This window comes from Artemia franciscana, chromosome 17 (genome assembly GCF_032884065.1).
Source record: "Artemia franciscana chromosome 17, ASM3288406v1, whole genome shotgun sequence".
NCBI lineage: Eukaryota > Metazoa > Arthropoda > Branchiopoda > Anostraca > Artemiidae > Artemia > Artemia franciscana.
This window is the reverse complement of record NC_088879.1, coordinates 17,168,625-17,745,340: the sequence shown is the minus strand read 5'-3', so window position 1 is coordinate 17,745,340 and position 576,716 is coordinate 17,168,625. Positions and strand designations below refer to the sequence as shown.

Here is a 576,716-nt window from a genome sequence, read left to right as displayed (position 1 = left end):
CTATGTCCCACCTGTGAATATAGATATATATATATATATGGTTTTAACTACGTAAAACTTGCGAATATACAACATTCTTTGCTGTCCCATTGTCTTTGCATATAAATAGATTGTCAGGTTATCCCCCTGTTTCCCCCGGTGTCCCCGTTGTAGTTGTGTCCCTGTTTCCCGGTCGTCATTTATATTCCCTGTGTCCCGGGTCCCGGTCATCATTTGTATCCCGGTGTCCCGGTCTGTATATACATTCGTTTTTTAGTTTTGTTTTTCTCCTTTATTTTTTTCCTTTTTTTTTCTTTTTTAGCTTATTTAGATTTTTAGATTTTTTAGTTTTTTTTATTAGTTTTTAGTTTTTATTTCTTTTTAGTTTTTTTGTCCCGGTCGTCATTTATATCCCCCTGTTTCCCCCGGTGTCCCCGTTGTAGTTGTGTCCCTGTGTCCCGGTCGTTATTTATTTTTTAGTTTTTTACCTTTTTTTAGTTTTTTTAGTTTTTTAGCTTTTTTATTTTTTTTATTAGTTTTTAGTTTTTTTGTAGTTTTTGCCTTTTTTTTAGTTTTTTTAGTTTTTTAGCTTTTTTATTAGTTTTTAGTTTTTTTTGTAGTTTTTGCCTTTTTTTAGTTTTTTTAGTTTTTTAGCTTTTTTATTTTTTTTATTAGTTTTTAGTTTTTTTTGTAGTTTTTGCCTTTTTTTAGTTTTTTCAGTTTTGACGTCACCTGATCCAGTTTTTTCAGGTGACGTCACCTGATCCACGATCCACAGATCCACAAACAACTTATTTTTATATATATAGATAGTTTTTTTTTTTTACTTATGTCCTGGTCGTCATTTATACTCCCTGTGTCCCGGTGCTTTGTTGATTGCTAATCGAACATTCCTTTTGTCCTGGTCGCTTTCTCTTTGAGTGTCGTCATTTATTAGTTTTTTCCTTTTTTTTTTAGTTTTTTATTGGTTTTTACCTTTATTTTAGCTTATTTTTCAGTTTTTTCCTTTTTTTTAGTTTTTTTTTATTTTTTATTTTTTTTAGTTTTTATATATATAGATAGTTTTTTTTTTTTTTACTTATGTCCTGGTCGTCATTTATACTCCCTGTGTCCCGGTGCTTTGTTGATTGCTAATCGAACATTCCTTTTGTCCTGGTCGCTTTCTCTTTGAGTGTCGTCATTTATTAGTTTTTTCCTTTTTTTTTTTTAGTTTTTTATTGGTTTTTACCTTTATTTTAGCTTATTTTTCAGTTTTTTCCTTTTTTTTAGTTTTTTTTTATTTTTTATTTTTTTTAGTTTTTTACCTTTTTTTAGTTTTTTTAGTTTTTTTAGTTTTTTAGCTTTTTTACTTTTTTTATTAGTTTTTAGTTTTTTTTTGTAGTTTTTGCCTTTTTTTAGTTTTTTCAGTTTTTTTTTAGTTTTTTATTGGTTTTTACCTTTATAGTTTTTTTAGTTTTTTAGCTTTTTTATTTTTTTTATTAGTTTTTAGTTTTTTTTTGTAGTTTTTGCCTTTTTTTAGTTTTTTCAGTTTTGACGTCACCTAATCCAGTTTTTTCAGGTGACGTCACCTGACACATCCATCCATCCATCCACAGACAGACAACTTATTTTTATATATATAGATATATATATATATATATATATATATATATATATATATATATATATATATATATATATATATATACATATATATATATACATATATATATATATATATATATATATATATATATATATATATATATATATACATATATATATATACATATATATATATATATATATATATATATACATATATATATATATATATATATATATATATATATATATATATATATATATATATATATATATATATATATATATATATATATATATATATATATATATATATATATATTTATATATATATACTAGCTGTTGGGGTGGCGCTTCGCGCCACCCCAACACCTAGTTGGTGGGGCGCTTCGCGCCCCCCCAAGCCCCCCCGCGCGCGTAAGTCGTTACGCGCCATTGTAGTTGTGTCCCTGTGTCCCACCTGTGAATATAGATAGATTTATATATGTGTTTCAAACTACGTAAAAATTGCGAATATACAACATTTTTGGCTTTCCCACTACTGGGAGCTTTCCGTTTCCAATTGCCAGCAATTGATCTGAAAATGTTTGACCAGAGTCATCGTTTTGCAATCGGACACGCATATTTGTAGTTAATTTTAATATTTTTACGTGTGCCCATAAATTAGAATTTTTCAGGCAAGCATTCATTTCGTCTGCAGGAGTTAAACTACGTAAAAATTGCGAATATACAACATTCTTGGCTTTCCCATTGTCTGTGCATATACAAAGCCGTATGTACTAATAATGACGTCATATGCAAACGCTCTTTTTACAAACAAACAAACATGCATACTTAACCGCTTCATTTGGTTCCAAAACTGTGTCGATTGACTTGTAAAGGACTGCCTGGTCTCGAATCTTGGTCAAAACAATATTGTTGATTTCGTGGACGTCTATATTTTTGGGTGCGAGAATCGCTCTTTCACTTAGCCATTTATTATTTTTAAAATTTTTTAGAATATTCGGAAATACTTTTTCAATCAATTCATTTTTGGACGTCACTAAATTACAGAAATCAGCAGGTAGTTGTATACGTCCTGAAATTGAGTATCGTATCATAAATGTCTTTTTGTTCCGACGTTAACTTGGAAATGTTATTTTGTACATACGACAATAGATCACTCGTACTGTAACTTTGTTCACGATCCAATTCTACACATGTCGAAACAGCAGCGATACGGTTAGATGAAGGCATTCCCAAATCCTGAAGAGGTTTGTTTGCCATACGTACGCACAAATCTTCTATAATAACTAAAGTGTAGTTATAAATTTCTGATATAAAATCAAAAGTCATATCTGACGTCTCTAACTGTTTTCGATGGAGTATATCTACGGACATTTTTGACTTATATTTTCCCCATAACTCTGTAGGAGCTGATGGAGAGCAAGTTGTTAAAATGATGCCAAACAATGCACGAATTTCACTTGGGGTTGACGTTTCACACGCGTCATTGATGCAGTTATCCCAGTGTTGGTCATTCTCCAATAAATTCAGAGCTTGGCATGCACTACGGTAAGTGTCATGTATAGTACCGTTTACAGTTCTCAAATACTCAAAGGATGTCGGACCGGGTACATTCACCAAAAGCAGGCGTAGAAAGAAGCATTCATGTTGATTGGGGTGACCGGTGTAGAGTCTACCTATCGTGGTATCTTTGAAGATGGTAGGTTGGCCGTCGACTGACTTACCCTGTATTCGACGTTCAAATACTTTATTTTTAGTATTCCACGTGTAATACGAAGGCACTTCAGTATACAGCAGTTTTTTTTGCAAAAGAAATCATTTTTGCAAAGCGAAAAAAAAGCTGTTAATTTTGTATCCGGTGGATTCAGGGCTCTTTGTTGCACGTTGGTTTCCGAGAAATAAACACGTTGACCATTCTGTAAATGTACCGCTAAGTGAACAACAGCTGGACTACGTTCATGTATCGGAAATGAAAGAATTCGCCAAACAGCTTCATTACTGCTTATGTATCTTCCAGCCTGATATTGTACGATTTCGTCGAAATCTTTGATTTTGGGCTGCAAGCCAAAAACTGCCATGTCACTGCCTTTGTTGACGTATTTACATATGTATTTGATTGCCTTTACGGAGTTACAGTATTCAACGTTTATGTGTGCATTAAATGTTTTTGATAATAATGGGGAATATGGAACAACCCACTGGTTATCTACTTCGATGGTGGTACCGTTGCCATTGTAGGTTCTTCAGTCATTTTACAATTAGAAATTTCTCTTTCAACGGTCTTCTTACAATTAAAAATTTGTCTTTGAACGATATTCTTAAATACCTGTGTCCTGGTCGTCATTTATATTCCCTGTGTCCCGGTCGTCATTTGTGTCCCGGTATCCCAGTCTGTAATTTCTCTTTGAGTGTCCCGGTCGTTATTTATATTCCCTCTGTCCCGGTCGTCATTTGTGTCCCGGTCTGTAATTTCTCTTTGAGTGTTTTTCTTTTTAGTATTTTTTAGTTTTTTACATTTTTTCTTTTTTCAGTTTTCTTTTTCTTCTTTATTTTTCAGCTTCACTATGAAATACATATCGCCGAACCTTTGTTTTTTTAACTAAAATCTGGTAGGCATTGATGACCTTATCCAAGTCAAAATCCCAAACCCAATCATCATCGCTATCATTTTCAGTTTTAATATGTTTTGACTCTCGCTGTCCAGGTGGATCTTCATCTAACTGCGCGGTTTTGCGTTCTTTAGCCCCAAGCCTGTTTCCTTGCTGTTCTTTTGATTCCTCGGCACGCTTTCTTTTCTGACTTTCTCTATCAGCAGCAAGTTTTTTGGCATAGACTCTTTGAGCATCTTCATCGGCTTTTGACATAGTAAGTTCATCAGTCATTGTAAACTTAAACATTAATAGATTTCTACGTGAACATATGTCTTAAATATCTTGAATGACGTCACCGTCAAAGCAAAAATGACGACAACTAATTTCATGACGTCAGCCGACACAGAAACATGACGTCACCTGATCCACAGACAGGCAGACAGACAACTTATTTTTATATATATAGATATATATATATATATATATATATATATATATATATATATATATATATATATATATATATTTACAGGTGGGACACAGGGACACAATAGGGAATATAAATGACGAACACTCAAAGATAAACACTCAAAGAGAAAGCGACCGGGACACAGGGAATGTTCGATTAGCAATAAGGGACACAGGGAAACAACAACAATGGGGAGGCCGGGGGGCAAAGGGGGATATATAAATGACGATGGGGACACAGGACACCGGAACACAAATGACGACCGGGACAAAAATGACGACCTGGACACCGGGACACAGGGAATATAAATGACGACCGCGACACTCAAAGAGAAATAACAGACTGGGACAACGGGACACAAATGACGACCGGGACAATATAAATGACGACAGGGAACCTGACAATCTATTTATATGCACAGACAATGGGACAGCCAAGAATGTTGTACATTCGCAAGTTTTACGTAGTTAAAAATATATATATATATCTATCTATATTCACAGGTGGGACACAGGGACACAACTACAATGGCGCGTAACTAATATGGCGCGTAACGACTTGCGCGCGCGGCGGGGCGTGAAGCGCCCCGTCCAACTAGGTGTTGGGGTGGCGCCACCCCAACAGCTAGTATAAAAATAAGTTGTCTGTGTGTGTATGTGTGTGTGTCGAGTGATGTCATGTTTGTCGACTGAATGACGACCGGGACACAGGGATTGTTCGAATAGAAATTACAGACTGGGACACAAATGACGACCGGGACACCGGGACACAGGGAATATAAATGACGACCGGGACACTCAAAGAGAAATTACAAACTGGGACACCGGGACACGGAATATAAATGACGACCGGGACACAGGGACACATCATTAGAATAATGAGGTATAGATCTGAATATGGATTGTTTTTCCCATGGACAATTATATGTTGGATATTCAAGAGTCAGTAAACCTGAAAATCTATTTATATACACAGACAATGACACAGCGAAGAATGTTGTATCTTCGCATGTTTTACGTAGTTAAAAACATATATATATATCTATCTCTATTCACAGGTGGGACACAGGGACACAACTACAATGGCGCGTAACGACTTACGCGCGCGGGGGGGGCTTGGGGGGGGGGCGAAGCGCCACCGCAACAGCTAGTATATATATATATAAAAATATATATATATATATATATATAAATATATATATATATATATATATAATCTGACAAAATTAGGATTATTATTATTATCATACAATCCTTATTAGGATTGTATAAAAATGATTTTATTTCATCTGTTAATAGATTTAATTAATTAATAATTAATCTTAAAATTGTATTACATCAGTATATAAAAATTTTTATTGTATCACCAACGTAAAAAAAGGATTGCCTATCAACAGGTAATCTGTAAAGCTAGAATATAGCCAATTATATTGATGGGTTCTTATTAATATTTATATTTTTCAAACTTTATTTTTTATGAAGCTATTATTTTTGTAAAAAAAATTTTTTTTGAAAATTGCAACATTATGTGGCTAATTCTGATCTTTACTAAACATTTTCAATATTGACTCATTGTGTTCCTGTAGGCTAAAAATGGGACTTTTTAGGATTTCAAGAGCCAAAGAGTATAAGTTTCGGATCACTGAAATGTTTTATAACGTCAGGTCAATCATTTTAGACTCAACTAGTCTAACATAAATGGAAGAAAAATTTAGTTTTCTATGTTATTGTAAATTTTTGCTAACCGTGATTTGTTTGGACTGTTTTGAAACGAACCTACTCTATTACATGTTTTACATCTTTAGCATCCTATCTTGTGTAATTTTTTTTCTGTGTGCAGGGCTTCGGTTCTGTGTGCAGGGCTTACATCCTATCTTGTGTAATTTTTTTTCTGTGTGCAGGGCTTCGGTTGGAATACTACAGATATAGAATGGGAACAAGTATTGGACTGTTGGAAGATTTTTTCAGATCATGTAAATCATCTAAGGTTCTCCAAGTGTAAAATAAATGAAAGACAAATTGAGAATTTCCTATGTTACTGTACTTCCTTAGTGAGCCTAACTGTGGATTATTGTCATTGTGATAATGGTGACACGGATTCAGTTTGTGATTTGATTAACTTAGTAAGCGTAACTCATCTTGAAATTAAGGATAGTGGAATTAAGGATAGTCCTTATAAAACTGATAAATCACTAATAAAGTTGACCAATTTCATGCCAAAACTAGTTCACCTTTCTCTGTCTTTGATGGGTTGTGATTACATACCTATTTATGACCTAGAAGGTCAAATGCTACCTAGACCCGAATACAACCTAGTTCGTATAGTTGAACCGAAATTTGCCACCATTGTTTCAATTAGTTTTGGTCATAACTGTATAAGTAGGGATCAATTGGTTTGTTTGCTAAAAGTACCAGATATGCGACTAATATCATTGAACCTAAATGGAATATATGCGGCTGAGTTTATTGATGACACTGTAATCAATGCTATTGCTACTCACCAAACCGAAATAGTCCATCTATTTATAAACCGCTATTTTATTTCTAATGAATCTTTCAACTTGCTCTGTCGTCACCTGGAAAAATTAGAAACGCTCCATCTCTATGGTATTAGAAACGCATTATCTAGAGTCTGTTTGCTAGAGTTTTTAATATACTTCAAGGAACTTAGAACTCTTAAAATAGAAGATTTTGGCCCAAAGCCAACAATTTTACAAAGATTATTAGACAAACCACTGGATATGCATTTGACACATTTAGACATAAACTTTCCACAAGGACATGTTTTGGACGAGAGAGAACCCGCTTTTAACAATGCCAAGATGTGCCTCCGATTTGTTGCCTCACGACTCCTAAAATTGACATTTCTTCGTTTACGGTCGTGTCCTTTGGATAACAACTTGTTTAGAGAAATAACTACAAATTTGGTCAATTTGGTGGTTCTTAGAGTGGAAAACTGTACCGGATTCAATTTTCGGGAAATTTACCACTACGCACCCCCGTTTCGCCATTTGAAAAGTATGTATATTCATTTTTTCTTTGTAGTTTAGCCAAAGTGTGTGCAGATCATATGCAGGTCTTTTGTCTGTCCTACCTAAGGTACATTCACGGTAAAGTCACGTCGATTGCCTTATACCCTGACCATTGAAGCATTTATGTTTTTTTCTATGATCATCTATCTAAATAAGGAAAAAAGATAAGAGCTACAAAGCAATTATCTTGTCAGCCAAAGTCAAAGCATAGGTAATAACTAAAAAAAGAGCCAAGCGTTAATTACATTTTTTTCAGGACATATCGTAATGAAAAAATTGCTGTAGAAACATCTGCACCGGGTATGTTTGATTTGAATTGAAACTGTCAGTATCCCTTGGCATCTGAGTTCCCTTCCCTCTTTACCCCTGTTCTACCCATTGCATTAGACCAACATTTACAGATACTTGTTTTTCTCAGAATAGTTAATAGATTGAATGGGCCTCCAAGGATGACGTAACTCGCACAGCCCCACGAGCAGGGACCATAAATTCTATAATTTTCCGTTGTTAAAAGACAAATGATTTAATCGAAAAAGACTGCTACGCTTAATTGTGTTGCGAGAGCAACACTGGTTTTGTCCCGTTTTTTTTTTTCTATGCCGCCGATGTTGGCTTATTCCTGGAAACTGGTAAGGGTCTAACCTGTGCGGTTTTTACGGAAAGTTTTGGTACATTTTTTGGTACAAAAATTTCTTCATGAGATATACTAGTTAGAAAGTTTCAAGGGGTTGACAACTTCAGTAGTAGGGTACACACTGACACCAAAAATAAGCTGCTACCAATAGTGAGACATGTAGGGGACTTGTAAGGAAAGGTCGGCTGTTAGCTCATAATCATTTTTGGCAGTGAGGGGTTTGCAAATTTTGCTATTTGGTGTACCTATTAATTGTTTCCAGTGTATTTGATGATAAGACCGAGTTGCTTCCAGTGGTAAGACATGTAGGGGACTTGTAAGTAATAATTGTCTGTTAGGCTACAATCATCTTTAGTGAAGAGGGGTTTGTAAGTTTTGCTAGTTGGTGTAGCCTACCCATACTCACTGTAACCTAGAATTAAGTGTTTACGCATCGGGTACAAACGATAACGTAAAACAACGAGGCAGTTTCGTAATAAATAATAGAGTGTCATCTATGGTATTTTGATCCTGAAAAGTTACGGATAGCTTTATAATACCAACTAGATTAGAAGTGTTGCTCTCGCAACAATTTATTCGGCGAAGCCGGACAAAGGTTGCCGCAACACTTTACGTTGCTCAGGCAACGTAAGTCTAGTTTTTATTGGCTTGAAACTTTCAAGGATTGTTCTTTAGCCCACAAGTAGATCATATTTCATTAAGGCAGGAATAACTTTATGAAGGCCCATAATACGTAAAAACAGAGTTTTATTTTAAGTTTTTATTTTCACATTTTGATGTAAGTTCTTATATATTTATATATACTTTTTTTTCTGGTGTTTTGCTGAAGACGGCCTTTGGACATAGGGCCAAAATATCCACTGAATTGAATTCCACTGACAGAAAAAAAATTCTATGGTTTTTAAGTTGTTTTTTTTTTGTTAAAGGCCTAATAACTATGCCTTTGTGGTTGACATGATCCCCTGATCAACGACCAATATTTTAGTGAGTTACCGTCAAAAGCCTTTCTAATAAGCTGTCATAAACTTAATAGTGAAAGCATGTTAATCTAATGAGTTATTTTCAAGTGATTACCATCAATCAGGATTCATCAGAGAAATACATTCTTGCTTTTATGCGTTTTTGAGTTTAAAATTCCTGACCCAAAGTTGCGCGCTTACCAAAAGAGCATTGTGAAATATATGCATGCTAAAAATCATCAAAAATAAATGCAAAAGGAGATTTGATGAATCTCTGTTAGGAGCAAACTAATACATGGGCCCAAAATACTTTTTAGAATAGACCTATGTTCAACAAACCCAGGATGGCTTAGAAGATAAATTGACTTATTGGTTCTTGGGAACTGTTATATTTTGACACCCTTTCAAGCTGATATGGAAAGTTTTTTTTTCGATGAAATTATTAGCCACTCAGTCGATTTAAAAATATTTAAGAACTAAATATTGAGCTTTTTAGTTTCCAAGACATTAATGCCCCGTGATGACGCATTCGTTGCAAAAGAGTAACCCTAAGAATTAACGAAATTAATATAGAAATTTATTGGAATGCTTCATTTACTACGTTTAGTTACTAAAACTAAACTACGTTTACTACTTTTACTACGTTTAGTTTACTACGAGTCAGAAGTAAAGCTTTAAATTTTTTCTTGGTGAGGCCTTAATGCTGATCTCCGCTGCGTAATTGAAACTCTTCGCATTGGATATAAGCTGTTTTTACCTTGAATAATAGCTTGGATTCATACCGAAGGTTTACTTTTTAGTCCATTGTAGCTGACTGGCTTTGCTTTTTATACGAAGTCGCGACAGTTCTTGTTTTTTCAACTGGTTTTTTGAGTGCCATTCCTTGGATTTTTTTTTCTCCCGAGTCAGCCTCGTTTTTGCTATGACTTAGGCTTTTTTATTTGAAAAATAGCCCTTTTTTTCGCTTGGACATACACACTTTTTGTGCGTAATCAGGGTTTAGCCTTTTTCGCCCAATCGGTTAGCCAAAAAGTTAGGTTGTTTTTGTACCAAATCTACAGAAAAACGATAATATGCTTTTTCTGTGCAAATAAGTGTACTTTTTCACATAGTCTGGACTTTGTTTGCTTATATGCCAAAAATAGAAAAAAAAAACAAGCTTTCTACTAAAAGGGAAAATATCAAAACTGAAAATGAACAGAAGTTTGTACATATTTGAAGAATGTTGCTCCCTCTTCAACACATCGCTCTTCACGCTAAAATGTTTTGTTCTTTTAAAGAAGCTTTGTATTGCACTAATTGAGTGATCCTTGTCTTTCAGGAATTGTTTTTAAAGAATTAGGACAAAATTCAAACCAGCAAAAGAGTGAGGAAAGAAATCGGAAGAAAAGATTTTCTCGAAACTAGTTCATAGCTTAAAATTTGACATTTTTTTTTAGAATAAGTTTTAATTTCTGCATATTCTTGCAGACCTAAGTAATTGTGAGTAATATGGCTGAGAATGAGATTTTTTTAATGCATATCAATTTCTGGTAACGGTAAATTAATCGTTTTAAAATCGAAATCATCCAAAATATTATATATTTAAAAAACTAATTCATCAGAAATTTTAATAGTTAATTCTGAAAAGTACTCTTCTTGACATGTCTGGTGACGGGGTTCTAGAATCGATTCGATTGGGTAAATAGTTATTTGATTTCCTAATAATCTCATCACAGTTTAAATTCAAATAATCTTTAAAATATCTCATCCAAACATATTCTAGTTGGATTAAAAACAAGTCAGTTGTACATGGACTGGCATTACCATCCATAGGAATCCCTATAATTTGTTTGTAAAAAAAAACACCAGTAAATATCATAAATGTATTAAACAGAACAAAATCCAGTAAATCAAATATCTTGTCCATAGTACAACGTCTTTATGCTTACATTTATGCCTTAACTTCTCCGTGAGTTACCAGGTGAATCGTAAGGCATCAAATCTGTCTATAGCTTAGACTTAGCCCCTTTTTGGCCCGAGTCAGAACTGAAGCTTTAATTTATTTATTTTATTTTTTTTTTTTTTACGGTGAGGCCTATCCTTATCTCCACTGCGTAATTGAAACTCTTCACAATGGATATAAATTGTTTTTACCTTGAGTAATAGCTTGGATTCATACCAAAGGTTTACTTTTTAGTCCGTTATAGCTGACTAGCTGTGCTTTTTATAAGAAGTCAAGACAGTTCTTGTTTTTTGAACTTATTTTTTTAGATACTACTCTTTGGATTTTTTCTGTTGTTTTTTGTTCTCCCAAGTCAGGGCTTACCTCATTTTTGCTGTGACTCAGGTTTTTTATTTGAGAAGTGGCTTAAATTTTTTTTCGTTTGGACATTCATACTTTTTGCCCGTAATCAAGGTTTAGCCTTTTTCGCCCAATCGGTTAGCCAAAAAGTTAGTGTGTTTTTGTACCCAATCTACAGGAAAACGATAATATGCTTTTTCTGTGTGAATAAGTGTACTTATTCATATAGTCTGGACTAAGTTTGTTTTTGTGCCAAAAATAGAAAAAAAGCTTTCTACTAAAAGGGAAAATATCAAAATTTGTACATTTGAAGGGGGTCGCCCCCTCTTCGACATATCGCTCTTCACGTTAAAATTTTAGTTCTTTTAAAGAAGCTTCTCATTGCACTAATTGAGCGACCCTTGTCTTTCAAGAGTTGTTTTTAAAGAATTAGGACAAAATTCAAACTTTTAAAAGAGTGTGGAAACAAATCAGACGAAAAGATTTGTCTAAGAAAATAAGAAATTGTTGGGTTACCTGTAAAGATATCTGAATTTTGAGGGTGGTATATGGTGTTGAAGCAGCACAGTCCCTCTATTTCTTTTCTAAAGTGCTAGAACATCGTTGGAACTTTTTTTTTCAAATTACAATTAACTGTAGAAATATCTAAATTTTGAGGGTGGTATATTGTGTTGAAGCAGCACAGCCCCTCTTTTTTCTTATCTGAAGTGCTGGAACATCGTCGGAACTTTTTTTTTCAAATTACAATTTACTCTACATCTTTTTAGGCAATTTTTCAAATTAAAAGTAATAATTTACATATTTTTTATATCTTTAGTTGTTTTTGTATGACTCTCTTTGTTGCTGTTTTTTTTTTTTTTTGTCTTTTTTTTTTTTAATCTATTTCTTTTCTCTTTGCAGGGCTGACTGAGTTAGAACTCAGTAAATGCATTAAAGTGAGTGACGTATTTTTGGACTCAGCATTTACGTCCTGTTGTTTAAAGAAACTTTCTCTAAGACACTGCATTCGGGTTTGTAATTCTCTCGCTTTGTGTATACATATTCTCACATAATGTAATTCTCACATAATGCATACATATTGATTAAATATACTCTCAAAAAATTCCAAAAATGTATTATTTTGCTTAACATTCATCTAGACCGCTCAAATCCTTAGTATAATTTAAGTCTAGGAGAGTTTAACTTTTCCATTTAGTTCCCTGCTTCTCTATAGCTTTTGCTCTGTTCTTTAGTTTAAAGTTCATCAAAATTTTCTATATAAATGGGAATAGCATCGCTGCTCAGCTCCTGTTTTGGTACACCATACAGGAATAGAACCTTCTTTAAAGATCTTCTGCTGGCTGAATTACACGCTTGCTCATAATATAAACAAACTGAGGACTAAAGAGGTTTGATAACACAGACACTTCTCAGTCATTAATATAAAGTTGACACTTGGCCGACCCATCCTCTTCCTAAAGCGAGGTTGTTTTTCTCTTAAAGCTTTATCACAGGATTTTTAGTCACAATGGCATCATCATTCTAAGCAATTTACTTATGATATATCTTTACTTGTGATTCATCTTCCCTATATAGGGGTTTAGTTTAAGTTTTCTAAAATTACTATGTACCTTCCTGTTTTCAAAAAAATACTTTCACTATGTTCAGTTATTTATCTGTAGCTTTGCAACCACCATATTCAACGACCACCTTGTTGCAACCACCTTGTTATTACGAAATGAAGATTTTCGCCTCCCAGTTGACTTTTGTGGTCATACGGGCAGATACCTTCGATACACCTAAATTTAATTAGATATTTTTCGGCGGTATGTGACATTATTAAAATAAACCAGAGACAGCACAAAGTGCCTATAACTTTGTTTCAAACTTGTTACAAAAAGAAACAGTCTTGATAATTAAAAACTTATAACAAACTCAACTATTGAAAACCAATTAAAAAAAAAATGGAAAGTTCCACAATACTCTCAGGTTTGTAATTCTCTCTCTTTGCTTAGATACATAATGCATACATAGTGATTACTTATACTCTCAAAACATCCAAAAATTTATTATTTTGCTTAACGTTTATCTAGACCGCTCAAATCAGCATAATGTAAGTCTAGGAGGGTTCAACTTTTCCATTTAGTTCCCTGCTTCTCTATAGCTTTTGCTCTGTTCTTTAGGATAAATCTCATCAAAATTGTCTATATATATGGGAATAGAACGCATCGCTGCTCAGCTCCTGTTCAATTCAAAACTAGCCACTAACCTAGTGCCCTACATTAACCTTTGCAATTTTATTTTTGGACATGTCACCTATCAGTTTAGCACTTATCACTTAATTGTTTATATTTGGTACACCATACAGGGATTGAACCTTCTTTAACGATCTTCTGCTGGCTGAAGTAAACGCTTGCTCATAATATAAACAAACTGAGGACTAAAGAGGTTTGATAACACAGACACTTCTCGCTCATTAATATAAAGCGGACATTTGGCCTTTGGGACATGGCCTCTTCCTAAAGCGACGCTGTTTTTCTCTTAAAGCTTTATCCCAAAACTTTTAGTCACAATGGCATCATCATGTGGCAGATCTTTACTTGCGATTCATCTTTTCTATATAGGCGTTTAGTTGAAATTTTCTAAAATTGCTATGTACTTTCCTGTTTTCAAAAAAATACTGTCACTATGTTCAGTAATTTATCTGTAGCTTTGCAACCACCATATTCAAAAGACTCATTTACCAGACTAACAGTGCCATATTGATTATTGTTTTAATTCTCTAAGTAATGTGTTTAATCCTTCGTCACAAAATAATTCTCCTTTCATTTCCATAGTGTCAAATACTTTAGCAGGATGTGCTGTTCTGACAAATAGCAAAACCTTGCAAAAGGCATAAAAAAAGAACTTGATCACTATATATTTCAATGTATAAATGATGATAAAATATCATCCTTTGAACTGTTTATTGTTTTCTGTCGGTCTTTTATATTATTGCATAGTATATGAGTTTTGTTAAAAGTACCTAGAGCAGAAATACCCTATAATTTACTGTGTAAAGAACAATAAACCTTTTTTAATCTATTATTACGCATTTTTTTCATTTTTCTGCAATTTAATTTTGACCAGTTTTAGATGTAAATTCATTGATGATGTTTGAATTTTTTCGAATTTTCTTCTAATTCTAGATTACTGACTGTGGTCTTGTGAAGCTTGCAGCTCAACCAGAATCATTCAAGCGATCTATAGAAGAATTGAATTTGAGTGGTTGCTACCAAGTTACTGACTGGGGTTTGTCTAAACTCCTTCCGGAATTAAAAAGACTACGCGTCCTCAACTTGAAGGTAATTTTTAGTTGGTTGTTCCCATTTTTCAGGATTTCTTTTTCAATAGATTGTATCTTCGACATAGCTGCATTATTTTATAGGTAGCCTTTACTTATTTAAAACTTCTGTTTATTTACTTTTTATAACCTTTATTTAGTTAAAGAGAACGAAGACAGAGTACCAAATGGAGAAAAAGACTTAAAAAGGGGAATATCAAAAAAGACATCATAGTATTTGTCAAACCGTTGATGAAGATCACATATTAAACTCTGAACAACTGTTGCATACATAACATTTTAAATATTACTGTATAAGAAGGGTTTGCCACGGATGAAACTGACTTTATGAAACGGTTATACTGTTTAGCAAGGATTATTTTGTTGAAACTATTTTTTTTTTTTTTTTTTGAACAATTGAGGCTTAAGACAGACAACGCTTTCTTTCAAGATGGGAAATAAGAAGCATACAGTTTTTTTTTTATCATCGTCTAATGCAAAGACCAGGGCAATGAAGTTGTTGTACTGGCTTCTTGAAAGAAACACCCCATATGGACCAACGAAGTGGGACGAATTGTTCTTTTGACAAATTGTTGACCGAATTGTTGACTAATTTGACCGAATTGTTCATTGACCAACGAAGTGGGACGAATTTGAATTGTTCAACGAATTGTTCCATTTTAAAGGAAGAAGCTCAGATTTTCCACAATTAAACTCACTACCCAATTTAAAATATTCATTCTCGAGTAAAATTTTAGTTTTCCATTGTACCTTAATATTTTCTGGAAATTTCAACTTCATTCCATTACCGCTCCAGAGATGTTGCAGCTGCACCATTTTGTCTTCCATCAAACTGAAATGGAATATGTCTTTTTCGACTACACTGTCTTCAATGAGCAACGGGTCAGTCTCTCATTTAGCTTGAAAACCCTAACACTTATTTGACTCATAGATGGCGCACCATGTCAAAATTTCCAATTAAATATTGGATGTGAGGGTAGTGAAGATGTGGAACGTCTTTTTCTCACTTTAGTTTTCAAATAATACAGATTGAAATCCTTGCAGGAATTTTTACCGTAATGAAGTAATTAGGAAGTGTATTTTTGTTTAAGACTAATCATATGTTCATTTGAGCGATGCTTCCCGTATGCATATACAAAAAACAAAAAAATCTGAAATATAAATATTAACCCGATATCATATATTTTACATTAAAAAATCTTGAAAATCTTTATGAATATTCCTGATTTGAATAATAAAAAAGTAATAGCAATTATAGACAAATAGAAACTGTTTTTAAGATACTTTCCCCACTAGAGAAGTTTTTCAAATATAAGTAAAAAGTTACAATTAACAAATAACATTCATTTTTCCTTTCTCATATATTGTCTTCAATAGTTTTATGAGGGGATAATCCCATTCTTTGTGTTAATTCCATAGAAATTAAACAACCGTATTTATCTTAACATATTGAAAACCCAGGAACTCAATCGTTAATGATAAAGGTCTGTATGTGAAGTGAGGCAATTTTAGCACTTAGAGTGCGCCAAATTTGAAAATGCAGAACGAGTATGAAAAGTCCATAGAAGTCCTGTGGTGGCGCAGTGGATTTGACCTTAGCTTGGTAATACGGGACCCAGAGATGGAATCACGCTTCAGGAATGCACTGCAGGGCCGACGCAGGGACCTTAGTTGTGAAGAAGCGTCGTTAATTCTTAAATAAATAAATAATAAGTCCATAGAAAATGAGCGGAAAATGTACACCATCGTGGAACTTCATGGAGCATCATGGAACTTTCCTGATTAATAGCAATAGACAAATACTGCCAGTAAATCGCACATGACTTTTGGTGAAAAATACTGCCGAAATTACTTAGGAGTAAAACCCTAATATGTTAGCTAATAGAAATTGAAAAGGATTATAGATCACGTCGTCTCTAATTTTACTCTTGCTTCGAATGTTGCAGTGAATTCTGAGCAAACATTCAGCAATTACCTCAGTATCTCATTTAAATTAGGTATTTGCCTAATACTAAGACAAATCCCCCGCGGTATTACTATTAGACATAGTGGCAAAAGGTTGATATGATTCTCTATCAAGGTAGTCTAGATGATATACTGATGAAAAGTAAACTACTGTTTCAGCTTATACTTCATGAGTTAAACGATAGCATTAGTCTTGATTTGTATGCTGCTGAAATTGTTCTTGCTGTGAAGTGTGGGAAGGAAGCCTCTACCGGTAGCTAAAGTAAAGAGAAGTGCCTTTATGTTCGGTTGAAGTCATGATCCCAGCTGAAGGGCAGCTAAACGACGTTCAAAAATATGGCATCCCATTTGGTGTGATTGTGACAAGGCAAAATCTGGTCTGTTTTTTTTTCAGCTTTTTAGAAAGACAAAAAGGAATATACCGAGTGTGCTAGTGACCATAAACCTGGGAAAGCTAAGCGTGCCTCTTTTGAGGCTTTTAAAAGTCCAAACTGTATCTGAAACAAAGTATAGGATTATTAAGAGCGGTCATAGTAAAGTGAATGTGTGTATTCCTGAAGAGCAATAGCTTTGACATTATTCCACTGTGTTTGGCTTCTGTGATCTGAATTTAGAAACTGGAGATGATGCCTTATTGAAAAGTAGGCTTGACCCTCTATTGTATAAACTTAGCATTTTCTTGTTTTGAAAAGTGACGGTTTGCGTATAATCAGGCTTTCAAGGTGTCGTAAAACTCCCGGTTTACATGGTATAACACCCCAATACCCTCAAAAAGCAAGCGCACTATTGATTGAGCATCTGACATTTTCATTTCAAATATATATCGATACAAATCAAGTATAGAATTCTTTTGGTTCTGGCATGATTACGAAAATTAAAATAAAATAAAAAATTTCAATTTTTGTAGTAGTTACCAATATCTCTGTATCTCTGTATCTCTGTATCAATATCTCTGCCCCATCTCTGTTTCTAGTATTTTAAGCAAGGTTCTAGAAAGTCTTGTCCTGCCTCAAATGATACGTAAATGCGCGCTAGATTATGGACTGTTTGGTTTTCGTAAGCATCTAAATTGTGCATTTGCGCATCGCTTACTGAAGCGTCCCCGTTAGTAATGGTGAAAATTTGGGAAATCCTGTATATTTGTGCTGTGTGGATATACAAGCAGCATTCGATTTCTTAGTCCGATCAAAAATAGTTTTTGTCTCTGCTTGATTTTGTAGTTACGCACCATTTTCTTGCGTTGCCTTCATATTGGTATAGTCCTAGTTATGTCAGGGTTAAACTTGAAAAAGTATTTTAACTGGGCCTGTTCGTCTTATTAGAGGACTTAGGAAAGGTTCTATTTAAGTCCTACTACGTTTAGGATTCTCACGACTACTTTGACTAGGACAATTAATGGATAATTTAGATAACTTCGAAGACCACACTGCCTTTCCATGACGAAAGTAAAACAGTTCAAAATAGAGATGATACCTTTTTATTGACAGTGAATAGATATACTATATCTATTCACTTTTTAATTTTTTATTTTTCATCAAGGACCTTAACGTTACAAGAAAAATAAGTATTAGAAAAAGGTCCAAAATTTTGTTTTAAAACTAATGAAGTCCCAGTAGAAGAAATTATCTCTTCAATAAAAAAATCTTTACATAGAAACCCCATCCTAATCAAAGATGTTAGTCTAGTAAGAGCTTCTACAGTGAAAACCCTGTCAGAGTTTGCTTTAAAACCAGAAATCCCTAACAATTCTATCAAAGACATAAAGAATCTTAATAATTTAAGAAGGGATGAATCTATTATTATTACAAAAGCAGACAAGGGTAACACTTTAGTGGTAATGGACACCAAGGACTACGATTCAAAATTAAACGCTTTACTGAAAGATGAAAAAACGTACAAACAACTTTCTTTTGACCCGACGGACTCATACACAAAGAAATTTAAGAACGAGTTAAAGAGTTTGAAGGAAGAAGGGAAGATTACACCTCAACTTTTTGACAAATTCTTACCAAGAGGTTCTTTGTGCCCTAAATTATATGGACTTCCAAAGATACATAGGCCAAATCTGCCATTACGACCAATTGTTGTGAGCAACAAGTCACCAACAAGTGCTCTGAGTAAGTGGCTAGTTTCATTGTGTAAACCACTCATGTCTACACAACTTTCTTACATTAAGAATTCGTCAGAACTTGTAAAAAAAACTAAAAGAAGTTGAGATTTCTTCAAATTCTATAATTTCAAGTTTCGACATAGTGTCAATGTATACTAGTATTGATGTAAAAGCCGCAGAAATTTTTTCTTGAGAGAAAGATACTAAGAAATTTGGACTTAATTAGTGGTGAAACAGTTTTGGAAGTCGGTGTAATTATGAATTTAGTGAGGTTGTGCAACATGTTCTCTTATTTTTTTCAATTCAGAGGGGTTTTTTTCGAACAAGTAAATGGTTTACCCATGGGGGTCCCTTTAAGTCAATTAGCAAATTGCTTTGCAGAAAATATTGAAACAATAGCGTTAGATTCATACTTTTTAAAACATAAATTTTGGGGGAGATATATAGATGACACAATTTCAGTATGGAATTATGGGGTGGAGGAATTAAAAAGTTTTTTAGAACATCTTAATTTTTGGGGAGGGGATTTAAAATTTACAATAGAATTAGAAGAGGATAATAAACTTCCTTTTCTGGATGTCCTTCTTTTAAAAAATGAAAATAGTCTGGATTTTAAGATTTACAGAAAAGCTACTAATAATAACAGATTTTTGTCGTTTTTCTCCGGTCATGCTCGCCAAGTAAAAATTGGTTTAATCATATCTTTAACTGACCGCATTTTTAGAATTCGTTCTCCAAAATTCATTGAGGAGGAATTATTGTTGTTAAAAGAGATTTTAATAAGTAACCATTCTCTGGGTTGGTTAATTGACCAGACTTTTTCGAAAAGAAGGAAAAAATTTCTAGAATTTTCTGACGATATTCTGGAAACAACAGAAAAGAAAGATATTTTTTGTTCTCTGCCATATGTTCCAGGTTTGAGTGAAAAACTTAAAAGAATTTTACAAAATAATGGTTTAAAGGTAGTTTTAAGAGGTAGTAATACTTTGGCTAGTTTTTTAAATTCTGGAAAGGATCGGACTTCCGTAGAGCAACAAAGTGGGGTTTATAAGATCCCATGTACTTGTGGAAGCTCTTATGTAGGACGTACTAACCAGAATTTGAAAACGAGATTGCTACAACATCATAATTCTATTTCATCGTCTTTAAAGCAAAATACCAAACCTGAAGATTTGACGTCGGCCCTCTCGGAACATATCTTTAATTTTCCAAATCATTTTATTTTGTTTGAAAATGTTTCTTTGATTTCTAGGGACCAGGGTTTGAGGCAATTTTCAGGGAAATAATCGAAATTAAAAATATTCTCTTCAAGAATATTTCCATAAACAGAGATACAGGTGAATTTGGATTAAATTCCATTTATGATAATTTACTGAGGTCAAATAAAGTAAATATCACCTCACCTAAGAGCTATGACCTCTGTCCACGTAATATGTCAGATAATTCTAATGAACCGGAACCGAAAAGGTCAAAGAGATTAGCCTTCGCTGTTGCATTGAAAAAAATAAGAGCAATAAACTATATGTAATACGTTTATTAGGTATATATTTTGTTTATTTTTAATTCATGTCTTTTAGTTTTACTGCTGATGATGAACACCGTATATGTGTTCGAAATATCCAGTTAAATAATTTTATATCTATTCACTGTCAATAAAAAGGTATCATCCCTATTTTGAACTGTTTTACTTTCGTAATGGATAATTGATTGTAATATTTTTGATTCTATTTAGATTTGCTCTGCAAATGATGTCCTGCTTATCAGTTCAAGTCTTTCTACTTACAGGCAAACTTTGATTCTTTAATTTCTGGTTATAAGCTCTTAGGACTGAATGTTAATACTATTAAGACTGTATTTTCTGCTTATAATGCCCGAGGTAAAACTATGTCATCTTTACCTTTATTGTAGCTGGTCAATCAATTATACAGTCTTATTCACTGAAATAACTCCGCCTTGTTTATGGTCTAGATAAGCATAATACTGTATTCTTGTTGTTGACATGCTATATCAGGTTTCCACACCATCTATGCCAGATTGGCTGCATTGAAGTATAGTTATGGTAAGTGTGTACTTGCTAAACTATATAGTGCCCTAGCTCTGCCTCACGCACTGTATATTTCATCACTTTTGGATTTGCTTTCTAAAATTGAGCAGTTAAAGGTTCGATCGGGGTTTTGTCGTTTACTGAAGTTTGTAGTTATATTCCCGCTGCATTATATGTATAGTTTTATTTTGAAATAATATTGCGTTCCTGACCCTGTATATGTAGTGGATTTGATAGATTGCAACGTGTTTGAGACAAGCTTAAACCGTTTACTTCATTTTCTGTCAATTAACATTATTTACCACTCCTGTTTTGATTAATGTTGTATTTACAAAATAGCAAAAAGTAGAAACAATATGGAAAATCTTTTCAACAAACACAAAGTTATAGGGGAAAACTTTGTGTTTGTTTGTTATGGAAAGGCAGCGTGGTCTTTGTCGCTAATTTTTTATTATCTATCATTTTTTAGAAGTTGATTTTTCTTTAAATTTTTGTCTTTACTCTTCTTCTTTTTTGTATATTGTCAGGTGGCAAAAATAAACTTATCTTATTGCCTAGATCATTGAATAGCTAAATATCTAAGCTACACATTAATACGATTATTGTTTCAATTATTTCAAGTTTGTACTTCAATCTATGAAACAATTGACTTGTCTACAAGTAGATCTTCATGAGAGAATAATCATTCTATTTTGTTAAATTTGCCAGCTTAGTCTTTCAGGCCTTATTACATATAAATAAAATATTTCTTTTCCTTTTATTGTGACAATATTACTTTTATTATCTAGTTTTTGTCATATTATGTAAGAGTATCAAATTCTATTAGTAGCAGAAATTCCAAAATACAATTCCATGTTTGATGCATAGTTAATGTCATTAAAGCATTCATACGAATTTTGGGTATTACTTTGAGGGTATTCTTCCAGTATTCATGCCAATCATGTAAAAAGCAAATAATATTTCATAAACATTTTGGATTAAAAAAATAGAATAATAATTGCTTGAATGTCTATAAGCGAATAGTTTAATCAATTTATGGGATTAGATTCCACTTGTTTTTGCTTTATTTCAGGGTTCAGTGCAATGATGTCAAGGAAAACTTTGCATAGTGTTTTTACCTTAATATAATTCTAAAAATCAAAAGAAAGCTCATCCTGGTTTTAGGTATGAATTGTCCTGAGATGGAGCTAGAGAGCAAAATATGTTTTTATTTTGTAGTCCTTTGTACTTCAATGAGAAACAGCCTACCCGAGTTTGGAGTTAAATTTAGCACATAATGGTAAAATGTCAAAAACATTACGATGAGAACAGCTTTATCTCCTGGTTCCTTCTTAGGTCTGTTCATTTCTTAAAGCTGTGATGTCCTGTGATTTGATTTTGGTTGTTATACAACTATTAATCTAAACAAATAAGCTTCTCTGAGGGAAGTGAACAGCGAAGCTAAGACTTAAAACGAACAAAAATTATTGCTTCACAGCCTATCTAATATATATCGACAAAACTATTGCAAATAAAATAACTATTAGCATTTTCCTATTTTATTTATTTATTTTATTTAAAACAGGAGAAAGCCATAGGCTTGTCGCTGTGTCTGTAAAATTATAGAAAAGTAGCGTTTTACTGAAAGTACAAAAGCCAAGTCTAAAAAACAAGAATATTGATTTAGGAGTCAAAAGTTCATACGTAGCCTGACAACAACAAACTAACCTATAACGCTTTTTATAGTCTTACCAGCCATGATTTGAGTCAGCCTTCCATCTCTTACAGAGCGGAAATAATAGACGAGAAGGAATCCCAGAACCGACTAATTGCCTTATGCCTCTACAAATCTTCTGATACAAAGACCAATGAGGATCTCAGCTCTACTGTTGTCTGATGTTAGATGTTTTTTCAGAAGCCTTGTTCATTTGGCACTCGAGCCGAAATGAGAGATGGTTTCTCGTACGACATCTTGCGTATTCTGTAGAATTGGGACATAAACTATCTTCGAGCACGAAATATTAGCAGCATGGCTTACACAATGAAACTAATCTGCAAGTTGGTAACTGTGCTTTATTTTGCCAGCAGCCCCATTTACCAAGCTTGACATGTTAGCTGCTTTCTTATAACCTTGGCGGACGCACTTCGTCATGTCTAAGCCGGATTTGGTGAATTCACTTAAAAGTAGCCTGCCGAGGCTTTTGCCGTCTAGTCTATCTTCAAAATTTCATCGGGTGTTGGCCTTTTTATCTACAGCGAGCCCTGATAAGGTTTGAAAGGCATCGACTACGGCAACAGGTTCTTCTCGGATTGCGTAACCCTTTTCCGATTTTTAAATATAATGACACGCAACTACCATGAGTTCCCTTGTCTGTCTACCGGTGGTTCGTTAGCAATGAGACACCAAACTCTTGCCGTGTTCACTTTTCTGATTGCTTGGGACTTTATAAGTTCTCCAATCGTCTCGATTAGTTCTTTTTGGATCTGCTTACTAGTGAATTTTGCGTTTACAGGTACAGTGTCTACAAGCCTTTGAAGCAGCGAATCGCCCCCCTGAACACGATACCAAAATAGGTGACGGAAATTACCATTTTTTTTTTCTGCTGTGACTACATTAGGGCCCTGATTATTGAGCTTACCATCGTCCCGTTGGCCACGAATGGGTATATTTTGTACCCTGCAAAGTTTAATTGTCTTCACAGTGCTTGTAAATAATTCACGGTTCTGGCGTATGTTTTTCATTCTTTCAGAGTCCAAGGCATTCTTGACATCTTGATCCAACAGTTCATGGTAACGATCGTAAGGAGCAACCCGGCTCAATAGTAAACGAAACTCTAAAAAACGGAATTTTGATGCTAAAAGATACATCAAAAGAATCGAACTTTCATGCTGATTTTAAATATATAAGTTGCATCAAATTTAGTCTTTGTCATCAAAAGTTACCAGCCTGAGAAAATTTGCCTTATTTTGGAAAATAGGGAGAAACACCCCCTAAAAGTCATAGAATTTTAACGAAAATCACACCATCACATTCAGCATATAAGAGAACCCTATAGCAAAGATTTCAAGCTCCTATCTTCAAAAATGTGGAATTTCGTATTTTTTGCCAGAAGACAGATCACGGATGCGTGTTTTTTTTTTTTTTTTTTTTTTTTTTTTTTTTTTTTTTTTTTTTTTTTTTTTTTTTTTCAGGGTTCATCGTATCGACCAAGTGGTCCTAAAATGTTGCAAGAGGGCTCATTCTAACGGAAATGAAAAGTTCTAGTGCCCTTTTTAAGCGACCAAAAAATTGGAGGGCACCTAGGCCCCCTCCCACGCTCATTTTTTCCCCAAAGTCAACGGATCAAAATTTTGAGATAACCATTTTGTTCCGCATAGTCGAAAGCCATAATAACTATGTCTTGGGGGATGAACTACTCCCCCACAGTCCCTGGGGGAGGGGCTGCAAGCTACAAACTTTGACCAGTGTTTACATAACTATTGGTTATTGGGAAGTGTACAGACGTTTTCAGGGGGATTTTTTTGGTTTGGGGGTGGAGTTGAGGGGAGGGAGATATATGGGAGGATCTTTCCTTGGAGGAATATGTCATGGGGGAAGAGAAATTCAATGAAAAGGGCGCGGGATTTTTTAGCATTACTATAAAAAAAACAATGAAAATATAAATATGAAAAAGTTTTTCAATTGAAAGTAAGGAGTAGCATTAAAACTTAAAACGAACAGAGATTATTACGCATATGAGGGGTTCTAAAAATACTTTAGCATAAAGAGCGAGGTATTTCGGAGGAGATAAAAACCTCGCTCTTTATGCTAAAGTGTTTTTAGTAATTTCAACTATTTATTCTACGGCCTTTCTGATTCAGGGATCATTCTTAAAGAATTGGGACAAAACCTAAGATTTAGTGTAAAGAGCGAGGTATTAACGAGGAGACAAACCCCCTCATATACATAATAAAAATATAAGAATAAAAAATTTTGTTACGTAAATTAATTCTAAAGTTACGTATATTTTTTACTAATAAAAACGATCGTTAAAAATTAAAAGTTCTAGTTGCCTTTTTAAGTAACCGAAAAATTGAAGGGCAACTAGACCTCCTTCTCCACCCCTCATTTCTCAAAGTCGTCTGATCAAAACCATGATAGAGCCATTTAGCCAAAAAAAAGAATTAATATGCAAGTTTATTTTAATAATTTGTGTGCGAAGAGCCAAAATCACACATGCATTTATTCAAAAACGTTCAGAAATTAAATAAAAAAAACTAGTTTTTTAACTGAAACTAAGGAGCGACATTAAAACTTAAAACGAACAGAAATTACTCCGTATATGAAATGGGTTGTCCCCTCCACAATCCCTCGCTCTTTACGCTAAAGTTTGACTCTTTGCCATAATTCTACTTTTTAAAACAATCAAGTGTCAAGGCAAATTTGTTTTTCTGAGTTAGCTTTTTTTTAAACGAGTTTATAGGGTCTCATTATATTCTGTCTGATTAGTATATTGACCTCCAGTGCTCAATCAAGTCCTAAATTGTCAATTCTGAGTATTCCTCTCGTTACAACCAGTTAGGTCATTTTTTCTTTATAAAATTCCCCGTTAAGCAGTGAAAAATAAGAAAAATATTCTCAAAAATGCGCCCTAAGTAGAGATACAGCGTTTTCTTATGATGATATTTTTCACTTCAGAAATGAATGTTCTTTGCCTTCTCTCAATATAGGCTGTTCTGCCGAAACATGGTCAAAATGCTGTTTTTACACGTGTATTAATTTCCATTGCTCTGGTTTAGGTTTAGGATATGGTTTAGTTTCGTTCTCTGGATTTTTTTTTGAAATATGGGGAAAAGTATGTTTTTGAAAGCTATCGGTTTCTAATGGAGTACCAGGGAATGCAAGTGGTTGAAATCTCTTGTTTTAGCGTTTTGTTCTTCTATAATCACCACTCTTCGAATCTATGAAATAATTGCACCAAAATGTCTGCAAATAGAGGATGCAGTATCAATTAACCAAAAGTGTGCCCAACTGGGAATGATGGGCGTTTCGCAGACCTAAAATTTTTCACATGTTTCGTTGCAGGCGATCACTTCTGTTTTGCAGATAGGTCTCAAGAAATGTGCTTCTATCAAAGAAGCTGTTGGGGTAATAATAAAAAAATATGGTGGTAATATCGGGGTAGTCAATGACGAAAGGGAGGGAGACAAGGGCAATAAAAAAATCTGATTAGTCTCCCAAGTTGTCTTGCAGGGACGATAGAGCTTGAGATAATTGATCCTTGAGAATCAGCCAGTCTACGTCGATCTTATCAATCTGGGTAGTTTCCAACTTTCAAATTATGTTCAGATGACACAGACGACGTTCCACTAGGACTTCGTCCTAGGAAGATGATAGTCTTCCCTGTATCTTACTACAGTCAGGAAACTCAATAAGATAGAGCATGTGAATTAGTTCTTCCCAATCCCACTCGGCAAACTTAAATATCAAACACATTTCCCAAAACCCCGTTTATAATATGTCTCGTCTCCCATGACCCATCCTCACGCCCCTATCAATAATTCCTGGAAACCGTACCCTAAATCGACGTGCTCTTCAGAAAAAGAATCGAAAAAATGTGCCGAAAAACTAAAAAAGAAAACACATTCTGAAGATGAAGATCTGCCCTCAGAATCAGCACTTCAACTAGCAAGCAAGTTTAATTATATGAATAATTTCTTCGAAAACGAGGTTTTTATTATAATTTTATGACGAAATGATTTGTAAACTGATCGTGCGAGTTGTTTCATGTCTAAATCTCTAACAGATCAAGAACAAATCTTGGGTGAGGGAGCCACTGGACCAAGGGTGACAATGTGACTGGAGGTGGACACTAAGTTGACAAGTTTATTTTAAAAAAGATTAAAAAAAGAAAAAAGAACGGAATAAGAGTGCCAGAAATATCTTGGGGGAGGGTCGCTCCCTCCGACCCCGTGGATATGTTCTTGGTCTAAATTGCTTTTAACTCTTTCATTCATCTAATTTCAACTAAATTAGCCATGTAATTAAAATAAATAGATGAATAGATTTATTCACACGAAAGCCCTATTGGGCCATTCGCTATTTAATTATTCACAAAATTAAACTTTAGGATTTATTGAGGGGAGGGGGGGGGGTATTATTAGTCAAAACTTTCCTTTCGATTTCCGGATATTTTACTAAAAATATCCCGAAATATCCTTCGATCCCCTTCTACATTCAGCCATTAGTCTTCGTCTCTTACCCAATACTATGCTCGTATCCAGATTGTTTCTTTTTATCCATTTTGAAATTTTAGCTACAAAGCTACTTTTCCATCTAATGTCAAATTGTGAATTGACCAATACCTATAACTTCCGGTGTTACCGAACGTTTATCTAGTAACACGAAGAAAAACTGATCCATCGAAATATGAGTTTCTATGTTCGTAAAATAGGGGGAAGCTAGCAGCAATCAAAAGATTTTTTGATGCCAATTTTGCAGATGAACCGGCTGAAGATATTTTTTTTTTTTTTCGTTTTAAGTTTCAACTTGGCTCTTTACGTTCATAGGAAAGTTTTTTGTTTTTGTTGTTAATTGGGTAAATAAGCTACGAATAATTGAACAAATTGACAAGTTTACTTTAAAAAAATGTAAAAAAGAAGAAAAAGAACGGAATGAGATTGAGGGTGCCAAAAACTCATGGGGGTCTAGGCCCCTCCTGGCCCCCTGGATCCACCCATAATATATGTCCCCGGAGCATAAACTTTAAAGCCCTTTCCTCTAAGCCCTGGAGGATTTTGTCAACCTTGGAGGCACTGCTATATGTTCTTTGAACTTACTTTCGATGACCATCTCAAAGTGTTCATCAGATGTGTTTAGGTAAAAGTGGAATTCGGGTGAGGGGATGTTATTTGGCGTCTATCACTTTTGACCCTTAGAAAAGTGAACCAGAACCTTTAGTTTCCAATCAAATGAGCCTACTCTAAAATATTTTCGACCACCCTTTCCCCAAAAATCTTATGTGCCCCCTTTCTCTCATGCTCTGGGGTTTTCTTTCAACCATGAAGATCTTGTTATATGATCTTTGTACTATTTTGAATATAATGGCTTATCTCAAAATTTCTATTTGATGCATTTTGGGAGAAGAGGACCGGGTGGCACTAGTTGGCCTTCGATCACTTTTAACTCTCAAAAAGGGCTTTGGAACCTCTTATTTCCAATATAACTAGTCCCCTCACCTCTTCTACAAAAACCTTATATGTTAACAATGGGCAACTAGTATAACTTATAGCCCCTGCCCCTGTGGGCTTTGGGGGTGGAAAAAGTTGTCATACTCAAAGACTTAATTCCCAAAGACCTTTCAACCCTGTTGAACGAAATGGTGATCTTAAATTTTGTTTCGGTATGTTTAGGGAAATTGTGGTCATGAGGGGAGGCTGATTGCCCTCAAATCAACTTGACTCTAAAAGAGGGGATAAGAATTTTCAATTTCCAATCAAATGAGGGCCTTTCGAAGATAATATGACAATCCCTTCTTTACGCTGTGCTTTGGTCAGAAGAAAAGATTACATTGTCCTAACATCGTTCTTTACTTAGGCAGTGGAATTGCTCAGCTATAATTTTCGCTAATATTGAATTACTAGTGGGAATTGTATTCATATATGAATACTTCATATTCCTTTTTTTATTGTTTTAACATTATTTTACAGTTTAATTGTTTTACATTTTCAACGAAAAAAAAAGAGATAGAAAAAAAATGAAAATGAACATGAACGCTTAAAGAAATATTTTTTTTTAGGTGAAAGCATTGAGAAGCATTTTAAATTAATGTTAATTTTGTTTAATTGCCCTAGAATTTTTGTCTCTTTTTTGAAATCATGAGCTTTATTTTCTCTCCTTCTCTCCAGGGTTGTCGTAAAGTGACTAGCAAAATGCTCGAAACTGTGAAGACATATTGTCCAAAGCTTCGGCACCTATGTGTGGAACCCAATTCGTTGGATACTCCGCTGATCTTGGATACTTTCTTCGCTGATTATGATTTCTAAGATTGCTGCAATATTATTACTCTGACGATGAAGATTACTTCAATATTTTTTTCTCGTGATCTTTTGTTGTCCATTAGCACAGTCTTGCAAGCTATGCTTTTGCTGTGCTATCAGTATGATATTTCATTGTTTTGATAATAAAAGTTGTTCTACTACTACTAATCTATAATCTGTATTATTTGTACTATAATCATTGTAACTTTTGCAGTGAAGATAGTTTTTAGTTTAACGGTCATTCAAGCTGAGACTGTCTTATTTGATTTTTATTCAGCAATAAGTTGTGGCTGATCGTTTTGTATAACTATCTTCTAAATTAATATATGTTGTCCATTTTATTTACATAATTAAAAAATTTAGTTCTAAATCCGAGTAAATTGTTCGAATTATCAAAACTCGCTCAAATTTCTTGAAAAACAAAATAGAATTAAGATGCCTTAAGAAGCTACGTAGGAAGCTTTTTAATGTTTAAATAAAAATTGAAACCCATTTCTTGCAATCTGGAATCAAATTGATTAATAGCAGCCTTGCAGACAAAGCTTTTCTTGTGGCTTTTGTTGCCTGAGAAAACTTTTTGCAGTGCCCCCTCCTGACTTGAATATAAAGTAAAAAAGACAAAAATTTGATCAAAGTGGGTAATCCCCCAGCCCTTCTTGTCACGAGGCTAATGTCCAGGTTGCCCGTCCTCCCCCACCCTTTGGACGGCTTTGCTTATAGATTATTCAAAATTACGAATTACTGGAATATTATCAGTGTGTATCAAATATACGACATAATTTGTCAAGTGCAAGACAACCATAAATATATAAATGACTACCAAAATAAATGCATAAATTCCTATAAATAACTGACTCAATCGCAAAATTTGCAGAAAAGAGAAGAGTACAGCTGATGATCCTCGTGCCTTCTATATAACTGGATATAACTTGCAATTTACTGAAAACAATTTCTACTTCAAACCATGTGTTTTATTTCTCATAATATCGAAAAATAAAAATACACTCCATCATAACTGACATTTCTTAAAAAACAGATGAATTTGGATCATCAGTTAACTAATATACCAATCCGTAAAGAAGGCACAGAGAAAGTAAACTCTACTCCTGTTAGTTTCTGCTCGATTAGAGTCTGAATCCATTTTTACTGTAGTTTCTCTTCGTTTCGGGTCTCATTTATCGGTTTATAATGATTTATGGTAGTATTTAGCTTGAAAAATTATTTGACTATTTCTGCTTATCTTCGGCTGAATTTAGTACTTTAATTTCCTCTGAAAAAATTTGTGTTATGGATTTTAAAGTTAACAATTTTTGGTAATGGATTATTTTTCCTTATTCAAATAATATTTTAAATCTTTTCGGTTTCTCCTGTAAGAATCTGAAATTTTATCTACTATATTTATGACTGACGAAATCTTTCAAAATTTTTTAATAATATACGCCCAATGGAAAATCCGCATAGACATAGTATATTTTGGTATAGTTTCATACCGCAACTTACCTTGAAAAAGAAAAAGAGAAATTTTTCTGTTAATAAGATGTTGTATCAATGCTATTTCGAAAACATGGATTTACGTACACTCTTTTTGGTTTAGTCTAATAGAAAGAGCAGAAGTATTAATATTAACAGCCTTGAAGGTCTCAACTGAATATCCTCAGGCGTTGTTAAGATATTTCAGACTTCTTATTGTCAACAAGCATACTTTTAGTACCTTTTGATTGGGTTTTAATGCTACAGAAGCTTTCCCTGAAATTTTTAATTATGTAACCTATTCTAGTTTTAATATATCCAACCTGGACATCTTGAGAACCTGGATGCGCTTAAACTACTTTGATTTAGTTCAATCGTAGAAGTAATAGTTGTAAAAGTAGTAGTAAAACAAGTAGTAATACCCCTTTAAGATTCAGCTTCATACCCGAAGGCATTACTGGGATTTTGCTATTATACTCCTTTTTTAACCTAAATGTGCATAGTGTGTTTTGATTTAACGCAGCCACCCCTCAAAGTGCCCGGAAAGCTTCAGCTTAATACTCTAAATGTCCTTTAGCTATTGCTTGAGGGGAGTGTTGAATAAAATATAAACGCTGTGTACTTGCGGATATTCATAAGAATTTATCAATATTGTCTCAGTAACAGCCTAAAGTATTATGTCAAAACTTTCTGAGTATGCTAAGGGGGATGTTAAACTTCTGAATGAATCATATGCATACGCTACAACTACTACTAGTAGTACTACTAAATTTTTCTAATTCTCTTATTGAAGCTAGGGATATTAAGCTGAAACTCTTAGGGGATGTTCAAGGGGACATTAAACTAAATCAAGACGTACTATGTGCAGGCTGATTATCAGAAAAGGAGTAACAGCAATATAATAGCTTTGCCTTAGGATATTAAGTTAGAAACTTTCGGTGGAAGGGAGTGGGGTCGGACAAACCAGACACTGTTTGCATGCTACCGATACTACATCTACTCATAACACTGCTACTATTATACTGCTATTGCGGCCAAGTATAAGGGTGTCAGTACGAAATTTTCAGGGAAAGTCAAGGGGAATGTTGTGATAAAATAGGAACTTACGCAGGTAATCAGTACAGCGTTTCACAAACATTCCTAGTTTATTATGTTGAAACCTTCAGTACATGTTGAGGGGAATGTTGAATTAATTAATAAAAACAGAATAACAACTGAGAAAATACAACAGATTTCAATTCACAACTCTGTTTCAGAAACCTGGATGAGGTCTATGTTACGGTCAAATTTCTTTTGCTTTCTATTTTCAACTTATATTATTTTCTGACGTAACATAGTGGTAATCAACCAATTCATACACTCAAAAATACTCATTTATAATTTGACTATATACAACAACAATAAACACAAACTCGGATAATTCCTTAATAGGTTTAAAACCTTTGGACACATCTCACCAACATCTAATTCCAACATACCTAAAAAAAATTCCTGTATCGCTTAGACGGAGTAAAAGGGGTTCCTACAAAACTGAATTCCTAGCTGAAGCACAAAATTGAAGCAAGGTCCAGGATTGCTATTCGTAATCTGACTATTAGCCTTACTGTAAAAGAATAAACCAAACTCTGGCACCACTTGAAATTTTGGCTAGGTGTCTAACTGAAACACGAGACACGATTTATGAGCTATGAGCTTATGAGCTCAAATGGCACTTGTGACGAGGCCAGAAGAGCCAAGAGCTCATATGGCATGAGCTCCTTCAAAATTCTATGAGTCAATAGATTGATTTTAAAGGAAAATCAGAGGCTTAATGCTGGTCAGGATTTAAAATGAAAGCTCTGAGTCACGATGTCCTTCTAAATATCAAAATTCATTAAGATCTGATAACCCACTTGTAAGTTATTAATATCTCATTTCTTCTAAATTTTTTTCTCCCCTAGCCCCCCAGATGGTCGAATCAAGGTAAACGACTTTATCAAGTCAATTTGTGTAGCTCCTTGACACGCCTACCAATTTTCATCGTCCTAGTACGTCCAGAAGCACCAATCTCGCAAAATTACTGAGCCCCACCCCCTAACTCTCCCAAAGAGAGCGAATCCAGTACGGTTATGTCAATCACGTATCTACGACATTTGCTTATTCTAGCCACCAAGCCTTATTTCGATTCCTCCACTCTAAGCCTTTTCCAAGGTTTTTGATTTCCCCATCCAACTCCCCCCAATGTCAAAAGATCTGTTCGGGATTTAAAATAAGAGCTCTTAGGCATAAGTTCCTTCTAAATATCAAATTTCATCAAAATCCGGTCACCAGTTCTTAAGTTAAAAATACCTCAATTTTTCAAATTTTTCCGAATTAACACCTCCCAGCTTCTCCAAAGAGAACGGATTCGTTCTAATCATGTCAATCACGTATGTAGAGCTTTTGATTATTTTTTCAATCAGGTTTCATCCCGATTTCTCCACTTTAAGCGTTTTCCAAGATTTTTGTTTTCCCCCTCCAACCCCCTATGTCGCGGATCCCATTCGAGTCATAAATGGACGATCTGCAACATAAGATCCTTCTATATATCAAGTTTCATCAAGATCCGATCACCTATTCGTAAGAGAAAGATACCCAAATTTTCACATTTTTCAAGAATTCTGGTTTCCCCCTCCAACTCTCCCCAATTTCATAGAATCTGTTTACAATAAGAAATTTACAATAAGAGCTCTAAAGCACAAGATCCTTATAAATGTCAAATTTCATTAAGATCTGATCACCCATTCCTAAGTTACAAATATCTCCTTTTTTCTAGTTATTACGAATTATCCCCCCCCCCAAACTCCAACAAAGAGAGTGGATCTGGTCTCGTTATGTCAGTCACTTATCTTGGACTTGTTTTTATTCTTTCCACCCAGTTTTATCCTGATCTCTCCGCTTTAAGCATTTTCTGAGATTTCCACCACCCCTCAAACTGCCCCCCCCCCCCAATGCAACTGGATCCGGTCGGGATTTAAAATAACAGATTTGAGTTACGAGGTCCTTCTAAATACGAAGTTCCATTAAGCTCTGATCACTCCTTCGTAAGTTAAAAATACGTCATTTTTTCTAACTTTTCAGAATTAACCCTCCCCTCCCAATTCCCCCAAATAAGGCGTATCAGTTCCGATTATGCCGATCATGTATCTAGGACTTCTGCTTATTTTTCCCACCAAGATTCATCCCGATACCTTCACTCTAAGCGTTTTCCAAGATTTTAGGTTCCCCTCCCCCAAACTACCCCCAACTTCAGGAGATCCGGTCAAAATTTCAAACAAGAGCTTTGAGACACGATATCTTTCTAAATATCAAATTTAATTGAGATTCGATCACCTGTTCGTAAGTTAAAAATACCTATTTTTTCTAATTTTTTTGAATTAACCCTCCCCCCTGTCCAACTACCCCAAAGAGAGCGGATCCTTTCCGGTTATGTCAATCACGTATCTAGGACTTGTGCTTATTTTTCCCACCTAGTTTCAGCCCGATCCTTCCACTCTAAGTGTTTTCCAAGATTTTAAGCCCCCCCCCCCCCAACTTCCCCCAATGTCACCAGATCCAGTTGGAATTTGAAATAAAAGCTCTGAGACACGAGATCCTTACAAAAATCAATTTTTTTAGATCTGATCACCCGTTTGTAAGTTAAAAATACCCCATTTTTTCTAATTTTTCCGATTTAACCCTCCCCCTACTTCCCCTCCAGATGGTCGAATCAGCGAAACAATATTTTAAATTTCATCGTCCTAGCCTGCCTGAAATTACCTAAAGTAGCAAAACCGGGACAGACCGACAGAATTTGCGATCGCTACATGTCACTTGGTAGATACCAAGTGCCATAAAAAGGGAATTTAAAATTTACTTTAATTTAAGTCCTAAAATCTAATTTAGAACATTTTTGTGCACTAATATATGGTGCAAGAAGCCTCAAAGGGATTTTATGTATACATCTTGCTCTATGTCAAGATTTCCTGGTCTTGGAACCTACATTCCAATTCTTTGACTACCCCACACCTATATTGCAGTTCTTTGATATCTCTTCCTTTCATTACAATAATCTGAAAAAACAGTATGTCCACTTTACCGTTGTCTTTGCTTCAATGGCAACGCAACAAAAACTAAAGGTGAAGGTAAAGTATACAATAATGGACTTTATAGCTCCTACTTGCAGTGCTGATCTCCGTTGCATGGCCCTTGAGGTAGAAAGCGCAAAGGGAGGGGGCCTGGGGGAAGCCACCCTTCACTTTCACACAAACTTCCTCTTTATCTTCCCCAAATTTCTCCAGGTACCCATTTAAAGCTGGTTCGACTCTTGCTAAGCATTTAGAATCACGCCACTGGGCCCCATTCCAAAGTAAACAGCCAGCAACACCAGGATTTCAACCCCTGCCCTCACACAAAATACATTATACGTCTAGCACAATCATTTTGACCCAACTTTGGCAGAAAATTAGGAAAAAGCTAATTGACTTGGACTTCTGAAAAGCTATATGAAAATCGTCCTAGTCTTAGGGGTCACATTGCCACATCATGCAACACTTGCCTCTTAACATTAAGTTAAGTAGTCAACACAAAATGAAGGGATGTTATCCTCTATTGCATTATTGAACGCAAGTTTTAGGAACGCTGAGAATTTCATTCTTTTTGAAATTTCATTTCTTTGTGGAAGGGATTCGGAAAACTCACAAATTCGCAGGTTTTAGGGCCAAATTTACCTTAGCGGTTCTTCTTATCAATATCAAGATAAGATATCCCTTCAAGTATCTCTTCAATCTGAGGAATATATTTAAACCATGCAAGCGATTAGGCTGTAAAATGGATTTTTAATCCCCAATTATTTAAAGTATTTTTATAGTGAAGTGAAATACTATGTAGTGAAATGATTTATTTACAGCATACTATTAGGCGACTTTTATGTAAATTGGTTTATTTTGATAAGATCCTATTTAGTTAATATTTTTCTAAATTTTGTTTTTGCTCTTTCCCAGTTGGCTGTAATAATTCGAAGTGAGACCTATGCCGGTTTTGTAACTTTTCAGGACGGTTGATCAAAATCAAAAGTTTGTGTGTATCAAGCCATGGGTAATAGTAAAAAAAGCAAAGACAGATACTCCGATTGAGAGAGAGGCAAATCCAGCATTAACCCTCCTATTAGGACTGTATAAAGATGATGTCAGATCGTTTTTTAATAGATAAGTCTATCTATAATCCGTCCCTGCGTCATTTCTAGGGCAGAAGAGATAGTCATAGAACTAAGTAGATAAACTAAACTAAGTAGATCTACTAAAGTAGATAGTCATAGAACTAAGATAGCCATAAAAGTGGGACATGTGCAAAAAACTGAAGAATTTTGTCGGCTGTGGTGGTTCTGATGGCTGAAGTGAATAACAATACCTGATAAAAAAAAAGAAACACACACCACTTAAAAATTTATGTCTCGTTTTATCTTAGTGAAGGTACAAGATAATACAATTTTGAGTCCACTTTTCGATTGCTCGTGCTTAGTTTAGCCATGACACATAAATAACTGATTTCCAACCAAAATGGCCTATGTCGTAGTTTTAATTATCACAGCTGCAGTGGGTTTCCGGAACTATATGATACAGGGTTTCGCCGGAAATGATATTTTTTCCTGTGAGTCCTCCTCTAAAAATACAAACGAAACAGCCTGAGGCTGAAGAAAACGATCTAATCTCGGCTGCTCTCAATGGATCAGCTACCTTAATCGGTTATTTGAATATGGTCAATGTGTTTTCTCAAAGCAACTCTAAATTTCCTCAAGAGTCATCACCGCAAATCAAAGAAAGGAGTCTGATTGATCTGATAACTTCAGGGCAGTGCGGATGCAGATTAAGACAAAAGTAATAATTTTGGCATTTAAGACCCACCTTTAAAATGATATTAAAAGAACTGGCTTTGTAGGGGTTCTTTTTTTTTAAAGCATTGTAAATGCAAAAGTTAAACTTTGGCGTAAAAAATAAAGGTGGATTAGAATGAGTGTGATAGAGAAAATGAATAGAAGTGAAATATATAAGATTTTTTATGAAGTAAAAAACTACATTAGAACATAAAATAACTAATCCATCTACATAATAAGAAGGTTTATACTTCTAAACATTTCACTGTCTGCACTCTACAGTTGATTGGAAATGAAAAGGGCTAGTGCCCAATTTGATATTCAAAAGGGATTGGAGGGTAAGCAGCCCCCCACACCCATCATTTTCATAAAAATATACACTCCAAATTTTGAGATAGACATTTTGTTCAAGATAGTTAAACAATCTGAAAATTATGTCTTTGAGAATTACACCCCCTAGATCCCTCAGGGAAAGAGTTGTAAGCTATGCTCTAGGGGTATATAAGTTGTCTTATAAAATTTTTTAGTGGTCTTATAAAATTTGAAAGGGTTTTGTTGCATTGGAACTTGAAAGTTCTAGAGCCCTTTTTAATAGTCATTACTGATTTGAGGGCAACCAGCCCCCCAAGCATATCACTTTTCCAAACCCTTCTAATAAAAAATTTGACATGGTCATTTTCTTCAACAAAGTTTAAACGTCTTGTAACTATGTCTTTGAGGATGACAGTCTTGCCCGAAGCTCTCAGGGAAAATATGTAAGTTATGCGCTTGGGGTATGTAAGGGCCTTATGGAAAGGGAGGTCGTATAAACTTCTGAAAGGGCTCTTGGATTAGAAATTAGAAGTTCTGGTGACTTTTCAAAGATTCAAAATGATGGAGGGTGATTACCCACCCTCCCTTAGACACCCTTTTTCCCAAATGCGTCTGATCACAACTGTGAAATTGCCATTTTGTTTAAAATAGTCCAAAGGACATATAACAATAACTCCAGGGTTGACGCAACCCACCTGATCCCTGGGGCGAAGGTTTTATGTTATATCCTTTGTGCAAATACGGCTTTTATGAAATGGCTGATCATATAAACTTCAGATGGAGAATTTTATTTGAAATCGCCAGTTCTAGTAGCCTTTTTAAGAGTCAAAAACGATTCGAGGGCAATAAGTCCCTTCCCCTCTGCATCCATCATTTCCCAAAAATAACATCTTATCAAAAGTTTGAGATATATGTTTTTCAGAATTTAGTTTCAGTTAGGGACAACATTAGGGACAACTAGACCTACGTTGCCTGGGCAACGTGAAGTGTTGCGGCAACCTTTGTCCGGCTTCGCCGATTAAAGTGTTGCGAGAGCAACACTTTGGTTTTGTTTCTTCGCTATCGGTTAAATGCTGAAGTTGTCAAAACTATCAAAGCATTCAAAACGGCATATTCAAAGCAGAACACAATCAGTAATCACATGATCAAATTCTTCACAACAGCAAAAGAATATCGGAAGAAGGGACTAAATTGAGTTTGCAGCCAGTTGAACTTTATTCTTTTCAATCGTAGACATCGTGACGGATGGAAACTTGGAACATTATCTTATATAATCTAGTTGGTATTATAAGGCTATCAGTAACTTTTCAGGATCAAAAGACCATAGATGTGTACCAATTTGCACAAATTTGTAGCCCTTCATGAGCCTCCTCTAGCAACCGATTCTTACTTACAAGTCCCTCTCCCGTGATATACATCAAGTTTACCGGAAACAAATAATGGGTACACCAACTAACAAAAGTTGCAAACCCCTCGTTGCTGAAGATCAATGTAGCGTAACAGCTGATTATTACTTACAACTCCCCTATATGTCTTGCAATCATGAACCAAGTTGTTCTTACCATCAATTACACCAGAAACAGATAATAGGTACACCAATCAGCAAAAGTTGCAAACCCCTCATTGCCAAAGATGATTATAAGCTAATAGTCGACTGTTGCTTCAAAGTCCTCTACATATCTCACAATTGGTATTGGCCTATTTTTGGTTTAAGTGTGTACCTTACCACTGAAGTTGTCAACCCCTAGAAACTTTTAAACTGATGTATCTCATGAATTAATTTTTGTACCAAAAAATGGATGACATATACTTTGATCAGCTCATCAAGGTCTATCGATTGTGATTGAAAAAAAAAATTCTATCTGTCTTAGTTCAAAAGTTGACTTTTTTGCCGGAGGCCAACTTTCTAACACCACCACTTAGAAAGGAGCAAAGGATAAGCTCTAATTTCTTTAGCAATGAGAGAACTTTTAAAGTTTAAGAGGTATATCTGATACCATTTCTCTATTGCAATCCCAAGTAGAAAAAAAAGAATGGTAAAGTCAGCTGAAATCACGAACAGAATTTTTGTTTCTGTAAATTTTCGATTTATCACTCAAAGAAGATATATTGGCTGTGGGGCCCGGGAACTACCGCATATATTTAACACTTATAGATTTTAGTCCATCTTCAATTTGAAACTGGTGCCTGCCTGCTTGCCTGCTAGAACGGAGCTTTCCACTCGAAAGCAGAAACATGGTTTGATGAAACGAAAGCTTGGCTGCACAACTTCAGATACTCCTCTCTGACATAGGCTATATAACTCCACTTCACTTCGCACACCATAGGCTCTGGCTCGAGGACAAGCAAAAACCATCCTTTTTGGCCCCAGGCAAGAGTTCTACGGAGCTTTCCAAAATGTAATGTCATATTCATCAATCCGGCCTGAGGTCCACACTTTCCGTAAAAACCGCACAGGTTAGACCCTTACCAGTTTCCAGGAATAAGCTGAGATCGGCGGCATAGGGAAAAAAAAAAAAAAAACCGGGGCAAAACCAAAGTGTTGCTCTCGCAACACAATTACTTTCCTAAATAGAGATTTTGGACAAAATGGTTCTAACATTTTACTTCCTTTTTTGAACTGACTCTGGCTTCAGGAATTATGGAGTGTTTTGTTTTTTACTATGTGACCTGATCACTTCTTATTAGGTTGCTAGTAACCGCTGTGACCCATATATCTAATTGAGACTCCAATGATTCTCCACATTCCCTTAATTGTAATTGAAACACCTATTATATGCAGATGACGTCTTATTCTTTAAATTATTGGATTTATGTGCTGAAATATCAAACAGTGTATGTTAATGAACTGTAAGAATGAAGCTACAAGGCTCAATAGTAAACGAAACTCTAGAAACAAAATTTTAATATCAATCAATATGTCATCGACTTATTAGGTTGATTTCAAATATATAAGACTTTTAGACTTAGTTTAATCCATAAAAGGCTAAGAATCTGAAAAAATTTGCCTGATTTTGAAAGAAGGAGGAAGCACCCACTAATAGTCAAAGAATTATAATTAAAATCAAACCATTAGATTATGCGTATCAGGCAACCTTACAGTAGAGGTTTCAAGCCCCAACAAGTTTTTAAGTTTTGATCTATAAATTCTTACTAAATTGTTTGAAGATCTAATGTCCTTGCGTGTTTCACTTTCAATCGAAATAACTGCTAAACTATTTAATTGGTTCATTGTTGATATTCGATAGTTTTTATTTGTTTTAGCTGGGAAAACAAATATTTTATATCTTCAAAAATTTGTTTTCTTTATTCTGATGGCAGCACGGGATCTTTACAAATGCGGAGCTCGATCGTGTCCAATCATTCCAATCGCTTTTTAGCCGACCCTGATTTTTTAAATCCTGAAGTTTGTGTAGTTTCATAAATAGGTGAGAACACTAAGTTTCTTAATTATAAAGTTACAGCTGAGCAATAAATCGTGAGCACACTGAATAAGGTAAAAGATCGGAGAACAAAATCCTGAACGGATGATTTTTACCTTATTTTACATTAATATCTTCATTTAAGCATTCAGTATCTTAGAAATATCTCTCAGGGTTGCTACCCCCTAGTGCTCTATTACTATTTCTAGTAATTTTTTATGTTATCTAGTGATTTTCTTCAAGCTAGTTATTTATAATGACTTTTGTCCTAAAACTGGTGATGTCATCAAAATTCAGAAATTTTTCTTAGTATAGCTCCTAGATTCATGATTCAATCAATAAATCATTCAAGAAGATAACTATTTAAAAAAAATGCAAAATTGTGATTCACAACTGTTCTTAGTATGTTCCAGATTTGCATTTACGCAAAAATACTGCCTTTGAAGACGTGAAGATGAACGCTCAGTCAAAGAAACGTGGTACTTTCATTAAAAGCCCTCAAAAAATATAATTTGAAGAGAAAAAGTTATTCAAATGTGCACTTATAAGCCGGAGGTGCATAGTCTTGGCTCAAAGAAACGAGAGATTTTCATTAAAAGCTCTCAGAAATAAGAATTATTAGAGCTTAAATTTACCTTTAGCGAGATTCTGTGAAATTTTAAGAGAAAACATTATTCAAATGTGCACTTGTCAACCGGGTGTACTTAGTCATGACTCAAAGGAAAGTGGCATTTTTATTAGAGCCCTCAAAAATATCATAATTTGGCTTTTATTTACCTCTAATCAGAACCCTCCCCTCTGGAATTGGTGGCTAGGACCCCACCTTTCTTTAATTCATGGTTCTTTTGCTTATATTTTATAAGATGATAGGTATTTTTTCTCGTTCTGTTTTTTTCTATTTTTGACTTTTAACAGCTTTTCATGTGTTTTAATAATGCTTTGTAAATTTTTTATTAATAAAAATTATATGCCCAAAGGTTTTTATCCTTTAGAATTATTAATCCTGGACAAAACTTCGATGGGTAATCGGTTACGCAATTTAAGAATCTTGTAACCCCTCTTGCCTTTATTTTACCCTTAATAGCACTAATGCAGATACATACGAAATGTAACCAAATTTCAGTAATCGATTTTCCTCTCTGCATCTCAATTCTTACAGTCAGAGGTGACATGTAATCAGTAGCTTATTCGATCCAGTAAGCGGGACATGGGATTTCTCTGCATTTGGATCTGGTTATTTCGTAGAATCTATTTCCTGAATCTTGATATTTGAAAAGGCTTCACGGTCCAGTTCCATTGGATTAAAATGCCCTTTTGAATCCTAACGGGAGCGGAAATCTTTAGAATATAAAAGTTCCCTGAGAAAAAACATTGAAAGAAAAAGAAATATCTTAAAGTGTTATTTAAAATCCCATGTTTGCACCGTCGTAAAGCAACACCCACGTGTAAGTCCTCCTCAGTTACAAGCGGATATCTCCACTAGAGCCTGAAAACACAAGTCACGCGTTAATGTATTATCCTTAACATATGTAAGCACTTCCTTATTACCTCAGAACTAAATAAATCTTGAACAAAAACCCTTTCAAAAAAATTGTCTTTGTAAACGTCTTGGGGTGTCTTGAACCGTCTAGACAAACTGTCATGAAGAAAAATGTCATAGAATACGTCCTGGGATGTCTTGAAACGTCATGAAAAACGTCTTAAAAATGTCTTAGAAAACGTTTTGGAACGTTCTAAAACGTCTTGAAAATGTCTCGGGATGTCTTGAAACGTCTTGGACAGCGACTTGAAGAAAGGCGTTTAAAAAAAAATTTGATTCGTCTTGCAACATCTTGAAAAACGTCTTGGAGAAATAATGTCTTAAAAAATGTTTTAAAGTGTCTCTTTTAGAGAAAAAAAATATTGAAAAATGTCTTGGAATGTCTTGAAACGTCTTGAAAAAATGTCTTGTAGACAAATTTCTTAATAAAATTCACCCGATTGATAGTGGACTCTAATACGCCCTTTTACGTAACATTTGCATAGCTAAATATTCCTTTTAACATAACAGAAGCCTACATCTGCTATGAAGCACTCCCGATGACATAACAGACACTTGCTTGTCTTTCCCTATGACGTAACATGCACCTGTGTCTTGAGGGGATTGCTGTTTATCTTAAATCATCAATGGAAGAAAGGAGTAGCGGCTATGTGTGTTGTCAAAACCATCTTGGGGATGCTACTACCCCCTAATCCTAGCCTTTTCAGTTGATACTTGACACCAAAAGTGTAATTTAAACCAAATGGCATTTACAGATCGTATTGATAAAAAAGCACGTGGATATGAGAAGAACATTTCAAATAAGCCATTAAAAATCTCGCTACAAAGTTGTGGTAGCCCATCATCCCCTACTTATATACTTGATGCATAGTGTCAGAAGTGATATTTTTAGCATAATTTGGCATTTGTAGATAATGGAATTCATGAAAAGCTTGTATATATAAACAATAGCTAGTAAATGAGCTATTAAATACCTCTCTATGATGTCGTAACACCCCGTTTGCACCTCTACATGAGAAATGGCTCGAAATGTGCCAATTTTAGTGTTTTGTGGCACTTGCGGATTGTATAATTTATAAAATGCACGTTAGTATGAGAAATAACTCTTAAATAAGCCATCAATCACCTCTTTATGATATTTTGGAAACCCTCTAGACCTGGTAAAAAAAAGACACTTTTGCTCTACTGATTCAAAAAAGTTATTTTTCTTGTTGTTAAAGGCGGAGGACTGTTATTCCCTCATACATAGTTTTTGACCATATAATGGTATACTTATTAAATTTATATAATACCATTTTTGGGGTTTTTGGGACCTGTTCTTGAAATCAGTTTAAATGTCCTTTTTGCAACAAACTTTTACTTTAAAGATGAACTGAGGTAATAGTTACCATTGCGGAATCAGCGTCCTATGGCAATTTTTATTTATAGATAGTTTTTTTAACACATATTTAGCCTGTAGTTACCGTGGGGGGCTAAGATTACAGACAAAAGGCGTTTTGTAAATTTAAATTATTATTTTTGCTTAGGTATTTTGACAGTAGACCATAGCAACAGTGGGGAAAACGGGATTTGGCCGCAAAAATTAAAATTTTTGAAAAGTAAAAAATAAAGAAAAAATCTAAGAAAAATGCAGGTGTCAGGTAACAGACCTAATATGAGTTAAGAAGTAAATAAAAGATATTATTTTAACTTTCTTGGTACTTGTAACTATGGATGGGAGGGGGAGATGACAAGCCAGTAAAATGATACAGCTTCACACATATAGTCTCAATTAAAGTAGATTTTAAAAATAGATTTAATCGACGCTACACACCCCACCAACAGTATTGAAGAATTAGCGCAAGATGTGCAGACGGCAAGGTTATGAAAAAGAATTGGCCAGAATTGGCCCAAACGTAACAGGTTACCTAGAGAAATCTGGGGTCAGTAAGCAGGAAGGGCATGCAAAAACATAGGATGACTGGCCCCTAGCTTCCTATTGCACATCCTGGCTAAAGGATCACCTGGTCCTTTACTGGGCTTCTGACTTAGCCATAGAAGCTTTCTTTTAAACGCATTAAATATAAGTACAAAGGAAGAAATGCCAGTAAGGTGGTCCTTCCTTTTCAATGAATTGTTGATGTACAGACAAGAGTGTAGGTCATAAGAGGTGGCTGGTGATTGTTTTGCAAGGTTTAAAAATTTAGGGCAATTGCTCAGGTTCTGACTCCTTGTGAAGCTTAGCCTATGCAAGACAGGCCTAGAACACCAAAAACCTTTTAGATACTAAGGAATATGCATAAGATTACTTACAGGTCACTGAAGAGCTAAGATTATTTCCATTATTTACAATTTCCTTGTCTTTTCTCTGGACTTAACCAGTTCCAGTTCCAAAAATTGTAGGGAGGTATATGGACTAACAACAAGTCCTTTCACCTCTTTGACTTCTTCTCCAGAAAAACTAGTTACTGGAAGCGCTATTCATGATTTCACATATTTATCCATTTAAAAAAATATGTAGCACTGACGTCACAATCCTCAATAATCTTTTTATTTGGGGGTTATAAAGTGCCAGCCCTCGGACAAGTAATCCTGAGCGTTCGAGGAGATAATCCGATTAACCTCTGACGTCATATGCGTCTCAAAAAACGCTTGGATTAATCAGATTAGTAATCGGAAAAGTAAACAAACACGGGGACGTTACTTGTCCGATTACTTATCCGACTAATCCAAGCGTTTTAATCTTTTTTTTTTAGCATTAATGCGTTTTTTTGGGTAAGCCGCCGAAAAAACGCAAAGTAATTTCGAGTCAACCAAGGGATAATACGGCTAGCCCCTGACGTCATATCCATCTCATAAAACGCTTGGATTAGTCGGATAAGTAATCGGACAAGTAAAAGGACGAGTTAGAGTTGCGTTTGATTCGCTTTTCAAGTTGACTGAAGCCAGCATTCCGACGTTTTATTTGCGATTCCGACTTAACTTTTAGCTTTCGATTTGTAAAAGTTGACTGAAAGTTAATAAAAAGTTGACTTTTAACAACTTTTACATTTTGTACGTTTGTCTCAAATCAACTCGGAAAGAAGGCAGAAGTTTCAATTATAGCTAATCATGGAGTATGTCTTCAGATGGATCCAAGATGAAGGCACCATTTTTGTGTACCAGTGTGGTGAGCTATTGAGCTTGATTTTATGTTGTTGGGTATGTTGCACTAAAATAGACTTAAAAACTATGTTATTAGCCTAGTTAAAACTGGCTTTTTCTTGTGTAGGTGGGTGGTTTTTTTTTTTTCTTTTACTGGGTGGGTGGGATAGGTAGATAATAAAATGGTTAAGAAAAATCTTATAAAGTTATTGCTATATTAGTTAAAGTTACTACTAGGCTACTTGAGCAATTATTTCAGAGCTGGTTATCCTAATACAATTTGTGTGGCCAGAAGTTTAATTGTTAGATTGCAGATTGTGATTGTCATATGTCTTCTTTTAGTCATTCCATTCAAGATGTTTTGAATATTTTTTTATTGTGATAGATTGTCTTAATGCTCTGAAAAGGGAAAATATTTCAAGTGCATAAGATAGGAAAATTTCAGTGGGCTAATCAATTTAAAGTCCTAAATTAGCAAGGGAAGTGTTTACTTCACTATAATATAACTTGTATACAGTGATTTTTTTAAAATTCACTGTATAATTGGAGTTCTTTGAACTCTAATTATATAACCCTGTTTTTGGCCCCCTTTAGCCTGTATCCAGTTCCTGATTGCCCATTTAGCCTAAATTTAATTTTTTCTGTTACTCATTTCTTGTCAATATTACTAAGGGTTCATAGTTAAGCTCTTGAGAAGTCATTGTTAAACAATATGTGCTTATGTAGCCTATATATAACTTGTTGCTGCTTATTCTTCTCTGGGTATACAATGCTTATGTGGTAAAAGCCAAGAGAAGGACCGGAAGGCCTATAGAAGAAAACCTGTTAAAAAAAGTGACTCTTTATTATTTACATAATAATTATAGCTAACATGTTCGATATGCAACCCTGCTCTACTTTAGCACCAACCCTCCTAATATGGAAATCTAAAGCTGAAATTACATATTTCCTATTGATTCTGCAAATCTATCCCTCAACCCTGGTACCTGAGAATTGAAGCAACTGTGGCAAAAGAAAAACAAGTAGGCTAAAAGGTGGCAGAATACATTGAAAATATATAATTTGGGCTATATATTTGCAAATTAGACAGGTTGGGAGTAATTTTTTTTGTTTACATTTTGACTTACAAATAAAGTGAATATACCACTTGATGCCTTTTTGTATGTTCTTTACAAGTATAATAATTGCTTATATTGCTAATTCAAATTTAAGCACTTTTTGACCTAAGCTAAAAAGTTTTCAAGAGCTCAAAAAGCACTTAAATTTGAACTTGCAATTGAAGCACTTGTTATGTTTGTAAAGAACACAAAACAAGGCATTAAGGGGTATGTTCACTTTATAAGTCAAATATATAAACAACAAAAAAATTACCAGTTATTAGCATAGACGAGCATAATTTTCTCCTGGGTATGTAGGCTAAATGGGAGGTCACTTACACCTGATCCTGTCCCTACTGTATTTACTTGGTTGGAAGAAAAATCCAAAGAAAGTTCCTATTGAAAAGGAAAGAGCCCAAAAGTGAGATTGAACTTGTCATAGCTTGGAGGTTTGCCCCTTCAGTCTGTTTAAAGAAAACAGATTCATAACTGAAGCTTTGTTAATTTCAATCTTAAGGGTGACCTACATTTGTGACACTTCATTAAATGGTTGTAAGGGGATACTTTTATTTATTTGTCTTGTTTGTTTTCTACATGATTGTTTTTTTGAATTTTTAAATTGATATACATTTCTTACAAATTAATTAGTCACACCACAGTTCCATTTGCAAGTTTTGACCTACTTTGTAACCCCTAGTCTCAAAATTGCATATAAATTTATTGAAGCTAGGAAACATAGAACTCCTGTCTGTTATCCCTAAGGCAATGACTCCTGTCTGTTAACACTAAATTCCTAAGGCAATGGCAATTAAAACAAAACAGTGAAGATTAACTTTAAAATATTTGATAATACATAAATATAACAGTCACAAAGAAAAACCACTTGCAAAATTTTACTTTTGTGCTCAGTTGCCAACCAGAGCAATTGTCTCAAATTTTTAAACCTTGCAAAACATTCACAAGCCATTTCTTATGACCTGCACTCTTGTCTATGCATCAACAATTCATTGAAAAGGAAGGCCCACCTTATTGGCATTCTTTCTTTTGTACTTATATTTAATGGGATTAAAAGAAAGCATCTATGGCTAAGTCAAAAGCCCAGTAAAGAACCAGGTGGTCCTTTAGCCAGGAAGCCAGGGACCAGTCATCCTTTGCTTTTGCAAGCCCTTCCTGCTTACTGACCTTAGATTTCTCTAGGTAACCTTTCAAGGTTGGACCAGTTCAGGCTCAACCTACATAGTCACATCACTGACCTTTGTCCCAAACCAAATAAACTGGTAATGCCAGGAATTAAACCTGTGCCCTTTGAACAAAGTATTCTCAACCTAGAGTGCCAGCCACTTAAGCAGGAACAAAAATGTAACCAGAAAAAAAATTATTTGAAAAAAGAAAATATTGGAAAAAAAAACAACTCAAGTCATAGTTCCTACCATTTTTCACTGCTGTCCCATAAACAATATCTATTTTATTTAGACAAATTAATTTTGAAACAAGTATCAACAAAACTCCCATCAGGAATTGTATTTACTCAAAATACAAATAGCAATATGAATGCTCAGTTTTGTGATATTCTAGTCTTGAAATAATAAAAAAAGAAAAATTATATGTTCTATTTGTTTTCCATCAGCTCACTTGAGCAAAAACATTTGTGACAAAAATATACCCCTGGTTGGGTTAGAATCCCTTTAAAATGCTTTAAACAGAAGGAATTTTAAAAACAATCATACTGATCAGCAAGAAGAATATTAAAATAACTCTCTAAACTTGGCACTTTTTAAGACAATTTTTTAGCTGTACAAATGCAAAACTTTAATAGTGTCCTAATGTATTTAAAAAAAAAATAATATTAAAATATGTCAGTTGTATTTTGATAGAAGCTGCCTCAAAAACTTTTAGTTAAAATATATGAAATGAAGGGCCAGGCATTCCTTTACATTTTATGCAACATGTAAAAAGAAAAACAATTCAAATTTTTTTTCACAAAAGAAGATTGATTAAAAACAAATAAATATATTTTTAACAGAAAGCAACTGACATGAATGAAATGAAATAAAACAGAAATTCATGGAGAATAAATAATATCAGCCATATATTTAACCTACAATCAGGTGGCATAAAATATTATTTCTAAATTTAGAAAAACCCAGTGTTATTGCTTAAAGTTCTGTTAAATCAACAGGAATTGTCTTTTTAGAACTAAGGCCAGAGAGAAAGAAACTGATAACCAAAAATTGATGTAGCCAAAAATTTCAGGACCCTCCAGAGGAGAAAGAAGTGGAGGTAGGTACTTTAAATACTTTCCTGGGACATACTTTGGTTAATTTATAGCAAACAGTATTACTGGCTTTTGTATAAATTGAATATACCACTTGATGCGTTTTTTTATGCTCTTTACAAATATAATAATTGCTTCTATTGGAAGTTCAGATTTAAGCACTTTTTGACCTCTTAAAAACGACCTAAATATGGGGTATAAAAAAGGCTTAAAATATTGGTCTCAGACTTTAAAAAACTGGACTCAAACTTACAATGGCATTATGAATCCATTTTTTTAATGATACATTATCCACAAGCAGTGATTTTCCACAATTAGATTGGATAAATAAATTTTATCAATGTTAAGGTGCTTTCTTCTTCCTTGACAGCAAATTTTAAAGAAAAGCATGCGTTTTTGGTCAAAATATGAAAGCTGGCTATTACAAATGCCAGTTATACTATTTGCTGTAAATTTAACTATATTAAATGCAGTAATGGTTGGTTTACATAATTAATATATGCTATGCTTTACCCCCCCCCCCCCCGATATGCAAATACATAGCTCAAATTTGTTTCTAAACTATTACAGATCTGTGATTTCAAATATCTTATTATTTTGTTAAAAATGACCAAAAACACATGCTTTAATTGAAATTTCAGCAACAAGGAAGAAGAAAACGCCATAACATTCAGTGCTTGTGGATAATATATCATTAAAAAAAATGGATTTATAATGAAACAGTAAGTTTGAGTCCGATGTTATAAAATTTGAGACCAATGTTTTAAGCCTTTTTATACTCCATATTTAGGTCATTTTTAAGAGGTCAAAAAGTGCTTAAAATATGAACTTTCTGGTAGAAGAAATTATTATATTTGTAAAGAGCATAAAAAAACGCATCAAGTGGTATATTCACTTTATACAAAAGCCAGTAATACTGTTTGCTATAAATTTACCCATACTCTAGCCTCTAGACACATCCCTGAAAGTTTCATTTTCCTAACCTAACCTCTTTCAAAGATAGCCAAAAGTAGCTAAAGTAAAATTTTACCCCTACTTTATGTTAAAAATCCAGTTTAGACAGCAATCTCAACGAATATATACTATATAATATAGGCATTGACCTAACCTTTCTAATTTTTTTCAACTGAAAATTATAGGTTGGTTTAGAAACTAGGCCTGTTTGATTTGGTAATATTTGAATAATTAACCAATGTGATAGCTGCCCTCCTAAGAACCAACGTTTTTAACAACATAAAAATTTTCTTCTGATTCTTTATTAAGCTTAGTCTATGCAAGATGGGCCTAGAACATAAAAACCCTTTAAATCCTAAGGAATATGCATAAGATCACTTACAGGTCACTGAAAAGCTAAGATTATTTTTACTATTAACAGTTTCCCTGTCTTGTCTTTAGACTAAACGATTTCACATATCTAAATTTTTTGCTACTGAAGCGTTCGATTCGCAATTCTGTATTGATTTCCTAGGTCGACTTCTTACTAAATAAAACGGCAGCAGAGAAAAAAGTCAACTTTTAAGTTAACTTGTACGAGTCGAATCAAACGCAACTTAGATGCATAGTAAAATGGAGAACAATCTTCGATGGACTTGTAAATATTTAAGAAAGAAGAAGAGGTTAATAGCAAAGTTCTAATTTGGAGCGTGTTCCAGCTGAGACAAAAAGTAACTAAAAGTTACGGAAAAGTTACTAAAAGTAACTTTTTCCGTTCCAGCTGAGGCTATTTAGCAGCTGGAACGACAGAAAAGTTACTTCAAAGTAACTTTTTCAGTAACTTTTGCTAAAGATAGTTAACGAGCATCTTTAGTTAAGTAACTTAACATCATTATCATCACTACAATAATATAAAACTTTTATGATGGCTAACAAACAAAAGTTTGAAGACTATGAGCCTTTATGCAGTGAAGAGAATGGAACTGCAATTGTTCAAAGAACCAGTGATGGTAAACAATCTTATTTTGACCTTAAAATGATTTTTAATAAAAAATTCATTGGTAAAGTTCAAGTATTAATGTGATCTGCTTTGCATATCTAGAGAAGCTTGGTTGAATAGTTTGTTGGGGGGTGAAGTCTTCAGGTTTTGCTTTAGGAAGCTTCTAATTAAATTGCTGTAATCCTTGGACAGATGCTAGCCTATCCAAAGTCAGTGGTAAATTGTTTTGTAGAGATGGCATAGCCTAGAGTGAGTAATAGGTCCAATTGTCCAGAAAAAAATGTATATAGTTCAAAGAAAGCTTAGTTCAATCCCACTTGACATAAAGAAACACTGTGTTACTCTGGAAGCTGATTTAAAACATTCAATGATTATTACTTAAGCTAGCCTTGGCTAGATTGAATCCTGTAATTCATTGAAGTGCTTCAAAAAGCTTTGCAGTTTATTGGTAGCCTGTAACAACTTTTTAATATTAATTTATAGATACATATTAGCCCTCCTAGCAAAGTTTCTTGTAGGCTACTCCAGGCTTGAAAACCTAAGCTTAAGAGTTTAAGGCCTGGTGTTGCTGTTATTTTGGTCAGGATAAGGGTCAATGGTGTGACTCTGTAAGCTTAGCCACAGTACACCTAGCTATAATGATTAGCCTACCTAGAGAAATTTAGAGGAAAAACTTAAGAAGAATCAAATGTTTTTTGCACTCAAATGAAGAATCAATGTTTTGTAACATTCCCAGCTACAGACATTGAATCAGGATATCACTTGCTGTGCAATGCTGACCATTGGTCAGCATACAATTTTTTTCTTTTTTAAGTAGGCCTAACTTCTTGCTACATTAGAAAATAGGGTCAAAACTAGTAGGCTATGCAATTATGCAAAATAATGTGAAACTCAAACCCTCATGTATTGCTATCAAAATAGGAATTGAGAAGAATTGTATACATCAATGCATAACAAAAAATCTAAGCTATGCATCAATATGGTTGTTAGGTAATTGTGTGTTATTCAGAACACACTCAATAAGTAAAGTTAGGTCCTTTTGTGAAACAAACTATGATGCAATTACATTTAAATTAATATTTATATATAGAGGTGGTTAGGTTAGGTATTTAATATAATGCACCCCCCCCCCCTTCCCCTACTGTGCAAATAAGGTTTTGGAAATTAGGCTAAGAGATTGGTTAGATAAAGAGGAAATACTAAATCCAGTACAAGTGGGATTCAGATTGACATTCAGCACTATTGACCGTATTTTTACTTTGGAAATATTGAGATGGAAAAATGGTTGGCTATTTGTATCTTTTTAGACCTGAGAAGTGCTTTTGATTCAGTAAATAGGAGGTTGTTAATTGAAAGCCTGTTAGAAATAGGCTTGCTGTCTTGTTTTGTAGCAATAATAGCAGCTATGTATAGGAGGGTGAAGTTTGTTGTAAAGGTGATGGGGAAGTTTTCTAGACTAGTTATGTCTCATTTGGGTGTGAAACAAGGATGTACTTTATCCCCAAAGCTTTTCTCCTTGTTTGTTAATGATTTAGACAGTTTTATGAAAAAATAATGGTGCCCCATTTGTATCTTTGGATTGGTTCAGGCTATCATGTATATTATTTGTAGATGATATAGTAGTAGTGGTGGTAATTTCAACTATTTATTCCACAGCCTTTCTGATTCAGGGGTCATTCTTAAAGAATTGGGACAAAACTTAAGATTTTGTTTAAAAGGCAAGGTATTGACAAGGGGACAAACCCCTTCATATACATAATAAAAAAATATAAGAGTATAAAAGTTTGTTATGTAAGTTAATTCTTAAGTTATGTATATTTTTTACTAATAAAAACATTTGTTAAAAATTAAAAGTTCTAGTTGCCTTTTTATGTAACCAAAAAATTGGAGGGCAACTAGGCCTCCTTCCCCACCCCTTATTTCTCAAAATTATCTGATCAAAACTAAGAGAAAGCCATTTAGCCAAAAAAATTAATATGCAAATTTCATTTTAATAATTTATGTGTGGAGAGCCAAAATCAAAAATGCATTAATTCAAAAATATTCAGAAATTCAATAAAAAAAACTAGTTTTTTAAACTGAAAGTAAGGAGCAATATTAAAACTTAAAACAAACAGAAATTACTCTGTATATGAAATGGGTTGTTCCCTCTGCAATTCCTTGCTCTTTATGCTAAAGTTTGATTCTTTGCCACAATTCTACTTTTTAAAACAATTAAAAACTTTAGCATAAAGAGTGAGGGATTGCAGAGGGGACAACCCATTTCATATACGGAGTAACTTCTGTTCATTTTAAGTTTTAATATTGCTCCTCACTTTCAGTTTAAGAAACTAGTTTTTTTTATTTAATCTTTGTTTAGGGATTAAGCATAGGGAATCATGTTTGAGGAGTTAGCTTGGTAAGAGTTTATTTATGGGTGTTTCTGAATTCATAAAGTGTTTGAAAGTCTGTTTGCTTGTTTAAGTTGTTTGCAAGTTTGTTTGCTTTTTTAAGTTGTTTGGAATTAGGTGCTTGTATAAAGTTGCATGTGTTTGCTATGGCCTGCAGGCTTTTTTGCAAATAAATCTTATCTATGACATTTTGCCTTTTTTTTATCAAATAAATATAATACAGAATTTGTAGAACAGACAGAGAAGTTGAACAAATAGGCAGAACAATAAATGTGTTTTTATTCCCTTCACTGCCTGTGTCAATAGAAAAGCCAGGGATTTACTGTTTTCATTCCCTGGAAATTAGTCTTATACCTGGTTCCAAAATTGAGATTGAATTTGTCAAAGCTTGGAGGTTTATTCCTCCTGTCTGTTTAAAGAAAACAGATGCATAATTGAAGTTTTGTTCATTTCTATCTTACATTTCATGGGCATCCATGGTATTTCTTCCTTTATTAATCTGTCTTGTTTTTTTCTGCAGGATTTTTTTTTTTTCTCATTTTTAGAAAGATACAAATTTTTATTTACAAATTACTTATACTAGAAGCACATTTTCAAGACTTTGACCTAACTTAGGATCCCTTGTTCTAAAGGCATGATTGAATTTCTTGAAGCTAGAAATTTCTTTTGTGGCAAATTCAATGGTAAATATTTAGTTCACCCTTTTTGCAACTTAATAGTGGTAAAATAGGTAAGATTGTAAATTTTTAGTGACTGCAACATCTTTCACCCATTGCTAATTGCAGTAGAAAGGAAAGCCCCTGGTAAGGACCCCCAAAGAATTATTTCAGATTATTTTAAAAAGGCTTTACTACCCATAAAGCTGGCATAACTGTAGAAGGGGCTTCTCAGGAATTAATGACTTTAAAAGCTATACATTATGCATAAAAATGCACATTTTTATGCAGAAAGGCAGCAAGTTATTTATTACTAATCAACTACAGCAGGTATATCTATTGCTTTCTTTAACCATCAATAAAGATAAAATGCATGCTGAAAACTGAATGCTCTTTGGAAACTTTCTTTAGACACACTAATTGTGAGATGGATATCAACAAAATTCCAACAGGGTTTGTATTTACTTAAGATTTACAAACAAGCATATTGAATGCTTAATTTTGTGATATCCTAATCTCTAAACAGTAAACTAGATTGCTTACATTTCCTAATAGTTTTCCACCAGCTCATTTCAGCAAAATCATTTGTAATGACAATACACCCTTTGCTTGGGTGGCCTGGCCTCTCCAAAATGAAAGACAACTGCTAGTAGGCTAAGCTAGTTCTGCTTGAAATTTGCTATATGAGTTAAGGTATTACTGAGATGGACTATTTTTTGCCGCATTTTTAACTGGATTATGAAGCCCATCTCTAAGTTGAACAAAAGATGAATTTTATCCACCTTTTGTTGGTTTCACAAGGATTTTAGTTGAACTTGAATCCTTGTGAAAATGGCCCCTAAGAAACTTTTATAAGATACTAAAAACTTCAGGGTGAAAAATGAGTTATTAAGGAGGGGGAAGCTACCCTCATTTATGAATCATTTAAAAATTTACTGTAGCTACTAGCCCCTGACAAATCTTGGAAACACAAACTTTAGATGTCAAGTATAATAAAACAAAGATGTTATTATCCTTGACATTGCAAGTTACTCAGAATTACAATGGACACCACCAAATTAAGCATTTATGTTTGCACTAATTTGTTGTAAATTCAGAAAAGCAAGTTAATGTTTACATTCCATCAGAAATTTGTAATTTTGCAACAAGCCAACAACTGCATCCATAACCAAAATGATAAGATGCTTATCAATGCATTTCTGAGGAAAAAAAAATATTTGATGGGAGAATTTTCTGCAGGAAAAATTCTCCACAAAGAGGAAATTCTAGCTAGGAAAAGTTATGTAATTTGATTTCCCCTCCACAATACTCTGCTCTTTATGCTACAGTTTGACCTTTTGTCTTAATTCTTTAACTCTTGAAACACAAGGGCCATTTAAATAAAATCAGAAACTTTTAAGTCTTTAATATGTAATATAAGTTTATATGTAATATAAAGAAATAAGAAATTATTGGCTTTGAGTGAAACTAATGTTACCAGATAGTACACGAGAAATTGGGCAACATCATTCTTTTCCAAATTGGGTTTTGTTTAAAATAATATGTATTTTTCAAGAAAATCCTGACATTATGGGAATGATGGGAACCATTTTTGGAATTAACATATCAAATAGCATGAAACTTGGCAAAATACTTTACGGAATTTTCAAAACTGTAATTTTGGAGGCCAATGTTATCTATGAGTAAATTTATTAATGCCAAACCTGAAAAATTAATTCCAAGAAATTAGAAGTTTATTCTACAAAGACAGTGATAGGTGATGTACCTTATATGATTATTTCTGCTATTTAACCAACATTCTTTCTTGGGGAAAAAGAAAATGACTAAATGAAAACCATAAAATAGCCTAAACTCAAAAACATAGTCAAATAAAGAATATTTCTGCTATTTAACCAGCAAAACAAAATTAGCTAAATAGAAAGCATAAAACAGACCATAGCCAAAAGCCAGGAAGCAAAAAGAGACTTGTTAGTTGTACAGGCTGTCAGGTATTTAGTCAAAATGTTCCTATTGGGTTAGTTGGTCTATACATATGGTAAACTTTTTCTTCAAATGTGCACATCAAAATAAAGACTCACAATGATTGTATACAAGATGACATCTTTGTATACAAGATGATGAATAACATCATAATCGCAGGTTACAACAATAAATGACTTTGTAGCAAAACAAAATAATGTATTTTTAAATAAAATCAGAATCCTTTTTTCTTGGTCCTAAAAAACTGTTTCTATGTAATAAAAAAAATTACAAATTATTAGTCAACATAATACTTGTCTCCACTCCAACATTCATTTGTACATATACCCCACAATAGAGAAAATGGGGTAGCTAAGTAGTAATGCTATTTGGCAGTTGCTGCTAAAGTGTCAGCAGCTTTTGGAATTCTATTTAATTATGCTATTGGCAGCTTTGGAACTTTGTCCATACCTGAATATACAAGATTGTGTCTAGAAAAATAATAACTTGCAAGATTAAATTGAATATTATATTACAACTTGCCACCATTTTTCTTCATTTTCATTTGATCCTACATCAGTATCCATTATTTCATCAATAAGCAACTGTAGAACTAAATAACATTGTGCCATTTCTGATGTACCACTGGCAGAGTTCATTGTATGAAGATTTGAAAAAAGCTGTAAAATTGTAAAGTCTAAAATTGTTTCTAGCTGGGATAATCTATTGAATTTTTGAAGTTATTTGATATTTTAGGATTTTGTAAGATATCTGTTTCAATAATAGTGAGTGTTTTGAAGAGTATCAAGTATTTGAGATGAAAGGAATGCATGCAAAGTCTATAGGTTCAGTTATTCTTGTTTTCTACCTATCAAAAGACAACAGTTTTTGAACAGCCATCAAAAGAGAGAAATTTCCCTTCACAGAAAAATCCTAAATCAGCCATTGAATTTTTATGCACCCATCTCTATGCTATATTTTTCATGGATTTTGGAATATTTGATGGAGGCTGTAAAATTTAGTTCCTTTATTGGGCTTTGAATAAATCATTTTTATCTTGGACTGTGGTCTCAAAGAAAGCCTAGATTTAATTAGAAGCAAATACAGTTAATTAGAAGCAGTAAACTGAAAACTGTGTTGTGACTACTCTGCTTTATAAAGGTTAAACTGAATATGGTGAACTGAATATTTCAAATATATGTCATCCACTTTACTCTAAATTAAATCCTACCTGCAAGTTTCTGTTTCTTTCTCTTGTTAAGTTTAGGTCATGAGCCTGATTTGGTTATTAAACAAGTTTCTGAAAATCATATTGCCCTAACAACAAAATGTTCTGTGTTCACAAATTAATGCCCAAGAAAATATTTTTAATTATCATGACAAATTGGCATTTTTTATACAACTTATACCTTTGATCTGATGCAAGTTTAACCTATTCATAAGCAAATACTATAAAATAATGCAAATAAATAAAAAACAAATTCCATAAAAATGAAGACATGAAACCCTTTCAATTTTCTATGAATAAGCTGAAATCAGTCAAGTATAAAATAAAACAAAATCCAGGACAAAACCAAAGTCTTTCTGCTATGCTAATTCACAAATGGCACTAATTTACAAAACTGTAAATGGGAGGGGGAAGGGAATCTATTTTGAAAATCTGAGGGGGGGGGGGGTTCCTTGATGGATGTAGCAAAATATATATATATTTCAATGAAAATTCCCAAAGTATTTTGCCAAATCTAGGGGAACTCCCTCTCATTTGATGCAGATCCATTATTAAAAAATCATTTAGTAAGCTCAAATACTTTTCAAGATAGGCTAGTGAAAAGGCCATCATTTGGAAATTTTAACTAGCCTAGTCTAAAATTCAAACCTTAATAGTTCAACTGAATGTAAGAAAGTGATAGGCCTAAGCCAAAGAGTTTCAATAATCAACGCTACTGTATGCTATCTCAGACACTAATGCACTGAAATTAATATAGAAACAGGATATTCAAACCAAATCTAGGTTAATGCCCACAGATTTATTGCAAAATTAATACCTTTCCATAATGAATTTGGCATTAAGTTATTTATGCAGCATTCTGCTTTTCTTTTTGTGAACAATGTAGGCCAATTTTATACAGTGGGTTAAATTTAAGATATAGGTTAGGCTAGCTTAATCAATCAGAAAACAAATCAGAAAAAAAATTGTGGTAAAATTCTAGTTTAGCTACTTTTTGCTATCTTGGCGAGAGGTTACGCTATTCAAACTATACCCAAGACAAACAAGTTTAAACATGCAACTAGCTTAGAATATCCTATTCATACACCCCTAGAGCGTATCTAATTTTTTTTATTTCAAGATCAGTTCCAAAATATTCTAAGAGTTTCCTCTACTGGTCGGTGGCCTTAGCTACAATATTTACAAGGACTTATGCACAGGAAGTTATTCTAAATTCAGACTAAATGAGTCTAAAACAAATGTTATCAAAATCTTGGTCGTAATATTTTTTTCTATCTGAATAAGACCTTAGTTACTTCAAAAACCGTTCCTGGTGAATGTAAAATTCAAGTAACTTCTCTAGTTACTTTAAAGTTACTTGATTTTTCACCTGGAACGCCCTCTTGGAGAAGAGAGTCAATATTTGTATGCTCCATCATCCCTCTCACAACAACAAAAGTTCTAATTTTCAACACTAGGAACAATGTTTGGTTATCTGAATCCTGATGACGTAATGGTAATTAAGCTTGTTGATTTTGAAAATTAGGTTAGACTAGTTGAACTAAATGAATGGAGAATCTCAGGAACGGTTCTAGGGCCTTCATCATCCTCTTTGGAGGTGAAGCATCTACCTCTGCTTCTTCCCTCTTAAAAGGGGCCTGACGTTTAAAATATTCAGTAAAATTCTAGTCTAGGGGCTATTTACTGTATTGGAAAATAGTTGAGCTAGGAAATAACTCTCAGGAATGTATGCCATCCAGAGTCTTTACAGTCCCTTTGGAAGATATTATGAAACACCCACCTCCACTCCTTCCACCTTTAGAGGGCATCAACCCTTGAAGACCTTTAACTATCTTTTTGTTGCAAAACTGAAACCTTGGAAAATCAGTGGATAAATCTATCCATATGCACAATCTTTAGCCATGAAAAAAGTAAATACATGATGCCTTTCTTATGCTCTTTCCAAATTCATAATCAGTTTTGGGGCAAATTTCATTTTGAACCCATAATTTTGAATCAAAGGTAAGTTATTACCTTGCATATAGTTTTTAGGGTAAAATTTACTTTCATCCTTGGCCCCCAGTTCAAATCCTACATCAGTCAAATATTTTTGTCCTGTGGTGGTGCAGTGGGTTTTGACCTTAGCTTGGTAATACTGGACCCAGAGATCATCAGGTAATACCAACATTGACCAAAATTTGTCCAAGGAAGGTGTTTTGAAGTACATACCTCCATTCCTTCTCTGTTGAAATTGTCCTGAAATGTGCCTGTATGACAGGTCTCTTACCTGTTGAAATTGAGACAAACAACATTTTACCTTAATCTTCAGTTAACAGTTTCTTTTTCTCTGACTTTACTTCTGAAAATGCAATTCCTGTTATTTGAGAAGAATTTTAAGCCACATCAATGTTTTTTCAAAATTTAGGAAATGTAGGCTATTTACATCTTTAAAATGTTTCAACTTTTATAAAGGTTTCACTTTTATAACACACATATTTAAAGGTCATTATGGTCAGGACCCTCTAGGGGAAGGAGGACTAGAAGTAGGTATTTCAAAATACCTTCCCAGGACACTTTGGTAAAACTATGACAGTTCATATAACTGACTTACCAATAAAGTGAATATACCACTTGATGCCTTATTTATGTTCTTTATGAATATAATAATTGCTTCTACCACAAATTCAAATTTTAAGCATTTTCTGAGCTCTTAAAAATGATGAATTTTCAAAAAATTATGACAGTTCATATAACTGACTTACCAATAAAGTGAACATACTACTTGATGCCTTTTTGTCTGTTCTTTACAAATATTATAATCTCTTCTACCACAAATTCAAATTTAAGCACTTTTTGAGCTCTTGGTAAACATTTAGTTTTGTTGCAAGTGCTCTAAACTGTTTAGAGCACTTAGAAATATTAATTCTAGAAACACATCCATTTCTGATTAACCTTTCTCCTCCATGGGGCAAATTAAAAATGCCTAAAGTGGGCTTGATTATGGGTAACATTATCTATAGAGCAAAGTATTCTTCTTTTTCAGCAGGTGCAGGCTATTCAGTGAAGATTATTCAGCCCTTTTCCTTTTGACTCACTCTGTGAGATGGACAGAGCTACTGAGTTGGTTTGTCCTTATTTATCTTTGAATCTGCTCAGATTTCTTGCAGTAAATCTTTTGACACTAGGACTTGAATCATAAGAGGATATATATTGAGTTTTCTGCTCTGTGTGAAGGTATGGTCAGTTAGATTTGGCTGATAGTGAGTTTTTGTGATGTTTGAAGCATTCTAACATTTTACATTGCAGGGTATACTGTGCAGATTTTAGCATATTACATTCAAATAAGCATTGATCAATTGTTTCATTTTTAAGATTACAAGACCTTCAAAGGGGGGAAAAGGGAACTTTGCCACTTGAATTAGGGAACTGATATGAAAATCTTAGAAAGGTGCTTTTGGGGAAAGGTGATAGGGTTGGATTATTCTTATTTAACAGTACCTGTGGTAGTGTTATGGGGAGGGGTTGGTTAAATAAAATTTGTGTGGGTGTTTGGCTTGAGGGGGGATTGTTGCTATGAGGTACTTGGGACTTTACTAGGTCTTGGTAACTTAATGTTTATATGAGATGTGGGAGCTAAATTGGTAACAGAATAAGAAGGCTCTGTAGATAATCCCCAGTAACCTGGGAGACAGAATCATCTCAGTGATGTTTGAGTCTCCTAAACAGTATAGATTCCCTTGGGACCATGCCTGAAGACTAGAGGAACTGTACCTGATGCCCTAGTACATAGACAAAACGATTAAAGACAATAATTTTTATTTCGTACTTACATACAACTTTGGATAAGACAACTTCAATAATCTATAGCATGAAATGGTACATGTGAACACCAGTACTCAACTGATTACCTGCCTACCTACACTGCGCTAATATATCACTAAAACTAGATTTCTAATACAAGAACTTGGCAGAAGACCTGGGCAGGTGATTTCTACTGCAAATGTTGCAATACAACTGGTATTTCCCAATCATGATGCATTAACCAGTCTCCACTCCCAAGAGACAAAAAAAGAAGTATTTTCTCTTCTGTTTTTTTTTTTAGTTCAAAGGTTCATATGAATCAGTAATAAAGACTTGATTTTGATTAGCTACTTCAAAAAAAGAAGCTTTTCACCTTGGTCTAATCTTTGCTTGCCACAACAAATAATTCAACTTGTGCTAAGGGTATTGAATTTAACTTTAAAACTTATAGATGCTTTGATGAGTCTTAATTTGGAATTTACTAAAGGGGTAAGAACAAGAAATTTGGTCCTGAATGTAAGAGTCTCTAAAGGGGTATGAATGGGAAATTTGGTCCTGAATTTAAGAGTTTCTAAGGGGGTATGAATGAGAGATTTGGTTCTGAATTTTATAGAGGGGGGTGCTGGCCTATATGTTACTTATCCCCTTTCCCGTTGTAGATTGATGTCTTCATCAATCAGACTAATTCCTTTCTTTAAGCATTGCATATTTTTAATTCTTATTGTCTATTAAAATTTTTATTATAATTCCTTAACCTTATAATGATTATTCAAAATTTTATAGATATATGTTCCTACACCTTATATGGATCCTAAACCTAACACTTATACAATTATATAATGACAGCACATGACATCAACTGTGTTTACACATGAATATCTGGTTCCAGTTGTTTGTTTTTATTTGAATTATAAACAATTTTACCTATTATATTTAATTCTCAATAGATCCCAGGTATTTTAACAACAAAGTGTAAAAATATACAAAATTATATAAAAAATCACCACTGGTATTTTTATTTAATTTAAATTTCTAATTCACTATTTGGCACTTTAATTGTTCATCATTTATTATTTTGGGATATTATTTTCACACCATTCACAATTTTTGTGTCCTTGCCCTATTTACTGATTGAACTAATATAATGTCATTTTCTAATTTATCACCTCTAAGTGTTTTTGTTGCTTAAAAATTTAACAATTGTAAAGTCTGTCTTGTTTTTGCACTTCTACAAAATGGGAAGCGCAGGACTGGAAACACCTATCCCCAGCAGTTTAAGTACAAAAGTATGGCTTGTACTACAGCTCTTCCGTCCCGTTCCCGCTCTCTTCTGCATTTGTATTGTTTTAAGCGTTATTCATATTGTCTTATGTGTCAATTGACTGAGGTAGTATTTAAGACCTTACTTGGCATGTTGATGCATAAGTTATAAAATTAAAATTTAGGATGTCCTGTTTTAAATCTTCATCTAGGTCTGTGACGTTGCTGATGTTGGGTTTCCATATTAATACAGGTTATCAGCTATGGTGTCTTTGTGGGTGTGTGGTGGTTGTGCCCGCTCGACTGGATATTACGTCTTCTCCAGTCTATGGTATTCAGTTGAAAAGATGAAAATGATAGTAGTACAATAGGTGGCGCTGTTTGAGGTTTCACTTGGGTGATAACTGTCTGGTTGAATCAGATGTGTGATTTGGGCATTTTTTGCTGGTTGATAAATCATGATAGGTGTTTTTCAATTTTTGACCATGGCGTATTGTTGGCCAATGTCAGAGTATGCCAAATTCTGTAATAAAAATTTCCAAGCAGAATCATGTTGTTAACACATAAAATAATACTAACGATCCGTAACTAAGAAGCATTATTATAACATAAAAATTGCATAGCATTAATATTATTAAAAAATTCAAAGGGTAATCGAATGTATGATAATTCTTTAGGTACATTAGAAATAACGTGAGGTATATAATAAGAATATTTTGTGTGTATTACTCTAACACTATATCATTGGTGACATGTAAATATAAAAGCACTGTTTGAAAGGGGGTGGTTAAATATAAGATTACATAGAGGTCTTTATTTACTCTGGATCATAATTTTCTCCAATTTTCTAAACTTCCAATGCATGCTTTGTTGAAAAGTAACACAATTTTGCATCATAGCCTTTCAACCACCATGCCTTGGAATATTTTATTTTGGGAATAGAGTATTAAAATTACAAGAGATGACCTCTTAATTCTCTTGCACATCTATAAAAAGGAACAAATTTTCCTTACTTGTTGGATGTCTAAATTTACATAAGATTTTCTGCCAAGTTTAATACTCTTGATGTATATGCCAAAAAGAAATACAGTATATTGCATCATAGCCTTTTAGCTGTGATACATCAATAATATTTCTTACTGTAGGGAAAGGATATGTGAACGCTTGGGAAAAGACCTCTCAATTTTCGTGGATTCTTATATCCTCCCTGTTATGATGGCTTAGATATCATCAGGAGCAGTAGGGTTTAATTGATGCAACTCTTGTGCTTCAATTATATCATTATTTGTCCTTCTTCGCTTCAAGAGTTTTCCATAATTTACTGTTAGTAGCGCTCTTATTGTTAGTGAAATAAGAAATACCATAAATATAGTGATTATAATATTATACCATGAATTTGGTGAGAACAATCCGTATTGACTTTCTACATATTTTAATTTTTGGTCCTCGTCAGTGAACAAAGGTATTAGCAAATCTAATGCTTCTTTTATTTTCGTTAATTGCATTGTACCTTTAATCTTTTCTATTTTTGGCCAAATGGATGTTTTAGATTCCTTGTTGTTTATATTCGGGATTGTGAAAGACAAGTTTATTCCTTGAAAGTTTATTATTTTCGGGCTCATTACGTTAGTGCTGGTTTTGATTAGAGGTGTTTGCACAGTTGTTTCTTTATTTACAAGTCTGCAACCTTGTTTGATTGTAATAGTTCCAACTTCCTGTAACAATATTTCGGTTCGATAACTGGGGTCAATTTTTTCTGTATTGTTGTAGCAGGATCGAGTTCCTACCGTCTTTCTAGGTACTGTAAATAACCATAAATCGTTCCGTAAATTAATGAAAGTTTCTCATTTGGTGCTTCCTATTAGGGCTCCACATGAGTCAGGAATATTTTGTTGCTGTGATTCCTTTAGGAACAGATCTAGCATGCATGAACCTATTTTTACGTTATATATGGGTTATGTTAGTTGGCAGACTAAATTTTTAAATGACACGCATTCTTTTAATTCCTGGGGATTTGCTAGTGCGTATTTTCTTCTGTCCTCATCTATTAACATATATTCTGCTTCTGAAATGATGCTCATGAAGGAGTTTGTCTCTTTTATGTTAATGGGGAAAGTAGATATTTTGTATAGGTCATATATGGATTATTGATTAATTAATGGAATTGTGACTACTGCAAAAAGCTGTTCATTAATTTCGGTGATATGCACCTTCAGTTTGGTATAATATAAGAACAAGTTAGCTATTTCCAGTTCTACTGGTAAATGGAGACCAAATGTTAAGTTAGTTTTTATCTCGTTTAGAATGTTCTTTCGATCCGAGGGATCTACTAAGTCGTAAGAAAGGGATCCTCCCGTTAATTCAAATAATGCGAATTCAAATTTACTGACATCGGTAGCTAAGTTTAACAAAGACATAATAACAATGTCAAGTGACACCATCGTTAGACTGGAATCAGAGATTACTCTATCGACTTCAGTTTTTAAATAGTTCATTGTGTTGACCGTTCTTGAGATTTTTTTGGATATGGCCTCATTTTTATCTTTTTGATAGTTGGCTATACTTGCTTGTATTTTTTGTACATGTAATGTTGTATTCATGGCTGTGTTTAGTCTTTTAACATTATCTCTTAATATATTAAAATCTTCTTGAGTGGACAAACCAAACAGGCGAGAAGCAAGCTCCCCGACTATTGGGTTTAAACTTATTGATCTTTTATATTTACTCTTACGGAAAAATACTTCAAATATACGTGTTGTGCTTTCTTTAAGCTTTTGTATTTCTGCATTGAAAAGTTCAAATAACGCTTCCAGCCTTTGTCATGGACTAAAGAAAAGAACTCATTTTGTCTTTTAGGGAGAAATGCATTTTTAATGCAATTACCTAGCTCCTTGAGGCCATGCCTTATAAGAACGGTATTTCCGATAAACGTTTTTTCGAAGTGCCTGTCTTTAGATGTAATCTGAACATAATTTATACTCGTTTTGGTCATATAAACTCACGCAACACTGGCATTTTAACTCTAAAATAACGTTTCTTTTGGCTTGTCGGATTCTTATCACTGGAAGGTTTTTATGAATTTATTACAGGGAGCGGGATGAAAAAGTCCTTTTTTATCCTTTTGAACTGATTATTATGCTGATTATATACAATGTATTACATTGTAAGCTAATATATGCATTTTTCTTTCTAATGGTATGGTTATTTATGATTTTAATCTTTAGGGCTCAACCTTTTTTTTTTGAATTTCTGCATATTCTTGTAAGTTCTTTTCATTCCTTGTTTGATTGCTAAAGGAGCTGGAAGCACCATATTTTAATTACGAGTTAAGCGTGATATACAAATTTTTTTTGTGGCTAGGATGCTTACCAGTTGTAACCTTTATTTTTGGAGGGTGTTCAAAGTAAAGACTTTGATATGAATCGAGGTGGAGTTTGGACAAGGTAAGAAATTATATTTTGTTAAACATTTTTGGTACTTTCAAAATTAATGATTAATAATTTTTTTTTATAATGCGCAATAGTTATACCGCCAGAGCTCCGCCTTCCTTTTTATTACGCCAATCAAAGCCTAGCGATAATTAGGCCGTTACTTTTGAAAAAATCTTTTGATTCCATTGGAGGGAAATTAAGAATTGACTTTATTTACTTCTTTTTTTCTTCTTTTTTTCTCTGACTTTTTCTCTGACTTTAGTTCTTAAAATGTAATTCCTGTTATTTGAGAAGAATTTTAAGCCACATCAATGTTTTTTTCAAAATTTAGGAAATGTAGGCTATTTACATCTTTAAAACCTTATAAAAGTATTTTGTTGTAGGCTATTTCATTTAAGCAGATGATCTGTTTTGCAAGGGTTCACTTTTATAACAAACATATTTTAAAGGTTATTATGGTCAGGACTCTCTAGGCGAAGGAGGACTAGAAGTAGGTACTTCAAAATACCTTCCCAGGACACTTTGGTAAAACTATGACAGTTCATATAACTGACTTACCAATAAAGTAAACATACCATTTGATGCCTTATTTATGTTCTTTATGAATATAATAATTGCATCTACCACAAATACAAATTTAAGCATTTTTTGAGCTCTTAAAAATGATGAATTTTCAAAAAATTATGACAGTTCATATAACTGACTTACCAATAAAGTGAATATACCACTTGATGCCTTATTTATGTTCTTTATGAATATAATAATTGCTTCTACCACAGATTCAAATTTAAGCATTTTTTGAGCTCTTAAAAATGATGAATTTTCAAAAAATTATGACAGTTAATATAACTGACTTACCAATAAAGTGAACATACCGCTTGATGCCTTTTTCTATGTTCTTTTCAAATATAATAATCTTTTCTACCACAAAGTCAAATTTACGCACTTTTTGAGCTCTCGGTAAACATTTAGTTTTGTTGCAAGTGCTCTAAACTGTTTAGAGCACTTAGAAATACTAATTCTAGAAGCATATCCATTTCTGATTGCCCCATCTCCTCCATGGGGCAAATTAAAAATGCATACAGTTGGCTTGCTTACAGGTAACATTACCTATAGAGCAAAGTATTCTTCTTCTTTTTCAGAAGGTGCAGGCTTTTCAGTCAAGATTATTCAGCCCTTTTCCTTTTGACTCACTCTGTGAGATGGACAGAGCTACTGAGTTGGTTTGTCCTTATTTATCTTGAATCTGCTCAGATTTCTTGCAGTGAATCTTTTGATACTAGGAGGTGAATCATAGAATATACATTGAGTTTTGTGCTCTGTGTGAAGGTATGGTCAGTTAGATTTGGCTGATAGTGAGTTTTTGTGATGTTATAAGCATTCTAACATTTTACATTGCAGGGTATACTGTGCAGATTTCAGCATATTACATTCAAATAGGCATTGATCAATTGTTTCATTTTCAAGATTACAAGACCTACAAAGGGGGGAAGAGGGAAATTTGCCACTTAAATTAGGGAACTGATATGAAAATCTTAGAAAGGTGCTTATTGGGAAAGGTGATAGGGTTGGATTATTCTTATTTAACAGTACATCTGGTAGTCTCCAGTGGTAAATATCTCTAATGAGGATTGGTCTCCCACTTGGCTGGTCAATATCTAAAGCATTTTTACCTTAAATTACCTTAAATCGCATTTGCCAGCGAGATAAGGTGGTAGATCCTCCTGTAGTTCTCGCTGGTGGTGAGTGATGTAATTATGTTGGCTTAGCTTCCCAGTCCAGCCTCCACTCGGCCCTCTCCCAGTCCCTGTCGACTCCAGCCTTGAAGGAGTGGGGTGTCTCAGCTTGGATGGTAGACTCGGATAGGCTATTCCAGAGGGGGACCACCCGAATGGAAAAGAAACCACGTCGTTCCCTTCTCTGACATCCAGGCAGGTGAAGCTTAAGACTGTGACCTCTTGAATTGTTAGCCAAAGAGGGGGTGAAGATCTGGTTCAGGTGACCGGATTTGAAAATTTTGCGTGCCATGATCACATCTCCTCTATATCTTCGATAGGTGAGGGTTGGAAGTCTCAGAGATCCTAGGCGATCCTGGTAAGGGACATTATTTAAGCCACGGACCAGTTTGGTTGCTCTCCTTTGGACACTTTCAAGGGCTCTTGTGTCCATTTTATTTTGGGGAAAGGCCAAAGTCAAGCCAAACTCAAGGTGGGGACGGACAAGGGATTTATAAAGTTTTATAACCACACATGACTTTCTGGTTACAAAAGAGCGCTTAATGAGTCCGAGAGCTCGATTAGCTTTTGCAACCTGAGCCTGAGTGTGGCTGTGGAATTTTAAATCTTTGTCCACAATGACGCCTAAGTCTCTTTCCTCGGCAACTGCTTCCAACTGATCACACCCTATATGGTAGGGATGGTGGGGGTTATTGTGCCCTAAGTGCAGTACCTTGCATTTTGTTGCATTGAATTGTAGGGCCCAAGTTGATGACCAAGAGGATAGCCTGTCAAGGTCCAGCTGAATGCAGGCTCTTTCTTCTTCAGTTTCAGCAGGCCCAATGAGCTTACAGTCGTCAGCATATAATGTTAAAAGGTTGCATAGATAAGTTGTACAGTCGTTAATGTATATGCTGAACAACGTTGGCCCAAGGATGGTTCCCTGTGGGACGCCGCTTATAACCGGGGAAGTGGAGGAGAAAACTGGATCGCCATTATCAGTGTAGATCATGACACGTTGAGATCTGCCAGTTAGGAATGCTCCAATCCAATCAATCACATCCTCATGCACCTGATAAGCTCTAAGCTTCAGCAACAGGTATGAGTGTTCAACTTTGTCAAAGGCTTTGGCTTGGTCGAGTAAGATAATGTCTACCGGTTTACCCATATCCAAAATTTTAGTTGCATGATCATATGACTGAATAAAGTTGGTGTCGATTGACCTGCCCCTGCGAAATCCATGTTGTCTATCGCTAATAAGGGTATTTTCTTCTAAATAATTTATAAGAGCATGGTTAATGATACCTTCCATGATCTTGCAAATGGCTGAGGTTAGGCTTATTGGTCGATAATCTCCTGGGTTATCCTTGTCACCTTTCTTAAAAATTGGTATAATATTTGCTGTTCTCCAATCATTTGGTACTGACTTTTTGGCCAGGGACATGTTGAATATTCTGGAAAGGGGGAGGGAAATGTGAGCAGCAGATTCTATCAAAAGCCGAGGGTGGAGATTATCAGGTCCAGCAGCTTTGTTGGAGTTTAAACTTCTTAGTATTTTAAATACATCTTCTTGAGTAATGATTACAGGGGACATTGGGTTGTGTACTGTTACAGGAGGTATGGTTGGGAGTGTAATGTCAGGTGGCTTAGAGGTGAAGTTTGTGCAAAAGCTGGCATTCATGCAATCAGCGATTTCTTTCGGGTCAGTAGTACTGGAGCCATCTGATTTTTTTAGTCTGTTGGTGCGTCGACGGGAAGGGTTGTTAGCTGTAACATAGCGCCAGAACTTTTTTGGGTTTTTCTTTGACTCATTTGCAATAGATTCTTCATGGTCTTGGATAACTTTTCTTGTCATGTTTCTCAGCTTGTTTCGGAGCATGGCGAATTTGTTGTGATGGTTGTCACACTTGCATTTTAGGTATTTATTCCATGCTCTATTTTTCTTTCTGATAATTTTCTTAATATTCCTGGGAAGGTATGGAAGAGTCTTTGGTTTATCTGACCAATAAACCTTTGTATGCTTCCTACATGCACCTAGTAAAGTAGACTTAAAACTATTCCAACTAGATTCAATGTCTGTCTCATCTGATAATCCCTCATCCCAATTTATATTAGCTAGTTCTTCACGGATTAAAGCATAATTGGTAAAAGTTCTCTTAAGTTTACCATCACGACTATGGTTAATATTAATGTCATTCATTATACATATGTGGTCACTTGCACCAATAGCTGGGAGGTAACAAGTGGAAGTAATCCTCTCAGGGTCATTTGTAATAAGGAGGTCAAGTAATGATGGTTGTTGTGAATGTCTAAATCTAGTGGGTTGCATTATTATCTGAGTTAGGAAGTTGTCAGCAAGGGTTTGGATGGTTGTGTAGGAGGGGTTATTAGGGGGTGAGTACCCAATACCTTCAGACCAACGAACTTCTGGCATATTAAAATCACCATAAAGCATAAGTGATGAATTTAGATTACATAAGATCTGTATTACGTTAGAAACTGCTTGGTGAGATACTAGTTGGTTTGGAGCTGATGGGCTACGGTAAAGCACACCAATATTCACAATTTCAAATCCAATTAGAAGTCTAACTAATACATGTTCCACCCAAGTATTAGTAGGTTGAGAAATAGAAAAATCAATTTTATCTACCTTAATTCCAAGCCTAGTGTAGATAGCCACTCCTCTTCGACACAGGTTACTATCTAGGTTGCTCAGGAGTAAGTATCCAGGGATTTGAATATGTGCGTCTTCCAATTTGGTCAAAGAGTTCTTAGGACACGCCTCACAAACACAGAAAACATCTACATCCTTTTCATAAAGTAACACTTTTAGTTCTGAGAGTTTTGGCACTAAAGAATCAATGTTTGTATATAATATTCTTAGTTGCTTCCGTTTTCTTTGGCCGACTGGGCTGTTGCTAGTTCCGGCTTTTGAACTCTGATATGGATTTTCGTCGCCCGAACTAGCAGTGACGTAGTTGGTCTCAGACGAATCAGATGCAGCACTTGATGGAGAGACAGAGCTCAAAACCGAAGCCGCGGAAACAAAGGTTGAACTTATAGAAGTCTTTCTGGCTAGGTTTGATGCATTATTTACACTATTTACAAGGGATATGGGTAAGTCTAGTGAACCATCGAGCGAGGGGGGGGGAAGGACTCCCTCCCCCCGGGGGATCACGTTTTTTGACACGATGGCGCCATCACGGATGACAAGGTTTTTTTCACCGGCTGCTGCACGCCTCTTTATCTCTTCAATTAGTTCTTTCCTTCTCTGGCGGTCTTCATTGGATGCATCAGCAAAGAATGAGATACTCCCCCTCCTCTCTCTTGAGGCCTTCAATATATCCGTTTTTATTTTGTAATCATTTATAGAAAAAAGGATTGGGTTGGGTCTGTCTATGGTATTTGCATTCTTACCATTAGGTAGACGTTTCAAGTTAGTAATAGCCCCGACATTAATTGAGTATTCATCTTTTAAGTAAGTTGAGATGAACTGAACATCGTTGGTTTGCAGAGGAACGCCATAGGCAATCAGATTAAGTCGTCTTCTGTTTCTGTCTTGCTCTTGTCTCACTATTTTGCGGACGTCTGTTTCGAGACGGGTAGTTATAGAGTTTTCCACAAGTTTCTGCACATCATCTATGGAAACCTTTGATTGTATAGCCGTCTCAAGCGTTTCCACCTGAACCCTCACAGTGTCCAAAGAAATCTGCATATCAGATCTGAAACCAGCAAACATGTCACGCATTTCACTACAATGGGATTCGAGAGTGCTTTTCACTATATTTGGAACATCAGGCTTACTGGAACCTGTTTTACATAATGGGCATGTCCAAATACTTCCAAGTCTTTCATTCATTTTGCAGAAAATGTTGTATTCGGCTGTACTCATTCCTAGACATGTTGCACAGAGCCATTTATCACATTCATCACACTGAATGGCTGGCGAGGACTCACTCAGAACACAACCAGAGACAGCACACTTATCAACTCCTTTTTCGGGTGTTGCGGGTTTTAGGCGTTTTGAGCTATTGGACGCCATAATTTCAGAATGAGCGGCAACGTTGGGCGGAAAAATTCAACACTGATAGCGCTTAATGAAGAACGGGAAGATGTGCAATTCCCTGGAGAATTGAAACTAAAATGAATTGCCCAAAAGTCTAAATATATCAATCACAGCACTGAGGTAGGTCCCTTAAATCAACACCTAGGGTAACACAAGACCATAGAAAATGCAAAAAACAAAGAAAAACAGTTTTATCTCACAGTTTAATACATATATATCCAGGGTTCAAAATTATGCAACCACATGTATTTGTTATTGTTTGATATGTTATTTTTTGCAATTTCTTCTGCCTTATGGCTACCAATTATACCTGAGTGGCTTGGAATATACTGGAGATAAATTCTTATACCTCTTGAAGGAAGATTATCAATAATCCTAAGACAATGAAATGTGCCAATATCCATCTTATACTGAGAAGCTGCAGAAAGTAGCTCTAGGCTTGATAAAGAGTCAGAGTAAATTATAATATTATTCAAATTAACAATCATAAATTCATTATCTGTAAGGAACTCTTATGCCATGACTGTGAAAATTTGGAAATGGTTTTATATGTAATTGTGTTAAGCTTGGCAAATTTTTTCTGTGTAAAAGCAATGGGGGTAAGTTCTTTAGTCCACTTTTAGAAATCAGTGTTTATTATGGGGATTGACCAACTCCATGGGGGGGGGGAATGTGGGTGCAATAGATTTTACTGGCACTGCGAATTTCTTCTGGGTATTGCCATAATCATTTGCAGTGCCTATAAACATAGATGGATTTTTCAACCAGTTATGCAAGGTATGAGAGTTATTAGCTTCAATTTTTGTAAGATAATTAATTAGAAGAAATCTTCTTCTTTCATTTATCGGTGATAGTCCACTATCTGTAAGCAGCAACTTAGTATTTGTCGGTTTCCTTAGACCAAACATGAGACGGATTATATCATTTTGTGTTGTTTCAATTTTTGCATATGGGTCTTTGTGCAAGCACAATAAACTAAAAGGCCATAATCAATATGGGGTCTTATATGTGATCTATAAAATTGGAGTAATGTTTTCTCATTGCATCCCCAAGGTGTGGCTAGTAGTCTTTTTATTATTCTTATTTTTCTATAGCATTTTTTTTATTGTGTTTGTGATGTGAAGGTGGAAATTAAGTTTTTGGTCAAGTCTGAAGCCTAGATAATTAATTTGATTGTCCTCTGTAATAATTATTCCATTTAGAGTTAGCCTTCCATTAAGATTATTTTGCTTGTGGTGGAATAGGACGATTTTGGACTTTGTGGGTGCAATAGGTTAATCCAAATTTTGAGAAAACTTTTCAAATTAGAAAAGTGCTTTTGCAACTTTGAATGTGCAATCTCAAAGGTGTTGGCAGTTGCCAATAATACCAGATCATCAGCATACTGTAAATTGGTGTGTGGGTGGTTCATGTCCCAGAGAAATAGTGAAGAGGGTGGAGAGGCTGAACCTACCCAAACAATGAAACTTCGGTTCTCTATGAAATATTCTATGAAGGATACAAGTTCGGGGGGGGGGGTGTAATCCAAGATTTGCAAGTTTAACTAAAAGAATCTGGTGGTTAACATTGTCATATGCCCCTTCAAAGTCTAGGAATGCAGCAATTAGGACATTATTTTTTTTTTATAGGGATTCATTTATTGCCTCTGCTAATAATATGAAAGCATCTGTTGAGGAGTTGTATTTCCTGAAGCCAGTTTGAGTATGAGGTATCATATTATTCTTCTCAAAAAACCATAGTTGCTGATGGTAAATCATTTCCTCCATTACTTTTCCCAGCACAGGAGTAATCATTATAGGTCTGTATGACTCAGGGTCATGTTTAGGTTTATTTTCTTTAAAATTGGTGGAAGGGATAAACATTTCCAGACATTGGGGAATAAGGTGTGGCCCATGCATGGTTATAGCAATTTAGGATTTCCTGTTTGTACAAAGGGGTAAGATTCCTTATCCATGTAGGATTATATTATCATAGCTACTTGTAGCATTGGCCCTCATATGCTGTATTGCATTATTCAGTTCATGTGTTGAGAATGGACAGTTTATATACTCTGATCCAGGTCAGGGCTGGTAAAATGGATTTTTCAAGATTTGAGTGATGATACTTTTATTTTTTGATGTTAGCTTTTTTGAGAAAAGGGTAACAAATATTTTTGTTTTTCAATATCAATTATCATAGCAGGTATTATCATATATTAGTTCATACTGAAGTGGGTTGGGGGATGTTTTTTTCCACATATTTTGCTTATAAGTTTATTTATAATTGGCTCACATGTTTCTCTGGAAAGACTATTTGCAAAATTATTCCAGTAATTGTATTTAGCATTAATTATTGTTCTCTTGAGATTAGCCTCTGCTTGTAATTTACTTAAATATATAGCAGGATATGGTCTTTTAGGTATGTTTTCCTAGCTGCATTTTTTGTTCTCCAAATAATTTGGCATTCTTTTGTCCACCATGCTTTAGGAGTGCGTTTAGGGATTGTTTTCCTAGGTGTTGTTTTAGGGATTGCATGATTAACTGTATTTGTTAGTATAGATGTCATAACTTGTGTGTATAACAGCTTGTATGTCAGCTGTTACAACTGAGGTATGTGATTCTTGGGTGAGACGTAGAATCTCATCATTAAGCTTATTTCTATAGTATATTAGTCCATGAGCCCTTTGGGCAGTAGGGCAAGGTTTGTATTCTATATTTATTTTATAAACCTTGTTTGAGGTTATATGCAGTAATACGCACTCTAGAGCACTTGGAACAAAACTAAACATTTACTGAGCTCTTAAAATTGCCAAATTTTCAATGAAAATATGAGTTGTTGCTTGTTTTCCACAAAATAGTACTGTTTTCTCAGCACCATCTTTTCTTGGTTGTTTAAAAAAAAATGGTACATTTTCTCAGTGCTAAATTTATAAGGTTAGTCTAGTTCAAAAAGTGCTTAAATTTGAATTTGCAGTAGAAGCAATTATTGCATTTGTAAAGAACATACAAAAGGCATCAAGTGGTATGTTCACTTATGGGTAAGTCAGTTATATGAACTGTCATAAATTTACCCATACTTTAGTCTACAGAGCCATGCCTAAAAGTTTCATTTTTCTAACCTAACCCCTTTCCAAGATAGCCAAAAGTAGAATTTTACCATTTTTAGACTATGGTATAAAGTTAGAAACTAATTAGCTTTTAAATGAGCCCTCAAACAACTCTATGATGTTTAGTGCTCTGTTAGCAGCAAAGAAAAGAAGGAGAACGAAAAAAAAGAAAAAGAGGACACATCATTGCTACCTATGCACAAATATTATTTTCCTCGTTTTTGTGGCACTTGGTATTAACCAAGTGACATATAGCAATCCCAAATTCTGTTGGTCTGTCCTGGTTTTGCTACTTTAGGTACTTTCAGGTAAGCTAGGACGATGAAATTTGGCAGGCGTATCAGGGACCGGACCAGGTTAAATTAGAAATAGTCGTTTTCCCAATTTGACCATCTGGGGGGAGTGGGGGGCACTTAATTTAGAAAAAATAAAAAAATGAAGTATTTTTAACTTGCAAACAGGTGAAACTGAGAAACTTGCGTTTCTCAGAGCTCTTATCTTACATCCCGACCAGATCCGGTGACATTGTGGGGAGTTGGAGGGGGAACCTAAAATCTTGGAAAACGCTTAGAGTGTAGGGTTCGGGATGATACTTGGTGGTAAAAATAATCAGACGTCCTAGATACGCGATTGACATAACCGGAACGGATCTGCTCTGTTTGGGGGAGTTGGGGGGTGAGGGTTAATACTGAAAATTAGAAAAAATGAGGTATTTTTAACTTACAAAAGTGTTCTTGGATCTTAATGAAATTTAAAGTTTGGAAGGATATCGTGCCTCAGAGCTCTTATTTTAAATCCTGAGTGGATCGGGTGACATTGGGGGGGGGGAGTTTGGGGGGGGCCTAAAATCTTGGAAAACACTTAGAGTGGAGGAATTGGGATGAAACTTGGTGGAAAAAATAAGCACAAGTCCTAGATACATGATTGACATAACCGGAACAGATCCGCTCTCTTTGCGGGAATTGGAGGGGGGAGGGTTAATTCTGAAAAATTAGAAAAATGAGGTATTTTTAACTTACAAAGGAGTGATCTGATCTTAATAAAATTTGATATTTGGAAGGATATCATGTCTCAGAGCCCTTATTTTAAATCCCGACTGGATCCGGTGAAGGGGGAGTTTGGGGGGGGGGCAGAAACCTAAATTCTTGGAAAATGCTTAGAGTGGAGAGATTGGGATGAAACTTGGGAAAAATAAGCACAAGTCCTAGATACAGGATTATCATAACCAGAACGGATCTGCTCTCTTTGGGGGAGTTGGGGGGGGGAGGGTTAATACTAAACAATTAGAAAAAATGAGGTATTTTTTACTTACGAAAAGAGTGATCGTATCTTAATGAAATTTCATATTTAGAAGGACCTCGTAACTCAGATCTCTTATTTTAAATCCCGACCGGATCCAGTGTTATTAGGGGGGGGGGGGCGGGAAATCTTGGAAAACGCTTAAAGCTGATAGATCAGGATGAAACTTGGTGGAAAGAATAAGCACAAGTCCAGGATAGGTGACTGACATAACCGGACAGGATCCGCTCTCTTTGGTGGAGTTGGGGGGGGGGGGTTAATTCGGAAAAATTAGAAAAAATGAGGTATTTGTTACTTACGAATGGGTGATCAGATCTTAATGAAATTTGATATCGAGAAGGATCTTGTGCTTTAAAACTCTGATTTTAAATCCTGACCAGATCCAGTGACATTGAAGGGAGTTGGAGGGGGAAACCGGAATTCTTGGAAAACATGAAAATCGATTTATTTTTCGAATGGGCAATCGGATCCTAATGAAACTTGATATATAGAAGAATCTTATGTCTCAGATGCTCCATTTTCAATTCGAAATCTTGGAAAACGCTTAGAGTGGAGACATCGGGAAGAAAATTTATGTGAAGAATAAGCACAAGTTATAGATACGAGATTGGCATAATTGGTATGGATCCGTTCTCTTTGGGGGAGGTGAGGGCTGTTAATTTGGAAAAATTATAAAAATTGAGGTATTTTTAACTTATGAACAGGTGACTGGATCTTAATAAAATTCGATATTTAGAAGGAACTCATGTCTCAGCTCTTATTTCATATCCCGACCAGATCTGTTGACATATGGGGGAGTTGGAGTGGGAAACCGGAAATCTTGGAAAACGCTTATAATGTTTTAGATACGTGATTGACGTAAGCGGACTGGATCCGCTCTCTTTGGGGGAGTTAGGTGGTGGGTTTCAGTGCTTTGGCGAGTTTGGTGCTTCTGGACCTGCTAGGACGATGAAAGTTGGTAAGCCTATCAGGGAGCTGTACAAATTGACTTGATAAAGTCGTTGTTTTTTTCAATTCGACCTTCTTTGGGGCTGAAGGGAGAGGAAAAATTAGAAAAATTGAGGTATTTTTAACTTACGAATGGATGATCAGATCTTAATGAATTTAGATATTTAGAAGGACCCCGGGACTTAGAGCTCTTATTTTAAATCCCGACCGGCATTAAGCCTCTGATTTTTCTTTTAAAGCAATCTATTGATTCTTAGAATTTTGCTAGAGCCCATACCATATGAGCTCTTGGCTCTTAGCTCTTCCGACCTCCTCACAAGTGCCAAATGACCTCTTAGCTCTTGTTCAAAGCGAGAGTTATAAGCCTCCTGTTAAGGTTTCCAACAATAATGATTTCAAAAGTGCACTTTCTGTTTTGCTGAATTGTCATTTTGAAGGATTTCAGGCTCCTTCTAAAAATTCTTACGATTTTTTTTTACAAAATTACATTTTACTTTCAAGATTAACGAAAATATTAATCATCATTTCTGAGTCAGCTATAAATGTCAATTTTTCTCACTAGATCATTTTTTCGAATTTTTTTTTTTTTTTACTTTTGGTTGCTGTGCTGTTTTGAACCCCATTAAGGGCTCAAAATGTAACTTGTCCAAGAATTTTATTATTGGATTTGGGAAGAGCATGAAAAGGACATCAAGCCATACATTCACTTTCTTCTTAGCTAAATTTTGTGTATATGTATAAATTCACCAATAGGTTTTCTGCTCAAACAAGACATAAGAAAAGCACTTTGAACCTTGTGCCTTTCCTTTAAGCCAACTTATAAATTTTTAAAGATTTGTTTACAAGATGGCTACATCTTGAACTTGGGGAAAAAAAACCCTTGATACGGCTTAAAATAAAAAAAAAATAACAGGAATTACGTTTATAAAAATTAAAGCCAATCATGGATGCCCACAGAAAATTTTCTGAAGGGGGAGACACCAAAAACGTAATGGTGGATAAGGGGCACAGGAACATATTTTTGGACACATTTTATTAAAGATAAGTTTATTTTAAATATGGTACATTTGGATAACAGTTCTCAAATAAAAAGAGTATCTAACTTCACATCCAAAATGAAGCAAAACTCAAGTCAATTATAAACTGCAAGAATTCCTGGGAAGGGTTCCATACATTTAATCTATAATATAATTAATAATTATGTATTTCTATGTATTTAATTTAAATCATTGTATTGAAAATAGAGAGTAAAAGCAAACCAGACTCAAACAAAACTATGGAAAGATTTAATGTTTCCCAAGATTCAAATAGGTGTAGAATTTCCTAATTCCAAGATTAAATATTTGTAGAATTTCCTAAGCCTTAGGTGAGACTGCAGAAGGAGTAGAGATGAGAGCTTAAAATGAGCTTCCAAAGAGATATTGTAGGTTCTGATTTTCAACCCTGGAAGCTTTATTTACCTGCCCTAGATCAACTATTTTCCAAGATCTCAAAACCCCTAACTTGGGTTTTGCCTAGATATTATGGGAACATATTCAGAACTCACCCTCCCTGTATAGATACCATGTTTTGATTTCATAATGGCCATTTAAAATATACCTCTTTTATAACAGGACAATTCTTCCCCTCAGACTGAAGTCTCCTATATGTTCAAACATTTAAGAAAATTAGAGAATACGACAAAAAAAACTGTAATTTAAGCTTACAATCCAGCTCTCAAATTGAAACTCTTTTTCTCAGTGCTCAAATTTAATATAACAAAATGAATTGGCTTAAATTAAAATTATTTATTAACTTCACCTTAAATTCCATTATGGAGATGTGGGAAGAAGGCTGTAAATTAGTTTGGGGTAATGAACTGCAAGTAAGGAATAACTGAGGCCAGCATTCACCAGAGCTTTAATAACAGAATTTTGATAGCAATTGACATATCAACAGAGTTGACTTGTTATGCTGATTCTAACTATATAAAAATCATCCAGTTTGTTGTTATTCACCAAAAGCTATAAATCAGGGAAAATTGGCGTTGTATTTGCGAGAAAAAGGTAAAACACACCAAAAAGCCAACAATATTAGTGAAAATTTGTTTTGTCAGGTGCACCATATCAGAGAACCCCACCATAGAGGTATCAACAAAATATGGATTTTATATTTTTTACCAGAAAAAAGATCATGGATGCATGTTTATTTGTTGTTATTTTTCAAGGAGTATCAAACCGAAGATCATAAAAAAAATTAAAAGATTGCCTGTTCAAACCTAAATTTAAAATTCTCAGGCCCTTTTATAGTGAGTTAGTGACCATAAATTTTATGCAATGAGAAAATGTTGTTTTCTACCATGTTATTGTACTAAACTATAATTTTGCCCCAAAGACGACCAGTTTATAATCAACTGAAATTTTAAGAAATAATCAACTTAAAAGAATCAAAAACATATATTTTATGCTTCCTATTTGCAGAAAAAGTAATGTTGTATAGTGTCAGTGCTGGATTTAACTAGGTTGATTCACTTTATTTTTATGAAATTATGCTTGTGTCTAGATATCATTTGAAAGACTAGATGGAGGGAGTACAGTTAGTTGATTTCTTTAATGTATATTTTGGACAAAATAGCTATCAAAATTTTGATCAGATACATTTAGGGGAAAATGGCTGGGGGGGGGCTGTTTACCCTTTGATTACTTTTTACTCTTAAAAGTGTTGCTACAACTTCTGATTACTATTTGAATAAGCCCCCTCAAAAGTTTATATGACCACCCCTTCCATATGAAGTGCCAACTCTGTAGTGTTGCATCTGACAACAAGTGAAGTGTGTCTGTTCATATTTTTTTTTCAACAGTTCTTTTTTTATTCAAAGATGTTGTACAGGGGGAAGCAAGAAACATTTAGATCAGAATAATCAGTTCAGTTCCAAGCTCTTTGCTGCGGTGCTTTGTATGGTAATTACATTAAAAAAAAACTAGTTTTTTTAACTGAAAGTAAGGAGCGACATTAAAACTTAAAACGAACAGAAATTACTCCGTATATGAAATGGGTTGTCCCCTCCACAATCCCTCCCTCTTTACGCTATAGCTTTTAATTGTTTTAAAAAGCAGAATTGTGGCAAAGAGTCAAACTTAGCGTAAAGAGTGATGGATTGCGGAGGGGACAAACCATTTCATATACGGAGTAATTTCTGTTCGTTTTAAGTTTTAATGTCGCTCCTTACTTTCAGTTAATAAAACTAGTGTTTTTTATGTAATTTCTGAACGTTTTTGAATTAATGCATGTTTGATTTTGGCTCTCTACACATAAATTATTAAAATGAAATTTGCATATTAATTCCTTTTTTGGCTAAATGGCTTTCTCTTTGTTTTGATCAGACGATTTTGAGAATTAAGGGGTGGGGAAGGAGGCCTAGTTGCCCTGCAATTTTTCAGTTACATAAAAGGGCAACTATAAATTTTAATTTTTAACGAATGTTTTTATTAGTAAAAAAATATACGTAACTTAAGAATTAACTTACGTAACAAACTTTTTTATATTCTTAAATTTTTATTATGTATATGAGGGGGTTTGCGCCCTCGTTAATACCTCTCGCTTTACACTAAATCGTAAGTTTTGTCCCAATTCTTTAAGAATGACCCCTGAATCAGAAAGGCCGTAGAATAAATAGTTAAAATTACTAAAATACTATAGAATAATGAGCGAGGTATTTATCTCCTCCTAAACACCTCGCTCTTTATGCTGAAGTATTTTTAGAACCCCTCATATGCGTAATAATCTATGTTCGTTTTAAGTTTCAATGCTACTCCTTACTTTCAATTGAAACAACTTTTCCATGTTTATTTTTTCATCGTTTTTTATAGTAATTTTAGAAAATCCTGCGCCCTTTTCATTGAATTTCTGTTCCGCCATGACATATTTCTCCAAGGAAAGATCCTCCCACATAGCCCCCTCCCCTCAACCCCGCTCCCAAAACCAAAAATATCCCCTGGAAACGTCTCAACACTTCCCAATAACCATTACTATATGTAAACACTGGTCAAAGATTGTAACTTGCAGCCCCTCCCCCAGGGACTGTGGGGGAGTAAGTCATCCCCAAAGACATAGTTATTATGGTTTTCGACTATGTGGAACAAAATGGTTATCTCAAAATTTTGATTCGTTGACTTTGGGAAAAAATGAGCGTGGGAGGGGGCCTAGGTTGCCTCCAATTTTTTTGGTCACTGAAAAAGGGCGCTAGAACTTTTCAATTCCGTTAGAATGAGTCGTTTTTCGACATTCTAAGACCACTTGGTCGATACGATGACCCCTGGGGAAAAAAAAAAACAAACAAATAAACACGCACCTGTGATCTGTATTCTGGTAAAAAATATGAAATTCCACATTTTTGTAGATAGGAGCTTGAAATTTTGCTATAGGGTTCTCTGATACGCTGAATGCGACTTTGTGATTTTCGTTAAGATTTCGTGACTTTTAGGGGGTGTTTCCCTCTATTTTCCGAAATAGGGCAAATTTTCTCAGGCTCGTAACTTCTTGATGACAAAGACTAAATTTGATGAAACTTATATATTTAAAATCAGCATTAAAAGCCGATTCTTTGGATGTATCTTTTAGCATCAAAATTCCGTTTTTTAGAGTTTCGTTTACTATTGAGCCGGGTCGCTCCTTACTACAGTTCGTTACCATGAACTGTTTGACTACATCAATCCCAATTCTTAGTATTAATCAGCTATAAGTCTCCTTGTAATACTTGTTTACTTTTCCAGGGTCTTTCATCTTCACAACTGAACAAAAGATTCCCGATTGGACATTTCAGGTCTGAACCAACCCCAAAATTTAGTAAGTAGCTTGGAAACAGTTTTGGGTATCTTTATTGCTCAGTATTTCTTAGAGAAAGTTATTTCTGTGTTACAAATAGCTGATGGTAAATACAAGCATGCTAAAATAATGCTTAGATCAGTGGAACATCTTTGACAGTACAAAGAAACTCTGTGATGAAAATTTAAAGTTTTTTAAAGCCACTATTTTTCTATTTTCTGGTAAAAGGGGGGGGGGGTACGATTTATCTTAGCCTAGATACATTCAAGTTCCAATGCGGTGAGCTTGTCTACTCACATTTAGTATTCTGGGTCACTAAGGAAGAGGGATACTGGATACCCCCGGGATTTAGAGAATCTTCTAGAAAAATTTGCTCAGTAAAAACCAGATTTTCATTTGATTCTTCCTTTGCTCATGTCAAAGTCATCTAGCCCTTACAGATGAAAAATAAGAGAATATATATCTTTATTTACATTTTGGGAACTTCTCAAAATATATATTTTTCAATGTTTCTAGCAAACACAAATCTTATTTACATATTTAGGGCTTTTTCAGAGCTCTTTGAAGTGAATGCCAGTCCTATTTAGGACTTAGTGATTTCCTCATGCCCCCCCCGGAAACTACATCCAACTTTTTCTCATAGATAAGATAAGTAAAGAAGTCCCAAGTGGTGCATTATCAATGGTATCTTTTGATGAGTTGCAATGTAAAAAAATAACTCGTTTATTTATGAATAGAATCATACATGATTATGAATAGGATTATTCATGAGTTATTTATGAAAAATATATTTTTTATACAATATAAAAGGTTCAATTACTAGTATATATTATGAGGGAAACAGCACAAACAAACAAAAATTGCATTTATGTGTGTGTCCCTAAATTCTTTACACTGAATTTCATCAAATTCATGAACTCCAAGTCTTCCAAAAAGAGGTCTAATTTTTCGCTTTACTGTTATGACATGCATCCTTTATCAGGCACGTACAGGGGGAGGGATAGATGATTTGTCAAAGTAGCACCAAACAGGCATAGCTCACAAAACAGCAATAAACAAAATGTTTTGGTCATCAAATGTACAATATCTCTCTCTTGTTTAAAGAGTCGCTTTTCAGGCAAACTTTATTCTGTATTTTAAAGAAAATAATAGTACCACAACTGCTGTCATTCAAATATGCTTAGAATTAGTTTTCCTAGACAGCCATCTGCTTATTCTAGGGATTTGTTTTTAATAAAAGATATTTTTAGTCATTTTTTCAGGAAACTACATTCTTTTAGATTTCAAAGTCAATATTCAAGACCAAAATTATCGTTATATTTAAATAGAGCCTTGGAAATCATTTTTATTCAAATTTTGTATCCCCTCCCCTAAGAGTTGTTTCTACAAATATAATAATGCTGAAATGTATTGTAGTTATGAAACTCGAAAATATATGAAAACATGAAATTTGTCAGAGATCACCAAAGGTTAGTGCCCTTTGGGGATGGGGTGCATTTAGATACTTCAGAAGACATAAGTGTAGGTCGAGATACATTAACCGGAGGGTATGCCATTGGAGAAACAAAACAAAAATGAGATATTGGGGGGATTTAGGGAGAGGTCGGTTTTATTTATAGCTTTTGCATAGACTTCCAATTGATTGGCTCTCAGAACTTCCACTTACATATTTGTTGGCCCTGTTTGGCCAAACAGTCACTTTATTACTTAGAATTTGTATTCACCTGCATGTTGGACCTCTTGGGGCAAAAATTCAAGGTAATGGCAGAAAAAATCACTGTTGTGGTGCAATATCTTTTGTTTGTTAAAAACGTCACTGGATGTAACGATTTTCATTCAATTGAGCCCCTTCACGATATTTTCCAATTTTTAGTTCAACATTCTAGTTCAACGTTTGATTGCATTCAAATGAGCCCCTTCCCGATATTTTCCAATTTCTACTTCAACGTTCTACAATTACTGGTTACTGTCTCTCCTAGAGAGAAAAAAAGAATGTAAATGAGAGTTAGAATGTAGAATGTAAATGTTAGTGCTACATATATGAAAATCAGAATCCTTTTTTTTGCAACATGAGGGGCCAGAGATCTTCAGTTTAGTGTTATAAACAATGATAATTCTAATGGTGTCTTTTTATATTCATTTGATTTCATTTTTTGGACTTCGAGGCTCTTTGGAATATCCAGGAATTTCTTCTAACAATTGCGAATTATCTTTCTGTTGAATCTGAATGAAAAATTTCAGTTTATAAAATTGTGTTTGTGCGGGAAAATACTGTTTACTAGGCAGTTTTCTTTTTTGAATTTAGACTCTAAATTAAAATACTGGATTATAAATTTAGGCTATATTGGGCCATGGTTTGCTCTACTGTATTTTAGCTACTGCTGCAACCATAATTTGTCAGAAACAGCTCAGATCAAAGGGGAATATATTTGAACCATTATAAGAGGAGAAAGGTGTTTCCTCAATTACATAATTTTGAGATGTAACATGAATAACATTCTCAAGGAACATTTTTGTTTTTGTTGTTTTTTCTTTGGTATTGGCTAGTACCAGGGATGTATATGTTTTTTGTCAAGGTTGCTATTGAGGTAACTTTAGAACAACAGGATCCCTCAAATGCTACCAACGGAGGTTGAATCGTTGTTGTTCTGATTATTCTATTATTTTTAGTGAGTACTTGCCTGTTTTTTTTTTTTTTTTATAAACTAATCTGAGCTCTCTGATGAAATTTCAGTTTGTGTTTGCTGCCTATGTACTATCATTACTGTTTGATTTATGGAAGTTTTCAGGTTGGCAAGCTACTGATTCATAGGTTTTGAATATATTAAAACAATTATTAAGAATTGTTGGATAAATATGTGCGTTAACACTTGAATTTTCTTTTCTTTTATCCTTTATTAAAATACTTAACAAACCATACTATAGTGTAGTGACTAGGAATTGACGAAAAAAAGTTGTTGGTTTAAAAAATATCAAAACTTTGTGTTCTGGAATCTGTTTGTGGCTTGTGTTACTTAAAGCGCTCTAAAAGTCGTTCGTTCAAAACGAATAGTTCACCTTAATCCGTCGTAACACACGGAACATGACACACTTCCAACAGGAATTAACACACTAACGATAAATAACTGTTAGAATAGGGATAAACCCTTTAATAAAACAGTTAAAAAAAAAACAATAATAAAAAATGGATATTTTCGATCACATATTCAGTCATCAGTCATGGAAAGGCAGCGTGGTCTTCGAAATTACCAACGTTATATACTAATTTCAGTATATAGCAGTGCTCCTTTTATTCATCTTTCCTGAATGATCAGACATTTTGAGTTTAATGAAAATAATTGAAACATAATACTGCAACATATTCAAGCCATTAACCTCAGATACTATTTTAAAAACAAAATTTGGAAACAGAGTTACCCAATAAAACGTTGCAGAAAAGAAAAACATACTTGGTGTGACGATGGGCTCCTCTCAACTAGTTGCTCATGTTCAGCATCAGCATCGTATCCTTATCATAAGCATTAAAACTTAAAAGATATTCTGTTACTATTAACATTTCAAGTACGTCTTTGCAGTATCATTAATGGATTTCTTTGTTTGTTCTATAATTTGTCACACTAGGATAAGGGTATATTGATATTTCTTGATTATTTCCTTTGTTCTAGTGCAGAGACGGGTGCCATTACTTCCTACTCCTTTCACAGCATTACTTCCTACCCCTTCAATTGAACAGTATGTGCCACCAGCGAATGCAAATAGGACGAGTGTATCTAAAAATCAAACTTCTTATCCTTCTGTTCCATCAATGAGGATGGTGAGTTTGCCATTTTTGGTTGTGTGTATTTCTGATAATAATTAACGTTTTTTTTTTTTTTTGTTTATACGGAACTATGGGCCAGGCAATATGTAATTTGAAACTTACCATGGGTTGAGACGGCTGAGTTTTCGTTCCATTTCTAAAAAAAAAACGGGTTCAATACTGGTGCAGAACTGTTCATATCTATGCACAGAACACAAACGGTAGAAGCACAAAACCTCGCATTGAGTAAAAAGGACAAAATATAGCTTTGCATCCACTTTAATAGAAAAGTAAGATATGCAGTTTTGGTATTAGGAAACAGAAAAGCTTTTCAATAAATATTGATTTAGCTGAGGCGTCCGTTGTTTTAGTAGCCTATAGAGCAGTGGTTCCCAACCGATTTTGGGCCATGTCCCACTTAAGTATTTGCAGAATCAAGCTGCCTCCTTTATGGATATTCAAATTTTGTTTATTCATCTGAAGGAAGCCTAAAAGGGTACTAACTTGGTAAATTTTTTCGGGTCACCCTCTTGGCATATTTTATGCTAATGAAAAATATTGTCTAAATATAACATTTTATATACAATGTTTGAGGTCATTACAATGCTATCATGCATCTTTTCTGCTGTTTAACCCCATATGAATGTGACATAAAAAGTGCATAAAACTTCACGTAAAAAGTGCTGTATTTTTTTTTCAAAATTGAGGTTTTAAAGAATAGTCATCTGAAGGGTACACGTCCTGCCTATGACCCACCAAAATATTGCCATGCCCCACCAGTGGGGCCTCTGTCCATGTTGGGAATTACAGCTATTGATAGATAAACAGATAGATTCATTCAATAATAACAATAAATTTAAACAGTAAAAGACCAATGCGTCATTGTTCCCAGTTTAAGACTCTGTGCTGGAGAATACAGGTAGAAAAAAACGTAAAGGTAGAAAAGTGACAAATTGCCGCCCACCACTCACTACCCGCTGATAACCAAGCCAGAGCAGTTTGTTAACCCCTTTCTAAACAAAAAGGATAAAGGATCTTTGTGTAATCCATATTAAGAGAAGTGTGCTCAAATTGATACTGCTAACTTCAATGAAAGTTGGTTTTTATTTTAACGATGCCGGTTTTCTCCCAAAAGTGACCTATATTATCCTCCCCTCCTACGCCTTCGTTCTCCGAATTTGAGAGATTGGTTGTCCACTATCCTCAAGGAGATATATACTAAACCTATTTTGACCCTCTTTTTACAGAAGAAAATCCAATTTCCTCCTTCCTCCATCATGGAGGGGCATCTCTCTCGGGAGAATGCTTGTCAGACTTAGGACGGCCCTGTTATATTCGTAGACCTCCCCCTTTATTATTTGAGGCACCAGTGAATGTTTGCACTTGTTCTCCTGGGAAGTATCAGTTTGGACTAAACATCGCCCAATTTTGCCACATGTAATTCAAAGTATTAGACTGATATTCGCTCTAAAGGGCTAGCTCCCCTTGTTAAAAACTTAGAATGCCAGATTGAACGCTATCAATTTAACCACTCTCAAATCTGGAAACCTCAGCAAGTCTGATTTGTAGCTTTTGACGTCAAAATCTGAGCTAGAACAAGCTTTGAGCAATTTCCAATCAACTGTCCACAATACAAAATATTGACATCCATTCCACGTTAGGCACTTTTAATATATCTGATAATCGCGATGACATTCTCACTATTTTCCAATTTGGCAAGATTGATAAAAAAAATTGCGTTGTCAGCCATGCGGTAGTTAATACTTCTGAAATAAATAATCCACCCAATCTAAAAAACCAAGCCCAGTTTACCGATGAGGATTAAAACAGTTCAAGAAGTGTCAAATCAGTTTGGCAAAAGTGCTCTGGACCGGATTTATCGAAATAAAATGATAGATTAATCATTAATTATCCCTGGCTTGAAAGGTCTTTCAACAAAGAACATGGCTGCTAATAACACTAAGTTTTTGTGTTCTGGCCTTGCCAAAAGTGACAAATCTTTAAAGATTTGCGAACATTTCTTAAGCGGTTGGTGTAAGTATGATTTTTGTATTTATGTAAATTCCGCCTCCCAGGAAAAGGTCCTAATTTATGTCATATTAATATTCATACCGTTTTTTTTCCAGAGGTCGTATTTTTGGTTGCCCTAGCAGTCGTTTTAAGATACCACTTCTTTTTATCCATCCTCTGGAAATACATTGCTCCAATCTGTAAATAAAGGAATTGTAAGAACCGCCCCACACTCTACGTACACCTTTTTAGTGCATTGTTCCCATGCAAAAAAACACCCATTGAAGATCCTGGTACGCAGCTCGACAATTAACCACCCCTTCCCAAACATCGATTCTACCCATCATTTGATATGGGCCTCCTCGGTTAGACAAGATACCGAGTCTCCTAGAAACGCAGTCCCCACCCTACCCTCTCCAACTCCGACAATTAATTTTCCTTTCATCCTTCATCCTCTTCCATCACCTCACTTTCATCATCCATTACCTCCTCATCCATCATCTTCATCCTCTTCCATACAGTATTTGGCCATGGATACCTTTTCATTGACAAACAAATGATTTCCTGACAGAGCTGAGCCATCATTCCCAACGTGGGAATTACCAGCAACAGCTGTTTAAAAGATTATCTCAATGGCCCTGCTGCACACTGTCAAGTTAATGTTTCCATAGAGAAAATACCCGGTGTCCTCTTTTCCTGTTAGACCCAGTCTAGCCTTTTTGTATAATTCTGCTTTCCAGACATACCCCAGTTTTCATCCCAAAAAGATGGCTGTCCCAATCCCAAAAAAGATGGGTGATAACTTCAGTTACCTTGGTAGTATTATTAGTAAAGATAGTGGGAGCAGTGAAGATGTTAAAAGTAGAATAGCTAAGGCTCAGGGTTTTTTTTCACAGTTAAAAAAGTTTGGAAAAATAGAAAGATAAGTCTGCAAACCAAGATTAGAATATTGGAAGCTACAGTGCTTTCTATGGGCGAGTAATAATCATAAAGATTTTAATCTCTAAAAATCATACATAACTTTAGGGAAATTAATGTTGAAACTTTTTCATTTTGTTGAAGTCTTTTTTAGTTTTGTTGTTCAGTTTTTTTCCGTGAAGAATTTTTTTTAGTCCATCATGTTGTTTCCAAGACTTTATGTTAGCTAGGACGTTTTTGACAGGTTAGCTAGCGTTCAATATTACTATTCATAATAGCGTTTTATGTTCTCAGGATAATCGTTACAATTTTTGAATTAAAAATTCAAACAGTATTTCAAATGGGCTAAATTAAATGCCACTAAGCTGTGGATTATGACTAGTTTAGAAAACAAAAGTTCTGAAAGAAGTAAAATCTTTCTATATTAGATAGAGCCCCTAAAATGCGTATTTGTTTTGACAGGATTCGACTAAAGTATGTTCCATTTTTACCCCCCCCCCAACTCAACGTTGAAAACTGTTTGCAACAGCCCCCCTTCCTACCACCATCACCCCTACGTATTAGCCATCTCTATCTCTAATCTCTTAGAAAACAAAAGTTCTGAAAGAAAGTAAAATCTTTCTATATTAAATGGAGCCCCTAAAATGTGTATTTGTTTTGACAGGATTCGACTAAAGTATGTTACACTTTTACCCCTCCCCCCCCCAACTCAGCGTCGAAAACTGTTTGCAACAGCCCCCCTTCCTACCACCATCACCCCTACGTATTAGCCATGTCTACCTATATCTAAAATCTCTTCTTCTTTTTTGTTTTAGAACATCCTTCAATCTCCTAGAAATAGGAGAGATGCAGCTAGAACACAGTCTTGCAGTACCGCTCATGATTATTTCAACTTTGGAAACTACAATGTATTTCAGAATTCGTTTGATCGTCCTCAATCGGATACTCACATACAAAGGTAAAATTTCCATTGCTGTTTCTATGCAAGAACCTTTAATATTATATATTAGTACCAGTATGTTACTCGGAAACGCTGGTACTATCATGGTAAAAGTATGAGTATCCTACGAATGATTGACTAGGTGCTAAATCTAGGTGAAAACACAAATATTGTGCGCTTGTGAGGGGTATGGAGGTTTTAAACTAAGAATGTCCTAGAATTCAATGTACGAACTCTGACTTACATTTTGACTCTCATTCCTCGATTGTTTGGAAAATCTGCTCCTTTAGATTTTGAAAATAATTCTTTAACTCGATCGGACCCACACAGTTTTTGATATTGATCTCTACTCATGCTTTATAATAATACTTTACAGTGCTTTGTATGTTACCACGAACTGTAGTAAGAAGCGACCCGGCTCAATAGTAACCTAAACTCTAAAAAACGGAATTTTGATATCAATAGCTACATTAAAAGAATCGCATTTTAATGCTGATTTTAGATATATAAGTTTAATCATGTTTAGTCTTACCCATCAAAAGTTACGAGCCTGAGAAAATTTCCCTTATTTTAGAAAACAGGGGGAAACAACCCCTAAAAGTCAGAGAATCTTAACGAAAATCACACCCTCAGATTCAGCGTATCAGAGAACCTTATTGTTGAAGTTTCAAGCTCCTATCTACAAAAATGTGGAATTTCGCATTTTTTGCCAGAAGACAAATCACGGATGCGTGTTTATTTGTTTGTTTTTTGTTTTTTTTTTTTTTTCAGGGGTGATCGCATCGTCCCACTGGTCCTAGAATCTTGCGAGAGGGCTCTTTCTAAAGGAAATGAATAGTTCTAGTGCCCTTTTTAAGTGACCAAAAAAATTGGAGGGCACCTTGGGCCCCTCCCACGCTAATTATTTTCCCAGTCACCAAATCAAAATTCTGAGATAGCCATTTTATTCCGTGTAGTCAAAAAACCTTATAACTATGTCTTTGGGGACGACTTACTCCCCCAAAGTCCCGTTGGGAGGGGCCACAAGTTACAAACTTTGACCAGTACTTACATATAGTAATGGTTATTTGGAAGTGTACAGACATTTTCAGGGGGATTTTTAGGTTGTGGGGGGGGGGTTGATAAGAGGAGGATATATTAGGGGAACTTCCCTTGGAGGAATTTGTCATGGAGGAAGAAAATTTTCATGAAGGGAGCGCAGTATTTTCTAGCATTATTTAAAAAAAAAGCAATGAAAAATTAAATATGAAAAGGTTTTTTCAACTGATAGTAAGGAGAAGCATTGAAACTTAAAACGAACAGAGGCTTTTGTGATTCAGGGGTCATTCTTAAGAAATTGGGAAAAATTTAAGCTTTAGTTTAAAGAGCGAGGTACTGACGGGGGGGGGGGTGAACCCCTTCATATACGTAATAAAAACATGAGAATAGAGAAGTAGGGCAACTTGGCCTCCTCCCCCGCTTCTTTTTTTCTCAAAATCATTCGATCAAAACTCTGAGAAAGCCATTTAGCCAAAAAAATTAAAATGCAAATTTCGTTTTAATTATTCATCTGCGGTGAGCCAAAATCAAATCATGCATTGATTCAAAAACGTTCAGAAATTAAATAAAAAAAAAAACACGTTTTTTTAACGGAAAGTAAGGAGCGACATTAAAACTTGAAACGCACAGAATTTACTTCGTATATGAAAGATGCTGCTTCCTCATCAACGCCCCGCTCTTTACGCTAAAGTTTGACTCTTTCTCTCAACTCTACTTTTTAAAACAGTAAAAAACTTTAGTGTAAAGAGCGGGGCGTTGATGAGGAAGCAGCAGCTTTCATATATGAAGTAATTTCTGTTCGTTTTAAGTTTTAATGTCGCTCATTACTTTCCGTTAAAAAAAAATCGTTTTTTTTTTTTATTTAATATTTATCTGTAGTGGTTTTTAGTCACTTTGAGTCACTTTCACAGGATAAAGGTCAAGGGGATATATATATATATATATATATATATATATATATATATATATATATATATATATATATATATATATATATATATATATATATATATATATAGTTCAGGTGGTGGTTTTAATTGTAATCACTGCAAATTTTTGTGTTTGGGTCTTTCTGCTGACATTATGTAAGTGGTTGCGTTCAAAAGCGTAAGCCTGATCATGTATCGAATACATTAAATCTAACAAAAAAACAACAAATTAATCTTAAATTTTTCAGGTTTGAATTAAAGCATTAAAATGATTGCTAAGACACCATAAATATTTTTGCAGTTTACATAATAACTGATTGCAGTTCTTGGTGTGACAAATTTGTCCCTAAACATATACGCAGTCCGTAAAGAAATAGACGGTTATTCTAGACAATTGTTTTTAAGCTTCATTTGACCGAGTTGATTCAATTGTAGTTATATATAATTAGTAATTGATTCCTAGTAGTAAATTAGTAATGTAACTAATTTAGATACATTAGTGCATAATTGCGTATCAACTAATGGGAGAATATCAATACATGTGTATGTTGCTGTTAACCTCAAAAAGTATAGTTTAAGGTCCAGATTTTCCAACTTTTATCTGGAATTATTTATATAAATATGGGTGGGGGTAATTTCTTAGACTGTATGTCTTTTTCATTTATAGATAAGATGAAAATATTGCGTTGTAAGCAGTGGGCATATTTTTAATTAAGGTAGTGATTAAAACAAACTTTGAAAAGCCTAGATATTATAAAGTTTGTTCAGTTTTCACTATATTATACTAACTAGATAAGTTCAAACTTTGTGTGTGTTGACTTCCCGAATTTACACTTTTCATCTTAATATCTTGCTTTATGGAATTTCTAAGTCTCCGTAAAATCGAGCCAATCCCTGATCTGAAAACATAATTCATTACGTGTTATGCGTATTTTTCCAGACAACTTCCAAACCTGTCAGTTTGTGTCTTACAATCAGTTGGAGAATTTATTTTTGTCCTTATAATGCATGAAGGCAAGCAAGTGCTGCATACATTTTAAAAAGATAGTTTATATTCAGTATCTTACATTAAAACAGGACGAATTTTATGCGTAGTTTGGGAAGTATAAGCTGTTTTGTCTTTGGGTTGGGATACTTATTTGAAAATTTCAAGATTTTTTGGGGAGTAGGGAGGGGGGTAAGGACTCCCATAAAATTTGTTTTTGGAAAAGGGGAGTAAAGGGCATTCTTTGTGGTCCTTAGAAAATAGTATAGGCTACGGGGATTCCGCATTTGTGAGGTGGTGAAACTTTTTGTCTCCTTTTGAGCTCGAATTTTGATAAAAGATAATAATTTTTACTCGATACATTTTATCATAAAAAAATTGAAAGAAGCCTTTCAAACATATCTACGCTACGGTTTACTGCGCATACGCAAGCTTCTAAATAGTATGGGCGAAAGAGTATACACTGTTTTGTTTTTTATTAGTATTATTATTAATATTATTATTATGGTTGCCATCTGACAGGCTGTTTTGCTAGTTAGTATTACAGGTCGCTAAGGCTTATTTTCTTACGAAACTGTAGTAAATAGGATATAATTTGTTGTTTCTCTCATAGCAGTTTATGGTGAAACCGTTAAACGTTATTTTTTTTGCCATTTTGTGACATCCTTAAAACTTTGTAAAATAATTGCACAATTACCAATTATTTTTGCTCTCAAACTTTTTATTATGAAATTGAATGTTTGTTTAATTATTTTGCTTTGTCTAAGAAATCAAGATTTATAAATGTGGGAACACACTCTAGAGAAAGTTTATATTCCAGGCGCAGCTCCTATCCTGGAAAAGGTAAGCGGAGTGTATGCTCTATGGTAATAGCGTCTTTAGTCAAAGGAAGAAGAACAAAAGCAAGAATTAGAGAAAAACTGAAAAGAACGGACTTGGGAAAGGTAAATTAGACAGTCTTGTCACACGTACATCTTGCTTGCTATCATAGTCTTAGAAAAATTTAGTTAAGGGCCTCCTCAAAGAAAGTGTAAAAATTGAAGCGCGAAGAAGCTCATCCGGGTCCCTGAGAAAAAAGAGTATTATTGAAAAAAAAACTAACGTTTCCTTAGGAAATCCTGAAGCTGGGCTTATTAAATTCACTCTTCGCCTGTTTTACTGCTCCTAAACTCTCTGAAGAGCTGTTGTTTAGATACTTTTTGCTGTTGTTTGTTGATTGTTTGATATTTTCTGAGCTGTTGTTTGATATTTTCTTGATTAATTTGAATAATTTCTGGCCTAATTTAATTTATTTCTACCTTAATTTAATGTATTTCTGACTTAATTTGAATAAATTCTTACTTAATTAAATTAATTTCTTACTTAATTTGATTAATTTCTGGATTAATTAATTTAACTTATTTCAGACTCAAGTTGAATTACTTTTGACTTAATTTGAATAATTCCAACTTAAAATGAATAATCTCTGCCTTAATTTGAATAATTTCTTACCTAAATCGAATAATTTCTGACTTAATTTGAATAATTTCTAACCTTATTTAAATAATTCCTGACTTAATTTGAATAATCTCTGACTCAGTATTTCCGAGCAATTTATGGTGTTTCTTTGAATGGCCGGAAACCCCTAACTTTTTTCGGCCCTGATTTCAGCAAACCAGTTTCCAAACGAAAACAGTGTCCTTTGTGCGAGATTTTTAATACTAAACATCATGGCCGCCAATAGTCAAGCGCAGTTATTAATAGTTGCATGATTGATTTCAGCTTAGTTCTTCTGATTTTTCTGACAGTTCTTCTGACAGTTGTCCCTCGTCGTTTTGTTGGCAAAACCAACCAAGGGTTTGATGACAAATATGTCATCATTTCTCGTGAATTAGAAGTAAATCTCGAGAGGTACCGTTTTGAAAATTCCGAAAGGTTGACAACTACACCGATTTATCGTTGCCAAAAAAACACAGAACATTTGTCCCTCGACGTTTTGTTGGCAAAACCAACCAAGGATTTCTATAAAACTTAAGGTTTCCAAGTTTGTTGTTAATGTTGGTCTTCACCCCTTTTTTGTACTTGTTGCATTTTTCTGGCTTGACATTTTCTTCTGCATTTGAATATGTCGCATGTAGAAATCTTGTAGTAGTTGCTCGCACTCTAATTGTTTTTTATCCCTATCAGATCGTTAAGAATCGTTTAATGCAGAATAATTAAGGCTAGAGCGTCATTGAATTTTACTAAAAATCATGAAACCTAACATCATTTATTAATATCAATCGCCCCCCGAGTGGGAAAAATTTGCTGTTCCGATGCAACCATCTTTCTGACAATTAAATCAGTTAATTATTTCGAAATGGCACTTATATTAGATATTATTTTTTCTTAATACTCATTTTCTATTAATAACTGTTTGCCTTAATTCAGAATTACAGTTTATATAGTTTAGCTAATGTGGTTTGTTGTTTTTTGTTTTGTTTTTTTATTTGTTAATCGAAAAACAGAGGATTTCTCATTGTGATTGCCTATTTAATTGTCTGAATGGTATTCCCCGGAATTTAAGTTAAAATATTTCTATTCTAACATGTAATGGCTATTCAAAAATATTTCTTGAGTTCACCCTACTTCTTCCGAATTTGAGCTCTGGTTGTGCGCCCCTCTGTGAGTTCGGTATTGTTTTCTATTTTTTTTTTCATTTGCAACATCTTGTGACTTGTCAGGGTGAAAAAAAAATCTATGACATTTTTCCAACCTTTCTTCGTTTCCACTTGTCTTTTTTTTTTTTTTTTTTTTTTTTTTTTTTTTTTTTTTTTTTTTTTTTTTTTTTTTTTTTTTTTTAAGCTAGACTTGCCAGGTTCAGTTAAATTCCTCCAGGAGAAATAAAAAAAGCAATAAACGACAATATGTTTGCATGTCTAGATAGACACGATTTAAATGACTTAATTTATATTTTTCCTAGGCACGGGGGTCTGTGGCAAATCAAAAGAATACTCCTAACTTGCAGAAAAGTGAAAATCCTGATTCAGTGGCTTTAAATATTCAAAATGAATGTAGCAATGGAAACGAATCAAGCTGCAATGAAAGACTTTTGAAAAGGTATAAATTGGCTTTCTATTTTTTATGAAAGTGTAATTCCTAAGGGGATCTAAAAAAAGAGCTTAATTTAGCGATGTGGTTTTGTGATTATGGTTTTCCTGCAGTAATTTATTGTGTTTTTAAAGCGACATTTTTTTTAACAGATTGCTGGTTTTTTCCAGGACTTGCGAGTTATTTTAAATAATTTTCAGATTAGAAATAAAAAATAAGCAGTAAGAGAAAAAAATTGCTTGAAGAGCCCACTAAATTACTGCAAAAAACGCGTAACCAAAGAAGAAAACCTCTAAAATTATTCGTAAATCTTTTTCTGAGACTTTGAAAAACAGCTTTTATGGGATATTTTCATTGAAAAATGCTATATATATATATATATATATATATATATATATATATATATATATATATATATATATATATTTATATATATATATATATATATATATATATATATATATATATATATATTTTCATCGATAAAATAAAAAATTTCTCGAAACCCTTTAGATATGGAAAAATAAATTTGTTCCCTCTCCCTAAATTCTCATGAATTTAATCCACTACAGACCAGTGGCAACCTTGATTACGCGTATACACATTTAAAGAGGGCATATATGCTGGATACCCAAAAGCCATATATAAACTTAACAGCTTACTTTGTCAACAGATATTATAACAACGATGTCCATTCTGCTACATGTAATGCTAACAACACGAATTAAACTGTTAGAAATGCTGTTTTTTTTTAAAGCAGTAGGTTTTACCATTTCAGTAATTAAATAAAAAAAAACAAGTTTTTTCAACTGAAAGCAAGGAGCGACACTAAAACTTAAAACAAATAGAAATTACTCCGTATACGAAATGGGCTGTTCCCTCCTAAACGCCCCGCTTTTTACGCTAAATTTTGACCCTTTCTCACAACTCTTTTTTTTAAACAATAAAAAAACAATAAATAAAACAATAGAAAAGTATTCTAGTGAAGCTTTCTAAAAGCATTCTAGCGAAAGCTTTCTTTTGAAAAGCTCAATTGAAGAAAGAAAGCAAGCGGGCAAAGTTTTGAATGTAATTTAGACTAAATCTAAAAGTGATGAAACCGCACGCTGGTTCCTAGCCCCATCATACAAACATTTTCTTATAATAATAAACAGGAAAATTTTGATGTCCAAATAACAACCAATTTCTTAGAAGTCTTTAATGCTGCTATCTATTATTTAAAATTATTGCTGTTTGTGATGTTAGACAGGCATTAATCGAGTATCCCCCTGAAAATGTCCTGATAGTTTCAACTTGATTCAGTTCAGTTCAGTTCGTTCGCGCTTATTAAAAAACAGTCATAACATGCATAATCTATCATCCCTTATCACCTCAAAAATAAATACGCATTAAGGCTCTCCCTCCACTTCTCGATACAACCATGGCCTCTACCAACAAAGACATCCTTACAAGTCCCCACCTTTTCGTCCATTCGATTCGCTTACCCTTTCCTGAGATATCACAGATATACCCTTTTGACAACCTTAGGTACTCATACTACTACTACTACAGTAGCATCAGGACTCTAGAGCCGGGGCGAACGTCATTATCATAACCGGTTACTATCCATGTAACAGGAACGACGACTAAATAATTTGCATACTTTATTGAGAACATAATTTATTGCTTACTCTGTTATTTACTTTCCAGCAATAGGCATTGAGCCAAACAATCGGTACCACATACACCTCCCAAACTTTAATAGTGCTTTCATTGCTAACAAAATTAGAGTTTCCTCTTTTAAAGAAGTGATATTAGAGAGTTGGCCCGAGGCAAGATAATAAAGTATTGAACTGAGAGAGACATTATCAGTTTTTTTTTACCGTTGATCAGGGTTCTTTGAATGAGTCATGAAACTATAATATACAAGTTGTTTTTTTACAAATTTTTGTTAATGAGATGCACCATTTTAGAAATTTCAAGGGACTGTTAACTTCATTTTAAGCATTTACAAAAGAAACAATACGTAAATATCTTGGTCCAAATCGGAAGTCCAGATTGGTACTAAAGTGAGCTAAGACCTGATTTGTTGAAAAAAAAACAAGTCGAAAGTGCAAAGTGAACCCGTGCCACTCCCCCTGTTGTTCCTCCTCTTCCTCTCATTCTTTTTAGCAGAACGGAAGGCTTGTTGCTTCTTGTTCGAAACAGAATAACACTAAAATAATAGGTGTTAAGTTTGGAGTCAAAGTAAAGTTTGGCTAGTATATGATGCAGTTTAAAAAAATGACATATGCTGAGTTAGGTTCTATGTATTCGTGCACAGTAATATGGCGTCAGCTTGGACACATGGTCTATTTTAAAGTCTAAAAAAATGACATATGCTGAGTTAGGATCTATGTATTCGTGCACAGTAATATGGCGTCAGCTTGGACGCATGGTCTATTTCAAAGTCCGAAAAAATGACATAGGCTGAGTTAAGTTCTATGTATTCGTGCACAGTAATATGGCGTCAGCTTGGACATATGGTCTATTTTAAAGTCTAAAAAAAATGACATGCTAGAGTTAGGTTCTATGTATTCGTGCACATTAATATGGCGTCAGTTTGGACATATGGTCTATTTTAAAGTCTAAAAAAATGACATGCTGAGTTAGGTTCTATGTATTCGTGCACAGTAATATGGCGTCAGCTTGGACACATGGTCTATTTTAAAGTCTAAAAAAATGACATGCTAGAGTTAGGTTCTATGTATTCGTGCACATTAATATGGCGTCAGTTTGGACATATGGTCTATTTTAAAGTCTAAAAAAATGACATGCTGAGTTAGGTTCTATGTATTCGTGCACAGTAATATGGCGTCAGCTTGGACACATGGTCTATTTTAAAGTCTAAAAAAATGACATGCTGAGTTAGGTTCTATGTATTCGTGCACAGTAATATGGCGTCAGCTTGGACACATGGTCTATTTTAAAGTCTAAAATACTGACATAGGCTGAGTTAAGTTCGATGTATTCGTGTATAGTTATATGGCGTGACCTTGGACACATGGTGCATTTTAAAAGCAAGAATATGGATTGGGCGGCAGAAAATATAGAATTCAGTTGGTTTCATCATTTTGAAACTGCCTTTAAGGAATATCTAGTCTTTGTTTTTTCTCTCTTGAAAAAAAAACCTTCCGTCCCCCTAGCTAGGCCACGCTTTATTGATCAAATATTTCTATTTGATCAGATTGGAAGCAGATTTTATTCAAATAAACCGTGTTTTCTTTTTTGATGTTACTTTTAATCTTTGTCCTTTTTCTTTCTTAATATATCATTGTTATTTTAAATGATAACCTTTAGCTCATGTCCATCTCGTATTTAAATATCTCCCTTTAAAAACATATATACTTATTCTTACTCTTGTCATTTTTGTTTTGTACCAAAATCAGGCAAGGATTTACTACATAAACTCCGATAAACAGACGGAAGAATTTTTTTTTTTTAATCCGATGGAAGGGAGGAGGGGGAAACTGGCTTTCTTTAGGTTTTTTCCAATGAATATAATAAAATATTTATTCTTTGAAAAACTAGGGAGGAGAAACAAACACAAAGTAGAAACAATAGGGATTTGTTTTTTCAAGATAGTGGAAATCAATTCAGTGTATATTTCGGTCTTATGTCCAAGGGCCGTCTTCAGCACAACACGAGGAAGAAATATATAAATATATATATATATATATATATATATATGTATGTATGTATTCTTTCTCGTATTGTGCTGAAGATGACCCTTCGACATAAGGCCGAAATATACACTGAATTGATTTCCGCTGTCTTTAAAAAAATTCCCTATTGTCTCAACTTTCTTTGTGTTTGTTATGGAAAGGCAGTGTGGTCTTCGTCGCTATTTTAGGGATGAGAGAATAATCTCCCCTGCCACACTAGCCCCGCCCCTCAAGCAATTGGTTTTCTTTGTCCAGCCTATAGCTTCAATAATTCCTGTACATTTTTAAATTCACAGTTTTGCTTGCTTTAGGTTTTAATATCACCCTTTACTTTTTTTCTTTTTTTCAATCAGCTATGGAATATTTGCAAGAACGAGCCCTGCTAATTTGAAAGCTTACAGAGCTAATAAAGCATCTGGATTCGAGCTAATTTAACTTGTGATAGTGTATCCGTACTAATTTTTGGCTAGCTAAATAGCCTTGTCGGAAAAATTATTGTATATACTTTTTTGAGAGGACCAGAGACAAATATTCTGCCCTGCTCCTCGAAACATAAAATCTAAGCAGCACTTCTCTGAAAAATATATAGTAGGGTCGTAGGCTCAACGACAATAATATAAGGTAACAAATATAAGGTAGGCTCAAAACACGTATGATGTTCAAAGATGTAGTAAACGACCAAAGTACAAAGTTCGTCTTCTTTAGTGAAACTTACCGTGTATGCAGTTTTTAAATTGAAAATATTCGCTCCCCTTCAAATAACTGTTGTATAGTTTTGTATAGTTTCACCAGGTTGTTTTCAGATTAGGAATTTGCTGGGAGCTGCGGATCCAACCCAATTATATGTTTTTAATTTTAGAAATAGGGAAATATCCACGCTAAAAGTATCGCCTAAGAAAAAAAGACCTTTGGAAGAAATTGAAAATAAAATAGACGAAGCAGCAAGAAGATTAGTGAGTTCTCTTTTCTTTCTCATTTTGCTCTTTGCCCATTTAGATATTTATTTATACATTTTGATGTGTACGATTTTTATGGCACTTGGTATTAACCAAGTGACATATAGCAATCGCAAATTCTGTCGGTCTGTCTGTCGGTTCCGGTTTTGCTACTTTAGGCACTTCCAGGTAAGCTAGGACGATGAAATTTGGCAAGCGTATCAGGGACCGGACCAGATTAAATTAGAAGAAGTTTTCCCGATTTGACCATCTGGGAGGGGGAGTGGGGGGCCAGTTAATTCGGAAAAAATAGAAAAAATGAAGTATTTTTAACTTATGAGCAGGTGATGGGATCTTAATGAAATTTGATGTTTGGAATGATATTGTGTCTCAGAGCTCTTATTTTAAATACTGACCAGATCTGATGACATTGCGGGGAGTTGGAGGGGGGAAACCTAAAATCTTGGAAAACACTTAGAGTGGAGGGATCGGGATGAAACTTGGTGGGAAAAATAAACACAAGTCCTAGATACATGATTGACATAACCGGAACGGATCTGCTCTCTTTAGGGTAGTTGGTGGGGGGGGGGGTTAATTCTAAAAAATTAGAAAAAATGAGGTATTTTTAACTTACGAATGGGTGATCGGATTTCAATGAAATTTGATATTTAGAAGGATATCGTGTCTCAAAGCTCTTATTTTACATCCTTACCGGATCTGGTGCATTGGGGTGAGTTCGGGGGGGGGAACCTAAAATCATGGAAAATACTTAGATTGGAGGGATCGAGATGAAACTTTTTGGGGAAAATAAGCAGAAGTCTTAGATACGTGATGTACATAATTGGAACGGATCCGCTCTATTGGGGTGGGGGTTAATTCTGAAAAATTAGAAAAAATGACGTATTTTTAACTTACGAAGGAGTGATCGGATCTTCAAATGACGACTTATACTTATTGACGACATGACTGCCTGTCCATGGATTATTCTTTATAGTTGATTGTGTGTGGCTATGCTGTTTGACCTATGTGATTGTATGGATGAGTAGGGTTAAGGCCTCATTCAAGTGCTGGTCTATATTAATCACTAATTTAGGAAAACAGTCTTCCTTTTCTCCTTCTGTCTTCTTTTTTTTTTTTTTTTTTTTTTTTTTTTTTTTTTTTTTTTTTTTTTTTTTTTTTTTTTTTTTTTTTGTGTGTGTGTGTTTGTGCTGTTGCATTGGTGATTTCTCTTTTTTTCTTTTGTTTGGTAAATGACGACTTATACTTATTGACGACATGACTGCCTGTCCATGAATTATTCTTTATGGTTGATTGTGTATGGCTATGCTGTTTGACCTATGTGATTGTGTGGATGAGTAGGGTTAAGGCCTCAATCAAGTGCTGGTCTATATTAATCACTAATTTAGGAAAACAGGCTTCCTTTTCTCCTTCTGTCTCTCTTTTTTTTTTTTTTTTTTTTTTTTTTTTTTTTTTTTTTTTTTTTTTTTTTTTTTTTGTGTGTGTGTTTGTGTTTGTGCTGTTGCATTGGTGATTTCTCTTTTCATGATATGCTGATATTAATTCCTTAAAATGTTGATAATATTTAATTTATTATAGTTATAATAGTGAAAACATTTAATTTTTTTTTCAGTGAAGTGCAAATTATGTTCTGGCCTGGGAAGGCATATGGGTTTCGAGCCCTACTCATGTTAATTTCTGCTCGTTTTAAGTTCGACTCGGTTATTTATTGTAATTTCTGTTCGTTTTGAATTTGACTTGGTTATTTATTGTAATTTCTGTTCGTTTGGGATTCATTTATTTATTGATGCTGATTTGTGGGAGTTTTACGCTTGGTAGATTATTTCATTTATTTTTGCTCATTTTGATTTAATGGAGTTCTTTACTTTTCTTTGAAAAACTTATTTTGTGGAAAAAGCTTTTTTAATTAATTTCTGTTCGTTTTATATTGACATAGTCTTTTCAGGGAAAGAGAAAATAATAGTTTAAGTGTTTTTGGTTTTTATGGCACTTGGTATTAACCAAGTGACATATAGCAATCGCAAATTCTGTCGGTCTGTCGGTCTGTCTGTCCCGGTTATGCTACTTTAGGCACTTCCAGGTAAGCTAGGACGATGAAATTTGGCAGGCATATCAGGGAGCGGACCAGATTAAATTAGAAATAGTCGTTTTCCCAATTTGACCATCTGGGGGGGGGGCGGTTAATTCGGAAAAAACAATAGAAAAAATGAAGTATTTTTAACTTACGAACGGTTGATCAGATCCTAATGAAATTCGATTTTTGAAAGAATATCGTGTCTAAGAGCTCTTATTTTAAATCCCGACCGGATCTGGTGACATTGGGGGGAGTTGGGAGGGGAAACCTAAAACCTTGGAAAACACTTAGAGTGGAGGGATAGGGATGAAACTTGGTGGGAAAAATAAGTACAAGTCCTAGATACGTGATTGAAGTAACCGGATGCCCTCTTTGGGGTAGCTGGGGGGGTTAATTCTGAAAAATTAGAAAAAATGAGGTATTTTAACTTACGAACAGGTGATCGGATCTCGATGAAATTTGATGTTTAGAAGGATATCGTGTCTCAAAGCTCTTATTTTAAATCCTGACCGGATCTGGTGGCATTGGGGGTAGGGGGGGGCCTAAAATCATGGAAAACGCTTACAGTGGAGGGGTCGGGATGAAACTTGGTGTGAAAAATAAGCAGAAATCTTAGATACGTGAGTGACATAATTGAAACGGATCCGCTCTATTTGGGGGGAATTTGGGAGGGGGGCTAATTCTGAAAAGTTAGAAAAAATGACCTATTTTTAACTTACGAAGGAGTGATCAAATCTTCATTAAACTTTATATTTAAAAGGACCTCGTAACTCAGATCTCTTATTTTAAATCTCAACCGGATCCAGCGTCATTGGGGAGGCGACCGGAAATCTTAGAAAATACTTAAAGCGGAGAGATCAGGATAAAACTGGATGGGAAGAATAAAAACAAGTTGAAGATACCTGACTGACATAACCGGACCGGAACCGCTCTCTTTGGTGGAGTTGGGGGGGAGGGATAATTCGGAAAAATGAGGCATTTGTAACTTACGAACGGGTGATCAGACCTTAATGAAATTTGATATTTAGAATGATCTTGTGCTTTAAAGCTCTCATTTTAAATTCTGACCAGATCCTTTGACATTGGGGGGAGTTGGAGAGGGAAACCGGGATTCTTGGAAAACGTGAAAATTGAGGAATTTTTATCTTACGAATAGGTGATTGGATCTTAATGAAACTTGATATATAGAAGGATCTTATGTCTCAGATGCTCTATTTTTGACTCGAATTGGATCTGGGGACATATGGCGTTGGAGGAGGGAAACAGAAATCTTGGAAAACGCTTAGAGTGGAGAGATCGGGATGAAACTTGATGAGAAGAATAAGCGCAAGTTCTAGATACGTGATTGACATAATTGGAACGGATCTGTTCTCTTTGGAGCAGCGGGGGGGGGGTGTTAATTTGGAAAAATTGAGGCATTTTTAACTTAAGAATGGTTGACCGGATCTTAATGAAATTTGATATTTAGAAGGAATTCATGTCTCAGAGCTCTTATTTCAAATCCCAACCAGATCTGTTGACATTCGGGGGGGGATTTGGAGGGGGATATCGGAAATCTTGGAAAACGCTTAGAGTGGAGGAATTGGGATGAAGCTTGGTGGATAGAATAAGCAAATGTTGTAGATACGTGATTGACGTAACCGTACTGGATTTGCTCTCTTTGGGGGGAGGGGTTCAGTGCTTTAGCGAGTTTGGTGCTTCTGGACGTGCTAGGACGATGTAAATTGGTAGGCGTGTCAGGGAGCTGCACAAACTGGCTTGATAAAGTCGTTTTCCCAGATTCAATCATCTGGGGGGCTAAAGTGAGAGGAAAAATTAGAAAAAATAAGGTATTTATGACTTAGGAGTGGTTGATCGAATCTTAATGAATTTTGATATTTAGAAGGACATCGTGACTCAGAGCTCTTATTTAAATCCCGACCGGCACTAAGCCTCTGATTTTCCTTTTAAAGCAATCTATTGATTCTTAGAATTTTGTTAGAGCTCATACCATATGAGCTCTTGGCTCTTAGCTCTTCTGGCATTGTCACAAGTGCCATATGAGCTCTTATCTCTTGTTCTTTAAGAATTTATAGTTTAGCCTGCTATTTGTATGCCGAAGAATCTTTTTCAACAAGTTTGAACAACATAAACTCTTTTAAAAATCTGGACACAAATAGTGGTGTTTAGTTTATCCTTTAGTTGGCCTGAAAAATAAAACTTGATATCATTCCCCAAAAAAAATCTTTCTATGCTCTTTGACAGAGCATAGTTAAATTTTAAGAACAGAAGTAGTAATAGAAGCAGCTCCGAAAGTTGGAACTGGCAACCAGCATAAACACAGTGCTTTTTGATTTGATTTTAAAGCAAGATTTACTTTTAAACATAATGGGCAAATCGCGTAACTGTGGGGATTTGACCTGCGCAATAGCCATTGAGATACAGTTACAAGACCGTTCAGCTGTGCTAAACAAAATGGCTATCTTAAATTTTGATTGGAAGTGTTTGGAAAATCATGAGCTAATGTGAGGGCTGATTGCCCTCCAAACGCTTTTGACTCTTAAAAAGGGTGTTTGAAATTTGGATCTCCAATCAAATTAGCTCTTTTAAAATATCAATGATATTACTAGCTATGATAGAGCAGCGCTGCCTATTATATTGCTTATATGCCCTTTTAACGCTTGCATACCTATAGTTTTTTTGTTTTATTGAAACTCCCCCTAAATGTTTCAACTAAATGCCATTAGTGCCATTAGTTACAGTATTCATAGAAGTAGTATCAAAAGTACGCACATAGTTTCTTCAGGCTAGTTCAAAATCTGTCACAACTTACCCTGAAAGGGTGCACCCTTTTTTCAATATCCCCTTCAACACACGATGAAATTTTTAAATTAATGCCATCAACCGGTCCTGAAGCATTGCTGATATATCCTCTTGACAACCTTTGTGAGCAACCTTTGTTTCAATTTATTTCAATACAGTTACAACATTCCCAAAAGTTTCACCTTAATACCCTTAGGTTTATTGGCAGTAGTAGCACCAGTGGTTATAGTAGTAGCAGTACCACTATTAGTCTTAGCTTTAGTAGTAGCAGTAGCAGTAATAATATTAGTAGCTATAATAGTAGTTTTAGGAGTAGACGCAGTAGTATTATGATGCAAATAGTGTCTTTTGGTTAGTTCAACATCCCCCACAATAAGCGTTGTAAGTTTTAATTTCACGCACGAAACTGTTCCTAAGATATTGCTGATACATCCTTTTGACAACCTGTATACGGATGGCAGGTTATCATCCGTACAACAGAAATTTTCAGAAATATTCTCTGAAAATTTAGCCTTTATACCTTAGGTATAGTTATAATAGTAGTCACAGTAGTAGTATAACTTCTCAACTTAATACAACTAGCCATTGCTATGTTACTGTCAATTTGTTCTTTTGATAACCTGTATATTTATTTACTTTTTGAAATTTTCATCTTAATACTCTTAAACTTACAAGTAGTTGCAGTAGAAGTAGTAGTCGGGGCAATAGTAATAGTAGTAGCAGAACTAATAAATGTTGTAGTAGCAGTAGTATTAGTAGTAACGTCCACATATTGCCTTTTGGTCAATTGATCTTCCTCTTTAAGTATTATCTGAGTATTCCAACTTAATACACAAATCAATTCTTAAGATACGTTATTTTGACAATCTAAATGCACATAGTGTCTTTTGTTAGTTCGAATTTGTCATCAATGTTATCTCAAATTTTACAACATCCCACTCATGATGCCCCTGAAGTTTCCTCTTGATAAGATAAGCCGTTTCAAAAATATTGCTGATACGCCTGTATCAGCAATCTGTATACACATAGTATGTTTTGATTTAGTTCAACTTTCCCCTCAATATTTCCTCAGATCTTTTTTCAATATCGTCAGCCTTAGCAGTACTTGCTACAGAAGTAGTAGTTTTAATGATAGTAGTGGTAGTAGTAATAGTACTTGTGGTAGCATTAGAAGCAGTGGTAGTTTTGGTAGTAGTAGCGGCAAATATTGCCGGTTTGGTCAATTGATCATCTCCCTTCTCATTTCCTGAAAATTCCAAATTAATCTACTCAGTTATTCCTGAGTTACACCCTTTTGGCAACCCATATACACAACTTGTTAAGATTCAGTTCAACGTTCCCTGAAAGACTCATCTTAATGCCCTTCGTATTTTGGGAAAGTAGAAGTCAAACATGCATACCTTCTATCAATAACATATACTATATTTAAACAATGAACAAATTTCATAACTTGCAACGCTTGCCCTGATTTCTCTCAAATCACTTTGACTCATAAAAAGGACACCATAACTTCCAATATAAAATCAAATGACACCAATCTGAATTTAATACGACTATCCATTCCATAAAAACCTTATATACCCCAGGACGTAACTTAAAGCCCTTGCCCTGGGCTCTGGGGGGCTGTGCCAACCCTGGAGGCATTGTTATATGTTCTTTGGACTATTTTAAACAAAATTACCATCACACAATTTCAATCAGATACGTTTGGTGAAAAGAGGGGTAGTTTGTCTTCTTTTTGGGGGGGGCTAGTTGACTTCCATCACTATTGACTGTTAAAAATGAACTAGAACTTCTAATTTTTACCAAATGAGCCACGTCTAAAGTTTATAAAACCCTCCCTTTCATAAGAATCTTGAATGACCCGGGGGTATAACTTACAACCCTTGCCCTCAGGCCCTGTTAGTTTGTGTCAACCCCAAAAGCCTTGTTATATGATCTTGGACTATTTTGAATGAAATGACTGTCTCAAATTTTTTTATTCGGTATGTTTTGGGAAAATACGACGTGTTGGGGGGGGGGAGGGGTAGCACCCCTCTGATCACTTTGACTCTTACAATTTTCAGCTCATACTATCGTTTTCATTGTGGAGTATCATATCTACACACGAGAGGGGTTGGATCTCTTTCTTAGGATCTATATGAGGAACTGACACTGAAAGTACTGGCTGAAGCTCCTAAAACCACTTTGGAATCTGGATTTTTAGACCGAAAATTTTACTTTCTTTGGATATCAGAACCACGTACACCGTCCTTCCCCTACCCTGAAGAAAGATATATCCTTTCTAAATGACTCAGAGGTTCGGTCTTGTGCATTTACGACTGTTATTAGACTTTTAATTTGACGTCTGACATAGCCTACATATGTGCACATAAGTCCGGTGGTAGAATTGTTAAATATTGGGGGGGAGGGTACACGCCACTGATTTTTCTATTTAGGCGAAGAACTGTCCATTGTAAGGATCTCAAGAAAATACCCCACTCCCCTTTACCTTCCCTCAATGAGCAGGTATGATATTTTTTGGGTGCTGTTTTTACTTATTCTATGTATTATCTTTTTCAACTTAACCTGTTTTTATTTATTTCGCAGGATGTGCCTGTTGCTGCTTCAGTAGATCCTGAATCATCCTCTCTGGAATTTACTCATGGTGCAATAAATTCAGAAAATAAGTACTCGGCAGATAAGTGTCTGCATGAAGCGAATGAAATGCATTTGCAAAATGAAAAAGCGAAAATTAGAATTAAGTCTCACTCTGAGCTATTTGCTCCCTCTTTTCAAATAAGTGAACAGCAGAAGGTGATTTTTTATTTTATTTATTTTTTCTCTTCTTCAAATTATCATTTTCCTTCCATTGAATTTATGAAAAAGCTAGCAATAGAGCAGTGGGCAATAGAGCAATATGAGAGTAAATTTATACACATTACCATGTCGGCTTCTCTTGAGTAATTACCCTATGTAAGTCCTATTGTTTTTTTCCCTTATTCCAAATGAACTTTTGCCTTCTGAACCTTTTTTGGAGCTGAAGTTGTGTTTATTAATTGATAAATACTATTAACAAGCCAAAAACAAATAGCTACGTCTTCAAATTTTGAGTTCTGAGTTCTTTATTTAACAATAAAATCCATAAACAAAAAAATGCTTCAAGACAATCTCCCCCATAAGGCTCCATGGCCGGGAAAGAACAGGGGAGAAAAAAATACCAAAAAAAAATATAAACAAAATTGAGCCGCCCACCTTAATAATCTCCAAAAAATGACAAGCTAGGCAGGGGGTAGCACATGATTTCACCAACTCAATTAAATATCCAACTCAATCCAGAGACATCAACTCCAAGGGAAACCGGAATATAAAAAAAAGAGACAAAAAAACAACAACAAACAAAATTATTTACTAGCTAGAAAATCTCTAACATAATTTTTGAACATACCAAACGAGTGGCAGCTTCGTACGAACTCTGGGAGGGTGTTCCAGATCCTGTTGCAAGCTGTCAGAGGGTTGAAGTCAGACCTAACTGACGGTGTGTGAAGAACCAGTAAATTGTTGGAAGTGCGGAGATGATAAGTCGATTGATCAGAAACAAAAGATATATTATTACATAGGACAGCAGGAAGATGGCCGTGCAACTGTAAAAAAATGAAGGAAGAACAAGAAAGAAAATAGAGAGATTTCAAATCAAGCAAGGGTTTAAGTGAAAATCGGTTAGTTTCCTGAATAAGAGTCCTTGCTTTATCATAAAGTTTTGAAAGTGGCTTCAGAGACGAGGGAAAAGTTGACATCCAAATAACAGAACAATATGAAACATAAGACTGAACTAGGCTGCAGAACAAGATTCTAAGAATCGACCCTGGAAATATATATTTGAGCTTTCTAAGGATTCTGAGACTCCCGGAGACTTTCATTTTAATCAGGTCAATATGATGCTTGAACGAAAGATTTTCGTCAAGCAAGATGCCTAGGAATCGAACGTAACGATCCTTAGGTCTACTTAGAGAACCTCTTGATACATTTATTTCATTTAAATCAGGGCAAGTCTTTGAGACTCTGGAGAAAATGAGAAAACATGACTTTCCGACATTTAAGGCAAGATAATTTACATCAAACCACTGGATATCTCTTTCAAAGAGGGCTATCATCCTTGAACGAAGATCAGACTCAGTTCTACCAGTTATGCCTAGAGTACTGTCATCAGCAAAAGCTATCTGGTATCTGGTAAGGACAAACTCTTGTCACAGTTAGTGACGGATACTGGTTGACAAAGACGACAGCAAATGGTAGGTTTTAAATTTTTTAACCGCATTAATAAGGTCATTCACGTAGATTAAAAAGAGTATCGGTCCAATGACAGATCCTTGTGGAACGCCAAACTCTATTCCAGAAGGATTAGAAAAGTCCGGATGAACCGAGATGACTTGACCAGATAAATATGATAGAAACCATGAATAAGCATTCCCTCTTATAACGCTTTTCGAACATCAAGAAAAAGAGCAGCAGGTATCAAACCAGAGTCAAGAACTGAATTTAAATAATTCAAGAGAGTTGCACATGCATGCTCAGTTGAGTGTTTCGCCCTAAAACCAAACTGAAAATCATGAAAAAAGTGTTTAGAATTAAGAAAATCAAGAAGTCGAGAAAGCATAGCTTTTTCAAAAATTTTACTAAACACTGATAAAAGAGATATGGGACGGTAATTTGCAGGATCATTCCTTGATCCACCCTTAAAAAGGACGATAGCACGAGCACGCTTTAGAGCACTTGGGAAGACACCATTTTCAAAAGAAAGATTGACAAGTCTCGTGAGGGCACACACAATAACAGGAAGAATGAACTTGACAATCTTAGTCAGAATACGGTCTGGGCCAGAGGATGAAGAACCCCTCAAACAATTGACAATTCTGACTATTTCAGCTTCAGAGACAGGTTCCAATGCCATTGATCTAGGACAAGATGGTCCTAGATAAGACCTAAAATCAGGTAGAGAAGAAGAAGGACTTACAGAAGAGGCTGTAGTTTTGCCGATATTAGCAAAATAGGAAGTAAACGCATCTCGAACTTTTAGCTCACCCTCTACATTTTTCCCGTCAATCACAACACTTGAAGGGACAGAAGGAGGCAGAAAAGATGGCCTGATAACAGAATTGATTACTTGCCATGTCTTCCTAATGTCTTTACCGCACGCAGAGAATTTTCTATGATAAAATAACGATTTAGCCCTTCGGCAAAGCGAATTGTAAACTCTTCTATAAGCTTTGAAAAGTTGAAGCCGAGAATCACGCGAAAATGGCTTAGAGCACATGTAAGCCTTCCAAAGATAATTTTTCTTCCTCCAATTTTTAAGGAGTCCAGGGGTCATCCAAGGATTCAAAGGGGTTGTTCTTTTCGATGCTGGATTCAGCTGGGGTGCATCACATGTATCAAAGATAACTTCTTTCAAAAAATCATAAAACGAATTAAACAAAGAATCTATGTCAGATCCATTTTCGAAATACTCCACGAACAGCCTGCCAACCGTGACCTAAGAATATGCAAGCCCTGACCATTAAATTTTAAAGAGAAAAAACCTGCTTCTTGGCTCCTCCTTGGCAACGAATCGGAAAAATCATACATGGAAAAAACAGGAAAATAGTCTGAGATATCACTCATCAGTATAGAATTTCGCACCAAGGTCAAAGATGAAAAAAGTATTATCAAGCAAAGAAGCAGTAGTGTCAGTTATGCGAGTTGGACTGCATGCAGAAGGTAGTGTTCCACAAGCGATTATTGTCGAAAGAAAATCCAAGGACGAGGATGACCTCCGGTCACACAAATTAAGGTTGAAGTCGCCCATAATTACAAGTTCACATGAATGAAGTTGGATTATTTCCAAGACCTCAAGAGGGAACAGACCCACTAGGAGACCGGTATATTTTACCAACAATCAAAGTTTTAGCTTGGGTTTTATTCTCAATAAATATGGATTCAAAAGTTCCTTCTTCATTTCTTGACAGGTCATGTCTAACAGAGTACGGAAGATATTCCGAAACATAAACAGCAAGGCCATCTTTAGCCATCCTACTTCGATTCAAATATTCCATCTTGCACCCAGAGAGATGCAATAGGAATTCGTTTTTCGAGTCAAGGAAAGTCTCACAAAGACCAATGAAGTCAGGGTGGCCACTATGCACTATTTTTTTCAACTCATCAAACGAAGAGCAAAGACCCTGAACATTAAGCTGAAGTATAGTGAATCTATCATCTCGTTTGGATGCTCGATCTAAATCCGATATGTATTTACTACTAACTGAAAAATGGGGATTTGATGGTGATTTGTTAGACTGACCTACTGAATTATTTATCAAACTAAGAATATCAATTGGGTTATTTTGAAGATGAAATAGTCGCTCACCTAAGGAGGAGATGTCACCCAAACTAGTGCCAGACAAATTCAAAAAAACATACAAACTATGATCCATCATGTGCCACTCACCACCCAGCTTGGCATCTTCATAACAATGACATGTGGACAGCAACTAGGCAAACAGAACGATGAACTCATTTTTTGAGAAAAAAGAAACTGAAACTCAGTGTAGCCAGGTTGGGATGTATCTAGACAAGTAATTGTACATTCCTAATAATGTCTGTAGTTCCTCCTGGTTTCGGGGTGCGGGCATGTTTTCTAACGCCTGGGTTTTCTCTGGGTCTGGGGCGATGCCGCTTGTTTTCAGTCTGTGTCCAAAGTAGGTGATGGAAGTAGTGTCGAAAACACATTTTTCTTTGTTGAACCGCACTCCCTTGTCTCTTGCGGCTTGGAGTACTGCCCTCAGCTTGGCGTCATGTTCAGCATCACTACAACCAATGCCTGCAATATTTACCAACGATCAGCCCGATATCCAGTTCTGTAAAGACCTCCTCCATCTTTCGCTGGTATTCGTCCTGCGCTGAAATCAATCCGAATGGGTATCGGTTCCATTTATACCGGCCGTACATGGTGTTGAATGTTGTCAACTCAGAGGATGATTTGTCCAACACCATCGACCAGTATCAATTTCGGGCATCCATCTTAAAGAACTTCTTTGCACCTTTGCACTTTGCTGCTACTTCATCAAATAAGGGTATAGGGTAATGCGGTCTCTCAATTGCTCTGTTTAAATCAACAGGGTCCAAACAGATCCTGAGTGACCCATCTGCCTTTCTCACCAGAACCAAGGAACTTACCCACTGTGTTGGCTTTGTCACTTTTTCTATGACTCCAAGTGACTCCAGTCTGTCTAACTCCTCTTTGAACTTAGCTTGTAGTGCAAAAGGAACCCGTTTCGGCGGTTGTATAGTAGGGATTGCATCCTCTTTCAGATATATCTTGCAGGTTCCAGTTAGTGTCCCTATGCCCTCAAAGACATCACTGAATTTGTTTAAGAGTTTTTGGATGACTGGTCTGAATGGGGCTGGATTGCTGACACTGAGGACAAACTTGATCAGCTGAAGTCGTTCGCTGGACTGGCGGCTAAGGATCGGTGCTCTATCTGTGTAGACCACATGGAAGGTATGGGTCTGGGGGGTTTGGTTCCTGTACTGAACATGTTGCAGTAATTTGGCCTTTTTGGGTACAGGGAAAGCTATGGTTATAAGAAATGTCGTGGGTATTGGAAAGGTTTCTGTTTAGAATGGTGTCTTAGGGTTTAATTAGCTTGGACGTCCATAAATTTATTAATTATTGGAATTTTAGTGTTCAGTTTTCAATTTGAGCTTCAATTACGTAGTCATTTTGGATATTTATTTAAAAAAAAAATACCATGAAAAGGCTCGGTATTATCACATCTTGCCTTCTGTTTTAAGTGATAGAGTTCAGTGTATTGACGGGGGCGATATTGAATCAGTGTCTTCGAACCAGTCCAATAAAGTTTGAGTACCCCAAGGTTCAGGTCTAGGCCCTCTATTGTTTCTAATTTATGTTAGTGACATTAGTAATTCAATTCTGGACCTAGGGCTGACCGTACTCCTCACTTATGACATTCCTGTGTTGTTTCTGGAATTGTTAAAGACTTTGTCTAATATAATTTACCTCTTGCATTTGATAGACTAGTAGCATGGTTTACAACAAATAGGCTAGCTCTGAACACTGTTAAAACTAAATTTATAGTATATTCACGTACATCACGGGCACTTCCAGGTCTGAAGTTGATTAAGTCTTCTGTGGTAAGTACAGATAACACGTGTTGATACTTTTCGTTAGTTAGGCCTACTAGTTGACTTGAATTTAAGTTGTAAGCCACATATTAATAGTGGAAGATTGAAGCTTGGGAGGAACGTAGGTATTATGCACCGTATAAAATTCGTGTTGCCTCTGGAAGCTATGCGTTCTATTTATTGATCATCCTTACCTAAATTACTGTCCACTTATTTTCTTGAATACTTTCAGATCCCATTTTATTCCACTTCAAATACAACAAAATAAGGCGCTTCGTATTTTAATAAGTTGTCTTTCTTCCCCAGCGTCTTTTCTCTGCAAGGCCTCTACAGAGACTTTATATTGCTTATTGGATATTCTTCCAGTTGAACTGGTAGTTACTTTTCATTCGTTATTTTTCAAAAGTTAAGCATGATCTTCTGACACTGTCTAGCTATTTCTTTTCTTTTGATTTGTTCCCAGTTGCTGTGCCATCTTCACATTTAACTCGCAATGTATGCAAACTCTGCCAGCTATTGATAATATCAGAGAGGTACCGTTTTCCTTTAAGAAACAGTGTCGTAGCTGAATGGAACCGGTTTGAGTCTGCTTTATATCTAGATTTGTCATTTGAAAATTCAAAAAATGAGTTAAAGTCATTCCTTTTGGACACTTATTAGTTATTGCTCTTTATTTAATCCTTTTTTGTTTTGGGTCTTTTATCGGGTCTTGATTTCCCTCTTGTTGTTCTATTGCTTTCTTTTTTCTGTATCGTCAGGTAGGCTGTGGCGCGGTGAGTAATTAATACTATGTCTATTTTTTTCTTCTTTGTCATATTTTTCTTTCATTGACTATCCACTTATTTCTTTTGTTGTTTTATATCTGTGCAAAACAAGCTTGTCTTTCTGCTATATATTTTTATATTTAGTATGTCATGCAAATATTATTGAACGATAAATGGACCTGAACGTCGGAGTCCTAACTCATCATGCTCAAGATACTGCTTGATCACATGCCTCCAATGTTTTATCGACGAGTTTTGGCTATAAGCAGAGGTACGGATGGTATAGGAAAAGCAGACCTAACCACTGATAAGAATTTGCATGAAAAAGTAATCCCCTGCCAGAGACTTATTCTGAATTAAGGAGAAGAAATATGGTTATATTAACACAATCTTAATTATGTTTGTTTTGTTTTTTTTTTCTGTGCCCTTCAGAATACATAAGCGGATTGCATACTTGCTACCATATCCGCCTAAGTCGTAATTAACTGCCCCATTTGTGGTTCTAATTTTTTTTTTACACATAATTTATACCCGCCAATAATTTTAAAAGAAGTCTTGAACCTTTAGGGTATTGATATAAGGAATTTTGACCAGAGGGAAATAAACAGAGATTTCCGAATTTTTTCGATTGCATGATGGGGAATAGGTATGGATTTGGTCCAAAATCAGAAGAATGGAGAGTAGAGCGGGAAATTGCGGATCTGAAACAAAAATAAGGAAGTGTGGAGTTGAGGATTGGTGGAGGGGGATTCATCTGAAATTGGGGATAAAAAAATTGTTTGGGATGAAAAAAGGCTTAGAGAGATAATGGGCTTATCTGCAATGTGAAACTTTTATACAATGCCTTCGTATCTCAATATATCTCAAAGCTGCGTTTTCAGTCGGAACTTTTAAGTTGGGTGTTACAAATTTTGCCTTTACTCTGATTTGGTGGGATCCACTTTTTGCCCCTAATATGCCACTTTTTATTAATAAAAAGAGCTACTGGGTGATGAAACGAAACACCCTCAAGAATTACTTTTATATTAGATCTTTACTCTGATTTGGTGGGATCCACTTTTTGCCACTAATATGCCACTTTTTATTAATAAAAAGAGCTACTGGCTAATCAAACGAAACACCCTCAAGATTACTTTTAGATTAGATCTGAGAAAACCGGTTTCATGCCCACAAAAACAAGTTACGGAATAAATGGGAAGTATATAATTTTAGGCTATATACTTGCACATTAGAGGGGTGGACGGGTAAAGTATTTAGACAGTGTTGAAGTTAGAAAATCATTCTTACTTCATAATATGCACAATAATTGTAGCTAACACCTTTTGCATGCAGACCTGATGTACTTTACCAACACCCCCCATCCCAATGTGCAAATATACAGCCCAAACTAATTTTGTCCCATCTATTCTGTCACTTGTCTTTGTGACTATGAAACCGGAATTCTCGGATTTAACCTAAGCGTAATTCTTGAGTGTGTTTCGGTTAATTAACAAGTACCAAAAAACTTCATGCAACTTGCAAAAAAAACAACAGGCAACTTGCATAACTTACAGACGTTCCCCCGGGGTATCGGGGGGGGGGCTATGTCAACCCCAGAGATATAGGTGTTTGACATTTGGACTATTTTCCACAGAATGCGTATCTCAAAATTTCGATCGGATGTCCTTGGGGAAAGTTGAACGGGAGAAAACTTCTTTAAAATCACTTTAAAAAAAAGAGTTATTTCTTTTATATTGAGATACATACGCAAAGCATTTGAGTTGAAAGTTGGTGTGAATAAGCTTTAGCCTTTTGAGTTTTTTAAAATAGGGAGTGACTATCCAATCAGCCTAGAAATCCACTTCCGCTAATTTTTGGAAACTCATTCGCTATAGCATCTACCCTGGTAGATCTTTCAATTTTTAGCCTTTCGGATATACCATCAATTTTTCTTAGCAAAATTCCTATTCTTCGATAAGGCCTACCCTTAAAACCTCTCATACTCACAACCGTCAACTTTTTCTCTCATGTCCCGCTGTTTCCGACTAGAATTTTTTTTTTGCTATTTTGAAGACGATTTTGTGTTTTTTGGAGTTTGATTCGACTATGCTTTTATTTTTATTTTTTTATTTTTAGATGCCTTGTTTTTTTTTTTTTTTTTTACTTTGTAATTATAGCATTTTTTCTTTTAGGACATAACTGATGTTGACCAGACTGGAAGAAGCAACTTTGTGGGTTTGGAAAATTTAAATTTTCTTTCTGGAGACAATTTGGATGTTGACATTCTCACTTCTCTTGACTATGTACCTGACGAAAAGCCTTATGTTGACTGTAAGTTTTGTCTGAATCCTCAAATAATTTTATGTAGATTGTTTTACATTACTTACACCTATCTATCATTCTATTGTCTTTTTTCTTCTTTTTACCAGTATTTTATTGCATTGTATTTGTATTTCTTTTCTTTTATGCAATTTATTTCAGTTTCTGTAATGTAATTTATCTACAACTTTGTATACAAACTTGAATGTGGGGAACATAATCTTACACAGACGATCTAGAAAGGAAGGATAAACTGTCAAGTAATCCATTTAATTGAGTGCTGCTCAGGTTCCAGTCCTTGACTGAAACCTGATTCGTACTTCTAAACAGTATAGGATTTAATGTAATTTCGTCTTGGCAAATGCTAAAATAAATATAAAGGCAACATTTTAATAAACTATAAAATATTTAATATATACCAAGTGTATTATTTATCTTAGTTTCCTGGTGAAAAATGAGAACAACAAAAATGAAAGTAACGTCTTAATAATCAATGAATAAGTAAAAATAATAAGTCTTAAGTTATAAAAATCATAAACTTTCTTTTTTTGTAATGTATATCTACAGAAATTAGAAATTTTGAGTACTTATAGCCAAAAAAAAAAACAGGAAAGATTTAAGAAATTGCACCTCAATTCATCTATCGTTGTCAACATTCAAAACAGTTTAAAGTGTTCCTATAAACAAATAAAGGTTATTCCTACAGAAACTGGTCTGAAGACCAACAAACTCTTTGACTGGAAGAAGAAATAAAATTTGTGGCTCTAGCCAGATTGACTGGCTGATCTCCGCTTTCGTCATCTGGAACTTTCACAGCTGAATATCTAAATTTTGATTAGAATGCTCTGTAGTCCAGATCCATTCGCATATTTTATCCAACACATATGTCGTTTTTTTCTCGTTCCACTCTCTCAAATATTTCTGAATGGGTGCCAGTTGTTCCACATTATCAAAAACTGCAACCGCATGGAAATTTTGAACATGTACACATTTCATTTTGACATAGTTTTACTGACGCAGCGACAGATGTATCCAGATGTTTACTGATCTATCCTGAGGCATATGTGACATATTTCTTCTTGGAACATGATTCCTATGAAGCTAACCGTAGAAATTTTCCTAGGCTAAGACGATACACGTTGTTATTACAACGTTTAATTTCATTGACAGGCGTTTTCTTATTTGTTTATACTCTTTACAAAGTGCTAGTTTGCCACGGAATTGAAATGTACAGTTACTAAAGTGTCGATAAAATAAGCTGAGTTTTGTTTTGGATTTTATGTGTTTTCGGTGTACCTCAGGAGTGGTTGCAGAACTTGTTCGAGGGAGTGGGAGATTAGCAGTTTCAGATAAGGTTCTTTTTGTCAAAAAAAAGCATTATATTAGCTTTAAAAAATGGAGAATTCTAATCTTCCTATATATTTCTGTTTTTTTTTTGGAAAATTCTGTTTTAGACCCTCTGTCTCTCTCTCTCTCTCTCTCTCCTCTCTCTCTCTCTCTCTCTCTCTATCTCTCTCTCTCTCTCTCTCTCTCTCTCTCTCTCTCTCTCTCTCTCTCTCTCTCTCTCTCTCTCTCTCTCTCTCTCTCTCTCTCTCTCTCTCTCTCTCTCTCTCTCTCTCTCTCTCTCTCTCTCTCTCTCTCTCTCTCCTTTCATCTCTCTCTACCGCTTTCATTGTTCCTTCTTTTAGTCTTCATTTATGTTGTAATTTTTGTTAATATTTTGCAGATAATAAAACAAGTTTTCTTCCGTTGAATTTGGAATCTGCTTATTCTTCAACCCTATCCAGTAACACATCCGTTAATAAAATCGGTCATTGTTCTGACACAAAATATGACTTTACACAACTCATTGCAGGATTCTACAGTGAAACTCCTAGTCTATCAATATGTGGACTAGAGGATAGTTTCGACATAAAATACGACTTCCCTGAATCTGCTGCAGAATCAAAGAGTGAAATGTCAATTCCATCAAAAAGTGACATGAAGGATTACGATGAAGACGTAAAATATGACTTCACTGCTTCACTCACTGCGAAATTTAAGAGTGAAAAATCTGTTCAAGTGAAAAGTGACATATCGGGTATCCCTGTTGCCATCAAGACTGAAGAGACATGTGATTACTATAGTCCGGTTATCTTAGACTATTTTTTCAACAATGAGGAAAGTGCTGCAGAAGAACCTAACAGCAAAGTGAAAAAAGCGAAACGGCAAAAATGTAGGAAGAAAAGGCAGAATGAAAAAAAAGACTTGAAAGCATCATCAAAAAGCTTGAAAAGGAAGAAAGACGAAACAAAGGAAAACAGTGGACTATTAAAGGAGAAAAAATCAAAGTGTGATCTCTTGAGCCAAAGAAAATCAAGGTCTAAAAAAGTGCCACCGCTGGCTTCTTCAGAATATATTTCTTATTTTGGCTGTTCTAATTCAAAGGTGAAATATTCTTGTTGGATCCCTCCGCAGTCACCGTACAAACTCGTGCAAGAGATTTTATTCCGTGATCCGTGGAAGTTGCTGGTAGCATCTATATTTTTGAACAGGACCCCAAGTAAGATTTATATGGCTTAAAAAGGTATACGTGAGAAATGCTATAAAAAAGTATTTTGTTTCAAGAATAATGATTGACTCATATGCAAAATCAATTTACTCCTTCGAAAACAAACTTGAAAAAACTGATTGAGAAGATACAAAGGTAATCTTGATTATAGTTTTTCAAATGTGATGAAACAATTCAGATTTCATGTCCTTCACTGGTGTCCTTACTTGTAAATTTACTACACTTTATTATAAACTGTCGAATCGAAATGTAAAAAACGGTTTCTTATACAGTTTCTATCATTTCGTATATAAACTTTTTGATCAATGTGGGTAATAATCCTTGTTTTCAGGGAATATCCTAATGAAATTACCAATCTAAGAGTCAATAAAAGGCTTTGACCCTGGAATAAAGAAAAAAGTCTCAAGTCGAGTTAATCGATTTGACATCTGAACGGTAGAATGGAATTGTAATTTGCAATAGATGTCTCTATTGCAGATAAATAGATGTCTCTATAGCTTTTTGTCTGCTTTGAAAAATTGTGCCTACAAGGAGCGATGAGTGTGGCTAAGTAGGTTAGTTTAGGTAAATGGCTAGAAAAATTTCAAATACATTTATCACTAAACGATTTGTGCATTTTGGTCTAAACTACCAGTATGACTTTATTATTTCTTCATGCAGTCTTCTGCTCAATAGACGTGGTTTTTAGCAGTTAAAACTTTTTTAGGAAAATTAATTGATTTTTGAGATGCAGTAAAGAACTAAAAAGAGACTGAAAGGTCGCGTTCCAAAACTTGTAAGGTGATTCTCGCTTCTTTTTTTTCTAAATCATGTTCTGCTTAGGCCTCTATTAACTCCTTAGTCATTAGATTGTTTTTCATGACCTTGTCAAAGTCTGATTGCTTTGATTGATCTTGGCAAACTAGGAGTTGTCATAACTTGATGGGCTTTGCGGAATTTCTCTGCAAATTCTGAAAATATAAGATAAGATTTACTTTGAATATTTAATGGATTTATGAAGATCTTGTATTTAGTTTGACTCTGGGAATCAGGTATATCTTTGTCAGAATGAAATTATGGTTACGTTCAATGTGACTATAAAATGTTTCTCAAATCATTTATCAAGACATATATGGTATTCTTACCGTAATTATGAAGTAATTTACGGTTTTCAAGGCTGTTATATGAAACAGCTGAACCGTGCCATTAGGCATGCAAAATAAAAGTAAAATTTCGTACAATACAAAATGTATATAAATTTTCAGTATGGCAACGATGCCATAAAATTTCAGCACCTCATGTTAAATCTCTGCTTGCAAGTAAAGAATTTTCCTAGCATGATGTCTGCTACAAAATTGTCCTACCCTTTTATATGTCACTCTAACATTACTAGAGTAGTATTAGTTGCCAGAACTCGTCAGTGTTATGGAAAAACAAAGCCGGATTCTACAAATTATCGCCTATTAGGATGTATTAATTTACTTTGTAGTAAATTCGTGCAGATCTGGCCTTGTGGAGGTAATTAGAGCATACAAAAGGGGCGTAACTCTAAAGAAGGTTTATTTGTGGGGCTACGACTACAAATTTTTCTCAGGTTTCTTTAGCATATATTTACCCAGATGTAATACTTATGAGAAAGGTATCAAGATGTATCTCCTGGCGCATTTTTAGCCTACGACTTTTCTTGGGAGTCCTTCAAACCAATATTGGAGGGGAGGGGGTAAATGTGAAAAGCTGCATATTTCTAGTTAATTAAATTGTTTCTTGAGTCCATAGTTCTATAAATGTAGTAAGCACGTTCATTAGAAATTTGAATGTGGGTCACTTGCTGGGTAGACAAAATTTGTCCAAACAATGTTCCATCAAAATTTTAGGACGCTCGAGAGGAAAAAACAACAGATGTATTGTTTGGGCAGGGAAAATTTGCTCTTATATGCACGATAAATGAAGTTTGTAATTTTTATGTCACAATGAGATAATTATTCTTTCAGTCTAAGCAGCCTTGCTATGCATACATTTACTAGTTTTCAAAATAAATAAATTACAAGGATGACATATTTCAAGAAGTAATAAAGTAAAAAGGAGATTGAAGGAGTAAAAAGAGTAGGAAGGATTAAAACGTGGAAGAGACAGGGAAAAACATTACATTTGTGGTGGGGGCATGGAAAATTTTGCTTTTGTATGCATGACAAAAAAAAATATAAATTTTATATGATAGCAGAAAATACTACAATTCAGTCTAAATACGCTTGTTTTGCAAATATAGAATAGTTTTCAACTTAACTCAATTATAAGAACGGTGTAATTCAAGACGTAAAGAGTAAGAGGGAGATTTCAAATGCCATAAAACTTTTGCCATGAACACGGGTAGACTACGTACAGCAAAAACTCACAGGGGATTTTAAATTTTTGTTTCGTTGGGGGAAGGGGATAAATATGAGAAAAGCATAATTTGGGCACAACTCAAAAGGTGTCAATTTTGTTTACTCTCAGGGATGTTCCTAGGAGGAATCCTTGTATGCTAGTAGGGACGTATAATTTATTGACTGCGAACGCTGTAGGAGTCGTTCTGCTGCGGACGTTACCGTGTCGCATGTCAGCCTCTGAAACGGTGTACTTTTTCCAGCAATGAGGTTGAGCAATTGGTTTTGATACTTTTTACTTGAGCAGGTGTTGACACAATTCTGTTCTGTTGTTATATAAAAATGAGTAGTTTTACTCTAGATTTGACTCTGAGATTTGAGTTGGGAGAAATGTTCAGTAGATATGTAATATTGTTAGTAAATTCAAAATTGATAAACTGCAGCAAAAGTGAATACAATACCCATAATCATACACAATACACAAATCATCCAAGAAAGTTTGAATGTAATCGTCAAGAATATTGAAGAAAATAGAATATGTCATCAAAGTAGTTTTTTAAGTCTCTTAAAAGTAGTTTTAAGTCTCTGTGTATATTTGACACAAGTGTTTAAATTGTGAAACTAATTTATCTTCTTTGATTTTGGGAGGAAAGTTGTAGGCTGTTTTGACCTCATTAGATTGCTCCTTTCTCTTGTGAAAGAGCTAATAGACATTTGTTTTGAGCGGGTATAGATATAAAAGGTTTTTTCTGGTGTATGTTTGTTAATGTGAAATTTGAAAGTTAGTAATGATATTTCTCCACATGTGTCCCGTTTTTATATACATTGGGAAGCTGGGTGTTGTGTCGTCACTAGATTGCTCCTTTCTCTTATAAAGGAGCTAATAGGATTTTTTTTTTTTTTTTTTTTTTTTTTGAGCAGATATCGAATGTTTGACATAAAAGCTATTTTTGGGTATTTTTAATTAATGGCAAATTTGTAAGTTAGAAGTGATAGTACTCCACATGTTTCCAGTGTTTGTATACATTGGGAAGCTGGTCTTGGGGAAATTCCACGATTCCCAAAAGATTCTATAGCAAGTGTCGATTACGCAACTCGCTTTAGCTACATAGAGGACATGCAATTTAAGTTAAAAATTACTATGTTTTGAGGGAGTGTGCAATTCATGTCAGGGGTTTTCTATGTTCCTGTTGTCACTATGATAAGTGTAGATAGCAGCCAAACACTTATCTAGCTTTTATTATGGAAATGCGTACACAAAGTTTTAGTTAGCCAATAAGAGACTGGTTTGTTGGGGTTTTCTGTTGTTTTAGGAAGAGGAGCATGGTTTGCGTTTCAACTGTACAAACGCCAAGAGAATATGATTTCTACGTCATTTTTGTGAGGACAGCGGATATTACGATTACAAACCAACAGATTTTTATTTGGCATTTACAGAGAATGACACTACCTCTCTGATAAATGACTCTGATAGATGACTCTGGTGATTCTCTTATAAATGACTCTCTGATAGATAGATGACTCTGATGATTCTCTGATAAATGACTCTCTGATAAGTGACTGCTTCAGTTGAACAAATTGAGACTTATGACTTTCATAATTTGAATGAAACAAGTAACAAAGATTTCATTAAGAGAACGATGAACTTACACTACTGCCAGAAGTGTTACCCTGCATTTTCGCTACAGGATGAGTTTGCTGTAAATCCAGATAATCTGCCAGTTCTAGTTGTTTACAATGAATGTGTCTCTGTATTTAATCTAAAGAAAAAACTGTATTCAAGAAAACCAAACAAAAGGATAGCTCTTATATCCTATATTGATTTAGGAATACATGCTCTTGTAAGTGAATAATTAAATGCAAAAGCACCCTTCTTTCCGAATTGCCACTTTTCTACTGATTGTTTAACGTCATTCATATCATTATGAATCATGCGTTATCATTCTCAACTATTGATCACTTCCCTTGCGCCAAACAAGTGGTTTGGCTTTGATTTTTTTTTTTTTTTTCAGGACGTCTTGTGTACTGTTAAGAATACAGTCAACCGGTGCAGCTTCATAATTATCGTCAAATTTAATAGGGGTTGAGAGTTTGTTTGGTCCAAAAGTCACTTGTCTTGTTCAAATCACTGTAAACTAGGTCACAGACATTGAATAGACACGTTACACAGAAACTATTAGGCTAGGATATTTTGCAAGTTTTCAGTAAATATCCAAGAATCCAAAAATCAGAGTTGAATCCTAGCCAGCGAACTAAGAATTTTTTCCTCCCCTTGTGTGTTCGTTTTTATAGTAACTTTTCAATCTGATAGAGACCATTGGTTTTAATCCATTGAAGTTCATAATGCACCACAGAACGGATCAGAATGGGATTTTGAACTCGTACATATTTTAACATCTAAAGCTAAACGATAACTAAGAGAAAAAGCATTTGTTTACTCTGTAAATAACTTTCCATAAGATGACAAAATTACAAAAATATATAACACTTTTAACTTGATAGTTCAAATAAAACAATGAAAAAATTAATTTTTGTAATACCCATATTAATTTACAGCCAAAATACACTTTGAATTCCAACGCATGATATGACTATCCTATAGACATAGATAAGTTATTTAAGTGGAAAAAAGTATTATTATTTACACCCAAAATCAAAACCCTTATTACCCTTTGATTTCAATACATGATATGCCTCTGTCCTAGACACACATTATTTTTTTTATCAAGATATCACCCACCCACCCTCCAAGGGTTTGTCGCTCAAGAGGAGAAGATTCAGTCTGATTTGTTCACAATGAGACTTTTTCTAAATTTAAAACATGTTAGATAATGCCCTAGAGGGTGTAGTTTTATGCAATCCCTACAAACGTACGCCTTGTCTGAAATCGCCGTCATGGCGCTTTTTTAGATGTGAACGGTTGAATTTTTTGTATTTTAGGAAAGAGATCGCCGATAATTTTGTCCAAGAATTTTATTATTATTTATGTTGTGTGTTTATTCACGTGTATTTATATAAACTAGACTTTGGGGCTCACAAACACACTTCTGGGAACCATGTTGCTCCCAGTTTCCGACTTGAAGTGTGTGAGCTGATTTGGAGCTTGGCGTTTCATTGGCTCTTGGTAGGACCCTTCATCCTTTTTGGTATAGTCCATATAGGAGTTAATGACGTCAATTTTATCCAACTATTCAGTAAAATTATCAGTTTTGACTTTCAATAGCAACCAAATTATCAGTTTTGAATTCCAACATGAACTCTGGATATTTCGAGCATTGAATTGCCTGCAGCTCTATTTTGTTTAAAATAACTTACCTTTCCTCGGTGCAAAAGTACCATTTTATAATAGTAAAAGGCGTAAAATTGTGATATACATTAATTCGTACACATTCCTCTGAATATGTTAAAACTTCTTGTCGACTGTGATGTCGAATAGTTCAGTGTTGTTAATGTAGTCGAGGGGATTTGGGCCTCTCCTAAGACTCCATCCTCTCTAGAAAAAAAAATACCTTATTTCGAGTTTTCATTGAATATTGCCTTTTTTATTTTCATCGAATAAAAATTGAAGCAAGACGAAATTTTCCCTCTAGAGTCCGAAAAATTCATTCTTGCCCTCACTCTAATTTCAGTAAATTGACGCCACTGGAACAGATCCGCACATTTTGCCAAAAACAAAGTTCAAGTTTAATCTAAGTGATTCCTTTCGACTTTGGATTTGGTTTCTGAGCGTTTTTAACAAGTGTCTATAAACGTCTTATTCTATGCCTGATCAAAACGGAGTGTTTTGTGTATTTTTTGTGATTTTCAAACCATTTGCTGCCATCCATTTTAAAAGGACGTGGTTTACAGCAATCTTTTTTTGTGGTAATGGGTCTGTATTTTTTTTTTTTTTTTGTGACTGTGTTAAATGCAATCTTCTCCATCAGTAAACGATTATATGGACTCAAGAAGTCAAAAGTGACGGTCTTTTTACACACGGAAAAACAGATTTTTTACTGAATCGTGATGCTCCACTAGTATATTCCCAACAATATCAAAGAACCAATCCTGAGCCCCATTCTCCTCAACAATGGCAATGTCTGAGAAATTGGGATCCGGCAGATACCAACATTTCAGTAAATCATGTGTTTCATCGTCAAGGAAACGCTGCTAGAGAAGCGGGAGCCTGTTAAAATCATCTGCCTCTTAAATTTACGTACGCTCAGAGATTTAGAGAAAAACTAGAAAGGTCCTAAAAGCAAATTATTTTCAAAAAACTTTTTCATTTCCAGCGTATTTCCAATTAAAATTATGGGCAAGCAGCCTTTCCGGCGATTTGTATGCAAAACTATTTCTAACCCATGACCCAATGGCTCTGTCATCCTTATCGGATGTAACAACATCCGGATGTAACAACATGGAGTAACATATATAAGACACTCTTGAGAGCTATTTCTTTGCAGTCTTGATTAAGGCTTGCAAAAGTCCTCTCTATATAAGCCCAGTCCGCTTGATACACTGTTGCCTGGTATTAGTGCTTGTTTGATTACTGCGACAGAGTTGGGGCCAGCGGTAAAGACATATAATTGTCTTTTTATCTAAATTATTGGTCCATTGAAATATTTTTTTTTTCTTTCTGTTAGGCCAGTCTTTTTCAATGTAGCCGTTTCCAAATAGTTTCTTTTAGAATATCGATTCATCCTTTGTGTGATTCAAAGAAGGTAATTTCAGAGCTCCATGTTGGTACATAAAGTAATTATCCCTCTTTTATCCTGAATCCGACAGGGACATGATGAATATCGACAATCATTGGTTGGTTTACGATAAATCCCTTATACTCTTTCATTGTATTTAAGCAGAAATTTAAGAAATTGTATTTATTTTTTGGAGCATACATATTTTTTGTACTATGATTTTTCTAAGTTTTTTATTATACATCCAAATTTAGTATAAAAGTTTAATTCTGATCGCCAAAGTTTGAGCCATTATTTTCTATCCTTAGTAATTTCCTTTGTCCTTAGGCTCAGTTGCAACTCCAGTTTTGTGGCAGTTTTTTGAAAAGTGGTCTTCTCCTCAAAGTGCAAGCGATGCATATGTTTCTGAGCTGTCCCTTCTTCTTCAGCCGATGGGGCTTGCTAATAGAAGAGCGAGGACCATTATTCGATTTTCAAGTATGTATGCAATTAGGGTGTATGTTGAGCGAGCCAACCTTAGTCGTTCGGTGTTTAGTTTTGTGTCTTAATGTATCTTTTTACAATTTTCTAGGAAAGAATTACTCTTAGTGAAATGTGAAAATGTCAATTTTGTTTCATTCGAGTTCTATTTGTGTAAAGTAACGACGCTGGGGTTTGTATGGTTGGTAAGGGTTAAAACCTAAAAATAATGCGTTTATTTGCCAATACTCTTCAATTTTTCCAGGAATTTCTTCGTAAGTCCCTCGTGCATTCTGGTCTGGACTTAGCTTTTAGTTTTCCTACCCTATAGTTGACTATAGTGATACATTATTGTCTTGTCAAGCCTTATATGATAGTTGCAGCAGTAGCTGCAGCCTAGTAAAGATCAAACCACAGCCCATACTTATCGAAATTGAAAAAAACGCATTTTTAAATAAATTGTCTAGTAACAGGTACTCCCCAGTCCCCATAGACCACCATTTTCTAAATTTTTATTTTCAGTCAGGTTCACCAGAAATATATTTTGTGATTACCAGAAGCAGTTTTTCGGAAAAGAGTCTGGAACCCCTCAAAAATGACGCTCATTTGAAATATAAAAAAACAACAACATACCATTGAAATTGTCTTTGTTGAAAACTTTTAATTGGAGGGCTACAGTCCTCCACCTTGAACTACAAAGAAGATGACATTGCTGCATGAATAACACTGATGTCTCTTTTTTTTTCCTCGGATGATTTTATCGAACCAGTAGTTATAGAACATCGGGAGAGGGCTCATTTTAACGGAAATGAAAACATATTTTCAGTCAACCTTAGTTCCAGTTCTACAGAAAAGTGATTTTTCTGCCATTTTCTGCTGCGAAATAATAAGTTTGGCCCGAATAGGGCTAAAATATCAGATAATGCAAATTCTGGGATAACAAATCTTATTGCCATGATCTGAAATTCTTAACTGGAGGTTTACAGTTTTGCGTATTGGGAATCGAAATTTATCATGGGTGAAAACATACAGGGGTACATTGCGTACGAACAAGCTTTATGGGAGACATTATCCAAAATTGGCTATATACTACATACATATATATTAGCTGAAAAGGATCATATCCAGGTGGTAATTCGATTGAAGTTTATATTACAAACTCAAGAGATTTAGAAAGTATTCAGAACTTGCTATTAGAAGTGAATAATGCGTCCAGCATCTCATAGTCGCTTTTCAAAACGACTCGGATGACGAGTTATTTGGGCATTGGATTTAGACGATCTTTATAGGAGGCAATATCCAAAATTAGCCCATTATCAAAGAGGATCTGTCGCACACAATTATTTAATCAACAAGTCACGAAAAAGAATCGATAGCGAAGGGATTGGGGATTGGTGATATCATAGAGGCTGAAAAAGAAAATCCAAAGAAAAGTGTTAGAATTAATTTTGCTGTTATCTACAGACCATTCTCCCTATCTCTCTCTTTCCCTCTCCCTCTCTTTCTTTCTCTTATCTCTCTCTCTCCAGTAGTCTAGCTTTGTATATTTTTGCATTTATATTAATATTTTTCTGTTCTTTCATTGGTTTTCATCCCCCGGCAAGTTTTATGCCTTTTTTTGGAGTGTGTGTGTCTTATTTCTTTACCCTATTAAAAGTGGCATCGATGAAACTAGTTGTTTTTTTTTAGGAGAATATATGTCAGAATTATGGAAACTACCAGAAGAATTACATGGAATAGGAAAATACGGCATGGATTCGTATCGAATTTTTTGCCTTGGTGAATGGCGGGATGTACATCCTACGGATCTTATGCTAAAATTTTATCATAACTGGCTGTGTACCAATGCAGAGTTTTTAAGGCTCTGATTTGACAGGTCCATTTTGAAAAAGAAGATTCTGAGTCATTTTAATTTTTTTCTTTTTTTCCATAAACGTACGAAAACTTTTATTTTCCGAATGTTCAAAGAAATCTTGTTGTATATCGCTGAAACGCAGCCCCCTCTCCAACGCGATATCAATAAGAAGTTGTTTTTTTACTTTAGTCTTAAATCGTGTATAACGGAATACGGAATTTCTTACTTTGATTTTTTAGTCACCAAGGAAGCGATAGTTTTTTTGTCTACCATGCCCAATTGTAAATTGCAAAAGTGTAGCTTGGTGGAAATTGGTGAAATTCCCATAATACCCAATGCCACAGATACCAATGCCCTCTCTTAAGACTCATAAAAAAATTCCATACGGCAACTTAGTCATCGAACCAACAAATTTGTTCTAATTTGATATTCTTTAAAATTAAAAAGACTGCAAAAGTCACAGATAATTTCAGTTTCTTAATAGAGACTGTTCTAAATCCTTCATGGTTCAAATTTTTGGGAGTATTTTACTACTTTATCTAATCTGTCCCGGCCTGTTGTGTATTTTGCTAGATTGTTAAAAGGAATTTGATCTAAGTCGATATAGTGCTTGGAGACTAATGTTTCTACAACTTTTCGTGTGCCTTTTATAATATTATATATTCGTGTACTCTTAACCAAAGGCAAATAAATAGTCATATGACCATTTAAAAAAAATATGACTTTATAACTCTTATGATATATGAATATTTGTATAACACCTTAAATTTCGTTGTATCATGTTAAAGCCAAAAAAATCTACTACTGAACTTTTACTATTCATTTAAGTAAAACATTAAGCTTCAAACTATTATGTATTCATAAAAATTATTTAAAGCCTGTAGAGAATTTTAATACTTATCAAAAAAGAACTTGAATTAATTCATGGGGTTACCGTTAGGTTTAAGACAGAACCGCTAAAAGCGCGAACACCCTCAAGCTACGTTTTGTTTATCCTCAAAACCTTCCAAACTGTTTTTAGCTTTTAGAAAGCTACTTTATGAAAGATATCTAATTTGAAGCCCTTTAAGATTTATTTTCTATGTCTTTTGAGTATAGAAATCTTAAGTAAAAACTAATTTTTCGAAAACCTAAAAAAAAAACAGGCAAAATATACAAAAATCATAGAAATCTTGAGATTTTGTGGTGTTGGCTGTGGCTTTTACTAGAGCAGTTCTCACCTTTTTAGTCATTTGTAAAAGTGTGATGCATGTATTTTTATTTTGGCGATGAAAGTGTAACGTTTCTATGTGTGTATGTTTTAGTTTAGTAATAGAAATTTGATTCTAGTGCTAACAAGCAACTGATTTTTGTTTTCACTTTTAGTATATCTTTTTAATTGAATTTTGTTTTGTTGAATTCTTTTGTTTTGTTAGATATTTTGTTGTATTCTGAGGTGTTCAGCTGGAATATTAGAAATCAGCTGGAAATCGAGTTAGCTCGAGCCCAACTCGAGCTAACTCGAGTTAGCTCGAGTTGGGCTCTGGTTTCTCGCGGGAAGACCCTGTTAGGAATTCTATCCCTTTTATTTAAACGTTGCATATTATGGAGGATCGAATATGATCAAAGCTCTCGTGTGACATACAGCCCTATAATTCCCCCTACAAAATTCAAGCTTAGAAATTTGTTCCTTTTCGTAACTGATCTTGCAACAGTGAAGAAAAACGTTGGAAGATAATAATTGTATCATTAAATTTGCATGTAAGATGAAAACGAGAAGCACAACTTAATTGTAGGAAGCACGGCTTATGTTTAAAAGTTAAACTAAGTTAGTATAGCAATAAATTACAATTTATATTCGGCCATGTTAAACAAGAAGATTTCACAACTAGCACAGGTTTCTTAACAAGCTTAACATTTTCCATTGTCTTAGCCGTCTTAAGTTGCAAACTCACCAATCAAATAGAAAACTCCCCCCCCCCAACAATCAAATTCAACCATATATTAACTCACGGATACTCTTTCCTAAAGGTGGATGATTACTAACTATTTAATCCTAAAAGGATAATTTTGATAGCAAATTTCTTAATAATTCTTTAATTAGGTAAGTTCGGCTAAGTGTTTAGTCAATTTTTAGCTAAAACTTTGGCCATTATTACAGAATATAGGACCCATCAACCCGTCCTAAATTATATAGAAATTAATATAGGAATTCAACCCATCCTAAATTTGGAGGAGCTTGTGGTTGGACAGTTATCACTAGTTGAACCTACCTTGTCATAATTGTCTGACCAAGCGGCTCCCCTAACCAAGGCAACTTACCGGCTACAATTTAATATTTAAAAATAGACTAAATAAATAACTTCACCGACCGGGTGATTCCCCCCAAGAAAAAAAGGGGATAAAATGAAAATAAATAAAATACCGGAACATACCGCATATGCTTGAATAACAAAGTTCAATGCTTATAAAAAAATTACAATTACGTGCAGTACTTCTAAACCAGAGGAGGACATAAATTATCTGTTTATTTGTCTCCGAAATCAAGAAATTATTTACGAATTATTCATCTTAAGTGTCAGGTAAACCCATGTATTTAAACAGTACTTTTTTTAGCTAAATTAAACCTCACTTGTCCAATAGATCCAACCCATAAGAAGTTTTAAGTTAACAAAAGGAGAACTTGTTGAGAAATCATATAACTAAATGTTTTCACCTTTCCTTTATCACTCGACAAAAAAAATTCTCCACTCAAAGAAATATCCTGCTATAAATTACCACTTAATTAAACTAAGATAATTTTTAAACAAATTAGCAAGAACTAGAATACCTTTATGAGGTATTTGTAATTAAATAAGAATTTTTAGGTATTCTACAATAATAACTTATCTACAAATTATTTTTATAATTTGTTATGTATACCAAATTTCCAACTAATTTATTTTTTTTACCAAAAAAACAACTTATATTTTCTATAAAAATTTACTTATATATATTTTTAAATTCTATAATTAATATATACTATGAAATATTTATTGACAAAACCAATTATTTCTTAAAATACTGCTTACTTTTTACCAAAAACAAAGTTAGTAAGTAGTATGGTACTAGTGGTACCTACTACTGCCCTATCCCATATTTTAATTTTTTGTCTCATCTGACATTGTTAATATTTAACCGTTTGCTTTAAGTTTTTTTTGTTTATTAACAAATAGTGTAGCTTTAATAGAACTCAAGATGACTCTTTACTAGACATCAAAACTAAATTTCAACCAAAATCGCTAAAAACCGATTATCCTTTAAAATTTTATTTTTCCTAATTTATCGATAGTGTACCTATTATAACATTGAAGGCTATATAGCCCCAAATTAATTAATTTTACAACACAAGTTTTTGACTTAGTTTCACATTATTATGTGTACAAAAAACACATACCTTTATTCTTTTGTTGATAATTGCTCAACTGTGCCTCTTGCCCTGTAACCAGCAAGGCTATAAAAAAAACTGATGTTTGGCTCAACACTACGACTAATGCGATGCATGGCCAATAATTAAGACTAAGGAATAATGCATCTCCAAAAGTAAATAATAGAAAGTGGAAAGTAAGTATCTTCCAAAGTATTTTGTATCCAGCAAGAACAATGAACATAAACAGATTGCCTGCAACTCAAACTATATACAAACCTAACGTTGGTAACATCACGAACAGTTATGAAGGTTGGAAAAGCACGACGTAAGCTCAAATGTTATAACTTATGAATCGACATACCAAGTAAGGTTTTGACAACTATCTGAATCAAACGACTCTTAAGACAATTTAACAAGTGTTTAAAAGACGTTACTAACTTTGGAGAACTTGTGACGAATTTAAACAGTAAAAGTATTATGAGGTGAAGAACTAAAAACTTGTGTTAATTTGGATGAACAATAATTGTCCAACTCAAATAATGAAAATGGCGGAGACATGAAAAATTATGGCGTAGGTGTGAAAGAAAGAGACATAACAAACCCAATGATGAATAATAAGACAAAATGTACCAGCAATGATTTATAAGATTATCTTAGTGAAGAATTATGACAAATGTGCCTGTAGTGATTTGCAGAATATTATAAAACTGACAAGTGTTTTTTATTATGATGTAAATTTAATCTAATTGTTATGCTTTAGCGTTTTCGAATACCTTTTATCAATGGGAATTACAGTTGAATTATAAAAAATAATTACGACTTAAAAAAAACGATTAAAACTAGGTATTCACAGTGTAAACCTATATTTTTGTTCAAGTGTTTTATATAATGTGAGGTGTTGGAGTATAATTTTAAATACCATAGTTCCAGGTGTAAGGATAAAAATTATCAAAAATATACATTGTAATACTATAGATGTAGATCAATAACCATTTGCGGTGAGGAAATTATAAAAATAATCTTTAATAAACAATAACGAATTTTAGGAAAATATAAATTTTAGAGGAGATTAATTTGAATGATGAGGACATCATTCTACAACGGGAAGGGGGACATGTGACATACAGCCCTAAAATTTCCCCTACAAAATTCAAGCTTCGAAATTTATTCCGTTTCCAATCGGATCGTGCAACAGTGAAGAAAAATGTTAGTTTGATAAGTGCCTTATCAGATAATTTGTATGTAAGTACTGAAATAAAACTATTGTTTATTAATTGCCTTGTTAATGAATCCAGACACCAGGCACAATTCCCGTGGTCTTTAGGTACGCTCTCAAGGGAATCTATACGATAAAGAAGACCTATACACCACTAAGATGATTCTGTCACCAAGAATATTGGGCATTGTTAACAGTGTATTCCTAATTCCTCACTTATTTAACTCCCATGACATCATCTCAATTTGCATCTCCCATAGGTTATATTGACGATAAGCACCCTATAACTTAATCATTCCAAGAAAACTCCCCGTAACATCACTTCTAAGACCCCCCCCCCGTAACAGTCGCCTTTTCTGTCTTCATCGGTCATGTCTTCAGTAACACTGCTTGAACAGATGTTATACAGATCCTAACTGTAATTTTCGTTAGTATTTCAGCTATTGGCCTATCTTGAGTCTCGCGTCTCTTCCATCAGGTGTCAAAAAGCATGAATTCTTCCACATTCTGTATCGGCTTCCCATCCAGCCTAACCTACCAAGGAACAGCTAGATTGATACACATTGTTTGAGTTCTGATGCACAATATTTCAGTTCTAGAGTATAAAACTCCCTAATAGCACATTTGATGCGCCTTGATCCCTCGCAGGCGTGATCAGTCACGCCTTGTAATGCAACGCTGGGAGTTTCTATCCAGGCAACGTCGTCTGTAAAGTCTAAGTTTGTAACTTTATTACTTGGACTACATTGCTACAGCTCCTTTTGGGAAATACGTCAATGTATTTTCTGTTGTAACTGAAATGGATATACTCGGCTCGGGTGACTCAAAATGCGTTATGTTTTAAACCACAGGGTTAACAGGGCAGCGGAGGAAACTGTCAAATTTGTTTCAAGTTTTCGGCTTTTATTAATAGTCGTATGTTTTATTCAAGAAGGGTTTTTGGTGGGCCTCCAAGGCACGGGTTTCACTAAGGCTAGGGCTGCTAGTGGTAAAATAAAAAAAAAACGATCATTGAGATAAAGCTAAGTTATGTTCAAAACTGCGTTTTTAGTGTCTATGACGTACGCAAAATTACAAAAAAATATACCTAAATATAAAATATCGAATGTAATGAGTCAATTTAAAAAAGACGTCTTAAGCAGTTCCATAATACCTTAAGGACAGAAACGTCAATTAAGAATTGCTCAAAATGAACAAACTAGAACCATCAAATGAGACTAGATCAAGAGGAAGACCCGAGAAATATAAATTTACGATGGGTGAAAATGGACAACTTTGACCATCGAATGTGACAAGACCAACCCGAGCACCTAAGGCAAAAAGCATGCATAAAATGTCTTAAGCAATGATAAACGAAAATGAAAAACAAAGAGATGTGTGACTAGAACACTTGCGAGATCAGCAATTACAAAGAATGAAAAATAAAATTGAAGAAAAATATTATGTTAGAAGAACAACGCAATCGAAATCCTTGACGCCAACAAACTGTGGAGCAAAACCCACCACAAATTAAAAGATGCCATAAACTACAGAGCGTTTTTACATGTCATTGGACCCTGTAATGTTGTATGTATTCACTCTGGAACTCTTCATTTTCCCGAGGAAAAAGTAACAAACAAAGGTGATTCCTTTGGAGATTGTGCTTGCTTGGTTGAATTCCGTTGCCACCTCGATACTAATTGGTTTGGTTTTTTTTATGACGTCACTTGCTCTTTAAAGAGTTCCACACACAAGTCCAAAACTTGAACTCAAGTTTCGCTTTAGCTACATTCAACGTAAGTGATGATCGAACCATAAATAGTCGTAATATTTTCAGCTTCAAAGTAGCTGGACAAATTTACCACAAAATCAATTTAGCGGCACATCCATCGCAAACCCCAGAAGGTGACTTTGAACCACTTTTACATGGCCAGATGTACTTTTTAGACCCCGATGAAGCTGTTGAAGACCGCCTTTCACATCCTTTAAATTATGCAATATCTCGTCACCTAATGTATCTCGTGGAAGAAACATAGTAAGACACAAATAACTATGCCAGAGGTTGCATGAAAATGTGAGAAACGGAGGATGATGTAAATCAACCTGCTGCTTCACTGGGACAACGGCCTCAGCTAGATGGCAAGCGACAATGAGAGTCAATATATAAAAGCCTGCCGCATAGCCGTGCCGGGGACCGGTGGCGAAGACCATTATATGTTGCATGTTCAAGAGTCGGTAAACCTGACAATCTATTTATATGCACAGACAATGGGACAGCAAAGAATGTTGTATATTCGCAAGTTTTACGTAGTTAAAAACATATATATATATATATATATATATATATATATATATATATATATATATATATATATATATATATATATATATATATATATATATATATATCATGAAAAGAGAAATCACCAATGCAACAGCACAAACACAAAAAAAAGAAAAAAAAGAGAGACAGAAGGAGAAAAGGAAGACTGTTTTCCTAAATTAGTGATTAATATAGACCAGCACTTGAATGAGGCCTTAACCCTTCTCATCCATACAATCACATAGGTTAAACAGCATAGCCATACACAATCAACCATAAAGAATAATCCATGGACAGGCAGTCATGTCGTCAATAAGTATAAGTCGTCATTTACCAAACAATAGAAAAAATAATACAGACAAATAATTCAGAGGCAACAACCCAACACAAGGGCTCATCAGGAGAATACACTGGCCTATATAGGGTTTCGCCACTTTAAATTCTCTACCCAGCCAAGTGTTGTGGCTACCACAGAATATCCATGGCATCCCCGTGTCAGGTATCACCCCCAAAATACATGCCTATGAAAGAAAAAAAAAACAGCAAATGTAAAACATCAAGTAACACCAAAACAAGCTTATCCTGTTAATATATCCCTCTTTTTAGCAACAATAGGTAAACTAAATATAATAAATTTTACCAAATCACAAATATTCACATTGCAAAAAACCTGAATTAACTAAACAATTATATAATTCATCTTTACCATGTGGCTAATTATTAAAAAAATCCGCTCAATTAGAAACACAATTCAAAATAAATGGCGCTGCAACAACAGTTCTCGAACCTCCGAAATTAGTTGAAAATTTCTTTAAGTATTTCTAGATAATTCTCTTGATATTTATTTAAAAGTTCGTTATAATGAAAACTAATTTTTTTAAATTGCCAAGTTAATTTATTTGCAGAAAAACCTCTTGATATCAATTTTTGGCTTAAGATTTTACATCTATTTTTAAAATCAATATAATTACTACAAATCCTTGCATAACGAAGTAACTGTGAGAAAAACGCTGAATATGTGATATTTGAGTGTATATTACTTTCAGGGAATGGGAAACTAATCACTTCAAAATCAAAATCATCCGTTTTATTATACATTTTAAAACTTAATTTATTATTATCACAAGCGAAGCGCCCCCACCAACTAGGTGTTGGGGTGGCGTACCATAATTTGTTACATGCAAGCGCAGTACACTAATATGTGTAATTTGGAATGATGTCTCAAATGAGAATTTTTTTTTAAGATAAACCTGCGACATTTATTATTCCTTAGGTATTAAAAGAATATTGCATTGTCTTCTGTATTGTACTATGTCCCATATTCTACAGATACGCTTGTTTTTACAATATAGTGTTAAACTTGAATAAAATTTAGCTGTTATCTTTATTGTACAGTAAGTGATGGGAAAAATTGCCTATTGCAACAGAAGAAGCTGAGACAAAGGTGGAATATAATTTCTACTGGAAGCCAGACCGGACTCGTCGATTAGCTAAACATTTCGAATAAATTTCGGCGAGTTTAAGTATGATACATAATTGTATACGATGGTATAAAAGTTCTGAAACTGGCACATATGTAGGATTATTTTTTTTTGGGGGGGGGGGCAGTAGATAAAAAAAATTATTTGATAACTTGTATTCCGCAGCTGCGTGCATCCCTAATCAGGAACCATAGGCGGTTTATTACAGGACACGTATAAGTTACTATTCATTACAGGGTATTTTCTTTAATGTTAAATTTATTTGGTCAAATTTAACTATTTCTTATTTATCCAGATTGGAGTTGTTTTTATGTGTTCTTATGTGAATATTTCAAGTCATTAGTTTATCCCAAAAGACTGAGAACGTTTACTTAATAAGACTTGGTTCTTCCGACACCGACTGGCGCATAAGGTGCCTCTTCACGACAATCTCTCCAGTGCTATGAACAAAAGATATTTCAAGGACGATCTGGACAGCACAGCCTTCTTGAGATAACATTCAAGCATCACTCTCTGGCGTCCGCGTTCCTGATTCTAGGAGAAGCCCATCCCATAACATAACAAGCACTTAAAGACAACCTGACACGAGAGATTGAAACAACGAGAGGAAATAAATCTATGCTTGAAAACCTACAACGATCCTATGTCTCTAAGCAATGAAGTATTTGGAAGAAAGCGGAAATTAATTCTGAATTCTTCTTATTAACAGTAATTTGTATTATAATTTGAATTTTCATAAGTAAGTGAAAATGTCAGGTTATAGTAAATTGTCTTTAAATCCAGCGTTTGTTCTACCCTGTATATTTGCCATAAATCCACTGCATGAACCCTAGACATCAGCAAAAATTAAATCAGAATTCCTGCTAAGGCTACTAAAGTATGGCGCAAAAAAAAAGTACAAAACAAAAATTACACCTAGTGTGGGGCTTATGGGACTTTAACAAGGCTCGGCTTGACAATTGTTTATGCAAAACTTTCATACTCAACTCCAACCCGTAAAGCACCCACATCCCAAGAGCAAAGCATCGGAACGATTTGAACGCTAAAAATGAGGCTGCATCGGCGGGACACTCATGCAATTGATTGGACATCATGGTCTCTGAATAACTCGTCGTCAAGGGCATCCAAGAAGAAGGATCAGAGGGGGGTCCCAGCTCTTTTGAAAATTAGTTTTTGTAAATGACTGTAATCAGGCAAAAAATTTCAATTATCAGGTATTTGCTCGGTAAACCCCACCAACCCCAATGGAAAGTAGCCCGGTATTACTCTGAATGCCATGGCCCAGTGAAGGGTGCTTTAAAAATATTGTGAATAAGGTTAAATTGTTACAAATATTTCATCCCAAATTATCTTTATTCTGAAACCGGTACAACCATTTTCCCAATTTGCACCCGCTCGATTCTTACTCCTACACCTAAATATGAATTTAGAGTCTTCAACCTCTAAAACACCCTCAAAAACTTTCCAACAAACTTTTATTCATGAATCAGGAAATATACAATCACAAAACAAAAAAAAATGTATGAATTAAACATAAACCAAAAAGAACAACAGCTACATCAGATCAAAAATAACAGTTAATTACTTATAATATTCAGCTTTAAATATTTGTACTTGGCATATAAAAACAAATTCATCCCTAACCGAACCTTTCTCACTGGTGCTTAAAGAAAACATAGGCTATATACAGAGACAGATACATATGGGCTTTTGAGGGCTACAAATGCACCTAGAACATTCTTGCTACCATAACCTGTGTTATACTTGCCCTTTATTTCTTCTCTTTTTTGACTGGAAATAATTAAATGACATCCACTGAGATGAATTATAAGTTTCTTCCACACCAGGGAGTTGGCTTACAACCTTAAAAGATGATGAATACAAGAAAAATCGGAATTAATCTGCTATTCAGATAAGGGAATTTATTGACAGAGCTGGGATATGCTTCTTGTGAAATGAGGATAGCAAACTGAATAGTGTGCAACTTGATAAACTAAATAATATAAAGCCAAAATTTCAACAAAACTTTTCTTTTGGATCGCAAAACTGTAATCGAGCATAAAAATCTGATATGTGACGATTTTGCGCAGACCTCTCATAAATACTCCTTACTTTCGTGTTCTCTAAAATTAAAAAAAAATAATAACAAACATTACAAGTATAATGCCTTTCAGACGAACTAGCGGCTTAACGACTTCAAATAAATTTTCCCCGTTTCTCAGACATCAAACTACTTATATGTTACTTCCCACTGATGAATGCCTTCTAGTAGCTAGAGTAGACGAGCCTATTTTGGGTGAAAGTGACTGACTGGGGTTAATTTTCATTTTTTTTTTTTTTTTTTTGCATACATGCATGAATACCAAAAGGAACTTGAGAAACTAGATATTTATATTTCGCCAGAGCACAAATCTTCTAGTTTGATGATAAAAAAAAATTATTGCTGCTCTTTGTACAGAATGCAATATTTTGAGCAATTCCGAGGCTGTATCGTAACAAATTTATTTTTAAGCTCATGGATGCTAATGTAACTAAAAAAGAAACTTCGATAAAAATAACAGTAATAATGCTAGCAATCTGTCCTCATGCAAATAGGTAGAAGTAGTAACTTATTTTATTTACATAAATATTAAGAAGGAAAGATAAGTAAAATATTCTTGGTTTGAAAACATCATAATTACGAGACAAAAATTGTTCAAATCATAATCTCCCATACTTCATGCATATTTTACATATTTATCAACGTTATTAAGAATTCATAATGATGGAGTTCCAACACTAGTTTTATTCGTTTTTCTTTTTTTTCATTCTTTCTTTATAATTTTTAAAAACAACAAATATGACTGTGTATAACGGAGGTTCCCAGTCTGTTCCCATCGTTCTTTTGAGGTGATATCTCATCCTTCTTTGGTAGACTTACAAGATTTTTGATAAATACCACTCTGCGTATGTTAAAGATCCTTTGATTTCGGTTATGAAATCCTTTCTCATTCCCTATGTGTACACGATTCATCGGTTAGGAGGCTTTGGTCTATTCCACCGGCTAACTTTGTAACCATCGTTCTGCATTAATTAAAATTCCAAAAAACTGCAAATCAATATTCAAGCTAGAAAATTGACATTCTTCAGACGTTGTTCACTCGCGTCCGAAAATCCCTACTGTTTACTTAAGTCTTTCGTGCTAGATAAATTCCAAGCGCCTAAAAACGTTAATAAAGGGATGAATTAAGATAAATAGGACAGAAATTTGAAACACGATAATCTTTCACAAAGCTAAGAAGCTTCGAGTGAACAAAATATCTATAATACTCAAGACAGAAAATTATATTTAGTTTGAGTAAACAAAGTGAAGGGTAGTACCGTCAATTCATGAAGGGCAAAATGTATTTTTAAAATCAAGAAGGGGGAGGGGATTTGTCGTTTTTTAATATCTTCCATGGAAATACCAAGAAAGGATTTCTTGAATACCCAAAAGAGGTATGTTCCAAGATTGAGGTGGGGGGATCTAGAGAGGACAAATGTCCTGTCCCCAATGACGCCACTAGTGAGGGAAATTTATGAATATTCATGACTATGGGTTAGTGTATGCCCTAGGTTCCATGATCCCCCTCCTCCTCTATTCTGCGGCGTGATACTACAATTTCATAGACTTCCATTGCGTCAAAAGCAAAACAAAGCAATATACTTCTAAATTTGGATTTTTGGATAATAATAACAATAAAGAAATGGATGATCTAAAAAAGTTTTGTATGATGGATTCTAAAATACAAGCATACTTTTTGCAAATATGACTTTTGTTGTTTCGCTCGAGTATTATATAATCCAAGGGATACATGATCCAAACAAAACTTTTTAAGCAGAATTGGAAGACGTAATCACAAATATTTTCATCGCCCTCGGTCGGTAAAAATGATCTTTAATTCAAATTTTGTCACAATTTACCAGTATAAGGTCCAAAAAATCGTAGCACTAAAACATGAGAGCAATAAAACTTATTTTTACAATCCAAAACATCTATCTTTCACAAGAAAAATTGAAAAAATTATGGGAGACATCAGCAATTACTCTCATATCGATGCTAATTGCACCTCAGGATTTTTGGGAAACACAAAAATGAATGACTATGTTTCCAGATTGAGGGTAAGTTATATCACAGCAAAGAGGAAGGTTAGAGCATCTATTTTTGCAGAAAACCAGTCTCTTGTCAACTTCCACTATGATCATATCATATGAAAATTCCATGATTTTATGGATATCCTAGAAAAGATATCAGATGAAGCCGTTATTAATGACATGACGGCCAACAATTTTAGCGATCAATTTCCCTAAAACATCCCTTCTGTCATCAGCCTGATCCCCTCCCAAATGTCAGCTAGCATTGTGAAATTAATGGATGTCACCATTTCCAAGTGACTTAAAATGGGATTATCACATTAACGGTATTTCAAAACGCACAAAAGTCACATTCTCCCTCCTTAAACTCCCTAAAAAATTTAAATGTCCTAAATCGCATTGTTTGAGGATATTCCTCTCATTTGTACGCCCAATCCCCTGCTACAACTGTCCTCTTCGGCATCCTTGCCTCTCCAACGAACTACTGGAAATAACACGAAATAAATCAGTGAGATATCCGAATGTTTTCCATATTTTCTGATGTTCTTCTATCATTTTGCGACAATGACACTAAACTGGCCTTTTTTTAAGTTTGCATGTTATATTTGAAAGAAACGGCGGTATATCTAAGTTAAATTTAATTTCTCATACAGAAAATTCTTCCTGCAATAAAACGTTTTCTATAGCTAAAAAAAATCATTTCATGCTGAACCTCTAGACTTTCAGCAGTATCGGAAGCGTCGTTTTTCCAACCCAGTTTTAAGATTTAGTTTACAACTTTTGATGAAAAGTTGCAATACTGAAGAAACCTCCTCCGTATTATTAATACATTAGCTTTATTTCCGCAACTGATTAATTTTCACTTAATTAGCAAAAGACAGTACAAAACATGTCCTGCTACTGACTACACATACCTCGTATCTTATACTTATGTCTCAGTTTATCACTTTACTATCTTTTTTATTTGAAGGTCATCTCTCTCACATAGGTGAGCAAAGTTCTGACCTTGCACCAAAAAGAGGACCGAGGTGAAAAAGACGGTGTTTCTTTTAACGGAATCCAAAAACTTAGCAAAGGCGGTATTTTTCACGAAAGAATCTACAGCAAAATGGCGTTTTATTATCCACTTTTGTCGGCAGAAACAACAACCTTCCTACCCAGCCAATTCATTAACCTGGTCACCAGGTGGTTCACAGGCTAATTTCCAGTCCTCCCAAAGTGCGGAAACTGATCAAACTTTCATGATAATGAGCGTTAAGTACAGAACGACCATCGTCAATATCAACCGAAACTCCTAAAACAGAACTTCCGAGAAAAGCCCAAAATATCAATTGATATTGGTTTTGATACTGATGGTGATATTTATTGTGTCAAATTGCCTGTCAAATTACCATACGAAAATTTGCATAGATTCGAAGAAATGAGGGAAATATCCTAAAAGAAAGCGCAATCTTGATGTCAATTATACCATCAAATTTAAAATTTCAGAAAAGATATCCTCTAACAAAATTTTAGTCCATTATCTAAGAAACTACAAATATTTTCATATTTTTTCCGGGTGGTGGCAAAGGATATGTAATGTTTTCGAAAAACAAGAGATAACGCCACATCAAAGCGCCGATTTTGGCTCATTTGTAGTGCAAAGCACTAATTTTAGCCTGCATAAGGCTAAAATACCACCGAGCGAAAATTCTGAGATATCCAATAAGTTCAACATTCTCTATAAGTACTACAAAAACTCCAAAGTTTCCAAGGAAATTTTGCCACTCTGTCGCACACTACATCCTGAATCATATAAACTTCTTTCACAATCGACCACAAGTTACAATAGGGGATAAAAGATCTATAAACAAAGAGGTGGGTTGTTTGAGACTTTGGACCACAATTATCAACTTTTCTTCGGCAGTCACCCAGACCAACCTTGACAACAGGCACACAGGTGGGAGCAGGGAAGTTGAGATACGTTTTCACCACAACTATATCGGGATTTACACGCTTTTATGCTTTTTTTTTTTTTATTCAAATACAGTTCATATATTTGCCTTTCTATAGAATAAAAGTTAGATTGAAAAAGAAAACGATCTTTTTTTACTAAAATAAAGAGAGGAATTAAAATCCAGAATGAACAGAAACAACCCAGTATGACAGGGAGAGGGATACCGACTCTTTTACCTCCTTTAGCCTCCAGATCTTTAAGGTAAAGCTTCACTTTGGCTTTGTTTATTTTCCTTCAAGGGCGATAGGATCAATATATTGAAATACAATAGATAAATAAAACAAAATCAACAAGAGGAGGCAACAGCCTCCTCGAGTATTTGCAAATTTTGTCTCTCATGTTTTGGTTTTGCACTTTACTTTCAAATGAAAGTATAAGAATATTTTCAGATCGTTTTTAGCCAATCCATTTTGAAAGAGGGTTGTTTTTATGGATCCTTTGGATTTGCATATTCATTCCATTGACAAAATTATAATCGACTGAGCAACGGTAGTAGGACTGAAGGAGCACTACGTTAAAAACACTTAAATATTAATATATTACTCACAAGATGGCCACATACGTCGAGGGTAAAACCCAAACTTCAAAATTTAGTTTCTAAAAGGGCGAAACACAAAGAACCCGAAAAGCACTATTTCTAGTCGTTCTTTGAAAGTTTTCATTTACTTTTATCACTAATTAAAACGTTACGCAAGTCCAATAGAAAACTGTATAATCTCAATTTTTCAGGTTGAGATACAATTTAAGAAAAGACGAAGTTTTCCCTCTATTAATGGAAACTATCACTCAATATTTGGTAGTTTACAATATCATACACACCTGTGCATAGAGTATCTGCTCCACCCACATTCATCCCAAACAAAAATTTACGCTAAAGGCAGGCTATTGCTATCTTCGCTCATCATGGAAGAAGGTATGTGAAGCTCTCTCATTGGTCGGAAATAATAATCATGATCACGCAAGGCATCTATCAATTCCATCGATACTGGGCTTTCAATCTTTTGAAGAATATCTGCTGGATTTTTGGGGTTAAATCATCATGACGAGAACCTGTGACTTGCAGCTGGAGTTCGATCATATCTAATCCATCAATACTATCATCTAGTTCGTGTTGCATTTTTCTGAATCTGTTTTCCTTGTGCGGGTCAAATAAATCATCTGGATCAAATTCATTGCTAGGAAAGCTTGATTTTGAAAACCGTGGCATTCCTTTATCGGCTTTGCGATTACTAGGAACTTTGATAACTGGCGCAGGTTTGCGTCGTACTTCCAGTTCCGGCCTCCTCATATCCTCATTCTGCAAAGTATCAAACAAAAAGTCTTCGGGTGATGGTGTTCGAGCATGATCAGACGACATTATGTAATCCAAGTAAGGATTTCGAGAGGATCTCGCTTTTTTCTCATCCAGGTCTGATGAAGCTTCTTCATTGTACATTTTTTTAGATACCTTAGGCACCTTCGCTCTAAATGTTTGTTTCTTCTGTTTCTTCTGTTTAGGGAGTGGTATATCTCGTTTTTGTGCGAGGTGAATGTTATCTTCTTTAACCTTTTTCTCAGGGGGTGGTGATGGCGAAATTCTATTTGGTGCTTTCACAATCCGCCCACTGGAAGTCATAGTCGTGCCCACTTGCAGACCAGGGTAGTCAACAGGGGATGACAATGGACGAATCTTTTTCCTCACATCTGATTTTGGAGTTTTTGGTAGTTTTTTGCTTTCCTTTATTTCAAACTTTTTCTTTTTTGAAACTGTTCGGGAAATAGCTTCAGTATACCCAGCAGGAACCTTTTTTAACGCTTCCAATGCTTTATTTGGACCCTTTTTACGAAGATACCGAGGTGTAAATAAAGCCGGGCTAGTATCTTCGACTTTATCAATGACTATTGAATCATCTTCGCCTCCTCCAGACATGGGTAAACGGATTGGACTCTCTGTTACAGGTGTCTCAACGTTCGATCTTTTCAAAGTTAAAAATGCGTCTTCTTCTGTGTCACTTACTTGGGGTGTTGAGGACACTGCACTCTTTAAAAGTAGAACATCATGCTCAAGTGCCTTTTTCTCTTTTTCAATATTCCTTTTGGCAATTGCGTCTTTCTTACCCCGTGTCATAATCATTTTTCTACTCACCCTCCCTTTCATCTTCTTCTTTGTTGAAGCTTTTGGGGCATTTTTCACTGGTTTTCGAGGTGCAGGAGATGGCTCAACATCTTCCAAAGTAAATCTAGCTGGCAAACGAGTTTGCCTTCCCGAGGAAGTCGGTTTGCACTCCTTTAATATAGGATTAAATTCTTCATCCTCTTTTTCAACCGTCTGCTTTTCTTTCTTCTCTCGTTCTTTCGACGTAGATCTAAGAGCTTTCTTCTTTATTGGTTCTTTCTTTGCCGCTCCTTCCTCTTCATTTTCTTCTCTATACCTTAAAGGAAGTTGACTTATTCGTCGGTGCTTTCTTTTAACTTGAGTAGCAGATTTAGTAGTCCTGTTTTCCATTTTCTTTATTAGAGGTAGCTTCTTTTTTTCAATAGGCTTCACTTTCTTTTCTTTCTTCATAGGCGCAATTCTCTCAACTTCGGGGCTTTTCTCTATTCTTCTTCTGGCATTTCGTTTGGGTTCTTCTATAGGACTTGAAGGAGATTTTGGGAAAATTTTCCTTCCTCGCGTAGATGAGAGAATCGGCGTACTTCTTGTGCTTGTTTTTCTTCCCGAGAAGGATTTTCTGAATGAACTTGTGAAAGGACTTGATTGAGCGTATACTTTTGATTTTTTTGAGTCAGAGAAAGTTACATACTTCTTTGGTGTATCCTGCTTCTTAACACGTTTCACATTGGTTAGAGCTTTTCTCTGAATAACCCTATTCTTAGGCATTATACATTTTTTCTTTGTGATTTTATTTTTAGATGTCACAGCTTTTCGAACTTCAGAACGAGTCGGCAGCTTTGCTTGTGTATGTAAATCGTTGCTATGAATGAGCGGTGAGGAAAATTCGAAGTCTGTAACCTTCAAATTCTTTATATTGTTTTGTTCCAAATACCCTTGAACCTCAACACGGGATCGTAATTTCTTTCCATCTGGACTGAAATAAAAAGAAAATATTAGAGCCAAATATCTGTTTACTGATCTCAATTAAATAGAATAAGAAAACAACCACTAAACATTGATACTTATTGCTTCCGACACTAGAAACACGCCTGACTTTTTGACTCTGTTTAACTTTGGACACAAGAGTTCAAACAAAAAGCTCATGTGTTTTTTTTTATCTCTTTTTCAAGAGGTTCTTATATTAGCCGAACTATTGCTATTGATAGAATTCAGCGATTTACATGCACATAACTTACTGATCAAATATTAACGTGGTCAAATATTATTACAAAACAAAACTAAAAAAGACTCTGACTCTGTAATACTGCTTCTAGTTGTTGTTTTGGCCTCTTTTTCTTTTTTTCTGCATTTTTCTAATTTCTTTTTCACTAAATAAATCATTCACAAGCACAATCCTCGTATACTTTTTCCTCTCTTTTTAAGATACTGGCATCAAATAACCACTCGTTTGACCTGCAACTTTGTAGGTCCTCATTTGGCCTAAATGTTAAATTATTAATATACCAAAATGACAAAAAATAAGGACAAATAATACCAAAGAAGACTAAATACTTATTGAATCTTACTAATTTATGCTAATTGAATCTTAAAATATAAGAGTTTCTTCTACAAAATAATGCAGTATATATTATGGCCCAACACTGCACATTCGGTAGTAGCGTTGGACTATGTTGGCCTCTGGAGACTTTCCTGCTCTGATAAAATTGTCAATAGCAGCATAAATTTAGTTGCATATGTTATTGTGGATGTCCAAATCTGTTTAATGTCGACATTCACTAGTGAATGTCCAAAATCCATTTTCTCCGCTTGGATTCAATTTGCTTCGCGAATCAGCTTTTCCAGTCTTGAGCAAGCTTTGATGGTAAAAGTTAATTTAGCTTAGGTTGGCTTAGGTTAAATTCGGTTTTAAATCTCAGTAACGAATTAAAAATCTAACCTAACCTGTCGCCATCTGATATAAAACTGAAAAAGTTGACTGGCATCGCCGACTAAATTCAAGGAGAAAAAAAGGTATCTCGGACATTCACCAGGACACCAGTGATATCGTAGGGAATGCGCAGTGTCTGGTTTTTATATAGAACAATAAAGAAAATCAGGTCTTATATTCCCAGAAATAATAAATTGATTTCTCGAGAATTCAGATGGAAGTGAGGTTTGTGCAAAAATATTGCTGGGTGCAAAAATTCAGCCTGATCCACTTTTAGAAACCATCTGATAGTCTATATTAAAGTCACCAACAAGTAAAACCTTAAGCACGTTTCATATTAAAAAAAAAATGTAATAAAACAAAGCACAATAAACCAAACATCAAGAAAAATAATAAAAAAAACTTCGTATAAAACACCAAAAAACCATGAATATACATATCCATGCAATTAGCTTCACAGTGTTTCTTATTATGTCTAATATCATAACAACAATAAAAGCGGGATGGAAATTGTTCAAGCCCATAATTTAGGTCGCATTATTCTTCTAGTTGACATTAAATCAAATTTAACACCAATATTACTCTTTAAGCTTAAAAGGTGTATCTCCATTCCTTTTCTTTTCCAGATGGGGGGATGGGTGGATATTTCTGTAAAAAAGCCATTGTCAATCAATAGTATAAAATACAGAGCACATTTAGAAACAATTTCAAATTGCTAACAAAATCAGGGGGTTATATCAAAAATGTGCGCCAAGTTAGACCCTTTTAAGAGTTACGAGAGCAGAAAAAAAAAATTTAGGTCCTTTACCTAATAACGAAATCCATTGCCAAAATGAACCGAGAGTCTCAATAGGACCTCTCAAGGTATAATATGAACAGATAAATAGAGTCAAATTTAAGCCGCGACTTCTCGGTATATTGAAAGATGTATATATTATCTTTTAACCTTAAGACAATAACTGATTAAAGCAATAAGCTGATTTGGCAAATTTACAAAAGAGCGAGAAAATGTAATTTATATAGACCAACGAACTCCTTATTTATTTAAGTAACAATAATAGATACAACATTCTGATTGCATCTTAGTCAGATGATATGTATCTAGTGAGAACTTTTTTTGGCTGAGGTTAACTGTGCATAAATATGTCTTACACATATACGGGCTTTTGTCACACAAAAGCCCGTTTCAAGATGTGTGTTAGGAATTCCCGTCTCACACGACACATCGCGTTCCCTGGGAAAAAAAGTAGTTCTACATCTACGACTTTTACTGCGTAAAAGGTATTTGCTCCCCTTGCAGGAATGTTATTTATATTATGGCTAGAGACTGAAGCAGTGTGAAGCATTGAAATGAAGGGTTGAACAAAAAAGGGACATCCAGTGGCTTCACGGAGCTCAGGTATCGATTCAGCAGGCGAAAAAAGTCAAGAATGGTATGCTACTACTACTACCACTAAACACTTACTGCGGCACCAACCTCCCTGAAGCCAACACAGCTAAGCACGCTCCAAGTCCATGCCAATTTATTTAAAACGTCCCTCTTTACACTCTCCCATGAAGTTGCCATTTCCTTCAAATTGTTCCTTATGACACCCTTTCACCCAATTCCGGAAAGACTTGCTTTTCGTTTGGGCCTAGACGGTTGGCCGACAAGCACCATCTTCGGTAATCTGTCATCCTTAATCTGGAGAACGCGTCCGTGCCATCTCAACCTTTGTCTCATTATAGCCCTAGAAAGCAGAATTGACCCATACTTTCCGTTCAGCTTACTGTTTGAGATATGATCAGTCAGTTTCGTGCCCAGAACAATCCGTGGGAAATTTCTCTGGAAAACATCTAGCAAATCCTCTTCCGTCTTTCGAGCCACTTAAGAGCCACTGTCATCACTGTAGCTTCCAATATTCTATTCTTGGTTCGCTCACTCATTTTCCTATTTTTCAAGCTTTCTTCAACTACGAAAAAAGTCTTAGCTATTCAACTTTTAACATCTTAACTGCATCTGCCATCTTTACTAATAATACTACTTAGGTAAGTGAAACTATCCAATCGATCGATCTTTCCCATTGCCCTCATCACCTTTTCATCTTCACTTATTTCTAGTCTTACTAATTTAGTCTTATTAACATTAAAATTTCCAAACCTATTCTTGCACCCCCCAGACTTTCAAAATCTTCAAAATTCATTCATTTGGCTAACATTTTCTTCTAAGACGCTTAAATAAACAGCATCCAGAAATACAGGAGAACCATTTAAAAATGGTAAGGCTCACCTATTAGCTGGGCTTTGATGTGATATCTCAAAGTAGGAACCACCAAGCCTCAGTGACAGAGCGCCTGTCCAGTTTCCAGGAAGCTATGTGTTCAAGTCGCATGATTAACAATCTTGTGTAGCAAATCTCCATTACTGTAACCAATATTATGTCAAACAATTTGTTTTTTATTCAAAAAGCAGAGACCCTTCTGAATTATAGCAACCTATTACTTAAATCAATAAAAAACAGAGATTATTACCTAAAAAAGTACACATCATATTTGCCAGCTGAAGCTCCAGACTTTCGTTGGGTAACTGTCCGAGACCATCCAGCCGGAGCTATGTAATTATCTGAATTTGTAGATGTAGACGTATCTATAAAAATACTGACAATAAATATAAGAAGCAATTTCAATCTTATAACATTGCATGTAATATTTTACATAGAGACTTGGGATATTCTTAAGGACTATCGCGGCTCCCCTGCATTCTTCCATCTATGAGACCCTTCTACCGATGGGGAAATGACAAATAAGCAGACAAAAAAAGATTATATTGTTATTCTATGCAAGTATACTTTTTAACAGGATCCTCAGGACCATAAACCATTTAGAGCACTCTAATCGTTTTAGTACTTATTTTCTCTTACTCCATGATTAATAGCATGGCAATAGTTGAGTGATAGAGGCAGTAGAAAGTAGTCCGCTGCCTCCGGAAAAAAAATTGCTCCTTAAAATGTATTCTAAACAAGTGCAACAATGGGTTCTCTAAATTAAGCTTTATTTGAAGAGCTACACTTCCTGAGTTTTCCATTCTTTTTATCCAAAATAAAACACATCTAAAATTGCAGCACTTAAGGTCTTCATGCAGGGTCTTAGCTTCAAAACTTCACTCAAAATAGATTTTAATTTGAATTTAGTTTTGATTTTCAATATGGCGAAAAACATTTCTCTTTTGACAATTACATAAAAAAAACTAGTTTTTTAACTGAAAGTAGGGAGCGACATTAAAACTTAAAACGAACAGAAATTACTCCGTATATGAAATGGGTTGTCCCCTCCACAATCCCTCGCTCTTTACTCTAAAGCTTTTAATTGTTTTAAAAAGCAGAATTATGGCGAAGGGTCAAACTTTAGCGTAAATAGCGAGGGATTGCGGAGGGGACAACCCATTTCATATACGGAGTAATTTCTGTTCGTTTTAAGTTTTAGTGTCGCTCCTTACTTTCAGTTAAAAAACTAGTTTTTTTATGTAATTTCTGAACGTTTTTGAATTAATACATATATGATTTTGGCTCTCCACACATAAATTATTAAAATGAAATTTGCATATTAATTCCTTTTCTGGCTAAATGGCTTTCTCTTAGTTTTGATCAGACGATTTTGAGAAATAAGGGGTGGGGAAGGAGGCCTAGTTGCCCTGTCCCCATAGGTCAGTCTCAGAACAGGTTGAGTTGCAAGAGCTTACTCCTTCTTGCTGGAACCAGGACGTATTCATGGTCATTACTAGGATTTTCTTGGAAGTCTCAAATTGCATTGCAAAGAAATGACTTGACTCCATTTGCAAATATAACGTCTCTGACGCTACTAGATTGAATCTTTCGGCTTTTAGACTAGTTTAGCATTGACTTTGCAAAATCTTCCCAAGTAGGTATTACTAATTTCACCAACTACGCTAAAATGCCCCCCCCACACACACACACACCGGCGGTATTATACTTTTTAAAGAATTAAATCAATTTCGCAGGGGGGTTCTCACATATGAAATAATGCATGAAATCGTCTTTCTTTTTATTTAGCATATCTTATAATAGGGCTTGAGACAGTAATGTACATTAGCTGAGCTCCAATTGAGGTCTAGTTTGGTGCGGACGCTTTTTCTACCATGTTCAATGAGGTAAATGTAAGTGACTGGAGAAAGAAAATTTCACAGAGTGTACGATTTCTTTTTTGTGTATGTTAGTTTTTTTAAACTCAGTTTTACCATTAAAAAATGTGTCAGGGAATCCCCATTTCCGTGGGTAATTTTTAATGTATCCAATCTGCAATCGGTTAATCTGAAGCTAATGAAGTTTACACATCGATAAGCAGCCGGAAGAGATACACTTATTAAAAGTTAAAAAATAAATTGGAAACCGATAGGAATTTTGTTTAGGTACAATGACAGTTTAAGAGTTTACTTAAAAACACTGTACCGAGCCTCGAGATTTAAAACTTTGTTTGCTTTTTCATTTACCTATAGGGTCACTAAAATGGCAAAGCATCTCCACAAGAAATTTAAGAGGAAAAGTCCTTTCTATGACAAGAGTGCTTTTCAAGAGAAACCGTTCACAGAACTTTCTTAATCAATATAAATAAATCCTGGTTGCACTAGTAGCTGCCACCTAGCAAAGGACGAACACGACCCATAACAAAAAAAAACAGCCTAAAACTCGCCCTTAAAATAGTGTCGGGTCGAAAAAAGCACGCCATTGGCTGAAAATCCTATAAAGAAAAATTACTTTTTTTGTAATGGGAAGCATCTGTTTTTCGATATTTTTTTTTCCTTTTCTGAAGCTACCAGAGTACTGGAGTATTACAGAGAAAGTAAGTAAGTAAGTAAGCAAGACAGGACTAGATTCTTAAGGTCCAAGCCGGCGGTGCTGATCTCTGTTTCATGGCCCTTCAGCCAGGAAGTGCAATGGGAGGCTGGGGGCCCTGTGCTTACCATCCTGTGCTTTAACACACCCTTCCTGCTTTCCATCCCCAGATTTCTCCAGGTAACCATTTAGAGCTGGGTCGATTCTTGATGGGCTTACAGAATCACCCCGCTGACCCCCGTCCCAAATCAAATAACTGGTCACAACTGGGATTGAACCTGTGTCCCTAGGACAAAGGATTCTCACACCACCGCGCCAACCACTTAGCCAGGACGGCTTTATAGAGAGCACATTATAGAGAGCTGTTTAAGGGCTCATTGTAGAGGAAATTAATAAATATACGTGTTTCTGTAATTATTGATACAGAATATTTACGTCAATATTGCAGGTTACAACCATAAATGAAGTAAAGCGTAAAATTTAAGGAAGAGGCCGGAAGAACAAGGTGAGGAGGAAGCAAGAGATTGCAATATGAGAGAAAGTCAATTTAATACCTTAAATAAAATTTAAAAATGGGTTCTTGAGCTCATGTGAGGGTTAAGAAATTAACTCAAAGGCCCCTTTAGGTATCACCAAGCTTTTTCTGCTCTGATTAAAGAAGCATATGGTTTACTAATGGGAAGCAACATTTCTTATACGCCTCTGTGCAGGCTGTTTCATGCAAAGCTTTGAGAGAAAAAAGGATAAACAATAATTTAGAGCTAAGTAGCAAAACATTGCGAAAGTCTCACAGATAAACGATCTCTCTTTATTTGGGATCTATTGAACAAAACAAAACCTTTTCAAATAAAAAAAATAGTTATGTTTCCCCAATCCATGATTATTGCAATAGTCGATCAAGATACATATATTTGCCAGGATCCATTTTTTTTAATCATAATCATATCCCTTTGGGGCTTTCTTAGCAGGTGCTTCCAAGTGTATTTTTTTACATTTTAAAAATAAAATTCATCTATCTATCTTAAACTTATCTATCTATCCATCTTATTTTTTTCTTTTTTCTTATGATCTATATTTTTTGAATTGGATAGCCACCGTTTAAATCGTATTAGATACTTAAAAAGAATAAATCCTAGTATTTAAAATAAGACTAGTAAAAGGTGGAAACCTAACCAAAAATAATTTGCTATAAAATAAGATTTTTGTAAAGAACTTGAATTTGTAAATTAAGCAGTGAACCAAAGAAAATGAATGGGGAAAAGATTAACATCAACCCAGGTCTTATAGCCTCTAATATGCACTAAAATGACACAATTTTCACTCCCAAATATTAAAAAAAAATACTTTTTAGTTTAACAGCGACTATCTAGAGTGAGCCAATACAACTCCATATGCTGGTGTTCAATATTTAATACAATACCAAAGACATTGGTACTCAGCAATATCATATCAATGGATTGAAATGTCTTGAAAATTTTTGATATAAATTATTACCCTCTATCCAGATCTAGGCACGTTTCCAACTGTTCCACGGGACCCTCAGATTCTTCAAATAAGCTCAAAAAACATGCGAACATGAAATAGCTCGCACCTCAATTATTGAAAGAGTGGTGGAGAAGTAGAACTCGCTTCTAGCAATTTTCTACATATGATTGCTCCATTTAGTAATGCCATCCTAAAGCCAATTGTAGCCATTGTCCAAGGTGGTCGCAATTGAGTCACGAATGGACAAATTTTTACAAGCAGCATAAACTGAAAAACGATTTCAAAAGAGATCTCTTCTGATTCGATTTGCAATAAACTGTGCATACTAGAGGGGATCCTTTCATTAGTATTATTCTGATAACAGAAACCCTTTATTCGATCTAATAAAGGATTACTCAATTAGTTTGCTATGGTAAATTCTTCTTACTTTAAGTTTTGACATTGCTCTTAGCTTTGGCATGAAAAACCAGTTTGTTAATGAATAGACAAAATGAGATTATATTTTTGCATTCATTTTTAACTGAAGCATTCTTCTGATTCTTCTACGTCTAACTTCACGGCTGTGATTGTTTTATCAGAATCAGTGATAAATCCCCTCCCCCACCCACACAAACAAACATATATTTCCATTTTCTACCTATCGGAAGTACATCAACATTGATTTGAAGGACTTTGGGAATGTTTTTATGCTCATGTTTCTAAACTTTTGACCCAAAAGGCACCCTTATTGCAGTTTCATCTGGTAACAAATATGAGGCTAATAATGCAATAAAGAAGCCAAAACCAAAACATTAATCATAAAGTGGCCAAAATAAAATGCAAGGGTCAAAAATATTTATTAACTTTTGTATTTTGTTATTCTTGTAATTTCTCTTTCCCCTTTTTTAGATATACTTAGGTTTATTTAGGCTTCTCATTCCCAAATTGACAGCTATGTATTTATTGTTTATGTTATTTATGTTATATATTGGACTAATTATTATATGTTGTTATATATTGTTATGTATTTATGTTTTATCGTGTTGGCAGAAGTATGTCAATAAGCCCCGAACAATCCGTCAACGTAACTAAAGGATTAATGCCAAAACGAGAAACTTAAAGCTAAAAACTTTGTGGCCAGAAATAGAAAATACTATTAAAAGATTTAAACCCGAATTGGCCAGCCCATGATAAAAACAAAGAAATAAATATAAAGACGACAAACGGGTCTATGGCCAGTAAATGATAACGAAGAAAAACAACAAAAATCCAAAAATATTTGACAAATAAATTATTTCACGAATACAAGAGCCGATAAATCTTTTCAGAGATGTTACATTCCACATTTAGTTGAAGTAATTTCTGCGAATAAATTATTAGAAACAAAAAATGGCATTATAAAAACCAATTTATAAAAACAAAATGAGGGTATTTATGTATTTCCATGGTGTTTGATGACAATCTGAGGCTAATACTTCAATCTTAAAATCTAAAACCAAAACACATCAATTACATAATGAAAAAAGGTTGTTGAAGATCCCCTATAGCAATGAATCAGACCTTTCTTCTTCAATTAAGTGACATTTTGGACAATGCTTTGCTGGGTTCCCCAGACTTTAGATATCAGTTAGGTTTCAGTTGTGTCTGAGGCCAACACAGCTCCGCCTCCATTCGAATCTACCCAAAGCCTCCCTCTTTACAACCTCCAAGGAATTCCCCTTTCTCTTAAATCTTTCTTTACAAAATCCTCCCATCCAAACAGTGGAAGAACTGCTTTCTGTTTAGTCCTAGACGGTTGACCGAAAAGGACACAATTTGGCAGTCTGTCATCCTTCATCTATAGAACATACCCTAGTCATCTCATCCTTTCTCTAATTATGGCCATAAAAACCGGGATGGAACTACGCTTTTCGTATAACGTACTGTTAGAAATACAGTCAGTCAGTCGGGTACAAAAAAAATCCATAGGCAATTTATCTGGAAAACATTTAGCAAATCTTCCTCCATTTCTTGAAGCACTCATGCCTTCAGAAGCATATTTGACCACTGTCATAACTGTAGCTTCCAATATTATAATCTTGGTTTACTGACCTACTTTCCTATTCTTTCAAACCTTTTTTTTTTACTGTTAAAAACACCCTGAGCCTTGGCTATTCTATTTTAACATCTTCATGGCACCCAACGTCTTTACTCATAATAATATCAAGGTAAGTGAAGCTGTCCACTTGATTGGTCTGTTCATTACCCAATGATACGATTACGTTTTCACTCATTCCTAGCCTTAGCAACTCAGTCTTCGAAACATTTTTAAACCTATTGTTTTTTTTTACACCTATTGAAACCTAATTGATTTTTAAACCTATTCTAGGCACCCTAAACTCGCAAAACCTTCAAAAGCTCATCCATTTATGCTGACAGTTTCATCTAAGATTCATAAATCATCAGCATAATCTAAGTCCAGGAAAATCTTTCCTACCCATTTGATTCTGTGTTCTTTCATTGCCTTTCCTATGCTCCTTAAGACAACGTCCATCAAAATGATCCATATACAGGGGGATAGAACATAACACTACTTAACTCCTGATTTAATACAAGACCAGCTACTAATCTCATTTCCTGCCTTAACTGCAGTAGTACTATAATCGCACATAGTACTAATCACTTTGTGTATTTGTCTTGTATACCATACAAGGATAAAACCTTTGCTAAAGCTCTGATATCAACAGAATCGAACGTTTGCTTATAATCTATAAAACTTAGGACCAAAGGTGTTTGATACCTCAGGCACCTCCCAACTATTAAACTAAGAGTAAAAATGTGGTCGACACATCCTCTAGCCTTTCTAAAACCACTCTGTTCTTCACTTAAAACTTTGTCTACAGCATATCTAAGTCTTAAAAAAATATCCTCATACTGTTATACTACTATGTGGGAGGCAGCCCATAGTAGATAAATTAGCTAGGAAGAGGTTCTTCAGCCCGTTTTTTCTTGAAAAAGGACTGGTTGAACTAAAGAACTTGAAACTAAAGAACTTTGCAAAGAATTTATGAATGTATATTCATTTCTTTTTTTACTCTGCAACTTTTTTTTAATTTTATATAGTGGGTAAAGTTAAATTATTGTTATTCTTATATTTCATCAAATGTCTGATTTTTATCCAATTTGACACTTAATATTTTTCCAGGTTGCTGATTAGAACTTTAAGACTGATGCTCCTACACAGAAATCCAAAATCTAAACACCGCTGCTACATCTACTGACAACTCACCACAGTACCAAGCCACCTGAAGCCAACACAGCTACGCAAGCTCCTCTTCCGTCCCAATCTATTCAATCCTCTCTCTTTACATCCTCCCAAGAAGTTCCCACTTCCCTTAAATCTTTCTTTATAACATCCTCCTACCCTATCCGCAGACGACCTGCTCTCCGTTTAGCCCTAGACGGTTGGCTGAAAAAGAAATCTGTCATCTTTCATCTGCAGAACGTGCCCTAGCCATCTCAGCCTTTCTCAAAACACCTGGTTGTTAATTATAAATCTGAGGTAATTATTTATCCGAAGTCAAAACATATTAAGCACAAAATAGTGTTTAAAGTGCTTGAGTTTTATAGATAATTTGATTTTCCTAGAAGTTGGTATTTAATAGTTTTTGGGAGTTGGTATTTGTCCCTGGGTTCATGCAACCCCTACAGCCTCCTCACCTATCTCTGAATTCCCTCATATAGACACATTGTAGCTCTTTCCAACTCAAGATCAGTCTTTTCTTCAGAGCAGTGGTTCTCAAACTCATTTAGAGACTGTATCCCTTTTTACCCACAAAACATTTTAAATACCCCTTCTCAGTTACCAGTACTAAGTAAACTATATCTAAAATATAAATAAAATTGCCAGTCCTAGAGTTAAAGGGTTATTATGTTTTATGTTTGATGGCCGCGTACCCCCTATACATTTTTGCAAACCCCCAAGGGGTACACTTACCACAGTTTGAGAACTACTTTAGAGAATTGTCACAAGTGATCAAATACTGATTATAAAAATCACTAAATTTTAGTGTGACTATCTCTAGTTCATGTTCACAAATTTTCAAATTGTTCACAAACTATCCTTAGTTCATGTTCACAAATTTTACTTGATTTCTAGTAATAATAAATTAATTATACTGGAAAAAATTACTTAGGAAGTTTGAACAGTTTTTTTTATATGTTAGGCTTATACCACAAAAGAAATTCAAAATGTATCTTAATAGCCTGGGGGGGGGGGGTGATGGGGAAGCAAAATCATAATTATGTCGAGTAGCTTCTGTTCACTCTTAATTCTGACATCACTGTTCTTTATAATTTATTTTAGTCTTGTTTCAATTTTAAGTCACAGGAATTTGTGTTTCTTTTTAAGTATGGTATCTTACATAAGCTAACTTATCTCTTTTGAGTTTCAGATTAACCCTATTATTTTCAACAAAGAAATCTCAATTAATCTAGTACATTACATCATAGGGAGTAAAAAGGACCACCAAAGATTAGGATAAAAAAAATGTCCATGCTTGCAGCTCAGGGAATGGTTATAATTATGAGCATTTATTTATAAAAATGATTTTTTTTTTCAGTTTTTACTTCCCAAATTACTATTATATTCTTGAAGAAAAGCTGTATCCAGAATATAGCTTTAAAAATTATGTTGTTGTTACTATATGAATTTTGAGAAAAAGTAGCCAAGCATTAATGACTACTTACAATAATGACTTACTGTGAGCACCTTCATTTTTTATAATTTTTCTCCTTTTTAAGACTTTTTCATCTTCAGAATCACTCTCTCTTTTATTTTGGACCTTAATCAACTTTGATTCTGATTCTTGAGATTGACTAGTACTGTTGATTTTATCTGTATTCTTTTCTTCCTCATGTTGGCTATCAGGGATATCTTCAATTAGATCTTCAATCTTTTCTTTCACACGCTGACTATCAGAGACTGCTTTACTATCTTCTCCTGTGTCTGTTTGTAAATCATCTGTTGAAGTAACAATACATTCTGAGTCCTATAAGAAAAATACAGAAGATTTAGTGTCCCTGGATGGAGTTAAAGTTAATACTCCCTTTATTCCATGTCAGGTCAACTGTATATCAGAAAACTTCCTGCTGTCTTCATCTCATCTCAGACCCAGTCAAACCCCACTTTATAATTAAAGTTGGACAATAGACCTAAATTTTCATCCCATAAAAGATGACTGTCCACCTCCAATTTCATATTCTCCTTACTATAATATCAGGCTCCCACAACTAGCTGCAAAAAGTGGTACATTTTAGTAACTGCTTTAACTTCTCCAAGATCATTTCTGCAGATAATGAAAGCCTTAATTGTGACAAATTATCTCAACTTGAGCCTTAATAACCACTCCAAAAATCATAAAACTTTATCCTCATGACCAACCCATAGGTAAAAGGATAGCTTGTAACATTATTATTTGCACATAATTATCTTTTCCAGAAATTAATCCATACTTGAAAACTTTCTTTTTATAATGAAATTATTGGGGCACATGTAAGTTTTACATCTCCATTTAATTTGATTGATGGTTTTTGCTGCTTTTACCATTCACGAAATCTTAATAACTGCACAAAGATAATGATTTTACAAATAATGATACAGTAATACTAGCTTTGTTCTCTGCAAATTCAAAAACTTCTAGTAGGTGATACTAATGATGTAATGAAAAATGATCCTACTCAGGATTAAGTTCCCTTAACTTAAAACAAAAACATCAAGAGCCAAAGAAAATTCTACCCTTGATTTTCTTTGTAGAAATACGAATTCTTTTTATAGCCCATTTATTCCTTTGCCCCCCTGTGGGGGATGCTACAACTTTTGTTGATTGATGAAACTTCTCTCTAGCTTTGATAATATTTTTTATATTACTGAATTCCCCTTTCAACTGATTTCCCAATCAGTTTTGGATATTTGATTACACATGAAAATTGGCTACCTATCATGAGGAACAATAAAAATTATTAAGTTGTTCTAATGATACACCATATGCCAAAATTACCAGTCAATAAAAAAACTAATTAGAAATAAAAAGAATCTGCTTAAGAATTCATAAAATATCCAATGCTAATTTGCTCCCAGAACATATATAAAAAAAAAAGAATTCCATTAGCTTGCTACACAACAACCATTCCTTGATTGTATGCATGATCTCTCCTATATCAAGCTGTTGATAAACCAACAAGAAGTAGAATCTTCCAAAAACTACCCCTACTAGACCTTATTTTCCTTAATATCCAAGAACTTTTGGAGCATAGTGGTTACTTACCCCTATTTGTAAGATTGACCACATATCTAATAGAAATACAGGTCTGTCTACTTCCACTTCCATTCCATCTGGTTCCACTTCCATCTTGGCATAGGCATTAAAATAAAGGATTGTTTGTTTTGCCCTTTGTTTACTGTAGTGACAATAGATGGCTGGATTGCTGCTGTCTACATTGTTTTCTTTTTCTTACTGCCCATTGCTTTACTATTCTGTAGACCTTTAAAAATGTCCAATCAAATAAAAGCTTCATAAAACGAAAAAGTGTTTCATGGGTCTTAAAGGATATCTGATTAACAAAGCATATCATGACAGTAGAGTGCATTAAATAAGAGGTAGATTTTGCTTATTGGTACTCTTGTCAAAGCCCCTCCCCCCAAGAATTTGATCTAGATCTGACCCTGCTAGGGAGTACCTTATTTATCTTATTTTACCAATTTTACAGCCAGTTTTTTATTTTTATTTTACAGTTGTTATTTTTTTATTTTTTTTTTATTTTACAGTTGTTATTTTTTTATTTTATTTTACAGTAATTTTACAACAGTAGTTAGGGGCAAGGACATCTTAGATTGTACACCAGAGGAGGGCCAAAATATCTTTTGTCTCCAATCAACCTAAACATTTTTGCACTATAAGCTACTGCAGGACTTGAAATCTATTCATGGTTGAGTTGCAAGGGAAATCCAAAGACACTGTTTTTGCCAGGTTTTCAAAATAGTGTATATTTAATATCTTGGGAGATCAAATTGAAAATTTTTAGTATTTGTTTGTGTTTTATTTTGAGGGGGGATTTGAACCTTGAATTTTAACTTTTGGGAGGGGACAGAGAAGGACTAAACATTTCACCTCAAATCTGCCGAATATTTCTGGCAGTTTAAGCATTAAATGCACTATGTGCAACCAGGTTAACAAAATAGGCATCAGCAATATATCAGGAATTGCTTTGGAAATTGACCTGAAACTTTTGAGGGTTAAATGAGCCTCAAATTTTTGTGTTGAGGGAACAGAATGAACTTTATTTGATGCTTTATGAATGAACTTTATTTGACTGGAAATCAATTACCCCTTTTTAAGAGCCCAAAGTAAAAAGTTTAAGACTGTCTTACTGTTCAGAAATTCTTAAAGGTAAAACAAGATAACATATCACCATATAGTGTCTTCTGATTTGCCTAGCAATACATGAAAAGACTTGAATTATAAAAGACTTATAGTGGAAAATGTTTAGATGGTTTAGAGACATAAAATTTTCAGCTGCTTGATGTGTTTGATGAAAACTATGTCAGCCTTACATTGCTGATCATGGCTGTACAAAGATTTTTGGGCCTACCAGAGGCCATCACATTGTTCTTCCTTTGTTGATGGTCTATGTCTTTTCTCATAGGTTCACCTAATTTCTTATCAACTTGTTCAGCAAGATCTTGTTAAGCAGGAAACTGCTATTTCAAACAAGTAATTTCAGCCCATAACTTCTCAACTTCAGTCCACATCTGCTGAACAGGGTACATTTTGCTTGAATTTTTTTTTCAATCTAATCTTTGCACAACAACTGCAACAATGCAACCTGCCAATAAACTCTTTTCCATTGCTCAACCTATTAATGAGTTTGTACTTTGCCTTCAGCATATCTCCACAGGATATACAGAGCCACTTGACACAGTTGTCTCTGTTCAATGCAGACAAATCTGGCATTAATTTGGTTTTACAACCAGCGTAATTGTCTTTCCCTGATTTTGTGGTGATAATTGTTCTGTTTAGCTGGTCTTTCTGTTAACATTATTTAAAACATAGTTGTTCTTTAGCACAAGCACAAAAAAATTACTGCCTTGAAAATTCTAAAGGTAGATATGAACTGTGGTAAATGCAATACACAAATCACCTATTCTTAGCAGTTTAAGGATTAAAATCCAGCTGGTACCAACATAACCTCTTGATTGTTTGATATTGCTCCCTTCTGCATACAAGACCATAACCTTGACACACCACCTGCAAGATTCTCTACAGGAGGTTTAATGCCACCTTATTTTACTGGAAGTGCAAATTGAGGTAATAATTTAGTGTATATATAATTTTCAAAACAATTCTCATGTTGAAAAAATCAGACTAAAAAATGAAGGTTCCTTTAAATAATCCTCTCAGAAAAAAAGTTGACTATAATTTTGGGAGCCTTTTTTTTAATAATCAGAGGTAAACTTAAGTTACCCTTAGCCTATGATTATTCTGCTTCAAGACACTTGCATTAGATTGAATATATCTATGACAGAGCATGTTTATGACTTAGGAAATCAAGGTAAATGTACCATAGATTCCATAGCTGACATAGGGACATGGTGAACACACTACTTGATTCTTTTTTTCATGCTCTTTCTACTAGCAGATCCAGGGGGACCCAGGGCCCCTTAAGATATTTCTTGAGCCCTCTTTCCCTGTTTTTTTTTTCTTTTTTTAGAATAAATTTGTCAATTTGGTCAACTATTGGCACCTATACCACATAGATGCCAATAATTGATTGGCACCTTCATTGCAGACATATTTTGTTCCTATCTGTGTCACGTTGAACCCCCCACCCCCAGATTTTGCTTATTGACAACCTTGTCACATTGGGTCTGCCCCAAGAATTTGCTCTAGATCTGCCCCTAGCTCTTTCCAATATATGAATCTATTCACTTGCAAATGAGCCCCTTTCTCCTGCTGGTCTTAAATGTAGTAATAATATATGTCTCTAATCATGTATTTCTCTTTATCCATACACCAATTTTTTTAGCTTTTTATAACTCCTAAGTTATACCAGTCTTCTCAGTCTGTAATTTTATCTCTTTGTACTATTGAGTGTGTAACTCACCAAAATATTATTTGAAATTGCTTTAAAAATATAAAGTAATGGAAGTAAACATGATAACCTTATCAATAAAAATGTTCTCAATATTATAAAAAAAGAATTTCAAGAAGAAAGTATTTTTGAGTAAAAATACAGAATAGCAGCTCTCCGGAAAGAGAGCATATGTTTTGATTGCCAATTTTGCTGCTATTTTTTATTCTTAATTTTCATGGTTTTACTGCATTTCTGACAATTAACTCCTATTATCAATCCAACAATGTTTGAATCATCAAAAACACAACAAAATGATGATAATGAGCACAAAATAAGAAATAAAAAACATGTCTCTCTTTTTTTTTGCTCAAGTATGTCTTCTACTGGAAAGCCACTATTCTAAATCTTTGTTGTTTTGTTTTTATGTTAAATGTTCAGAGCAGGGAGTCTCCAGTAGGAGAATGCTAAAACAAAAAGAGAAGCAGTTTCAGATTGCCAATTTTATGGTTAAAGTTGCATTTGTGACAGGTCACCCTCTCCCCTCCCTTGACAGTTCCATGTATAACCTCAGGATAAGTTACAAAGATTATCAAACTAAAAGAAAACAATGATGTTTTTACTTCATAATATGCAGCATATTTATATTAGACTAATTGAACTATCATATTTCTTTCCATTATTATTCTCATTTCAAATAGTTTTTTTATTATCTAATATTAAGATAGGGTTAAAAGGGGTTAAGTTGGGAAAATGAGACCTTCATGGATGGCTTTACAGACTATAGTATGTCCTAACTTGAAATACCAACCTTCACTCCTCTCTCTAGAGGGCAGAGAAGTATTTTTTATATACTTCACAGGGTAAGATTTTACCCTGGATTCATTAAGCTACTTTCATTTTCCTGACATGTTCCCTTTTCAAGATAATAACCAGTGGCTATACTAGAATTTGGTAAAATTCTAGTCAATTGACTTCTTGCTGTCTCAGAAAGGTCTTAGGTTAGGAAAATGAAACTTTCAGAGATGAATCTACAGACTAAAGTATGTCCTGGGAAGGTATTTTGAAGCAACTACCTCCACTCCTTCTCCCTCTAGAGGGTCCTGACCTTTGATGAAAAGTGAAACCTTGCAAAATAGATCTTCTGCTTAATTGAAGTACAACAAAATTGGGTAAAATTCTAGTCCATTGACTTCTTGCTATCTTGGAAAGTTGTTGGGCTAGAGAATTGAAACTTTCAGGGATGTCTCTACAGGCTAAAGTATATCCTGGGAAGTTATTTTGAGATCCCTAACTATACCCCTTCCCCCTCCTCTATATAATGCAGTTTTTTGTGCATTACAGCTTATATTTGGTCAAATTTGATCCTATATTACTATTAAAAGTGTAAATCCTTGCTTACCTTAGAAAAATTCAACTTTTCACTGTTTTTTAAGCTACTATATTCCAAAATTAGTTCACCAGCATTGAAAAACAGTTATTACCTTTTATGGTATAGTTCAAAATGGAATGTAGGCATTTAAACGCACCCCCTGTTTGAAACGTCTTATCTTTAAATGGCTTTTCACAGGGTAATACAGATAAGACTTTGAACTTTTAAGAGGCTTCTCACTCAAAATTATGATTTGTTGCTACAATTGGGTAAGGTTTATGTTATATGTGTGTCAATAACATTTATTTTGTAAATCATAACAGCATAGAGAAAGTCAATTTCTTCAAGAAGGCCCAATAATGATTCTTAGAAACCTGAAGAGAGGTGAAACAGAAATTTAGTGGGATAAATAAGCACTAGTCCTAAATACATGATTCACATAACCATAATGGATACACTCTCTTTGGGGGGGGGGGGTAACTTAAATCTCAACCAGATCCAGTAACATTGAGGGGAGTTAGATGGGGAAACTGGAAATCTTGGAAGACATGAAAATTGAGGTACCTTTATCTTGCAAATGGGTGGTTGGATCTTAATGAAACTTGATATATAGAAAGATCTTATGTCTGAGATGCTTAATATAGATGCTTATACAGAAATTACTCTGTATATGAAAGGGGTTTTTCCTCCTCAACGCCCTGCTTGTTATGCTAAAGTTTGACACTCTGGACAATTTACTTTTTAAAACAGTAAAAAACTTTAGCATAAAGAGTGGAGTGTTGAGGAGGAAAAGGCCCTTTCATATACAGAGTAATTTCTGTTTGTTGCTACACCTCCCCTCAATGTCACTGGATCTGGTTGGGATTTAAAATAAGAGCTCTGAAGCACAAGATCCTTCTAAATATCAAACTTCATTAAGATCCGATCACCCATTTGTAAGTTACAAATACATCTTTCTAATTTTTTCAAATTACCCCCCTCCAAACTCCACCAAAGAGAGCATATCCATTATGGTTATGTCAATCATGTATTTAGGACTAGTGCTTATTTTTCCCACTAAATTTCTGTTTTGCCTCTCTTCAAGTTTCTAAGAATCATTATTGGGCCTTCTTGAAGAAATTGACTTTCTCTATGCCATTATGATTTACAAAATAAATGTTATTGACACACATATAACATAAACCTTACCCAATTGTAGCAACAAATCATAATTTTGAGTGAGAAGCCTCTTAAAAGTTCAAAGTCTTATCTGTATTACTCTGTGAAAAGCCATTTAAAGATAAGACATTTCAAACAGGGGGTGTGTTTAAATGTCTACATTCTATTTTGAACTATACCATAAAAGGTAATAATTGTTTTTCAATGCTGGTGAACTAATTATAGAATATAGTAGCTTAAAAAACAGTGAAAAGTTGAATTTTTCTAAGGTGAGCAAGGATTTACACTTTTAATAGTAATATAGGATCAAATTTGACCAAAATATAGAATAGAATATATTTATTCACTACAATAGCCAGAGCTAGCATTAGCATGTCATGACAAAAATAATTTATACCTTTAAAAACACTCACAGGAAAATTTAAACAAACATTATATTAATCAAACACGTATTAATTAACATTAAATATTAGTCATGTCAATATTATTAAAATGACAGGTAAAATATGGTATTGATCTTTGTCAGAATATATAATTCTGATCTTTTAATAAGATCTGTTTGATCTTTTATGAAATATAAGCTGTAATGCTCAAAAAACTGCATTATATAGAGGAAGGGGGAAGGGGTATGGTTAGGGATCTCAAAATAACTTCTTGGGATATACTTTAGCCTGTAGGCACATCCATGAAAGTTTCAATTCTTTAGCCCAACAACTTTCCAAGATAGCAAGAAGTCAATGGACTAGAATTTTACCCACAATTGTTTACAGCTTCATAACTTTGCTCAATTCCATTTTATAAGGTTTTAAAAATATGCAAATAATTTCCTAAATTCTGAAAAAGGGCTAAATTCTAAATTATATGGCTCAAAATTCTACTCAAATAACATGAATTGCATTTTTCACAACTAAAGGCAGAGAAAAAGCAACTAGAACTGAAAATTAAGGTAAAATGTTGTTTTGTCCAAATTTCAATAGGTATAGTCCTGTCATGCAGGCAAATTTCAGGGCCCTCTAGAGGGAGAAGAAGTGGATGTGGGTGCTTTAAAATACATTCCCAGGACATACTTTAGCCTGTAGACCCATACCTGAAAGTTTCATTTTCCTAACCTAAACCCTTTCCAAGGTAGCAAGAAGTCAATTAACTAGAATTTTATTTAACATTTCTATACAGATTCTTTAGGCTACAGGCTATATGAGATAATCAAGAGGGGGAGGAGGTATGTTTGCAACTGAACTGGCAATTATAACCAATTGAGAAAGAGCATAAAAAAGGAATCAAGTAATGTGTTTACTTTGTCCCTATATCAGTTGTTAAATTTTGTACATATTTATCACATTTTGTTCTAGCCTGGCTTATAGCCTAAGCCCATGTCCAAGACTAGGCTATGTGGTATTTTCAGCTCAGATTTAAAGGGTGATTTACAATTAATTAGTGTGTTTATTTTTTAATAATACCGAAAAATTCCTAAATCTACTAAATGATTTTAACAGCTAAGCTGAGAAAAAAAAAGTACAAACTTTTTCCTTATCTGAAACTCCAATGGGCCTCCTTTCAGGTAGAATTTGAGGTTTATCTAAATCTAGAAGGTTGAAAGCAGTGTCAATTACTTGGGTGTCCCCTAAGCTCAGCTTCTTGAGCTCTTCAGAGCTGACAGCTACTTCAACTTTCGTTTTCTCCATTGATTACTCTTGTGATTAAAATATTTTTGGCGCCATGTTTGTTTATACTTCTGTTGCTGCTGAGTAAGTAATTAAAACTTTTCGTATTGCCATCTATTGGGCACAACTGTCTTTCACCCAAAAATTGCCGTTCTTGTGTTTTACTGTCAGATTTCCTACGGCTTTTGCTGCAAGTACATACATCGTGATGGCACATATAATAAGGGCACAGTTAAGGAGGAAGAAGAACTCCTCCAATGTTCCAAATTGTCGACTTGCAGCGCTAAGACCTTGGAATTTAGCATATATTTTTAGTTTAATTTAGTTTTATGTCTCAGTATTTGTCGGTACACTGGACGATTTTGTCGGCACATCCTTTATATCCATCCAAACTAAAACCCACACCCTATATAGACACCATTTGCACAAAATATTTAACAAAAGCAACACATAGCAATATGGATGAAGCATCGAAATGTGTGATTTGAAAATATTTAAGTTATATCTACGGTTTTTGTCAGCGAAAATATTTTTTGTAGTAGAAATCGCTCCAGTAAATCCTATTGCCTTTTCATTTCTTGATGATACTGTAGCAAGTGTGGACGCTGGCCTATATTTCTAGGTACAAAATCTTTATTTCTTGCAATATATAATATATATATATATATATATATATATATATATATATATATATATATATATATATATATATATATATATAACACTTGTCAAAAATAAAGCAGGATGATCTTCAAATTATAAGGAATAAAGGGGCTAATTTCCGTCTTTCTCATCATCTGAAACCATCGAGTGTTCTTGATGGCTTGGAAAATGATTTTGATTTATTTATTGATAAGTGGTGTAAGAAAGAGAATAAAAATAAAGAGAGTTTTCAAAGTTGGAAGAATTTAATTATTAGTAGAATAAGAAATAAAATATATTCTAACTTAAAAAATAGTAACACTAAATCATTATTTTATAATGCGAAGATTAAACAAGCAATTGCTAATCTAAAGAATGAATTTGTAATTGTGCCAGTGGATAAAGCTAATAATAATTTTACCATAATTTGTCAGAAGCTGTATTGTGATATTTTAAAAAGAGAGTTATGCACAACTAATGTTTACGAAAAGGTAAATATAGAGGATGGGAATTTAATTGAAAAGACAGAAGAAATACTTTTTAAAAATTTTAATATTAAAAAAAATGACAATGATAAAAAGTTCCCTTTCCTATATTGGACTGTAAAATTTCATAAGAATCCCCCTAAACCACGGTTTATTGCTGGAGCAGCTAAATGTCCAACCCGCATTGCTGCTACTGACCTCTCTTTAATTTTAAAGGAAATTGTAAATAAACTTAAAACCTATTGTTCTGGTATTAAAAAAATTTCGAATTTTAATCCATATTGGAGTGTTAATAATTCACTGCAGGTGATAGATTCTTTAACAATGGTTTCAGCTAAAAGAATTGAGTCTTTCGATTTTGCGACAATGTATACTAATTTATCACTTAATGTAGTGTTTGATAATTTAAAAACTGTTATCAAGAAATCTTTCCTCTTATCTAGTAAAAGGTTCTTAAAAATAGACATTTATAATAAAAAAGCTATATGGACAAATTGCTTTAATACTACAGTTAACTTGAGATGTTACAGCTTGGATATGATTTTTGAGTTATTAGAATTTGTTTTATACAATACTTATATAAGATTTGGGGGTGATTTGTACAAGCAAATTGTGGGAATTCCCATGGGGGGGGGGGGGAATGCCAGCCCATTTATAGCTGACTTGTTTTTAAGTCAACTAGAATATAAATATATGATGGATAAGAATAATCTAATTAATTTAAAACATGCTTTGTCAAATAATAAAAGATATTTAGATGATATTTTGGTCTTAAATTGTAAGGATTTCATTGATATTTCTAAAAATATATATCCATCAGAGCTTATTCTTGAGCCTAGTCATGGCGCTGGTCATGAAGATCATTTCTTAGATTTAAATATTAATATTTGTGATAATAATAAATTAAGTTTTAAAATGTATAATAAAACGGATGATTTTGATTTTGAAGTGATTAGTTTCCCATTCCCTTAAAGTAATATACACTCAAATATCACATATTCAGCGTTTTTCTCACAGTTACTTCGTTATGCAAGGATTTGTAGTAATTATATTGATTTTAAAAATAGATGTAAAATCTTAAGCCAAAAATTGATATCAAGAGGTTTTTCTGCAAATAAATTAACTTGGCAATTTAAAAAAATTAGTTTTCATTATAACGAACTTTTAAATAAATATCAAAAGAATTATCTAGAAATACTTAAAGAAATTTTCAACTAATTTCGGAGGTTCGAGAAATGTTGTCGCAGCGCCATTTATTTTGAATTGTGTTTCTAATTGAGCGGATTTTCTTAAAAATTAGACACATGGTAAAGATGAATTCCATAATTGTTTAGTTCATTCAGGTTTTTTGCAATGTGTTAATATTTGTGATTTGGTAAAATTTATAATATTTAGTTTACCTATTGTTGCTAAAAAGAGGGATATATTAACAGGATAAACTTGTTTTGGTTTTACTTGGTTGTTTTACATTTGCTGTTTTTTTATTTTTTTTTCATAGGCATGTATTTTGGGGGTGATACCTGACACGGGGATGCCATGGATATTCTGTGGTAGCCACAACACTGTGCTGGGTAGAGAATTTAAAGTGGCGAAACCCTATATAGGCCAGTGTATTCTCCTGATGAGCCCTTATGTTGGGTGTTACCTCTGAATTATTTGTCTATATTATTTTTTCTATTGTTCGGTCAATGACAACTTATACTTATTGACGACATGACTGCCTGTCCATGGATTATTCTTTATGGTTGATTGTGTATGGCTATGCTGTTTGACCTATGTGATTGTATGGATGAGTAGGGTTAAGGCCTCATTCAAGTGCTGGTCTATATTAATCACTAATTTAGGAAAACAGTCTTCCTTTTCTCTTTCTGTCTCTTTTTTTTTTTTTGTGTTTGTGCTGTTGCATTGGTGATTTCTCTTTTCATGATATATATATATATATATATATATATATATATATATATATATATATATATATATATATATATATATATATATATATATATATATATACTAGCTGTTGGGGTGGCGCTTCGCGCCACCCCAACACCTAGTTGGTGGGGGCGCTTCGCGCCCCCCCCCCAAGCCCCCCCGCGCGCGTAAGTCGTTACGCGCCATAATAGTTACGCGCCATTGTAGTTGTGTCCCTATGTCCCACCTGTGAATATATATATATATATATATATATATATATATATATATATATATATATATATATATATATATATATATATATATATATATATATATATATATATATATATATATATATATATATATATATATATATATATATATGGTTTTAACTACGTAAAACTTGCGAATATACAACATTCTTTGCTGTCCCATTGTCTTTGCATATAAATAGATTGTCAGGTTTACCGACTCTTGAACATGCAACATATAATGGTCCATGGGAAAACAATCTGTATTCAGATCTATACCTCATGATTCTAATGATTGCCCTTGAGCTTTGTTGATGGTGATTGCTAATCGACCATTCCCTGTCCCGGTGTCCCGGTCGTCATTTATATCCCCCTGTTTCCCCCGGTGTCCCCGTTGTAGTTGTGTCCCTGTGTCCCGGTCGTCATTTATATTCCCTGTGTCCCGGTCATCATTTGTATCCCGGTGTCCCGGTCTGTATATACATTCGTTTTTTAGTTTTGTTTTTCTCCTTTATTTTTTTCCTTTTTTTTTCTTTTTTAGTTTATTTAGATTTTTAGATTTTTTAGTTTTTTTATTAGTTTTTAGTTTTTTTTCTTTTTTTGTAGTTTTTACCTTCCTTTTAGTTTTGTTAGTTTTTTTTTTTACTTATGTCCTGGTCGTCATTTATACTCCCTGTGTCCCGGTGCTTTGTTGATTGCTAATCGAACATTCCTTTTGTCCTGGTCGCTTTCTCTTTGAGTGTCGTCATTTATTTTTTTCTTTTTTAGTTCTTTTAGTTTTTACCTTTTTTAGTTTTTTTTAGTTTTTTAGATGAAAATTTTTTTCTTTTTAGTTTTTTATTGGTTTTTACCTTTATTTTAGCTTATTTTTCAGTTTTTTCCTTTTTTTTAGTTTTTTTTTATTTTTTATTTTTTTTTAGTTTTTTACCTTTTTTTAGTTTTTTTAGTTTTTTTAGTTTTTTAGCTTTTTTATTTTTTTTATTAGTTTTTAGTTTTTTTTGTAGTTTTTGCCTTTTTTTAGTTTTTTCAGTTTTTTTTTAGTTTTTTATTGGTTTTTACCTTTATTTTAGCTTATTTTTCAGTTTTTTCCTTTTTTTAGTTTTTTTTAGTTTTTAGTTTTTTTTAGCTTTTTACCTTTTTTTGTTTTTTTAGTTTTTTTAGTTTTTTAGCTTTTTTATTTTTTTTATTAGTTTTTAGTTTTTTTTGTAGTTTTTGCCTTTTTTTAGTTTTTTTAGTTTTTTAGCTTTTTTATTAGTTTTTAGTTTTTTTTGTAGTTTTTGCCTTTTTTAGTTTTTTTCTTTTTAGTTTTTTTGTAGTTTTTACCTTCTTTTTAGTTTTGTTAGTTTTTTTTTTTACTTATGTCCTGGTCGTCATTTATACTCCCTGTGTCCCGGTGCTTTGTTGATTGCTAATCGAACATTCCTTTTGTCCTGGTCGCTTTCTCTTTGAGTGTCGTCATTTATTTTTTTCTTTTTTAGTTCTTTTAGTTTTTACCTTTTTTAGTTTTTTTTTAGTTTTTTAGATGAAAATTTTTTTTAGTTTTTTCTTTTTTTTCTTTTTAGTTTTTTATTGGTTTTTACCTTTATTTTAGCTTATTTTTCAGTTTTTTCCTTTTTTTTAGTTTTTTTTATTTTTTATTTTTTTTAGTTTTTTACCTTTTTTTAGTTTTTTTTTAGTTTTTTTAGTTTTTTAGCTTTTTTACTTTTTTTATTAGTTTTTAGTTTTTTTTGTAGTTTTTGCCTTTTTTTAGTTTTTTCAGTTTTTTTTTTAGTTTTTTATTGGTTTTTACCTTTATTTTAGCTTATTTTTCAGTTTTTTCCTTTTTTTTAGTTTTTTTTTAGTTTTTAGTTTTTTTAGTTTTTTACCTTTTTTTAGTTTTTTTAGTTTTTTCAGTTTTTTAGCTTTTTTATTTTTTTTATTAGTTTTTAGTTTTTTTTTGTAGTTTTTGCCTTATTTTAGTTTTTTTAGTTTTTTAGCTTTTTTATTAGTTTTTAGTTTTTTTTGTAGTTTTTGCCTTTTTTTAGTTTTTTTAGTTTTTTAGCTTTTTTATTTTTTTTATCAGTTTTTAGTTTTTTTTGTAGTTTTTGCCTTTTATTAGTTTTTTCAGTTTTCAGATTTGTCACCTGATCCAGTTTTTTCAGGTGACGTCACCTGATCCATCCACAGATCCACACACAGACAACTTATTTTTATATATATAGAAGATATAATCTGGCGTAACGGACAGACAACTTATTTTTATATATATAGATATATATATATATATATATATATATATATATACATATATTTATATGCATATATATATATATATATATATATAAATATATATATATATATATATATATATATATATATATATATATATATATATATATATATATATATATGTATATACATATATATATATATATATATATATATATATATATATATATATATATATATATATATATATATATATATATATATATATATATATATGATGAAAAGAGAAATCACCAATGCAACAGCACAAACACATTAAAAAAAATTTAAAAAAAGGAAGACAGAAGGAGAAAAGGAATGCTGTTTTCCTACATTAGTGATTAGTCGTGTCGTCAATAAGTATAAGTCGTCATTTACCAAACAATAAAAACAGTAAAGACAAATAATTCAGAGGCAACAACCCAACATAAGGGCTCATCAGGAGAATACACACCTGCCTGTAGGTTTTCGGCACTTTAAATTCTCTACCCAGGCAAGTGGCGTGCCTACCATAAATTACCTATGGTATCCCTGTGTTAGGTATCACCCCCAAAATACATGCCTATGAAAAAACAGGCAAATGTAGAACAACCAAGTAACACCAAAACAAGCTTATTCTACCCTAGTTTTGGCTCTCATGTATTTAAGTTACCAATTCACAATCTATATTAAAACTAAACAATTAAAACTAAAACAATATATATATATATATATATATATATATATATATATATATATATATATATATATATATATATATATATATATATCGTTCTATATTTTGCTGAAACCTTTTAAGTCTGTCAGTTTGTTTTCAGTAACGTGATTTCAGTAAAATTTTGAAGGGAACAAAATCCAAATTTGGTCGCTTCCCTGCTGAAAGTTATGAGATGAAGCACAATAAAGCAGATATTTCGTCTGACTGCCTGTTATGAAAAACTTGGTAATCAGACATATTTATTTGCTCAGATCACAAAGAAAATAAGAAAAACACTTCTTATCATCTGGAAAAAATATATAAGGGTGGAAGGGAGTAAAAATTCGAAAAGTGTCGTGAATATAAAATATAACAGAAAATAATAAAAAGTACGATTAAAAATGACAAACCTAAAAACAATTGCCCATCCAAGGCATCAAATTACCTTCCTGACTATTAAGCTGCCAAAAATTGTTTTCTGGAGTGAAGTAGAAAGAAGGAAGAACATTCAATCAAATTTTTCCACTTTCATAGCAGCAAGTCTCCTAGCTATCCTTAAAAATAAAGGTTCCGCTTTTATTGTTTGAATAGTATACATTTATATTTCTGGTGTTTCACATTATGAAATTTGTTAAAAATTGGTTTGAGGATTATGACCCACTAGAATGTTCGATTGGGAACAATGCTGCGTTCAGCCATGTTTGCTTTTTTCCCCTTTTTTGGGCATGATATAGGCTGAAAAAATAATACTTTCATAACTGGCATTTTTGATGTCACAAAACGAAAAGTAGAGGATTTGAATAGCAAGGAAAGCTCCAGAAATATTTCACTGGCCGATCACTTTGAGCTTCTGCCCATAATTTCATACAGCTTTAAAATTACAATTTTTTCAGTAGGCTCCCATTTGAAGAGAAAGAAGCGGAACGTTAAGATTTTGTAAGCTCCTGGTAAAGAGAAGAATCAGCATATTTAATATACTGAGCAACAGTTATCTTTTGGTTCAGAGAAAGAAAGGAATTTCCGTCAGTTTATCCAACCCAAGCATCGACATTGTCTTAATAGCAAAGCTTGGTGTAAAAACTGCAATAGTGGTCTTTAAAAAGTTATATGTTTTTATCAAGTTCGTTTTCTTCATAATCTTTTACGACACGAAACCAATGTGAGCCATGCAAAGAGCTTGGTTGTTGGCGTGCGACACGTTGATGAAGGCAGAGCAGCTAGATATAAATTTATCTTTTTCGCTGAGGTCATTGAAAAGATCGGAGGCAAGGTTAAGATTTGAGATGGTGTGCAGAATATGAGGCTTCATTTACGGTGCAAAGGACGTTGCCGAAAATTGGAAAACTCATTTTGACAAAGCAAAGTGACATTCACTTAGAAAATAACATGAGAAGCAATTCTATGATTTTTGGTATTGCTACTATGCGATTTGATACTATTCACTGGGCTATGTGAGAAAATTGTAATAATAGACCAAACATTTTACTGTTTGTTTCCAGGGTCACAGCTTTGACATTCAGTCTGGTACTCGATTGATGGAAGCTGAAAAGGGCAATTGCTGTTCTTAGACTTACGATGAACGAGAAATTCTGTAATCTCATACTGAAATTTACTTCTGAAACTGATGTTTTGGACCAGTGTGGCTTGTCTCAGATACCTCAAAAGTGGAAAGGAGTGAAAACTCCGTAGATTTTTATCTCATTACGATTCCACACGTTTCGTGGTACCTCCAGATACCTATACAGACTTTATTTCCATCTAATTTTTGAGGTATTGTAAGTTACGGCGCTAAAAAGGTATAAGGGATTAGAGACGATCATCTAGAAAGATCCTTATGGCTGGGATAGATAAGATATGTATACAAATAATTCAGAAAACTGATATGATTCGGACAGACGCCCAATAAATATTGAGCCTGATGTGAAACAACTTATAAAGAAGAATAGATTATAGGAACTAGCTATCAGGAATTTTGAGTAAAGAACAAGAAAATATAAATTAATCACTAGTCTGCTGTAAGTATACGAACCTTAAGATATCCATCTAGAAGTTCCTCTTCTTTATATCTACCGCTTTAATCTATGCTATTGATATTTGACTTCAATACTCAGCTATCAATGGCTTCTCAGTAGGAACAGTGACATGTTTCAAAGTTATCCTGAATCAAAATAGCCTAGTAAAATTCTAGATTGGGACCTTTTAATATTAGAAAGTTGTCAAGTTAGTTGAGTGAAACTTACAGTAATTGATCTGTAGTCTTATTGGCTATTTTTTCTTAAGGTTCTTAGTGTTGATATGGCGCCATCAGAGGGAGGGAGGTATAGGCTATTTGTGAGTCAACTGTTTGTTCACGTTGTCTTTGAACCTGAATCAATTATTGAACTTTGCAGGACTGTATATTTACTGCCTTTTTCATACTCTTTAACATAGGCCTAGGCTATAGGCTAGCTGGTAAAATTCTAGTTAATTGACTTCTTGCTATCTCAGAAAGGGTTTAGGTTAGGAAAATGAAACTTTCAGGGATGAATCTACAGACTAAAGTATGTCCTGGGAAGGTATTTTGAAGCAACTACCTTCACTCCTTCTCCCTCTAGAGGGTCCTAACCTTTGATGACCTTTAAAAATATGTGTATTATAAAAGTGAAACCTTGCAAAATAGATCTTCTGCTTAATTGAAGTACAACAAAATTGTTTTCAGCTTCATAACTTTGCTCAATTCCATTTTATAAGGTTTTAAAGATATCCAGTTCCAGTTTCAAAAATTGTAGGGAGGTATATGGACTAACAACAAGTCCTTTTACCTCTTTGACTTCTTCTCCAGAAAAAATAGCTACTGGAAGTGCTATTATCCTCTAGTCTGCAAACAATGGATATATACAATTATGAACAATAATACACTGTTATTGATTGTGGGAAGTGCAAGTACCTGAGCTACCTGTCCCCAGCAGTTTAAGGCACTAGGCCAGCCAGTACCAATACAGCTCTTTCTACTCATTCCCACTCTCTTCTGCACAATCAAAAACTATGGATAAATCACGTCCCTTATAAAAATAGACTTCTTCAAGCTTTAATCTTTATTAAACAATATTTTCTCTTCTTAAGGTATCAATTTCTGCCTTAAATATCTTACAATCAATTTCCCATGGCAGGTTAGAATCCAGGATAGCTGTATAAGTGCATCCAAGGCCAGGCAGATGGCACATAATTCAGCAGACAAGATAGAAGATCCCAAAAGGGAGAGGAGAAGAAATGTTCAAATTCAGGGATGGGATACATGCTCCTGCTCCAGCTCTTTCCCTCTGGACAGATCTATCTGTATATATTTTTCTATAGTTGGGGTAAGCCTTTGAGATGTGTTCAGCCAAAATAGTCTGGATCTTGTAATTAGGAATCAAATCTTTACTAATAGAGATAAGTTCTACTTGACAGCTTGGAGGACTCATTTCCCATGGGGGGGAGTAAAGGGATATGCATAAAGCAAGTGTTGATTCCAGTTTGGGACCTCATGTTGAAACTGATTCCATGATGAATGGGCATTGGGACAGGCTGACTTCTCAGCAAAGGTATGTGCATATACAGCATGCTTGGCTCCATAAGCCTGGATTTGTGAGAAATATTTTATCCTTAGACTAGATGCTCTTTCACTTAGGAACACCAATCCCGACAGTATTCTTAACTTTGACAGAGGAGTATGCTTATGCACACCCAAAGCTATTCAAATAGCAGAATTTTGTAAAGATTCAAGGATTTTGAATGAGGATGGAGGATGAGCTGAAAAAGTTTGAATCCCATATTCTATATTTGAACAAACATATAATTTGTAAAAATCCAAAATAATTTTTGGGTGACATCCCCACTTACTTCCAGTAAGTCTTTTTAGAATACAAAGTCTCTGAATAATCAGAGATTTCAAAAAATTAATATGTTCATGCCACTGCATTTTAGAAACCATTAATAAACCAAGTAACTTCACTGAATTGCAATATGGGATCTCCCTTGAGAAAATTGTCAGTGGATTAGGAGGATCTAGAGTACCATTAGTAAATATAATGGCTTTAGTTTTACTGATTGAGATTGGGAAGCCAAATGCTAAAGAGAATCTCTGGACTAAACTTATATCCTGTTGAATAAGGCTTTGAAGAAGGCTAATATCCCTTCCCAACTTCCAAATGATCAAATCATCTGCATAAAGGCCAAATGATGCATGAGATACTTGAAATTCAGAAACATACAAATTGAATGGAAGAGGACTCAATATTGCACCTTGAGGAAGTCCTCTTGTAATGGGGCATTGCTCACCTCTAGACTGATTTACTTGAATGTAAAAATATCTATCAGTTAGAAAAGACTTTATAAAACTTATAAAAGGATATGGGAAATCAAGATTTATTAGGATTTCCAGTAATTTATTGTGGAATACATTTCCATAGGCATTCAACCAGTCAAACAGAACAGCCATTGTGACATGTCTTTTTTTTAGAGAGTTACAAACATCAATTTCTAGCTGGGTAATGTTGTCTAAAGAGCTATGTCCTTTCCTGAAACCTGTTTGTTCACTAGGAAGTAGATTGCTGACTTCAGCAAACCACTCAATTCTTGATAAGACAAGCCTTTCCAGAACTTTACTAAAGGAAGGTAATACCAATATAGGATGGTAAGACTTAAGATCATTAGATGAATAAGAAGCTTTTAAAGCTGGGAATACCTGAGCAATCTTCCAAGCATCTGGGAACTTTTGACTTGACCAAATAAGATTATAAAGACTTAAGAGGGCTGTATGAACCACCTTTGGGGACTCAAGAATCCACTTCATATAAATACCATCATAACCTGGGGAAGACTTGATGTTAAGAGAATTAAGTGCTACACAAAATTCATCTTGGGAAAAAGGTTTCATCAGAGTACCCTTATAAGAACAGGTAAGAGGGAGATTACAAAAAGGAGGTCAGCTGGGATGAAAATCTGAGCAATCATTTTTAAAAATATCAGTACACAGATCTGCCTTCTTTTTATCTGAGACAATTGGATATCCATCCTGAGTGATGTCATATCTACAGTCATCATTAGGCTGCTTTCCACTATTTAGTTGGCTAATGAAATTATGGACCTTTGAAATTGGGGTTCTAAAACTGATACTTGAGCTGAAATTCAGCCATGTACTCTTTTTAGCTCTCCTACAAATTAGTTTCACCTTAGCACATGACTGCTTATAAGAGATTGCTGCTCCCTAGTCATTGGAATTGCCAATTTAGCTGACTCCAGCAGGACTGATCTCAAATTAGACTCAATGACATTAATATCAGAATAAGGAGAAACAAAGGAAAAAATCTACTTCATTTAATATCTCACGAAAAAGGGACCAATTACCTTTGGAGCTAATAAATGTAGGGACGTAGGGTTTGGGAGTGTAGCATAAATCTTGAAATGATGTAAGAATTGCACAATGATCAGATTGAAGAGACAACGCCTTTACCATCTGAACTAAATCATAATATGAAGAAGGACCTAGAAGCAAATCTATAGTTGAGAAAGAGTTAGAAGAAATATTATACCTGGCCTGAAAGTCAAATGGAGTGAAAATGAAGGTGTCAGGAAAATTGGACAATATGTACTCTATTCCTCTTCCTGCTTTGTTGCTACCAGTTGATTGTTCCCAGAGAGGACTATGGGCATTAAAATCACCAAAAATAAAGGTATTATTACCTGATAATTCTGTTTCCAAGATACTTTGGATGTCCTTACTCCCACATGGATTATAAAAGGATTTTATGGCAAGATGGTTACCATTGGCTAAGGTAATTATTATACCTACAACATCTATTTCATCCCTGTAGATAGTTAAGGGTTGAGGGGAGTGTTGGATTGAAACATGAACAAAGATTGCCACACCCCCTCCCTTTCTGTTAGTTGATCTATCTTTCCTGTAGCACTTGTACCCAGGCATTTTGATTTTCTTGTACTGATGAAGATTAGTCTCTTGTAGACAAATAATTCCAATTCTATTATCATTTGTACATTGGATAAGATCAGCAAGTTTATTTGAATTTAAAGAGACGCAATTCCATTGTAGGATCTGCAGCTTAGTTAACATAGGAAGGGTTGAATAGGTGACATGCATGATACTTTGAGAGAATGGATGATAATTCTGTTCCTATTTCATTGAAAATAGAATTGGAAAAGTAGTGTTCTGCAATTTCTTTTGTTATACTGGCTTTTTTATCTTTAGCCATATTTGATTGTAAGATTAGGTCTACTGATGCAACATATTTAATTAAATTAGCAATATGAGGTCTAACTCTATCTTGCATAGTGATGGCTTGAGTAGAAATATTAGGAAAAGCTGCCACTCTTTCAGACCAAGATTTAGGATTAGTTTTAGGATTGTTGAGGGATGGACTAGCTTCAGCCACCTTGGGATGCTCCTTAGCCAACAGAGGGTAAGAAGTCTCAGTAGGAGGTATGAGTGCCTGATTTTGGTTGTTCTTGTGGACCTGTAGCCAGGGTTTTTGAGGAAGGGGTAAATTCCCTTCCTTGGCCTCATTAACTCTTGGACCTGATGGTACTTTGGAGAGCTTGGCCAGCTCCATTGCAGCTATCAGGAAAGGGACATTTTGTTGAAGAGCAATCTTTAAAACTTTACCTTGTTGAACATATTTAGGACATGAATTGTGATCTGTTGGTTGATGTCTACCATCACAGTTTGTACATTTAGGCACTTCAGTGCATCTACTTTCTGTAGACAAGGAGTGATTACCAAGGCAATTAGGGCACCCTGGTTCAGAAGAAGAACAATACTTAGATGAGTGACCAAGCTTAAAACATTTTGAGCATTGAAGAGGTTTTTCTTGGTATATTTTATGAGCTTTTTGCTGACCAAAAAGGATAACTGAGTCAAATTGGGAACTAGCAGGTAAGATAAAGAGGACACTCTTACTACTTCTTGTTCCCTTAGAATCCAGCCTGGCCTTACGATGAACATCCAGAACCTCCAGCATTTCCCCCTTATTGTTCATAAGACCATCTTTCAAGTCATCATTTGACAGTTCCAATGGTATGTTGTACAGCACTATTTTCTGAGAATTTTTCAGGGTTGGTTTCCACCATTCAGGTGTAACAGGGATATTGCCAATTTTATGTAGGCTAAGTGCTTTGCAGGCTTCATTTCTGTCTAGAAACATAACCGTTAGTGAACCATCTCTGTTCACATTCACAGTGAAGCTGCATCTAAAAGCTTTGAAAAGATTCATTCTAATATTAGTAATATTTTTGATAGAGAAAGATTGATCTTTTACTGTTGGAGTAAAAAGGATAATGGGTTTGTCCTTTATCTCCACAGCTGGGACTGAGTTTGAGAGTCCAATTATTTCAGGAGGACTCATAGAAGGCTTTTTTCGTTTCTGTTCTCTGCCCACTGTCTCAAAATCCTCATTTAGCAGGTTATCAGTTTCAGAGATTGGTGACTCAGAGACAGTAATCATGGTTTCATTCAGGCTATCATCATTGGATATTGGAGATACAACAATAGGAATATCCGCTTCTGATAACCAATTAGATGTTTAGCCCCCTTCCCTGAGGGGGCTAGAACAGTTAGGAAACATTGAGTTCAGGAGAGGGAAATTCCAGAAACTCTAACCACATAATAAACTTATATGAAAAAGCAAAAGAATACTTCTCAAACAAAAGGAGTAGCAAGAGCTTTAGTTCCTTTCACTCAGAAAATAAATGAAATCAATAATATAAATTTTCATCAATTGATTTCTTCTTTATGCAAATACATTTCCTAAATTTTGAAAAAAAACATTAATATGGCTCAAAATTCTATTCAAATAACAGGAAATACATTTTCAGAACTAAAGGCAGAAAAAAAAGCAACTAGTAACTGAAAATTAAGGTAAAATGTTGTTTTGTCAAAATTTCAATAGGATAGATAGACCTGTCATGTAGGCAAATTTCAGGGCCCTCTAGAGGGAGAAGGAGTAGAAATGTGTACTTTAAAGTACCTTCCGGGGACATACTTTAGCCTGTAGACCCATCCCTGAAAGTTTCATTTTCCTAACCTAAACCCTTTCCAAGATAGCAAGAAGACAATTAACTAGAATTTTACCAGTCAATATTATGAACTGTCATAATTTTACTGAATTTGCAAGTGAAAGGATTATTAGGCTAGCCGGTGAAATTCTAGTTGAGTGATTTCTTGCTATCTCAGAAAGGGGTAAGGTTAGGAAAATGAAACTTTCAGGGATGGGTCTACAGGCTAAAGTATATCCTGGGAAGGTACTTCAAAGTACTCACCTCCACTCCTTCTCCTTCTTAAGAGCCCTGAAATTGGCCTACATGACAGGTCTATAACCTATTGAAATTTTGACAAAACAATATTTTACCTTAATTTTCAGTTACCAGTTGCTTTTTCTCTACCTTTAGTCCTGAAAATTCAATTCCTGTTATTTGAGTAGAATTCCGAGTCTTATCAATGTTTTTTTTTTTTTTTAAATTTAGGAAATGTATTTGCATATCTTTAAAACCCTATAAATTGGGGTTGAGCAAAGTTGTGAAGCTGAAAACAATTCTGTTGTACTTCATTCAAGCAGAAGATCTATTTTACAAGGTTTCACTTTTATAACACACATATATTTGAAGGGCATCAAAGGTCAGGGCCCTCTAGAGGGAGAAGGGATAGAGGTAGGCACTTCAAAATACCTTCCCAGGACATACTTTAGCCTATAGACCCATCCCTGAAAGTTTCATTTTCCTAACCTAACCGCTTTCTGAGATAGCAAGAAGTCAATCAACTAGAATTTTACCCTACCTTTTCTCAGCACTATTTTTTCTTGGTTGTTTTCAAAAAAAATAATTCTACATTTTCTGAGTGCTAAAATTGTTAATAATAAGGTTAGTTTATGTCAAAAGTGCTTAAATTTTTTAATTTGCAATAGAAGCAATTATTATTTTCATAAAGAGCATAAAAAAAGGCATCAAGTGGTATATTCACCTTATTGGTAAGTCAATAATACAAACTGTCATAAATTTACTGCAAATTTGATTTAAAGCCCTTTCGTAGGCCTAAAGTGACATATAATTTCCAAAATGGATGACAAAAAATGGTCAAAAAAATTACATTAAACCCATTTTAAAATACACTTGCTATTAACAGGACAAATCCTGAGTCCACTGGGTTCAGCATTGGTTTTTAGTTCTCTGTGGTATCTCAAGTAGTGGTCCATAGTTTATTAAGCTACTCCCTGTCCACTGATGACTTGAATGCATCTATGCTGGTAGAGGTCACTGAGAGACTTCTACAAGGTGACAACTCTAGGCCTATTTGAAAAGAACTTGTTCCTTAGTCTGGCATTTCCTTGTTTCTGGAAAGACTTATGAGGGTTATCACAGATTCTTTTTGAATTGTCCATTTTGAAAGGGTCAGGAAGAGTATCCTCATTATTTAGAAGCTTGTGTGTTGTTATCACATTGCCTTATTTGTATCTATATATCAGAGATGATTTCTGCAAATAATATAATCCTAACATACAAACAATTATAATAAAGTTATTTCCAAATTAGATTCAATAAGTATTGTTGAAAAATAATTAAATTCAATAGACTTAATTATTATTAAGTCTTTTAGTTTTGATATTTTGGATGATATTTGACAGTACTTTATACGTTTTTGCAAATAAAGTTTTTGGCCCATCAGAATCATTAGACCTATGTCTAACTAAAAGAATTGTAGAATGGTTAGATATAAGATACTATTTACCAATGATCTATAAATATAGATAACATGAAAGTAAGCACAATGATATAGTTTATAAAAACATGTTGCACATTGTAAAGTGAAAGTTGGTTGGTTAAGTTTTTTTTTTAGTCTTGTAAAAGCCTTTATACAATTGTCAAGGTGGCACAGTTTATAGTTGGAAATAGTATTGAATAGAGGACCAAATGGTACTACTGTTTTACTATAATACCCATCAAGCTCAGGAAATGAATCTTTCAACAAGGTTACCCCAGAACTATATCCATGCATTATGGGGTATAGGCAGTGTTGGTCAATAATATGACTAAACAATATTTCAATATTTATACTTTTAAGATTTGATAATCAATTTCAATGTTTTTTTGCTCAGATTAACTTTATGGTTTGGCAAAAATTCAATAGCAACATTTGTTGTTAAACAGTATTTTACACATTTTTTTAAAGTTTTGAATAAAATACCAAAAACTTCTTTTATGCAAATGAGTATTACAATTACCTCAAATCATATTGTCCAGCAAATAGGTGCTGGTTTGGCAAGATGTTGAGCCAATGTTTTGGCTGCATCCCATTCTTGAAGCCATGGCTTGGAGGACCAATCTTTGCCTGCAGCTTCCTTGAAGGCCTTCACACTAGGGGCTGAGACTGCTCCTTTGCTTAGGGAGTTCCAGAGCCCCACAACTCTATTTGAGAAGAAGCTGTTCTGTAGTCTGGTGTTGGCTTGTTTGCAGTGCAGATTCTTGGTGTGTCCTCTATTTCATGTTGACTGGTCAAGTTCAAGCATTTCTTTTTTCAAGGACTGAGTTTGCAGCATTTTGTAAACCATGATGATACCCCCACACTTCCATCAGTAGGAGAGGGTAGGAATCTGTGACTTCTCCAGGCAGGATGGGGAGGCCAGGCTTTTACAACCCTCTATTGATTTAGTTACTTGCCTTTGGACACTCTCGTTTTTTCTTGTCTCCTTCATTTAAATGGGCTACCATATACATACCAAATTCTAGTTTTAGTCAAACAAGTCCTTTGTATAGCTTTGCCATCAGCTTTTGTAACCTTCTGTGGAATGTTCTTTTTAGAATTCCCAGGATTTGGAGTGCTTTGGAAGCAACTGACTAGAATGTTGGTCAAACTTGAATTCATCATCCACAAGTATACCCAGGTTTTTCAGAATGGGAGGAACTAATCATCTCCCCAACACCATCTATTCCGCATATGTGATACTGACCCCTCACATTGTTTCTGCCAAAATAAATTGTCCTGCATTTCTTAATCTTAATTTCTAACCTCCAGAGTTTTGCGCAATCAGAGAGTTTTTTCTAGGTCAACTTGCTCTTTGGTTGTTGTTGCAGGGCTGATGATTTGTGAATCATTGGCATACATGTTCATTTATTTATGACAGATTGTGGGACATTGTTGATATAGATGTTAAATAATGTTGGACCAAGGATTGTTCCCCGTGGGACTTCACTTTCCACTTCAGTACTATCTGAGGAAAATACCTGACTTTTTTCTCCATGCACCTTTATGCTCTGCCTTCTATCTTCCAGGAATGCCATCACCCACTAAAAAACCTCCTGGTTTACCATGACTGCAATTAATTTTGTCTGTAGTTGATGATGACACACTTTGTCAAATGCTTTGGTAAAGTCTAGGAGAATGAGGTCTACTAGGATTTCTCTATCTAGGAGCCCTATGACAAAATTGTATGCTTCTTTTCAGATTTGTATCAATGGATTGTTTTGATCTAAATCCATGCTGACTCTGTGTAACAAGATTGTTGGAGGTGGGGTGCCTGACAATGCAGTATTTACTATTCCCTTCTGAACTTTCCCAACAGCAGATGTAATGCTAATAGGGTGGTAATTTGATGGGTCTAATTGACTGTCACCTTTATAGATAAGGATGATATTACCATTCTAACAGTCATGAGGCACTGCCTTTGTATCCAGGGATTTTTAGAAAAGTGCAGCAAGAGGCATGACCAATTCTGCATGAACTTCCTCTAATGTAATTGGTGACTTTTGTTGACGAATTTTATAATTAGGCTGATTGAGGAGTGGATCTTTATGTGGGGTAGTGAAGGCTTTTTGGAACTGATTGTTCAGTGTCTCAGCTATTTCCTTAGGGCTGGTAATAGATGCTCCACCAACAGAAAGCTCAGTTACTGAGTGTCTTCCAGGTTTTCACAGGGAACATACCTCCAAAATTTTTCGGGACTTGATTTGGAAGCATCTGCAATTGCTTTTTCATGCTCTCTTGTAAGTTTTTGTGAAAGTAGTCAAGCCTTATTACAGAGTTGCTTAAATCTATCATATGGTATATCTTTATATTTCTTCCACTGCTTTTCTTTTTTGGATTGCCAGTTTAATATCACATGTAAGAAAAGGAAGAGTTCTTGGCTTATAGATCCTCATAATTGTTGTATGCTTATCACAAGTTGATACAATAATCTCTTTCACTTTACTTTGTGATTCAGGAGTATCTGCATTCTCAATAAATGACCAATCTGTGTGATAATGCTTTTGAACTTGGCTGTAATTTGAATACACATGTCTTACAAACTGCTTTTTCTTAGGAAACAACCTAAGCTGCCAAGCAATTGTAATATTATCACTTACTCCAAATGGCGGTTCAGGCTTGATACTAACAATCGTTTCTGGGTCTCTTACTAAATGGCGTCAAGAACTGTTGGGGTTTGTCCATCTTGATATCTAGTTGGAAAATTAACAGCCTGGTACAATGAGTGATCTTGTAGGCATGGAGGAAATGGGTTAATATTACCAGCTTTTTCTTTTAAGGCATAACCCTGTGTCTATTGCACCTGGGGTAGATTAAAGTCTCCTGTTATGATTGTGTTTTCATTAGTAATTCTCATAACCCATTCAACAGAGTTGATAAGTGCTTTTATTGATCTCACTTGGCAGGGGGGACTAGGGCTTTTATACAGACATCCTATTACAAATTGAACATTGTGAAGCTTAGTTGTTAGCTGTATATGTTCTACCCAGGGTTCATACTCACTATTTATATCAAAGATGCCTACCTGGAGGGATGCTCTTGCATAAATTGCAACTCCTCTACCTTCCTCTTTTGCAAAGTTTGCAAGAATTTTCAAACTGGGTACCTGTATTTTTGTCTCTGTTAAAGGAGTTGATGCCCACTTGGGCTTTACTTCAGTATAGGCAGATACATCCACTTCAGGTGTTAGCACCATCACTGCCTTAATTTCATCTTTGTTATTGGTTATACAATGTAAATTGCTGCACATAACTTCAAATCCACCAATGGTGTTAGCATTGGCAATATTGCATGACTGATAGGTGACAGTGTCTGTAAAAGTCTGACTGGAATTAGCATGCAACTTGGCACCGAAGAAGGAATTGTCCATGCTTTCCTCAATAGATAGACTGTCCATATTCCTTATTAACACTTTGCTGACTAACTTGGGTATTATTTGCAAAACTATTATATACACTAATATATAGAGTTGTGTTTTTATAACTCTTGTTTGCTAAATGTCCATCCCTTGCATTGGCATCACCACTGGATTCTGCAAGTATTTTGAGACAATCTTGTTGCCTCAGATGATTATGTCATTCTCTCCATTTTTGTATTTCCTGTGCAGCTTAGCACATAATTTTTACCTCACTTCCCAATAAGCTTTTGAGACACCCTTTCTGAATCGCATTGTCCCTTCTCTTTCAAAAGACTTTTGAAGGATTGCCTTTTTAATTGGAAAATTTAGGACTGAAAACATGATCAGGGGAGGATGATGAGAGTTAACCAAATGTGCCAATGTAGGATCTGTGCGGTGGCAGACAGTCAGAACACCGACATTCCTCATTCCATATTTGATAGCCAGGTACTTCTGCACATACTGAGCATCATCTGGCTGTTGAGGAGTACCAAACACAACACCGTTCAACTTTTGCTTTTGCCTGTCATAATCCATTGCAATTAAAGCTCTAACTTTGTTTTCAAACTCAGTGTTAAGATTGTTTTTGATATTAGCTACCTCAGTACCCACTAAGTCTTTCAGGAGTTTTTGATCCATTGCAGTTCCTGAGAACTGTTCAAGATTCGCCATATGGTGTAGAATGTCTTTGAACTTTGAAATAATTTTGCCTTTGAGTTCACCTTTCAAACTGCTAAATGACTCCTTTACATTCACTTTTGTATCCAAGCCTCTAATCACCTCCATATCACTTCAAAAACCACTGAGCAAGCTCTTTATGGAATTATCAACTATTCAAGCAATTTAAATGATCTTGCACCACCAGGCTGATGGTCTCCTTTGCACAATGGATGCTTCCATTCACAGCCCATGCACAAAGTCATTTTAAATAATAGTATGTATTCCTGTTCTGCAAGATTGAGGCACTCTATGCACAGCTAATGCTCACATCTATCACAATTCAAAGCCGTCGACTTGTCAGTTAGATTTGTTCCACAACTCACGTACTTATCCATTCCTTTTACTGGGCTAAGGCAGATCCGCTTACTGGCCATACTATTCTGTGGGGAAAATAGCACAAAGCAGCAAGTGTTACAAGCTTTAAAGATTCTGCAGTAGACAAGGCCTTTGGGAAGTGCAACACACAAATCACCTGATCCCAGCAGTTTAAGGATAAAAATCCTGCTGGTACTATGTGGCCTCTTGAATGTTTGTTGCTGCTCACTTCTGCACAGGCTATCTAAAAAAAAATCGAAATTCAGACTGAATTCTATCGCCTAAAATATGCGAAAAACACCTGAGCCAACATAATCTGTGGTGATATAAAAATATAATGCTTGGCAACTATACACTATTTGGCAACTATGTGACTTCAGAGGAAAATGATGCACTTGAAATATCTTCTATTTGTTTTAATTAAAAATTAAACACAAAGGATGAATTCTCTTGGGGATAGAAAATAAATAATGACTAACTTTAAAGTACAGGTAAATAAATTCACACACTAGGAGAGCCACTTAAAATGACACCTAAGGATAAGTATTAGTTTATAATGGTAAATGTAGGTACTATTAAATGTTTTATTTCACAAATTTGCCAGTATTCCTGTATTCAATTTTAACATCAACAGGTTGCAGTTTTTGTGTCAAATTTGTATCTGATTCGAAATTACTTGGGCTCGGGATAAAGAGAAATAGGCTACTGACTATTTTTGGCTATCCAAATCAGTAACATGTCAATATCTTTTCCTGAGAATTGATTGAGACTTTCTTTGATCACATATAAAGAATAGTTTTTTTTTTATCAACTGAATTTAAGTAGCAACACTAACAAAATTAAAAGAAAAGAAATTTTTCTGTATTTAAGGGGGGGGGGGTAACCCTCCTCAGTACCTTACTCTTCCTGCTAAAGTTTTGTATTTGTATTTTAACAATCTTCTTACTTTAATTAGAGGACTCTTGTATTTTAGGAATTACTCTTAAATAATGGGACAAAAAGTTAAAATTAGCATAGAGAGCAAAGTATTAAGGAAAGCGATTTGCCCCCATATATGGAATAATTTTTGTTTGTGTCAAGTTTTAATATTGCTCCTTAATTTTAGCTGAAAAATATTTTTTAATTTAATTTTTTATTGTTTTTCAAATAATGTCAGAAAATCTACCTTTTCTCTATGAAAAATCATGTGTTTCAAACTAAGTATATGAGTCTAAATACACCTTAAAAAACAAATGATTGTGTGTTTGTTATTTTGTATTTGACAGGCATATATTGGTGATTTAAATTCTCAGGTTTTCAAGCTGTGGTAGATTTTTAATTATTAAATAAAAAAAAAACGGAAACGGAAAAACTTAAAACGACCAGAAATTACTTCGTATATGAAAGAGGCTGCTTCCTCATCAACGCCCCGCTCTTTACGCTAAAGTTTTTTACTGTTTTAAAAAGAAGAATTGAGAGAAAGCGTCAAACTTTAGCGTAAAGAGCGGAGCGTTGATGAGGAAGCAGCCTCTTTCATATACGAAGTAATTTCTGGTCGTTTTAAGTTTTAATGTCGCTCCTTACTTTCAGTTAAAAAAACTTGTTTTTTTTATTTAATACTACCAAGGTAACTGAAGCTCCCAACCTGATCAATCTTTCCGTTACCTAATGTCATCTGTTCATCTTCACTTATTCCTAGCCTTAGTGACTTAGTCTTCTTAACATTAATTTTCTAGCCTATTTTAGCACCCTGAACTCGCAAAACCTCTAAAAATTCATTCATTTTGCTCACACTTTCATCTAATATGCTTAAATCATCAGCATAATCTAAGTCCAGGAGCGTTCTTCCTCCCCATTTGATTCCATAGTCTCCAATTGCCTTTCCTGTGCTCCTTAAGACGAAGTCCATCAAAATGATCCATATAATGGGGTATAGAACACAACCCTGCTTAACTCCTGATTTAATACAAAAACATTTGCTAATCTCATTTCCTACCTTAACCGCAGCAGTAATTATTCTCGCACATAGCACAAATCACTTTAATGTATTTTTCTGGTATACCATATAACGATAAGACCTTTGTTAACGCTCTTCTATCAACAGAATCGAAAGCTTGCTCATAATCGATAAAACTGAGGACCAAAGGTGTTTGACAACGAAGGGACTTCTCAATTATTAACCTAAGAGTGAAAACTTGGTAGACACATCCTCTACCTTTTCTAAAACCGCATTATTCTTTCCTTTTTCTACAGCATCTCTCAGTCTAAAAAGTATCATATTACTCAGTAATTTGCTACCTACAGAGACCAAAATAATGCCTCGATAATTACTACTTTTCACTCTTGTCACCTTTCTTATATAGTGTTTTAATTAAGGTTTTCCTAAAATCATTGGGTACTTCCCCTTTTTGAAAAATCATGTTCATAATCTTCAGTAGCTTATTTCTAACCTCAGAGCCACCATATTTGATAAACTCATTAATCATACTATCAGCACCTGGAGCCTTATTATTTTTTAATCCTTTTAGTACTGTCGCTATTTCTTCCCCACTAAACAAATCTTGCTTCACATCCAAGGTATCACAAACTTTTTCATTTTCTTCTATATCTTTTCCTGCAACTGTATCTCGGTTTAGCACATTCTCAAAATGTTCCACCCATCTTTCTTTAACTTTTTCCTTATCACTAATTGTGGCCCTATTTCAATCTTTAACTGGGACTAGTCCGGATCGGCTACTCCTTTTCAATTTATTAACATGCCAGTATTATACTTCACTATTATGCCGTCTAGCCGCATCTTCCAGATCCTCAACAATTTTATTCATGGCCTCCACTTCACATCTCCTTAGTTCATATTTTAATGCTTTCTCCACTTTCTTTACATTCCTTTTGTTTTCATACGACCTATCACTCAGATAATTCTTGTACAAACCCCTTCTACTCTCTATTAAACCTATAGCTTTTTCACTAATATTCCTAGTTGCAGTCTTAGCACTCTTCCCTAGGACACCATCAGCAACTTCACAAATTGTTTTTCTGAAATTATTCCATCCATCTTCCACATTGCCAAATTTTAACTCTCAAGTTTAGTATTCAACTGTTCCTGGAAGTTTTTTCACAAATTTTCATCCTGGAGTCTACCAACATCATAACTTTCCGGGAAGTAGTTACCCTTCCGAAATTTCAGCTTTAAATTAACTTTAGACACTACTAGATGGTGATCTTTACTTTTAACATCTATAACAACACTCCTATACACCCTAGTATCTTGTATTGATTCTGCTAGTCTTCTGTTTACAATAACATAATCAATAAGGTTTGCTGTCTTACCATCACGTGAATACCATGTCAACTTATGGGCCGTTTTGTGACCAAACACCGTACTGGTTATAACTAGGTTGTTATACCTACAAAATTGCAAAAGCCTATAGCCGTTACTGTTTTCTTTTCCTACACCAAATTTACCTAGGCTAGGATACCATCTATCCCTATTTCTACCAACCTGGGCATTGAAATCTCCTAGCAAAAACACCATATTTCTATCTGGTACCCTGTCTATTTGCTGCTGTAACTGTAAGTAAAATTCATCTGAGTCACTAGTATCTCCATCAGTTGGTTCAACTAGTATGCTATTAGTTATTAGTTATAGTATAATAATACTATTAGTTGTTATGGTTATACTAGAAATATTACTTGCATAATTAGTTTTAAGTGCATACTCATACAAACCTTTATTAAAGTTCAGATGAGTTTGGCCTCTATTTTAATGTTTAGGATGAACAGATTGGTGATGTCATAAAGGCAGAGCTTTAATTAGATGAAAATAGGGAGTAATTTGGCCATTATTTGCTAACCAAAATCTGAAACGTAAATTAATAATATCTTTGCACTTCTCATACAATTACTTTCTATTATACAAATCTCCCAAAAAACAACAATGTTATAAAAAAGCAAACCCAAATTTCATGACAGCCAAAAAAGTAATTATATCAATTTTTTCGCCTCTGTGCTATAGCAAGACTCGAAAACAAATCTTTGAAAGTAAAAAGAAGTTATGATTTTAAGTTTCCCCTCCTTTTCAATACGAAATGAGGATTTTTACCTCCCAGTTGCCTTTTGTGGTATTATGGACGGATTCCCTTGATAAATCTAAACTTAATCAAATACCTTTAGGGGGTATGTGTCATTATTAAAATCTAACAGAGACCACTCAAAGTAACTGAAACTTTGTTTCAAACTTGTTAGGAAAAAGAAACAGTCTTAACAATTAAAAAATTATTTGTAACTCACTAATAAAAATAACTTTAAAGTATTACATCATCCCAACCCCAACCGGAGCAAGTGGTCCCGACCCCAAATCTGCCAGAAGGTGATGCCACCCCATCTGGATCCGCCACGGAATAGAGCATGAGAAATGTAAATGTGTGTGGAATTTTTAACAAGAGAAGGTACATAGCAAGTATGGAAAATCTTAATGGTGCTCTTTTTGAAGAGACCCTGGTGCTTATATAGAAAACGCGTTTCGTCAGCATTTTCCCCATGCATTGTGTGTTTCTAAATGGCCCCAGTGTGTTTCTCAAATGTGTTTTATGTCAAAGTTTTTTTGTTTTTGTTTTTTAGTTTGAGATTATTGTTATTTGCTTTAAATCAGTAATTTGAGCACATGTAGTTGCAATCATTCATATTCATTACGTCAAATAAGCAACAATTATTGGTCCTTTACTTTCATCTCTTTTTTTCCTCTTCTTGTATATCATTTTAAGTTAAGCAGTCCTGTTTTAAATAACTAATGAAGATATACCTTGTCTTGAAGATGGCGCACAATCTCATATCCTCATTTACAAATATGAGTTGACACGTCCGAATTCGGGTGGCAATTTGATTTTGGCTGGAGAACCAATAGCAACCCACTTTTAGTTATTTTTAGCATTGTTTCATACTCTATCTACAATTTTCTAAGCAGTAGACCTTACATAGGGAAAGTCTTTGCAATACCTGTCGTTTTGAAGCAAATATTTTAGTTTTTGTCCAAATCTTAAACTCAATTCTCGTTTTTTTTTTTTTTTTTTTGGCAATATATTACCCTCAAATTTGTAATCGAAAGTGTTCTCAGTTCAAAGATTTTTGTTTACCCATGTTATCCTTTTTTTGTAAAAGAGATATCCATTTTGTAGTTTTATGGTAGACTTTTGAATATTGAAGCCCTTATGTTTTTGTTCAAAAACTTTGCAAAATGATAGCACTATGCTTTGGCTGACTTTAAAGCCTTTACCTGATTGTATGCTACGTCGATTAGAGAAGGTCCATCCACTGTACGCTTTCAATCTTTGGCTAGGTTCTCTCAATATATACGGCGGTACATCTTTATATTTATTTAGCTATAATTTTAATTCCCCTTTTTTTTTACTTTCTAATTTCTTGGCCATGGCTTTGCAGCTCCATGATTGAAGCTTTCTGTTATTAGGTATTATTTTGCAGAGCTATGGAACCAATATATCTTGATCACAATGCAACAACACCTTTAGCAGCAGAAGTTTCGAAAGCAATATCCGATGCATTAGATCTTTGGGGGAATCCCAGCTCTTTGTATGAAAAAGGGAAGATGGCAAAAAATGCTATCAGTAAAGCGCGGGAACAAATTGCCTCAATGATAAATTCCCATCCATCAGAGATCGTTTTTTGTTCGGGAGGAACTGAAGCAAATAATAATGTAATCTGGTCTGTCTTGGAAAGTTTTGATAAGTGGAAAGAAAGCACTGGTGATAAACATATTTTAGCACACGTTATTACGACTAGTGTGGAGCATGTTGCTGTTGAACGGCCACTAAAATACTGGCAAGATAAAGGAAGGCTTGAGGTCACTTTTGTTCCTGTAGACCCATCAACTGGAGCTGTTACGGTTGATGCAATCATGCACGCGTTTAGGCCAACTACTGTCCTTATATCAATTATTATGGCTAATAATGAGACTGGCGTCATAATGCCAATTCTTGAAATTGGGAGAGCTCTTGATAAGTATAGACAAGAGCGAAAATCATCATCGAGGCTACCGTTGTTTTTTCACACTGATGCAGCACAAGGTATTGGTAAAATAAAAGTCGATGTGAAGGAGTTAAATGTCGATTTTTTGGTGATTGTTGGACATAAGTTTTATGGCCCAAGAATTGGTGCTCTGTATGTGAGAAGTCTTGATAATGATGTTGAATATTATCCAATGCTATTTGGGGGAGGGCAAGAGCGTGGTTATCGCTCTGGGACCGAAAATACCCCAATGATTGTTGGACTCGGCCAAGCTGCAGAAATTGTAATCAAGAACTTAGCTGCTGATCAAAATCACTTTCGACTTTGTCGTGATGAACTTGAGTGTTGTCTTGAAAAACTTTTTGGGGATTCTATTTTGTTTAATCTTCGGGTTGGGAATCGCTTGCCTAATACATCAAGTGTATGTATTTCCCGTGATGGCATATATAATGGACATGAGCTTTTGTCAAGGTGTCCTTTTGTGTGTGCCAGCACCGGTTCGGCGTGTCATAGTGGATCAAAGCCTTCCGCTGTTCTGATTGCTTCTGGCTTGAGTGAAGAGAAGGCCCGATCCACTCTGAGGCTTACAGTTGGTAGATCCACACGTCTTGAGGATGTTAGAAAAGCAGCCGAAGCTATTAAAAAAGCATATGATTCCATGACCTGCAGCTAGGAAAAAAGTATTTTTCCAATCCAACGGGAAAAGATTTTCCATAATATATCGCAGTAATTTAAAATGTTCATTTACTTTGTTTGGTTCGATGTTCGGCTAAGGGTGCACAGCTAAGGTCAGCAAATTATACTAGAGCGCCGATCTTTCTGTTTCAGTTTCTAGGCTTAATAGGTTGCTAAGTGGCTGGGTATTAAACTGACTCTTGAGACGGTTATGAAAGTTTGGTAATTTGGGGCTTCGTGCTCACAGTGCGCTGAGTTTTCTTTCTCTGAGTGGTTTAAAGTTTGTAGAATTTTGAATTCATGCTATTATTTGCACACTTAGATAAATAAATTGTGGTAAATTATTTAGAATTTCCTAGTTGATTTGAAATTTCAGTAGACAGCTCAGGCATTGAATTTAATCTCCAAACGTATTATGCTGATCTTTGAGGAATTAAAAGGAACCAGTTTCAATGAGTCCATTTTTTGTTTGTACTGTAATTTACAGGGATTCGAATGAAAAATACGGTGAAATTTTTCTCGCTTAACTCATTAAATTTGAATAGACGGTAGAAACGTCATTTCATTTTTCCTCAGAGGTGAGGAAGAAGGCCAACGATAAAGAATTTAACTTTAGGATAACCATTGCTGCAAATTCTGCAGAAAACTCTGCATTAAGTCATTCACTTTAATTCTTAGAGCCAGTAGTTGGTCAAACTTGATTAATGGATAGATAGATAGATACTTTATTTTAATATACTTGAAAATACAAAAACTTTAATCCCCAACAGAGAGCAGATCTCGTAAGGTTGGGCGTGTAAATAATAAGACATACACAAAACAAAACATCTCATCATAATAATAGCAAAATTAACTTAATTAAAAAAAAAAACAATAACAACAATAACCTAGAAAACAAGGAATAAAAGAAAGGAAGGGAGAAAAGAAATGCTGGGCAGGAGGGGTGTGGCATGCCATCCTATCGCGAATACAAAAATAAAACTTATGAAAAAATATATTATCAATTTTTTAAGTTCCATCATTAAAGGTAAATAAACAGACTTTAAATAGCAATCTTTAATGATTACTTCTTTAAATACAGCTGAGATTTTGTGATTGGTTAAACTGAGTTTTATTATTCAGTCTATATTTATTCGCAATGAATGGTATTAGGTACCTAAGTGAAAACCTCGACCTTTCACATCTTACAAAAAGAATTCGGTATAATTTCGCCCACCGACAAGCCGAACAAGGGGGCAAAACCACTAGAGATTTATTGTAGAATAATTTTTAGAGATTTATTGTAAAAATATCTTAATTTAATTTGTAAATGCCATAAGGAAATAGTTACACCACATATAGGTTTTAAATCTGACAAACTTAGGAAAAAGAACATCGTTTTTGTTTCCGATGTATTTTCAGGTTTTAATGATCGATGTAAAAAACATTTCAAAGCATTCTTACTGCCCTATTTTATAGTAGCCTACCTGTAATTGTTTTAAATAGGTCCAAAAGGTATCAAGATAAATAATTGAGCAGTAATTCAAATGCGAAGCAATTAAATAGTGGTAAATTATTTTTAGTATGGAAAATGGATTTTTTTTTACACGATACGTCGACCGAATATAATGAGCAGGTTTAACCCTGATGATCAATACGATTACGAAAAAGACAGCAATGTGTCAAGAAAAACTCATGCATAACGGCATGACTAAACTCTACAAATTTTATTCTCACCAACCTGAAGCTCCTGACAAGAAATGGATTGATTGGCTCGTTTTGAACGACCAAAACCATACATTCAGTTTTAGTAAAATTTGGTTCTTATTGGAAGCAAACCATCAATTAACTGAAGTAGAAGTTAAAATTAAATTTTCAATTAATGTAGGCGAATATCTTGCTTTAACAGATATAGCTGTGTCATCTGCAAATGAAATAACAAGACTATTATTCCTCTGCAAACTGTGTGGAAGATCGTTAATATAAATCAGAAATAAGAATGAACCTAATGCTGAACCTTGAGGGACACCAATATCATTAAGGTTCTTTAAATCAAACAGTTTTCCATCGACTTCTACGCAATTTTACGTCGACACAGGTATAATTTTACTAAGTCTAGTCCTATCCCTCGTATGCCTGCATTTTCCATTTTGTCTGAAAGAATTTCATGGTTTGATGTGTCAAATGCTTTCTCAACATCGTAGAAAACAGTAGCCACATGGAAGTCATTATCTAAACAATCATTTAATTCTAATAAAAGAGCTGGAACTATGTGTTGTGTGGAATGGTGTGCCCAAAATCCAAACTAATATTTAGTAAAAAAAAAATATCTTATCCAAATAATTAGAAATCCTTTCTTTAATTTTTTTTTCCAACGCCTTAGATAAAGGCGATAAAATTGCAGTGGGACAATAATTATTTACATCAGACTTATCATCTTTTTTATGCACGAATGAACTCTCTTTATTAAATACTAAATTACAAAAACTATAAATACACACAACCGCCCGGGGGTAATGGAGTTACCCGGATAATTTTCTATCTACAAGGAAACATGAATAAGTGGTGCAGAAATCACTTCAGGAGTATTTTTTAAAAACTATTGATATTCCATCGTATCCCACTGAATTACCAATTTTTATGTTTTTAATAGTTTTATGGAATTTTTGGAGGACTAACTAGGGCCAGAAATATGCTCGCAACTTCAGAGGGAGGGAAATTATGTTGATGCATCCTACGAGAAGGAAAAAATCTATTTCTGCAGAAACAATACATTGTCCAACGCCAATAAAGTAATCACTAAACATATTAGCAACAGCTTGCGCTCCTCCAACTTCTTCTCTGTTTATGTCATAATACTTTGGGATGAGACAATTGTTTTTCGTCCAATTTTGTCCTTGATCAAATTTCAAGTTTTCTGGGGAGAATCAGAATTTTGAAGTGAATCTTCTTAATAGGCTCTTTCACTTTCTCTAAGTGAATACTTTCTCTAAAATTATCAAAACCAACAGTTTTTATAATTTTTAAACACATTATATTTATTTCTGTTGGGTACTTCATTTTGATCTTACATAAACGGGTTTTTCATGAAACTGGAAAGCTCAATACATAGTTATCCGATGCTTTTAAATCAATTGGCTATCTCAGATTCGCCAATCGATAGCAGATTGGTCCTCTTTGTGGCGAAATTGTCGTTGAGCGTCAAAAAATAGCAGAAAAAGCCATCTCCCCGTGGCACAATATTTTTGGTCACATAAAAAGAGCATATTCTAGGACCATTGATTCAGTTTCAGTACAACCCCGCAGTACAACACGCAGCCAAGATCTATCTTCTGGCAAAAAAGCCAAAAGTTCCACATTTTTGTAGTAGGAGCTTGTAATATCTACAGTAGAGTTCTCTTATATTTTTAATCTAATGGTGTTACTTCTATTAAGGTCACTCGACTTTTTAGGATGTTTTCTCCTTTTCGAAAATGAGGCAATTTCCTCAGGTCTATTGCTTTCAATGGATATCATTAAACTTAATGAATCACTTATATTTGGAATCAGCATAATAGCCAATTTTTTGATGTATTAATTGTTATTAAAAATCTTTTTTTAGTGTTTTGGTTACTATTGGGCCGAGTCAGTCCTTGCTTAAAGTTCGATACTAAGAACTGTTTGAAATGAATAGACTAGCTATCTTTTTCTTGCCTAACTTTTTTCGAGTGCTATAGTACTAGCCATACGAAAAAGTTGAAGAAAATTATAATAGAAGAACTTGGGAAATCATTTTAGAATGTGATAAGTAAGTCGCTGCGGTATTGTATTCAATTCCCAAAAATCGGGAGTGGGTAATGGTAAATGTTTTTTTCGAAAGCTAGGGAGAGGGAGTGGATTTTTTTTTTCAATTTTACAATGAAAATGTCTAAAAAAGATCCTTTTCAATGAAAATACTCCCGAAAAAGATATCCTTCAAAATCTATGGGGGTACATGACACCTACTCCCCCCCCCCCCCGAATTAACGCCAATGGAAGTGTGGTAGACCAATCTACTAAGTTGTCCATTTTTGAAGAAGTACTGTTTGTTGTTATACGACTTGATGTAAACAAGGGCGTTGACGTTGGAGTAAAATTCTCAGGATAAACTCTTCTAATAGTTATTTTCAACTACGTTGAAGCTATTCTAAGAGCACCGTGAGAGCTGCTGCATTATCAGTGTGATAAATTTCTTGCACTGTATATCCAAAACTAGATCAAGCTTGACAATGTAAGCTCTAGCATTGTGAGCGATATACTTGTCAGTGACTAAGCTTCTTGTAGAGTAAAAGATCTCAGTGCTATATCTGAAAAACTCAGTAGTAAAAGTGTACAGTCACTGACAACTATTCACTTACTGTCTTTTGACTGTAGAGCGAAACAGATGTTCTTTTATGCTTTCCAAAAGTGTTGAAATAAAATCTAGCATTTAAAAAATCGAAGTGCAGATATGTAATCTTGCATTTGAAATAAAAATGCTGGTGTGAAATCTTGTGATTTCGCATAGCGTAATTAAATTGAAGCAAAAGCTTTTAACCTCAGAACAAAAGAAGGTCTTTTCCCTACTCACCAGAAGAGAACATTAAGCTGTGAATCCTTAAGGCACGATTTTTTACACCGACCTTCCAAATTCAAAACACGTGCAGTGCTTCCAAGTTCTAAAAATATACATTTTCAGTTATGCTCGATCCACGCCATAGCTACACCTTTTGATAAAAAGCCAGAATAACGAGTGATTTTGAGTTTCTAGCTTGCACTAAAGAAGAGTAAAGCTGAATTGTCGAAAGCTTCCGTTGAAAAAGTCTATATCAGCACTAATTTATTTCCGTGTATCGTTTATTAATTGAACATACCTCAAATCAACAAATTATGAAATAAAAAAAACGAGTTTTTTTAAATGAAAGTAAGGAGCGACATTGAAACTTAAAACGAACAGAAATTACTCCGTATATAAAAGGGGCTTTTCCTCTTCAACGCCTTGCTCTTTACGCTAAAGTTTGACTCTTTCTCTTAACTCTACCTCTTAAAACAGTAAAAAACTTTAGCGTAAAGAGCGGGGCGTTGAAGAGGAAATTGCTGACGCAGTGTTCCTGCGTAATTTTGATTTTATCCCCTGGTGTGACTATGCTGAAGTGTCATTCGGGCATTAAGTGCAGCGTATACGGCCATGGCTACCCTATCCCATTGAATAGTGACGTTCGCCAAAATACTATATCTCTTTGTTAGTCCTTTTTTAAATTAAATAAAAAACAAGTTTTTTTTTTAACTACAAGTAAGGAGCGACATTAAAACTTAAAACGAACAGAAATTGTTCCAGATATGAAAGAGGTTGTCCCCTCCTCAACGCCTCGCTCTTTACGCTACAGTTTGAGTCTTTGTAGCAACTCTACTTTTTAAAACAATAAAAACAGACTTTAGCGTGAAGTGCGAGGCGTTGAGAAGGGGACAACCTCTTTCGTATACGGAAAAATTTCTGTTTGTTTTACGTTTTAATGTCGCTCCTTACTTGTAGTTAAAAAAACTTTTTTTTTATTTAATTTCTGAACCTTTTTGAATTAATGTATGTTTTGATTTTGGCTTACCGCACATGAATAATTAAAACGAAATTATCACACTAGTTTTTTTTTTGCTAAATAGCTTTCTCATAGTTCTGATCGGACGATTTTGATAAAACAAAGGGGTGGAGGAGGATGCCTAGTTGCCTTCCAATTTCCGGTTACTTAAAAAATGCAATAAGAATTTTTATTTTTTACGAACTTTTTTATTAGTAAAAAATATACGTAACTTGTGAATTAAATTACGCAATGAACTTCTGTATTTGTGTATTTTTATTACGTATATGAGGGGGTTCGCTCCCTCGTCAATACCCTGCTCTTTATACTGAGCTTGAATTTTTTCCCAATTCTTTAACCCTGAATCACAAAGGCCGTAGAATAAATGTTTGAAATTACTAAAAATACTTTAGCATAAAGAGTAAGGTATTGTGGAGGAGACGAACTCCCTTATATACGTAATATTTTCTGTTCGTTTTAAGTTTTAATGCTGCTCATTACTTCCAGTTGAAAAAAAATATTTATTTTCTCATTGTTTTTTTTTCTTTTTTTTTGAAATAATGCTAGAAAAACCTGGGACCTCTTCATGGAAATTATCTTCCCTCATGATAAATTCGTCCATGGAAGCATCCTCCCACGTAACCCCCTCCCCCAACACACCCGGACCCAACGCTAAAAATACCCCTGAAAACGTCTGTACACTTCATAATAATCATTTCTGCATGTAAACAATGGTCAAAGTTTGTACCTTGCAGCCCCTCCCCCGGGGACTGTGGGGGATGAAGTCGTCCCCAAAGACATAATGTTTAGGTTTCCGACTAAGTTGAACAGAATGGATATCTCAGAATTTTGACCCGACGACTTTGGGGGGAAAATGAGCGTGGGAAGGAGCCTGTGTGCCCTCCATTTTTTTGGTCACTTAAAAAGGGCTCTAGAACTTTTAATTTTCGTTAGAATGAGCCCTCTCACGACATTCTAGGACCACTGGGTCGATACGATCAACCCTGAAAAAAAAAGAAGCAAAAACAAATAAACACGCATCCGTGATCTTTCTTCTGGCAAAAAATACAAAATTCCATATTTTTGTTTATAGGAGCTTGAAACTTCTACAGTAGGGTTCTCTGATACGCTGAATCTGATGATATGATTTTCGTTAATATTCTATGACTCTTAGGGGGTGTTTCCCCCTATTTTCTAAAATTAATCAAATTTTCTCAAGCTTGTAACTTTTGATGGGTGATACTAAACTTGATGAAACTTGTATATTTGAAATCAGCATTAAAATGCGATTCTTTTGATGTAACTATTGGTATCACAATTCCGTTTTTTAGAGTTTTGGTGTCTATTGAGCCGGTTCGCTCCGTTTGTTTACCACGAACCGTTTGGTTTGAAAAAAAAGAGAATATTCTCAGGCATAGGTTCCTATTTTTTCGATCCTTGGGGAAGATTTTGGGAATGTCTCTACCCAAAGGTAATGGACAATATACTGGTTATTCTAAGTGCACACAGTTCTTATTTATAGGTTGGGAGTAAAAAAAGGTAAAGGATACGGCATTAGACTTTACAGTCCCTACCGGCGGTGCTGATCTCTGTTTCTTGGCCCTTCAGCCAGGAAGTGCAATGGGGGATTGGGGGCCAACCATCCTGTGCTTTCGCACACCCTTCCTGTTTACCCTCCCCAGATTTCTCCAGGTACCCATTTAAAGCTGGGTCGACTCTGGCTAAGCTTACAGTCACACCACTGACTCCCGTCCCAAACTGAACAATTGGGTACACTGGGATTCGAACCCGCGTCCTCTCAGACAAAGGATCCCAAATCCAGCGCACCAACCGACTCGGCTAGGACGGCTAGACTCGGATAGGACGGCTAGTCCAAGGTTGGAGTGGGAGATGTAAAAATTAATGCAGTTTTAAGCCATTTTTCCGAGAGGGTGACCGAGGGAAAAATTGACATGGCTTTTCTACTACTTTCCTTGTTTAATGTTGTTGTGCCCAAAAACGATGACTGTACCTCTCATGTTCATAATTTTACAATAGAGTGGAAATTAAACTTTCCTGCTTTTTCTATAACGCTATTTGCTGCAGGATATGAATGAACTTCGAGAATTTAAATGATGATTTTCTTTATAAGTATTGACTGTGGTTGACGGTTTAGCTAAACGGTGTGTGTTCATTATGGCCTGTAGAAGCCTCATATGAATATATATGGTAATTTTTGCGCTAGAACTGTCGAGAATTTTTTTTTACTAGTCACGGTTGGTCTCCCGTTCGGTACTTCATTTGAAATAAGTACAACTCTGTCAATAGTATCATTGAAGGAAAGTTTACTCAAGGAATCTTTCTGGCTTTCTCCATCATTTGAGAAAAATGAGAGATAAGCCTTTTTGAATCGAGCAAAAAAAAACAACAACAAAAAAACACCGCTGTAAGATTACAGTGAAAAAAGTAGGGAAATGTGATGTGTTTATTTGGAAAAGCCCCCTTTAGCAACGCTCAAGTATGTATTCTTATTAGTGGTTAAGTTGTAGACATTTTAAACATCAATCTTAGTTAATTACTTCATTTCCACCATGTCTTCAACTAACAGGTGCACAAATGAATATTTTTCGCTTTTATAATGAGAAGACTCAAAGCTCGTTTCAGCCCCAAGAGAGTTGGGTGGAACAATGCTATCCAAGGGAGTTTAATAGGGGTGCAAACAATTAGAATTCCACTCGAGGCTTGGTCTGTTGTAAATAACCCCAAGGATGGAGGAAATTTGACATTTGGTTATGTGATATTCTTCAACTGACAAGGCTCTGCTGAGAGGATTGTCTTGTTGTAAAGATGACAAAGAATATGATTTTTTTTTCCAACACTTTCTTTGACTTGTTGTTCCCGATATAGCTGAAGTAAAATTCACTTTTTTCCGTGAATGCTTGTTGTAACCCGAAAAACAAAGAAAAGCAAAGTGTGTTTGAAAATATTGCCTTGGTGCTAAATGAATTGTCGCCGTTCTCGAAATATGATTATTCGGTGATGTAATTTCGTCCAAATTCGGGGTGGAGGAGCGAAGTTGGAGCCGGTTTCTCCAAACCAAATGAAAATGACAGTGAAAAATGATACATAGCTGGCACGCACGCAGGGGGGAGGGGGCCTTCGGGCCCGGGTCCCCCAAAATTTTGTGAAATGTGTAATTTCCCCATGGTTTCTTGGTATTTCTGGCAAAAGTAGGACATAAATTAAGAATCTAGATACATGTTTGAAGCCTTTTTGGGGGGATTTTACAGAATGCAATTATCCAGTCAAGTCACTGCCCAATTATTAACCCATTTTCTGTCTAACTGTTTACCCTCTTTGAAGTAATTAGCAATTGTACTGTTATTTTTTTTTTTTTTTTTTTTGTAAAGAGAGTGCTTTCCACAGCAAAATAGAATTATCCTTGATGTTAGGGCGTTTATCCCCCCCCCTTTTGAGGATAAAGTGCAGCTTTTAATGGATCAATTCTGGAAACTATCGTTTTTCATTAAAATCTACGTTTTTATGGCACTTGATATTAACCAAGTGACATAGGGCAATCGCAAATTCTGTCGGTCTGTCTGTCGGTTTGTCGGTCCCGGTTTTGTTACTTTAGGCACTTCCAGGTAAGCTAGGACGATGGAATTTGGCGGGCGTATCAGGGACCGGACCAGATTAAATTAGAAATAGTATTTTTCCCGATTTGATCATCTGGAGGGGAGTGGGGGGCCCGTTAATTCGGAGACAATAGAAAAAATGAAGTATTTTTAACTTAAGAACGGTTGATCAGATCTTAATGAAATTTGATGTTTGGAAGGATATCGTGTCTCAGAGCTGTTGTTTTAAATCCCGACCGGATCTGGTGACATTGGGGGGGAGTTGGGAGGGGGAAACCTAAAATATTGGAAAACACTTAGAGTGGGAAAAATAAGCACAAGTCCTAGATACATGATTGACATAACCGGAACGGATCTGCTCTCTTTGGGGTAGTTGGGGGGGGGGCTAAATCTGAAAAATTAGAAAAAATGAGGTATTTTTAACTTACGAACGGCTGATCAGATCTCAATGAAATTTGATATTTAGAAGGATATCGTGTCTCAAAGCTCTCATTTTAAATCCTGACCGGATCTTGTGACATTGGGGGGAGTTTGGGGGTGGGAAACCTAAAATCATGGAAAACGCTTATATTGGAGGGATCGGGATTAAACTTGGTGGGGAAAATAAGCAGAAGTCTTAGACACGTAATTTACATAATTGGAACAGATCCGCTTTATTGGGGGGGGGGGTAATTGTGAAAAATTAGAAAAAATGACGTATTTTTAACTTACGAAGGAGTGTTCGGACCTTCATGAAACTTCATATTTAGAAGGACATCGTGACTCAGATCTCTTATTTTGAATCCCAACCGGATCCAGCGTCGTTGGGGGGGGGGTCAATTGGGGGGGACCGGAAATTTTAGATAATACTTAAAGCGGAGAGATCTGGATGAAACTGGATGGGAAGAATAAAAACCTGTCTAAGATACGTGACTGACATAACCGGACCGGATCTGCTCTCTTTGGTGGAGTTGGGGGGGGGGTTGATTTGGAAAAATGAGATCCTGTGACATTGGGGGGTGTTGGAGGGGGAAACCGGAATTCTTGGAAAACGAAAATTGGGGTATTTTTATCTTACGAGTATGTGATCGGATCTTAATGAAATTTGATATTTAGAAGGAATCCATGTCTCAGAGCTCTTATTTCTAATCTCGACCAGATCTTTTGACATTGGGGGCAGTTGGAGTGGGGAATCTTGGAAAACACTTGGAGTGGAGGAATCGGGATGAAGCTTGGTGGATTGGATAAGCAAATGTCCTTGATACGTGATTGACGTAACCGTACTGGATTCGCTCTCTTTGGGGGAATTGGGGGAGGCGCCCAGTGATTTGGCGAGTTTGGTGCTTCTGGACGTGTTAAGACGATGAAAATTGGTAGGCGTGTCAGGGAGCTGCACACATTGACTTGATAAAGTTTTTCTTTCCCAAATTCGACCATCTGGAGGGCTAAAGGGAGAGGAAAAATTAGAAAAAATTAGGTATTTATAACTTACGAGTGGGTGATCGGATCTTAATGAATTTTGATATTTAGAAGGACATCGTGACTCAGAGCCCTTATTCTAAATCCTGACCGGCATTAAGCCTCTAATTTTCTTTTTAAATCAATCTATTGATTTTTAGAATTTTGTTAGAGCTCATACCATATAAGCTCTTAGATCTTAGCTCTTCTTGCCTCGTCACAAGTGCCATATGAGCTCTTAGCTCTTGTTGCAATAGAAGAACTATCCCCACAGCACCCATATTACACTGTTAACCCTAAAATTTCCCTTTCAGTGGGATATAATAGATTAAACACTGGTTCTAAATCGCTATGAACATAACCTGAGCCTAAAACGTACTTTTGAGGCTTCAGCCTTCTTACCCCATCCGCTACAATATTACAGATTAAAGTTAATCTGTATTTTCCAATATACGTGCTTTTTGCATTACTAAATAAAAAAGCGCTACTTTATATCTGCTCTTTCGAAGGTTTTGCCCCCCCCCCCCGAAAAAAAAAATTCATGCGTACGTGCCTGATACATAGTATCATAAAGGCAAATATACACTAAAGAAAACTGACCCGTTTCTCTGGATGCTTGAATTGGCCTTATCTTAGTTTTGGCAAGATTTTGAAGAAACTAAATTTCGTGTGGGGGGGCAAACTTTGGTTTGGGGAGGGGACTGGGTTCTGGGGGGGGGAATGATGCTCATTATTTTTCACATCATTTTCTAAATTATTCCATGTTTGGAAAATGACCTTTTTATTATAAGCCTTCATAATAAATAAAAACGTACCTGATCAAAAATAAAAATTTGTGATTTTGTAATTTGCCCTATTTTTGCACGGGATAATTTCATTGCAAGAGCACCGGTGAGTTGATTGGATAAATGAATCGTCATCTTCGAATGAGGTTGTAAAACCGATATGAGCGCACGGAGCTTGAATACTATTTTGTAGCCACATCAAATCATTCAGTGATTTCTCTTTACAACATTAAAATGGCAATGGCATGGATATTTTTACCTCTTATTCAAACTGACTTGTGTCTTGGAAATACAAGCTGCCGTCTAAAGTCTTCAGTTTACCTCACCTTTATACTGTTTGTATCATCTGGTGCAAAATCTTAGGGCCTGGTGTGGGGTGTGGCCCGCACTTTGAGTTATCAAATAAAAGATCTGTAAAACCATCAATTACAGATGATTGTCCGTTAGCAGGTATGGATCCAGGGGTGCCACTCATCATTCTCTGTGACGTAACTATAGTTTGCTTTCAAGCATTTTCTTAGCTAGATTTATACACATATATTAAGCAAAAAATGACTTTCATCAAAGACATAATTGCTACAAATTTGTATGTTCAAAGTATACAGAAACTCTATTCAATTTTACATCATTAGTCACGGACGTCACTAATTGTATTTTATGCAACCTTTCTTTGGCACTGGTTGTAGAGGAAAAAAAAACGACAGTATTGAGAATATGAAATTTTCCTCGAATGCACGTTTTTCCCCCCATTTATATATATATATATTATATATATATATATATATATATATATATATATATATATATATATATATATATATATATATATATATATATATATATATATATATATATATATATATATATATATATATGTATATATACTTCTTTAAATATGATATTACATCTTTTGAATGGTAATGTGCCATATCTGAATGAGTTTTCGTCTAGTTATAAACAAAGAATAAAAACATGTTTACATTTGTATGCCTAATTAAATGGTTCGGGCTTTCCCAGTCTGTCAGTGAAAAAGTGTCAGTCTGTCAGTCTGCGCACACAGAAAAAAATTGAGGATGGAAACTATAGGATTTTCGGAAGTGGTCTGGTTCTAGAGACACCATGTTTTTTGGTCGAGCACTTCGAGCTTTTTCTTCCAAGCCACCAGCAAAGGTTTCCTAAAGTGTTTGACGCAGGCAGAACCGGTTGTTTTAGTCTGTCTCTCTATTACCCCCATTGTCGGCCACCTTTCATGTTAAATGCCTGGTAGATGTTTTCTCGCCTATTGTAATACTTTTCCTGTATTATCTTACATGTATTGTAAAGATGGTCGGTGCACTGGATATAAACAGTAGAATAGCGAAGGTCTAGGTCCTGTTTAAAAAAGGTTTAGAAGAATAGGGAGATAAGTCTGCCAGCCAAGATTTGAAAATCGGAAGCTTCGATACTGACAGTTGTAAAATCTGGTTTTAAAAGTGGGTGCTTCGGAAAGTAGATTTGTTTTCCGGAGGAATTGTCTTGGGTACCTGTTTGACTGACCTTATGTCAAATAATAAGCTATACGAGAAATTTGGTCGATCCTATTTTCCAGGACTGTAATGAAAGAATGGCTTGGACATGTTTTACAGATGAAGAATGGCAAGATTGGCAAAGATTGTGCCAATCACGATCTGTCAATCGCTAATTGACAGATATGTGAGTAAACGACAAGTTTTAATAGAAATTTTGATTATTTTGCTGGCAGTCATCTAAAAAGCATTATATTCTATTTTATAAGGGATCCGAACCAAGGCATTTTTTTGTATAAATAAAAAAGGACGCATTATTTTCACAATTCTAAAAAATTGTGCCTACGCCACTTTGGCTCATCCGGATACTCAGAGATGGAAATAATTTTATTAATTATGGCAATGTTTTCGGAATTTGTAAATGTGTCGTGTAGATCAGCTACCACTATTTAAGCCTGAAAACCCTACATCTACCTACCACGTATTGGCTAACTTCCAACTGATGAACCGTTGATATTCGTCTTTATTATCACTAACTGTGATTCCATTGGGTTTCTATTTATGGGAATTACATATTAAAAGCACCTGTCTTTGGAGGAATTTGTTTCTAGGACAATTAAAATTGCTTCTTTTTTTTCAAAATCGAGGAACATAAAAGATAAACAAACCGAGTTCCAAAAACACTCCGATAAAACAAACAAAGGAGCGATTTACAGAAAGAAAGAAGAAAATTCAAGACCATAAGCCTTGGAAAATATCTGAATAGAAAGTATCAAATAATAATAACGAAAAATAAATAAAATCTCAAGCGTTTGTTAAGTTCTAGAAAAAAATGGAAAGGGTTATGAATAGAGGATATTTTCAGACTTCCGGCAAAAGTTATCCATTTTAATTGTAGCTATTTCCAACGGCTCGTTGATTTTAAATCGGAGAATTTATTTAACAGCGCCATCAGTCGACTGAGTTCAGCAACGGGAATTTTGTACCCACAGCAAATGACATACACCTTGATAGACACCAAGGGAAGTGAGACTTAGCCATTATTCCATAGCTGAGATTTCGAGTACTCATCTACGGAATTTTATTTTTTGAAATTTGTTTTGCGTTTTTTATGGCAATTACATAAAAAAAACTAGTTTTTTTAACTGAAAGTAAGGAGCGACATTAAAACTTAAAACGAACAGAAATTACTCCATATATGAAATGGGTTGTCCCCTCCGCAATCCCTCGCTCTTTACGCTAAAGTTTGACTCTTTGCCACAATTCTGCTTTTTAAAACAATTAAAAGCTTTAGCGTAAAGAGCGAGGGATTGCGGAGGGGACAACCCATTTCATATATGGAGTAATTTCTGTTCGTTTTAAGTTTTAATGTCGCTCCTTACTTTCAGTTAAAAAAAACTAGTTTTTTTATGTAATTTCTGAACGTTTTTGAATTAATGCATGCTTGATTGTGGCTCTCCACACATAAATTATTAAAATGAAATTTGCATATTAATTCCTTTTTTGGCTAAATGGCTTCCTCTTAGTTTTGATCAGACGATTTTGAGAAATAAGGATGGGGAAGGAGGCCTAGTTGCCATACAATTTTTCGGTTACATAAAAAGGCAACTATAAATTTTAATTTTTAACGAATTTTTTTATTAGTAAAAAATATACGTAACTTAAGAATTAACTTACGTAACAAACTTTTATATTCTTTAATTTTTATTATGTATATGAGGGGGTTTGTACCCTCGTTAATACCTCGTTCTTTACACTAAATTGTAAGTTTTGTCCCAATTCTTTAAGAATGACCCCTGAATCAGAAAGGCCGTAGAATAAATAGTTGAAATTACTAAAAATACTATAGCATAAAGAGCGAGGTATTTATCTCCTCCTAAATACCTCGCTCTTTATGCTAAAGTATTTTTAGAACCCCTCATATGCGTAATAATCTCTGTTCGTTTTAAGTTTCAATGCTACTCTTTACTTTCAATTGAAAAAACTTTTCCATCTTTATTTCTTCATTGTTTTTTTTATAGTAATTTTAGAAAATCCTGCGCCCTTTTCATTGAATTTCTGTTCCCCCATGACATATTTCTCCAAGGAAAGATCCTCCCACATAGCCCCCTCCCCTCAAACCCACCCCCACAACCAAAAAATCCCCTGAAAACGACTGTATACTTCCCAATAACCATTATTATATGTAAACATTGGTCGAAGTTTGTAACTTGCAGCCCCTCCCCCAGGGACTGTGGGGGAGTAAATCATTCCCAAAGACATAGTTATTATGGTTTTTGACTATGCGGAACAAAACGGCTATCTCAAAATTTTGATCTGTTGACTTTGAAAAAAAAATGAGCGTGGGAGGGGGCCTAGATGCCCTCCAATTTTTTTTCACTTAAAAAGGGCACTAGAACTTTTCATTTCCGTTAAAATGAGCCCTCTTGCGACATTCTAGGACGACTTGGTCGATACGATGACCCCTGGAAAAAAAAAAAAAAAAAAAACAAACAAATAAACACGCACCCGTGATTTGTCTTCTGGCAAAAAATACAAAATTCCACAGTTTTGTAGATAGGAGCTTGAAAACTTTGCTATAGGGTTCTCTGATACGCTGAATGCGATGGTGTGAATTTCGTTAAGATTATGTGACTTTTAGGGGGTGTTTTCCCCTATTTTCTAAAATAAGGCAAATTTTTTCAGGCTCGTAACTTATGATGACAAATACTAAACTTGATGAAACTTATATATTTAAAATCAGCATAAAAATCTGATTCTTTTGATGTATATTTTGGCATCAAAATTTCGGTTTTTAGAGTTTCGTTTACTATTGAGCCGGGTCGCTCCTTACTACAGTTCGTTACCACGAACTGTTTGATTGGTATTAACCAAGTGACATAGCGATCGCAAATTCTGTCGGTCTGTCTGTTCCGGTTTTGCTACTTTAGGCACTTCCAGACAAGCTAGGACGATGAAGTTTGGCAGGCGTATCAGGGATCGGACCAGCTTAAGTTAGAAATAGTCGTTTTCTCCTGATCTGATCACCTGGGGGGAGTGGGAGGGGCCCGTTAATTCGGAAAGTTTAGAAAAAATGAAGCATTTTTAACTTACGAACGGGTGGTGGGATCTTAATGAAATTTGATGTTTGGAAGGATATCGTGTCTCAGAGCTCTTATTTTAAATCCCGACTGGATCCGGTGACATTGGGGGAATTGAGGGGGGAACCTAAAGTCTTGGGAAACGCTTAGAGTGGAGGGATCAGGATGAAACTTGGTGGGAAAAATAATCATAAGTCCTAGATACGTGATTGACACAACCGGAACGGATCCGCTCTCTTCGGGGGAGTTGTGGGGAGGAGGGTTGATTCTGAAAAATTTTAAAAAATGAGGTACTTTTAACTTACGAATGAGTGATCGGATCTTAATGAAATTTGAGGTTTAGAAGGATATCGTGTCTCAAAGCTCTTATTTTAATTCCCAACCGGACCCGGTGACATTGGGGGGATTCGGGGGGGACCTGTAATCTTGGAAAACGCTTAGAGTGGAGGTATCGGGATGAAACTTGATGGGAAAATAATCATAAGTCCTAGGTACGTGATTGACATAACCGGGACGGATCCGCTCTCTCTGGGGGAGTCCGGAGGAGGGATAATTATGAAAAATTGGAAAAATGAGGTATTTTAACTCACGAAGGAGTGATCGGATCTTAATGAAATTTGATGTTTGGAAGGATATCATGTCTCAGAGCTCTTATTTTAAATCCCGACCGGATCCGGTGAAGGGGAAGTTGGGGGAAGGCAGAACCTTAAATCTTGGAAACGCTTAGAGTGGAGGGATCGGGATGAAACTTAGTGGAAAAAATAAGCACAAGTCCTAGACACGGAATTGACATAACCGGAACGGATCTGCTCTCTGTCGGGGATTTGAGGGGAGGGTTAGTTAAAAAAATTAGATGAAATGAGGTATTTTTAACTTACGAAAGAGTAATCGTCTCTTAATGAAATTTCATATTTAGAAGGACCTCGAAACTTTATCTCTTATTTTGAATCCCGATCGGATCCAGTGTCATTAGGGGGGGGGGGCGGAAATCTTGGAAAACGCTTAAAAAGGAGAGATCAGGATGAAACTTGGTGGAAATAATAAGCACAAGTCCAAGACAGGTGACTAACATAACCGGACTGGATCTGCTCTCTTCGGTGGAGTTGGGGGGGGGGGGTAATTCGAAAACATTAGAAAAATGAGGTATTTGTAACTTACGAACGGGTAGTCAGATCTTAATGAAATTTGATATCTAGAAGGATCTTGTGCTCTAGAACTCTCATTTTAAATCCCGACCAGATCCGGTGACATTGAAGGGAGTCGGTGACATTGAAGGGAGTTGGAAGGGGAAACCGGAATTCTTGGAAAACGTGAAAATCGAGATATCTTACGAATGGGTGATCGGATCATAATGAAACTTGATATATTGAAGGATCTTATGTCTCATATGCTACATTTTCATTCCGAATTGGATCCGGGCATATAGAGGGTTGGAGGGGGGAAACAGAAATCTTGGAAACAGGAAATCTTGAAAAACGCTTAGAGTGGAGAGATCAGGATGAAACTTGATGGAAAGAATAAGCATAAGTTATAGATACGAGATTGGCATAATTGTTACGGATCCGCTCTCTTTGGGGGAGTTGGGGGGGGGGCGTTAATTCGGAAAAATTAGAAAAATTAAGGTACTTTAACTTAAGAACGGGTGACCGGATCTTAATGAAATATGATATTTAGAAGGAAATCATGTCTCAGAGCTCTTATTTTAAATCCCGACCAGATCCGGTGAATTAGGGGGATGGGGTGGGGCTAGAGGGGGAAACCGGAAATCTTGGAAAACGCTTAGAGTGAAGAGATTGGGATGAAACTTGATGGGTAGAATGAGCAAATGTCTTAGATATGTGATTGAAATAACCGGACCGGATCCACTCTCTCTGGGAGAGTTAGGGGGGAATCCAGTGCTTTGGCGAGTTCGGTGCTCGAACTCAAGACCAGATCTGTTGACAGTGGGGTGAGTTGGAAGAGGAAACCGGAAATCTTGGAAAACGCTTATAAATGTCCTAGATGCGTGATTGACTTTACCGGACTGGATTCGCTCTCTTTGGGGGAGTTAGGAGGTGGGGTTCAGTGCTTTGGCGAGTTTGGTGCTTCTGGACGTGCTAGACGATGAAAATTGGCAGGCGTGTCAGGGAGCTGCACAAATTGACTTGATAAAGTCGTTTTCCCCGATTCGACCATCTGGGGGGTGGAAGGGAGAGGAAAAATTAGAAAAATTGAATTATTTTTAACTTACGAGTGGGTGGTTGGATCTTAATGAATTTTGATGTTTAGAAGGACCTCCTGACTCAGAGCTCTTACTTTAAATCCCGACCGGCACTAAGCCTCTGATTTTCCTTTTAAAGCAATCTATTGATTCTTAGAATTTTGCTAGAGCTCATACCATATGAGCTATTGGCTCTTCCGACCTCATCACAAGTGCCATATGAGCTCTTAGCTCTTGTTTTTCATTCTTGAGTACCTTCGTACTTTTAGGTTTTCATGCTTTTCACATATCGGTTCATTCATTTACAAAAGACTGACACCTTGATAGGCGCCGACAGTGAAGACTTTGCCATCATTTTGTATCTGAGGTTTTTTTTATCCATCTTCCGAATTTTATTATCGAAATTTGCTTTGCGTTTTTTTATCCCTGAGTACCTTCGCACTTATAGCTTTTCATTCTTTTCACATATTAGTTCAGTGATTCACAACTTAAAACCTATACATATTTAAAACGTGAAAGCAGACTTGACAGACACCAACGGTGAAGTAAGACTCCATCATTTGATAGCTGAGATTTTCGTCCATCCATTTCCCCAATCGTATTTTAGAAATTTGCTTTGCATTTCTTAGATTGAAAAACACGCTGTAAAGATTTGAGAAATATGCAAAAATATAGAATTTTTCTTTTTTCTATGAAAGTGTACATCATTTTTCAAGAAAAAGTCTAATTAATACCATACTATCGAACTGAATGAATGTATAGGGAGTTGATGAATACAATTACATAAGTATGTACAGTCAACCCTCGATAATTTGACACTCAATAAATTGAATCTCTCGATAATTAGAACTTTTTTCGCAGTCCCTTGAAAAACACCTGATAAATTCAAAAGAAACACCTCGATAATTCGAATTTGTAACAAGGATATTTTACAATGATTGTTTTCTTAAAAGATAGAGAACAAGGCTTCAAAGTATAGCATACATATATATTTTTTCAAAATTGATATACAAATCTATTGATTGTTAATAAATCACGAAAATCTATTGATTTTCGTGATGAGATTTTGATCAAGCTGAACACTAGCTGTTAAACCTTATGGTCTTAACTGCCTACCAGAAGCTTCCTCTTTAGAATATAAAGCTCTCAAAAATACTAATCAAACAAAAATACGATTTTTTTCTTCTTTTGTCCGAAGAACGATCTTTACAATAACAAGGAGAGGACAAAATCTCAAAATGAAGAAAACAAACGGGACAATGGCCAGTAGAAGAAAAATAATAGATATAACCACGTGGATATTTGCCTCTATAAAGTCGTTTCAATGTTCTTATTGAAGTAACTATATATACTTGGTGTAGGAAAAGAAAATAGTAATGGCTGCAGACTTTTGCAATTTTGTCGGTATAATAATCTAGTTATAACCAGTACGGTGTTTAGTCATAAAATGACCCATAAGTTAACATGGTATTCTCGTGATAGTAAGTCAGCAAGTCTTACTGACTATGTTATAGTAAACCGAAGACTGGCAGGATCAATGCAAGATATTAGGGTACATAGGAGCGCTGTTATTAATGTTAAAAGTAAAGATCACCATCTATTAGTGTCTAGGGTTAGCTCGAAGCTGACATTTCGGAAGAGTAACTAGCTCCTGGGAAGTTATGATGTTGGTTGACTCCAGGGTGAGAATTTGAGAGAAACTTTCCAGGAACTGTTGAATAATAAACTTGAGAGTTTTAAATTAGACAATGTGGAAGATAGTTGGAATTATTTCAGAAAAACAATTTGTGAAGTTGCTGATGTTGTCTTAGGGAAGAAATTTAGAACTGCAGCTAGGATTATTAGTGGAAAAGCTTTATGTTTAATAGGGAGGAGAAGAGGCATGTACAAGAATTATTTGAGTGATAGATCATATGAAAAGAAAAGGAATGTAAAAAAAGCAGCGTAAGCATCGAAATATGAACTAAAGAGGTGTGAATTGGAGACCACGGATAAAATTGCCGAGGATCTAGTAGATGCAGCTAGACGGCGTAATAGTAAAATATTGTACTGGCATGTTAATTAAATTAAAAAAACATGTTCTTTTTTAACTGTAAGTAAGGAGCGACATTAAAACTTAAAAGGGATAGAAATTATTCGTATTTTAAAGGGGTTGTCCCCTCGTCAACGCCCCGCTCTTTACGCTAAAGTTAGAGTCGTTCTCACATCTCTACTTTTTATGGCACTTGGTATTTACCAAGTGACATAGCGATCGCAAATTTTGTCGGTCTGTCCCGGTTTTGCTAGTTTGGGCACTTCCAGATAAGCCGGGACGATGAAATTTGGCTGGCGTATCAGGGACCAGACCAGATTAAATTAGAAATAGTCGTTCCCCGATTTGACCACCTGGGAGAATAGAGGGGGGACGGCTAATTCGGAAAAATTAGAAAAAATGAAGTATTTTTTACTTACGAATGGTCTCAGAGCTCTTAATTTAAATCTTGAGGGGATCTGGTGACATTGGAGGGGGAAGCCTGAATTCTTGGAAAACGCTGAGAGTGGAGGGATCGGGATGAAACTTAGTGGGAAAAATAAGCACAAGTCCTAGATACGTGATTTACATAACCAGACCGGATTGACTCTCTTTGGGGGAGTTTAGGGGGAGGGATTAATTCGGAAAAATTTGAAAAACTGATGTATTTGTAACTTACGAACGGGGGATCAGATCTTAATGAAATTCGATATAATTTCAATCCTTAGAAGGATTTTGTGCTTCAGAGCTCTTAATTTAAATCTCGAACAGATCCAGTGACATGGGAGGGGAGTTGGAGGGGAAACCGGAAATCTTGGAAAACGCTTAGAGTGGAGAGATTGGGTTGGAACTTGGTGGGTTGAATAAACAAATGTTGTAAATACGTTATTCACGTAACCGGACTGGATCTGCTCTCTTTGGGGGAGTTAGGGGGGTCCAGTGCTTTGGAGAGTTCGGTGCTTCTGGACCTGCTAGGACGATGAAAATTGGTAAGCGTGCCAGGGATTTGCACAAATCTACTTGATGAAGTCGTTTAATCCGATTCAAACATATGGGACGCTGAATGGAGAGAAAAAATTAGAAAAAATGAGGTATTTTTAACTTACCATTGAGTGACCGGTTCTTAATGAATTTGATATTTAGAAGGACCTTGTCTCTCAGAGCTTTTATTTTAAATCCCAACCGGCATTAAGCCTCTGATTTTCCTTTTAAATCAATCTGTTTATTCTTAGAATTTTGCTAGAGCTCTTTCCATATGAGCTCTTGGTTCTTCCGACCTAGTCACAAGTGCCATATGAACTCTTAGCTCTTGTTAAAACAATAAAAACGTCAGCGTAAAGAGTGAGGCGTTGAGGAGGAGACAACCCCTTCCATATTTTGAATAATTTCCGTTCGTTTTAAGTTTTAATGTCGCTCCTTACTTGCAGTGAAGAAAACTTGGTTTTTTATTTAGTTTTTGAACGTTTTTGAATTAATAAATGTTTTGATCTTGGCTCACCGCACATGAATAATTAAAATGAAATTTGTATTTTTTTTTTTGCTCTCATAGTTTCGGATGATTTGATAAAAAAAGGGATGGAGAGGAGGCCTATCCTCCCATTTTCGGGTACTTAAAAAGGCACCTAGAACTTTTAATTTTTTAACGTAGCTTACGAATTAACATAAGTAACGAACTTCTACATTTGTAATGAAGGTGTATGAGTGGGTTCACCCCTAGTCAATATCTCGCTTTTTATACTAAAGTTTGAATTTTTCGCAACTCTTTAAGAATGATCCCTGAATCGTAAAGGCCATAGAATAAATAGTTGAAATTACTAAAAATACTGTAGCGTAAATAGCGAAATATTGTTGAGGAGACGAACCCCCTTAGATACGTAATAATTTCTGTTCGTTTTTGGTTTTAATGCTGCTCCTTAATTCGAGCTGATAAAAAACTTTTTTATTTTGTCTTTTTTTTTAGTAATGCTAGAAAATCCTACAGCCTCTTTGTGGAAATTTTCTTCCTTCATGGTAAATTACTCCTTGGAAAGATCCTCCCACGTAATCTCTTGCCCCCAACCCCCCTCCCTCAACGCGAAAAAGCCCCCTGAAAACGTCTGTACACTTCCCAATAACCATTACTATATATAATTAAATAAAAAAACAAGTTTTTGTAACGGAAAGTAAGGAGCGACATTGAAACTTAAAACGAACAGAAATTACTCCGTATATGAAAGGGGCTTTTCCTCCTCAATGCCTCGCTCTTTACGCTAAAGTTTGACCCTTAATGAACTTAATGACCCTTTAAACAGTAAGAAACTTTAGCGTAAAGAGCGGGGCGTTGAGGAGGTAAAGCCCCTTTCATACACGGAGTAATTTCTGTTCGTTTTAAGTTTTAATGTCGCTCCTTACTTTCCGTTACAAGAACTTGTTTTTTTTTTTATTTAATTTCTGGACGTTTTTGAATTAATGCATGTTTTGATCTTGGCTCTCCGCACATAAATAATTAAAACGAAAGAAGCGAAGGAAGAGGCCTAGTTGCCCTCCAAGTTTTTGATTCCTTAAAAAAGCAACTAGAACTTTTAATTTTTTACAAACGTTTTCGTTGGTAAAAAATATACGTAACTTACGAATTAACTTACGTAACGAACTTCTGTATTCGTATGTTTTTATTGCGTATATGAGGGGGTTCAACGCTCGTCGATACCTTGCTCTTTACACTAAAGCTTAGATTGTGTCCCAATTCCTTAAGAATAACCTCTGAATCACAAAGTCCGTAGAATAAATAGTTGAAATTACTAAAAATACTTTAGCGTAAAGATTGAGGTATAACGAGGAGGTAAACCCCTCATATGCGTAATAATTTTTGTTCGTTTTAAGTTTTAATGCTGCTCCTTACTTTCAGCAGAAAAAACTTTTCATATTTATTTTTCATTGTTTTTTCAAATAAAGCTAGAAAATCCTGCGCCCCCTTCATTGAAATTCTCTTCTTCCATGAGAAGTCTCCATGGAAATATCCTCCCACGTACCCTCCCCCCTCAACTCTCCCCCCTAAACAAAAAAATCCCCCTGAAAACGTCTGTACACTTCCCAGTAACCATTACTATATGTAAACACAGGTCAAAGTTTTCAACTTGCAGCCCCTCCCACGGGGACTGCGGGGGGGGGAGGGTAAGTCGTCCCTGAAGACATAGTTATTAGGTTTTTCGACTATGGTGAATAAAATGGTTATCTCAGAATTTTGATCTGGTGACTTTGGGGAAAAAATGAGCGTGGGAGGGGTCCTAGGCGCCCTCCAATTTTTTTGGTCACTTAAAAAGGGAACTAGAACTTTTAATTTCCGTTAGAATGAGCACTCTCGCAAGATTCTAGGACCACTCAGTCGATACGATGACCCCTGGAAAAAAAAAAAAAAAAAAAAAAAAAAACAAATAAACACGCATCCGTGATCTGTCTTCTGGCAAAAAATGCGAAATTCCACATTTTTGTAGATAGGAGCTTGAAACTTCTAGAATAAGGTTCTCTGATACGCTGAATCTGATGGTGTAAGTCTCGTTAAGATTGTATGACTTTTAGGGGGTGTTTCCCCCTATTTTCTAAAATGAGGCAAATTTTCTCAGGCTCGTAACTTTTGATGGGTATAACTGATCTTGATGAAACTTGTATATTTAAAATCAGCATTAAAATGCGATTCTTTTGATGCAATTATTGGTATCAAAATTCCTTTTTTTAGAGTTTCGGTTTCTATTGAGCCGGGTCGCTCCTTACTACAGTTCGTTACCACGAACTGTTTGAACAATGGTCAAAGTTTGTAACTTGCAGCCCCTCCCCTGGGGACTGTGGGGGATTTAGTCGTCCCGAAAGAATCAATTATTAGGTTTTTTGACTATGCTGAAAAAAATGGTTGTCTCAAAATTTTGATCCGGTAATTTTGGTGGAAAATGAGCATGCTATAGGGCCGAGGTACACTAAAATTTTTTTGGTCACTTAAAAAGGGCATTATAAATTTTAATTTCCGTTAGAATGAGCCCTCTCACAAGATTCTAGGACCACTGGGTTGATACGATCACCCCTGAAAAAAAAGACGCATCCATGATCTGTCTTCTGGCAAAAAAAGGCTTTTCCTCCTCAGCCTCCTTTGCCTGTCTTCTGGCGAAAAGGGGCTTTTCCTCCTCAACGCCCCGCTCTTTACGCTAAAGTTTCTTGCTATTTTAAAAATAGAGTTAAGAGAAAGAGTCAAATTTTAGCGTTAAGAGCGAGGCGTTGAGGAGGAAAAGCCCTTTTCATATACGGAATAATTTATGTTCGTTTTAAGTTTTAATGTTGCTCCTTACTTTCATTTAAAAAAACTTGTTTTTTTTTATTTAATTAAAGATAGGAATTGGGCTACAATTAGTAATAAGGAAAGAGTTGCGGAGAGATGGGCAGTACATTTTGAGAATGTGCTTAAACCAAGATAAAGTTTTAGGAAAAGATATAGAGGAAACTGAAAAAGTTCGTGAAACCGTGGATGTGAAGGAAGATTTGTTTTTCGAGGAATAATTAGTGACCGTTCTAAAAGGATTAAAAAGTAATAAGGCTGCAGGTGTTGACAGTGTGGTAAATGAGTTGATTAAATATGGTGGCTCTGAGGTTAGAAATAGGTGACTGAAAACTAGGAATATGATTTTTGAAAAAAGGGTTAGTACCATACGATTTTAGGTAAACCTTAATTAAATCACTGCATAAGAAAGGTGATAAGAGTCAGTGTGGTAATTATCGAGGCGTTAGTGTGGTCTCTGTAGGTAGCAAATTACTTAGTAATATGATGCTTTTTAGACTGAGATGCTGTAGACAAAGGTGTAAGAGAAGAACAGTGCAGTTTTAGAAAAGGTAGAATATTTGTTGACCAAATTTTCATTCTTATGTTAATAATTGAGAAGTGCATAAGTTAAACACCTTTGACCCTCAGTCTTATATATTATGAGCAAGTGTATGATTCTGGTGACAGAAGAGATTTAACAAAGGTCTTATCCTTGTGTTGTATACCAGACAAATACACTAAAGTGATTAGTATTATATACGAGAATAACACTGATGCGGTTAAGGGAGGAAATGAGGTTAACAGCTGGTTTTGTATTAAATCAGGAGTTAAGCAGGGTTGTGTTCTATCCCCCTTGAAATGGGCCATTTTTATTGACTTTGTCTCAAGGAGCACAGATAAGGCAATGGGAGACCGGGGAGGAAAAACTCTTCCGGACTTATATTATGCTAATGATTTGAGCATCCTAGATGAAAGTGTGTGCAAAATGAATGAATTTTTAGAGGTTTTGCGAGTTTAGCGTCCTAGGAAAGGTTTGAAAACTAATGTTAATAAGACTGAGTTACTAAGGCTAGGAATAAGTAAAGATGAAAAGGTGACGTCGGATAACGAAAAGATTGATCAGGTTTGCAGCCTCGCTTGCCTTGGTAGTATTATTAGTAAAGATGGTGTGAGCAGTGAAGATGTTAAAAGTAGAGTAGCCAAGGCTCAGGGTAATTTTTCATAGTTAAAAAAAAGTTTGGAAGAATAGGAAGATACGTCTGCAAACCAAGATTTGAATATTGGAAGCTACAGTGATGACAGTGGTCAAATATGGCTCTGAAGCAATGGCGCTCTTGATGTTTTCCAGAGAAATTGCCTACGGATTGTTCTGAGTAACCGACTGACCGACCGCATTTCAAACAGTAGGCTTAAAAATCTGATTCAATCTCGCTTTCTAAGGCTATAATGAAAAAAAGGTTGAGATGGCTAGGTTACGTTCTGCGGATGAAAGATGACAGATTGCCGACGGTTGTCCTTTTCAGCTAATCGTCTAGTGCTAAACGGAAAGCAGGCCGTCCTCGTCTGAGGTGGGAGGATGTCGTAAAGAAAGATTTAAAGAAAATGGTAACTTCCTGGGATGGTGTAAAGAAGGAGGCTTTGAATAGATTGGGACGGAGGAGGAGCGTGGGTAGCTGTGTTGGCCTCAGGCGGCTTGGTGCTGCGGTGAGTTGTTAGTAGTATTAGTAGTTATAAGGCCTGGAAAAAATGACAGTTCCTCCACCCTGCATAACTGCTTCAAATACAGTGAGTTTGCTAAGGAAGCAGAAAACCCCGCAAGATTATCTGAGTCACGAGATTTTACGGGAGTCACAAGATCTGCCTTTGAGGATTTTGTTCCCAACTACGATGAAGTCGCTGTCCATGGTGCTTCAAGCGAGGCCGAATTGTGGGCTTCTCAAGATGAGAATAAGGAGAATAAAAAAGAATAGTCACCTACTCTAATCACATTAAGCGAAGCAAAATTATCCATCAACACCTTACGTTCCTACGCTCTCAGAACAGAAACAAGTGATAATTTCTTTACAGCTCTCATAGCATTGAAAATGCGATGGAAATCGCTTTATAAAAATAATTGTAGATTTCTTTGCAAAATTACTTTTCCGCTTGCATGGTCTTGTACATAGGATTACTCCTTATACATAAGTAATTAAGAAGTTAAATTAAAAAGTTTACATGTATATATGTACATATATGGGTTGCGTATTTTCAATATAGCACTTGTTTATTTGAAATTTTTCATTGTTTCTTGTTGATTATTTGAACTCTTGTTATTTTAAGCATCTCAGTAATTTGAACATATCCTCTGGTCTCTTGAGTTTCAAATTATCGAGAGTCGACTGTAATTGCTTCGGCGTCAGTTAGAACCTTATGCTTGTCACACAACTCCAGTTTTCAGAGGAAACATAAAATCTTAAGTCTATAAATTGAATGTTTCTATTTCAAACCAAAACTAGAAATATCTTCATTTCCGGCTGCGGAATACCTTTAATTAAAGCATTAAACAACAGTGAACATAAAATTTGTTACGGCTTCCATGAATTCGCTGTTTATGCGGAGAATAAAAACTAGAACGGGGTACTAATATGACGGTTCGGAACAAAATGGGACAGTTTGCTGCACGTTTTGTCTCAACAAGGAACTCTTTCCTTTTTTCTTTTAATTGTTACACTCCTTTCTTCAAGTAAAAATTCGAAAGAAACAAGTGATGGTCCTTGCTGTCATTTCAAGGTTGTTATATGGCATGAAGACGTCCACGTCCGGTTCGTTTTAGCTTTGTTTTATTACCCTGGGAAGAAATCTTATGCCTCCAGTGATGGCCCTTGCTGTCATTTCAAGGTTGTTATGTGGCGAGAGGACGTCCACGTCCGGTTTGTGTTAGCTTTAATTGACTTCCCTGGAAATAAATCTTATGCCATCAGTGATGACCCTTGCAGTCATTTCAAGGTTGTTATATAGCGAGAGGACGTCGATGTCCATTTCATGTTAGCTTTAGTTGACTTCCTTGGGAAGAAATCTTATGCCCCCAGTGATGGCTTTTGCTGTCATTCCAAGGTTGTTATGTGGCAAGAGGATGTTGACATACGGTTCGTGTTAGCTTTAGTTGACTTCCCTGCGAAGAAATCTTATGCCCCCAGTGATGGCCCTTACTGCCGTTCCAAGGTTGTTACGTGGCAAGAGGATGTTGACATCTGGTTTGTGTTAGCTTTAGTTGTCTGGAATATGTACGGAAGAGTATTTTTTGTTAAGTTACCTAGTCATGGGGCTGACTTACACTCCTTACTTATGGAAACAGTCACATGGGAATGAGACTTCCCTGGGAAGAAATATTATGACTCCATGGTTTGGGCTAGTTTGTACGTGTTTGATGCTTTTAAAGAATATTGCCTCGTCGTTTATATTCACCTTTTTATGAGTTTTGCCTTTTGGGATTTTTATTTTATCCAGGGGTGATCGTATTGGACGAATGGTCGTCGAATGTTATGAGGGGGCATGAAGTGAAATCGCCTTTGCTAAGTCACAAAAGATAATATGAGCAGAAAAAGAAAACTGAAGGAACGAAACTCAGTGATGATAAGAATGTGGTTACATAATAATTACCTAAGGGTTTTGGAGACAACATCCTCACTATAAGCTAAGAGACTTGGTGAAATTGACGAATGAACCAGTATTTGAAAAAAAAAATTCATTTTGAGTCTGTCAAACAGTTCGTGGGAGCGAACTGTAAGCAAGGAGCGGCCCGGCTCGATAGTAATCTAAACTCAGAAAACGGAACCAATAAATGTGTCAAAAGAATTGGATTCTTATGCTGGTTTCAAATAGGTTATATTAAACTTAGTTTGTACCCATCAAAGGCTACAAGCTGGAGAAATTTGCCTAAATTTTGAAAAAAGAGGTAAGCATCCCCAGAAAATCAATCTTAATGAAAATCTCACCATCATATTCAGCGTATAAGAGGACTCTACTGTAGGGGTTTCAAACTCCTATCTGCAAAAATGTGGAATTTTAATTTTTTTCCCTGAAGAAAGATCACGGATGCCTGTTTGGTTCTTGTTTTTTTTTTTTTTTTTTTTTTGTCTTTTTTCCCAGAAGTGATCGTATCGACCGAGTGGGCCTAAAACGTTGGCAGAGGGTTCATTCAAAATGGAATGAAAAGTTACAGCGTCCTTATTAATTGACCAAAAAATTGAGGGCAACTAGGCCCCCTTCTACGCCACTTTTTTCCCAAAATTGTACGATAAAAATTTTGGGATTGCCATTTTGTTCAACATAGTTGAAAGACCCAATAACAATGTCTTTGGTGAAAACATGACCCCCAACTGTCTCTGGGGGGAGGTCTTTAAGTTATAAAATCTGCCCTTTGTATACGGAGCCTGTAGTATTTGTTATTGGGAAGTATGCATACATTTTTTTTTGTATTTGGCTAGGGGATTTTGCACGAGGGGAATATTTTATGAAGAGGGAAGTTTCCAGGGGTTGGGCTTTTCAGCGGAAATTTTATACTGGGGGTATTTACCAGAATTCCTATACGAAATATCTTTTTATATCTTGCTTTCTCTTTACCTTCTTAGTTTTACGCATGGAGATGTTAAGGTTAATTGTACGGGCTAATTTTTCGCCAGTACATTTGTGCAGAGAATATTTCCGTCGGTAGGGGGATTTTTTCCGTGGATGTGGAGCCGGATATCCTGGCATTATTTAAAAAAACGATCTGAAATTAAATAAAAAAAAGCAAGTTTTTTCCACTGAAATTAAGCAGCAACATTAAAACTTAAAAAGAACAGAAATTATTACGTATATGACGGGGGGGGGGTGCCCCTCCTCTATACCTCGCTCTTTACACTGAAGAAACTTTATCCCAATTCTTTAAAGATGGCTCCTGAAACACAAAGGTCGTTTAATTAGAACAATAAGTAACTTTTTTTAAAGTTCCGAAAAACTTTAGCGTGAAGAGCGAGGTGTTGAAGAGGGGCAGCCCCCCTCATATGCGTAACAATTTCTGTTCGTTTTAAGTTTTAATATTATTTCTTACTTTCAGTTAAAAAAATTGTTTTTTTTTATTTAATAATACAAAGGCTCCACAATAAAAATATGCGGCGGCTCAAAAAAGAATATTCTGATAGATGTCTATGTGCAAAGACTTGTGTCCGATTATCCATGGAAATATGTGTGCGAGTCTCTCAGAGATCAGTCTGACCAAGTCCGCTTTCACAGTTTTTGAGGTTTTGTAGTCCAAGCATTTTGTGTATTCCTAGGTCATATACTCCAAAATTAAGGGTCAGTTAAAAAGTATCTGTTATATATTACTTAATATTTTTGATTCCTTCAATACTAAGATGAGCAATACATATATTTAGTATTCTTTTAGGGGCAATGTATATATATATATATATATATATATATATATATATATATATATATATATATATATATATATATATATATATATATATATATATAATTGAACTATTAACTATTTATTAACAAAGTAACTGAAGTATCAACTCAGCTTTTCATGACAAAACAGTAACAGTTGGGACCAACACATAAAAAGAAAAAGAAAAAAGGAACACACTCAGGAATAAAAGGAACAAATACATAAGAATATAGATGCAAATTGAGGTTGCAGCATAATTGTCACCGTCATCATTCTTTACTTGATAAAAAAATAAAACAAGTTATTTTTAGCTCTTTTTTTTTACTAAGAACTAACATTAAAACATATTACGAACAGAAATGATTCTGTATATAATAGGATTGCCTCCCTCTTTAATACCCTGCTCTTTATGCTGATGCTTTTAGCACCTTTAAAAAAGCTTTCAATTCTAGTTAAACGGCCAATGTGTTTCAGGAGCCTTTCTTAAACAATTGGGACAAACAGTCAAATATTAGCGTAAAAAGCAAGGTATTGAGGAGGGGAAAACCGCTTGAGACACGGAATAATTTCTCTTGGTTTTGTGTTTTAATGTTGCTTCTTACTATCCGTTAACTTTTGTATTTGATTTCTGATTATTTTTCAAATAATGCCGTTTAATCTGGCTTACCCTCCATGGAAAAATCTCCCCCTCCCTGAAGGGAAAATTCTCCGTAGAAATTTTCTCCCTCCCCATGGAATTACCTTCAGAAAGCTCCGTCCTTACTGAAAATTCCCTTCCCCCCTCCTGTAATATTTCTTGCGGACGATTCAGCCTGAAAAAAATATCCTTAGTATATTTTCATTTGAAAAATACTTTAATTTCTAATCGTTTTTTTGATCACTCTAGAAATCTCACCATCCGTCTAAATCTTTCTCAGAAATCCAAACACTCTGAAAATAGCCCCCGGTTGATTCCCTCGGAACACGCAAAATTGAGTTGGCCAAGAGAAAGTAAGATAAATTAAAAAGAATTTTGCATAGAAATTCTGTTAAATCCCCGCATTATAAAGTTTCCCCTGGGAAGCTCACTCCCTGAAAATTTACCTCCCCACGGAATTTTATCCCCATGGAAACCCACCCCAAGTACAAAATGCCACCTTCCCGAAAAATGTATACTTCCCAATAACAGATACTATACGCTAACGATGGACAAATTTCAAAACTTACAGGCCTCTCCCCACGGCCTGTGGGGGGTCATGCTACCTGTAAAGATGTAGTTATTGGATCTTTCAGCTATGCTTAACAAAATGTCTGTCTCAAAATTTTGATTGCATAACTTTGGGGGTAAAAGAGGCGTGGGAGGGGGACTAGTTACCCTCCAATCTTTTGGGTCACTTAGAAAGGGCACTAGAACTTTTAATTTTCGTTCGAATGTACACTCTCCCGATCTTCTAGGACTATTATTTTAGTCGATCACCCTGGGAAAAAACAACAAATAAACACTCATTCATGATCTTTCTTCTGGTTAAAAAAAAAAAATCCATATTTTTGTAGATAGGAGCTTGAAACCTCTACAGTTGAGGTTTCACTGAATCTGTCAATATGATTTTCATTAAGATGCATTGACCTTTGGGGGTGTTTCCCCCCTTTTTGGGAAATCTGGCAAATTTTCTCAGGCTCGTAACTTTTGATGGGTAGCAAAACTTGACGATTCTTATATATTTGGAATCAGCCTAATAAGCTGATTTTTTTGATGTATCTCTTGATATGAAAATTCCGTTTTTTAGAGTTTCGGTTACTATTGAGCCGAGTCGCTCTTTACTTACAGTTTATTACTACGAACTGTTTTATTCCAGCCAAGAAAAGCCGAACATTTTTTTTCTTCATAGGAAAAAACCTTTGTTGATTTATTTTATTGATAAATATGTTAATAAAGAGCGTGACTGAAATATCAACTTTACTTTTCATGACATGTCAATAAAAACGTACATTTTCTCGCTGAGACTTGTGATTGTTTTCTTTTAAAATTATGAGTTGCTTCTTTGTTTTCTTATATGCGACAATTTTGAAGTTTTCTTGATGCTTCATTTATTTCAAATTTTATTATAAGACCGATGAAGCCAGACAGAAGCTTGATTCGAAGTAATTTAATTTTTTGTAATGTTCTGGCCCCCTCTTATCCATTGTGTTTCGGTAAAATATGTTTCCTGGTTTTGCTGCTTTAATCCTCTTTTATCTAATGATTACAGATTTATACATTTTTTAAATGTATAGATTTTATGGATATGTAGAGATTTACAGATTACAGATTTTTTTTTCTTTTCGATTATAGATTTAAAAGAAAATGTTCAACGAACAATTAAGAACAAATTAAAAACTTAAAATGAGGAAGAATTAATAAAATGTCTACTTGAAAGCAACATAAATTACTATGAATAAAGAACTGGAACCAAAGGAACAGAAATTAACCGTAATGTACCCGAAATTAATGAAATGAACCGTAAACAATGGTGACCAATTTAAAAGGAATAGAAACTAGATACGCATTTCCTGGGCAACGTTATGTGTTGCCAGAGCAACATTTTTGCCTTGTTCATTGTTAAGTTTTTCTACAGGCTTGCTTAGGAGGTCAGATTAGAAGAAAAATTGAAAATGGCTTGTCAGAGTCCAGTTAAATGTTAATCTAACCATGCTAGGCATAAAAAAGAATTTTATCTCGGGGAACAAGGGGGGGGGGGGTAAATTTGCTGGTAATCCTTAAAACAGGTTAGTATGTGAATGGTCTTGATAATCGAAGGTCACTGTCCCTGTCTACCTGTCTGATCCATAAAATCAACAGACGTTTTCAAACAGATTTTTGGTCAGACTCAGTTTTAATATCATGTGTCTAAACCAGAAATGCCATATAGAATTGAATACTGTCCAGATATTTACTGGCCAAAAATCCTGAGGTGTGAAAAAACACTGAAGATGTTAAACAATAATAATATACATTCTTAATCAACGGTACTATATTATATTAAATAAAAAAATCAACTGAAAGGAAGGAGCAATATCAAAACTTAGAACGAACAGAAATTATTACATATATGAAGGGGTCTGCCCTCTCCTTAATACCTCGCTCTTTACGCTAAAGTTTTTTTTATGACATTAAAAAAAACTTATTATTTTAATTAAACGGCCTGTGCGTTTTAGGAGTCGTTCTTAAGGAGTTGGCAAAAAAAGTCAAACTTTAGTGTGAAGAGCGAGGCATTGAGGAGAGAGCAGTCCTCGTGTAGGCAATAATTTCTGTTCGTTTTAAGTTTTGATGTTGTTCCTTACTTTTGGCTGAAAAAACTTCTTTTTTTATTGAGTCTCTGGTCTTTTTAAATAATGCTGGGAAATCTGGATCCCCCTTCACGGAAAATTCCTTCTCCCCATGGAAAATCCCTCCATGGAAAGTTATTCCTACGTAAAATACCTGTTTGGACTCTAATCAAGAGTTTGGACTCTTGATTAGTGTTAAAGTGACCAACGTGTGAGTAAGTAAAACATACACATATGCCAGAGGCATGGGGTCCATTTCTAAAGAAAACCGGTCCTGTTTTTGGTCATACTAGACTCTTTGGTTTTATGAGAAGAGCTACTGCAGCTGAAGGATACAAGTTAGGCCGATTTCTTTCAAAAACAAAAAAATCATCGTTGTATTAAGCAACCACCTTAGGCCACAACAAAAGACCAACACAACTGTGCCCACTTCCCTCCATTTGCTCTGTCCAAAATTTCATCGTTTTTTCCTTCCTATGAAGTTTCCTCTTGTTTTAGATGTTTCCATATGGCTCCCCTGTTTGAGGATGTCCTGCCAAAATTACGTTTCTGGCGATCCGTTATTATCATTCAACTATAAAATGTGACCTAACCATCTTAACCTTTCTGTTAGTTGAGCCTTAGAAAGCAGGATTCAACTATATTTTTTGTAATGATTGTTGTCTAAAATTTTTTCATGCTAACAAATCCTTAAAATAGGACTTCCACAAGGTCCCTAACTTCTCGAAAAGTCCCTTACACTGGAGAAGGTTCCTGAAAGTCCCTAAAACCGCTCTAAAGTCCAAAGAAGACCCTGTTTGTAAGATTAAGCCATGTCAATACTTCACCGAAAAAGTCTTTTCAGTGTGTTGGTGACCTATAGTCTCTTTAAAACTGCAGAATAATTTCAAGGATGGAGCGTCCAAGTCATCTATGATGTCGGTAAGCTGTTGAAAGCACATAGATGCTTCTGCAAACAAAAAGAAAAAGAAAAGAAAGAAAAAAAAGTGATTTTGAAATGTCGTGGTCTTGTGATGATTTGCTGGTCATTAATCGAAGTAGTTAATAGTGTATTTTTCCCGTATTGTTCCTTCATAGTTGAAAATCAAGAAGAAAGAAAAAAGAAACCTAGAGAAGATCATAAGGAAAGCCAAGAAGTCGAATCATCTTGATATTGACCTGTATCTTTCGAGAAGAAGATGATGCTACAGACAATCGTTGCTGACCGTCCTGGTTTCAGATTTTGGAGATATTAGTGTGAATAGCGAGTACGATGTTAATTGTGTCATCCCTATTGGTCCCTTTTTCAGTTTCAGAAAGGCTCCCGAAGACAAGGTCGTATCCAGGGAGGGGGTTCGGGGGTTTGGATTACACATGGAATTTCCCTATTGTTCTACTTGTTTTGTGTTTTTTTGTGGTCTGCATCCCCCCGAAATGTTTGTCTGACTCGTAAAAACGTAACAAAAACGGATGTAAACACATTTTTATGCGTTTTTCGAGGTTTTTTGTGTACCCCTCTCCCTGCAAAAGTCTTGGATACGGCCTGCCTAAAGGTCCCCTTTTCTGCCAAAAGTCCCTATTTTTGACTCTTTGAACTTGTGGAAGCCCTGTTAAAACTACCCTTACTTATCTCTGAAATACGGCTTCCAATATCCTATTCATAGCGCTAGGACTAACATTCCGGTTCCTCAACTGCATTTTCATTTCAACTGCGAGAACCAGCCTGCACATTTGACATTCATATTTTACGCCTTCACTGCATTCACCGTCCCTAACATAGCTTAAGTTCACAAAAAATTGGGGTGGGTGAGGGACATGACGTATTTTTCAAAACCTATGGGGCCAAATTTACAAATATGGGGTAAAAAAATGCTTTTTCAGTGAATCCCCTCCCCTTAAAATGTATTTCTCAAAATCAAGGGGAGTAGGGGGCATATTACAGGACTTTCACGTAGATTTTCTTTACCGTGTATATTTTGACAAAAATGCATGTCCCCTGGAAAATCCTGCAGACTAATCTACATTTACTTGAAAATTAAATTGCTCTTTTTTGCCCTGACCAAATCCGAAGTTTAAGCCTAGATCTGATCCTTGTTGTCTGATGCCATCCTTTCGATAGATGTGGATAAGTTCGTATATAAAATATTTATGGGATAATGTATATTAATTAAGATGTAACAAATCAGGTCAATTTGTGTACATCAAAGCAGCCTGTGTATAAGCTGAATCAGAGCCAGTTCTTGGAATTCCTCATTGTAGAAAAAAAATTGTCTGATGATGCTGAACATTAACTCATCCAATTTGCTGATAATTGCAGAATTAATATTGTAAGACCAACTCTCGTATTTATCGCTTCAAGGCTCTCTTTGTCAATACTTGAAAATATTCTTCGACATTGGATGCACAAAATACTGTCATCAAGCTTACATAATGACTTCAGTAAATGTCAAATCTTTGCATTAAATTTGTACCTTTTGACATGAATGAATATGTCCTACGGTTAAACCGTGTTTCATATTGAACCAAGGGGTTTTGTATTGCTTGTTCCTGGTATACATGATCGTGTATCTGAAGTTTTACCTTTGAAGTGTCCTAATATGTTCTTACTCTCCATGTGCCTCTGAACCTTTCTGCTTCTATTCTGCCTCTGTGGCCAGGGCTGTGATTTTTTTGGGGGGGGGATACAAAAAAGCTTTAAAACGCATCAGAAATTTGTTTATAACATCAAATCATTTTCTCCGACATTGGATGCACAAAATACTGTCATCAAGCTTACAAAATGACTTCAGTAAATGTTAAATCTTAGCATTTAATTTGTACCTTTTGACATGAATAAAAGCGTCCTGCGGTGAAATCGGGTTTCATATTGAACCAATGGTTTTGCATTGCTTGTTGCTGGTGTAAGTGATCTTGTATCCACAGTTTTACCTTTGAAGTGTCCTAATATATTCTGACTCTCCGTGTGCCTCTGAACGTGTCTGTTTCAATTCTGCCCCTGTGGCCAGGTTCGTCTCCAGGATTTTTTGTTTGGGGGGGAGTGCAAAAACATTAAAAACGCATCAGAAATTTGTTTATATTCATTTTGTTACGTTTTTTACGAGTCGGACAAATATTTTGGGGGTAAAAACCCCTACCCCCTTGGATACGGCCTTGTCTGTGGCTTCCTGCCTTTGGTGTATGTCAAGCTACCTAGTGTTCAATTCCTTGCTCTGAATTATATGGTATGAGGAAGAATAGCATTTCGGCGGTTTTGTCATTGAGAGACGATATGCTTGTCCTTAAAGTGACTTGAGCCTTTTACTGCTGTTGACTTAGATGAAGCAAAATTGCATTATGTTGATATTGTGCTAGTTCATGCTCCAGGTCTAAATAACGTAGTTAAAGTATGATTTATCTTCGTTTTTATCGAATGATTGACGTCTTAAACTTATTAATGTTACAACTGATGTTATTACTGTTGCTTACTGTCTAAGATTTTTATTCAGTTTAATATTTTTCATTCCATGTTTTGTAGTTCTTTGGTTTTGGGTGCTAGAGTAATGCTTTTAATAACGCCGTGGCCTTAATATTGACCCACTTGCTTCGCACACTCCGAACACTTAGGGATTCCATCAGAATGTAGTGAATTGCGTACTCTTTACGCTAAGTTTTTATTGTTTTAAAAAGTAGAGTTGTGACAAAGAGTCATACTTTAGCGTAAAGAGCGGGGCGTTGAGGAAGGGACAGGCCCTTTCGTATATAGAATAATTTATATTTGTTCTAATGTTGCTCCTTACTTTCAGTCAAAACAACTTGTTTTTTTTTATTTAGCCAAAAAAGGGATTAAAATAAAACTATTCTTTTTAGCTTCTTTTTTTCGGGAAAGAATTTGGCAAGTTCCTAAACCATTTCACTCCCCATTCATCTTTTATGCAGGTGTGATAATGGCGTACATACAGCAGGTATGACATTGTTTGTATTGCTTTGATAATTGCAATTGTCGGCCTGAAAACAATATTCAAAGATTAATTTGTCTTTTCATTTATTTTCAGAAGCGCTCAAGCTGATTCCCAATTGGATTGGCGAAACGAGCTTTTTTGTCAAGGAGAGATCTTGTTTTGCCGAATAGTTATGGTTGTCCCATTGGTAATTAATGAAATCCGTCATAACTGAATGGACATGTAAGTAGTCGACCGAGAATAGCAATTAAGCAGTTCGTTTTATCTATTCATCTGAGGAGACTCGTTGGCATATACTTTTTCGGGGTGGGGAGATAGAAGAGGACAGGGTGAGTTTAACCTGGTAAAAAATTACATTGCGTGGAAATATATAACAAATGTAAAACAGGACAAAAAATTCCTCTTGGACTACGAGCCAGAAGGCTTCCAACCCGCGTATATGCGTGTCTCCTAGCCACATTTGTATCTAAATGAATCCATTAAAACCACTATTTCGTTACGCAGACTTATTCATTCCCAATGTTGGGATGTTTTCGGAAGAGGTTCGATGGCTCGTTGAACTATCAACACTAGAGCCTAAAGGAAGAAAAACAGTTTATTATCTATAGCCTACTCCTTCCTCATAATTAACGGCTTTAATATTGCTTAGAAGGTGTATTTTAAGGCTTTGAAGATTGGATAGAATATATGTCTGTCTTTGTGAAAAAAATCCTTTATTTTGGTTTGAGTCTGCTTTCCTCGGATTTTAAATCTTGGAAATAAAATCTTAATACTTTTATGTGTTATTTTAACCTATATTAAGATCTCTTTTCAAACTTGAGAACCTTACAAACCCCCTAAAACCCCATAAAATCCAGAAATACCATCGTCTCATACGTGCTCAAGACACCTTCCTTATGACTTTATACTAAGCTGTTAAAGTAAAGAAGTGCATTTGTCTATATTGCAAACGGTACTAGATATATCAACCTCCTTTCAAATGAGCGCTTAACATCTCTTTATGATGTACCAGTGCCTCAGTAGTGGCGACGAGAAAAACACTAGAAAAAAGGCACCTCATTGTTTCCAATGCGAAAAAGCGATTTTCCTTTTTGCTCAAGATTGGGGGCTGTAATTCTCCTTTAAAGGGTTTCAGTATCATATTTGTTATTGCTACCAGGTCCTTATCCAGGATTTTTTCTGGGTGTGTTTGTGTTTTAAACATGTTTTTTTTCAATGGGAGGGGTTAAACAAAAAAGCTCAAAAAACGCATAAAAAATTTGTTTATATTATAATACGTTTTTACGACCCAGACAAACATTTTGAGGTGGGGTTCAACCCCCCTCCCCCTGGACAAGGCCTTGTTTGCTACCCTAAGGATTAACATGGTATCTGAACAGCGCTTCCTTTGTAGCATGTGGGTCAGCTTGAAATGGCGATCTTTCCTCATTTGACTTTTTTTGACTTTTTTTTTCTCAAAATGCTAGCTTAAATTTCTGGTTGGGTACTCCTGTATTATTTAGGACCCACTCGAATGGGCTCCCATAAGCTGAATTTTAGGGGGGGGGGCTTACCTGGTCTATTCGACACTTCCAATGCTGTATAGTAGAAATCGTAAAACCAAAATATAAAAATATAAGGCAGTGTCAGTCATCCAGGGGAGAGGGTAACGCCCCCTGCACCCCCTTATGGGTGCCCATTTACACTCGAGAAGTGAAGTGAAGTTAAACCTAATGAAATACACCAAAATATGATAAAAATACAATACTTTAGTTTATATAATAATATAATTTGGGTTGTATATATACACATTAGGGGTATGGGGGTAAAGTAACTTAACCTAAACTAACCTTCCCGCCCCGCTAATATGCAAATATATAGCCCAAATCATAAAGTCCAATGCATCCTGTCACCCGTCCTTGTGGCTAGGAAACCCGTTTTCATAGATCGTAGACTCAGCAAACTTCTCGAGTGCTGTTCTGAATACAAGAATACCTTTGGCTGCAATGGACTGGAGTTTGTTCTTTGCTAGGCTGCCCTGCACCTGACGCCGCAACCATGATTCTAATTCTTCAATAAAACACCCATTTTAGCACCACTGGAACCCAAGCCTCTAATCGAACAATATTTGTTATCAGCTACCCGAAGGGTTAACATGGTATCTGAACGAAGTTTATCTTGTTGTATGCGAGTGATGAACCAGAAACCATTCTGATGCAAAATAAAATAATTATATATTTAATAAATTAAATATTTTCTTAAAAAGACTCATGGAAAGGTTACCGTACAACAAAACTTGACGACAAAAGAATGGGCGGTGGAAATCTTATGACTTTAGGCACGGAATAGTCGTTATGATTTTAACCGGTTTTTGCCCTTTTTTTTATGGCACTTGGTATTAACCAAGTGACATATAACAATCGCCAATTCTGTCGGTCTGTCTGTCTGTCGGTCCCGGTTTTGCTACTTTAGGCACTTCCAGGTAAGCTAGGACGATGAAATTTGGCAGGCGTATCAGGGACGAGACCAGCTTAAATTAGAAATAGTCGTTTTCCCGATTTGACCATCTGGGGGGGGGGAGTTGGGGTCCTGTTAATTCGGAAAAATTTCCTTTTCCCAATTTAACCATCTTGGGGGGTGGGGGAGTGGGGGGCCGGTAAATTCTGAAAAATTAGAAAAAATGAAGTATTTTTAACTTATGAATGGGTGATGGGATCTTAATGAAATTTGATGTTTGGAATGATGTTGTGTCTCAGAACTCTTATTTTAAATCCCGACCGGATCTGATGACATTGGGAGGAGTTGGAGGGGGGAACCTAAAATCTTGGAAAACACTTAGAGTGGAGGGATCGGGATGAAACTTGATAGAAAAAATAAGCACAAGTCTCAGATACATGATTGACATAATCGGAACGGATCCACTCTCTTTTGGGTAGTTGGTGGGGGGAGGGTAATTCTGAAAAATTAGAAAAAATGAGGTATTTTTAACTTATGAACGGGTGGTCGGATCTCAATGAAATTTGATGTTTAGAAGGATATCGTGTCTTAGAGCTCTTATTTTAAATCCCACCGGATCTGGTGACATTGGGGGGGGGAGTTGGGAGGGGCAAACCTAAAACTTGGAAAACACTTAGAGTGGAGGGATCGGGATGAAACTTGGTGGGAAAAATAAACACAAGTGCTAGATACATGATTGACATAAATGGAACGGATCCGCTCTCTTTGGGATAGTTGGGGGGGGGGGAGTATTTCTGAAAAATTAGAAAAACGAGGTATTTTTAACTTACGAACAGGTGATCGGATATCAATGAAATTTGATATTTAGAAGCATATCGTGGCTCAGAGCTCGTATTTTAAACCTGACCAGATCTGGTGATATTGGGGGGGGGAGTTGGGAGGGGGAAACCTAAAATTTGAAAAACACTTCGAGTGGAGGGATCGGGATGAAACTTGGTGGAAAAAATAATCACGAGTCCTAGATACATGATTGACATAACCGGAACTTACGAACGGATTATCGGATTTCAATGAAATTTGATATTTAGAAGGATATCGTGTCTCAAAGCTCTTATTTTAAATCCTGACTGGATCTGGTGACGTTGGGGGAAGTTTGGGGTGGGGGAACCTAAAATCATGGAAAACGCTTAGATTGGAGGGATCGGGATGAAACTAGGTGGGAAAAATAAGCAGAAGTCTTACATACGTGATTTACATAATTGGAACGGATCCGATCTATTGGGGGGGGGGGTTAATTCTAAAAAATAAGAAAAAATGACGTATTTTTAACTTACGAAGGAGTGATCGGATCTTCATGAAACTTCATATTTAGAAGGACCTCGTAACTCAGATCTCTTATTTTAAATATCAATCGGATCAAGCGTAATTGGGGGGGGGCAGTTGGGGGGTGGACTGGAAATCTTAGAAAATACTTAAAGCGGTGAGATCAGGATGAAACTGGATGGGAAGGATAAAAACCTGTCTAAGATACGTGACTGACATAACCGGACCGGATCTGTTCTCTTTGTTGGAATTGGAGGGGGGGTAATTTTGAAAATTGAGGTATTTGTAACTTACGAAAGGGTGACCAGATCTTAATGAAATTTGATATTTAGAAGGATCTTGTGCTTTAATGTTCTTATTTTAAATTCCGACCAGATCCTGTGACGTTGGGGGAGTTGGAGGGGGAAACCGGAATTCTTGGAGAACGTGAAAATTGGGGTATTTTTATCTTACGAATAGATGATCGGATCTTAATGAAATTTGATTTTTAGAAAGAATTCATGTCTCAGAGCTCTTATTTCAAATCCCGACCAGATCGTTTGACATTGGGGGGAGTTGGAGGGGGAAGTCTTGGAAAAACACTTGGAGTGTAGGAATCGGGATGAAGCTTGTTGGATAGAATAAACAAATGTCCTTGATGCGTGATTGACAGAATCGCACTGGATTCGCTCTCTTTGGGGGAGTTGGGAGGGGGTTCAGTGATTTGGCGAGTTTGGTGCTTTTGGACGTGCTAGGACGATGAAAATTGATAGGTGTGTCAGGGAACTGCACAATTTGACTTGATAAAGTCGTTTTCCCAGATTCGACCATCTGGGGGGCTAAAGGGAGAGGAAAAATTAGAAAAAATTAGGTATTTATAACTTACGAGTGGGTGATCGGATCTTAATGAATTTTGATATTTAGAAGGACATCGTGACTCAGAGCTCTTATTTTAAATCCTGACCGGTATTAAGCCTCTTATTTTCCTTTTTAAATCAATCTATTGATTCATAGAATTTTGTTAGAGCTCATACCATATGATCTCTTGGCTCTTAGCTCTTCTCGCCTCGTCACAAGTGCCATATGAGCTCTTAGCTCTTGTTTATTCTCTCAAGATGAAAATCTTGGATTCTAACTGGATACATATTTTGTTGTTCATATTATTGACTGTGTTTTTGATAAGACATAGAAAGTATGAAAACAGACGGAAAAAGGTGTGAATGGTTAGGTTATCCAACTTTAAGCCTTTTTTATAGCCTACCCAAAAAACTAGAAATATATTGGTCATTTTCAAGAGCTCGAAAAGGGCTTAAATCTGAATTTGCGATAGAAGCGATTATTATATTCGCAAAGAGCTTTAAAAAGGCATCGATTGGTATTTTCACTTTATTCGTAAGTCGATAATGCAAATAACGAAAAATTTACCTCAACCAGAACAAGAACTTCATTAGTTACTTTTTTCAATTCTTTTGTTTTCAGAAAAATTGCGTGCTGATGCTTGTTTTATTCGATAATAAAAACTAGTTTTTGTTGACCACCGTCATCTTGCAGGCGCATATAATTTTGGTTAATCCCTTTTTGTCGATCTACGGCTTTTGTAATCATAAATTCGTTCCGGGTAACTTAACTAGGCCTGTAGCTAGAAGAAGTGATTCCGATATTCAATCAGTAGTAATTTTATTATTCCCGTCTTATTATATTTCTTCTTTTTATTAAGGATCTTTTTTTTTCTTATGTTGAAGTTAGTCACATGAAGCCGTTTCATTTTTGTTTTAACAAAATACTAATTCTGGAGTTTTTAAATGCGAAAAGACATTTTCCGCGTTAGATAACTTTTGGTTAAATATTGCTTTGAAACATTTTCAGTCTGTGCCTGTTCTTTTCCGAGTATGGTAGAAATGCGCATATGGATCATGCGAAATTTTGACTTCGAGGTTCGAATATAGTATTTAGTGCATGCTTTCAAATCACAAACAATTTTGATATATGAAAGCCAAGTGAGGTGAAGTTAAAAAAAAAAAAAAAAAAAAAAAAAAAAAAAAAAAAAAAATCAGTTTTCAAGAGTTTGGAGTTTCTGTTATGAAGGTTTGAAATGGTTGCTGCTCCGTGAAAAATTGCATTATGGTCGGGAATTCTGCTTTTCTTGAGACTAAAGCAAAATTTGTCATATTGTTTCTTTTCCTTTAGTAAATAAAAAAACAAGTTTTTCAACTGAAAGTAAGGAGCAGCTTTAAAACTTCAAACGAACAGAAATTATTACGTATATGAAGGGAGTTACTCCTCTAAAAAACCTCGCTCTTTACGCTAAAGTTTTCTAGTACTTTAAAAAAAGCTACTTATTGTTCTGATTCAACAAACATGGATCCGTTCTTAAGGAATTGGAACAAAATTTAAACTTTAGCGTAAAGAGCGAGGTGTTGTAGATGTGTAACTCCCTTCATATATTCAATGAAACCTATATATTTGAAATCAGTTGAAAACTCCAATTCTTTTGATATATCTAATGGTATCAAAATTATGGTTTTTAGAGTTTCGGTTACTATTGAGCCGGGTCGCTCCTTACTTATAGTTCGTTGCCCTGAACTGTTTGATTAAACAAACATTGAACTCGAAAACTTCCATCTGTTTACATATCTGCAGCCTGAATTTTATTTTCCACTATAGGAATCACAAATGATTTATAGCTTGTATCTGCGGTGGAAGGAATGCCAAAAATAGATGAATTAGAGATAAAACCGACAATCAGACGCTACACAGGACAAAACAATATCGAGCACTCTTTTTTTCGGTAGTGAAAGTAAATAAGACGTAAGCTATTGTGAACTTGGTACTGTCGCCCAGGGAGATATGCTTAATCAGAAGGCGTAGTTTGAGAACGGGCATGTATTCTGGAGTTAGTTTCGGAATGAATATTCTTGGAAAGTATTGAAAACTGTGGATTTTGTGAAAATTATAGGAATTATAGAAAGCATGGGAAATTAGTTCGCTGTCACTAGCCTGCTCCTCGTGGAATTTTCAAGAACCAACAAAAGCTATATTTTTATGTTTTTACTTCTTTTTTTGTAAAGTACCATAAAGAGAAAGAGTGCTTTATACTGGTCATACATTCTGAGCCAGGCCGGCAGGCAAGCCGGAGCATTCCGGACCACATTTTTCTCTACATTTTTTATGAACAGTGTTGCCAGCGCTTAGAAAACAAACGTACCTTGAATTTGACAAATGTATACCACTGACTCAGAAATAGTATTATGTTGATTAAAATGTCTCCCCTTGACGATAAAAAGTACTTATTAAGCTGATTTTCAAGAAAAATTCCCAAATTTCTTGAAATAAAAAATTGTCTTATTTTGTATTGTGGAAATGAGCATAAGATAAAAAGCTGGTTAGTGTAATAAGTAGCTATTGCCTCAAAAGCCAAAGGAAGACATGGATTTCTTCCTTCAAACACTGAAGTTCCCACTCAACCACAAGGACAGTGACTCAAAATTACGTAAGTGGCTTCTTCTTCACATATACACATTAGTAGAAAAGGTGGCATTTTGAAGCTTGTTAAACTGGAGTAATGCAATGAGTATAAATATATCTATTAATAGTTAAAATTAGGATTGTCTCCCCCCACCCCCGCCATTTATACCGTTTCTCCCTCTAAGACCAAGGTTTAGCAGAAAGGTATTCATCTTGCATTCTTTTTTTAAAGGAAATAACGCAAAGATCCTCAATCTCAGTGTAAAAATGATTTAAGTTCTCATAAACGAAGGGGCAATGACTCAAAATTACAAGGGCAATAACTCAAAATTACGTAAGTGGCTTCTTCTTCACATATACACATTAGTAGAAAAGGTGGCATTTTGAAACTTGTTAAACCGGCGTAATGCAAAGAGTATAAATCTATCTATAAATAAGCAAAATTAGGATTGTTTCTCTCTCTTCCCCCCCCCATTTATACCGTTTCTCCCTCTAAGACCAAAGTTTAGCAGAAACGTACTCATCTTATATATATTTTTTTTCACACAAAATAATGCGAAGATCATCAATCTCAGTGTAAAAACGATTTAAGTTCTACTTGCGAAATACTTAGAGCAAAGGACGAGTCCTGACTCGGTGCAAAAACTAGTCGAATCCTAATTTTGCTCATAAACGAGTTAAGCCCATACTAGGTGGAAAACGAGCCGAGTGTTGAATCTGTGCGAAAATGAGGTCAAAGCTGTGACTCGGTATATGAACTCACATCAAACAGTTCGTGGTAACGAACTGTAGTAAGGAGCGACCCGGCTCAATAGTAACCAAAACTCTAAAAAATGGAATTTTGATACCAATAGCTACATCAAAAGAATCGCATTTTAATGCTGATTTTAAATATATAAGTTTCATCAAGTTTAGTCTTACCCATCAAAAGTTACGAGCCTGAGAAAATTTGCGTTATTTTAGAAAATAGGGGGAAACGCCCCCTAAAAGTCATAGAATCTTGACGAAAATCACACCATCAGATTCAGCGTATCAGAGAACCCTACTGTAGAAGTTTCGAGCTCCTATCTACAAAAATGTGGAATTTTGCATTTTTTGCCAGAAGGCAGATCACGGATGCGTGTTTATTTGTTTTTTTTTTTTTTTTTTTTTTTTTTTCCCAGGGGTGATCGTATCGACCCAGTTGTCCTAGAATGTTGCAAGAGGGCTCATTCTAACGGAAATGAAAAGTTCTAGTGCCCTTTTTAAGTGACCAAAAAAATTGGAGGGCACCTAGGCCCCCTCCCACGCTAATTATTTTCCCAAAGTCAACGGATCAAAATTCTGAGATAGCCATTTTATTCAGCGTAGTCGAAAAACCTTATAACTATGTCTTTGGGGACGACTTACTCCCCCACAGTCCCCATGGGAGGGGCAACACGTTACAACCTTTGACCTGTGCTTACATATAGTAATGGTTATTGGGAAGTATACAGGCGTTTTCAGGAGGATTTTTTTGGTTTGGGGGAGGGGTTGAGAAGAGGGGGATATGCTGGGGGAACTTTCCTTCGAGAATTTGTAATGGGAGAAGAAAATTTCCATGAAGGGAGAGCAGGATTTACTAGCATTATTTAAAAAAAACAATTAAAAAATAAAAGTGAAAAAGCTTTTTCAGCTGGAAGTAAGGAACAGCAATAAAACTTAAAACAAACAGAAATTATTACCCATATGAGGGGCTCACCTCCTTCTAATACCTCGCTCTTTACGCTAAAGTATTTTCGGTAATTTCAATTACCGAAATAATACTTATTCTACGGCTTTTGTGATTCAGGGGGTCATTCTTAATGAATTGGGATAAAATTTAAGCTTTAGTGTAAAGAGCGAGGTACTGACGATGGGGCGAATCCCCTCATATATGTAATAAAAACATGAGAATACAAAAGTTCTTTACGTAAGCTAATTTATAAGTTACGTAAATCTTTTACCAATAAAAAGATTCGTAAAAAATTAAAAGTTCTAGTTGCCTTTTTAATTAACCAAAAAATCGGGGGGCAACTAGGCTTCGTCCCCCGCTCTTTTTTTCTCAAAATCATTCGATCAAAATTATGAGAAAGCCATTGAGCCAAAAAAAAAAAAAAAAAATGCAAATTTCGTTTTGATTATTCCTCTGCGGAGAGCCAAAATCAAAACATGCATTGATTCAAAAACGTTCAGAAATTAAATAAAAAAAAACAAGTTTTTTCAACTGAAAGTAAGGAGTGACATCAAAACTTAAAACGCACAGAAATTACTTCGTATATGAAAGAGGCTGCTTCCTCATCAACGCCCCGCTCTTTACGCTAAAGTTTTTTACTGTTTTAGAAAGAAGAATTGAGAGAAAGAGTCAAACTTTAGCGTAAAGAGCGGGGCGTTGATGAGGAAGCAGCCTCTTTCATATACGAAGTAATTTCTGTGCGTTTTAAGTTTTGATGTCACTCCTTACTTTCAGTTGAAAAAACTTGTTTTTTTTATTTAATCTAATAATAAAATAATAACCGTGCATCGTATTTTTAGAACAAACATTTTTAATGTTAAGCTACTTTAAAGATTTTATTCGAAGAAAGCACCCCAAAAAATGGAAGATGTTTAATGAATAGACATGAACTGGTTTTGTTTAAAACTAACTTTTATGTAAAATTTACATTCCAAGTTTTATTTTGAAACTTTAATCTTTATTTAAAGCTTTTGTTTGAAGTTTCGCTAGTTTTAGTTTGGTTAGCTTTATTTTAAGACAGCAAAACATAACCTAAGAAGGATCTTCAAACGAAAATATTCAATTAAATGCGTCTTTATTCAAGAGTGCCCACAGGATGGGGGTTGATATAGCTTCAGCCCCATAAGAGACAGAAGATTGAGTTGGGTTCTCAATCCGGATGAATCACTAAAAGCCCTCAGTATCCACCCCGCATCGATTTTTTAAATATTATTGCACAAAACTAGATACTTTTCTCCATGAATTCCCCCAAGAGGGAGTAGCTTTTCATTTTACGATCGTCGCATCTGTGTGATATTAAATAAAAACAAAACAAGTTTTTTTTTAACTGAAAGCAGGGAGCGATATTAAAACTTAAAACGAACAGAAATTACTCCGTATATGAAAGGAGCTGTTCCTTCCTCAACGCAACGCTCCTTACGCTAAAGTTTGACTATTTCTCTCCACTCTACTTTTTAAAACAGTAAAACAATTTAGTGTAAAGAGCGGGGCGTTGAGGAGGGAACAGCCCCTTTCATATACGGAGTAATTTCTGTTCGTTTTAAGTTTTAATATCGCTCCTTACTCCCAGTTAAAAAAAACTTGTTTTTTTTATTTAATTTCTGAACGTTTTTGAATTAATGCATGTTTTGATTTTGGCTATCTGCACATGAATAATTAAAACGAAATTTGTATATTACTTTATTTTTATGGCTAAAAGGCTTTCTCATAGTTTTGATCGGACAATTTTGTGAAAAAAGGAGCTGGGGAGTAGGCCGCGTTACCCTCCAATTTTTTGATTATTTAAAAAGGCAACTAGAACTTTTAATTTTTTACGAACGTTTTTATTATTAAAAATATACGTAACTTACGAATTAACTTTTGTAACGAACTTCTATATTCGTATATTTTTATAACGTATATAAGGGGGTTCACCCCCCCCCCGTCAATACCCTGCTCTTTACACTAAAGCTTAAATTGTGTCCCAATTCCTTAAGAATGACCCCTGAATCACAAAGACCGTAGAGTAAATAGTTGAAATTAATAAAATTACTTTAGCGTAGGGAGGTATTAGGAGGTTGTGAACCCCTCATATGCACAATAATTTCTGTTCCTTCTAAGTTTTAATGCTGCTCCTTACTTTCAGTTGAAAAAAAACTTTTTCATATTTTTTCATTGTTCGTTAAAAAAAATGCTAAAAAATCCTGCGCCCCCATCATGGAAATTTTTCCCCCATGACAAATTCCTAAATGGAAAGTTCCCCCCGCATAATCCCCTGTCCTCAACCCCTACCCCAACCAAAAAAATCCCCCTGAAAGCGTCTTTACACTTCCCAATAACCATTACTATGTGTAAACACTGGTCGAAGTTTGTAACTTGCAGCCCCTCCCACGGGGACTGTGGGGGAGTAAGTCGTCCCCAAAGACAGGGCTATTGTGTTTTTGACTATTTTGAATAAAATGGCTATCTCAGAATTTTTATCCGGTGACTTTGGGATAAAATGAGCGTGGGAGGGGGCCTAGGTGCCCTCCAATTTTTTCGGTCGCTTAAATAGGGCTCTAAAACTTGTAATTTCTGTTGGAATGAGCCCTCACACGACATTCTAGGAACACTGGGTCGATACGGTCACCCTTGGGGAAAAAAGCAAACAAACAAAAAAAAACAAAAAAACAAACAAATAAACACTCATCCGTGATCTGTCTTGTGGCAAAAAATGCAAAATTCCACGTTTTTGTAGATAGAAGCTTGAAACTTCTATTGCAGGGTTTTCTGATACGCTGAATCTGATGGTGTGATTTTCGTTCAGATTCTATGACTTTTAAGGGGTGTTTCGCCCTATTTTCTAAAACAAGGCACATTTTCTCAGGCTCGTAACTTTTGATGGGTAAGTCCAAACTTAATGAAGCTTATATATTTAAATTAGCTTTAAAATGCGATTCTTTTGATGTAACTATTGTTATAAAAATCTGTTTTTTAAGAGTTTCGGTTACTATTGAGCCGGGTCGCTCCTTACTACAGTTCGTTACCACGAACTGTTTGACTTTAAAGCAGAATCAGGCTAGGTCAGCTGTCTGACCTCTCTTAGACATAGCTCTCTCTTTGGCTCTAATTTGTCTTAATAGTTAGTTGACTAGTGCTTTCTTTTGATGAGAACTTTTTTATCAGGTACTTCTTTTATTTGATTTTGAATGAAAGTTCTTAAGCCGAACTGGCCAGACAGTTGCTCTTTGATTCTCATTGAAGTATTGAAGTAACTCAAATAGCTGCTTTCCCCTACGTGGATAAGTAGCGACAATTGTATTTATTATTATTTGTGGTGGTTTTTATTTGTTTTTAGATTAGTTTTCTTTTAATTTTTTATCTTGTGCTGAGGACGCCTTGTTTGGATACAGGCGAAATATCCGCGTTGTTTTAGTCTTTCCTCTCTACTGGCCGTCGTCTCGTTTGAAGTTTTCTTTTTGTAGAGTTTTATCTCTCTTTGTTGTTTATTGATTTTGAAGCGATATTTGCAGTTTACTGGCCTGTTTGGCTGCTCAAAAATTCTTTAATGAGAAAGACTGCATCCATTAAATTGCTTATCAAAGAGCATGAGCTTAGCAAATAGGCTGAAATCACACTTGATATTAGTGAAATTCCAAACTATAATGCTGTTGACTTGAAGATTTGTTTTATAGAGTAAACTAAAGATGTCCAGTTCTTTTTTCCTTCTTCGTGATTACCAGAACACAGCTGGTTCATGGCAAATATTACCCAGTAGTGATGTCGTTAAGATAAAAGGCACCATGTTTTTATTTCCTCCTACGAAAATAATTGCCAGATTTGAACATTTGGTATCAAAACTCAGATTTTCTACAACAGCCATCTCTCTGTGATGATAAAATACGGATATATAAAGATTCAAGGGGAAGTATAAACTTGTTTTTTATTTATTATATTTTTTTTTTAAATATTGGTTGATGTCAGATGGACTGAATTTCTTGATTCCTGAAGGATATAAGTATCTGAAAGATATTTGCATTTTAAGAAATTTTTTAGGCTTTTCATAAAAGGAAACAGCTCACTATATTCAACATAACTTTTCAATATAACTATATATATATATATATATATATATATATATATATATATATATATATATATATATATATATATATATTTATATATAAAATATATATATATATATATATATATATATATATATATATATATATATATATATATATATATATATACATATATATATATATATATCCCGCCTTCAAGAGTGGGATGGATACGAAAAATATTTTTGTGGGAAATATTTTTCCCACAAACATAATTGTAAATTCTATTATTAAATTTTGGAATTGAAAATATATGCAATGTCGCATATGCCAGACATCAGCTCTAAAAATACGATATCAATTTGGATCCACTTAAACAATGGGTAAAAACAAATTGAGGGAAACAAATTCGGTTTTGGATTCTCCATGTCCCAATAAAGATTATAACACCATCATCATCATCACTTAACTTATAATCCATCACAAAAACTGGGCAGAAAGCCCAAAAATGACAGAGTAAAAAAAAAGAGACAGCAGAAATAAAAACACACTTTGACAACTACAAAAAAGGGACAAACAGAAAAGACCAAAGATGGGAAGACTTCTGGCATTCAGTAGTGAAATCACAAATGCGCTTTAAATAAATATAGATATATATGTATATACATATATATACTATTGAACTTGGGCTAATGAAAAAGCTCGGGCCAAAACTTAGACTAGAGAAAAGTCCAACAGCAGTTCGAATCATAGGTGAGTTTTCACTCACCTTGCTTATCAAAGAGCATGAGCTTAGCAAATAGGCTGATATCCCACTTGATATGGTATTTTACTTGAAGGGTAGTTTTCTGGAGGGTTGGTATTTTCCGGAGGAAGATGGTTGAGAATGTGTGTGTGTGTGTGTTTTTCCCGGATGATCGAATCGGTGTAGTCGCATGTTCGGAAGAGGACCCATTCGAGCGAAAAATTAAAGCTGTCAGTGCTCTTTTTAAGTAACTGAAAAGATTATACTCCATATGAAAGAGCCGTAAAACAATAACAAACCTGTTTCTTCAAACGAAAGTAAAGAGAGACGTTAAAACTTAAAGTAAAAGGAAATTATCATTATCATTCCTCGCACTTTACGCGTAAGTTTAGCATGTTTCTTAAATGCTTCAAAAATAAGTGCTATAGAAGGAAAGCAATGGGACAAATCGTTTGATTTTTTCTTCTTAACACCTCGAGACTGGACGGGCGTATTTATTCGCATTTGCTGTAGAAAATATTATAATTAGTCCAATCGTTTTGATACGGTAAGTAAAACACTTACAAGTACCAATTGATTGCGTTTAATGTAATATAAAATGTTTTCCGTGAAGTACGGTTAGACTTTAGTGTTAAGAAAGAGGAGTTGATGGAAGCGACAGCGTTTCTCAAATACAAGACAATTTCTATTTGGTTTAAGTTTTAATGTTACTGTTACTTCCATTTTACAACACTTTGTTTAATTTTTTTCAACCTTCGATGAAGCCCAGACAAACGCTATAGTTACGATTTTCTGTGCATCGACACATGATACCGCTTGTGTTTATTGGCAAGAAAACACGGGGCCTTAGTATGGCAGTTGCAATTAACCCCCCATTGAAATTTTCTCACCCCTCCTCGTCAAAACAAACAATCTCTCTGCTTGTGCCTTATAAGCTCAAAAATTTGATTTCTCTTGAAATGCACGATATACGTCGTTTGGTTTGCATAATGAATTAAACGGTATGGTGGAGATGTTACCGTGAATGTCTGAAATGCTTTTTTTTTTCTCCTTGGATTTAGTCAGCGTTGTCAGTCAACTTTTTCAGTTCAGTGCAAGGTTTAATGATGACAGGTTAGGTTTTTAACCCATTTTGGATATTTAAGCCAAATTTAACCTATCCTAAACTAATATAATCTAACCTAAACTAATATAATCTAACATAGTTTTAAACTTTTACCATCAAAGCTTGCATAAGACTGAAAGAACTGACTCGCACAGTTAATTGGATCCAAGCAAAGAAAAAGTATTCTCGGATATTCACCGATGAATGTCGACATTAATCAAATTTCGGACTTTCACCGTAACAGAGACACAAAATAAGACCCTGTTCGTCTAGACCCATTAACTTATAACACGAAGTTAGTCTTAGTCTACCTTATAATGTGTAAAAAAAAAATTGTAATTTTTGGTCTACTAACCCTGTTCAATATGTTAATCTTTGTTCATAGAACTTCGAGGAATCATTTGAAAATGGAATATGGGTCGAGTTGACAAAATTTAACAATTCAGTTGGACCTATAACCATAGTTTTTAGTTCAAATCACAAGAAGAAACATTGTAGGGGTGGGTTTTGCTTTTTAACAGCTGCATTGGGCTGAATCTATCCGCGATGGTATCAGAATCTACGATGTTAGAATGGATCAGCAGCTTTTTCTGGTGTGTGGTTGGAGGTAGCTAAAAATTCATATAGGAATTGAATATCTGAATTTTCATGTGTTTTAGCGTATAAAAACATCGTCAAGTAGATAATTGCCTGGGGAATCTTTAGGAGGTTTGGTAACAAGCGTGTATCAAAGATTAATGTTCATTTTTTTTTGGGGGGGGGCTTGCAAAAAAAATAAATGCTTCAAAAACTTGTTTATATGTGTTTTTGTTACATATTTATGGGTCGGACGAAAATTTAAGGGGGGGGGGAACCCGGTAACCTCTCTTGGATACGGTCTTGCTAGATAATAATCTTCTATAACCCTCTGTGTATTTAGTGTATGTTCATGCACACAGGTGCACCGATGATCCAGGGGAATCGGGTTATTTCTTCTATTATAGTGGGGCCAAAAACACCAAATACAACATTTTTAGGATAGTTTTATTTGTTTCAATTTTAGAGGGATTCTCCGTATCTGCTTGTCTGGTCGTTTGTAGCCTAAGTCACGGAATCTGTTGAAATTAAAAGAGTATTTACTAATAATTAGCGTTTCGCAACAAGCTTTTGTCCTTTGTTCTTAATATTTCCAAGTGGTTTCGAACATGTGGTTTTAGTTTTCTAGTGGAATCCCAGTAGCCAGAAAACCGATAGAAGGGTGTTTTCCGGTACACTGGTTTTCAGCTAGGGAAAGAAAATTGGTTGAGATTCCATGTCTACTCTAATCATTACTAGGCTTTGTATAATTTTTACAGGTGGGAGAAAGTGGTGCAACAATTGAATTCGAGAGAATAAAGCGATACTTTATAGTCACAGCAATAGTAGATACATAATATTTGGAGGGGCAGACGAAACTGGACACTTCTAGAAATGCCTGAGCTTGTTCTTGAATTAATCAGTAAGAGCCTTGATTTTGGTCGAAATGATATTAATCACAGCGAAAAAAAATGCCACCTCTATTTTCAATTAATACTGACGAAAACGATATTTTGACCAGTGATATTGTTTCTAGTGATGGAAGGGCACAGGTTCGTGCAAAGGGGGGTGCTTTAGGCCTGCACGCAAAATCTTAAGATTTTTTGCAACGTGTCCAGTAATTTGTTACGCTGTATAGGTAGTCCCTCTATTAGTGACGTGGTTTTAAACTCCTAACTTGCGAAATGTTCCCCTCCCTCCCTCCAAATAAACTACAGTGGACATGTCTAAGGGTGTCCTTGTAGGGTATGAACTCAAGGTCGAATTCATAGTCATAGATATAGAAATTAACTGGTTAAATCACACAAATTCCAACGTTCCTCCAACATTTTAGGTTACCGCTAAACGGTGCCACATTATCTTCAAATTGTTTATTGCATTTTAAATAGTTTATTTATCTCTTTTTATTCCTAAATGTGAAGTCTTATGGCATTTTAATAAAGGGATATTTCCCATTTTGTGTTAAAACCTAGTTTTGAGTTTGAACAATGGCGTCAGTTCGTGGAATTTAGGGGGAGGGCATTAAAAAAAATTATTGATAATACCGAAAAATCGATTTTTCAGTGAAAATACCAAAAAAGCTATTATTCAAAGTCAACGGGGGAGGGGGGGGGGTTAAATCACCCCTTACCCCTATCTTCCTTAATTGACGCTACTGAATTTGAATTATTTCTTTTGAAGAAACTTAGTCTGGACGTCTGGTGAATTATCAGGATGCTTCTGGAGATGTGACGTCTGGAGAATTATCGGGGAAGCTATTTCGAAAATTTCTAGGTCATATTCCAGTAGGTTGTAAAGCGACTTTAGATAATAATCTAAGCCTTGTGACTACGCAGGGTATGTGGGTTGATCTACCATCCTCATCCCCCCTACTCTACTCCCCCTGAATCTTAAATTCTCCTGCATTGTTCTATACTTCTTATTAATATTATTAAATATAATGTTGTTGTTTTATATTACTTCTCCTCCAGACTAAAAGCTCATGCGCACGTACCTGCTCAAAACCCGTTTTGTATTTGGTCCTTCGTCATTTTCAAAAAAATTTATAAGTTAATTTCTAGTGATATTGCAGTGACGGTTCTAGCCTCTCTTGCGCCCGGGGCAAAATCTTGATTAGCCTTCCCCCCTCTTGTCTCCAAAAATTTGGAGGCTAAATTTTAACAAAGATTTGATTTATTAACATAATTTTTATTTATTTAAAACGTTTGAATGTAAAAAATTGAAATCCCGGATACAATTTGCATATATTGACTGCGCCCTCTACTTTATTTTAATAAAAATATAATTTTTAAAGTTACAAAATGATTATAACCGTCATATTATTTATTTGAAACTTTGTGCCTCTAAAATTTATTTGGCCGGGGCAAGCGCTTCCCCTGCTCCCTAAAACCACCTCTGTGTTATTGTTGCTAAGATTATTTATGTTACGCTGTTTCAAAGTATCCTAACTGCAAAATGCCAATATGCTTGGACAACCCTAAATTGAAAGGAAAGGTCGTCATTAACTCTCAGAATGTTATTTTACATACAATTTGACTCTATTTGTGTGTACATTTGATTTATTAGTTTTTTTTATTCATTTGTCCCTTAAAAAGCTACTATATTGAAAGAAACTGATTTATTTAGGAGTCTAAAACAGCCTGACGATAGTGGTGATTAAACTTTGAAACGTACAGAAATAACCAGATTCGTTGGAGGACTGCCCCCCCCCTAGATCCTTGCCAAACATGTTGAAAGTTGTGTCGAAGTTGTCACTGCAGAGACTGCCTCTCATCAAATCTCTGCTCCTGGGTGAAAATTCAATATTGTTTCGTAACTTTCACCGGTTTCACATGCAAGATTGCCACCACGGTCAGTTCCTGAAGTTCTACAATTGCCCAGATTTGCGTGCCACACAGCGATTTTCCGTGCTATAGTAAAAAAAAAGACTTATCAAAGTGCTAAAAGAGCACTTTCGTGCTGTTTTACCACTATTTTTTTAGCAACCCTGAGCACGTACTACAGTGCTACACATAATAAAATAGCACTTTCGTGCTACAGGTGGCAACCCTGTTCACAAGTCACTACTGGGCTTTTAGTAACTGTATACGTGTATGCGGAAAAGCAAATTAGCTTTCATTCACATTGTTTCAGACAAGGAGGGGGGTTATTTTTGTTAGGGCTTGATAAAAAAAAACCACAAACGCATCTTAAATTTGTTCATATGCATTTTTTTTTTTACTTGTTTACGAGTTGGACAAAACTTTGGGTGGTTTCAAACCGGGTAACCCCGCTGGATCCGGCCTTCGTTCCAGATGTAGCCGCAATCTAGTAAAGAATGAACCTAGGTTCATAATAGCCTAAATTTAAACCTTAAAAACTACCTGCTAGAGCTTGGCCGTTGGTTAATGCATATATATATATATATATATATATATATATATATATATATATATATATATATATATATATATATATATATATATATATATACTTTAATTAAATGTATACATTTAACGGTAGTAAAAGCGGAGTTGAAAATTAAAACAAAAAGTGATTATGCTTTGGTGTTTATACAGCATATATCTACAAAACTAGCAAAAAAAATTGACTCATAATATTTACCAAAATCTATAAAATTCCGAAAACACTGAGCTTGCTTGAGTTTTTAGAGAATCTAAATTGTATGCTAAAAGCTACCGATATCATAGCCAATGCGAGACTTTTGAAAACCTTATATATTAGTCTATTATTTTCTGCAGATTATTTAAGGACTTCTCTGCTCCTAAGAGAGCATCCTGTTTTTTTTTTTTTGCGCGGCTTTTGTCTTTGGAATAAATTACCAGTTTTTGAGAATTGTACATTAGAAGGAAATAACAAAATTCAGGTTATTTAAGTTGGTTTGTTCAGAAATATGTTGCAAAAACTGCTAAGCAATCATTTTTTGTTCATTTTGAATCTCAACCTTGCTTTAATTTCCATCAGAAAAGCTTTTCTTTTAATTAATGATTTAAATGTTTGTCAGGAACTGTCATGAACTAAAATTACTAGGTTTGAAACAGGTTGACAGGGACCTAAAAGTGCATCCTGTTTTTTGTTTTTTTATTTTGTTTTGTTCAAGGGTTCCTCTTTACTTAATGGTGAAACTGTATTATAAACGGTATAACATTTAATAGTGAATTAAATGTAAAACTAATGTTGAACGGACGGGTGTTACAATATTACTATTTTATCTTATAAAACTTACCTAGAAACTAAAAACAAAAATATATTAGTTTACTTTCATCAAAGGTTTGCAAATGAAACTCTTAGTCGATTGGAAACAGTAATAGGAAGCAAGGCCGTGCCCAGGGAGAGTACGAGGTTTTGCCCCTGCTGAAATTCTTGTCTGATTCGTAAAGACGTAACAAAGTACATATAATTGATGCCTTTTTAAGTTTTTTAACCCCTCCTCCAACAAGAATCCTGGATACGCCCTTTATCGGAAGTATTGAGATGTAGCTTAATGGGGAATGGAATTTGAAACAATTAAAAAAGGGACAATATTATGACACATATTTTTCGGATATTTTTATATTATCATACATTATTACGCTCCTCGAGGTCAGAAATGTAGGCCTATCATTAGTATTATTTTTAAGTTGCACGATCTGCACAACCCTCGACACGTTACTCCAGGGGGTGCGGGGGCTTACGTACCTGTCTTGAATTATTATGTACGATGTTTATTTGGAGTTGTGCTGTGCATGGAATTGGAATAAACAAGTCATAGTTTAGAAATATCTAGTGCTTAAACTAATAATTAATAAACCAAAATAATAATACAAACCATGACAACTTGGCAATTTAACAGCAAGTAAAAAAAGACGTTTCCAGAAAAAAGAACATTTTCTATGCTCAAAGATACTCGGAAGCCCAACGGTATTTAATTCATGGAGTGATCGAGTGCTACGTTAAAAATCTAACCAGCAATACATCTTCCGTTCGAATTTTCTTCACTGTTTGTTTTATGCACTTAATCGACCTTATCTCTGAACCTACGTAAGGCCCGCTAGCTCCTTCTTTTATTTGGAAATTTTTTCCATAATTTTTTTTTTCAAACCGAGTGTCTTACGCAAAAATAATCCTATTAAATGTTAGGTTAATTGGTGGGGGGTTTACTTTAATCTTTCAAATTCTGGGCATGAGTAAAATTATATTATCTATTTTTCAGGTTCCATTCATAATTTGTGTATTCTCCTTGGCGCTAGCTCATGCGCTGCTCTTTTTCCCACTGGACGCAGCCAAATTGTAAACAGTTGCAAAATAGCTTTCGGTATGTGAACGTCTAACTTGTAGAGGAATTTATATTTTACAATTGGATAATAAACGGAATCTCGTACCAGTTCATTAATACTCAAGATGAAAATCGGTTGCCTATTAGTCCCTTGGAGGAGGACGATTCTTTTTACAGTGATTTTATGTGTGAGATTAATTCATTGCGAATCAGTGGTTAGTGTGTTTCACGACCCCAGTGTAATTAAATTGAATCATTTAACAGTGGATAAAGAATCAGGTAATATTTATATTGGTGGTGTGAATAGGTTATATCAACTGAACGAAAATTTGGAAACAACGACTAAAGTGGTAACTGGCCCTAAAGAAGATTCCCCAGATTGCTCGTCAAGAGAGTGTCCACAAAACGTCGAAAAAAGATTGACTGATAATTATAATAAAGTATTAGTAATTGATGAAAATGAAAATCGATTAATAACATGTGGCTCTCTTTTCCAAGGGATTTGTAGCATAAGGAATCTAAGAAATATATCGGAAGAATATGCAGAAGTGCGAGAAGCCGTTGTTGCTAACAATTCAACTGCGTCTACTGTTGCTTTCATCGCACCCGGGCCTTCAGCAAGTAATGTCCTTTACGTTGGTGTAACCTATACAGGGAATTCCCATTATTATAGATCTGAAGTACCAGCTGTATCTAGCAGATCTTTAAATAGGAATGAACTGTTCCAAATAGCCAAAACAGAGGTCACTACGGGAACGCGAATCTTTGTAAATTCTCTCTCCCGTGAGATTTACCCTATCAACTATATCTTCGGCTTCTCAAGTGGTGGATTTAGTTATTTTTTGACAACACAAAAGAAATCCACTCATAATAATATGTGGATTTCAAAGCTTGTCCGGATTTGTCATGAAGATCGTGAATATTATTCTTATACAGAAATACCAATTGAATGTAATGAAAATGGTCAAAGGTTTGAGTTGATTCAAGCTGCTTCTATAGCAAAGCCAAGCCCGGATCTTGCTGCGGATTTGGACGTTATGCTTAATGAAGATATTTTGTATGCCGTTTTTTCTGAGTCTTCAGGGCATGATCCGAGTCAGCCCAGTGAAAATAGTGCTTTGTGTGTATATTCGCTGAAAAGTATTCGCAAAAAATATATGGAAAATATTCAAAAATGTTTTTCAGGTCATGGGTTGCGTGGTCTAGAATTTATCTCCGAGAATCGAGCCTGCACAGCAACTGTAAGTAATAGCCCACTAATGTCACTTAAATTGTTGAATAGTTGCCGATTTGTTAAAATTTTACGTGAAGATGGTACTTATGTATTGTACTAAACACTCAAGAAGTGAAGTTAGGTTATTCATAATGAAATATACTAGAACTTGATGGAAATATAATACTAGTTTATGTATAATAAAATAATTTAGGCTGCATGTTTGCACATTAGGGGGTGGGGTGGGGTAAAGTAACCTAACCTTACATAATTTGGGCTACATATTTGCATGTTAGTAAGGGGTGGTGGTAACGTAACCTGACCTTACTCTCCTCCCCAACGTGCAAATATATAGCCCAAATTATACAAGTCCAATATATTATGTCTCCTATTATTTGTTTTTTTAGCTATGAAACTGGTTATCTGTGATCTTACATACAGCAAACTTCTTGACTGTGTTTATCATGATATTTAAGTATCATGAGGATATTTTGCCATCTTAGAAAGTAGTTGAGTCATATGAATGAAACTGTCAGGAATGGACCCAAAATCCAAATTATGTTATGGGAAGGTATTTTACAATATCTACATCCACCGCTTTCGACTGACTGATGACCTGGGACGAAGTTTGTTATAATAGTGAAGCTATCTCATTGACCAAAAAACGCCCGAGGAAAGGGTTTGAAGCCTCAGACCTTTGCTAAATCCTGATTTGTGAGGTTTTAAGGATTTTATGAAAATATCTATTAAATTAAAAAAAAAATCTAATATTGCTCAAAATCCTACTCAAATCACTGGGATCGTATTTTTTAAGTTTTAAGTAAAAGAAAAGTAGATTCAAACCAAAATGAAAGGTCTTTTTTTCCAAAGTCAAGACTAATATCCTCTTAGATTTGCCTTCTATACAATCTTCTTAGCCTTAGAAATAAGGAAAGATTAAATATACAAGATTGAAAAAAATTCTTCTGGTATAATGTAGGTTTTCGATTCATCTCTGAAAGTTTCATTCTCCTAGCAAAACCACTTTCCACGATAGTAGAAAGCCTCTTACCTAGATTTTTTGCCAATTTTGTTGGTTGTGATAGTTGGATATTAAGCCAAGTGCCTGAAAACGAACGTTAATTATTTCCCTAATTTGGGAGGGGGGAACTTCCAAAATTGTTTCAGCTGAGTTTTGCCACCTACTTCTGATTTCAGAGCTTAAAAAGTTTTGGAATGTAGAGATTTTCAATTATTTATCATTATTTTTGGTTACAGGTGAGGGATCCATTTTGGATCCCATTTAACGATATATGACACATTGTCGCCTGAAATAGAGATATCAACTCATCATTTCGATTGCCTTGTGTTAGATTTCCTCTGGGTTATGTATAGGTGGTTAGTTATTTAGTTGCTAGGTTTATTCGTCATATTCTTGGCGAAGTGAGAAACCCCAGTCAGCTGCCTTCAGAGATAGTTGTGCCCTTTTAAAGTATCCTAGTTATTCATGATAATACATCAAAAAAGGGGTATAGATTTTAATGAGATGCGTAGATGTGACTTATATGCTACATTTGATTAGATTTCTGATAAAATATGCCTATTCAGTTGTTGCGTAAAGCCTACATGCTTACCTAATATGTAACTAGAATTTCGCTCTTGGTTTATCATATTTCCATCTGGTAGTCGCTCTTTCATCAATCAACTACCCGTTCGTCTACAGAAATGAGCTTATGTATACTCTATTAAATGGCACAAAAGCCAATAAAGAAGGGGGTTTAATGTCTGCTCACTGAGTAAAGGGACACCCTAGTTTATATATATATATATATATATATATATATATATATATATATATATATATATATATATATATATATATATATATATATATCTATATATGTAAAAATAAGTTGTCTGTGTGTGGATCTGTGGATGGATCAGGTGACGTCATGTTTGTTCGCATATGACGTCTGAATTATTTCACAATAATACAAAAGAAGAAAAAAACTAAAAAAGGTAAAAACTACAAAAAAAAAACTAAAAAGAAAAAAAAACTAAAAAAGCTAAAAAACTAAAAAAAAAATAAAAAAAGGTAAAAATCTAATAACTAAAAAAAAACTGAAAAAAATAAAAAAAGGCAAAAACTACAAAAAAAATAAAAACTAATAAAAAAACTAAAAAAGCTAAAAAACTAAAAAAACTAAAAAAAACTAAAAAAGGTAAAAAACTAAAAAAAACTAAAAACTAAAAAAGAAAAAAACTAAAAAAAAGGAAAAAACTGAAAAATAAAAGAGAAAAAGAAAACTAAAAAAATATGAATAAATATATATAAAAATAAGTTGTTTGTGGGTTATGTCTGTCTGTCTGTCTGTCGAGTGACGTCGTGTTTGTCCGCATATGACGTCTGAATTATTTCACACTAATACAAAAGAAGAAAAAAAACTAAAAAAGGTAAAAACTACAAAAAAAACTAAAAAGAAAAAAAACTAAAAAAGCTAAAAAACTAAAAAAAACTAAAAAAAGGTAAAAAACTAAAAACTAAAAAAAACTGAAAAAACTAAAAAAAGGCAGAAACTAAAAAAAAAACTAAAAACTAATAAAAAAAACTAAAAAAGCTAAAAAACTAAAAAAACTAAAAAAACTAAAAAAAGGTAAAAAACAAAAAAAAACTAAAAACTAAAAAAGAAAAAACTAAAAAAAAGGAAAAAACTGAAAAATAAGAGAAAAAGAAAACTAAAAAAATATAAATAAATATAAAAAATATAAATATAAATATAATATAAATTAGCAATCAACAAAGCACCGAGACACAAATGACGACCGGGACGCAGGGAGTATAATTGACGACCAGGACATAAGTAAAAAAAAAAACTAAAAAAACTAAAAAAATGGTAAAAACTACAAAAAAACTAAAAACTAACAAAAAAACTAAAAAATCTAAAAATCTAAATAAACTAAAAAAGAAAAAAAAGAAAAAAGGAAAAAAATAAAGGAGAAAAAAAAAAAAAAAAACGAATGTATATACAGACCGGGACACCGGGATACAAATGACGACCGGGACACAGGGAATATAAATGACGACCGGGACACAGGGACACAACTACAATGGGGACGCCGGGGGGCACAGGGGGATATAAATGACGACCGGGACACCGGGACACAAGGAATATAAATGACGCCCGGGACACTCAAAGAGAAATCACAGACTGGAACACCGGGACACAAATGACGACCGGGACACAGGGAATATAAATGACGACCGGGACACAGGGACATAACTACAAAGGGGACGCCGGGGTGCACAGGGGGATATATAAATGACGATGGCGACTCAGGGAATGGTCGATTAGCAATCACCATCAACAAAGCTCAAGGGCAATCATTAGAATCCTTTATGAGGTACTTTTTATGAGGTATAGATCTGAATACGGATTGTTTTCCCATGGACCATTATATGTTGCATGTTCAAGAGTCGGTAAACCTGACAATCTATTTATATGCACAGACAATGGGACAGCAAAGAATGTTGTATATTCGCAAGTTTTACGTAGTTAAAAACATATATATATATATATATATATATATATATATATATATATATATATATATATATATATATATATATATATATATATATATAGACTTACGCGCGCGGGGGGGCTTGGGGGGGGGCGCGAAGCCCCCCCACCAACTAGGTGTTGGGGTGGCGCGAAGCGCCACCCCAACAGCTAGTATATATATATATATATATATATATATATATATATATATATATATATATATATATATATATATATATATATATATATATATATATATTCACAGGTGGGACATAGGGACACAACTACAATGGCGCGTAACGACTTACGCGCGCGGGGGAGGCTTGGGGGGGGCTCGAAGCGCCCCCACCAACTAGGTGTTGGGGTGGCGCGAAGCGCCACCCCAACAGCTAGTATATATATATATATATATATATATATATTTATATATATATATATATATATATATATAAATAAGTTGTCTGTCTGTCTGTCTGTGGATCAGGTGACGTCATGTTTCTGTGTCGGCTGACGTCATGAAATTTGTTGTCGTCATTTTTGCTTCGACGGTGACGTCATTAACGGTATTTAAGACATTTGTTCACGGAAAAATGTTTAATTGTAAAATGACTGAAGAACCTACAATGGGGACGCCGGGGGCACAGGCGGGATATATAAATGACGACCGGGACACAGGGATTGTTCGAATAGAAATTACAGACCGGGACACCGGGACACAAATGACGACCGGGACACAGGGAATATAAATGACGACCGGGACACTCAAAGAGAAATTACAAACTGGGACACCGGGACACAAATGACGACCGGGACACAGGGAATATAATGACGACCGGGACACAGGGACACATCATTAGAATAATGAGGTATAGATCTGAATACGGATTGTTTTTCCCATGGACAATTATATGTTGCATGTTCAAGAGTCAGTAAACCTGACAATCTATTTATATGCACAGGCAATGGGACAGCGAAGAATGTTGTATATTCGCATGTTTTACGTAGTTAAAAACATATATTTATATCTATCTCTATTCACAGGTGGGACACAGGGACACAACTACAATGGCGCGTAACTAATATGGCGCGTAACGACTTACGCGCGCGGGGGGGCTTGGGGGGGCGCGAAGCGCCCCACCAACTAGGTGTTGGGGTGGCGCGAAGCGCCACCCCAACAGCTAGTATATATATATATATATATATATATATATATATATATATATATATATATATATATATATATATATATATATATATATATATAGTTGATGCAATTTCTATGTATTTACTTATATACCCAGAAGAATCTTCCAATCCTCTCAAGAATTATTAAAGAAGAAAAAAAGTTTTTTTCATGAAATTAAAGAGCGAAGTTGAAAATTAAAACGAACAGAAAGTACTGTTTGGACATTTACGCAACACATTTCCCTGTATTTATAAAATTCATAAAAACTACCTTTTTACTGAAAACTAAGCTTTTCTTGAGTTTATTTAGACAATTAAGATTGCGTAGTAAGGTTTACTGGTTTCATGGCTTGTAAAATATAATTGAGTGCTTTATGAATTAATCTTTTAATTTGTGCATGCCATTTGAAGGGTTTTCTGCTCCTTATCATGTTTCGTTGATCGGTTTTGTGTTTTAAGTAAAGCACTAGTATTTTAGAATTTTACAAATTTTGGCCCATGGAAGTATTCTTGATCCAGTTTATTTGAAAGGTTTTCCAAAAATATGCTGCACAAACTGGGAAGCAGTAATTCTATTTGTTTTTAAGTTTCAATTTTGCTATTGGCTTTCATCAGGAAACTTTTTTTTAATGAATATGTAAAAAGCTTATTGATATCACCAAGAGCATTGAATTGAAACAATTCTATACGATGTTGCAGTCGGCTGCTAGTTCTACTAGTCAGTACATAATTTATAAAAAATATTAAGGGGCTGTGATAGGGAATTTTCAAGAGGGGGGAATATAAAACTCAGGCTTAGGGTTTTCAACCATTGAGAATATGAGGTTATCTTTTTTATTCTTCCTAGCCTTTTCATTCTAGAAATGCCATCCAAAGGGCACTTTTGGAGCCATATGGTATTTCATGATGACATCATCCAGTCAAAGTTATAAATGACATGTAAAAGTAAAAATCAGCTTTCAAATGAGCCCTTAAACAGTTCTCTGATATCCCCATACCCCGTTTCCGGCAAAAAAAGAAGCAAGAATGGAGACACATTAGTGTTACCTATGCAAGTGGGGGGGGGGCAGCTGCCATTTTTTACATGGTTTTTAACAACTGTAATTCTAATGGTATACTTTTTATTTCAACCTGACGCCATTTTTGAGAGGTTTCAGGTTTTTTTAATTTCTGTAAATGCGTTTTCAAAATAATATTTTACTATTTAGGTATATCGAAACAATTGCTATTATTGCTGAGTACTGCTCCTGGTTGCATTGCAGCACAGATACCCCTGAGGGTACTCCCGTACAATCCAGAACACCCTCAAGAAGTAAAGTTACACTAATCATAATTAAATATACCAAAACTTGATGAAAATATAATGCTTTGGGTTATATAATATTAAAATTTGTGCTATATATATGCACATTAGGGAGTGGAGGTAAAGTAACCTAACATAACCTCCCCCCCTCCCGTAATGTGCAATTATATAGCCCGTTGCTATGAAACCGGTTGTTTTAGATCTTACATTAAGCAAACTTCTCGAGTGTGTTATGGATTGTACGGAAGTCCCCCCCCTGAGATCTACCCACTTGTGCATGCTCCTTTTCCATCCGTTATTTTTTACAGCTTCATTCTTCCCATTACATTTGATATATCACTGTAACCAGGAGGATTAGACCTATCTGTGCGAATATTAATTCTGCTGACAAACTCATTGCAGCAGCAATGAGCTCTACCCAACGCTTGAGGTCTACCCATCTGTGGATGCTCCTTTTCCACCCATTTTTTATTTAGAACAGTGGTTCCCAGCCGATTTTTCGCCACGTCCCACTTAGGTATTTCTATAATCCTGATGTGAAAAATTTCTAAAATCCTCGTGATGTTTCAGTTTTGTTACCCAAAATATAACGCGTATTTACCGGATAAAAGTTTCGAAGGTCATTAACTTGGTACCTTTTTTTGAGTTGTCCTCTAGGTGTATTTTATGCGAATGAAATTTTTTCTGTATGCAAGATCTTTCATACAATGCATGACGTCGTTACATTACTATCTTGTATCCGTTTTGCTCTTTAATTGTGTGTGAATGTAACGTCATTTACCTGAAAATGTTTTTTCATTATTATTATGGCTCTAGAGTATTGTCAGTCGAAGGATGCACGTCCTGCCCCTGACCAACCAAAATATTCCCATGCCCTATTGGTGGGGCTTGTGCCCCACGTTGGGAATCGTGGGTTTAGAGCTTTACTCTTCATTTTTCCCATAACATTCCAATGAATCTTTTCTGAAATCTTTTTCCCACCTCATTCAAGGATTTTTCGCTTGCCCCAGCTGGAATACCACAAAGCATAATTTTTGGCAACCTATCATCCTTATAACGTGTCTTTACTATCTTAACCCTATCCTTATAACCTTAAAAGTGAAATTCAATCACATTTATCTTGAATCATTCGGCTTTCCGAAAAAAAAAACTACATAGGTATATATGTTTTGAATGTTTCTTAGAATGGAAATCCTCAGTAAAAGGAAGCATTATTCTTGTTTTTGAAGAGTTTCTAGTCGGGCACATACATAGGAATTTATATGAAGTAGGAGGGGGTGGTAATATAAAATAAATCAAATCATAGACAGGGGTGAATCTCTAGCATTTTTATTGGGGGGCAAGAGGGGTTTATATCCAGATAGTCAAGGGGGATGGGCTGTATAATGTTTTTTCTTCAAATTATTCCCCCCCCCCCCAAAAAAAAAAGAGGAAATTACAGAACCAAGACATTGTGGGTGTCGTACATATCCTCGAGAATCTAGGGAAGGTACCTGATTCCAGCAAGATTGTTATTAGAGTGTATTTTAGGGTCGCATGTGTTTTTAACTAAATTTTTGTCTTATGCAGAGAATGGGCTCCAGGAGTTCCCGCAATATTGTTGATTGGACTGTAGATAAGATTTATTTAAATCAAGCTACGAGATAAAATCTATGATCCCCCCATTACAATAAAGTCTTTTGCTTTTTCATGCTCATAGATAAAGAATCGTGCGTTGTACCGAAGAGCAACACAGAATTTGGATCCAATTATGAATGGTGGCTCCTTACAGTCTATACCCCGAGGGAAGGCTACTTGCTTTGAATAATGTGCCAAAAATGGTCGCATTTGTTGTGTAAAATTGTAATTTACTCCTTTTTTCCAGTTGAATAGGAAAAAATATCGCATATTTTCCTTGTGCTGCTGGCTATGATATCGTCTTGGCAAAAACCAAAGGGTAAAGATCAAACTTCTGAAATTGGATTGTTCTGTACAAGGTTGCTGTAGGACTAGGACTAAAATTTATACAAAACTTCATTATTCAACTAAACATTACGTTTTTTTCTCGTTGAATTGTCGAAATAAAATTCCTGGGGAATATATAGACTTCTAGATTGGTTTTGTTGCTAAATATCTGGAAGCACATGAGGGACCAAGTATCATTCTGCAGCTCCTTAGACCATATTATACATGAATCTGAGAACCTTTGTTCTTGGATCATTCATGTAAAGGGGAAGGGGGAATAATATTTTTATGGTACTTATCCCTTATACCCACAACACTCAAGAAGTGAAGTTAGGTTAATCCTAATGAAATATACATAAGTATGAGGAAAATAGAATACTTTAGTAATAAAATTATGAAAACTACAACAGAGAATTATGGAAATCAAGCCCCACAAAACGCATTATAGTAAATGGTTTATTATTAAATGGTTACATTATAGTAAATGGTTACCACGAACTATTTGATCCTCCTCCGTGAGGTATTTGTTCCTTTGTCGCTGTTATCTTTTTTTTTTTTTACATCCTATAACGGTAAAAGGTGCACATATATGAAGGGTAAACGTTTGCTTTTTGATCGATTGCTCGGTAAACTATAATTTTACCAATTCTTATTGGTGAAATCAATTGTTTAATCGATTGTTAAAAAGTTCATTGGTAATGAGAAGACTGCTAGAAGCCTTAGAATCATTATCATCATATTGACAGGGGGTTCAAATGTTCTACCCTTAGGCAGAATTTGGATATTTTCATTACGTATATGAGGGGGTTCACCCCTTTGTCAATACCTCGCTTTTAACACTAAGCTTGAATTTTGTCCAAATTCTTTTTAAATGACCCCTGAATCACGAAGGCTGTGGAATAAATAGTTGAAGTATTGTTGCTGCTGCTTACTTCCACCTGAAAAACTTTTTTTAATATTTATTTTCTTATTTTTTTTTTAATAATGCTAGAAGATCCTGTGCTCCCTTCACGGAAATTCTCTCCCCTCGTTTGGTAAATTGCTCCATGGAAAGATCCTTCCACGTAAGATTCTATAATTTTTAGGGGGTTTTCCCCCTATTTTCTAAAACAAGGCAAATTTTCTCAGGCTCGAAGCTTTTGATGAGTAAGACTAAACTTGATGAAACTTAAATATTTAAAATCAGTATTAAAATGCGATTCTTTTGATGTAACCTATTGGTATCAAAATTCCGTTTTTTAGAGTTTTGGTTACTCTTGAGCCGGGTCGCTCCCTACTACAGTTCGTTATCACGAACTATTTGATCCTCCTCCGTGAGGTATTTGATATCGTCTTGGCAAAAACCAAAGGGTAAAGCTCAAACTTCTGAAATTGGATTGTTCTGTATAAGGTTGCTTTAGGACTAGGACTAAAATTTATTCAAAACTTCGTTATTCAACTAAACATTGCGTTTTTTTCTCGTTGAATTGTCGAAATGAAATTCCTGGGGAATATATCGACTTCTAGATTGGTTTTGTTGCTAAAAACCTGGAAGCACATGAGGGACCAAGTATCATTCTGCAGCTCCTTAGACCATATTATACATGAATCTGAGAACCTTTGATCTTGGATCATTCATGTAAAGGGGAAGGGGGAATAATATTTTTATGGTACTTATCCCTTATACCCACAACACTCAAGAAGTGAAGTTAGGTTAATCCTAATGAAATATACCTAAGTATGAGGAAAATAGAATACTTTAGTAACAAAATTATGAAAACTACAACAGAAAATTATGGAAATCAAGCCCCACAAAACGCATTATAGTAAATGGTTTACTATTAATTGGTTACATTATAGTAAATGGTTACCACGAACTATTTGATCCTCCTCCGTGAGGTATTTGTTCCTTTGTCGCTGCTATCATTTTTTTTTTTTTTTTTTTTTTTTTTTTTACATCCTATAACGGTAAAAGGTGCACATATATGAATGGTAAACGTTTGCTTTTTGATCGATTGCTCGGTAAACTATAATTCTACCAATTCTTATTGGTGAAATTAATTGTTTAATCGATTGTTAAAAAGTTCATTGGTAATTAGAAGACTGCTAGAAGCCTTAGAATCATTATCATCATATTGACAGGGGGTTCAAATGTTCTACCCTTAGGCAGAAAATCAGAGTTTTTTGTGTGTGAGGGGAGATGTTGGTATTAACTTTAGCTGTATATTGAAAACAGGGATCCATCGTGGGAACGGGACTGTGCGCAGGTATGGCCAGTTAAATATAAATTCTGTTAGTCCAGTTTAAGGAAGGAGACTTAAGACTACTTTTTGGAGGCATAATAGTGCTGATAAGGGGACCTTTTTGGATATGGTGTCGAAACCACACGAAAGATCAGTTTCGGACCATGATTTGTTTTTTGTCTCTGGGGGTAGACCTTTGGTCAGTTTTCTTTATGTCTTTGGGGCTAGGAGATTACTGTGTATGCAGATGTTGGCACTGTCATCCTCATTTTTGTTGATTTCTAATATTTCCAAGCATTCCTCGGGTGGAGGTAAACTTTCACACCATCATTCTGTGTACGGTAATGGAACTGTCAGTGATGTTTTGCGTCGAGCGGTAGTTCCCCTTGAATTCAAACGTTATGACCTGCTTTTCACCGTAAAAGATTTTATTTCTCATCATATAAAAAGCATCAGGAAAAAATTTTTAGGCTAGACCTACTGTAGACTATTATATATAATTAATAAAAAAAAAGTTTTCTGGGGTAGTAAAGAGCGAAGCTGAAATTTAAAACGAACAAAATTATAACTTCACAGCCTATCTAACATCTATCGACTATACTAGTGCAAATCAACCAACTGATGATATTTCCCTATGTTTGTAGGATTGTAGGAAACTATCACTTTATTGAAAACAAACAAAAGCCAAGTTTAAAAAACAAGAATGTTGATATAGGAGTCAAAAGTGAGTACTTAACCAGACAACAATGAACTGATCTATAACGCTTTTCATAGTCATACACCAGATGTGATATCAGCAACTTTCAGTATACAATTAAAATTATCTCGAAAACTTAAGCATAAAAATAAATATTAATTTAATAACCGTAAAGTCATTGAACAGCATACAATAATAATGGATTGAAGTTATCAGATAACGTCTTGGTCTCACCAGCTATAATACCGATAGTGTGTGTGTGTACAATTCTAAATTGTAAAAAAAAAAAAACGCGCTTTAGCTTTACTCAAAATGAAGAACAAATAAACCATAATATGAAAAATTTTCCATAATAGGAAATTTGAAGTTATGATACATATTCAAAAGCTAGTCTATAGTCTTATCAAGCACTTCGTGAGATCGAACTGTAAGTAAGGAGCCACCCGACTCAATGGTAACCAAAACTCTTTTGATACCAATAGATACGTCAAAGAATCGGTGTTTTATGCTTATCTCAAATATTTATGTATATATTTGTTAAGTTTAGTCTTACCCATCAAAAGTTACGAGCCTGGGAAATTTGCCTGATTTTGGAAATAGGGAGAAACACCCTTTAAAAATCATAGAACCTTAATGAAAATCACACCATTAGATTCAGCGTATTGGAGAACTCAACTGTAGAGGTTTCAAGCACCTATGTTAAAAAATGTGGAATTTTGTATTTTTTGCCAGAAGAAAGATCACGGGTGCGTGTTTATTTATTTGTTTTTCGCAGAGGTGATCGTATAGACCCATTGGTCCTAGAATATCTTGAGAGGGCTCATTCGAACGGAAATTAAAAGTTGTAGTTCCCTTTTTAAGTGACCAAAAAAGCTGGAGGGCTACCAGGCCTCTCCCATGCCCCTTTTTTCTCAAATCGTCAAATCAAAACTTTGAGATAGCCATTTTGTTCAACTCACTTGAAAGGCCAAATAACTATGCCTTTGGAGATATCATGACCCTTCCCCCCATAGTCCCCCCATAGTCAAACTTTTCCCCATAGGGGAAAGGTTTTTAATTTTCAATATTTGCCCATTGATTACATATGGTATTTATCTTAAGGAAGTATGCACACATTTTCGGGGGGGGGGGCGAATTTTCTGCTGATGGGATTTTTCACTGACATTATTTTTAATAGGGAGGGAAGTTTCCAAGGGGGGTATTTTACACTGGAAGAATTTGCCAGAATTCCTATAGGAAATTCTTCTTATGTCTTGCTTTCTCATTGTCGACACAATTTTACGCATGAACATGCTAAGGGTTATTGTCCGGTGTAAATTTTCACCCGGATTAAATTGTCTAGAAAATAAATCCTTGGAGAAGTGGGATTTTCCATTGAAGGAGTAGCCAGATTTCCTGACATTATTTTAAAAAAATGATCAGAAATTATCTCAATCATTATACCAAGCCGGACCAAAATGCAAGTGCTCCGGAGAACGTAGAAACATAAGCGACATTAGATTTTTGCATGGGTAGACAAGTCAGATTTCTCTTGAACGGGAAACTAGACTTCATTTATGTAATACTAAACTTTAAAGAATCTAATCTTAAATTAATTTATGCCAATACATATGTATAAACGGTAATTAGTAGTGTAATATTATTATTAGATGTTTTTAGAAATTACAAGTGGGTTTCAACGTCTCGAGTAGACTTTAGTAGCCAAATATCACTGAGTCATGATTATACTGCATATAATCTATATACAGTGGTTGTAATCAAGTCCTGTACTTATTTTGCACTCAAAAATCGTCTTTGAAAATCAATTTTTTTTAATTGTGCTCACCCAGAAATGGGGTAAAGATAACACTCCTGTAAATGTAATATAACGAAAAGAGAAATCATTAATGTAACAGCACAAACACTTAAAAAAAAGGGAGACAGAAGGAGAAAAGGAAGACTGTTTTCCTAAATTAGTGATTAATATAGACCAGCACTTGAATGAGGCCTGAACCCTACTCATCCATACAATCACATAGGTCAAACAGCATAGCCATACACAATCAACCATAAAGAATAATCCATGGACAGGCAGTCATGTCGTCAATAAGTATAAGTCGTCATTTACCAAACAATAAATACAGTAAAGACAAATAATTATGTGTAATATGTACCACATGTACATGTAATATGTAACACTCCTGTCTTCGGCCCCCTTTCCTTACAGGAATATATTGGATCTCCCTCTCCCGTAAAAAAAGAAGTTAAAGTGACATTTTAGGCATGTTTGGACATCCATGCTCTTATCTCCCCTGAATCCTGAGGCTCTTCCAATGCCTTATAATTTCTCTATTTTTACATAATTGTCTACTTTTGACGCCCTCCAATACGGGAATTCTTTCGTACATTTCTATTTGTAAGCAAAAAACATTTTATACAGAGACTTACACATGAAAGGTCTATGGGCCTGTCAACATTGAACTGTCTAGATCTTCGTACTGTATTCTGTTATTTCTTTCAGCTTTTAGTAATTACTACCACACTTAGTACGTTTCATTCATTTTTCGGGTCGTAGGAAACCCCCCTCCAAAAAAGGTTATCGTACCTAATCATTTCTAACATACAATCGGACTATAGTATTACCAAAAGCATTTTATTTTTCCTATAAATTTGGTAGTTTTTTTCTCTCTTTTATTTTGTAAAATTTTTCCTTTCCCTGTGCAATTTAGATGTATTAAAAGAGCTTGGTTGATTTCTGCAAGGCATGCATTTAACATAATATAGGCTGTTGTACTTCCGGTGCTATTAGTTCCATTATTGTGTCACTTTTTTTCCGACCAGCTGGTGTTTATTAGTCTAGCGGGCTCATTTTCTGGAAATTTTAATTTCCCTTTGAGTGATTTTAAATTGACCAGGTTGGTTTAAAGGAATGCCATTGCAGTACTTGACTGTTTTAAGGGATATATATTCCAAGCGGTAAAAACGCTGGGGTCCTCACATTTAAGAACAAAATTTGGAAGAAAGTTCTTATAATCTGACCTACTAAATTTAAAGTAATGAATATTTTCATACCATTACACACCAAATTAGTTTGTTTAGAAAACATTGTTGCATGAATTTCCGATTTTGTTTTAAGGAATAAAAACAAAGTCCATCATTTTGAAGGATCATCATGGATCATTTTGGCGAACAAAATCCACCAAATAATCCATATAAATATAAATTTTCTTTGTGTTGTCTTGTTTCTCTCTATTTTCTATGTTTTTTGTATTAGTTTTCATTTGCTGGTTGAAAGCCAATGGTAGTTTTCTTGTCCACTTAATTCAGCAAGTAAAAATATATCTCTTTTTTTCTTCAAGAAACTGAACACTATTACGGAAGATTTTTGCGGGCTTGATGTAAACACCCCTCTTGGCGGAGAAGAACCTGTTCGGGAGAAGCCATTGGCTACGTTCACCAATCACTTAACTGCCATTACTGCAACGTCAACTGGAGAATTTACTGTTGCATTTCTTGGAACGGCAGAGGGGCATATCAAAAAGGTTAGATTCTTTTTTGTTAAACGCAAGGAATTGAAATATGGTAATGTATAGCGGGGTATATATAGCATGGGTCACTATCAAAATTTTAGAGGGGTATCCAGAAATTGTTCCTGTTAAAAAGGGTAAAGAATGTAATATTGGACTTTACAGTCCCTGCTGGCAGTGATGATCCCTTCAGCCAGGAATTGCAATGTGATGTTGGGGGCCAGATACCCTTTACTTTTGCACACCATTCCTGCTTACCTTCCCTAGATTTCTCCAGGTACCCATTTAGAGCTGGATCGAATCAAGCTGAGGTTACAGACCATTGAACCCCGCTTCCTACCAAAGAACTAGTGACACCAGGAGTCGAATCCCTTTTCTTATGGACAAAGGATTCGTAGCGTGATTCGATAAAAGTGCAATTTTAAGCCTAAATTTTGATAAATTCCATGGGATCGATCTAGGTAGACTTCTTTTTTCATTAAGGCAAGGATTTGTTCTGTATAGGATTTCTTTTTTTATACCCTGCTTATGACTGACTTTTTATACGAACTGCTATTGGGAACATTGCTGTTGTCTCGATTTTTGAATTAATTGCCTCATGTTCACTCATTCGCATATGTTTAAAATTAGTCAGTTCACCCGAGGTGAAATCGGCAAAGGAAATACCATTCAAAGGGATGTTATCAGGTGAATTATTCAGTCACTGACAAGGGGATATAAATCCATTGAGGCATTTCGCACTTGACTTGAAGGGTTGTCGCCTACTTTTATTATTGGGTTCTTGTAAAACAGTACCATTGGGTTTAACTGCCTCCAAGGGTTGTACTGATCATTCCAAAATTTATTGGGTTTTCTGTTTTGTGGACTTTAAACGGTTGCTTTTGTGGTTTGTTTCGGTATGGTTAAGATTCAAAAAGGTACACAAAAAAAGAAGATTTGATGTCTGATAATGTTATTTATCACTAAAAGAATTTCCCTCTTGTTCCTTCAAAGCAAATCCTACTTCGGTTTTTTCGTGCAAAAAAAACCTTTAAGGCAAATGTCTCATTACTATAGACAACGCTAAAGCTTTGCCTCTGATTGTTGGATTTTTTTTGTGCTAGAGCCATGTCTATAAATTAGGTATATATTCAAAGTGGTTCCACCCTTAGAGGGGGAGGGCTCGGTTTTTCTCTCTGGGTCCAAAATACGATAAATGTACGTCTATGCTGTGATATTTTTCGGGAGTGTAGGGGGCTCTTTGTATCAATTTAAATGAGGAATTATCTCTATTTACTGATGTGAAAAGGTTTGAGACAGAGCTGGAAATATCCTGGTACGCTTGGGGAACCTGACGCACCAGTAGTTTGCATACAACAAAAAATAGCAATGGCAGCAACTGGGCGGTAGCTTGTTAGATATGTGCTGTTATATGTCATTGCTATTATGTTTAATGTGCAACACGAGATTTAGCTTGGACTGGGATTGCCACCCAATTCCTATGGTTTTCGGCATCAATCATGGACTAAGCAAGACTCGTTTCTTTTCATCTCCTGAAATTGTATAAATTCTTATCTTTTTGACCCATTTCAGTTCAAATTATTTTTATATTGCGAAACAAATTCTTTCCGATCAATAACCTCAGAATAATTTAATAAATTTAAAATCCTGAATCGCCTTCGGAAGTCTGTCTCCCCAAACTTTATAAAATGGCTCGCTATGCTGGATCCATCCATATTTTTAATTGAGTTAGGGATAGGCAGATTTTCATACTAGGTACTTACATGAGATAAAATGGGACAAGAGACAACAACCCAGACGAATGTCGCTCTGAAAATTGAGTTGTTTCAATACTTCTCACCCCATGTGATATTCACAATTTCATCTTTTTGTGTTTATGTTTCGGTATATATTTAATTTCGTGCTACAGTCGTTATCAATATATTGTCTTCTCTGAAATTAATTATCTTCAATGCCAGATTTGACTTTTTTTTCCCCAACTGGTCTGAATAAGATGAAAAAATTAATTGTAGCCTACCAATGTTTTAGAATGGAACGTTGCTTGACGAGGCTGACTTTAAAGCAACATAATATGGTGGAAAAGGTAGAATTCACTTGACCGATTGGCGGGAATCTGGCATCAATATGCTTAGTCGAAAAGCTTTTGCTTGGCTTATGAGAACCAAAAACAATATAAACGAACGTTAGAGACTTATATTTAGGCTCGATTATTGAAAGAGGGACATAACGATTTTCCTAGGAAAATAGGAAGCAGAATATTTGCTAAAATCATATCTAGATGAAAACCTCTTCCACCATTTTCGTGTAACATTCTTTAATCTCTGATAACCTATTAATTCAGTTACATAGTCAATGGTAATAGAACGTTGAAATCATGTCTGTGCCCAAGTCGTATTTTCATCTGCTTGAAACATGTCTAATGCAATCAGAATACAACCCGAACTGAGATTGTATTACAGTACATTCTCTAAGACACATTCCTCCATCCAATCAAAAACCCGTCGTAGTACCAGTATGTCCACAGTTCCTTGGCATTACCATTTAAATTATAAACCTTTCTCGTCCATATAAGCCTCATAATCATAGTTTTATAATTCTCGAGCTGGGGTTTCCTAGCAAAAACACAATAAGTTTGTATAAGCGTTATTCATGTTTTGAATTCAAAAAACTTTTTTTTTCTTCTAAATACAAGCTAACAGCGACATGTTCTTTGTGCTTTGCTGATAATAATGTATTTCCAATATTTTCGTTGAAAACATTGCAATTCAATCAAAAAAATAATTCAATCAACCATTTGAACATTTGCTTTATTTTAGTAAAATTACCAGCAAGTCACAAGCCGCCACTTGAACATTATGAATTGGTGGCCGAGGGAGGTGAAAGACCCCTCCCGCTCAGGGTGATGCTTTTTCATTTAAATTTGAATAGTCGCAACATGTTTAAACAACACTGTTTTTTTTTTTTTTAATTTATTGCCTTTTCGTTCTTGTTTTAATTTTTCATATACATGTAATTTTTGTTTCTTAATTTTTTAGCTGTACAATAAATATACATTAAAAAAAAAATTTCTGTTGTACATTGCCAATTAAAGCTGTCGTATAGGCTGCTCGATCATTTACACATTCTAAGAAAAAAAAAGTCTCAGAGCGAGATTTGAAGCCGCTTCCTTGCAAAATCTAAAAGTTGACAGTCTAACGCTTAACCTAAGTGGCTGTTATTTTTGGAATGATCTGTTTGAACTTTCAACTTGGACGATTAAGATAATCATAAGGAATGGTTTTCTAACATATTGCATCTTTTGATGCTACCCACTGACGAATACAGAATTTTGAGAAGGAGGGGCGACTGACTAGATTGCTTTCTCTTTTTGCTGGATATTCATATAAGTGTCAGTAAAATGCAGGGAAGTAAGTTGCATCCAGGCCAGAGCCCAAGTTGATTTTATTTAGAAAGTGAAATACATGATTCTAGAATATCTAAAATTATGTCTCAATAAAAGAGTTCACCTATACCCCCCCACTTTGTGGGTACACCTAGTATAGTCCACATAGTCTAACCCGTTTAATTTTTTCAAGTTTCACGCAGGCTAATTTTTTTTTTTATGTAAAACCTTTCTAATATATTTCGACTAAAGATTGGTTCTCTGATCGTAGAATCAATTTTCAACTCGTATAATTGGTGCTGCATTATTGTTTATGACAAGATTTCCGCCAGTATAAAAAGCTTCATCTCCTCGGCAAACACTGGCTTATATCAAATATGCATCTTGTTTATTGTTTGAGCTAAGGAAAAAGTTAACATTGGAAAATGATTTTCTTATGAACTTGTTTCCACTCAATTTCATTTCATTGTTCAGCGGCTTAGAATCTCAAAATTGATTTTAGGCCTGGAGTTTTCAATTTAGACGAAGCTTTATGAGCTGTAACATTAACATTTTCTCAATCCCAATAGGAAAATGAATTAATTTCTTGTTGAATAACTCGTCGGAAAAGGAGAAGATAACTGTGGTCCCAGCAGAACGAGTACGGCAGTGTTCCTATGGAAACACTAAGGCTTTCCGCTAGAATCTTTTCCACGATTAAGGCGAAACGGGACTGTTTGTCGAAATCTCTGAGAAGAGGCTAATGTAATGAGTTTTTAAAAACTAGGTATAGAATGCTGAGAATTTGACTGGGATTTAGCAGATTTCTAAACTGCATAAGATCTTAATTGAACTTACTTTGATCATTTAAAAGCAAACGTTAAATTAATAACTAATCATGACCACTTTAATCAAGTCCAAGAAGTTGACTAGTCTATATATATATATATAAAAATAAGTTGTTTGTCTGTTGACTGACGTCATGTTTGTGTGTCGACTGACGTCATTATAAGGATTGAGCATTATGCCGTCATGAAGTCGTTTGTCGACTCACGTCATGTTTGTCGACTGACGAAATTACAGACCGGGACATAAATGACGACCGGGACACAGGGAATATAAATGACAACCGGGACACTCAAAGAGACTGGGACACCGTGCCACAAATAACGACCGGGACACAGGGAATATAAATGACGACCGGGACACAGGGACACATCATTAGAATAGTGTGGTATAGATCTAAATGCGGATTGTTTTTTCCATGGACAATTATATGTTGCATGTTCAAGAGTCGGTAAACCTGACAATCTATTTATATGCCCAGACAATGGGACAGCGAAGAATGTTGTATATTCGCAAGTTTTACGTAGTTGAAAACATATATACATGTATCTATCTATATTCACAGGTGGGACACAGGGACACTACTACAATGGCGCGTAACGACTTACGCTTGCAGGGCGGCTTGGGGGGCGCAAAGCGCTCCAACCAGATAGGTGTTGGGGTGGCGCGAAGCGCTACCCCAACAGATAGTTGTATTATAATAATGTTACATTTTGTCATGTGACGTGTTGTCATGATGGGTATGACTGACCACAACTATGGTCTTTTTGTTTCATATAATAAATGTAGTTTAATTATCCTTAAATGAGTAACTTCAAGACTCTTCGATAAAAAATGTTGATACGAATTAAAACTATTTCTGTGATATATTTTTACTATTTTTGGATTTGAACTTCCAAATTGAGATTTTTTTCATGTTGTCAACAAGTTCCATGTATTTTGAATACCAACTTTGGTGGACGTTGAAAGCCATTTGTGGAACAAGTAGGCTACATACTATGTATTGTGTCAAGACGCTTGTGTGAGACTTGCTTTGGTAAATTTGCTCGTGAGCACCATCAAACGGTGCTTACAATATAATTTCAATCATATGATAATTACGCTAAGTCGGTGGTTTTACCAAAATGGTATATTTACGAAGTCCAGGAATATATAAGGTCCATTATCAGAGTCACAGAATACTGTGACTCACAAACAAATCAGAACATCTTCATTATAACAGATATGAAACTAGATTCTCCAGTATCTAAAATAAGCTTTGTATATGTACGAACTAATCTAGTACAGTAATACGCAATCGACCCCTGGTTTATTTCAAACTGTGGGTCGATTGTTTTTATGATATGGAATGTATATAAAATATTATAATATGCATTATATAATATGCATATGTATATAAAATATTATATTATAATATACATATATGTATATAAAATATTATAATATTATAATAAAATATTATAATATGTATATAAAATAATAATATTTTATATACATATTAAGGTTATAAAAATATGCAGGTTGCTCCGTTCCTCGACTTCAACAATTAGAAAAATAGCGTCCTATTTGAAATTCGTATAACCAAGAAATATACATTGGCAATGAAGTTTACTCTTACACCAAAAGCAAGAAGAACAACAGGGAATTTTTTAAGACAGTCAAAAATCCCCTATTGTTCTTCTTATTTTTGGTGTTTGTGATGGAAAGGCAGTGTGGTCTTCGTCGTTATTTATGTTTACACTTGTTGTATAGTTTTAGGATTTTGACTTTGAAGTAAATTAGATAGTATTCATAATTTAGATTGGTGAGTATTTGTGGGCATGGAGAGACGAGATGGGCGAGGAGTTGAAGGGGAACCCCTTTATTCACCATGTGTATGGTATGACGAATTATGGGATCTTCGTTACATCCTTTCATGTTTCATAATCTAATCACAGTGTAACCATTATATTCGTCTTCTTATGCAAGTAGCAGTTTAGAAAACGACCATTTGCTACATCAAGATATTGTACTTTTTATTTTACTGTTCCATACCAAAAACAAGCTTCCCATGAATCTGTCCTCTAGTCAAATTTTTAGCAAGGATAAGCATGCCCGTAGTGTATTATTTTGTAGTTGTTTACCTTACATTTCTCTGTAGATGTCATCCATCCCATTTTGTCGCTCTTTTTAAAACACGACACTCGGATGCCACAGAAATTGAAACCATTTTATCTAATACAAGACAAATTTGGCCGCTTTATGCTCTAGATGACTTTGGTATTCAAGCTCTTGTCAGCTAATAATTGTCTTAAGAATATCACTTCATTAACTCTTAGTTCCGAGCCCCTACCATCTCCATTGTTTGTTCATTCTTGTTCCTTTTTTTCCTTGCTAGGAGCGATCGATTAAGTGCGCTCAAGCTACTTCATTTTCAAATGGACCAAGTTTTCATTCTTATTGCAGAGAAGAGTTTCGAGAGAATTTCGTGCGACTTCGAAAATAGCGTTTTTGTGCCAAAATTATTAATACATTTTTGTATAAGGAGTTTTAACATCTTTTGTATAGGAGTTTAATTCCACCCCTTTTTACTTCATTTTAGAAAAAATGTAACATGGATCTCCCCAATGTTTGAATTTGAATTAAAATCGAATAGTTGTGGGCTTGAAATCATGGCTAATTGTAGGAAAAGCCAAGACAGATAGTCCAATTGAGTGAGAGGCAATTCTGGCATTAAACTCCCTTATTGAGATTGTATAAAAATAATGTTAGGTCATTTGTTAATAGATATGACTATCTATTATCTGTCTATGCGTTATTCCTAGGGCAATAGAATATTTAATAAGATTTGGCTCTTCTAAAATTTTCTTTCAATTCCTTCACCCTTTACATGCTAGGTCTGTCTGGAAATGAACGTATGTACCGGGTGTGGTACGCGTACATGTAACTCCATTAAATACCCCGAAATTATTATTTGTATTAAAAAAAGATGTATCATTGTGCTTGACAGTGAGGGTTTTTGTGCTTCACTAAAATTTGGAAGAATTTGGACTTAGAAATGCAACTTTTTGGTGTATTTATCCTGTAGTATTTCCCTAGGACCTAGGAAATGCTGTGAACAAATGCGTATCCAGGGTTTTTTTTCGGGGGGAGGGGTGCGAAAAAAGTTTGAAAGCGCATAAAAATCTATTTGTATGCATTGTTGTTAGTCTTTACGAATGGGACAAAAATTTAGGGTGGGTTCACACCCTGTAGCCCCCTGGATGCGGCCTTGACTGTGACCTAAGTCTCGGTTCTATGCATAGCTACGGTTTATTGCATTATTGTTATTATTATGGCCATGGCCAGAATCACCAAAACGTGGTAAAGGATCAGGCGACAAGGACCCATTGCCTCCCTAACACTATTGCCTATATGATGCAAGTGTATAATAGTTGTGCTAATTATATTACCACATCTAAATCTACATTTTTTAACCTTAGTTTTTATCAAGTAAAAGTAAAATGTGGCGTTCAAATTTGAGCATGAATTATCCTATCTATAAAAGCCTCTCCACCCCCGACCATTCCTATTTGCACTAAAGTTTCACTCTTTTATCTTAACGCTTCGAGAATGAATGTTCTAAAATAAGAGCAATATGATGAAAAGAAAGTTTATCACACTCCTCTGATTTTATTGAGCCCACTCAGTTTAATTTGCTCTAAATTATTGCATTTTTGGTTCAAATATCTCGAAAAAGAATTTGTAAATAGATCACTTGCAATTACCAAATGGTTATCTTTGTTGCATTCTAAAATTCTTCTGTAAAGCCTTCTGATTTGTCGATTTTTTATCTGTCTTGAGTTTTAATATCTCCCTTTACTTTAAGTTGAATACAACTCTATTTTAGTTAATTTTCTTTTTTCGTTTATAGTGTTCTTATGGAACAATTGGTTTTAGCATACTAAAGCAAACTATTAGAATGTCAATTTGAAGTTTTAATCCCCCTTTCAGTAAAAAAAGAAGAAGAAGGGAAAGCTAATGCTCCAGCAAGCTGCCGATTTTTGCCATTTTGTGCTGCAGAATAAAAATGTTGCCCAAAAAAGGGTGAAATTTAATTCAGCAAAAACTATGAGATAGCTCATCCGTTTGGAACTATTGAAGTCCTTTATACATATAACCGCCCAATTTCGCTATGTATATAACTTCACACCCGGGTTGCCACCTGTAGCCCTGTAGCACGGGGCAGGGTTGCCACCTGTAGTACAAAACTGCTATTTTAGCATTATTTTAGCACTATCACAGTGGGTTTTTTGATTGTAGCACGCAAATTTGGGCAATTATAGCTCTTTAGAAACTGACCGTGGTGGGAATCCTGCTTACACCACCACGCAATCGCACTTTCGTCCGTAGACATTTATGCAGTCCATGCACAATGCGGAAGGGATACGAATGACATTATTATATGTAAGCTTCTGTGGACTGAGTTAACTAAACTCTCAAACAAGCTTCAGCATCCCCCTCTGTGTATACACGGGGGGGGGGCATATTCGATTAAAGCTTTTTTTGATCGACTTGGTGCTCCCTTCAGCCTAAAAATCACCTATTAAATTGTTTAGAAGCCAAGTGGACCATATCCCATAAACAAACACTGGATAAAGTTAAAAAAAATAAAAAAAAGGACGAAATATCGCTGGTTTTAATTTTATTTTATCAATCATCAGACGGTGAAAGTATTGAATGTTTTGGTGTTTGCTTGTTTGTTTGAGTGCGGAGAATGTGTTGAAGGATATAATGTTTGTATCCGGTAGCTGCTGTCTCGTAAAGAGCGATATATGGACGGAGTGAGATAAGTTAAACTGACATACCAGAATGGAGACCAATATCAGTTCTACCGATTTGTTCAAAAATTATGAAAAAATTGTTTCCTCCGGCTTTTAAGTATTTGGTGAGAATTGGTCTAAAAAAAAATGATAGAGGTTTGAAGTTGATGTATTTTTAAGACTGCAACTATTAGCTTTTTTATCTTAATATTGTAGACTGGAACCTTTTTGCAAATTAGGCCTAGTTTGCTTTAAATTGGCAGTTTTGCTAGTTCTGCTATTAAAATTAAGCTTGTATCCCCATAACGTGCGTAAACAGGTGATTGTTTGTTAGTGGTTCGGCCAGGTAGCAATGATTCAACTGTTTACCCTTCTCACGAGTTTTGGTCGGTTTTATTGCAAGGCCTTCGGTTTCCTTTGTGGTCAAATGGAATATTTATTAGTTAATGGTGGACTCAACATAACAAGCTCGGGCAAGTTTTTTTCGTGTGGAAAGATTCCAAGTACTCGTATATCATATGAGGGTTGTAATGGAAGAATTTCAACGGAGAGATTTTATCAGTTTCTTGGAGCTCGCAGTGCCAGCTATGGTATGTGCCAGGTATGCCCAGCTCACAGTGCCAGCTATGGTATGTGCCAAATATGTCCAGCTCGCAGTGCCAGCTATGGTATGTGCCAGGTATGTCCAACTCGCAGTGCCCCAAATGAAAAATAGAATGCCAATATCCACAAGCCGATGTAGATTTGTCATTTAAGATATTGCTTGTAAAATTTGCAAAAATAATCCACAATGCTAGTCAAAGTTGCTGCCCAAGTTTTAGCTCGAAATTAATGCAAAAGAAATTTGTAAGCAAGAAAAGTTCAGAATTTCTGGATACCAGGAAATGAAACTGCTTGCAACATGAACACAGGAAAAAGATTACTGGAGGAAAGAAGTTGAAGTTGTTGTCCGAATGGGGATATTGAGACGCTTGAATAACTGAATGGGGAAATAGTTTTCGATTTAACAATTTTTTTTCACCAATCCTTGTTTACTAGGAAACAGAATTTTATTTTTATGATTCTAGTAGAACATTTTACTTGAAGATTTAATCATAATCTTTTCATCAATCCACAGTTTTATGTAATAGTTTTATTTAGCTTAGTTCTCTGATAAATTTTTAGAGTTGGTTCTTCCTTAGAAACTTATTTATGAGGTTCAGTAAATTTTATGATACATATTTATGGATTGACTGAGTTGGAAAATTAAATTTATTTTAGCTTCCCTGATTTTCTTTTTTCAATGGTTTTATTTTTTTATGAATCTCAAAGATATCAAAAACAACTAAACACCTTTGAATTTAGCATTCCTCAACATTTCTGGGTACTTGTTAATAGCTAATTAAAAAAAAAAGTTTTTTAAGAGAAGTAAAGAGCGAAGTTGAAACTTCAAATGAACAAAAAATATTGCTTCACATAACAAATATCGATAAAAGTAGTACAAATAAATAAAATAATCATATTTCCCTATGTTTGTAGGATTATGGAAAACTAGCGCTTTGCTGAAAACACAAAAACCAAGTATAAAAACAAGAATTTTGATTTAGTAGTTAAAAATGAGTACATAGCCTGACAACAACAAATTAATCTATAAAGCTTTTAATAGTCTTACACCAGCTGTGAAATCAGTAACTTTCAAGCATACAATTAAAATTATCTTAAAATATAATCATAAAAATAAATACTTTTTTAATAACCGCAATGTCATTGAACAGCATGAAGAAATATTGGATTGATTTATCAGGTAACATTTTAGTCTCGCCAGCCATAATACCAATAGTGAGTAATAAACAATCTTAAATTGTAAGAAATAGTATTACTCAAAAGGAAGATTAAATAAGGCATAGTATGAACTCTGGAAGTCCTATAATTTCTCTCTGTATAATACAAAATTTCAAGTTAAAATAAAAAATTTTAAGCTGGTATGTAGTCCTAATACTATCAAGATGATTTCACTTCGAACTGGTCTACAAACTAACCATGACGTGTCCTTTTCAATACTAAAACGAGAGCCTATCATTGGACTGAACCATTGTGCAGAAGTGTTACTTATTAGTTTGTGTTTTCAGTAAAGCGCTAGTTTTCTATGATCCTACAAACTTCGGGAATTACGACTATTTTGTTTACTTGTACTAGTTTTATTGATATTTGTTAGATAGACTGTGAAGTAATTATTTTTGTTCATTTTAAATTTCAACTTCACTCTTTACTTCCCTCAAAAATATTTGTAATTTAAATTAATCTTCGTCCGTTTTTAATTTAAATTAAATGCAGAAACAATACTGCAATGATCTTTTGTATTTTTTTTCAGGGGGGAGGTAGGCCCCTTATATACGGAATAATTTCTGCTCGTTTTAAATTTTAATGTTGCTGCTTACAGTTGAAAAAAAAAATATTTAATTTCTGATCGTTTTTCAAATAATGCCGAGAAATTTATGCTTCACAAAATGGTGTTCACGTTTTTTGAAGATGGGTAACCTCGACAGTTAGGAAAGAGTAACTATTTTTTATGGCACTTGGTATTAACCAAGTGATAGCTTCCAGGTAAGCTAGGACGATGAAATTTGGCAAGCGTATCAGGGACCGGACCAGATTAAATTAGAAATAGTCGTTTTCCCGATTTGACCATCTGGGGGGGGGGGAGTGGGGGCCCGGTTAATTCGCGAAAAATAGAAAAAATGAAGTATTTTTAACTTATCAGCGGGTATTTGGATCTTAATGAAATTTGATGTTTGGAATGATATTGTGTCTTAGAGCTCTTATTTTAAATCCCGACCGGATCTGATGACATTGGGGGGAGTTGGAGGGGGAAAACCTAAAGTCCCGGTTTTGCTACGTTAGGCACTTCCAGGTAAGCTAGGACGATGAAATTTGGCAAGCGTATCAGGGACCGGACCAGATTAAATTAGAAATAGTCGTTTTCCCGATTTGACCATCTGGGGGGGAAGTAGGGGCCGGTTAATTCGGAAAAATAGAAAAAATGAAGTATTTTTAACTTATGAGCGGGTGATTGGATCTTAATGAAATTTGATGTTTGGAATGATATTGTGTCTCAGAGCTCTTATTTTAAATCCCGACTGGGTCTGATGACATTGGGGGGAGTTGGAGGGGGGAAACCTAAAATCTTGGAAAACACTTAGAGTAGAGGGATCGGGATGAAACTTGATGGGAAAAATAAGCGCAAGTCCCAGATACATGATTGACATAATCGGAACTGATTTGCTCTCTTTGCGGTAGTTGGGGGGGGGGGGGGGAGTAATTCTTAAAAATTAGAAAAATGAGGTATTTTCAACTTACGAACGGGTGATCGGATCTCAATGAAATTTGATGTTTAGAAGGATATCGTGTCTTAGAGCTCTTATTTTAAATCCCGACCGGATCTGGTGATGGGGGCGGGGAGTTGGGAGGGGGAAACCTAAAACTTGGAAAACACTTAGAGTGGAGGGATCGGGATGAAACATGGTGGGAAAAATAAACACAAGTCCTAGATAGATGATTGACATAAACGGAACGGATCCGCTCTCTTTTGGGTAGTTGGGGGGGGGGGTATTTCTGAAAAAAAATGAGGTATTTTTAACTTACGAACGGGTGATCGGATCTCAATGAAATTTGATATTTAGAAGGATATCGTGGCTCAGAGCTCTTATTTTAAACCCGACCGGATCTGGTGACATTGGGGGGGGGGATTTGGGAGGGAGAAACCTAAAAATTGGAAAACACTTAGAGTGGAGGGATCGGGATGAAACTTGGTGGAAAAAAAACACGAGTCCTAGATACATGATTGACATAATCAGAACGGATCCACTCTCTTTGGGGTAGTTGGGGGGGGGTTAATTCTGAAAAATTAGAAAAAATGAGGTATTTTTAACTTACGAAGGGGTGATTGGATCTCCATGAAATTTGATTTTTAGAAGGATATCGTGTCTCAAAGCTCTTATTTTAAATCCTGACCGGATCTGGTGACATTGGGGGAAGTTTGGGGTGGGGAAACCTAAAATGATGGGAAACGCTTAGATTGGAGGGATTGGGATGAAACTTGGTTGGAAAAATAAGCAGACTTCTTGCATACGTGATTTACATAATTGGAACAGATCCGCTCAATTGCGGGGGAGGGGGTAATTCTGAAAAATAAGAAAAATGATGTATTTTTAACTTACGAAGGAGTGATCGGATCTTCATGAAACTTCATATTTAGAAGGACCTCGTAACTCCGATATCTTACTTTAAATCTCAAACGGATCAAGCGTAATTGGGGGGGGGGCAGTTGGGGGGGACCGGAAATCTTAGAAAATACTTAAAGCGGTGAGATCAGGATGAAACTGGATGGGAAGAATAGAAACCTGTCTAAGATACGTGACTGACATAACTGGACCGGATCTGCTCTCTTTGGTGGAATTGGGGGGGGGGGGGTAATTTTGAAAATTGAGGTATTTGTAACTTACGAAAGGGTGACCAGATCTTAATGAAATTTGATATTTAGAAGGATCTTGTGCTTTAAAGTTCTAATTTCAAATTCCGACCAGATCCTGTGACATTCGGGGGAGTTGGAGGGGGGAACCGGAATTCTTGGAAAACATGAAAATTGGAGTATTTATATCTTACGAATAGATGATCGGATCGTAATGAAATTTGATTTTTAGAAGGAATTCATGTCTCAGAGCTCTTATTTCAAATCCCGACCAGATCTTTTGACATTGTGGGGATTTGGAGGGGGAAATCTTGGAAAAACACTTGGAGTGTAGGAATCGGGATGAAGCTTGGTGGATAGAATAAACAAATGTCCTTGATACGTGATTGACAGAATCGTACTGGATTCGCTCTCTTTGGGGGAGTTGGGGGGAGGGGTTCAGTGATTTGGCGAGTTCGGTGCTTCTGGACGTGCTAGGGCGATGAAAATTGGTAGGCGTGTCAGGGAGCTGCACAATTTGACTTGATAAAGTCGTTTTCCCAGATTCGACCATCTGGGGGGCAAAAGGGAGAGGAAAAATTAGAAAAAATTAGGTATTTATAACTTACGAGTGGGTGATCGGATCTTAATGAATTTTGATATTTAGAAGGACTTTGTGACTCAGAGCTCTTATTTTAAATCTTGACCGGCATTAAGCCTCTTATTTTCCGTTTTAAATCAATCTATTGATTCATAGAATTTTGTTAGAGCTCATACCACATGATCTCTTGGCTCTTAGCTCTTCTCGCCTCGTCACAAGTGCCATATGAGCTCTTAGCTCTTGTTTAAAGAAGATTTTTAAGTTTTTCGAAACCTAAGCAAAATGTTGGTATACCTAACTTATTTGACTTAAAATCCTCCCCTCCTGATAAACACCAAAAAACTTTAGACATGAAGGTGTGGAATAGCAGGAAACAAGAAAAAGTTGGAAAGTAAGCTGACAACTAGAAAAATATCACAGAAAAAAAATGCAACTAGGTTCTTAGTGCTATGATTTCTCTATATACATTACAAATAGTTTTATTCTGTCTGTTAAATAGTAAGAAAAGGAATTAATAAGAATAAATAAATATAACAATAAGTAATCCTTCTTTGAAGATACTACTGTTAGTGGTTCCAGAACCACATGCCTACACTTCCCCAACCCCCTAAGTGGCAAAGTGTTGGAGCACGGAGCGTAATTTGTTCCAAAAATAGTGTATGGAACATTCACAATTCACAAAAAATTAACAAAAATAATGAATTAGCTGAAAAATAATCACATATAAGGCACAAAACCACGATTGAAAAAAGTGCCTGATTAAGGAACTTAACCCTTGCCATTCTGATTCAAAGTCTAGCGCGCTAGTAACTGAACTACGGAGGTTGATGATCGAATTCTATCTATTTATTCTTGTAGGACCATAATTCTGTAACTTAAAGCCCTTTTGCCAAATACCATGGAGAGTTATGTCATCACCAAAAGCATAGTAATTTGACCTTATTCAGCAAATAGACTTGTAATTGGCTATTATAAAACATTGAGCCAATAGAAGTTTCTATTATAAAGAGTGAGAGCATTAAACTATATTTTATGAGCTGAACTTTTGCGAACAGGAGGAGGAGAGGGGGTACGTCCCTGAAATTCCAAACGAATAGTCATTTGGAATTTCGAGATTCGATTATTTGTTATTCTATGAATTTCTTCCTCTTAAGAACGTTTGATATTTAAAAAAAACTATTTTGCGAGCCTTAACGTCGGCTGACCGTTTTAAAGAGTTCACAGTGAATTCTCCCAACGGACTAATGAGACTTACTAAGGAGTCCGGGAGGGGGAGTATGCGGGAGGGGTTTTTGTAAATCTTCAGTTAAGGGCTTTTTGTAGCCCGATAGCTTCACTCCTTGATAAATGGCACAGAAAGTGACCCGCCAGGCCTGAAAAAAAAAAAAAAAAAAAAAAAAAAAAAAAAAAAAAAAAAAAAAAAAAAAAAAAAAAAAAAAAACGGGAGAAAGATCAGTGCTACCGTTTTCCTTGTTATTCAAGGAGGGGAGACTGTTATCGTCCTATAAAAGGTTTACGACCATGATGATTCCAATGGTACACTTTTCGTTTTGATCTGGCGCAATTTTCGAAGGGTTTCAGACTTTTTTCAAAATCACCATAAAATTCTTTTCGCAATAAACTTTTACTTTTAAGACGAACCAAAATAGTAGTTACCATTCCTGAATCGGTGTCAGATGGCAATTTTTTCCCATTAGGCAGTTTTTTTTCAAACGCGTTTTATTTTTTACTTTTGGTTACTATGGGCTGTTGTTCGCTCTTTACTAGGTTGCAGCTACCGCTGCAACCATGATACGGAACACACTCAAGAATTACGCTTAGGTTACAAAACCGGTTTCATAGCTACAAAAACTAGTGACGGATGATGCAATGCATTGGACTTGTTCAAAATGCATTGGACTTGTATAATTTGGGCTATATATTTGCACATTAGGGGGGGGGGGTGTAGGTTAGGGGTGTAAACTTAAGGCTATATCAAGGTTATATTTCATTAGGATTAACCTAACTTCACTTCTTGGGTGTGTTCCGTATTATTAAAAAGTACCCATTTCTGTTTTATTTTTCGCCTTTTTTATGGCACTTACCAAGTGACATATAGCAATCGCAAATTCTGTCGGTCTGTCGCTCTGTCTGTCGGTCCCGGTTTTGCTACTTTAGGCACTTCCAGGTAAGCTAGGACGATGAAATTTGGCAAGCGTATCAGAGACCGGACCAGATTAAATTAGAAATAGTCGGGGGGGGGGAGTGGGGGGGGGCGGTTAATTCGGAAAAATAGAAAAAATGAAGTATTTTTAACTTATAAGCGGGTGATTGGATCTTAATGAAATTTGATGTTTGGAATGATATTGTGTCTCAGAGCTCTTATTTTAAATCCCGACCGGATCTGATGACATTGGGGGAGTTGGAGGGGGGAAACCTAAAATCTTGGAAAACACTTAGAGTGGAGGGATCGGGATGAAACTTGATGGGAAAAATAAGCACAAGTCCCAGATACATGATTGACATAATCGGAATGGATCTGCTTTCTTTGGGGTAGTTGGGGGGGGGGTGGTAATTCTGAAAAATTAGAAAAAATGAGGCATTTTTAACTTACGAACGGGTGATCGGATCTCAATGAAATTTGATATTTAGAAGGATATCGTGTCTCAGAACTCTTATTTTAAATCCCGACCGAATCTGGTGACATTGGGGGGAGTTAAGAGGGGGAAACCTAAAACTTGGAAAACACTAAGAGTGGAGGGATCGGGATGGAACTTGGTGGGAAAAATAAGCACAAGTCCTAGATACATGATTGACATAACCGGAACGGATCCGCTCTCTTTGGGGTAGTTGGGGGAGGGGTTAATTCTGAAAAATTAGAAAAAATGAGGTATTTGTAACTTACGAACGGGTGATCGGATCTCAATGAAATTTGATATTTAGAAGGATATCGTGTCTCAGAACTCTTATTTTAAATCCCGACCGGATCTGGTGACATTGGGGGGAGTTAGGAGGGGGAAACCTAAAACTTGGAAAACACTTAGAGTGGAGGGATCGGGATGAAACTTGGTGGGAAAAATAAGCACAAGTCCTAGATACATGATTGACATAACCGGAACGGATCCGCTCTCTTTGGGGTAGTTGGGGGAGGGGTTAATTCTGAAAAATTAGAAAAAATGAGGTATTTTTAACTTACGAACGGGTGATCGGAACCCAATGAAATTTGATATTTAGAAGAATATCGTGTCTCAAAGCTCTTATTTTAAATCCTGACCGGATCTGGTGACATTGGGGGAAGTTTGGGGCGGGGGAACCTAAAATCATGGAAAACGCTTAGATTGGAGGGATCGGGATGAAATTTGGTGGGAAAAATAAGCAGAAGTCTTACATACGTGATTTACATAGTTGGAACGGATCCGCTCTATTGGGTAGGGGGGGGGTTAATTCTGAAAAATAAGAAAAAATTACGTATTTTTAACTTACGAAGGAGTGATCGGATCTTCATGAAAATTCATATTTAGAAGGACCTCGTAACTCAGATCTCTTATGTTAAATCTCAACCGGATCAAGCGTAATTGGGGGGGCCAGTTGGGGGGACCGGAAATCTTAGAAAATACTTAAAGCGGTGAGATCTGGATGAAACTGGATGGGAAGAATAGAAACCTGTCTAAGATACGTGACTGACATAACCGGACCGGATCTGCTCTCTTTAGTGGAATTTGGGGGGGGGGTAATTTTGAAATTTGAGGTATTTGTAACTTACGAAAGGGTGACCAGATCTTAATGAAATTTCATATTTAGAAGGATCTTGTGCTTTAAAGTTATAATTTTAAATTCCGACCAGATCCTGTGACATTGGGGGGAGTTGGAGGGGGAAACCGGAATTATTGGAAAATGTGAAGATTGGGGTATTTTTATCTTACGAATAGATGATCGGATCTTAATGAAATTTGATTTTTAGAAGGAATTCATGTCTCAGAGCTGTTATTTCAAATCCCGACCAGATCTTTTGACATTGGGGGAATTGGAGGGGGAAATCTTGGAAAAACACTTGGAGTGGAGGAATCGGGATAAAGCTTGGTGGGTAGAATAAACCAAATGTCCTTGATACGTGATTGACAGAATCGTACTGGATTTACTCTCTTTGGAGGAGTTGGGGGGAGGGGTTCAGTGATTTGGCGAGTTTGGTGCTTCTGGACGTGCTAGGACGATGAAAATTGGTAGGCTTGTCAGGGAGGTGCACAATTTGACTTGATAAAGTCATTTTCCCAGATTCGACCATCTGGGGGGCTAAAGGGAGAGGAAAAATTAGAAAAAAAATGAGGCATTTATAACTTACGAGTGGGTGATCGGATCTTAATGAATTTTGATATTTACAAGGACATCGTGACTCAGAGCTCTTATTTTAAATCCTGACCGGCATTAAGCCTCTTATTTTCCTTTTTAAACCAATCTATTGATTCATAGAATTTTGCTAGAGCTTATACCATATGATCTCTTGGCTCTTAGCTCTTCTCGCCTCGTCACAAGTGCCATATGAGCTCTTAGCTCTTGTTTTTTAATCCAAAAGCAAGGATAAACGGTAATCTCATCATACACAAGGGAACAAAATTAAAATTTGTTGGTTTAGAAAGCAGTAAAATTTTAGACAAGGTACTTGTCGCTATCTTGGAAAGTGGTTAGGCTAGGGTAATAAAACTTTCAGTAATGAAACCAGGGCCAAAGCATATCCCGGGAAGGTACTGCCAATGTTAACCCTCTTCTATTTTCTATGTCTTAAAAATTTGCCAACTTACTAAGTCTATATCTATTGGATTTTAGACAAAACAACATTATACCTTAATTTTTAGTTTCTTTTTCTCTAATTTTAATTCCTAAAATGCAATTCCTGTTATTCTTGTTAAATTTTAAGCCATATCAATGGGTTTTTTTTTTCTTTCTAAATTTAGGAAATGTATTTGCAGATCTTTGAAACTTCATAAATTGGGATTGGGCGAAGTTCTGAAGCTGACAATTCTTTATTTTGCAAGGTTTTTCAACGAGATTTTTTCTCACATATTTTTTTTTTCAAGATTTTTTTTTTTTTTTGAGGTTTTTTCACATAGATTTTTCAAGACAATCAAAGGGCAGTGCCCTCTAGAGGGAGAATGAGTGGAGGTAGGTACATCAAAATACCTCCCCGGTGCACAATTGAGTCGTTAGATCCACCCCCGAAAGTTACACTATCCTAACCTTACTACTTTCCAAGATAGTGAAAAGTAGCTTGCCCAAAATTTTACCAAAAAAGCAAATTATGTATTGTGTTAAAAGATTTTGTAATGAGTCTGGGAAAGAACTTTCCTACCGCCTTTGTTTTTTACTTTAGTTTTTAAAGTTAAAAACAAACTAGAAAATTCCAGCTGTTTATTCAAGTTTTGTGTTAAATAAAAACCTATTCAATACTAAAATAAGCACGTTTTGAAAAAAAAAAGTGACTTTCAGTTTTCTGTGCAGGGAAAAATATTGCAAACAACTACATCTGATAGTTGTACTATATATGTCTCGTAATAACCATTTTTCTGGCCGCAAAGCATTGTTTTAGTCATCATGTTCAAAGGATTCTTAGTCTTGTATTTTTTTAATTTTTTTTTTTTTTTTTTGCAATCCACTTGACAAGACCCGCTAATATATATATATATATATATATATATATATATATATATATATATATATATATATATATATATATATATATATATATATATATATATATATATATATATATATATATATATATATATATATATATATATATATATATATATAGGGGTGGGTGTAAAAAGTGTTATGCATGTTAATTATTTTACAATTCTGCCAAAATAGTAACAATTATTTATGAGGGATTTTGAAGTGTTCCTTTGCGCTTGTGCCTGAACTTGATTGCCGAGCATATAAATGATATAATTGGAAAACGCATTCTCAATTTTAGGCGAGAGGTGGAAAGGAAGTCTACAATTGGTTTTTAAATTTTTCGAAGTACGTTGCTTGTTTATATAGGCCTGAATGTTCCTGTCGGATCTCGGAATGATTTTTTTTTAGAAAAAGTTCCTTATCCAGAAGCGTGATTGCAACGCAAAGTTGAGTTTGAATGGAATTTTAGGCGACAAAAAAAGAAGCAAATTCCAAGGTACAACTCGAAAGGCTAAGTGGTTGGCACAAAATAGGACAAACATTCAAGAAGAATAACAATAGTGATTTAAAAAGAACTAATTAAATATTCTTCTTTTAGGTGGTAATAGAAACAAATCAAGGAGCGATTGGAGGAGCTCCACGACTAGCTCTGGAATATGGAGACCTTGTTATTGACGAAGGGAAGCCAGTAAATCCTGACCTAAGTTTTGACCCTCAGAAAAAACACCTGTATGTAATGACTGAGAAAAAGGTAACTTATTAAGAAACATTTTGAGTTTGATGGAATTATTTGCGTAGCGATAATATGGATTGTCCTCGGGGAACGAGGCCTTGGCTCTGCACCGTCTGGGATTTTGCACTTTCATACTTTACAACGGACACCTATTGCTGATTGGATTCTAATGTTCCAATCATCTAGTGGGAATGGTGCTTTGGTGTTCTGAGCTTTTTCTGTGTTTTTACGTTTACTTTTAAGTAGGCCTAAGGAGAATTTGTGTCACAGCAAATTTTGGAGTTCGGCTTCTAAAACAAAGTACTCAATGACCATATTCTTATTTGTCATTTTTTCGCATTTGTTCTTTTGGGGTAATTTTTTATGAACGTTCAAAGTCCAAAGACGGTCAATGTGCTTTGACGCTTCAATATAAAAGCTACAATTCAACAGTTCGGCTAATCGATTTTTTATCTGAACAGTTCAAATAATAATCAAATAACAGTTTTGAAGTTATACTTTCAGCTTACTTAAGGCTTCTACATGAACAATTTTCGCTTGTCGTAGGGATTTCGGTGGCGAATACTTGTTTTATTGAGCAATATTAGATGCTTTATCGAATAATTAAGGCTCCACCTTTTATCGAACAATTCGTTCGAAAGAACAGTAACCGGCATAGGAGGTGAGAGCGTTTATTGGACTGAAAAGCTAACCATGGGTGTAAAGATTTCACGACGAATTGTCCTGTGGACATACTGGGAATAGTCAATTGATCATTATTGCAATCAATGACTAATGCCTATAACCGTGTGTGAACCTGATTTTAGGGCAGTGTAGATATAACGAGTTGCAAAATGGAAAAACAATGCGTTTCTCCGGACCACCTTCACAAGGCCAACGAATCCGTCTGTATTCAAAGCCATGAAATATTTGGCTATGCAAGACTTCTTTTTTTGTGTTGATTTAATAGCTCTTGGCACGAATTCATTGTGCGTCATTTTTGCTCAATAAATTCTTGAATTTTGAGTCATTGGATTATACCTTTAGCATTTCGAAACTACCTAATTTTCCTGATAAAACAGGCTACTACCAGTCTGTCGGTAGTGTTTCTATGCTTGATTAGTAAGTGCCTTAGCTGTATCGGATTTCATGTTCCTTTTACGGCTAAGGATTGACTGAATGATGCGTTTCTGACACAGGCCGTGATACTCGACAGACTAGTATAATCCAAGATTTAACCCCCCCCCCATTCTGAGGGGCAGAGTTATATAGTTTTTAAATACCGTACAATAACTATTTTCGAGTTGAAAGGTATTGTCATACCAAATATTTGATTTGAACTAAAACTTCTTATTGTAAGCAACGCTGGAAATTCGATAGTTACTTGTTTATTATTAAGAACACACTCAATAAGTGAAGTTAGGTTCTTTCGTGAAACAAACCACGATGCAGGTACATTTTAATTAAATATTTGGTACTAGTGCATTATTCAATTCAATTCAGAACACACTCAAAAATTTTGCTGAGAAAATCTGGTTTCATAGCCACAAAGACAAAAGTCAATCTAGTGCATTATACCAAATACTTAACTTAACCTAACCTAATCACCTCTATATATAAAATATTTCATTAAAATGTGAGTGTGTTCTGAATAATATACAAGTACCATTTGATAGGCACGGATATAGATTTTTATGGCACTTGGTATCAACCAAGTGACATATAGCAATCGCAAATTCTGTCGGTCTGTCGGTTCCGGTTTTGCTACTTTAGGCACTTCCAGGTAAGCTAGGACGATGAAATTTGGCAGGCGTATCAGGGACCGGACCAGATTAAATTAGAAATAGTCGTTTTCCCGATTTGACCATCTGGGGGGAGGAGTGGGGGGCCCTGTTAATTCGGAAAAAATAGAAAAATTGAAGTATTTTTAACTCACGAACGGTTGATCAGATCTTAATGAAATTTGATGTTTGGAAGGATATCATATCTCAAAGCTGTTATTTTAAATCCCGACCGGATCTGGTGAAATTGGGGGGGGGGGAGTTGGGAGAGGAAAACCTAAAATCTTGGAAAACACTTAGTGTGGAGGGATCGCGATGAAACTTGGTGGGAAAAATAAACACAAGTCCTAGATACATGATTGACATAACCGGAACGGATCCGCTCTCTTTGGGGTAGTTGGGGGGGGGGAATTCTGAAAAATTAGAAAAAATGAGGTATTTTTAACTTACGAACGGGTGATAGGATCTCAATGAAATCTGATATTTAGAAGGATATCGTGTCTCAGAGCTCTTATTTTAAATCCCGACCGGATCTGGTGACATTGGGGGGGGAGTTTGGAGGGGGAAACCTAAAACTTGGAAAACGCTTAGAGCCGAGGGATCGGGATGAAACTTGGTGAAAAAAATAAGCACAAGTCCTAGATACATGATTGTCATAACCGGAACGGATCCGCTCTGTTTGGGGTAGTTGGGGGGGAGAATTCTGAAAAATTCGAAAAAATGAGGTATTTTTAACTTACGAACGGGTGATTGGATCTCAATGAAAGTTGATATTTAGAAGGATATCTTGTCTCAAAGCTCTTATTTTAAATCCTAGCCGGATCTGGTGACATTGGGGGAGTTTGGGGAGGGGGAACCTAAAGTCATGGAAAACGCTTAGATTGGAGGGATCGGGATGAAACTTGGTGGGAAAAATAAGCAGAAGTCTTAGATACGTGATTTACATAATTGGAACGGATCCGCTCTATTGGGGGGGGGGGGGTAATTCTGAAAAATAAGAAAAGGGGGGACCGGAAATCTTAGGAAATACTTAAAGCGGTGAGATCAGGATGAAACTGGATGGGAAGAATAGAAACCTGTCTAAGATACGTGACTGACATAACAGGAACGGATCTGCTCTCTGGTGGAGTTGCGGGGGGGGGGGGGTAATTTTGAAAATTGAAGTATTTTCAACTTACGAAAGGGTGACCAGACTTTAATGAAATTTGATATTTAGATGGATCTTGTGCTTTAAAGCTCTAATTTTAAATTCCGACCAGATCCTGTGACATTGGGGGGAGTTGGAGGGGGTAACCGGAATTCTTGGAAAACGTGAAAATTGGGGTATTTTTATCTTACGAATAGGTGATCGGATCTTAATGAAATTTTATATTTAGAAGGAATTAATGTCTCAGAGCTCATATTTCAAATCCTGACCAGATCTTTTGACATTGGGGGGAGTTGGAGGGGGAAATCTTGGAAAAACACTTGGAGTGGAGGAATCGGGATGAAGTTTGGTGGATAGAATAAGCAAATGTCCTTGATACGTGATTGACAGAATCGTACTGGATTCGGTCTCTTTGGGGGAGTCGGGGGAGGGGTTCAGTGATTTGACGAGTTTGATGCTTTTGGACGTGCTAGAACGATGAAAATTTGTAGGCGTGTCAGGGAGCTGCGCAACTTGACTTGATAAAGTCGTTTTCCCAGATTCGACCATCTGGGGTGCTAAAGGGAGAGGAAAAATTAGAAAAAATTAGGTATTTATAACTTACGAGTTGGTGATCGAATTTTAATGAATTTTGATATTTAGAAGGACATCGTGACTCAGAGCTCTTATTTTAAATCCTGATCGGCATTAAGCCTCTTATTTTCCTTTTTAAATCAATCTATTGATTCATAGAATTTTGTTAGAGCTCATATCATATGATCTCTCGGCTCTTAGCTCTTCTTGCCTCGTCACAAGTGCCATATGAGCTCTTAGCTCTTGTATTTATTTTAGGGGGGGGGTAAAGAATTCATCTGAAAATAGGTGGCGTGAATTATGAAATCGTAGGTCCCATGCTTGAGCGTCGCTGGAAAAGGTAAGGGTGGAAGTGTTACAAGGAGCTTTGTTTTCACCAAGCTTTAAAGGGAAGTATTTCTTATTCGCCTGTTTTTATACATTCGCTTTTAATATCGTCTTGTTTCCCCAGGGGGTCGTTGATCTCTCTCCCCCCCACCAACTGCTGGCAGTTCTTGGTTCGCTGTATAACTTCTTCAATATTCAGTAAAATAAGCTTTTTCTTTAACTCTGGCTGAAAATTATTTTTGCTTTGGCACGTTTTATATGGTTTTAAACCCATCTACAGTCTACGATGTAAACTTTTCCCCGATATCTTGACCGATTTTACTATAGCCTACCTGATTGTAAGTTTATTTTATTGAGCAACTAAATTGAATAATTTCCTAAAATGTCATTTTATGATGCGTGTCTAGTTCAGATGTCTCCTAGTCTTTTTTTTCAGTACAACCTTTCATTGTTATTTAAAAATCAACCCAGGAAACCTTTATCTAGTATGATTATTATTTGACATTAACTTCTTTGTTAATCAGAAAGCCCTCAGACATTTTTTTTTTGGGGGGGGGGGTGGTGGTTGGCATTCCCCTTTTTTGCAGTGAGTGTAGATATGATTTATGGAAGAATTTTCATTAGTACCTTTTTTTAAAGCTTTGTCTTGTCAGAAAGTTTTTATCTAAAACTATTTATAATTTTTTTTTTATAAGAATTAAACTAATTCTCAGCTTACTCTCACCTAGAATACAATTATTTGGGCTAATTTATTTTTCTCAACGAGTAAAACTGTTTGCGGTGTCTTTCTTAATAATACACACCAGAAAAAGTTTAATTTGGTCAAATAGGATTATTAATTTGAAATATTAGATCGCGTGAGAGATTTTAGTGGAAAGAAAGATCAAATAACTAAAGGGAATGCTTAACATAGGCGACCTTTTCAAATATTTAGCTCTTATCATGAAATTGCAATATTTATCTTGATGGCTTCAACAGCATGGAAAGGTTTCTTTCATCCCGTTTGGCAAGGACGGGTTATATTTTAGTCACGAACTTGGCTGTTGATTCAAGTACCAATCTTTGTACTTTTTTAAAATGTGATTTCACTATTACGTCCAAAATATGTCACGTCCAATGCTCTAGAGCATGTGGAAGGGATTCCCACTTTTGTCGTAAGACTCGAGTTCATATTTTGCTAAATTTCATAAAAAAGATATCAACGGATAAAGATTCAGTATAGTCAAAAACTTGACTGGCTTTTGTCTATACAAAAATACTGGTTTTTGTTTTTAAAAGCCATTTTAATTCTCTTTGGGAATGCATCCAAATGCTATGCGGCTTAGTTCCCTTGACGCAGGAACCTTTGAGGGTGCGAAAAATGAAATACAAATTTTATTTGATAATTTTAGTACAAAGCTTCCAGGATTTCGGGAAATTTAGAATGTGGAGGGGATGAGGCCCAGGTTCACTGGAGGGGCGGACAGTTGTTTCCGGCGTTTTGTCATTTGCACATCTACCAGAAGGTTTTGTCTTTGTCTCAATTGAACTGGATAGAAGTAAAAGCAAGTGCCATAGTAGATAGTTTTTCAAGAACGTTGCAAGAGGCCATTCTGCACAAGGTAGTTTCAAATTGAAACATTAAAGTAAAGAGATAGTTTAAAATTTGGTACGATTGGCTGACGTGTGTAGGCAACGAGCATGCCACTATTGGAACTACTGCCACATGCTGTTTTTTACTTCAAAATTTTGAAATTGCGCTTTTTGTCCTCATATCAGGGACGTACACAGGACTAAATTTTGTGGGGGAAGGTTATAGGGAAAGAAAACAAATTTATTTGATAATTTAAATAAAAAGTGACCAGCAATTCAAGAAAATTTTGGATTTGGGGGGGGGGGAGTTGGTCCCTAGCCCTCGCCCCTGTCTCATTTGTGATTAATGATTTTGAAAACCCTTAAATTTTAGTTTTAGTAGAAATAAATTATTCTCTAAATATGGAATTATCGCGTCTTATTTGTACTTCTTAAAAAACGTTCTCACATGTAGACCACTGGTCCGCGTAGCGCAGGTACTGATGTCCTGATACCCTACCCTCGACCGGGATTGCTATGTGGGGCCGGGGGTAAATCCAACAGCGCTTCCCTTGTTTTCCTCCTAAATTTACCCAGGTACCTATTTGGAGCTGGGTCGACTCTAGCTGAGCTTAGGCTTACAGAGGCACAATGTTGATCCCCGTTCCAAACCAAATAGCCAGTGACACCAGGTCTCTAACCCCCTCCCCAAAGCATATAGGATTGTAAATCCATGTGCCACTTCTTGTTGTTAGACTTCTATATTCCAATATTGTCCTCTAATTTGTTAAGCAGAAAACTCGGAAATTTTTTCAATGCCAACTGGGATAAAATCAAAAGCCAGACTTCAAACATGTTGGCTACATCCTGTGTTGTGTATTATGACGCTCAAAATGTAATTTCAGTTTCGTATTAATGATTCTTGATTTCAAAAGCCCTTACGTACAAACTTTGGTGAACATCAAATTCTGCTTAGCCAACGATTTATTAGATCGTGCTTTTGGTCCTCAGTTATACCGGCCAAAAATGTGCCTTATCTAATTATACTTCCGTACAAACTGTTGTTGGAACTGAAAGGCAGATATGAAACATGTAGACTACAAGTAGCGTTTTGTTTCTGAACCTTATGTCAAAATTTGAGCTCTGAATACGTACTGGTTTATTTCTATTTGTGTGTCTACTGTTTACAAAAACAATCCAGTATACCCAGCAGGTGCCAAAGCTGTACCTACTGACTCATATGATAGCTCTTTTGCTCTCTTTCTAGCAAGAGCTACCAGTAATTTTCCTCTCTCCAGCATTCAAATCTAGTGCAAATAGGTGAGATAACTGGATGACTGAGAAATTAGCAAAAACCGCATGTATTGTAGTTTTGTAAATAGTAAAAGTGATGACGCTGATGATTTTATTGCTGGTGGATTGCAGTTTGTCAGATACTAGGTTTTGGAGAAAAAGCAAATTTATAGTATGTACATACTAGGTAAAGCCCGAAAATAAAGCTGAGACCTTGTGTAGATACTGGGTGAAACTAAGCCTTGGATAAATATTCTGAGTTCACCATTGGATTTCTCGTGGTCTGATTATCGCCTTTTGATATGGAGAACTTGTTCGATCACATACAACTGCTCCAAAGCTGATCCCTGAACTATTACTAGTCATAAAAGGTGAAATCTGACATTTAGTATTTAAGAGGTTGGAGGGATAGATGGGGCTTGCACCCTGCTTCTGGAACCCCAATTGTGCATAGACACAAATTATAAAAGTTACAGAATTCCTAATATCAGTTGCAGTGCAAAATGAAGGTTTTTTTTTATATTAAATTTGTAGGTTACATTGCGCGTCTTGTTTTTGGGTGCCCGTATTGTAATTAACCCCATATTTCTAATTAGTGGCTTCCGGCACCCTTAAATGCTAACTTTTGATGAATTGAAATTTCATGTGTAAAATGAGCTCTTTTCGGGTATAGTTTAGCAGAGTCATGTGATAGTTTTATATAATTCCCTAACTAACCTCTGAACGATCCTGAGTCAGAAATAGTGCTACGTGTCTATACTTTGGAGTCGAGACTTCGGCCTAACTTTAGGTACACCAATTAAAGAGGCCGAAAGATAGACAAATTGGAAAATTCTTCGATTTTACGATACAGAAACATTTCAAACATCATAGGAAAAATATACTTTTATCATGTTTTGGTTTACAACAGCCATGTGACCATTTAATACAATTTCCAACATGATATGTGGACCATTGGGAGTACAGATGATGTGACAAATGTGTTTTTGTGAATTTAAGGGGACTTATGCTCTAACGTACTGTTCTGGGAATACAATTTTGCAGACTAAAATGTTTGGACGATTCTGAATTTAACAAACTAAAAAAAAAGTATCGCTGACTGTAACTGCAGAAACTCCTTTTTTTCTGGGATTATATTTTAATTCTGTACAGCTCGCAAATACTAAAGTCCAACATAATTCATTTTCATGGAAGGGTGTAGGGGGGGGGGCGTGAAAAAGTTAATATTTAAATCAGAATTCGTCCCGCTAGACTCCTTGGGATGAACCTGCAGTATACAGGTTATATTTTTTTTCTGATCATTACAACCCTATGAAGAATAGTTTGTCAATGAAATGCAGACTGTCAGTGATTTCTGTTAAGATTTCTAAGGGAGCTAAATCTAAACTCCGGAGCTCCAAGTGATTAATTTATGTGATCAAGTACTATACTCTGATGAGGGAATCCTGTCGACTGCATTGATTTCAACAAAAGCGATTGGATACGGTTTGTGGAAACATGTCTCTGATGTCGATGGATGGCAGTTATCAATCTTTGGATTGTCTTGTTTTCCCAGGGCCAATGTTTATTGAATATTATGCTCTTCCCGTAATGATCAGTGAAACATTCAAGACTACTATATTTTTTTTGCGTAAATGGTAGCATGTTTTTTTTGTCATTAGTTTTTGTTTTTCAAGCACTATATTCGGACTGAAAAATAGGGTGGAAAGTCCTTAGAACTTCTGTTATTTTCATCAACTTCTGTTATTTCATCAAGCGAATGATATAGTAGTGAGTGCAAATCATTTGTTGTTAGATAATCGTGTTATCGGTATGACTGCACTTTACATCAATGGCTACTTTATATCACTCCACTAGAGTAAGTTTGGATTAACCGGATCTCACCCACCTCTCATGTGTCTAAAATCAAGGTATTTTCAAGGGTTTTCACTTGCAGGGATTATATGACCCTCTCGAATATGATCACCCACCCCTCCCACTATTAATAAATTTTATTGTTAATGGGTCGAAAACTTTCTGTAAAGCTAAATTCCCTCTATCTTCTATGTCGCTTTGATAATTAATCCTCGAAGTATTTTAGCTTTTCATTCTGTTTTGTGTATTTTCATTGATTTTTGCCCCATCTCTCATCGCAAATTGTAGACTATCTTAGACTAATGATAGTAATAATATAGCCTCAAATTTATCCATTTTCTGAAAGCAATTTTAGTCCGATTCCAAGCCGGACCCTAGGGAGCGTAATTAATATCGATTAAAATAACAGTCCGAATAGGGATAAACACCCTTTATTAGACAGTGAAAAAAATCACCAAAAAATATAATGAATATTTCGATCTCATGTACAATGATCGTCATCAGCACTATATACTGTAAATGTGATCGAAATATCCAGTATATTTTTTTATTGTGTTTATTCACTGTCTAATAAAAGGATTTATCCCTATTTGAGCTTTTATCTATCGTCATGGAAAGACAGTGCGGTCTTCGATATTTCCTAATATCGATTGAATTTAATAATTTAACTTTTTTTAAATATCAAGATTTAACTATTTGGTGCCATTCTCTAAACAGCATCTTAATGGTCCTTAGTCGAGAATAAGGTGCCTTTACCAAACTGAGAGAGTGGAGGTTCCAGTGCCCTACCAAGGGCCTTCCAATTTCATAGATTTTGAATTCTCGCATTTTTCCAATTTCAACAAGATGTTACGGCCCCACCTCGTCTTTCAATTTCACCTACAGCTTTTAATTTTTTTTTTTGCTTGCTGGAAATCAAGGTAGTGGTATTTTTGTGAGTTGAGTCTGTTCTGTAGAAATGTAGTCCCTCAGGCATGCAATTTAACTTGAATAATTAAAAATAAAGTAATTTTGCCTTTCGCTGATACGTGTACTCTCTTTATCCTTCGATAAATCCTACTTTAAAAAACGATAATAAACTAAATAAAAAAAAGTTGTTCAGTGGAAGTTTTTTTTATGCGTATTTGCTTTAAACAACATGTTTAAATTTTTTCCAATAGAATTCCAATCTTTATCCAACCGGATTCGTTCTCTGGGTCCCGCATTACCAGCATAGACCTAGACATGTATCAAACAGTTCGTGGTAACGAACTGTAGTAAGGAGCGACCCGGCTCAGTAGTAAACGAGTAGTTACGAGCCTGAGAAAATTTGCCTTATTTGGAAAATAGGGGGAAACACCCCCTAAAAGTCATAGGATCTTAACGAAAATCACACCATCGCATTCAGCGTATCAGAGAACCCTATAGAAAAAAATTCAAGGTCCAATCTACAAAAATGTAGAATTTCGTATTTTTTGCCAGAAGACAGATCACGGGTGCGTGTTTATTTGTTGTTTTTTTTTTCCCCAGGGGTCATCGTATCGACCAAGTGGTCCGAGAGTGTTGCAAGAGGGCTCATTCTAACGGAAATGAAAAGTTCTAGTTCCCTTTTTAAGTGATCAAAAAAATTGGAGGGCACCTAGGCTCCCTCCCACGCTCATTTTTTCCCCAAAGTCAACGGATCAAAATTTTGAGATAGCCATTTTGTTCCGCATAGTCGAAAACCACAATAACTATGTATTTGGGGATGACTTACTCCCCCACAGTCCCTGGGGGAGGGGCTGCAAGTTACAAACTTTGACCAATGTTTACATACAGTAATGGTTATTGGGAAGTGTACCGACGTTTTCGGGGGATTTTTTTTTGGTTTGGGTGTGGGGTTGAGGGGGAGGGTCTTTCCTTGGAGGAATATTTCATGGGGGAAGAGAAATTCAATGAAAAGGGCGCAGGATTTTCTAGCATTACTATAAAAAAAAAGAAAATATAAACATGAAAAAGTTTTTTCAATTGAAAGTAAGGAATAGCATTAAAACTTAAAACGAACAGAGATTATTACGTATATGAGGGGTTCTAAGAATACTTTAGCATAAAGAGCGAAGTATTCAGGAAGAGATAACTACTTTGCTCTTTATGCTAAAGTATTTTTAGTACTTTCAACTATTTATTCTACGGCCTTTCTGATTTAGGGATCATTCTTGAAGAATTGGGACACAACTTAAGATTTAGTGTGAAGAGCGAGGTATTAACGAGGGGACAAACCCCCTCATATATATAATTAAAAATATAAGAATATAAAAGTTTGTTATGTAAGTTAATTCTTAAGTTACGTATATCTTTTACTAATAAAAACGTTCGTTAAAAATTGAAAGTTCTAGTTGCCTTCTTAAGTAACCGAAAAATTGGAGGGCAAATAGGCCTCCGTCCCCACCCCTTATTTCTCAAAATCGCCTGATCAAAACTAAGAGAAAGCCATTTAGCCAAAAAAAGAATTAATATGCAAATTTCATTTTAATAATTTATGTACGGAAAAACAAAATCAAACATGCATTAATTCAAAAACGTCCAGACATTAAATGAAAAAACTAGTTTTTTTAACTGAAAGTTAGGAGCGACATTAAAACTTAAAACGAACAGAATTTACTCCGTATATGAGATGGGTTGTCCCCTCCGCAATCCCTCGCTCTTTACGCTAAAGTTTCACTCTTTGCCTCAATTCTACTTTTTAAAACAATTAAAAACTTTAGCGTAAAGAGCGAGGGATTGCGGAGGGGACAACCCATGTCATATACGGAGTAATTTCTGTTCGTTTTAAGTTTTAATGTCGCTCCTTACTTTCAGTTAAAAAAAACTTTTTTTTTTTATTTAATAAGCTTCAAGAACCATAAGCAAAGCCAATCCTATGTCATACAACTTATATAGCCTGGTTATATTATAAAGCCCGGTGTTGTTTATTAACCCTTTTTCATCTAAAGGGTTCACTATTTTGAGGGGAAAGCGGGATTGTTTTAAGTTATGTTTTTATTTAATTTTTGTCAACGCTAATAGTTTTTGTTTTTTATTTAAAACTAAAAGTTAATTACATTAATTTGCACCTTTCTGAAAGGAATTGTTTTTAAATGTATTTAAATTTTCTCACTTAGAGTTTGTTTTTGAATTATTACCCGACTGAGCGGAAAATTCAAGTTTTGCAAATCATCCTACCCATTGACACCTTGATAACTACAAACAGTGCCGTGTATCTTTGAACGGCCATTAACTCAAATTGTTTTAAGCAAAATAATGTCTACGATTTTAACTTTGAAAGTGATAATATTTGATGTATCCTAAAAGGATTCTAAAAATCCTAAAAAGGACTTATGCCAGATTTGCCTCTCACCTGAGACTATCTGTCTTGGCTTTTTCTACAATTAGCCATGGCTTGATGCCTGCAACTACTTGATTTTAATTCTACTTGATCAACTACATTGGGCTCGCTTAAAACGACTAAAAAAAATAAATAAAACATAGAACATTTCAATAAGCTTTTTATAATCAGAAGTTTGTAGAGTCTATTGCACTTTTGGTTTCGTATTAATTTCCTGTTCTGTCCTGGCTTAACGTGAATTCTTTGAATTAATGCTTTCTGACAAGGTTTTCTCTAGAAATACTACCAAAATCTGACTCGTCTCTCTTTCCCTTTCCTTTAGGTTGACAAAAAGTTTTTATTTTTGAGGAAGCTGTATATGAGCTTCTGGAGAAACTGAAACAAAACATTAGTAGCATCTATTCCTTATGCTCTATTGTACGAGGACAAAATTTTCACTACCATTTATTATATTTCTTTTAATCCGTTTGCACAATGTTGTTGTAATGTCTTTTGAAGTAACTAATTAGATCCTCTTTAATATTTTTTGGACTAAGAACAAAAGACATATCCGCTTTCGTCTTCGCCACAAGTCTGATCCAATATCGGTTCTCTTCTTTTGATATGTCGACGTTAGCTTTTGTTCAAGACCGTATTCTCCTCCCTCCCCCCACAAAAAATAATGTCTTTTCAATTCTCTTTCTGGATGCTCTAATGAATTCTTATGGTTCAGTAAAGAAACAAAGAATCAATAAAGTATGTATTGAGCCTAAGGTCTAGGAACCTGGAGTGTTTGCAAGTTTATAAATATCTGTTAGGATTTAAGTGATAAAATTATGATTATTTTCATTTAATGATAAGTCACGCAAAAGGTGGCAATGGGAGTTCATGTGAATGCTTTGAAACAGTGGTGTCAATTTGGGGAGAGTTGTAAATTTTTGCCTCCGCTTAGATTTAGAAAAATACCTTTTTGGCAGTATGTCTTTTTTGGAGTTTTTGTTGGAAAAATGACCACTTGTCCCCCTTTTTTATATAAGTACCTTTTGTCCCCCCTAGTGTTTGCGAATCGCCACCAATACTTTAAAACCCTTAGGCCTATGATTGCATAAGTAGGGGGTCAAGTGCCAGGAAGCTGAAATGCTCACATCTGAGTTTTGTACAAGTTAGAAACACTTTGGCTATTATAAAAAACTTACTTGTGTAGTTAGTTGGTCAGGTTGCTGGTGCTAGCATTTCATCCAGAGTTTACACATATGTCTGAGTCAAATCGGACTCGTCAAACCGCTCATAGGAATAAACAATATACAAAGACCGATGCTCATCAATTATAACTGAAAAAATGGATGTTGATAATAATCTATCTATATAAAAATAAGTTGTCTGTGTGTGTGTGTGTCTGTCGAGTGACGGGTCATGTTTGTGTGTCGACTGACGTCATGTTTTCGACTGACGAAATTACAGACCGGGACATCAGGACACAAATGACGACCGGGACACCGGCACATCTCTATATATAAAAATAAGTTGTCTGTGTGTATGTGTTTGTGTGTCTGTCGAGTGACGTCATGTTTGTGTGTTGACTGACGTCATGTTTTCGACTGACGAAATTACAGACCGGGACATCGGGACACAAATGACGACCGGGACACAGGGAGTATAAATGACGACAAGGACATAAGTAAAAAAAACTAAAAAAAAGGTAAAAACTACAAAAAAACTAAAAAGAAAAAAACAACTAAAAACAAATAAAAAAACTAAAAAAGCTAATAAACTAAATAACTAAAAAAGAAAAAAAGGAAAAAAAATGAAAAATAAAGGAGAAAAACAAAACTAAAAAAAAATAAAAATAAAAAAAAACTAAAAAGAAAAAAAGGGGAAAATACAAAAATTTATTTCATCATATACCATTTCAAAAACGAATGTATATACAGACCGGGACACCGGGATACAAATGACGACCGGGACACAGGGAATATAAATGACGACCGAGACACAGGGACACAACTACAACGGGGACGCCGGGGGGCCCGGGGGATATATAAATGACGACGGGGACACTGGGAATGTTTGATTAGCAATCACCATCAACAAAGCTCAAGGGCAATCATTAGAATCATGAGGTATAGATCTGAATACGGATTGTTTTCCCATGGACCATTATATGTTGCATGTTCAAGAGTCGGTAAACCTGACAATCTATTTATATGCAAAGACAATGGGACAGCAAAGAATGTTGTATATTCGCAAGTTTTACGTAGTTAAAAACATATATATATATATATATATATATATATATATATATATATATATATATATATATATATATATATATATATATATATATATATATATATCTATATTCACAGGTGGGACATAGAGACACAACTACAATGGCGCGTAACGACTTACGCGCGCGGGGGGGGCTTGGAGGGGGCGCGAAGCGCCCCCCCCCCCCCCCCCAATTAGGTGTTGGGGTGGCGCGAAGCGCCACCCAAACAGCTAGTATATTCATAAAAGAGTTTAGTTCATGTAAAGATTCCAAATTTTAAAGTTATCTCAAAATTGGTTAACATACCATTGTTCTGTTGAAGAAGAATTCGATTTTTTTTTTTAGTGATAATCGTTTTTATGGCACTTGGTATTTACCAAGTGTCATATAGCGATCGCAATTTCTGTTGGTCTATCGGTCCCGGCTTTGCTAGTTTGGGCACTTCCAGAAATACCAACTTCTTGGATATCAAAACCGTTCGAGAAATGCATGTTTGCCGTTTCTTGATTTTGGAATTCCATATTGTCACTCATTGCCTGGTAATCAGAAAGCTAAAAAATCTTTGAATAAAAATGTGGTAGAAATTTGAATCAATGTGAAAAATACTAAATAAATGCTGTGACAGGATTCATTTGTAGGATAAATACTTAGACACTAAAATCGCTGTTCAGCTAATGTGTCTTATTAGTTACTTTGAGATCTTTTCAACACCAAGATTGGTAAAAACCAAAGCCCCTTAAGTCAAAGTATGTAATTTCCATGTTTTTATTTAGGACTTCCATATTGCACTGTTAACATTTTAATCGATATCGTTTATTAATGTTCAACACCAATTTCGGTAAAAATAAAACCATATTTGTGAAATATATATGTAATGTCTTTTTTGGACATCCACACCGCAAATATCAATCTAAAATTTATAATCAATACGTTCAAAGACTCTTAAGCATCAACTTTTGTGTAAATTAAACATAATGTTTGAATTGTGTGCATTATTTTTTGATTTAGGAGTCAAAAGGAAATAGAAATTGTCTGTAATCCTATTTGTAAACTTGTGGCCGATGGTTATTTTTGAATGGGTTATTCTGCTTCAGGCGCTCCAGTTACACCAGGCATGTATCCAAGGGAGCTGGGGCTTGGATCTGGGCCCCCTTGAAATTCCAAGTTTCCTATATACCGTGGGCCGGATATATTCTGAATTGGGATATCTATGTAACGTGGGATATTCTGCTTCAGGCGCTCCAGTTACACCAGGCATGTATCCAAGGGAGCTGGGGCTTGGATCTGGGCCCCCTTGAAATTCCAAGTTTCCTATATACCGTGGGCCGGATATATTCTGAATTGGAATATCTATGTAACGTGGGATGGAACATGGGTGCTTCGAAAGATAGAGGACGATTTATTAAATGTTTTCTAGAGGAATCGTCTACGGGTAATTCTAGATGCTGGTTTGATTGATTTTTTGTCAAGCAACAAGCTCTGCGAAATCTATCCTGCTTTCTAGGTCTATAATGAAATTAAATGTTGAGATGGCTAGATCATGTATTGAGGATGAAAGGGGGGCAGATTGCCAAAGAATATGCTTTTTGTCTATCCGTATAGGGAAAGTTTTTCTGAATGAAATTCACCATCTTGTCTAGTAACTAGGTTGATTAAACAAGATTTTGATGCCCCACCGCCTTCCCCAGAGGCTGAATGAGTTTAGACCACGCGAAGTATGGATCTTAGTTTCCACCAAAGTTGGTTGGGCGTTGCGATCTGACCTCTCCTTCTGATAGATCTGACGAGATTAGTTTGGGGATCCCCTCTTCCCCTTCCACAGAAGTTGAATTAACCCTGGACTCTAAGAAAGGACATAACTAGGACATTATTATTTAGAAACGGTGTATATATTTTCATAAATCATGTCTATGGAATCATCTAGATTGATAATTGTGTTGCAAGAGCAACACTTTGGTTTTGTCGTTTTTTTTTGTTCTTAGCGCCGTGATTTCAGCTTATTCCCAGAAAGTGGTAAGGGTCTAACCTCTGCTGGTTTTACGGGAAAGTGTGCACCTTAGGCCGGATTGATGAATATGACTTTGTATTTTGGAAAGCTTCGTAGAGCTCTTGCCTGGGGCCGAAAAGGATGGTGTTTGCTTGTCCTTTAGCCAGAGCCTATAGTGTGTGAAGTGACTTGAAGTTTTCATCAAACTATGTTTCTGCTCTCGAGTGGAAAGCTCCGTTCTAGCAGGCAAGCAGGCAGGAATCAGTTTCAAATTGAGGATGGACTAAAATCTATCAGTGTTAGATATATTCGGCAGTTACCCAGCCCCACAGCCAATATATCTTCTTTGAGTGATAAATAGAAAAATTTACAGAAACAAAGTGGGGACCGAAAGTACTGCCGTCTGTTGTTTCTACCCATTTCTATTCGTGATTTCAGCTGAGTTTATCATTCGGTTTTTTGCACTTGGGATTGCGGTAGAGAAATGGTATCAGATGTGCCTCTTAAACTTTAAAAGTTCTCTTATTGCTAAAGAAATTAGAGTTTATCCTTTGCTCCTTTCTAAGTGATGACGTTCGAAACTTGGCCTACGGCAAAAAAGTCAACTTTTGAACTAAGACAGATAGATTTTATTTTACGACGGCAGTCGATGGCTCTTGATGAGCTGATCGAAGTATTTGTTATCCGTTTTTTGGTTAGAAAATTCCTTCATGATGATATACCAGTTTAAAAGTTTAAAGGGGTTGACAACTTCAGTAGTAAGGTGCACACTGAAACCAAAATAGGCCGATACCAATTGTATCGGCCTATTTTCCGTAGCGGGAAGGATTTTTGGTGCTTGTGTTTTATATGCCACTCACTCAAGTTTACGCTGCTTAAAACTCGAGAACAAACCGGTTTCTTCTTTAGTTTCTTTCAGCTTAGTGTAAGACAAGACAAAGACAAGTGACAGAATAGATTGGAAATATATAATTTGGACTAAATATTTGCACATAAGGGGGGGGATGTATTTGGACAGTTTGAAGTCAGAAAACAATTCTGAGTTCACAATATGCAAAATAACTGTACATAACACATTTTGCATGCAAACCCGCTATACTTTACCCCCTCCCCAATGGGCAAATATATAGCCTAAATTTGTTTCAAAAGTAACGAAGGAACCGGTTTGTTCTCGAGTTTTACGCATTATAAACTTGAGTGAGTTGCGTATAATACACAAGTACCAGGATTTTTCATTGAGAAAGAGCCGTATTTCCCGGTATTATTTAAAAATGATCAGAAATTAAATACAAAAATAACAAGAAATTATTACGATATGAAAGGGTTCGCCTCCTCCTCAAGACCTCCCTCTTTACCTATAGTTTTTTTTTTGAATTTTAAAACAAAGCTTTAATTAAACTGCCTTTGTGTTTCAGGAATCGTTCTTAAGGAATTAGGACACAAAGTCAAAACTTTAGCGTAATGAGCTAGGTCTTGCGGAAGGGACAACTCCTTTCATAGACGTAATTATTTCTGGTCGTTTTAAGTTTTGATGTTGCTCCTTACTTTCAGTTGAAAAAACTTGTTTTTTATAAATATAATTTCTGACCCTTTTTAAATAATACCGGGAAATCCGGCTCTCTCTCCATGAAAAATCCTGGTACTAGTGTATTATATACTACTCACTCAATTTTACGATGTGTAAAACTCGAGAACAAACCGGTTTCTTTGTTAGTTTTTTCGTTGCTTTTGAAACAAGTGTGGGCTATATATTTGCACTTTGGGGGGGGGGGGTAAAGTATAGTGGGTCTGCTTGAAAAATGTGTCAGGTACAATTATTCTGCATATTATCAAGTAAGAATTGTTTTTTGACTTCAAACTGTCCAAGTATTTTACCCCCCCCCCTATATGTAAATATATAGCCCAAATTGTATATTTCTCATCTATTTTGTCACTTCTCTTGGTCTTGTCTCAAGTTAAGCTGAAAGAAACTAACGAAGATACCGATTTGTTCTCGAGTTTTACACAGCGTAAACTTGAGTGAGTGGCGCATAATACACTAGTACCAAAATTCCTTCCCCTATGGAAATTAAAAAAAAACTCAAAATAAAATTATCAAGTTTAGAAAGTCTTATTTTCCACTGGGGGTATTTTCTGGGGTTTGGGGTATTTTTCAGCGTGGGGTATTTTCCAGGGGGGAGAGAAATGCCAGGGGGGGACACCGGCCACTCTGTACTTAGATTTGCTCTTTATAAATCAAGTTTCCAGGAAAAAAAGAAAGAATATTCGTATAGAGACATTTGACTATTAATCTATTTTAATTATTGAAAAACACCTATTCTTTTCATTACTTCCTACATCCCTTTCAAATGTACAGAAAAATCAATTAGCTGAACACAATTGAATTGAATAGGATTGAGACATGGGCTAATTTAAACCTTTTTTTTAATTTAAACTCGCTCTTAACTATTCTGGAAAAAGTTGTTTTTAGAAATTTAAAAATCTGGACCCGTAAATGTACTTTTTAAAGCACTAGGCGTCTCTACTTATGGAGAACCCTCTGATCTTTTTAAGATTTAGCTGTATTTAACCATGTTTAGAAATAAAGTTTGCCAGCTGCGGTATATACTTGGAAAAGTTTAAATCAGATTTAGTGACATGCTTTTATTCCTTCCATCTTACATCGGAAAGTTTGAATTGAATATGCTTGGTCGAGAGAATTTTAGAGTTTGTTTCTTTGCCAAGAATAATACACCAGCTCGTTTGCGGTTTGGATTAAATCATCTATTGTTTGTATACTGTCTGGCAGAAGACCAGTATGGGTTGTGTTAGAAACTATCACCCCTTCAATAATCAAATGTTGACAAATTCTTCAACACTACCTTTCTGGTCTCTTTGATTTGGAATTTCATCTGTTTGCCATCCTATGCCACCAGGAGCTGAAGGGGTTTAATGACCCTTAGAATTGAGCAGAGTTGTGAGATAATGCTGATGGCTTTTCAAACAAATGCGAAAGATAGGATACTCAAGTCAGCAGTCTAAATGACCTTCCTGCGTATTTGGTTTGTCCTTTGTTCGATGCCTGGTTTTAAAGGATGTTGCATATGAAAGGTCATTAAATTAGTTGTTGTATTATGTACATTAAAAAAAAAAAAAAAAAAAAAAAAAAACAGGGCCGTTCTTTTGCTCATCGTTGTAGATCTTCCATCTTTTGATAAAGAACGCTTAAGAGTGAAATATTAGGACTAAGTTCTTACTTCTTATGCTGTTCTTTTGCAAACGTCTTTCATCATTCAGCTCTGATCAGCTTTCTAAGATAATTTTATTCTTGTTCTATTGCGTAGTTGAGCTGAATAAGCTTGTAGGTTCAAAAATTGTAGGCAAACTGGAGTTTGGATGTCATATTTTATATGCAGGTCACTTGAAGCAAAGTATAATTTCTTTGACTTGCCTGATGATGAGATACGCTTTCCCCCAAAAGGTTTGAATAATATAAACACGTATTGTTCAAGAACTGGATTGGGAATTAAAACCAGAGGGGCTTCCTACTCACTACCTGGTGAATATCTTGGGATGCCTTTTTCGTCACGGTGCACCTCTTCAGGCCACGCATGGTTCACTTCGGGACACGCAAACCTCCGCCACGCTTGATGTGCATCAAGTGATAATAGGCTTTTATTTTTGAATTTGAAGAACCCCTTGTTATTTCTTTTACCAAATGTCTTTTACCACTAGTTGATAATCCTTGAAGAGCTGATAAAGGGATACCACATGTTTTTTTTTCGGAAATTCGTCAATGACATAACACTGAGAGTTTTGAGTTTCTGATAACTTCATTCATATGGTGCATATTGTTAAAAAGCAAAATGACAACTCGAAAATGGAAAACGAGGCGATGGTTCGGTCATGTTATACTTAATACGTAAACAATGTTATAAGTAAACAAAGGACAAATTTCATAACTTACAGCCCTTTCCCAATTGGAGAATTTGAGGACTAGTTGCCCTCCAGTCCTTTAGTCCTAATGTTGCCCTACTTAAAAAGTGAACTATGATTTCTAGTTTCTCTTTGGATGAGCCTTTTCCCTATCTTCTAGGAACATTGGTTCGATATGATCAACCCTAAAAAATGAAATTAAATTTAAAAAAAAAATCGCATCCGTGATGTTTCGTCTGGCAAAAAATACAAAATTCCAAATTTTCTGACACACTGAATCTGGTGGCATTTCCCCCTTATTCGAAAATCAGGCAAATTATCTCAGACTCGTAGCCTTTGATTGGTAACATTAAACTTTAGGAATTTCATATATTTGGAATCAGCACAAAAGGTCAGTTCTTTTGATGCATTAACCATTATCTTTTTTTGGAGTTTCGATTACTATTGGGCCGGGTCGTTCCTTACTTACGTTCCTCACTTCGGTACCACGGACTGTTTGATAAAATCAGGCCTAAAGACGTATAAGCTACGAAAAATCTAATACACACCTAGTCATTGCGCAGATTTTGCACTTGCGAGTTGTATACCTGCGCTTAAGTTTGTTGATTTTATGATTATTCTTTGATATAAGGTAAACTTGTCTTTGGTTTGACAAATATAAACATTTATTTTGAAATAGGTCTATAAACCTCTAGCTAGCCTTCCCACATACCTTGTTTATGAATGTTTGATAGGAAATAATAGTTGTTTAACTTGAAAAGTTCAGATGAATTGTGGAAGTTTCTGTTTGGAATGAAACTGTTTTCACTGGAATTTCCCCATCTTATTGATCGACACTCCTGTTGACAGTAGTTGAGTTATTGGAGATCACGTTTAAAGTTTTGGAGATCACATTTAGAGTAGCAAAAGGGGGAAAAACAAACCTAGCTATTTTTAAAGGTCAGCCTGTTTTAAATTTTGCTCGTGTATGTGTGTAATTCATTGGTTCAAATTTTATTAATTTGATTAATTAAAATTAGAGTCACCTATCACTAAATAAAATATTACTATTTTGTTTATTTCTTTTACTTCACTTTCGCTTTAATTAAGTGAAATGTCCTTAATCGGAAAGAAAATCACTTTTGCCGGGTAATATGAAAGTTGTTTTGGGTAGTATAGCCAATCTTCATCCATTTGTGAAGGTGATTAAGTTCCTTTTTTATATTAACTTCAATTTTGTATCTGATTGTAATTGAGTTGGTACTGTTTTGAAAGAAGAACTCGAGCGAAGCAATGAATATAAAACAAATTTGGGATACTGAACACAATAAAATGAATTATCATCTTCTGTATTAGGAACCCCTGTGTTTTTGCAGGACTCCTCATCTTTTGACTTCTAAAGCATGGTCTCGGACTCACTACAGCATAGACTTAACGATTTTGAATGAAATACTACATTACATCCATTCTGTATTAGCTTTTTTTATTAATATTTCCTAAAATTATTCCAAATTAACCTGTATAAATCATTTCTCGTACCCTGGGCGTTGGTCGTATGCAGCGATTTTTGCTCTAGTTTCTAATTTTCGTCGAAACTCTTCAATCGCGCTTGATATCAGTATACGGGTATACTTCTCTCTTATACTTAAGTATACTGTTTAAAATCGGGTAGCAAAAAAGTCTTGCTCAGTGATTGATTACTACCAAGCAATTAAGTGAAGACCCCACGGTTTTCTCTTCGTGTAGGTTGTTTTCTTGACAACGAGAAATACTGCAGCTCATCTAAACAATGTGTAATTATGCCGTTTCGAATCTACCGCTCTTTTTTTATTGTCCACCATTACCAGTAGGCTGAAATTATGCTCGTACCTTTTTATGGTTTTATTACGGTTGTTAGTATTAAATACTCTTAGTCGTAAGTTGGAGTTGGAAAGTAGGATATTATATACACGGGCAGATTAGTATTCCTAAAATTCTTAAAGTACCAAAGATGTAAAATCTTTTTATGTTCCGTGGACCCAACTTAGGTCGGTTTGCACCTGAAAATCGTGGTTTTTTAAGATGTTTATATTGATTGTCTCAAAATTATGAAGTTTTTGAAGTAGTAACATATATTTGTCAGTGTTGCCATGCTCAATCGCGAAATAAATACGTTTTGACTTATTAGTCTACTTTGACAACACTTTTATCTGTAAAAATTAAATCACTTACTATCTGTTGATTCCCAAAGCCAACCTACACCTTCAAAGATGACTGCACAAGAGTTAGTCCACACCTTCTTAATCTGTTTGATGCCTTAGGATTGTAGCTTACATTTTGCTGATTTTTCAGTATTATAGACCACAACACAATTCACATCCATGGACCAATAAGAGAACAATATATATATATATATATATATATATATATATATATATATATATATATATATATATATATATATACTAGCTGTTGGGGTGGCGCTTCGCGCCACTTCAACACATAGTTGGTGGGGGCGCTTCGCGCCCCCCCCCAAGCCCCCCCGCGCGCGTAAGTCGTTACGCGCCATATTAGTTACGCGCCATTGTAGTTGTGTCCCTATGTCCCACCTGTGAATATAGATATATATATATATATATATATATATATATATATGTTTTTAACTACGTAAAACTTGCGAATATACAACATTCTTTGCTGTCCCATTGTCTGTGCATATAAATAGATTGTCAGGTTTACCGACTCTTGAACATGCAACATATAATGGTCCATGGGAAAACAATCCGTATTCAGATCTATACCTCATGATTCTAATGATTGCCCTTGAGCTTTGTTGATGGTGATTGCTAATCGACCATTCCCTGAGTCGCCATCGTCATTTATATATCCCCCTGTGCACCCCGGCGTCCCCTTTGTAGTTATGTCCCTGTGTCCCGGTCGTCATTTATATTCCCTGTGTCCCGGTCGTCATTTGTGTCCCGGTGTTCCAGTCTGTGATTTCTCTTTGAGTGTCCCGGGCGTCATTTATATTCCTTGTGTCCCGGTGTCCCGGTCGTCATTTATATCCCCCTGTGCCCCCCGGTGTCCCCATTGTAGTTGTGTCCCTGTGTCCCGGTCGTCATTTATATTCCCTGTGTCCCGGTCGTCATTTGTATCCCGGTGTCCCGGTCTGTATATACATTCGTTTTTTAGTTTTGTTTTTCTCCTTTATTTTTTTCCTTTTTTCTTTTTTTTCTTTTTTAGTTTATTTAGATTTTTAGATTTTTTAGTTTTTTTATTAGTTTTTAGTTTTTTTGTAGTTTTTACCATTTTTTTAGTTTTTTTAGTTTTTTTTTTTACTTATGTCCTGGTCGTCATTTATACTCCCTGTGTCTCGGTCGTCATTTGTGTCTCGGTGCTTTGTTGATTGCTAATTTATATTATATTTATATTTATATTTTTTATATTTATTAATATTTTTTTAGTTTTCTTTTTCTCTTATTTTTCAGTTTTTTCCTTTTTTTTAGTTTTTTCTTTTTTAGTTTTTAGTTTTTTTTTGTTTTTTACCTTTTTTAGTTTTTTTAGTTTTTTTTAGTTTTTTAGCTTTTTTAGTTTTTTTATTAGTTTTTAGTTTTTTTTTAGTTTTTGCCTTTTTTTAGTTTTTTCAGTTTTTTTTAGTTTTTAGTTTTTTACCTTTTTTTAGTTTATTTTAGTTTTTTAGCTTTTTTAGTTTTTTTTCTTTTTAGTTTTTTTTGTAGTTTTTACCTTTTTTAGTTTTTTTTCTTCTTTTGTATTAGTGTGAAATAATTCAGACGTCATATGCGGACAAACACGACGTCACTCGACAGACAGACATAACCCACAAACAACTTATTTTTATATATATTTATTCATATTTTTTTAGTTTTCTTTTTCTCTTTTATTTTTCAGTTTTTTCCCTTTTTTTAGTTTTTTTCTTTTTTAGTTTTTAGTTTTTTTTTTAGTTTTTTACCTTTTTTTAGTTTTTTTTAGTTTTTTTAGTTTTTTAGCTTTTTTAGTTTTTTTATTAGTTTTTATTTTTTTGTAGTTTTTGCCTTTTTTTATTTTTTTCATTTTTTTTTTTAGTTATTAGATTTTTACCTTTTTTTAGTTTTTTTTAGTTTTTTAGCTTTTTTAGTTTTTTTTTCTTTTTAGTTTTTTTTGTAGTTTTTACCTTTTTTAGTTTTTTTCTTCTTTTGTATTAGTGTGAAATAATTCAGACGTCATATGCGAACAAACATGACGTCACCTGATCCACAGATCCACAGACAACTTATTTTTATATATATAGATAGATATATATATGCTAACGGTGAAAAGAGACTGCTCTCTCACATGCACCGAAACTATTTTTATTTTCAGTTTAAATATTTCTGATGTAATAGTCCTGAGAATGTGACAAAATATATAAATATATATATATATATATATATATATATATATATATATATATATATATATATATATATATATATATACTAGCTGTTGGGGTGGCGCTTCGCGCCACCCCAACACCTAGTTGGTGGGGGCGCTTCGCGCCCCCCCAAGCCCCCCCGCGCGCGTAAGTCGTTACGCGCCATAATAGTTACGCGCCATTGTAGTTGTGTCCCTATGTCCCACCTGTGAATATAGATAGATATATATATATGGTTTTAACTACGTAAAACTTGCGAATATACAACATTCTTTGCTGTCCCATTGTCTTTGCATATAAATAGATTGTCAGGTTTACCGACTCTTGAACATGCAACATATAATGGTCCATGGGAAAACAATCTGTATTCAGATCTATACCTCATGATTCTAATGATTGCCCTTGAGCTTTGTTGATGGTGATTGCTAATCGACCATTCCCTGTCCCGGTGTCCCGGTCGTCATTTACATCCCCCTGTTTCCCCCGGTGTCCCCGTTGTAGTTGTGTCCCTGTGTCCCGGTCGTCATTTATATTCCCTGTGTCCCGGGTCCCGGTCGTCATTTGTATCCCGGTGTCCCGGTCTGTATATACATTCGTTTTTTAGTTTTGTTTTTCTCCTTTATTTTTTTCCTTTTTTTTTCTTTTTTAGCTTATTTAGATTTTTAGATTTTTTAGTTTTTTTATTAGTTTTTAGTTTTTTTTTCTTTTTAGTTTTTTTGTCCCGGTCGTCATTTATATCCCCCTGTTTCCCCCGGTGTCCCCGTTGTAGTTGTGTCCCTGTGTCCCGGTCGTCATTTATATTCCCTGTGTCCCGGTCGTCATTTGTATCCCGGTGTACCGGAGTTGTGTCCCTGTGTCCCGGTCGTCATTTATATTCCCTGTGTCCCGGGTCCCGGTCGTCATTTGTATCCCGGTGTCCCGGTCTGTATATACATTCGTTTTTTAGTTTTGTTTTTCTCCTTTATTTTTTTCCTTTTTTTTTCTTTTTTAGCTTATTTAGATTTTTAGATTTTTTAGTTTTTTTATTAGTTTTTAGTTTTTTTTTCTTTTTAGTTTTTTTGTCCCGGTCGTCATTTATATCCCCCTGTTTCCCCCGGGTCGTCATTTATACTCCCTGTGTCCCGGTGCTTTGTTGATTGCTAATCGAACATTCCTTTTGTCCTGGTCGCTTTCTCTTTGAGTGTCGTCATTTATTTTTTTCTTTTTTAGTTCTTTTAGTTTTTACCTTTTTTAGTTTTTTTTAGTTTTTAGTTTTTTTAGTTTTTTACCTTTTTTTAGTTTTTTTAGTTTTTTTTAGTTTTTTAGCTTTTTTATTTTTTTTATTAGTTTTTAGTTTTTTTGTAGTTTTTGCCTTTTTTTTAGTTTTTTTTAGTTTTTTAGCTTTTTTATTAGTTTTTAGTTTTTTTTGTAGTTTTTGCCTTTTTTTAGTTTTTTTAGTTTTTTAGCTTTTTTATTTTTTTTATTAGTTTTTAGTTTTTTTTGTAGTTTTTGCCTTTTTTTTCTCTTTGAGTGTCGTCATTTATTAGTTTTTTCCTTTTTTTTTTTTAGTTTTTTATTGGTTTTTACCTTTATTTTAGCTTATTTTTCAGTTTTTTCCTTTTTTTTAGTTTTTTTTATTTTTTATTTTTTTTAGTTTTTTACCTTTTTTTAGTTTTTTTAGTTTTTTAGCTTTTTTACTTTTTTTATTAGTTTTTAGTTTTTTTTGTAGTTTTTGCCTTTTTTTAGTTTTTTCAGTTTTTTTTTAGTTTTTTATTGGTTTTTACCTTTATAGTTTTTTTAGTTTTTTAGCTTTTTTATTTTTTTTATTAGTTTTTAGTTTTTTTTGTAGTTTTTGCCTTTTTTTAGTTTTTTCAGTTTTGACGTCACCTGATCCAGTTTTTTCAGGTGACGTCACCTGACACATCCATCCATCCATCCACAGACAACTTATTTTTATATATATAGAAGATAGATATATATAAATAAGTTGTCTGTCTGTGAGTCTGTCTGTCAGGTGACGTCATGTTTCTGTGTCGACTGACGTCATGAAGTTAGTTGTCGTCATTTTTGCTATGACGGTGACGTCATTAACGGTATTTAAGACATTTGTTCACGGAAAAATGTTTAATTGTAAAATGACTGAAGAACCTACAATTGCAACAGCCGAGGAAGCTGCTCAAAGAGTTTATGCCAAAAAACTTGCTGCTGATAGAGAAAGTAAGAAAAGAAAGCGTTCCGAGGAATCACAAGAACAGCAAGAAAATAGGCTTGCAGCTGATTGAGAAAGTAAGAAAAGAAAGCGTGCCGGGGAATCACAAGAACAGCAAGAAAACAGGCTTGCGGCTAAGGAACGCAAAACCGCGCAATTAGATGAAAATCCACCTGGACAGCGAGAGTCAAAACATATCAAAACTGAAAATGATAGCGATGATGATTGGATTTGGGATTTTGACTAGGATAAGGTCATCAATGCCTACCAGATTTAAGTTAAAATAACAAAGGTTCGTCGATATGTACTTCATAGTGACGCTGAAAAATAAAGAAGAAAAAGAAAACTGAAAAAAGAAAAAAGGTAAAAAACTAAAAAAAAAACTAAAAAGAAAAAAAACACTCAAAGAGAAATTACAGACCGGGACACAAATGACGACCGAGACAGAGGGAATATAAGTGACGACCGGGAACCTCAAAGAGAAATTACAGACTGGGACACCCGGACACAAATCACGACCGGGACACAGGGAATATAAATGACGACCGGGACACAGGGACACAACTGCAACGGGGTCGCCGGGGGCACAGGTGAGATATATAAATGACGACCGGGACACAGGGATTGTTCGAATAGAAATTACAGACCGGGACACCGGGACACAAATGACGACCGGGACACAGGGAATATAAATGACGACCGGGACACTCAAAGAGAAATTACAAACTGGGACACCGGGACACAAATGACGACCGGGACACAGGGAATATAAATGACGACCGGGACACAGGGACACATCATTAGAATAATGAGGTATAGATACGGATTGTTTTTCCCATGGACAATTATATGTTGCATGTTCAAGAGTCAGTAAACCTGACAATCTATTTATATGCACAGACAATAGGACAGCGAAGAATGCTGTATATTCGCATGTTTTACGTAGTTAAAAACATATATTTATATCTATCTCTATTCACAGGAGGGACACAGGGACACTACTACAATGGCGCGTAACGACTTACGCGCGTGGGGGGGCTTGGGGGGCGCGAAGCGCCCCACCAACTAGGTGTTGGGGTGGCGCGAAGCGCCACCCCAACAGCTAGTATATATATATATATATATATATATATATATATATATATATATATATATATATATATATATATATATGCTAACGGTAAAAAGAGACTGCTCTCTCACATACACCGAAACTATTTTATTTTTAGTTTAAGAATTTCTGATGTAATTATCCTGACAATGTTTCTTTTTTTTTATGTATTTCTTGGTCACGAATATTTACCCACTTATTCTGTGTTCAATGGGTGTCGTAGATTCATGTCAACCAGACTAGTACAAGTGGTAGTTAAGGCTACGTAGCAGACTGTAAAAAAATGTGTTTTCAGGTGTGGAAAACCACAAAAGAATGGAAGAGATTTAAAATTTCAGTTTCTAAACTTCCACTTGTCAATGGTTCGAAAAACCACAAAGTAGTTCCGTGTGTAGCATCGCCTGTTTTAACGTATATTTTTTTATTTTTTTGGACCGTAACGATGATATAAATTAATCCCTGTTTTGAGTAGTAGATCAATAGGGACAAAATGGTGTCGTTTATTGAGACGGAAATTATTAGTTTAGCGTTAAAGCCATTTGCCCTAATGGAGAAACACCAAATTGCAAACAAAAATCCTACTGTCAAGCAGCTTTGCAAACTTTGTCGAACGTGATTGATCAGAGATTAATAAAGATGGGATATTACTGTAATATATGAAAATACCCGGGCCCTCTAACGGATGTGATGAAAATACTGTTGTTTCTCCTGAGATTTTTGTATCTAAGCCCTAACTCCAGATTAAGAAGAACAAGAGTTAAGAGCTCATATGACACTTGTGACGAGAGATCGGATGTAGCCCGGTTATGTCAATCACGCATCTAGAACTTGTGCTTACTCTCGAACTCGCCAAAGCACTAGAAATCCCCCAACTCCCCCAAAGAGATCAGATATGGTCCGGTTATGTCAATAACATATCTAGAACTTGTGCTTATTCTTCCCATCAAGTTTCATCCCGATCTTTTCACTCTACGCGTTTTCCAAAATTTCCGGTTTCCAAGATTTCCGTTTCTCAACCTCCACCCCCTCCCAATGTCTCCGGATCCGATCCAAATGGAAAACGGAACATCTGAGACATAATATCTTTCTATATATCAAGTGTCATTAAGATCCGATCATCCATTCGTGAGGTAAACATACCTCATTTTCCACGATTTCCCCTCCTTTCAGCCCCCCCCCAGATGGTCGAATCGGGGAAACGACTGTTATCAAGTCAATTTGTGCAGGTCCCTGACACGCCTACCAATTTTCATTGTCCTAGCACGTCCAGAAGCAGCGAACTCGCTAAAGCACTGGAAATCCCTCCACAACTTCCCCAAAGAGAGTGGATCTGGTCCGGCCAATCACGTATCTAGGACTTGCGCTTATTCTTCCCACCAAGTTTCATCCCAGCTCTGAGACACGAGCTCCTTCTAAATATTAAACTTCTTTAAGATCTGATCACCCGTTTGTAGGTTAAAAATACCTAATTTTTTCTAATTTTCCGAATTAACTGTCCTTCCGCTTATAATCCACACACTTATAATCCACTCTTAATAATCATTCGTTTAATGGGCAAATAAAATTCTTCTCTACTATCTCGTTTGTTCGCCCCCCCCCCCAGATGGTAGAATCGGGGAAGAAACTATTTCTAATTTAATCTGGTCTGGTCCCTGATACGCCTGCCAACTTTCATCGTCCTAGCCTGTCTGGAAGTGCCCGAACTAGCAAAACCGGGACCGACGGACAGAAATTGCGATCGCTATATGTCACTTGGTTAACAAAAGTGCCATAAAACCGTAAAATCAATTTTTGTGTCATTTTAAAGGGTAAAACAACTCTAATATTTACTCCACCTTCCACCCCAAGCTTGCTTGTCTGTTTCAAAATCCTGGCCCTGATGTCAAAAATATCAGCCAAATATTGATATCTAAAATTACTAAATCTAAAATAGCCCTGATATATTTTTTGTTGTACAAAGAAGTCTAAATAGAGCCTTTTAGCAAATAAGCTCATTGTTCTAAGTTTTAATGTTCTATGAAAAAAAGTTTAAGTAAATCTAAATGAATATTATCTTCTCATCCTCCAGGGCTAATAACGGAAAATCGTTTGAACTGAAAAATCTTTGGATCAAATGCCATTTATGAAGGGAAAAGATAGATAATATTACTATTAACAGAAGCCCCATAAGAGAGCTTCCCACCCAAGTAAATATCCTGGAGAAGGCTTAAAACCTTGAAAACAAAACACCCGGAATTAAGGTCGTATTTGTCTGTCTTGTGGGAATTGAATTTTCATTGAAATATCAATTGAAACTTTCTTTTATATGTCAAAGATTTTCTTGATTGACATGACCTATTCTGGGCCGAAATTACAATCGTTGTATCCTTACGTTGGTACAATTTGCACTTGCAGTTTGCAAAGTGCACTGTGCAAAAAAAAAAAAAAAAAAACGAAGAAAAAATTAGTGCCTATTAAAGTGCAGCGCTTGACTACTTTATTAGAAAAAAGCAAAAAAACAAAAAAAAACTGAAAATTTAAAAGAAAGCTGGATATCTGATGTTATCGTTCGACAATGCACTGGGTTTAAAACTTAATTTCTCTGTAAGTAATACATAATGATCATTTTTATGTTCAAAAATATCTCAAGTCAAATTCCAGTTTGCACTGGAATTGCTGGCTTGGCTTGACCAAGTTGCTGGCTTGACCAAATTTTGGCCACTTGACTTTAAGCTTATAGGCCTACTGGAGACAAGATTATGCTTTCTTTCACCATCCTCTACATTATACAATGCTTGAAAAGACAAATATATTTTAAATTTGGGCCGGACAAAGGCGCAATGCTAGATGGTGTGGGAGATTTTTCTTTTCGACACTAATGTCAGTTTCAACTTTTATATTTTTCCCAAACTCGTCGAGTTTGTGTTCAGCAAAAATCAGGTAAATGGATTCATCCAACCGTAGCACGATTCATGACGCCATTACTTGCTTGATGATATACCATTAGTCTTAATAATTGAAATTTGTTCATGTAAAATGGTTAGACTTTCTCAGAATTGCTTAGTGATGACCTCCTAGGGTATAAATCTCGGCTGCGGGAACTCAAAAGGCCTTATGTTACGCAACATAAATTTTAGATCAGAACTGAAACAGTTACAAAAGTATTTCGGTTTTTCGATTGTTAGTAAAGACCAGTTCTAGAAGATGACGCAATCAAAGACTTGATCAAAAACCTAGGTTTTCATCAAGACACGGTGGGATGCGTTTTAAAAAGAAAATTCCATCCAAAATTCGAAACTGTGCTACCCCGACCTCAATGCCTAGCTATTACCATTTGGTTAAAGCGTCTTGTCCATAGCAGTCTCCTTTATATTATTTGCTGTTTCAAATTACCGATTTCTTACACGCTAGAAATTACACGCTCAGAACGTTTTTTTTTTATGCTCTTTCAACTATAAATCTGCAAAAATCACTCTCAAAAGATCAATAGCTTTGACTTGAACCTTTAATCATCTCTCTACAATGTTGCCGTCGTGTTAATTATATTGGCATCGATTGGAGGGGGTGTCTCTGTTTCCTAGCTTCTTTTCCGCCTATATTTTTAACAATACCTTTCTTGGAGTCTTCTCATTGGAAAAGGTCCTTTTTGCTATTTTCACTAAAAAGAAGAAGAAGAAAAAAAAAAAACAAAGTGCACTTTTCGGCTGCCAAATGGCACTTTAACCGAATTTAACCCGAACAGAAATTGTCACACATAATAGTATGGTTACCTCCCCCTTATTACGCCCCCCACCCTCAAGATTCATTTTTTATTTGCACTAGTTTTTGTTCGTTTTGAGTTTGACTTATTGGTTGATTTTAAGTCTACTTGGTTTAGGTTTTAATATCGGTTTTTACTTTTCTTTTTATCAATTTTTTTTGAAACGATTTTTTTTATTAATAAATCTAGAAACATGTAGTTTTGTCTTTAATCTGAATTTTTGTCTAGAACAAGTAGTTTTATCAGCATAATCAGTACAGACATTTTATTTCTATGTATTAATTAGTAACACGTAACACACTGGAATGGGGAAAGGGGATGGATATAGACTCCTGGCGTTAAGCAAAGGGTAGCTTATTATTATTTCCAAGAGCTCTTCAATTAAGATCTCATTCCTATATAGCAAAAGAAAGATATGAACTGATTGAACTATGTATAATTAGATTGATGTCCTCCAGTTTAGGTAAGCTTTATTCAGTCTGTTTCAGGCGTCCCTAAGCCTTATATTACAAATTTTGTAGATGCCTATTTACAAATTTAATTTTATACTATGTATAAAACAAAAATTGGTTCAAAGATTATAATCCAGAATGTTTTTGGTAAGAGGAGTGTTTTAATTTTTTCCCCAAAAATTGGAAGTGTTTTTTGACCAGTATCTTTGCTATTTTTTTTAAAGCTATTAATTCCCAGATTGCCTTCAAAGTAGCGAATTTACCTGTATCAACCAATACATCCGAAATAGTTATTCTCAGTAATGAAATTGAGCTGTATTTATAATTCGACCAAAAAAAGAAAGGTGGGGCAACATCTATAGATCAAAATAGCTGTCTTATACAAACACTGGAGATGGTCCTTGTCCGAATTTGGAAACCAAAAGAATCTTAGTTCCATCATCCAATTATACAAATTGGACTGGGTTTCGTGTGAGGCAATGATATAAAGTTTTTTTTTTTCATCACTTTTTGAGTCATAAATCCTAACAAGATATATCAGTATTTCACCCAAGGGGTTACATGCTAGATCCCTATCGTGTATACCTGACAGGGTTGCCGGCATATCTTTTGTGGTGCTACTGGCTATCGGAAAGACTGCTAGTCTCGTAAAAAGCTTGCTAATTTGTTTTGTTTTTCTCAGGAGGGAATTCTCGAACTGTTCTTTTTCCTTGAACAGTTCCCTTTAAAAAAAAAATATGGTGTTTATTTCAACTGTACATCCCTGCTTCTAGCATTAAAAAACAAAACAAAAAAAAGATTCAAACGTTTTCTCTGCTTCTAGCATATAAAAAATCATTCAAATATTGGCTGTGACGAGCTTCTCCATACTCCCCCTCCCTCCAGATGAATAACTTAAAATAGACAAAATGTCGAGAAACGCTCAAAATTAAAACATAGCCCAAAATTGTTGTAAAATAGCGTTTCATGTCATTGTAACATCACCACTTTTGTGGAGAGTACTCTAATGGTGCTACGTTATCCCGAAAGCGCAGTTCCGGAAATAAAGGGGTTAAATTAGGATTTTTATCTGTTACCTGTGGTAACCTGGACTGTAGGCATCTGGAAACAGGTATCCATAACTTAGTTTGTTTACTGAGATGCAGATGTAGTATTGAAGGGAAGTCGACCTCCATTGGTGTTCACAGGGAGGAGAGGATAAGGGGAGCCTATTTTGTATCCTCCACCCATAGAAATGTCAACTGTTTAAGAAAGTTTTGTAAAAAATGCTATTCAGCCTCTGCCTCCCTCCTCCGGCTTCCATTTCCTGAAACATCTCGAGGCTCCCGTGAAAGTCCTGGAGTTGTTATTGAGGAGACGGAATCTTGTGTATATATGACGAACAGTGATTAACCCCTTAATTTTCCCTTCTTTGAATGTATTCTTTATTCAAAAGTGTTCCGAAATGAAATGCAAAAGTAATATTGTATTCAATAATGGCTGTTGAAGGAATGCCTGGGCTGGTAATTGAAGGCATGGCAGAAAGATTTATTGGATGATTTGTTTTTGGGCTTGATACACACTTGATACTTGAGGCATGTATATTGGCTCTCGGTTCATAGGTCAAAACCTGAAAAAAAATTTGTATAGATTAAGCTACTTAAAATACTGTAGCATGGTTTCACCTCAAGGGTGCTTGGTTATATACACCTTTCAAAGTAAAATTAGCGATTTTAACGTTTATTTCTCACATGATGCGATTTGCGGAAAAACTCAATTTGAGCGCATTTAATTTGTGGAAAAAACGCACGAAAATACTTCGAAAAATCGCATACATGAAGCGATGTAAGCGCAACCACCATTGCATTATAAAAAAACAAACAAGGATGGTATTTGGGCTTGTGGGAGCTGGCCTAACTCCCGCTTTCCTATAATGCCTGATTTATTTTTTCAAAATAAGAAAAATTCATAATGATAGTGCTAGTGAAAAGAAAATCCTAAAATTATTGAATATTCCATTCGAAATGTGTATTATATCTCTTACTAAGATATGATGAATCAAAAATTATGAAAGTATGATGAATATGATGAAATGAAAAAAATATGATGAACTGGAATTAGAAAATTATGAATTTTCAGCGAGCCTAAACGCTCGAGCTGCAATTTCTTGGAATATTGAAAAATGTGTCTGTATTTTCTTGGCCTGAGTTACATAGCCGCTTCTTTAGGCTCAGGGGTAGGGCTTAGCATGGATCTTGGTCTTGAATAGTGATTATGTTGTAACTTATTGCTCTGTGTCTAAAAGTAAAAATATATGGGATCAATTCCTGGTTTTATTGAAATTTAGTAGTCATTCTGTTTAATTGCAGGTGTCGAAGCTGAGAGTGCAAGAATGTGGTGTTTATCGTACTTGCGGTGAATGCCTTGGAGCAAGAGATCCCTACTGCGGTTGGTGCTCCCTGGAAAATAAATGCTCACTAAGGACAGACTGCCAGGATGCAGTAAGAGATCCCCTTTATTGGGTTCCCTACCGTTCTGGACGATGTACTACAATAACTGCGGTGACACCACATCAAATTCAAAGGACAACTGCCAGAACGGTAAAATTTTCTTCTTTTATTTACATAATAAAATACAATTATAAACCTATTTAAAATCGCCATGCTTCACGAAGATTTGAGAGAAAACTCGATGATCGTGTATTGGCAGATCCAGGTTCAAGATTTGATTAAATCAACGAAAGGCCAAAGGGTACGGAGGTGGCGTTTCAAACATAGAACGCTGCAACAGATAAAGAAGGAGGTGATCCGTTATAATATGAGGTCGGATTTTATAGCGACGTATTAGATGGTGGTCGCAGAGATTAAAAAGTCGATGGCATGTGTATCCAACGTTAATTCTTATCTTTTTTTTGTTTTAAAATTGCTTTACTTCATTAGGAAAACGATTTATTCTATATTCTACCCAAAGGACTCTTACATTGCCTCCCGTTCAGTGCTGGGTGTGGACGGTGAAGGAAGCTGCGATAAAGTTATGTTAATTCCGCTATTTATCTTACTGTTTTTGTTTAATATATTTTTGTTTTAATGAATATTTGGTTCAATAAGCAATGGGACTTAACATCAAAATAAAATAACGCATTTAAAACATCGCATCTCGATGTTTTAATATATCTTACTTGGGTAGTAACATATTGTTAAAACGTAGTGAATAATTTTATGGTTGTAAATCGGCTTGGATTAGAAGTTCTTGCTGTTTTTGGTTCTATGGAACTTTGGTAAATGTTTTTACACTGGGGGAAGGAACTCCGTTTTGCCGCTTCCAATTTTTTGGCAGATCATGGCCTGCTTCAGTCCTACTGCTATATTCCCAATTGTACACAGAAGGATCTAGTTAGTATGCAATCCCTTAGCTGTATCCTAAATTCTTTTTTCCTTTAATCATGTTAGATCTCTTATACAGCTTCTTTTGAAGAATTGGTTTGAAACTGTGGCTTCACATAAATTACATTTATTAAAGTGAAAAATATTTCTATATCCTTTAAAAGGATTATGCTGTTTGGCTATTGGATTATTAAAATGTACTCATGTTAAATATTAAGGTTTGGACATGAAAATTAAGCCTGTTTCGTCATCAATGAACCACTTAACGCTAGTTTCAAGCCACTCTGGACTTCCATTTCAAGCTACTCAGAGTAGCTACTACAGAGTAGCAGAGCAGCTACTCTACTAGCAGCTACTACAGAGCAGCTTCCATTTTAAGCTACTCTGGATTTCCTGCAGTGGTGATAATTCGTGAGAATTTAAGGCGGGGAAACATATATTTTTCAAAGTATAGGGTTGGAAAATACATCATTTTTTCTATTTGTCAAAGGAAACACCAACAAATGTATTTTTCAATACTATCCAAAATCTAGGTAGGAATAAAAAGTCTATGGAGTGCATATCCCCTCGCCAATTGACTCCACTGGTCATCGAAGTACAAAATTTATAATATTAGAAGAAAAATAATGGTTAAGAAGTAATTCCTTATGCTATTTCAACGTTATGAAAGTTTCTTTTTTTCCAATAAGGGAGCATAAACAAGAGGGTGGGGTGACACCTATATTATGTCACTGATACGTTCAGTTACCCACAAACAATCATCTTTCATAGGTTTTTGGCGTTTCTTAATAGCAGGCAAAAGTTTTCGTTCTCGCCCGTGGCAAAAATACAGAATGAGGCATAGTAAATTACCAGGCGCTTTATCTATAAACTGGTTTATCAGATTAAAATTTTTAAATGCTGTGACATCGAGAGAAACCCCCCCCCCAAAAAAAATGTCGCTAAATAGAAAGTGTATTTAACGAATACTTTCAATATGAAGGCAAAAGTAAATTGAATATTAGAACTGGGTAGCTTACCTTACCCAGAATGTGATTGGCGTTTTTTTTTTTTTATATATATATTTTTCTGCAGCGTTCTCGTAATTCTCCTCAGATTTGTTTTTGTGATGCAGGAATTTGTTCCAACCCCTTAACATGAAGCTTTTTATCGATAAGGTTTTTTAAAATTGAATTAGTATGTTATCTGCCCGCAAGTTTGATTTAGACCTTTGTGGGGTTCTAAATCTTGGATTAATCTTCTTCCTAGGCTATTAGTTTTTCTTAGAGGCTTGTACAAATTTTTAAAATCGTAAACGGAAAGTGGCCTTACTCAACTCAGGCGATAATTTATTTCTTCCTTTTTTATAAGAATGTTATCTATTCACGGATTCTGGTATTCAGATAGCCAAGAGAAAGTAGATACTAAATTGAAAATTCTCCCTTCCACTTGAGATTACTTTATTAAATTTTCAAGAGGTTTTCCATTGGTAATCTCTTAATGGTTTTACAGAGAAGATAATTGATGTTACAATGTACATAGAGCTTCAGTTTTCCAGTTTTTAAAGCCTAGTGAATCAGCAAGAGAGAAGAAGAAAAAGATAAGTTGGGAAAGAAAAAGCCTATCAATTATTCAGAAGGGATAAATTCCGTTAGGGATGGTCAGCTTGTCAATTGACTTTTGAGCTAAAATTGACTCAGATTGATTATAATCTCTTCTGCATTCCATGTTTTTAGTAGTATTAGACATGGTAGGTCTGTTCACTGGAACAGGGCTAGTAGGGCAGCCTGTAGGTTCGTCAATAACCGAATGCTTCTTTTAAAAGATTTATTGTATTGTTGATTATAAAACAGATCTCGATATCAGCTTTGCCAATGAATTGACATAAACTCCACCAATTTTCTGACTAAAATTGTACCCTAGGGGATTAATTTGTTCCATCTAAACAGCAGGTTAAAAATTTGCCTCAACAGGAATCTAATTTTTGATAAACTGAAACTTTCAACATATATCTGAGTCAAAATAGAGCAAGTAAAACCAAAATGCACGAGGAAATTTGGTTGTACCATAAATTTCCTAATGTACCGCATTGCACCAGGACGTCTAAATTAAACAACACGGTACAATTTTACCGCGTCGATAACGCTGGACGGTATAATTTGCCCTGCAAACTATGATTTGGTACTGTAGGGTGGGTAACATAAAAGTTTCTGCGGGTAGCTACTCACAATATACCATTCTTTTTTCGTTTTTTTTTTTTGTGCCTGAAGGCAAGCGGCTATTTCTAATTGTAAAGGTTACATGATGTCAGTAGTTTCTAAAGTTTATCCTGTTTGTCTTGCGGCTCAAGGATTGAGTTAGAGTCTTCAGGATGTTTTTTTTTTGGAGATGGGGGAGTGATCTCGAGTGAAGGGGGTGAACTACTTTTCCTCCGGTCATCACACAACAGTATGCGCCACGAGTTTTTCCTCAGTCTTAGTGCCCGTCGTCTGATTGGCTCTTTACCATCTGAGGTGTAATTGAGACGTTTAGCAGCACAGTTGGCATGTTGCACCTTATTAAGAAATTCAATTTAAAAGAAAACAAGCTTTTTTAACTGTTGCCCTCCAATTATTTGGTCACTTAAAAAGGGCTCTAGAACTTTTAATTTTGGTTCGAATGAGCCCTCTCGCGAAATTCTAGGTCCACTGGGTTGATCTGAACACCCCTGAAAAAAAACATGCATCCGTGATCTTTCTTCTGGCAAAAAGTAAAAAATTCCGAATTTGGGCAGATAGGAGCTTGAAACTTCTACAGTAGAGTTTTCTGATACGCTGAATCTGATGGTGTGATTTTCATTAAGATTCTATGCCTTTTAGGGGATTTTTCTATCTTTTTCGAAAATAATGCATATTTTCATAAGCTCGTAATTTTTGATGAATTGGCTTAAACTTGATGAAACTTATACATTTAAAGTCAGCATAAAAATTTTATTCTTTTGATGTATCTATTGGATGTTTTTAGAGTTTTTTAGAGTTTCGGTTACTGTTAAGCCGGGTCGCTCCTTGTTTACAGTTCGTTTCCACAAACTGTTTGATAAAATCTGAAACAAATGCAAATAAATAAAAAAAACGCAGGAAACTAAACTTGAACTTACTTCTTATTTGGGTTAATTTTCTCATTTATATTTATATCATTTATATCTCATTTATTGCTTAACTATGCATTGGAAGTGGGCTATTTGAATAAATCCCTTGTAAATTTGTGCTAAAACCAAGAGGATTAAGTTTTTTACTGCCCTGGTGAGCTTCACTAATATGAGGCTTTTTTTATGAGAGAGGTAATTCCCAACCCTGTCTAGTGACTTCAAGTATTGCTGAAACTCGTTGGTCTTGAATGAGCATCAAGTAAATAATAACCCCTCCTGAAAAAAGTCAAATATCAGTATTGTAATAATTTTAGATACCGTAAAAAGTCACAGCTGAAGGTTTCCAATAAAAGTTACAATCCAAGTGTGATTTCCAAAGTGAATTCTAAATGACCAATAATTTGATCTCTATCGACCTATTGGTCATATAATTGACCAATTCAATTATTGGTTCTAGTTTTGCTACGAGTAAGAACACCACAGAACAGGTTTACCGACCCAACACCGAATTATTCTCTTGTTATGGACTTACCTTGGGGGCGAACTACCCATATTCATCCTGTTGTGTATTACTAAAAAAACAAGAGCTAAGAGCTCATATGGCGCTTGTGACGAGGCGAGAAGAGCTAAGAGCCAAAAGATCATATGGTATGAGCCCTAAGAAAATTCTATGAATCAATAGATTGATTTAAAAAGGAAAATAAGAGGCTTAATGTCGGTCAGGATTTAAAATAAAAGCTCGTGAGTCACGATGTCCTTCTAAATATCAAAATTCATTAAGATCCGATCACCCGCTCGTAAGTTATAAATACCTAATTTTTCTAATTTTTCCTCTCCCTTTAGCCCCCCAGATAGTCGAATCTGGGAAAACGACTTTATCAAGTCAAATTGTGCAGCTCCCTGACACGCCTACCAATTTTCATCGTCCTAGCACGTCCAGAAGCACCAAACTCGCCAAATCGCTGAACCCCTCCCACCAACTCCTCCAAAGAGAGCTAATCCAGTACGATTCTGTCAATCACGTATCAAGGACATTTTTTTATACTATCCACCAAGCTTCATCCCGATTCCTCCACTCCAAGTGTTTTTCAAAGATTTCCCCCTCCAACTCCCCCCAATGTCAAAAGATCTGGTCGGAATTTGAAATAAGAACTCTGAGACATGGACTCCTTCAAAAATCAAATTTCATTAAGATCCGATCATCAATTCATAAGATAAAAATACTCAAATTTTCACGTTTTCCAAGAATTCCGGTTTCCCCCTCCAACTCCCCCCAATGTCACAGGATCTGGTCGGAATTTAAAATTAGAAATTTAAAGCACAAGATCCTCCTAAATATTAAATTTCATTAAGATCTGGTCACCCTTTCGTAAGTTACAAATACCTCAATTTTCAAAATTACCCCCCCCCCCCCCAATTCCACCAAAGAGAGTAGATCCGGTCCGGTTATGACAGTCACGTATCTTAGACAGGTTTCTATTCTTCCCATCCAATTTAATCTTGATCTCACCTCTTTAAGTATTTTCTAAGATTTCCGGTCCCCACAACTGCCCCCCCCCCAATTACGCTTGATCCGGTTGAAACCAAGCTTCATCCCGATTCTTCCACTTCAAGTGTTTTTCCAAGATTTCCCCCTCCAACTCCCTCCAATGTCAAAAGATCTGGTCGGGATTTGAAATAAGAGCTCTGAGACATGAATTCCTTCTAAAATTCAAATTTCATTAAGATCCGATCATCTATTCATAAGATACAAATACCACAATTCTCACGTTTTCCAAGAATTCCGGTTTCCCCCTCCAACTCCCCCCAAGGTCACAGGATCTGGTCGGAATTTTAAATTAGAACTTTAAAGCACAAGATCCTTCTAAATATCAATTTCATTCAGATCTGGTCACCCTTTCGTAAGTTACAAAGCTTAATTTTCAAAATTCCCCCCCCCCCCCAATTCCACCAAAGAGAGCAGATCGGTTATGTCAGTCACGTATCTTAGACAGGTTTCTATTCTTCCCATCCAGTTTCATCCTGATCTCACCGCTTTAAGTATTTTCTAAGATTTCCGCCCCCCCCCCCCAATTACGCTTGATCCGGTTGAGACTTAAAATAAGAGATCTGAGTTACGAGGTCCTTCTATATATGAAGTTTCATGAAGATCCGATCACTCCTTCGTAAGTTAAAAATACGTAATTTTTTCTTATTTTTCAGAATTAACCCCCCCCCCCAATAGAGCGGATCCGTTCCAATTATGTAAATCACGTATGTAAGACTTCTGCTTATTTTTCCCACCAAGTTTCATCCCGATCCCTCCAATATAAGCGTTTTCCATGATTTTAGGTTCCCCCACCCCAAACTTCCCCCAATGTCACCAGATCCGGTCAGGATTTAAAATAAGAGCTTTGAGACACGATATCCTTCTAAATATCAAATTTTATTGAGATCCGATCACCCGTTCGTAAGTTAAAAATACCTCATTTTTTCTAATTTTTCAGAATTAACCCCTCCCCCAACTACCCCAAAGAGAGCGGATCCGTTCCGGTTATGTCAATCATGTTTTTTGGACTTGTGCTTATTTTTCCCATCAATTTTCATCCCGATCCCTCCACTCTAAGTGTTTTCCAAGTTTTAGGTTTCCCCCTCCCAACTCCCCCCAATGTCACCAGATCCGGTCGGGATTTAAAATAAGAGCTCTGAGACACAATATCCTTCCAAACAATAAATTTCATTAAGATCCCATCACCCGTTCGTAAGTTAAAAATACTTAATTTTTTCTATTTTTTCAGAATTAACCAGCCCCCACCCCCCCCCCAGATGGTCAAATCGGGAAAACGACTATTTCTAATTTAATCTGGTCCGGTCCCTGATACGCTTGCCAAATTTCATCGTCCTAGCTTACCTGGAAGTGCCTAAAGTAGCAACACCGGGACCGACAGACAGACCGACAGAATTTGCGATTGTTATATGTCACTTGGTTAATACCAAGTGCCATTAAAAAGTTTTTTACGGAAGAAAAGGGTCAAGTTGAAACTTAAGATCATCGTAAATTTTTGCTTTGCAGTTTATGCGAAATGCATCCACAAAAATACCTCAAATGATAGTAGGCCTACTCGTGATATTTCCCTGTATGTGTAGAACACGAAAATATAGTGCTTGATTGAAGACGCAAAATCACTGGAAAAATCAGATTCTTCTCTTAGGAGTAGAAAAGTCCATAAGTAACCTACAAAAATAAAAGACTACTTTTTGAGGCTCCCAGTAGTCTTTAGTCGGCCATAATATTGTTAACTTTTATTATGCAATTATAATTCTCTTGAAAAAACCTAAGCATGCTCAGTTTTAGGATATGTAACTAGACTGAACAACATTATAATAAATGAAAGCAAAGGGTTATCACTTCAAATGTGTAACCAGAGTTTTTGTTCCACTGTAAATTGTTTGTTTGGAAGGGTGAGAAGTTTTCTTTTGGAATACATTAAACTGCGTTTGTGACTTGGAAACTTAATTTTGCTGTCTTTTCCTATTGAAGACAAACGGGCAAAGAAGTTATCCTGACAAATATGCTTTCTATCCAGATACAGAATGATAGAACAAAAATATTGATTTAAAAAAGAAAAATTGACTCCCTTTTAGAAAAAAAAATGCTGGAATAAGGCTAAACATATCCATTGTTGTCTAGAAAAAGAAAAACAAGAATCTTTTTTATGTTTTTTTGAAACTGGTCCTACATCAGATGTAAATCCGACGCTTCTTAATTAATTTATTTAGCATTATTATATAACTTGATTATTTATTTTCCAGTGAAGTCTGAAACAAGCAGGCTTAGGCTGCTATACCTTTTGAAAAACGTCTGTATTCGTGATTAAAAACAGTACTAGGTGACATAGATGTAGCAGCTATTTAATTGTATTTGAGCAGAGAGTTTTTTTTTTCCAACTTTTGGTCTATTAGGCGTTCCTGAGACTGTGGGAAGTTATGTCTCTCTTTTTTTATCCTTTTTATTTTTCCCCCTTCTATCTTTGAGTAGATTTATTGTAAGTGTTGTCAGAAAAGGATAAAAAATTTTCGATCCAAGCATTATTTAAAAAACTCAAAAACCACTACACATTTATTTTAGAGCCGATTTTCATCCAACATTTCTTACTGTTAAGCTAGGCCAATTAAGTAAAGAAAATCGATCTAGCTTGGTTAATTAAAGTAAAGAAAAAGATAATTATACAAAAGGCATATTTGCCGGTCTAAAAATAAATAAAAACTACTATCTAAGACAATACCTTTATTTTTTGATCCCATGGATTAAGTGAATACGAAAGCTAATTTTATTTGTGTCGTTTTAGCTTGGATTGGTCATAGATAATTTACCCGCACTATCTGGACAGTTTTTGTGTGCCTTTACAGCATTAGGAAAAACATTGGTTACAAATGCAACTAGAACCACGAATGGCGTTTCTTGTACAACACCCAGGACAGATCTTATTCCTCACAATCCACCTGGACAGCGTAAGATTTTTTTTCGTTTACATATATATATATATATATATATATATATATATATATATATATATATATATATATATATATATATATATATATATATATATATATATATATATATATATATATCGTTTATATTTCTTATTTTTTTCGGTGTCATTTTTGATCCTGATTTTATACTCCATTTTTGCCGGTATCAGTTTGAACAGTTCCGTTATCCCCAGGATGCATACACTCCCTTGAACTGCAAGTTTTCTTGCAGGAATATCCTTTAGGTCTAGGGAAATAAACTCATAATGTTTATTTATTGCTTTTCTGTTTCATTTTTAACAGTGCAATTCTTTTTGATAGGTTTCTCAGACAGGAAAGTATATTTAATATGTGCTTGGTAGTCTTAAAAGCCCCTCTAGGGCATTCAGGTTCTGTGTTTTTTTCCATTTGCTCAAAATAGGATGGGCATGAATCCAGACTCATTGCTCTGTTGCATATTATTTTACTCTTAGTTTCGGATTTTTCAAGAATTTCATGATGTTTTCCTTCTCATTCGGAATCAAAAATTTTCTTTTTGCCTTTTTATTTCTTTTTTATGTCCTCCGTTTTATTCTTTAGTAAATAAGATCAGTGATTTGGGAATTCTTTCCTGACAAACAAGTCGACTCTCAACGCTTTTGGCCCGCACCAAATTCGCCGTTGCCAATAGTCATTCTTAAGGCCTAGGAAGCTCAAAGAGCTTCTCTCCCCTCTGATTAATACATCTTTTCTCTTCTTAGTATTATGTAGGAGATTAGATGAGCATCAAACTCTTGCCTAAAATAAAGTTATTTCTATTTTATTTCTAATTTTGTCGAAGTATAGATATTAGAATACCGTTTGAAATCAGCAGTTCTCCGGGAACTTTAGCGAAATTTCAGCTATATCTTTACGCAAAAAGAAAGTACGTTCAGACTTTTAAGAACTTATGGTTTTAAGTCTTATGGAGCTATGCAATTAATTCTAAATATAACAGAATCATTCTGATCAATTTTTAAACCTGACACAAACCGATGCTCTCGGATTGATTGGTACGATTGGTACTTCCATCCCTCCCTCCTTCCCTCAAGATTTGCCCGTTCGTATGAATAGTACTACGAAAATGAGTTGTCAACCCCTCTGAATTTTCAAAATGATGTTTCATGATTAATTTTCTTACAAAAGATTTGATGCAATATAGTTTGGTTTGCTCATTAAGAACTACTGATTAGCCTTTTAGCAATAAATTGAAATCTCAGACACACACACAGAAAACCCCACACTGTGTTAATTTACAGATTCTGGGCCATGAAAAACTCTGTTTATATAATATTTGACTGAAACCGCTTGATCACAGTAATACTGACGCTAAAGTTTTTTTTTTCGGCTGCAAGGCCGAATAAATTTTTAACCGCTCTAACATTTTAGTTTAGGTTAATCTGGCTAGGTCTATCTACCTTCATTCGTAAATACTAAAAAAAGCCAAATCCTTCGAATGTTGTCTATCTACCTTGATGTGCCTCAAATTCCATTAAATTACACCTTAAATTCATTAATCTATATTTCTTGTTCAAAACTGATGAAGAGCATATGTCTCTAGTAGCATAGGCGCCCATATGCTGAATTTTAGGGGGGGGGCTTACCTCGTTTAATTGGCACTTCCAAAGCTGTGTAATAGAAATTTCAAAACAAAAATATACAAATATAAGGCAGCGTCATTCAGCCAGGTGGGGCTGGCGCTCCCACCTACCCTCTCCCCCTTATGGGCACCCATCTCTAGTAAGTATTTATGTTTATATGTCAAGTTTTGTTTGTATGTTTCTGAAGATTCGTCTGTTTTAAGTAGTCTCTTGTCATGGATACAAATGTCAGTTTCAAGGTTGATGCCTCGATCTTTCAATGGCTGTTCATGGTATAAAATCTATTGAACGAAAATATATGGAAGTGGATTTAGTCATTACTATGTCTATTTGACAAGGAATGCTCTTCTTCTTAATACTCCATTCAGTGCTTTGAGACTCTTATTTTTGATCTTCAATCTGTTCCACTAGAACTAAATGAAGATATACCACTTGTTTTTTGAAGCGAGTCTTATTAGAACGTTTCTCCTGAGCTTTCTTCTACCTTTTGATCTGCCCATGTCTTTGAATGATCCCCCTTTTTCTGGCTTCAATTTTCCCCTTGAGGAGAATATCCTAGAGATTTGTGAGAAAAAGGGACCAAATTTAGTTTTGTTTTAGAACGTCTTGTTGGAGAGTGAGCTGGTTTTAAAAATAAATGATTTCTACAGTTTTCTTTCCTGCTTTTTTTATACTATGAAGTTTCGGTCGAATAAAACTTGAATAACTGATACATCAAACAAATGACAGACAAAACTCATCACGCCGCTCCACACCAAGGCGGCCACTCTTTACAGTCTGTTACAAGATTAGTCAGTGCTGGCTGTACGGTTAGTGACAGTACTATCCCGTATTAACCTGTATAAATATAGTTGTCAACGGGAAACTTGGCTTCTAAAATGTTAAAAGGTGTTTTAACACTTGGCTTAAATCCAACTTAAGTCCAATTGCTTGAATTCGATTGGATTCAATGTCCATTTTCCTGATATCTTGTTTGTTTCATATTTTTCTGTAGTTTCTTTTATTTTGGTTTGTTACTTGATTTTTGCTAGTTTGTTCTTTTTTTACATATTTCTCCCTTCCTCTCTTGCGAAAATAGTCTTGAACAGAGCTTTACCCCCCCCCTTTTTTTTCTTCTTCTGATTTTATTAACAATAGGTAGTTATGGGTTTTATGGGTAACACACACACACACACACACACAAAAAAATAAACGTATTTTCAGTTTTCCTCTCCTCTGAAAAATGCTTATGGTATAATAACATCTTTTTAATCCTTGCAAACTTTTAACGGAACTATTGGGAACTTTTATCTTACCCTCCCCTATCCGTCTTTTGGTAAGGCTTGGCATGAAGATGTATTGTAGTCAATAATAAATTGTAATCGAGAAATTTTTGATATGAACCATCTCTTTTCAGTCTCCTACTATTATTATCTTTTATATCCTATGTTCGTAATCCTATTTATAATTGTACTTAGGACAGGTGGTGATGGGGAGTAAAAACTCCCTTGTACCAATTAGATAGATTTTTTCTGGGACTTAATCCTACTGCGCATTGAAAATTAGGGATACATTGACGGGAACGTGAATCATGCATTGCCTGTTATAAATCTGTAGATTTATAACACAGTAAAGCATAGCAGACGGTAAGCTTGGGTGTTCCTAAAACTACAGTAGCGTACATCTCCAATTATTATACAAAATGTGTATATGTTGTCGAAATAAAAATGTAGCGTGTCATATATGGCATATAGCCGTGGACTGCTGGTTTCTCACAACCCAGCCTAGTAATAAGACGTTTAATAAATTTAAATGAGGAACGAAACTAACCTAACAAAGCTAAAATTTCCTAACATGCATGTACGTGTGAATCTTATTTTAGGGAAAGACCGGAATTTGTCAACAACAAAAAGTATTTTTTGAAATTACATTAACATTGTAACAATCACCTGAACTGGAGGGAGAGCCTTGCTTATGTGTCCGCAATTTTCCCTCTAAATAAATATTGTCCCCACCTTGCTCCTACTCCCCCTCGCTGTTGCAGAGGCTGTTAATTTATATTTCTCTGATTTTGTCAACACTATTGTTAAGTTGTCCTTTTCCTTTCCAAAAGATGATTGAAAAAAACACACACACGCGCGCTCACATACACGCACGCACGTATACACACACGCACGCACGCACCATACACACATACACGCACACACATACACATGGTAAACCTGCAAATCCTGCATAGTCTTGCTGCAAATCTTTCAATTGTGCTCTTAAAAAAACTGTAAATGTCCCTTGTCTTCTGCTCCCTGGTCCTGGCTGAACCTTTAGGAATATTTTTTTTTTATTTTATTGGATAAGAAGCTAATTTTTTACCCTTTTTTGCTTTTGTTAAAGTTAAATTTATCTTGACAAGAAGATGTTTCTGGAATATATTCGTTTCTTTTACAAATCCACATTATTTTTGGGTGATTCATCATATTTTTTTTCTTTTTAAATTAATATTAGTTTTTTTTCTACACATTTCATTTAAAATAAATGCAAAACAAACATTCGGTTCACATAGACAGAATTGTTTATTTAGGATTTCTCATTCAGGATACCTGAAACAAACAACATGATGATGTCAAAATTTGTTCCGTCTACAGCTCTGTCTCGCATTCCCGATGTTGATCAAGTTTTTTTTTGTGCTAAATTGTGTCTATTGATTTCTACTTCAGATTTCTTTTTAAAACAAAATATTTATATATGCAAGCTTACCTGTATTTTACATTTTCTCTTTTTATTCTTTTCTTATTTTTTTTTTTCCTTTGCATACTCACATGCTTGATCAAACAGTTCGTGGTGACGAACTTATAAGAACTCTATCGAATATTACTCGAATAGACTCGAAGTCCTTCGAATATAATGATATACGAATATCATAAGTCTTTCTACTTATAAGAAGCGACCCGGCTCAATATTAACCGAAACGCTAAAAACTAGAATTTTGTTGTCAATAGATATGTCAAAAGAATCGGGGTTTTATGTTTCATTCATTTTCATTTCATATATAAGTTTCATTCAGTTTAGTCTTGTCAGTCAAAGGGTACGAGCCTGAGAAAATTTGCCTGATTTTTGAAAAAAAAGGGGAAACACTCCACAAAGGTCTCAGAATCTTAATAAAAATCTCACCATCAAATTCAGCGTATCAGATAACTCTACTGTAGAGATTTCAAGCACCTATCTAAAAATAATAAAAATGTGTTGTTTTTTGTTTGTTTTTTTCCCAGGATTATCGACCAAGTGGTCCTAGAATATGGTGGGAGGGCTCATTCAAATGGGAATTAAAAATTCTAGTGTCCTTTTAAAGCGACCAAAAAAATTGGAGAGCAATCAGGCCGCCTCCCACGCCCTGTTTCTCAAAATCATCTGATCAAACTTTCGAGATAGCTATTTTGTTCAGCATAGTTGAAAGGTCCTTAAGTCATGCCTTTGTAGATATTAAGTCCCCTCACAGCCCCCGGGTAAAGGTCTTTAAGTTACAAAATTTACCCATTGTATACGATGTCTTGCTTTTCATTGCCGACTCAATTTTATGCATGGAGATGTTAAAGTAATTGTCCATTGTAAATTTTCACCAGGATTGAATTGTCTAGAGAATAAATCCTTTGGGAGGAGGGATTTTTCCTTGCACGAGTAGCCAGATTTCCCGGCAGTATTAAAAAAAACGATCAGAAATTAAACTATAAAAAACAAACAACTTTTTCAATTAAAAATAAGGAGCAATTTTAAACTTAAAACGAACAGTAATTGTTACGTATATGAAGGAGGTCACCCCTCCACATACCCTTGCTCTTTTCGCTGAAGTTTGAATTCTATCACAATTCCTCAAGAATCACCCCTGAAACACCGTTTAATTAGAACAATAAGAAGCTTTATTTAAAAGTATTACAACATTTTAGCGTAAAGAGCGGGTGTGGTAAAGGAGTATCACCCTTCATATACGTAACAACTTCTGTTCGTTACATGTTTAAAGTTGCTCCTTACTATAAGTTGAAAATACGTATTTTTTTTTTTATTTAAATACCATTTAAAAACACTGTTAGTCTTCTCTCACATCAATTGTAGGCAGTTGTACAGAAAAATCAGCTCCATCAAAAAACAAAACTTTAAAGCGAGAGAAAGAAATGGACAAGTAAAAGGGAGTGCGGAATATAGGGAATAATTGGAGATTGAAAAGTAGGGCTAAATAGGAGTCTAAGAAATAGGAGAAGAGACATATTATTGAAGTTACAGCGATCAGGTTAGGATAACAAAGGAAAATCAGGTACACTAAGTCTCAAAAGAGTTGAAAGCAAACATTTGATGAACAATTTAGGTTATAACTATCTGGGATAGAATTTAAAAGTTAGATAGAAGTCACAGTGGCTAGATTTAAAGCTGCCGATTTTGAATTTGGAGCGACTAGAATTATCACCTTAAATGGGAACGTGATATTGCTACCGGTCATTAGGAATTTGGCACTGTATGAACAGATCAGGGGATTCACTATGCCTTGCTTGTGAAGCGTCAGTTCCGGGGCCGTATTCAAATTTTTTTTTTTTTGGGGGGGGGGAGTTAGCTTTAAAAAATGCATCAAAATGTGTTTATATTCATTTTTGTTATGTTTTTACGAGTCAAATAAAAATTTTGGGAAGGAAGTTCAATCCTCCTTGATGCATTCCTAGTCAGTTCACACTAAGAACAATAAAATGAAAAGTGGGGTTGAAACTGCTCGTGACCTAGTTTATAACGTATCTAGGCTCTTTCGAATCTTTACCCATGCAAAATGCACTAATTTCCCAATTCACCACATTTTGTGTTCGATTTGTCTATTTTGGGGTTTTTGACCAACTTCTGAACCTGTTTTATTTATTAATAAAACTTGACCGTAGCATCATTTTGAGAAGCAAAGATGTTTCTAAAAATTAATATAGATTCCAAGTAAAGAAACATCCTGATTTTTTGGATTCTGGTTAATTTAACTACCTTGAACCCTAGGACCCGCAAGGTCCATAGAGTTTCTGCCTGAAATAATGAGATACGCTGAAACTAAGTGAATGTCGATATATCGTCCCCTGAGAGCGGTTTTGTCGTAACTAAGGTTTTCAAAATTCCGAGAAAAACGACTTTGAAAATTTCGCATTTGCTGGAACTTACACGGTACAACCGATTTTTTTCGCATACATCAAAAAAAAGAGAAAAAATAACTAGGAGGGTCTCCCGAATATTAGATAAAAAGGGTGAAGTTTTCATTGTTAAAAATTGAAATGAAATACAGATACGACAATCCGACCTTACCGAAATTTTTAGTAAACTTAGATACGACAAAGTGTTGTGGGCTGCCTATTCTTTTCACCATGAAGGTACGACAAACGAGTTCTGATGCAGCAATGCTATTTGAAAAAGTATAACATTAACAAAAACGTCAGAAATGTTCATTTTTCTTGAGTTTCTTTGCTGGCCGCCGTTTTGCTTCAATGGAATCCTCCTCTGGACATGGATCTCGCGCACACGGAGAGGCTTCCAAACGTTCAGTAGCCCCCTTGGCCTTGTACTACTGTTCAATCTTTGTTTCAAAATACTTCTGGTCTTGGTTGGGGATGAACTTCAGGAGATACTTGACATCTTTGATTTTCGTATCAGGTAGGTCAATATTTTTGCCACAAAGTTGGGCGAAACAAAACGTTCAACAACACGGACAACCGAAGTACACTCTTGTGATATAGTTGCCATTTGCAAGCCTCCAGAGAAGGAAGTTTTGAGCCAAACTCTCTTAGCGTTATCCTGACGGAACCCAAGTTGTTTTACCTATGAATACGGTACCAACGAGTAATTGTACAGCTTTGCTGGCTTTTGCAAGTCAAAGAACTTTGAGTGGGTCATTAGTAGGACATTCAAAGGAAGTGTCTTTCTTACTTTCAGTAACTTTTTCACCGCACCTAATGGAGAAAACAAATCAAGGTGCTTTAGCCACCGCTCAATAGTGCTATGTGCAGAATCAACCGCCTGTATAGTCGAATGACCTGGTTCACAAAACTTCATAACCACTTTTTCTAAGCGTTGAAATTTCCTTAGAACATCTTGAATGGCAAAGCTTATAATTGAGTTTCGGTTCTGGGACACGCAGGAGTCCGACCAAGTAATTAAATGACATATATCAGGGTAAGTATCAAAGACTTTTTCCAGTATGGCCACTAGTCCACTAGCTATTTCGTTTGCTCCACGTCCAGCCTCAAACTCAGACCAAATGCAACAGTATACCTCATTGATTTTCTTACTGTTTCAGACTGTTTGAGAAACTTGCTGTTTCATTATAAATCCATTTTTTAATGTTATATAATCCGCAAGCACCAATTTTCAACGATTAAGTTGGATAAATAAATTTTATTTTGCCGTTTTCTCCTTCCTTGGAGCCGAATTTTCAATTAAAGTATGCGTTTTCGGTCGTTTTTGACAAAATAATGCTACGTTTTCTCAGCGCCAACATTATTTATAGTCAGGTTAGGTTGGATTAGTTAGGCTAGGCTGGGTCAGTTAGGTGAAGTCAAAAGGTGTTTAAATTTGAATTTGCGATAAAAACGTTTATTGTAATTATAAAGAACATAAAAAAAGGCATCGAGTGGTATGTTCACTTTATTTGTAAGTCAATAATATGAACTGCAAAAGAACTTACCGACAGACTGCTGCATTACAAGGAAGCACTACCAAAATACGATCATAGCCAAGATATATTCTGACCACTGATACGCAACAAAAATCATGACAAATCAGGTATTTGATCATATCAAATTATACTCTATATATGTACAATATGACATATAATATATATAATATAAGATATAATATACATTATATTCTTGGAACAAAATATTAGTCAATTCCACAAAAATGAGGTACCTGGATTCCTGTAAATATTGTGCAGCTTGTGCAAATGTAAATAATGTCCGTTTGTGTCTCATTGTGACACTTTTACCAAATCTTTTCTTCTTCAAAAGTATACGTCGATGGAATTACGACAAAATGCCCATGTAATTTTCCCGTATGAGATACGACAAAACCGCTCTTAGCAAAACGGCAAAATGTGAGATACGATAAACGAGAAATCTAAAATTGAGGCACTTCTAGATGAGATACAATAAAATGGTCGACGGAATAGGATAGGGCAAAAAAATTCATATTAGATGGCAGTCTTAATTCCACTTCCCGAAAAAGTTGCAGATACGACAAAACCGCTCTCAGGGGACGATATGTCGAATAAAATATAGAACTTATATATTTGAAGAGGTCCATTGATCATTTCTTTTAAGGGATTTATAAGGATAAAGAGGCTAGGAAAGACTGTTCGCCGAGTCAATCAACTTTTTTCAAATTATTACTTTTTTTCAGCAATGGAAATGTAGGTGTTTAAATATGATCTATGCGCACAGATCCGACTGTTAAATTCAAATACTGTTAACAGGGTAAATTACAAGACGTTAAAGGTAAATTTTTGAAATTTTGAGGGGTGAGTCTGAAGACTCTTCCCCCCTGTATCTCAAAAAGAACATTTCTTAGTCTCAAATTTCTATTATTTTCTGGGTGGGAGTTTTCTTTTAAACTGGTCTTGGGGGAAAACCTTGCCCATTCTCACTAAATACAGTTATAATAGTTACCATAATTTGTTTAATAGTTATACTATACGGTAATTTGTATAATAGTTACAATAATAGTTACCAACATTAAAAAATGTTGATTAATGGTCTGCTACTTATTTCTTCTTCGCAAATTGTGAATGAGGCTCTCATTAAAAAGAAGCCCTCTGTGACTTGCCTTGCGGATTGGTATTGATGATTATTCCAGATGTTTCTATCATTTAAAGGGGAGATCTTTCAGCCGCTGTTCTAGGGAGAAGAGAAGAGATTAAGTTTTGGATTCCTATGTTCTCTGATCGGCTTGGCAACATACTTTGATATTCCGTAAGCTTATTATATTACAGGCACTTGAATGAACATTTCAAAAGTAAGGGCAGGTTGAAATTGTTTGATGATGATTCTGTCTCTCTGAAGAGACAGTACCTCCACATATTCCCACAGAGATTCTTTTCAGGGAGGATGGGTCTTTTACCGCGTTCAAAGCAATTTTTGAGATCCCTAGGATCGTTTGCCTGGATTATTGCAGCAAGACATTGAACGACTAAACGTGATAACCATATATGATCTAACTTCCCGTACTAAATTTAATTTATAGTGCCGTGAAGAACATTTAGGAAAACGCACTATATCGTTGGTATGCATGACGTTGGGCACCTATCTTGCATCCAGGGTGTATGTTATTGGCTTCGGTGCGTACAACACGACTTAGTAAATGCTAGCGTTACGCACTGTAGGATCGAAGGACCCAAAATGAAAATCCGGAACTGTCCCCCTTTAACTTCCAAAGTTCCCAAATGCAAGTATCCTATTATTCTTTCAACTCAAGGTTACTCGATGAATTGTTGGTATATTGTGCCTACGCTCAGTCTTCCACCCCTTTGGTCATCATTCCTTACAGTTTAGTCTCTGACCCTGTTTGCTCAACCGCGCAAACGTCCTGCCTCTGACCTCTTTTTGTCACCACATCATGTACTCTTGGTGTCTGAATTCCAGTGGTTAAGAACGCTTACGCTCGATATCCTGTCCCTTTGGTCAACAGTGAATGTGCTCAGTGCTCGACACCTTTGTCGAACTTTCCACACGCTCCGTCTCGGACCGACTTTGGTAAACAGTGCTTACAAGAAGTCTCCGATTTAACCTTTGTAGACCATTTGTAGTCTTATGATCTGTCTGCCCTCCTTTGGTTGAATGTGCACACGCTCTTTGTTTAACCCCTCTGGTCGATAGTACAAAGCTCCCTCCTGTACCCTCTTTACTTTGGGATAGCAGTATGCACATCCTAAAACAATATGAACTAACTGTAAATTTCACTAAACAGCTTTAATTTTTACCAAAATCGGTGTTACAGGGGTTTCTGAGGTTGTTAATTACAAATTCGAGGCTCTCCAACCTCAACATAGAAATTTAAAGTCAGAATACAATACGTAAATCTTTTACAAATACGACTTGATTTTAGCACAATTTCAATTAAAAGGTTCAGTCAAACTTAAAACGAATGGAAATTACTATGAACCAATCAAGGGATTTTCGACACATATGAAAGGAGGTTATTTAATTGTGTACTTTTTCTCCTTTGACGCCGATTTCAGCGTATGGCGAAAAAGGGGCTGCGATTTAATTTCTACGATTTTTACGAAAAGTGTGGACCTCAGGATGGATTTATGAGTATGAAATCACAAGTCAGAAAGTTGTGTTTGAATTTTGCCTAGGGCAAACGGGATATTTTTCTCTTATCCTTGAGCCAAAGTCTATAGGGTCAAGATCTCAATCGGAATTGTATGCTCTAAGTCAGAGACGACTATCTGAAATTTTCCGCCAAGCTTTTGTTTCTTCAAGCTGTGATTCTGCTTTTGAATGAAAAATTCTGCTCAAACAGACAACCAAACAAGCACCAGTTTCAATTAAAGTTGAATTAAAACCTAAAAGGCCTTAAGATACGTGATAATCGCAGGTTCTATTGTCAAGTTATTTTACTTGAATAAAGAATTTACTCGTCTTTTGGGATCCAATAAAGGACTATGGGATCCAAGATTCTATTTGATGCGTAACATCCGACTTGGCGACATTTTCGTTTACAGTTAGTTGTGATTTTCGCTGTTACTTATCTTCTAACCATATATTTAGTTGTGCGTTATTTTTGTTTGCGATTCGATGTGATTCTCGTTGTCGCTTGTCTTATAACCGCAGATTTCGTTTCGCCATCTCTAAAAATCCGATTTACTAATGGATGCCATGTATTATTAAGAAACATTTTTGTTTGTAATTTCTATTGAGTTTGTCATTTCATTCTCAACTTCAGGGACTGAGGAATAGAAAAAGTACTGCATATGACTCCTAAACTTTAATAGTTCTCTTACTGATGAAAAAACTGGAGCTTAACTTATCTTTCTTTCATAGTAGTAATATTAGAAAGTTGGGTTAACGCAAGAAGATTTGACGGATGATAAAAACATATGATATAAGTTTTTTGTGCAAATATTCGTTCATAAGACACGCTATTTTTAAAATTTTGATCTATTAACAAGTTCATTGCTGTGGTACACATCGGGGAAGAAAAAGCGGATAATGACTTCGCGAAAAAAAGACCCAAGTCCCGATTTGGTGTGAGCAAGCAAAACCTGGGTGCACAAAGTGAGTCTCAGTCATTCCTCTCCCCTCTCTCCTTCAAGTATTTGTCAGAAACTTCAGCATGTTGTATCTTGAAGAAGAATCACACGGTTTGTTAGGAAAAGCGCAAGAAAAGTGTGATTAATTGAACATTCAACCTTTTGTTGGTTAAAATTCATCATTAGTTTTTTTTATGTAAAAAAATTTTTTTTGTAACAGAAAGTAGAGTTTTACTTCATTTGAAGTTTTTGGAATTATAGCAACTAGTTTTTTTTTTTGTTTTTTTTTAATACCAGGCTTGGTACAATTTCAGGAGTTTATATCGCAATTTCGGAAGTTTATATATAATTGCAAATCAGTAACATAAAACGGTTTATAATCATATAAATCTAAAATAAAGAAAAAGATTCCGTAGATGTACAAGAGACAACCATCAAGGCGCTGGTGAAGTTAACCATTCCTTTCTCCCCTCTTCGATAATCGATTTGCAGACCAAGACTTTAAATGTCTTTTTATCTCTCTTCTTTCTTCGGATGTCATGGAAGAGCTAATCTATTCGGATCTGGATAATTCCCCCCTTGAATTTAATAATAATGTATTAATTCATTAGATCAGCGATTAACTTACTTAGTTTTTAATGATCTGAAATTTTGTCTAAATGATTTCGGCTTGGGATCTATTAATAAATTCTGAAATGTCTGTCATTCTTCTTAAAAGAGGTACTAGGTGACGGTTTCCCCCTTTTGTATAGAAAAAAATAAACGGAATATGGAAAAATTAAAAAGAGAAAAGTGGCGAAAAAGATTTATCTCTTTTTCCTTTAATTCTGTTGAAGCATCATCAAGCTAGGTTTATATCATCCGAGTTTGTATCTTACCCAAACGAAAAGTGCTCATTCATTAATTGTCGCGTGTCTTCTAACCACATATATCGTTCTGTATAATTTTCGTTTGTGATTCAGCGTGATTCTCATAGTCGCTTGTCTTCTAACCGCAGATTTCTTTGTGCGTCATTTTTTCCCGGATTTGTTGTGATTTGCACTATCGCCTGTCCTCTAACCGCGGAGTCCGTTTTGCCATCTTGCTTAATTTTGCATGAGGTTATGGTCACAAAAAAATATTCGATGCCATCACTGTTAATAACAAAAAAGAATTCTCTCTAACTCTATTTAGATCGTCTTTTCAAGTCAGAAAAGGTTATTATGTCAATTTTCAGAGAAAATTGTCAAGCCGATATCGAGAAAAATACATGTACAATTATTGCTCCCTCTAAGAGACTAGGTATATAGATAGACGGGAATAGGCATGTATGACGAAAGTCTTTCAAAACCCAAATCTCATTGAGTTTGTTAAAACCTATCAACAAAAGTCATCAGTTTAATTAAATGGGATATTCTGAATTCAAATCTAATGTTTGCCGACAAGAGGACGTATTCAAGCGTTTTGTTTGCAACTACAGGCATTTAATTTCCTAAGTGAAAGCCCAGAGGGGAGACTTTCTCGACCTTTAGCTTCACGATTACTCTAATCGATTCATATTACAGAATATAGCTGTCACAGACCAGTATAGGAAAAACGTTTGTGCGATTAGTTTATTTCATGCGACTGGAAGGTAAATTGTTTCCTATCCACATGAGACCTGGGCTGTGAAACCGGAGATCCTTGGAGGTAGCCTGGATGCACATGTTCGTTTACGGCCTATGGCAGACATCATATAAACCCCTTGGCCTGAAGAGAAACTGTCTCATTCTTTTGCTTTTGGCTATTTTGATTGATCAGTATAATTTACAAAAGCTTATTGGTATTGATTTTTGTTAGCATTCAGTAACCAATTGTAGTTATTGAATTGCGTTCAAAAACACTGATTGAAACATTTTGCAATTAGTTATTTGCTTATTTTATTTCAAGTTCAAGAAGCTACAATTCTCTTTTTTAAAAATAGCAAATTCTATCCATTTGTATAACAGTTAGTATCAAAGGTCCTATGGGTTTTTCAAGGTTTTTTTTTCTCGTTGGAAATCAATTTTGATGTTCTAATTGCGTTTAATAGAGCGTAGTAATTACGCTTATTCAATAAGTAATTGCAATTAATTGTTATCAATTGCAATAAACTCTGTTTAACACGGGGCTATTGTAGACGACGAGAACTTCTGGGAAATCTTCTTTTTTGCAATGAATTTATTCCACGGGGCAACAAACTATGGGCTACAAACCATTGCCTTTTATCAATGATAAAGAATTTTTTTCTAGATTTTTAAGTTAAAATTTGGATATTCAGATTGAAGTACGTAATTTTGCTCCTGATCTTCAATCCATCTCAACCCAAACACTGCCGTTACAGACAAAAAGAACCCCCTATTTAAAATGTTCCATAAACTGAGTCCGTGTGGAATTTTAATAAAAACACTTAGATGTCTTCAAACGTTAGAATAATTGTATACAAAATTCTTTTTAAAGAAAACTCACTCCTCAAACTACACATTTGCCACAACACAGGTGCATGTATGCCTAATCTTTAGAGGGGGGGATCCCTTTCCTGTGTTTAAGTTATTCCTACTGTTCTAGCTGTGTGCATTTGCGATGCCCTCCCTTTTTAGCAGGGTCTCTCTTTTATGGTAAGTCCTGAGCAAACTGGTTTTAGAAATTTACCATATTGAATCACAAAGTTGTTGAACCTCGATTTATAATGATCAATTACACTATTTAGTGATCTACTATTAAAATGGCTGTTCCAAAGATGTTATTCAAAATAGGTGGATTTTCCCCCTATTTTGTAGCCCCACGTTTGTAGATTTTTCTGTCCAGATTTTTTCTCCTGTCCACCGGAAGAAGAGACGTGTAGTCAGATGCATATTTTAAGACAGACGATGTGGCGTCGGAGACACAAAGTTGTGTGCTCCTGCTTTCCCCTATCCACAACATATTGCTTGGAATTGTAGGTATTGGCCCCAGATATCATGCTCTTATGACAAACATTATGCAACCGCTTGATTTAAGCTGCATTGGTATACAATTGTGAAATAGTGTTGTTCTACTTGCATATTTTTAATTTGAGCTTTGACAAAAGCACCCGAGAAAGGCTGAGCATTATTTTTTGTAATTACAGCTTCTAAGTTGTTCCAATGTATCTCGTGGGTTTTTTGTTCTAGAAAAAATTAGGACAAAAACACATTCTTTGGAAAAAATAATATAAGGTCTTAGCTTCTAGGCAAATGCTACAGTTTCGCTCTGAAAGGATGAAGAATAGAGAAATATTGAACGAGAGAAGTGGATTGACAACTGAAAGCCTGAATTAGAAATCAGAATTTTTTTAACAAGCCAAATCTTTATATTGCCGTAAAAAAAAATAATTGTAGTCCTTGCATATTTTTATTTCATTTTTATCATAGAAACAATTGAAGAAAATTTAATGTTGGCAAACAACTAAACACTTGCGTCACTCGTACTCAAATAAGCAGTAAAATACGTGTAATTACTTCTTAGAAATTTAATTTTTATTGCTGATAAATATTTTGAAAAATGGTATTTTACGACTGTTAGTCATGATAAAATCTTAGCATCCATAATATCTAGCCTTATGCGCTAATGACCATATCATTTCCGACTTTGAATGAGTTTCCTTATATTCTATTCAGATTACAAGCATTAATTTGACTCAACCTCTCCCCCCCCACAGACCCCAGTTTGCCTCACAGCCGAAACTTAGTTTCCTCAAAAATCTTGTCAAAACAAAGATAAACTCGTATAATTCAAACATCTATAGAAACGGGTCTGTTTTCTTTTGTATATCTTTTCCTATTTGGGTCATTTTTCAGTTTTCCCTGTCATTTTCACTTGATTTGGGGAAATTGATTTTAACTTTGCCCCCCCCCCCTCCCCAGGATTTTGGCAAAATTATGCTACTCTCCTTAAGTGACCGCTTACCTTTTGAGTTTTGGTAATTGATTTGTCCTATAATTTCTTATATTACCCGTGTGTTTCACCTGTCGGTTGGGAATTATATGGAAAATAGTTTCATTTTTTGTGATTCTTGGAATTTATCCCCTCCTCAAATATTAATGGATGCACACATGTCACGTTGAATCCATTGAGGTGTACAATGTTTGAGGATATTAACATGTAGGCGCTACCTGTTTCGATATTCAAATCAGTGAAACCAGTAGTTATTATCCTAAGGACTATCAGAAATAAAATTGATGTCAATATATGTATAGGAAATGGTTACGGTTGTGAACAATTAACAATATATATGATTTTTTTTTACAAAAGTCGTTTTCAAAATTGATCTAAGCTATAAATGCATAAATGAAAAAAGTCGATGAGTTGAGGAAAATGAGAAAAGATCGTTATTTAGTTTATTATTTTCGGATTTTTAGTCTTCCAATTTTATAATCACAGAATATATTCGTCATCAAACGTTTATACACTTCATATTTCTAACTACTATGTCCTTTCGGTTTTCAATTTGAACCAGTTTGATTTCAAATTCCATATCGAGTTCCAGATCTAACCAGGGTGGAAGTATGGGATCACACATATAAACAATCAAACCGGAGACAAACAAATAAATTAAATTAGAATGAAACGAAAAAGAATAAACCAAAATTATTAACGATACTTTTTTAGTTTCGAGGCTGGCAATTCCGCATTCTTTCCATTTCCTTTATTGCATCCTCGTTGCAAAATATTTTTTCCTGTTATCATGTCTATTAAAAAAAAAGTTTTATCTAAAATTTGAACCCAAGTTACCGCGGATATTGGCTAGTCTTCTTACAGCTGCGCTACCCTGTCACATATAATAGTGTTTGTTTTATACTTTTTGCTGTGCCCAGTCACCCGTTTATGTTGTTTTGTTCATAAAAGAAGGGGGAATTTTGATATTTTACTATTGCGCCCTGTATCGAAAGCGCATATACTCATAAAATTTGGAAGCAATAGAACATTCGGAAGTGGTCAAAAATGGCTCACAAATGCCACAGATCTATGTGAAAAAAAATATAAGTTAGTGAGTTAAGGAAAATGAGCTTCAAAAAATCGAGTTAGAATAGAGAAATTCCTACTATTTTGAGAATGGCGGATTTGGGACAAGCTGAATTATTGTAGAACTATATTTATATGCATTACATGTATGTATGCAGAAAATCTATTTGAGGGGATGGCACGTTTTTTTAAAATTAAGGTAATGAGGGATTATTTGAGAAATATAAAACGCGGGAGAAGTAAAAAACTCGTGATATTTCAGGGTCCAGATGGCACTGGTCTAGCGTTTGTATCTGATAAGTCATAGTGCAAAGATTTTTGAAATAAGGAAGCTACACTGACCGTTATGTCTTGTTTTCCCAAAATTAGTCTACTGTGCATTACTTGAAATTATAAAAGTAAATAGATATGCTCTTTTTTTGGACACGCCACTTTTTTAAATCTATATGGTGAAAAGAAAAAGAAGGAGTAGTGCGGAATATACGGGACAGTGGGGCATCATCCCCGAGACCATGTTTTTCCCCTCAATTTAATGTACAGATTCCATGTAATTTTTTTTGAACGCCATGTTCATGAGAAAAATACATTTTTAAATGCTAAATTTGAAAACTGCTGCTTTGCGATATAATGCAGCTTTTGTGAATAATTGTTTCCTAACAATTTTACGTTAGAGACAAATCCAGAGAAAAACACAAGTCTTGGTGGTAGTTTCTCCACGTTTTATGGTTCTTTGTACCAGAGATTGCTCTTATAGTTCATCCAAGGTTGACAAGTTGCTACCAAGCCCTGTCTAAGATCCTATTTTTACAGACAAATATGGGGCTTAGAAAAAAAATTCGAAATGTAATTCTCTTCGAAATCCAGAACGTTGAAGTCACAGTTATTTAAAAGAAACAACTTGGTAAGTTCCGTAAAATCAAACTCATTTTACTTCTGGAATAAGCAACAGCTTAAGTTCGGAGGTTTCCGATTCAGTATAAGACATTTCAGTTTACCGCGGAGCATAATTTAATTTAAATCTGTTAACTTGCCAAAAGCTAAGCTCCATAGAAGTGACAAGATGATCCTCAGATGTGGTTTTCTCAAATCTAAACTTCGAATTATTGAGAATATATATATATATATATATATACTGTTAGAAACTGTTAGATCCTTATAAAGCTTTTCAGCACTGAAAGCCAAATGAATATTTTCACCAATTACCACAAAATGATTATATGACTTTGTCTGATTACATAGCAATATCCAGATTCATTTGTATCTGTTTCAAGCTGAAATGGGATTTCCTATCACCGATTTTACAATTGCACATGAAATAAAAGCATTGTTTTAGATTCTTGAAACTTTGAATATCTCAAAATCAAACAGTGAAAAACAGTTTTAATTATTTTAAAGGCAGTTAAGTTAAGACTATCTTTTTAGTCTCTAGGATGAAAAGCTTGTTTTCATGACTGATGCCTTGTGGTCCAAAATGTCATTCCTGAATATGTTTTGTGAAAGTTGGATTTAAATTGACATGACTATGAATGTTCAGGTTGCATTTCTTTTTTCAATTTTTCACGAGGGTAGGTAGTTTGATGACAATCCTAACCTTGCTAAGGTTTCCTCTCTGCTTCACTGTATATTAAGCATAAGGATTTTAATTTTTCGGTTTAATTGGAGAATCCTTCCCAAATAAACACTGCTGATAACTTTTATGAATAAAGTACGAGTCCCGTCTTTTGTCCCATCCTGTTTGTGAGTATTATTATTTTAAAGTGAAAATTGTATGTTCAGCCGACAGGAGTCTTATGAAGGTGTTATCTTCATGCATTGTTTCCTGGTTTTGTAAAAATATAATTTTCGGGCCAAATAGGAATTTTAAAAAGATTTTCTGTTGTCTATGTCCAAAATTAATGCGAAAAGAATATGTTAAGTAAGGGAAATGAATAACAATAAACATATTAAGAACAACAATTTTACAAGGAATTTGAACTATAATACAACGAATGATTAGTTTTGAAATTCAGGAAACAATAATTTTGGTTTTCTAAACATTTGTTCCCTATATTATCTTTTTCAGTAGCAAAATCATATGATTCAGAAAATATTTAACTATCCCAAATTGTGAACACTGAACCAGACAAGAAAGTATCAATATCGGACCAAAGCAGATCTTTGAGCATAGGCTTCTTCTTTTTAAGTTATCCAGGCCTCATCCCAAGCTCTTACTCCTTGTCTTTTGTTCGTTTCCCTTAAAATGTTGGTTCTTGTCATCTTAAAAGCTACAATATTATCATCACTTGATCTTGTATGACTGGATCAGATCAGGAACACCAAAAGTCATATTTTGTGTACATCCACGACGAAACCATCTCTGCAGTTGTGGTATCACCTCCACTTGATCCATCCACAGTATTGTCAATCCTAATGGCAAAAAGCCATAGTTTCTTCTCTTGCATGGTGAAGTTGAATCAATTGTTGTAGCATCACTACTACCTGGTCCAACCTTCGTAATGTCAGGATTTAAAAACCGAAAGTCAGATTCTCTGTAAATGCACGGTGAATCCATGTGTGCAGTCGTAGCACCAATACTAGCTGGTCTAACCATGGTAGTGTATGCATCCCCCAAAAGAAGATTCTCAGAACATGCATGGTGAATCTATCTTTGTATATGTGGTATGACTGCCACTTGGTCCCGTCATAATAGTCTTACATCCAAAAGATGAAAGGCTAGACTCTCGGTACATCCATGTTGAAGGTATCTCTGTGGTTGTGGCATCGAGCCATTGCAGCCTTAGATCGCAGAAACGAAAAGTCGGATTCTTTGTATGTGTATGTTGAAGGCATCTCTGTGGTTGTTGAGCCACCACCACCCGGCCTATCCACAGGTCCCAAAAAACGAAAATCAGATCTTCTATATATTCACGGTGAAGCCATGGGGGCTACTCCTTCCTCAACTCTCACCCTCTACGCTTAAGTTTTAAGATTCCTTAATAACGCTTCTCTCTCAAATTCCACTGCCCTTGTGTTTGAGCAGTCTCTCTTAAGGATTATGACAAAAAGTCCAACTTTAGAGTAAAAAGCGAGGGTAGAGGAAGAGGTAGCGCTTCTCATGTACAGAATGATTTCTATTCGTTTAAACTTTTAATGTTATTCCTTACTTTCTGCTGAATAAACTTTTTTTTCTCATTTAATTACTGACCGTTTTCAGATCATGCCAGGAAATCCCCTTCCTCCCCTGCCGTGTAAAATCCACCACGACAACTTTCTTCCCCACTGGAAATTCTCTAAAATCCCCTCTCCCCCTTGCAGAAAAATTCTATTGCACTTCTCAATAAATATCCGAAGTTACCGGTGGTAGTGTAAAAGCATTTTACAAGGCATCTTTCTACATCTGATTTTCGTAAACCAGTAAACAAACAAGTTTATTTTTCAAACATGCACCAAAATCTGTTGAATTTCTTTTAAAATTTCCGGGTGGCGAACATGATTCACCTGTCTCGTCTGCCGTAACATGTCAGTCCTGCTATTTTGGACCATTCGTCTTGACACAGTGGCGCTTGGGCCATTAGTTTTAGAAACCGGACCATAAGTCCCAAAATTGAACCAGCCTCATGGAATTATGATTTCTTGGGATAAAATCCACCATTCCAACGGATTAGTCTGCTCTTTGTATAAATGTAAAGCCCATTTCTGCCATCTTAACTAAAAAAAGATCATGGAATTTTCGAATAATTTGAAACGTCAGAGGAGAAAATACTTGCTGGATTATGAGCTTAGTATAATCGAGAAGATTTGAAGAATAAAAATAAGACTTGCAAATTTCGTCATTTCAGAAATAATTGTGGACGACCTTTGTGTTTCAGTTTTTTATTGCTGTTTTATGCTTGTCTTGAAGTTTAAAATTGTCTTTTAACTCTTTATTTACGTTTGAAGGTTCCATTTCCATATTCTTACCCTATTATTACTTTTTGTGAGATGTAGTAATAAATACTTGTTAGTTAGCAATTATATTCCCTGAGCTAACCGAATATTTAATAGCAATTATTAGCGACAATTGAACGGCGGATGCAGGCCCATAGACATAGCGCACCACTTCGGATTTCTATCTACTCTGCACTTTCTAGTTTGCTATTATATTTTACTCACGTTTCTTTGAACGTAATTGTCTTCTCCAAGAAGAATAATCACGTTCTAAGAAATCGATTGGAAATATATTTAGTTTCTGACCAGCCTCTTAATTTCTCAGCAGAACTCTCTTGTCCTGTTTTTACGCTGCCTACTATACACAATTGTTGTGGCATTTATTATATCATTGTGTTCAAAATTGATAGCTATATCCAATACCTGTCTCGAAATGAGAAAGAAAGTAGAAAAAGATTCCTCTCGCACAGGTTTACAATCTGTCCCAGCATAATCATGTCCCTGTGCTGACCTTCTTAGTCTTGACATCCCGACAAGATCCAATTTTGCCAAATAATGTTACAAAATTGCCTTAAGTACTGAAGTGACGCCACTGTAGAAAGAGTATTCGCTGGTGTCTACCAAGTAGGCCTAAACTGATGAAATTAGTCGACTGTTGCTAGTGGCTGTGGAATCAATCTCATAGTAGAGGTTTAATTATAAGCTAACTCGTATGGGGTCTATAAATATAAAATAAGAAAAAGACGAATTTTCCCGAAAAATATCTTGTATACCCTATTCCTAACAAACAAATTTCACGTTCAATAATATATTTTATTATATTAAAAACGGTGCTTATAACCCCTTCCAACAAGCGCTGGGTTGTTTATGATGGTGTGTCTGTACTCCAAACAAAACATATGGGTATTCAATAGTTTTTTTTTCTTCCTTTCTTCTCCCCCAACTCAGGGTTTCCCGACGAAGCCCAAGCTAGATATAGCAATCCTACTCTCGTTGTATGATTTTAAATTGCGGTATTTTACTTTTTCTAAATTCGACTCTACTTCACAGTCTGCTAGCTTATATTTTGTACATTTGGATTTTAACTGAATTGGTTTTCTTGGAAGTCACATAAGTTTATATATGTTTTCTTATTTTACAGAGCACTTTACTGCAAAACTGTCAGTCCGGATGTCATCTGGTCCTGATTTCGTCACGACAAATTTCACATTCTTTGATTGTACTACTTACACTTCTTGCACGGCATGTGTATCATCGTCATTTCCTTGTGATTGGTGCGTTGACGGCCACAGATGTACTCACGACACAGCCGAAAACTGTAGAAATGATATACTGGTTACTGGAATAAATGTAAGTTTTTCTCCTTTTTCGTGGGTGAGTGTATTAACTTTATTCAACAATTTCTAAATTAGCACAATTATATTATTGGGTTTCGTATTAGGCATAAGAATGTTGTATCTTTAAACGAGCAATAATTGTCTTTATATTCTTTCTCAAAAATGACATAATAATATTTTCTGGAAAATTGCGAAAAAACTAAAAAAAACTATCTTGAAAAAAACTAAAAATGTTGTTATTTGGACTTGATTTTTAGTTAAGTGGCTTTTTCAATACCATTTAAAGAGCGAAAACACGTTGAAGTGTTTTTTTTTCTCCACTCGACAACCATGAATTCCTTGTTCTCAGTTCTTTTGTGTAGGAAGAAAATTTATGCTGGGGCTCCTTTTTCATGTCCTCACCCTACGCTTTTTTTGATTGAACTACAGAGTAAAATTCAAGTTGAATTAGATATAACTGCTTTCGTTCAATATAAACTAACCATAAACTTAGATATGGAATTCGATTAAAATGCTATCTTATAATTTATTGATAGAACAGTGGTATATATAATATTTGTTTTAGGCTCTATAAACTCTTTCTCCTCTCAGTTAAATCTTTACAGCAAACAATATTTAGTATCCCCCTCAAATAAAGGTTGCAATTTATCCAATAGTTTCTGTTCATTTGGGACTTCAAATCGAGTTGCTATGGTGAATACGTTTACATCTATTGAATCTTGAACTTTTGATGTAGTGTAAATGTTTCCTCTGGAAAAGGAGATATGAAATAAGTTGTGTTTCTGGGAATTTAATTACCACCTGTGGTTTTTCGTCTGAGAATCAATGGAAATTATCAAGTGAAAGCTCACAATTTCTTGGGGAAGCCAAGTTAAAGAAGCAAAACTGTTCCACGAACTGTGAAGAACGAATTTAAACTTAAAACAAGCTAAACCTAGGTTATATCCAGGGGCGAATGTCTTGCATTTTTACTGGGGGGAGGGGCAAGAGGGGTCCATGTCCGAATAGTCATGGGATTTTTTCTCTGCATTATTGGGAGGAAATAATGTAGCCCCCCCCCCCCAACGGAGCCACTGGTTATATCTCATGTCAAATAAAAACGAGCGAAAATTACATTGAACAACTAAATCAGTTAAAAATGAACAGAATTGCCGCCCCCTCAAATCTCTTATTTAGGCTCTATTGAAAAGTAAGTAGATAGTTTAAATTGAAAATTGGGTTTGGCTGTTTGACTTTTTATGTATTTGGAAGGAGCAGATTTAGTTTGAAACTCTGCGAAAGTGGAAAAGTAATAGATGCATAAAAAGAATAGATTCTAATTTTATTCTAATTTTAAATAAAAAGTATTGATAAAGATTATCAAGTCTAAAGTTGTCTGTTCAAAGCTAATGGCTACAAGATTTTTTCCTCTAGGGCAGCTCGAATTGAACATAGGTAGGATGTTTGGAGAGGGTTCAGTTGCGTCAATTCACGGAATTGCACGGATGGGCAAAAAGTTTGTTTTGTTTAATCCGGGATGGAGGGTAATTCTGCTGTTTTTTTTTAAAACCTTTTCAGTGAAAATATCAAAAAATGTATTATTCAAAATCTAGTAGGTGGGAAGGGGCAAAAGAATCTTGAGGGAGTCCCTCCCAAATTGACGCCAGTGAGAGGGTTTATCGGAACTGAAAAAGTTCTAGTATCCTTTTCAGATTACAGTAGTAATCGCATTTCAGAAAATTTCCATTTCAAGCCATTTTTTGTTTCTAAACACCAAAACTTTTGGCCCAAAACAGGGCCAATATGCTGTTAAGAGATACCCAGTTGGTCTGAAATGTTCAAGAAACTATGTATATAAAATCCCAGCTTCTGAGGTCGTGATCGACTTAGCCCTCACCAAGCTTTCTGTTTCCAGTTTTCGATTTTATATGATGAAAATAGAAAAATTAGCGCAGAGGAGGGAGGCATTTTCAGATTATGGTTCGGCGCTTGAACCTGTTCTTTCCTATGATGGCTCGACTAGAGAGTAAAGCGAACAGACTAGACAGTAGGCTATACATATTTCCACTACAACAATACGAATCCTAGTTATTCATGGCTTTTGTCCAGTATTGTATTGCTGACCAGGTTTTTAACATGACTTTTAACAAAGTGGTTCGTTTGAGACATTATCTTTGAGAATTCTCTTAAAATGGCAGTCGTTTTGGATTGAAAGACTTACTTTCCAATCCAGACTTGACTTGAAAATAAGTGTTTCTATTCTACGTCAGGGTTTTAGTGGTAATCTCTAATATCTGGCTTATTTCTCAGCTGATTTCGGGATCCAGTTATTATTAATACCTGTTCCTGTGTTTTCGTACACCGTCTCTTCAGAAATATTTATGTTAATCCGCTTTCGTTGATAAAGGAACAAAGTCAATATGTTTTGATTTTTCAATTTTATTTCACTAATAAATCAATTCCGTTTTATTATACAAGCCTTTGTTATCATTAATGTCTACACGTTTTTTGCTCCTATTAAAATCTGGGGTAAAATCAACATGCTTCACATCAGTTCGGATTCTAAGGCCATGTTTCTCCCCTTTGTGTATTCTCGTATCTAATAATTTCAATTTATTTTTCACAATAGGGAGACTATTCCTTTGGTTTGTTGTTCATTTTTCTCCCCCTTATGGGGTACAATGTTGTTGTGACATTTGTGAAGAAATTATAACATGAAACTGTATTCTATTTTTTACAGTTTAATTTTGTTTTATTCTCTTTTCTAAACAGTGATGATTTAATAGAGATCTGATTTTTGTTTTCTAGGTGGTAGGTTTTAATTTTTAGTATACTGGATTTAATTTTTCTCAAGCCTTTTAATGTTAATTGGGATACTTCTGTATATTTAATGGTCCTCTCCTTACTTTTATTTTTGCTGCGTAATATCTACTTTTCTTTACTTTCATAATCAGCCTTTTGTCACATACAGAAACCCTAGATTTTTTGCTGCTTCATTTTTTCGATCTTGATTATTAATTCGCTTTTTTTCTGGCACTCGAAAGTAACTGAGAGATTTTGCAACTTTTTTTTATGGTTTCTAGTCTAATAGATCCAAGATCCTTTATTTAAATATAAGCAAGCAAAAACCAATACCCTTTTATCCGCCCCTACAGAAGGCTTTATGGCCTGTAACGTAGGATCACACAAATAATTTTTGCTCAACAACTTTCTTAAACAAAATGACTGAAACTTACTAAAACAAAATAACAATTATTTACCATGCATAATGTAATTCCTGCTTCATTCTTGACCCTGTATTCTTGATATCATGAGGATTATCACAACGGATGATCTGGTCTCAATCAACTTCGTAGAAAGAAAAATATGCTTCCTAGTTGAGTCCTTGGATTTCCAGATAAAAAAATCGTTATATGCCGAGGATAAGTACATGCCATCAGGATACCTACGAGGAAAGATGGTTGGATTTTAGCTAAACTCGTTCTGATGCAAGAACTAGCGTCTTAGTTAGCCAATTTGGGATACCAACTAATCCAACGTGTTTTATTGCGGGGGGATCTTGTCATCGGGGCATCTGAGAGAACATTTATGGTATTTCAGACAAATTTGGTGAGATTAAGATTGAGTGTCTTAGTTGTGCTATTTCCACATGGATTGTCATGGATATACGTCATAAAGTTAGAAGCAAAAGTAAGTGATCCTTTTTTGGTGATTTCTCGATTAGACCTCTGTGGGGGAGTGGGAACGAGTCAGGTTTGTCTTCATCATAATGTCTACCGGAATGGGTTGTACGATCTCAGCAAAGCTTGGTGGAAGTAAAGCTAGTGCTTGACGTGCCTCTTGTAAAAATCTAGGACTAATCCCACCTATTTGGGGAATAGATACGAGATAATATTTTTTCCCCAGCACATCTTCCAGAACAAGATTGTGAAAAGTGAGGACTAATTTCTACTTTTTTTTGGCACTTGGTATCTACCAAGTGACATATAGCGATCGCAAATTCTGTCAGTCTGTTTGTCCCGGTTTTGCTACTTTAGGCACTTCCAGGTAAGCTAGGACGATGAAATTTGGCAGGCGTATCAGGAACCAGACTAGATTAAATTAGAAATTGTCGTTTCCCCGATTCGATCATCTGAGGGGAGTGGGGGGACGGTTAAATCGGAAAAACTTGAAAAAATGAGGTGTTTTTAACTTACGAACGACTGATCGGATCCAAATGAAATTTGATGTTTGGAAGTATATCGTGTCTCAGAGCTATTATTTTAAATCCCGATTGGATCCGGTGACATTGGAGGGAGTTGGGGGTGGGGAACATAACTCTTGGAAAATGCTTATTGTGGAGAGATAGGGATGAAATTTGGTGGGGAAAATGATCACAAGTGCTGATACGTGATTGACATAACCGGAATGGATCCGCTCTCCTTTGGGGGACTTAGGGGGAGGATTAATTCTGAAAAATTAGAAAAAATGAGGTATTTTTAACTTACGAAGGAGTGATCGGATATTAATGAAATTTGATATTTGGAAGGATATCGTGTCTCAGAGCTCTTATTTTAAATCCCGACCGGATTCAGTGTCATTGGTAGCGGGGCCGGAAATATTGGGAAACACTTAAAGCGTAGAGATCAGGATGAAACTTGGTGGGAAGAATAAGCACAAGTCCAAGATATGTAACGGAAATAACCGGACTGAATTCGCTCTCTTTGGTGGAGTTGGGGGGGGGGGGGGTAATTCGGAAAAAGTAGAAAAAATGAGGTATTTGTAACTTACGAACGGGTGATCAGATCTTAATGAAATTTTATCCCGACCAGATCTGGTGACATTGGGGGGAGCTGGAGGGGGAAACCGAAAGTCTTGGAAACCGGATATCTTGGAAAACGCATAGGGTGGAGAGATCGGGATGAAACTTGATGGGAAGAATAAGCACAAGTTATAGATATATGATTGATATAATTGGAACGGATCCGTTCTCTTTAGGGGAGCTGGGGGTTGTTAATTTGGAAAAATTAGAAAAATCGAGGTATTTTAACTTAAGAACGGGTGGCCGGATCTTAATGAAATTTTATATTTAGAAGGGACTCATGACTCAGAGCTCTTATTTCAAATCCGGACCAGATCTGTTGACATTGGAGGGAGTTGGAGGGGGAAACCGGAAATCTTGGAAAACGCTTATAAATGTCGTAGATACGTGATTGACGTAACTGGACTGGATCCGCTCTCTTTGGGGGAGTTTGGGGGATTAGGGGTTCAGTGCTTTGGCGAGTTTGGTGCTTCTGGACGTGCTGGGACGATGAAAATTGGTAGGCGTGTCAGGGAGCTGCACAAATTGACGTGATAAAGTCGTTTTCCTAGATTCGACCATCTGGGGGGCTGAAGGGAGAGGAAAAAATAGAAAAATTGAGGTATTTTAACTTACGAGTGGGTGATCGGGTCTTAATGAATTTTGATATTTAGAAGGACCTCGTGACTCAGAGCTCTTATTTTAAATCCCGACCGGCATTAAGCTTCTGATTTTCCTTTTAAAGCAATCTATTGATTCGTAGAATTTTACCAGAGCTCATACCGTATGAGCTCTTGGCTCTTGGCTCTTCCGACCTCGTCACAAATGCCATATGAGCTCTTAGCTCTTGTTCCTTTTGGGGTCTAGACTGAGTCCGAACTCCTTAGGGGCTGGTGGGCTCCTCTATTTTTCCATTGAACATTTACCAGAAAATATATTTTGATGTCATCCAAGCTTAATAAGAGGTGACAGCTAGTCCCCGATGTGTTTATTATGGGTATGTGGGACCAATACAGCCTCTTTAAACTGAGGACTCAACTCTTTTTTTTCTTTTTGATCTCAGCCAGGTTTTGATGAGTGGTAATAAATACTATATAATTTGTTCCTATGGTATATGGAACAAATCTGTCCTGTATGAGGGACAGGGGCTCCCATATTCAAATAGTCCTCATATTTGTTTCAAACTTCTTGTCATCAGACTAGTTACTAAGCTGGCTGGGGACTGGTCGGTCTTTTTGCCATTGGCTTTTCTTTTTCTTCTTTTTTTTTGAAAAAAAAGAGACTCAGTCCATGTATGACATTTTACATAGTTTGGCGAGTGACTATTCTGGTACTGCTTTTTTAACGGTAGCATAGCGTCATACTTGCAGTGCTAGAAATCAGGGCCAGTTCACGAGACCATAGATTTTTTTTCAACAAGTTACATACCCTGGCCTTCAGCCTTCGAATAACTCTGGCCTTTGAAAACGGCATTAGTTATGGGCCTTCTTTGTAGATGAGATAAATTCTGTGAAATTACTAGACGATCTGTCTGAACCCCTTCGCTTATGACGAAAGCCAGGAGTAACTTAGGCTTGAGGACGTCACCTTCAGCAGCAAGTTGCTTGTTTGAATATAAAATCATTCTCTGTCACAAAATTTTGCTACTGCAAGAGACAGCCTACTCCTATGCTTTGCTCCTCTTTTCCCTTGTTAACATGTCAACATAATAATAACCTACACATCGATTTAGTATCAAAACTAGTTTTTTTTTTTTTTTTTTAATGTTAACAACGCGTGCTGTTTTCTATGCATGACCTTCTGCCCATTTTGTTGAGTGTAATTCCTGCGAGTGCTTATAATATGGGTGTGATTTTATAATATTATAAAATCAAGACTTTTGTGGATTAATCGTAATTTTAAAAAAATCATGATATTAAGAATTTTATAATATGGCTAGTTTTTCGTGGGCTACTGAGAAACAACTGTCTGGAGATGCTACGACTCATGGGGCCCTTTATTTACCTGTGAAATAGTTTGTTTTATTTTTTTTTTGTCAGGTGCCTTTTAACTGTATAAATAAAGTTCATTAACCCGTGACTGGTGACAGTCGCATTCACTAGAACACTGTTTTGAAACTGAATTAAATGCGGCAGTAATTGGCTTCTAGGATTCAAATTAGTACTAAGCAATAATCAATGTAGTTATGCATTTTTTGTAGACCGGGGCTGCTTCAAATTCTTTGGAGGGAGCCCTAAATTCTTGTTTCAATCATATTGACTTGAAGGCTCAAGTCTAATGGCTTATTGAGTATTTACTGCTACAATCAAGTGCTATAGGATCTTCTGGGTTTTGTCTTCTTCTTTGCATAAGACGCAGTCTCGCATTTATAAACTGACATTGTCTTTTGGATGTTTATAACAGCAAGAAGTCATCTATTACTGTTCAGTGTGTAATCAAAACATGAACATTATCGGACTGTGGTGTATCTATTGCTTTGTTCGCTTCGGACTTATTCTTGCTGTTATATAATTTCACGGCTAATGTCAAACATGAAACGAAACTCACCCTGTCGAGTGGGTCATTCTCATAAGTTTCAGTTGCTGTAACAAATCACATGACCTTGGTACCAGAGGTTTAGTCCTCATTACTTAGGTCCAGTTTCTTACAGTATACCCATCAAAGAGTTCGTGGTAACCAACTGTAAGTAAGGAGCGATCCGGCTCAATAGTAACCGAAACTCTAAAAAACGGTATTTTGATACCAATAGATACAGTAAAAGAATTGGATTTTTATGCTAACTTCAAATATATAAGTTTCATCAAGTTTAGTCTTACCCATCAAAACTTACGAGCCTGAGAATATTTGCCTTATTTTCAAAAAAAGAGGGAAACCCTCCAAAAAAGTCATAGAATTTTAATGGAAACCACACCATCAGATTCAGTGAATCAGAGAGCCCTACTGTAGAGGTTTCAAGCTCCTATCTACAAAAATGTGGAATTTTGTTTGTTTGTTTTTTTTTCTTGCCAGAAGAAAGATCACGGATTCGTGTTTATTTTATTTTTTCTTCCCAGGAATGATCGTGTCGACCCAGTGGTCCTATAATATTGCAAGAGGGCTCATTCGAACGAGAATTAAAAAGTTTTAATGCCTTTTTTAAGTGACAAAAAATGGAGGGCAACAAGGCCCCCTCCCACGCTCATTTTTTCCCAAAGTCACCCTGTCAAAATTTTTAGACACCCATTTTGTTCAGCATAGTCGACAAATTTAATAAATATGTCTTCGAGGATGACTTAATCCCCCACAACCCCCGGGGGAAGGGCTGCAAGTTGTGAACTTTGTCCATTGTTTAGATATAGTATTGCTTATTGAGAAATACACTGACGTCTTCAGGGGGATTTTTTCTGGTGGGGGTCAGGGGGAGAAGGTTACGTGGGAGGATCTTTCCATAGAGGAATTTTTGTATTGTGGAAGGGAATTTTCCACGAAGGTGGCGCTGGATTTTCCAACATTATTTAAAAAAGATCAGAAATTAAAATAAAAAACAAGATTTTTCAACTGAAAGTAAGGAGCAACGTTAAAACTATAAAAGAACAGAAATTATTACATAATATGAGGGATTTGCCCCCTCGTCAATGCCTCGCTCTTTCCGCTAAAGTTTTTTCTTAGTACTTTCAAAAGTATTCTAATTAAACCGTTTGTGATTCAGGGGTGGTTCTTAAAGAATGTGAACAAAATTCGAACTTTAGCGTAAAGAGCGAGCTATTGACGAGGGGGCGAACCCTCTCATATACGTAATAATTTCTGTTGTTTTTAAGTTTTAATGTCGCTCCTTACTTTCAGTTGAAAAATCTTGTTTTTTTATTTGATATCTAAAAACGACTCAGCTGTTATAATCTATCTTTAGGGCATTAATTCCTTGTGATCTTTTAAGCACGCTTAAATAGAGCATATATAGGAGGGATCCTTCAGGATTGATCCAAAGAACATTGACCCTATCCAGAAAATTGTGTGCCTTGAACCCTTCTGGACCCATGATAAGAAACATTTCTTTGCTGTTTTTCAACTTTCAGGGGATTAAAGTGAAGTAGGGACTACATACACATCAGAAAAGTTCGTTCTGTTTGAGAATCTCTATTGTTAAAAACAATAGTGCTAATGGAATACGATTGTAGTATTGCATGGTAAAATGTTGAGGGTAGTACGATGAAGGGGGAAATAGAGTTATTATCATCATTGTTATATTTAAGTTTATTGCTAGTCCTTTCCTGTCCTGTTATTTATCAGACATTACAGATGAATCAAAACAATGTTGTTATCATTGGTTTGCGTGTGGATGAGATTATAACATGGCATGTTTTCTTAGTGCTTGATTTATGCTCTTTTTCATTGAAAAGAGATTTCCTTTTGATTTGTTTTTGCTTTTGAATGCGGTATATTTTGTTTAGCAATTTTACAAAAAAAGGCAAACGTTATAATTTTTTCTTAATTAAAATTTCTTAAAATCTTTTAGAAATGTTTCTTAATTTCCTAATTAGTCTTAATTAATTAATACTACATTCTTAAAACTGCTTTAGAAATGGAAGGTAATTGTTCTGCTTGAAAAGGGTAAATACTTATCTTAATTGGTAAATATTGAACTTAGGCTACATTAATGTAACATGAACTATCCTTAATATTAGGGACATTGCCCCCCTTGACCTCCTGCTCTTTATGCTAAACTATTAATCTGTGCTTTCGTGAAAGCAAAACACGTTCAGCACGATCCCTACTTAAAAAAAAAATAAATAAAAAAATCAACAAGCTTTCACCGTCGAAACATGCAATTTCATATAACATCATATTTCATATTCATATTTATCACATTTCATATGATAAACTCGATTCCAAGATACGAAGAATTTGATATTTTTCCCCGTTTACTTAAATTATGTAAGTGGTTTTATGCTAATAACTTTTGATTGGTAAGTTTAAATTTGTTGAACTTTTGGGTTTAAAATTAGCATACTTTTTAAATTTCTGTTAATGCATACTTATTAATTGGATTCAAAATTCCGTATCTTAGAGTTTGGGCTACTATTTACCAGGGTCTGTTAAGTATATTCCTCCAAGAGAGGTAAGGGGGTAAATCACCCCTTCCCTTGCTATTTGCTTTAAGGAGCTCTAAAAAAGAATTGAAAACTTTGAGTCTTCATATGTATTTTCGAGAGTATCTCCTTTCTCTAACATAAACAATAAACTTTCTCAAATGCATCAAATCAGTCAAATTAAGTTTTAAATTACCTTCTCCAAATGGAAGGAGGGCCAGGGGTTAGTTCCCATGATTTTTGGAATAAAATATTGTTAACTAGTTTTTTAGGGGGTTCGGGCTATGGAGGGAGGGCCAGGGGTTAGCTCCCATGATATCTGTAATAAAATAATAAAATGTCGTTAATAAGTTTTTTTCGTGGGGGGATTCAGGCCAGGGGTCAGCTCCCATGACTTTTGGAATTAACTATCGTTAATATGTTGTTGTTTTTCGGAGTACGGGGGGAGGTACCGGGATGGGCCATGGAGGGAGGGCCAGAGGTCAGCTCCTATGATTTTGGAATAAAATACCGTTAATAATCTTTTTTAAGGGGTTGTGGTTGGGACATGTAGGGAGGGCCAGGCATCAGTTCCCATGATTAATATTAATATAAATTGCTAAGGTGAGAAAGCGGGGGAAGGTTGCGATTTTGTATACAAGGGGCTTCAGTTTACCCATAATTTGGGAATAACTAGTTTGGCAGTTCCGACGCTAAAAATGTTGGGAAACAGTGATCTAGAATCATCAATAATAAAGAAAATAAAGATAAATTTTTGGTGATAGATTCTTTTCATGTATTTTTAGACAAAATTAGGCATAAATAAGTCCGTTTTATTGTAGACGAGGACTGAAAATTCTGTTGGGGAATTTTCAGACATGGTTAATTTGATGGTGCAATTTTGAATAAAATCGGAGCTTAATTTGGAAGTTTTCTCTTTTTTTCTAAAAATTTGCAAATTGTAGGGTAATATGTAGCAACTAATTTTGCTGTAACAATAGATAACACAATAGTAACTATTCAAAAGAAAAAAAAAGTTGTCTTAGTTCCCCTCTAAATATAGCCAACCGTTTTTTTTTAGTCAGCGCATTTTTAAAAGGAAGTTGAGATCGCTTATGTCCCTCAAAAATACTCACTCTGTGTCTGTCAATTCCGGAATAAAATATCGTTAACTATTTTTTTAGGGGGGCATTAATATAATGTAATTAATGAATTTTTTGCGGGGGGATTTAGGCCAGGGGTCAGCTCCCATGATTTTTGGAATAAAATATCGTTAATATGTTGTTGTTTTTCGGAGGACGGGGGAGGTAGGGGGCTGGGCCATGGAGGGAGGGCCAGAGGTCAGCTCCTATGATTGTGGATAGAATAAAAAAAAACTGACTCGAGGTTCAGGCCACTAAGGCCAATTGACTCCAGCACTGATGAATGAAATCTCAAATGGATCAAATCAGTCAAATTAAGTATTTTTTTTTTTTTAGCCAGTGCATTTTTAAAAGAAATTTGAGATCGCTTATGTCCCTCAACTCGATGACCCGTCTGTCAACTCGATGACCCTCGTTTGAACTCGTTAAGAACAGTATTAATGTCTAACTATTTACTTTATCTCTTTCTTGGAGAATGGATCCGTTTTTTCAAAGGACAAGTGTTTATATACTTGTGTAATAATTCTGCAACACTACTTTAAAGGGCTATTATTCTATACGTCCATGTCTCAGTTTCAGTTTTAAATAAAAAGATTGAAAGACATAATTTACTTCCATCCATCTTCTTAAGAAGACTGTCAATAAAATTATCTTTGAATTCTAAAAGTCAATACATACTAAGTAGCTAGAATGTGCTACAGATTAAACTGAATTGTAAAAAATATCCTTTCAAGGTGAAAAAAATAGATTTTTTAAGCTTAATTACGGTTGACAGATAATTTTCTAGAGTTCAGACAATCCAGACAACTTACAGATAAGCCAGAGTTCAATGCGCAATATTTCTTTTTTTTTCAACAAACTTCACCAATCAAACAGTTCGTGGTAACGAACTGTAGTAAGGAGCGACCCGGCTCAATAGTAACCAAAACTCTAAAAAATGGAATTTTGATACCAATAGCTACATCAAAAGAATCGCATTTTAATGCTGGTTTTAAATATATAAGTTTCATCAAGTTTAGTCTTACCCATCAAAAGTTACGAGCCTGAGAAAATTTGCGTTATTTTAGAAAATAGGGGGAAACGCCCCCTAAAAGTCATAGAATCTTAACGAAAATCACACCATCAGATTCAGCGTATCAGAGAACCCTACTGTAGACGTTTCGAGCTCCTATCTACAAAAATGTGGAATTTTGCATTTTTTGCCAGAAGGCAGATCACGGATGCGTGTTTATTTGTTTGTTTTTTTTTTTGTTTTTTTTTTTTTTTTTTTTTTTTTTTTTTTTTTTTTTTTTTTTTTTTTTCCAGGGGTGATCGTATCGACCCAGTTGTCCTAGAATGCTGCAAGAGGGCTCATTCTAACGGAAATGAAAAGTTCTAGTGCCCTTTTTAAGTGACCAAAAAATTGGAGGGCACCTAGGCCCCCTCCCACGCTAATTATTTTCCCAAAGTCAACGGATCAAAATTCTGAGATAGCCATTTTATTCAGCGTAGTCAAAAAACCTTATAACTATGTCTTTGGGGACGACTTACTCCCCCACAGTCCCCGTGGGAGGGGCAACAAGTTACAAACTTTGACCTGTGCTTATATATAGTAATGGTTATTGGGAAGTATACAGGCGTTTTCAGGAGGATTTTTTTGGTTTGGGGGAGGGGTTGAGAAGAGGGGGATATGCTGGGGGAACTTTCCTTCGAGAATTTGTAATGGGAGAAGAAAATTTCCATGAAGGGAGAGCAGGATTTACTAGCATTATTTAAAAAAAAACAATTAAAAAATAAAAGTGAAAAAGTTTTTTCAGCTGGAAGTAAGGAACAGCAATAAAACTTAAAACAAACAGAAATTATTACCCATATGAGGGGCTCACCTCCTTCTAATACCTCGCTCTTTACGCTAAAGTATTTTCGGTAATTTCAACTACTTATTCTACGGCTTTTGTGATTCAGGGGGTCATTCTTAATGAATTGGGATAAAATTTAAGCTTTAGTGTACAGAGCGAGGTACTGACGATGGGGCGAATCCCCTCATATATGTAATAAAAACATGAGAATACAAAAGTTCTTTACGTAAGCTAATTTATAAGTTACGTAAATCTTTTACCAATAAAAAGATTCGTAAGAAATTAAAAGTTCTAGTTGCCTTTATAATTAACCAAAAAATCGGGGGGCAACTAGGCTTCGTCCCCCGCTCTTTTTTTCTCAAAATCATTCGATCAAAGTTATGAGAAAGCCATTGAGCCAAAAAAAAAAAAAATATGCAAATTTCGTTTTGATTATTCCTCTGCGGAGGGCCAAAATCAAAACATGCATTGATTCAAAAACGTTCAGAAATTAAATAAAAAAAAACAAGTTTTTTCAACTGAAAGTAAGGAGTGACATCAAAACTTAAAACGCACAGAAATTACTTCGTATATGAAAGAGGCTGCTTCCTCATCAACGCCCCGCTCTTTACGCTAAAGTTTTTTACTGTTTTAGAAAGAAGAATTGAGAGAAAGAGTCAAACTTTAGCGTAAAGAGCGGGGCGTTGATGAGGAAGCAGCCTCTTTCATATACGAAGTAATTTCTGTGCGTTTTAAGTTTCTAGAGTTCAGACAATCCAGACAACTTACAGATAAGCCAGAGTTCAATGCGCAATATTTCTTGTTTTTTTTCAACAAACTTCACCAATAACAAATAAAACACATAGGTTACAAAACTAAGTATAAAAAGGAAAATCATGGTAATACCTGGGATTAGACAGTCAGCTATTTCATCTCAAAATAAAAGGCACAAAATATCCAAGAAGGTCGTCTTTGTTTCAATCTAACCGCGTACCCTATTTCAGCCTATTCATTTTGAAAAGAAAGTCAAGATCACTTAAGTAATATCCTTTGTAAATACTTAGTTTACGTCTGTCAACTCAATGACCCTCGTTTGAACTAGTTGAGAAGAGTATTAATGTCAGGTCATTTATTTACTTTCTCTTTCCTTTAGCGAATTGGTCCAAGTATTCGAAGTGGCCCGTCTTTTTGTCCTCGGATAAATGGTACTGCTGGATCAACGGAAATACTCGTTTCGTCTGGAACGAAAAAGAAGATTAATGTCAAAGTTGACAACATTGCAGTAAGTATACTGTCTTTTATACTCTTTTCTTTTCTATTCTTTTGGCGTATTGTAACTTTTTCAAGTTTTAGCTGTTTTCGAAAATGGTCTGTTTGGAAAAGAGGAAGCTGCTATCTGCTCTGCGCGTGGAATTCAGTCTGATGGAAGGCTTTTGGTGTTCTGGATAGAAGGTGTAATTTACCTCGTTGAACTTCAGCAGTGTAGCAGTGCTTCGTAAGGGTCTGCGTGAGCAACTTGAGGGGGAGGGTGTTGGGGCATTTTTTGGGAAGGGGGAAGATACTTTAGTTTTCTTGTTTTTCTGCTAGAAAATATTGTTTCCAAATATGTTTTAGTTTGTGTGTTTTCCGTGCGTTTTTCTTTTTTTTTTGGGGGGGGGGCTTGGTGGCTTCTTGCTTGAACTTAAACTGGCTGTGAAAACTAATTTCAAAGGTGATAATTTTGTAGTAATTTGATTCTTCTCTTTGTAGATGAAAAATTGAAAATCCTTAATACCCATTCACAATGAGATTTTACTAGTTCCGGGATTTGGCTAGTGCAAATTTGAGCCAATTAGAATTTTTCACAGAATTTTTCAGCCAGGTCAGGAAATTCTATTAAATATCTGATGGGCTCAAATTCGCACTAGCTAAATCTCGGCACTAGTCCTCGTTGTGAATTGTGAATTGATTTTGGAATTGTTTGCCTCAAACTATAATTTTCGCCCTTTAATCTTTATTGTAGCAATTGAAAAGGAAATAGTTATGGGAAAAGTCAAGTCATGGCCAATTGTAGAAAAACCCAAGACAGATTGTCCAATTGAATGAGCATCAAGTCAAGCTTAATTTTACCCCTTTGATTGCCGTTGTTACTGTCTCCCACTTATGCCACACCTCTCATGCATGTCACTACACACTGCCGAACTAGAGTCAACTTGTTGGAGGGTCTCCCCGGGGAACACATTATGGGTAATTTTATAAAATAATAAGGGGAGAAACTTCAAAATAAAGTTTCATTGAAGGTTCTAGCCTTAACAAATCATGTTGTAGTTAAACTATTATGAGTATCGATCTGCTTGTGTGCTTAAGTACGGAGGAGGTTACTAAATGAATTTTTGAATGGGCTCGGTTCCAGCTAGCGTTTTTTATTGCTACATTCCTAGCTATCTGTTTCTTTGTTTAGCTGTTCAGCGGCTAGTTCAAGTTAGTTAGAAAGTACTAGTTCAAGTCAAGTTAGCTAGCTTGAGCAAGTACGTAAAACAAAGAGTAAAGAAAACGTGATTTACTACAGCTTTTGGTTTTAATGGACAAATGATCTGGTGGATTAAACAACAAACTAGGGCACGAAAGTGTGTAACAAAGTTTTTAAATTGAGCAAGAATAATAAAAAATAAAAAAACTGTCATGTAGTTGGCAATTAACTTATAATAACAACATTTAGGGGGTATTGAATAGGTAATAACAAACTAGGGCGTGAGAATATGTGAGCAGGGGAATGGCCCAAGGCCCAAGATCTATTTATATTATTTATAATACTTTATAACAAACTGTTGTTAACCGACATTAAGGAACTAGGACAACAGCTCCAGCTGATTCACATAATTGCTCACTCATAGCGTTGGTTTTGCCCAATCATCTGGCCCAAAATCTAGTTATGCTCTCGAACATGCAGAATATTCCTAAATCTACTTTTGAATTGACTTGGGATTCAACTGTAGTATTGTTGACTGTAGTATTGTTGTAGTTGACTTGGGCCTAAGATGGCTAATTTAGTCATCTAATTATAAACAGGATTTTTCCCTTGAAAAAATCCACATAGTTGTATGAATACTTATGTTGTAGCCATAATGATTAATCATGATAACAATGAAAGATTTCTCAAAATATCAAATTTATGTCATGCATTTTTGCACAGTATTAGCACTTCAGAGCAACGGCGAATAGACAACAACATTAGACAGCAAGCGACATACCTGCGCATAGGTTGATAGAAGTGTGGGAATTTAGGCTACCTCCTCGACATATTTAAAAACTACTGAATAAATGGTGTTTTCTGTGTTTCCGAAATCTTTTTTCATCTTTTAATTCAATATTTGTTCAATAAATAAAAAGAGGTTTTACACCTAGAATAAGAACAAAAAAGTGTTCTAGGTCACAATTCTAAGACAAATTCACTAAGAACCTGTGATTAAAGAGCAACTGCCCCTTTTATTAAACTTAGTGATTCAAAATGCACATGGGTGACAATCACCTCAACATTTTTGTCTACCTGGTAAATTTGTGAAATTTGAGCGAAAAATTTACTTTTTGTTGTCTCAAACTGTCAGTGTATGTATTTGTGGGATTTCTCTTTTTTTCGGTTATTTACTTCCATTTCTTCATTAGTTTTGAGAGACAAATTCTAGATGATCTTATCATCAACCTTTTCTGTGAGATGGAACAGAGCTAATCAGGTATAAACTGTGAAAGAGGACGAGGAAAATTAAACTTTTCCCCACGTTAATTATTAGGACAGAGATTCCCTGGGAAGATTTTAATACTAGTTCGTGACTCGAAACCGGTTCTAATATAACTTGAATTACAAGAGGAGTAGAAAGAAATTAAACGCCAACTAAACCTTACTGACTTTGGATAGAGATAAGAAGTATATTTTGCAACTTTTTTCTTTTTCACGAAAGGAATGCTAGAGAAAGATGCTGTGAGCATATCCTAAGCTTGCTTGGAAATTATTTACATATTGGATTACTTGCGGAATTTAGATTACTAGACGGAAGCTGTAAGATGTAATGCGTAATATGCTATTACCAAGGTTAACAAAAGACCAGTAAACTCGTTTTCTTCATCTCACCGACTTGTATTTTGTCACATAAATCTATGGTAATTGTAGGCTAAGTCACATTTTGATCGCTTCTGAATATTCAATTTCTTCCAAATTATTTCAGTTTATGCACCTCCGATAAATGGGCAATAACACAATATTAAAATCCACTCCCCTTCTTGTGTACCCCCCTTACATAAATAAGACAACATAAACGGGTGGATTGGTATTGGTATAGCAAAAATATAAAACAGGGACTATTAAACATAACTTGATGGCGCAGCGGTAATACCTCAAGCTATTGTGCCTTGGGTCCGAATCTGAGACAAGAAAAAGTTTTTTCTTAGAGAAGACTAAATACTTTTTAGTCTTAGAGAAGATTTGGAGAGTTTTTTTTTTATTTTAAATTTTCAACACTCCACATTTCAAAATGAACTAAAAAGTAGAAAATCATTTCGGTTTTTCGAGAATCTATGAATGTAAATGAAAACAAAGAGGATTGGGCTTTTACATAGATTGATCTTTGAAGCGCATTTCCTCAACTCACTGATTTTTTCATTTATATGTTTATAACTTTGATCAATATCATATATATGTTATGCAAAGCCTCGTATGTTTTGTACCCCTCTTTTGCACTAACATTCATGGAATCTTGAAATAAAATTAATTCTGCTTTTTAGTCCCTTTTGAAAACGATTTAAATAAAAATAATTTTAATATTTAATTGTGCTTTCTTGCCATGGTTTTATTTTAATTTTTCAACACCCCCCTTCCTTTGAGCGCAGGTTTGGAAGTATTACGACATGAATGTCCAATGATCAAGAACTACTATAGCAATGCTTAAGTATGAAATCGCATAATGAAGCATGAGCTGTTTATCATTTTTGTTTTGGTAACCAGAACTCATTAAAAAAAGAAATACATTGCAATTTGCAAATAGTATAGCCATTAAAATGACGCGAATGTTTTGTTTTCGACCGGAAATTCATTTTTCGTGGTAAGTTTTTACGTTCCGTTGTTCAGCTTTTTGTTTTATTTTGTTTATTTTATTTTGTTTTATTTTTTATTTGTTTATTTTGTTTTATTTTTGTTTTAGATTGGTACCATATTGTAAAAATTCCTGCATTCTTTTTTGTGTATGATCTTGGATTATTTTGTTTTTAGATAGGAATTTATTAAGTACACAAAACCCAATTTTGAAGGCACCGTTAACTTCCCAAAGTTAATGATACAAAGTGTAAGGTGGGCTGTCCCCAGCTGATCCCCACTAATGCCATGTACTGATTTTCACAAAGTGAACAGCCTCTCCTGCAATCCTTCAATTTTTAATTCCAACGTGTAGAAGTGTATTTAAATCGGATTTATCCAATAAATAAACCAAAAATCAAGGAAAACACCTAATTTTCTGTCGTAAGTAGGTAATTAGCCGCCTAAAGGGGGGGTCTCCTTTTTCTGGGGCATTTTTGAGGTATGAAGGGTATTTTTCCCCCGGCCCAGAACTAATTTAGTCCAGGAAACTTTGAAAAAAGGGGTCAACCTCAAACAAATTGCTATACGAATGATTCTTTCACTATTCGACCAAAAAATTTATGCTGATTCCGAATCCGAAAAGTTTGCCATTCTAACTCTTTTGAAAATTTAAGTTTTTTGAGATTGAGGCAAATAATGTTGATTGAGTAAATACCAGCAAGTGTGGTTAGATATGTCGTTTCTACGCTCTTTTTTGCTGATGAACATAAAACTAAATGTTTAAAGTCAAAAGAACTGTTTGGGACTTTAAGTTTTGAGAAAGAGTGAGGTTGGGGGAGAGGTTAAGCCTGCAGATGTATATTAAACTTGACCTATGGTAATAATAGAATCGTATGTTATGTTCTATTTTATTTGTGTTTTTTTGTCAGTTTTCATTAAAGAACCCTTCTGACAAATCTTTGGGAGTTGAAATTCTTCCTTCTTATATGAAAGCGTTAAGGCTAGCAGCTACCTACTCAGCGCCAGAGGATAGGTCCAGATGCTGTAAAGGAGTAAAAAATAAAAAATTCAGCCATGTTAGCTACTTCCCCTTCTGTACAAACTGTTAAGAAATAAGAACTGATTTACGCTTTGCCTTCAATCGGTGTATTTCTCATTGTCTCTTCAGTTGTCTAGCCTTAGAACGAACTCGTTAGGATATTGTGTACGTCGTAGGAAAAGATAATGACAAGCTCATGCAATGCAAACATGAGCTTACATTGCTGTAATAGAACTAAATTGGAAGTTTATGTTGCTCTAAAAGTGTTCGTCATCGGACATCACTCAAAACAGGAAGCACATCTGGGGATCATTTTCGTTCATAAGATGAGCTGGAAAGCTCACTGTGCAGAGAAAGTGTTAAAAAGTCACAGCTTCTCTAATCCCGTGCCAAGCAAGATTATGCAAACAGGTAACATATTTGGGTAACACATTTGTTGCACTTGACCCTGTAGAAAATTTTCGAGAAAAAGAGGCAGTAAAGAGTACTCTCACGGTGCAAATTGCTGATGAATGAACTCAGAGACACCAGATACGAAATGGGGAAACCTAAAGTCATTTGGATTCCTTTAACTCATTGCTGTACAGCCATGAGGAGCTGTAGATGCCCAAGGAAAATAAGTCCCATTACTAAAAGCTGAAAGGTAATTTCCGATCACCATGATGGATGAAAAGGAAGTGGAGTAGGAGAAAGTGCTGCATCACCAAAGCAATAAAATGATCTGTTATACAAATGATTCTTTAACTCATGAAAAAATGGGGAATGGAGTGATGATATATTAGAATATCCCTGGTTTGAGTGGGGAGATAGGAAGTTAATTCCAGGGGAATTTGCTACAGTCTTCCAGGCTGAAATGTTTGGAATAGAACAGGCAGCTAAAAAAACTGATGTAAATAGAAAGTTGCGTTGTGTATATAGTGATAACCAAGGATGTCTCAAGGCACCTGAGAATCTTCAGAGTAGGCAAAAAATGAATTAAAATGGAATGAACTATGAAACAGGCCATAATTCAATGGTAGCCAAATTACTCTGATGTTGGCTCCAGGACACTCTGAGCCCACAGGTAATGAATCAGCATATGTAGCTTCTCAGGCTGGGCTGAGAAGCTACCTTTTCACCCTCTATCGTTGACATACTATCATGTGTAACTTTTCATTTCCATCTCAAATTACTGGAAAGCGGCAATAAGAATATGAAGCTACGAAAACGCGGAGCAAAATTGACATAGAAAGATGGGATGCAAAGAAAAAAAAAAAGGATGTGATTTTGAAGTTTAACTCTACGCTGACTTTGTATCTCCTGCGACTTAATAGGTTCGAAATGCAAGTGATTGCTGAAACCATGACAAGTATTGGGAATTATTGAAAATACCACCTGATTTGTCAGGGTTTAGGGTTCATCCCTAAAAAGTGAGATGGTCGTGGCTAAATGTCAATTTAGGTGTCTGGCCAGGATTAGATTCCAGGTGGAGGCATTTCATAAACTGCCTGTTAAGCTTGAAGACATAGTTAAGAAAGGTAATATCCGGAAGCTTGCAAAATATATGATTAAGATTGGAAAACTAAATATAAATCCCCCACCACCTTTTAGTTTTTTTTTTTGGGGGGGGGGGCAATGTGTCTTTGTGGCCTGAGCATCGACTTGATATTAAGTTCACCCAAACCAATAATAATAATAGCACATATTGGGAAATGTATTCTGTATACTAGACATCTTAATATACTTTTTCCTTCGGAGTAAACGAAATGATTTTCCATGTCTTTTTTTTACAACTTTCGAAACTCAAGGAGCAAACTACAAAATATAATTATTGTTACTGCAAAATCCATTTTAATTGAACATTTAGTATCCTTTTCAGCAATTCATTGTGCACACACGATTTGTCTGCCAGTTCAATATTGAAGGTCGAGTTTCAACTGTTCCAGCAAACGTCATCAGTGACACTATCTACTGTGATGATATGGAGTTTTCTTATGCATCCAGACAACCAAATATTACTGCCACTTTTGCAGTTATCTGGGGAGGTTCAAAACCTCTTGACAACCCTGACAATGTTCACAGTAAGCCTTTGTTTCTCTTCTGTAAAACTCTAGAATATGTACAGAAGCTTGAAGTGTGTTAAATAGGTTGCTAAATCTACTGTTCGTTTGTAGACCAACCAATATCTACAATTCGTTTTCAAATATGCATAATAATTTTGGAATGTAACAATCGTAATAATTTTACTCAGGAGTGTATAACTTTACGCTAAAGAGAACATTTATACCGACAATAACCATATTTAAGAGGTTTTAGAATACGTTAGAGGCTAGTAACGATGTGGACTGGCAAATCGTTGACTTTTAATATCTCCTTTATTGAAATACTTATGGTATATGGTGGTCATACTTACTGAAGAAGAGGGGGCTCCTTTGATTTGTCTATAAAAACCCCTGCTCGATGAAAAATGAAGATATAGCTATTTTAGAATGTTTGTTTATTGGCACCCTCACTACTGGAAAAGATTCTCCGAGGCCCCTTCCTCTCACAAATTTTTTTTGGATATTATCAAGAATGTTAATTATAAATAAAAGAGTTTTAGATTTAGTATTTATGTAAAGGGGGTATGAACACATCCTTAAAAAAAATCATGGAACTGAAAGATTTAAGTGGTGAATTTTGCTAAGGCTTTTTCCATATGTAGCTTGTCATGATTTATTGAATGATTTAGTCTTGAAATCCTTGAAAGTTGGTTATAAACTTGGTTAAAAAGAATATCGTTAAAATATAACCTAAATTTTTTTTAAACTTAAGAAATACTCGATTATGCTACTCAAGATTTTCTATGATTTGATTGTTTTTTTGTTTTTTTTTTTTTACTTCTCTATTTGTCTTTTCTCTTTTCCTTGTTTACTTTTCTTCAAACTGAGGTATTAATGAACAAAATACTTGTTTTACGTCAATGAACGTCAATGAAAGTGCCTTAACAGCCCTAAAAGTCTCAGCAGTAGAAAAGTCTTGAAACTACTCGTTTCCTTTCTCAGAAAAGTTGACTTTTTTGCATAAGAAGCGTGCGCATGATGAGACGCTTATTTTTTGAATTTATTCAAATTCTTCGCGACTTACGAAATTTTTACCTTTCTCCGACTAAATTTCTGTGAATATACCTACTTCCAGCTCTACTCTAGAATTATGGTCTAAAAGCAGTCTATAGTTAAAATTAAACAAGGTTTTCAAGCTTGAAGGTTTAATAGGGTTAATAATTATTTAATAATAAATATAATATTATTTATTATTATTATTATTATTTAATAATAATATTATTTAATAATAATAATTTTACTATTTAATAACAAAAAGAAGACTAACAAACTATAAATACGCTGTTCTGCTCCAAAAGGAACGTCGAGATACATAAACATAAAAAATTATTTAATAACATCTGATACAACTACCACTTCACTCTTTGACACAACCACACACCTCCTCAATATATTAAACAATTGACTTAAAACTAGGGTTCCTTCCTACCTCTCTAGACGTACAACCACATCACCTAATTAAGATGAAAAGTGGGTAAAATATTTAATTAAAGTAGTTTAACTATACTTCTACCGTGCTAAATAAAAAAGTCATTGGTGCATTATTTTTCATAGTATTTTTGCAATTTTGATGATGTGGTAATAACTAGTTGCAGTTTGAATGGCTGAAGGTAATCACTTTAATTCAACAAATGAATTTGACCCCCAGGCCCAATTTTCAGGATAGAATCAAAGATCGAGCTCCCTCAGATGAATGAGAAAATACCATTCTCCCGCCCTGTTGAATCATATATTTGTCATTTTGTAAGCTATTACCATTTCATATTGTTTCTGTGAACTACTTCCAGTTAAATGGACGTCTTATCTCGAATTACCCAGACAAGAAATTTTAAGTACTATCGAGTTCATCTTTTTTTTATGACTCCCGACGTCGTTATGTTTAAGATTCCTGTCAGTTGATTTATGAAGCCTTTTCTCTGCTTGATTTTGTTTTCTATCTCCTCGCTCAATGGCCTATCATTATATTTGGCAGTATATAATACTTCTCGATTTATCAAACTAAAAGTCACAGGTCATCAAATTTAGAATTTTAACAAGCTTATTTTGTGTTTCAAAAAATGTGTTTAAGTAAAGGGGATACTCTACAAATTCTTTTAAAATATTTCATAGAGCCTCTTCTAGTCATTTGCCCATTTGCCTAAACTAGGTTGACAGACTCGATAAGACCATACAAAGTAGTACCTACTCAATTAAGAAAAGTAGTAAAATAGGAAACTGAATAAAATCACTAAAAAAACAACAATTTTTTCTAAAATACATAAATAGCTTTTTAGTCCCTACTGAGCAGCTTGCGAATATCATCAATGAAGCCTCTATTCTTCGATTCCCAAATGCTCGGAAATTCAAGTTTGACATCCCCAGACAACCTCAGTCTTGCATGAGAAATACACTGCCATTCATATAAAATATGCTTATAATTGTCACATCTTCTCCATTCTTACAATGGGGACGAATTTCGTTTGTGTCTGAAAATGGCCCCACTGCCTTTTAGAATCTTTCTAATATATCAGAAAAGAAACTAATTCGTCCGGGCTTGGAACCAATGCTGTAACTCAGTCGGATTTACAGGATGTCTACTAAGTCCGGATGCACACGAAGTTCATTTTTCATAGAACAAAACAATTTTATGTAATTGTAGTGTACAGGGAGTTGTATTTGCAGTATGATTTCGATTATTCGTCTTGCTAAATTTAGTTGAACTCGACTGAATAAATGTACATTGCTGTCCGTTTTAGCCTATTTATTTTCATTCAGTTTATCTGAAAACCAAATTGGTCTAAAAATGGTAAATTCTATTTTATCTTATATCTTATTCTTTTGTCTTATTACTTATATTTTTATTATCTTTTTATCTATTTTATATTATTTTATCTTTAAGTTGTCTGATCAATTTATCTGAAAAATCATAATACTTATGTATCCAGACTTTCTGGACACCCTGTAGTTTTAAATGAAAATAATATTCTAGCTCAAACTACTCTTCGGTTTGTGCGAAATAACTTAATTTTGTAGAATTGTCAATGTGAATCTGCCGGAGACTCATGATTCTCTAACTGCAATTTCAAAATCATCAAAATATTTCGGCAAAAATAAACGTTTATCGTCTTCCTAAGTAACGCTGGATTAACACAGAAAAGAATTGCTAAGTTCTGTGACATTTCTGAATAGTATCAGTAAGTGACTGTAATTACAGTTACGTTCACATATGTTCACCTCTCTTCTAAGACTGTTGTTGCTGTTAAGAAAAACCTAAACAGTAACTTCCTAAAAACCTAAATTAAGTGGTAAAAATTAAGAAATTAAACAAAAACAATTTTAAAACAATTAAAACAAAGCAACTAAAATTCATTAATTCGGAAGCTAAGTTAGCCATAACTAGGAAATAATGTTCATGTGTGAACATGTGTTTGAACCTAGAGTGCCGCATGCTTACCCCCCCCCCCCCAGAAAAAATGATCACTAAATTGTCTTTTTTACCATCAATTTTCTAACAACCTATAAATAGGTTCTTTTATAGATCTGGGTGTTTCATACTTAACTGTGTTTTGTTTTTAATTTGGTGGTCCATTTATTGGTAGAGGTGGTTTTTTTTTGCGTAGACACAGGAAGGATTCTTTCATTGACGCCTACATAAATACCATATTTTAACTAGCTGATCAAATTTCTAATTGTCGGAAAAGTTAGGAATGATACATGACTCAAAGTTTGAAACTGCAATTATGGCGCTTCCTCGAGATGAAAGTTATGCAAAATAAGCAAATTCTTTAAAAAAAAAATCTGTTTTTCGTATTGATTTTTCTCTTTAAAACCATTTTTTGAATAGGCTTGAATAATTTTGTAAAACTGTCTAGCTCTCTTTCAGTGGCTAGAATAGATTAAATGAATAGCTTGATATACTGTGCAAATAGTAAAATGTGTATAATACACACGTATTTGCTCGAATCCAGTCAACCGTTTTTTTTTTTTTTTTTTTTTTCGTTTTTTTTTTCACAATAGATGAATTTTATATTTCACAAATAATAAAACAAGTGATGGATACAGTACGTGACATGTTTTACTTGTATCTAGTAAACTTTTTTTTTACAACAAATAAAAACAAATTGCTTGGAATAGTGTACAAATAATAAACGAGTGATATATGCAGTACGTGGCAAGAATTTGCTTTGTTCCAGCCAAGATGCTCTGATGTCATACTATGTGATTAAACCTTATTATTGGTGAAGTTGCAGTATGACATGTTTTTATTTGTATCTAGTAAACTTCTTTTTTTTTACAACAAATAAAAAAAAATGCTTGGCATACTGTAAAAATAATAAACGTGTGATATATGCAGTACGTGACAAGAGTTTGCTTTGTTCCAGCCAAGATGCTCTGATGTCGTACTATATGATTAAACCTTATTATTGGTGAAGTTGCAGTTCTCTTAGTTTTATTTTCATCTAATCAAGTGATAGGTCGTTTTTATCATTTCTAAGATATCAAAGCGCTTGAATTGTGTAAGCTGTTTTGTGTAAGGAGCCAGATGGATTGACCTGGCAAGCGAGCAAATAGATCGACGGATGTTCACAAAGGGGGAAAACGATAAATAATATAAATTGCTGGTTTTGATTTCATTATTCCAAGCACCTGGCATAAGAGAATGTACAGTATAATTATAATGTAAAGCAGAATTCTGGACTTAGCCTTTTAATTCAAATGACAGTTAACTATAGTTTTTAAAAATTATTTTTATTGAACGATGTAAAAGGAATAGATTTTATATTTTTAAATTATAGCTTATTTTGGAGTAGGAGTAGAAGCACTATTAAAACGCTTAGTATTCTGTTAGCCGGTTCTTATTTATCTTAAGTGTGTCAACTAAGATAAATGTCGACTTCACGTAAGAATCAACTTCATTTCAAATTCATAAATTCATCCTACAGTAAACTACGAAGTTTTAAAAATTATTTTTATTGAACGATATATAGGAATAGATATTGTATTTTATAAATTAGTTCTTACTTTGGAGTAGGACCAGATGCATCATTGAATTCCTAATTATTCTATAAATCGTTCCTGCAAGTATCAACTTAAAATATATATTAACTTCATATAAAAATCAACTTCATTTTAACTATTCCTCTTGAAATTTTACTGGATTTTAGGACAAAAGTATTGTTCTATTCTCAAGTATATTATAGTAATATAAAAAGAAGGAAAAAATAAAAAAACACACCTATATTGGAAATTGACCTTCATTTGATGACTTTCTCTGTTTTTGAGTGGGGAGGGGCTGAAAACTTCTGTTTAACGCTTTTGGAAATGAGAATTTAAATTATTTGCTTTTATACCTGTATTATAAAATGCTTTTATTAGATATTGATTTAGATTCATAAAAATAAAATCTGCTAAGATTCAGAGCAATCAGGTTCATTCCGCTTTTCTTGTTTTTTCTCCTCTTTATTTGTGCGCTGATGGTGATCTCTGGATGCCATAATGAAATATTATGATTTCTCATTCTAATTTGTAGCCTACGTCTCTGTCAAATTAAAGTGGTCTTTACCTACATTATGTTTCGCAAAGTTAAGTCGAAGCATAGAGTATTTTTTTCCCTTCTTCTATCCTTTTTTGTCTTAATTTATAATTTTAGTTTTGATATATCGATGCCGAGAAATGGCTGATAATTGTGGCATGTGCCTTGCACTGCCGGGAAAATACGGATGTGGCTGGTGCCAGGCTTCAGATCGATGTGAAGTTCGCGAACAGTGTGGTGGTGGTGCTGCCGGATGGCTAGATCCTAATCAAACATGTCCAAACCCTCAAATTACTCATTTTGAACCCAGACTGGGTCCATGGGAAGGCGGCACTAATATCACTATTACTGGTAAGTAGTATTACAAATTTATATTCTTATAATTTACTGTTAATCATTTTGATACATATTTACGTTATTCCTATAAGGAGTTCTTGCGAAATAGTAAAAAAGAGGGTGGTTGTTTTAGCTCAAGAATTTAAATGAAAATTGAAATTAATGGTTGACATTAGAATAGCAATTTCTTTATAAAAAAAAATATGGAGAGATATACACTATTAACGTAGAGAAAAGCAAATCATACATTATGTTAGGATTTGGGGGAGAATGTCCTCACAATTGAATCTGTACCTAAAAAAGCGAACTGGTGTTTTTATACCTATCCCTTAGCTCTTTTTTATGTCAGGTAAATAGTTGTACTGGATAAAATTGTGCCGAGCGTACCTTGTAATTCCATACTTGAGTGTAAATTCAGACTGTTTCCCTAATATTGCTTAACCTGAAGAAGAAGCATGCTTGGCTTCGATAAATCGGCGGACATCTTGGTTTTGGACGTCTTTTTGCTTTTTATTGCAAGATTAAATTACAAAAAAAAAACAAGTTTTTTAAACTGAAAGTAAGGAGCGACATTAAAACTTAAAACGAACAGAAATTACTCCGTGCATGAAAGGGACTGTTCCCTCCTGAACGCCCCGCTCTTTACGCTAAAGTTTGACTCTCTCAACTCTACTTTTTAAAACAGTACAAAAACTTTAGCGTAAAGAGCTAAAGTAAAGAGCTAAAGAGTTAAGAAGGGAACAGCCCCTTTCATATACGGAGTAATTTATGTTCGTTTTGAGTTTTAATGTCGCTCCTTACTTTCAATTAAAAAACCTGTTTTTTATTTAATTTCTGAACGTTTTCGAATTAATGCATGTTTTGATTTTGGCTCTGCGCACATGAAGAATTAAAACGATAAATCGGCGAACATTTTGGTTTTGGACGTCTTTTTGCTTTTTATTGCAAGATAAAAAAAAATATTGTGTCTAAAGTTAAAATTGATTGAGCTAATATTTAACTGAAGTGGTTTCCGTGAATGCTCAATGACTAGTTTGCAGTTTGTATTTATTTGTTTATATTATTAGTAATCCAAAGAGATGCTGTAAATTATTTAGAGTAGCTGGTTTTACGTTTTAATTGACGCTTCTTTGGCACCTAGCTAACTTGGTTCTTGGCCACCATTAGAATTCCAACTTTTGGACTTAAATATATAAGAAAAATAGCGTAGTAGGGAAAAAGCTAGATCGTCTCCCTAGATTTTTGCCCCTCCTCCTAAATTTCAAAAAGTATCTTTTGGGGGGTATTTTTGTAGAAAAAGCGTTTTTGAAATTTTCATTAGAAAAACCATAAAAACGGAAAGTATTAAATTTTCATCCTATTTTTTTCTATTAGCATTAACCAAACTTCATTTCTCTATTATTTCTCGTATAATACATAAGTACAAACGGAAATTTTGCCCCCCTCCAGATATTGAAAAAATGATTTGCACCACCACCCCCCCCATCCCCCCATAGATATACTGGCTTAAATTGAAACGACTGTTAACTGTGAATTTTAATTTCTTGCAAATGTGACGCAAAAAAAACGATTGTCCTTTGAAATTTGATTATCCTTTGAAATTTTAGGGTCTATTTTGATAAAACCCAAAGAAAGATCAATAGGGCAAATAGCAATACTTGTTCAACAATTTATGATTAATCAAAATGCAAAAAATTAATCCGAAGCGTGCTAAAAGCTAAGCTTGCGAGGATGTTGATAAGCAGTAGCAATAGAAAATAGAAAATTAAACGAATAGAGAAAGTGTTGAACATATAAAGTAAAATGATCTCTTGATGTAAGAACTAAGAGTTATGGGGTGAAACCATGCAACAAGGTAACCTTATATAAGCAAACATATACAAAACTGCTTTTCGTGACCTGGATCTACATATTTTCATCTTTTTTATATAACAAATTAAATTAAGTCAGTAGGAAAAAAATATGGAAAGATAATTAAACTGCTTTAAACTAATCCTGATCAGCCTATTTCAAAGGTATAGTTACAGTTGCTCGTAATTCGGATATGAATTGATCAAAATAATCGAATGTCTTGATAATATACCAAAGCTTGGTCGTTCTGTATATAATTACATTTACCTTAAATTTGTTTCTTGTCCAAATTAAATAAAAAAAAACAAGTTTTTTTAACGGAAAGTAAGGAGCGGCATTAAAAATTAAAAACGAACAGAAATTACTTCGTATATGAAAGGGGCTGCTTCCTCATCAACGCCCCGCTCTTTACGCTAAAGTTTGACTCTTTCTCTTAATTTTACTTTTTAAAATAGCAAAATACTTTAGCGTAAAAAGCGGGGTATTAGGAGGAGGTATTCCCATCATATGCGTAATAATTTAGTTTTAATGCTTCTCCTTACTTTCAGTTGAAAAAACTTTCATATTTAATTTTTCATTGTTTTTTTAATAATGCTATAAAATCCTGTGCTCCCTTCATGAAAATTTTCTTCCCCCATGACGATTTCCTCCAAGGAAAGTTCCCCCAACATGTATCCCTCTTGTCAACCCCCCCCCCCCAACCTAAAAATCCCCCTGAAAACATCTGTACACTTCCAAATAACCATTACTATATGTAAGCACTGGTCAAATTTTTTAACTTGGTAGCCCCTCCCGCGGGGACTGTGGGGGAGTAAATCGTCCCCAAAGACATAGTTATAAGGTTTTTCGACTACACTGAATAAAATGGCTATATCAGAATTTTGATCCGGTGACTTTGAGAAAGAACTGGCATGGGAGGGGGCCTAGGTGCCCTCCAATTTTTTGGTCACTTAAAAAGGGTAGTAGAAATTTTCATTTTTGTTAGAATGAGCCCTCTCGCAAGATTCTAGGAACACTTGGTCGATACGATCACCCCTGGAAAAAAAAAACGAACAAACCAAAAAAACAAATAAACACACATCCGTGATCTGTATTCTGGCAAAAAATATGAAATTCCACATTTTTATAGATAGGAGCTTGCAACTTTTACAACAAGGTTCTCTGATACGCTGAATCTGATGGTGTGACTTTCGTTAAGATTCTATGACCTTTAGGGGATGTTTCCTCCTATTTTCGAAAATGAGGCAAATTTTCTCAGGGTCGTAACTTTTGATGTTTAAAACTAATCTTGATGAAACTTATATATTTAAAATCACCATTAAATTTTTTTTTGATGTGACTATTGGTATCAACATTCCATTTTTTTAGAGTTTCGGTTACTATTGAGCCATATCAAACAGTTCGTTACCACGAACTGTCGTTACCACGTTGATGAACGTCAGTCTTCTAACCAAGATGTACCTGTAAATAAATGTAGAATACAAACAATTTTTTAATGCATCGTTTATTTACAGTCGAAATGAAAATATCTAAATTTAAATATTTTCAATTTCGGTGTATTTCCACTGACTTGTTGAAGATTTTTGCTCTTTTTTTATTTATCCCCGTCTCAATTCTAAATGGAAAGGTAGTTTGGTCTAAAAATTGATTCATGTACGCCATTCATTTGAATGCTGAGAATATTTTTAGTCTATTGTGTTTATAGTTATATCTAATCAATTAAATATCTCAGTCTAACGGACTTTCTAATGTTCTAGAAAGGTGGATAACCCTTATACCCTAAATGAAGCCACAGTATTCAGATACACACCGTATTTTATACTGATAGTTTTGCCCGGGTTCACCTCAGTACTAATTTTTAGAAAAAATATCGAGTATTGATGAAAAGAGTTGGGTTTGACTCCCTCTTAAAATCTGTTGTTTCTTTTTTCTTCTTTTTTTTAAAGCAAATACACTTTAATCTATCTTTTGTCAGATGCACTTTTATCAAAAGAAGTTTAACTTCAGTATCAAAAGTAGCAGGCTGAGAGGGGCGTCAGTCTCCTTAAGTTTTACGTTAACCATTAACTTGATACTATTTATTCATATTTGCTTTAAGTAACAAAGTTTTGGTTCAAATATTTTGAAAGGCAATCGGTAAACAAAACACTCGTTTTTGCTTATTACGTTTTTCGTTTTTTCTTATTACACTCGTTTATATCTTACACCTTTATTACGAGGCGGGAGCTCAGGATCCCGTTTATACGCGATAACTTGTTCATTTTAAGGCCGTGATTATGTGAACTGATGGAACTCGAAAATCCCATGTTAAAATTGAAAATTTATATTTAAAAGGTACTCAAGTATTCATTGGCGGAATATATCGCTTTTAATATCAGGCCGTAGCTTCTTGAAGATGCTACAAAAGGTTTGCTAGTATTTAGCTCTATTTCCTCTAATTGCTTAGAAATCTTAGAAAACGTCTAGCTCTTTTTCACAAGTGTAATCTATGAAGGATATTGCTTTTAGAACAAAATCGGTACTATCAAACAGTTCGTGGTAACGAACTGTAGTAAGGAGCGACCCGGCTCAATAGTAACCAAAACTCTAAAAAACGGAATTTTGATACCAATAGTTACATCAAAAGAATCGCATTTTAATGCTGATTTTAAATATATAAGTTTCATCAAGTTTAGTCTTATCCATCAAAAGTTACGAGCCTGAGAAAATCTGCCCTATTTTAGAAAATAGGGTTAAACACCCCCTAAAAGTCATAGAATCTTAATGAAAATCACACCATCAGATTCAGCGTGTCAGAGAACCCTATTGTACAAGTTCCAAGATCCTATCTACAAAAATGTGGAATTTTGTATTTTTTGCCAGAAGACAAATCACGGATGCGTGTTTATTTTTATTTTTATTTTTTTTTTTTTTTTTTTTTTTTTTTTTTTTTTTTTTTTTTTTTTTTTTTTTTTTTCAGGGACGACTTACTCCCCCACAGTCCCCGTGGGAGGGGCTGCAAGTTGCAAATTTTGACCAGTGTTTGCATATATTAATGGTTATTGGGAAATGTAGAGACGTTTTCAGGGGGATTTTTTGGTTGGGAGAGGGGGGTTGAAAAGACGGGGCTATGTGGGGGAAATTTTCCATGGAGGAATTTGTCATGGGGGAAGAAGATTTCCATTAAGGGGGCGCAGCATTTTCTAGCATTATTTAAAAAACAATGAGAAAATAAATATGAAAAAGTTTTTTTTTCAACTGGAAGTAATGGAGTAGCATTAAAACTTAAAACGAACAGAAAATATTACGCATATAAGGGGTTCACCTCCTCCTAATACCTCACTCTTTACGCTAAAGGGTTTTTAGTAATTTCAACTATTTATTCTACGGCCTTTGTGATTCAGGGGACAAAATTTAAGCTTTAATGCAAAAATTTTTCAGAAAAATTCTGAAAAATTAGAAAAAATGAGGTATTTTTAACTTACGAACGGGTGATCGGATCTCAATGAAATTTGATATTTAGAAGGATATCGTGTCTCAGAGCTCTTATTTTAAATCTCGACCGGATCTGGTGACATTTGGGGGGAGTTGGGAGGGGGAAACCTAAAACTTGGAAAACACTTAGAGTGGAGGGATCGGGATGAAACTTGGTGGGAAAATTAAGCACAAGTCCTAGATACATGATTGACATAACCGGAACGGGCCCACTCTCTTTGGGGTAGTTGGGGGAGGGGTTAATTCTGAAAAATTAGAAAAAATGAGATATTTTTAACTTACGAACGGGTGATCGGATTTCAATGAAATTTGATATTTAGAAGAATATCGTGTCTCAAAGCTCTTATTTTAAATCCTGACCGGATCTGGGGACATTGGGGGAAGTTTGGGGTGGGGGAACCTAAAATCGTGGAAAACGCTTAGATTGGAGGGATCGGGATGAAAGTTGCTGGGAAAAATAAGCAGAAATCTTACATACGTGATTTAAATAATTGGAATGGATCCGCTCTATTGGGGGGGGGGGTGGTTAATTCTGAAAAATAAGAAAAAATTACGTATTTTTAACTTACGAAGGAGTGATCGGATCTTCATGAAACTTCATATTTAGAAGATCCTCGTAACTCAGATCTCTTATTTTAAATTTCAACCGGATCAAGCGTCATTAGGGGGGGGGGCGGAAATTTTGGAAAATGCTTAAAGCGGAAAGATCAGGATGAAACTTGGTGGAAAGAATAAGCAGAAGTTCAAGATAGGTGACTGACATAACCAGAACGGATCCGCTCTCTTTGGTGGAGTTTGGGGGGGGAGTTATTTGGAAAAATTAGAAAAAATGAGGTATTTGTAAATTACGAATGGGTGATCAGATCTTAATGAAATTTGATATCTAGAAGGATCTTGTCCTTTTGAAACTCTCATTTTAAATCTCGACCAGATCCGATGACATTGAAGGGAGTTGGAGGGGGAAACCGGAGTTCTTGGAAAACGTTAAAATTAAGGTATCTTACGAATGGGTGATCGGATCTTAATGAAACTTGAATTGTAGAAGAATCTTATGTCTCAGATGCTCCATTTTCAATTCGAATCGGATCTGGGGACATAGAGGGTTGGAGGGAGAAAACAGAAATCTTTGAAACCAAAATCTTTTTAAACCCTTAGACCGGAGACATCGGGATGAAACTTGATGAGAAGAATAAGCACAAGTTATAGATACGAGATTGACATAATTGGTATAGATCCGTTCTCTTTGAGGGAGCTGGGGGTTGTTAATTTGGAAAAATAAGAAAAATTGAAGTATTTTTAACTTAAGAACGGGTGACTGGATCTTAATGAAATTTGATTTTTTTAGAAGGAACTCATGTCTCAGAGCTCTTATTTCAAATCCCTACCAGATCTTTTGACATTGGGGAAGTTGGAGGGGAAAACCGTAAATCTTGATAAACGCATATAAATGTCGTAGATACGTGATTGACGTAACCGGGCTGGATCCGCTCTCTTTGGTGGAGTGTGGTGGTGGGGTCAGTGCTTTGGCGAGTTTGGTGCTTCTGGACGTTCTTAGGACGATGAAAATTGGTAGGCGTGTCAGAGAGCTGCACAAATTGACTTGATAAAGTCGTTTTCCCCGATTTGACCATCTGGGGGACTGAAAGGAGAGGAAAAATTAGAAAAATTGAGGTATTTTTAACTTACGATTGGGTGATCGTATCTTAATGAATTTTAATATTTAGAAGGACCTCGTGATTCAGAGCTCTTATTTTAAATCTCGACCGGCATTAAGCCTCTGATTTTACTTTTAAAGTAATCTATTGATTCTTAGAATTTTGTTAGAGCTCATACCATATGAGCTCTTGGCTCTTCCGACCTCGTCACAAGTGCCATATGAGCTCTTAGCTCTTGTTTTTGGTTAGTTTCTTTCAGCTTAGCGTGAAACAAGACAAAGATAAATGACAGAATAGATGGAAAACATATAATTTGGGTTATATATTGCATATTAGGGATGGGGGTTAAAGTATTTGGACAGTGTGAAGTTAGAAAACAATTTTTACTCAATAATATGCAGAATAATTGTACCTAACACAAGTATGCAGACACGCTATACTTTACCCCCCTCCTCCCCTAATGTGCAAATATATAGCCCAAATTTGTTTCTAAAGTACTAAATTTGTATCATATTTAGGTATATTTCATTAGGATTGAGCGTCAGAAAAAGCATTAAAAGAATTATAAGATAGGGGCTATATCATACAAGTACCACTTTTTTAACTTTATTTCTGATTGTTTTAAAATAATGACGAAAAATTTGCCCCCCCCCCTTCATGGAAAATAACTTCCGCCCATGGAAAATCTTTTTCCCCTCCCCCCAATGAAAAATTACCCCATGGAAAGTTCTTCCCACGTAAATCCCCCTCGTCAGGAAAATCCCCCCAGACAAATTCCACTCTAGCTGAAAATTTTCAGCTCTGGAAAATTTTTATCAAAAGGGAAGGGAGGGTAATTTAAACTTGGCGAATAATCGTTTCTAAGGCTCAGCTCAAATAATGATTTATCGTTGTGAAAAAAAAAAAAAACATACTCTTTATTGTAACGCTCTTACCCCTTATGGCTATTTAGGAAGAGGGATATATAGAATATTAAAAGATTCTATCAATGTGGTAGGTTATATATTATATATATATATATATATATATATATATATTATATATATATATATATATATATATATATATATATATATATATATATATATATATCTATATATATATATATATATATATATATATATATATATATATATATATATATATATATATATATATATATATATATATATATATATATATATATATATATATATATATATATATATATATCTATATATATAAAAATAAGTTGTCTGTGGATCTGTGGATCGTGGATCAGGTGACGTCACCTGAAAAAACTGGATCAGGTGACGTCAAAACTGAAAAACTAAAAAAAGGCAAAAACTACAAAAAAAAAACTAAAAACTAATAAAAAAAAATAAAAAAGCTAAAAAACTAAAAAAACTAAAAAAAAGGCAAAAACTACAAAAAAACTAAAAACTAATAAAAAAGCTAAAAAACTAAAAAAACTAAAAAAAAAGGCAAAAACTACAAAAAAAAACTAAAAACTAATAAAAAAAAATAAAAAAGCTAAAAAACTAAAAAACTAAAAAAAGGTAAAAAACTAAAAAAACTAAAAAACTAAAAAAAAAACTAAAAAAAAGGAAAAAACTGAAAAATAAGCTAAAATAAAGGTAAAAAACCAATAAAAAACTAAAAAAAAAACTGAAAAAACTAAAAAAAGGGCAAAAACTACAAAAAAACTAAAAACTAATAAAAAAAGTAAAAAAGCTAAAAACTAAAAAAACTAAAAAAACTAAAAAAAGGTAAAAAACTAAAAAAAAAAAAATAAAAAAAAAGGGAAAAAACTGAAAAATAAGCTAACATAAAGGTAAAAACCAATAAAAAACTAAAAAGAAAAAAGGAAAAAACTAAAAAAAATTTTCATCTAAAAAACTAAAAAAAACTAAAAAAGGTAAAAACTAAAAGAACTAAAAAGAAAAAAATAAATGACGACACTCAAAGAGAAAGCGACCAGGACAATAGGAATGTTCGATTAGCAATCAACAAAGCACCGGGACACAGGGAGTATAAATGACGACCAGGACATAAGTAAAAAAAAAATTAACAAAACTAAAAAGAAGGTAAAAACTACAAAAAAACTAAAAAGAAAAAAAAAATAAAAACTAATAAAAAAACTAAAAAATCTAAATAAACTAAAAAAGAAAAAAAAGGAAAAAAATAAAGGAGAAAAACAAAACTAAAAAACCGAATGTATATACAGACCGGTACACCGGGATACAAATGACGACCGGGACACAGGGAATATAAATGACGACCGGGACACAGGGACACAACTACAACGGGGACACCGGGGAAACAGGGGGATATAAATGACGACCGGGACAAAAAAACTAAAAAGAAAAAAAAACTAAAAACTAATAAAAACAACTAAAAAATCTAAAATCTAAATAAGCTAAAAAAGAAAAAAAAAGGAAAAAAATAAAGGAGAAAAACAAAACTAAAAACGAATGTATATACAGACCGGGACACCGGGATACAAATGACGACCGGGGACACAGGGAATATAAATGACGACCGGGACACAGGGACACAACTACAACGGGGACACCGGGGGAAACAGGGGATGTAAATGACGACCGGGGACACCGGGACAGGGAATGGTCGATTAGCAATCACCATCAACAAAGCTCAAGGGCAATCATTAGAATCATGAGGTATAGATCTGAATACAGATTGTTTTCCCATGGACCATTATATGTTGCATGTTCAAGAGTCGGTAAACCTGACAATCTATTTATATGCAAAGACAATGGGACAGCAAAGAATGTTGTATATTCGCAAGTTTTACGTAGTTAAAACCATATATATATATTATATATATATATATATATATATATATATATATATATATATATATATATATATATATATATATATATATATATATCTAATATTCACAGGTGGGACATAGGGACACAACTACAATGGCGCGTAACTATTTATGGCGCGTAACGACTTACGCGCGCGGGGGGCTTGGGGGGGGCGCGAAGCGCCCCCACCAACTAGGTGTTGGGGTGGCGCGAAGCGCCACTCCAACAGCTAGTATATAGATATATATCTATCTATATTCACAGGTGGGACATAGGGACACAACTACAATGGCGCGTAGCTATTATGGGCGCGTAACGACTTACGCGCGCGGGGGGGCTTGGGGGGGGGCGCGAAGCGCCCCCACCAACTAGGTGTTGGGTTGGCGCGAAGCGCCACCCCAACAGCTAGTATTATATATATATATATATATATTATATATATATATATATATATATATATATATATATATATAACTCCTAAAAATGGAATTTTGATACCAATATTTACACAAAAATGAAAAATTACCCCATGGAAAGTTCTTCCCACGTAAATCCCCCTCGTCAGGAAAATCCCCCCAGAAAAATTCAACTCTAGCTGAAAATTTTCAGCTCTGGAAAATTTTTATCAAAAGGGAAGGGAGGGTAATTTAAACTTGGCTAATATTCGTTTCTAAGGCTCAGCTCAAATAATGATTTATCGTTGTAAAAAAAAAACATCGCTCCTCCTCAACACCTCGCTCTTTACGCTGAAGTTTTTTTTTATTGTTTTAAACTATACAGTTGTGAAAAAGAGTCAAACTTTTGCGTAAAGAGCGAGGCGATGAAGAGGGGACAACCAATTTCATATGCGGAATAATTTATTATTCCGTTTAATCCGTCATAATTTATTTTATTTTATTTAATCAATATAATAGAGGCTTGAAAATTTAATCTATTTAAGATTAAGGACGAGGGAAGGTACAATTGTATTTTTTTTTTCCAGGGTAGTCACTAAGGAAAGTTTCATCTTAAACTCTTGTTTAAGCTCTTTCAAACTCGGTTCGATCTTTTCCACTTTACTGAATTCCTCATATGAGTTGTACTTTGGCCAAGCCTGCTTTGGTGTATCAGAATAATCCCACTCCCTCTGTCCACAATCCTTATCCTGTCTTTAGGAATCATCTTTGGGTCTCTGTATCCACGCCTGACTTTGTTCGTAAGACTTTTGTGCTATCGTGCATTTCATAGTCTTCATAAAACCTTTCTTTCGGTGTTGGAATTCACTGTAGCCGACTTTTAGTTCAAAGTAGGTTAGCATTGGATACAGCCTATGCAAATTTCCTATACTTTTTTCAAAAGTAGTGCTGACCTCAGTCTTAATTGCCGCCAAGAATTCTTTTTTTTCTTCTGCTTCTAATATCTCCTCGGCTTGAATTCTCAGTATTTGTAGATTGATCCAATCTGATCTTCGGTTTGGAAACTTTTGATGCACTAGATTTTCTATATTTTGTGAATAGGAATTCTTAATCAACGCTTTCATTTTCTTTTCGTCTTCTGGGCTTAGTAACTGATCAAGCAGGTATGGCACACAGTAATTAAACCAAAAACTTATCCATTCAGGTGTCTGTATGTCATCATAAAGGTGTTGCAGTTTAAGTTTGGCATTTGTTGCCACCACATCCCAATTAAGCCCCTTGCAATCCGTCATAGCTTGCCAATCCTTTTTATTTTCGACCATGAACTTGATATATTTGTCTATTTGCACTGTCTCTTGCTCAATTTGCTGTTGGTGATATCGTGTTGTTCTGGTCAATTGCAATTTGTTACGATGAGACCTCAGTTGTTTAAGTGTCTGTGTGTAAATTTCATCTCCAAGGATATTAGCAATAACTTTGTTTCCCCATGGCAACTCTCGTGGTGCATATGCCCCTCCAGTCATGTTGTGCTCACTCCATGTGCTGGAGCCATTACAAAAGAAATTGTAATCGAGTTTCGTGGCTGTACTTTCGACTCCAGATGTCAGTGAATCATTTTGGGAGTTTTTAGGGAAGACCTCGTTTTCCCAAGGCAGGTTTTGTTTAAAATTTGTAATTTTCTTCATTTTTAGCTCAGTTACTTTATTGAATACATTCGAACAAACCTGACTTTGTTTAGAAGACTGTTGTGCTCTATGTTCTAATTTTTCGCATTTCATAGTTTTCATTAAACCTTTCTTTCGGTGTTGGAATTCACCGTAGCCGACTTTTAGTTCAAAGTAGGTTAGCATTGGATACAGCCTATGCAAGTTTCCTATACTTTTTTCAAAAGTAGTGCCGACCTCAGTCTCAATTGCCGCCAAGAATTCTTCTTTTTCTTCTGCTTCTAATATCTCCTCGGCTTGAATTCTCAGTATCTGTAGATTGATCCAATCGGATTTTCGGTTTGGAAACTTTTGATGCACCAGATTTTCTATATTTTGTGAACAGGAATTCTTAATCAAGGATTTCACTTCCCTTTCGTCGGCTGGGCTTAGTGACTTATCAAGCAGGTATGGCACACAGTACTTGAACCAAAAACTTATCCATTCAGGTGTCTGTATGTCATCATAATGGTGTTCCAGTTTAAGATTGGTGTTTGTTAACACCACATCCCAATTAAGTCCCTTGCAATCCGTCATAGCTTGCCAATCCTGTTTATTTTCGACCATGAACTTGATATATCTGTCTACTTGCACCATCTCTTGCTCAATTTGCTGCTGGTAATAGCGTGTTGTTCTGATCAATTTCAATTTGTTACAATGAGACCTCAGTTGTTTAAGTGTCTGTGTGTAAATTTCATTTCCAAGGATATTAGCAATAACTTTGTTTCCCCATGGCAACTCTCGTGGTGCATATGCCCCTCCAGTCATGTTGTGCTCACTCCATGTGCTGGAGCCAGGACAAAAGGAATTGTAATAAAGTTTCGTGGCTGTACTTTCGACTCCAGATGTAAGTGAATGTATTTCATTTTGGGAGGTTTTAGCAGATACTTCGTTTTCCCAAGGCAGGTTTTGCGTAAAATTTGTAATTTCCTTCATTTTTAGCTCAACTAGTTAATTGGATACATTCGAGCAGTATTTGTAATAGTTCATTCTTAAACTTCTGCATGATGCTGAACTTTTTCCTAATTATTAATTTACACTTAAAAGTAAAATAGACTACTATATCGCAATAAATTTGTAAAACTAATTGCGATTCTTTTGCACTTTAGGATTATGCTGCAAATAAAATGATAAATATTGCAAGACGGATTATAACTATTTATTGTGTAATGATTCTATTGTCAAACGTCATAAAACGTGTACAAAAGTACTGGATGACTGGTCCCCAGCCTCCATTTACACTTCTTGGCTAAAAGGCCATGAAACAGAGATCAGTACTGAGGGTTTGGACTATGATGTAGTGCCATCAATTTTACTTCACCGTCATTACTCTACTATCAAAATCATTCCTCGTGAGAGAGAACACATTGCTGGATGCCGTAAAGAACGAATCTCTGGAAATGACGCAGTAGAGTCACTCAAATATGACATCATACCTACCTTAACATCGTCTTGCACCCGAAGCTACAATTTTTTGTCAACAGAGAGTATATATTACTGCTATTAATGCAAAAACGAATGATTGTTTCTTTGTTCAAGCCAGGGGAATGTGAATTTACTTTATTTGTTTCTTTGGTCATGGTGATCTCAATGGTGTGCTTTTTATGGCACTTGGTATTAACCAAGTGACATATAGCAATCGCAAATTCTGTCGGTCTGTTGGTCCCGGTTTTGCTTCTTTAGGCACTTCCAGGTAAGCTAGGACGATGAAATTTGGCAGGCGTGTCAGGGACCGGGCCAGATTAAATTAGAAATAGTCATTTTCCCGATTTGACCATCTGGGGGGGGAGTGGGGGGCCCGACCGGATCTGGTGATATTGGGGAGGATTTGGGAGGAGAAAACCTAAAATCTTGGAAAACACTTAGAGTAGAAGGATCGGGATGAAACTTGGTGGGAAAAATAAGCACAAGTCCTAGATACATGATTGGCATAACCAGAACGGATCCGCTCTTTTTGGGGTAGCAAGGGGGGGGGGGGTAATTCTGAAAAATTAGAAAAAATGCGGTATTTTTAACTTACGAACGGGTGATCGGATCTCAATGAAATTTGATGTTTAGAAGGATATCTTTTCTCAGAGCTCTTACTTTAAATCCCGACCGGATGTGGTGACATTGGGGGGGGGAGTTGGGAGGGGGAAACCTAAAACTTGGAAAACACTTAGAGTGGTTGGATCGGGATGAAACTTGGTAGGGAAAATAACCACAAGTCCTAGATACATGATTGACATAACCGCAACGGATTCGCTCTCTTTGGGGGAGGGGGAGGGGGGTAATTCACAAAAATTAGAAAAAATGAGGTATTTTTAACTTACGAACGGGTGATCGGATCTCAGTGAAATTCGTTATTCGTGTCTCAGAGCTCTTATTTTAAATCCCGGCCGGATCTGGTGACATTGGGGGGGGGAGCTGGGAGGAGGAAACTTAAAACTTGGAAAACACTTAGAGTGGAGGAATCGGGATGATAAACTTGGTGGGAAAAATAATCAGAAGTCTTAGATACAGGATTTACATAATTGGAACGGATCCGCTCTATTGGGGGGGGGCGGTTAATTGTGAAAAATTAGAAAAAATGACGTATTTTCAACTTACGAAGGAGTGATCGGATCTTCATGAAGCTTCATATTTAGAAGGACCTCGTAACTCAGATCTATTATTTTAAATCTCAACTGGATCCAGTGTAATTGGAGGGGGGCAGTTGAAATCTTAGAAAATACTTAAAGCGGTGAGGTCAGGACGAAACTAGATGGGAAGAATAAAAACCTGTCTAGGATACGTGACTGACATAACCGGACCAGATCTGCTCTCTTTGGTGGAGTTGGGAGGGGGGTGTTCAATTTTGAAAATTGAGGTATTTGTAACATACGGTAGGGTGATCAGATCTTAATGAAATTTGATATTTAGAAGGATCTTGTGCTTTAAAGCTCTAATTTTATTTCCCGACCAGATCCTGTGATATTGGGGGGAGCTGGAGGGGGAAACCGAAATTCTTGGAAAATGTGAAAATTGGGGTATTTTTATCTTACGAATAGGTGATCGGATCTTAATGAAATTTGATATTTAGAAGGAATTCATGTCTCAGAGCTGATTTAAATGTCTAGACGTGCTAGGGCGATGAAAATCGGTAGAAGTGTCAGGGACCTGCACAAATTGACTTCATAAGTTCGTTTTCCCAGATTCGACCATCTGGGGGGCTAAAGGGAGAGGAAAAATTAGATAAAATTAGTTATTTATAACTTACGAGTGGGTGACCGAATCTTAATGAATTTTGATATTTAGAAGGACATCGTGACTCAGAGCTCTTATTTTAAATCCTGACCGGCATTAAGCCTCTTATTTTCCTTTTAAATCAATCTATTGATTCTTAGAATTTTGTTAGAACTCATACCATATGAGCTCTTGGCTCTTAGCTCTCCTTGCCTCGTCACAAGTACCATAGGAGCTCCTAGTTCTTGTTAACTTACGAACGGGTGATCGGATCTCAATGAAATTTTTTATTTAGAAGGATATCGTGTCTCAGAGCTCTTATTTTAAATCCCGACCGGATCTGGTGACATTGGGGGGGAGTTGGGAGGGGAAAACCTAAAACTTGGAAAACACTTAGAGTGGAGGGATCGGGATGAAACTTGATGGGAAAAATAAGCGCAAGTCCTAGATACATGATTGACAAAACCGGAACGGATCCGCTCTCTTTTGGGTAGTTGGGGGGGTGGGGGTGGGTTAATCTAGAAAAATTAGAAAAAATGAAGTATTTTTAACTTACGAACGGGTGATCGGATCTCAGTGAAATTTGGTATTTAGAAGGATATCGTGTCTCAAGGCTCTTATTTTAAGTCCTGACCGGATCTGGTGACATTGGGGGGAGTTCGGGGTGAAGGAACCTAAAATCATGGAAAACGCTTAGACTGGAGGGATCGGGATGAAACGTGGTGGGAAAAATAAGCAGAAGTCTTAGATACGTGATTTACATAATTGGAACGGATCTGCTCTATTTTGTAATTCTGAAAAATTAGAAAAAATTATTATTTTTAACTTACGAAGGAGTGGTCGGATCTTCATGAAACTTCATATTTAGAAGGACCTCATAGCTTAGGTCTCTTATTTTTAATCTCAACCGGATCCATCGAAATTGGGGGGGGGTAGTTGGGGGGGAACCGGAAATCTTAGAAAATACTTAAAGCGGTGAGATCAGGATGAAACTGGATGGGAAGAATAAAAACATGTCTAAGATACGTGACTGAAATAACTGGATCGGATCTGCTCTCTTTGTTGGAGTTTGGAGGGGGGGTAATTTTTAAAATTGAGGTATTTGTAACTTACGAAAGGGTGGCCAGATCTTAACGAAATTTGATATTTAGAAGGATCTTGTGCTTTAAAGCTCTAATTTTAAATTCCAACCAGATCCTGTGATATTGGGGGGAGTTGGAGGGGGAAACCGAAATTCTTGGAAAACGTGAAAATTGGGGTATTTTTATCTTACGAATAGGTGATCGGATCTTAATGAAATTTGATATTTAGAAGGAATTCATGTCTCAGAGATCTTATTTCAAATCCTGACCAGATGTTTTGACATTGGGGGGAGTTGGAGGGGGGAATCTTGGAAAGCACTTGGAGTGGAGGAATCGGATGAAGCTTGGTGGATAGAATAAGCAAATGTCCTTGATACGTGATTGACGGAACCTTACTGGATTCGCTCTCTTTGGGGGATTTGGGGGGAGGGGTTCAGTGATTTGGTGAGTTTGGTGCTTCTGGACGTGCTAGGACAATGAAAATTGGTAGGCGTGTCAGGGAGCTGCGCAAATTGACTTGATAAAGTCGTTTTCCCAGATTCGACCATCTAGGGGGCTAAAGGGAAAGGTTAAATTAGAAAAAAATTGGTATTTATAACGTACCAGTGGGTGATCGGATCTTGATGAATTTTGATATTTTGAAGGACATCGTGACTCAGAGCTCTTATTTTAGATCCTGACCGGCATCAAGCCTCTTATTTTCCTTTTAAATCAATCGATTGATTCGTAGGATTTTGTTAGAGCTCATACCATATGATCTCTTGGCTCTTAGCTCTTCTTGCATCTTCACAAGTACCATATGAGCTCTTAGCTCTTGTTTTTTCGATTCCAGGCTATTTTTTAATGCCTTTTTAAAATTTCCATGAATTTATTTCGGAATAACATTTTACTATTAAGACTAATCCAGATGATAGTTACCGTTCCTGAATCAGGTACAAATGACATTTTATTCTCACTAGCCAGTTTTTTTAATGTTTTTTTTTTTGGCAACTACGGGCCTGGTTCGATTTGTAATAGGTTCTAGTTACGGCTTTATCTTTGATGAATATCACCCAGTACAGAAATATCATTAAAAAAAAGTATGCTGTCCTAAGATAATCATTTTTTAAAATAATATCTCAGTAGCTTATAATCCCACGACGCCCTCTTAATCACGAAATTTTAAGAGCTAGTGTTGCCTGGTAGCATGCAACACTGATCATGGCTACGCAGCTTCTTCTTTTCTTTTTTTTTCCTGGCAAAATGTTTCTCATATCTGTCATACTTAATCCGGCATATTATCAAGTTTTGGTGATTCGCTGTGATTTGGCTGTCAGTGCTTATATTCATATTTATTCTTGGTCCGATGTCTCCGTAATTGATTAGCCAAATTGAGTTCGGCTCTTTTTTAAGCCGCTAATAATACTTGAATATATAGTACGTACCGAGAAAGAAGTCGTACAAAAAGGACAGCCAAACGAAAAATACATATTTATCTAAAAGAAACAATCTTGGCAAGCTTTATCTGGTGTTGGGATTGAGGATCCTGAGCTAGATCAAAACACTTTAAAAAAAATAATAGTACGCTTTTTTAGAAAATTTAGTCCCAGACTTATGGAATTATTTATCTGTCTGCTTATTTCAATGATATAAAAGCATGTATCTTAATAGATTATCAACCGTCTCTCTGCATAATTTTTAAGCGACGAAACGAAAAACTTTAAGTCTTTCGTCCGTACAACGCTGCCTAATTATTGTCATAATTATGACGTCGATCGTAATTATGATGTCGTAATTATGACGTCGATTCATGGTTTCTTTTATCAATGGCTATTTGGTCATCTATCTATATATATAAAAATAAGTTGTCTGTGTGTGTGTGTGTCTGTCGAGTGACGTCATGTTTGTCCGCATATGACGTCTGAATTATTTCATCATATACCAATTCAAAAATGAATGTATTCAAGCCGATGTAGCTGAGTTGATAACGCGTTATGTTCCAGGTTACTAGGTTCGAGAGGTTCCAGGTTCGAACCTTGGCTTAAAAAAAAGGTAAAAACTACAAAAAAACAACTAAAAACTAAAAAAATAAAAAAAAGTAAAAAACTAAAAACACTCAAAGAGAAATTACAGACTGGGAAATGACGACGGGGACACAGGGAATGTTCGATTAGCAATCATCATCAACAAAGCTCAAGGGCAATCATTAGAATCATGAGGTATAGATCTGAATACGGATTGTTTTTCCCATGGACAATTATATGTTGCATGTTCAAGAGTCAGTAAACCTGACAATCTGTTTATATGCACAGACAATGGGACAGCGAAGAATGTTGTATATTCGCAAGTTTTAGTAGTTAAAAACATATATATATATATATATATATATATATATATATATATATATATATATATATATATATATATATATATATATATATATATATATATATATATATATATATATATATATATATATATATATATATATATATTCACAGGTGGGACACAGGGACTTTTTCCTCTTTTGACTCAGTTTTTTTAATAATAATTTTTTGGGGTAATGTAAATGTATCCTTTCTGTTTATGATAAGAAAACATTGACGGAACAAAGTTGTCCTTTGGCTCTGCGAAAGGACAGGATTAATCTATTGGGACGAACTGTTGCTTTTTCGGCATACAAATTTTGTAAATCTTTCTGCTATTTTTTTGGGGGGGAGTGGGAGGGCTACGCTTCTCAGAATCCAGATGAGCTGTTTCCTTGTCGCATTTTCTTTTATTGTGAGAAATAGTTTTTTTTTTTTTTATAAAGTGTCAGTCTAAAATTGACTACCATTTTTCTGAACTTCGACATCTAAATTAAAAAGAGATCTTACCACCTTTTGATAAACTACTCTTCCTCTGTTTCAAAAACATGAATTTATTCGGATACTTCTATTAATTTAAGTTAATTTAGCTTAGTTCTCTAAACACCTAAACGCTATACTATTTGGAAAACCTAATGTTTCAAGTTTTGCTAAGCCAAGAATACTTGTAAAACGACCAGAATTATTTGTTCTTGTTTTGTTAGAAGTTCAAGGTGCCTACACAGACGAGTTATTTTAGTCATTTATCGAAAAAGTAGGTCGAAAGGATTGGTGTCTCTCATGTCATGTTGGTTCCTGATGCAGTAGTAGTTTTAGGCCTCGTAGTCTGGGAGGGGGGATATACCACAGGAGTGTAAATATATAATCTAAAAGCAATTTAATTTCAGATGTCTGAAAAACTAAGGGGCAGCTGTCCCCCCACTGCCCAGACCTAGAATTGCCGCTGCTCTGATGGTTCAATTTTAATGCAAAAATATTTTAAATGTAGTGCAACTGCAATATACTGATTTTGCCTTATTGACTTTCACTCATTGTATAATACTGTATTGAATTCTAAATCAGGAGGAAAGAAAAATAGGACATCGTAAATTAAAGTGTGAAATAAAAAGAAAATCTTGTAGCTTTCAAAAGGACCAATAGTTCGCCTCTTTGAATTTTTCCTGTCTACTCTTTTAGTAGAGACTTGACATGAATGTTATAAATCAGTGGATATTTCCCATTCTCTTCAATTAAATATGTAAGAACTTTCAGCCTTCCTTTATTTATTTTGTCTACCTTAGCGTCTTGTAAATTAAAAAATTGAGTTTTAATTGTCTAAAAATTGTTTGTTTACTTGATATTTACATTTTAATTAAAACTAAACATTTAAAATTTGCCATCAAAATGATTTCCCTGTTCTGTTAGAACAGTCAATGTGATTACGCGGAGGATCAAGTTAAACTTTTTGTCTGTTAACTCAAGGGAAAATAGAAAGATTTACGCCTTTTCTTGTCACTTTCTTTAGCGACTCTCAGTTCTTTTATCTTCTTAAAATTGAAGATTTCCAAATTCATTCACCTTGATATTGGATTTAAAGTATGTTGATACTAAAGCTTGTGTTTATGCTTTACATATTTATGGGATGTTCGTTAAGAGCAGGGTTACCATTCCTTGGCATCCTCCCAAAGATTTTGGGATTTTGTTTCAGAGCTTGGGATCTTGGGAAGTGTATTATTTAAATTAAATATCATTCTCAAAAAGCATATTTAGTGCATAAATTATTACCGTTTAATATATGGATTTGTTTTAAGCCTTAGGACTTTTTTCAACTGAATCTTGGGAATCCTCAGTGATATTCATGGCTAAGAAGCGTCATAATCTTACTTATTGTTTAAATAAATTGCTATAAAATTGAAGGAATCTGCTCGAAGCTAAGATATTATTCAATTATTCAATTATTATTCAATTGTCCATCCTTATTTAGTGTATGGTTGTTCATTGTATGCAAGCAATTTTTCTAGTCATGTAAAAAGGGTCCAAATTATGCAGAATAAGGCAATTAGAAGTTTGGGTGAGTATCTTGCGTGTGGTAGTACTAGAGATAGTTTTAGAGATTTAGATATTTTGAATATTGATTTTATTAAATCTCAACAGATTTTAATTTTTGTATACCAGGTTTTAAATGGATTGTCTCCTCAATATTTTAGAAGTTTTTATCGATATAATTCAAATTATCACGATTATTCTACTAGGAGCTCTGATCAGCTGACTAGTGAAATCAGGCATACAACGCGATCTGGGTTTATGATTAAACATGTAGGTGTTGTTATTTGGAACTCAATTCCAGAGAGTGTTAGGTGTTCTGAAAATCTTATGTTATTTAAAGTAAGAATAAAAAATTATTTTTTGAATAAATTATAAATTATATTGTTTAAATTTTTATACCTTTTTTTTTCTTTTTTTATGATGAGAGATGGCTGTTTAGAGATTGTATAGTGTTTCGTCTTTTTTTTTTTTTTTTTTTTTTTTTTTTTTTTTTTTTTTTTTGCGTATTTCTTTGATTTTGAATGAATAGTTATCATTTATTTGTTGTAGTTTTGCTGCTGAACAGGGACATTTTAGGTCCCTAAATTGAGCAGTATATTATTGATTGTAAGTGCAATTTTAGTAATTTTTATTTGATGAAATAAACGCATACCTACCTACCTCACGGTCTTATTCAGGATTCTTTTCGGGGCGGGGGGAAGGGGGGCTTAATTTTTTTTGGGGGGAGGGCTTACCAAAAAACACATAAAAAATATATTTATTTTTGTTAAGTTTTTACGACTTAAATAAATTTTTTTTTGGGGGGGGTCAAACACCCTCCTGGATATGGCCTTGTACAGAGTCCTATCCTCTGCTAGAGACCAAATGGTGCTTCAATGTACAATATTATTTTACTGTTCCTTCAGTTTACTTAGTGCATAATCGATTAAGAAATGAGCAACAGCGAAGCACGATTTAACGCATAACATGCTTTATTTCTTCTCCATAATCCCAATGCAATTGAAAAAAGTGAACTAATTTTGATAATTCTTTCTTCTTGTGAAATTCTGCTGCCCCTGTTCTCTTTAATATTGTCTTGTACAACTTGTGTACGTTGGAATCTTTCTCCGTTGGAAAAGGTTACAAGTGGCGCTTGCTAAATTTAACGTTCTATTAAAGGTTCATTCACAATCAGATTTTGCTGTTCCTAATGAATATTTAGGCTCTGAAATCAACTAACATTATTGTTTTACAACTGTACTATTACAACTGTAATAAGCAATATTATAATATTACAACTAATATTATTATATTATCCCACGTATTTTTCTTTGTCTCTGATCTCATTTAGTCCTTGCTTCTCTTGTACAAACATTTTGAGCTCTGACGATTTCCATTAGCTCTTGCCAATATTTCACTTCTTTTGTATTTTCACTTTTCCGCTTATTATTTATTTTGTTTGTTTGTAAAGAAAACTCTATGAAAAATTCGGATTTACTCCGCCTTCACTAAGTTCAAATCAATTGAACTTCACTTTTGGCTCGTCCAGTTCTGAATGTTAGCTAAATCACTGTTGTGTACGGGTTTGATTTCAACTGATTCCGAAGATTAGCGTTATCTAAATCTCAATATTAGCAAAATCTCATTTTGAATTGACCCTAAGATATAAGTATATTTTTTCAATGTTGTATTTGTTCTTAAACCATATTTTACTATAGAAAAAAGTTGTGTCTATTTATTCCTGCTTATCAAAATGCTGCTTCTTTAATTTGGTAAATTTGTTGGTGCCTTAAGCCTAATAAATTGCGAAGGACACTATTTTTTCAAGCCTTTTAGCAATTGCTAAATTATAGGGACGACCTTTGATAATAAAGCAGTAATATACAACCTTAAACCGACATTGTTTTATCTCGGAGAAAAAATATATGGCATGAACAAGCTTCCGTTTTTGCTATCACTGATAATCAAGACAAGTTGTTCCTAAATGATGGGTGTCTATTTTTGGAGATATTGAGTTACATACTGGTTCCCTAATAGGTACTGTCCCATGGAGAGAAATCTCCATTAAGAGTCGTATGTTGCACACCCTTTGAGCTCAAGTTGTGTTTGACGGCATTACAGTAATTATCATTCTGATTGTCAGAGGAGAGTATCGATCAGCTGGCGGGATTAGTGAGATAGACTTTATACGGTGCCAAAAGTTTATTCTGGAGACGAAGGGGGACTTGTATGCTTGATCGAGAATTATGCACAATTAGCTCATAAAAAATAGTCACAAATAAAAATATAAAATTAAAAAAAGTAATTTTTACATGGAAAAAATTAAACGGGAAAATGCAATCATTTTAATACCAAAACATAAAACGTGGGGTATTTAAAACTATTGGGATACGAATTTTCAGGCTTAAACTGTGCATACTCCATAGCCATAGCATTACCTACTTGCACCTGATCTTCCTTACAAGATGAAATTGTTATTTTTGGAATGTGTTTTTCCTTGAATGACAATCTAAACAGACGAAGCTAAATAAAAGCGTTTCAAGTGTGTGTTTTTTTTTTTTTTTTTTTTTTTTTTTTTTTTTTTTTTTTTTTTTTTTTTTTTTTAAATTCTTGAATCCTAAAGCAGTCGTGATTACGCAGCGGCTCATTTCGTAGATTAGTGATGCCCAATGGAGAGAAATCGTCACTACGTGTCATATGTTACTTATCATTCAGTCCAAAGAGTATGGGTAACTTCAGCAGTGGAAACTGGCACTAGTGTCGACAAAAACAGCTGTCAACGCTATCTAGCCTTTGGTGATATTCGAAATTTTTCATTGTATTAGGAACAATAATTAACATAATTTATGCAGTCTGTAAGATTAGTGCTGTAGTAAATATCAGATCGCAGTTTCTGACAGAAAAACGATTACTATTCTTAAAAAATGCCTAGTGTCGCCAGAAGCTAGATGGCTTTGATGTTTGTTTTTTGTCAATGCTAGCGCCAGTCTCCACTCTTATAAGTTACCTTTGATTCAGTCCAATCGTTTCTGAATTAAGCTTGTGCGCAGGAGTGGGGGCTTCGATCCCATATCCTTCCGTCCAAAATCTTGAAGTTTACACTACTTCATCTTTTTTCTGTACAATTCACCTATTCTTTCCTTTTTTTAAGTAGATGGTATTAATTGGGTGATAGGATTTGTATTGTAGACATTTTGCGTCGCCAAAAGTATATTCTGGTGATGAAGGATAATGCTTATAAACGTGTGTTTTTTTTTTTTTATTGGCGTATCCTAGAGCAGACACGGTCTTAAAGTCAAGAATTGTCCCTTAAGGGGTTCATTTCAAACTTTTTAGTTTGTAGTTTCCAACTATAAGTAGAAGATAAATAGAAAATCTTGCTGACGTAGGTTTTTCTAGCATGTAATTTTTTATCTTTGTCTTGTTTCTATAAGAAGAGAATAGATCCCATTTTAAGGAATCCTAAATAATTTAATTGGAAATCATTTATTTCTTTTAATATTGGCTACGATGTTGCTGTAAATTTTGTACAAATACTAACAAACTCTGTGCTAGATTTCCTTTCTTAGTATGATTTTTTTTTTTTTTATTATTGAAAAATTCCTCTATTCCTTCATTGCAAATAACTATGAAGTGAAGTAAAAGGAAAATCAAGAAAAAAATCGGTTTCTTTTGTAAGGTTGAAATAAGAGAAAATAGGAAATGGGATAGAACTGAATCCTTGATCCATTAAAATGAATCTGTAAGAATTGAAAGATGTTATCGCCGTAGTTGGTATACTGCTACGGGGTTGAATTTTTTTTAATGTAAAGAAAAGGAATGTTGTAAGATTTACGCCATAAGCATTGGTGTTGAGTGTAAAAAGAAGGAAAAAAATAAAAATAAAAACAGTAATGAAGCTGCACTGATTGTCACCAGACAACATAAGCGACTTTTCTTTGTGGGACCGACTTGAGTTTCCTGCTTTATAAACTTCCCATAGTCTTTAGCCTTAGAAATTAAAAATATACTAGTAAGAAATTTGATATCACCATATCTAAATGTGGTTGTAGGAGGGAATAGAAAGAATAATGAAAAATATTTCTTGTTTTCAACTTCCCCCCATCAACAATCACATGTAATTTGTTTAAACAGAGCGCTAATGCCTAAAACATAAAGGCTGTAAGAATTACAAAACGCTCGAGTATAAAGTTGAGCTAGTGGTTGATGAAACCTTCCCCAGTAGCTACAGTTTCCCCATTAACAGTCCCTTTCATTAGGATATATTGCCAATCATTTGTAAAAAAAAAATAAAAAGTCACGTAACCCATCTCAAAAATTTGCGCAAGTTCTTTTGTGGGTGGAAGGGGAAGCAAAAAAATTGAAATGTTTAGAATTTAAAAGAATATTTTTAGGATTTTAAGGGGGTGCGCCCGAAGGCCCCTGTGCCCCTGATGCACGTTCCAAGACTATGTGATACCAATATCTGATTTCTCTGGACATTACTTACCTCTTAGATTCTATTAACTCCGTTTCCACCAATCAGCTTTACTTTTTGACTAGGATTCTCCAAATGAATCCCGTTTCATCAATAAGCTGAGTCATTATTTCCAGGCTTGATCTCTTTGCTATCTTGGAATTTATTTCCCTAAGAACTCTTTTGCTTTCTCTTGACAAGAACTTTTGGAAAAGTCAATCTCCGCCGTGGTTGGAATTTTGACGATAGTCTCAATGATGAAATCAGACTTGGTATTAAGAGGAACGGGCTCTACTTATAGCCTGGTAATAAAAAGAATTTTGAATGAGAATTTCTTGGTTTGCAATTTGAATGGGAAATCTATGATCCCTTTCATATGGGCTTTATAGTGGTTAGGAAATATATTAGGAATGTGTATGCTATTGTTCCCTAATTCCACGGCTTACATAAACTGGTCCTTTATATCGTGATCCACGCAGAGTGAACACGTGCTAAAGGTATTGATAAGTGAGTAAAAAATTCGGGTGCTTTTATCTACTTGCCCTCGTTTCAAAAGAACAGTCTTACGAATGTACATAGTTATCCCAAAAGTCATTAAAATTGGGATCTAAAGAGCCTACATAACAAATAAAAATTTATTTTGACGCTGATAAAAAAAGAAGAAATTATAGTTGTGATTGAAAGTAAGCTGTAAAAACAATTTTGATTTCAAACGCTGTATTATTATCATGGTTGCAGTTGTAGGTGCCAGCACGATAAAGAGCGAACTCGTAATCTCAATTCGTAAAATGCAAGTCGTTGCTTGTGTTTTACCGGAAGCTTACTACAATGGAACAGATTGGTGATTTCAAATGTGTTATTCATAAAAAAAAAAAAAATTTTGTACAACTAAATATCAAAGCTTATTCTTTTCAGTGAAGCGCCACAAACTACTTGAACATAAACGGCGGGCAGTGCAGTGGCAGTGGCAGTTTACTTTTTTTTTAAAGTAAACAAAAAAATACCCCACCCCTAGATTTTGACAAATATATTTTTCCCTCTAATATTTCCGCGAATTGGCGCTTGTGTCAGCTGGATTGAGGGAGACGAAAGCCTCCCTCCTGTTCAGGGTAATTTTTTTTCGTTTTAAGTTTTAACTTCCCTCTTCAACTGTTTTTCTCTATTCAGAAAAAAAAGTTTATTTATTTCTCAAATAAATTGAAGCCAGCCCTCGAAAGAACTAATCAAATCAATCACCTTAATGATGACCAGCGTTGTAATTTTGACCTCGAGTTTTTTGGTCACAATGATGGATTCAGATAAAATGTATTCAGAATGAGGAATGTATGGCTAATAGTTTCAATGGAAAATCTTAGGGTGCCTTCCGTATAATCTAATGGTGGTGAAGAAATATATTAGGAATTTTTATACTAGACTAATGTTTTTTTAAAGTGCGTTATTTGTATTAGCCAAACCTGGCGGGTCAAATTACATTAAATATACCCTCCAAACCTTCGATGGAAAAATCTTGAATAGCTATTTTATTTCGGTTTTAAGATTTCGTTTCGATTTTATTTCAATTTTTAGATGTTTTTATTAATGTCATCTAATTAAACTTCAACGTTTTATTCAGGTGATCCTTATTGGAAAGAGCGACAAACAAAACATCTGAAAAAAAGAGGTTGAGGATAATGCTTAGATCGAAATTTTTAGACATATTATAAGAACACAAAAATTGAACCTCGCAGCACCGACCACCACTTAAAGCACAAGAAAACCTTAATTTTTTTTTTATTTCAACGTCGTAGAAAGACTGTTTGCCAGAAAGAAAAAGGTTTTTTTCATATTAAAAAAGTATTCAATTGAAATGTATATTAAGGATAAGCATTGGTAAATAATCCATAAATTAAATTCTAGTAACTGACGTTTACTGAATATGTCTTTTTCAGGACCGTATCCATGATTTTTGTTAGGAAGGAGGGGGGGGTAAAAAAATTGAAAAGCATATTCAAAGTATGTTTAGGCCTATATGCCTTTTGTTACGTGTTTGAGAGTCGGCCCAACCTTTCCGGGGGGGGTTCAAATCCCCTAACCCCTCTCCCAGGATGCGACCTTGGTTTTTACATTAATAAGTAATTATATCTGTAAATTTCAGACTTTTTAGATTTTTCATTGGGAATGCGGTCTGAAGAATGTTTTAGACCAATTTGTAGGTAAACACTTTAGATAACTATGGATTTTAGTTCCTGTAAGCCTAGCGTCTTTTATATAATATTTATACTGGTTCACCGGAATTTAAATAAACTTAAGGAAATATCAGAACATGTGACAAAAGATAAGCTAAACAGTTAAAATGTCAAATTAGTCATAATAAAAGTTGGAGAGAGTATGAGGCGGTCGAGAAAGGCGTAATTAAAAATTAAGCTTGTTTACCATGGAATGTTAAAACGTTTTTTCGTCAACAGTTAGGATATGATTCAAACTGTTACTTCACATAAAATTTTAGGAGATGGCTTTTTTACACCTGTTCGATACAAATTTCTTTCGTTTCTTTTCCCATGCTTTACAATGATAACTGTTAATTAGCCAAACTCCTTTAATATTTTTTAATCTCACCAAATTGTCTAGACTGTGTAATACCTATGTTTTCTATTTATATAACCTTTCTCTTCTATTTCATCACAGTCGAAGGAATATTTTAGTTTGGGTAATTCAGTGTACAGCAAGGGCAAATCCTGGATTTTTGTGCGGGGGGGAGATACAAACACACTATAAACGCGTCAAAAATTTGTTTATATGATTTTTTTTTTTACTTTTTTACGAGTTGGACAACAATTTCGGTAGGAGGAGATGTTCAAACCCGGTAACCCTTCCCCCTTGATACGGCCTTGCTCTACAGTATGTGTAATCTGTTTGTATTGACATGCGGCTGTTGATAATATAAGATTATACATGAAGTTCCATATAATTTTTAACAAAATTAGTATTTTTTTACGTTTCATTTGTTGTCACTTCATCGTGTAATCTGTGAGATAAAGGGGACGTTTCCTGTCTTTGTTTTCATTTGATTTCTCTATTATTAAGTCTCTCTTTGAATCTTTTGGAAATCCGATTCGGTAACCATGCACTATAAATGTCTTCAACTCTATTCTTTGATGAAAAGGTGCAATTTCACGGAATTGACCTTTTGATTCTTAGTGGAATATTGCTTTTCTTTGTTGTTTGTCTTCTATTGTTTTCCTCTTTTTGTTATAATTATAATTTCATCGAAGTGCTTTTTTTGGAATGTATATATAATAATCTTGTATCATTTCTCCGATTTGTTTGCCATAAAGGGGATATTTTGTGCCATTCCTTTCACTTAATCCCCTATTGTCACACATGTCTTTCTTTCTGTTTGAAACTTGAGTTGGCAAGTTTGTACAATGGTACCCATCTATATACCCTTTAAGGCTTTACCGTTTCATGGAATTGAACCGTTTTCAAGTGAATCACTTCACGGATATTACTACTTGTTTGGATTTGAAAGTCCTGAATTTACAGATGCTAAGAGTAGAGACATGAGGTATTCCACTCTTAATTATTCTCAATGAGTTCGGAAGATCCCTTAAATCTTTCTGTGAAAGACCCCAACTGCTGTCTGTGCTTGGTATTATGTAGCATTTATGAAATATAAGGTACATGTGTATTTTTGTGTCGCGAGAGCAACACTTTGGTTTTGTCCCGTTTTTTTTTATGCCGCCGATGTCGGCTTATTCCTGGAAACTGGTAAGGGTCTGACCTGTGCGGTTTTTACGGAAAATGTGGACCTCAGGCCGGATTGATGAATATGGCATTAGGTTTTGGAAAGCTCCGCAGAACTCTTCCCTGGGGCCAAAAAGGATGGTTTTTGCTTGTTAACGAGCCAGAGCCTATGGTGTGCGAAGTGAAGTAGAGTTATGTAGCCTATGTCAGAGAGGAGTATCTGAAGTTGTGCAGCCAAGCTTTCGTTTCATTAAACCATGTTTCTGATTTCGAGTGGAAAGCTCCGTTCTAGCAGGCAAGCAGGTAGGCGCCACTTTCAAATTGAAGATGGACTAAAATCTAGAAGTGTTAAATATATGCGGCAGTTACCCGGCCTCACAGCCAATATATCTTCTTTGAGTGATAAATAGAAAAATTTACAGAAGCAAAAAAGCGACATTTTCCTAAATGCCTAATTTCCTAAATGCGCTCTAAAAGAAGGGTAGAAATGCTTGGTTCTAACTGGGTTCAATGGAAGTCGATAGATTGCAAAAAATCCTTGTACCTGCAATAAAATTTACTGGGTGGTTAGCCTGGCCCACGCATATCACGGACATTTTAAAGATTTACCCCTTTTCCGCCCCCCGGTATATTGTTTTGACCAGTGTGTCGCATGCACACGCAATGCGAGTAATAAAAACTGTACTATCTGTCTCAAATTTGAACCAACAGTAGCATGGATAGGCTTTGATTAAATGAAAGTGGCCACACCACATCACTTTCAACTAATCAGATGCGTTTTCCACGGACTTAATATTACTGAAACGGAAAATGGTATTTTATTCCTTTAGTCAAAGCGTCACTGACAACCAATGAAAATCACTCTTTCTCGAGTAAAATCAAAATTACAATCTACGTTTGGTTAAAGTTTGAGACAGATGTTCCCAAATTTTAGACAGATTATTGAAATTCGAGACATATGACCAAAGTAGCGATTACGGGAGAGGGTTGCGTAAACGAGACTGGTGGACGAAATTTAACAGTCTGATTCAGCTATGGCGGTGGACTTTTTCTAGAACAGCGTGAAATCTACATTTCAATAGAAACTTTTGGATTTGGTCAGAACCCAGAATTAGAAAATCTTGTCAAGCATACAGTTTATTCACTAGGAATAAAGTAAAGGTTGTTTACTTGGGAAATGGATGCTAGTAGAAACAACGGAGAAGATATACAGCTTATGAATTTAGGACTGGCGGGAGAAATGCCCTGATTGAGAGTGGCAGAGAGAGAAAAAGAATAAGTTCCTTCTTCCATTTTCCATGGCTGGTGGGCTTAAATAAAACGCCTAGATTGACAAGTATTCATCTGTTTATTTTGTAAGTCAGTGAGGTTCCATTGAGGTTATACAGAGGAAACAGCATATGTTTATGTTAACGACCGACTGTCGTTAAATTCCTTTGAAAGAGTTCAAAGCAGTTTTAGTCGAAAAAGTGAAAGTTTTTGCTAAATTTTGGCTTTTAATCCAAAAATGCCCACACTTTGTTTTACAACGTTTTTTAAGCTATGGGATGCCCTCTTTTTGTCTCAAAAGTACAAAATGTGAGGATTAGTGAAAATAAACATTACACTTTCCAAATATGCTGTCCACAAAGAATATTTTGTCCAATAGAGGCGATGTACGTACTGCAATCTAATTAGTGATCATGAAATAGTAGAAATATTTTTACTACCAAATGATAAACGTGTATATAAAGCCCATTACTATCCCCGTTTACCTTGATACTGTGTCCATTGCTAGCCCTTCCTGCTAATTACTATTTGGAAATCAGTAACAGGGTCATGTAAGAAATGTAATTTGATACCAGTGCTGCAACCAAATATTTTGTTGCTCTCCAAGTGTAGTTCTGATCTTAAATAATTACACGAAATCACTTGATAGTGTTTTTGAATTCCAAGCAGTCTTTTGAAGTTGTTTATTTTCGGTGTAAACTTTTATCTTCAGTGTTATTTATGTTATTAATGTTATTCAAAATAATAGTTACCCTTCTCGGCTTAGCTTCGATTTTTCCCTCACTTAACAGTTTGTTTTACTCATTTTAAATTTTTGGTTACTATGGGCTAGGATTAGTTATTTACTAGGCTTTTTCTGACGCTATTGCTATGGTGCTATTGTTCTAATAAAAAGTTCTTCTTTAATGACCTGTTGTTCACTAGCTGTGTATTGTGAAGTAATTGATGGCGTTTAGAGATTCGCTGTTAAAAAGTGTTAATTGGGTAACCTATTGGATCTAATTACTTACTGTTTTTTTTACAGGTGTAAACTTAGGAAAAGTCTTTAAAGACATTTATGGTGGTGTTACTGTTGCTGGCATGCAATGCAGTCCATACGAGCACCTCTATGTAAGGACTAGGAAAATTGTCTGTCTTGTTGATAGTCCTGGAATAAGTGAAGCTAGACGTGGACCAGTTATTGTTCGTGTTGCTGACTTCAGGTAAATAATCAGTTTAGTGTCCTTTACTGAAGGGAAAATCTGCTATTTTCACTGATGGAATCTCCGGCATGGAGAGTTGGGGTATGAGAAATTTTGTGCCCTAACTCTGACTCCTAAGTCTTGAATCGTCTTGCGTACGATATCCTGTGTGTGTATTTTCCTAGATAGAGCATAAAGCGTGCCTCTATGTAGCCTTCATAGGAAGTGATCAACTAAACAATTCGACGTCCCATGTTTGTAGTTGAACCAAGCCCATATACTAGATTTGTAAACATACGAGTGAGGGGGAGGGGAAGGTTTGGGCTTCCTCCGCAAGACGTATTGTAATTTTCGCGATCCTTTTAATGGCTATGTGTTGCTTTTCCATAATTAGTAGTCTTTAAGTTTAGCCATGGCGCCAATCTATTGCTGAATACCTTTACAAATCATTGCTGGAATTCGTCATAGAAAGGAATTCTCCCCCCTCCCAAAAAAATGCACAGAGCGCGCCTTAAAATAAAAGGAAAGAAAGAAAAAGAAAGAAAAACACTCTGATTAGACCAAGTGATAGCATGTGTGAGTTAGCAATTAGTATAGAGTTTTGCAAATGCTATTACCTGCGTTCGTGTCTAGGTTGGTGCTATGATTACATTGGTATAATTCGGTTGTTAGTCTTTTTTTTGCTATTTTGATAAAGTTTTCTCTCATTCTCTCTGGAAAATAAATTCTTGCTTATATGCCAGAAATCAAGGATAGTTAATGTCATACTGTTTTCCTAAAATAGGCCTGTTTCTCTGTAAGCCAAGACTCCTGACTCAATTTTCCTGCGGCCTATTTATTTCCAAGATAAGCTTATATTCATCTCAAGTGATAAATGTATTCTCCCTTTTGTCGCAAGGAACCAACATAAATAATGGGGCATTTTTTTTTCTTTATAACTGGATTTTTCATTTAGAGAAAATTAGCTTTTTGTTGAATGACAGATGGACTATGTTTTTAACTGTCTCGGGAAGTTGTTTGTCAAAAATATAACGGAGAAAGAGTGATTTGAGAGCCAACTGCTTTGATTATGGAGGAGCTGTTTCGGATCATTAAATGTCAATAAATTAACACGAAGATAAATGGATATTGTTGTAGAAAAAAAGGATAAAGTACAATGTCCCCAAACCCGCTCAGCCACCCAGAATCAAATATATTCCCTGAAAAGACAATCTTCGATTAAATGCAATTTGAAGTTACAAAGCTACATGGAAGAGAAAAATAACAATAATGGAAAGAAAAAAGGCTTATCAACTTTGCAGACATCAATGATCCATACAAGAAGGGTCGCTACAATAAATGGCGCATATACTTCAAAACCTGATTTTTACGGAAGAGGGAGTAACGGACGGGCCAAGACACATTTAGTGTCGCAACTCGTTTTGCAATGAATCAGGACTTACTTAGTTTTCTTAGCTAACCTCAGTTCAGTTGGTTTTTGCGCTAATTCATTATCTTTTTTTCAATGTCTTTTCCCATTGCCGAGTCATTTGTAGTAACGGAGCAGTCACAAAAAAACTGATATGGTTTTTTCAGTTCTTCAAGGAATATTGATCATCATTAAAAGCAAAATTTTAGGTCTCTTATTTCTAAAGTTGGTTTTCTTGCGATGGGATAGCAATATATATATGTATATATATATATATATATACATATATATATATATATATATATATATATATATATATATATATATATATATATATATATATATATATATATATATATATATATATATAAATGTATATATATATATATATATATATATATATATATATATACACTTATATATATAAATAAGCTGCCTGTGTGTGTGTCGAGTGACGTCATGTTTGTGTGTCGACTGACATCATTATAAGGATTGAGCTGTATGCGTCATGAAATTGTTTGTCGACTGACGTCATGTTTGTCAACTGATGAAATTACATACCGGGGTACAAATGACGACCGGGACACAGGGAATATAAATGACGACCGGGAACCTCAAAGAGAAATTACAGACTGGGACACCCGGACACAAATCACGACCGGGACACAGGGAATATAAATGACGACCGGGACACAGGAACACAATTACAACGGGGACGCCAGGGGCACAGGCGGGATATATAAATGACGACCGGGAAACAGGGATTGTTCGAATAGAAATTACAGACCGGGACACAAATGACGACCGGGACACAGGGAACATAAATGACGACCAGGACACTCAAAGAGAAATTACAAACTGGGACACCGGGACACAAATGACGACCGGGACACAGGGAATATGAATGACGACCGGGACACAGGGACACATCATTAGAATAATGAGGTATAGATCTGAATACATAATGATGATAGAAGGTAATAAGCTTACCTAAGCTATGGATGTCAGGTGATTATCGTTAGAAGAAAAATCAATCACCTGACATCCATAGCTTAGGTAAGCTTATTACCTTCTATCATCATTATGTATGAAAGTCAGGTTGGCCTTAGAGAATATATTAGATCTGAATACGGATTGTTTTTCCCATGGACAATTATATATTGCATGTTCAAGAGTCAGTAAACGTGACAATCTATTTATATGACACAGGGACACAACTACTGATTGATGATATATTTATGATATATATTTATATATATCTCGGTGATTGATATATTTATATATATGTATATTATATATATATATATATATATATATATATATATATATATTTATATATATATATATATATATATATATATATATATATATATATATATATATATATAATATATATATATATATTATATATATATATATATATATATATATATATATATATATATATATATATATATATATATATATATATATATTCCTTTGCTTCAGTCTTAAACGTTGAACACGAGATAACAAGCTCAATCAAAACCGCGAAAGAAATTGCTTATCAAATTCTTTGCCACCACGTTCGAATCTTTGGGAAAATGCGACTTTTTGAATCTTCAAAATATTTTGGTGATAAAGCAAGGGAACCATCCCAACTCTGAATTCCATTGATATTTTAGCCTAATTTTAGTTCGAAACTAGTGCCTAATTGCTTAGCATCTTGGACGGAGATTTCCACTTAAAAGCAGTATCACGACTCGAAAAAAGAAAAAATACTTTAGTTAGTCTTTTTTGACATTCAGCTCCTATACTATAGGCAAGAGGTGTAGGTAAGTAATCAGCACCTGGGGCAATTTCGGTATTTGCACACTCGCCTAGCAACTTAAGGGGTACTATCTTTCATGAGATATAATAATAATAATAATTTATTTTTAACCCACATCATAACAAGTTATGGCACTTGTGGAGTAACAAAAAGAAAAAAAAAATGAAATACACTACAAGTAAAATACACTACAAATAGAAAAAAACATTACGCTACAATGAGATTAACCGAACAGACGGACCAAAGGATGATGAGGCGATAAACGATAGAAAGCTGATTCCGACAACCTTCCATACATGAGGGCCAACTTTGCACTTATATCAGGGACATCAAACTTACGAATTATCTTCCTATTGCTATACCAAGGGAAGAGATAAAGTAAAAATTTACAATATCTGAAATAAAAAATCCGAATCTGATTAACATCTTTTTTCTTTAGAAGGGGATAAAGACCAGAAAGATAAAGGACAGAATGATCACAAAATGTAGCATATAGTCTGCCGAGTGCACGTTTATTATACTTCCCTCGATTAGCAACTATCTTACAATAGCCCATTTGAATTTTCTTTTGAACATCACGAACAGTGCACTGCCGTAGGCAAGAAATTGAATTCGTAACAGTAATACCCAACCACCGAAAGGCGGAAACAAAGGGTATTGAAAAACCGCGACAAGCTAAGGGAGCATTAGAGGAAGTCGAACCATTAAAAACTAGAAATTCACATTTCTCAACATTAAGAGAAAGACCAATATTAGAAAATAGACGTGAAACTTTTGTGACCATAAACGAAAGACCTTGCTTATTTTTACACAAAAGTAAAAGGTCATCTGCATAAGCAAGATAAGAAACATCTGAGAGTCCAATAAAATAATTTGATCTAATTTCATCTAAGATACCAGAAATGCACATAAATATGATATACTATCTTGTGGTACCACAAAAAGTGGCTTGTCTGAGGAAAGATTAAGACCTTTGTCACTTCCCTCCCTGTAGCTCTGCTGCTGCTATTCGCTCTGGCTCAAGTATAAGTAAAAACCATCCTTTTGAGCCTCAGACTGGAAGTATACGCACCTTTACAAAATGTCATGTGTTCATTAATTCGGCACGAGGTTCACACTTTCATAAAATCCCAGGAAATGGGACTAATGTCATTGTCAGGTAATGCAACATCGTGGTATAGAAATAAAGAAAAATTACGGCACAAAGCCAAATTTTTGCTCCATCAATACGATTGCACATTTATAAGTCTTTTGTAAACTGCGTTTGTGGCGGTAGGACCTCTTGACGGGAGATATTTGAAATTAGTGAGTTGAGATTCACATTTCATGACTAGGAAATCAATATTTTGTTAGGGGAAAATGTTGACCTACATTACAAATTCTTGTGGTATCTTTTTGGGCAAAATATGCTGTCGGATTTTTAATATAGCTGGCATAAATTTCATGTTGTCCAGGTTGCCAAAAATACGGGCTTTGGAAATCAATCTGTGGCTAAACGAATATCAAGATGCCACCGGACGGGTTGGAGAGGTCATAATAAAGGAATTTAAAGAAAGTATGAACATCTTGGGAGAAAATTTCCCCTAGTGGGAAGACTGACACAGAATATAAAAAAATTCGTTGTCCTTTTTTTTTCTTTTCTTTTTTTCTTTATTCCACGGATCATTTGCAACTACGTGTTTCGAGGTTATTCCAATAGCTCATGGAAGTGACAACAGGACCTTTTGATAACAAACAACTAAAATGCAAATACAATTACTATGAGGCTAACATTTTGTCATTTGAAAAGCGTTTTCTATTTATCAGTTTAATCGGAATCTTTCGTGGCACAAGATGCCACCTGCCAAATAGATAGTAAATATAGCTTTAACCCAGACTAATAAATTTCAATCAGCTTGCTATTTTCCTGACATTGAGGAGGAATAGATTGTGGCATTTGGTTTGCTATTTGGTCTTATTACTGTCTTAATATTTCACAGAATGTATATACAAATGTGAATTTCTATCTTTTTTATGGTTTATTTTGAGGAAGCGAACGTCTGTGATTAAAGTTGGCAATTTTTCATCATAAATTGTCCAAATTATTTCAAGCTACAGGTTTTCAGGTTTTATGCCTGCTTCATTAAGGTGGTAATGGGGCCTTTAAATAGTCGGTTAATGAAATTCAAATTTCATGACTAAGAAGCTAATATTTTGTCACATGAAACTCTGTTCCCATTTATCAAGTCTTTCGGTATCTTCTGTCGTACAATATGTCCCCTGCCACTTGAATTGTAAATTTAGCTTTAATCAAGTCTAATAAACTGCTAAAAGTTTTTTTTTTGACATTTAGATATATGAAAGGAAAAGCTTTCAGCATCTGCGTTGTCATTTTTCCTTATTTCTTTTCATGTATATACAAATGAAATTTTTATGATTTATTTTCTGCTGTATGTTGAGGTAACTTACGGGTGGTATTAAATTTAAAAAGCAAAGCGTTTTTTTTCGGAAGTAAAGAGCAAAGTTTGAACTTGAAATAAGCAATTATTGCTTCACCGATTACGTACGAAACTTCTACAAAACAAACTTAAATGAACTGACATGTGATATGTTTCCATATCTGTAGGATTGTAAAGATTAGTATTTTACTAAACCCCCTCAATCCCCCCCCAAAAAAAAACAAAACAAAAAAAACAGGATTCTGCTTGTAGGAGGCAGACAATTCTATGACTAATCTTCACGAAACAAAGCCTACTTTATAAATATATTATTAGTCTTATATCGACTATGATATCCGTAAGAGTTAACATACAATTATTATTCTTTGAAAATAATTCTAGCTAGTTTAGTTCTCAGTAAATTGGCTCCTGACTTAATTAAACTGAGGTCCGTGATGTTTGGGCAATCAAAGCAGGCACTGGTGTTTCTACCCATTTATGGGTAGGGGGCTTAGGTTGACTCGCGGCAAGAGTGTCAAGACTCGGCGAGTGCCTGGAAATCTATTGACATTGACAGTAATGGGATTAAAAGCAGATTATTCCATTCTCTGTATCATTGCTAATTAGAATAAAATCTTTAGAATTAAATATTTGCTTCTTTTCTCCATATTTAAAAGTTTGTATCATTTCCACGTTAAAGCCTATCATAAATATTGTCCTATGATTTTTCTCGACATATCTGCGATTCACTTGCAACACCTGCAGATAATTCAGATTAACAAAGTACAATTTCTTGTCTCTTAATTCCTCGCCCTACACAGCTTCAAAATTTATAGGAAACCCAAACCCTCTTTATTTCTTAATATTCTTAATCTTAAGCTAGTAAACTTTTTTTCTCGCTCGCCCTCTCTCAAGAAAGTCTCAAAAATTTTGACAACAAATTTTGACAACTTCGTTTCTGTTTGACAAAAATTCTGTTGTTTTGCTTTCATCCCTAAGGTTTGACTGGAGAATTTTCAAAAATTTCTAAAAAGTGAAACTTCACCAGGTGAATAGAACCATAATGTACCGAAACGTATTACCGTCCAGTTCTGGATTATGCCGTAATGCTTTGACAATGCCAAACCGATGACTGGTTCGGTACGACCCTTGGGGAGAAAAGGAAATACTCTTGCGCTTCCCATGTATAAAAAAGTGAAAAAAAGTAATTTTCCTTGTTGTTCAAAGCAAGGGGCTGTAATTCTCCTTTAAAGGCTTTCAAGTGGTCCAACTCTCTTTTTTGAAATTACTATATTTTTTTGGCAATAAATTTTTCGTCTTTGAGATTAATCGAAATAATAGTTTTAATAATAATTACCACCAAATGGTAATTTTTATCACTTGGCAGTTTTTTTTAGAACGCGTTTTCTAAAACTTTTTATTGCTAAGGGTGGTAGTTCGCTCTTTGCGAAGTTGTAGCTATCGCTGCAACTATGATTGAAGTTGATGAAGATAGTGTATACAATTTTTGAATTTTTAATTGACTTTAAATTATTTTTAATTTCTTTGGAGATATTTTACCAGCGAAAAAATGAATCAAAATTTTTACTTACAAGTGTAAGAGATGGATAGTTGTTTGCACCAACCCCTTTTATGATCTGCTTTCATTGTGTAAAGTGAGCTGCTTTGATGTAAGAGCCTGGATTTTTTTTTTAAACTGATAGTCTTATAGACGTTTCAGCTCTTTAAAGTCCCATTCAAAATTTACCGAGATTTAGGTAGTGCTAATTTGAACCAATCAGAATTTTTCGCAAAATTTTTCCACCAATCAGAAAATTCTATGAAAAGTCTATTCGGCTCAGATTAGCGATAGCTAATTCTCCGCATTAGTAAAGCCACAACATTCTTGGCTGTCCCATTGTCTGTGCATATAAATAGATTGTCAGGTTTACCGACTCTTGAACATGCAACATATAATTGTCCATAGGAAAAACAATCTGTATTTAGATCTATACCTCATTATTCTTATGATTGCCCTTGAGCTTTGTTGATGGTGATCGCTAATCGAACATTCCCTGTGTCCCCGTCGTCATCTATATATCCCCCTGTGCCCCCGGCGTCCCCGTTGTTGTTGTTTCCCTGTGTCCCGGTGTCCCAGTCTGTAATTTCTCTTTGAGTGTCCTGGTCGTCATTTATATTCCCTATGTCCCGGTGTCCCGGTCGTCATTTGTGTCCCGATGTCCCGGTCTGTAATTTCGTCAGTCGACAAACATGACGTCAGTAGACAGACACACAGACAAACAACTTATTTATGTATATATATATATATATATATATATATATATATATATATATATATATATATATATATATATATATATATATATATATATATATATATATATATATATATATATATATATATATATATATATACCCTGAAGTACCTTTCGTTAGGATTTCCTCTCTAATTTATGTGCGTTCCTAATGGTTCTGAAAATGAGTTTTGATAAAGTTGAACTATTTATGTTTGTTTTTGTAAGAGGTCCTTGTCTTCAAAAGAGAATAAGGACAAAAGTCATCTAAACGACTACTGTTGCTTATTTTTGTAGTTTTGGGATTTGACTGTCCTTTAAGAATTAATTTATTATTCGCTGGAAAATAGGCGACTTCTAAATTGGCCAGCTTCTTTGTTTTTGTTTGTTTATTGTAGTGTTAGAACTAATTTGAAAAGAAGTCATATTGGTGACGAAGTGCTTGCCAAAAAATACCCAACGGCTATATTTCTGAGTTAGTCCGTTTTGAAATATTCAGTTTTAGCGTTTTAATTTTCAAAATATCTTTTTGAGATAACGAATGAGAAGTTTTTCATTTCTAATGGGCTATTGATTTGTATCATTTCAAATCCTGTTTTCAAACAGGTGGCCTGTCTTTCAGGCGCACACTGTCATTTTTTCCCAAATTACTGGGCATTATGTGTCTTAGTTAGTTCATGTGTTGATGATAAAAAAAATGATATGTTGATGATAAAAAAAAGCGAATACCAAAAAAAAAATCTTGGAAAGTTTGTTTCGAATATTATCGACATATTTATTTGAAGATATGTCCAGAATCCTTATATTCAGAAGAACCCTCCAGTGACGTCATTAAAGTGGAAAGGGGGCCTGTGCCCCTTTAGTTTTGTTTGCCCCCCCCCAGTCTAGATTTTGTAAAAATACCCTTTTAGAAAAAATCCGAAAATAACTTACGTTTTCAGTAAATGATGGAATGAGATTTGTAACCGATGAGTTGTATTACGTTTTATCTGCTTTAATTCCTCTTTGTAAGAATAAAGTATGTTATGTTCTTAGTCAAGGGCACTGTAGATAAATTAACCAGTTGCGTCATGCTCAATAATATTTGGCTACTGCATTATCGGTGCGTATAAAAAGCTCCTCCCATTTAATCTTGCATCGGCGATCCAGTGTATATTTGTCAGTCACTGAATAATGATTGATTAATTGTTGGAAAATGGTTGAACAATTGTTGGTTAGTAGGTTCAAAAATTCAGGCAACTGCGAGCTCATTCCTGACCAGGGAAATATTTTGGTTGACTTCCTTTCACAGAAAAAAAATGACGTACCGCAGGTGAAGCTGACAGGGCTTACCACGGCTCACCAAGTAGTAAGCTTCTATTGGGAGAAGAGAATGAAGACTTCAATGAAGCGTCTGACAGTCTTGAAAATTATAATTTTACATATATCGTTGGTTTTGCTGTTAAGAAGCTGCTCACCTGGCACTAGTGTCCGATGTGTGCTTCAAAGCTTATTCAAGGCGATAGTGAAGTTTTTTACGAAACTTTTTCTTTTATGGCAGAAAAGACCTAAGAGCAGTCAAGCCTGCATTTTCTAACCTTACAGCTCTTTCGCTATGTATTGTTCCGTACGTATGTGACTCCATCTCCCTCAAACATTACAGAAAATCTTGTTGGAAACCAGGACTAATCCATCAAATTTAGCTTGAGTGCACCGACCTGAACTGGGGAGCTTGCTGCGAGGATTTCCCCCTTAAACAATTTATAGAATACGATATTTTTGCGCCCACGTGTATATTACAGATGAAATTTAAGAATCGTGAAATGAACAGAATTTCTCAAATTGAACATGAATTCAAATGAGAGAGAATTTCTCAAATTCAAATGAACAGAATTTCTAAATATTTAATTATCTCCTTTTTTGAACAAAGAGGCAAAATTTTTAAAAACTAGTATTTGATTATCTCTTTAATGAGCTCCACAGTACTATAGACCATAAAAATCAAACCAATATCAATAAACATTTGTCAAAAAAAGGAAGTGACTAAATTCAATTAGCTACGAGTCTGTATTCACGCCGACCACATAATTCCCCTTTGAGAAAAAATTGACTAAATAATGGAACTGAAATAACGATATGATGCACTAAATTTCCTAATCAAATGTCATCACGTTATGGTATTGTTCAAATAAAAGTTATTTTTTACCTTGATTATCCTTATAAATTCATCTTTGTTTTTCTTTTCATTATTAAACCAATGTTGTCTTTACTTTTGCATTACTGCATCGATACTAGTTATTTTCCTGTGGTCAAGGGCATGTCCAGGATTTTTGTGGGGGTAGGGGGTATTTGTTTCCAGGGGATGTTTTACACACAAAAAACTTATTAAGTGTATCAAAAATTTGTTTGGATGCGTATTTGTTAAGTTTCTACGAGTCGGACAAAAATTGGGGGGGGGGTCAAACCCGATAACTTCCACCTGGGCACGGTCTTGGTCTGCGTATTGAAAACTGAAAACAGTTCAAACAGCTATGAACGTTTTCTATTCGTTGCCAAAATTAAGACAGTACGACTATTTACTTTGTTAAAAAGATAGATATATCCCTTATCAGGGCCTTCGACGTTTTATCTTGCCTTTCTTGGCATTTGGGGAAATCGGCATCTTTTGCTTTGGTTCATTGCTTTTTTGTTTCTGCTCAATGAAACCCTTATCTCTTAGTTGGTCAGCTCATTTCTCCCATTTGAGACGAGTGGCTACTTAACTGAAACCTAATGTATGGCACATCGATTAGACCTCAAGCGGCTCAGCTGTGTTTTTGGCAGTAATCATTCTAATCCGTATTATAACGAGCTTTCTTAGGAGAGCAATCTTGGCTTGCCAAGATTCGATTATGTTTCATAACTGAATTGTGTGAGAAGGGGGCCTCGTTCGAATGTTGTGCTTCATTGTGCGTGAACTATAAATTCTTATTCAAAAAAAGGGGAGGATTCTTCATAGTATGTGGCTTTACAAGGAGGCAAGGATGAATGCTTTGTAAAGCGTTTAAATTGGACTCGAAAAGTTTTAAAAGTTTTAAGAATATCGGAATTCCGAGTTGCTATGACATCCAATCACACTCATGTCACAGGTCTTTTTTCTGGCTGTTTTTCTGACCAAAATATGTAATTGCTGTAATCTAAATAATTTACAGTAAAATTGACCATATAGGGACATCCTATTTCCTTTCATTTGGCTGTGAATTACCTACCGTTGAGTAGCAAAGAAAGATCTTAAGTAGAAATAGATTTTAAGTGGACTTTCCTTAATGTGGTTAATCCAAAGTAAGCTTAAACCAGTTGTCACATAGTTGTTCAGTACCTACTTTTTTGGGGCGTTACTTCCTAATATGGTTAGAGCTTAGAGGTCAGCCTCCCAGACATCTCACAAAGTACTGTTGGACGTAGAATTACACAATTAACCTGTTTATAGATTGAGCTTCGCAATTAATAATTCCATTGCTCACTTGTTGGTTCTTTTTAGTAGTTTGGCTTGTTTATATTTATTTTCAAATATTTTTAAGTTAAGCATTAGTTAGCCTTGCTTTAATCTATCTTCATGTTTGATTCTTTTTTTTTGCTTTATCCGTGTTTTATATTCTCTGAAATGTCCTCTATTTGTCCTCTAAAATGCTATTTTTTTTATTTTGTGAGTGGTACCCTCGGCTGTTAGTAATTCTATGAATTGAACTAAACATGTGTTTGTTGTTCTATGTATTCTTTTCTACAAACATTGAATTTTTACCTTTTTTTAAACTTTGTTTTTAATAGCCTAATTTCTGTCTTCTAGGGGAGAATCCCAGGCCTACTACGAGTTTGTTGATCCAGTAATATACGGCATTCATCCGAAGAAAGGACCCCAATCAGGTGGAACGCTCTTGGCTATTCATGGAAAGCATATGAATGCCGGATCATCAATCAAAGCCTTCATTGATGATCTACCTTGTGAAATTATTCAGTAAGTTGGCTTGACTTCGTTTTGTTTCAGTTGTATGCATTGTCACCATTGTCTGATCTTCTAGATTCACTAAAACTGATCACAAAGCAAAAGAAAGGAGCAGAAAATTGGGAATAAGCGAGAAGAAGAAAGGAATAAGCGGGCGCCTATGCTAAAACTAATGAATATTATTAGTTTTGCTACTTATCTGTTAGCCAGTACACATACTTAAGAATTATGATCCACAGGTACGAGGTTGAAGCAACTGAGACGAGTCAGAGATAGACAGAATTTGGGCTGTATATTTGCACATTGGGGTGGAAGGGGTCAAGTATAGCGGGACTGCATGCAAAATGTAACCTAACCAAAATACCAATACTTATGAAAATATAGCTACCATTTAGTTTTCCACTAAGCTAAAGCTAATTGTCTCCGTATGCAAACAGCAGCAATCCGGTTGTCGTCTGACATCATCAATCCAATTTCTCGAGTGGGACATCTCTTGCTTGACTTACTAACTTAAGGCTCCTGTCGCGTTGACGGTGGCGTAGAGACCTTCGTAACTGCTCCACCAGGCTGACAGATCTAAGAGTAAGGCTTCATAGACAGCAATACTATCAGGGTTGCCACCACGGTCAGTTTCTAAAGTGCCACGTTTGCCCATATTTGCGTGCTACGCAGTGATTTTAGGGGCTATAGTCAAAAAAATTACTGTAATAGTGCTAATTAGAGCACCTTCGTGCTATTTAAGCACTTTTTTTAGAAACCCTGAGCGGTGCTACAGTGCTACACATAATAAATAGTGCTAAAATAGCGCTGTCGTGCTACAGGTGGCAACCCAAGATGCTAGGTATCTCCAGCAGTTTATTGAGGCTCTCTTTCCAGCTTATCCGGGGTCTGCCCCTCGGGCGCGACCAGCCATGAGCTTTAGTGTTGAAATTGTAGATTATTCAGCTGCGATTTTCGGCATACGTAGGAAGTGCCCGAACCACCTCTTAATACGCTCCGCTAATTTGACGTAGAATGACACTTGGGATGTGAGTGCCGGCAACCTTGCATTGCCTACAAAATCATCTTATCGAAGTCCTTCAGTCCAACGGATTTGATGCAAAAAAAAAAGACTCATTAAGAAATTAAGGAAAATTAAAGATTAATTTTCCTAGATTAATTTAGGAACAGGCTATAACTCAAATTATTTGTTTAGTTTTGTTTTCTTGTTTTTTTCTGTTTTGTAAAATGTAGACGAAATTAACCTAACTATTGAGAGATAAGTGCCTTCTGCGTTTAATGGATTAATAACCAGTGGGTTACTGATCCAGTGGGTTATTTAATAACTATTGTTTGTATTTTATAAATTCTCGATTTGAAGATACTTATTGCGCTGCGCAAACCTAACATTAACTGAACTTTTCAGACTCCCGTTTGACCAAGTCAAATTTGTATGTTTTTACTTGTATTGCTATCAAAATTTGTATGTTTTTACTTATATTGCTATCAAATTTCCAAAAAAAGGATTAATATTAAGAAATAGCAAAAGTATTTTGTCCTTTAGGGTCGCTCTACGAAAAATGGTTTGATTACTAATACTTCTGGCTCAAAGCCTGCCTCGTGTGATATTATTCACATTATACCAAGTTGAAGCAACCATATGCAGCTATATGCTGTAATTTGCATTTTTATTGTATAGATCCAAAGAGTATGAGTAACTTACAAGAGTGGAAAACTGGCGCTAGTGTCGACAAAAAACTCAATGCCATCTAGCATTTGGTGACACTTGGCATTTTTTCTCAGTGTAATACCAATTTCTGAAATTTGGTAAAACCACTTTAGTAATAAGTGTCTGATCTCAGTTCCTGGCAAAAAAGAATTATTTAAAGCTTGAAAAAACGCCAAATGTCTCCAAATACAAGATGGTGTTGAGTTTTTTTGTTGACACTAGTACCAGGTTCCACCCTTACAAGTTATCTATACTCTTTGGTATATATCTTTGAAGACATTTTTTTTTTTTTTTTTTTTTTTTTTTTTTTTTTTTTTTTGAAAGGAGACAGGGCCTTTTTCTGCTCTCTTGTCAAATAAGAAATGTAATATAAACCCTTTTGCTCAGAGTACGACGAAATTCTTAAGAAAAAGAAAAATCCCAACTTTCACTAGAAATTCCACTCCTTTTCTCCTGTACACGAAGAGAGTTTTTACGTATTATTTTATCGTTGTTATTATCATCGTTGAACAAGCTTTGTTTCACACTTAGTCACGATCATCTGTATCCCCAAGATGTTTTCCATTTTCTATGTAAGATCGCCACAGTGATATACGCAAATTGCCTAATACGGCATGAATAGTCCATTCCGCAAAAGAAGAAACCCTCAATAAAATAATTCCAAATGAAGAGTCTGAGGAAGAAAAATATTATGAAGAGTACTTTTATCATTTTTATCATCATTGGTGCCTCCATAGAAAGATGTTTTTATGTAAATTTCAATGGGAAAGCTGGTAGAATTAGGCGGGTATCCCATACAACTGATGGTAAACTTGAAATAATTGAAAGGTTTCTTGGAAGAGAAAACATCATCCGCGAAGTAAATTGCCAGAAGAAAAACGTTGGCGAAGTAAATTGCCAGACGAAAAACAAATAAACTAAGATTAATTCGAATATTGCATTAAATTGTTTGAATGATATAGATTTATCGTGCCTAACACATGCGTATCATCCAATTTTTCAGCTTAAACTGACTTATCGCTTATCATCGCTTTCATTGTCCAGACTCGAACAACGCATTGCCTTGTAAGCGAGGCGTTATGTGTTCTAATGATACAGTATTGAAATATTAGCCTTTTTATTATGAAATTGTAGATACTTTCACTTTTTTCACGTTACAAAACGTTGGTTCATCGTGGAATTGAAAATACGGTAGCATGCTTAGCTCCAGGAGGGTCTTGCAATGGATTGATCGGTGATCGGCATCCACTCTCGATCCTAGTGTTTGCCATGTTTCATGACTCCTCCTAATGGCTCCACGTAGGACATGGTTGTAGATTACCTGGTTCTTCCTTGACCGAAGGACTTGCTCCGATATCTCGTCGTCACTCATCAGGGTGCCATAGCGGGCTGTCGAAGTTTCGGGAGCGTCTGTATTTGATGGCATTTTATACGGGTGACCAGTTTCCTGCTGCGGATGGTGTCATTGCTGACTCTTTCATATTGACTGATCTTCAAAATCCATAAGTTGGAATTGGGAAAGTTCCTCAAAATGTTTGTTTCAAATTTTTCTCTAAAATACCGTAATCTTTGTTTCAGTTCTTTGTCCTCCCAATGGCCCAGCAATTAGCCTACTGTGTTATATTTTTTTCGTGCTTTTGTTTCAAAATGTTCTGACTCTTTAATTTGTTATGCTATTATGTATAACTAGATTATTCTGGAATTGACGTTTCAGATTTCCCTTTAAAATGTCACATTCTTGTTTTTTTTTTTTTTTTTTTTTTTTTTTTTTTTTTTTTTTTTTTTTTTTTTTTTTTTTTTTTTCAGATTTCTCCCAGTGGCCTATCTTGTTATATTTTTATCATGTTTTTATTTCACAGTCTTCTGATTCTTCTGTTAATGGACTTCATAGAACTATTGATTAAAAGAAATTGCTTTCCTCTTTTCTTTTTTTTTTTTTTTTCATTTTTTCGAACTAGGCCTTTAATATGGACCAAAGAGTGAAAATGTAACTTGAAACGAACAAAATTATTGATACACCTTATGCAACATATATATATATATATATATATCTATATATATATAAAAATAAGTTGTCTGTGTGTGTGTGTGTGTGTGTGTGTGTGTGTGTCTGTCGAGTGACGTCATGTTTGTGTGTCGACTGACGTCATGTTTGTCGACTGACGAAATTACAGACCGGGACATTGGGACAAAAATGACGACCGGGACACCGGGACATAGGGAATATAAATGACGACCGGGACACTCAAAGAGAAAGCGACCGGGACACAAGGAATGTTCGATTAGCAATCACCATCAACAAAGCACCGGGACACAAATGACGACCGGGACACACGGAATATAAATGACGACCGAGACACTGAAAGATAAATTACAGACCGGGACACCGGAACACAAATGACGACCGGGACAAAAATGACGACCGGGACACCGGAAAGCTAAAAAACTAAAAAAAAGGTAAAAAACTAAAAACTAAAACAGAAAAAAAAACTAAAAAAACTAAATTTTATTAAGTTTATTTAGTAAAAACTACAAAATAAACTAAAAAGAAAAGAAAACTAAAAACTAATAAAAAAACTAAAAAAACTAAAAACTGAAAAAGAAAAAAAAACTAAAAAAAAGGAAAAAAACTGAAAAATAAAGAAGAAAAAGAAAACTAAAAGCCGGGACACAGGGAATATAAATGAAGACCGGGACACTCAAAGAAAAACTACAGACCAGGACACCGGGACACAAATGACGACCGGGACACAGGGAATATAAATGACGACCGGGACGCTCAAAGAGAAATTACAGACTGGGACACTGGGACACAAATGACGACCGGGATACTGGGAATATAAATGACGCCCGGGACACAACTACAACGGGGATGCCGGGGGCACAGGGGGATATATAAATGACGACGGGGACACAGGGAATGTTCGATTAGCAATCACCATCAACAAAGCTCAAGGGCAATCATTAGAATAATGAGGTATAGATCTGAATACGGATTGTTTTTCCCATGGACAATTTTATGTTGCATGTTCAAGAGTCGGTAAACCTGACAATCTTTTTATGTGCAGAGCCAATGGGACATCGAAGAATGTTGTATATTCGCAAGTTTTACGTAGTTAAAAACATATATATATATATCTATAACGAAAAGAGAAATCTTTTTTCTTTGATCTATATTCACAGGTGGGACACAGGGACACAACTACAATGGCGCGTAACTAATATGGCGCGGCGCGTAACGACTTAAGCGCGCGGGGGGGGGCTTGGGGGGGGCGAAGCGCCCCCACCAACTAGGTGTTGGGGTGGCGCGAAGCGCTACCCCAAAAGCTAGTATATATATATATATATATATATATATATATATATATATATATATATATATATATATATATATATATATATATATATATATATATATAAATAAATAAACTAGCGTAAGCAAACCAACATATTTCCCTATATTTAAGAGATTTTGCAAAATCAGCGTTTTACGGAAAATACAAAAACAATTTAAAATTTTCTGTCCAGGATGTTTGTATATGGTAAAACTTCGCTTAATTGGGCACAACTTTTGCAAGTTGAGCCTAGTTCAAAGAATGTCTCTTTCTAGTTGTGAAATGGATAGTTTATGATTATTCGTAGACTAGTTTGTCATTTTCTGCAGGCTGCGTAATTGCTTTTTCGCTCCTAATACAACATTATTGGTTATTAGGCGGGGTTTTGTGTTTTCAGTGAAGTGCTAGTTTTGCATTATCCAACAAATTTAGGGAAATGTCTTCAGTCGGCGTATTGGTAGTTTGGGACTAGTTTATAGACATGAGCTGCGTAGGGTGCGAAGCAATAATTTTTTTTTCGTTTATAGTTTCAACTTGGCTCTATAATTTCATCGCAATTTTTTATGAATAGTTGTTGCTTGTTTTTGGGTTTCAAAAGAACATAAGTTTTGATTAATAAACTTGAGTATCACTATTTGTAATAGCTTGAAAAAGTAGAATGAGTAATACAACACTTGTTTAAATTTTTAAAAAAATGGGAGCATTAAACTTATTTATTGTTATATTATGTCTGAAGCTTCAGGAGCATTGCTTGGAGGGGTGGGAAGGAGGAAAATTAAAAGTATTCTTCCGCCATCCGCTAGCTTACTTACAATATTGGATATTAATTTTACTGCTGTCCCGTAGAAAAAAAATGGTAACAAAATATTTGTTGCTGAGAATTCTCAGAACAGCATTAATTGGGTGGAAAATGTAGAAAAACACAAGCTAAAAAAAAAAATCAGCATAGCCGATTAGACTAGCCTGTCCCTAAAGATATACCTCTGGTTCTACTCTGGAAAAAAAAGGAAGAAAAGGGCCAAAAACGACAGTCGTGCCAACCGAGCTATAATAGAATTTTCCACAATTCTCAAGATGAGTGACGACCATGAACCTCTAGTTTATGGTTTTCAACCATGAAAAATCGATTGAATATATTAGAATTTGGGCTCTCTTGATAGTTGGTCCTCTTTTGGCGAAATTGATGGTTTTGAGAAGAAAATGGCTTCGTTTTGTGGTTCGATTTCTTCCGTTATTTAAAAATGGCACTGAATATCTGAATTTCCATTCAGATGAAATATTCAATATTCTACAGCCATTGATCCAATACGATCACCTTTGGTGAAAAAGAGTTGGGGGTTGTGGGTCTTGGCTGTTTTAGACAACAATGGTGCCAATGCTATACATAACGTTTTAGCGTTTAAGTCTCTTTCAAAATTCTCGAATTTTTTTTTTCATTGTTGCAAACAGTTGTTCTGTTGAATCTGAAAAATATTTATTATTTCTAAGTCGGTGACAGTTGTAAAAAATTTTACGTATTTACACTTTCGGTTACTATGGACTGGGGTCCGCTCTTTACTGGTTTGCTGCTATTGCTGTAACTATGATTGAGCAAATTGGAACCTGAGTGTTTCGATTCTGAAGTGAAAAAAGCTAATTCGATTAATTTAGCTTCTGAATGGCTCGCTTTTTCTTAAATGATTAGGTAATATATTTTCATAGATAAACAATCCCATGATAGGCTATGCTGGAATCGTTCGCCAACTTTTCTTGTGGCAGCGTTCTATTAGAATTAGAGATTAATTAAATTGTTCAGAAGCTAAATTGAACAACTCCATAAAACAGCCCACGGATAAATAAGAAAAGAAGATACATTACTAGTTGAAATTCCAATGGAAAATAGCCACGATTTATTGACTACTTTTGTGTCTGAGAATGGTTTGTGTGTATAAATGAATATAAATACGGATTTGTTTCACGAGCACATAAAAATTATATGGTTTCATTGTGTATTTGAGTAGTATTAGTGTTTTATTGCTATAACGATATGGCCTTAGAGTTTTTCAGTTATCTTATAGTACCTGCCATCGTTTATGAATAGTAACTGTCATTGTGGAATGTAGCTGAATATTTTCGGATTCAGATTTGGGCTTGTGAATTCAGTTGTGTTATTTTTAGATTCAGTTATGCTGCATGGATGTCCTGAACTCGTTTCTTTTTTTAATTCATAAAGTCAAGTCGTCTCTTTCTTTGGTCGAGCTCTATTCCGTTTCTATTTCTACGCCTTTTTCTACCCAATAAGTTTGTGCTTTGTTTTGTAGCCCAAAGTGGTGAGGTGTGATGATCCAGAACAGCACACATTGTGAATCCTTTAAATGATTTCTCGTAGCAATTCCTTAATATTTCTCTCCTTGTCATTGTTTCCTACTTAAAGAGAAAAAATGCTAAATTTTAAATTATTTAAAGAGACATTCAGTACCAAATAGTTTCTTCTGAATGTGGGTTGACCAATTTCATATTAAGATGGTTGGTTGTCACTTTCTTGTTTGTCACTTCCTCTTTTTTGGATCGAAAACTTCTTTTTGAATAAACTTTGTTTCCAGATAGTTTAGTTAGGTTCATTTTAGCCTTTATATTTGAACTATTTTTGTTACTTCTAAATATCTAGCTCAAGTTATTGTCATATTAACAATATATTGACAACGCCCCCCTCCCGAATCTTCAGGTTAAAAAAAACCTTCTTATTGTATTTCACATTTTTTTACATAAATTGTTAATTTCCATAACTTTTTCTAAGTTCTGCCCTCGAAAGGAACTTTACAAGTGTTCGGATGGGAGGCTAAACTGCCTTATTTTTAAGTATTACTACGAAACATTGGGTGCGAAAGGGTCGATACATATCGGAAATTTCCGATACTAAGGCGTCTATTCAGTTGATTATAATCCCCTCACCGCTCTCATCTGGATTCACTCCCTCCCGCTATTCATAAAGCAGCTGTTGACACAATTTCTCATGTTTGCCGTATTTAATTCAGTTAGCTAAAAGAAAGTAGTGATACCCATTCCCCTTAAATGTTTTTTATTTTGCTGTTGTATCCTTATTATTAAATCAGAAGAAAAATGCTTATGTTAGCTGAAAATTTATTTCTACTCAGAATTTTTATCTCATACATATATATTTTGCTTACTATTCTGTTAATACTTTTTCCAATCACATGTTCTTCCTATATGTAGAACATGAATTTTGTATTAATCTAGTTGGCAAAAATGTTGGGCAATTTCAGCAAGTTTTATTGCCTTCATAACATAGTAGTTCCATTGAGAAAATTTGCTTTGTTTTCTCATAAAAATAGATCCTTTTGTGGCCAATAAAAAGTGTCAGTGCATGTTTTAAACCTCCTCAAATCCCTCCTTTGAGCGTTGAATATTTGCTTTCCTTCTGAGCTTAGGAATTTGTGGAAAAAGAAAATGACAAAAGGCTGTTGTGATGATTGGACAGCTCCGCACTCGACTCTGTTGCTGGGGAAAGGGTCCTATTTCATTTTCATCTGAATTCCTAATGATCAACTTTGGACTAGGAATAGAAAACTCTTTATGTCGTCTTCATAGCCAAAAATTTTAAATTCTAGTTCATTCCGAAAAGTCCCTATTATAAATTGTAAGTGAATAATTGGAGGAAATGCTTGAACCATAAAATTCTTCTTGGACAATTACAAATAGACCTTGTAGCTTGGTTGCATTTTTTTTGTATTTTATCTAAAGTATATTTTATGTAGTTCTTAAAACTCCATTTTGAAACAGTCCTCATCAGTTCACACAGCCCTTCTCAAGAAAATTCAGAGAAAATGTAACACGTGGGAAAAAGATAAGGGTATTCGAACTAAAAAAAAAAACGCATTGTATTCCGATCTCAGATTCCCCCTTCTCGGTTAAGCATTTTAATCCCCTCCCCTTCATTAAGGTAAAAGCTTAAGGCCGTGAACTGATGGAACTCGAAAATTCCATGTTAAAATTGAAAATTTATATTTAAAAAGTACTCAAGTATTCATTGGCGGATGATACCGCTTTTAATATCAGGCCGTAGCTTCTTGAAGATGCTACCAAATGCTTGCTAGGGTTTTGCTCTATTTCCTCTAATTGCCTAGAAATCTTAGAAAATGTCTAGCTCTTTTTCAAAAATGTACTCTATGAATGATATTGCTTTTAGAACAAAATCGGTATTATCATGAGCAAAAGACAATAACTTGTAAGATGATTGCAACCATTTCTCAATGTATTTTCCTGTTTTCGAACGGTCCCATAGAATATTTCCAGATACCTGAAATTTTTACAAGTTTTTTGCCAGAAAGAATAGTTTCAGATCGCCCTAGAGATCACATTGACAAGCTGGTATAATTAATCTGCTATTTCCGCCAATGAATAAGTGCTATTTGTAGGGTTTTTGACTATCGACGGTCTCTAGAGAATTGAGAGACAGAATGCTACCCTAACTTCAATTTTGAATCTCGATGTTTTCAAGTTCACTTGATCACGGCCTTAACACGAGAGAGAATTCTAAAGCCAGAAGACCCTTTTACGTTACTTGGCCCCTTGTGTTTGCCACTTTCTCTTGGTTCATTTGAGTCATATTACTTCAGAAGTATAATAATGTTTGTCTGCATGAGTAACTTAAATGGATATATAGGCCTCATCTAATTCCAGACGGAGATGTATCTTTTTTGAGATTTATAATTTCAGTGATATTTTAAAGTTCATTTCTATTTCAGTGCAAATTCTTCTCACGCTGAATGTAGAACTAGTAGAGCTCCAACGCTTCAGAAAGGAGAGCTCAAGATGAAGTTTGACAAAGGAGAAAGGCTCCTACAAAAAGAGCTTTTCGAATATGTTGAAGACCCGACTGTAGAATATGCAGAGTCTGGTGTGATTAATTCGGTAAGTGCCTTTATCCTGAGACTCCTATATTAATTGTATTGATGAATATTTATTGAACAATAGTTATGACAAAATAAAGCAAGGAGAAAGACAACTAATTTCCTGAACTGGTGAAGTAACTCGTTATCCCCCCCTTCTGTTTTTGCTGGCTCTTCCTGGGCTTGGTATTCCAGCTAAACATCTGCTTAAGGTTGGGGTCCCCTGTGAAATATATGATTTTGCGACAACCCAACAGCTGTAACTCGCACCGAAAGGACTATGACCAAAAGTTTCTTATAACATAGGAAGGTCTAGCCAATTTCGAATGGCTCCGAAAAACATTTTCAACGTGTTTTTTAACCTAAAAAAAGAAGCAAATTTCAGAAACATAATGTACTTATCAGAATGACTGAAAAATGGTCATTTTATGTTGGATCGTTAAAAGCACAGGACTGCAGAAAAACAAGAAGCTAAAAACTTGAACAGGGAACACAAATATTCAGAGTAGTTTGGCTACCTATTGTCTTTGTAGATATGTGTAAATTGTTGTGCTCTTTTCGGAAATTGGGTTTCATTTACGATAAGTTTAAACGGTGTCTAAGCGGGGGATTCAAACAATCAAATCTGATAAAAACAATCATCTTGCAGTGATAGTTTTTGTCGTTTAAAGGATTTCCAAATGTAAAGAAGATAATGGAAGGGAATCTATGGGTGTGTTAGAAATATTATTCCGCAAAAAAAAATCTACAATTTTTATTAAGCCAGTTTTAAAGTTTATGGATGTAAAAATCCTAACTGCTCAAAAAAATAAATGAAGAATGCATATGTTAGGAAGGTATTTTGTTTTGTTTTCAAATTCGGCCCTTAAGGCCATACGATATCTTAAAGTATTGTCTAAAAAAGAATTTTGGACTTGATTAGTCTGTCTTGCCATAGCTTTTATAGCTTGGAAAACAATTTAAATTTCTCCGTTTTGTACTGGAGATAGAGATGTTCAGTTTTAAATAAACTTACGTTATTATTGAACGGAGCATAATTTTCTTTTTAAAGTTCAGGAAAGGGCAGTCCCACAAAATGTTCTAGCACACCTGCTCGAAAGACGCTAAAAAATAATTCAAAGGAATTACCATTTAGCAATTTAGCCGCTTTGGCAGTCCCCTATGGTGCCACCCGCTCTGATTGACAAACTCACCTACAAAAGGGAAAAAGTTAACTTTATTAGTCAAATTTCACAGTCAAAAACAAAACCTCGACAGCTTTCAATAATAGCTAGTCCCTTAGGAGATCTTGCTAATAGACCTTTTGTCTTTGAGATGGTCAGCTGACGCTATGGCTCACAAAATAATTCTCACAAAAAAAGGTTTCGTATCCCCTTAATATGTGTTGTCTTAAATAACACTGTCTTTAGAGTACCACCTTTAAAGATTGTTTTCAGTCTTTTAGGATACATGGTACTCGTAGGCCGCCTCATCATTTGCCTCATTTGCCTTTGTTAGCCGTAGTTAACCTTGTGATCTAACAATTAGTTGCCAATCAAGTTGTAATTAAGTAGGGTGGTGGTGGCCACACCTTATCAAGGCGTGCACTGATTGGTCTTCGGTTTTGACAGGGCTTGACCAATTTTACCTGAAAAGGGCTGTAAGGGTTCTGTAATAGGAACCAAATTTGTTTTCCTTGTGGATTTCCTAAAAGTGGTCAAACAAAAAAGGAAACTTTTTTTTTAGCTCTGTTTAATAGTTTTAGTGTGGAGTTAAAATTCTTTTGAACACGCTCATTTAGTCACTTTTGTAAAATGAAGAAACTATTCAAGAAAGGGTAGGAGACGGGGGTTTGGGTTCAGTCAAATTTTACAGAACAGCATCTTTATATTAATTTATCGTGAATATTTACTATCATATTCGTTTTTATTTTCATCAAAGAGTTCTTTTTCCTTTTCTTCTTCAGAAAATAAAAACTCTTTACTACACATATACTAGACACCGTTCCAATTTGATTTCCTTTTCCTTAATCTGCTGTCAACTTCCTTTACTTTTGTTCGCATATGCCAATTTGACTTTGTAAGTTGAGAAGATGAAAATTTAGTTCTCATCTTCACATAGTGTTTCTTATTAAAACGAATCCTGGATAATTAATTAATATGAGAATGTTTTCCAGCTTCGAATACCAAAGGGCATTCCTTCCGGAGGAATTACGATATCAGTAACTGGAAATCATTTTGATTACATACAAGATCCTCGGATGTATGTGGAATATCATCATATGAAGTTCTCTAGTGTAAGTTATTAAAAAAATTTTTGCTTTACCTTTTACTTTATTTGCTTTACCTTTACCTTTTGCTTGACCCTTGCTTTACCTTTACATTCAACCCTTTTCGATTTTTCAGTTCAATGCTGTAATAAAACATACTTTATTCCCTAAAAAAAAGAGATGTTAATGGACTAAAACATCGTATGCGTGTAGATACAGCTGAAGACAAAAATCACAATTTGAAACTAGATTACATATTACTACTACTACTACTACTTTTACTGCTACTGCTAATTATATTATCAACTAACTGCAGCACCAAGCCACCGAAAGGCCAGCACAGCTACGTACGCTCCTCCTCCATTCCAATCTATTCAAAGCCTCCCTCTTTACACCTTGCCAAGAAGTCCCTATTTCCCTTAAATCTTTCCTTTCGACAACCTCCCACTCCATTTGGGGACGACCTACTTTTCGGTTGGCCCTAGACGTTTGGACGACAAGAATAATGTTTGGCAATCTGTCATCCTTCATCCGCAGAACGTGTCCCAGCTATCTTATCCTTTGTGTCATTATAGCCCTACAAGCCGAATTGAAATATATTTTTTATACAGCTTATTGTTTGAGATACGGTCAGTCTGTCGGGCACCCAAAACAATCCGTTTTGTGCTTCAAAAAGCTAACAGTTGGGTTCATTTTTTATTATTTTTCCCTAGCTTGCTTTACAGACTTTGATTAATTTAGTCATTGAAAAGTTAGCTTTAAAAAGAGCCCTGGGTTAACTATCAACTGAAATAACATAAATAATGTATCTCGTAAATTTGTGTGATTCTCAGTAAAAGAATAAGAAAATAAACTATGTATAATAAAAAATTAATAGAAAAGATACTTGGGAGTGTTAGTTTGTTAGTTAGCTTTAGCATTGATAAGTTAGCTTTAAAAAGAGCCCTGAGGCAACTATCAACTGAAATAACATAAATAATGTATCTCGTAAATTTGTGTGATTTCTCGGTAAAAGAATAAGAAAATATATTATGTACAATAAAAAATTCATAGAGAAGATATTTGGGAGTGTTTAAAATACCAGTTTCTTTTACGTACTAATTCAGTGTCCAAAATGAATAACGCCAAGTTTAGGAACTGACGTGGTTGGAGGGAGATTCTTGCCGTGCCTCATCTACCTAAATATTAAGGTTATTCTTTATTATACAGTTTGTAGTTTACTTTATTATTTTTTTCGTAATCAACCCCCCCCCCTGGAAGTAAACATCTGTGTACGTGCCTGATCCATTATCTAGAATGTGTCGTAATAATGAAGAATTGACGCAATCTTATAACCTTTAAATGTCTTATTTGTCTGTGAGCAATTTTTTTTTAGTAACCCCAGGTAGCTTTAGATTACTGAGAGAGGTTGGTCAATGATCTGCCTTTTATTACCCTAGCGTTGCCATTATGGCTGAATAATTACCATTGGTAATAAAAAAAAAGATTAATTGCGCAAGTTGGACTTATGAAAACTTTTTTTTCAGAATTTGCGCATATCTTGAGGCAATCTTGTAAACTTTAGGAAATCCGGATATTGACTAGGAAACGATACCGGATAATAACAAAAAAACAACTATTTCTTAATTTGACATAAGAACTTTGCAAACAGAAAAGGAAATGACTGGTCTAGTCTTTCGAACTCTCCATAAATGTTTTCGGTCTTTCACTTGTACACTCTGCTTTACACTGACACTCCGTTTATTTATTTTTTTCTGGAAGATGGGGCAGTACGCTGCATACTTACCAAATAGGGGCAAAGGTTAGCCGTTTGCTAAAGGAGGGCGAACAAAAAAAAAGTGAAAAAAAGTGTATGGCCCAATAGTAGTCGCGTCTTTTTCAAACCTTTGTATATTGTACCCCAAAATATATTATTAAAAAAACTTTTTATGCAATTGTTTTGGGTGAATGTAATCCCTTCGTTACGTTTATAAGTTATTCCAATTCGTTCTTTTGTGTACTAACATTTTTTTTTGTTGTATAAAAATGAACAAGCGAAAAACACCACGCTTTCATTTTCTCTTGCGGTGTGCAAGTATTGCATATATTGCAGTTTTTCAAATTTCAGTACATCCTTTTATTTATTGTTTTCCTGGAGTTAGGGGACCTTTTAAACTCTTCTACTTGATGGAAGAAATAAGTAAAGATTTTGTAAATTTACATTGTTGAAAAAAAAAAAAAATTATGGAATTGTCCTTTCATTTTTCAAGAAATGGCAACTGGTCATCTGTCCTTGTTTTATGTTCTTGTACTCAAGGTCGTATCCAAGGGTGGGGTGGGGGTTAGGGGGGTTTGACCCCTCCCCTACCCTGAAATGTTTGTCCGAGTCATAAAAACGTAACAAAAATGAATGTAAATAAATTTGTAATGCATTTTTAACTTTTTTGTAAGCCCCCTTCCCCAAAAAGGATCCTTTTGTACCCCCCCCCCCCCGAAAAAGATCCTTTTATACTCCCCCCCCTGAAAAAATCCTGGATATGGCCCTTCTTACGCTGCTTTATTCTTTTTTGTTTGTTCAAGCATTTCTCTTATCTTGACTCTTCTTCTTTTAAGTCTACTTCTTTTTACGTCCCAGATACCTTTTGTCAGATGATTTTTGATGGATTGGAACAAGTTTACGTAGTTTAAGGATCGAACCTTGACCATTTTATAACATTCTGTAAATTCGCTAAAATAAAATGCACCTAAACAGAAAAAGCAATAATTTCAAATAAATAAAAACAAAAATTCGCTATTTTAATACTGAAATTTGACAGAGATAAGTTTAAAGTCTTAACTAGCGTTTGTCTATGCAAATAAAGTTTGAAATTTAAAGGTTGAACATAGAAAATGGACCTTTTACATTGAGTTTTAAAATCGACATTGCTGTTTAATGTATAGGAAATGTGAAACATGGTGAACTGTTAATTTAAAAATTAATAGGAATTCAGAAAAGAAAAAGAAAGTCTAAAATGTTCATAATACAAATTATATGTTTTTTTCTCTCTCTCCGGAACATTTCGTTATAGTAACCAAAGTTGGAGCTCATCGATGAAAACACTTTCAACATTAATTCAGCTTTTTATTATTTTTTTTTTTTTTTTTTGTAGAGCTGTACCGTCATCTCTAAAATTCGTATGGAATGCCGATCCCCAGCTGTGCCGATACCTTATGAAATACAGAAACAGCTAAACGCCGACGATCCCGAGAAACTTGACTATGGATTCCTTATGGACAATGTAACAGCTGTCCAGAAGCTATGGAAGGATAAAGGATACAGCCCATTCCTTCTCTATCCCGATCCCATCTATGAAAAATTTGACGAGGAAATAAAATATTATAAAAGTGATTATTTGACGATAAATGTAAGTATTCATAATGTTTACACATAATTCTGCGTGTGTGTAGCTAAAGCTAACCAAACCGGAGGGGGTGGTGGTGTTTTTTCAAAACTATTTGTAGGAAGGGTTTTATGGCCAAGGGTCCTAGTGATAACTTACCGAAATGCTAAGGAATGCAGTCCCTTCTGTTTCCCTTTTGTGTTTAGGATACATTTTCTAGAAAATGGAATACTAAGAGATTACATTGCAGAATAAATAATTAGGTAACAAATGTTTGTTTTTTAGCATTTTTTGTGAACAGTTGTTATTCGTAAATAATTAAAACGGATCGGTTTAGAGGGAAGTAGTCTAGGGATCTAATTACAGGTCATTAACATTATTCTGGCTCCGTTGCTAGTGGAGCAGAACCTTTACCATAAAAATTCCTTGCAAAGTTGACAAAAGAAATAAGAAATCTGATATTATTTGGCAGTTTTTCCTATGGTTGGACAAAAACGTAATTAATATGTGATATACTGGTTATTTTGCGTAATTATTCTTTTTTTCCAACTTGAACCTAGATTTTAAAAATGACAGAAAGCAAATTTTGATATTGACGAGATATTCGTAAAACCTAGTACCGTATAATGTATCGATTTTGCCCTTAAGATCCTTATTAAGTTGTTTTTTTTGTGAAAGTGGATGAAGTCTTACTTTTATTTTCAAAATATCTACACCTTGATATGAAACTTAATATGAAGCTTAATATATACACTTAATGTGAAACTTAAGCTGAAACTGAATTTGTGTCAGTGTACTTCTGAAGTGAGCTTCGGTTCATGTATTCGCTGAGATGTTTCAGTTGTCACAGAAGGGCTCCAAACATGTATGATCTTCTTTCATAGCAGCAATGCACCAATTCCTGTCTTTGTTTTTTTCTCAGCTTTTGCTGGGGAATTGTTATACATACCGCGACAAATTGCTCCTTTGAGCCAGGGACGTACCTCTGGTGTTTGGTCGCTCATACAGAAATATTAAGATTTGTACGACTACTCCAGTTCCTTGTTCGTTTCATGTACTTCCCTTTTTTGCGACTTTAGAATTCATCCTGCGTGACCCCTTCCCTCTCCAAAATAACTTCCTATTTACGTGCCTGTCGTGAGCCTTGTCTAAACAGAGCTGACTAGACTGTACCTTTTTTAGGAAAGGATAAAGTGACCACTTACCGCTGTTGCCCTATGTGCTCGTAAATCCAAAATGCCACCTTTTCGTGTTAAAATCAAATAGTTGTGGGCATCAAGTCATGGCTAATTGTAGAAAAAGCCAAGACAGATAGTCCAATTGAGGGAGAGGCAATTCTGGCATTAACCCCCTTTATTAGGATTATATAAAAATGATGTTAGTTCATTTGTTAATAGATATGTCTATCTATTATCCGACAATCCGCCATTCCTAGAGCAGTAGAACTAAGGCTGATAGCCATTGAGCTAAGATAGTCATAGGACTTATAGTTTTCCAAGTGTTTGGTTAAATGGCACGGGTAAACGGCGGGAGTAAGTGTGTCTCTCTTATTGGACCAATACTTGCTTGTTATCTTTTAGCAAGTCAATTTTAAAACTTTCTATCAACGAATCAATCAATCAATTTTATTAATACTAAAAGAAAACAATTACAAAACGTAAAGTAATTACGAATCCCAAGAAGCTTGAAGCTTAGCTTGTAATGGGCCAACAAAACAAATATGAAACACTTTTATAAATCACAAAAAAAATACAAGCATCGTTAAGTAAATTGTAGAAAAGTTCATTAAACCTTGTCAATTAGAAAAATTGCTATGAATGTACCATATAAAAGGGTAGCAGGGCCTTTTGTTGCTTATAGATACCTTCTGACAGGATTATGGAAATCTTTTTGCGCTGGATAATTCGACGATCCTTGAAAACAGTGAATGAAATGTTTAAGCAAAATTAGAAAAACTCGTCACCGTGCATACAAATAACGACCTTGTTCTCTCCACTTTAGAGTTGCTCAATACGAGCTTGCTCAGATTGAGTCTAGTTTCTGAAAATAACATAACTGACAATGATCTAGGTTCGATTTGTTTGAGAGATTTATTTACTATCCTATTCAAAGACTCGCTCAATTATGTGCTTAGTCAGGCCGACTCTTGTCAGTGAAAGTGACTTCAGCTGTTGGAAATTTCCAATCTATTCATGTTGTCCTCAAAAGGGAACATTCAAGGTTATCGTAAGTAAGGGGTGGGTTTAGGCTTAAATTGTGGATCACCGTGTTTTACAGTGAGAGAATTGTAATTGTTAAAATAAAATGCTCTACGTTGCATTGTCTATCTATAGCTTATAACGAAGTAAAATGCCATGAAACAATATTGCATGGAGGAAATTGTTACTAAATCTATCGATTGTATTTTCCTTGTTAGAGATCCCTCGCTTGTTCTTTGTCCTTGGTATTTAGAAATTATCTTTAACACTTTCCCAACTTTAGCTTGTTTTTCTATTTTGTCCTATTTAAGCGCAGTCCATGGATTTTGGAGGTTTGACATAAAGGACTTATTGTATTGACCTCTCATTCTAGAAATTTAGCTATTGACTTTCCTGTTCCATTAATTCCAGCTTTATACTGGGAATTTAACGATATCTTTTTTTTACCTAGTCTTGTGTACTAGGGAGGGAAGCTGCTGACCTAGTCTTGCAGGTTAAAAAATAATCAGATAATGATGGAAGGTTGAACTAGTTTCAGAAAGTTAAATAATTCAAACATCATTGTTTATTGGTTTAAAAAATCATCCTTTTCAAATTAGTGTGAAGAAACTAGAGCCATAACCTAAAATTTTCAACAATGAAAAGATTTAAGATACGAGGAATTTTGTATCGGTAATTATCTCTGTTGATTATGCTATTGATGGTTAATTTTGCCGATTACGCACCATCTGTGTAATTTCTTGCGCTTATTTTGGACGCATTTCTGATATGTTTTGGACATAAAAAAGCAATTAGTTAGAATTTCTGGGAAACGCTATGAAAATTGATTAATGACAACCGTGGCAGTAGCTTTATGTAGTAGTTCATTTTTGGTGGTAATACGGCTTTTCCTATTATTCCTATTCAGGAAACTTTGGAGCGATGTCATTTGAGTTTCAGAAACCCTCACATAAAACACGCAGCTCTATTCATCAAAAGGTTTTGTGTAGAGACTTAGTACGACTTTTTCTTTAACGCTATATATGCTGGGAGATATACCCTGTCAAACTGAGATTGGGACAGTCCGAAAAGTGATAGGTTACCTTGTTATTCATATTTGTTTATTTATGTGCATTTTCATATTTATTCACTTATTTTGTCGTTGTTTATTTTCGAAATTTAGGGTCAGCATTTAGATCGAGCTGGTCAGGAATCAGACGTCCAAGTTTTAATTGGTGTTGAACGGTGTAACGTGACTTCTCTGTCGAGGAACCAATTAACATGTAGACCTCCCCCTACACAGCCGAAAGCGTTTGGATTTGACCCCAATGATTTGCCTGAAGTTGTGGTAAGTTTATTTTCTCCTTCGGTTTGAACCGAACTTGTGCAGATGTTCCGACTTTAAATTTGAGTAGTGGGTTTTCAAACCAAAGTAGTTTTGATTTTTTTTTTTTTTTTTTGGTTGCTTTTTTGAGATTTCAGTTTTAACTGAATTTAAACAACATTTTAGACCCTCCGTGCCTTCCATATTATTCTCCATAGAACATTTTGCTAGTGATTTTTAGCAAAACTTTTGTGCCTACTCATATATTGAAAGAATAAAGTGACGATGGGGCGCTTAAACTGGAAATCTATTGAGGGAAAGGGGCGAAACAGGTGAAAATGTAAAAATTTAGCAATATTTAAATATAATAGTAATATTGTTAAAAAATTGGACATCTTGTATAGGGCCCTGCTGCATGGGGCCCTTCTACCCCAGAATAATATCAAAACGGCAGAAAAACCGTTTTGTTTTAGGAATGACAATGTAGGATCTTTTTGCGATTGTATAGGCCATTATAACCTATTGATGTGGCCATCTATAAGGAACATTGAGATGCCATTTTAGTTAGCCCACTTCCATAAAATTAATGATACCTCCTCTCAAACGGACTTCATGTAGAGCCGTATGCAGCAATGTCCGTGTCTTCTTTCAACTTAAAATACTCAACATAAAATTACCTAAAATCATTTTACAATCTCAAATTCTTTTTGTGTACTCTGTTGACAGGGGATACTTTCCTAGAGAGATAACCTAAGAGCAAAAGAGTTTCGTCAAACATGATTCTCAATTTTGTCTTTCTCTCCCCCTTTTAGATTCTGATTCAAGTTAAGTTTGGCTTGGAAAGTGATTTAACTTCCTGATTTTCTTTCTTGTGAATTTGATAGGAAATTCATTTTCAACTTGAAATTTGACTCAACTCAAAACTAATTGAATTATTTAGACCACTGTTTTTTGTTGTTTTTTTTTCTTTCTTTTTCTTTCTTTTTCTTGAATATATCACTGTTAAAGTATTTGAAAACGATCTGTGAAAAAAAAAGGGATCCAGGTAAAAATAACTCTCTCTCTCTCTCTCTCTCTTTCTTTCTTTCTTTCTTTCTTTCTTTCTTTCTTTCTTTCTAGACATTGCTTGCCCTAATAGTTTTGACAAAAAAATAAATAAAATAAACTCTCTGTAGTATATTTTCTGTTTGATTTTATTAATGAGTTTAAAAACGGTTTTAAAAAATTCAAAGAAGAGTACAAAGCTTTTTGAAAGTCTAGCATCTTTTTAAGTCTGATTTAATTAATCATTGGGTTTTTGTTCGTTTTAGATCTTATCTATTTATCCGTAGCAGTAGACCTATCTGTTATTTTTAAGTTTAATGTAATTATTGATTATGATTTATGTTGGTTATAGGTTCCATTTGTACGTTCGTAGCAATTTCTGTTTATTTTAAGTTTGACTTATTGTACGAGTTTATTTTGGGGACTTCAAAATTTGTGTCAAGGTGAAGAATTTAAGAAGATCAAAATAATTTTATCTGTGTCTAAAATTTTTGCGCTAATGACCCGAGCGGAACTTAGAATCTAGTTATCTAAATAGCGTATCAGCAATATCACGGAAACGGCTTAAGGGTGAGTTCGAACTTTCTAATAAGTTCGAATAAGTGTTTAGGGCGAAGTGGACCTCGAGTATTGACTTAGAGGAGGGGTAAGGTTAAATCAAGACACTAAATATATCCAGGTCATCAAAATGGTATACTTCAAAAATCTTTTAGAGAGTGTTGAGGTGTGTGGCGGAGGGGATTGGACCCTTAATTGTTACTCAGTGGATGGGTCAGGGGTGAATTATTTTGGGTCTAATCCACCTAAAATTTTTGAGTGCTATAAACTCCTATAGGGCTTAGAATCTATTCACGGTAAGGTAGGGAGGTAAATCGAAACAGTATATGTAACCAGGTTATCAAAATTGCGCATGCTGCGATATACAATAAACTTGGCATCATTCAAAAGGCCATGTATACCTCAAATTTTTATTTAGACTGAGGCAATGTAAAAAAAAAATTTTTTTTCTCTGATTCTTCCAGATGGTTTGCACAGTGACCTCCTGTAGAAAATGTATGCGGAGTAAAGTGTCCATGCCAATCGAAAGACTCTATGTTATCACAGTTTATCAAAACGTCTCTGCAACACCTTGGGAACGGCTCGGAAGAATGAGTCGGAACTTTCAAGGGATTTGGTGATTTCCAAGTTTGTGTTTGTTGAAGGGATGAGAGGATCCCAAAAACGTTTTATTAACCTAACATTCTAAACGTTTCTTCTTAATCCCCCAGACCATTCTCGAGAAATCCAAGACTTGGTATTTTGATAACATGGATACATGAGCCTCTTACCTCTACACCATCATCGCAGGTCTAAATTTGAGTTACAGCTCCCCCTCCCCCCTCTTCCCTCCAAAATTCATTGAAAGTTTCAAAGTCGATCCACCAAGTCGTTTCTGAGATTGCTGGTGCACTATTTGATAGCATTGGTACGCAGTAGCGTCTTTCGGTTTGCGTCGCTCTATACCGCGAATAGGTTGTAGTTCTCCAGGGGCCTATTGTGCCAAAAAGTTTACTTGAATTGGAGGCAAATGCTGTCTAGTCCCTTATCCCTCGAGTGAAAATTCGGAAGTCTACTTGACTCCCACTCCCCAAACACTTCCTGTAAGTTTCAACTTCATCCTTCGGGCTATCCCTAGGAAATTTGTAGGGATGCTTTTTGATCATCTAGCAATGCATAGTGTCTTTTGATTTGCCTCGTCACTGTGAATTGATCAGAAGGGCTGACAGCCCTATAATTGACATATATTATGACAGTACATAAAAGTCCTATAGGAGTTTATATTGCAATAACGTTTAAGTGAATGAAGGCAAAGCACTTTAATTGCCTCTCCCATGTAAAAATATTGAATCATCTTGGTCCTCCTCCCATTACCCTTGAAGTTTCAACTCTAGCCTCTAAAGTTTCAACCCTTCCCGAGACTTGCAGATTACTGATTTTGAAAGCTCGATTGAAGATGCCTTCTTCTTATTTACTCTAATACGCGTCTTTTTTGGGGAATATATTCTTGGAAAACTCTGGGAACTCTTGACTAACGAAGAATCCCTTTGAGTTCCAAGCTGATCCAACCTAGCCCAAACATGTCTGTCTTTTCTACTTGAAAATTTCGTCTGTGAACAGTCTTCAATTTACATAATTTAGAGTCATTGCCCCTTGTGATTTGAGGCTGGGGTTGACCCTGGAGGCGTACTTATTAGAACTGTCAGCCTTTCTGATCATATAGGTATATCAAAATCAATTTCACACCATGGTCTATGCAGATGTATGGGGGCAAAAAGAGTTGGGAGGGGGTTGGTTGCCCCCTAATATCCTTGGTACTTAAAAAGGTTTTAGAGCTTAATTTTCTGACCGAATGAGCATCTCCCAAGTTATCACGACCATGGCTTACATACAAAGTAGTTGGGTGGGGGTGGGAATACATGGTAGGTACATGGCTTTTCGCAAACTCAATGCGAGTGCATTGACTCCAAAACGCTAGTGCTATTAATTTTTTTCTTGATTCGTCAAGACAAATAGTCTTCTCCCTTTTGTCCAATTTCCTGCAATTCGATATGTTCAGATGTTTGAAGGTGTTCCAAAATTTGTTGGTGAAATCTGAAACCTAAATCTGCCTCTTTAAGTCAAACCAATCATTAGATTTGTGTTTGTTTCTTTTTGTTGTTTTTTTTTATCTCAATTGCTAATGTGCATAATAAAACCAGACATTTATGATTATGATGTATCATATTTGTGTTGTTTATTTAATTTCAGGTACTAGAGGAAATTCTGTAAAATTTCTTTAATGTTGTAAATATTTTTTGCTAGATGTTCAATGTCTTCTAAATGGAAAAATGAACTTGAGAATAAGATTAAGCTCAAAGCTATATTGTTTTTTCTATGTTAGACGTGTTTGAGAAGTAAAATGAGCTCTTCATAGCCAAATCAGTTAATTTCGCTTCATGTTTTAACATTTTGCTGTAAAAAGTTTTTGATTTCTCTTACCTTGCACGTTCAGAAGGGTATTTTAAACATAAGTGGTTAATACCAAAAATTGATAAAACACTTATATCATAGTATACCAAAAGATTTAGATTAGCCAAATTTGATTAAATGCATACTTAAATGTGCTTCAATGCACTATCTCACCAAAAAACATTATATACCAAAATATACTGAACAATTTTTCTATTAGATGATTGGTACATAAAAGTCCCAAACAGCAACGTTAATTTTTATTTAATTTTCTGTTTTGTTTACTTTTTGATTTAATTGAGCCGGCTTCTGTCTGACTCGATTATAATCTTCAGCGAGACAATCTTTGGTTTTGCAGTAAAACGAAATACTTTCATAGCAGCATTTTCCTTGGCCAATGTATTTATTAGTTTCTAGAGCTTAGTTACCACAGACTTTTTCTTCCAAGTTGAAACTCTCCTACTTTTGAAAACTGGAAACTATTGAAATTTCCTTTATGCTTGCACACTTTTCATCCTATTAAGTTTGTAATTCGACACGTTTTGACGAACTGTAGCGCGTGAGGGTTACCCTGACCCTGAGGTAATGTCAGATTACTCTGGTGGCATAAGATATTTTCCGATAACGGTGGAGGAGTAGAACTCACTCCCAGCCTACGATACTGAACAATTTTTTTTCGTCTGATGATTGGTACTAATAAGTCCCAACCAGCAGCGTCAATTTTTTTTTTTCTGCTTTGTTTACTTTTTTATTTAATTGAGCGGGCTTCTATCTGGCTTAATTATAATCTTCGATGGCATAAACTTTAGTTTTGCAGTAAAATGAAATACTTTCATAGCAACATTTTCCTTGGCGACTAGATTTATTAGTTCCCAGAGTTTAGTTGCCATAGACTTTTTCTTCCAAGTTGAGACTCTCTTAATTTTGAAAACTATGGGAACTATTGAAATTTTTCGTATACTAAGCGTACTTTTCATCTGATTAAGTTGTGTAATTTTAAAAGTTTTGACGAAATGTAACCTTGGTAGGCTATGGACTACTTTTCTGCTTGTCATTGGCTCTTTTTACTATTGATTTTTTGAATATTATCCTAAGGTCCAATCGTAGGAGGACTCAAGATATTCCTTTGAAAAGCCTTAGATAAACGGAATCGTTATCTCCGAATAGGGCATTTGCGCATTATATTATGAGTGTAACCAGCATATTTGGTAGATCAGGTGTTGACAGGTACGCAGAAATTGCTTTCTGGAAGGAGGAGGGTGGACAGTATTAGAAAAAAAACTAATTTACTTCGATAATTTGATTAAAGAATTGCCAAAAAAATTTTACATTTCGTGGGGTGGATCCCGCGGCTCACTCTCTGCACATGTCTCTGACTAGGAGTCAAGGGCGTGCGTACAAGGTGCCTATGGGATAGAGGTAGTCCAACCGTCGCCACCAGAGTAGTCTTGCTGCTAAACTTTTCTTGTGTTATTTCTAATTTCAATAGGTAATTTGCTTTGCGTCTAGCGGGATTCTCAAAAATTACAAGTTTACTACTTGAAACCGCAATTATCGATTTTTTTTTTTTAATTGGAGAGCGAGTGGAATTGAGGATTTGAACTGTCATTTGCGTTAGGTTTAAAATCCATCTAGGAAAAGGTGTTTCTTTTTCAATCCAAGCTTTTTGAGAGATGCTTGTCGGGGAATCATGAGGAGGCAAAGGCTTTTACTGGGAGGGTGAGTATAAAACACGAAAAAGTCAGTTTTTAAGCCCCCAGTTTTTAATTTGTTTCTGTGGGGGTTCTTTTCAAGCAATCTTATGGGGTGGAATGATCCCCGTAATATAGGCAATAAAAAAAAAATTTGCATAGTTTTACACGGTCAAAGATAATCTAATACCTTTTCTTTTTTATTATTGGAAACCAAAAATGAAAATGCTACTTTTATAATGACGCTATATTTCCAGTTTATGTGATTTTTTTTACTGTTAAAGCCTAATTTGCATTATAAAAGCTCCGAAATTATTCTGCAAAATTTCACGTTTTTAGCTGGAATAGTTTATTTACAAATCACTGGAAGGATAGCCAGAGAAATAATCAGATAGATATTTGATTTTTACATACATTTTATGTATATGTGAGGTGTGCTATTTCGTGACTCACTCAAATCATTGTCGTTAGTGTAAACTAAATTTTTGCGCGCAAAATTTTCATTTCCCTGTATGAAAAAAAAGGTCTCGGGGCCTTTTGATGTTTTCAATACTATGTTACGGTGAAACACCGGAATCTGGTAAATGGCGACGTTCACCGGTGAATGTCCGAAACTCCATTTTCTCTGCTTGGATTCAATCAGCTTTGTCAGTCTTATTGAAAGGTTTGATGGTAAAAGTTAAAGGTAGGCTCGGTTAAATTAGGTTATAATGCTCAGAAATGGATTAAAAACCTAACCCAGCCTAACCTGTCACCATCAAACCTTGCATGAAACTGACAAAGCTGACTCATAAAAGTGACTAAATCCAAGGAGAAAAAAAAAGTATTTTGGACATTCACCGGTGAATAAATATTGTTTTTGTATATTTTTAATTTGAATTAATAAATATTGATTGATTGATTGATTGAATGTCGACATAAATATGAAAGTATTTAACATTTACCAAAATAATTAACATATACCCAACTAATAAAATTTGACCACACATCTTTGGATACCTTGGGTTTTTCGTTTAGATAGTTAGCATTTTCTATAATCTCAAATCTTTATTTTTTCCAGAAACACCCTTTTCGTTAGTCATAATTCTCACATTTTGCATAATAATTTATGATTTACAGTAAGCCAGGGTTGTCACAAAACAAAATTGTAACTGCTTTAACTCGCCTTTCTTTTTTTGCTGATTGAGGTTCCAGGTCTCAGATCAATAAAGTAGTACTGATAGAACAATGCTCTTGTACAGTCGTAGCTTTAGCCTCAAAGAGTATTTTTGACGTATCCAAACTCGCCTGAGATGGTTAAACGCCCCATGTGCTTGTCCCAGCCTAAGTTGGACTTCTCTTGCGTTTGAGCCAGTCTTTTCGACTGTACTGTCCAGGTGTCTAAACTCAACCGCCTTCTCTATTTGGTCATCTCTACATCTAATATAAAGAGAAGATCCAAGGTCTCCAGTGTCAGTTTGCAAGTTTCAAGAAGGCTTATGTCGTCAACAGAATCGAGATCTTCAAGTCTGGCCGGCTCACCAATATTAATCCTATATCGCTCATATTTGCTTAGGATATAGTCAACAACAAGGATGAACAGTTGGGCAGATAGGACACATCCCTGCTTTACTCCTGCCATTATTTTAAACATTTGGTATTCCCGTGTCTAGTTCGTGCACAACATTCTGTATCTTTGTAGAAAGCGATAATAAGTTTAATGGTTTTCCCGGTATGCCGTCGTGTGAGAGTATTTTCAAGAGTGATCCTCGATCTACAGAGTCAAAAGCTCTCTCAAAGTCAATGAACACAAGGTACAATTTCCATCTCACTTCATTGGTTTCTTCCAGCAGCATTTTGAGGACAAATATGAGGTCAATGAAGGAGCGGTTTGTACGGAAGCCGTGTTGCTGCTCGCGTAGGTGTATGTCAAGATGTGGTTTTAATCTGTTGAGGATTATGAGAGCAAACAACTTTCCTTTACAAAATCTCTTTTTGTAAAGTTTTACCAGTGTGCTCTTAGTTCAACCTTTAGGTACCTTTTCCGACTCCCACGTTGTCTTGAAGAATTTGATCCACAAGGTCATGCAAGGAATTACAGTCGTCTTAAGCATTACTACTGTGATTCTGTCTTCGCCTGGGGATTGTTCATTTTTCAATTATTTTGCCGCCATGCAAACTCTGTGGTATCCGGACGGTCTATGTTGATTGGAAGGTTTATTAGTGGTATATCAGGAATCGTGAGTGGCTCTGGAGGGGGAGAACGGTTTAGAAACGTCTGAAAATGGTCTGCTCAGACTGTGCTCAAATCTTCTGGATATGTTGCAAGACGTCCATTCGGTCTCATACAGGACCTTCCTTGCTCTGACATTTCCCGACCATTTCATATATATATATATATATATATATATATATATATATATATATATATATATATATATATATACATATATATATATATATATATATATATATATATATATATATATAAACGGTACACAGTCTTCGAGCTCCCTCTTCTTGCAACTTCTTCAGCTAGCTCCGCTTTCTTCTCAAGGCAGTTACGTTTGTCCTTCCTAGCACTCTTTTTCACCATCTTGTCATGAAATTGGTATGTTAGGTTGCTGAACAATTCTCGGCACTAGGAAGGAGAAGAAGTTTCGCCTGCTTGTGTTTTTTTTTTCAATATAGTCCCACGTTTCATCCTACAGCCATTGGTCTTTTGGTCTTTTCTTGAAACCAAGGACTAGTTTAGCAACTTTGATATAATTTCCTCGATTTTTTCCAATATACATTCTTCATCTATTTCTTCAAGGGATATTAGGACTTCAAATCTGTTGGACAGCTCTGTGATGAATTCTTTTTTGATGTCCCTGTCTGCCAGTTTGTCCGAGTCAAATTGTGATTTTGGCACAGGTATCTTCTTTTTCGGGACTTTCTGCTGGATTTTGATTGTTGTTGTCATAAGTGACTGATTAGAACTGATATCTGCCCCTCTGAATGAGCGAACATCTTGGAGAGTCGTTCACCATTTTCTGCTTATAGGTATATGGTCAATCTGGTTTATTGTCACTCTGTCTATTGTCACTCTGTCTGAGGACGTCCATGTATATTTGTGGATGTCTTTATGCTTGAAAAATGTGCCGCTGGCGATAAGGTCATTTGATAGTGCACAGTCTATCAGGCAGTCCCCATTTTCATCTGGTGCCAAGACCGTTGTTTACCATGGCTTCAGGGCAGTGAATTCGGTCGTTTCCAACCTTGGCATTAAAATCACCTGCCAAACATAGGAGATCATGCAATGACGCTTCCTTGATTGTGGCATTTAAGTCATTGTAAAATTCTTCTTGTATTGTGGGTGCATAACAAGCAATTAGTGTCGTCTTTGCATGGTCTCCATTTAGCCCTTTAGTTATCAATCTGGGGTTGATAGGTTTCTAATTAACAATGTATTTAGACATTTTTCCCGAAAGAATAATGGCTACCCCGTGTTCTCGTTTCTTTCTAGGCCCACTGTACATTATTGTGGAACCTCCAGGTAATCTCTGTCTACCACTTCCAAGCCATCGAACCTCTGACATAGCAAGAACGTTGATATTGTATCATGCCATCTCTTTTTCCAATTGTTCTGGCTTGGAAAGTTGTGCGAGTGTTTGCATATTCCAATATCCTATTTTCAGTCTGGTTTCGCATTTAAAAATCTTGTCCGGGGGCATGCATTTGTTGTTGTCGTTGAGATCGGTACGGTATTCTTTTCTTTGGATGTTATGGTTGCGGTTGAGTTTTTCTGTCGTGTTTCTCCTTCAGATCCCAGGAGTGGGGTGCAAACCCATTGCTCAACCATCCTCCTTCGCACAGACTTGGGACTGTCTCAATCCAACATTGTATCATATCAAGCTAACGACGCTTCTTGACTACTAAGGTCCCTGCGTCGGCCCTGCAGTGCATTGCCGCAGCATGATTCGATCTCTGGGTCCCGTATTACTAAGTTAAGGTCAAACCCACTGCGCCACCGCAGCACCTCAATCGAACATCAGTTGGACCCAGGCAGAGTTTAAATACTATTTTCATCCAAAAAGACTTCTGCATTTCGTGCCCATGCATCTGGTGTCTTCCATTTATAATTTTCCTTATTTATATTTGTTTTCTTTCCCCTGTCACACTCATTTGGTGATATTCGTCTTGGACCTATTCATCCCAAGAGGTTATGTCCAGGAAAAAGAAATCCAGAACCACTCAAAAGTAACATAAAGACAGCTCTCAAAGCTCAAAACCTCTTAAGATTTTACTTGCGACGCCTTTTCTGTTCTGACTGATTAAGCACTAGTGATAAAAATAAAGGAAAGAACCAGACAATCAACAGTATTAAAATTATGTGGCAAAATGGACGAAAATATGTTCAAAATGCAAATGACTGATCGACCATCAGGATAATGTTTGATACATATACTCATAAGTGACTGTCTCATTAATAAGTTCAATAAGAGCATCTTCACTACCGTTAGTTCACTACGTCTATATTCTATATCAGGTAAACTAAAGCAAAAAACGGTCGCTGTTTACAAATGTATCACTAAATAACATAATAATCCCAACATGATAATAATTGCTTATAGCAAAGAAAGAAGGATTCAACACAATTATATTGCTCGACCTGATTTATATGTCTCTCAGGGCAAAATTGAGTAAATCAGGGACTGTGGGTAGGAAACAAGTTATGTGGGTGCATACAGCAATACCAATGCCTGGGGGACACACATTCAGAAATCATTTGGAGCAGTTGGTGTAAGCCAAGCCGTCTTCCGGTAAAAGGAATCCTTAATGTACTGTATAGCTAGCAAAGATCCGAAAGTAAATTATCATGGTTGTCTCCCCAGGGGCAACCTAGTAAAGAACGAACTCTAGCCCATAGTAACCGGAAATTTAAAACACGTTAAAAAAAACCGTAAAGCGAGGAAGAATCATCATTTGAAGTTTAATTTTTTTCTAAAAGAGCAATGGTCTGACTGAATAGGCTCTTCGGGTATAAAATGCTATAAAAGTACTTGTCTAAGAACTAGATAATAGATTGCTGATAAATATTCATAGTATTCCTTTCGAAAGGAATAGAAAACAGAAGTTTAGAAAACAATTATATTCAGTATTTCAATTGGACAAAATTTTAAAATTCCTTAATGCTGACTGAGAACACCGAAATTGGTCTGTAGTGTAAACTAGAAATAACAAGGACGGTGGGAACCCTGGATTAGGATAATAGTTCTGAATCAATCCACAGTTAAGTAATCCATCACATTCGTCAAATATAAAAACAGAAATGGTTTGCACTCTTGCTCAAGAGTTATCTTCGCGTGTACTAATCTTTGACGTAACCACCACAAATTCTGTGGAAATTCCTGTAGCAAGAATTTTTGCCGTAGGCTTAATACCACGAATTTCATTTCATTTTTATTCGTTTTTTTTCTAATAATTTCTCAACAATTGTTATTTCATTTACAATACATAATTTAATTTTATTTTAAGAATAAATGTAACAAGAACGTTCAACGGACCTGCACAAAAAGAAAGAACCATAGAAAATGTATGCACACTGCAAACATATCTAAGCCTCAACTATAGAGGGGGATGGGTATAAATTTTTGCTAATGGAATAATTTGAACCGATGTATTTACCTCCACACCAACCAGAGATAATGCCCCCTGAAATCAATTTCTGCGCGTAGGCCTGAAGCTTTGGGAAATTTTTCAGACGAGGGAGAGGGAGTCTTAGCCCTAAATCGGTTATACTGATTCTTATTCCTCTTATTTCTTTTTTTTACTTACGAACGTGTGATTGGATCTTAATGAAATTTGATATTTAGAAGGATATCGCGTCTCAGAGCTCTTATTTGAAATCCCGACCGGATCCAATGACATTGGGGGGACCTAAAATCTTGAAAAACGCTTAGAGTGGAGGGTTCGGGATGAAACCTGGTGGAAAAAATAAGCATAAGTCCTAGATACGTGATTGACAAAACCGGAACGGATCCGCTCTATTTTGGGGAGTTGGGGTGAAATCTTGGAAAACCCTTAAAGAAGAGAGATCAGGATGAAACTTGGTGGGAAGAATAAGCACAAGTCCAAGTTATGTGACTGACATAACCGGACCGGATCCACTCTCTTTGGTGGAGCTGGGGGGGGGGGGAGTAATTCGGAAAAATTAAGAAAAAATGAGGTATTTGTAACTTACGAACGGGTGATCAGATCTTAATGAAATCTGATATATAGAAGAATCTTATGTCTCAGACTTCATTTTCAATTCGAATTAGATCCGAGGACATAGGGGGTTGGAGGGGGGAAATCTTGGAAACTGGAAATCTCGGAAAGCGCTCTAAGTGGAGAGGTCGGGATGAAACTTGATGGAAAGAATAAGCATAAGTTATAGATACGTGATTGGCATAATTAGAATGGATTCTTTCTCTTTGGGGTAGCTGGGGGGGGGCGTTAATTCGGAAAAATTAGAAAAATTGAGGCAATTTAACTTAAGAGCGGGTGACCAGATCCTAATGAAATTTGATATTTAGAAGGAAATCATGGGTCAGAGTTCTTATTTTAAATCCCGACCAGATCTTGTGGCTTCGGGTGGGGGGGAGTTGGAGGGGTAACCGGAAATCTTGGTAAACGCTTAGAGTGGAGAAATGGGGATGAAACTCGGTGAGTAGAATAAGCAAATGTCGTAGATACGTGATTGACGTAACTGTACTGGATCCGCTCTCTTTGGGGGAGTTAGGGGATGGGGTTCAGTGCTTTGGTGAGTTTGGTGCTTCTGGACGTGCTAGGACGATGAAAATTGGTAGGCGTGTCAGGGACCTGCATAAATTGACTTGATAAAGTCGTTTTTCCCGATTCGACCATCTGGGGGGGCTGAAGGGAGAGGAAAAATTAGAAAAATGAGGTATTTATAACTTACGAGTGGGTGATCGGATATTAATGAATTTTGATATTTAGAAGGACCTCGTGACTCAGAGCTCTTATTTTAAATCCCGACCGGCATTAAGCCTCTGATTTTCCTTTTAAATCAATCTATTGATTCTTAGAATTTCGCTAGAGCTCATACCATATGAGCTCTTGGCTCTTCTGGCCTCGTCACAAGAGTCATATGAGCTCTTAGCTCATGTTTCTGTTTGTTGTAGTTCTTTAAACTAGCCTGTAAGCCAACTAAAAAAAGTAATAAAAATACAAAATAAATGATGGTATCTGATTTGAATCCTTATGGAGCATTTACTACCAGAGAATGAGATCAGATAGCCTTTTGAGTTACTTCTTAGCATTTGAATAACAATAGTTTGAAAAGAATTCAATCAGTTTGTTTGTAGTCATGCAAAACTTTGAAATTACCTTTCCTTTATTGTTATGACTTTTTGTCGCAAGGTGAGATGAAATTCTTATAGAAAATCCCATGGGACTTTTGGGGAAAAGTCTGTTTTGAAGAATTGTATTCTCATTTCTGCGGAGAAATCGTTAATTGATTTTAAAAGTGTGATGCAGCGGCATATCCGATATTTACTTTCAGAAAGATTCAACTTGTTTGATTGATGATAAACCTCCCTAAATAACAACACCCCATAAAAATAATCTTCCCGAACACTATCCTAATGAGTATCCTCCCTAATAATCTTGTTTCATAAAACTGCCTTTTTGAACCTTTTATGTAATTGTAATATTTCCGATATTGGGTCTTAATGCATAATGCTATACTACTCTGGCTTCACTACTAGGTATCGCAGGAAAAGGCATGTTTATTAAGTGATGTTGGTGGAAGCAAGAGATCTTAGAAAGGACTGGAATGAGGTTAAAAATGAATGGCCGAATATCTAATGGATTCTGGGGCTGATGATCACAGCAGGATCTTTAAAAATGGAAAAGTGAACACTGAATCATGGATGGCTAGGCCACGTTCTGCGGATGAAGGATGACAAATTGCCGAAGATTATCTTTTTTGGCCAACCGTCTGCGGCTACACGGAAAGCAGGTCGTCCTCGTCTGGGTCGGGAGGATGTCATAAATAAAGATTTAAAGGAAATAGGAACTTCCTGGGAGGGTGTAAAGAGGGAGGCCTTGAATAGATTAGGTTGGAGGAGGAGCGTGCGTAGCTGTTTTGGCCTCAGGCTGCCTGGTGCTGCAATGAGTTATTAGTAGTAGTAGTAGTAGAATCATGGACACTGTCTCAGTGTATCTGCTTGTCGCTGCGACGAAGTTGAATCACAAGAGAACGTTTTTAAAGGAATCGAGAAAGTGCACTCTCATCCACGATTTATGTTGAAAAGAATATATCCGTTTGATTTGAAGAGCGTGGGGGAGATCGCTCTTTTTTAGAGCCGGCGGGATCAATTTTAAATCAAAAATGATCTTGCAGTTAAGATTAAGATTTAAGTTTAAGATTTCTTTCTGGAATTAGATAGCAAAAATTATCTTGAATTTCCCACATTTTCCATTTTTTTCACATTTTTAGCATTTAAGAAGGTCACGTTTTGATTTTAAAACATCAATAAATGGTAGATCTTTCTCTCCAGCAGAGCTTTGTCTTTGACAAAAATAAATGTATTATAGCTAGTTGATAAAAAAAGAGAAAATGACAAGGAGAAACTTTTATTGGAAAAATTTAAAGAAAGCATTAAGTCTACACCTTTGTGGTTTATAAAGCCTGTCTCTCGGTCTACCCATAAATTGTATTGTTGTATTATACATTTGAATTCACTGGGGTGTTTTAATTGTTGCTTAACCATGCATTTCGCTATTGATGGTCACGTAGTGGTTTCACTTCACTTAGTTTCACAAAGAATATAAGTATTTCTTAAAAAGTATACTTTGTATATATTCATTTTCACTGATTTATATATATATATATATATATATATATATATATATATATATGTATATATATATATATATATATATATATTCGTTTCCATATATTCATTGTATTCATATAAAAACAGACATCAATTGAAAATTAAGCACACAAATATGAATATTGAATAGATAATTAAAAATTTATCAGTTATAAACATGATCTGGAGTGTAAAATTCAGGGCTGTTGGCTGAACTAACGTGTATACTGTTTAAACATTTATCAAATTTCAAAAAGTAAGTATCTACTAGGGCAGGGCTTCTTAAACTTTTGTAATTCCCGACCCCATTTATGATTGCGATATTCTTAATGACCCCAACAAATATAAACAAAAAATAAATTAATATTTTTTGATGATATGTTTATTAGGTAATAATATACATATGCATATGAAAATACATAAATTTAGAATTCGTTTTGAAACATATAAAATCTAACATTGAAATTTGCACAAAATGTTATAGAAATGTTTTTATTATAGTTTCAAAAACAAAAGTGGATTCTGACCGTTCTCTCGAATATATCCAAGTAGTTCCGTGGTAAATATTAAATTAAAGTTTGCGTCAAAAATTTAATGAGATGGATGTGCCTGTTTTTTATTGCATAACAGATCAAATCTTGGTGTAATGTTTGAAACTGCTGGGCACAAGACCTCTTCAACATTTTTTATCGCTGAATGATATTGGGATTTAATGTGTGTTAAAGCTGAGAAAGTAACTTCATATAAATATGTGGTGTTGAATGGCAGAAGTACATTTAACGCCATATCGGCGATTGTGGGAAATTCAGTTCTAGTTCCGATCCAGAATTCGGTCAAGGGCTTTTTTTTGGAATTGTAGTTTTAAGTTTGAGTCACACAAAAGCTCAGCAAATTCCACCTGAGCTTTAAGTGGCAGATGATCAATCTCGCTTAAGCCAATCCAAAACGGCTTTTGAATCCAAACTATTTTTTTGTAAATCAATATTTAATATAAAATATGTCTGTAACTGTATTTCTAGCGCTTTTAAGTGATCTACAATAGTTTTTGCAATAAAAGTTTTACGATGAATTTTCTCAATTTCAAAATTGTCGACACTGGAAAACATTTTGAACGAATTTTTTTCGACCCTACTTTTCCAAATGCTGATCTTTTTAATAAAACTTCCAATTTTATCGTCTGAAGTAAATATATCGCAATTTTTTCCTTGGAGAGACAACTTAAGATCGTTTAACTTCGCAAAAATATCTGACAAATAACATAGCTTGGATAGCCACAAGTAATTTTGAAAAAAAAGCAGCAAACTCACATTTTCATTCAGTTAGAAATATTTCGATCTCGTCCTTTAATAACAATAATCTTTTTAAACTTTGACCCCTTGACAACCATCATACTTCTGCATATAATTACAAAGTTGTGTAGTTGGAATCCGTATCCTTACAGAGATTTGAAAATAAGCGACTGTTAAGGGCATGGCTCTTAATAAAAATTATGACCTTAACAGCATCCTGAAGCACATCGTTCAATTCTGGTGCTATCAATCAGTTAAGAAGTGCCCAAAGGATTTTTACATGCTGGGACTGTAAGGTCCTGTCGGTCGCGAAAGGGTTAAACTGGCTAATTCGGAATAACATGCACTTCGTTCACAATCATACAATGGCTAAATGAAAATAACACGTAATGTTTATATAGTTTCTTCGAAATAACACTTAGAAATTTTGTTGATAATATTTATCAGGATTATTTCGGTTTTAAGAGATTGACAAAAATAAATCTAATTTTTTTATAAATTTCTATAACATCTTCTGATTCATTGTAAATTTATACAAGATATTATAATGATCGGAATAGAAATGCTGGTATAAACAGTCTTTCCGAACTAGAAGATTTTATGATATATTTATCTACGATGATTGTTATTTTTCTTTATAGCAAATAATTTTACAAGTTAAAAACATTTTTTGTTAAATTGTATTTTTATCACTCGCGACCCTATAATTTTGCTACGCGACCCCAAATGGGGTCGCAACCCATAGTTTAAGAAGCCCCGTATTAGGGTGATGAGAGGCTAGGGCGTTTAGAAGTTCGTTGCTACCCTGTCTAAAAAAGGCCTTGCCCTAACCCTTCATAGAAGAATTGCAGTTAGAGCGAGAGTGCTTCCTCTATTACTCATAAATTTTTCTTTTCTGGTAATTGCGGTTTATGTTGTGTAAAATAATGTTCCAGATTTGGCTCAGTTTAAAACCTAAGAAATTTTCAGATTTCTTAAAAACCGAACCGAACCCTCTTCTTTCTTTTTTCTTCTTTGAGTTCAAATCTAGAGAGAAGATTTAGATGTTTCCCTTTTCGTGCTGAAACATTGCATGGTCTGTTGAATTAGTCAGAGCTTCACGCTTGGTTGAACAAATCTATTATAAATTTATTAAGGAAAAACTCTATGAAAGGAAAATAATTTGGGCTGTTGTATTATTCACCGGTTGCTGACATTGGAAGAACCAACTGTGCTCAGTGACCAAAAACTTTTTTTTTTCTTGACTCCTTTGTGTCGCTGCATTCCTTATTCAAATGTTGGGCACAGATGTCTTGATTGTTGTTGTCTAAAGATTTATTTTTAAACTAAAAACACAGCCTATCAAGCGACAGGTATAAAAAAAAGCTTGTACTCTCTTGTGAGGATGGAAATGTACAGATTATATAATAGAAATACTTGCTTGACTTCTGGTATCCACTCTATTATATCGTGTGATTGTTTTCTGATTAATGATTGGCTAGAAGTTACCAGATAGACAAGCTAGACAGAAGTGCTTTTTTAAACTAAAAACAATCTTATTTGTTAAATAAGGGCTTATTTTGTGTCAGATTCCAATCTTAGGTTCCTGTCTAAGCTAACGAACTTCTCGAGCATTTTTAAGTGAATTTTAGTGTTTGAGGGGTTTTCTCACTATGTCAGAACATTTTGTATTTTAAGATTTCTATATTGACTTACTAACTCATTCAATATGATACTTGATGGCTTAGCAAGGCAAATTATCTTTGTTGAGTGTCCATGTTATAGAAATTTAAAATACTTCACCAGGAATAGGCTACTATTTCCGCGGAAAATCCGCTTATCATTCGCATGTGTTTGCTCTCAAATCTTTGAAAGAAAATGTTCCAGTGTCCCGCCCAGCCTTTCCATTCTGGAAATGACACGCAAATTTTAGGTTGAGCGCCATATGGCACTTCATATCAACCCTTAAACAGCTCCCTATGATGTTCCAGTGCTTTGCTGGCGGCAAAGAAAAAAGAAAAGGAGGGCACATCAGTGCTGCCTATGCCCAAAAAAAAAAAAGTTTCCTTGTTTTTCAAGTTTGGGGCTGTAAGTGTTGTGAAGAGGGTTCAGTAATTTCAAATCCATATTTGTACTTTTCGTTTCAATCTGACGCTATTTTTGAGGGTTCGCTCTTTACGAAGTTACAGCTATCGCTGCAACCATGATTCAATGGTCACTGAGATCGAGATCATCGACCATGCTCCCTGACCATCAATCTATTTCTTCTTTTTTTCAACTCCAATGTTAATCATGTTGCATTCCGCGTTCAAGATGAATGCCAGACAATAGTGTCTTGGTTATTGTTGGCATACCTAATATTTGGCAAATTCATTGTAATTGGACTCAACGCAATGTCATAACTAAACAAAAGTGGAAATATGTTTTGCTTGGTTTTATCGTGCAAATTCTGTTGAGGTTATTGTTGGGTTATTCTGTTACATTATTTGAGACTTCGTCATTCAAAACCAATCGGATTTTTATTTTAAATTTAGAATGTATTATCATCTTAGTAGGAGTCAAACTTCCATAACATAAGACAATGTAACATTTCTATTCAAATGTAGATAGAAGGGGATAAGTGTGCAAAATTATTACGTGTAATAATTAGAAACTGAATGTAAAAAATTGTGAAAACCGCACCCCGTGTTCCAGTCACGTACCCATAAACTTACTGTACGGGCCCGAAGACCCCCCTGAGTGAGTACCTATACTGTTCTTTCTTATGTGCGGATACGGTATAAAATGAATAAATTTTGTAAAATGTAAATATAGGCTTAAACTTGCAGCGAAGCTACGAATCTTTAACTGTTACACCGCGGACCTCGTTTTAATATTTGCTGCAGCATTGTATTCAACTGTGGATCTATTTAGTCCATCACTTCCTTTTTATTTTTCCATAGGTGTGGTACATTCAATATATCCTGTAGCTTCAGTAGGGGAGGGGCATGCGTCCCCTTAGAGTATATAAAAATACATTCTCCTCCCCCTAATTTCATGAATTGACGCCGGTGAATGTATATATAGGTTCGTAATTGCATAAATTTTTAGAAGAAGGGGAAACCCCGCCATGCATAATCCAACTGGTTTGTGGTTGATCAGTTCGCATAAATATAAATTTAACTGGGCGATTTCTTGACTTTCAAACGGCCAATTAAATTTGTGTTGTGTTAATGTGACTGCTGTTGAATTAGATGCAAAATTTTATGATGATTTAACACTTTCGTTAATATATTCACTTACGTAAGTCTATGTATGTATATTCAATACAGCATAGCTCTTTATGGTAATCTGACCTTGTCGATAATAAATGGAGACCAAAATAACATACTACTTATGCAGTATGCATTTTATTACCATCCTACAATAAAGTTTATGCTAACATCTTCAAATGGTAGTTAGCTATGTTTAAATGCTTATTTGTCTTTTTTTGCTAGAAAGATCCGATCGTTAAATGTCTTGAAAGAGGGAGTATGTTTTATGAGGAATTTCTTTGTTAACCTGTAATATGCGGATCGGTGTTGTCTAACCTAAAGCGGATCGTGGACAGAGAAGATTGAGTAGGATAATAGTTAGTAAGAAAACGATATGAAAGGGGAATTTATGCAGTAATCTTTAAAATGTCTTAGTTTAGGTAAGTGTAAGGAACTGTTTCTACAGACGGCTTCAATACTAGGCACAACTAACTGATTTTCACGCTAGGCGGATTTATATTTACCCTGTAACAAACGTCTGAACATTCGGACAAATAGTGTGTTTCTGTCAGGAAAAATTCCCTATGGCAAATAATATGTTTGTTGTTCGCGTGGTGTGAGATTAAAATGAGTGGTCTCTCGATAACTCAATGAGTCGCTCTCTTTCAGAAAGCATATACACCCGGAGTCACGTGCTAACCGTGGTGGAACTGATCCAAGCGTTGCGGAACTTTGCGGCACAAGTGGTGTTCCAAGAAGTACACAAGTGGCGGGAAGTCAGCGCTCCTTCGGAATAACTTAAAATAGAAGATTCTATAGCACACCTTTTACGTTGAAAGATATATTCTCTTAAATAAGTAAGCGAAAATTGGCTTCTCAGCTGAAGCTTGCAGGCCCTTTTTTATTGACAATAGTAATCATAAACTTTTATCGCTATTTGTCTCTGTTGACATTTATATTCTATATATATATATATATATATATATATATATATATATATATATATATATATAAATAGTGGAGTAAATACAAGCGAAAATCAACAATAACGTTACAAAAAAAAAACAAGTAACACAAAAACAAACAACAATAAATCACCAAAAACAATCAAACAACAATAACATTACATAAATAACTTTAATAAAAAAAAAACGAATTAAGCCATGATGAGGCGACAATCGCTGGTACGCTGTTTCTGAAATCCTTATGTGTAAACCAGTCAGTTTTTCAGCAATATTCGGGAGGTGAAACTTGTTTATTAATTTTCTATTCCTGAGCAAAGAGGAAGATATTTACAAAAACGGAAATAGGCCACCCGAATATCACTAAAATCCTTATTCCTAAGCATAGGATATGTGGTGCTGTAATATACTTACCAATTAATTTGATTGTTTTAATTTCAGGTGATAGTTGGTGGCAATAGACGTTACCCAATTGGAAGACTTAATTATGCTCAGCCTAATGGCCAAGAAGGACCAATTCCAAAAATCGTAATTATTGCTGTGGCAATTGGAGGTGGTCTTCTTTTATTAGTAGTTGTAGGGATTTTGATAGCCTACCGACGAAAATCAACGGAATCGTCCAGAGTTCTGAAATCAATGCAGGAACACATGGATATGCTGGAATTACAGGTGGCGGCAGAGTGCAAAGAAGGTAGGATTTTTTAAAATTATTGTTTATGCCACGAAATGCTTACTATAGTGCCGTAGAATATAAAATAAAAATAATCGGCTACTATATTTACAGAGAAGTGAAAACAAAAAATTCTAAACCTATTAATCAGTTATTCCTTCGTGCATCCAGTGAATCAGGAATGTGTTCAGGATTTTATTTTTGGCGAAAGATATCATGCTTATTTATTCAAACAGAAAATAGAAGGAGAATTATATCCAGGGACTTACGAAGGGCGGGGGTAGGCTCGGTTGCTGCCCCTCCCTGAAAATCTAAATGTTTTCGAACTCCTGGGCACTTCACCTCTTATTCAAAGTATCACATAAAATTGATTTCTTGTATTAGTATACCCCCCTTTCCCCCAAAATAAAAACTCCCACTTATGTTCCAGGCTATATGGAAACTATAAAAAAAATCGTTAGATTCTGTAAACATTACACATTAGGTCCACCTGTATCGACTGGTGAAGTCTGCGAAATCTATCCCTGTTCGTTTTTAGACTAAGTGAAATCTCAATTGTGCATTTAGTATATCATTTCTTTTTTCTCTCTAAATACCTAGTAACCTATGACTGTAATATCTCAAAGTCAGTTTTTGCACAACTTTCGTTTGGATTCGGATGTGCTGCGTGTTCTCGTATAAATTTCACTTCTTATAAATATGTCATGTTGCTTTAATATCTCAGTCAAAGCCTATATCACTATGTTTAATCAACATGCAACTAATACAAATTTTTTTCTCTTCCAAAAGTCAGAAATTGGCATTAAAAGTTTACTTTATGCAGACGGAGTTAATTTGAAAAGCTTCTAGAACATAATACCACGTAGTTCTAATTTAGTCCTTGCGAAAAGTAATAATTAATTACTTCCTCCAGCAGTTTTTCACTTATGTTCCATCACCAATTAAAAATATTTAGTGGACTCGTTTCGCTGGAGACTAAGCTGCTCAATGTTGATTTTTTAACATATGATTTATCAAATTTTTTCTGTCGGGAGATTTCTGAAAAAAAAATCCTCAGAATTTCTAAAATGCATAACGAATACGCTAGTTAAAACAAATATTTAAGCAAATGCTTTAAATGTATCTAGTGTCGTCCAAAAATGTGACACTCTTAAAGTGTTTTTTTTTTTTTCAAGAGTAATAGAAAATGCGTTCTTCAAAAAGTCTTCATAGAATAGCAAGTTTTTATTCAATTTTATTTTTTTATCGTCTGGTAGTTATTACTTTATATTAAAGGTTTTAAAGGAGGATCAACAGTTTTTTCTGCTTTTCCAGTTTTGTTTTTACTAGTTTTATCAGCATATAGTAGTTTTCCTTTTTCATTCTTTTCACCTGGGTTGGCTTGAGTTAAAATCGTACCGCTAGTTTGAAACTTCGAATGATCATTGAATTTAAATAGCTTGAAACAACCTAGATTGCGAAAAAAGGCAAAAACCTAAGCATATGTTAATTTTTCAGCCATAAGTGTATGCAGAAAAAAGTAGCCTACTTGTCTAATAAAAAATCAAATAGTAACAAATCAGGAAACTACAAAAAATATTAAGGCCGTGATTAAGTGAACTTGAAAACATCGAGCTTCAAAATTGAAGTTAGGGTAGCCTTCTGTCTTTTAATCCTCTAGAGACCGTCGATTGTCAAAACTTCAAATAGCACCAATTATCAAGTCTTGTCAAAGGTTTTGATAGACAGCTTCCTTTGGCGAGATGCTTCAGCCGAGAAATAGTAATATATTTGGCTGCGTCTTGCAAAGCTTGGTTACCGACCAAGGGAGAAGAGAAAATGAGCAAAAGAGCACTATCATTCTCAAGTACAAAATGCCCATGTATATGAAACTGTGACGGCATGCATAGAGGGCATTTTAAAATTTATTGTTTTTTTCACTTTTTTTTCCCTAGGGATAGGCTATTTAAAATACCTCAGTTGATTAATTCGAAACTAAACACCAAACTTAGTTGAGAGCTTTCTTCGAGGTTTCTTAGAAAACCAAAGTTTTCTGACGAATTTAATTAAAAAAAAAATTTACTGAAAGCAAGGAGTGGCATTAAAACTTAAAACGAACAGAAATTACTTCGTATATGAAAGGGACTGCTTCCTCGTGAACGCCCCACTCTTTACGCTAAAGTCTTTTACTGTTTTAAAAATAGAGTTAAGAGAAAAGAGTCGGACTTTAGCGTGAAGAGCGGGGCGTTGATGAGGAAGCAGCCCCTTTCATATATGAAGTAATTTCTGTTCGTTTTATGTTTTAATGTCACTCCTTACTTTTAAGTTAAAAAACACTTGTTTTTATTTAATTTAATTTCTGAACGTTTTTGAAGCAATGCATGTTTTGATTTATGCTCTCTGCAGATGAATAATTAAAACGAAATTTGCATATATTTTTTTTTTTTTTTTGCTGAATGGCTTTCTCATAGTTTTGATCGAATGATTTTGAGGAAAAAAGGAGCGGGGAAGGAGGTCTAGTTGTCCTCCGATTTTTCGGTTATTTAAAAAGGCAACTAGAACTTTTAATTTTTTACGAATGTTTTTAATAGTAAAATTATTAGTAAAAATTAATTTTATTAGATAAAGATATACGTAACTTACAAATTAGCTTACGTAACGAACTTCTGTATTCTCATATTTTTATTACATATATGAGGGGGTTCACCCCTCGTCAGTACCTCGCTCTTTACGCTAAAGCTTAAATTTTGTCCCAATTTCTTAAGAATGACCCCTGAATCACAAAAGCCGTAGAATAAATAGTTGAAATTTCTAAAAATACTTTAGCGTAAAGAGCAAGGTATAGGGTTCTGCTCCGCCTCAAGGTTTGTCGCTTGACCTAAATCTCTTGACTTGTCTAGTTCTTCGGCGTACCGCATTATTAGGTATTTTGGATATTTGCATCTACCAAGCTCCAATACTTTTTACAAAGGCGCTGTCTATGTGTGGTAACACTTTTAAGATGTATACCTCGCTTTGATTTAATTTTCCCCATGATTTCGACTTTGTGTGCACAGCTTTACTGAAGGCTCCTGACTATTTTTCATTTCTAGGTTCCTTCATTGCATTGAAATAATTTATGAAAATTTCACACTCTATTAACAAGCAGCTGATTATACCAGCTTCTCATTTTGGTCTCTAGGGGGCATTATCGGAGATCTGAAACGATTCTTCCTGGCAACCGACTTGTAAAAGTTTCAGGTAGCTGAAAATATTCTATGGGACTGTTAAAAAACAGGAAAATACATCGAAAAATGGTTCCAATCATCTTACAGGCTATTGTCTTCTACTCATGATAGTACCGATTTTGTTCTAAAAGCAGTATCCTTCATAGAGTACACTTGTGAAAAAGACCTAGACATTTTCTAAGATTTCTAAGCAATTAGAGGAAATAGAGCAAAATCCTTCCAAACATTTTGTAGCATCTTCAAGAAGCGATGACCTGATATTAAAAGCGGCATCTTCCGCCAATGAATACTTGAGTAATTTTTAAATATAAATTTTAAATTTAACATGGGATTTTCGAGTTCCATCAGTTCACTTAATCACGGCCTTAAGGCAATTCCCATAACCTAGAGTTTGGTTTAGCATTTTTACACTTACTAAGTACAAAAAATACAGTTGAAATTCGAATGTACAAAGTCTTTCAGGTGTGACCATGTCAATTGAATATTCGTATCTACATGAATGTGTTCGTGTGCGTATGTCTGCGTAAATATCTCCATGAGTGTGAGTTCGTGTCTGTATGGCTGTGTGTGCGTTTATTCACATGAGAAAATTGAAGAAAATGGATCGTAGACGACTGACAAGGAAAAAGAAATCAACATGGGTCGGACATACTTTTTTTTTGTATATACAACGCATTTTGTGGCACCATGAATTTCTGGGCTAACGGCATTTTCTGTCATTCTTATAAAATGCACCATGATTTTCTGGGCTAAGAGCATTGGTTTTTCTGTCAATCTTATAAAATGCACCAGGACTTTCTGGGCTAAGGGCATTGGTTTTTCTGTCATCACATGAAAATGCGTTAAGAATTTAATGTTTTGTCTCTTCGAAAATGTTTGTTTTTCTATAAGTTTGTGGCCAAAATTAAAATATAAAAACATATAATATAATAAAGCAAAAAACATAACATAAAACATAAAAAACATACAATATAAATAATAAAAAATAGAAATATAAATTACTGAGGAGACGCATGTAACTGAAGCACAATTGAGACTTTATTATTGAACTATAGTAATATAACTATGGCCATTTCAGACATTGGCTGGGAAACAAAAAAGAGAAATTCAAATATGGCTTTATGAACTCAGATGAATGGGAGGCCTTTCTGGATCTGATACTCCAAAAAGTTCTGTATTGGGCCTCTATCTTCAGATTATTTATGTTTAATGTGGTAAAAGGCAGAAAATATGTGAATTCTCTGAATATTGTTCGAAATTGGTCGGAAAATAAAATAAACAATGAGACTGCTGCCACCATCCGTAGCCAGAATCCTCTCTCGAAGACTCGGTCTCATGACGACTATGATTGTCGCCCCCTGACATTCTGTGGAAATAAGATAAACAGTATAGCATGTATGTTGCCATTGATTCATTCATTTATTAAATACTAAATATACTATACAGCATATAATACACCATATAAAAACAGGATCTCCTGAAGTTATCATAAGTTTTTTTAATGTGAAGAAATCTCAAGCTGCAACACATTTTCTATTTTCCTTATTCTTTTTTAGCGTTCGCAGAATTACAAACAGAGATGACAGATCTAACTTCAGACCTCACATCTGGTGGTATTCCATTCCTCGACTATCGGACATATACAATGAAAATCCTATTTCCAAATATTGAAGATCACGGTATTTTACAATGGGAAAGACCTGAGCTGACCAGGAAAGAAAAAGGCCTGAAGTTTTTTGGCCAATTACTGATGAACAAGACGTTTCTACTTTTGTTTATTAGAACTTTGGAGAGCAATCGCTATTTCTACATGAAAGACAGGTATATTTGTAATCATATTAAAAGAAAAAGTGATCCTAGAACAGGGGGGCTTAAGTTTCTGGTACAATATTCGACGAATCATATCCCGTCGAAACTTTAGAAAGCGGTTCATAGATTGATTTGGTCCTTGTTGGATTTTTTTTTTTTTTTTGGTTGGTTGGATTTTGTAGAAAATAATGAAGAATTATAAAAAATTGGAACATTTTTGTTATCTATGTCTTATAAATTAATCCAATCACTTATCGTTATTTTTCGGTATCCGGATTCGTTTTTGTTTCGATTTTGTGGGTTAACTACGAAAAAAAAGAGGTGTGTATGATCTTTAATGTCTTATAATTCTTGTAGGATAGTGAATCAAAGCTACATCCAGTAAGTGGGCTACCGGTTTGACCACCCCTATATATATATATGTATATATATATGTATATATATATATATATATATATATATATATATATATATATATATATATATATATATATATATATATATATATATATATATATATATATATATATATATATATATATATATATATATATATATTTCTAACTCAGAAATTGATCGTAAAATGCAGCTAATAGGACTATCTTTCATAGAAAAAAAAGCGACTCGTAAGCTGATTTCTAAAAAACAGGAAAAAAACCGTTAACCTATCTCCCCCCCCCCTCCCGAAGGAAAATCCTGGGTCTGGCTCTTTAGAGTATTTGATTTGATTTCAATTTTCTGTCTTCCTTTTTCGTATCCTAAGGCTCATTGATTTTTTTTATACTTTATCTACTTGTCACTGGTGCAACTTAGAGTGGGTGTTATTTAGTATTTATTTAATAGTTGGAGATAATAGGATTACCTGATATTGTTACATATCTAAATATATTATTTGCTTGCAGAGTCAACGTAGCTGCACTAATCATGGTCACACTTCAAGGAAAAATGGAATACTGCACCGACATTTTAAAAACACTTCTAGCTGACTTAATTGAGAAGTGTATGGATGGCAAGTCTCACCCAAAACTCCTGCTTCGACGCACAGAGAGTGTGGCAGAGAAAATGTTATCCGCCTGGTTTACATTTCTGCTCTATAAATTCCTCCGAGAATGTGCGGGCGAGCCTTTATATTTCTTATTCAGAGCAATTAAGCATCAAGTTGAAAAGGGGCCTGTTGATCATGTCACCTCAGAGGCTAGATATTCACTGTCAGAGGAGAAACTTATTAGACAATCAATTGATTATAGACATATGGTTAGTAATGAACGTCTTTTTACTTTCTCATCATTTTGCTTTTCTAGTTATGTACGTGTTTCACCCCTCCTAATAAATCTATATTCTAAAATCATATCCCCAAGTGACTTACACTTTTCGTTGCGTCTAGGCCTATCCTTAAGACATTTATACCGGGTTAGCCTTTTTTATACAAATTTCTTGGAAACAATTCTAAATTCACTGTTGGATCTTTCAGAATCATCGCTTGGCTAAAACGTCATGTGATCTTTTCTGCCAGGTATATTTTTTATATATTGGTAGTCCATTCTGAAATTTTCTTTTTTCCAAGTAGTTGAAATTATACAACTTGGCACCACTGCTTCAACAGTCTATGAATATAACTTATGTTCTATTGTTTTGTAGTTTTGTGGGGTTTACTCCAAGGTTTTGTAGTATTTCTTATTAAATGGAGGCAATGTTGTCTCTGGGAAATTTTGCCTCTCTCTGTGATAATTACAAAGACAAATATTAAATATGCAAAAGACTGGCACCATACTGTATAGTAATTAACGACGCTATGAATGTTGCTGTAAAAGATAGGGCATATTCCACTCTTGGATTTCTACTTTACTGTGACGACTTGATTTTGAGGTGAATGGTATTGGGGGAGGGGTTTAAGAATAGCATATATTGTCAAGCCCCAAAATGATAGGTTATTTTGACACTGGTATCAAAATAGTGCTTTAAAATCCAGATGGAAGTAGGTTATGATCCCTTTGTCCTACTGTTTTATTATGATTGTAAATAAAATTGTCAGTATTTACTACCATTTAAATTAAGAATAGTGCAAAGCGTTGTTGGAAGAGAAATGCTATAGAAGCATGTAAATGTAGGACACTAAAAGATCGAGAAAAAGCTTAAAATGAAAATTTTTGTATTTCAATAAGTCTGACTTCTGAAACATTTCAATTTTAAATTTATCTATAGATCCAGTAAAATGTCACTTCATCTATGATATAACTTCAACACAATTCAAAATCCAACTTTAAAGTATGTGTGGTTTCGTTTTCCACTATTCCTTTATGTCTACTTCTATTGTAATACGTAGTATAAATATCATTACTTCATATATTGGGTCGTAAATTCATGCCTTTCTTTTCTGTTGCTTTTTACTGTACTTTTTTAATTTCTCCCTAATTGGTATATTTTTTTCAATACTATAAACGACACTCTATCTAGACTGAAATTATTGCTTTTAAGTTTCTATCGGAATAAAGAGATAGATACGGGAAAACTTGTTAGGTAAAGCTAAAATTGACTAAAATAAGCTATTTAAATTTAAATGAAACTAAGTAACTCCATCGTCAGGAGTTATAGACAAGTTTAAATATAAGACACAAAATCGGATAATCATTTTGATATTTATATTTGTAAATAGGTCATGTTCCTAAATCCTAAAGAGGAAAAAATTAATATGGGATTTATACCCACCTTATTTTTAATTATATTTTTCGTGAATGAGAAAAAATGGTGCAATCTTAAGCATTCGGTTTTATTTTTAACTCATGAATTACTTTTATTTTTAATCACCAATTACTACTTCAACACTTAACAGCGATATTAAATACGTTTCTGTGTCTTTCTTATCTTCTAATCTGTAAGCAACACCAAAGAAGGATGCTTAGCAAAAAAAAAAAAAAAAAAACAACAACAGTGAAATTATTAATGAGGTGGACTGACTAACCCATAAATTTGTTGATGTTGACGGAAAAAAAAGATAAAAGTATCTCCTTTTCCCCTTTAAGTTCCTTCTTCTTCTTGTTTGGATTATAATGGAGTTTAATAGAGATCTCCTTTTCTCCACTAAGTTCCTTCTTCTTTTTTTCTTCTTCTTTGGACTATGATGGAGTTTAATAGATGTCTCCTTTTCTTCTTTAAGGGTTGAAGTATCTCCTTTTCTCCTTTAAGTTTCTTCTTTTTTCTTCTTCTTGTTTGGATTATAATGGAATTTAATAGAGATCTCCTTTTCCCCTTTAAGTTCCTTCTTCTTCTTTTTTTCTTCTTGTTTGGATCATAGTGGAGTTTAATAGAGATCTCCTTTTCCCCTTTAAGGGTTGAAGTATCTCCTTTTCTCCTTCAAATTCCTTCTTCTTCTTTTTTCTTCTTGTTTGGATTATAATGGAGTTTTTTCCGGATAATTTCACCACTGGAATAAAATTCTGGGTGCTTTAGTGGACTGCTGCAGCTGAAATCGAGCTCTCGGTTCGATATTACCAGAAATAGATCAAATAACGCTGCTCCGGACAGGACTCATCAAATTCTTTTTTGTTTAGATTGTTATAGGCTTTTTCGCATAATTTTGTCATCAGAATAAATTTTCGGCCCCTGCAGTGGCGTTCTGCAGTCGATATCGAACTTCGGGTCCCTTAGTACCAAGATATCAATCCTACTGGGTCACCACAGGTGGCTAAGTTCCTTTTTTCTTTTCGTGGCTAAGTTTTCCTTTTCTAATAAGTTCCTTTTTCTTCTTTGAATTGTTATGGAGACGCTTTCGGATAGTCTCATCAGCGGGATCAAGTTCCAGACTTAAGTTCGTTCATTTTTCTTCTTCATCTTGTTTGGATTAGTATGGGGACCCTCTCCCAAATTTTCACCACTGGAATAAAATTTCGAGTCCTGCAGTGTGTTGCTGCAGCTGAGTTCAAACTCTGGGTATTACCAAGCACTGCGTCCAAACTGAACAGAATAAATTACTTATTCCATTTTTGAAATTTTCTAACCAAATAGTATTGTTTCTTTCTATCTGACTAAGTGTAAGCACAACTTATTATGCTTCGGAGAGTAGTACGAATATTCCAGTTATGTTAATACTTCTGGGACGATGATAGTAAATAAAGAGAGCTAAAATTTCTTATTATCTGACTTTTCAGAGCGAAAATAATGACAAAAAATCAGTGATCATTTATGATAATAAACTTTAAGAATGCTTAACAGAAAATGAAAATGTATATATAATCCCACCTGACCAAGTGTGTAAAGTGAACTGGGAATAGGGAGGAAACAAATACAAAAAGGAGTAAAGAGAGATAGAAAAATTATTCACTACAAAAATCGATGGCTTAACATTAAAGTGGGCCAAGCTTGCCAACGTAAGTAGTACTAAGACAAAACAAATTGTGCCATCCGATAGTATAAATAAAAAAAAATGTCTTGTAGCACATTGAAACGGTGGAAAAATAAAACTACTCTTAACGTCAGAGTGTAATTAATAGTAAGTGAACGTGTTTATACATTACAAAAGTTTCTGGACTTCCAGGTTCCAACAGTTACATAGATTACGGGGAAGGGGCAGTTACCCCCAACATCCCCCTAGATTTTGGAATTGTTTTTGCTATTTCCATTTGAAAATTGCTGTTTTTTGTATTTTCATTAAAAACAACCCCCTTCTTAGATTTTAGAATTTTTTTTTCTCTCTCTCTCCTCTATTCTCTTCCTCAATTTCTATGAATTATCTCCTCACTGACTTCCGTGATTACTAAATGAACATTTGCGTTTGCATTTTTGTCCTTAAATTAGCAATTGTGACTTTGTGTAAATAGATCAAGAAATTATGTGTTATACGGATTATATGCATAAATTACTTTTTTTTTTATTTCCTGTGTTTTTTCTTCTTATTTTTTCTTTAAAAAATAATTAAATATACTCTTGATAATTTAAGATCGGGTAAACCTACGAACCCTACTTTAAATCTATTTTTATTTTCCTTGTGAAGGTGTAAGGAACAAGGAACTTTCCTTGTGAAGGTGTTTTAAGGAACTGAAAGAAGAATGTTTCATTCTTGTATTGTTCGTCAAGAGAAATAAGTATCATCTGGTAATTCTCTGGCTTTTTTTTTTTTTTTTTTTTTTTTTTTTTTTTTTTTTTTATATATATATATATATATATTAGTTAATATCAGCTATCTCACTCCAGTACTCCCTTCAAACTTTTGTCGGAGAGATCTCTTAGAGCCACTAGTTAATTTCTTCAACTTTTAATGTCCTGTCGCCTATTTCTTAACGGCATAATTATCTCTAAAATAAGTTTTGTCTGAAACTTGTTGCTACTTTTAACCGAGTAAGATCGCACGTTGGAGAGTACTCCACTCCCACCTTCCAGCTTCGGTCATTTACCGAGAAGTGGCCCCGAGAAATGATTTTAGTATTTTCATATCTTTTCTATCTAATATTGTGTCTGACCTTCTTTTTTTTTGCCACATTCTATGCTCTTTAGTAAAGCCTATCTAAAAATACCATATTTTTCTATTAGGAAATCAAGTTCAAACTGTATAAGCTGCTGAGTCCCACCCGGTTTCTTAAGATAGTGATTATTCCTCTAGAAGAGGAAATGTAGTTTTTGTAAAACATAATTAAGAAATAAGAAGTAATTTCCCAGTCCATGAGTTATGATCGAGCCACCTCGTGCATAAAAAGCTAAATTCCTTGCCAGTAAACGTCTTCTTCTTCTTAAAAAAAAAAACACCTGGAATTCCAAACGGGCTCCTTTCGGCTTCCAACTACACTTATTCACAGCCATAAAGCATTAAAAAAATAAAAAATGATAATAAATACAAAATACAACTTCAATTAAAGTTAATCACATAATGCAGGATTTGACTGACTTGAGCTTAGTCCTTGAATTAATCATTTTGAATAATATCAGCATATTGTTTTGTCTTGAGGAATAAATTAAACTAAGCTGTGTGGGCGATATGTCAAGTCTATTTATGTTTATTTTTCGAAAGTGTCGTATTAAGCAAGGGGAAATAGTGAGTTTCATTCTTTTTTTGTATTTAAAGGGAATCAAGTATATCAAGACTTTTTCCCCATAATAGGATCCCATAATAGTATACTCGTATTTTCTTTTTTTTTTCTTCTTCTTCTTTTTTTTAGTTGGTCAAGGGGAAAAATATATTTGAATCTTCTGTCAATTTTCTGTCCACTTAGGCGCAGTTGTCTCTCTTGAATTTCTCTCTTAACGTTTAATTTTTGGCTTTTGAAATTGTTTGTCTCTTTTAGACGGTGTTCGTTTCCATTTCGTCTCAGACCATTTATGTAAGTGGCCTTGAAGCTTCAACAGACAACACAGACACTCCTGTCAAAGTATTGGATTGTGATACAATCACTCAAGTGAAAGAAAAGGCGTTGGACACCATTTATCGATCTACACCGTTCAGTCAACGACCAAGAAAAGAAGATTTAGATTTAGGTATGGAAACTTTATATCATCTTATTTTGAGATTGACTGAATAGTAGTCCTTGTTCATAGTTAATTATTTTGGCTCACCGCACATGATTTGGCGGTGAGCCAAAATCAAAACCCGTAATTAGGCATATGTAAGGACAGTCCTAGAATAAATAGTTCGCAATATTTCTTCGATCTTACTTGAAAAGCGCTTACACCCCCTTCCCCCGCACATACACACAAACAGTTTTTTAGGATACACTACCCCTTCATTACAGACATAAGCGTGATAAAGGCACACTTAAATCGGCATCATTTTGGACCTTTTGATTTGAAAGCAAAATTTTAATGATGTATTCACCTTCCTCCTTAGGGCTATATTAAATAAAAAAAAAAACTAATTTTTTTAGCTGAAAGTAAGGAGCGACATTAAAACTTAAATCGAACAGAAATTACTCCGTATATGAAATGGATTGTCCCCTCTGCAATCCCTCGCTCTTTACGCTAAAGCTTTTAATTGTTGTAAAAAATAGAATTGTGGCAAAGAGTCAAACTTTAGCGTAAAGAGCGAGGGATTGCGGAGGGGACAACCCATTTCATATAAGGAGTAATTTCTGTTCGTTTTAAGTTTTAATGTCGCTCCTTACTGGCAGCTAAAAAAACTAGTTTTTTTATTTAATTCCTGAACGTTTTTAAATTAATGCATATTTGGTTTTGGCTCTCCTCACATAAATTATTTAAATGAAATTTGCATATTAATTCTTTTTTTGGCTAAATGGCTTTCTCTTAGTTTCGATCAGACGATTTTGAGAAATAAGGGGTGGAGAAGGAGGTCTGGTTGCCCTCCAATCTTTCGGTTACTTTAGAATGCAACTAGAACTTTTAATTTTTAACGAATGTTATTATTAGTAAAAAATATACGTAACTTGAATTGTCCAATCAAAGCTATGAGAAAGCCATTTAGCCCTCCAAAAAAATGTACAGATTTCGTTTTAATTATTCATGTGCGGTGAGCCAAAATCAAAACATGCATTAATTCAAAAAACTAATTTTTTTTTTAAACTGCAAGTAAGGAGTGACATTAAAACATTAAACGAACAAAGATTATACGTATATGAAAGGGGTTGTCCCCTCCTCAACACCTCGCTCTTAACGCTGAAGGTTTTTTTATTGTTTTAATAAGTAGAGCTGTGAGAAAGAGTCAAACTTTAGTGTAAAGAGCGAGGCGTTGAGGAGGGGACAACTCCTTTCATATACGGAATAACTTCTGTTTTAAGTTTTAATGTCGCTCCTTACTTGCAGTTACAAAAAACTTGTTTTTTTTTATTTAGTTTTACGCTGAGATCAGCACATCAGGTGGTCAATCAAAGCTATGAGAAAGCCATTTAGCCCTCCAAAAAAATGTACAGATTTCGTTTTAATTATTCATGTGCGGTGAGCCAAAATCGAAACATGCATTAATTCAAAAAACTAAGTTTTTTTTAAACTGCAAGTAAGGAGTGACATTAAAACATTAAACGAACAAAGATTATACGTATATGAAAGGGGTTGTCCCCTCCTCAACACCTCGCTCTTTACGCTGAAGGTTTTTTATTGTTTTAAAAAGTAGAGCTGTGAGAAAGAGTCAAACTTTAGTGTAAAGAGCGAGGCGTTGAGGAGGGGACAACTCCTTTCATATACGGAATAACTTCTGTTTTAAGTTTTAAAATCGCTCCTTACTTGCAGTTACAAAAAATTTGTTTGTTTTTTTTATTTAGTTTTACGCTGAGATCAGCACATCAGGTGGCTAGCACTTTCTAGATCTTCTAAATCTTATTTTAGGCTGGAGCTAAATCGTTTTCCTTAAACGCTAAAAGTCTCATTTAAGGCTTATTCAAATAAGTTTTTTGTAATACCGAGATTCGGCTAATGTTAATTTGAACCAATCAGATTTTTCTGTTTGGCTGAAAAATCTAGGAGACGTTCTGATTGGCTCAAATTAGCGCTGGTTAAATCTCAGTATTATTAATATCATTGTGGATTTGCTTTACTTAACCGCTGGGATAGTTTCCATGTTCTTTCTTACCTTTTTGAAAAATAAGAAGGCTAAACAATGCTCTCGAAGAGCTAGCTTAGTGTCCTTATTTAGAAAGTTGTCGATGCTTAAATGAAAAGGAAAAGAAGAAGTTTCAGTTGAGGAAACAGGAGAAAGTTTATCTAATAGCCTAGCATTTTTATTCTGAAACGATAGTGACAAATAGAAACTTTTAATTGATTTAACTCTTCAGAAAAGAAAATAGCTATATGCTTTCTGAAAGTTTAGGGTTGGTGCGTTTAGCTCCTCCCCCATTCTTTGTGATGAATTTTGAAAAATCAAGGTACCATGGGCAATATTTGACTTTAGCTCTCTTGCCAAATGGATTAACTATAAAAAAGGAATATGAATCTTTTTTTTTCTTTTTTTTCTTTGTTTATGAAAGATATGTTTAAAATACGTTTAATATGACTCTATTTATAGCTGTAAATTGGAAAAGGGATTAATCCAAACGACCTTCCCTCTTGTTGTAAAAGTCAATTTTGGTATTAAAATGTAAAGGTTTTCTCTTATAAAGTCTCATATTTAACCTAATTAAATTAATTAAAAATTGAACAATACAGAGGAAATAAGAAACAAACCAGAGATTTGGTTACACTACCTTGAAAGCTGGTGCAAAATCTGTTGTACTATAATTGGATCACAAAAGGCGTCTTACTTGACCGTATTCGGTCTTGGCTTAGCAGTGTCCTAGGTGGCCGGTTCTATGGGCTTGCCTCAAAATCGCGTTGTTTTTTTTTTTACTATTTCCTCCTACTGTCCTTTGTTTTTCATTTGTTGGTTTTTTTCCTTTTTTTTAATCTTATCTCGACCTATGGGTCGAAATATTTGTTACATACCTGCCTGCCAGAGACTCTGTAGTGGACTATCCAGAGCTCTCTCTCTGTTTCACTCTCTCTCTCTCTCTCTCTCTCTCTCTCTCTCTCTCTCTCTCTCTCTCTCTCTCTCTCTCTCTCTCCCTCTCTCTCTCTCTCTCTCTCTCTCTCTCTCTCTCGCTCTCTCTCTCTCTCTTTCTCTTTCTTTCGTTCTTTCTTTCTTTCTTTCTTTCTTCTTTCTTTCTTTCTTTCTTTCTTTCTAGACATCACTTGCCCTAATAGTTTTGACAAAAAAATAAAAATAAAATAAACTGACTGTAGTATATTTTCCCACCGCGGAAGTAGGTCGTCCGCGGTGGGTGTTGGTGGATGTCATAAAGAAAGATTTAAAGGAAATAGGAACTTGCTGGGAGGGTGTAAAGAGTGAAGCTTTGAATAGGTTGGGACGGAGAAGAAGCGTGCGTAGCTATTTTGGCCTCAGGCAGCTTGATCCTGCGGTTAGGTGTTAGTAGTAGTATTAGTATCAGTATCCTAGCACTCGTCAGTATTTATAAAACTGGTCACAATGGAAGGAACTCATTCATTTTGATAGAGCCAGCTTAAGAAAAAATATTGGTGGCTAATTTTAGAAAGTGTAATTTAGAATAATTGATATAAAGTAGTAAAAAAAGCAATATACAATGGAAACTAAAAGAAAATGAAGTGTCACGGTCTCAGGTTTCAAAAGCTTGTGTCAGACCTTGTATAAAACAATAATATGAAATTATCATACAAGCAGGACTACAACCCCTCGTAGTCTGATATACATGGCCTAATTTCGTCCAAATCCTGGGGGGTGGGGCAAAGTTGGAGCCAATTCTCGCAAATCAAGGGGAAATGATAGTGAAAACTGAAAAATGAGCCTAACAGTACCATATATATATATATATATATATATATATATATATATATATATATATATATATATATATATATATATATATATATATATATATATATATATATATATATATATATATATATATATATATTAAAGAAAACTGATCCTTTTCTGTGGATTATGACAAAAATTATGCGGGCTTATGTTGGTTATTGACAAAATTTTAGAGAAACTAAATTTAAGCCGGGGACACACTGGGGTCTGGAAGGGGGCAAACTGATATATGGGGCAAATGACGTCCTTGTTCATGGACGACTAGTCACCACCACAAGTCATCCAGTGACTTTTTTTGCCGTGAAATTATCTTTTTGCTTTTTTTTAAAGTGATTTATGTGTAATCTTGTTTTCGCTGCTGAGTTAGACTTTTCATCTAAATTGTATTCTCCATTTACACTATTAATGGTTAAAAGTTAACGAAGATGTAATTATAATTATTTCTAAGGGAAAACCATTATCTCCAACTGCAAGCTTTTCAAAAAGATAACAATCATTTAGAAGTTTTAATGAACAATGAAGCTGCTACTTATTTAATTTTATTTTCTACCTATTTTCTTTCTAGTCTTGTGAATTTTAGACAGTTGGACTGATTTGTTCGTTTAGCCGCTTGTACATGGTTTTTGATCGATCAGCGAATTAATTACAAAATGAAGGATTGCTTGATTTGTTTTCCTTTTATTTCTTTTTTTATCCCAAATTTTTTTAAGACTTTTGCAGAACAGAGTAAAGGACTTTATAAAGTATGTTAAGCTAAGAAAAGGAAGATATCTTGCAGCAAGTAATCTGTATATTTTGGACGAAAAGAAATAGCTGTTCAGCCGCTCACATGACTACCCATTTCTTAGAAAGACATTATTTTTTCTACTTCTCTCTTCCCCTATTACGCATATACTTAACAAATAAAATAAAGGTGTAGACTAAATATTATATTTGTAGTTTATATGAACTATAATATATGAAGAATCGTCAAAAATAACCTAATTTTGACAATAACTTATAAAGGAAATGTTAAAAACAATTGGTGACGGAATAAATTGCGCGAAAGAGACAAATAAAATTCCTACTTATATGATTCTTGGAGGTCATTTTGCTTCACTTAACTAGGAAATGGGATGGAGGAATACAATGTGTAATTGCGTTGATCTCACCTAACTCTGCTGTAATGAGTTGTTAGCAGTAGCAAAACGATGAACGAAAATTAAAAGTAATTCTGTACATTTATTCTGCTTCTTTTTGTTCGTTTTTTCTATAAAGCCTTTATATTTTCACTTTTGAGTGATCAAATTATTATATTATATTTCTTCCTGCAGAATGGCGAACAGGAACTAGTGGTCGACTAATTTTATACGATGAGGACACAACATCCAAAATGGAAGGTGAATGGAAGAAATTGAATACCCTTGTACATTATAGAGTACCTGATGGGGCTCAATTAACTCTTGTCCCTAAACAAGTAAGTACCCAATGAATTAACAAGGCTACCACGTGTTGTCGCGGAATACTGGTCCTATTTAGGATATATCTGGTCTTTTTCTGTTCTTATGCTTCTAAAACTGATGAAAAGAAAATTTCCTTTTGAATAGTCTTTTCTGCAAACTCAATTTAGCTGGTATTCTTGAGAAGAATGTAGTAGTTTAGATCACCAAATCAAATGCTCTGAAAGTAAATTGAATAAGAACTAATTACATTATTTATCTACCATAATATTGTTCTCTTTGTCGGAATTCTTCAAAATGTGGACGTTCTTTTTGTATTATATCCTGTCTTTTTATGTCTGGTTGAAAAATAAATCTATCATCGTCTTCTTCTGTTTGAAGGCAGCTGTCAATTTCTACTTCATATCGGACTTTGTGGAAAGATCAATCCATTTCTTTTTTGGCTAAAAATCACTTGAAAAATCAGATTGGTGGCAAAGCGGTCAAAAAAGGAAATAAGACCAAAATTACTGTCTGGATTTCTTTATTGAAATTTCAGTTGGTGCCTGTATTTTTTTAAGGAAAATGTAACACTTTACCTGGCTATTCAGGTATTTTGTAAGACTTCATCAGTTATTTCTGCCCATCTGACGAGCTCATAATGAAAATTATAAGATCATCACTTTTTTTTAAGTTTATTTTTGAAGTTTGCTATTTATTTTAAGTACTCTTCCTTCGCATATTTCAACCTCTGCAAGCTATTCTAAACAAATTTCTAAGCAGTATCATCAAAGGCCACAATTCAAGGCCGTCAGAAATTGAAGCTTTATATAAGTTTTAAATCATTTTAGACTTAAAACAAATATAGGTTTATGTTCCGTGCGCCAGTTTTTCTGCGCTCAAACGGCTTTGATTTTCCAGTGCGAGACAATCTTTCTGCTATTATACTATAGCTGAGGCTCAGCTTTATATTATGGAAAGAGAAATCACCAATGCAACAGCACAAACACATAAAAAAAAAATATACATTGAATGGCACTTTTGAAATTTGATTATTTTTTTTTTAGATTGAAAATTGGTTAAAAATTGTTGAACAAAGAAAGCTTTCCCGCGTTTAAGCAAGATCATTCTTTAAAGCAAGTCTAAATAATATGATAATTTCGGCTCAGTGAAATTAAGTACTTTTCCTTCGCATATTTAAACCTCTGCAAGTTATTCTAAGCAAATATCTAAGCAGCAATTATCTAACAATTATTTATGTCAAAGAAGTCGAAGGCCACAATGCGGGGCCGTCGGAAGGCTCAGCTTTATCCATACATCGAATGGCACTTTGAATTTTTCTTTTTTTTTTTTTTTTTTAGATTGAAAATTGTTGAATAAAGAAATTTTCCCCTGCGTTTAAGCAAGATCATTCTTTAAAAGCAAGTCTAAGTAATATGATGATTTCGTCTCAGTGAATGGATACGTCTAAAACTAAATCAAAGCATATAGGTATCTTGTCCTTTCCGTGCAAGTTATGACTGTAGGCTTGTCGAAAAAATGAATTTTTTATAAGGAATATAAATCTTAGGGATTTATGTAGCCTTGTTTTTCTGAATTAAAAATTCGAGTTATGATTTTTCTAACAAGTGTCTTTTGATAGACCTTATGTTGAATAGACCCTAAGTTGCAATGATTGAATTACAGATGAATGTTGGCTTGCAAGCACTAAGGAATATTTTTGATATAAACTGGTCCGTTACATTATTGTAGTTTTAAGAAGTTTTACTCGAAAAGCTTTAATATTAAGTCTGTAGGGACAGTCTTTGTCACTGTGACAAAAATAAATCCCACAGTTTCATTGCAAAGCTTCTTCTTTTTTTTGGAAATTTAATTTTTGTTTCACGCGTTTCTTATTAACTCTTTTCTTATTCATTTTTCTGTTCTTCTGATGCTATTGCGTTATTCTATTTGTTACTGTGATTTTAAGATTCATATTTTTGCATAGAAGAATAAAATTTTTCCTTTTTCTGAAAAGTTAGTGCTCAATATCTCTGTGCCTAGAAAAAAGGTGATTGTTTTCTCAATTTTACCTGAGTAAAACACAGTTTTCACGCTTCTCAGTAATACTTTTTGCTCTAGGGTTTAAACAAGAAAAATGTAAAAATTTTATTGTGTAGCTTGGAGACAATTGGATTTTCCCGGGTGGAGTAAGAGTACAGGCTACTTGTAGAAATGGAGAAGAGTGTGCAACTTGTAGAAATGGAAACTGGTACTAGTTTTGACACAAAGACATCCATGCCATCTGCGTTTGGTATTCCTTAGCTTTTCTAACCGTAATTTTTAGTTAAATTTAAATTTAGTCATTTTATAATTCTCTTATTGCTGTAATAATTTTGCACCTTATTATTATACTTTAAAAGAGTCGAAAAAATAAATGCTAGATGGTGTTTGTAGTTTCTTTGCCAACACTAGCGCCAGTTTCCACTCTTAGTTCCCCATACTCTTTGGCCTGAGCCTTGACTGAATTTGAAGATACAGCCCATGATAACAAACGTGTTTAACTGAGCAAAATGGCATCATTTTTTAGAGAAATTAGTATTTGAGTAAAAATTAAATAAGAATGTTAGATAGTCTTTTAGCTAGGGATTTTTGTCTGAATCATTCATCATCTCAATGATGGCTGGTCCCACCTATCTATTGCTGTTTAAATACGCTTCTGGGAATGCAACCATTAGATGAAGACCAAACAGGCTATTCATTTTACTTTCTAATTCATTTTCTTAGTGTCTTTAATTCACGAATATTATTGGGAGAGCGGGTGGGGGTGTTCCTTTTTTCATAATCTAAGGTATTGGCAATTTCGAAAATTTCTGTTTCAATGCAAACATATAAAAATGAATTAATGAAAACCAAAAGAGGTATGTTTTTAAATCAAGGTGATCAGATGAGGGGAAATATCCCCCTCCCCGATACGATGCAACCGCATTTTCTAAGAAACAGACGACATATGGCTTTTGCCTTGGCACCTATGATATGGCTTATTTGGTACAGACGATGGCTTTTTTTTAGGTATGGTCATTTAAAATAGATCTACTTTAAAAACGGCAAGAGTGAAGCTAGAAATAAATTTTAGAAGGGGTTCAACCCCGCTGAAAGAGATGGGGGAATAATGTTTAGATATGGCCAATTTCTATAGATTCAAAGATGCACCCAATGTTTCATTAATTTCTATCATTTATTTTTCAGGCTTCAATGTATAACCTTTCATTAATATCGGACCGGAATGAGAAAAGTCACCACAAATATGAAACGCTGAATTTAAATTTCAGCAAATTCAGTTCTAGTCCTCCAATGAGCCGTGCCACATCTCCGATGAATCATCATTTTTATCACCCTGTCAACACACATCCAAATCATGGCTCGTTGCAATATAATGACTACCGCCATAATGAGAAAATAGATAATCATGAATGCGGTGTCAAGTGCTGGCATCTGGTCCGGCACCATGATAACGATAATAGAAAAGAAGGTGAAAGAGGGAATAAAATGGTGTCAGAAATTTATCTGACTCGTTTGCTCTCAACAAAGGTACCTTTTTTTATGATTTTTTTTCTTCATTGAACTTATCTTCTGAAGAAGCCTCTATTCTGAAGGAGATTAACTGCTAAGAATACATTTTTGGAATAGATATTTCTCATTAAAAGGTGGGGTTATGAGAAATTACTGAAACATAGTTGTTAAGGTTTTTAGGAAGTTCTGGTAAATGTGCATTTACTTCAGCTTAATTTCTTTTGAATTCAAGCAATGTTGGACAAGTTTGGAGGTGAGGGGGAAGCTGTTTTTATGTTCGATTGGCTCTCTTAAGAACCAGCTGGAGGGTGCTTAAATTATGGGCATGTCTTAGTTTAAATTTGGAAAAATGTTTTGTTTATCATACTACTATAACCACAAAAATTGAATTCGGTCAGCGTTGTTGAGGGTGCAATTTGAGTATCTTTGGGTATTTTCTGGGTGTATCATCCTTTATATGAGTATACACACCAATCTCTTGCTTTAAATAAAATGATGCCTTCTAAATATCTTTTTGTGCTTTGTATATCTGATGGTCATAAGAGCTGATGTTGATACTTTTATTTTCTCACGGTGTACCCTGTGAAGTTTAGAATAGAAGCTATCCTTTAAGTGTCTGAGAAAAGTTTTATCAATCTACTTGAAGGCGTAATATTGAGTTGCTCCCCTACCCCTCCCCCTACTTTCTGAGCGCAGTAGTTGAACAGTTCATAGAAGAGTAATAGTTATTATTGAATGTACTTTTAAATATTGTACCCATTAAATAACTAAAAAAATATGTTTTTAATTTTTAGGTCATAGGAGCTTGATCATATTATACCGATTAAATAACTAAAAAGTTTTGCTTTCTAATTTCTATATTTTTCGATTTAAATTTTGTTTCTAACTGAAATTTCTAGTATCTGAGAATGTCCTGTGAAACGAAAACCAAAAAGTTATATTGTGATAGCTGCAGGGTACTGATAGTAGTTATAATTCCCCGTCAGTGTGAACAATCAAGGGGGCAATTTTACTGGAACAATCAAGGGGGGCTTTTTACTGGAGCGTGAATAAAAAAATTGGGCGTCGTTTTTTGTCTTATTAATTAAGTCAAAATTTTTTATTAATGATAAACATAAGATAAAATGGAAGAAAATCAACTGGATGGAAATAAGGAATATTTTTTTTTCATTACATCTCATCCCTCATAGTTTTCAGTTTTAAATTATCAAAATATACAAAAAGGTACATTAATATCTCTGGTCCCATAATGGACTCTATCACATATGTATGTATGGGGAACAACTGCATAAAAACCACGAATAAAAACCAGGTGAAACCCAGCCACAAGAGAATTTTCCCTTGTGCTGCACACAAGGGAAAACCACTCACAGCAAAAATTTCCAACCCAGCTTAGAGATGTCCGTCCCGTCATAAAAAAAAAACAGTTTATGAACATAAGTTAGTTAGACATTAGAAATATTTTAAAATCCACTATTTTAACAAATCCCTACCTTATTATCGCTTCTGAATTTGCCTAAGTTAAGGATTACGGGCAAATGGAACTTGTCAATCGCTTATGAATGAAAATAAAATCCATGAAATATATAATTTGTTTTTATATAAAAACAAAATTTCTAGGTTTTGGTCGTCTGTTCCTTTTTCGAATATATGGAGGGAGTATATGGAGGGAGTTCCTTTGTTGAATATATGGAGGGAGTTCCTTTGTTGAATATATGAATATAGGGAGGGAATATATGGGAGGAGGTATACTTGCGGTTGAACTATGATATTCACTGTGATTCGTAATGAACTGGACTGAAATAAAGGAAGATCGTCTACATATTAACTTCTTATTAGAAATCTACGATTTCAATGTGTACAAAGCTTTTCCATTTTGAATTATAGTTAATTGAAGGAATACAGAGAAATCACCAATCGCTTAGCAACAAAAATAAAATCCATGTATCAACTAAATTGCTTAGTTTTGATGTTCATTATTTTATCGAAAGCATGGGGATATATATATATATATATATATATATATATATATATATATATATATATATATATATATATATATATATATATCCCCATGCTTTCGATAAAATAATGAACATCAAAACTAAGCAATTTAGTTGATACATGGATTTTATTTTTGTTGCTAAGCGATTGGTGATTTCTCTGTATTCCTTCAATTAACTATAATTCAAAATGGAAAAGCTTTGTACACATTGAAATCGTAGATTTCTAATAAGAAGTTAATATGTAGACGATCTTCCTTTATTTCAGTCCAGTTCATTACGAATCACAGTGAATATCATAGTTCAACCGCAAGTATACCTATATATATATATATATATATATATGCCATCGTCATTTATATATCCCCCTGTGCACCCCGGCGTCCCCTTTGTAGTTATGTCCCTGTGTCCCGGTCGTCATTTATATTCCCTGTGTCCCGGTCGTCATTTGTGTCCCGGTGTTCCAGTCTGTGATTTCTCTTTGAGTGTCCCGGGCGTCATTTATATTCCTTGTGTCCCGGTGTCCCGGTCGTCATTTATATCCCCCTGTGCCCCCCGGCGTCCCCATTGTAGTTGTGTCCCTGTGTCCCGGTCGTCATTTATATTCCCTGTGTCCCGGTCGTCATTTGTATCCCGGTGTCCCGGTCTGTATATACATTCGTTTTTTAGTTTTGTTTTTCTCCTTTATTTTTTTCCTTTTTTCTTTTTTTTCTTTTTTAGTTTATTTAGATTTTTAGATTTTTTAGTTTTTTTATTAGTTTTTAGTTTTTTTGTAGTTTTTACCATTTTTTTACTTTTTTTACTTTTTTTTTTTACTTATGTCCTGGTCGTCATTTATACTCCCTGTGTCCCGGTCGTCATTTGTGTCTCGGTGCTTTGTTGATTGCTAATTTATATTATATTTATATTTATATTTTTTATATTTATTAATATTTTTTTAGTTTTCTTTTTCTCTTATTTTTCAGTTTTTTCCTTTTTTTTAGTTTTTTCTTTTTTAGTTTTTAGTTTTTTTTTGTTTTTTACCTTTTTTTAGTTTTTTTAGTTTTTTTAGTTTTTTAGCTTTTTTAGTTTTTTTATTAGTTTTTAGTTTTTTTTTTAGTTTTTGCCTTTTTTTTAGTTTTTTCAGTTTTTTTTAGTTTTTAGTTTTTTACCTTTTTTTAGTTTTTTTTAGTTTTTTAGCTTTTTTAGTTTTTTTTCTTTTTAGTTTTTTTTGTAGTTTTTACCTTTTTTAGTTTTTTTTCTTCTTTTGTATTAGTGTGAAATAATTCAGACGTCATATGCGGACAAACACGACGTCACTCGACAGACAGACAGACGGACATAACCCACAAACAACTTATTTTTATATATATTTATTCATATTTTTTTAGTTTTCTTTTTCTCTTTTATTTTTCAGTTTTTTCCTTTTTTTTAGTTTTTTTCTTTTTTAGTTTTTTACCTTTTTTTAGTTTTTTTTTTAGTTTTTTTAGTTTTTTAGCTTTTTTAGTTTTTTTATTAGTTTTTATTTTTTTGTAGTTTTTGCCTTTTTTTATTTTTTTCAGTTTTTTTTTTTGGTTATTAGATTTTTACCTTTTTTTAGTTTTTTTTAGTTTTTTAGCTTTTTTAGTTTTTTTTTTCTTTTTAGTTTTTTTTGTAGTTTTTACCTTTTTTAGTTTTTTTCTTCTTTTGTATTAGTGTGAAATAATTCAGACGTCATATGCGAACAAACATGACGTCACCTGATCCATCCACAGATCCACACACAGACAACTTATTTTTATATATATAGATATATATATATATATATATATATATATATATATATATATATATATATAGATTGTTATTATATACTATTTGTAATTAGTAGACTTTCCTTTTCAGTACTTAGACCTCGAATAAGTTCAATTAATAAGTGCAATATATATGTATATGTATATATTGCAAATGGAATCTTAACACTCACTACTATTGGAAAAGTCACTAATTAAAATCTATCAATTTTTTTTTTTGTCAATAACACAAAGATAATTATTTTGTCTTTTATAGATGACGTTGCAAAAGTACATAGATGACTTATTCGAAACAATATTCAGCATAGCCAATCGAGGTTCGGCGTTACCTCTAGCAATAAAATACATGTTCGATTTTTTGGACGACCAGGCCTTGCATCATGGTATCACAGATTGTGAGGTGGTACATACTTGGAAGTCCAACTCACTGCCCTTGAGATTTTGGGTGAACTTAATCAAAAATCCAAACTTTGTATTTGATGTAAATAAGTCAAATATTGTAGATGCGTGTTTGTCCGTGGCGGCCCAAACATTTATGGACTCGTGCTCAACGTCTGATCATAGACTAGGTGAGAATCATTCTCTTTAATTATTTTTTCTTTCATGTCTCAAAATTATTCCTTCTTTCTTTTTTATAGCAAGATTTGTGCTGCCAAAAATCTCTTGGCGGTGATATGATCCAACTACTGTTAATTATATGGTATATAGCTGGTCAGCCTACAATAAAAGATAAGACGTCATAATAACGACGATTAACCCTCACCAAAGTAATAGTAAAGTCTTCTGTTTACCCTCAGTGAAGAAGGTGGTCTGGGATCGGCACACTGCCTACACTGCTAAACTCTGCAGTTAAGGTTGCCAACTCAACGCCTGAAAGCGGTTTTATTGAAATTAAATTTTTTTGTTGAAACTGATTTACAATCGCTACCTTATGTAAAAAAAATCTCTTTCGAATAGTCTATCTGACATTGCTGTAAGACGTCTCTAACTGTCTCTATTTTGCAGTTATTTTCTGCCAAATCGCATATTCTTTAAAGCGGTTTTGCCGAATCACATATTGCATGGTCCCTTTTGCCGAAAGTTGCTGATTTACCCAACGAAAGTTGGTTACATGGTTAGAAAATCAACGCTTCATCTTTAGCCGATTCTGAGATACAAATGTGAAAATTTTCAAACCCGTTTTTTTTTCGGTTTTTGGAAATTCGGCAAAACAGCTTTCAGGTGATGAACTGTTCTATATCTGACAAGAGTCAGAGCAAGTCGTACAAGAGTTATGATTTTTGAAAAGATTTTACACCCCCCCTTTCCTAGTTTCCTCATTTTGGTCATAAGCCAGTTATCTTGGAATACTTTCAGGAAAATACGTTCGACTGAAAATATGTAAGAAAGAAGAAAGAAGTTTGTTATCATTTTCTTTCTAAAAAAAAGAAGATATTTGACAACATGGGTTACCTACACCTTTTTAATATATGTGTATCTCCTCTTAAAGGGTTAAATAGTCTGCTCGTCATGAGATGAGTAACAGTATTCCTGCAAACATGGAAGGGGAACTCCATAAGGCTGATCTAACAACTCCCCTTCCGCTCCCCTAGGCTGGATTTTGTTGCACCTTTGAACGATAGTTGGGCACCATTGTATCAATAAGTAGTTGGCTTCTTTTTTGGGGGGAGGGGGTAAAATCTTAAGTTTGTTAGCATTGAAGCAATGCTGCTTATTGCACATACCGTTAGAAAAAAAAGATAGTAGCAGATTTATAGTCTTTATCATTAAAAAAAAATAAAAAATTCAAATAAATAAATAAAAAAAATACACTAAACACAAAGAATACATAAGAAGGGAATAAGTAAAAACTAAAAACTTTATAAATTTTTATCCAAAAGATTGTCTCCCTGTCTTTCTCTCCTTCTCTCTCTCTCTCTCTCTCTTCTCTCAAATCTGCTAATTTATTTTAACTTACTTGTTTAAGTAATCATTGTTTGTTTTTTTTTTGTTAAAAAAATTATATATATATATATATATATATATATATATATATATATATATATATATATATATATATATATATATATATATATATATATATATATTTATTTATTTATTTCAGTAAAGTGAGACCAAGATCCTTCTTATTTTGTTTGGGGTTTTCTATAAGCTGTTGAAAATGTAATGTATATCTCTATGAACATATATTCTTCCCTAGTGAGAAATTACTTTGTGTGTGAATAAATCATTCAGTAAATCTTAATTTAGCATTCTTTTGTGTTACAGGGAAGGATTCTCCAAGCTCCAAGCTATTGTTTGCCAAAGATATTCCAGTTTATAAAGAGTGGGTCGATAGATACTATGCTGATATCAAAGCTATGCCTGCCATCTCTGATCAAGACATGAACGCCATGCTCGCTGAAGAGTCAAGGGTAAGTTTTCCTTAATATACCTTGTTTTAAAATTTTTATTTTGAAAGCAAAGTAAAAAATAATAATTAAAAAAAAAGAAAAAAAACTACATACAGTTCTATCTATTTAGATTGTGTGATCTTTTTCGATAATTTTACAATATAACAATTAAGATCATTTTTACAAGATATAATGTCTTTGCCAAAACTGCAACCTATTCGAAGGGCTTAACTGACAAAAGTGTATTTTCTTTCTGTAAAGAAGACGGGATATACAATTAACAATTAAGAAATAGAGCTTTTTCCTTAACAGGACGACGTAAAATAAAACTCATGAAACTAGAAATGCAGAAAAAAATCTTGCTGTATCGTGTTAGAAACTGTAAAATTTCTTCCATATATCACAGTTTTAATTTTTTTTTTCCTTTTTTTACTGATAGGCATTGCTAGTTTTTTCTGAATAGCGACACAACCCCTAGTAGGTTTCTGGCCGATGACAGTTCCACCAGTGGCGTAATTTTGTCAAAATCCTTGGGGGGGGGGGACAAAATTGGAGCCAATTTTCGCAAATCAAGTGAAAATGAAAAAGAAGCCAGATAGGCAAGGATATACTAAAGAAGAAATCCGTTTCTATGGATTTTGAATTATGCAGGCTTATATTAGTTTTGACAAGATTTTTGAAGAAACTAAATTTCAGCTTTGGGCAAACTGGGTTTTGGGGAGGGCAGCTGCCCCCTTCCACCTGTCCCATATCAAATTACGTCCCTGAGTTCCTCCCCTAGAAAAATCCTCTAAGGCGAATATGAAGCTGAGTAAGGACAGAAAATATTATATCATCCCCTCTCTCCCCCAAACTTTACCAGCTGCTCCCCCCTAAGAAACGTCATTAGTTATACTCATGGGATAGAGATAATATATATGGCGTTTTATAATATAAACCATATGCATAGGGGACAAAATAATCCCATTTTAAGGAGGAACAGGGAGGAGTGGATTCGCCTTGGAAACTATAGTTTTGTCAAAACGACCTATCGATACTTCTGTGATTTGAAGGTGTACATTACCTAGTTGAATGTCTAATTGAAAGAGTTAATAGGTTGAGAGTCAAAGAATTGCAGTTGTCTGTTATCAGGCGCTTTGCTGCTATTCCTTTGCGATTGTTTTTAAATAATGTTTATTTTATAGTAGTTTATTAATAAATTAGTTCAAAAAAATCCTGTGAATCCCTATCTAAAATATAATGCCGAAAGTTCATTTTTCTCAGTGCGTAAACATAAAGCAAGATGCAGAGATATTTCAAGACAAGGCAGTATTTCTTCAGAATTAAAACATTTCCCCTTTTCGTTCATATATTTCCATTAATGAGATTCTTGCGAAACAACAGGCCGAGAATTCGATAGAAAAAGTTAGAATAAAGACAGTCTCTTGCATAAAATACAGTAAAATTTTGTTAAAATTGTGAATACTAAATTCTAAGTCGAAATTCATAAAGCAAATGTCAAAAATGGGAAAAATAAACTCAGAATGCTGTAAATTTTTCAGGCTTTTTGCTCATTGAAAGATTCTTTGAGGCTACACAAAATTATTAGTAAATTATACTTTAATAAATAATATTAATAAAAAAAAACAAGAAAAAGTTTCTACTTCTAGTTCCTATTAGTATGTTCTTTAACTTTACTACACACCAGTCAAGTTATCGGTCGTTATCGACAAAATAATACTACATTTTCGACAGTACTTCGATAGATAGAAATGTGCTCAATACAACGGTGTGTATATTTTTTTTTATTTTGAGCGAAAATAAAGATATGCAAGATTGTTAATGAGACCCTACCTTTTCAAAGAACTTACAGGGTTTTTGGAAGATTATAAAAAATGAGGAAAAAATAATTAAATAGAGATTTTCAAGAACACAGTCTTCGTTATCGAATGTATCTCTATCTTAACCTTGTGGTGAAATATAAAGAAATACAAGCTTCCAGAGACTTTACATGGGAAATCGAAACAGGTATGATAAACCTTAAGAAGATCTAATCATTCAGTTGCCACATTCACCTTATGGTTAAACCCCCTATGATAAAAATAGTTAAATAGTTAAGATAGTATGAATTTGTTTTTCAGCCATATTAAACAATGTGTGCCACATTTTGAATAGCAATAGAGGAATCAGTTTCGTTAAAATGTTTGTTTTTGATTGCGTTAGCCAACCGTCTGGGGCTACACGGAAAGCAGGTCGTCCTCTCCTGGGTTGGGAGGATGTCATAAATAAAGATTTAAAGGAAATGGGAACTTCCTGGGAGGGTGTAAAGAAGGAGGCCTTGAATACATTAGGTTGGAGGAGGAGCGTACGTAGCTGTGTTGGCCTCAGGCGGCTTGGTGCTGCCGTGAGTTATTAGTAGTAGTAGTAGTTATTCACAGCTATTCAACAAAACAGGCCGAAAGCCAGGATGCCAATGAATTCGGCAGTGCCTTTTGAATTTTTCTTTGTCGCCATAATGAACTTACCGTTAAAGAAACTTAGAATTTTGCGTTCAGGTCCACCGGTAACCCAGTCAGACTATTAGGACAGATTTTTTACGATGGAAAAATATCATGGATACAAGAAAGCCATATCTATGTTGTATATATTGTGTGTCAAAAATAAACTGTTTATGAATCATGCTTGGTGAGCGTGCCCCGGGCCAGCATTAATCAGCGGCGTAGATTCACGAAACACTACAAAATCGGTGCGACAAAAATTGTTTTTCAAACTCTAGGGAGGGGAATTTGTTGTTTTTCTCATCTTTTTCAATAAAAATACTAAAGAGACGCATTATTCAATAGAAATATTGTAAAAAAAGGTTTTTTCGAAATATAGCCCCCCCCCCTCCTTCATTACTGACGCCACTGGCATGTACATCTCTTTTTAATGTCGCGATTCAGAATTCAGTGCGTACCATCCTTGTCCATGTAGTCTAACAACCTCGAACTGAAACAAATTGAAATTGGTTTAAATTTACTTAATATTTGGAATAAATTGATTTTGGATTACAGGTCGTCTACGTCAAGTGATTCTAAAAGCTTCATAATGCTGTTACAGTTTTCTTTATTTTTATTTTTTTGTAGAATCTTGAAAGACAATTTTTCTTTTTCAGCTTCATTCCCTGGAATTCAACACAAATTGTGCCCTGTTTGAATTGTATAGTTACGCCCACAAATACAGTGAACAATTAAACACAGCTTTGGAGGAAGACGAATTTAGTCAGAAGCAACGGCTGGCCTATCGACTGGACCAAGTACATCTCCTCATGCAGCCTGATGCAAATAGCCCGTGAATTTTGTGATTCAATAATAACATTCCCCTAGTAGACTATTTTAATGGGACAATTGTGAAACGGTTAATTTTTAGCATTTTTACAATGACAAAAAAAATCTCATTTTTATTTAGCAAAGATGAAATAATTGTGATTTTTGTCTATTTTTTGTTTTCTTTTGTAAATAATGCTAACTTGCTCATAGTTATTTCGCGCGGAATTCTTTTGGACTGCTTTTTTTTCTTAAAAGAAGAGCCAGAATACGCAGCTTATTTGTATGTGATGTTTTAATTTATTTGTTTTTCCTTTTTTATCGGCGAATAGACTTATAATGAATAAAGTCAATTATTGTGTTTTTTTTATTTGTTTTTGTCACTAAAGATGAAGTAGCTGTGAGAACACAAACACCCAGGAACTCATTTCTTGGGCATAAAATTGTCAATAGGGAGAGAAAAAGAATGTAAAATCGTGTAAGACGTCTACGACAAGTGGAAATCTTAAGGTTCTAGTGGGTATGTATAGCCCCCTCTCGGGAAGTTATGCCAACTAACCAAGGGCCATAAACTGTGTTGCAAACTGCAATATATTTGTAATATCATTGTTTTCCTTTTCTCAAAATACTTATGGCGGAACATCTCTGAAGCGACATCTTTTTTGCCGTTCAGAACAAAAACAGCTTATATATGGAAAAAAACTTTGAGTTCAATTAGCATTTTTCGGTCGTAACCAAGACTATAAAGAAAAATCAGCGAAATTAGAATGGAATCAGCCAAATCGAAATCAGAAATTAGCGAAAAATTGGAAACGAACGAAGATTTACATGAACTAATTTAATCTCTTTGGCTGCTGAAGCTCCTGTTTATCACATTATGTGTATATAAGTTGCGTTGGAATGATGAAAATTAGTGATGTGATCAAATCCGTAAGAATGAGAAAAATTAATAACAACCATCCAAATTGATTGTTTTTTTTTTTTTCGCTGAAACTTAAATACAATAATGAACCAGGGTGTCTACTATCAATAGTGGCAAGTCAGTATCTCAAAAATCAATGTTTAAGTCAAAGAAATTTAATTGCAATGTTTGTCTGCAATAAGAGAAAAAAGCTTAAACTGTTTTTTACACTTTTTTATTTCGTTATGTCAAGAATACTATGGCCAGTCAGTTGATAACGTTTATGTAATACTAGAAAAATCATCTTTCTTTTGCTTGGGCCTTTGGCTCTCACAGATCTTAAAAAATATATTTGCCCCCCCCCCCCCACACACACACACATAAAAAAAGGCTTCTGTACAGGACAAAGAGGGCCATAAATTAAAACCGCTCCTCATAGCCATGGAGCATCGTCGAAAGGTTCAAGTTGGTCGGTCTAGCCGTTATGAGATATTTTCATATCGATTTTTGCACATAACGTGTTTTAATCGCAGACGGCCAACACAGCTATATTCGCCATTTTCTTCAGGTTTCTCGCTTATGACTTCACACGATTCTGACAGAGCTGGGGTTTACTGAGATGGCGGATAATTATAGACACTGGATTTTATGATACGATTTTCTGGGGGAAGCACACGACCTTTCAAGGGTATAACTTCGAAATCTTAATTTACTTTCTTAATACAATGGTCCATAGTCGGTATCTGCAAAATTCTCTGAATATATTTTTTCTCCCATGAGAGGCCCTGAGATTGTTTTTTTTTTCTGTTCTTTTTTTCAAGATGCAAAAAAAAGTATTTTCCAACATCTAGGGGGGGAGCATTTTGTCCCCTAATCAGTGTCCCTAGTGTGTATCAAAATCTATTCAAAGCATTTAAACCTTAGGGAAAATTAGCGCTAGAATTCGAAGACGGGAAACTCAACAAACCAAAAGCTAGATTAATATGAGCTACGAAACAAAAGTCTTACTCGAAGCTTCAACTAGTCAAACGCTCTCCCTAATTCTTCGATTTCGGGTCTAAGCGTATCCCTTTAAAAATTTCAAATGACACGCCGTGTGAAATGCCAAACTTTGGGAATATCTCCGTTTTAATAACCTCCGCGAGCATAAATATAACACCACCATGATTGTTAGAAAGTAGGCTACTAATGAGTGTTTTGTCAGTAGATAAAAATTAAAAAGAACAATTTTCTAGAAAATTAATAAATAATTTCAAAACATAAAGCGTGCCGAAATTAAGTTATATAATTAGTCAAACTTGAAACAAAAAGCAAGTAAAATGAATAATCAAGCAATGTTTAGAATGAACAGAAAATACCACCAAATGATTTGGCTCTGAAGCATGGGCGCTCCGGAAAGCAAATGAAGATTTGCTAGATGTTTTCCAGAGAAGCTTCCTACGGATTGTTCTGGATACCCGGCTGACTGACCTTATTTCAAACAGTAGGCTGTTCGAAAAGTGTGGTTTAATCCCCAAAGTTTGGTTATAGGGTGCGTAGAAGCACCTCTTAATTCATGAAAAATCTATGAAAGCCGCTTGAACTTCAATTTTTTCAATTAACCTTAGTTTTTTTGTGCAGAGAGGTCATAAAATTATAATATTATTTCTAGGGAAATAAGACCAGGGAGTGCAGAGGAGATAGGGGCGAAAGGGCATCCCTTTTGGTCATTCAATCATGCAACTTAAAATCCTTTTAAGTTTTGATCGGGTAATATATGGAACTGTTGAGTGCCCAGGGCAAGCTATCCTCTAATCGATATTGCCCCTACCAAAGACAGTAGAATCCAAATTTGTGATCAGATGAACCAGTTTCAGATGAACCAGTTTCAGATGAACCCAGTTAGGCACCAGTTTCAAATCGGAGCTGTATTAAGATTGAAAAGTGCTCAAGATGTGCGACGGTTACCTGACTCCATAACCCAAGAAATTGGAGCATCCCCTTTGCTCCTTTCTAAGGGGTGATATTAGAAGATTAACCCGCGGCAAGAAAATCAACTTTTGATCCAAGACGGTTAAAAAAAGGAACTGTCAAAGCAGAATTCAGAGATAAATGAGTTTTAATTAAGAATTGGTAGTAAGACGATCGTTGTCCTCAGGGATAACGGGTTATGTACTTTTAAAGGCCGTTGCAATTTCATTTTTAGCAGCGTCTATCTATAGGAGTATGAATATGAAAAGCAAAGGATAGTTTCATAGAGCCAACTAGGTTCAATAAGATTATATTGCAAGTTCCGAGATTTTTCACCATATATATTATTAAAAGGCTTCAAGGGGTCAACAAGTTCAGTTTTCATGTACATGTAAAAAAAAGAATCTGGATTGAAAGCCTGCCACTATTTAGAGACTTGAAATCAACATTCGGCTGTTAAACTGTGGTCATCTTTGTCAATGAGGGGCTAGACAATTTTCCAAACTGTTGTACCTATTGAATGAATGACTGTATTTAAAGCCATTTTTCAGGCCGTATACATACATATACAACAACAAACGAACTAAATCATGTAACACACGACTTTCGAATAACAAGACCCTTCCGGGCAAAATTTTCCAAGTCGAACTTTGAAGTCGACGTCGACTTCAAAGTTCCAAGCATTACAGTTCCTTTTTTTAATTGATGCAATTTAGGCTAACATAAGCTATCTATCTACATGTCTTCTGTTTCCCGTACATTTGAGGGGAGGGGTGTCGTTTAGGGGGGGAGTCCTCCCCCAAAAAAATGCTGGAGATTCGCCCCTGTTTGAGAGTAAGAATATTTGTTTCCATGCAACAACGCAGCGATTATAAGTAAAAGCGCATCACAATAGCGCGGTTTCACAATTATTAAAGTAAAGAGTAGATGCAGCATTGTGATTCTAAAAATTAAGACATAGATACACAGTAATAATTAGGCTATATAAGATGATACTTTAAGTTTTAATCCATAACAATGCCAACGATTAAAAACGATAAGGTCCAAGTGGCTATATAGTCAACATATTTCTTTCCAACCCCTTCTTATGCCATGTTCATTTTTGATGATGTAGGCATATCTTCCTAGTGGGTGCACCTATTGATTTCCGATGCATTTGAGAATACGAAAAGTTCGGCTGCATGTCCGCTACGGAGAGGGAAGTGCAAGTAAGTAAAGGCTGTTAAAGAACGATCATCTTCAAGAGTAAGGGTTTAGAAATTTTTACAAATTAGTTTACGTTTCATTTGATCAAAAGAATTGGGAAACAGAATTCAGAGACAAGTGAATGAGCTCTTAGGATTGAATGGAATCGGAGTAACTCAATTGAGAGACAAGCGAGGGAGCTCTAATTGGGTAAAAAAAAGGATAAAGATCCTCCAGAGCCATTGCTGGCGCATAGGGCGTCGAAGACGTATCGGTTGCAGGGTGTTTTTTACAGGGAGCTCTAATTGAGGATTGTTTATTAGGCCAAGGTTGTTTTCAATGATGATATATATACATATATATATATATATATATATATATATATATATATATATATATATATATATATATATATATATATATGTATATATATTTCAATTAAGTCCATAATGGCAAAGGACCAGAGGACAATTAAACAGAATAAAATAATTTGGGTATGTAGTTCTATTGACCTGTATATCTTTCTTTTATTATTAGCAGGATCTATCCATAATAGTATGATTATAAAAAGCTACAGAGCTTTAAAGAAACAACTAGGTTAGTTAACATTATAGTACAAGTTTTTGAGTTCTTTCACGAGACATGTCATTTAAAAGGAGTTCTTTCATGGGATATAAAATAAAGGGATTCAAGGGGTTAACAATTTCAATCAATAATGTTCAAACTGAGAGGAAGAATTCGGATTAAAGTCTGAGAGATTTTAGAGACTTGAAAATAACATTGGGGTGTTAGAGGATGGTCTTTTTCAATGAAGAGCTTACAATTCCTGGTTGATGCACTTATTATTGGTTCTTGGAATCCATTTTAGACTAAGATAAATATGTACTGATTATAAATACAATTCATCAGAATGACGTAGTTGTGAAACCGTTACGTTAAAGAGTAGTTGCATCAATACGACTAAGTTGCTATATGGCAGGGGGGAGGGCAACTACCCCAACCCCACAGTTTGCCCCCCCCCTCAGCTTAAATCCAGCGTCTTCAAAAATCTTGTCACAACTCAGATAGGACTACATAATTCAAACATCCACAGAAATAAATCAGTTTTCTTTAGTATACTTCGCCTTCATTTTCTGACTTCATACTTCGACTTCATTTTCAAAGTACACATTAAAAATGGGAAATTAAGTATTCAGTGCGTCAAGGATGGTGTCATTAAATATTGGTTATCTCTAGCAAGTCACTGCCTCGTCGTTACCATCGATGATTATCAAAGACATGTCTTAGAATCTATATGTGTGGAATCATTTGTTTCCATACTCGACTTGTCTGTGAAGTACAAATATGTAAAACTCCCCAACCAAATTCCTAAAGATGCTTCTCTTCCTCTTTCTATAGGAAAAATTAACTGGCGGGGTTCCTTAAAATTTTTATTTTGAGGTGTAGTCGGTTTGCACCTTAAAAAAGAAGCTAATTTAATAGCGTGGATGATGACCTGCTTCGAGGAATCATTAGAGCAATATAATTGAAATATGAAAATATATCATTGACGTATAACTGATACAGATAATTTAATTATAACAAAAACTTCGACTTTATGTAAACACGAGTTTTCATATTTTGTCGAGTATTTTTTGTCTTGCGTCTTTCTTTCTAGCTTTTTAGCTCCAATAATCAGTTCCTAGCCGAATCTTTCGGTTCGGAAGCTCAATCTTCAATTTTCTTTTTGCCTAACCAATGTTTCTTTTTTTTATAATAATTTAGTGTGTTACATGTACAAAAAAACAAAACAGGTGAACTTCTAAGCTAAAACGGAACTACTAATTAAAGGTGAACTTCCTGTGGTGAAACAGATTAAAGGTGAAAAACTGTAAAGGTGAACTGATTGTGGGGGAATTCAAGAAAGGAATTCAATGATGGTATCTACCGGTGGACCTACAGGCTGGTCAACATCCACCCAATAGCTCCAAGTAGAAGCGAAAATATCCCTTTTCAGAATCAAAAAAATTTTGTACCACTTGCCCTATCGTGTTCACAACCAGCGATCACCTCCGACCGAGATGATTTGAGTGGTGCTAGATTTTTACTTAATTCTGATGGCTTGTTTAGCCTCATCAAGAAGGAACCTTAATCAAGAGACAATTTAGGAAATCAATTTTCCAGAAATAGTATCTGGTAAATATCAAAAGATAAGTTTAGTTGTCACCAATTAATTCGTCCTCATGTATAACAATATTTTTACTTGATCACAAGATGCCTTTTTACCTCATTTCTTTAATGTTTTATTTTTTCTCCTTAAGAACAGTTGATGATCCAGAATGAAGTGAGAACCATTTTTTATCACAGAAGTTAAGAAATTATTTTTGAAACATGATGTATAGGTTAGCATATACCAAACATTGTTCATTTATTTATCCTAAATTCAATCATTGTCTATACTAGTTTTCTTTTTTCTGAATTCATTCACCGTCCTGAAAGAATTCAGAAATTTTTAAAAGCCTCATTTTCAACGTTCTGTTTTGAAATCACGTTACCAATATGTGCTCAAACCGTTCATAATTTCGGATACCCCTCCAACGTCACGTCATTGTCGTTTATCCAGGGGTAGGTCTCACACTTTTTTCAAAAATGCGAATTCTTTTAGTTCTTTCTTGAGAATCCTACTGAGTTCTTTCAGTAGTTTTCAGTATATGGGTCATATTTAAAGAGGCGTCTTTACTTCATACGATATAAAGGAGAAACCCAGAAGGATTAAATCAAAAAGTTTTCAGCTCCTCTAGATCAAAGTCCCCCTAACGCAATTAATTAACAAAATGAAGGTCTAGTTCTTAGTAACACACTGGGTAGCATCTAGCAGATTTTTTCTTATTTTTATAAACAAGCCACAACTTGCTCCCAGGAAAAGCATATACATTTTAACCTTCGGCTTCCGGTAACATTAAAAAGGATGATATCAGATGGGCCCTTTGAATGTGGGGACGCCAATGTTCTTATTAATTTTAATAACACAAAAGAACTTACATTTGTTCACCTATAGCTGATTATCAAATAAATAGTATCTCGTGTTCAAATCTCGTATTTTTAGTAAAATGCAACTGTAATATTCCATGTTTTTGTGCCAGGAGTCCACTGGCAGGGAATAGGGCCTATTTAATTCTGATTTTTGTTGTGGTTATGTCGTAAATAAACTATCTTGAACGGTTTCCTCTATGGGCAGTTTTTCAAGCAGTATCGAATAACACAACCCTAAACAATTCTTGAAATGATAAGATATCACAAAAAGGAATAACCTATATTCTTGCTTAAACTTAACAAACAATTTTACAGAGCCTATTTCGAGATAAAACTTTTTAACCTTTAGTATGGATTATTTATAATCATGACAAGCGAAAAAGTCAAAAAATAATTTCTATTTCCCCTGAAAAGTTGATATTTTGTCACATACGAAGTGCGCACACAAGAACCACCATATTAAAAAAAATCTATTCAGTTTCATTCTAATTAACTGTACGGAAAAAAGTAATAGGTATTTATTATAAACTCACTTAGCGTACAATCAAACTACATACTAGCCTAGAAAAGAAAGAATAAAAATACTAAATTTTTAGGGCAATAAACGTGAACTACTCCAAAAAAGTACTACTAATCCGAGTGCATTGTTTACATTTTCAATACCACGGTCCTAAATATAAAAAGAAAAAAAACTTATTTAATACACGTGTTAGCGTTGATATTATAATAGAGTTAATCAACATTGCCAAATTATGCATATATAACAGCTTTCTTCTGATGAACTATGGAGATATTTTGTTGAAGATGTTGATTGGAAAGAAAAGTTCTATTCTTAGTGATTTACGTTTATAAATTGTTGCATAATGAATGAGACAGAAATGAAAAGTACAAATATGTCACAGCAAAGATGAAAAAAAAATCTGCGTTAGAGTATTTTGACGTAAAAAATTAGACATAAATTAAACAAGAAGTATAACTTCATATGATAAAAAAAGACGACTAAAATTCGTGCCAAAGACGCCTGGTTTGTCGTAAAAATTGTGCTGGTTGTCACAAAACGTCCATTTATCTAAAAATGTACCTATGTACTCTAAAATAACGAGTTTTCTGGGGTACTTTTAAAACGGTTACAATCGCAGCAAATTTTCACATTAACCTCACAGCTCGAAGAGTGCCAGACTTGATTGTGTGAAAATAACGCCTATGTCGAGCCACGTCATTTTGTTTCACATTATGATTCTTAATCATCTTTTCTTATTTAGGTTTTTGACAAAAAAAGAAGAAAGAATAAAGAAAGAAAGAAATCAAAGAAGAAATCCTGAAAAAATTTCATACTGTTACTTTACTATAAAATTACGAAAGTAAAATGAACTTTGGCTTTGGGCCAGTAATTCTATATGCAATCAATATGTATTGCATTCCTGGCCGAAGGGTCAAAAAATGGAAATCAGCACTGCCGGTAGGGACTGTAAAGTCCAATGCCGTATTCTTTACCTTTTTTAATCAACCTGTATCTACCCCAAAATAAAATCAGTTTTTTTTGTTTTGTTTTTTCTTTAGCTAAAAGCTGTAATTTGTACAAATTTGTCTTTATTTGGATCCTATAGAAAACAAAATCGTTCCCTCGATACTTTTTTTTCAATATCATTTTCACTTTGTGCAAAACTAGAAAAACGTGATAAGCTCTTTGGTTTTGGATAAGACGATATTTTCAATTAATCATAGTCTTTGCACAAACCTATGAACCCTACGTTAAAATATTATAATCAGATATTTTTCGTCTTATAGTAAACAATAAATGACTCCTAACAAGAATAACATTAAGATCAAACAAAAAGAAATCATTTCTGCTCTATAGAGTTTTATGTCCCCTGTACAAGTCATATGCTATTTTTCGGTTGTCATAAGAGCTTCAACGTTTCGATGCAAGAGGGCGATTCTTTCATCATTAGATCGCTCAATTCAGCTTTGCACATCCACCCAAAAAGTATGGGTAACTTATAAGAATGGCAACTGACGTTATTATCGACAAAAAAAAAAAAAACTATCAACACTATCTAGCATTTGGCGACACGAATTTATTTTTCACAGCAATAGTAAGATTAATTATTTTATTCAGTGTACTTTGTAATATTAGGATAGTAGTCAGTGTTTGATCTCAGTTCCTGACAGAAAAACGATTACAACGGTTGAAAAATGTCAATGATCGCCAGACACTAGATGACATTGATAGTTATTTTTGTCGACATTAGTGACAGTCTCCACTCTCGCAATTTACCCAAACCCTTTGCATCTATCGGATTACAAAGCAAAATTAGAGAATTCTCTAAAAAAAAGAAACCTGAGTAGTATTACAATTCTGGTTCAGTAAATGGACAGACTTGTAACTAATAAATCTAGGGCAATATATATCTTGCCCTTTCGGCGCAATTACAGCTGTAGCCTTGTTACAAAATTGCATGTTTCACAGGAAACATAAACGTTAGGCAGAATTTCCTTATACAAATTTTCTAAAAGAACCGAAGATTTCCCCCTACTTATTAATACAAGTCAAATTCATAAATCTAAATTCAGACATCCGAACAGGACTTAAACGAGACATAAAAACATATTTTGTAAGACCTAATACTTTTATTGATAAAACAATAATCTAATAATGTATACTTAGCAATTACCCATTTTTGGTAAAAGGAAAGGGGAGGCATTATTTCTGCTTTGTTTAGATATAATTATCCCAAAATAAGTAAACGGCTACCAAAACAAATAAATTCTATCGTCTAATATTTTTTTATGTCCCTTGTCACCATTATTTTCATTTCATTGTCTTTACCTTTAGTATATATATATAAATAAAAACAATACCTTTCCCCAAATTTGGTAAGAACGTCTGGCTAAATGTAAAAAAAAAAGAAAAAAAAAGATTGTTTCATAGTTTTTAAGTTCAGTGACGTCAATAAAAGAAAACTCAGAGAGGAAAAGACATATTTTTCAATATTTTAGAGGGGTGGGGCAAATTAATCATTTATTAATTTTCCCAATGAAAATACAAAAGACATTTTTGAATGAAAACACACCCCCAAAAAGATATTTTAAAAATCTGGAGACGGGAATCTAAGGAGACGGTACATGTCCTCTCCTGACCCCTCCCCTAATTGGTGCCAGTATTGAACTTTAAAAAGATATGTAATTGCGAAAAACTGAACAACTAAAAGAAAAGATAGGAAGTAATGCCAAAGAGGGATATGATTGAACAAATATGTTTTTGTGCACTATTGAGGAATAAGGTCGAATAGCTACATCTATTTCATTCCATAAAAAAAAACAACGAAAGCGAAAAAGGTTGATAAAAATCATTAGATTATACTGTCGCTTTCACTTTTATTTTTCTTTTCGTGTATATTTTTTGGTTGTCTTTGAAATTTAAAAGAAAGAGTAGATGGGAGCAAACTATGTTTAACCTACTAGACCTTGATCTTTCACACGTACTTGCGTGTTTACTCGTTTAAGTCCTTAATTTTCCACACGCATCGCATAAACAAAGAAGTAAAAAAATGGAATAAAAAAAAAGAAGAAAAAGAGGACACTAGCCATCTTCTTTGGGCGGAGTATACCAGCCGTTTTTCTCATGAATCTGAACCAACGACTTGAAAGACTGTTGAGCACGTGCTAAACTATACTGATTCTAAAATAAAAAATAAAACAAAATCAGTAAACTGTCAGAATTAATAAAGGTCCATTAGAATTGATGACTGGCGAATATAGTGATTGATAAATCCTTTGTAGGTGTTGAAAGGTTTGACACTATTATTATTACATAGGATACATATGATACCTTAGAATAGATTTAGAATCATCTACTAACTTACACTGAGGACAAAATTCCCCAATTAAGACATTTCGCCTTAACTACCTTTCTTCAATCGGTTTAATCATATTGCGCTCAAATTAAAAAAATTCTTTCCCGTTAAAATTTTTATTCCCCCCCCCCTCCCTGAAATTACTTATTTTTTTAATAATATTAATTATTGAATTTAATTCTATTATATTTTTAGATAAATGTAAATTAAAAAGAGGAAAAAAAGAAAACGTAAATGAGTCCTTAAAACTGCTAAGATACAATATAATTAAAACAGACAACATTACAATTTTTAACAAACTTAGAAACATACAAATCGAATTTAAAACAGTATCAGTAGATTTTATATTAAGGATATTATACGACATAATCTTTGCAATAGTTCTACAGTGGTTTACACCTATCAACTATCGGTAGCTCAAATAAAATTAATCTAGATATTTTTACTTTTAATTTCTTAATTACTGACAAATGAAAAAGTCTAAACACGTGCTCAAAAGCATGGATCCAGAAAACATTCTATGTCACAAGAGTTCACGCCGCAATGACCGTTGGTTTATATGACAAAGCATCATTTTGATACAACATAGGGCCATGGAAAAATTTGAGTCTGCAAAATTTTAAAATAGTTTTGAAATTTCTGAAGAACAGCTTGATTTTTATTTTTGACACAATACCTGTCATTTGATTCAAAAAGAAACTTAACGAAAGAATATTAAAAGAAAAGAATATATATTTTTATTCCTTATTCTTAAAGTTTAATACTTTTGCTCCAAAAATACCCACGTCATTGTAATTATGCCTCAAACAAACATTTAAGAAAAAGTCAAGAAAATGTTGTCACAAGAGTTCACGTCGCAAATGACCGTTGGTTTATATGACAAGCATAATTTTATTACAGCATAGACCCATACAAAAATTTCAGTGAAAAAATCTGAAATAATTTTGAAGTTTTTGAAGAAAAACATGATTTTGAATTCAACCCAATACCTGTCATTCGATTCAAAAAGAAACTTGAACAGAAAATCTTATATGACAAGCATTGTTTTATTACAGCATGGGCCCATGGAATAATTTCAGTGAAAAAAAAAATTAAAATAATTTTCAAGTCTTTGAACAAAAACGAGATTTTGAATTTAACCCAGTACCTGTCATTCGATTCAAAAGAAAGTTGAACAGAAACTCATGTCCGAGAATGCTTAAATTTATACAAAGATAAATCCAAAGGCCAAGTACGGTGACTTCATTGATAATTACGCATATTACAATACGTTCGAAGCTTAAATCAGTGATATATATTTTTATTCCTTATTCTTAAAGTTTAATACTTTTGCTCCAAAAATACGCAAATCATTATAATTATACCTAGAATGAACATTTTAGAAAAATCAAGAAAATGTTCTGTCACAAGAGTTCACGTCGCAATGACCGTTGGTTTATATGACAAGCATAGTCCTATTACAGCATAGGCCCATGAAAAAATTTAAAATAATTTTGGAGTTTTTTAAGAAAAACGTGATTTTTAATTTAACCCAATACCTGTCATTCGATTCAAAAGGAAACTTGAACAGAAACTCCGAGAACGCTTAAATACATACAAATATAAATCCAAAGGTTCAGTACGATGGCTTCATCGATAATTATGCATATTATAATATACTCAAAGTTTAAATCACTGATATAAATATCTTTACTGCTTTCAATACCTTTATTTAAAAAAATACGCAATTATTATAATTAATACTCAAATGAACGTTTTCCAGTATATTTTAGAGTATCTGATCAAAACTTTAACATTAATTTCGAATCACTTTCTGTACTTTACATTTTATACACCAGTTCAAAATACGTTTAGACTTAAATAAAAAAGAAAGGAAAAAAGAAAGCAGTAAAAATCAAAAGAAACTAGGTCAAAGTAAGCAAGACCCAAGAGCTCATATGGCGCTTGTGACGAGATTAGAAGAGCCAAGAGCTTCTTCCCACCAAGTTTCGTTACGATCTCTCCACTCTAAGCGCTTTTCAAGATTTCCGGTTTCTCCCTCCAACTCCCCCCAATGTCACCGGATCCGGTTGGGATATAAAATAAGAGCTCTGAGACACGAGAGCCCTTCTGAGACTTGAGGTCCTTCTAAATATCCAATTTCTAAGACCTGACAACCCGTTCGTTAGCTAAAAATATTTCATTTTTTTTAATTTTCCGAATTAACCGTCCTTCCACTCCCCCTAGATGGGCAATTCGGGGAAACGAATATTTCTAATTTAATCTGGTTGGGTACCTGATACGCCTGCAAATTTTCAGCGATCGCTATATTGATCACGTATCTAGCTTCGGATCTTCTTCATGTAAGAATTGGGGTGGTCCGAGATTCGAACCTGAGACCTCTTACACCCTAAGCGAGAATCATACCCCTAGACCACAAACCATACTTAAGAAGAACAATCATTTGTTTTATCGCCAAATAAAATTCTCCTCAACTATCTTGTTCGATCACCCCCCCCCCCCAGATGGTCGAATCGGGGAAGAGACTATTTCTAATTTAATTTAGTCTGGTCCCTGATACACCTGCCAACTTTCATCGTCCTAGATTATCTGGAAGTGCCCAAACTAGGAAATCCCCCCAACTCCCCCAAAGAGAGCAGATCCAGTCCGGTTATGTCAATAACATATCTAGGAGATGTGCTTATTCTTCTCACCAAGTTTCATCTCCATCTCTACACTCTAAGCTATTTTCCAAGATTTCCAGTTTCAGAGTCATGAGTAAATTTAGGGGTATAAATCAGAGTCATGAGTAAATTTAGGGGTATAAACAGCTAAAAAAAAGACAAAGCTCACTTGTCAAAAAGAACATAACCGCAAAATACAATTTAAATTACTAAATAATTTGGAAAAGTCTTGGAGTCGGAAAAGGTAATAAATTGGAGTTAATTATGCTTGGTTCACCGACTTAAGTCGAAATGCGGTTAAAATGGAAAGAAATATACCATAAATGTTTTCCAATTTATGTTAAAACCCTTTAACAGTCATTAAAAAGCCTAATTTATCAAAAAAACTAAAGCAGACTGGAAAGTAGTAACAACTTAGTTCTTCTATTACCAACAAATATGTTATGGCAACCCTTAAGTTCAAGATTTGGAGATGAAATACTAGACAACCTTCCATACCAATACCAAAGTATATTCCACTCTACACTGTACTCCACCCCCCCCCCCAAGAAAAAAACCGAAGGACGAGCAGTCAAAACTACCCATTTCGAATGTAACTCTACATGCTTTCATTAGCGTTTGAGGGTATAAAATTTTGGGTTCGGGATTACAAGTTCTACGAAGTTTTATTGGGATACCACAATACACTATTCTTACTAAAACTCTGTCACCATAAGAGCGACATCAAGGTGTGTGCTACCATCACTCCAAGACTCAAGGTTACTATGTAGAATTTATTATTATTATTTTTTTTTCTTACACCAAATTATTCTTATTCAAGAGCGGTAATGCAACTTTTTGTGCCTGTTTCAGGATCATCACGTTTAGCTACTTTTCTAAAAGCAAGCTATTGCACTCAATAGATTCTTCTATACTTCAATGTGAACTCTCGGAAATACAAAGCTTGGACCAGGAAATTTTATGTTGCCAAACTTAATTCTATATTAGCCCCGAGTTATTTAAGGTAATAATTTGGCATTCTGTGAACTTGCTGGACTGATCTAAAGCAATTTCAAATAACAATCGTCCCCATTATCCGAGTCGCCGATCACTAGTCCACACAGAACATACTAAGCATGAAAAGAGATTCTTGCCATCTATTTCTATATTTGCGAGAACACGCATATGCAGAGGTGGCCTTGAAATTTATTAAAGTGGAAATATATGCTACTTCTGTCATTCAAAGCCTGTCCCGTTGCGAAATGCTGAAACTTTAGAATAAGGGATCGGAGACCCCAAAAACTACATTCTTCGGTCAATTCTTTTCTAATTGGAGGGGTTCTTTTGGGAGGAGACTCTTCCCACAACTCCTTTGTAGAGGTATGTCAATGAGTAAAACTATAGTTTAAAGAGAAAAAAACATATTTTATCGTTGAGGTATCAAATCTCAAGCCGTTTGATATTAATTTTACGTACAATATGAAAGATAGAGGACTTAATTTGGATATAGTTTTTTAAGCGCAGGCTTAGACTTGAAATATCTCTCTTTCTTACCTAATGATTACCATATTCTTTTATAGAATTAATAATTATTTGGAGGATAATTTTTGTCCTCCTGTGACGTTACACCCCCTTATGTACCTAAAACATCATTTAAAATTATCTAATATTTTTATCTCTCATTTAGTACACTGCCCTTAGCTATTATAATTGTAGCGAATACATTTTTGAACCAATAAAAGGATATTACCTTATTTGGGCCAAATTGGATCCGTGCCTTTCCTTTGACGAGAGTCGCGGCAATTTGCATAATAACAGATTCCACATTATAAGCGGCACACCATCCTTGTTTAGTCAAAAGTTCCATACAAATGGCTCCGCCCACCAAAACATATCCACCAGTGATAATAGGGGCAACTATATGAACAAAAGGCGGCTCAAACGGATAGTTATCCTAAAAAAACATTAATAGAAGAAAAGATCTGGGCAAACGCATCGCAGGACGTGTTTTCTTCAGGCCAAACCCTCTATGCCACTCACAGTACAGCTTTCCTTATAACTTCCCCTCCCTAACTTCCTACGAATATTCTTATATATTTCACTTGCTACTAATTGTCAACCCCTCCTCCAAACAAAGTCCTTCCTAACTGTCTGGTGAAAGTTCTATAAATTTTTTTTTAGATAGAATGAAGTAAGAATGAATTATTTGCTGTAAAGAATCAATTTTTTTTTAATATTAAAAATATTGATGACAATGAGAAAAGGGGATAGACTCGTCCAGAATAGCCTCGATTTTATGCTACTCTAGTCTTGGATCAATTTTATACTCCAAACCCGTATAACAACAGTAGCCCGTATCTGTGTCCATTTGTTAATACTTTCCATGTTAAGAGACAGTGTGTGTATAATGAATAAGCCCTAATTTCCCCAGGGAAGTGCAATAAAATCACCCTTTCAAAGTCTCGATGTATCTCTTTTAATCGTTTCGTTAAATCACAGTACAGAATTTGTAGGTTAAATAAACTTCGGGCGAAATTAAGGATTAATTTTTGATATTGATTTGTAGTTGTGCAACAAAACTGACTTAAATTTATTTAGATAGCTTAGTGTAAAAGACCACATTTTAATAATCTGCGCTAGAGATAGTACTTGTCTTACCAAAAAGCTCATTAATCAGTTCTAATGGATCCACATCCATACAGACAGGGTACTCGGCTATAAAAGTTCAAAAGACGTTAAACCACCAAACTTGATACTTATATTCTATTCGACTCAAGATGAGGAGACCACGGGCGTCATTTCGTCAAGGTTCTTTTTTTTTGGGGGGGGGAATGGGTTCAAATTTGGAGCTAATACTCACAAATGAAGTGAAAATTACAGTGAAAACTGAAAAATAAGCCATATAGTACCATAAAGGCAAATATATACTAAACTACCCGTAACTAAACTAACTAAAAACTGACCCGTTTCTCTGGATGCTTGAATTATGCTGTCTTATCTTAGTTTTGACACGATTTTTGAAAAAACTAAGTTTCAGGCCGGAAGGGGGAGGAGGGGCAAGCCGGGGACTGGTGGGAGGCAAACTAGGATCTGAAGGGACAGTTGCCCCCTGCCCCATAGCAAACTACGCCCATGGAGCAGACTAGACAGACTATTACAAGTTACATCCAAGAATACGTTTTTGAATGTTCTTAAACGAATTACTTCCCTTTCAGTTACATAAAAAATTAGTAATAAAATGAAGTTTTTGAGAGTAAAATTTATTTTTACCTGAACCGAGGGCCTAGAAAACTTATTTTGGTGAAACAACTAGTCAGTAGTAGGTAATGAAGCAGAAAAAAAAAACGAGTTTTAGTCTTCCAACTCTCCTTTAAAACTGAAGGCTTGCAAAACAACGTCTTTTGAATTATCACAACCGATACGAGAATTTTTTTTCATTGAACGGATTTTCTGCATTAAATGAATCTCATTTGCATATTCTTTAATTTGAATATATCTTCTCTTTTGCAACTCTTCTCTGAAATAAAAAAAGCGGAAGACTAAAACCTACGTTAAAAACTGACAATCATTTTTGCTAGTCACCAGCTCTGGATGATTAGATTGCCGTCAGCTCCGTTCAGAACTCATTTCTTTAGATCCCAGATAGGTCTGTTCGCCAAGCACACAACTTAGTTAACAGAAAATTTGAACTTTTGATGATGCCCATTAGTCAATTAAAAAAAAAATAATCAAAAAGTGGAGATCATATCATTAGAGGCGAAGGATATAAGTACTTGTGTTAGGATAGTGTCAGTGTTTCCACTTCATATTTTTCTAAATCCCTAATAGGCTGGTGGCAAATCCCTAGAAATCACCATTTTCAATACAAAAATTCCTATAAGTTTCCCCATTTTCTGACTTCTTTCCAAATCACAAGTAAAGCCTTGTTATGCTGACTTTTAATAGCATTTGTTCAAAACGACTTATTTTGGTACCAAAACATCTTCTTTTGAAGTTTATAACAATGCTTTGTATTCACCGACTAGTTTTCGTTTATAGATTCCAGCGCCAGATTTTGGATTCTCGACCATGTGACGATTTCTTTTTTTTTCTTTGCCATTATATTTTCCATCTCTATTACTATTTCTGCAACACCTCCGTTTTTATTTGAATTGGTATGATGGATTGGCAAGAATGATATCCAAGCGGTGGTTTTTTCAAACATCATTTTATTTTTTCTTGTTTTCATATGGAGTTATGTCTACGATAATGAAAATGTTGGAAAAGAAAAACAACCTTTCGATGACAACATTGGAAAAAGAAAGAAAAAGCACAAATATTACTGCCAATTTTAGACTTAAGTATACCCTGGTTCCAGAATAGTTTTTAGTCAGAATAGTGGTTACCGGTAGGTAACCACATCCATGTTTCCAACATTAATGAGACTGCTTCCTACACTCCTGCTCAATTTTTTTTCCACCCCATGTTACTATCCCATACTTTCGAGCAAATAGGAGAGAGGCAGGCTGTAATGACTGAGCTGATACTGGGTAACTCATCTCTGCATATTTGTAAATGTCATCATTGAAACAAAATCGTGTGTGGATCTGCTGCACAGCTTCTACATAAAAAGATTGTGCAGCTCTGAGGATCATTTCAACTGCATCATGAGGCACACCAGGATCTGATTTTAGTGTCAAGAGATCTGCCCATTTGGGTCCAAATAAACAATGTCCAGGGGAAAGTAAATATTTGAGTCATTCAATTAAGTTGGAATTCATTCGTTGACTTCACAAATTCCTTCTTCTAACCTTTTTTTTATAGAGCAGTACCTCAGCACCTTTGAATGCAAGGGTCCTATTTTCTTCAAATAATTAGTAGTTTGAAAAAAAATTCGGACCTCTCTTCTTCTGACTGATAAGCCAGTATAGTTGTTGTTGTCGTCGTCTCCTAGAAGGCTCTATCCAGCATGGACAAGCATTCAAACAAAATGCGCTTGCGAATCGACTGTGCAAAAGATCCTTAACTCCCTTTTTAAAAAATGGGACAAAAAACTAGTTCCGTCCCATTTCGCTTTTTCGGGTCGGAAGATTTTCTAGGGCCGAAACCCTAGAAATTCATTAAAAAATCCAGAAGACTTGTAAAAATCCCTAAATGAAAAAGTTTGTCCCAAGACCTCAATAATTTCCATGTTAGGGGGTGGGGAAATCCCTAGAATGCAAACATTGGGTAGTGCATCGCTTTTCGACTACATTACACACGAAACGCAATTCTTTTTTTTTTATACACAAGAGGCATTCTGTTTTCAAAAGTGAAAATCGTCCAACATTCACTTAAATTGAAAAAAACCCGCCTTTTTTAGGCTCATTGCTGAGAGTTAATAATGACTAGTGATCAGGATTTCAGCTGCTGAGTCGTATTAGTTCTTGTCTGGGGTTCGTACAAAAGTGGATGAAGCTTAATAAGTTAAATTTGAATAAATCTTTCTTTTTATTGTATGGTAGGAGCTCAAATTATTACCCTTGGATAGATAGACTTAATTTTGCTGATATGAGTATTTTACGAATAAATTGTACCAAATACCTAGGAGTTTTAATTGATGAATGTCTTAGTTTTAGAAAACATATAGATTATATTAGTCTTAAACTCGCTAGGAATGTTGGCATTGTAAGAAAGTTGAAGTACATTTTCCCAAGAGATATTTTAAGAACACTGTATTATCCCTAAATTCATCCTTATCTGCTATATTGTTGTACTGTTTGGTGTTCTCCTCTCCATCATATTCGAGTTTTGCAGAATAAAACGCTTCGAGAGTTATGCGGTGTTGGTTCTAAAGACTCAGTACAAATGAGGGATATAGATTGCAAAATCTAGCTTTTAGCAGGATTTATTACTTTTTATCGAAGCCTGTTTATACGTAACTATTTTCAAAATTGTTTACCAATATGTTTTAAACGTATGTTTTAATTAGATGATATTCATATACATTTTATGAGACGGTCCAATATAGTTCGGCGTCCACTTGCTATTACCCGTAGATCTCAATTATCTATTCGGCATCTAGGCCACCATGCATGGAATTATCTACCAATGGCTTTAAGAAACATTGAAAATTTTCGTGAATTCCGACGGGAATTAAAGCTATTTTGCCTTAATATTTATAATTTTGATAGTTGAGTGGACCTCAAGTGCAGCCAAGATGTTGGTTTGGTTTTAGGCGATACTGGTCAAGTGGTCTTAGTTTCTTTTTGTTTTGTCTTTTTTGAAGTGTAATCTTGTATCGATCGAAATGCAGTGTAATTGAATATTTTTTTCTTTTTCTCTTCTTTTCTTTTTCATTTTCCTCTCCTTCTTCGTATTGTTTTTATTAGTATGTGTACTGGGGTTGTAAGCGCAAACAAACAAGCTTTGTTCCGGGCCATTTGCTTGTTTTGTTTGTTTATCTATATTAATAAACCCATCTTTCTCTCTCTTTCTCTTAAACATAGTGTTCCTGGCGAGTTGAAGGAATTAAGGGGTGTATTTTCTTAAATTGGCTAACTTAAGGAGGGATAGGATTTTTTTTTCAAGAATTTTATCTTTCATTTAGAACTTTTTTTTCTCTCAGTAACAAAACAATAATACTAATCACTGTTTTGAAAAAAAAAGAAAAGATTCGTGACAATCAGTTTAGTCTTATTCAGTGGTGTCAATTCATAAAAATGTTAGTGGGGGGGGTGAAGGCAAAATGGAATCTGACGTATGTTAGTTTCTAGTTAGTATCTAGTCTATATTAGCACCCTAAGTTAATCGACAAATTGCAAGGGAGAAAAGAGTTTTAACGTTATTTAATTATTTCGTGCAAAAATGACATACCCCCTCATGTTCCCTATCTGTGTCACACCAATGTTCACCTTGACTGATACACCTTCTTTTTAGTAAGGATAAACGTATCTTGTGAAAACAAGAACGTCAAAATTTTACCCGCCCAAAGCACAATGTCAGTGTAGTCGTTAAGACATATTCTGAGGATATAACGCCTTTATTCACTTCAGTAGTTTCAAACTAATATGAGTATGTCAATATATTAGAAAAATGAATTAAATAATGCACGTACTATTTCAAGTTCAGCACATTAAGATACAAGGGAAAGGTCAAGTACTAGAATCAACAGTTAAGACACTGAATAAGTTACTAACAGACAATGAACAAAATGACAAGAAATCCAGAAGCTAATATTTACATATCCTAAAAGTAATACTCAACCAAGGGCGAACAAATATTTATTTTCAGGGGAGGAGGGGGCACAAAAAACTTTAATAGATACATAAAGAATTGTATATATGCATTTTTATTACGTTTTTACGAGTCGGACATTCTTTTCCGGGGGGGGGGTTGTAACTGGAGCCCTCCCCCCTGGTATGGACCCTATCAAACCTATCGAAACCCTATCAAATTTAAAGATGGTAGTGTCACAAACCTTGAAAACAAAGCGAAACTGAATATAGTCCTTCCCCTCTCTTTCTTTTAGAAGTGCAAGATCAGCCATAAGAGGGGATTCGGAATCTACTGAAAACATCTTCACATCCCATTCATAAAGGTTGTCATTAACCAATTCTACTGTATATATTCCTAAAAAACACAAATTTAAATACATTTTAGTGTTTGAATTTTACGAAGTCATAATAATGCTCGGAATTTGAAAATAAATTATTTCAACCCTGGATACAGATGGATCTCCTGCCTGATATTGGCCGGGAATCACACATTCATTTTCAAAAATTTTGTTCTGCTTTTTCCTTGCAGACAAGAAAAATAGAAAATAGAAGAAAAAACAGCATAAAACTAGATCTTTTAAACTGCATTAATCGTAACTCTTCAAAACCTCCCAGATGACCAGTTGTCTTAAAAGTACAGAACAGTTCGATAAAAAAAGCTGAAATATCCAATTTCAAATGAAGATTCAATATCTTCAATAGATTGACTACCTCAAGTTATTGATTTAACTACAAAAAGCCAGAAAATTATAATACTTAGGAAACTTAACAAACTTAAAGAATTAAATAAATGCAGTCAAATTAAATAATTGAAAAATTAAATAAAATGCAGTCAAAAAGACACTGACAAAACTTGGAAAAAAAAGAACAATGAAAAAGTCATAGCTAGGCACAAACCACAAAATCTGCCATGTTTGGGATATGATTAAAATTGAATATCTATCATGGTTATGGCTAGGTAGTTTTTTGAGAAGTTGGTAAGAAATTAAAGATTCACTTTACGTTTTGGACATTAACCCTTATTTTTAAGAAAAGTTTATATTTTATTTTTTAATATGTTAAGGTACATTATAAATTTTGCTTTTTAAGACACTAAAACCTCCTAAAATCAAAAAAGTGAACTAGACCAATTCGGCACATGAGAGGTTTATATAAAATATTTAGCCACACAAAGTTAACTGTGTTTATGTAAACAGAGTACTTGTTTGTATTACTGTCTAACAGGCGTAACGCCCCTTTCCCAGACTATCATCCATGTTATATAGAACATTATCAATTGCAGTTAGGCGACACATGGACAGAAGAAAAGAGGACTTATGTTTGGTTGCCTTATGAAACCATTGGATAATTCTAGCCATGATTCCCTCTTTTGATACTCTTTTTGATATTATACTCTTTTTGTATAGTTTTTAGTAGGATTTTTTAAATTTTTTTTTAATTTCTCGTAGCTTCCAAGCAATTCCACAGAAGTAAAAACACATAAATCTCAAAACATATCACAGTACATGCCTTTAAAAGCATGTTGCACCCTATCCAAATTTACATGGTTTGCATACAAATTTCTACTGGATTGTGTGAGACCCAAGCATAATATGTGTTTTTTATTTGTGTAATGAAATGTGTAATTACTTAAATTACTTGTTTCATTAAAAGTGCGTTTAATTACATGTCAATATCAGAAAATGTTAACAAGGCTTATAATTAACGAAGAAAAAAAGAGTCGATGTTACAAATTGAGAACTACTGTAATTAATTACTATTAGTCGTACACACAATTTGCAACAAAGAAAATATTATTTTCATTGTTTCGAAAACGAGTTAAGGAAAAGCTCAATACTTCTAAATGTGGCTTGTGACATCCCAAACTAAATAATTTTGAACACAGTATTTAGACGGGGATCTAATTAAGAAGGGGTATTTCCTCGAAAAGTAAAATAATTTTCCACAAGTTCAAACACTTCACATATAATTTGTTTTTCAGTTTAAGACAGTTTAATTTCACCGCTCGTCTAAGGAAAATCATAGGTATATGCCTAGGACAGTAATATCCTGTTTTTCTTTTCTAAGTTCGCAATTTTTTTAGATCATTAAGCCCTCATTAAGTATTTTTCAAAGACAGGAAAGCCTAAATGTACACTACTGAAAACTAAAAATAGGTAAAACAAATAAGGAGATTACTTTTTTTGAACGTGTCGGATTTGTAAATATCTCTAAGCTCTTTCATCAGGCGGTCGGTTGCTTGCACAGACCCTGTCACGGCCCCTCTGAGGTAGTCTTCTCGCTGATTCTGCTTTAATCGCTCCAAAGTGGATAAATGCTCTACTCCAATATCCCCATCCTTGAAAAAAGAACAAAGAACATTTTGTTATTGTATATATATATATATATATATACATATATATATATATATATATATACATATATATATATATATATATATATATATATATATATATATATATATATATATACATATATATATATATATATATATATATATATATATATATATATATATATATATATATATATATATATATATATATATATATATATATAAAACCTGCATTCGCTTTGAAAATTGGCAAATTTAGGATTTCTGACACCAAAGATTTCACTCATTTTTATAATCTAGTTCTATTTGATCACCAAACCCTTTGGTTTCAGAGGAAACAGAATTGAACCTTATAACAAAGAAGCCTCTATGTTAAAACCAGGCTATTTTCATACAAACCATCTGTGTGTGTACATATGGTTTGTCTGTATATACTTTTTAAACCTGCATTCGCTTTAAAAATTGGCAAATTTAGGATTTCTTACACCAAAGGTTTCACTCATTTTCATAATCTAGTTCTATTTGATCACCAAACCCTTTGGTTTCAGAGGAAACAGAATTGAGCCTTATAACAAAGAAGCCTCTATGGTAAAACCAGGCTATTTTCTTACAAAACCATCTGTGTGCGTACACACGGTTTGTCTATATATACTTTTTTTTATTCCTAAATTCGTTGCGCCAAATATAGTTAAATATCTGATTTGCCGAAAGTCTTTTATTGAGATTTTAGATGACTGTTGAACCTTTTTCTGAAAGATTCAACAGTGAAATTTTCAGGGATAACTCTCCCAGGTAGATCATTCCAGATCAAAATACTTTTCTTGTCTTTGCTCAAATTTTATATATATATATATATATATATATATATATATATATATATATATATATATATATATATATATATATATATATATATATATATATATATATATATATATATATATATATATATATATATATATATATGTATATATATATTGTCAAAACGCCATTGTTTGCTTTTCTACAAAATTAGTATCACCATGGTAATTATTACCACTGTTCATTGTTTAAATAGGTTTAGAATTGTCTACATAATCTAATGCAAACGTTGAGGCCTTTTCCACAGAAAAACCCATTTCTTGAAATAAAACTCAGAATGATCAATAGCAGAGAGAAGGTGATGAAATCGGATTGTCGATGTAAACTAAGGAACAGCAAATTTATAAATCCGTAATCCAAGGCTCACCAAGACGGTAAAATCCCCAATCTACTCAGCAAGATTTTCAAATTCATAATCAAGACTGTCAGTGGAATGACGTTTCATGATCTAGATTGTGACATTACAAGCTTGTTTGAGAGCAGAAAAGCCTCTAAGGTATCCAAAAGTTCAACCTGTTTCATCATATATTGAGCAAACAAATATGCAATTGATTCCTAACTTGGTATTTTCATGACAATATCTTTTAAAAATAAATTCCTCAAAATGACAAAGCGGCCAAGGTTTTTTCTTTTTAAATCTAATTGGACATTTTGGTCATTTAAAACTGAATAATCTTTTGTAAGCACGGGTTTGATTATCTCTATACTACTTGTGCCATATACATACCTTAAATTACCTTAAATCGCAGCTTAGAGCGATATAAGGATTTTCCATCCTTGTGATACTCCAGTGATGAAAAAAAATTCGTTTGGTGTAGGTTGTGGTTGTTAATCTAGAGTCTTGTGAAGGACTGCAGCTTCCCAATTGTAAAGGAACTCCTGGCAGAGCCATTCCTTATCAAGTTGGGACTTGAACGTGACGGTTGAAATTGCAGAAACTGTTTCCTCAGACAGTGGATTCCATAAACTGATGAATCTTCGGCTGAAGAAATGACTTCTATGTCTACTCGTGGAATGCTGTATGGGGAGCTTCATTGAATGTCCTCTAGTACCAGAGTGCAAGGGCTGTGAAAAGAGACCGGGAAGGGTGTGTTTTTGGAAAGGATTTTTTTTAATATCACCCTTTTTTCTTCGGTATGTCAGTGTCGGCAGCTTCAAACGACGGAGTCTTTCTTCATACGGAAATTTATTCATGCTGCTAACCATCCTAAGGATACTTACTTACTAACCTTTTTATGTAGCTAGATTCAAGACAGAAAGAATGCTGCCAAATTCTCCACCAAATGATCTATACAGTACATAAAAATAAAACCAACAATTACAATTCACTGTTACTTTCTCCCATTTTTCTTTTTTTATGGAGCTAACCAATTGGGCAAGTGTGTGAGCAATTTGAAAATGAAAAAAAAATAGCGAAAAGATCTCCTTGATGATTACTCACACTTTTCTTTGTTATGGCAGTTGGTTCCTCAAAATCTATGTGTATTTCAACATCTTCTTCATCTAAATCTTCATCTCTATCACTTTCATCGTCTGCATTATCTTCATCACTTGAATTATCACCACTACATGAACCATGCCCTATATGATAGATACGTTAACTTGAGAGTATTGCAATAATATTCAAGCTTTTCATGCTCGCAAAAATAAAATTCCAAACGTCATTATTTTCAGTGTCAAATAAAAAAGTATAGAATTCGATTTTTTTTTAAAGTTGGTACAACTATAGTTTAGTTGGCTACGCTCATTTCTACTCTTGTACTCAGCACACAAAAAGAAGTTTCTTTAGAGTATAGGTAGACAATTTTTTTTTTATTTCATCACAGGATATTTTATTATATAAGCTTAAAAAAGGTCTCGAATACAAATCGACAATACCTTAGAAAAAACCATAAGAATATTTCTTTTCAACTTCAAATGACGATTAATGACAATTTGTGGCTTTTCAATGCTCGAAAAACATTTTTGGAAGATAATCACGAATTTGTAATATTAATTATTCCCTTAGGGATGAACTATAACAATGATAAATTTTCACACATTTTAGAGCGTTTTCCTCAAAAGGATTCTAAAACCCAGATTAATCAGAGAAGCAGTAGGGACAGTCGGTCCCATTAACGCGTAGCATTAAACCAAAAGTTGGCAAAATTTATGAAAGCAGAACATTCTCAATTACAAAGTTTTAATGGTCCACGGAGAAATTTTCCATAATCAAGGAAAAAGCTCTGCATTTAGTGACCAAAAGCCGCAGTAGCTGAGAAAACTTAGTTGGAGAAATATGAAGTGCACAGATAAAGATAGAATAATTTAAAGACAGAAAATACAAAACCCAAAAACCAAGATTAATTTTACAGTCCATTAAAATGAATTTAGAATCGCAACCATTATAGCAATAGAAAACAGAATCAAACATTTTTTTCCCGCGTTTTTTAGATAGTGTATTGTTTGATATACAGTCATTCAAGAGTAATTAAAACAACTATTAGACTATTACTCAAGAAAACATCTAAATAGCTTTCCTAGCGTTTTAAAGCACCCACCCTTCAGAGTTCCACTTGGCTTCTGTAATTGCTGTGGATTCTAGTATCCTAGTCTTAGGTCTAAGAACCATTTTTCTATTCTTCCAATTTTTTTTTTTACTGTGAAAAGCATCCACCCAAAGCGTTAGCTATTCTACCTTTTATGCTCTTTACTGCATCCAAAATTCTTACTAATATTAATACCTAACACAGTGAACCTATTCACCAACTCAATCTCCGTGCTATTTAATATCACTTCTTCATCCATGTTTAGCCCTAATTTAAGGGACCTCAATATCCACAAACTTGAACTCTCAATATCCCGAAAGATTCATTTTTTTTTGCCAAATTTTATCTCCAGGACTGAATAGTCTATGCAATCAATGTTTAAGAGAGTTCAGTCTTATCGTACGATTCTACATCCCTCTATAGCCTTTACTTTGTGCTTCAGGAAAAAAAAACTTACAAAATAACCCATATAAATCGAGATAAAGACACAATCCTGCTCAACTCCGGATTTTTTATTTATTGACGGTTTCATTTTAATGTAAAGGGTATCCATGAAATTGCTTCACATTTTAAAAAGATTATTGCAAACGTATTTGATGAGATGCCGTCACCATTTTTTTTAACAACTGGCAATTAGCTGCACTTTGTCATCCATAAATACCTGTGGTGGCACCCCAATAAATGGTAACTTTTACAGGCCCTTCAGCTGTATGACAAAGACAAGAGTTTACAATCAATATGCTGGAGCACATTCTAGAGGATCAAGCATTTCATAACAATGTTTCTTTTAGCAAGAAGACAAATTTTTATGTTCAGGCAAATTAAAATAACTCAACATGAAGATGTATGGATAAGAATACCCCCTGTGACTAGGAAGCTTCACCTACCTAGTCCAAAAGTGAATGTTTGGTGAGGCCACATGTACAATCAAATAATCGGTTCATTTTCCTTCAACAAGGCAATAACTATTTAGGATATTTACCTTGGCCTTCCGATCAAACATGTGGCAAAATTGATTGTCTTATTAACAGCCATTGTTTTCCACTAAAATGGTGGACCAGAACATGGTTATTAGTTTCTTAGTCAAACATTTCTGAATCAACAGATCAGTTTGGATGGACAAATTCTATGGCTGCCCCATTTGTTACATATCACTCCCTTGGATTACTCTGTTTAGGGTTCTGTAAAACATATTGTGTACCAAATGAAGAATAATGACTTCAATTGATCTCAAGCAAAGAACAAGTAAATGCTGCTCCCACCATTGCCAATATTACTCTACTTCAAACAAGGTAAGAAATTGAGTACTATCTTGATATGATTTGTACTGCTAAGATACCCATTTAGAACTTATTAAACACAGGTAAAAATAATTTATAAACTCTGACTAAAATAAAGTAGATGCAGTTAAATATTTCAACTACTGGTTTTGTAATGAATTATTTTAATTTTAGAGACTTTTTCGACACCCTGTACTGGCATTCTAGCAGGAAAACGTTGGGAAGTTTTATAATTACTTTTTGGACATAGAGGGAGCCCATTTTGCTCTAAATCAGTTTGTTAAGCTCATTCTTTTTTTATATTGAGTCCAGTAGCTTTATATAAGCCTTTGATCTGACTTCTGAACAACTTGTTTATATGCCATGTTATTCTAGAAAGGGATTGATTTACCTGAACTAGCCCTGGAAGAAGTAGGCACTGATTCAGAATATCCTCTATATGGAGAGCCTTCATGGGTCAAATGTAAACACTTGAGGTCAAGTGGTTCACTAAGGCCATTTCTTAGGCATAGTTCAGACACTAGGAATCGAACTTGTTCTATTATCTGAAAAAAGAACAAGCAAGGAAATGACGAAAAATAGTCTTGTAACTGGCATCCAAACATATTTATAGTTGAAAAACTCTTTAAAACACTGAAAATAAAATTTAATTAATTTTAGACATTAACAAATCAAACATTCAATGATTATGGATGATGATTGAACAACCATATAATAAACTAACCAACCAAAAAAGTTATTCAAACTTACAAATAAATTGTTCATGATACCTGAGATAAATGTAAGTTTAGCTACCTTTCTTTATAAGTAGAGATTTTTTTGCCCATGTGGAGGAAAAGAAGGAGTTCTTTTTTCACCTCCATCTGGACCTTATCGCTTTGAAGTGTAAATTAAGGTAATCTGTGCATTGCATCAAATATTTTTTCTTACAAAAAATGTTTTAATTCAAAGCCTTTGAACATCAAAATTTTATATTTTAAATACTATTTAAACTAGTTAAGAGGGCTAAATTCCCCTTTAGGTCTTAGAGACATTTATGGACATGGTAGCAATTTTAAATATATAATTTTCCTTTTATGGGACAGGCTACTCATAATTTCATTATAGAGACTTTTCACATCAAGTTATATAACTCTGTCCACTGAATACATTCAAATTAGGAAAGTTCATACTTTGCATGACTGAAATTTCTTTGTGAGAAATAAATTAGTATTAGCATATTTCATCATACCCAAAACAAAAGGATGTATCCTATTTCTTTCGAAAATTAGAAACATATTTATTCTATTTCATCACAGCGAAAATGCAGCATATCAAGCTCAAAGACTATCAAAAACTCTAGTAAAGGATATACCAGCATTAAGTCACAATATTCAAATTCTTGTAAGGGGTTAGGGCTAAAAATATCTATTTAAAGAAACCCCCTTCTTTATCTCTGGTTTGGAAAGTTAAAACATCCACGCAATGTTGTTATGCTAGATAGTTTATAATGCCCTAGATAGTTTTTGCTCTCTGTGACTATACTAGTCAAAGCCTTCTAGGTGTAAAAAATATATCCACAACAAACTGGAAAGGAGCAGTTCAAAAACAGTAAAACCTTACATGATTGTTCTTTCCATTGGTGTTGCTAAGGTGCTCAAGGACTGCTGAAATTGTTGGGTCATCTGTGTCACAAAACCAGACTGGCGGTGTATTAGGGTATGTCTCCTAAAAACAATAAACAAATGAGCAGCTATTTAGACTTAATTTTTTTACACCATTTATAACAGCAGGGCTCTTGAAGTCACAAAATTGATAATAATTATTTTGTTTTATCAGGATTTTCTCCTTTTTCATTTTATAGTTTGCCAGTTTCTTTCTTTTTGTTTGGGGGGGGGGGGGTCTTTTTCATTTGACTGTGCTTAAAAGCTCCTTAAAATACATTCCTGGATACATACCTACCAAATTTAAAGCCATTCTTATGACACACAAGGAGATTACAGATCTAGTTCAATTATATGCTGAGCTGATTTTCTTTTTTATTCCAACCTTTAGGATCATCCATCTCTTTCAAGAAGAATATATTTCAGTTTACCGATCTCATATATATATATATATATATATATATATATATATATATATATATATATATATATATACCCTTCAGTGTAAAAAGTAGTAATGGGATGATGAATGGAAATTGAAAATTGCAATAATGTTGGTTTTTCAGAGGACTGGAATTGTATTGAGAACTGAAATTTTATAAATTCTTCAAATGGCTTAACTATGTAGGCCCTAATTTAGCTCTTTCATAGAAAAACATTAAATCGTTTTTAAAATAGAGCTATTATTTGAACTCTTTGAGACTGGATAATCAATTTACTAACAAAGATTTGTGGGAAGCAGAACTGCTTACTTAGCTAAAATATTATGAAACAGGTCAAGCGAACATCAAGAAAGTTATTGATATTGCCTTGAATTGCATTGTCCAGTGAAACAAGGAAAAGAAAATATTGTAGAGTTGCTGGTTAGTGATGATGGGAAGCCATTGACTCAATTACATCCCACTCTATCTTCCACGGCTTGTCAACAGCAATCTTAAAGGTGTCAATGGAGGGAGCAGTTACAGCAGTATCAGGATGATTATTCCATGGGGTAATCACTCTATTGGAGAAGCATTAGTTGCAGACTCTGGTATCTGCCCTCTTCTGGGACACTTCTTACTATGTCCTCTTGTCCTGGATGATTCATCAAACTGACTTTGACAGGAGGAGCCAGGATTCAAAAGCTTTTAAGTCATTATGACATCCCCTCTTTGACGCCTGTATATAAGTGTTTGGAGCTTCAGCCTATTCAATCAAGATGGATAGTCAAGATTTTTGCATCCATCAACAACTTTTGTTGCCTGTCTTTGGACATATTCAATTTTTTTGCTGATCACCCTTGTTTGGGGGTGTTGCAACATACATCCCAAACTCTTACCATGGTCGCACAAGACTTTTCTACAGTTTGGTCATAACTTTGTAAGATCAACTGTCTACAGTACACTTGATTATGCCAGGGGTCTGGGATGCTTTGGCAACTGCTGTTTGTGCATGTTTGTTAAATTTGATTTTTCACCAACAGTTCCCAAATGTCTCCCCTTTGCCTTAGAGTCAATCAATTGTTTTGAACCATCCTCTCCTATCATATGGAACTGTCACCTGTCACCTTTGTTCTTTCTCCCTATTGCTTCACAATATTAGATTTCGGATGCAATAGGGACACTTTTAGCGTTCAGTATATTGTTCATTTGAACTAGATTTTATATATGACATTCTTTTTTCCTTTGTCTTGTCTTGCTGTGATATCTCTATTTTTTGGCTGAGCATGGTTTGAAAATGTTTTAGCAAAAAAGAAAGAATCAATAGGTAAGACGCTATAGGTAAGAATCAAATAGGTAAGATAATGGTGATACAAACTTTATTGATGTGCTGTGACTTAGTTTAAATTTATCCAACATTTCCTATAGACAGAGTGTTTCTTTCCCAATGTGTTATATACCAGTGGATGCAGAAAAAACGCTTAACAAAACAATACCATTTTTGTCTTATTCTGTTTTTAATTAGACAATTACTTTATTTGTGATAAGTGCCATGTCACATTGAATTAATATTGTTTATTTTTCAACCGTTTTCTTCAACGTTCTAATAAGTGTTGCCAATATTATGCCAAAATCGACAGTAAAAAGTGTTGGTGCATCTGATGAACCAGGAAAAAACCCCGAAAAGCGCGTTCGAGAAAGCCCCTCCAAATCAGACTGCTGTACGAAATGTCTAACAGGCCTTGACGAGAGTTCTAAATGTTTGCAGTGTGACTCTTGTAGCAAATGGACATGTGCTATTTGTTTAAATTTGAATGATTAAGAATTTGCTGCATTGAGCTTGGCTACTAGTAAGCTTGAGTGTGCATGGAACTGTTTCAAATGCCTTACAAGCCCACCAACTCATGCCTCCAGTGTAGCGGACATAATGTCAGCCACTTCAGCCGCCATGTTGCCCTTTCAGACAACTATCACCCAAACAAAAAATCCTTCAGAAGACAACTATCATCCAAATCCTTCAGAAATCGTTTGAACTGAGAGCGAAAATCCAGTTTTGATCCAACAAATCCAGGAAGAATCGCCTTACACAGAGAGAGCTTGTTCATCAACTGAAAGAGAGAACATCATCAGGTGAAAAAAATCTTGTAATCAGGAACTTAGAATTCGTCATAAAAAACGACGCAGACCTACTGCAGACTGCAGTTCCACAACAGGGGATGATTTTGGAATAAGCTGTAATGTTTCTCATCCAGACAGACTATTGTCACCAGATGAAAGTGTAAATAGTTTGTTTGTTTCAGTTGGTGATGATGTGTAATGTATTAGTGAGTTGTCTTCAAGTAGTTCCCATTTTTTCAGTGCTAATTCAACAGTTTCTTCTGGTGCTTCATCAACTGAGCCTCTTTCTGCTGGTGTATTTTTTGCTACTAAATCATCTCTGCACAGTGCAACTTGTCATGCAAATGATATTGGAAGGTTCCAGAGCTCCATCACCGCCTAGCAAAAGAAATAGTCGATATTGCAGCCATATCTGAGATACACCCCAAAAATGTGAAACAGCCTTTTACAGCCCAAGCACTTGAAACCAGTGGATACCAACTCATACTTAACATTGAGTCCAATGCCCACAGGAGAGGTGTTGGAATATATGTAAAAAGCAGTTTCAAGGTAAGCACTTTGATTCCTTCTTCCCATTGCTGTGTTTGGGTTGAGAATGTCTGGGTTAGACTGCAGTGTAGTAACTCTACAATAGTGGTCGGAGTGGTTTATCATAGTCCTAATACTCCCTCTTGCCTTGAATCTGAACATTATCTTACTAATATCATTTCTGACATTATCAAAGACTCTTGCAACCAACATGTGGTGATTCTTGGAGACTTCCATCTTCCCAATTATGATTGGGTTGATGGTTCTGGTTTTTTCAGCCAAAGAACAGGAATCTCCATTTCTTACTTGTCTGTTTGAACATTTGCTGTTCCAAACTGTTGACCAGCTTACACGGTACAGAGATGGTCAGACATCTAACATACTGGAAATAGTTATTCTTAATAATCCTGATTTGTGGACTAAAAATGAGTTTCTTGCTCCTATTGGTAACAGTGATCATGCTGCTATCCTCACAGAATTGCGCTTGTCTACTACTCAACCTCTTCCTAAACAACACAAAGTTATTGATTACAGGCGTATCTCTGAGAGACTTGCTGACTTTGATTGGGATACCATATTCACTTCAGATATCAAAGAATCTTGGCAGAAATTCAAAGCTGTATTTCTAGTTTTTGAAAAAGCTCACACTTGAACGTTATAGAGGAGACAGGCAAGAACACTACTCTTCATGACTTGTCTAACTAGCAAACTACTGAATAGGAAGAATCAAACCTGGAAACACTTAAAAAAAAAAGAAAACAGCTGCAAACTAACAGAAGTATCAAAAGGCATGGAATGAGGCCACCAATTCCATCAAACAACTGAAGAGGAGTCATGAAGAAAGGTTAGCTGACTATATAAAAAATAATCTCAAGCTGTTTTGGCAGTATCCTTCTGATAAATGTCAAAATAGGCACTCTGTCCCTGATTTGACCCAGCATGGTCAGACAGTTTCAGACCCAGCTATTAAAGCCAAGATCCTTAATAACCAGTTTGCATCAGCTTTCACACCAAAAACTGCTTGTCAGCTCCCAACTCCTCCCTCATATACTGTTACTCAACCAATGCCACCTCTTGAGGTGACTGAGGAGTCTGTTTTGAAACAGCTTGCTTTGTTGGATGTAAATAAATTTGCAGGGCCAGATGGTCTCCACCCCGTCTCTTGCATGAGTGCAGAACAGAAATAGTACATCCACTCTCAAAGCTCATCAGACTATCTCTTGATAGCTCAAAGCTTCCTGCAGAGTAGAAAGTGGCACATATTACCCCCATTCACAAAAAGGGAAGGAAAGATTCTGTGGAAAATTACTGGCCTATTAGTATGACCTTTGTTGTTGTTAAGCTTCTTGAACGTATTGTCAACAAAGCATTTATTGAGCATCTTGATCAGAATCATCTTCTCAACAGCTCTCAACATGCTTTCCATTGCAACAGATCAGTTGACACTAATCTGCTTGAGTCATATGACTATATTACAAAGCTACTGGAGTTGGGAATACCTGTTGACATGATCCTTCTTGATTTTTCAAAAGCATTTGACAAAGTTTGTCACAGGAGACTTGAGCTTAAGCTACAATCTATTGGTTTGGAGGAAAAAATTCTTAAATGGATTCTGGATTTCTTGAGGAATCATGTTTAGCATGTAAGACTGTTTGATGCAGATGGCAATTCTATTCTCTTCTCCTCTTGGAATGTTATCAGTGGGGTTCCACAGGGTAGTGTTCTTGGCCTCACCCTGTTCAATATTTTCATAAATGATGCTCCTCTAGCACTTAAAAGCAGGATGACGCTATATGCTGATGATTCCAAGGTAATTGGTCAAGCTAGCACTCTTGAGGATACTTCCCAACTTCAGAAAGACCTTGAGCTCCTTAACGTGTGGGCAAAATCTTGGCTACTCACTTTCAATGTGTCAAAATGTCATGCTTTACACTTTGGGCACAAGAATATCAATACAACTTACTCTCTTTACAGTCAGTTCCTTTCTCCAGTGTTGGAAGAATGTGACCTAGGAGTAATTGTTGACAGTCATCTTAAATTCAGCACTCATGCAAAGAAGGCAGCAGCATCAGCTAGCTCATCACTAGGGCTCATAAAAAGAACAATTTCCTCCTGTTCTCGTAAAATTCTGAGCTTTTTGTATAAAGGACTCGTTTGGCCAAGGCTTGAGACAGGCATGGTCCTTGCATCCCCCTTATTCAAAAAAGATGTTAAAATTCTTGAAGATGTCCAGAGAAGAGCCACTAAGGTGGTGAGTGGACTACATGAGCTCCCTTACCCTACAAAGCTATACAAGCTGAAACTCCCAACTCTGGTTTATAGAAGAAGATGGGGTGATGCCATTCTGGTTCATAAACTTATCAATTCAAAGACACTTCCTGATCTTCTTCCTCTGGCGTCTCAGGACTCTCATACAAGGGGACATAACTTGCAGTTATCCAGGCATTCCTGCTCAAAGTGGCAACGCACCCATTTTCTTACCAACCATGTTGCCAACCTCTGGAAAACAAATTACTGCCAGATACTGTTGCTGCCCAAACGACAGACAGCTTTAAGAGCCATCTTGACAATGAATGGTAAACAAAAGAATGGAAGTATAACTGGGAAGCACTCGAATCAGCAACATCAAACCACTAGTCAAGTGTATGGATTCAACTATGTGTCATGTATTATTGACTCTGGAGTTTCTACAAGGAAAAATCCTTAGATTGCTCCAAGGTGCAATTTAAGGTAAGACATAACACATACACAGTATTTAATTTGGACAGGGGCATGCACTACAAGTGGGGCAAGGATTCAAAAATAGGCAAATTATGTAGAAAACATTGGATATGAGAATAAGAATTGTAGAAATCTCAACCAGGGGTCACTTCTGAGCATTCATTTCCTCTTTATATGTCCCTGATTAACTATTAATAAGCAATTTTTTGTAATCAAAAGAATTTTTTAAAATACATTCTTGAAAATCTTAGGAATATATGGCACTGACAAATTAAATTCTGCTATCAACCTGTTATTCTCAATAATCCCCATCTATTGTTACTAAACTAAAATCAAATGTATGCCAAGGAGTCTTTATGAGCTAGGTTCACAGCAGATCTAATATATTTACAATTATTTTGTGTTTGAGAGAGGACAGGATGGCTAGGACATGTCCTGCAGATAAAAGATGACATATTCCCAAAGATTGTCCTTATCAGCCAACTATCTAGGGCAAAACAAAAAATCAGATCATCCCTGAATGGGGTGGAAGGAAATCACAAGGAAAAACTTAAAGTAAATAGGAACTTCTTGGGGGGGGATTAAAAAAGGAGACTTTACCTTAAATTACATTCAATCACATTGTCCAGCAAAATAAGGAAAAAATCCTGTAGTCACTGGTCAGTGATGATGGGAGCCAATAACTCAATTGCATCTTACTCTGTATAGACTAGGATAGAGGAGGAGCATGTATAGATGTGTTGGTCCCAGGTTGCTTGCTGCTTCAGTGAGTTAGTATTGGTAGTAGCAATTATGTTTGAGCTTTTCAATTTCCCCCTCAGTTCCATACAAAAGCCTTGCAAATGAATTCAGCTGAAACCTTGGCCTTCCAGGATTGAAGGGCTGTGTAATTACATTTTAGTAACTAGACTAATAGATTATTTGATACTTCTGATCTACTAAGCAGAATACTGCATCAAAATATATTTAGATGCCACACAAGAAAGCCTCAGAATACAAAAAATAAATTGCAACAATAATCCCCCCCCTCAGCAGATCTGTGATTAACATAGAATATCGTTTTTTGTAGTTCCCAGCTTGAGGAGGTCCTTGTTGGAATGTGTAATTTTTTTTTATCACATACAATAAATCAGATTGTTAGTACCTTTGAGGAGACCATATAGCTTTTCAGGGCCAAAAATATACCTGAAAAATTGTCAAAGACAAAACCATGAATATATATATACTCAGGGTACACAAGAAGCAGGAGGTGGTCTGGGACTGGCTCTCCCAAATTCTCAAGATTTATACAGCTTCAACATTTATCTTTGATGATGGAGTTGTCTTGCCTCCTCAAGTATTTTAACTAATTGGAATATAATTAATTAGCATTTAGAACCACTTCCAGTTTTGAGTACAATATTTTTGATCTCTTCATGGAGCTCCTTTCTTTTCTTTTCATATGCAGTTTATTCTTTTTCATCCTCAAGATATTGCCCATACCTCATTCTTGCTCATTTCTAGTGTTGGATTAAGCCTTTTAGCAGGGTTTTGTCAAAAACAGCATGCTTAGCAATTGTATCTTAAACCCAGCACAAAATTATCAGACTCCTTTCCTTTAAGTTTATTACTAGCATGTCCTTGTTCATGGAATACCCTTGCTCTTCATCTGCTTGTCCAAGAGACAGAGTTACAAGACATTTCATCATGTTCCATAGTGCTGTATACTCTGCTCTGCCACAAATGAATCTCCCAAAAAATTTATCAAACCTGCAACTGCATGAAAAATCTTTGAATTCTTCACATAGGTTTACAGTTGCATGCCCTTTTTATACTGAGTGATGATTCTGTCCTACTCTGAGGCAGTAAACTATCCTGCACTGAAAAGAACCTGAAGGAGTTTTTCAAAGATTGCCATTGCAGGCTCAGTTGATGTCATCACAATGACAAAGATGTTAGCAGGAACAGACATACATGCATTAAATGTTAGACCCATTTGTGTTTATTCGCAAGGAGAAAATATTATTTTCCAGGAAATTTTATTTTTCCCCCAGTTTCCAGTTCTTTTCCATGTCTGGAATATTGGTCTTTCATTTTCAAGGTACTCTGGGATGTGTGGGGAGGGTCATCCCATATGGGAGGGAGGGGGCATGCCCCCCTCCAATATTTTTGGGCACTCAGTAAAAAAAAATGAGCTGGTAAAATTGTGACATGAAGTACCATGATTTTTCTGATTCTGCCAACAAAATTCGTTTGGTTAGTCATCATCATCAGTTGATGATGATAATGCATATTATTATTAGTGAATAAAACTCAGTGGCATGAAATGATAAATTCCCAAGGAATGAGTGACCAAATATCACATTCCTATACATTAAAGTGAAGAAAGTCAGACTTTACCCTGAAAGTACTATTAACCTCTTTTTATATAGAAATAGTTGCTGGAAAAATTGTCAACCTATTCTGACCTGTGTTACTCTTTTCATCTTGTGGTGCTATCCACTGAATTTGAAAATTCCTAAACTGACCATAGAATAAGTGACAATGCTTCTTGTGGGGTTTAGCTTAGACTGTAGATTCTCCTCAGCCACCATTGGTGCATAGGGTGTCAACAAAGCCTCTCCATTCATCATGAAGCTGTGCAGCTGCAGTGACATCTTCCTGTTGTGGAGTGAGTAAAATGTTGGCCTCTTTCAGGTCCCAATCATACTGCATGTGTAGTGTGTGCTTTGGTTGGCCTTGTCTTTGTCTTCCTTCAGGCTGCCACTGATACACTCTTGAGGGAAGCATGTCTTTGGGCATGCATAGAACACAGCCCAAGTATGTCCATCTTTGTTTCTTCATAACTTTGGTCACCATGGGCTGGTTTGTTTTCAGCTGGATTTCCCAATTAGTAATTTTCTGATGCCAACTGATTTTGGGATCCTTTGAAGGCAAATGTTTTTGAATCCAAGGATACATTTCTACAGCTTTTGGTTGAGTTTCCAAGATTCACTTGCATACATCAATATAGACAGTACATTGTAGTTGAAGAGGCAAAATTTTAAACAAAGTGAGCACTTGTTACTTCTCCTAGTTGGAGTCAGTCTGTTAAAGATGCCTGATGCTTGTCCAATCCTTCTCTTGATTTCAAATGTCACATCTGCTTCAGAGACAGGCTACAAAAGCAATTGATGGATGCAAATATTTGAACTGCTCATCTCATCTGAAGAGACTGAAACTCCTCACTCTTGTCTACAGATTTAAAAGGGATGACATTATTATGACACCTAAACTCATGAATTCTACCTCTTCATTAAATAAACCATTTAAACTTGACCACTTTGCCAGAACTAGGGGGCATAGTTGGAAACTATATCAGAAGACAGCTGTCACTAGACTATGCAATAACTTCTTCACTAATAAAATAGTGAGTTTGTGGAATTCACTTGCCAAAGAAGCAGTCACTATCCCTAGCACTGCTGCCTTCAAAAGAGCTGTTGATGGAGAATGGTCATCAAAGCTGTGGCAAACTGAGTGGGATGCCATTGAGACATTTATCCATCATCATCACTAACTAGTAATTCTACAGGATTTAATCCTTATTTTGCTGGACAATGGTATTTAAGGTAAAAGAACTTTTAAGGTACCAAAAATGAATAGGCTACCTTCCAGGATATACTTTAGCCTGTAGACCTATCCTTGAAAGTTTCATTTTCTTAACCTAACTCCTTTCCAAGATAGCAAGAGGTTACTAAACTAGAATTTTACCAAAACTAAATTTCAGCTGGGGGGGGGGGGCAGCTGCTCCCTACCCTTTAGCAAATTCTGATTATAGAGGTAAGTTTATTTCTTAGCTAGCCTACCTGAATAGTTTGTTAATATAAACCTTATCCTATAGCTGGAACTTTGATTTTCTGGTAAAATTCTAATTAATTGACTTCTTGCTATCTCAGAAAGGGTTTAGGTTAGGAAAATGAAACTTTTGGGGATGGATTTACAGGCCCAAGCCCATATAGAGTATGTCCTGGGAAGGTATTTTAAAGTACCCACCTCTACTCCTTCTCTCTCTAGAGGGCCCTGAAATTTGCCTACATGACAGGTCTATAGGCTACCTATTGAAATTTTGACAAAACAACATTTTACCTTAATTTTCAGTTACTAGTTGCTTTTTCTCTGCCTCTAATTCTGAAAATGTAATTCCTGTTATTTGAGTAGAATCTTGAGCCATATCAATGATTTATTTTTTAATTTAGGAAATGTATTTGCATATCTTTAAAACCTTATGAAATGGGACTGAGCAAAATTATGAAGCTGAAAACAATTTTGTTGTACTTCATTTAAGCAGAAGATCTATTTTTCAAGGTTTTACTTTTATAACACACATATTTTTAAAGGTCAGGGCCCTCTAGAGGGAGCAGGAGTGGATGTAGTTGCTTCAAAATACCTTCCCAGGACATACTTTAGTCTGTAGATTCATCCCTGAAAGTTTCATTTTCCTAACCTAAACCCTTTCTGAAATAGCAAGAAGTCAATTAACTAGAGTTTTACCAACTTTCCTAACCAAACCATTTTCTAAGATAGCAAAAAGTAGGTTAGCTCTTCTAGAATTTTACCAGATTGTTTTCTAAATTTGCTATGTTTCCTTCACAGTAACCCCTATTCTAGACTTTTCTCTTCTAGGCTTACATTGTGTATTTCACTTAATAGATATAATTATGCAGAGATACAAGGATAAATTTTAATCAAGATATGTGCAAAATTAGCCTTGGCATTGTCTAAGGGTTTTACAATATAATACTACATGCATTAAAGCCAAATATTTCAAATATATAATTATTGCATCTTACTGTTATGTTTCCATGAATCTCATGCTTCTTTCCTTTATTATCAATAAATCTACAAGTTAGCTCATCAACAGTCGCTGAAAGGACTTGGAACCTTTCATGTTGTCTAGGAAAAGTCGATTCTATGGCTCTGATCTCCTGTTTCAGTATATTTAGACAAGCCATGAAATCAAGCAATAGTAGCTTGAATATTTTGGACTTTTCCTCTTTTCTTCGAGTTAGATGCGTTGAGACGCATCAATCACATCTGTCGTCATAATGAGGTTAAGATAGTTGCGTTTCCTTTCCGAAGTTAGCATAATGTTCTATAATAAGTCAATTAAAATAGTTCACCTATCAGAAATGATTTTCTTTATTACTTTTTCAAATGTCTCTTTATTTTAATTTGTCAGACGATGGCTCAGCTCAGCAATCACATGATTGACTCAGCTTTGGAACAAATGTCTAACTCTTTGAGTCTTGAATCTGACTGGTTGGCATTTTAATCTGATTTGTTTGAAGTTTGATAATTTTTGAATGTTCCATTATGACTGAGTCTAATTTTTTAACACTGCTTGAGATCTGATGTTGAAAAAAGCTTTAGGTTGTACGCTTCACTAATTTTATGGTTTAAACCTCTCTGTTAATGTTTTTTCCTTCATTCAAGATGCTGGTGCAGCAGGTAAAATTATCAAAACTAGAATGTTAATTTGTCCTGACACTTATATTGCTTTTAAATTGACTAGGTAGTTCTGGAACACAGATTTATACAGGCTATTTAAATTGGTAAATTTCTTTATGATAATAGAATTGTTTTTAATTGATAAATTAACGCCGTTCTTATATATGCAGCAATGTTAAAGGCCCATTGTCCAAGATTTTTTGTACCTGTCTCCTAGAAGCCAACTTATTTCGAATAGTTTGCAATTAAGCAAAAAGTATTCTGCAGCGAAATATTGCTAGAATTTCAAGCTTTGTTCTAACAGAATGTTCTGTTTCAAACCGACACAATGTAACACATTATTTTCCTTACCTTATACCTGTGTTTAATTGCCATACTTTTTTTATGTAAAAAATGACCGCAGTTTGTCGTATGTGAGTTTTTTTTTGTTTTTATGCGTGGTGTTTTTGTTTTGTTTTGTCTTTTTCTGTCTTGTTGTTTGTTTTATGTTGTGGTGTTTTGTGGTGTTTTTGAAAAAAATATCATTTACCAATTTTGCAAGAAAAAATGAACAGTTTCAAGAATCAAAGAAATAAATTCATTTACGGTTTTCAATTCATTTTTGTATTCTTAAGGAATATTTTCTATGGTGTTATTTTTCACTGTGGTTTTAATTCATTCAAGAACACAAAAATATTTCAATAGGTAATTCATTGGATCTTTCTAAAATTGATTTACTATAGGGTTCAAAAGGAACAGATTTAAAAGAAAGAAAATATTGATCAAAATTTATTGCATATTAGACCAACAAGACTAAATCAATTGTTTCAATTTCACTGGCGAATTCAAAATAATAAATCGTATAAGGTTCAACAGTATTTACTTTTTGGTGTAAAAATTCGAGAAGAAAGCTAAAGATTGAACTCAACGTCAAGAATACCCCCAGTCATAAAGAAACAAAATCGAATGGACACTAAAGATCTGCTCCCAAATACTACAGTAGATGTCCCAGTGCCAGAACATCCTTTGAAGTGCTATGAGGTAATAGTACTATGAGATAGGTATGAGATAGGGGTGCTTTTAGGTAAAGAGCAAAGTCTCATTATTCTTAATTGTTATTCTATCCATTATAGTCTAGGGAAGTGCTCATGGTTTTTTTACCGGATAAAAGCTGGATTTCTTCTGTTAAATAGTATTCTTTTTAATTATATTTAAGCGTTTTAGTAAAAAACTAAACCAATGACTAACAAAGTACCCTTTTCACACTCTAACACAGATAGATTGAAGTGGTAAATTATTTAAAGTTCCTAGGGTGTAACATAGATGTAAATGACAGTTGTAGCAACAGAATTCGTTGCCATAAAGTTCCCATTTTGGCGTATTTGTTCAACTTCGAAGCCCTATGTAGAAGAAAGAGATTTTAAACCGGGTCCCATGCATATAAAGCATTTTGCGTTCCGTCTTTTTCTATGGGAGTGAGACCTTGTCTCTGAAATCAAATAAGTACATGCAGTGAATGTCATTGACCACAAATGCCCGAGGTAAATACCTGAATTGGGAATGCAAGAACGACAGTCAAACAACTTAATCCATAAACACTTTAACCTGAAGTCTGCCCATATGCATCAAAGACCAGACGAAAACGCTGACGAAAAAGCACTACGCTGCAAGCCGATTCATGAAGTAAAAAGCGTTGAGACGGAAAAACAAGTCATAAATGAGAACTGTCTTTACAGACTTCTAGCCATTCGGATATTTCCATCCTCATGGCTAATCAAGGGACACTGACTGGGTAGAAATTGTCAACCTGTAGACCCGAGATTGAACAAAAAAGGAGTTCAACCGTCTGCACTATCCTTACGCCCGAGAGAGCAGGCACCCAGCTTCTACCCTGATTCACGTTCAAGAAAGTCAGCAGTCGAAACCCACATCGCTCTTCACCTTCATGACTTTGTCATCAGTCTGATGAAAATATTCAGTATACTTTGTTTAAGTGTTAAAATTCAGCAGATGATTACAAGGTCATAAAGTAATGTGTAGGGGCTCAAAAATCCAAGAAAATTCTTCGATTGTTGCGAAATGTCATTTCCCACATCGACCATATAAACTAGTTTGCAAAATATTATTAAAACCTGAAAAAATAGGATGATTTAGTAATGACTGGGCTACCCATACCAGTCACTATTGCCTGTTTTACAGACGATCCCCTAGGATCTTAATATGGTGGCCTGTATACTTCTTTATAAGAAATCAGACAAAGACGAACTGTTCTATGTGTATAGACAAATGTACAAGCTTCTTCTGTAGTACTATTAGTTGAAAATACTATAGCTTTGACATGACATATAATTTACTAGAATTTGTTCTATTTAATACTTTTATAAAGTTTAATGGTAATCTATAAAAGCAAATTGTTGGAATTCCTATGAAGGTTAATGCCAGTCCATTTATAGTGGACTTGTTTTTAAGCCAACTAAAATATGATTATATGATTATTGAAAAGAACCCAAGCAATTTTAAGTATTCTCTTTCAAATAATAAAAGATATTTGAGAATATTCTGGTAATAAATTGTGCAGAATTTATGGACATTTCAAAAAACTATTTACCCACCAGATTTTATTCCGTAACCTAGTGAGGGGAAAGGCAATTATTACCACTTTCTTATATTTATATGTTATTGTTTCATATAATAATAAATTAGTCTTTAAAACATTCAATACAAGGAATGATTTTAATTTTGAAGTAGTTTTCTTTGAAAGCAATATACATTCAAATATTACAAATTCAGCTTTTTATTCCCAGCTATTTAGATATGCGAGAATCTGCAGTAATTAAAGAAATTTTAAAAATAGAAGTCCAATATTTAGTCATAAATTAATCATACGGAGTCGTTTCCGCCAATAAACTTACTTGGCAATTTAAAAAAAAACCTAGTTTTCAGTATAATGAACTTTTAAATAAATATAATAAAAGTTATCATGAAATATTGAATGATATTTTGATGTAATTTATTTTATTTATTTTTTTCCATTTTTATTAAATTTGGAGAAGTTTCAACTCAAGCCGGTGTTTTGTTACTGGTGGGTAGTGTATATATTATTTGTTTGTTTTTTTAATATTTATTTTTTTTTTTATTATTTTATTATTATTTGTTTTTTATTATTTTATTGTATTTATATAATTTGGGTAGTGTAATTAATGCTCTCGCAACACTTTAGTCGGCGAAGCCGGACAAAGGCTACCGCAACACTTCACGTTGCCCAGGCAACGTGGGTCTAGTTGAAATCCATTTCATGAAGAATCGAACGAATAAAGAAACAGCTAAGGAAAGGAAAGTATGGATCACGGTAAGACATATGTCTGGATAAGGGTAGGGCTAAATAGCCTCATGAAGCATATGGTTTTGCTAAGAAAAGGGTGCCATGCTATGCTTCCCAGAGAGAGGGTAGCGTAGGCCAAGTTGAAGATGATATGATGCCAAAATTAAAATTATTAAAGGGTTTTGGGTTCCTGTAACATTATTTTATTGGGTTAAATAGATAATTAGGTGGTAAAAACTTACTTTCATCACAAGTTGCCTAAACTGGAAAATATGCTGCAAAGCAGCATAATTTCCATACAATAGCACTTAAAAATGCTAATTCTAGAAGCACATCCATTTCTTGTTGACCCCCCTCCTCCATGGGGCAAACTAAAAATGTGTAAAGTGAGCAGGGTTTTGAAGCTGAGGGAAAAGTTGGGCATGTACAATATGAATGAAACTACATTTTAAATACTAATTCCAGTCATTACTGGTAATTTCTATATAGGCTAGTAGGAAGTCAAAAGATAGTTAAAATAACTCATGCTTCCATTAATGCTTATATCCAAGATGGCTCACTTTCACTTTTGAGGTTAAATTAGCCAGCTGTTTCTGAACAATTGCAATAGTAGCTGTTGTGATATTGGCCTATAGGCTAACAAAAATTTGGACTGGCAAATCAGAGTGATTAGTTAAACATTATGAAAGGTAGGCAGTACAACATCCAATATTGCTTACAGGTATCATTACCTATAGAGCAAAGTGCATTCTTAGGCCTACATGAGCCCTGCAGGCAGCAGGACAAGGTCTGATTGGTTAAGCCTTGTTTGTTATAGTCATGGTCTTTCATAATTGCAAACCTATTTTCCCCAGAAATTGCAGTTAGTCAAGGGCAAGCTTCTGTGGTGTTAAAATTTCAAAGGGAGGATATCTTAGTTTTATTATTTTTATTTTTTTTAATTACTGCATATAGCTAGATTATTACATATTTTTTTACATCATTAAGTTAGGTATTTACTATAATGCACCCCCCCCTCAAATATACAAATATATAGCCCAAACATTTGCAAAAGCTAATAAAATAAAATAAAATATGGTATAATACTTTATTAGGAAAATTGTAAAATTACAGCTTAAAATTATGTACCCAGAATGCAGAGATGCCTCTTTTTCAGTCTTTGGCAAATCCCAAATCTTCATTTTAAAATCTATAGCCTATTCAGACACTATCTTTTATCACTATGCATGGCAAACTAAATTGAGTTCTGTCTTTGTGGCTATGAAACAGGAATTTTGCATTGTAGTTTGTTTAACAAACAAACCTAACTTCACTTATTTGAGTGTGTTCTGAATAATACATAAGTATCATATGCTATCATGAAAATCTTGCTATATGCAGTAATATGCATTTTTGAAACCTTGTGATTAAAGTAAAGCTTTACTGATGATTTTTTTGTTTCTTTGGAAAATAGTAGAGTTTGATGAATGAAACTTATAGGAATGTTGGTAAATATTTTATAGTTCATATAATTAACTTACCAATTAAGCAAACATACCACTTGATGCCTTTTTCTATGTTCTTTACAAATATAATAATTGCTTTGCAGGTTCAAATTCAAGCACTTTTTGGACTCTTAAAAATGACCAAAATATTGGATATAAAAAAGGCTTAAAACATTGGTCTCAAAGTTTGAACATAGCACTTAATGCCTTTTTTTTATGTTCTTTACAAATATAACAATCCCTTCTATTACAATTTCAAATTTAAACACTTTTTAAGCTCTTAAAAATATTCTTCCTTGATGTCATATTTTCAATCAAATTATGCGTTTTTGGTTGTTTTGACAAAATAATACTATGTTTTCTCAGTGCCAAAATGATTTATAGTTAGGTTAGTCAAGTTAGGTTGGGTTTGGTCAAAAAGTGCTTAAATTTGAATTTGCAATAGAAGCAATTATTATATTCATAAAGAACAAAAAAAAGGCATCAAGTGGTATGTTCACTTTATTGGTAAGTCAATTATATGAACTACAAAATATTTACTGGAATGTTTCCAGGATAAATTTGCTATTTTCAACTTTATTTTCATAATTATGCTTTTTCATAATTCAATAGTTGTTTTTGGTAGAAATCACATTTCAAAGACTTAAAGGGCTCAAAACAGCCCATAGTAACCAGAAGTTATAAAATGTGTTTCTAAAAAACACTTCAGGAATTAGCCTGTAGCTGATTCAGGAATAATAATTATTATTTTAATTACTCTCAATAGTAAAATGCTGTTAGAAAATAAATTTGAAGATATTTAAAAAAAGAAATGTTGATGTCAGCTTTGCTGTGATGTTGTTTCCAAGGGGTTTCAGGCTCTTTTTAAAAGATTATGCAAATCTGTTTTCAAAATAACATTTTAATCTTCAAGAGTGAGGAAAAAATTAATTTATATTCTTGAATCAGCTACAAATGAAATTTTTTTTTCATTAGACTGTTTTCTTATAAAAATGTTCTTAAACTTTTGGTTACTGTCAAATGTTTTAGTCTACCTTTTAGGACCCTATTAAGGCTCAAAAAGCAATTTCACCCAGAAGCAATTATTGAATTGTAAAAGAGCATGAAAAAAGCACCAAGTTATGTAGGCTACTTACTTTCACCCTAGCTAATATGTGTTGAAAATTGCAAATTTACTGTTTCCAGAGCCTACACTATTCCATTTGAAGGTATTTTATTTATTGAACTCTTGTTCCCTATAAAGATCATGTCATCAATTGGGTCATGGCCTTTTGGAGGGTTAGAATCCAAGTTATAGCTGTTTCTTCAACAGTTTGCTCACTAGATTGTTCCAACAATAAAACAATGAAGAGTGCAGTATCCCAGGGTACTTGGTTTCTCCCAAATGTCATGCATTATTTATATCATGATTTCCCTGACGCATAAAAATAAAATAATCTTTTATGCTGGTGAATCCAAGCTGGCAGGGGCAGCTGATGCTGCCTAACCAAGAGCCTCCCTGCAAGAAAACTAGGATAGCCTAGCAAAGTGGTCAGAATATTGTCTTTTTGATTACAATGAGATAAGATCAGATTTTATTTAAAAAAAAGCAGCTGTCACAAGCTCAAAAGGGCAGAATTCACACTTTATTGTCAGTACAAAATTATAGAATTGCAATCAATATAAAGTCAATTGATAAAACTTGTTAAGTTAAAACAGGGAAAAACAAAATTAAACAAAAGTCTTTTTAGCAAGCATTACAAAGTGTGCAATTGAAAAATAAACATTAGAACTCTAAGATAAAAGTAGAATGAGAAGGGGGGTATTGATTTAAAATTTCAACCATGTGAGGGATGAATATTCTTCTATATCTTTCAGTGGAAACTGTTATTAGGGCAAGAAGGGGGATTTTTCTTGAAGCAAAACATGGGGGCTGTATTTGGGGGGTAAATGATCACTAGGGAAGAGAGAGATAGTATGAGGGTTATGTATGGCATTGTGGGCAAAACACAAGGAAATTTGTACCCTCCTTTCTTTAAGGGTGAGTAGATTTGCTCTTTGGAGAAGGGAAATGTAAGGCACTTTACTGTCATTGAAGATAAATCATATAAATCATTTTTGAACTGCCTCTATTCTGTCTTGTAGATCATTGGAGATGCCAGGATGCCAAACAGGACAAGCATGTTCAAGGGTAGGATGTACAAAAGAGAGAAAAATCCTCAAACATTCCAATTTAGGACATTTAAATTTGTTAAGGAGTTTAAGGAGAGAAAATGCAGTATTTGTACATTTTAATTAATCATTAACATGACATTTGCTTTTTAAGTTGCTTGAGATGGTAACACCCAGCAATTTCATAGCATTAACAGACATTTCAGGGGGAATAGGACAGTAGAAAGAAGGGGGAGTTTCTAAGAAACTAATTATTAAAACGGTTGACTTTAAAGGGTTGACATCTCATATCACTAGCAACAGCTTCATCCAATATTAACTCCAAGATGTCCATTGGCTTACTTTTTAGATTTTGAAACAGGTTTCTAAGACAGTTAAATTATCAAAAAATTTCCATCTATCTGGGAAATCAACACTAAGACTGTTTATCATGGTAAGAAATAAAATTGGGCCTAAGAGGGTTCCCTGGGGTACACTATTATAAATTGGGAGTGGGCCAGAGTAAACATTCAGGTATTTGATGACTTGTGTTGTATTAGAAAGGAAGGACAAAACTATTCTTATTGAACAGGGGTCAACTAGGAAGTCATTGGTTAGTTTTTTTTTTTTACTAATGTATTGTAGTTAATAAAATCAAAAGCTTTTTGTAAGTCAACTGGAATAAAATTGAGCCAGGTATTGGGTTTTTCAAGTTTATTACATATAGTGTCCAAAAGGTGAACCAGATAGTGTGTGGTAGAGGTAGAGTGCAACTTTCCAAATTGCCTTTAGTCAACATTTGGGATTATTTTTACTTTCAACCAATCAGCTAAAAAGCTTTCATATAACTTGGAAAATACTGGAGTGAGAGTATTGGGCCATACACCAGCAAAATTTTGTTTGCTACCCTTCTTTTTTACAGGAGTAATAAGACCTAATTTCCAGTAGAGGTAATTTCATCAAAAAGTACTGACAAATGTTCTGAAAGGATGTCTGCAAAAGCTTTAATTAGTATAATTGGGATGTGTAGTGGACAGGTGCTGCACTTTTTAATTTTTTTAATTTTTGCCTCAACATCTGAGGGCAAAATAATAGGGAAATTGAGAGGGTGTAAATCATAAGCAGTATTTATAGAGAAGAGAGGGAGGCTTTGAACTATGGTGGAAAGAAATTTACTTGGATCATTAGCTGTAACAATGGGCTCTTCTTGTAAATGGAAATCTATATTATTATGTGTTTTCCCACAATTTTTTTTAAATGCTGTACCACTGTTTTGGCTTAGTAGACAACAAATCCTTGACTTTACATTTGTAGTACACAGAAGCAGATTTATGTATTTCTTTTTTTTATGTGTTCATGCAGTGAGTTAGCTTCAGATGTTTTACCATTCTGAAAAAGATTAATTTTAAGTCTAATTAGCTTTTTTAACTGACTAGTAATGTATGGTTTGTCATTAGAACATGATTTTACTTTTTTCTCAGGGAAGGATTCTAAGTGTTTATTTTTAATCAGGTTTTGGAAGTAAAACACTTTAACATTAATGTTATTATTCCTGTTAAGAGTTGGGCAGTTTTCATTAGTAATCCAAGATCCAAACTAAATTGGACAATAAGAGAATTGTGTAACAGAAAATTTATGATTAAAGCTGGAAAGAGGCTTCATTAATAAACAAAAATGGTAACTTTCTCCCAAAGGGGGCAAAGGATATAGAAGGGGGCAAAGCTATAAAAAGTTTGCATATTTGTGCAAATCAGATCAAGAATAGCATTTCCTTTGGCTGTTGGTATTTTTACTATCAGTTTTAAATTAAGGGAACTACAAAGGGAATTTAACTTTTGACCATTGGCATCACCTACTAGGAAAATACCAGCGTTTGGGAATTTGCAGAGAAAAGTCAGCAATACTATGCGGTCCTTGTCTACCTTGGTCCAAGTAACCATAAGCAACAGTACTCATTGCTCAGCCATGGACATAGAACACAGTCACAGCTTTCACCAACAAAAGAAACGCATGACTTTAGTGTCAGGGCTGACCCCCAGATGAAGTTTCATCAGTATAACCTCTCAGCTGTTGCAAATATGAGGAAGCATCTTGGTACCATCAACATTGGCCTGCCACAACCCAAACGTCATACAAAATCCTGTACTTCCTCTAAAGGAAAATGATGAAGATATCATAAATATGATACACTCCTCTGCACTACTCAAGGGAGATAAGCATCTCATCAAAAATATTTTGTGTCATGGCATCAAAATGCCTTACAACATGAAAACCCTCCCTTACTTTTAGAGGCTCACATCATTAGAAAACCTAACTTTACCTAAATAGACAAGAGGTGACATCAGTACAACATTCAAGCATCAAAAAGCTAGTGTCACCTCAAGCCTTCTCATCATAAACTCCCACCAGAGAATCTGGCAAAATCCAGAAAATTCCTCAACAAATTACCAACTGCAGAGAATGCTACCACTTCTTCTCCAATAATATTGACCTGCCATAGAATTCCCTAAACAGTCTAACTATTCATTCAAGCATGGATCCATTCATACAATGAATCCATTCATTCATTCAAGCATGGTGTTTTTAAGGACTGGGAACAGAAAGAATGGTTTTTGTACTGGACATCCTTTGTCCCCAATCAAAGGTTGAAGCCATCAGTAACAGGTGTACTGCAAGGAGCAATCTTTTTGTGCCTGTGCAATGGAATTTAAGGTGACATTTCATGAACTTAGACAAACGTTCAATAAAAATGAAACTTCCAAAAATACATCTATAGCACACACTAGGCCCAAAGAAAGTATCTTTAGCTGTGTAGCTTTCTAAAATCCTGATTTGTAGTGGCATCATTTCAAACATAAGGGACAAAATGTAGTTTTCAAAATATATCAGGGAGGGGGATTTATTGTTTTCTTCAGTTTTTCAATGGAAATACAAAAATTGTATTTTTCAATTAAAAATACTTCCAAAGGTATTTTTTAAACTGAGGGGAAGAGGACAAATCTCTACTTGCCCCTTCTAGTCATACGTCCATTTGTAGGGTTTTAAAGTATTTTTCACACATTGTGTCCCAAATCTGAAAAGAAATATGTCATTAAACCCTACTCAAATCACTGGAATTGTATTTTAAAGCCCAGAGTCAAAGAAAAGGAGATACTACTTAAGAACATGGGACTATTTGAGTAAAAATTCTGATGTGAAATTCTGTAAAAATTCTTGAGTAAAAACAATCATACACAGTTACATACATTGCTTCCCTTTACCACAACCTGCTATATTTACTTTACTTATCATTTGTCCCAGACAAACATATCACTCCCAGCTAAAGATAGAGAATCAGGACATTATTACCTGTTCTGTGTAGACCATTGGTCTACATAGAATTTTTTTTTTACAGAGAGAATAATTTCACGAAACTACAGCTTTATGTTGCTCAGTCCCAATTCTTGAATACTAATCTAGCCTCAACATGAGTTTAATATGATGAATATCACTAATGTTCATCAGCAATGGACAGTTGCTCACCCCAAGCAATATAGAACATATTATAATTTATTAAGTAGGCCTAAACCCGAAAATGATAATTGGTGAGAAACTGGTATATACATTGCTAAGTTCATTTTTGTTATAATTTAAAATTGGACTAGGTTTAGAAGTAGGTCATATTTTAAATTTACTTTTTATTGAATTATTATCAATACAGCACAAACTACTATAGTACTAGTGCAATGTTGCATGATGTTATATGTATTGCTTTACTTTTGCTCATTGATTTACTTAGAGTTTCCTAATTAAAGAAAAAAAAAGAAGATTGTACATGGTATCAGAATAATGATAGACCCGCCCCACTGAAATGAGTTTTAGTAGTTGAAATTAGATTTATCTTAGTCCTTAAAAATTGCATTATAACTTTCAATTCGTGATCAAATGCTCCTTCAAGTTTCTTTGACTTTATATAATCATGCAAAATAACAAAAGGAAAATTTGGCCCAAAGGACCAAATTCCTTTTTCTCTGCTTGAGTTCAATTAGCTTTGCAAGCCAGCTTTTTCAGTTTTATGCAATCTATGGTGGTAAAAGTTATAGTTAGGTTAAATAATGTTAGTTTAGGTTAGATTAGGCTAAATTTGGTTCTAAATATCAGAAATGGGTTAAAAATTTAAGCTAACTCAACCTAACAAAATCTATTCATTCCTAACCTGTCACCACCAAAACTTGCATTAAATTGAAAAAGTTGACTGGTAACACTGACTAAATCCAAGGAGAAAAAAAATATTTCATTCACCAATTTGCGGACATTCATGGTAACATAAAAAAAATATATAATTATAAAAATATATAATTTGTATATATAAAGCACACATCATGGACTATGATGTGTATTTGACTACAATGTCAGTGTACATTACATAGAAAATTTTGAATCCACCATTCTGTATGCTGTACAGGACAATTTAATCCTGTTGTACACCTTAGTAAGTTAATTAACTCTTTTTGTAACTAATATGCAAGGATTAAATTACGCTAATCCTGTAAGCTGTTAGAATGTATTTCTGTAGTTTGAGCCAATTCTTCTGGCTGGATTGCCATTATTATTGACAGTTGTTCCTAGTGAGATCTTATAAAGAAATACATGAACATACAGAAGACTTTGTTGTAAAATTTCTTATTTATGTTATATCTGTTCATATTTTTGTTTGGACATTAATTTCTTCTTTTTTTAGATAATTTTTGGATAGATGGGGTTCCATTCAAAATAGGTGAGGCTTACAGACCCTTACCTCCAGTCAAACTTCCTCTATCAGTTCAGAATGCACTCGATGCAGCACATCAAAAAATGGAAGTTGACTCAGCAGTTTCCAGCATTGTGAGTAGTTAATGTCCATAGCAGTTTTGATTTTTTGCTCATAACTCAATATACCATGATGCAGGGTTGCAGATGTGTACCAAGGATCTTGCTGTATGCTCTGGGATTAGAAATTATTTTTGTCAAAACTTATGTTTACTCAATTCAATTGACAAATCATGAATAAAAAAAAATACAGCAGTTCAGTTCAGGATCATTTCTAGATGGTGGTAAAATGTGGCTATGTAACTACGTACTGTAATGAGTGTGGTAAGGTAACAAAGGGGGGGGGGGTAAAATTAAGCTGCTACTGGTTAGCCTATTAGTTCTATTTTTTTATGATCTGTTGGCTGTGTTGTCTACCCATATAGTACAGTTTGTATGACACTGATATAGTACCAATTATGCAGAAAAACTTAGTTGCACACTGGAGACATTTTGCTACATGATGTAAAAACATGTGGCTTTCTGTGAAAAAGCACTAATTTATAGGTTATACTGAATTAAAGTTTGGTGAATTTCGGATTTACAGACATTTTTCATTATAACCAGCATGCAGAAGTTCACTGATCAAGTAGAGCTTGTCTACTATTTTAACCTAGAAAGTATAACAGCAAAATATCCCAGTCGAAAGGATCATAATACAATTTTAAAGCCAGTTATTCATCCAGCATTAAGGGGAAATATTGACCCCTCCCCTCCACGCTTTTCCAAAGAATGCCTCTCAGAAAATGGTGGCTAGGTGTGTTTTTTTGTACTTTTGACCCCTCCCTTCCTTGGAAAAGTCCTCTGATGCCCCTTCCTCTTGGGAAAAGTCGTTTGATGCCCACTTCTTGAGAAAAGTCCTCTGATGCCACCAAAAAGATTATCTGATGTATGCTTTTTATTCAAAAATTGGAGGAGGATCTAGATCTAGTGGATAGTTAGCAAATTATGGATATTTTATGCTACTTCGATTATATACTAGGTCTAGTTAATCGTTCTTAATTTTAAATTTATTATGTGTTACTGTTTTTCAAGAATTAAAATAGTTGGGTGCAAGTTGTGATAAGAAACGTACTGTTTTTCATGAAAAGTGTACCTTAGAGATAGAAGTGGACTTGAAACAAAATAAAGTGACTCTGCTCCTGTATTTCTAACTGTCAAAATGTAGGTACCAGACTTCAAATTTGGCCAGGTGATCATAGAAAATTCAAAGTTTGAGCTTTCTTGACAGCCAAAATTACAATGAAAGAAGTCATCCAACTAAACTATATAAGCTAATTGCTGATCAGTAGTTGCAAAGATAACTTAATTCCTTACATATTGAATAAAGTGCATTTTACATTCTAACTAAATATTTTAAAGGTGCGAGAATTACTAGCAACATGGATATTGTGACTGCTGACTCCCAACAAGGAGCTACAATGCAAATTAGAGCAGTGTTTGATTCTACAGTTCCACCCCAACTAGGGTTTTGCTGAGGGGTTTTTGTCAAAGACATGGCTTAAATCTATCATTTAACTCCATAGGCTAAGCAGAAATTAAAACAGAGGGGAGGATCAAGACAAACTACTCAGAAACGACCTCTCAAGTCAAGTTTTCTCCTAATCCCTTGTAAGTACAAGATGTCACACAAAGAAGCTACAAGTCCCCTGTTGCCATGGACGTGAGCACCAGCACGTCTCTGTACGTGCTGTCCCTCACCGGAACAATCTTTCCGAAGCTAATATCCAGTCTCAACCATAGATGTGCTCAAGATCATGACTAGGTCAATGCAGAGTGTAGGCTAACCTGGGATGCCAAACCATAGTCATGTCACACCACCAAAAACCTGTTCTACAGGAGGCTCATCACCACCTTATATTGGACGTGTGATTTAAGGTAACACTTAAAGAAAGAGGAGAACCAGTGATAAAAGCTATTTCATAAATAGAACAAAAGCGCCTACAGAGACAGGGTCCTTGAATTTAAGGGGTAAAGTTGCATAAATAAATTTACTAAGAGACTTTATAGAGCAATAAAACTAGACATCCATTCCAACAACCATATGAAATGTTGCAACAACTGGTGTCTCTAGGTCGAAGTTGCAGAGCAATGTTCATGGAATCAGAAAAACTTCTGTATTGGGTTTCATGTCTGCTACTGAATTATATAACTCCTGAAATAAGTTTCATTTGCACAAAGTAACTACTACAATTACTAATAACAATTCACTGTAGTATGAACCTGCCTGAGGCCCACACAGCTGAGCAAGTTCAACCTCCATCCCAATCTTTTCTAAGTTTTCCTCTTTACACCCTCCTAAAAAGTTCCAGTTTTCTTTAAATCCTTTCTTGAGGCTTATTCTCACCCCATTTGGGGACAAAAGTTTTTAGTTTGGCCCTAGATGAGTGGCCAAGAAAGACAATCTTAGGAAATCTTTCATCCCTCATCTGTAAAATATGTCCCAGCCATCTCAATCTGTCTTTCATTTGATATAATGGATTTACTGAAGAGTGCTTCTCACCAGTGTCTGCTTACCTATGTAGTGACCCAGGGCGATTTTCTGTGGTAATGGACTGTTTATAAATGATCAATTTATGGAAGTAGTTTGGACATAATACCCTGACTAATTTATGGATGTAATATGGACATAATACCCTGACTAAAAATAAAAAAGCTCTAATAGCTCATACGGTACTTGCTCCTAACAACAAAAGCTCTATGTGTTATCAAACCGTTCATAGTAGGCCTAATGAACTGTTCAAATTTTATTCACATAAGTAAAATCTTACTCTATTTTACGCTTTCTTTTTTTCAGATACTGGAAAAGTAAAAATAACGTCTTTTTGTTTCTTTTCAGAGGCTCCAAGCCAAACTGGCCTTGTCTGAGATGGACAACTCAAAACAGAGTAAAATCTTAGAAATGCAAGGTCTTAGAGAAAGATTAGAAGAGTATAGGAATCGGAAAATAGAAGAAAAGCTCATAAAAGCAAAATTAGTGCCAGAAAATCATACTTTGACTGCATCCCAAATTGAAATCGAGATTGAAGATCCAAATCAGGATGAAGATCTGAAGAAACTGGTGGATGAATTTCGTGCAGACGCAAAAGTGAGTGAGCTTCCAGGATTGAATGCAAGTTTGCAAAGTCCCAAGAAAGATAGAATAAAACCTGGTAAACAACAGAATGTGATAAAGTTAACCAGTTTTGATGAATTTGAAAACGGTTCTACTCCTTTTGAAGACTTGGCATTAAAAAGTATTAATGATAAAGCTGAACTTGCCTCTCTGTTAACTCCCTGTACATTCCAGTCTCACACAGTGCCATCACAGACAAATAGCTTATATAGAAGTAATGGCTGTTATAGTGGTGCATTATCTTATTATGGAACAAATGTGAATCAAGGTATCTCAAGTTGTGATAAAAGCAAGGTGAATGAAGAATATTCATATTGTAATAATTGGGGTTTACCAACCAAGGGATTACATGATGGTTTGACGGATACGTTGCTTTGCTCTTTTCCCACTGCAAATACATATAATAGCTCTGACCCTCCCTCTCAGTGGCCTTCTAATCATGTGAGTCATTTTCTTCTTCTTTAGAATTAGATTGCTTCTTAAATGGTATTTTCCATTACAGTTTTTCATAGTCTAATGTGCTATTGTTCATAAAATAAGCCAAACTTTTGGACACAGTAAATTTGTATTTATGTATGTGTTTTCTGTTCATTGATTTCTGATCCAAAACTTATGGCGTGACTCATGGTGAGTCACAGGTGACTCATGATGCCTCAGGTGGCTTTCAACAAAATATAAAACATTCTATCTTGCAAAAACATTCTTCAAACAAAAATGTATTTTGTTTGAATTTTATTAGAAATATAGTAAATTTCTAATGAAACTGATATGTTCTTTTTGGAAATAATACCAGAGGACCAAGCTTCACTCAGTGATAAGAAAGAAGCTTTTTTGCATATTTATACTGACAAATTATCTTTGTTTAATTAGATATATTTCAATTTTTCTTGCTAAGATGTCTGAATTTTATCTATTTTTTTCTAAAAACTACTATCCCCCCCCCCCAAAAAAAAAGACTAATATTTTCGCTGTTTATTATTACCATGCTACCATATTTTCTGACAATGCCTGCTGCAATGTAGTTCCATTTTTTTAGTAGATTTTGATGTGATTTTGATTTTGATATGATTCTAAGCCATCTGATTTTAAATTTCTCAAGATTAATAACCTAAGTACTAACTAATAACCCCAAAATTAACATATTTGCTTTTTATCTGAACCATACTGCCATATTGTAAGACAATACCTGCTATTGATTTGACAATAGGCTATCTGTTGGTTTTGTGTGACCAGTTAAGGAAAAGTTTTAGAATTGTTGAGGTAAAAACTTGTATTAAAAAATAAATTCCATAGGACTTATTGAGAGGAGATTTTTTAAAAGATACATTTTTATTTGAATTACTTGACTTTTTTGAAAAAAATAAGAAAAAAAATACCATCCTGGAAAAGGACTTGAACCCTCAGAGCATAGAATTTTACTTTCTATAATAACCCCTTATATCAGATTGAAGTTGCATCTAAGGTTCTTGAGCTCTATAGAATTGTATCAAACAGTTCGTGGTAACAAACTGTAGTAAGGAGCAACCCGGCTCAATAGTAACCAAAATTCTAAAAAACGGAATTTTGATACCAATAGTTACATCAAAAGAATCGCATTTTAATGCTGATTTTAATATATAAGTTTAATCTAGTTTAGTTTTACCTATCAAAAGTTACGAGCCTCAGAAAATTTGCCTTATTTTAGAAAATAGTAGGAAACACCCCCTAACTGTAATCAGAGAACTCTATTGTAGAAGTTTCAAGCTCCTACCTGCAAAAATGTGGAATTTTGCATTTTTTGCCAGAAGACAGATAACGAATGCATGTTTATTTGTTTTTGTTTTTTTTCCCAGGGGTGATTGTATCAACTCAGTGGTCCTAGAATGTTGCGAGAAGGCTCATTCTAACGGAAATTAAAAGTTCTAATGCCCTTTTTAAATGACCAAAAAAATTGGAGGACACCTATGCCCCCTCCCACGCTCTTTTTCCCCTAAGTCACCGGATCAAAATTATGAGATAGCCATTTTATTCACCATAGTCGAAAAACCTAATAACTATGTCTTTGGGGACGACTTAATCCCCCACAATCCCCATGGGAGGGGCTGCAAGTTACAAACTTTAACTGTTGTTTACATATACTAGTGAGTATTGGGAAGTGTAATGACGTTTTCAGGGGGATTTTTTTTGGTTTGGGGGGAAAGTTGAGGGGGGGTTACTAGGGAGGATCTTTCCATGGAGGAATTTGTCATAGGGGAAGAGAATTTCAATGAAGGGGGCGCAGGACTTTCTAGCATTAATTTAAAAAAAATGAAAAAATAAATATGAAAAGTGTTTTCAACTGAAAGTAAGGATCAGCATTAAAACTTAAAACGAACAGAAATTATTACGCATATGTGGGGTTCACCTCCTCGTAATACCTCGCTCTTTACGCTATAGTGTTTTTAGTAAGTTCAACTATTTATTCTATGGTCTTTGGGATTCAGGGGTCATTCTTAAGGAATCAGGACAAATTTCAAGTTTTAGTGTAAAGAGCGAGGTATTGACGAGGGGATGAACCCCCTCATATACATAATAAAAAATACGAATATAGAAGTTCGTTACGTAAGTTAATTAGTAAGTTACGTAAATTTTTTACTAATGGAAACGTTTGTAAACAATTAAAAGTTCTAGTTGCCTTTTTAAGTAATAAAAAAATTTGAGGGCAACTAGGCCTCCTCCCCCGCTCCTTTTTTTCTCAAAATCTTCCGATTAAAACTATGAGAAAGCCATTTAGCCAAAAAAAAATTAATATGCAAAGTTCGTTTTAATTATTTATGTGCAGAGAGCCAAAATCAAAACATGCATTAATTCAAAAACGTTAAGAGATTAAATAGAAAAAACAAGTTTTTTTTTAAACTGCAAGTAAGGGGCGACATTAAAAGTTAAAACGAACAGAAATTACTCCGTATATGAAAGAAGCTATTCCCTTCTCAACGCCCCGCTCTTTACGCTAAAGCTTTTTACTGTTTTAAAAAGTAGAGTTAAGAGAAAGAGTCAAACTTCTCAACTCTACTTTTTAAAACAGTAAAAAGCTTTAGCGTAAAGAGTGGGGCGTTGAGGAGGGAGCAGCCCCTTCCATATACGGAGTAATTTCTGTTTGTTTTAAGTTTTAATGTCGCCCCTTACTTGCAGTTAAAAAAAAGACAACTTGTTTTCTTTATTTAATAATATTACAACACAGACATATGTTAGCCTTCCCAGTAAAATCAGTAAGACCTTATCTTTTCCTCAGTTTTAAAGTATTGTAATTCAATAGCACCCAATACTATGAAGATTTGGTGTTTTCTTTGCCAGTGTGACCTGATATTGGCTATAATCATGCCTGATATGGTTTTCTTTTTATTTGCTGTTTTCAGTGTTATTGAATTCCATTTTATTCTTGAACTAGTGGCTGAAGTAAGTTGTATTTTTATTTCCTTCTCAAATTTCTCTTCATTCGTGTTTTCTTTCGTATATAAAATTACTCCTACAATTTGGGAGGAGAGAGGGAAATCTCACCTTATTGCTATTCAAGAGGGGACTCACAAAAAAAAGTCTAGAGAGGAAGACATTCAAGTATTCTTCTGTATTGAAGTATTCAAGAAACTAAAGATTTTTTGTTTGAAAGACTTGATTTTTAAGATCAGGCTGGTAACATGAAACTCTGAAGGATTGTCCAAAGGACCTCCTCCTCCTTTCTGAAAAATTTTGGGAAAATTGAAATGCATGTAATTCGCATTGTGCTCAGATATTCGCTTTTTTCGAATATCAGACCCTCCATTTGTCTACCTGCTTTATGCATTAAAATATGTGAATTAAAAATTTGGAACAGGCGTTAAAATTTAAACGGGCAGAATATAACTCTTTTAAAAAATCAAATTTAAAACAGTCAAGAATTTATGTGAGTGAAAAAAAGACATTACACAAAGAAAAATGACTACAAGTAAGAGGTGGACTTCTGCTTTTCTCAACCCCTCCTCCCCTTCCCCACTGAAGGCAAGAGGGGCAATCAATACAAAATAAATATAAAAGATTTTTTACACCCTTGTCTTCAAATTATAACACAACTAGAAAGATTTGTTTCTTTAATGGATATAATTAACTATATAAACCTATTTTTTATGTGTGTATTTTTCTTTTTTATTTTACATTCCATCACCACGCCCTTGCCGTCCCGCATGCATTTTTTTTTTTTAAAGTATGGACATTCTGCCTTGCTTGAAGTGAAATTATGCAATGGTTGGAGACATAAGAGGTTGGTCCTTGGACCTCCGCCTCTCTCCGTGACATTTTTGTTGCAGAAATGTAGGCACGTTGTACCTTGTTTGAAGCGAAATCACGCAAATATTTTTGATCTGTACTATCTTACAAATCCAGTGGGCCACAGATCCATCCAAAAGCCTGTTGCTCCTGTCTCTTCCAACTTCGTAGCAGAAGGCTAGACATTTTACATCTTATTTGAACCAGAACCAAACAAAGATTTTCAATTTATGAGATTAGAGATCCAAAGTGGTCAAGGATCCCTGCAAACTATTTAGTGCAAAGTTAGGCCTGTTGTATGTTGTTGGAACTGGAATTACGTAATGATTATTGACTCCAAGCAGGAACTCCAAAACAGGCCGTGACTGGAGCTCCAAAGCTACCTGTTAGCATCCCCAACCCTTCTATCTTCAACTTTTTAGCTTAAAGTTAGCTATGCTCCATCTTGTTTTAAAAAATACATTGTGATTTCCAATTCTGTATATACAATTTGAGGCACAAAATGGATCTCTGGCCCCTCCAAGTTTTTAGTAGAAACTTGAGCATATTGCACTTTGTTTGAAGCTGAAACATATAGAGGTATTTGCCATGAATGAATGGAGGCACAAAGAGGGCCAATGGTCCCTCCAACACCCCACTCTATCAAAACTTATCAGAAAATATGTCACCATGCTTTCTTTTACCTATTGACATGAAGTTTGTGGGCCAAGGACATTCGGGAAAATGAATATGAACATAATGACAACTTTAGTACAAAAGTGCTTATATCCACTTGAAACATATTGGGGCAAGATCATATTAGGGCAAGTAACTCGGACCAAGGGGAAAACAGGAACAGATTTTTACTTACCTTTTGTGAAAGTTTGTCTAGATTCACTTTCAATTTGGTCCAGAAATTACATCGTCACATAGTTTCTTCTTTATCATGCAGAATGGCTTTTAAATAAAAATTGTAAAGCATACTCATCTTCAGGGACAAAAGGTTGGATAAATCAGTTTACCTTATATTTTTTCCCGATACATTTTAGACTAGGGAAATTTATTGCTATGCAAGTCGTTATGCAGTAGTTACAAAGAATAGTGCCATATGGTTAAGTAGTTTTTCAATTATTAGTGTTTGCAACAGTCACTTGTTGGTAGATCTAATCAAATTATTTTTATCATCAAACACGCTGGAAACAAATGAAAGGCATTATATTTAAGCCAAAGTAACATAGTTTATGCTTGTAAAAGTTGATATGTCGAAGTAACAATGAAGGTTGGGTTAGGTTTTCTCATGATTATGAGCAGGACTCCTGTCCTGCTCATAATCCTGCTCTGTTTGCAAAGTTTTTAGGCTTTGACACTGAAATGACTTATTTATCTACATTTTCTTGGCACTCATCTGTTAGCTAGTAAACACTAGAGAATCTGCATCTACAAGTACAGGTTGAAACAACCGAGACACTTGAAAAATAGGATGTTTATAATTTGGGCTGTATATTTGCACATTAGGGAGGGGATTAAGTAAAGCTGCATGAAAAATGTAACCTAAAGTAACCAAAATACCAACTAAATATTTATTAAAATATAGCTACAATTTAGTTTTCCACTGAGCCAAAGCTAACTGTCTCATATACATACAGCCATTGTCTGATTCATTGTCTGATTTTATAGATTCAAATTCTCCAGCGTGTACTGGATAAGGAATAAGTACCATTTACTATCCCAAGTAAAATAGAAATATCCTATGGGGGGGGGGCTATACATGAAAAGCTCTACGCTAAGGTTGAAATTTTAACAAGAATGTTTTGATTCGAAAAATTTTGTTACCGTCATAGCAGGGACAAGATCAACCCCTCATCATCCAGATTACATGCTTATCAAAAAATATTCCACAAGTGAAAGGAGAGTTGTAAGCAAAATCTCCCTCCATAATGATCTGAAAGATCTCTCATGGAATATTTGGGAATTTGCACTTAAAACTGCATTTTTTGAGCCTTTCGGTACCCCCTCAAACCTCAACATATTTACTGGAATCTAGCCAATTAATTGGTTTGTAAATATGGATGAATGCAGCATCAAATGAAGTTTGACAAAACTGATCTATAAAAGCGGATTCTGCATTGACTTGATATACATCTAGATACAAGTGTTTATGTATGTGGCAGTGTTTTTTCTGAAACTGGGAGGGGGTAAAGTGTAGTTTTTGGGAGCTTTAAACCTATTGGCTGCCTTGATGTCTATTGGGGCCACAATAACACATTTTATGTCACAAAACGACAGATATCAACACTTGTATCTGTTGCTACAAGAAATAAAGGTGCCAGAGCTCTAAATATACTTCCAAATGAGCTTTATAGGCCTATCGATATTGTACGACCACTGGTTTGAACTTTCACCACTGGCGACTTCAACTTCAATTTTTTCTTTATTCAACTTAAAAAATACAAAAACAATATTATGTCCCAACAGAGAACAGAGTTCGTAAGGCTGGGCGAAAAAAAAAAAACAAATTAACAAACAAACTCGCATTCATAACCATCCTTTTCAGGATAAATAGGCTACATGTTTTTATTTATTTATAAATTGTGATGGAAGCATCCACTCGGTTGTTTCCATGCATGTTTAACTCTCCCTCTCCCTTATCAAGGCATTTCCCCTTTTCCCAAAATTATGAAAATTTTCATATGATAGTAACATTAATTAGTAACTTGAAACTTTTTGCTTTCTACACACTAGTAATCAGCATAAATATTGTATCCTTACAATGCAATATCGTTATGCAAATTCCACTGATTAGAGTTTCAATTTCGCTGACAAGGGCTGTTTTTTACTTACCGTTTGGTTTCAAACCATGAAGGGCTTGAAGCAATCCTGTTTAGGGTAGGTTTGTTAAAAAAAAATGTTTTTATATTCAGATGAATATATTGGCTCTTGAAAGGTTTCTCATTTTTAAATACAATTAAAATCATAATACAAATGTGTGAATGTCATTGTGAAATTATAGTTTCTGGCCATTATGACTGTGTTTGTATCTGTGTTGCAATGAGTAGTAATTGTAATAGATTGAAACAGCTGTCGCTTGCATATCTAGCTACAATTCACCGTCTAGAAACGTGCCTGGACAGACATCTGATAGACGTTGTTTTTACTAAGGGCCCTCACTAAAACTTCAAAACATTTTTGTTTTCAATAGCGTGCAAATGACACTCCAGCCTTTTGGGGTTTAAGGTGGGTGTACCATTACTATTAGTTTTGGCAAAGTTTGCTCGTTTTCAGTTTGACATGATGGGGTTTATTTATTTATTCATCCAGTTCCAGTTCCAAAAATTGTAGGGAGGTATATGGACTAACAACAAGTCCTTTCACCTCTTTGACTTCTTCTTCAGAAAAACTAGCTACTGGAAGCGCTATTCTCCTCCAGTCTGCAAACAATGGATATATACGATTATGAACAATAATACACTGTTATTGATTGTGGGAAGTGCGAGCACCTGAGCTACCTGTCCCCAGCAGTTTAAGGCACTAGGCCGGCCGGTACCAATACGGCTCTTCCTACTCATTCCCGCTCTCTTCTGCACAATCAAAAACTATGGATAAATCGCCTCCCATTAAAAATTGACTTCTTCAAGCTTTAATCCTTATTAAACAATATTTCTCTTCTTTAAGGTATCAATTGCTGCCTTAAATATCTTACGATCAATTTCCCATGGCAGGTTAGAATCCAGGATAGCTGTATAAGCATTTGGAATCTTAGCCAAGGAGCAGAAACGCTTAAGAGCAACAGTCTCCTCACTCTGAGCCTGGCAATCAAATAAAATATGCTGGATTGTTTCCTCTGTTGAAAAGCAGATTCGGCATAAAGGGGAATGATGTAGCTTCCAATTAAATAACAAGCTATTTAGAAGTAGGGCACCTGATTTCAGCCGGTAATATAGCACTGTATTTAATCTTGTATGAAATGGAGATAACATTAATGTACTGTGATTAACTTTGGATCTTTGCCTGATAATATCTCGTGAATTGAGGTCAGAGGAAGGACTAGGAGATAACATGGAAGCCTTTGCTGCTAGAGAATCAGCCATATCATTATATTTTATACCTTTATGACTAGGAACATGTTGAAAATAAACTTCATTTTCCTTGATCCTTAGATTAAGAAGCTGTCTTCTAATATTACATAAATCTTTGTCATTAGCAATTCTATTAATATTTTGGATCAGTAGTAATGCTGATTTAGAGTCGGAGAGACAGAGTATATTTTCAGATTCAATGTTATAATTTATGAGAGCATCCAAGGCCAGGCGGATGGCACATAATTCAGCAGACAAGATAGAAGATCCCAATGGGAGAGGAGAATAAATATTCAAATTCAGGGATGGGATACATGCTCCTGCTCCAGCTCTTTCCCTCTGGACGGATCCATCAGTATATATTTTTCTATAGTTGGGGTAAGCCTTTGAGATGTGTTCAGCCAAAATAGTCTGGATCTCATAATTAGGAATCAAATCTTTACTAATAGAGATAAGTTCTACTTGACAGCTTGGAGGACTCATTTCCCATGGGGGGGACTCAGTAAAGGGATATGCATGAAGCGAATGTTGATTCCAGTTTGGGACCTCCAGTTGAAACTGATTCCATGATGAATGGGCATTGGGACAGGCTGACTTCTCAGCAAAGGTATGTGCATATACAGCATGCTTGGCTCCATAAGCCTGGATTTGCGAGAAATACTTTATCCTTAGACTAGATGCTCTTTCACTTAGGGACACCAATCCCGACAGTGTTCTTAACTTTGACAGAGGAGTATGCTTATGCACACCCAAAGCTATTCGAATAGCAGAATTTTGTAAAGATTCAAGGATTTTGAATGAGGATGGGGGACGAGCTGAAAATATTTGAATCCCATATTCTATATTTGAACGAATATATAATTTGTAAAAATCCAAAATAATCTTTGGGTGACATCCCCACTTACTTCCAGCAAGTCTTTTTAGAATACAAAGTCTCTGAATAATCAGAGATTTCAAAGAATTAATATGTTCATGCCACTGCATTTTAGAATCCATTAATAAACCAAGTAACTTCACTGAATTGCAATATGGGATCTCCCTTGAGAAAATTGTCAGTGGATTAGGAGGGTCTAGAGTACCATTAGTAAATATAATGGCTTTAGTTTTACTGATTGATATTGGGAAGCCAAATGCTAAAGAGAATCTCTGGACTAGACTTATATCCTGTTGAATAAGGCTTTGAAGAAGGCTAATATCCCTTCCTGACTTCCAAATGATCAAATCATCTGCATAAAGGCCAAATGATGCATGAGATACTTGAAATTCAGAAACATACAAGTTGAATAGAAGAGGACTCAATATTGCACCTTGAGGAAGTCCTCTCGTAATGGGGCATTGCTCACTTCTAGACTGATTTACTTGAACGTAAAAATATCTATCAGTTAGAAAAGACTTTATAAAACTTATAAAAGGATACGGGAAGTCAAGATTTATTAGGATTTCCAATAATTTATTGTGGACTACATTTCCATAGGCATTCGACCAGTCAAACAGAACAGCCATTGTGACATGTCTTTTTTTGAGGGAGTTACAAACATCAATTTCTAGCCGGGTAATGTTATCTAAAGAGCTATGTCCTTTTCTGAAACCTGTTTGTTCACTAGGAAAGAGATTGTTGACTTCAGAAAACCACTCAATTCTTGATAAGACAAGCCTTTCCAGAACTTTACTAAAGGAAGGTAATACTGATATAGGACGGTAAGACTTGAGATCATTAGATGAATAAGAAGGTTTTAAAGCTGGGAATACCTGAGCAATCTTCCAGGCATCTGGGAACTTTTGACTTGACCAAATTTGATTATAAAGACTTAAGAGGGCTGTATGAAACACCTTTGGGGACTCAAGAATCCACTTCATACAAATACCATCATAACCTGGGGAAGACTTGATGTTAAGAGAATTAAGTGCTACACAAAATTCATCTTGGGAAAAAGGTTTCATCAGAGTACCCTTATAAGAACAGGTAAGAGGGAGATTACAAAAAGGAGGTCGGCTGGGATGAAAATCTGAGCAATCGTTTTTAAAAACATTGGTAAACAGATCTGCCTTCTTTTTATCTGATACAATTGGATATCCATCCTGAATGATATCATATCTACGGTCATCATTAGGCTGCTTTCCACTATTTAGTTGGCTAATGAAATTATGGACCTTTGAAATTGGGGTTCTAAAACTGATACTTGAGCTGAAATTCAGCCATGTACTCTGTTTAGCTCTCCTACAAATTAGTTTCACCTTAGCACATGACTGCTTATAAAAGATTGCTGTTGACTGAGATGGGTGCTTTTGAAACATTTTACGAGCCTTTCTTTTTGCCAGAACTGCAACCCTACACTCATCATTCCACCAATTCTTGGGTCTTTTGGAGCCATTGTAAAAACGTACCCTAGTCATTGGAATTGCCGATTTAGCTGACTCCAGCAGGATTGATCTCAAATTAGACTCAATGGCATTAATATCATAATTAGGAGAAACAAAGGAAAAATCTACTTCATTTAATATCTCACGAAAAAGGGACCAATTACCTTTGGAGTTGATAAATGTAGGGACGTAGGGTTTGGGAGTGTAGCATAAATCTTGAAATGATGTAAGAATTGCACAATGATCAGATTGAAGAGACGACACCTTTACCATCTGAACTAAATCATAATATGAAGAAGGACCTAGAAGCAAATCTATAGTTGAGAAAGAGTTAGAAGAAATATTATATCTGGTCTGAAAATCAAATGGAGTGAAAATCAAGGTGTCAGGAAAATTGGACAATATGTACTCTATTCCTCTTCCTGCTTTGTTGCTACCTGCTGATTGTTCCCAGAGAGGACTGTGGGCATTAAAATCACCAAAAATAAAGGTATTATTACCTGATAATTCTGTTTCCAAGATACTTTGGATGTCCTTACTCCCACATGGATTATAAAAGGATTTTATGGCAAGATGGTTACCATTAGCTAAGGTAATTAATATGCCTACATTATCTATTTCATCCCTGTAGATAGTTAAGGGTTGAGGGGAGTGTTGGATTGAAACATGAACAAAAATTGCCACACCCCCTCCCTTTCTGTTAGTTGATCTATCCTTCCTGTAGCACTTGTACCCAGGCATTTTGATTTTCTTATACTGATGAAGATTAGTCTCTTGTAGACAAATAATTCCAATTCTCTTATCATTTGCACATTGGATAAGATCAGCAAGTTTATTTGAATTTAAAGAGACGCAATTCCATTGTAGGATCTGCAGCTTAGTTAACATAGGAAGGGTTGAATAGATGACCTGCATGATATTTTGTGAGAATGGATGATAATTCTGTTCCTATTTCATTGAAAATAGAATTGGAAAAGTAGTATTCTGCAATTTCTTTTGTAATACTGGCTTTTTTATCTTTAGCCATATTTGATTGTAATATTAAGTCCACTGATGCAACATATTTAATTAAATTAGTAATATGAGGTCCAACTCTATCTTGTATAGTTATGGCTTGAGTAGAAATATTAGGAAAAGCTGCCACTCTTTCAGACCAAGATTTAGGCTTAGTTTTAGGATTGTTGAGGGATGGACTAGCTTCAGCCACCTTGGGATGCTCCTTAGCCAATGGAGGGTAAGAAGTCTCAGTAGGAGGTATGAGTGCCTGATTTGGGTGGTTCTTGTGGACCTGTAGCCAGGGTTTTTGAGGAAGGGCTAAATTCCCTTCTTTGGCCTCATTAACTCTTGGACCTGATGGTACTTTGGACCGCTTGGCCAGCTCCATTGCAGCTATTGGGAAAGGAACATTTTCTTGAAGAGCAATCTTTAAAACTTTAGCTCGTTGAACATATTTAGGACATGAATTGTGATCTGTTGATTGATGTCTACCATCACAGTTTGTACATTTAGGCACTTCAGTGCATCTACTTTCTGTAGACAAGGAGTGATTACCAAGGCAATTAGGGCACCCTGGCACAGAAGAAGAACAATACTTAGATGAGTGACCAAGCTTAAAACATTTTGAGCATTGAAGAGGTTTTTCTTGGTATATTTTATGAGCTTTTTGCTGACCAAAAAGGAATACTGAGTCAAATTGGGGACTAGCAGGTAAGATAAAGAGAACACTCTTACTACTTCTTGTTCCCTTAGAATCTAGTTTGCCCATACGATGAACATCCAGAACCTCCAGCATTTCCCCCTTATTGTTCATAAGGCCATCTTTCAAGTCGTCATTTGACAGTTCCAATGGTATGTTGTACAATACTATTTTCTGAGAATTTTTCAGGGTTGGTTTCCACCATTCAGGTGTAACAGGGATATTGCCAATTTTATTTAGGCTAAGGGCTTTGTAGGCTTCATTTCTGTCAAGAAACATAACCATTAATGAACCATCTCTGTTCACATTCACAGTGAAGCTGCATCTAAAAGTTTTGAAAAGATTCATTCTAATGTTAGTAATATTTTTGATAGAGAAAGATTGATCTTTTACTGTTGGAGTAAATAGGATAATGGATTTGTCCTTTATCTCCACAGCTGGATTTGGGTTTGAGAGTCCCATTATTTCAGGAGGACTCATAGAAGGTTTTTTTCGTTTCTGTTTTCTGCCTACTGTCTGAAAATCCTCATTTAGCAGGTTGTCAGTTTCAGAGATTGGTAGCTCAGAGACAGTAATCATGGTTTCATTCAGGCTATCATCATTGGATATTGGAGATACAACAATAGGAATATCAGCTTCTGATAACCAATTAGATGTTTGGCCCCCTTCCCTGAGGGGGCTAGAAGTGTTAGGAAACATTGGGTTCAGGAAAGGGAAATTCCAGAAACTCTAACCACGCAATAGATTTATATGAAAAGGCAAAATAATACTTCTCAAACAAAAGGAGTAGCAAGAGCTTTACTTCCTTTCACTCAGAAAATAAATGAAATCAATAATATAAATTTTTCATCAATTGATTTCTTCTTTTCTTCCAATCCAATTCTATTCATAGTAATTTTTGTTCGTTATTTGAAGATGGGTAATATAATTTTAGGAAAAAAGTTTGAGAGATGGCGAAAGTGTCTTTCGCCATCGAGGAAAGTTAGAAATGCAACTATCAATATTAGGAAAAGGCTTTTGGTAGAAAAGAGGAGGGGTTTTTAAAGGCAGTATTTAGGGGGTTTTAAAGGAAGTATAAAGAAAGTATTTCAGTGATAGATTATAAGAGAACAAGATTTGATCACCTAATTTAGTATCTGTATATTTTAGGTTTACTTCATCCATTCATAGCAATTCTACTCGTTTTTTATTTGACATTCTTTATTACTTTATTTTTGCTCGTCTTAGTTTTTAACATTGGTCCTTTTTTTCTTTGATTAACCATTTTTGGAGAAAAGTTTTAAAATTTACTTCTGTTTGCTTATAGTTGACACAATTAGGTTCGCGCTAGCTGTATGATTATTTGCTAATTTTTTTTAAGCTATGCCGCTTAAGAACTAAAGTGTTAGATTTTGATTTAAATTCAGGCAAAGTTTGAAGATTCAATCCAGGTTTTCATCAGGGCATGGATATAGCGCAAGGAAGGCATGTAATTTTTATTTTCAGTACTTCTTTTTCATGGGCATCAAGTCTACTTGATGCCCATGAATGGATTCTACTTCCCTGTCAAATGGGTATCACATCCCCAGTGAGAGTCTGATATCTGTTCGCCCATCTTTGGGGGCATTTTTTTCATAATGAGAGGGCAGAGTTCTCTCTTACTTGATGCCCATGAATGGATTCTACTTCCCTGTCAATTGTGTATCACATCCCCAGTGAGAGTCTGATTCCTGTTCGCCCATCTTTGGGGGCATTTTTTTCATAATGAGAGGGCAGAGTTCTCTCTTCCAAGATCATTCTAATAGCCTTTTGGAAAATTCAAAACTTGGACTAGAAATGGCACTTGCAGTTTTTTTTTACCCAACCCCTGATAACCTTGTGCATGGTACCAATCATATTTTAAAAAAAGAAAAAGTTGGAATGATATTGTAAATTAGGTATTTTTTTTAGGTTGACGTGGAAAAGACAGTGATACCCAAGTCAAAACTACCTAATCCATACTTTGATTTATCAATAGGAAAACAATACCTAGTCCGACAGATGATAGATATGGGATTTGATCACGGAAGATCTGCACGGGCAGTTAAAAAGTTTGGTGATGATGGAAAAAAGGTACCACCTCTTTGCTTTAATAAATTATTTTTAATTACTTGTGTATTTGCTCTAATTTGGTTTCTTTATTTAATAGAGGATCATCAATCGAAAAAGGTTCCAAGATTCCATTTGTACCCAAAGTTTGAATTTGGCAACTGATATTTATTCTTTAGATTTTCAGCTGAAGAAGTTTCAGCTTTATTAAAATGAAACAAATAAATATCTGATATTTTGAAAGATTTTCTTTAAGTTTATAGTCCAGTATAAAAAAAAAAAAATCATGGCCACTTTCACATCACCAGAGTATTTGAATTCTAAGAAACGTTTTGCATATATTTTGCTTCTTCGAGAAAGTTATAGTTTTATTCTTGACTAGAGAAGTTTAAGGAAAACATTATTATTACAACTCTACCTTTGAATAATGAACTAGAAACTAATCTTGAGTTTCGAATATATTTATAAGAATCTTTTTTGCAGTAATGTTCTAGTTGCGGTTGGTTAATGTACACATGGAGAAGAGGGTGGACAGTAGAGATACTTTTGAGCAAGTTGTGCCAGTCTCTTGAAACGACTGCTATTATTTCGCCACCACTCTAACGGGCAGCTTTTTTTTCCTGTCAATGACAGCTTGACTTATGTACCTTTCCAGTTTCTGATCAATATTATCTACTGACTCTTCTTCTGACTTGTTGAAGTTGCAAATATGCTATCAAACAGGTAGTAAATAAAACTTTCTGTGCCTACTCTTCTTCGTTTGGATACAGGGTGCCTCTTGGGTTTTTAATTTGGAGGAGGGATTTGAAGAATGTGTCGTCAAAATCGTACAGTATGCCGACAGATGTGGACACGCAAGCTAATTTCTAATTTCTTAGGTTAATAGATAAATTTCCCAAGGTGTCGGCACGTGGCGCTGACACCTTTGAACTCTCCCCCCCATAAGTTCCGCCCCTGACTGGATATTATGGCTATAATCGATGGAATCTTGGATCTTTCACCCTTGCAAGTGATCATTTATTAAAAAATATGTATGGTTTATTATATTCTTTTTAGTTGTTTTGGTGGAAGTTGTACATTCTTGAACTCACCATACATTTTGAACATTGCTGCACCAGGTGTGTTTTGACAAGTACTGACAAGAGATGTACTTTGATTTCAATTGAGTCACATATGCTGCCCCCCTCATCACAGTCAGACTTAGCTGGTGGCTCTGCCCCCAAGGATTAGATAAGCAAAAATTACGTGAAGAAAACTGGCGCCATCTTCTCGATAAATTGGGCATAAAAAAAGAAATCGATTTTCGATATTTTTTTTTGATATCCGATAATGACACTGCCCCCAGTATTGGCCTGATGATTTCGGCCGGTTGATATATCGGTTGAGTCCTATTGGTGTGATTTCCCTTCCAGATATTCAGTAAAAGAAAGAAACATCATATCAAACTAACTTATAGTAGACGAGTTTTTAACCATCCCCAGGCACTCAAGATGGACCTTCTCGCGATAAACCAGTGCAATATCCATGATCTCAGATCAAAGTTCGAACAGTTCCTTCGTTTAATGCACTTGGTTAAAGGCATAAAAGTATATATTAGTGGTACCAACCTTAACCAAGAGATACTAAGCGTCGATGCCTCAATACAGGCGTTTATATTCAGCTGAGAACCCGGTTGACCTAATGGTGTGAATCTCACTATAGGTGCGTTTGAAATATTTCCCAAAAAACCATTTTCCTTTTGCATGCCTTAATATTCCGAATAGAGAGGGCAAATGGTTTACGTGAATTAAGGTGAAGCTAACCACCAAATCTGTGAAACATTCCAAACTGTCACGGAACTAGCTACCCCAAAGGATCCCTTGAGTATATCCAAGGGAAGTATCTGCGATTGTTTTCGATGGTAAATTCATAAAATATGTTCACCTTTGCGTCTGGCTTCCCGTAGAAACGGGATCTCACAGGAGTCAGGACCCTAGCAGATCATATTGTTGTCCCCCATTCCTTATAAGCCCCTGAAAAATTTCCTCGAGGTAGGTGCTCAACCCTTTGCTAGCGACGGGGCTATTATAGCCTCCTTGGAACAGTTTCACCATTTCCTCCTTTCAACTAGGTTCATGTGAATGTTGTTCAGCACCCACAGGCAGAGGTTGAGGCTCTGGATAAAAGCTCTACTCAATTGTTCTTGATGACAATCGTTAAGAAGTTCCTGGCTTGCCCTCCATGCTTATACTTTCCTTGAGTGAGCGAATTACTCCATCCATTAAGTTGTTGCATTCTGTAGTGTTGATGTGAGGAAATTTCATAGTTCTTATAGCATCCTAAGCTAACCGAGCTTTTATAATTCTTGTTCTGTATTTGCCTTTTGTCTGGGTCCTTTCATCAAAAGTGAAAAAGTGGGCGTGTTGTCTCTATACACAAACCAGACAGCAATCCAATGGACATATGTATAGTTGTTTAAACTTATAAGTTTTCTATTCTGTATTGTAAAAGCCCATAAGATTTTGATATTCTACTATAGTATAAGCTAGGTTTTCGTGACTCAGCACCAGGAGCGAATTGAGACTATGGCTCAGTAATTCATAAGAACATTTCAGAGGCTTTTGAGAGTTTGGCATATAGGCCTGTCAAAGAACATAGAATAGAATCTAAAGTTGGCCAAGAGGCGTGATTGAAAATTAAAATTGGATGATATTCATTGGCTGTTTACGTCCCGTAACCACGTGGTTCTCCAGGGTGGCATCCTGGGTCTTACTCTTTTACCCGTGTAATAATGACATGGAGATCGATCTAGCAGACAGTACACCACTTTGCCGAAGACGAAACAACTCATACAGCCATATGAGACAACAAAAATCTTCTAAATTTCTCCCTCCTCCTTTTCATTGGATCTTCTGGAGGTCATTAAAGGGTCCGATGGTTGGATGATGAGCTTTGTTGCAGTGAAAATAAAGAGTTGAGCCGATCATGCTCCAGCGTCTCGACTACATCTTCGAACAGGAAGCAATCAACAGAACTGAACAACCTTGAAAAATTGTTGTAAGAGATTAAAAGAGGGATTTCGTATTGCAGCCGAGGTTAATTAGAAATTAGTAATTACGTAATTAGAAATATGAAGTGTGCATATGTTTACTTAAGAATTAATACAATTCCGTGATAATAAAATCGGAAGACTAAATAGTCGAAAATATAAGAAAAAATATTTAAAAACTTTTTCAGAATGGATCAAAAAGTAGAAAAACAAATTTTTCTGGAGAATCGTATGTGTATAATTGAAATGAGGGGGACAAAATAGATTATGCTTTGTAAAACTCGAGATCAGTTTAATTTTTTTCCTCAACTTACCAACGTATTTCATTTACGTATTTACAACTGTGATCAATTTGATATCCATGTTGTGTAAAGCCTAATCCGTTTCGCACCCCTCGTTTTCACTTATATTCGTAGATTATCGAGGATAAGTCATTTTCAACTTTCTAGTTCATTTTGAAAACGAGTAAATATCTTTTTTTTCAGGCCAAAAGAAAATAATAAACTAAAAATATGTCCTTGTACAATTAATCTTATAATTCTTTTATAATCATTATTTTAGGTGTTAGATTACCTTCTGCTCATTCAGTCTCTTGAAGAAGCTGGCCATCCTGGTGATCGGGTTGAGCAAGCACTATTAAAAGTGGGAGACTCTGATGTAGATGATTTGAAGCCACTATTGGAGTTAACGAACCAGTTTGTTAGCTTAGGTTATTCAGAAGAGGCGGCAATTGATGCTTTAGTTAGGTCAAAAAATGACCAAGATGCCGCGCTCGATTTGCTTGCCACTTAGTGCTTAGTTGACCTTTCTTTGTGTTGCTTTCATATACATTTACCTGAAAATTATTTTCGTTGTGTGTTAAATTAAGGTTTTTTTGTTTCTTTTTTAAAATTCTACTCGACTTTAAAAAAAGGCTCATGCCCGGATGCAAGCAGGACTGGAGAGAGGTCCATATGAAGCTTTGAAAGATTTAAGCATCAGAACATGTATTTTGAGGACTTACACACCCCTCCCCCGTCTTTTAACTTTTGGCTGTGTCCACCTTGGAAAAATTTGAAATTATATGTTTTTTTTTGCTGTTGCTTATATCACGAGAACACTTTTATTTTGTTACCTGTGTATGAAAATATTTAGTTCTTTGAAAAAGTAAGTTTGGTCCTTTCTTGCCTTCCACATACATTCGAATAAATATTACGTTGGAACTAGGTATGGAGCTTGGAGGGGATACATACCTGTTTGCACCTGCTCATAAAGGCTATGCATAGACCCCCCCTCCCAAATTGGCCCAAAGGGTCTCCAGTTAAATTCGAAAAGCTAGGGTCCAAAATTATCCCCGTTGTCCTTTGTAAAGTTTCTGAAATCTCTCCTCTTAAAATTTTGGGTGTTTGAATCTATGGGCTTGTCATTAGGTTGTCAGACTAGTTGAATCGAAATCTGATTGTTTAAAGGCACTGTCATTTTCAAAACTAAGTGCTGTCACCTTTGTTTTTCAGAATTTCATTAAACTGAGAAAAATTTTAGGCAGCTGTCTGTTACTGCTGCTACGAATTTGGTCTAGCGTTATGTCATTTCATGTGGAAAAACTGGCAAATACTCCTCCTCCATCCCATCTTGTTCAAAGTTTCTACTTTGGCCATGTCCCAAGCAATGCATAATGGTTTTACTTGTTTTGATGGTCTCATCCCATCTTAAACCTGTGTTTCCAGTCTTCTTCTCTCCACTTTGCAGGATATTCAGTAAGATATTTCCACGAATACTAAGTGGTCCAGCGTTATGTCATTTCAGGTGGAAAAACTGGCAAATACTCCTCCTCCATCCCATCTTGTTCAAAGTTTCTACTTTGGCCATGTCCCAAGCAATGCATAATGGTTTTACTTGTTTTGATGGTCTCATCCCATCTTAAAGTCTTCTTCTCTCCACTTTCCAGTCTTCTTCTCTCCACTTTGCAGGATATTCAGTAAGATATTTCCACGAATACTAAGTGTAAATGGACTACTTCGTCCATAATAAGTCACATTCTGCATCCAATCGTCAAGCTTCTTCCTAAACCAACCTCTCGAGATAATCTTGCTTTACTAATCGAATAACTGATTCATGTGGAGCAATTAATGACAAATCTCCTATAAGTGCGCTTTTAGGCCAACAGTTTTAAAATATTCCTTGAAATTCTTTCAAACCAATATGGAGAGGGTGGGCTGGATTTTAGTACCCCTTCGTCTCTTGCTCCTACCTGAAATTTTTGCCGTATATTTTCTTAAATATTTGTATCTGATGTAAATATTACCGCTGTTCGTAATATATAGAAGAGAAAAGAAACGTGCTTAATTCTTAAGCTGTGTAGGATTGAGTGGTTTTGTATTAAAACATTGTTTTAAGGCTGCTTTCATTCTACCTACTCAAGTATTTTGCTTGGTTTTTTTTTCGCCTAAGCTAGATGAGACATTTTGAAACTTTCAATACAGCATTCCGAGAATAAGAACCCATGTATTTTAATTTTGGATCCATATTTTTTTTGAGGCTAAAATAATAGTATTGGGCATAATCGTTATTGCTTATAAAACGCTCATTCAAGTTCTTGATTAGAGTTGGTGTGATTCCTTTTTATCCTCTAAGCTTGTTGAAGTTCTGAATGATTTTTCTGTTAAACTAATCTATTTCCTCATCTTTTGTCTTTGTGAATATTTTGTTTTTGTGAAATAAACGGATGACTTCAGTTATTTCGTAGTGCACATGACCGATTAGTCGCTGATTCTGGTTGTTTCGCCTAGTAATACTCTAAGTATGCAGATATAATTCTAAGGGGCGGGATTTTAAATCCAATATTTACCTTACGCATAAAGGTATTATATAAACATTGGAGGTCAACATTTATTAGTGAGCCTTGGGACGTACGTCATGGAAAGGCAGTGTGGTCTTCGAAAATACCTAGGAAGAAGGCTCACTTTTCCCATTAGTGAGCGTTGGGGCTCAGTGTTGTCTTTTACGAATCAAAAGATTCTTAACAATCGCTTGAACTGACCTGAACAAACACTTTCAAAACTGAAACTGAAGGATCTGCCAAAAACACTTTACAATCGACGAACAAATAATATGCAATCGAGCCCCATAAATCCTCTCTTATTTGTCCCTCCCTATGTACAAATTTAATGTCTATCATACTAATTTAGTACGATAATAATAATCAATCCCAGAAAATCTTTTGGAACAAAAAAAAAAATCCAGAATCGAGTCTGGATTTGTCCCTATTGATTTGTCATTTGTAAGAGCATTCGTCCTCTATGTATATTCGATTATCACTATGATTTGTGTCTTCAAATTGCGGCAAAAAAGATGAAATCGAGTCCTCGCCTAGCTTACTCGGTCAACTAAATAAATTAAATATATATTTTATCAACTCTTAATTTTCTCCTAAAAAGTGGAAGCGATAATATTGAGAGACACGGTTTCTGGCTCAGGACCGTTTGTTTTTGCTTGTAATTAACAAATAAACAATGTTTTGTGATGGAAACAAGAGCAAAATTTAAATTTAAATCGATCAAATTTACCGGTTCTAAGCCTGTACAACATAGTTAATAAAAGCAGTGCAAATAAAAAAAAAAACACCAATAATTCCCAATATTTGAACGATCATGCAAAGGCATTGCTTTACTGAAAAAAAGAAGAAAAAATAGGATGCTGTTTTAGTAGCCAAAAAGTGATTATGTAACCTGTATATAATAACAGACTTCTGTAACGCATTCTATTGGCTTTGATCAGCCACGATAAGTTTTAGAGTACAATTTACATTCTCTTAGAAACTCGAGTAAAGATTAAGAAAAGTTACTTTAGTAACCAAAAAGTCATCAAGAAAACTATAAAAGACCGACCAGGTAATAAGGCAGCTCATTTGTTAAGGCAGCCCTGATAAAAAAAAAACTAGCAATATAAATTTCAAGTTGAAGAAACATAGCTAAGCATTATTCAAATAACTAATATACCCTTATATAAACTCCGTAAATCTAGTTTTTCGTGCCTGTTGTACTGTTGGGTAGTAGGAAACTTACAGATATCTATTCTATGGGTAGAAGGGAGAAGATTGAATCACACTTTTCGTACAGCCTACTATTTGAAATACGGTTTGTCAGCCGGGCACCCAGAACAATTATTAGGCACTTTCTCTTGAAAACATCTAGCAAATTTTCATCCGTTATTCGGTAAGTGAAGCTGCCCATCTGATCAATCTTTTCGTTTGGAAATTAATAGTTTTTATTTTGAATCACAGAGCTGAAGACGTTATTCATAGGCTGTGCTTCACGGCAAAACCTGTGGACCTATGACCATACAAAAAACCAGTGAAATTTCACAGGAAACCTGTGCTGATGGCAAAAAACAAAACATGCGAGTTTATGGGGTTGAAAAAGGTGAAAGTCTTAATAACAGCCAATTCATTTGGTGGAGTCTCGTGTCATATGGTGCTTATTCCTTGTCGTGACGAGTCACGGATTAGTCAAAATGTCACAGAACAGACATAGTTGTAAGTTTTATATTTAGATATTAAGTTTTGACATATTATGATATATTAAGTTTTTCTTTATCTATTTTTAGAATTTTTGTAACTCACAGAGAACGTTAAGTTTGTCTATAGGCCAATTGTAATAAGGCTATATATTTTTCCTGGTCTAGACCTGAGTCTTATTATGATAGAAATTAAACAAATAATCGCTTCGAATTTTCATTCAAAGGTAGGCCAAGAAACAACATTAAAAGGAATAAAAATAATTCCGTAAGTTGAGGGGGGCTACCAGCCCCTTAAATTCCACCTGCTGGTAAATTGTATATCAATAATCATAGACAGATTGGTAGGCCAACACAGCTACACAGTCCCTTCTTCCATCCCTGGTAAAACTTGTCAGCCAGTCCTCCCTCCCCCGTAAAGATTTCCTGGCGAGGCTTATGAAGCCCTGCCTCACCTTCTCTACCTACGTCGTTAGGCATGGCAATGTAAATTAAGACGGGTTTATGTTTACTAGACAAGATACCCCAAAATATGGCTTTGTAGATCAAGCCAGTTTTTGTGTACAGATAGAAATTACCCTTTCAGATGTACCCATAAGGTTCCCCCTCTTCAACTTAGCCCCAAGCATGGCAGCTAGAGGTGGTGACTAACTAGTATCAGCTCAGGATGATTCTCAGTGTGAGGTTTCTCTGGGATGATCTTCTTTAGGCTATACGGAAATATCCTACATGTCGTAATTGACGCAGGTTATTTTTTATTGGAAGTGGAGGGTAAACCTCGATAATAGTGTTAACCCTCTCCAACACTTATTCTTTTGCTTTAAGGGTTTATTTGTGTTTTGGATGACCTAGGAATGTGAGCAGTGTCTGTGAGCATTTGTCCGCAGCCCAGCTAGGTAGGTAACCGAGGAACAGCTGTACGTGAGACGAGGCAGTTTAGGATCGTTGCTTATGTATGGCGTTGAAGGTGAAGCATTTTGCAGGGCAATGCAATATCCTCCAAGACCTCTTTTGTGTGCTAATTTTTACGTGTGGCAATATCGAATGCCAATTTTTGTGATCTACCATGCTTGACCATATTTGTCGTCTAATTTTCGAGTGCCAATTAGAGTTTCCGTTTCTGTTTCTGATTGTGTTTCCAATGTTTTCGGCTCCGTTTTTTTCTTATCGTTTTTGCCGTTTTCTTAAACCCATTTTTCTTAACACTTGCCATGCATAGATTCTGGATAATCTCGAATCAAAACCACAGTATATATTCCCTTTGCTGTGATCATAACAAAATCCAAGCATGCATGGTGAATTTCGTCAGTTCAGAAAATGTCTATGGATGAAAAGGAGCTCGTAATCAGAGAAATTTAATGTAGGCTACAATATATATATATATATATATATATATATATATATATATATATATATATATATATATATATATATATATATATATACATATATATATATATATATATATATATATATATTATATATACTTCACCCCCTCTAATGTGCAAATGTATAGCCCAAATTGTATCTTTAAGAGCATTTTGCCCTGCATCACTCGTTGTTTCAACCCGTGTTTCTGTAAAATTAAATTAATGCTGACAAACCACACGAGATGTATACAACTTGTGCTATTTAGGTACTTATCTCTTATACCCACCTCGCTCAAGAAGTGAAATTAGGTTAATCCTAATGACATATACCTAACTATGATGAAAATATAATAGTCTAGAAACAAATTTGGGTCATATATTTGCACGTTAAGGGGTGGGGGGTGGTGGTGGGAAAGTGTAGCGGGCCTGCTTGCAAAATGTATTAACTACTATTGCTCTGCATATTATAAAATCAGAATTTTTTTAACTTAGTTTCCCTCCCAGATGACAGATTTCAAAATGGAAAACTAAGTTTTGTCCTGGGTTAACTTTGAAGGGGTCTCAGTGGAATGAATTCCACTGTCTTGAAAAATTTCCTCATTGTTTCTAAGTTGTGTTTTTTTAGGGGTCTCATTCGATTGGAAATCAAAAGCTCAAATCAAAGTGACCGGATGGCAACTAGCCTTTCTCGCCCCCTTTCCCCCAAATGCATTTGATTAAAATTTTAAGATAACTTTATTGTTAAAAATTGTCCAAAGCTCCAATCTCGATCTTGACAGAGTATTCACAAAACAAGATTTCGCCAGATTTGATTAAGCTTGGTACGTATATTCCCCTCACGAATACAATCGACTCGACGCAATTCTATCTCATGTTCTTTTATCGAGGCCATTTGTAAATTTGACAATTTTGTACCATAGACGGTAAATGTTCCATCTCTACAGAAAATAATTTGCATGTCCTCAATTACTGATAAATGCAACAAAGACTATAACTATTCTTGATTGTCATATGAGACATATTAGAGAAATACAATTTGATATTCGGCAAATTATCAGCAAAATTTTACTTAAGGTTCCCAAAGCCCAATTTGAAGATAATCTGCATGATACCCTAGTTTATTATAATAAAAGAAGGAAGGGATTATTCCATAAAAAATAAACACTACTTAATTCTTTTTTACAACAACTTTTTTTCTTTTTTTACATCCATTTAATATTTGAAAATTTGATTTTTTTTTTCATATTGTGAAAATTTGACATATTTTTCGTCATAATCTGGCTTTGCGTCTTCTTTATTAACAGATTAATTTCAATACAAATCGTGATTTCTATTTATTCATATATGAGGAATATTGAGTATCGACATAAATCTAAGTAAACAGGAAACATATCAGCGAATCTTATTCAAAGTTTTCATAACTCAGTTGAAAATAAATTTGCATAGCACCTAAAATAATACAATGAAAAATAAAATAATACAAGTGGTAATTCCGTATAAAATAAACAGCAACAAAATTGGCACTGCCAAAATATTGTTCTGACAGCGCCATATTCACGATATTAATTTAAAAAGCTCCACTTAGCCAAAATGAGCAGAAATAAAGTCAAATAATCTCCCGAACATAAAACTACCACAAACCACTATTAATAAATAATTGAAACTCGAAACGAACAGAAATTACAATGATTAGCCGAGTCAAACTCAAAACGAGTAGAAACAAACATGAGTAAGGCTGATAACCATCAATGGTACTTGCAAAAATTTTGAATTCCCCTCGAAAGGTTTTTGAATTCACTCGTTTACTATGAGCTTGTTTCTGTCCTGTTCACTATAATAGAATAATTTCTAATTAAAATGAGTGTCAAATAGCCCTGATTTTCCTCGAATATGTTCCCTTCTTTCAGTTGAGAAAATATGTATAAAATCTTCACCAAACTTCTAACATAACAAGCCTTAAACCTGCCGGCCTATACTATAGCTAATCCCTTATTCAATGGCCCTGCAATCGCCTTTTTTGACCCTGCAATTTACGAAAAAATGAACGATATAGACAGAGATTCAGCTCGTCTGTCCGTCTATTCATTTCTCCAACAGTTCATTCCCGAGAAGAGAAACACAGAAGAACCCCTTCAAATTCCATTGAACTCTGCATCTTTCCCAATTGACGTCACTCCTATCAAGACAAAGACTAACCAAAGCACATCAAGAAAACAATTTGTTTACTTTTTTTTCTCGGCACGACTGGGCTTCATTGAACTCTTCAAATCAAAATGCTAACAATATAAGCACTATCCATGCATCAGCAAATATTATTAGGGAATATGAAGAGAGATTTCCAGTGTTCTTGAGTGAGAGACGTAGATCAGGAAAAAATAATTCTGATCCGCTAGGATTTCAGAATGACCTTTTCTACACTTATCCAGAGTTTAGTGAAATTGCTTGTATGCATCTCGCAGTGCCTGCAACTCCAGTACCAAGTGAGAGTGCATTTAGTAATGCTGGGTACTTTACGCGAAAGAAGTGCTCACGAATGACTGCAAAGATGTTTGAAGTAATTATGAACGAAAATCGAGCACAACAAAATCTACAATTAGAAGACAAGTGAAAGCGAGAATCATAATAAATCGCAAACGAAAATGGCGTAAATCAACTATATAAAAAATCATTGCACTTCTTCGAGTTAGAAATATACTGCTTGTCAACCATTTCTGCTGAAAAGTTTGAAATTAACATCTCTGTTTTCTCTCTGAAAAGTTTGTGGTAGGATGAGTCCTTGGCCGTTTTTGGACCGAACACTGACGCAACTTTCCCACGCTGATGATGATGTTCACAGCATTATATCGTGTCTAGGAAACATTTACTTCTCCATTTGATTCAATGCTGTCCCATGGCCTTTACTGTGTTCCTTAGAAAAAAGTCCATCGACAAAATCCATATAAACGGGGATAGAGCGCAACGGATCTGTCAGCAGTGATAACCAGAAATGTCGTTGACAAGAAACGTTCTACCGTTATGCTCGTGATCAGCAGCTAAGAAAAAAAATGAAAGCTCTTCATCGGCTGTCTATGCTGTGAAGTGCTCAGTCAGTCAAGTCTAGAATGCAAAGCATCAGTTTTTATTCGAGAACAGCTTTAACATATTAGCTCTTTACTTCATTTGCTAAGGTTAAGTACACATCAACTTGCTTTCTAACAGCTTTGTCTCTTTCAGTAAGATCCAAAAGTTCTTAAAATAAAGAGTAGAGTTCAGCCAAAACTCTCTTTCGAAACTGCAAACTTATAATTTTCAAATTCGTATTTTCCAGGTTGACTAAAAATTTAGGAAAAATATATTTCGAAATCATTATAAAAGACGCCAGATTTTTATTCAAAAAAAAGTGGGAGCTCCTTTATTCTTCACCAGATTCGGCACGTTCTGCGCATGAAGGATGAAAGATTGCCGAAGATTGTCCTTTTCAGCCAAACGTCTTGGGCTAAACGAGAAGCGGTTGGGATGGTGTAAAGAGGGAGGCTTGAATAGGTTGGAATGGAGGAGGAGCTTCCGTAGCTATGTTGGCCTCAGGCGGCTTGGTGCTGCGGTGAGCTGTTGTTAATAGTGGTAGTATTTTATTTTTCAATTTTAAAAGAATGTTTTTGTCAAAACCTCTTTTTTTATTCTAGTTGATTTTAGCATACAGAAAATTGATGTGTGAGTAACAGTTTATAACCGATTTGGTATAATTCGAAAAAATCTAGCTTGTTGAAGTTAATATTTTGAACTGTCTAGTCAATAAAGGAGTAATCGACTAATTTACTCAGTATTCGAAGGGATTGTAAGATAATATAGGCAAAAATTTACTGCATATCAGTTCAGTGAAAATAGATGGTACAATATAAAAGAAAGAATGCTTGGAAGTTCGAAATTTTTTTTATTTTCCAATGTTATAATGATAAAAGAGAACTGTTTAAAATGTATTCTGTTCTCAGTAGAGGGCATCTGACACTCTAGCTTTTAAAGATTCTAAGGGGGTGGTAACCCGACTCTTGCTTGTAGTAACTTCTATTTTTTTGTATTTTTTCGTTTTAATATTGATTCGATTATTCTTATTAATTTCTGTTCGTTCCATGTTTCACTTATTCATTAAAAGTAAGTTCTGTTTGTTCTAAGTTGGATTCAGTATATTTTTGATCCTTTTTATGCTTTACAGTTGCTCATTATTTTGGATAAAAAAAATTCCAATTAATTTACACATATTCTTTGTTAAATTGACAGTTCTATTAAAATTTAATTCTAGGGAATTTGGGGCTAACCAATATTTTTGTCATCTTCTTTTATGTGAACTACCGTTTCCTTGTTACAAGGAATTAGGATACAAGGTTCAGGTCAATTGGAAAGTCTTCTGTCCGTTTTTGAACCCATTTTCTTGGGGTCTGTGAAACCAAAAAAGTAGTTCATGTTAGGATTTCCTTAGTCCATGAATTTACGAACATTCAAACGGATCAAAAACTGTTTTTTTCCTGAGGGAGGGAGGTACGTCCGTAGATCTAAAGATTTCTTTTCGTATTAGGGTGTCCTTGACCCAGGGATTTTTTATTTAGTCTTGTGTAAGAAAACTTGCCTGCTCTTCATAGTTACAAAATTTGTTGTGTAGATAATATAAAATATTTAAACATTAACTATTCAATGCTATTTACTTTTAGCAAATGTTGTACTAGATTTTAAATCATCCCAGTTAAAGCTGGGTTTTCTAATAAAGGAAAACAGAAAGCATGTGCAGCTCTAGACACATTGTTGAAAACTAAAACCTAAGAGCTTTCTCTTTTGCCTTGACAGATCAAGTAAAATAAGGCCTTTAAAAATAACTTTCCATCAAGAATAATGTAGAAGAATCGGATATTACAACCATTAGGTCTACTTATTGAAGTTCGACCTTGTGAAACACGAGAAAAAAAAATCGAGAATTTTAGGCCAAGGATATTAAGTTAAAGCATTTTTAGACCAGTCCTTTAAATTCAAATTTACTTCAAGCATTTTTCTTCCCTGGAGTAATAAAGATGCTACCATCGGGAATAGAAACAGAAAAAATAGTAAAAATGAGCTAATTTTCCGGACACAGAAAGACGACCCAATATAGGGTGGCTTGCTTACCTTGACGTTTTAGGTAAAGGTAGAAGAAACCAGTGAAAGTGAACTACTATTCTTGACACAGAAAGATTCACCCAATATAAAATGATGTTTTAAGGGTGACGGTGGAAGAAACCAGTGAAAGTGAACTACTATTCTGGACACAGAAAGACGTCCTACTGTAGGGTAACGTTTTTAGCCATTTTTCTTTAATGGAATGATTTTCTGACCATTATTACAATGATTAATGTCCAATTCTTGCTGCAACAGCTTTTTTAAAAGAGACAAATTTACAATGAAAGTTTCAAGAATGCACAAAGAACACGAAAAGAGTTTAACTGTCATTCCATACATCTTCCTCTTCATCAGGCTGAGAATCCTCTTCTGGTTGAAAAATTAGGGACGATATCTTTTCAAATATACCACTAGGAGCGGATGGTTGTGCAGGTGTCAAGAGCTTGGTTGCAGGAGGTCCTGATATGCCCTATAACAATAATATTAGTAAAACAAACAAAGCAAGAACAAAAGAGTAGTTTGCATATTAGAATGGGGTTATTTAATAGCCCTTGGAGGTTATAAAAGTGAGCGTGATAGGAACGAAGTCTGTAAATTCTGATTCGGGCATACCAAAACTTTTTCTCACAGTGAAAAAGGAAATTTTATGATAACGTCTAAGCAATAATCACAATTCAGCAATAAAGAATTTTTATAGAGGTTATGAGAGAGAGATAGAAGGGAAATTTTATCTTAGATTTTTTTTTGCATCAACCGGGCTAAAAATCGACTGAAGTAGAATTCCGAACATAAAATATATGAACAATACTATTATGAGAACCCAGAATACTATTGATAGACAAGTTCAGGCTAAAACACATAGCTTACACATTTCTTTGAAAATAAAATAATGCTAAAAGAGGAGAGAGAATGAGCAACTGCTACTGGAACTATAAATTAATCTAAAAAATAATAATAATTAAACAGGAACCAAGATAAAAAAGACATAAACCTTTCGTCTTGTAGATAGCTTCGCCATGAGGTCTGACATTAAATCACCACCAGGTTTAACAGCAGACTTTGACTTCTCATCTCGGGTAATTTCTTGAGTAGGCTCCTAGAAATAACAGTTTAATTTGACGAAAAAAACTTATGACAAAAAAATAACTTCACACAAATATTTACTGTCTTTGATCTGTGTTTAGCTTCAAAGACGGTAAGCCGTTAATTGAATAGTTGCCATATTTCTTTCAGGCTAATCAACTCTTGATCTAATCGGTCGTCACATCTGAAACATGATCCTGAAGTCACCAAGGACATGGTCTTAAAACACGCAAAGGCATGTAATAAATTATACATAAATATATACTCATGGTTATACAACAGCTTGAAAACCCATTTTCCTTAAACTGCCTCGCTCCCCTCCACCAAAAAACAGCCTCTCCCCCCACTTCAGCTCAGAATTCAAGACTCAGCTCTGAATCTATTTATTTTGATTAAGAAGGGCAACAAGCTAATGCTGCTTTTTTTCAATTCATCTTCCTCCGCATAAACTTCAGAATTTGTATTGTCAAACAACCGATCATTCGAAAACTGAACTCTAGTTTAAATCAAGAATACAATATATTACCTTTCAACGGACAAGTTGTGTTATCAACGGACGAATAACAAGCAACATTATAAAGTTGTTGCCTCCGAATGTGTTTCTGCTAAACAAAACTTAAAACAGAAATAAACATAAAAAAAGGTAAGGATGGAAAACGAGCATTAATCGATACCCAAATGATAATACAACTAAAAAGTAGTGAAATGGGACATTAATTACAGAACCTCTCTAGGAATAAAATAAAAAACTCTCACTTTTTCAAACAGTAGTTAAAAATATCGATTTTTTCTAGCAAAAGACCATTTACAGAAGATTATGAAGCGAAAGAGGAGGATGGTATAGCTCATAACTTTTTTGAATACAGAAATGAGAGGGGATAACAAATCGTTTTCAATAAAATATCGCCTTAGAAATTCGAAATTCTTTGGAAATTACAGATTTCTTAAGTAATGATTTCAAGCTTCATTAACAACACTCAAAAAGACCAAAAGTACGTCAAAAGGTGGTTAAGAAACAGACAACGAAAAATACAGAGAAATTGTTTTTTTTTTTTCTCAGTGAATGACAAATTCTAGGCCATTTTAATTTGTTGGTTTTAAAGGAAAAGTCCGCCAAAAATCATTGAAACATTCATGCTGAATTTTCCGTAAGTTTTCCATTGCCTATTATGTCATCTCTTAAGAAATGGTAGCCACTGACTGACTCATTACATTGCTTGCAGTACTCTGATCCGATCTTAGCGTACTCATGAGTGGGACATACATTTGTAAATGTCCTTAAAGAAAGACAAATTAACAAGGTGATAGATAGGTTGACCTAAGGGGCCGAGGGGAAATCTCTTCACGAAGATAGAAGAGGTCCACAAAACAACTATCTCAAAATTGCTAGAGGAAGGTTGTGAAGTATGAGCTGTCTCCGTTTCTGGAACTAGACTTCTCCCTATTCATAGAACCCAACAAACTGGTTTAACTTCAATTGGACGAATGTCTCAGCCCTATGACAATGTTAGTTCAAAGGGTATCAAAAATTATATAGCAACTCGATTCGGCACATCGAGACTAACAATGGCGTGAATACAACTGTCTCCCGGTAGCCACTCTACCGT

The 576,716-nt window shown here is 34.9% G+C and overlaps 8 protein-coding genes across 17 annotated transcripts in view; 5 read left to right on the top strand and 3 right to left on the bottom strand.

Moving 5' to 3' along the window:
* The window catches only part of LOC136037944 (F-box and leucine-rich repeat protein 13-like), a 60,923-nt gene extending 31,786 nt beyond the window's left edge, over nt 1-29,137 (top strand). For all 3 annotated transcript variants that reach the window (XM_065720819.1, XM_065720822.1, XM_065720821.1), the window contains 4 exons: nt 6,530-7,646; nt 12,438-12,547; nt 14,705-14,860; nt 28,845-29,137. In XM_065720819.1, the coding sequence (XP_065576891.1) occupies nt 6,530-7,646; nt 12,438-12,547; nt 14,705-14,860; nt 28,845-28,982 (1,521 nt within the window). In that variant the 3' untranslated portion in view covers nt 28,983-29,137. The remainder of the gene's footprint in view (nt 1-6,529; nt 7,647-12,437; nt 12,548-14,704; nt 14,861-28,844) is intronic.
* Nucleotides 29,138-57,597: 28,460 nt separating this feature from the next.
* Nucleotides 57,598-128,337, top strand: LOC136037943 (uncharacterized). 3 transcript variants are annotated; one of them, XM_065720817.1, is made up of 12 exons: nt 57,598-57,745; nt 80,586-80,658; nt 84,303-84,451; nt 88,180-88,322; nt 92,077-92,200; nt 94,198-94,334; nt 98,868-98,961; nt 106,427-106,633; nt 114,933-115,071; nt 116,786-117,601; nt 124,953-125,102; nt 126,774-128,337. In XM_065720817.1, exons 1-12 carry the CDS (start codon nt 57,713-57,715, stop codon nt 126,950-126,952), a joined length of 2,244 nt encoding a protein of 747 aa, XP_065576889.1. In that variant the 5' UTR covers nt 57,598-57,712; the 3' UTR covers nt 126,953-128,337. The 3 variants fall into 3 exon arrangements, with proteins under 3 accessions (XP_065576889.1, XP_065576890.1, XP_065576888.1); XM_065720818.1 differs by lacking the exon at nt 57,598-57,745 and adding an exon at nt 70,525-70,622; XM_065720816.1 differs by lacking the exon at nt 57,598-57,745 and adding an exon at nt 70,990-71,101 and having other exon boundaries at nt 126,774-127,115.
* An 8,447-nt stretch (nt 128,338-136,784) lies between these two features.
* On the bottom strand, nt 136,785-165,130 carry LOC136037942 (histone acetyltransferase KAT6A-like). Of its 3 annotated transcripts, none has more exons than XM_065720813.1 (4): nt 164,908-165,130; nt 156,491-156,779; nt 147,968-148,082; nt 136,785-144,503 (listed from the first exon to the last, which is right to left on the bottom strand). In XM_065720813.1, the coding sequence occupies exons 1-4, from the start codon at nt 165,067-165,069 to the stop codon at nt 142,406-142,408; spliced, it is 2,664 nt and encodes an 887-aa protein (XP_065576885.1). In that variant the 5' UTR covers nt 165,070-165,130; the 3' UTR covers nt 136,785-142,405. The 3 variants fall into 3 exon arrangements, with proteins under 3 accessions (XP_065576885.1, XP_065576886.1, XP_065576887.1); XM_065720814.1 differs by having other exon boundaries at nt 164,998-165,129; XM_065720815.1 differs by lacking the exon at nt 164,908-165,130 and having other exon boundaries at nt 156,478-156,693.
* Nucleotides 165,131-173,159: 8,029 nt separating this feature from the next.
* On the top strand, nt 173,160-490,409 carry LOC136037941 (plexin-A4-like). Of its 2 annotated transcripts, none has more exons than XM_065720812.1 (26): nt 173,160-173,299; nt 229,332-229,460; nt 249,792-251,095; nt 265,299-265,481; nt 285,729-285,881; nt 320,069-320,299; nt 328,517-328,679; nt 350,584-350,792; nt 364,693-364,821; nt 371,481-371,682; nt 377,333-377,566; nt 408,553-408,730; nt 420,444-420,611; nt 430,388-430,553; nt 432,687-432,806; nt 435,908-436,162; nt 439,499-439,663; nt 460,113-460,362; nt 465,104-465,368; nt 466,259-466,610; nt 471,629-471,818; nt 476,931-477,073; nt 480,264-480,605; nt 484,619-484,931; nt 486,631-486,776; nt 489,889-490,409. In XM_065720812.1, exons 3-26 carry the CDS (start codon nt 249,980-249,982, stop codon nt 490,066-490,068), a joined length of 5,853 nt encoding a protein of 1,950 aa, XP_065576884.1. In that variant the 5' UTR covers nt 173,160-173,299; nt 229,332-229,460; nt 249,792-249,979; the 3' UTR covers nt 490,069-490,409. The 2 variants fall into 2 exon arrangements, with proteins under 2 accessions (XP_065576884.1, XP_065576882.1); XM_065720810.1 differs by having other exon boundaries at nt 371,469-371,682.
* On the top strand, nt 190,944-192,155 carry LOC136037502 (selenocysteine lyase-like). The gene has a single exon (XM_065720221.1). The coding sequence runs from the start codon at nt 190,944-190,946 to the stop codon at nt 192,153-192,155; it is 1,212 nt and encodes a 403-aa protein (XP_065576293.1).
* A 7,180-nt stretch (nt 490,410-497,589) lies between the features above and the next one.
* Nucleotides 497,590-530,285, bottom strand: LOC136037940 (ubiquitin-conjugating enzyme E2 Q2-like). The gene is made up of 8 exons (XM_065720809.1): nt 530,063-530,285; nt 519,428-519,532; nt 518,217-518,370; nt 515,459-515,598; nt 513,000-513,159; nt 511,025-511,176; nt 505,337-505,540; nt 497,590-500,769 (listed from the first exon to the last, which is right to left on the bottom strand). The coding sequence occupies exons 1-8, from the start codon at nt 530,222-530,224 to the stop codon at nt 500,671-500,673; spliced, it is 1,176 nt and encodes a 391-aa protein (XP_065576881.1). The 5' UTR covers nt 530,225-530,285; the 3' UTR covers nt 497,590-500,670.
* A 3,659-nt stretch (nt 530,286-533,944) lies between these two features.
* Nucleotides 533,945-565,758, top strand: LOC136037938 (uncharacterized). 3 transcript variants are annotated; one of them, XM_065720806.1, is made up of 5 exons: nt 533,945-534,048; nt 542,356-542,498; nt 545,302-546,018; nt 559,876-560,037; nt 563,603-565,758. In XM_065720806.1, exons 1-5 carry the CDS (start codon nt 534,039-534,041, stop codon nt 563,831-563,833), a joined length of 1,263 nt encoding a protein of 420 aa, XP_065576878.1. In that variant the 5' UTR covers nt 533,945-534,038; the 3' UTR covers nt 563,834-565,758. The 3 variants fall into 3 exon arrangements, with proteins under 3 accessions (XP_065576878.1, XP_065576879.1, XP_065576880.1); XM_065720807.1 differs by having other exon boundaries at nt 534,016-534,036; XM_065720808.1 differs by lacking the exon at nt 533,945-534,048 and adding an exon at nt 540,482-540,503.
* Nucleotides 565,759-574,266: 8,508 nt separating this feature from the next.
* Nucleotides 574,267-576,716, bottom strand: part of LOC136037937 (WASH complex subunit 1-like) — an 18,125-nt gene continuing 15,675 nt past the window's right edge. Inside the window, exons 4-5 of the mRNA XM_065720805.1 lie at nt 575,018-575,122; nt 574,267-574,495 (exon numbers count right to left, since the gene is read on the bottom strand). Coding sequence (XP_065576877.1) covers nt 574,346-574,495; nt 575,018-575,122 — 255 coding nt within the window. The 3' untranslated portion in view covers nt 574,267-574,345. The remainder of the gene's footprint in view (nt 574,496-575,017; nt 575,123-576,716) is intronic.

Excerpts from the sequence above, each read along its gene's own strand:
- LOC136037943 (XM_065720816.1), top strand. The coding sequence starts at position 71,042 with ATGGTTTTATATGTAATTGTGTTAAGCTTGGCAAATTTTTTCTGTGTA. Across the intron at positions 84,452-88,179 it reads CTGTTCCATCAATGAGGATG|AACATCCTTCAATCTCCTAG; the intron begins GTGAGTTTGCCA and ends TTTTTGTTTTAG. Across the intron at positions 117,602-124,952 it reads ATTTTTGAACAGGACCCCAA|GCTCAGTTGCAACTCCAGTT; the intron begins GTAAGATTTATA and ends CTTTGTCCTTAG.
- LOC136037942 (XM_065720813.1), bottom strand. The coding sequence starts at position 165,069 with ATGGAGAAAACGAAAGTTGAAGTAGCTGTCAGCTCTGAAGAGCTCAAG. Across the intron at positions 156,780-164,907 it reads GAGTTTCAGATAAGGAAAAA|GACTCAGAATGTATTGTTAC; the intron begins GTTTGTACTTTT and ends TTTTTCTTATAG. Across the intron at positions 144,504-147,967 it reads TATGATGTGTACTTTTTTAG|TCCAGATGGAAAGAAATTAC; the intron begins GTAATAATCTCT and ends TTTTTATTTCAG.
- LOC136037502 (XM_065720221.1), top strand. The coding sequence starts at position 190,944 with ATGGAACCAATATATCTTGATCACAATGCAACAACACCTTTAGCAGCA.
- LOC136037941 (XM_065720810.1), top strand. The coding sequence starts at position 249,980 with ATGAAAATCGGTTGCCTATTAGTCCCTTGGAGGAGGACGATTCTTTTT. Across the intron at positions 364,822-371,468 it reads TCAAAGTTGACAACATTGCA|TATCCTTTTCAGCAATTCAT; the intron begins GTAAGTATACTG and ends TTGAACATTTAG. Across the intron at positions 408,731-420,443 it reads GTTCGTGTTGCTGACTTCAG|GGGAGAATCCCAGGCCTACT; the intron begins GTAAATAATCAG and ends TCTGTCTTCTAG.
- LOC136037940 (XM_065720809.1), bottom strand. The coding sequence starts at position 530,224 with ATGGCTTGTCTAAATATACTGAAACAGGAGATCAGAGCCATAGAATCG. Across the intron at positions 519,533-530,062 it reads AGATTCATGGAAACATAACA|GAGACATACCCTAATACACC; the intron begins GTAAGATGCAAT and ends TATTGTTTTTAG. Across the intron at positions 515,599-518,216 it reads TTCTTCCAGGGCTAGTTCAG|GGCATGGTTCATGTAGTGGT; the intron begins GTAAATCAATCC and ends TCTATCATATAG.
- LOC136037938 (XM_065720806.1), top strand. Across the intron at positions 542,499-545,301 it reads ACTCAGCAGTTTCCAGCATT|AGGCTCCAAGCCAAACTGGC; the intron begins GTGAGTAGTTAA and ends GTTTCTTTTCAG. Across the intron at positions 546,019-559,875 it reads CTCAGTGGCCTTCTAATCAT|GTTGACGTGGAAAAGACAGT; the intron begins GTGAGTCATTTT and ends TATTTTTTTTAG.